Here is a 525,979-nt window from a genome sequence, read left to right on the forward strand (position 1 = left end):
TAAACGCAGTATTAAGGATAGTGCACTGCATCCCCTGTCTCATGTGGATGTGGGTGTGTCCCCCGAGGTTAGTCTGCTTCATGTCACTTTCCTCAGTCTCCTGTCCTTGTCTTATAGGTCTGTTATCTGCTGTGGGTCAGAGTCTGAGGTGGTTGTGGTTTTATGATTTCTCCTCTTCCTCCTGTTACAGTTGTGACACTCCCTTCTGTCTCAGGTTCCTCGTATGTGGTATTCCATTTGTGTAATTTATTCTGTTTGAATTTTGATTGTGCTTTTTCTCCCTTTTGGACTGTGTTGATTTTTAATATTTTGATATTTCATGTGGCTCTGTTTTTATTCACCTTCTTCAGTTTCTTCATGAGTTTATTTTCACTGGCTTTCCACAGTCAATTTGTGTTTTAGTATGTCGCCCTCGTGTTCGGTTAGTTATGTCTGCACTCAGTACTCCACCTAGTGCTCGTGTGCTGATTATTTAAGTCAAACTCGTTTGTTGTTGATTTGTGGGTCCATTTGTATGTCATTTACTACATCTCACGAGAGTTACTGATATGTCTTGCACTTGTGAGTATCCAGTTTTGTGTGTGCACTTCTTTTTGTCAACAGTTCTTTGAGTGTTTGAGTATCCAGTTTTTGTATGTACAGCTCTTTTTGTCAGTGATTGTTTGAGCTTTTTCCTCACCATCTCACCTTCCCAGATTCCTCCACCCTGAGTTTGGGCTGGAAGCAGTATTTTTGTTGTTCCCCTCCACACCTACTTGTGTTATTTTTTGTATCACCTGTAAATATTAAAGCACCATGAATTCTGGAATTTTGCTCTGGTTGTCCTGCTTTTGGATTCTGTTTGGTTCCTGGCCCGCAGTCACAACAACGTGATCTGTAAAACTAACAGAATGCTCTGTCTGCATTTCTGCGGCACCATAACTAGAATTTGCATCATTTTGTTGCTATGGTGACACTCCTGGGACCTGTAACACACACAGTAATGTTTGTGTTGCAGCTGCTCCCATTTCTTCAGCATCCTGTTGATCCAGCACAGATCCAGACTGGGATTTTGAGTTTTATGCTGGTATGGATGTCCTTCCACATGCAACTCCAGATTTTTACCAGAGGGCACCAAATTTGGTTCAATACTGAAAATTTTATGCAGTGTTCATGTCCATAGACCTGCTGGCAGGCTCCCAGACTGTGCTGGGTGCATATTTCAGACCTCATTCCACTCAGTCATATGAGTCCCTTATCTCATGTTTGAGATAACACACTGATCCAGATTAGAACATGAATGCCAGTTTACTGAAGGAAAAAAATTACATTTTTACGAAATTAAATCGTCCTACAGTGGGTTTCAGAGGTGTTTACAATGGTCGTATGTTTCTTTTTAAAATCTAGAGTTGCAAAACTGTGACATTTATTTTACTTAATATCAAGAAGTAACACAAAAAAGACAGCTGTAATATGCTGAATAACTTTATTTTCCAATTTAATATGTCAAGTAAATATTTTGACATATGACTGGATTTTTTTCTTTCATACTGAAACAGGATCAGCACTTCACATGTAGACATCCTACAAAGGTGAAACAGCTGAACATTAGCACGGCGGGGCATCAGCTATCTTTTCGCAGCGATGCACCACTGCCTGGATTTCTCCCACCTGGCCCTTCTTGTAGATCCCTTTAACCGATGAAGTGGTGACCTCCCCATTGCGGTACTTTCGGGTCAGGTCTGCTGTGAACGGGATGTCTGCCTTGAACATACGACCCTCCATAGTGACAACACAGTAGTTGTTTGGAGGAACGGTGACAGAGACGGAAAGAGAGTGACTGGTTGATTCCGTCTTACTGGTTCCATGGGAGATGGATACTGAGGTCTCAACGCTTACTGCCACACTCACATCGGCAATGTTGGGGATCCCAGCACTGACTTCAGTCGTGACACCAAGTGTGATAGAATTGCTGACGTCCCAACTTTGTGACGTCTCAACTGATGTCTCGAGGGTAACCTCTTTGGTAATTTCGCTACACTCATAGTTTTTAACGCTGGTCCTGCGGAGGGTTGCTGGATTGTCTTTATGAACTTGAACCCCTTTCATGTTGTATACGACATTACTCATGTCCTGCTCGACTACATCCATGTTGACATTCAGGACATCATACTCGTTGTACTTATACTCTATTCCTTGCCATGGAAGATAGAAAACATGATGGCTTTGCTGTAGTTTTCCTAGACCGTACTTATTCTTTGCAACATATATGTCTCTGCAGGCCAAGACTGCATTCGTTGGCACTTGACCACCTGTCTCCCACTTCCACTCCAGAATCTCAAAGTTATCTCTGTTCACCAGTATGTGGAACTCTTTACTCTGTCGTTCTTTAAATCCATAAGGGTAGTAGCAGTAAGGGCCCTTTGTGGGAGTGTAGTAGCCAGCTTCACAGCCGACTCTGCAGACATAGTCTTCACGACCTACATATGTATTTGAAATTTTAACTGCGTTACTTGGAATTTGTCCACTCCACTGAACCCATTGTAAGTTGGATTTAGAACTAATCTTATAAGCTCTAGCCACCCTTATTTTTGGAGTTTCCTGTCCGAGTTGTGACGTCTCATTATCTGTGCGTTGGGGAGCTGGTTCTTCAAGTTCTGACTCGTGGTTGTTGTCTGCATAGAAATACAAAGAAAAAGAGGGAAAAACAGAACCTGATCAAAAGTATTCATGCTGCTGCTGGAGACAGACAGGCACATATTAATATTTGCATCTCAAGTCTGACCTTCCACCTTAAACGGGCATTCACTAATGTTGAAGGTGGCTTCCATGACATCTAGTGGAACCGTTTCACATTGCAGCCCATCCAATCTATAACTACACATTCATTCAACTTCTTTTTTTTTTTTTTTTTGTTCTGGGTTGCGACAGTATAAAACAAAAGTTTAAAAAGGACAAGATTTTATATATAAAACAACTGAAGGGCTTTTCATATTGAACGCGTCAGTCGATCACTTTGGATGTGGCAACAGCATGCAGAGGGGGCGGAGATTTCTACGTCTACTATTTGGCTTTTCAAGGCCCCAGCGAACAACCCTGGACACCTTGGATTTGCATCAGGAAAAAGCAAAACAGTCTGCCAGTCATTACCACAATATTAAGAGAAAAAAGCAGAACAAGTGACGGACATTATCCTGCTGGGAGAGACTTTTTTCTGCAAGTCTTCAGAATGAGGCCGGGCCGAGGGGGGACTGATCAGACCGCAATACCGGCAGAGACTAGGGTTGCCAACTCTCTGAAAAATAAATAAGGGACACCTCACCGCCAGGGCCAACCGGCCGACTGACCATTGCCTTCACCCTTCCCAGCGTCTGTGTGAAACGATTTTTAACCATTTGACTGTTGACTTGACCCTGAATTTAGGTAGATGCATACATGCATTTATTCTGAAATGAACACGTGGAAAACAAATTATTATTTAGCAATTTATTTTTAGTGCAAAATAAATTTTCACTCACAATTTCAATATGAGCATTCTGTCTTCTTTAAAAATCTCTGTAGTGCTATTGCTTAACTTAAAATTGTATAAATTAACAAAAAAAAAACAATAGAAAATTTGCATCATCCAAAACAATGTAACAGTGCAAAACAATGTAACAGTGCACATTTACACATTTAGTGTAATAAAAAGTGCAAAAAATAAAGTCTGAAAAGTAAACAATACTGTTGTCGCGCACCTTTTCCACCCAGCCATTTTCCTTTTCTCATTCTCCCCTGTATTTTTGCATTTTTTTTTTTTTTTTTTTTTTTTTTTTTTTTAGGCGTAGTAGTAACGACGTTACAGACATTGCTGTCCGTAGGCATATCTGCAGTGCCAGTGTCGGTGTCTGTATCGATATCAGCCATGCTGATTTGTTATTGTTGTCCAGCGACCGTCGTCGGCTCATGACGTCGGTATCTTCTTGCGAGCAGATGTCCCTCGACCAATGAGATAAGAGTGATTCTGTATTGTCAAGTCGTGTCTGTCAGCTCATTGGTGAAAAGCAGGAGAGAGGCTGGGATCAAATTTACCGTAAGTTTCCATATAAAGCGCCAGTCAATTCCATTGACATTTTACAGACTTTGTGATTCTCACAGAAATACGGGACAAACTGCGTCCCGTTTCAGGTCAATATGGAACAATAAATAAAGGGACGATTCCGTTTTTCAAGGGACGGTTGGCAACCCTAGCAGAGACAGACACAACAGCTGGTGTTATCGAGTAGACATACTCAATCTGAAATTATTCACTTTTGGATACACACACAAACACACACAGTTTGAGCAACGGAGCTTCTGCAAACTCGTCTGAAATGAGAATGAAATGCATTATAGAGCACTGTCGAAGATTTATTAGCTAACGTTAGCATAGCCTTTAGCTGCAGAATCACTCAGTCCAGCTGAGTGGACATTTTATATTTGTCAATTGTTTAATCTATTTTTATTTTTACCAAATAAAGCTACACAGTCTTAATTGTTACTGCTGTCACTACAAGAAAAGTCTCAACTTTAACTAACTTAGATTTTAATTTAAAAAACTTTTTTCTTTTTTTTTTACTGTTTCGAGTTTATTCATATTTTAAAAATAGATTTCTTCACTTGCCCCACATCAGAAACATTTCAACATTTGTTGTGGAGAGAAACTTGTAAATACAAATGCACTTCAAAAACCACCAAGGATGGAACTGAACACAAAGTCCTGAAATCCAGAAGGAAGAAGAGAACATCTCTGCTCTTCAAAATGTGAGGAAAGTGTCTCCAAAAACTCCACCGAGTTGTAAGTTGTAGAGGAGACCTTCATTTGGTTAAATGTCCTGAGAGTCCAGCTCACTTGTCTCTGAAAACTCACACCTGCTGCTACACTTCTAAAAAACTAGGGGTACGTTGTGTTTTGTAAAATTAAATGTTGCAGCGTCTTAGCCCCTTAAAAATATAGGGACAGACAGGAATCTACTGAGTATTGACAAATTGACCCAACCTAACCCCACATACACACCCTCTGAAAGGGAGGACTGCTGAAAAATGACTAAAATACTGCATACTGTTTAAAATATGACTTTTTTGGTCTCTTGCAGATATTTTCAACACAGGACACAATTTAATATGATGGTTATGTGTGCCATATGTCAATACAGACTCTGTCATTTTCAGAAAATGTGACAGAATTGAATAAAGGACACAAATAGTGACAAATAACGGTACATCACTGCTATATTTCAGATGTTGGCCATTTGTATGCTTGTTGCAGGTGAAAAATGGCTGCTAATAAATAGATCACAGGCCAAAAAGACACTTTGTGGTATAGACTACATAGACAAGCTTGAGTTTCAACGTGAGATGTTACTGCAGATGAAGAATATGTAGCAGCCACTGACATAGATGAACACACCAAGGTAGGACGTTTGTACCTGGAGGACCGCTATGCTCAAGATACCTCGCTTTCCCTGCCAAAATTGAATGACCTTCCTTGCATTATGAAGGAGCACAAGAAGCTCCCCATGAACACGTATGCAGTCAATTTGAAGTTCTACCTCAAGATTACCTCAAATGTAGAAGTCACTTTGGATGACTTTTGTTAAGTTATCAATACAATTACTGCAGACCAACACTAGCTGTGGGATGAGGGGCTTGTCTTTCCATGGGCTATGACCAACATGTTCAGAAAAGGACCATTATGGACACTAGTGCAGTGCCCATAGGAAGTATGTATTCCAATAGAAAAGTGGGAGCTTTGTTGACAATCTTTGTCGAAGCTGACACATGAGAACATTCCACCTTGTGATAATAAAACAAGAAGCGTCTGTGCGTGTGTGTGTGTCTGTGGCTCGCATATCTCTGAGTATTTTGTGTATTATTTATTTATTTCATTTCATTTCATTTATTTCTTCTGTCTTTCCCCCATGAACGTGTTAGAGATAGGCATCTGTTTAATGCAGAGTGACTCATCTTTGTCTACGATCTTTGTCGATGGTGAGAATGTTCCGCCTTGTGCCAATAACGATGATGACTTCAAAATAAAGGTTTTGAAAATGAATCCCCAAAATTTTCATAATAAAGGATGCACATCATCGTGCCATGTGCAAGCCACATCTGAAAGCTGAGGCCGATCTGACAAACAATCAGAGAGATATGTGAGCCACAGACACACAGACGCATCTTGCTTTATAGATAGATAAATAAATGCTCACATTATTCAAACCTCACAACATCTACAATGTTCCTGTAATATTATTTTTGTGTATGATAAAAGAAAATACGACTAAATTAGCTTTCTTTATTAGTGTACAGGCTCTTTGTCATTACCAGGCAACATTTTGGAGTGAAAAATGCATGATTTGGGGGGTTTCAACTTCAGGGGGTATGTAGAGGGGGGTTAGACAAGATCATTTGGTCAATGATTCGCAATTTCTTGTTCATAACACCAAACATAGAGTGAAGGCTGTTCAGAAAAGAAAAAAAAAATCCAAAATCCTCCTCGGCCATGAGGACTCCTAGAACAGAATCGCATCGCCACTTTGAATGAGGGTGCCGCCATTTTGAATGAGGGCACTGACATTTTGAAGGGTCGCATATGCTATCTGCCTCATCCGCCATGAGGACCCCTAGGACCAAAGTTCGTGGCCATTTTGAATGGTCACATGACGTGATCTAAAATAGCGTCGGGGAGAATTGATTCGGTCTTGGCAACGTCACTTCTGGTTTGCTTCCGTGTCAGGTCAGTTGCTAGCATGACAATACGCGGCTGTTGACGTGTTTTGCCATCGAGATGCATTGTGTGTGTGTGGGAGTGGTATTTACTCTTGAATTCTAGATTTAAGTAATTATTTGTTTGAATTTAGTTATATTTCTGTTGTTGGGGCCTTAGTGTGGCCTTCAGATATTCAGAGGGCTTGGATAATGTCGCCCGGGAGCAATATAAAAACAAAGCAGCAGCAGCAGGACTGACATCTTGTCCATACCAACTCGAAGCTGGAAGATGGAAAAATGATCAATTTCAATGTATTTTCAATGTGTTTAATTTTATACAAAGCCAAATCACAAGTGATCCTCCTCATCTTAATCTCTCTCAGTAACTGCTCATTAGACACAATGTCATTCCAGTGGTACCCAAGGATCCTTCAAAGACACCAAGTACAAAAGACATCCAGTCGTCCCCTTAGGTCACTGGTTAGCATCTAAGTCTCACAACCATATGAGAGAAAGGCAGGCAAGACAGGCAGCACCAGGACCTTAACATCTTGAACCTTCATTTGCCTACAAAGATATCAGCATCGCCAAACACTTCTGTCCATCAACATCATGACTCCATAAGATCTTTCCAGGCGCCTCTCAATCTACCAGAGACATGTAGCTATGTTACTGTCAAGATAAGTAAATGTCTCTACAAGTTCAGCTTCTTCACCGTATACAGATACACTTCTGATGCCTGAGTCCAGGGAATCGTAAAAAGCCTGAATCTTAAGGGCCTTTCACGTTGAACGCATCAGGCCGATGCGTCAAAGCGTTCCGACGCGTCATAACGCCAGGCCGATGCATTTCCAATGCGTCGTGACGTCAGACGCTTCGGTTCGGAAGCGGCAAGGGGGCGGAGATTGCTAAGTCACACTCTGGCTGTTTACACAACCTGAAAAAAGTTCAGCGATCGCCATCTTGAATTTGCGTCGTCTGAACCACAAAAAAGCTTTAAAAAACAGCAGAACGATTCTCCCATCACCCTGCTGGGAGAAGCTTTATTTCCAGCTACTTTTCGGAGTGATGCCGACCGAGAGATGACTGACAACTTGGTGGGATATCGATTGAACCGCGACAGCAGGCTGACCCGCACGGAGAAGCCGGCATTCAGGCATCATTCCTGGGCAGACCGAGGCAGGCAGCCGGGGTGATGGAGCAAACCCACTCAGTCCGAAATCTCCCACTTTTTGGATATATGCGAAGTCCCAGTTTGCCCAACGGAGTTTAGTTCTGCAGCTTTATCAAGGTCAGAATAATATAAAAATAAAACGTGACGTTTACTGCACTGCTGTGAAGGTTTAATGATCGGCTAACGTTAGCTTAGATTTTTAGCACAGTTGATCTGAGTGAACGCTTGAATTTGTAAATGGTTCAAGCTTTTTTATTTTTACCAAATAAAGCTACAGCTTTTTTTCTGAGACTGCAAAAGCTCAACTTTAAGTAACTTCTTTTTTTTTTGGGCTTTTTTTCCCATCGCTTTTTTTTTCTGTTTTTTTTTTTTCTTTTTTTATATATAAATTGTTTAGTGTTTGGGCGGCACGGTGGTTTAGTGGTTAGCACTGTTGCCTCACAGTGAGAAGGTCGTGGGTTCAATTCCCGTGGCCTTACTGTGTGGAGTTTGCATGTTCTCCCCGTGTCTGCGTGGGTTTCCTCCGGGTGCTCTGGTTTCCTCCCACATCCAAAGACATGTGGGTTAGGTGGATTGGAATCTTTACAATTGTCCTTAGGTGTGCATATGGGTGTGTCTGTGTTTGTTTGCCTGTTTGTGGCCCTGCGACAGACTGGCGTCCTGTCCTGGGTGTACTCCACCTCACGCCCTATGACTGCTGGGATAGGCTCCAGCCCCCTGTGACCCTTAATTGGACTAAGCGGTAGAAGATGAATGAATGAATGAATGTTTAGTGTTTCTTTATATTTTAAGACATATTTTTTATTTGTCCCAATCACGGAACATTTGCTGTGCAGACAACCTAAATACAGATGCACAACACCATGAAGTCCAGTCGACCACCACCAGAACACTACCAGAGTTCAAAGCTGCAGAAGAGACCTTCATCTGGTCCAGAAAATCCAGCAGAACATCACCTGCTTCTAAATAAAAGGCTCTTTCAACAGCAACTATTTTATTATTTTTTAAAAGCTGTTTCATTTTATATTTTAACAATAAATGAATGGATCATTAAAAATGTCCACGAAATCAAAGTCAAACGACGTGCACAGGCAGAAGCTCTCCACGTATTGCGCTCAAATTCATATTTTAGAAATGACTCTGTCCTGATAGCAACATTAAAGGCAATTACATATTTTGACCTAATTATAAGTTGAAATAAGTATAAAAAAATTCATCATGAGGTTTCTGTCGCAGAAATGCTACTTTACAATCACACTGCAGTCATTGTTAAATTATTTCCTGTTGCATTTATAATAAACATTTGTATTTATTTACAGTGTCTGTTTGTCTTGTTGAAATGAGATATAAATAATCTACCAGACTTTAAAAAAATGTACACGTTTCCATGTTATTTTATTTGTCTAAAAATAAATGTCCAAGGTTCCTTGTGTTAAACAAGAAATGATCTAATCTGAAATAACAGGTGGTTTTAATTTACAGATGAAAGGTTTCTAAAGAACCATTTATAGATTTACTTAGCTATTTTAATTATGTGTTCCAAACTTTTTTTTTAACAGTAATCAGAAATTTTGAGGTAACAAACAACAACAACAAAAAACATTTCCAAGGATTTTTCTTCAGAATGCTCTATAAATGAGCAGTCCTGTGACACGTTTCTGTTTTGTACAGATCAGTGGTTTCTGCCACTAGTCTCCCGTGTTTTGGTCCGACGCCATGCTGATTTGTTATTGTTGTCCAGCGACCGTCGTCGGCTCATGACGTCGGTATCTTCTTGCGAGCAGATGTCCCTCGACCAATGAGATAAGAGTGATTCTGTATTGTCAAGTCGTGTCTGTCAGCTCATTGGTGAAAAGCAGGAGAGAGGCTGGGATCAAATTTACCGTAAGTTTCCATATAAAGCGCCAGTCAATTCCATTGACATTTTACAGACTTTGTGATTCTCACAGAAATACGGGACAAACTGCGTCCCGTTTCAGGTCAATACGGAACGCACACTTTTATTTCCAAATAAGGGACGATTCCGTTTTTCAAGGGACGGTTGGCAACCCTAGCAGAGACAGACACAACAGCTGGTGTTATCGAGTAGACATACTCAATCTGAAATTATTCACTTTTGGATACACACACAAACACACACAGTTTGAGCAACGGAGCTTCTGCAAACTCATCTGAAATGAGAATGAAATGCATTATAGAGCACTGTCGAAGATTTATTAGCTAACGTTAGCATAGCCTTTAGCTGCAGAATCAGTCCAGCTGAGTGGACATTTTATATTTGTCAATTGTTTAATCTATTTTTATTTTTACCAAATAAAGCTACACAGTCTTAATTGTTACTGCTGTCACTACAAGAAAAGTCTCAACTTTAACTAACTTAGATTTTTAATTTAAAAAACTTTTTTCTTTTCTTTTTTTACTGTTTCGAGTTTATTCATATTTTAAAAATAGATTTCTTCACTTGCCCCACATCAGAAACATTTCAACATTTGTTGTGGAGAGAAACTTGTAAATACAAATGCACTTCAAAAACCACCAAGGATGGAACGGAACACAAAGTCCTGAAATCCAGAAGGAAGAAGAGAACATCTCTGCTCTTCAAAATGTGAGGAAAGTGTCTCCAAAAACTCCACCGAGTTGTAAGTTGTAGAGGAGACCTTCATTTGGTTAAATGTCCTGAGAGTCCAGCTCACTTGTCTCTGAAAACTCACCTGCTGCTACACTTCTAAAAAACTAGGGGTACGTTGTGTTTTGTAAAATTAAATGTTGCAGCGTCTTAGCCCCTTAAAAATATAGGGACAGACAGGAATCTACTGAGTATTGACAAATTGACCCAACCTAACCCCACATACATTGGTGGTTGGCTCTCACTGCGGTATTGTATCACTTCCTGTTCCGGAGCACAGCGGTGTTTTTCTGTATCTGTTAGCTGTTTAATCTGCGCAGTTAGATTGATCTAGTTATCTAGATTACGATTTGTTTCCCAGTGTAATCTTTACGTGCCTTAACTAAAGCACTCCTTCTGCTGAATCACCTCTAAATTATTTACACATTATTCACTTTGCGTGTTTTTAGGAATCCGCTAGCTTAGCGTAGCTACTAGCTCTTAGCCGATTTAGCATGGCGGCTTCTCCTGTCTCTCCCGCACTTTTCTGCTCTGGGTGTGAAATGTTTAGTTATTCCTCGGCCTCCTTTAGCAGTAATGGTACTTGTAATAAGTGTAGCTTATTCGTAGCTTTGGAGGCCAGGCTGGGCGAATTGGAGACTCGGCTCCGCACCGTGGAAAATTCTACAGCTAGCAAGGCCCCTGTAGTCGGTGCGGACCAAGGTAGCTTAGCCGCCGTTAGTTCCCCACTGGCAGATCCCGAGCAGCCGGGAAAGCAGGCCGACTGGGTGACTGTGAGGAGGAAGCGTAGCCCTAAACAGAAGCCCCGTGTACACCGCCAACCCGTTCACATCTCTAACCGTTTTTTCCCACTCGACGACACACCCGCCGAGGATCAAACTCTGGTTATTGGCGACTCTGTTTTGAGAAATGTGAAGTTAGCGACACCAGCAACCATAGTCAATTGTCTTCCGGGGGCCAGAGCAGGCGACATTGAAGGAAATTTGAAACTGCTGGCTAAGGCTAAGCGTAAATTTGGTAAGATTGTAATTCACGTCGGCAGTAATGACACCCGGTTACGCCAATCGGAGGTCACTAAAATTAACATTAAATCGGTGTGTAACTTTGCAAAAACAATGTCGGACTCTGTAGTTTTCTCTGGGCCCCTCCCCAATCGGACCGGGAGTGACATGTTTAGCCGCATGTTCTCCTTGAATTGCTGGCTGTCTGAGTGGTGTCCAAAAAATGAGGTGGGCTTCATAGATAATTGGCAAAGCTTCTGGGGAAAACCTGGTCTTGTTAGGAGAGACGGCATCCATCCCACTTTGGATGGAGCAGCTCTCATTTCTAGAAAACTGGCCAATTTTCTTAAATCCTCCAAACCGTGACTATCCAGGGTTGGGACCAGGAAGCAGAGTTGTAGTCTTACACACCTCTCTGCAGCTTCTCTCCCCCTGCCATCCCCTCATTACCCCATCCCCGTAGAGACGGTGCCTGCTCCCAGACTACCAATAACCAGCAAAAATCTATTTAAGCATAAAAATTCAAAAAGAAAAAATAATATAGCACCTTCAACTGCACCACAGACTAAAACAGTTAAATGTGGTCTATTAAACATTAGGTCTCTCTCTTCTAAGTCCCTGTTGGTAAATGATATAATAATTGATCAACATATTGATTTATTCTGCCTAACAGAAACCTGGTTACAGCAGGATGTTAGTTTAAATGAGTCAACACCCCCGAGTCACACTAACTGTCAGAATGCTCGTAGCACGGGCCGGGGTGGAGGATTAGCAGCAATCTTCCATTCCAGCTTATTAATTAATCCAAAACCCAGACAGAGCTTTAATTCATTTGAAAGCTTGTCTCTTAGTCTTGTCCATCCAAATTGGAAGTCCCAAAAACCAGTTTTATTTGTTATTATCTATCGTCCACCTGGTCGTTACTGTGAGTTTCTCTGTGAATTTTCAGACCTTTTGTCTGACTTAGTGCTTAGCTCAGATAAGATAATTATAGTGGGCGATTTTAACATCCACACAGATGCTGAGAATGACAGCCTCAACACTGCATTTAATCTATTATTAGACTCTATTGGCTTTGCTCAAAAAGTAAATGAGTCCACCCACCACTTTAATCATATCTTAGATCTTGTTCTGACTTATGGTATGGAAATAGAAGACTTAACAGTATTCCCTGAAAACTCCCTTCTGTCTGATCATTTCTTAATAACATTTACATTTACTCTGATGGACTACCCAGCAGTGGGGAATAAGTTTCATTACACTAGAAGTCTTTCAGAAAGCGCTGTAACTAGGTTTAAGGATATGATTCCTTCTTTATGTTCTCTAATGCCATATACCAACACAGTGCAGAGTAGCTACCTAAACTCTGTAAGGGAGATAGAGTATCTCGTCAATAGTTTTACATCCTCATTGAAGACAACTTTGGATGCTGTAGCTCCTCTGAAAAAGAGAGCTTTAAATCAGAAGTGTCTGACTCCGTGGTATAACTCACAAACTCGTAGCTTAAAGCAGATAACCCGTAAGTTGGAGAGGAAATGGCGTCTCACTAATTTAGAAGATCTTCACTTAGCCTGGAAAAAGAGTCTGTTGCTCTATAAAAAAGCCCTCCGTAAAGCTAGGACATCTTTCTACTCATCACTAATTGAAGAAAATAAGAACCCCAGGTTTCTTTTCAGCACTGTAGCCAGGCTGACAAAGAGTCAGAGCTCTATTGAGCTGAGTATTCCATTAACTTTAACTAGTAATGACTTCATGACTTTCTTTGCTAACAAAATTTTAACTATTAGAGAAAAAATTACTCATAACCATCCCAAAGACGTATCGTTATCTTTGGCTGCTTTCAGTGATGCCGGTATTTGGTTAGACTCTTTCTCTCCGATTGTTCTGTCTGAGTTATTCTCATTAGTTACTTCATCCAAACCATCAACATGTTTATTAGACCCCATTCCTACCAGGCTGCTCAAGGAAGCCCTACCATTATTTAATGCTTCGATCTTAAATATGATCAATCTATCTTTGTTAGTTGGCTATGTACCACAGGCTTTTAAGGTGGCAGTAATTAAACCATTACTTAAAAAGCCATCACTTGACCCAGCTATCTTAGCTAATTATAGGCCAATCTCCAACCTTCCTTTTCTCTCAAAAATTCTTGAAAGGGTAGTTGTAAAACAGCTAACTGATCATCTGCAGAGGAATGGTCTATTTGAAGAGTTTCAGTCAGGTTTTAGAATTCATCATAGTACAGAAACAGCATTAGTGAAGGTTACAAATGATCTTCTTATGGCCTCGGACAGTGGACTCATCTCTGTGCTTGTTCTGTTAGACCTCAGTGCTGCTTTTGATACTGTTGACCATAAAATTTTATTACAGAGATTAGAGCATGCCATAGGTATTAAAGGCACTGCGCTGCAGTGGTTTGAATCATATTTGTCTAATAGATTACAATTTGTTCATGTAAATGGGGAATCTTCTTCACAGACTAAAGTTAATTATGGAGTTCCACAAGGTTCTGTGCTAGGACCAATTTTATTTACTTTATACATGCTTCCCTTAGGCAGTATTATTAGACGGTATTGCTTAAATTTTCATTGTTACGCAGATGATACCCAGCTTTATCTATCCATGAAGCCAGAGGACACACACCAATTAGCTAAACTGCAGGATTGTCTTACAGACATAAAGACATGGATGACCTCTAAATTCCTGCTTTTAAACTCAGATAAAACTGAAGTTATTGTACTTGGCCCCACAAATCTTAGAAACATGGTGTCTAACCAGATCCTTACTCTGGATGGCATTACCCTGACCTCTAGTAATACTGTGAGAAATCTTGGAGTCATTTTTGATCAGGATATGTCATTCAAAGCGCATATTAAACAAATATGTAGGACTGCTTTTTTGCATTTACGCAATATCTCTAAAATCAGAAAGGTCTTGTCTCAGAGTGATGCTGAAAAACTAATTCATGCATTTATTTCCTCTAGGCTGGACTATTGTAATTCATTATTATCAGGTTGTCCTAAAAGTTCCCTAAAAAGCCTTCAGTTAATTCAAAATGCTGCAGCTAGAGTACTGACGGGGACTAGAAGGAGAGAGCATATCTCACCCATATTGGCCTCTCTTCATTGGCTTCCTGTTAATTCTAGAATAGAATTTAAAATTCTTCTTCTTACTTATAAGGTTTTGAATAATCAGGTCCCATCTTATCTTAGGGACCTCGTAGTACCATATCACCCCAATAGAGCGCTTCGCTCTCAGACTGCAGGCTTACTTGTAGTTCCTAGGGTTTGTAAGAGTAGAATGGGAGGCAGAGCCTTCAGCTTTCAGGCTCCTCTCCTGTGGAACCAGCTCCCAATTCAGATCAGGGAGACAGACACCCTCTCTACTTTTAAGATTAGGCTTAAAACTTTCCTTTTTGCTAAAGCTTATAGTTAGGGCTGGACCATCCCTTAGTTATGCTGCTATAGACGTAGACTGCTGGGGGGTTCCCATGATGCACTGTTTCTTTCTCTTTTTGCTCTGTATGCACCACTCTGCATTTAATCATTAGTGATCGATCTCTGCTCCCCTCCACAGCATGTCTTTTTCTTGGTTCTCTCCCTCAGCCCCAACCAGTCCCAGCAGAAGACTGCCCCTCCCTGAGCCTGGTTCTGCTGGAGGTTTCTTCCTGTTAAAAGGGAGTTTTTCCTTCCCACTGTAGCCAAGTGCTTGCTCACAGGGGGTCGTTTTGACCGTTGGGGTTTTACATAATTATTGTATGGCCTTGCCTTACAATATAAAGCGCCTTGGGGCAACTGTTTGTTGTGATTTGGCGCTATATAAAAAAGTTGATTGATTGATTGATTGATTGACATACACACCCTCTGAAAGGGAGGACTGCTGAAAAATGACTAAAATACTGCATACTGTTTAAAATATGACTTTTTTGGTCTCTTGCAGATATTTTCAACACAGGACACAATTTAATATGATGGTTATGTGTGCCATATGTCAATACAGACTCTGTCATTTTCAGAAAATGTGACAGAATTGAATAAAGGACACAAATAGTGACAAATAACGGTACATCACTGCTATATTTCAGATGTTGGCCATTTGTATGCTTGTTGCAGGTGAAAAATGGCTGCTAATAAATAGATCACAGGCCAAAAAGACACTTTGTGGTATAGACTACATAGAGAAGCTTGAGTTTCAACGTGAGATGTTACTGCAGATGAAGAATATGAAGCAGCCACTGACATAGATGAACACACCAAGGTAGGACGTTTGTACCTGGAGGACCGCTATGCTCAAGATACCTCGCTTTCCCTGCCAAAATTGAATGACCTTCCTTGCATTATGAAGGAGCACAAGAAGCTCCCCATGAACACGTATGCAGTCAATTTGAAGTTCTACCTCAAGATTACCTCAAATGTAGAAGTCACTTTTGTTAAGTTATCAATACAATTACTGCAGACCAACACTAGCTGTGGGATGAGGGGCTTGTCTTTCCATGGGCTATGACCAACATGTTCAGAAAAGGACCATTATGGACACTAGTGCAGTGCCCATAGGAAGTATGTATTCCAATAGAAAAGTGGGAGCTTTGTTGACAATCTTTGTCGAAGCTGACACGAGAACATTCCACCTTGTGATAATAAAACAAGAAGCGTCTGTGCGTGTGTGTGTGTCTGTGGCTCGCATATCTCTGAGTATTTTGTGTATTATTTATTTATTTCATTTCATTTCATTTATTTCTTCTGTCTTTCCCCCATGAACGTGTTAGAGATAGGCATCTGTTTAATGCAGAGTGACTCATCTTTGTCTACGATCTTTGTCGATGGTGAGAATGTTCCGCCTTGTGCCAATAACAATGATGACTTCAAAATAAAGGTTTTGAAAATGAATCCCCAAAATTTTCATAATAAAGGATGCACATCATCGTGCCATGTGCAAGCCACATCTGAAAGCTGAGGCCGATCTGACAAACAATCAGAGAGATATGTGAGCCACAGACACACAGACGCATCTTGCTTTATAGATAAATAAATGCTCACATTATTCAAACCTCACAACATCTACAATGTTCCTGTAATATTATTTTTGTGTATGATAAAAGAAAATACGACTAAATTAGCTTTCTTTATTAGTGTACAGGCTCTTTGTCATTACCAGGCAACATTTTGGAGTGAAAAATGCATGATTTGGGGGGTTTCAACTTCAGGGGGTATGTAGAGGGGGGTTAGACAAGATCATTTGGTCAATGATTCGCAATTTCTTGTTCATAACACCAAACATAGAGTGAAGGCTGTTCAGAAAAGAAAAAAAAAATCCAAAATCCTTAAATTTTTTAAAAGCTGTTTCATTTTATATTTTAACAATAAATGAATGGATCATTAAAAATGTCCACGAAATCAAAGTCAAACGACATGTGCACAGGCAGAAGCTCTCCACGTATTGCGCTCAAATTCATATTTTAGAAATGACTCTGTCCTGATAGCAACATTAAAGGCAATTACATATTTTGACCTAATTATAAGTTGAAATAAGTATAAAAAAATTCATCATGAGGTTTCTGTCGCAGAAATCCTACTTTACAATCACACTGCAGTCATTGTTAAATTATTTCCTGTTGCATTTATAATAAACATTTGTATTTATTTACAGTGTCTGTTTGTCTTGTTGAAATGAGATATAAATAATCTACCAGACTTTAAAAAAATGTACAAGTTTCCATGTTATTTTATTTGTCTAAAAATAAATGTCCAAGGTTCCTTGTGTTAAACAAGAAATGATCTAATCTGAAATAACAGGTGGTTTTAATTTACAGATGAAAGGTTTCTAAAGAACCATTTATTGATTTACTTAGCTATTTTAATTATGTGTTCTAAACTTTTTTTTAACAGTAATCAGAAATTTTGAGGTAACAAACAACAACAACAAAAAACATTTCCAAGGATTTTTCTTCAGAATGCTCTATAAATGAGCAGTCCTGTGACACGTTTCTGTTTTGTACAGATCAGTGGTTTCTGCCACTAGTCTCCCGTGTTTTGGTCCGACGCGTCGTTCCTATTGGACAGCGCAAAGCTACGTCACAGCTCAGAGCGTCAAAAGTTGGACTGGGTTGAACTTTGACCGCGTCAGCCTGCCAACAAGCGGCAATGCACACTATGGTCAGAAGCGTCGCTTTAGCTCGGCTTTTGATGTGATGCCTCTGACGCCTCTAAAAAGCAACACGTCTCATTGAAAATAATGCATTTTAGACCGATTTTTGACGCCTCTGACGCTTCTGACGCGTTCAGTGTGAAAGGCCCATTAGTCTTGATCCAGGATGATGACAAACCCAGACACTCTGATTTCTCATTCAGCTTCTCAAGTGTTGATATCAGAGTATCCATTAACTCTGCAAAGATCACAGCATCGTCTGCGAAGTCAAGGTCCTCACCAACAAAAGCACCCAAGTCCAAGTCCACAACCTGACCAAACACCCAGTCCACACAAGCACTGAACAGTGTAGGAGCCAGAACATACCCCTGATGAATGCCAGTTTCACTGAGAAAAAAATTTCTCTGCCTCCACTCCGCACACCATGACTAATGAAGGGAACGTAAGGTAATTTATTTATAATTATCCTCTGGCTTGTCCTTTTAAAAATCACTTCAAAATCATCAAGTAAAAACTTGATTTTATTGATAAATCCCTTAATACATAATTTATCATGCAAGGCAAACAAGAGGCCATCACAGTTGAAAAATGACAGAAACAGACTTCAAAGTCAGGAATGTAACATCTGTAAATCCATTACTGTGATGTGAGGAGCTGCGTTGTCAGATACATAGTATTTTTGTCAAGCTGGGCGGCAGCCTGGCACCAGGAGCGGTTGGACCCGCAATACAGACTCCCAGACTTGACTTGGGTGCAAGAGAAAGTGTGGTCTTTATTTCAGCATCAGCTTCGGTACACATGTAATCAGTCAGCGAGGCAGAGGTACAAGAAGGGTCAGGCTGAGACGCAGTCATAAATGAGCAGGATTCACAGGCACGAGCAAACACCGACAACCGGGATGAGGCAAGAGACATGGTCGAAGACAACAGAGCAGGGTTCGTAACACGGCAAGACAAAATCAGGACAATGAAGGGCGCTGGAAAGTGTACTAGACAACAATCTGGCGAGGAAGTGAAGAACTGGGGGGTTTAAATACATGTGGACTAATTAGTGACAGGTGGTGTAAACAAGGTGCACGTGAGAGGAAGGATCCAGAAAGGGGGCGTGGCTCATGAACAAAGACACAATGTTGTGCAAGACAGTGAGGGAAGAGAGCACAAGGTGGAGAGAAGAAAAGACAAAGATGTGTGAACAGGAGTCAAGAGTGTGACTAAAGGGAGTGAGCACAGTGGCGTGATGTAATAGACAAAGACAATGGAACAGGTGCAAGAGCGTGAGTAAATGGAAACACAAAGCAGACATAAACAAGGTGGGAGACAAAGACATGGGGCAGGTGTAGTGAAGTGAAGTAACATAAATAACTGGGCATGAGGTGAGGAGCAAAGACTTGATGGGAGGTGCGGAGCTGAGTTTTTTTGCTAGCTTGCACTCGGCCGAGACGGACGCACTTTTCTCTTCTCCCTCCCTCCTTATCTTTCCTGCTTCTGTGGCATGTTGTCTGTGAGGCTGCAGCTTTGCTCTTCTGGAACGACAAAAATGGATCTGTTAAAGTGGTCTCTGAACGCAATTGACACTATTTTTTCTACAAGACATTCGGGGGCGGAGGACCCGACCTGTCCTGCCGGGACGCATGTGATGGGTTACGTGATGGACTCGTGGAGGAGATGGCAGGTCATGTGCCTTTACATGCTTTCTGTGGAGGATGTCGAAGATGTGTACATATTCGGCTTGGTGGTGACCGGCTTTCTGATGTGTGGAGCGGGCACTATGCTGGTTTACCGGAAAATCAAGAAAGTGGAAGCAGCTTTGATTGGTCCTTCCAGGCTGCCCTACATGACTGATTCGATTGGGAAGGCAGTGGCTGCGCAGTCGGCGGGGGTTAACTGCGCGTTGGAAAATATCTTGAATAGAATTGCAGCCCTGGAAACCCGCTCTGACCATCTGTGAAGACCACATTCTACATTCAGATGCATTGAGAGCCACTCTGTTCTCAGAACTGTGGAATCTTTCAGGCGCCTGCTAATCTGGCTATTCATTTGGCTTCCCCAAATACAGCTGCACTTCAAGGTCGCTGTGATAAAACCTCCTCAGAAGATCAACACTTAAGCCTCGCTCCCTGGTCTTCCCCCCTCCCCTCAGCTTCTCCAGCTCTGACGTTGACTGTGCTCAGGACTGCCCAGGACTGCTCAGGGCTGCCCCCTTCCCCTCCAGGATTGTCGGACAAGGCCGTTGACGGCGCCAAACAGGCTGCCTCCGGAGTGTTCTGATAAATTGGACTTTTTCAAATCTCGGTTGTCGTCCTGTGTCCTTGTTTTTGTCTGTGTGATTATTGTTTTTCTGTGCTGATGGGGATTTTTTTCCTCATTGCCGCTGTGTAATGCAGTGGCTATGAGGGTTTTTTTTTTTCTCCTTTTCCCTCGTGTTTTGCTTTCATATATATGTTTTATGTACCGGGCCGCCCTATGTGTTGTGTGTGTGTTGTTTGTTATGGGTCGGTGTTGGTTTGCTCAGCCCTGCTGTTGACCAAGGCAGGGATGTACATCTGGAGCTGGTCCCCGGGCGCCTAATGGCGACTTCTGCTCCTACTGGCAATTAGGATGGGTTAAATGCAGTAGACACATTTCATTGTGCAGGGAACATGTTCTTCTGTGCATATGACAATAAAATGTCTTTGAATCTTGAATCTTGAATTTGAAACAAATGGCAAAAGCAGAACAGAGCTAAAATGGGAATCAGGGGCAGAATATAACACAATAGCAAACCAGACATGAACATGAGAACTGAAAGAAGACACAAAGATAAAACTAAACCGGACTGACTAAGAAACCAAAGTGGCTAAACAAATTAAAAAATAAAACAGAGACTGAGATCAACAAAACCTGACACTAAAGCACAACAGATAATATAACAAATGAGAAGAACAAAATAAACAAGTGCTAAACAATGAAAACGCAAACTGGCTAAAACAAAGATGGAACAGGACAACAGCTAAAGAATAAAAGTAGCAAAGAAACAAAGTGACAAAGCAAAATAGAACATAGCAGAAACACATGATGAAAATAAACCACTAATAAATCAAAGCGGGAACAGAAGATGCTGCAAAGAAAGGGGCAAAAAAGGGATCAAAGCCTGGAACAGGGCGGTCATGACAGTTTCATGGAATAAAGCAACTTTTGGAATACTGCAACTTATACTGCTGCCTGTGAGCATGTTCCACTTTTTCCCCTTTCTTTGAGGTCTGGGGTTTTAACACAGCTGCATCAGGGAGCATGGTGGCCAAGACGTTTGTGCACTTGTTTCCAGAACAGATGGTTCTCAGTTCAAGACCACACCTGTCCATTCCCCATCTAATGTGGAGTTACACCAAGAAGGGCACTCTTCTTCTGCCAAGAAGAGTGGTGAAATGTATAGTCTGAATTATACCAGAAGCTTGTTGATGGCTACCAAAATTGTCTGGTTGAAGTGCAGCTTGCTCAGGAACATTTAAACTAAATTTTATTGGAGGTGTATGTATATGTAAATTCAGCTTGGGACTCAGACGAGGGCGGTCGCATCTCCTCCACGCTCCCTTATCTCTGCTCTCTGCTCTAACCTTCAAGTCCCTACTTCACCAGACTGTGAATTCCTCAAATTATACTGGATACTGGTTCTATTGGACTATTATTGGATTAACCATGGAATTGATCAGCTCGTCTCTAAATGCTATTGACACCATCTTTTCTACAAGAAGGTCAGGACTGGGGGATCCTACCTGCCCAGATGGAACGTATCCTGCGGGCTATGTTCTCGACTCCTGGGAGTCTTGGAGTATTGCATGCTTGGTGCCTTTCTCCGTTGAGGACATCGAGGATTTATTAATATTTGGTCTTTTGATAGCAGGGTTGGCACTTTCTGGCTTATGTGCTGCCTTGATCTATCGGAAAACTGGCAAGACGGCAGCATCAAGAACCATGGCCCCTCGCTTGTCCGTCATGATTAACGAGGTGGGCAAGGCACTGCATTCTCAGACTGCGATGACTCTTGAACTCAGACGCAAAGTGGATGACATCTTGGAGCAGATGCATGCCTTGCAGATGAAGTTGAAGATTTCAGAGGCCGGGGAATATTCTTAATTCATAATTAGGAATATTCTTAATTCATAATTGGGATTTGGTTGTTCAAGTGGACTGTTAAAAGTGTTTTTCACTGCTCAAACCACAACACGGCAGGCTTATCAAGCCTGAAGGACAAATTGCCCAACTGTTTTCCCCCAGAGGAATGTCTGGGGGAAAACAGACTTATCTCAACCCACAAAGACAATAAACTGTTTTTCATAGGACTGATGCATGCTCCATTCCCTCTCCACAACCCCCTCCTACCCCCCATCACACCCCCCCCCCCCCCCCCACTCCGGCTTCAGCCCATGTCACCTCCCTTCCCTTCTGCGGGGGCGGCACCATTTTAGCTGCTGCTGGTCCCCGTTCCCCCCCAAGCTGACGGTGGCGCAATGCAGGGTTGCTGCGCGACCTTCACCCACTTGCCTCAATTCGGATAACGGACTTCTTCTAATTTAGTGCACATAAACAATGTCAAATTTGTATGAGCTGTTCTTAATTCTGACATCGGCCATTATTATTGTCTGAGGTAACTGTAGTGTAAACATAATTTCTCCACTGTGAGATCAGTAAAGTATAAAGTATATCTCATGTTCTTTGCGAAGATCCCAAATAAATTCAAGCCTGTGTACCCAGTTCTTGTTTTTCAAGTCATTTATGATGCATTCTGTACAATTATTCCACCCTAGCAAAAGGACAGTTCAAAGACGTCTTTAAATGCCCCAAATTACAAACATCTGACCACAATTGCATATTACTGTATTAGTGTATTAGTGTGATATGCAGCAGATGATGTGATTTTTGATCAAATAACCACTTTATAAACATTATTTTAGTTATGTTGAATGTGTTTCTTGCTCTCTGACACATTAGCCTGTAAATATCTTCAAATAGTTCATGTAAATAATTACAGTGCAGCATATATATAAGGGACATTTCTACCCAGCAGTAAAATAATAACCTTGAAACATCCTAATATCATTTTTCTCTTTACCTTCGTTGTGTTGTTGTAAGATCTCTTGATCTTTGCCATCTTCAGCACTGGTCCAGGACAGAACCAGCAGGGTGATGAGCAGCACCAAGAGCTTCATCTGGAGGTCCAACACAAAAACATCATCATTCTTTACCACCAGATTATAGCAGAAAAATCAATTCGAAATACAACGTTGGTACAAACTGTCCACATTACAAAACGAATATCACCAAGCATCAAGTTATTTTGAGTTTAAAATTGAGGTGAAAATTGAATTAAATACTCACCTCTGCAGTCTGACCTCGACCTTGTCTTCTTGCACTTGCATTCAAGTTTATAAACCGTAGCATCTTCCTGGGTGATGTGACTTGTGAACAGAGCTTTGGTGTCACATTGGGTGGAGCAGTGAAGTAGAGGATTCATTGGCTGAACAGCGTCGTCGACTTCAGTCATGCTTGTCACTCATTCATGCGTTCACCAGCTGACTAAAGACAGCCAATCATAATCATCCAGGTGTCCTGGATGATTGTGGAGATACAAATTATCTCTCAAAGTGCTGCGACTCTCAAGTAAATCCAGTTGGCTGATCAAACTCCTCCAGGTCAATTCTCAGGCTGATGGAACTCAACAGCTTTCAGTGTTGTTGACTTATACAAGATCAAATGTCAATGTTTCCCCTGACATTTTTTTCGGGCCCAGCTGTACTCTCTGACCCCCACCACCAAATCATGAGGTGTGTTATAATCCTGACAAGTCCTGCATCTGTCATTGAAAACAAACTATGACTTTTCACAGAACACCGCATTTTTCATATTAAAGAATCCTGGAATCACTCAGTTTTATCTTCACTAACGAAACTAACCAACTAAACTAACCAAAGTATTCACAGCACCTCTCTTTTTCCACCTTTTGTTAAGTTACAACATTCTTCCAAAATGGATGACATTCATTTTTTTCTTCAAAATTGTACACGCAATACCCCATAATGATAATGTGAACAAGTCAAAGGAATTGTCTGTAGACCTCCGAGACAGACAGAAAATTATTCAGGGATGAGCACCTCCCTACTTAGCTGACTTTATTAAACCCTACGTACCTGCCCGGGCTCTGCGTTCTCAGGGTGCAGGACTACTTTGTGTCCCTAGAGTGAATAAAAAGTCTGTGGGTCAGACAGCTTTCTCTTATTGTGCCCCTGCTTTGTGGAATGATCTCCCTGTGTCAATAAAACAGTCAGATTCTGTAGAGACTTTCAAGTCCAGACGTAAGATGCCATTATTTTCCCTTTTGTATGGCTAGCATACTGGCATAGTATGCTACTACGCTTTATACCATTTTAAATTCATGTTATTAGTAAACAGAGCAGGTCACAGCTTCACCATTATCTATATGCATGCGTGCAGGCATGTGTATGGTGTTGATCACGGAGAAACTGGGAAGAGCTGACATTTGCCATTTGCTATGCTTATGTATTTTGGGTCAAGGATGAACACCGTGAAAATAGAAAGTTAAAAGGACAAATTTTTGGAGAAATTAGCGACAGTAGCTAACGACAGTGAACAATGGATGTTGTGCTGCAATGCACCCTGGGAGTCCGTGCTAGTTGAATATTTATTGATTAGGCTGTAATTTGTAGGTATCAGCTTCAACTTTATTATTATTATCCATAAGGAAATTGATGTGCAGCAGGCATCAAGACATCACATTGCCTGTTACGTTATCACAAAATATGGTTATGTGTGCATGACGAAAGTAACAGTCCAGATACTCTTGTGGCCAGAAGAGTATCTGGACTGCAAATAATAATAATAATAATAATAGTCATAAGGCTCGTGACGATTATTATAGTCACAAGCCTTTATCATAGACACATTCAGAGGCACGACTACACAATAATACCGCACTCATCATAGCTGCTCAAGAATTCTCACAGAGCCTGACACAACGTTTCACAGCTTTTTAACTGGAAGCCAGGAAACTGGAAATTCAAATGGAGGACAAACATGAAATGTTGAGTGAGATGACTGTGTCCCATCTGTATTTACTCAGTAAATTTAATGAAAGAGCTTTGAGGAAAGTTAGAGAACTGAATATTTACTTTGTATCACTGAATCAAACACTGACTAACAGGTTAACACTCTAACTTGGCTCCCAAATACAGTTCAGTTTCGTCTTTTTGTCACAAACAGCAAATATGTAAAAATACACCATCCTCAAGGAAAAACACTTGAACGAAAATCACCCAAATTGTCCATAAAAACCGTGTGTCTCATCTTGTTTCTTGTCTGAACAAGTAGTTTCCATCATCCCACCTCAATCCATTTCCCAGTGGAACATTCCTCCAATGTCTAGGTTCACGTGGATAAGACTGAACTCATCCATATGACTGGTGAAATGGAGAGACTCGTGGCTGCACAAAGAAACAACCATTCTGTCCAGGGTGACACAGACACGGTGATTTTACTACCAGACCATGATTCAGTAGGTACAACAAAGATCTTCACTGTTTTAGCCACAGACATTTCAAATTTTCTGTTACTTGTCATCATGACGTCATCGCATCATATTCAACACTGTACAAGTTCAAATTCATAAAAAAAACAGCCAATAAAGTTTCTTTTCTCTATGTTGTATTTTGTTGGTACAATATGCATCAAAATGCATATCCCCTCGTTTTTTTAAAAAATCCTGGATCTGTCCCAGTTATTGACCTCGGCCATCAGTCTTGTACCCATTTAATTATCTATTTCATTAAAAGTCTAAAACTTTCCAGTCATGGTGGAAGTTCAGAGATGTACAGTGGGGTTAAAAACGTATTTAGTCAGTTCCTGATTGTACAAGTTCTCCTACTTAGAAAGATGAGAGAGGTCTGTAATTTTCATTATTGGTACACTTCAACTTTGAGAGACAAAATGAGAAAAAAAAAAAATCCAGGAAATCACATTGTAGGATTTTTAAAGAATTTATGTGTAAATTATGGTGGTCAAAATAAGCATTTGGTCACCCACAAACAAGCAAGATTTCTGGCTCTCACAGACCTGTAACAACTTCTTTAAGAATATCTTCTCTTCTCCACCTGTTACCTGTATTAATGGCATCTGTTGGAACTCGTTATCTGTATAAAAGACACCTATCCACAGCCTCAAAAAGTCAGACTCCAAACTCAACCATGGCCAAGACCAAAGAGCTGTCGAAGGACACCAGGAAGAAAATTGTAGATGTGCACCAGGCTGGGAAGAGTGAATCTACAATAGTCAAGCAGGTTGGTGTGAATAAATCAACTGTGAGAGCAATTGTAAGAAAATGGAAGACATACAAGACCATTGATAATCTCCCTCGATCTGGGTCTCCACACAAGATGTCATCCCTTGGGGTCAAAATGATCATGAGAACGGTGAACAAAAATCCCAGAACTACATGGAGGGACCTGATGAATGACCTGCAGAGAGCTGGGACCAAAGTAACAAAGGTTACACACTACGCAGAAAGGGCCTCAAATCCTGCAGTGCCACGCGTGTCCCCCTGCTTAAGCCAGTATGTGTCCAGGCCCGTCTGAAGTTTGCCAGAGAGCATATGGATGATCCAGAAGAGGATTGGGAGAATATCATGTGGTCAGATGAAACCAAAATAGAACTTTTTGGTAAAAACTCAACTCGTCATTTTTGGAGGAAGAAGAATACTGACTTGCATCCCAAGAAGACCATAGCTACTGTGAAGCATGGGGGTGGAAACATCATGCTTTGGGGCTGTTTTTCTGCAAAGGGGATAGGACGACTGATCCGTATTAAGGGAAGAATTTACGGGCCATATATCATGAGATTTTAAGCCAAGACCTCCTTCCTTCTGTGAGAGCATTGAAGTTGTAACATGGCTGGGTCTTCCAGAATGACAATGATCCCAAACACACCGCTTGGGCAACAAAGGAGTGGCTCCGTCAGAAGCATTTCAAGGTCCTGGAGTGGCCGAGCCAGTCTCCAGACCTCAACCCCATAGAAAAATTGTTGAGGGAGTTGAAAGTCCATGTTGCCCAGCGACAGACACAAAACATCACTCCTCTCGAGGAGATCTGCATGGAGGATTTGGCCAAAATACCAGCTACAGTGTGTGCAAATCTGGTGAAGACTTACAGGAAATGATTGTCCTCTGTCATTGCCAACAAAGATTATGTTACAAAGTATTGAGTTGAACTTTTGTTATCGACCAAATGCTTATTTTCTACCATAATTTACAAATAAATTCTTTTAAAAACCTACAATGTAATTTTCTGGATTTTTTTTTTTCTCATTTTGTCTCTCATAGTTGAAGTGTACCTATGTTGAAAATTACAGACCTCTCTCTTCTTTCTAAGTAGGAGAACTAGGACTAAATACTTTTTTACCCAACTGCATCTGACAAAGAATGTTAATGATCCTTACCACTGTGTTTCCTTACCACTGTTGCTCTGGGGGCTGGTAAGGTTAGACCTTACCTGTGTGAAGTGCTTTGAGGCAACTCTGTTGTGATTTGGTGCTATATAAATGAAAATAAATTGAAAATTGAAATTGAAATGATGAAAGGATGAGGGGTAATGATGAGGGGTTTCGTAGGCTGACATCGTTGAACAGGTGGCTGGCGTAAGACAGCAAGGCTTTAGATTCACCAAAACAGTGAACACCAAACGGGATGCCCTATCACGGCAATTCTCCACTGAGACAGACTCCAGAACCCCGGACAACATCCTTCCAATGTCAATCATTGATGGGGAACCTCACTTGGGATATCAAGCAACATATCTAGGATGCTCAGAGACAACATCCAGACCCAGGTGGGGAACCCCCAAATGAATGTTGTAAAGAGAGAATGTGGAGAGAATGTGCGCAAACATGCGCACATTCTCTCCACATGCAAAACATTTTGCGATGACACTTCCAGGGCTCCGTAAAAATGCCTGTTTTTACACATAAAAAAATGGAATATTTTACAAAAGCACATTTAAACACCAACATACGACAGACGTCACATTAACGTGTTGGTTTACATAATGAATGACTGAACCAATCAGTGTTTAGCAGAGGCACGTTTACCCAGAATCCTTTGCGATCTGTCTCTTTGTTACAAAACGTCAGAATTAGTGCATTATTCAACATTAAAAGATATATGTTATATTTTAACTTTGTACAAATGACAGAATTGACATTAATGGAGTTATTCTATCGGTATTAATGTTATTTATAAATCAACACCATAACTCAATATGACTTTATTTTTCAAGACCTCCGCATGACCGGAGCTTTGTTGTTGATAGAGAGTTGGCTTTATGGCTGCCCTCAGGGTGTCTCTGTGTTGAGAGGGCTGTAATAAACAAGAGCTTCCAGCAGGGGCCGAATGTTGAAAGAAAAAAGTGTGGTCTCATTGTTTGGGTCTGTTGTTATTTTTAATATTATAAGCTATTAAATTTGTTTTACTAGTAGTTGTAAATGTGCCAGAGATAATATTGGAATTTATCTGTTATCGGTTATCTGTAACTTCCGATACATTTTTGGGTGGTTTATTGTTTTATCTTTATCTCAGATAACTTTTCAGTTATCTGATTATCTGTTATCGAAGTTAATTTTTTGGTTATCTGTGCCCACCACTGCCTCGTACACTTGTTGCTACAACTATTTGCACACACCAGCGGCTGAAAGACAGAGTGTGAGCTGTGATAGTCCATTGAACCACTACTATATTGTTGTCAGTACTCACAAGAAGCAGACACACTGGGTACTGTTTTAACCTAACTGGGTTCAAGGCTTTACTCAACTTTGTTGTGTGATGACGTACGCTCAACTCGGTCTGACAACTCCAGCGGGGTCACACAAAAACAAGTCCGTGTGTCAACATGGAACCAAACAATAGTTCCTGTTGTCCTTTCTCGTTTGAGAGTTAGAGCTGTTATCTCAAAGTTTGACTTGTCCCTTGGTGTATCTTACAAGTCAAAGCTCTTTAATACTAACAGTGCTTATTGCAGCATACACATTCCCACTTGTTTTCCACCTTAGCAATAAAAATCTTCTCTCAGCAACTGATAGAACCTAATGAAAATCCTGTGAACATTAACTGTCAATCAAAGAGAAATGCGTCTCTTTCACAGTTTGCTATTACTCAACTATTAGCTAAGAACCTGAGATGTGCGAATAGCCACATAAATATAAACATATGTAAACCATAACCTTCTGTGCTCATTTTCTTTCCCAAAGGTCATCAGTGACACAGATCTATTTATCTACGTGTTAATACAAAGGCCTTATACCACTGTGGCTGCACTACCGTGTGGCCAGCTCTGGTTGTGGCAGGCATGTCTTTGTCCCTAGTGTCTCTGGGTGTAGGAGGAGGAACCGTCTCTGAACGTTCATGCCCCACAGCCTCTGGATGACTGGGGATGCTGATCTCCATAACAGCAGGGTCACTAAGCACATCTCAGGTGCACGACTGAGGTGTCTGCAGTTTCTCTGAATGACACCCCCAGAGTGCAACTGACCCTCAAAGGACCTCCCATTGAATGGCCTCAGCATCTTGCCTAATCTCCAGACAGTGTGGGGTGGGAGTGGCTGTATTCTCACACAGTCACCCCTGGCAACATGACTAAGTCTCTAGCTGCTCTGTTGTAGTAGATACTTTGACGTTGCTGCTTGTTCTTCAGATCCTGTCTGACCCGAATAACTTTTGGCTTTAGGAGGGTTGCTTTCACTGGCAGCAGTGTTTTGGTACGGCGACTGAGAAATCTCTGTGCTGGACTGGTGTCCAGGCCCTGTGGTGGTGTGTTGCGGTGATCATTAAGGGCAAGATAAGGATCCTGTCCAGCTGTGTTGGCTTTGAGCAAGAGTCTTTTTGCTGTCTTAACGACTGATTCTGCTTTGCTGTTGCTTTGTGGGTAGCCCGGTGATGAGGTCATATACCAAAATCCCCACTGTTGGCAGAATTTTTGGAACTCCTGGGATGTGTATTGTGGTCCGTTGTCTGAGATCACTGAATCTGGAATACCTTGTTGGCAAAATGAGATTTCAGCTTCTTTATCACTGTAGTCCTTATTGTCAAACACAAACAGATCTGTGCCCACCTTTGCCCACAGCCTCCTTGGCACTTCATGTGATATTGATGTTTCTCTTTGTTGTTTATTGTCCACTGATCTGCAGATGTCACACTTAGGTATATACGTCTTGATCTGGTCATTCATGCCTAGCCAATAGACACATTCTCTAGCCCTAGGCATCCTTCTACACCCAGGTGTGATGAGTGTAGTTGAATCGTGATGTCTGTCCTCAGTGCATCAGGAATGGCAACACGTTCACCCCTGAAAACTATTCCATCTTGGTGGCTCAACTCCCTTGTAATGAGAAATAAGGTCTGATTTTATTTGGTACATGTGACTTATCCTTAGGCCATCTCTGGCTCATTCTTTTCATGAGAAGCTGCAAAGTTTTGTCTTTTGCTGTGGCAGACCTTATGTCCTGTAATCTGTCTGCCGGGATTGATAAGTATTGTACCATGCTGACAGTCTCTAGTTCAGCCTCCACAGGTGTACTCTAGGGAAGATAAGCTCTGCTTAGGGTGTCTGCTAGTGCCATGACGTCTATGTCATATTTTTGTATGCACAGCATCATGTCTTGCAGTCTTTTGGGCGCTGTCAGTAGGGGTTTTCGTACTATGGTTTCCAGTGGCTTATGATCACTTTGCACAGTCACCTTGCGCGCATATGTGCACTGGTGGAATTTTTCCATGAAAACCATTGCTAAAAACTAATTTTCTATCTGTGCATAGCCACACTTTGTTTGCGTAACTGCTCTGCTTGCAAAAGCAACTGGTTTCCCCATCTGCATGAGCGCTGCACCCAAACCTGTGTCTGAAGCATTCTCATCCAGGTTGTAATATTTCAGTACTGGAGCGTTTGATATTGTCTCTTTCAATTTGAGGAATGCCTCCTCATGCTCTGTTGTCCAGTTTCACTCACTGTCTTTGTGTGTCAGGTCCCTCAACACCTTGCACTGGTCTGAGAGGTGAGGGCAAAACTTGGTTAGGTAATGCACCATCCCTATCAGACTCTGCACTGCTTTTACATCTGCCGGCGCGGCATCTGCTCAATGGCATGCACTTTTTCTGGATCCGCTTTGAGTCCATCAGCCATCAAGCAGTGTCCGATGTATGTGGTCTTGTTTTGTCTCAGTCTGAATGTTTCCGCGTTCAGTTTTATGTTCTTTTGTCTGCATCTGTCCAGAAACTGAGTTTTTCATTGTGATCCCGCTCCACTTCCTCTAGTGTCTCCCCTTGTCCTGTGATCAAGATGTCATCTGCAGTAATGTACAGAGCAGGTACTTGTGTGAGCTTTCGCTGGAAAATTTCAGGGGCCGGACTTATCTCCATCAGCATCCTCAGCCATCTGGACTCCTCTTCCAGCTGTACATGCCACAATCCACTCTTGACGTCACACACTGTGAACACTTTAGCTTTGGACAAGTCCGGTAAGATGTCCTCAATAGTTGGCAGCGGGACATGACTGTGCTTTAATGCTGTGTTCAAGGGTTTGTGATCAATACATACTCTTGGCTTGCCAATCTGTTTCTGCACTACCACCATAGCACTGATCCAGTCTGTGGTACATTCTACAGGCATGATGATTCCTCTGCATTGCAGGTCCTGTAGCTCTTCCTTCAGCAGTTTCATCAGGCCCTCTCTTTGGCAGCTGCACCGCCTTCACTGTGCAGTCCACCTCCATTTTGTATTTTCCTTCCAGGCAGCCATCTCCAGTGAACACATCTGCATAACTTGCTTTGATTTGCTCCATTGTCCACTGTCCTGTTGCAGGTTTTTCTTTTGTGACTACTCTGTCTATTACCATGATGTTCTCATAGTGCACTTTATTAAGTTTCATTGCCTCAGTGGCTGTCCTATGCAGCAGAGGCACTGCACTATCCGCATTTAGCATGTAGAACTCCAATCGATACAGCTTGTGATTTATCGGATTTCTTATTTTTACTTTGCATTTCACCACTGGCCTCAGCTTACTTTTGTTGTACATCACTAATACACCTTTGGTGTGTTCCAGCTTGGTGTCTGGGTTCAGCATGTTACTGGGGATGACATTGCAACTGACACCACAGTCTATCTTGAATTTGACTGTGTTTTTGTCAAATAGCATGCCAACATAGATAAGCTGAGTGTCCCCTTTAACTGTTTCAGTCCCTTTTACATCCCCTCTCTCTGGGTCCACATCTTTGCCCGAGTCTGTCTCCACTGTCTCAGTCTGTTACAGTGTTATAGGAAATATCTTCAATATTCATCACTCACACATTCTGCAGTTATTCTATTCACATTTTACTTTCTCTTTTGCTCCAGTTTTGCTTTGCATTTGACTGCGAAATGGTTCTCTCTGCCACACTTTGCACACTTTTTTTCCAAAGGCCGGACATTTCTGTTTATTTTCTCATGTGTTTTCCCACAGAACTGACACTCCATTGTGTTGTTAACTTTCCTCTGGTACTGTGCTCCTTGCACAGCATGCACCTCTTCTGCCAACGGTCCAGTGATGGTTTTAACATTCTCCTCCGAGAGCTCCATGGCTCTGCACAGCGGCAAACATGTCGAGTGTCAAGTTTTTCTCCCGAAGCAGTCCTCCTCTCATGATTGTGTTGTTACCTCCACACACAATCCTATGACATATGAGCGAATCTCTCAACGTTCTGAAGTTGTATGTTTTAGCCAGTAGTCTCAGTTCTGTGACATAATTGTCCATATTTTCATTGGCGTCCTGGTTTTTTGTAAAGAAACGATATCATTCAACAGTCTCGTTCACGCTGGGATTGCAGTGATCATCAAACTTTTTGATAATGTCCTCTATCTTCCATGCATTGTTATCTGTGTCGCCCATTAGTGTGTCCAAAAGTTCTCTCTGCTGCTCTCGCCGACAAGATAACTGAACAGCTTCACCTTGTTTGTCATCTGCTTCTGCCATTGCCAAATCCACATAAAGAGCGAACTCGTCCCTCCAGTTTTTCCATGTTTTGGAAAGGTTGCTGGAGTCCAGACACAACGTTTGTGGTGGCTTCAATCCGTCCATGGAGTCGCATGGCAGTCACACAGTAGCGGCTAAAGCTTACATCCATTAACACACTTTCCCGACAAGAGAAAACTTTTATGCACTGACACTTCATACCGAGTCCTCTACCGCTGCCACCATGTTATATTCTTGTCAGTACCCACAAGAAGCAGACACAGGTACTGTTTTAACCCAACCAGGTTCCAGGCTTTACTAAACTTCAGTGTGTGATATACACTCAACACGGTCTGACAACTCCGGTGGTATCACACAAAAATTCAATTCAATTTTATTTATATAGCGCCAAATCACAACAAACAGTTGCCCCAAGGCACTTTATATTGTAAGGCAAGGCCATACAATAATTACGTAAAAACCCCAAAGGTCAAAACGACCCCCTGTGAGCAAGCACTTGGCGACAGTGGGAAGGAAAAACTCCCTTTTAACAGGAAGAAACCTCCAGCAGAACCAGGCTCAGGGAGGGGCAGTCTTCTGCTGGGACTGGTTGGGGCTGAGGGAGAGAACCAGGAAAAAGACATGCTGTGGAGGGGAGCAGAGATCAATCACTAATGATTAAATGCAGAGTGGTCCATACAGAGCAAAAAGAGAAAGAAACACTCAGTGCATTATGGGAACCCCCCAGCAGTCTAAGTCTATAGCAGCATAACTAAGGGATGGTTCAGGGTCACCTGATCCAGCCCTAACTATAAGCTTTAGCAAAAAGGAAAGTTTTAAGCCTAATCTTAAAAGTAGAGAGGGTGTCTGTCTCCCTGATCCGAATTGGGAGCTGGTTCCACAGGAGAGGAGCCTGAAAGCTGAAGGCTCTGCCTCCCATTCTACTCTTACAAACCCTAGGAACTACAAGTAAGCCTGCAGTCTGAGAGCGAAGCGCTCTATTGGGGTGATATGGTACTATGAGGTCCCTAAGATAAGAAGGGACCTGATTATTCAAAACCTTATAAGTAAGAAGAAGAATTTTAAATTCTATTCTAGAATTAACAGGAAGCCAATGAAGAGAGGCCAATATGGGTGAGATATGCTCTCTCCTTCTAGTCCCCGTCAGTACTCTAGCTGCAGCATTTTGAATTAACTGAAGGCTTTTCAGGGAACTTTTAGGACAACCTGATAATAATGAATTACAATAGTCCAGCCTAGAGGAAATAAATGCATGAATTAGTTTTTCAGCATCACTCTGAGACAAGACCTTTCTAATTTTAGAGATATTGCGTAAATGCAAAAAAGCAGTCTTACATATTTGTTTAATATGCGCTTTGAATGACATATCCTGATCAAAAATGACTCCAAGATTTCTCACAGTATTACTAGAGGTCAGGGTAATGCCATCCAGAGTAAGGATCTGGTTAGACACCATGTTTCTAAGATTTGTGGGGCCAAGTACAATAACTTCAGTTTTATCTGAGTTTAAAAGCAGGAAATTAGAGGTCATCCATGTCCTTATGTCTGTAAGACAATCCTGCAGTTTAGCTAATTGGTGTGTGTCCTCTGGCTTCATGGATAGATAAAGCTGGGTATCATCTGCGTAACAATGAAAATTTAAGCAATGCCGTCTAATAATACTGCCTAAGGGAAGCATGTATAAAGTGAATAAAATTGGTCCTAGCACAGAACCTTGTGGAACTCCATAATTAACCTTAGTCTGTGAAGAAGATTCCCCATTTACATGAACAAATTAAATATGATAAAAACCACCGCAGCGCAGTGCCTTTAATACCTATGGCATGCTCTAATCTCTGTAATAAAATTTTATGGTCAACAGTATCAAAAGCAGCACTGAGGTCTAACAGAACAAGCACAGAGATGAGTCCACTGTCTGAGGCCATAAGAAGATCATTTGTAACCTTCACTAATGCTGTTTCTGTACTATGATGAATTCTAAAACCTGACTGAAACTCTTCAAACAGACCATTCCTCTGCAGATGATCAGTTAGCTGTTTTACAACTACCCTTTCAAGAATTTTTGAGAGAAAAGGAAGGTTGGAGATTGGCCTATAATTAGCTAAGATAGCTGGGTCAAGTGATGGATTTTTAAGTAATGGTTTAATTACTGCCACCTTAAAAGCCTGTGGTACATAGCCAACTAATAAAGATAGATTGATCATATTTAAGATCGAAGCATTAAATAATGGTAGGGCTTCCTTGAGCAGCCTGGTAGGAATGGGGTCCAATAGACATGTTGATGGTTTGGATGAAGTAACTAATGAAAATAACTCAGACAGAACAATCTGAGAGAAAGAGTCTAACCAAATACCGGCATCACTGAAAGCAGCCAAAGATAACGATACGTCTTTGGGATGGTTATGAGTAATTTTTTCTCTAATAGTTAAAATTTTATTAGCAAAGAAAGTCATGAAGTCATTACTAGTTAAAGTTAAAGGAATACTCGGCTCAATAGAGCTCTGACTCTTTGTCAGCCTGGCTACAGTGCTGAAAAGAAACCTGGGGTTGTTCTTATTTTCTTCAATTAGCGATGAGTAGTAAGATGTCCTAGCTTTACGGAGGGCTTTTTTAAAAACAAGTCCGTGTGTCAACACAGAACCAAACAATAGTCCCTGTTGTTACAGGAATGACTGGCTCACCCACGGGTCATAACAGAGTGGGAAGATGACATGAAAAACATACATCTCATAATGCAAATTCTTGGACACATCATCAGTGATAGTACCTGGGGTCATGGGGGGTTTTGGGTCTTTCAACTTCAGACCCCCTCACCCAGGTGACCCGACCGGGAGTGATCAATTCCCTGCCTGTGTCCAAGAAGCCATCGCCCACTGCTTGTCCCTCCTGATCCACAGCCACCGTGAGGCTCTCTCTGCAGCCTCGGATGCTGCAGTGATGGCCTTTCTCTTGCGTGCTCCGGTGATGCCCAGGAGGCTGTAGGCCTTGCAGAGTGACTTTCCTGCAAAGCCCCTTTCTCCAACTTCGACGGGAAGGCACTTCGCATGCCACCCCTGTCTGCGGCACTCCTCCACCAGCTCAGCGTACTTCTCCCTCTTCCTCTCACTGGCTTCCTCCATTCTCTCCTCCCAGGGCACTGTAAGCTCCAGCATAATGACCTGCTTGGATGACTCTGAGAACAGGACGATGTCTGGTCTAAGGCTGGTTTCCATGATGTTTTCAGGAAAACGAAGCTGTTTCCCCAGGTCCACCCTTAACTGCCAGTCCTTCACTGCTCCCAGGAGGCCTGTCTGGGCCTTCGGTCGGGCGGGTGGTTGTTCTCCAGCTCGCACAAATGAGATTTCCCGCCTTAATGGTTTCAAGCTCTTGCTCTGGTCTATGGCAGTATTGATGGACTCAGCAACTGCTTTCAGCACCTGGTCATGGCGCCAGTGATAGCGACCATCCCCCAGCACTTTAGGGCAGCTGCTGAGGATGTGCTCCAGAGTTCCTCTTCCCTGACACAAGGGGCATGCTGAGGTATCAGCCTTGCCCCAAGTGAAAAGGTTTGACGGGCTGGGTAGGACATCATAGACTGACTGGATTAAGAATTTAATGCAGTAGGGTTCTGCCTTCCACAACTCCAGCCACGAGATCTTCCTCTCTATGGCTCCCTCCCATCTGGTCCATGCCCTGTTGTCTCAATCCCACCATCTGGCTTGCACGCTGCTCCTCAACCCCAGCTCTCACTTCGCGTTGAACCAGGTCCTGCCTTTCCTTGCCCTCAAGTTTGTTGTAGTGGATTGTTGGAATGGTTCCCAGGCCAGCCCGGCCAATTGCCGCAGATCCCACAAGCTCTTTGTGACGCAGCCGTGCTTCTGCCTGGTCCACAGCCTCCTGTGCCTTCCACTTTCTGCCAGTCCTCACCTCAATGCCTGCTTGGGATACTTTCAGATCCTTGGAATCTCTGTATTGGAGCACCTCCCTTGCTCTGGTAACCCTAAACTCCTCAGTAAGGCTGTTGATAGGGAGCGTCAGCTTGGTCTTATTACCGTAGAGGGCGATGCTGCTCAGGCTTCGAGGTAAGCCCAACCAACGTCGCAGGTGGCTGCTGATCCTCCTCTCAAACTCTTCCACAGTAGAGATGGGAAACTCATATACGAGCAGTGGCCACAGTATTCTAGGCAGGATGCCATGCTGGTATAACCACACCTTGAATTTGCCCGGAAGACCTGACTTGTCAACTGTTGTCAGCCAACTCTCCAATTGTTCATTGGTTGCCCTGATGGAGGCGGCATCCTTTAGGGAGCAGTCAAAGGTTTTTCCAAGGCTCTTCAAGGGTTTCTCTGTGACTGATGGTATACGGGTACCTCCTAGAGAGAAGTGGAACCGGTCAATCACCTTCCCTCTCTTCAGGACCAGTGACCTGGATTTTTCTGGCTTAAAGTGCATCCGAGCCCAGGTGGTTAGTCTCTCCAAACCTTGGAGGATCCATCTGCATCCAGGGACTGACGCTGTTGTTACTGTCAGGTCATCCATGAATGCCCTGATGGGAGGCTGACGGATTCTGGACTTGGTTTGGGGGCCTCTGCATTCTGGCTCGGCAGACTTGGCTAGCATGTTCATGGCCAGGGCAAAGAGTATCACCGAAATTGTACATCCCGTGATGATCCCTTTCTCCAGCCGATGATACTCTGATGTAACTGTGCCAGAAGTGAACCTCAGGTTAAAGCTGTTATAATAATCCATAATGAGGACTGTGATGTTGCTCGGGACATGGTGCCTCTCCAATGCCGCCTCCACTAGCTTGTGAGGTATGGAGCCATACGCATTGGCTAGGTCCAGCCATAGTACCGCCAGGTCTCCTTTCCCTTCTCGGGCCTCTCCGATCAGTTGTGTTACCACTCCACTGTATTCAAGGCATCCTGGAACCCCTGGGATCCCCCCCTTTTGCACTGAGGTGTCAATGTACTGATTCTTCAGTAGGTAGACTGATGCACCATGGGAGTTCGTGCTTTGGGGGCTTTAAATTTTGTTACTGTGGTTCATGTTAGTTTAACAGTGTTGTTACTGTAATTGATTTATTGTGTTATTTTGTGGTTCAATTGGTTTAGTTTGTTTAGTTGTGTCATGTTGCCATTACCACGACTGAGAAGTGTAGTCTATTTGACGTCGTCCACCACTGTGTCTGTTTGTGGGTGTGTAAAAATAAAAGCACCTGCTTGTGGCAGAATGTAGAAAAGACAAAAAAAAAAAAAAACTCTGGCATCCAAGCAACGTCTTTCTCAGGGACGTCTCTGCTTATTTCAGCAAGACAATGCCAAGCCACATTCTGCACGTGTTACAACAGTGTGGCTTCGTAGTAAAAGAGTGCGGGTACTAGACTGGCCTGCCTGCAGTCCAGACCTGTCACCCATTGAAAATGTGTGGCACATTATGAAGCACAAAATATGACAACGGACACCCCGGACTGTTGAACAACTGAAGTCGTACATCAAGCAAGAATGGAAAAGAATTCCACCTACAAGGCTTCAACAATTAGTGTCCTCAGTTCCCAAACGCTGATTGAGTGTTGTTAGAAGGAAAGGTGATGTAACACTGTGGTAAACATACCACTGTCCCAGCTTTTTTGAAACATGTTGCATGCATCCATTTCAAAATGAGCAAATATTTGCACAAAAACAATAAAGTTGATCAGTTTGAACATTAAATATCTTGTCTTTGTGGTGTATTCAATTGAATATAGGTTGAAGAGGATTTGCAAATCATTGCATTCTATTTGTATTTACATTTTACACAGCGTCCCAAGTTCACTGGAATTGGGGTTGTACTTCTAATGGCGAAGTCCAGGAAGTCACCAAAAGCCTGAAACTTGATCTTGATCCAGGACAATTTCAAACCCAGACATTCAGATGCCTCTCATTTACTCAAGTCTTCCAATCAGGGTATCCATTGATTCCACAAAGATCAGTGTCATCCGTGATGCCAAGGGCTGTCAACCTTTCCTCTCCAAAAAAAGCACCTAAGTCACTGGGTTTCTGCAACCCCACCCAGTTCCAACTATGTCCCAACTTAGTTGGAATTGGGGTTGTATAATAACAAGAACCAAAACAATTTATAAATACATTAAGACAGCAAATTAACATGAAAAAAATGAACAATTAACAAATAATTAACAAGAAATAAAAGGGATTTTTCCTCTAAAAACAGCTAAGGTATTAGGTTCTCAAAATATTCTGGACTCACGCCATTCCAACTCATTATTCATCAATTTATTACCAGCCTGAAAAAATGTCAGCTACCTAATTTTTTAAACACTACCCAATCCGGAGTCCATGGATCCCCAGAGGCAACACGCTAGTTGAATATTTATTGATTAGGCTGTAATTTGTAGGTATCAGCTTCAACTTTAATATTATCCATAAGGAAACTGATGTGCAGCAGACATCAAGACATCACATTGCATGTTACATTATCACAAAATATGGTCATGTGTGCATGACGAAAGGAACAGTTTAGATACTCTTGTGGCCACAAGAGTATCTGGACTGCAACTAATAATAATAATAACAATAATGATAATAGTCACAAGGTTCGTGAGTTGTGACGATTATTATAGTCATAAGCCTTTATCATAGACACATTCAGAGGCACGACTACACAATAATACCGCACTCATCATAGCTGCTCAAGAATTCTCACAGAGCCTGACACCACTTTTCACAGGAACTTTGCAGCTTTTTAACTGGATACCAGGAAACTAGAAATTCAAATGGACGACAAACATGAAATGTTGAGTGAGATGACTGTGTCCCATCTGTATTTACTCAGTAAATTTAATGAAAGAGCTTTGAGGAAAGTTTGAGGGCTGAATATTTACTTTGTGTCACTGAATCAAACACTGACTAACAGATTAACACTCTAACTTGGCTCTCAAATACAGTTCAGACTCGTCTTTTTTGTCACAAACAGCAAGGACAAACACTTGAACAAAAATCACCTAGATTGGCCATAAAAACCGTGTGTCTTGTCTTGTTTCTTGTCTGAACAAGTAGTTTCCATTAGGGATGGGTATTGATAAGATTTTATCGATATCGATGCCATTATCGATTCTGCTTATCGATCCGATTCCTTATCGATTCCCTTATCGATACCTCTTGTGAATTTTGTACTAAAAGTAGGCTTTACAGGATTTCTATGTATTTCATTGAGTCTTAAAGTAAATAAATATGAAATTGGTCACTGTATCCTTGATCTCTGGACATAAATAAAAATAAACAAAATGGTGTTTCACTTTGAAGTTATTAATTCCGACTGGACTCTATCGTTATAACTTGACTCGGCAGAGAGCCGCGCAGCGTTTGGAGCTGTGTGAACAGAATGGAGGACTATTCTCGTTTCTTTCTCGCAACAAGACAGAAGTCCCAGTTAGTAACTTTAATCTGCACAAAAGTGATTCACGATTTCACATATTCAGGGATGAAAGTGGTGAAAAACAAAAAAAGCTGAAACCCAAAATTACCCCCCAACACCACCTGCACAAAAATGTTTGAATTCCAGAAGCTCTGAAATGCAATCTGGGACTATTCCAGACAATAAACTGCAGTGAGTGCAGCATCCATTTTGGTGAGAAAACCCCCCCCCCAACTTTCCTTATTCAAATTCATTCCAGTAGTATTCTGCTCTTACAAGGATGCAGCAGTTTTCTAGCTTGGCAGAAAGTTCTGGAGGAAATCACTGAAGAAATTAACACACTGAAAATATGGTTTGACCGAAACAAACTGTCATTAAACTTTAATAAGACAGGGATGAAATGGAGGTGTAAGAGTCACTAGGTGTTCACAGGAAATACTTATTTATTTCTGTATGTATGTATGTATTTATTTATGTATGTTCATTATTAGTTGGTTTTATATTTTCTGTTGTGTTTTTATTCAGGTTCTTTTTGTCTCTTTCTCTAAAATTGTATATAATCATTAGATTAGTTATTATTACTATTATTGTTGTGCTTGCTATTATTATTAATATATAAACAAAAATAAATTTAAAAAATGTTACAATTTGTAATACATTTGACTCTTTTATGACAACAAACGCTTGACAGCTGCAACTGCTTAATGCTAACTTTAACATTGAAAATGCCATAGACCTGCTAACGTGTTAGGATCAGTCCCGTTTTTAAGTTATAAAATACATCTATCAACTGTTTCAGAAGACCATAACAGGTCGGTTCAACATAAACAAGGTAAATAATACTCACAGCCATATGCTCTTTAGGGTTTTAGCGGGGAAAACGAAAGAAAAAATTAATCAACGAAGCAATGATTCACTGCGAATCACTGCTTCGATTGGTTCAAGGTTCAAAGCAAAGCCACGCTGCAGAAGCGTTGATTACAGACCCGCTGCAGGGTCTGTATTCAATGTAGAGAAATTATAATTTTCCTGACAAACACCCCCAAAAACCACGGCCACTCTGAAGGACCGATAAGGGAATCGTTAAGTACGAGGTCTGTGATAAAACTAACGTACCTTTTTATTTTTTTCAAAAACTATATGGATCTGAATCACGTGCGAGTACATCAGACAACCTTGAACCCTCGTGCGCATGCGTGAGTTTTTTCACGCCTGTCGGTTACGTCATTCGCCTGTGGGCTGGCTTTGAGTGAGGAGTGGTCCACCCCTCCCGTCGGAATCTCTTTGTCTGAGAACTTGCTGAGAGACTGACGCTTTGCTTGATCAAAATTTTTTCCAAAACTGTGAGGCACATCGAAGTGGACATCATTCGAGAAATTCAGCTGGTTTTCTGTGAAAATTTTAACGGCTGATGAGAGATTATGGACTGTTACTGTCGCTTTAAGGACTGCCCACGGAGCGGGATGTCGCGACGCCCCCTGAGCCGCCGCTGTCTGCCTGTTTCGAGCTGAAAGCTTCCAAATTTAAGCCTCTGTTAACCCAGGACGTCGTGAGAGAACAGAGAACTTTCAGAAGAGGTTGGGATCAGCAGTTTATCTGGACATTCCACTGTTAAAGGAGATTTTATAATGAAAGGAAGTTCTCAGACAAAGAGATTCTGACGGGAGGGGTGGACCACTCCTCACTCAAAGCCAGCCCACAGGCGAATGATGTAACCGACAGGCATGAAAAAACTCTTGCATGCCCACGAGGGTTCAAGCTTGTCTGATGTAATCGCACGTGATTCAAATACATATAGTTTTTGAAAAAAATAAAAAGGTCCAATACTTTTCTAACAGACCTCGTAAAAAGGTTATTGATGTCAATCAAATAATTTCCTAACGATACCCGAAAGAAACCAGTTCTCGATACCCATCCATAGTTTCCATTATCCCACCTCACTCCATTTCCCAGTGGAACATTCCTCCAATGTCTGGGTTCACATGGATAAGATTAAACTCATCCACATTACTGGTGAAATGGAGAGACTCATGGCTGCACATAGAAAGGACTATTTTGTCGAAGCTGACACAGACATGGTGATTTTACTCAGAGGGCGCAAAAATAAAATCCCTGCCGAACCCTGTATTCAGCAAAAAGTGACTCATCTTCATACATTTGTACCAGACCATGATTCACCAAGGTACAACAAAGGGCTTCAATGTTTTAGCCACAGACATTTCAAATGTTCTTTGTTACTTGTCATCATTACGTTATCGCATCACATTCAACATTGTACAAGTTCAAATAAAAAAAAAAAAAAACAGGCTATAAAGTTTGTTTTCTCTGTGGTGTATTTTGTGGGTAAAATATACACCAAAATGCAGGAAATGGTGTCTAAAAATTCAAAAAAATGTCTCTGGGGACATCGCCCCTTCATCACACATTAATGTTTGCAAATTCACACACACCCTTTTTTTTTTCAAAATGCTGGATCTGTCCCATTTATTGACTTCGGCCATCAGTCTTGTACCCATTTAATTATCTATTTCATTAAAAGTCTAAAACATTCCAGTCATGGTGAAAGTTCAGAAATGTGTCTAACAAAAGAATGTTAATGATGAAATGATGAGGGGTAACGATGAGGTGTTTACCAGGCTGACAACATTGAACAGGTGACTGGCGCAATTTTGGAGACAGCAAGGCTTTAGATTCACCAAACCGGTGAACACCAAACGGGATGCCCTATCACGGCAATTCTCCACCGAGACGGACTCCAGAACCCCGGACAACATCCGTCCAATGTCAATCACTGTGGGGAACCTCACTTGGGATGTCAAGCAACATATCTAGGATGCTCAGAGACAACATCCGGACCCAGGTGGGGGACCCCCAGATCGACTCCACCACTCGTTTACCTGGTATTGCTATTTTTTCACTCATCCAAACATCATTTTGGAATAAACCGGACATTAAACATTGTCAAGGGATATTTTTGGTGGCCTCCATGGGAGCTTTTGTTTTGTCCTGTTCTGTTTGTGCAAAGAGTAAGTCATCTCATCTTTCCACAACTGGCCTCCACCATCCTCTTCCAGTCAAACATCGTCCTTGGTCACACATCTGCTGAGACTTCATTACTGGTCTCCCACCATAAAACAGACACACAGTGATTCTTACCATCGTACACCGATTCTCTATGGCAGCATACTTTGTCCCCCTCTCCAAACTCCCCATGGCCCAAGAGACCACTGACCTCCCAGTCCACCACATCTTTCTTTTGCATGGCATCCCGCTAGACATTGTCTCGGATTGTGGCCCACAGTTCACATCCCATGTTTGGAAGGCATTTTGTTTGGTCTTGGGTGCCACAGTCAGTATATCTTCTGAGTTCCACCCCCAGTTCAACAGCCAAGCAGAACGAGTCAACCAGGAACTAGAATCTACGCTCCGCTGCACCTCCACCTGGGACACCGCAGTTTGGAGTGACCATCTGCCCTGGATAGAGTACGCCCACAACTCCCAGATGTGCACAGGTGCTCCATGGGCTACCAACCACTGGAATTCCAGCACCAAGAAGAGGAATGGGCCGTACCATCTGCCCAGGCGTACCTCCGATGATACCACAGGGTCTCTACCACCGCCCGTTCCGCCTTACTGGAACCCGGGCCATCGGACCCCGGCCCCACTGAGTTCCGCAAGCAGGAACCACAGTTTCTGGGACCCTCTGTGGTGGACCGGATCTTGAATCCTGTGGCGCCTCTCAAAGTCACTACGCATACATCCGGTATTCCATGTCTCCTGTCTGCGGCAGGTCCGTACCGGCCCTTTGTGTCCTCCAGGCAAGCCTCCTCCTCCTCTGTCGCACCAGCCACCTGCATGTCCTCCCTCACCACATCCATAAACCTCCTCTGTGGCCTCCCTCTTCTCCTCCTGCCTGGTAGCTCCATCCTCAGCATCTGTCTCTCTATATAACCTGGGTCCCTCCTCTGCACATGCCCAAACCATCTCAATCTCGCCTGTCTGACTGTCTCCAAACCGTCCACCCGAGCTGTCGTTCTAATATGTTCATTCCTAATCCTGTCCATTCTCGTCACTCCCAAAGAGAATTGCCTCATCTTCAGCTCTGTTCCTCCAGGTCTCCAGGTCTTGTCTTTTTGGTAATGCCATGGTTTCTAAGCCGTACAACATAGCTGGTCTCACTACTGTCTTGTAGACTTTCCCCTTCACTCTTGCAGATATTCTTTGGTCACAAATCACTCCTGCCACCTTTGTCCACCCACTCCACCCTACCAGCACGCTCTTCTTCACCTCTCTAATACACTCTCCATTAGGGCCTCTTCACACATATAACAAATGTGGTCGAATTGCACATGAAGTGCGCATGATGGAGGAATCATATGCAATATGTGTAAAATCGTAGATGCTTCCAACACCTCGTGCACCTGTTGCTACAACTATATGCACACACCAGTGGCTGAAAGACAGAGTGTGAGCTGTGAGAGCCCATCGAACCCTCTCGCGGCAGGGGTCGGCCAAATTCCAGCTGACACACAGGAACATCTAAATGTGCAGTGACACGAGCATGCCTTGATTCACGCACTCGCATGACCTGTGTTGTGCTGGAGAGTAAACTTTAAGGGGTGCAGACAGGATGCGAGAGTGGCGCCAGAGAGTACTATTGCGCAGAGAATTTTAAAATGTTAAAAAAATCTTTCACGCACAAATGTCATGCTACGTGGCGTGATCTAATCACCAACATGATGTGCAGCTCATCAAGTCTCTTTTTTACAACAGAGACATTTCCGTTTTGGCTTCGGATGTCCGGTGAGCGGTGTTTTCAATATAGAAAAATGGAAGATATTACATGGGTAGAAACAAAAACCTTTTTGAAAAGCTCAAAGGGAACTGTTATATTCTTGTCAGTACTCACAAGAAGCAGACACACTGGGTACTGTTTTAACCCAACCGGGTTCCAGGCTTTACTAAACTTCTTTGTGTAATGTATACTCAACTCGATCTGACAACTCCGGCAGTGTCACACAAAAACAAGTCCATGTGTCAACATGGAACGAAACAATAGTTCCTATTGTCCTTTCTCTTTTGAGAGTTAGAGCTGTTATCTCAAAGTTTGACTTGTCCCTGGCTGTATCTCTTAGAGTGTTCGGAAATAATTAATAGATCGTTGAGAGAGAGTTGGCAGTTCAACTGGACACATAATAGTAAAGGGAGATCTTATTTTGCTATTCAAAACACCGTGATTAAACCAATGGAATATTTTAGCTGTAGCAGGCGGGAATCTGTGGTCATCACTAGGTTGAGATTGGGGCATTGTGGGCTGAGGAGTGGGCTGGCTCTGATAGGCAAGCACCCAAATGGAAAGTGTGAGTGTGGGCAGTTAGAGACAGTGAGACTTGTCCTGCTCCAGTGTGACAACTATGTACTCCAGAGGAAACAACTGTACAGAGACCTGGGAAGTGAAGTGCTGATCAAGCAAGTTTTACTCTGAAAGAACTCAACTTGAGCAGTTGGAGCAAAATGGAAAAAGTGCTGGCATATCTGCGGACCTTTGGACTCTTTCGGCAGAATCTGTACCACGTGTGTGTGTTTTTTTTTAAGTGAACAACAGATGGCAGCACTATGCCTTGGATGCCTTAAGTCTGCTAATGTACAGTGGTTGGCAGCAATACGCCTTGGTTGCGTCTTGTCTGCTAAGTAAGAGAAGAAGAAGAAGAAGAAGAAGAAGAAGAAGAAGAAGAAGAAGCAGCAGCTCACTGTCCAATTGTTGACTTTGCTCACTTTCTCGCCTCTTGTTCTTGTCCAGTTTGCTCTTGTGTGTTTTGACCTTGCTTTTATGCCTTGCCATATCCTGAACTCCGCCTGTATTTTGACTTTGCCTTTGTTTTGCCTGCTTTATACCTTGACGCCGTGTGAACGAATCCTGCCTGGTTTATGGACCATGTCCCAGCCTGTATCATGTCTGATACCTCTGCTCCCATGTCTGACTACCTGTGTACCGAACCCAATGCATGGTTTCTGGAGAAAGTCTTTTTTCATTTAAACCAACCATGCCTGTGACACCATGAGTCCTGAGAATCTATTGTTCATTAAGTCACCAATATAACTTTTAGTCCTTGGAACAGCGATTTCAATCAATCAATCAATCAATCAATTTTTTTTATATAGCGCCAAATCACAACAAACAGTTGCCCCAAGGCGCTTTATATTGTAAGGCAAGGCCATACAATAATTATGTAAAACCCCAACGGTCAAAACGACCCCCTGTGAGCAAGCACTTGGCGACAGTGGGAAGGAAAAACTCCCTTTTAACAGGAAGAAACCTCCAGCAGAACCAGGCTCAGGGAGGGGCAGTCTTCTGCTGGGACTGGTTGGGGCTGAGGGAGAGAACCAGGAAAAAGACATGCTGTGGAGGGGAGCAGAGATCGATCACTAATGATTAAATGCAGAGTGGTGCATACAGAGCAAAAAGAGAAAGAAACAGTGCATCATGGGAACCCCCCAGCAGTCTACGTCTATAGCAGCATAACTAAGGGATGGTTCAGGGTCACCTGATCCAGCCCTAACTATAAGCTTTAGCAAAAAGGAAAGTTTTAAGCCTAATCTTAAAAGTAGAGAGGGTGTCTGTCTCCCTGATCTGAATTGGGAGCTGGTTCCACAGGAGAGGAGCCTGAAAGCTGAAGGCTCTGCCTCCCATTCTACTCTTACAAACCCTAGGAACTACAAGTAAGCCTGCAGTCTGAGAGCGAAGCGCTCTATTGGGGTGATATGGTACTACGAGGTCCCTAAGATAAGATGGGACCTGATTATTCAAAACCTTATAAGTAAGAAGAAGAATTTTAAATTCTATTCTAGAATTAACAGGAAGCCAATGAAGAGAGGCCAATATGGGTGAGATATGCTCTCTCCTTCTAGTCCCCGTCAGTACTCTAGCTGCAGCATTTTGAATTAACTGAAGGCTTTTTAGGGAACTTTTAGGACAACCTGATAATAATGAATTACAATAGTCCAGCCTAGAGGAAATAAATGCATGAATTAGTTTTTCAGCATCACTCTGAGACAAGACCTTTCTGATTTTAGAGATATTGCGTAAATGCAAAAAAGCAGTCCTACATATTTGTTTAATATGCGCTTTGAATGACATATCCTGATCAAAAATGACTCCAAGATTTCTCACAGTATTACTAGAGGTCAGGGTAATGCCATCCAGAGTAAGGATCTGGTTAGACACCATGTTTCTAAGATTTGTGGGGCCAAGTACAATAACTTCAGTTTTATCTGAGTTTAAAAGCAGGAAATTAGAGGTCATCCATGTCTTTATGTCTGTAAGACAATCCTGCAGTTTAGCTAATTGGTGTGTGTCCTCTGGCTTCATGGATAGATAAAGCTGGGTATCATCTGCGTAACAAGATGAGTCCACTGTCCGAGGCCATAAGAAGATCATTTGTAACCTTCACTAATGCTGTTTCTGTACTATGATGAATTCTAAAACCTGACTGAAACTCTTCAAATAGACCATTCCTCTGCAGATGATCAGTTAGCTGTTTTACAACTACCCTTTCAAGAATTTTTGAGAGAAAAGGAAGGTTGGAGATTGGCCTATAATTAGCTAAGATAGCTGGGTCAAGTGATGGCTTTTTAAGTAATGGTTTAATTACTGCCACCTTAAAAGCCTGTGGTACATAGCCAACTAACAAAGATAGATTGATCATATTTAAGATCGAAGCATTAAATAATGGTAGGGCTTCCTTGAGCAGCCTGGTAGGAATGGGGTCTAATAAACATGTTGATGGTTTGGATGAAGTAACTAATGAGAATAACTCAGACAGAACAATCGGAGAGAAAGAGTCTAACCAAATACCGGCATCACTGAAAGCAGCCAAAGATAACGATACGTCTTTGGGATGGTTATGAGTAATTTTTTCTCTAATAGTTAAAATTTTGTTAGCAAAGAAAGTCATGAAGTCATTACTAGTTAAAGTTAATGGAATACTCAGCTCAATAGAGCTCTGACTCTTTGTCAGCCTGGCTACAGTGCTGAAAAGAAACCTGGGGTTGTTCTTATTTTCTTCAATTAGTGATGAGTAGAAAGATGTCCTAGCTTTACGGAGGGCTTTTTTATAGAGCAACAGACTCTTTTTCCAGGCTAAGTGAAGATCTTCTAAATTAGTGAGACGCCATTTCCTCTCCAACCTACGGGTTATCTGCTTTAAGCTACGAGTTTGTGAGTTATACCACGGAGTCAGACACTTCTGATTTAAAGCTCTCTTTTTCAGAGGAGCTACAGCATCCAAAGTTGTCTTCAATGAGGATGTAAAACTATTGACGAGATACTCTATCTCCCTTACAGAGTTTAGGTAGCTACTCTGCACTGTGTTGGTATATGGCATTAGAGAACATAAAGAAGGAATCATATCCTTAAACCTAGTTACAGCGCTTTCTGAAAGACTTCTAGTGTAATGAAACTTATTCCCCACTGCTGGGTAGTCCATCAGAGTAAATGTAAATGTTATTAAGAAATGATCAGACAGAAGGGAGTTTTCAGGGAATACTGTTAAGTCTTCTATTTCCATACCATAAGTCAGAACAAGATCTAAGATATGATTAAAGTGGTGGGTGGACTCATTTACTTTTTGAGCAAAGCCAATAGAGTCTAATAATAGATTAAATGCAGTGTTGAGGCTGTCATTCTCAGCATCTGTGTGGATGTTAAAATCGCCCACTATAATTATCTTATCTGAGCTAAGCACTAAGTCAGACAAAAGGTCTGAAAATTCACAGAGAAACTCACAGTAACGACCAGGTGGACGATAGATAATAACAAATAAAACTGGTTTTTGGGACTTCCAATTTGGATGGACAAGACTAAGAGACAAGCTTTCAAATGAATTAAAGCTCTGTCTGGGTTTTGGATTAATTAATAAGCTGGAATGGAAGATTGCTGCTAATCCTCCACCCCGGCCCGTGCTACGAGCATTCTGACAGTTAGTGTGACTCGGGGGTGTTGACTCATTTAAACTAACATATTCATCCTGCTGTAACCAGGTTTCTGTTAGGCAGAATAAATCAATATGTTGATCAATTATTATATCATTTACCAACAGGGACTTAGAAGAGAGTGACCTAATGTTTAATAGACCACATTTAACTGTTTTAGTCTGTGGTGCAGTTGAAGGTGCTATATTATTTTTTCTTTTTGAATTTGTATGCTTAAATAGATTTTTGCTGGTTATTGGTAGTCTGGGAGCAGGCACCGTCTCTACGGGGATGGGGTAATGAGGGGATGGCAGGGGGAGAGAAGCTGCAGAGAGGTGTGTAAGACTACAACTCGATTTGAGTTTAAATTAGATTCTTATTCACTTCTATAAATGGGAAATACAATAACATGGATTCTTCCACCCAATGCTGATGTGTTGTGCAAAACGACATACATTTTTCACATCAATATCTGACTTCTACGAGCATGTTAAATTTTCCTCCACATGAATGTGTAACTCCCCATACTTCACGTACCATACCCGTAGCTAACATGAAGTTTGTACGGAGACCGTTTGAAGTAAATTCATCCCAAAGACAGATTTTGATTTATGTGAAATGACTTGAATAACATCAACTGACAACGAATTCTGTCAAAAACATGATCATGATATAAGATCAAAGACTTACTGGAAGTGTTAGCTTTTTTGTGTAAATGATGATTAAAAAAAGTCAGGTCAGCGTTTTGGTTCTTTCAACGTGGAACTCATTTTAAAATCTGTAACGGTGTCTCTCATTCACTGCTGTGTGGCCGAGCAGCAGCATGTTACATCATCCTTCAGTCTTGGATCCAGAATGTGAAAATGTGAAACTTAATATTCACTGTGACGTCTCATCAGAGACATTTCCAAACAATTTTACAATCATCATGAAGAAAGACCACAGAATAAATCAGATGCGGTCCAAGAAAACAGAAATAACCCTTCTTCTTTCGAGTTTATTGACGGTTTGAAAATCAACACTGTGCATTACCACCACCAACTGTTTGGGTGTGGAGCATTAACGGATTCTGACGTATGCTATCACAAATAACCCAGAATCGTGTAAGTAATAACCCAAGAATTGGGAATTCCAAGAAAACGTCCATCACTGTATATCAAACAGCAAAAATATTTGATTGATTGGTATGAATGACTTAATAATTTAGCCACACAGTCAAACGTGCCATCAGTGGCAGATGTAGATTTTTACCTGTGCTTTTATATCGCAGTGTGTCGAGTGTGTCAGGTATCCACAGTCCTCTAATGCCTTTCATTCTACTGTGAAACATCCTGAGTATTTAATGAAGTTACCACAATCCATTTGCAACGCGGTATTTGCATCAATGTGGACTGGGTTCCATTCTGGACTGCAAAACTCAACAAAATATATCAGACTGGAAGCAGAAAGACATAATACAACCTGAAATTGGAACTGTGATGACATCATGAGGTCACAAATATCAAAGTCAAACTCATCTGACCTTATAATCCAGGAAGCTTGTACACCAATCAGAGTGGTGTGACAGTCACCGGACGGCACGGGTAATGGGCGACTCCTCAGTTCCACAGCTGACAACTGTTCGTTCGCTCATCTCAGAGAGTGCGGAAAATGATTTTGGACGATGAATCTGTTCAAGGACACGTGCTGTTAGAACTGCCTGAATTTAAATGGGAACAGAAAAACATGCACATATGACACTCCACCTTGTGTTTTTCTTATTCAGACTTTTGTCCATGAAGCAGGACCCTTCCAGCAGTGTGGGTCTCTGCTCTCAGTCTGTGTTTGCAAAGAAGGATTAAAAAAATACTTAATTGAAGCCAGATGGTCAAAAGTTTTTCTTGTGAGCGACTTGATTCAGTTGATGACTGAATCACTTCAAAAGTAGATGGAGACTTTTCCTTTATCTCCCATCTTCATCATAATATTGTATCCTAATTTATTTATTGCCTCATCACAAATAAATCCACTGATTCAGAAATATTTTATATACAAAATATTGTTACAATTATATTCAACATGTCACATGAGAAGGATACATTTGATCCTTCTTATTTTTTCACAATACATGCATGTAAAAAGCCACAATTCTAGGGCAATTCTATGGTAACGGAATTACAATATGAGCTAATCTGTCGTGGTTAGATGCAGCATGTCCAGATTTTGCTGCTGTTGTAAATCCGTTACCATAGAATTGCCCTCTGTTCAACTGTAAGCAAACTTACAGTTAGTGCAAGAGTTCGGCGTTCAGCGCAGTGACTGCCATGCACCCTGTATCTATTCACATTTGTAAATAAAATTACAAGTGTTACGAGCACTTTGCTCAAAAAAACCCAAACAGAGAAAACAGTGATGTGGACACTTTTGTTTCTTGGCACGTGGTTAACGGACAAAGCACAGAACAACACTGCTTGTATTACAACAAGCTGTCTTACTATCAGTGGGAACAGTCATTGGAAAAAATACGGCACCCCTTAAGTACCAATACTTGTTTGTACACAAGATCCATTAACATTTTTACAAGATATTTCTTTACCGTATAGTTTATACACACACAGCCTTCTTAGTTTACAAAAACACTATTAATCAAATTTTATTTTCATTTTGGAATTATACAAACTGAAATTCATGCTTCCTCTGCACAAAGACACCAGATAGCGCGCTTCTGCAGTCTCCAAAGTACCAAAAGCTGTATGCATCAGAGAACTATGAGTTGTTGTTTTCTTGCTCCCATAAAATTAAAAGTTTGCACAAGATTAAAATTCCATATTGTAGCATTTGGGGGCGCTGTAGAATGGTGTAACTGCAGTGTCACTAAGTTAGCAAGAAGGTGCAGCTTTAATTAGGAATTGTTTGTTCCTGTTAAAAATAAATGCAGCCCTAATTCCAATCAAGTTGGGACGTTGTGTAAAATGTTAATTAAAAACAGAATGCAATGATTTGCGAATCCTCTTCAACCTATATTCAATTTAATACACCACAAAGACAAGATATTTAATGTTCAAACTGATAAAATTTATTGTTTTTGTGCAAATATTGGCTCATTCTGAAATGGATGCCTGTAACATGTTTGAAAAAAGCTGGGACATTGGTATGTTTACCACCTTTCCTTCTAAGTACACTCAATAAGCCTTTGGGAACTGAGGACACTAATTGTTGAAGCTTTGTAGGTGGAATTCTTTCCCATTCTTGCTTGATGTACGACTTCAGTTGTTCAACAGTCCGGGGTCTCCGTTGTCGTATTTTGCGCTTCATAATGCGCCACACATTTTCAATGGGCGACAGGTCTGGACTGCAGGCAGGCCAGTCTAGTACCCGCACTCTTTTACTACGAAGCCACACTGTTGTAACACGTGCAGAATGTGGCTTGGCATTGTCTTGCTGAAATAAGCAGGGACGTCCCTGAGAAAGATATTGCTTGGATGGCAGCATGTGCTGCTCCAAAACCTGGATGTACCTTTCAGTGTTGATGGTGCCATCACACATGTGTAAGTTGCCCATGCCATGGGCACTAACACACCCCCATACCATCACAGATGCTGGCTTTTGAACTTTGCGCTGGTAAGAATCTGGAAAGTCTTTTACTTTTTTGGTTCAGAGGACACGGCGTCCATGATTTCAAAAAATAATTTGAAATGTGGACTCATCAGACCACAGCACACTTTTCCACTTTGTGTCTGTCCATTTCAAATGAGCTCGAGCCCAGAGAAGGCGGCTGCGTTTCTGGATGTTGTTGATGTATGGCTTTTGCTTTGCATGATAGAGTTTTAACTTGCACTTGTAGATGTAGCGACGAACTGTGTTAACTGACAATGGTTTTCTGAAGTGTTCCTGAGCCCACGCGGTAAGATCTTTTACAAAATGATGTTGGTTTTTAATGCAGTGCAAGTGCCGCCTGAGGGATCGAATGTCACGGGCATTCAATGTTGGTTTTTGGCCTTGCCGCTTACATAATAATAATCCATTTTATTTTTATTTTTATTATTATTATTGAAACTTTATTTAACCAGGTCGATCCCATTGAGACACAAAGAAGCCTGGCCAAGAAAGCAGCTTAAAAACAAAGTTTCAAGAAGAGAACATAGAATCAGACAACAATAAAACAGACAAGTACAATCTGGTCACATCATAGAGTTAATATGGGGCCTCATAAGCAGGAACAAGAACAATATGAGGCAGATACTATGTCCCTCATAATGTTTTTAAATGTTCCAAGAGAAGTTAGTTCCCTCAAGTTCAAAGTTCTCTGTAGTGAGTTCCAGGCAGCAGGTACAAAGTACATGAAGGAATGCTTACCTAACTCAGTACAAATTTTGGAGACATTAAGCAAGTAGCAATCACTAGAACGCAAGGAATAAGTACTCTGGGTTCTCGAAATGTAGCCACATAGATATTGGGGGAGTACACCTAAGATTGCCTTGTAAATAAAAATGTGCCAGCGTGAGAGACGACGTGCAGCCAACGAGAGCCACTCAACTCTGCTATATAAAGTACAATGGTGAGTGAAGGTTTTGCAACATGTAACAAACCTCAGGGCACCATGATACACAGAGTCCAAAGATTGGAGACAATTAGCAGGGGCATGCATATAAAGAAGGTCGCCATAGTCCAATAAAGGAAGAAAGGTGGCAGCTACTAAATTCTTCCTAGCGGCAAAGCTAAAACTTGTCCTGTTATGATAAAAAAAAAAACAGTATTAGCTTTAGTTTTTTGATCAGGTTCTCTATATGAGACTTAAAAGAAAGCCTGTCGTCAATCAGTACACCCAAATACTTGTAGAAAGGCACTATCTCATCATGTATCCTTGCAGGGAGAACACATTAGGAGGGGGCTCGGGTGTCTTCCTGCCATTTGAAAAAAATCATAAATTTAGTTTTAGAAACGTTAAGAACGAGTTTCAAATTTACAAGCTGACGTTCCAGAAGGTTAAAGGCGGTCTGTAAAAAGCCAACAGCCTCAGCAAGGGTGGAGCCACAGCATAAAAATGGAATTTAGCATCAGTGACATTACTGCCAAGTACATCCACAAAAATGCTAAACAAAACTGGACCTAAAACAGAGCCCTGAGGCATACCAGAGGAGACCTTTAACATTGTGGAGAAACTACCACCAAAGTGTGTACATTGCATTCTGTCAGACAGATAATTAGCAAACCAACCCACTGCTTGCTTTGACAGACCAATATTCAACAATTGTTGTTTCAAGATGGAATGATCCACAGTGTCAAAGGCCTTAGAGAGGTCAACAAAGAGAGCTGTACAAAATAGTTTCTTGTCCAATGATTCTATAATATTGTTTGTGACTTTTAGGGAGGCTGTGATGGTACTGTGTTGATTCCTGAAACCGGATTGATAGAGAGAGAATTGTTTTTTTTTTGGAGAAAATCCTTCAGCTGATCAGTTATCAGCCTCTCAGGACCTTTGACAAAATGCACAACTTGGAAATAGGTCGACAGTTCAAACAGGTGGGATCACCCCCTTTTAAAAGAGGAAGAACATGAGTGACCTTCCATATTGCTGGGATACAATTATTACTGATTGTGAGATTGAAAATACATTGGATAGGTTTAGCAATTAAATCAGCAGCTAACTTTAAAAACAGAGGTTCTAAACCATCTGGGCCAGCAGATTTTGTAGTATCCAGAAAAAGGAGAGCTCTATGGACTTCTTCCACAGTGAACAATGTGAAACAAAAAGGCTGACCAACAGGTATGTGACCATCATCTGGATCAGGGGGCACTGGACCTGAGGCTGGTAAGACAGTTGGGGGGGAAGATTTAGAGAACAGGGAACCAGAGGCGATAAAATGCTTATTAAAACAGTCAAGCATGGAAGCCCTATCACGTATAATGGTGTCATTATAAACAATACTAGATGGGAGGTCGCTATGATTCTTATCGACTGAGATGGATTTAATCACCTTCCAAAATTTTTTGGGGTCATTTAAATTTTCTGTTGTTGAGAGATAAAAATCGGATTTGGCTTTTTTGATCAATCATGAGTGTTGTTAGAAGGAAAGGTGATGTAACACAGTGGTTAACATAACACTGTCCCAGCTTTTTTGAAACAAGTTGCAGGCATCCATTTCAAAAAGAAAATATTTGCTCAAAAACAATAAAGTTTATCAGTTTGAACATTAAATATCTTGTCTTACACATGGACCATAGCATGCTCCAGCTCCTCTTATCACTCTCTGCCCCTCCCTCCCTGCGGCAGGCCTCGTCCTCTCTCAAGCTTGCCTGGCGGCGCGACTTATAGTTGCAGCGGCCTTCACCCACTTTGCCTCCATTTGGATGACGGACTGCTTCAAGTTTAGTGCATATAAACAATGTCAAATGTATATGTGTTGTCTTTAATTTTGATGTGTGCCATTATTACGGTAAACAAGTAATAATTGTGGATTAATTGCTGTATCTTGTCTGAGGTAATTGGAGTGTAAACATAATTGCCCTTTTTTGGGATCAATAAAGTTGTCTGAAGTCTTTGTGTTGTGTTCAATTGAATATAGGTTGAAGAGGATTTACAAATCATTGTATTCTGTTTTGATTGACAATGTCCAAACGTCATTAGAATTGGGGTTGTAAAACCAATTAAAAGTACACAAAATTCTTTTGGTTTAAATCTATTTCCTCATGTTTGGTGGCCAAATAATGATTACAGTAACCCTTTGGTTCTTACATTTTAACACAGAAGAATAAATGATATAACTCTTGCTTTTTGATTGTATTCACCACAATTCAATGCTTCAGATTCTCAAAAACTATTTTTTTTTTCTTTAGTCAAAGTCAGTGACTAAAAGTTAAATGTTCCCACAGAGTACAGCAAGTGAGATAGCTTCATTAGCTAGCCAGCTGTTTTTTAAGGCAATGGAAACAACACAAACTGATTTACAGATGAATAAACATTGATGGTGAAAATAAACTGCTACTTATGAGCACCTTCTTCTCTGTAATTTACAAGTTTTCAGTTCAAAATGGTGCCTTCTAAATGCCCAAAATCTGACCAATGCTTCTAAAGATAAAAACTGGACATTTTTGAAGATACTGAAATTGATTTCAGGGCATCATTAGTCTCAGTGGTGGGCACACTTCCGATAATCCGATAACAGATAATTATCGAAGATAATGTTTTCATTATAGGATTATCTTTTTAGATAACTTTAAAAACTATTATCGGACCAATTACCTTCCAGTTAATTTCTGTCCGATAACCTTTAGACCTATAAAGTAAACAAAGCTGAACAGCGATAAGCATTTTTAAAACTTAAAAAAAGTTCAGCACCTACCTGTTAAAAGTTTTATAACAGATGGACAGTTATACCCTCTGCTAACAGAAGACATGACATGGCAAAAACTCCTGTAACAGTGGAATGTGCCGTTCATTTCCAAAGACACTGTGTTTTATCCGGGATGTCCTCTGACTAGCACAGGAATTGCGGAAGACGTGGACATCAGCACTTTTTCGGCACATTGAGACAGATGTGCGGAGGAATTCCGCGTGTTACGGTGGAGCCGCATGGCGCAAAGCAACGCCGTGATGAAGCCTCACGGGACATGTTCTGGCATGTCCAGGCTCATCCACAATTTCTCTGTTAGTCACACGACTGAAAACCCACCGACAGCCGTCTGAAAGCCGTCTGAAAGCCGTCCTGTGAGACCAACACGGAAGTGGTTTTGTGCCGCGCCATGAGCGGCACGGTGGGGCATCTGTCTGCTTTTCTTTCCATGAAAAAAACTCCTGTAACAGTGGAATGTGCCGAAAAAGTACTGATGTCCACGTCTCCTGCCATTTTTGTGTAAGTCAGACGACGTCCCGGATCAACAAAGCCTTCACGTTGGAAATGATCTGGTTGTTTCAGCGGGGTTTCAGCCTGTCGATCGGCGCTCGGAGTGTGGCGCGCTCTCAGCAGCTGTGGGCGGTCTTTAAAGCGGCTGGAGCACTCCTTAATCTGTGTAATCCCCATAAAATCATCCCTCAAAGCCATTTGAATTTTCCGAATGGTTACCACCTGGAGGTCTCTCACAGTTTCTGGAAATAATTGATGCAGCAAAGCTCCAAATTGTTCAGACATTTATTCGCAATAAAAATCTGATGAGACGGTGGACCACTGCTCACACAAAGCCTGCTCACAGGCGAATAACGCAACCGACAGGCATGAAAAAACTCATGCATGCGCATGAAGGTTCAAGCTTGGCTGATGCAATCACACGTGATTCAAATCCATATGTTTTTTGAAAAAAAATAAAAAGGTCAGATACTTTTCTAACAGACCTCGTATGCTATATTTTAACTTTGTACAAATGACAGAATTGACATTAATGGAGTTATTCTATCGGTATTAATGTTATTTATAAATCAAAACCATAAGTCAGTATGACTTTATTTTTAAAGACCTCCGCCTGACCGGAGCATTGAGATTGATAGAGAGCTGGCTTTATGGCTGCTCTCAGAGTGCCTCTGTGCTGGGAGCTCTGTAGTAAACAAGATCTTCCAGCAGGGGCAGAATGTTCAAAGAAAAAAGTGTGGTCTCATTGTTTGGGTCTGTTGTGTTACTTTTAATATTAGTAGAAGCTATTGTGGCATTAAAACTTAAATTGGTTTTATTAGTAGTTGTAAATGTACCAGAGACAACATTGGAAATTATCGGTTATCTGTAACTTCTGATACATTTTTGGGTGGTTTATTGTTTTATCTTTATCGAAGATAACTTTTCAGTTATCTGATTATCTGTTATCAAAGTTAATTTTTTGGTTATCTGTGCCCACCACTGATTAGTCTTGATTGAATATATCTGTGTGTAAATTCTAATTGTGTGGGTTACAAAGTTAGCAAATAGTTCTGTGTCAGTGTGGCTAAGGAAGTACCACTTCAGTTCAGAATTATTGCTGCCTTCAAGTGCTATCAGGAAGAAGATGCTTCCCAATCCTGAATTTGGAACTATGGGTGTGTTATGTTCAAGTGTTTTTGTTGTTGGAACAAAATGAAAAATGGTGGCCACACAGTTCATCATTACTTCTGGAAAACAATTACTGAGTAGTGGTAGCAGTGCTAGGAACTGCATGTCGGCATCTCGCTACAGCGAATGAAAACTTTTTAGCTAGTATGACGGTGATGAAAACACGGCACTTCATAGTTACGAATATTAAGGACATGTTCCATTTTCGACCATTTCAAAGCACATTCTCATCCAAAAATGTGACTATTTTATTCAATTAAACAGGTTGTGTTTGAAAAAACAACAACCAACACAAAGACACAAAATAAGCTGGGTGGAGTTTGTGTTCTCAGAGTTAAGAAGGATTTAGTCGTCGTTACTAAGCAAATTTCTGCTTTACAGAGCAATTTGTCTATTAATAATAATAAAAAGTCCAGTGAATCTTTTAATGCTCAACTTAAAAATTGTTTATTTATCCAGAATTAATTGTATCATTTTTACAGCACTTGTTGGTTTGTAAGATTTACATGCACATAATATTTCATTGTTAAACTGTTCTTGTGGATGTTAAATTTTAGTTTTATGATTCTACCTTGGATGTTTTAATGATGTGTAGCACGTTGAAAAATTTTCCACCTGAAACTGGTATTATTATTACTATTATTATTATTATTATTACAACATTATTTAATCTTCTTAGAACCATAATGCACTTTAGCAGAGATGCAGCTGACGGTAGCCTTACAGTCACATTACCGACAGCAGCAGCAGAGGCAAAGCGACGACTTGCCATTCATTTTCAGTCAGACAGAGCATTTTGCAGCGGCAAGAGACAGTCACTCTGACATCCAGCTAGGTGGGGCCAAAATAGACCAGAAGTCTGTTTTATGCAAATACTGAGTGATCAAAGATGGTGAAATAGTCTCCGAAACAGCTCATTTCTGCAACGTGTTTTACAGACATGTTAGCGTACATGCCCCGGGAACGCCAACTGCGGAACAAAGCCAACTGCCTGTCGCCATTGATTGTAGCTAATGTGACCATAGGGCAATTCTCATTAGGTACAGAGGCAGAATTTCTTCTTCACTGGTACCTTTTTGTTTTTTGTTAATTATATATGTTTTGAAATGCCAAATGATGGGAAGCAATTTTTTTGCGTGGACGAATGGAACCACAGCTTCCTTTGCAGAGGTCACCATCTTGCTCGTGTTGTTTTCAAGGTTTGGCTTGTGTTGATGGTTGTGAAGCTTTGGGATTAAAGCTGTTAACCTCACATAGTTATGTCTCCAAGATCTGACCCTGAAAAACTTCACATTTTCAACGATGCTCAAACCCCGTGTTTCCGTTCATCTGCCCTCCTCCACTGGTCGATTCTCAGACTTGAGCTTCACAAACTCCTTCGCCACCTCATCGCTGCCTCGCTGCGAGAGGATTCGCATCACTGTCATGCCTGTCTCATCGGTGTGAATACGCGGCCCCAGAGGACACCAGCACACGCAGCTCTTACGATCGGCCACATCTCTGAGCTGGACCAAGGCAATGCCAACCACTCGATCCGCCCGACCAAAACAGTAATCCTTCACGGTCAGCTGCAGCTCGTAGCAGTCTGCAGACTCTTTACCCAGAAGGCTGCAGGCACAAACGACAGGAAAGAGGGAAAATGCGTTTTAATTTCTGAATGATGCAAATACACACACAAACATGAACCTTATGTCACGTGTTGTGAGCTGATTGTATCGTTAGAAGTCTGACACAGAGTTCTTAAGTCCACCTGTAGGAATAAACATCAAACTCACAACTGAAAGGTCTCGTTGAACTTGGCCGACCAGCTATTGTTCTTGGACTTTGTGGTAAACTTTCGTTTCTTGTCAGCAAGCAAAGGACCCACCATGGAGATGTCCACAAAGGGCCGGAACATCCCGGATGTTTGCCATTTCATGTCGTTCACAGCGATGACTGGAAGAAGAGGAAGTGGGGGAGAAGATGGAGGGCACATGAAGGATAAGTAAGAAAACTACAATTTGTGTCTTTATGAGAGTCTGATTTTCAATTTTTTACTTTAAAAACAAACCAATTTTCTCAAACTTGGTGAGAAGGTTGCACCTGGCTTCTTAATTTATTTATTTTTTCAGAATCGGAAATCCATTGTGGGTAGGAAGGAAGACTTTGAAAGTTTGCAATCTACAGCAGATCAGACATTTGAGATAACAGTTGATATTAAATTTCTTGGCATTTGAGCTCGGGTTGATCACCTCGAACATTAACTTTACGTTCCTTCCCAAGCATCATGTCAATCTGGATCACGGCCTCGCCAATGGGCTTCTCCACACCGGAGCCTGCAGAACCGACACACAACACAAAGGATGGCGGCCTGTCAACACAGCCTTGCAGTATTTGAACGTGCCAGCAAAATGTCCAACACGTCTCTCTGAAGTGACCTGTTTGGACATGAGTTCTCACGTTGATCTGAAACATGACTGCGGTGTGGCACAGTTTGAAGGACAACAGACTTAGTGTCCTTATCTGAATTTAATATGTTTTGACATTTTTGTAATAACACCTATTATTGTCTCAAAAACTGAGGAAGTTACAAACTACATTTGACTTTTTAATAAATGAACTCTGTGAAATGTTGGAGTTAGAAAATACACACCTCCTAGTGGAAAGTCCATCACAAGTACAACCCCAATTCCAGTGAAGTTGGGACGTTGTGTAAAATGTAAAATACAGCATATAATGAATTGCAAATCCTCTTCAACCTATATTTAATAGAATACTGATATTGAATAATGTTCAAACTGATAAACTTTGTTGTTTTTGTGCAAATATTTGCTCATTTTGAAATGGATGCCTGCAACATGTTTCAAAAAAGCTGGGACAGTGGTATATTTACCACTGTGTTAAATCACCTTTCCTTCTAACAACACTCAATAAGTGTTCGGTAACTGAGGACACTCATGATTGGGTATAAAAGGAGCATCCCCAAAAGTCTCATCTGTTCACAAGCAAAGATGGGGCGAGGATCACCGCTTTGTGAACAACTGCATGAAAAAATGGGAACTGAGGACACTAATTGTTGGAACTTTGTAGGTGGAATTCTTTCCCATTCTTGCTTGATCTACGACGTCAGTTGTTCAACAGTCCGGGGTCTCCGTTGTCGTATTTTGCGCTTCATAAAGCGCCACACATTTTCAATGGGTGACAGGTCTGGACTGCAGGCATAGCAGTCTAGTACCCGCACTCTTTTACTATGAAGCCACGCTGTTGTAACACGTGCAGAATGTGGCTTAGCACTGTCTTGCTGAAATAAGCAGGGACGTCCCTGAAAAAGACGTTGCTTGGATGGCAGCATGTGTTGCTCCAAAACCTGGATGTAGCTTTCAGCACTGATGGTGCCATCCCAGATTGGTAAGTTGCCCATGCCATGGGCACTAACACACCCCCATACCATCACAGATGCTGGCTTTTGAACTTTGTGCTGGTAACAATCTTTTTCGTCTTTTGTCCAGAGGACACAACGTTCATGATTTCCAAAAACAATTGAAATGTGGACTCATCAGACCACAGCACACTTTTCCACTTTGTGTCTGTCCATTTCAAATGAGCTCGGGCCCAGAGAAGGCGGCGACATTTCTGGATGTTGTTGATGTGTAGCTTTCGCTTTGCATGGTAGAGTTTTAACTTGCACTTGTAGCTGTAGCAACGAACTGTGTTAACTGACAATGGTTTTCTGAAGTGTTCCTGAGCCCACGCGGTAAGATCCTTTACACAATGATGTTGGTTTTTGAGGCAGAGCTGCCTGAGGGATCAAAGGTCACGGGCATTCAATGTTGGTTTATGGCCCTGCCGCTTACATGTAGAAAGTTCTCCAGATTCTCTCTGAATTTTCTGATTATATTATGGACTGTAGATGATGGAATCCCTACATTCCTTGCAATTGAAAGTTGAGGAACATTGTTCTTAAACTGTTGGACTATTTTTTCATGCAGTTGTTTACAAAGTGGTGATACCCCATCTTTGCTTGTGAATGGCTGAGACTTTTGGGGATGCTTCTTTTATACCCAGTCATGACACTCACAATTAGTGTCCTCAGTTCCCAAACACTTATTGATTGTTGTTAGAAGGAAAGGTGATGTAACAGTGGTAAACATACCACTGTCCCAGCTTTTTTGAAACATGTTGCAGGCATCCATTTCAAAATGAGCAAATATTTTCACAAAAACAAAGTTTATCAGTTTGAACATTAAATATCTTGTCTTTGTGGTGTATTCAATTCAATTCAATATAGCTTGAACAGGATTTGCAAATCATTGTATTCTGTTTTTATTTACATTTTACACATCCTAACTTCATTGGAATTGGGGCTGCAGAAGGAGGTGTGGATGTTACCGTGGTAGTTCGGTAGACTCACCTCGGTTAGGATGAACCTTCTCACTGGGAGTGACTCTGATGCCTGTTCCATTGTTCACTGAGAAACACACACATTTTGATTATGTTCAAGAGTAATTCTATTTCCATATTGTTTATATTAAGGTTTCTACATTTAGGTTCTTGTTTATTTCCAAATATAATATATTTAGTTTTCCCAAGGTGATGTGACAATTTATTAGCATCAAACCAAGGCTTAAACTTTTTCAACTCATTCTCCACCATGTAAAGAAGCTGTTCTAGATTATCACCACTACTGAAGACAGTTGTATCATCTGCAAATAAAATACACTTTAGTGATTGCGACACCCAACCTATATCATTAATATATTAAATAACAAGGGACCAAGCAGAGAGCCCTGTGGCACTCCACAAGTAATTTCCCAAAGTACAGAGTCAGTGTTATTGAACTGAACATATTGAAATCTTCCCTGTAAATAACTTTTTATCCAGTCATATGCAAGACCTCTGCTCCCATATTTTTGTAATTTAGTTAGTAATATTGCATGATTCACAGTGTCAAACACTTTCTGTAGATCAAAGAAAATGCCAACTGTATATTGTTTTCTATCAATTGCCATGGCTATACTTTCAACAAAATCCATCAATGCCAGTGATGTAGTCCGAGATTTTCTGAATCCAGATTGCTCATCACAAAGTATCTCATGCTTTAATAAATAGTCATGCAATCTCTTAGCAAATATTTTTCTAGAATTTTGGAAAACTGTGGTAGGAGTGAAATAGGTCTATAATTAGAAAAATCATGTTTGTCACCGGTTTTAAACAAGGTTATTACTTTAGCTATTTTCATTTCAGAGGGAAATTTACCAGTACTTAATGACATATTGCAAATGTGGTTGAAAGGTTTTACTAGACAATCAATAATTATTTTCAATAAAGCCATATCCAGATTATTATAGTCAGTGAATTTCTTACTATTAGAATTATGAACCAAATCAATTATTTTTTTTTCGTCGGTTCCACCAATAAACATTGACACAGGTTTATTGAATGTATTATTGTTAATCAAGAATTATTACTCATAGAATCAAGACTACTTGCAAGATTCTTCTCCACATTAACAAAGTATTCATTAAAATGATCAGCAATAGATTTATTTGCATCAACCACGGTGTTATTATCTGAATAAAAAAATGGAGGATAATCCCTAGTGATTTTATACTTTTTTATCATCTCATTTATGATATTCCAAGTATTTTTAATATTGGTTCTATTTTTTTCAAGTAACTCACTGTAATACCTATTCTTACTAAGTCTTATAATGTTTATTAATTTATTCTTATATGTTTTATATTTGCTTTCAGCTTCTTTAGTTCTTAATTTTATAAATTGTTTATACAATAAATTTATCTTTTTACATGCATTCTGAAGACCCTTAGTTATCCATGGTTTGTTACTGTACCGATTTCTATGAATCTTTTCAACAAGAGGACAATGTTTATCATATAACCTTGAAACAATGGAGACAAAAGTATCATATGATTTGTCAATATCGTCAATATAGACTTCATGTTGGGAAAGTGTAGGAACACGGACCCACAACAGGGGGCGCAAATGAACGGACAATGGAGTAAGTCAAAATAACAAAGCTTTACTGTTGTGAATGTGCACAACGAATACAACCAATCACAGCAATGGACAACAGTCAATTCACAAAAGTGTCGTGTGGGCAGGCTCGAAGATAGGAGACGCCTCTCCAAGGTAAGACCGGAACCACACGGCTTCCTCCGCCACAGGACCCCCGGGAATACTGGAGCCGCCAAGTCCCGAACTCCCAGGTGGCCACTGCCTCCGCGTGTCGGACCTGGTACTGCTGGCGAGGAACAAAGGACAGTTAGATGGGGGCGCGTTTGCACCCAGGACTCCGAACAGCAGGGAAGTTACCTCCACCTCTCGGAACAGTAATCCACAAACTAGCACAATCCAAAAAGATACACTCCGTAGCTTCGATACGTTACCTCTCTGGTAGAAACGATATCTCGGCAATGAGGTGGAGGTGCCGTCCTGCTGATATACCCCACAGATGATTGCCGTCAGCTGTCTCAGGTGATGGGTGACAGCTGTCACCGTAGCTGCTCACGTGAGGCGGCGGCGCCCTCTGGTGCCTGGAGCCCGCACTCCAGGCAGGGCGCCCTCTGGTGGTGGTGGGCCAGCAGTACCTCCTCTTCAGCGGCCCACACAACAGGACCCCCCCCCTCAACGGGCGCCTCCTGGGTGGCGACGGTAGAAGTCGGCCAGGAGGGCCGGGTCCAGGATGAAGCTCTTCTTCACCCAGGAGCGTTCTTCGGGACCGTACCCCTCCCAGTCCACCAGATATTGAAAGCCCCGGCCCATCCGTCGGACGTCCAACAACCGGAGCACTGTCCAAGCCGGCTCGCCATCGATGATCCGGGCAGGAGGTGGTGCCGGACCGGGTGTACAGAGGGGCGAGGTGTGATGGGGCTTGAGCTTCGACACATGAAATACTGGATGGATCCGCAGTGAGGCTGGAAGCCGAAGCCTCACTGCGGCGGAATTGATGACCTTGAGAATTTTAAACGGTCCTATGTATCTGTCCTGCAGTTTTGGGGAGGCCACTTGTAGCGGGATGTCCTTTGTGGACAACCACACTTCCTGCCCGGGGCGATACGTAGGGGCCGGGGTCCGCCGCCGGTCTGCATGGGTCTTCGCCCTCATCCGGGCCTTCAACAAAGCAGAACGGGCGGCACGCCACACCCGACGGCACTTCCGCAGGTGGGCCTGGACCGAGGGCACACCGACCTCTCCCTCAACCACCGGGAACAATGGGGGCTGATACCCCAAACACACCTCAAAGGGGGAGAGGCCGGTGGCTGATGACACTTGACTGTTGTGGGCGTACTCGATCCAGGCCAGATGAGTACTCCAGGCCGCCGGGTGCGCGGCTGTCACACAACGCAGTGTTTGCTCCATTTCTTGATTGGCCCGCTCTGCTTGCCCGTTGGTCTGGGGGTGATACCCGGACGAGAGACTGACCGTGGCCCCCAGTTCCCGGCAAAAGCTCCTCCAGACATGCGAGGAGAACTGGGGACCGCGATCGGAGACGATGTCTGATGGTATCCCATGCAGGCGGACGACATGGTGGACCAGGAGGTCCGCTGTCTCCTGGGCCGTTGGGAGCTTCGGGAGGGCCACGAAGTGGGCCGCCTTGGAGAATCGGTCCACTATCGTGAGGATCACGGTGTTTCCCTGGGACGGCGGGAGGCCCGTGACAAAATCCAGGCCGATGTGGGACCAGGGGCGATGAGGCACGGGCAGCGGCTGTAGCAGTCCCGGAGCCTTGCGATGGTCGGCCTTGCCCCTGGCGCAGGTGGTACAGGCCTGGATATAGTCCCGGACGTCGGCCTCCAGGGACGCCCACCAGAAGCGCTGCCGGACAACTGCCATGGTTCTTCGCACCCCTGGATGACAGGAGAGCTTAGAGCCGTGACAGAAGTCCAGGACTGCAGCCCTTGCCTCTGGTGGGACGTAAAGTCTGTTCTTTGGTCCAGTCCCGGGGTCCGGGCTTCGTGCCAGGGCCTCCCGGACGGTTCTCTCTACGTCCCAGGTGAGGGTGGCCACGATAGTGGACTCCGGGATGATGGGTTCCGGTGGATCCGACAACTCCGCTTTGACCTCGTCTTCGTGTACCCGGGACAAGGCATCCGATTTCTGGTTCTTGGTCCCGGGCCGGTAGGTGATGCGGAAGTCAAAACAGCCGAAGAACAGTGACCAGCGGGCTTGCCTGGGATTCAGCCGCTTGGCGGTCCTGATATACTCCAGGTTCCGGTGGTCAGTGAAAACCGTGAATGGCACGGACGTTCCCTCCAACAGGTGTCTCCACTCTTCAAGAGCCTCTTTCACCGCAAGGAGTTCTCGGTTGCCGACGTCATAGTTCCATTCAGCCGGGGTCAACCTGCGGGAAAAATAGGCACACGGATGAAGGACCTTATCGGTCTTCCCACTCTGGGACAGCACAGCTCCTATCCCTGAGTCCGAGGCGTCCACTTCAACCACTAACTGGCGACTAGGATCGGGCTGCACCAGAACGGGTGCAGACGAGAAGCGCCGTTTCAACTCCTTGAACGCGGCCTCGCAACGATCCGACCAGGTGAAGGGGACTTTTGGTGAGGTCAGGGCTGTCAGGGGGCTAACAACCTGACTGTAGCCCTTAATGAACCTCCTGTAGAAATTCGCAAAGCCGAGGAACTGTTGCAGCTTCCTACGGCTTGTGGGTTGGGGCCAGTCTCTCACCGCTGCAACCTTGGCCGGATCAGGTGCGACGGCGTTGGGGGAGATGATGAACCCCAGGAAGGAGAAAGAGGTGCGGTGAAACTCACACTTCTCGCCCTTAACAAACAGCCGGTTCTCCAATAACCGCTGCAGGACCTGACGTACATGCCGGACATGAGTCTCAGGATCCGGAGAAAAGATGAGTATATCGTCTAGATATACGAAGACGAACCGGTGCAGGAAGTCCCGCAATACGTCGTTAACCAAGGCTTGGAACGTCGCGGGGGCGTTTGTGAGGCCGAACGGCATGACCAGGTACTCAAAGTGACCTAAGGGGGTGTTGAATGCCGTCTTCCACTCGTCTCCCTTCCGGATCCGAACCAGATGATACGCGTTTCTAAGATCAAGCTTGGTAAAAATCTTGGCTCCATGCAGGGGCGTGAACACCGAATCCAATAGGGGTAACGGGTATCGGTTGCGAACCGTGATTTCGTTCAGCCCCCTATAATCGATGCATGGACGAAGTCCGCCATCTTTTTTACCCACGAAAAAGAAACCTGCGCCCATCGGGGAGGTGGAATTTCGGATCAACCCGGCAGCTAACGAGTCCCGGATGTAGGTCTCCATTGATTCGCGCTCAGGCCGTGAGAGGTTGTACAGTCTACTGGACGGGAACCCACTGCCTGGAACCAAATCGATGGCACAATCGTACGGACGGTGGGAGGGGAGTGTGAGCGCCAGATCCTTGCTGAACACGTCGACAAGGTCGTGGTACTCCACCGGCACCGTCCCCAGATTGGGCGGGACTCTGACCTCCTCCTTAGCTTGGGAGCCGGGAGGAACCGAGGAACCTAGACACACCCGATGGCAGGTCTCGCTCCACTGAACCACTACCCCGGACGGCCAATCAATCCGGGGATTGTGCTTCAACATCCAGGGAAAGCCTAAAACCACACGGGAAGTGGCCTGAGTCACAAAAAACTCGATCACCTCCCGGTGGTTTCCTGACACCACCAGCGTTACAGGTGGTGTCTTATGTGTGATCGGAGGGAGCAGGGAGCCATCTAGCGCTCGAACCTGCACAGGCGAGGTAAGCGCCACCAGAGGGAGCCCTATCTCCCTGGCCCATCTGCAGTCCAACAGATTCCCCTCCGAGCCCGTGTCCACCAGTGCTGGGGCCTTCAGGGTTAAATCCTCATACAGGATCGTGACTGGGAGTCGTGTAGCAATGTGGGTGTGTCCCACGTGAATGTCTCGGCCCACCCCTAGCCCAGTCTCTAGGGGCGGGCGTTGGTGTTGTAACCGCTCGGGGCAGTCTCTCACATGGTGCTCTAGTGCACCACAAACAAACAAGCTCCATGGGCCGTCTCCTCTGTGCAGCTGGTGCCCTAAATGTTGCCCTACTCGTGTCCATAGCTTCGTCAGTAGGGGGAGCTGTGGCCCCACGGAGCGCAGGGGCCGTGGAGCGTGGGGAAGGCGGAGCGCGGTCGGAACCGGAAGGGAGAGGGACGGCGCGTGCCCGGCCACGCTCTTCGTCTCGTTCCTGCCGACGTTCTTCTAACCGGTTGTCCAACCGTATGACAAGATCGATAAGCCCGTCTAAATCCCGTGGTTCGTCCTTAGCCACCAGGTGCTCCTTGAGAACCAAAGACAGTCCGTTTACAAAGGCGGCGCGGAGGGCAGCGTTATTCCAGCCGGATCTCGCAGCCGCGATGCGGAAGTCGACTGCATAAACAGCTGCGCTCCGGCGCCCCTGTCTCATTGACAGTAGCACGGTTGAAGCGGTTTCTCCTCTATTAGGGTGATCGAACACGGTTCTGAGCCCCCTCACAAACCCATCGTATGTCAGAAGGAGCCGTGAATTCTGCTCCCAGAGCGCTGTAGCCCAAGCGCGTGCCTCACTGCGAAGCAGGTTTATGACATAAGCTACTTTACTAGCATCGGTCGCGTACATAACGGGACGCTGTGCGAAGACGAGCGAACACTGCATCAGAAAATCCGCGCACGTCTCCACACAGCCTCCGTACGGCTCTGGAGGGCTTATGTATGCTTCCGGGGAAGGAGGGAGAACAATGTTGAACAACCAGTGGAACGTCAACGTTACGCACAGGATCTACGGGAGGGAGAGCCGCAGCGGCGCCCGGTTGACGACCCTCGGGATCCATGACGCTGGCCGAGATATCCTGTTGGGAAAGTGTAGGAACACGGACCCACAACAGGGGGCGCAAATGAACGGACAATGGAGTAAGTCAAAATAACAAAGCTTTACTGTTGTGAATGTGCACAACGAATACAACCAATCACAGCAATGGACAACAGTCAATTCACAAAAGTGTCGTGTGGGCAGGCTCGAAGATAGGAGACGCCTCTCCAAGGTAAGACCGGAACCACACGGCTTCCTCCGCCACAGGACCCCGGGAATACTGGAGCCGCCAAGTCCCGAACTCCCAGGTGGCCACTGCCTCCGCGTGTCGGACCTGGTACTGCTGGCGAGGAACAAAGGACAGTTAGATGGGGGCGCGTTTGCACCCAGGACTCCGAACAGCAGGGAAGTTACCTCCACCTCTCGTTGGAACAGTAATCCACAAACTAGCACAATCCAAAAAGATACACTCCGTAGCTTCGATACGTTACCTCTCTGGTAGAAACGATATCTCGGCAATGAGGTGGAGGTGCCGTCCTGCTGATATACCCCACAGATGATTGCCGTCAGCTGTCTCAGGTGATGGGTGACAGCTGTCACCGTAGCTGCTCACGTGAGGCGGCAGCGCCCTCTGGTGCCTGGAGCCCGCACTCCAGGCAGGGCGCCCTCTGGTGGTGGTGGGCCAGCAGTACCTCCTCTTCAGCGGCCCACACAACACTTCATTCCAGTTCTGAAGTGTTAGTTCCACTCTCAAATTATCAATAGCTACAGGTGTTAATTTTCTAGTCAAGGTTCTAGTATCACATCAGGGGTTACCCATACGCAGCGATCCAAAAACAGTGAAAACTGGCAAGTGATCACTAATATCACTTAACAGTAACAGTAGTCCCCCACTGAGATTACCTAATGTAACGTTAGTTAAAATGTTATCAATGAGAGTTGTTGAATTCACTGTTATTCCACTTGGATGAATAATAGATGGATACAGCCCCAAACAATATAGAGTTTATAAATGAGGTGGTTTGTCGATGATTATGAGGATTTAAAAAATATATATTAAAGTCTCCACAGATAAATAAATGCTTGTTGCTATTAATTTTATTATATGTTCCCATCACTATATCCTCAAAAGTGTCGATATTTGCTCCAGGAGCTCTGTAAATGCAGCTAACAACCATACTGTTGGAATTTGTAAATGTAATTTCGACAGTAACACACTCCATAATGTTGTCAACTGCAAATGACATATTCTTAACAAGTTTGCAATTGTAATTTGACCTTACATACAGTGCAACACCTCCGCCGCTTCTCGTCAGCCAATTAACCGAGAACAGATCGTAACCATTCCAAGTGTACAAGATCACCATTAACATCATTTAGCCATGTTTCCGAAATAGCAATAACTGAAAACCTTTTTTTGGGTCTTGTTAGACAATCCTTAATTCTAGACATGTTCTGAGGAAGACTTCTGCTATTAAAATGTATAACTGAAAAAGCTCCATCATTGATATTGTAATCTATGAATTGTTCTTCTGTAAAGTATTTGGATTGACGCTCAATGTTATCAATAAAAAAGAGATCAGGATCGGACTCAGGTCCAAAGGGGCGGGATGTGCTTTTATTATAATCAAATGTTTCTAGACAGAGCTCCTGGGCAGAAATAAACTGGTTATTCTCCATAGTCATTATGTAATATATGTTGTGAAAGTGTAGGAACACGGACCCACAACAGGGGGGCGCAAATGAACGGACAATGGAGAAAGTCAAATAACAAAGCTTTACTGTTGTGAATACGCACAACAAACACAACAGATTACAATTGTGGTTATAACCAATTCCAATGGTGTCGTGTGGGCAGGCTCGACGATAGGAGACGTCTGTCCGAGTCGAACCGGAACCACCCGATTTCCTCCGCCACCGAACCCCGGGAATACTGGAGCCGCCAAGTCCCGAACTCCCAGGTGGCCACTGCCTCCGCTCGTCGGATCCGGTACTGCTGGCGAGGAACAGAAACAGTCAGCTGTGGGTGCGGCTGCACCCAGCAACACGTAGGGTGGAAACACCACCTCCACCTCTAATCAACAACAACACTGTAGTGCAGGAATGCGAGTACTTATCCCAAAATACAGTCTCCTGCTGTTCTTCTCTCTTTCTGTGCAAAGGCAAAAGTATTCAATAGTCAGAAGACAAGTCGTTGGGCTGGATACGTTACCTCCTTGGTAGATTGATATCTCGGCAATGAGGTGGAGATGCCGTCCAGCTGATATACCCCTCTGCTGATGGATGTCAGCTGTCTCGGTTGATAGGTGACAGCTGTCACCTTGGCTGCTCCTGTGAGGCGGCAGCGCCCTCTGGTGCCTGGAGCCCGCACTCCAGGCAGGGCGCCCTCTGGTGGTGGTGGGCCAGCAGTACCTCCTCTTCAGCGGCCCACACAACAATATATAGACTTTCATCTGTCATCGTAATCAACCTCAAGACAATACATTTCACCATTTTTGTCCTTATTCATATTTTTTCAGTTCATCAATATCTTTGATAACCAAGACCTTAGCTTCTTCCGGTGTACCGTTCAATTTGATGAACACTTTACAATTGTTGACCCATGTACTCTGAATTTTATTTTTTATTTTATTTATCCGTAAGTATCTGGCTTTCTTAGCGATATCTGCATTTCTTTTTGTCAAAAGGAAGTCGAGTGATCGCCTGATGTCCTCATTGTCCTCCGCTGTCAGTGCTCTCTTTGGAGGCATGATTATGGGACACAACTAGTTAGACTCCCGGCTAGCTAGCTCAGTACGCAGGCCTTGGGGTCTGGTTGGAAAACGCCGCAGATGAACTGCTGTGCCACGGGGCCTCGGAGTCCAGATGAAAACACCTCCGGCGAGCTGCAGCGAGCCTCGGTCCTGAATAGCACCTCCGCCGATGATTCATGTGGGCCTCAGGACCGGATGGAAATGCCACCGTCGTACCGCTGCTAGCCTTGGAGCCTGGGAACCTGGATGGGAATGACTTCGTCAAGCAAGCCGCTACCTACGGGCCCAAATGGAAACTCTGCCGTTGAACCGCTGCGGGCCTCAGGACCGGATTCAAACGCCAGTGACGTACCGTTGCTAGCCTCAGGGCCTTGGACCTGGATGGGAACTCCCCTGACGAGCAAGCCACAGGTCTCGGGCCTAAATGGAAGCTTCGCCGGTGAACCGCTGCAGGCCTCAGAACCGGATGGAAACTCCAGCGATGTACTGCTGCTAGCCTCGGGGCCTGGGAGCTAGATCGAAACTCCTCCAACGAGCAAGCCGCTGGCCTCGGGCCTAGACAACACGATATGGCCTTCGCCTGCTAACAATGCTACACACAATCTAGCTGCTACACACTGACGCTCTGAGTGAGTGAGTGTGGTGGGGAGTGTGGTGTGTCTGTGTGTGCTGTATTTGTGTGTATATCTATGTGTGTATTTGTGTCTGTGTGTGCTGTATTTCTGTATATATCTATGTGTGTATTTGTGTGTCTGTGTGTGCTGTATTTGTGTGTATATCTATGTGTGTGCTGTATTTGTAAGTGTATCTCTGTGTGCATTTGTGTGTTTGTGTCTGTGTCTGCTGTATTTGTATGTGTAGCTATTTGTGGATTTGTGTGTTTGTGTCTGCTGTATTTGTGTATACAGTTGTAGGCAAACGTTTGGGCACCCCCAATAATTCCCATGATTTTCCTTTACAAATCATTGGTTGTCTGGATGAGAATTTTCAGTTAAATATAGCAGACAAATACACCGATATTTGAGAAGTGAAATAAAGTGTCTAGTATTTACAAAAGGTGTGCAATAATTATTTAAACAAAATTGGGCAGGTGCATAAATTTGGGCACCCTTGTCATTTTATTGATTTGAATAGATTTAACACTAATTATTGGAACACAAAATTGCTTTGGTAAGCCCACTGACCCTTGACCTCCTTACACAGGTGAATCCAAACATGAGAAAGGGTATTTAAGGTTGCCATTTGCAAATGTTTCCCCTATTTACATCTCTTCTAATGAGTGGCAACATGGGAACCTCTAAACACCTCTCAAATTACCTGAAAACAAAGACTGGTCAACATCATGGTTTAGGGGAGGATAAAAAAAAAAAGCTATCTCAGATATTTCAGCTGTCAATTTCCACTGTGAGGAACATAGTGAGGAAATGGAAGCCCACAGGCACAGTACTAGTTAAGGCCTGAAGTGGCAGGCCAAGAAAAACTCAAATAAGCTGAAGCGAAGGATGGTGAGAACAGTCATAGTCAACCCACAGACCTGCTCCGAAGACCTACAACATGATCTTGCTGCAGATGGTGTATTTTGGTAAATTTTGTTTTGGTGTAATGCAGAGGAAGCCTTTTCTGCATACATGTCACAAACAGAGTCGCTTGAGGTATGCTAAAGCACATTTGGACAAGCTAGGTTCATTTTGGAATAAGGTGATGTGGACTGATGAAGCTAAAATTGAGTTATTTGGACATAACAAGGGGTGGTATGCATGGCTGAAAAAGAACAGCATTCCAAGAAAAACACTTGCTAGCTACATTAAAATTTGGAGGTGGTTCCACCATGCTGTGGGGCTGTGTGGCCAGTGCAGGTACTGGGAATCTTGTTAAAGTTGAGGGTCACATGGATTCCAGTCAGTATCAGCAGATTCTTGAGAACAATGTTCATGAATCAGTGACAAAGCTGACGTTGCGCTGGAGCTGGATCTTTCAACAAGATAATGACTCTAAACACTGCTCAGAATCTACTAAGGCATTCATGCAGAGGAACAAGTACAACATTCAGGAATGGCCATCTCAGTCCACCAGACCTGAATATTATTGAAAATCTGTGGTGTGATTTTAAGTGGGCTGTTCATGCCCGGAAACCAACAAACCTGAGATCTTTTGTAAAGAAGAATGGTCCAAAATACTTTCAACCAGAATCCAGACTCTCACTGGAAGCTATAGGAAGCATTCAAGTGGCCATGCTGTTAGGCGGATCAAGAAGGATCTGGTAGCTGGAGGTACTTCCTGTCTTCGGAGTGAGATTGCATCAGAATTTTGGCTCTCTGTTGGGACTGTTTACACAGAGACTGCTACCTGCTGCTTTGGACTTTGAACTAACAGTCTTTTTCAAGACTTTTTTACTTTTTTTTACTTTTTTACTGTGCTCCAACGCCTAAGGAAGACCTCTAACGGTCGAAACATCGCGACGGAGCACTTTTATCAGCTAACTTTCATCAGCGTTGGCAAGCTAACTAGCTTGCTAACGCTTTCGTTTTTATTTTATTTATTTATTTATTTATTTATTTATTTTTTAGCACTGTTGTCGTGCGTTACCTGTGCTGCTCCACAGCGTGTTTGGTCGATTTTTGTTTTGTTTTGGCACCGTTGTCATGCGTTCGCTGTTGTTGTGCGTTGCCTGTGCTGCTTCATGGCCTGTTTGGTGCCTTAATTAAGGCACTCCTTCTGCTGAATCACCTCTGGATTATTTACACATTATTCACTTTGTGTGTTTTTAGGAATCCGCTAGGTTGCGTAGCTACTAGCTCTTAGCCAATTTAGCATGGCGGCTTCTCCTGTCTCTCCCGTACTTTTCTGCTCTGGGTGTGAAATGTTTAGTTATTCCTCGGCCTCCTTTAGCAGTAACGGTACTTGTAATAAGTGCAGCTTATTCGTAGCTTTGGAGGCCAGGCTGGGCGAATTGGAGACTCGGTTCCGCACCGTGGAGAATTCTACAGCTAGCCAGGCCCCTGTAGTCGGTGCGGACCAAGGTAGCTTAGGCGCCGTTAGTTCCCCCCTGGCAGATCCCGGGCAGTCGGGAAAGCAGGCTGACTGGGTGACTGTGAGGAGGAAGCGTAGCCCTAAACAGAAGCCCCGTGTACACTGTCAACCCGTTCACATCTCTAACCGTTTTTCCCCACTCGACGATACACTCGCCGAGGATCAAACTCTGGTTATTGGCGACTCTGTTTTGAGAAATGTGAAGTTAGCGACACCAGCAACCATTGTCAATTGTCTTCCGGGGGCCAGAGCAGGCGACATCGAAGGACATTTGAAATTGCTGGCTAAGGCTAAGCGTAAATTTGGTAAGATTGTAATTCACGTCGGCAGTAATGACACTCGGTTACGCCAATCGGAGGTCACTAAAATTAACATTAAATCGGTGTGTAACTTTGCAAAAACAATGTCGGACTCTGTTGTTTTCTCTGGTCCCCTCCCCAATCAGACCAGGAGTGACATGTTTAGCCGCATGTTCTCCTTGAATTGCTGGCTGTCTGAGTGGTGTCCAAAAAATGAGGTGGGCTTCATTGATAATTGGCAAAGCTTCTGGGGAAAACCTGGTCTTGTTTGGAGAGACGGCATCCATCCCACTTTGGATGGAGCAGCTCTCATTTCTAGAAATCTGGCCAATTTTCTTGGATCCTCCAAACTGTGACTGTCCAGCGTTGGGACCAGGAGGCAGAGCTGTGGTCTTATACACCTCTCTGCAGCTTCTCTCCCCCTGCCGTCCCCTCGTTGCCCCGTCCCCGTGGAGACGGTGCCTGCTCCCAGACCACCAATAACCAGCAAAAATCTATTTAAGCATAAAAATTCAAAAAGAAAAAATAATATAGCACCTTCAACTGCACCACAGACTAAAACAGTTAAATGTGGTCTATTAAACATTAGGTCTCTCTCTTCTAAGTCCCTGTTGGTAAATGATATAATAATTGATCAACGTATTGATTTATTCTGCCTAACAGAAACCTGGTTACAGCAGGATGAATATGTTAGTTTAAATGAGTCAACACCCCCGAGTCACACTAACTGTCAGAATGCTCGTAGCACGGGCCGGGGCGGAGGATTAGCAGCAATCTTCCATTTCAGCTTATTAATTAATCAAAAACCCAGACAGAGCTTTAATTCATTTGAAAGCTTGTCTCTTAGTCTTGTCCATCCAAATTGGAAGTCTCAAAAACCAGTTTTATTTGTTATTATCTATCGTCCACCTGGTCGTTACTGTGAGTTTCTCTGTGAATTTTCAGACCTTTTGTCTGACTTAGTGCTTAGCTCAGATAAGATAATTATAGTGGGCGATTTTAACATCCACACAGATGCTGAGAATGACAGCCTCAACACTGCATTTAATCTATTATTAGACTCTATTGGCTTTGCTCAAAAAGTAAATGAGTCCACCCACCACTTTAATCATATCTTAGATCTTGTTCTGACTTATGGTATGGAAATAGAAGACTTAACAGTATTCCCTGAAAACTCCCTTCTGTCTGATCATTTTTTAATAACATTTACATTTACCCTGATGGACTACCCTGCAGTGGGGAATAAGTTTCATTACACTAGAAGTCTTTCAGAAAGCGCTGTAACTAGGTTTAAGGATATGATTCCTTCTTTATGTTCTCTAATGTCATATACCAACACAGAGCAGAGTAGCTACCTAAACTCTGTAAGGGAGTTAGAGTATCTCGTCAATAGTTTTACATCCTCATTGAAGACAACCTTGGATGCTGTAGCTCCTCTGAAAAAGAGAGCTTTAAATCAGAAGTGTCTGACTCCGTGGTATAACTCACAAACTCGTAGCTTAAAGCAGATAACCCGTAAGTTGGAGAGGAAATGGCGTCTCACTAATTTAGAAGATCTTCACTTAGCCTGGAAAAAGAGTTTGTTGCTCTATAAAAAAGCCCTCCGTAAAGCTAGGACATCTTTCTACTCATCACTAATTGAAGAAAATAAGAACAACTCCAGGTTTCTTTTCAGCACTGTAGCCAGGCTGACAAAGAGTCAGAGCTCTATTGAGCTGAGTATTCCATTAACTTTAACTAGTAATGACTTCATGACTTTCTTTGCTAACAAAATTTTGACTATTAGAGAAAAAATTACTCATAACCATCCCAAAGATGTATCGTTATCTTTGGCTGCTTTCAGTGATGCCGGTATTTGGGTAGACTCTTTCTCTCCGATTGTTCTGTCTGAGTTATTTTCATTAGTTACTTCATCCAAACCATCAACATGTTTATTAGACCCCATTCCTGCCAGGCTGCTCAAGGAAGTCCTACCATTATTCAATGCTTCAATCTTAAATATGATCAATCTATCTTTGTTAGTTGGTTATGTACCACAGGCCTTTAAGGTGGCAGTAATTAAACCATTACTTAAAAAGCCATCACTTGACCCAGCTATCTTAGCTAATTATAGGCCAATCTCCAACCTTCCTTTTCTCTCAAAGATTCTTGAGAGGGTAGTTGTAAAACAGCTAACTGATCACCTGCAGAGGAATGGTCTATTTGAAGAGTTTCAGTCAGGTTTTAGAATTCATCATAGTACAGAAACAGCATTAGTGAAGGTTACAAATGATCTTCTTATGGCTTCGGACAGTGGACTTATCTCTGTGCTTGTTTTGTTGGACCTCAGTGCTGCTTTTGATACTGTTGACCATAAAATTTGATTACAGAGATTAGAGCATGTCATAGGTATTAAAGGCACTGCGCTGCGGTGGTTTGAATCATATTTGTCTAATAGATTACAGTTTGTTCATGTAAATGGGGAATCTTCTTCACAGACTAAAGTTAATTATGGAGTTCCACAAGGTTCTGTGCTAGGACCAATTTTATTCACTTTATACATGCTTCCCTTAGGCAGTATTATTAGACGGTATTGCTTAAATTTTCATTGACATACAGACATAAAGACATGGATGACCTCTAATTTCCTGCTTTTAAACTCAGATAAAACTGAAGTTATTGTACTTGGCCCCACAAATCTTAGAAGCATGGTGTCTAACCAGATCGTTACTCTGGATGGCATTTCCCTGATCTCTAGTAATACTGTGAGAAATCTTGGAGTCATTTTTGATCAGGATATGTCATTCAAAGCGCATATTAAACAAATATGTAGGACTGCCTTTTTGCATTTACGCAATATCTCTAAAATCAGAAAGGTCTTGTCTCAGAGTGATGCTGAAAAATTAATTCATGCATTTATTTCCTCTAGGCTGGACTATTGTAATTCATTATTATCAGGTTGTCCTAAAAGTTCCCTAAAAGCCTTCAGTTGGTTCAGAATGCTGCAGCTGGAGTACTGACGGGGACTAGCAGGAGAGAGCATGTCTCACCCGTGTTGGCCTCTCTTCATTGGCTTCCTGTTAATTCTAGAATAGAATTTAAAATTCTTCTTCTTACTTATAAGGTTTTGAATAATCAGGTCCCATCTTATCTTAGGGACCTCGTAGTACCATATTACCCCATTAGAGCGCTTCACTCTCAGACTGCAGGCTTACTTGTAGTTCCTAGGGTTTGTAAGAGTAGAATGGGAGGCAGAGCCTTCAGCTTTCAGGCTCCTCTCCTGTGGAACCAGCTCCCAATTCAGATCAGGGAGACAGACACCCTCTCTACTTTTAAGATTAGGCTTAAAACTTTCCTTTTCGCTAAGGCTTATAGTTAGGGCTGGATTAGGTGACCCTGGACCATCCCTTGGTTATGCTGCTTTAGACGTAGACTGTGGGGGGGTTCCCATGATGCACTGTTTCTTTCTCTTTTTGCTCCGTATGCATCACTCTGCATTTAATCATTAGTGATCGATCTCTGCCCCCCTTCACAGCATGTCTTTTTCCTGGTTCTTTCCCTCAGCCCCAACCAGTCTCAGCAGAAGACTGCCCTCCCTGAGCCTGGTTCTGCTGGAGGTTTCTTCCTGTTAAAAGGGAGTTTTTCCTTCCCACTGTAGCCAAGTGCTTGCTCATAGGGGGTCGTTTTGACCGTTGGGGTTTTTCATAATTATTGTATGGCCTTGCCTTACAATATAGAGCGCCTTGGGGCAACTGTTTGTTGTGATTTGGCGCTATATAAGAAAAAAGTTGATTGATTGATTGATTGATTGATTTAGAGGCTGTTATTACTGCAAAAGGAGGATCTACTAAATATTGATGTATTTTTTTCTGTTGGGGTGCCCAAATTTATCCACCTGCCTAATTTTGCTTAAAGAGTTACTGTATACTTTCTGTAAATCTTATAAACTTCATTTCACTTCTCAAATATCACTGTGTTTGTCTGCTATATGATATATTTAACTGAAAGTGCTGATCCAAACAACCAATGATTTATAACAGAAAATCATGGAAGTGATCAGGGGTACCCAAACCTTTACATACTACTGTATCTACGTCTGTATTTTTGTGTATGTGTCTGTGTGTGCTGTATTTCTGTGTATATCTATGTGTGCATTTATGTGTTTGTGTCTGTGTGTGCTGTATTTGTGTGTATCAAGGACTAAAGCAAAAACTGAAAACGAATGAAAATTTTTTCACGGCCAAATCACAAGCTGTTCATCATCTGTCTTTTTAGAGAAACACTTTTATGATCTCGTCCTAGCGTTGAAGGTAAACCAAGCTGGAGTCAGCTAAGAAAACAGCAAATTGTTCTCCTGCTGAACAAGATTATATTTCACTCATTAACCATTGCCGCTCTTCTCTAAAGCAGCATCATATTACAGAAAGACTTTAACTGGCACATTATTTAAATAATTGAGGATAAACACATTTTAAGGGGACAGCTTTTCTACAGCTTTTACTTCATTCAATACCAAATTAAAACCTCAGGGCTTGTTTTAATTTGAAATATCTGAAATATGGGGGGTTCGGCACTTTGGGTTTAGATGCTTAATGTGTGTTGTATTTGTATTTTCTTTTGCACTTTTTCACCTTTTCTTTGCCTTTAACCAAATTTGATATCACAACCTACATGTTTGTTTGATAAGATTAACCACAAGAACCATAATCATTTTCATATTTTTGGCTTCCCTTATCCTAACCGACTCGAGTTTAAAGTTGGAACACCAAACAGACCCAGTAATGCTCCAGCTTAGACATTATATAAAAAAAAAAGATATTGCTTCACATCCTGCTTTAGTGCCGCTTCACACATAGTACGAATGTGGTCGAATTGCACATGAACTGCACTGCACTGCACATGAATTGCACATTGTCTTAGTGCCCCTACGACTGTGAAGTTGCCAAGTACGCATGTGCTGTGCCAGTACCCCCCCCTCCACAACATGTGGGCATGTGTTTCGCGCCTCCCTACTCCCCTCCCCAACATGTGCCGTGCATGTGTTTCGCACACAGCTGGTTTTTATTTTATTGTTCTCCACATCAGCGGCGCGATGTGGTGCACCACGTCCCAGCTGCTCGCACTGTATTCCTGCTCACATGACACCATCACAGCAGGTTTGTTCACGCCTGCCCATTGGCTCAATGTTTTTGTGGTTCGTTCATACAAGCTGTTCCACCTTGATTGAAGGAAGTAAGGACTGAAGTAAAGATGAATGCACCAATACACAGAGACTGGATGAAAACCTGCTCCAGAGTGGTCTTGACCTCAGACTGCACTGCAAATTGTTTGCTTCTTACTAAGAAAAAAAAAAAATAATTAAGATTTAGAAGTGTTAGATAATTTATCTTGGTTAAAGAGTTCATTTCTTATTTTAAGTGTTCAACATGGTTATTTCTAGATTTAACCATATTCATTCAAGAAATCTTGTCAAGTAAAATTCTTACTCTATCTTACTGAATAGACAGATAATTTACTTTCCCCTCAGATTTAGTGTTTTATCTTGTTTTTAGACACCCTTTTTTTGCTGTGTGGGGCAACAGTTCATCTTTCAGCAGGACAATGATCCTAAAAACACAGCCAAGTGGCTCCAGGACAACTCTGTGAATGTCCCTGAGTGGCCCAGCCAGAGCCCAGACCTGAATCTGATTGAACATCTCTGGAGAGATCTGAAAATGGCTGTGCACCGATGCTCCCCATCCAACCTGATGGAGCTTGAGAGGGTGCTGCAAATAGGAATGGACAGAAATGCCCAAAGATAGGTGCACCAAGCTTGTGGCATCATATTCAAAAAGACTGGAGGCTTTATTATGACACTCACAATTAGTGTCCTCAGTTCCCAAACACTTATTGAATGTTGTTAAAAGGAAAGGTGATGTAACACAGTGGTAAACATACCACTGTCCCAGTTTTTTTGAAACATGTTGCAGGCATCCATTTCAAAATGAGTAAATATTTGCACAAAAACAAAAAAGTTTATCAGTTTGAACATTAAATATCTTGTCTTTGCGGTGTATTCAATTGAATATAGGTTGAAGAGGATTTGGAAATCAATGTATTCTGTTTTTATTTACATTTCACACAACTTGTTACCGTCAAAATTACATCTACAAATTCCAACAGTATGGTTGTTAGCTGCATTTACAGAGCTCCTGGAGCAAATATCGACACTGTTAAGTGATATTAGTCATCACTTGCCGGTTTTCGCTGTTTTTGGATCGCTGCGTATGGGTAACCCCTGATGTGATACTAGAACCTTGACTAGAAAATTAACACCTGTAGCTATTGATAATTTAAGAGTGGAACTAACACTTCAGAACTGGAATGAAGTCTATTTTGATGATATTGACAAATCATATGATAGTTTTGTCTCCACTGTTTCAAGGTTATATGATAAACATTGTCCTCTTGTTGAAAAAATTCATAGAAATCGGTATAGTAACAAACCATGGATAACTAAGGGTCTTCAGAATGCATGTAAAAAGAAAAATTTATTGTATAAACAATTTATAAAATTAAGACCTAAGGAAGCTGAAAGCAAATATAAAACATATAAGAATAAATTAATAAACATTATAAGACTTAGTAAGAATAGGTATTACAGTGAGTTACTTGAAAAAAATAGAACCAATATTAAAATACTTGGAATATCATAAATGAGATAATAAAAAAGAATAAAACTGCTAGGGATTATCCTCCATTTTTTTTATTCAAATAATAACACCGTGGTTGATGCAAACAAATCTTTGGCTGATCATAATTCCCCGGGGCTTCCTCTTCCACCCATGAGGTGAGAGCCTTCTGTGGAATTTGATGTTGTCTAAAAGAGCATATTCTTTCTCAATTGCCTTTCCACGGAGCTCATCAGAAAAGGGTTCATCCAACGTATCTTTAGTTAGCTTTCCAGCTTCCTGAAAGGCTCTTCTCACAAGGCTTACTCCCTTTTGTTTTACAGGTGTTACTAGACTGACAGGGTCATACAGCCCGGCAATCTGGCTCAGTAGAACTCAACGGGTCAGAGGATTTGGTGTTTTACCTTCCAATTCCCCTTCAGTAAGGTCAACCTCACTTCTTGTTTTCTTCTTCCTTTTGGAGAAATTGACAGAGACATCACAAAGAGCTTGTCATCTTGCACTAGGTAGCCAACCCCCAGAGCCTTGTTGTCTTCCTCCCTTAGTTCATTGGTCAGGACTAATCTCATTGGCTTGGCTTCTGCTTGAACCCACCTCCCACTGTGCGCAGATGGGACCCAGAGCTTAAGGTAAAAGCCTCCTGTCTTCAGTATCCTTTCCACTCCTTCTAGGATCTTACTTAGACACTGTGGGTTATTGTGGGATGTAAGGAGATCGTCAACATAGGAATCTTCCTCGATGACCCTTCCTCCCTCCCTCAGAGAAGTGGAAAAACTTTGCAGTTTCTCACATAGCTACCTGCACGATGCATCCCGTAGGTTTGTCCGCATATTCACCCTTACAATTGCATAATGTTCAATCTCCTCTTCTGGCGAGTCTCGCCACAGGAATCGATGCAAGTGGACTTCTTGCTCCTCCAGCCACACTGAATTATACATCTTAGTGATGTCTCCAATTGCTGCGTGTTCCCCTCTCCGAAACCTGAGGAGTACCGCTCTGATGGGGTTAAGTACATCCAGGCCTTTGAGCAAAATACTGTTCATGCTCACTCTCTTGAACTCTTGGCTGCTATTCCAGACAAGGTCCACAGGCGCAGTTTCTAAGTGGGGGTTCAATGCTGTTAGGTGAGTCACCCACCACACAGCGCTGTTTCAATTATTCATTAATTCCTTGGTGAGCTTTATAGCGGCTCCCCTCTCCAACATTTCATGGACTTGTCTCATGTATGCCTCCCTCCACATAGAGTCTTTCATAAGCTGCTTCTCCTTCCTCAGAAAAGTTGCTTCTACCGCCTTCTGATTATGAGGAAGGGAGGTCGGATCTTCCCTCCAGGGGTATTTTACATCCCAGTGTGACTGGTTGCTGCGAGCATCATTTTCTCTGAATGTCAGGCCTGCTCTTATTATATCTAGCTCTTTCTCATCAGCCAGGGACATTTCCTTTCCTCCCGGTGAGCACCTCCCACAACAACATCCCCCGCAAGCAGGGTCACAGGCAGCCCCAATACTGTCCAATCTTAGCCATTCAAGGATCTCAGTGTTGCATGCTGCTGTCGTGGACCTCCATGCCACCTTCATGGTTCGGGAGGCCTGCCGTCTTCCCCATGATGTGCTCTTCGACCTTGACGGCTACCGCCCTCATAGACCATGCAAAATGTTTCTTTGAGTACTTTGCAGTCACCTTTACCTCCTCAAAGAGGTTAGGATGCACCCACTCACAGTTTTACCCAGAGGACCATCCCACAGCACTAGGTCGCCAACCCTTTGTGGACTTTGCAGGGCCAAACGACCTTCTCACTTGCTAATGAGTAGGTCAGTCTTCTCTGGGTGAGCCAATTCCCCTGGTTTCACCTCCAGGAGAAACTGCTCCAGCCATTCTGAAGTTACCACACGATCAATTTTGGTAATGTCATCCATCCCATAACAGATCATCTCTTGGAAGATACCTTTTTGTACTGACTTTCATCTTCATCCCACCAATGCCATATAGCACAAGGGAAATTGGCTCACCCGTCAACCCAAGACTCTCTGCAGCTTGGTGTATTATATAATTGGTATCAGATGCAAGCTCAACCAAGGCTCCCAGGCTGTCACCCCTCTTCGTTGTGACAGGTATGAGCATCAAGAGAACTGGGTGCTCTGTTAAACCACTCTGTTTTATCAAGTCCCTGCTGGCGCACACTTTTGAGATTGCCTAATTTGTGCAGGCTCTGTGGATAGCTTCCAGCTGTTGGGGAGGGGGGGGGGGTCAGTCCCAGCCAGCCCAGCAAACACAGCCTCTTGCTCTTCTGTTGGGCCACATGGCCCCCTCCTCTCCTCAGCTCTGCCTTCCCTCTTTCCAGCATCCTTCTTCATTAGTGCTTTAGCGCAGAGGAAGTAGTGGTGGGCAGCCGGAATACTGCCTGTCTTACACTCTTCCTTACGACAGAGGAACCTTGTGTGCAAGAGCTGTCAGCCCTGTGAACATCCAGGCATTTTGTACAGGTTTTAACCTCTTTCACTTGGGCTTTCTTTTCTGCTAGGTTAGCCTTCCTAAAGGTTTTACATGATTCATGTCACCACACACAGCACAAGGTATCTGCTGGGAGTCCTTGACTTCACTTGCGGAAGTCTTAGTCAATGATCTCTTTTCTTTCCTCCTGTCGTTCGGTATCCCCCAATGGCTCAACCTGTCAGGAGCATTAGCAGGTAGTGGCTTGCTGGGAAGCAATTGCTCCAACCTCACAAGTAACAACTTCTGATCCCCTAAAAACAACAAAAGTCTGTGCAGATGATTTCCTGGGTGGACACTGTTGCCCGGGTGTGTTACATACATGAGCCATTCCCTCTTCATACTATTGGGAAGTCTGCTCTCCAGCGATCGAATCACTAGCTGGTTCTGCATAGCATCAACACACCCCAAATCTAGAAGGTCCATTACAGCCCTCTCCACAGCCAGGATTAACTCCAATGTCTCTCATGGTTGATGATTCTTTACTTCAGGTCGTGACTGTAGTGCCAACACGATTTCTTCAGCTGTTTGAGCCTTGTCACCATAACGGTTTTCCAGTTCTCTAAAGATATCATTAGCATCTTGACAAAGTGCCAACCTAAGTTTGTTCTTCATAACTTCTAGATGGAGTTTCTTGCACTCTCGTGACCCCGTAGGTTCCGCTTGTGCTTGGATACTCTCCCACTCAGCGTCAATAGTCCCTCCTGTCCCCAGTGAACTTTAGCAAGCTTATGGGTGTGAGCCTTATTTTAGGTCTGGCCCACCGACAGTCATTACCACCTTAAGGGTACACGCCAGAGTCGCTGTATGGCAGGGTACTCCTTTGACCCATACTAAGGTCGATGGGCAGAGCAGCATGATCATTCTGTGGTTGTGACATGCTGATAAGGGTGGAAGGCAATGTAAAGCTGACACCACATCCACTTTCAGGCTGCAGGGTGGACTGTGGTACCCAGGGGGGGCATATTGGGCACAGCAGCTGCCACACTGCTTGATGGTGCATAACTGGTGATAGAAACCCAAGGAGTGCCAGCGATGAAGCTTGCTCTGTCAACAGCAGCTAGCACGGGAGGACTCGTGATTTCTTCAGACTGGACAATAACAGGTTGGGCAGGACTAGCAAGGGGACTAGTAAAAATGTTACTAGACTAGAGGCTGAAGGACCATCACAGACTCGGGTGACAGCCCCACCAACAGTGTTACCACCTTCCACATCTTCATCCTCTTCACCTTGATCATTGCTGTCATCATTATCATCATCATCATCATCATCATCCACCCTATCATCCCTCCTCATGCGCTCACTTTCATGTCTGCATGACTACTGATCCATCAACTGCTCCTTATCCTCTTGTAATGAATAAAGTAACCATCTCTGCCTCCCATGCGGCCGATAGTCCCTCCAACGATACAAGCACTGCTGAGTTCTTGAAGCTTCCTATCAAGTTTGCTGGCCTCAACCCTCTGCTGCGTCCAGGACACCACACCATCCTTACAAGTTTCTCAGCCAGATCAAAGGCAGACATGAAATGTGCAGTAAGCACATCTATGTCTGGTGCTGTATATTTGGACCACAGCATATCCATGATCATATTCTCGACTTCAAGGAACTTTTCTCACTGGCATCTTCCTTGTCAGGGCATCCCGTGACTCACTATCCTCCCCGTTGGGTTTATTTGCCTTTGTACATCAATATAGTCATTACTGGCATGAATTTCAATTTATTTTCATTTATATAGCCCCAAATCACAACAGAGTTGCCTCAAGACGCTTCACACAAGTAAGGTCTAACCTTACTAATCCCCAGAGCAGCAGTGGTAAGGAAAAACTCCCTCTGAGGAAGAAATCTCAAGCAGACCAGACAAAGGGGTGACCCTCTGCTTGGGCCATGCTACGGGCATAAATTACAGAACAATTCACAGAAATAATTCACAAAACCAATATACAGGAAGCCTGTTATAATCATCTCTCAATCTGGTTAATTCTTCTGTCAGCTCAACCTCACATAAATGACCAGCACTGACACTAAGGTGGTTTATCCGTGTTGTAAAAGCCTGTTGCGCATTAGAGTACTTCTGCTTTAGGCTCTCCAAATCTGACTTGCTGTCCGCCATTCTTTCCTGGCAAGCCACACTACAGAATAGCAAGATCAACAATAGACTTGCTGGAATGTACAGTCCGGCTAAAGAGTCATTCAAAAAAGCCGTTCACTTTCAACAACAAGCTTGACACAATAAACAGTTTGGCTGAAAGAGTCATTCAAAAAAGCCGTTCATGTACTTCTGTGTAGATTACGTTACTCACTGCCCTTTAATGGTTTGACAACATGCCAACCTCTTGTGCCAACCTTAGCTCTCGGCTTTGGCTTCTCCGCTGTAGTGGCATTGACAGCAGCCTCATCCACTTCCCGATTACTGGCCTTTGCTCACTCACAGTGCTCTCATTAATAACACGCCGTTTGCAGGTGGACATCGCCGTCAAGCCCCCGGTTCGCCATTCACTCACTCACCGGCACGTCATTCCTCCTCCGCCCAGGGCTACGTACTTCTTGGTTCGGCTCCGGTGGCCGTTTGCCATTGTCCAGATTTTGTCAGATCGCCTGCTGCAATCTACCAAACTCCCCTCTGGAAGGGTTGTGAAGAAGGCACGTCGGATGCAACTCAAATTTTCCAACGTTTATTTTCCTCACACACACTGTGCGCACACACGCAGCCAACGCACATACACCTGAGCTGCGGAAGCCTGTTAACAGATCACGCTTTGCTGGATCATAAGTTTGTTCACCAGCCAGAAAAATATTCATCAATAAAACTCAACATTAGTTATTTAGTTTGTTAGGTTGCAAACTGACAATGCGTGCCAGTCCTGACAATTAACCAAAAACTTGGGGGATCAGACCATAATAACTGCCTCCTTTTGCAAAATGTGCATGCTCAGTTCGTACAGTCTCAGCCACTTATATAAATAAGTAAGTAACACACCCACATAACTACACATTGTGCGAGAGTTATACTACACTAACTTAATCTAGTGGAAAGTTCAACAATATTTGTTGTTTATTTGAGAACATTTTATTTAACTTATTACAGACAGCACTCTGCAATTATTTTATTTTCCTGTTTGTATAATGTTACAATAAATTGTTGGTTTAAACAACAAGCAAATTTAGGTTTTGCATTGTTCCCATACTGTACCAAAAATTAACCGAACTGTGACCTCAAAACCGAGGTACGTATCGAACCGTGATTTTTGTATATCGTTACATCCCTAATATCTACGAGGTCTGTTAGAAAAGTATCCGACCTTTTTATTTTATGCAAAAAATATATGGATTTTATTCATATGTTTTTACATCAGCCAAGCTTGAACCTTAGAGTGCATGCGTGTCGCCTGTCGGTTGCGTCATTCGCCTGTGGGCAGGCTTTGAGTGAGCACTGGTCCACCCCTCTCATCGTTTTTTCATTTCGAGGAAATGGCGGAATGATTTGGGCTTTGTTCCATCAGAATTTTTTCAGAAACTGTTAGAGACAGGCAGCTGGAAACCATTCGGAAAATTCATTTGGCTTTCGGTGAAAATTTTATGGGCTTCACAGAGATTAAGGAGTGTTACTACCGCTTTAAGGACGGCCCACAATGGCGCACGGCACGCCGCGCTCTGAGCCGTGACCGACAGGCTGAAACGACCATTTCATTTCTAAACAGATGGCTGTGTGGATCCAGGACCATCGTGTGCAATTTCTCTGGTTATCACAAGAGCTGGACATCAGCCATTTTCCGGCAGATTTCACTTTTAACAAGAGATTTTGTCATGGAAAGGATTCGCTGATGGAGTGAGACAAAGAACACCTCCGTTTTGGAGTGTCAGAGGACAAGTTGGGACATGCCCAGCTCCACAGCTCCACAATTTCTCTTATACTCACTCGACCGGTAAGCCACTGAAAGCTGAGATAGGCTCTAACAGTTTCTGAAAAAATTCTGATGGAACAAAGCCCAAATCATTCCGCCATTTCCTCGCAATGAAAAAACGACGAGGGGGTGGACCAGTGCTCACTCAAAGCCTGCCCACAGGCGAATGACGCAACCGACAGGCGTGAAAAAACTCACGCATGCGCACGAAGGTCCAAGCTTGGCTGATGTAAAAACATATGAATCAAATCCATATATTTTTTGCATAAAATAAAAAGGTCGGATAGTTTTCTCACAGACCTCGTATGTATCTATGTGTGTATGTATGTGTATCTGTATGTATGTATGCATACATATGTATGCATACATACATACTCATATGTATGTAAAAATACATATCTGTATGTATTTTTATCTATGTGTGTGTGTGTGCGTCTATATATCTATGTGTGTTTATGTGTGTGTATTTGTGTGTATGTGTATTTTGTGCACCTTGTGAGTGTTGAGTTGTGATGAAGGTCTTGATCAAAGCATCTGTGCTCTGAGAGTAAAGGGAAAGCGCATAACGCAGTGAAGTGAGTTCAGGACTTTTCTCCACGAAGGCCTTTTTCAGCCCGTTTCCACCAGCATGGAAATATTGCTGAAAGAAAAATCAGAAAAAGTCAAGACAAAATAATAATATGTATGGATTAACCAACAAGAAGCCATGCATTATACGGTTTGAATGCACGACGCGGAGTCTAAACCACCATGACGCCAAACGGCAAGTTTTCAAGGTCTCTACTGACATCTACTGGCCAGGAGTGTTCATGGCAGTATTCAAACTGAAGCTGGGCTGATATTTTCAATCACTGTACTCGGTTCCAGCTCAAACTGTACCACAGAACCGCATGGTGTAAAAGTTCAGAGCACACGATTTATGTTCTCACACACATTGTACATTCAAAAACCACGTCGGACTCGTGTTTCCAGAAGCAAAATGTAAACAGAAGCTTTTTTCAAACTTAATTTACACAAGCGCTCGATGGGAGACATCAAAGTAAAAAAAAAAAAAAAAAAGCAAAACAAAAAAAACATTACAAAACAGGTCTGCGGTGTTTGCACAAGCACAGTGCGAGATGACGGCCAACCACAATATCAAACAGGTTTGATTTTCATCTGACCATGCGATCGGCGATCAGGAGGTGGTGGTGAGATGATAAACGCAGATCGTTACTCCATGTATACTAAACGATGCATGACACGCCTCTAAGTTGCTTCTGTGCTGGAAGCCATGTAGTAAACCGGAGCTTCCAGCAGGGGGCAGGACCCTCAAAGACAGAAGTGCTGACTCATTGTTTGGGTCTGTTGTCGTTTTGATGCTTCCAAAAGCGATTGTGGTGTTAAAACTCAAAATCAGCTTGTTAGTAGTTGCAAGTGTAACAGAGACAATACTGGAATTTATCGGTTATTGATTATCTGTAACTTCTGATACATTTTTGGGTGGGTTATCGTTTTTGCTTTATCTAGGATAACTTTTCAGTTATCTGATTATCTGTTATTGAAGTAATTTTTTTGGTTATCTGTGCCCAGGATGGATGTGGTACTTGCACTTTATGACTTGTGTTTTTTTTTGTTTTTTTTGGGGGGGGGGAGTTTTGTGCAAATGTCAGATTCTTGACAGAGTGATGTAGAAAAGTAATACAAAGCTGATATTTTGACATATTGTTTGTCGTCTTTGTTTGTGATCAAAGCACCAAAACAATACAAATTTATGTATGACAAATGTGCTGCTGTTAGATTCGGTTTAATAACACTGCTAACTGGTTGGAGAGCTAACGCTAGCCAGTGAACCTCAATATGACATTTGTTTGAAAATAAGTTCAATGCGTTTATACTCTCGGTTGCTAGATGCTAACTAGCCAAATTAGCATACTTGGTGAGCCATCGCATTGAGTCACTAACTATTAAAAATTACTTTGAGGTGCATGGGTCAGTTTTTCGAACACGATTTAATTTTAATTCATATAGTTTTATTTCTGATATGGCTCATTTTTCAAGCTCTGTATGTGACGACGGTATGTGATTTGGTGTTGAGATAAATGTGTGTATCAAAGCTGACCAATGTTCAAACTGAAATTTCACACTTTGTACAAGTGCCTGTAATCTCAGTGAAATAAGGAGAAACTCAGTCTGACCACAGTCTCCTAAAATATGTTGTGGGCGTGGTTTGGACGTTTTCACCCACCTTGATTGTTTCCAGCCCGGCATCGATAATTGCACACTGTTTGGCAGTCAGGGTTTTAGCTTCTCCTCCTCCCTACGCAAAGTTTTACAAAAGAACAGCATCACAAAATATGTTTGTCTGATTGACAGGCACCTCAGCCAATCACACTCAGCGATGACTGAACCTTAATCTTTTATACAGAGAAAAACCAGTTATGTAGGAATTAGAAGAACAAGATCATAACTAATATTTAGTGTCTTAAATATCATGACATTATGACTTTATTGACATTACAATATGCTTTTTGAAAAAAAAATTCTCAAACATTTATTTAGTTTTGTTTTACTAACTTTTGTAGTTTATCAGTTGGTGGGAAAACCCTTTAAATCCAGGATGGATAAAATAATGTTGGTTTCTTTTTTCTTGTTTCTGTGTGTTACCTTGAGATTAGATAATCCTTTTGCTGCCGTAAGGAGCTGAGCACTCTGAAACAAACAAACAAACAACATGAGAGATTTATGCCAAACTTCCTGGGCTTAGATTATACATACATACATACATGTCTTACATACATGTTTTGTATTTTTCACTTTAAATCAATATTCCATTGATAACAATATGAATGAAAATAAAATTTCATTACATTTGGTAAATGTTGATTTTCTTTCGATGTATGGTATGTAATAAGTTGACTCGCTTATTTTAGCCAATTTATCTTAAAATATAAAAAACAGAATTTTTACACTGTTCTATGACCCTCCCAAACATGTTCTGGTCATTCTGAACATACTGAGTACCTTGGAAAATCTATAGCTGCTATAGTTTAGAAAATACAGCTGTATTTGAGGTAACACTCAGGACAAAAAAGGGTGTGGGCATTTTCGGGCTGGTCATCCCAGATAGAGATTTTGGCACATATTCCAAGTTGTTCATTAGGATCATATTAGTCTAGACTCTAGAACATCTCCTAAATGATGTGCATACATGTCTTAGTTAGATACTCTATTAGTGGGTTTTGAACTACTAATGGCACAGGTGGAAACGGGGCCCTCTGACCCCCACAGTCACGCCACGTTCATACCAGGCTGTCGTTGCTCTGCAGAAGAACGATGGTTTTCTCCAGGCTGCTGAGGACGATCTTCCAAAGATCCTTCAGGATCCTCTTCAACACTGACTTCTCACAGATGTCAGCAAACACACTCAGGCTAGATCACACACACATATCCAAGTTTACTGAAGACTCTTTAACCAACTCCTACTGATCTGTTCTAGGTTTTAGACCAATTTCATCCCTGATTTATACTTTTTTTTTAAAGTGTATACAGTATTTGACTATTTGACACAGACTGTTACAGCAGTAACAGTACGGTAGCAGTTACGGCATTTTCCGAAGTATAAGTCGCAGGTCTTTCTTTTACTAGTTTGAGAGGCCATGCAACTTATACACCAGTGCGACTTATATACCAAAACTTCAAGTTTATTAATAATAGTAATTTTAATTACTGTTTATATAGAACTTTCCCAAATAAACTCCAATATAAAAGATTAAACGGCAGTTATAAAAAAATGCACTACAACAATGCACACAAATCCCAAATTAAAGAACCTATGACACAAAAAAGGGTGCGATTTATAGTCCGGTGCAATTTACATGTGTTTTTTTTCTCTTGAAGACACATTTTTTTGACAGGTGTGACTTATACTTTTTTTTTTATATTTGCAAAAAATAAGACTTTTTAATTCTACTCTGACCTGAAAAATGCAGAGACCAACACCTAATCCAATGAACATCTGAACCTACTTTCCATCCAAGAACTCCATGAGCGGCCGCAGTATGGCATCGGCGTCGGCCTCCACCGTGCTGGGGTTGGGAGGACCTTTGATCTGGTAGAGGATCTCAGCTGTCTGACGCATGCAGCTGCTGATATGAGCCTGAAAGCTGGATGGAGAGGAAGCAGTCAGAGGGCATAGGGTGGATTGTCCTCGCCGTTAACAGAATACCCTTTGTGTGTATTACCTCTTCGCAAACAGAGTGCTGAAATTATCCAGGACAGTGTTGAGCTTCACTTGCAGATCGTTGAGAATATCTCCTGCCTCCGTGTCCATCTACACAGCAGACAAAATAACAGGAAGATAAAGGTTACAACCAGGTGTGGGCGGGTCAGGCAACACGTGTTCGCCCAGATGTCATGTTCAATTTCAATTTCAATTTATTTGAAAGGGACCATGTGCAATTAAAACATAAATGTCACCATTTGATGCACTGCACCAGAGTTAGCCTTAGGCTAATTTACATCTGCAGTCCCTGATCACAAATAAATATGAGACATATAAAATCATCAAAAATCCCAAATAAATACAACCAAGATGTTAAACATCACTTAAATAAAAACATGTAGCGACACTACGTATTGTAAATAGAATGCCCCTTGTAACACTCTAACATATACATAATCATAGGGTGTAGTAGCATGCACAGGACACAACACTACCCCCAGTCACACACACTCCTTATGGAAAAAAAAAAGCACTAACTTATTAGTGGGTGCATTGTTGTGAATTCTTTAAATATTTTTTTATATTAACTTTAAAATCACAAAATGAGCCGCAATTTTTTATATTGTCTGGAATAGCATTCCATTGTGTAACAGCTTTAACAGAAAAGGCTGCCTGCCCAAATGCTGAATAGTGAAGGGGTAAAACACAGTCATGTATGGAAGCTATTCTCATAGACCTTACAAAGCCACGATAGTAGACAAACTTGCACAAACAGGCGGGAGCCAAGCCGTTTAAGATTTTGTAAACAGCACATAAATTTGAAAATATTCTAAAATTTTTAAAAGATAATAGATTGTACTTATGTAATATGCTACAATGATGATACCTCAGTGGCTTTTTGTCAAAAAGTTTCAGGGCCTGTTTGTACAGGGATTCCAAGGGCCTAATTGCTGTCTGGCTAGCCTGACCCCAACAAGTAATACAGTATGAAATATGGGGGAAAATTAAAGCATGCAAAAATATCTTGGCAGCCTCTGCAGATAAGAAGGATCTAATTTGTCTAAATAGAGCCAGCTTATATTTAATAGTTTTTGTCATTTTTTTGAAATGTTTCTTATAGCTCAAATTCAGATCCAGTAACACACCAAGATATTTGAATTCAGTAACAATCTCGATTTGTTCTCCCCCAATGCAAACTTTTACATCTGAGATGTTCAATTTCGATTTGGAGAAGAACATACCTTTAGTTTTACCTACATTTAAAGTGAGACAGGAGCGGTCTAACCTCTCAGCCACTCAAACCAAAGCATTATTCAATTTTTCAGCAGCTTGTTGAGCTGACTTTGCATGGGTATATAAAACAGTGTCATCAGTGCAGAGTTGCATCTCCACATTACGACAAAACTGTGGAAGGTCATTAATGTAAAGACTAAAAAGTAGTGGACCTAATACAGATCCTTGTGGCACACCCATTGTGCACTTCAAGTAGCTGGAATATACATCTTTAATTTTCACACACTGGCTCCTATTAGATAGGTATGATGGTATCCATGCAAGTGTGTTAGCTGAAAGATTAAAGCTGGAAAGTTTGGATATCAGAACTGTATGATTAACTGTGTCGAAGGCCTAACTTAAGTCTAAGAATACAGCTCCAACAACTCCACCTTTATCAAGACGAGATCAAATTTGCTCTGTTAGATGTAAAATGGCCATTTCTGTGGAGTAATGTTTTCTGAATCCAAACTGGGCTGGATTTAGACCATGATTAAATCCAGGTTGGTTGTGAATATTACCAAACAGCTATTAGTGCTGACGTAGGGGTCTGGATGAAGTGTGTTTACATACAGTTGTGGTCAAAAGTTTACATACTCTCATCATAAGCATGAATGTCATGGTAATTTTGGGCTTTTATTGACTGAACTGTTCTTTTGCCAGGATGGAATGACTGGACAGCAAACATCATGAATTACTATTAAAAACAAGAATTAAGAATTGGGTGAACAAGTCTGTATTGATTTTGGATCTTCTCCAAGCCACACAGGCTCAAAACTATAGCTAGAACATAACAAAGAAGGAATCATATCCTTAAACGTAGTTACAGCGCTTTCAGAAAGACTTCTACTGTAATGAAACTTATTCCCCACTGCTGGGTAGTCCATTAAAGTAAATGTAAATGTTATTAAGAAATGATCAGACAAAAGGGGGTTTTCAGGGAATACTGTTAAGTCTTCAATTTCTATGCCATATGTCAGAACAAGATCTAAAGTGTGGTTAAAGTGGTGGGTGGGCTCATTTATATTTTGAGCGAAGCCAACTGAGTCTAATAATAGATTAAATGCAGTGTTGAGACTGTCATTTACAGCATCCATGTGGATGGTAAAATCACCCACTATAATTATCTTATCTGAGCTAAGTCAGGTCTGAAAAGGTCTGAAAAATCACAAAGAAACTCACAGTAACGACCAGGTGGACAATAGATAATAACAAATAAAACTGGTTTTTGAGACTTCCAATTTGGATGGACAAGACTAAGAGTCAAGCTTTCAAATGAATTAAAGCTCTGTCTGGGTCTTTGATTAATTAATAAGCTGGAGTGGAAGATTGCTGCTAATCCTCGTCCTCGACCCGTGCTTTGAGCATTCTGACAATTAGTGTGACTCGGGGGTGTTGACTCATTTAAACTAACATATTCATCCTGCTGTAACCAGGTTTCTGTAAGGCGGAATAAATCAATATGTTGATAAATTATCATATCATTTACTAACAGGGACTTAGAAGAGAGAGACCTAATGTTTAATAGACCACATTTAACTGTTTTAGTCTGTGGTGCAGGTGAAGGTGCTATATTATTTTTTCTTTTTGAATTTTTATGCTTAAATAGATTTTTACTGGTTATGGTGGTCTGGGAGCAGGCACCGTCTCTACGGGGATGGGGTATTGGGGGGATGGCCATTGTCCATTTTCATGGCCATTGTGCAAGTTACAGGTGTAAATACCTGTACTCAACTGACCACCATGGACATGTTGTTCTTAAAAGGGGGAGTGACAAGGAAAGGGGTTGGTACATTTCCATCACAGAAAGTGATTGAAAGTGTAACAGATTACCAGCAACCTGATGGACAATCTAGAGCAGTGCTTTCTTGCTGTTTATATGGCACAGGGCTGGACAATATGACTTGAAATTCATATCACTATATATATTGAATCCCTTTACGGTAACACCATATATCATGATATAAACCTAAGTGTAAAAGTTATAATGGAAGTGTTTCTGAATGGGTCATATAGTCCCTTTACAAAGCTAAATTGATTAAAATAAACAAACAAATAAATAAATACATAAAACATCAGTGATTCACTGACAAGTCTTGTCGAAAGGTCTTTGTGCTCTATTTGGGTTTTTACCAGTAGGTGGATTCAACTTGGTTATACGTGACTGAATGTGATGTATTTGTGGCACTCGTGGCTTCCCATACACAAAGGCTTTTTGTCCCTTTTTTCGTTTTCCTCCTCACACGTCATATTTTAAAAGTTGTCAATCATGGATTAAATACGTTTGGCAGGAAAAGTCCATAAATTTTCACAACACGTAGTCGGAAAAAGAAATGAAATGAAACACAAATTAATTCACAGAGCAAATTCGCTGAGCGGAGCAGGGTGTTCCATCTGGAGCCAAATCACAGCAGCGCGCACGAAGAGGATCAGCACCTGTCCCTGGGGACAACGCAGAGACAAAAGCTTCTCCACTTTTACTCTTAATAAAGTTATGACTGGCAGACTAAGTATTTGGCTTTTTCCTGACAGTCCACCACCAAACCAGACAAACTTCACAAGTATTTTACCTGAACGGAAGCCTGTTGTAATGACAAAGAAATGTCAATGGTGATTATTAACAAAATACTGCTTGTTGCGTACAGATGTAAGATGGTGTGAAGTTTCACACAGAAGCTTGAGTTTGACTAACAACCAAAGACAACCGTTTCACATCAGAGCGCTCTGCCTGTACTTCTGGTTTTTGCCACCAGGCATCGCCATCGTATAACAGAAAGCTGTCATTCTGGTGTTTACCACCAGGTGACTTTTCATTTAAATGTTCCCAAAATTTGTGAAGTTTGACCAAATTATCAGTGGTAAATATTACTGGAACCACTCCAAAAATCATAGGCTTATACACACAGGTAGTCTACATGTTCTGACCAAATTTCAAGTCAATCAGATGAGAAATGCTCCAAATTTAAGGTGAACTAAAACAAAAAACAAACAAACAGACGGACAAACATATAAACAAACAAACCAACAGACACACCAACATAGTCTTGTTGAATTACTTCGACAAGACTAACAAATCAACACAGCCTTGTCGAATTACTTCGACTAAACGCATCAAAAAAAAAAACAAAAAAACAGATATAATTAATTTTGAACACCCAATTTTCTGACTTGTAAATGTATTTTCGTGCATTTCAGCATTCCTGCTTCTGTCCAGCAGGAGGCAGTGTTAGTTTGTCTGCTTTTGGTGGCGTTTTGTCCAGAAAGAACTCAGACACGCCGCCATGTGGGCGATGATCCTGACTGGCTTATGTCGTGGTGTTCCACCAATAACAGAGGGGAAGGCCTGGGGTTTTTTTTCTTCTGCTCCCCTGGACGAGAAGGAGCACTCAGTGCAGTACAATGAGGAAATATAAGACTGTTTACTGAGGCTTTCTGCAAATACGTGCACCAAATATGACCATAAAATTCACAAATAAACATTGCGGTAATTAATATGCATATGTTGCAGACATGAACGAGCGAAGCTCACCAGCATCTCACCATGTCATTTAGGTCCTTCAGACTTTGAGTAAATGCTTCAGGGGAGCATTAGCATGGCAAAAAAACTTTCAGCTTGACCCCCCTAATTACAGCCCTCTTAACCTCCTGCCACTATAGGCATTTTTTTAAAATGTAGATGTAAATTAATATTCAAAGTTTTCAGCTAGTTGACAGCAGGGCTGTACAATATGGCCAAATTATCGTATCTCAATATTGTCATATACACTGTCATGTAAATGTCACTTATATACATGCTGTCCATATTCTTGAGCTGCTTAGGTGGGTAGTTAGAGTTCCCATGAGATAAAAAAAAAGCTTTTCAACCTACCATCCCTGGTTCTCAAGAAGACTTTTTTTTACGATATTTAGGTGTACCTTAGTAACAACTAGTAGAGTTCCACCTTTGATTTGGAATGTATAATAGAAGATATACCTTCCTGAATTTTCATATCAATATGATATACGATATGCCTATGATTTGACACAAAGTGCAGCAAAAGTGAAAATTAAACATTCTTTTTGCACTCATCATAAGGTTAGGATACTGTACCCTCCAAAAATATTAGAACACTTGGAATTTCACACATTTTAATTTGTTTATTTAAATGCAAGAAATACAAAAAAGAATAATAATTTCTAATTATTATCTAAAATTGTCTTCCTCAAACTCAAACTGAAAACAAATCTCTAAAACTTGATAAAACCTGTAAATAATAATCAGTTTTAGAGCCAGTTTTCTTTTGACAAGTCAGGGGATGGAAACATGAACATGTCCAAGTCACTGAAAATGTCTTGGACTTTATTTACATCAATTATGAAGAAATACAAAAGTTTCTTTCACCAAAACATCAAATCTAGGCTTTCATCTCAAATGTACTTTCTGTCAAATTGTAGCTGAACTTTCAGGTCTTCTTTTAAGAAAATCCTCCTCTACACCAATTCATCAGGAAGCTGGATTTTATATTTTTAATTAATTTATATCAAGTTGTAGGGATTTGCTTTCAGTTTGAGTTAAGGAAGATAATTTTAGAAGTAAAATGTATTTGAAATGGAATAAACAAATTAAAATGTGTGAAATACCAAGTGTTCCAATATTTTTGAGGGCAACTGAGAAACACTGAGGAGCAGCATCTGACATCTCATATACAGTGCAGCAGAATAGAGAATATTTGGAGTGGAATCCTGCAAATGGTGATACAACCATCAAATTTGGCACAAATAATCCACAGACATGAACTCTTTTGAAAAAACTGACTGGCCACTTGAATTTTCAATAGGCAGCCAGGTTGGGGTCAATTGAATAATTACACAGAGGTCTAAATTAAAAGATGCTCCAATCATATAGAAAACTACACCACATTATTTGTCTGATCATAAAGATTCCAAAAAGGTATAGTTTGGAAAATTTGTGACTGAATGTTATGAAGTTATGAGGTAAAAGCAGCAAGAATGGTGACAAAGGTCAGTTTCAGTTTGTACAGGGGTCAAAAGTTAAAGTTGCTCCATTAATTTTGCTCCAGCTGTATTTGTGCTGTATTTGATGTTTGTATCACCATTTGAAGGATTGTTTCAGTTATCTGCTGCACTAATAAGCCAACAGAGCATGAACCAGCTGCTGTCTGTTAGCTTAACCCTCTGGGGCCGACGTCGTCGTATACGACGGCTGGGACCAAGCTTTACTAAATTATAAATTAATTTTTAATGATATGAGATAGAAATTAACTTTTTTTTGCAGAAAAGTTAACTCCATGGACTTTCGATCCACCATCAACCATCTTTGTACTACTCACAGAAGCTGTGTGATGACGTGCGGAATGTGAGTGTCCAATCGGAATTGGTTCACCGTCACATGGTTTTCCAAAATCCAATTGTAGGGCAGATTTACCACACATGATAAACCAAAGATCGTTTTCAGGAGTGATATCTTACTAGTTGGCTCATTTGAATAGCCCCCTAACTCCTCCAATGCGCCCTGCACCATTGCGCACAGCGAAAGTGAAAGCAGATGGAGAGCCTAGCATGACAATCTCACGTGCTCAAACAAAGAGTGTGTAACTATCAGGATTGCTCCACTAGTTTGCATTTGAATTTTGTATATATTGTTCAAAATGTGTATTTGTGTTTATTGTTTGAACTTTTTTGTTGTACAGTCTTTCATACAAGACCTCAAATTACCTTTATAAACTGTCAAAGCAGTTGTTTATTATAGTTTGCTGAGTGTTTTAAATAAATGTGTGTGGAAAATTATTTTTTCGCTTTACTTTTTTCTTTGTTATTTGTGTTTGTAAACCTTTATTACACTTATAAAACACAACAAAAGCATATATATTATGAAAGAACAGGTTGTCCTGAAACAAAAGAGACATAAAACTTGATTGTGGGATGCAGGGAGAGCTGTTAACAGCAATAATAAAATGGCTCCCAAGGTTAAGCATGTGTATATAAGGCAATCCGAATTAAAGGAGAAATGCTGCTTTTAACAAACTGGACCTCATTTCTGACATAAAATACGATCGTTTACTCACCAATATAAGTTTGGTGTGATTAGAAGTCCATAGTTCAAACGACGTGTTCAGTTCAAATCGGAAGCAAACATTTTTCTTCTTCTACGAAGGTGGATTAGAACGTTTTGTGGTACACAGCACTAACTACTGGACAGGAGGAACCTAGTAGTCAATGTGACTCACTAATTTCAAAATGCAGGTCTTTCAACCAGAAGAGTGGTGCCGTGACATGTCAATCATCTGTGTCCAATCAGATTTCAGGGGAGTCAAGTGAAACCCCGGCCTCTGCTCTAGCTCAACCCATGCCAGGAAGTGCTCAACATTTGACATTTCCTGTTTCACTGTGACTGAAAATTTGGCACTTCCTGTTTGAGTGTGAGCTTGCCACTGAGTTCCCATGAGATTCCATGGGATCTCGTCTGTCAATACAAGAAGTGACATCTGAACATTTCCTGTTTTACTGTGGATTTGAAATTTGGCACTTCCTGTTTAGGATGCCCTGTACCATGAGTGAGCTTTGCGCTGCTTTACTCGTATAAATCATAATTCGGATTATAGTAGGCTTATTAACATAATTTATAAATTCATATAAAGCTTGAAGCATGCACTTTTAAAATGCATTGAAACAGAGTCTGGTGAATTTAATGGGACAACTGCTTGTTGTCCCATTAAATGTCATGTGAATGTGACGGTCATGTGAATTTTACATGACCGAATTTAGTCAGGCGACTCCAGAAGGTTAAAATAGTTTAGAATTTTACACTCTTACAATAAGGTTTAATCTGCTGAGGTGGAGATGGAGTCTATGACCAAAGGACTGACTGCAGCCTTTTCCAGCCCTTCAAAGTCACTGAGGAAATACGATGACGTCATCAAAAAGCATTACTGCGATTAGTCGGTGGAGTCGCAATCTCTACCATCAGCCAAATTTATACCATGAAACGGTTATATCGTATATATCATGCACTGATAATATGGCACAATATTTAGATTTGCGTAACCCCTCAAGAAACTGGATGTAGATCCGTGACGTCGTGTATGAGATGTGCTTTTCTTCTATCTACTGTATGCCTTTAAAGCCCCTCGAGTGGATCTCATAAATGTAGCATTCATCCATTAATTTTGTATCCATAGTTATTTATTTTGTATCTATAGTTACACATACAGCGCACGTTAGGAGGAGGAAAATATATTTCCTTATCATTCAAAGGTTACAGAGGACAAATGCCACCTGACTGGCTCGCTGGAAAGGTAACAGACTTGATGCATATTTGAAGTGAGCCATAGTACAAATCTGCTTCTGAAACCACTCTACCACTACGCTGCTGGTTAGTCACCAAGCACTGAAGAGAGTGGCAGCTATCTGCTCCATTGATGTGCTGCAGATGCAACAAAATGCTGATGATGGTGTGTTCAACGGGTTAGGTAGGTTCAAGATGCCTGTTTGTGCTGCTTGCACACCTAGGGATGCACAAATTAAAAACTCAAGGAAAAATAATATTTGGTGTGTACCATATTATTTATTCTGGTTCAGGTTACGGGGGTGTGGCGTAGGTGAGATCAGGTGGACAGAGATGGTGGAGGAGGCGTTCACCTGCTTCACCTCAGGGAGCTTTGGTGGCTTCTCTCATAAGTGATCCACTTGTTTTTGTGTGCAGATCCATGTCCTCACCAGAAAATCTCTCATTTAAGTCTGACAAATAAATAGCAGCACATCAGGTTCCAGCCCACCCGGCTCTTAAAGGTAAAGATGGAAGATCTGATTGTTTATTCATGTTTTGCCCAAAACACTCCCATGATTAATTAACAGACTACATAAGTGTTTGTAGTGTGTCATGCTTTGCGCTCAGATTACACACAGTCTAAACAGCAAAGTGCCATAGGACACGCCTTAAATGCACTGATGCTATGTGCTTCAGACTGTGCCCTGTTGATAGTCACGTCAGCACCCACTATGTGGTTATTTTCTATGTGAAGTAATATTTCAATCAACAGGACAGGGATGGTGAATAAAAAGGAAATTTTGTGAACAGTTTTAAGATTATGTCAGAAAAAATAAGCCAGATGGGATGTACAGCCAGCACATTCTGAGTGCCAACCCCAAGCCACGATAAATGAGGAAGATTGTGACAGGAAGAGTATCCAATGTAAATTTTTCCAAACCAAACATGCTGACCACAAATTGAATTTATATGCAGGATCATTAGAGGCTGGAATTAACAACAGTCACTTGTGCTGCTGCTCAACAGGATTCCAGCTACTGTAGTTGTCCAGTAGTGTCATTATCTTCACATTTGTTCATGACTTACTGAAGTGGTCATTTAGTTTTGCTATATTATAGTCTGTGAAAACTGATGCGAACCATTATTTGTCTGATATTTCTTGTTAAACTTAGATCATGCTGAACACATCTGGTTGTGTGTTGATGTGAACAAACTTATTTTTTGTAAACAGGCCTGAATTTTAAACTGTAAATCGTTGTCATAAAAACATAAAACAAGCGTATTTGTGTGTAGCGTTTTAAAAGAATGTTCTATTAATTCAATTCAATTTACAACCCCAATTCCAATGAAGTTGGGAAATTGTATGAAATGTAAATAAAAACAGAATACAATGATTTGAATACACCACAAAGACAAGATATTTAATGTTCAAACTGACAGACTTTTTTGTTTTTGTGCAAATATTTGCCCATATTGAAATGGATGCCTACAACACATTTCAAAAAAGCTGGGACAGGGGCAACAAAAGACAAGGAAAGTTGATGAATGCTCAAAAAACACCTGTTTGGAACATTCCACAGGTGAGCAAGTTAACTGGAAACTGCCTCATGATTGGCTATAAAAGGAACATCCCCAAAAGGCTCAGCCATTCACAAGCAAAGATGGTGCGAGGATCACCACTTTGTGAACAACTGCATGAAAAAGATAGTCCAACAGTTTAAGAACAATGTTTCTCAACGTTCAATTGCAAGGAATTTAGAGATTCCATCATCTACAGTCCATAATATAATCAGAAGATTCAGAGAATGTGGGGAATTTTCTACACGTAAGTGGCAAGGCCGAAAACCAACACTGAATGCCCGTGACCTTTGATCCCTCGGGCAGCACTGCATTAAAAACTGACATCATTGTGTAAAGGATCTTACCGCGTGGGCTAAGGAACACTTCAGAAAACTGTTATCAGTTAACACAGTTCGTCACTACATCTACAAGTGCAAGTTAAAACTCTACCATGCAAAGACCATCCAGACTGTTACCAGCGCAAAGTTCAAAAGCCAGCATCTGTGATGGTATAGGGGTGTGTTAGTGCCCATGGCATGGGCAACTTACACATCTGTGATGGCACCATCAATGCTGAAAGGTACATCCAGGATTTGGAGCAACACATGCTGCCATCCAAGCAATGTCTTTTTCAGGGACGCCCCTGCTTATTTCAGCAAAGACAATGCCAAGCCACATTCTGCATGTGTTACAACAGCATGGCTTCATAGTAAAAGAGTGCGGCTGACTGGTCTGCCTGCAGTCCAGACCTGTCGCCCATTGAAAATGTGTGGCACATTATGAAATGCAAAATACGACAACGGAGACCCCAGACTGTTGAACAACTGAAGTCGTACATCAAGCAACAATGGGAAAGAATTCCACCTCCAAAGCTTCAACAATTAGTGTCCTCCGTTCCCAACACTTATTGAGTGTTGTTAGAAGGAAAGGTGATGTAACAGTGGTAAACATACCACTGTCCCAGCTTTTTTGAAACGTGTTGCAGCCATCCATTTCAAAATGAGCAAATATTTGCACAAAAACAATAAAATTGATCAGTTTGAACATTAAATATTTTTGTCTTTGTGGTTTACTCAATTGAATATAGGTTGAAGAGGATTTGCAAATCATTGTATTCTGTTTTTATTTACATTTTAAACAAGATCCCAACTTCATTGGAATAGGGGTTGTACTGATATAGCGCAAAATCACAACAACGCTGCCTCAAGGTGCTTCCACTGCTGTGGCCATATTGTTCTTATAACATCAAAAAACTTTGGCTAACAATAAGTACATACATTTATTGTTACAGCAAGGATTCTTAACCAAATATAACAATTTATTCCATAATAATAACAGTAGGGGTGGTGGCTAAGTGGTTAGCGTGCTTAGTTTCAGTGAGGAAGGTTCTTGGTTCAAACACCAACCCTGGCCATTTCTCCATGTAATGTGGAGTTGCATTAGGAAGGCAATCTGCCATAAAACTCAGATTTGCTGTGGCGACCCCAAGTGAAAGCAAGAGAGCACTCAAAGGGATTGTCAAGAAAGATGACTTTAAGCTTGCTCTCAGCTTGTTTTCATCTTGGAATATAATACGTGCCATGGGATTAATACACATGTTGTTGGAATAAACTGGACAGTGTTTGGTACTTTCCTGGAGTAAGTGAGGTCATACCGGACTTTTCCATTGCAGATGGGGAGGCCCATGGAATGAACTCAGTGGTGAAAATGATGGAATATGTCCAAGAATGATTCTAACATAACAAGTATGATTAAATGAACTATTAATGTAATAAAAGTAAGAGTTGATTAGAAAAAGTATGTTACAAATAAGTGAAAAGAATGATTATATGAGTTGTTTTTCGTAAAGGGTGCAGAGAAAAAAGAAGAAGTTAGTGATGTCGCAAGCGAGGCCAGAAGAGCTGATGATAAAAACAACTGATCAAATAATTAAGATATGATAAAATATGAAATGAATAATAAGGAATGAAAATGTTTGTATATGATCATATGAATTGTTTTTATGTGAAAGAGAGTTGTAATGAAATGATTGAATATGATTGATGTGATTCTAAAGACATGATTTAAAAAGAATGAATTCTCAGAAAAGCTGATGTGTGAAACAGAAAAGAGGAACTTGGGACATAAGTTACTGGCAGCCGGGAAATGAGTTCTGCAGATGGCTTCCAGTAAGGGAAGGAGTAGGGAGGAGGTTTTGAGTCACCATCGTCCCCATGGTAACCAAGATCAACTGAACAACAACAGGAGTTCTCATATATAAACTGTGGAACATCAGGAAACGGGGTTATTCTTCCAGGGAGAGGTGCTGTTGTCACTTCTGCCCTGCTACGAGGAGATCACAAGACTTGACCATCTTGTGAGCAGCAATTGGAATCGTGGAGTGAGAGGATTGGAGACATAAGAGATCATTTGAGAGAGTTTTCAAGTTTCCAGTCACGGAGTAGCAGAGCATTGGAGAATAATCACTGGCCTTAAGTCTGAGTGGGGAAGTTTCAACGTTTTCTCTCTCAAGGAACATCACATCATACCAGAATGGATTAGATCAACTTTTGGTTGATTGAAGAAGGAATAAACTCTCATGTGGATATATTTCCTGAAGGATTACAACATCACACGAGGATCGTGGTCAGCTAACAACTAATAGCTGATGAAGACGAGATCAAGTTCATCGAACTGGGGATTTTAACATCAAAAACCTCCTTCCCTCACTCCTAGAAAAATTGTTAAGAAGTTAATCCAGTCCAGTCAGAGTAAGATCAGACAGCATTATTGAATCAGAAACAAAAATCTCTGCCAATTATTATTCTGATTATATTTGAATTACTGTTGTGAAATTATCATATAACCGATTTTGATTATGTTGTCAGCACTTGCAAAACCTGCAATAAATTTCCAAGCATGCAGTTAAAGTGTTAAGGCTCGGACATTGGATTTATTGATTCTTCTTAAGGTGTAAAAGTTAAAGTTTTTTGGGTGTATAACATCAAAAAGTGCTCTAAAAGGTTAGTCTGGTTTTTAACGAAATTAACGCATCCTGGGGACTCGCTGTACGAGTCACTAAATTCATAATCTAGCAACATTCCAAGAGCCCTGATCCATAAGAGGAGAGCTGCCGTTAACGGGCGTGGCCGGCTCGTATCCTGGTTCCAGAGAAGGCTATTCGACCGGGGTGCGAGATCAGCGTCAGCGGGGTGGACGTCCGGATGGAGGCAGTGAGTGGCTAGACGAATCTCCTCGCCACCAGCTTGAACAGCCTTTGTGCAGCCCTGCCGGGTAATACCCGTGGAGACATGAAGGTCGGACCCCAGAGACGGAGAGCTGGTTTTTAGTACACAAACACATTCATCGGAGGGTCAGTGTGTGCCGCGTGTATCTAAAAGAATAATAACGGGATCTGACACGTGGCGCCCGAGCAGGGACCTGACAAAGTGTAGTCGGGTCCGAGGAAGAATCCTGGCCAAAGGAGAGTCTTTTGCCATTGGATAGGTGGAAAGCCCCTGAGTAGACCACCAAGGGAGACAGTGTTGTGGAGAGTGTCGGTTGATGGCCTGTATAGGTCCAGTAACGGCTTGAAACACATCTGTTTTCCAGAGGTGTGAAAGTTTGGAGGCGACCACCAGAAGGACGGAGTAAAGACAACAGGAGCAAGCATCCCAGGGAGCTGGGATCAAGGACGAGAAGCAGACGTGTCACTGCTGGATCGTCTGAACTGGGACGAGAAGCAGACGGGGATAGCCTGCTGGGTCGTCACGAAACGACGAGGAAGGGAAGCAGACGAGGGAGCCTGCTGGATCGGATCGTCAAAGAGAGCAGGTATGAGAGTATACCGTGCAAAATGGTGATCTACAAGAGAGAATAGGATCATCAACCCGTGAGGTTCCTGAGGGGAGAAGCGGGAAAAGGAGCAGCTGATTTGGAGTTAACCTCTGGAATTAGCGCTGAATAGCCAAGTAGTCTGTCACTCATCCCTGACTCAAGGCGCCAAGAGAGGCTTTGAGAGGCAGACGACTCGAGACGACAAGGACCATAGCTGACGTCAAGGAGACGACAGTGGTGGAATCGACAATCTCAGCAACCGAGAGAATAAAGAGAGGATAATCATTACAAAAAGTAAGGTTAGGGTTGAAAACAAGCAGTAAAAATATGGCTGAAGAAGAGTCAGGACCCGTAGCAACCCCTGAATCCGAACAAGACGAGGAAAAAGAAGTGAATATTCGGCCACACAGAGTGGTATTGTATGGACAAGGATATGATTCTTGGGCAGAAACAGTTCAAAAATATGTCAGAGATCAAAGTGTAGAAACTGATGAAGAAAGTTTCAAAGAAGCTATGGCAGAAACTATACACAAATTAGGGATATATTATCCAGGTCAGCATAAAGAGGGGCAGATCCTGGCCGTTTTGGAAACCCCGCCAGTCCCAAAGGACAAGACGGGGACCAGAGAGTGGCTTGAGTGGTGGTGCAAACTTCTTGGAGAAGAGTGGAAAAGAGGACAAATCACCACCTTAATAAGTCCTGAGAAAAGTTATGACTCCGTAGTAAAAATGACAGCTGGGTTGTTGGGAGTAGAGACGGTCCTGGTAGATGTTAAAGCAAAATCAGCGTCCGTGTATGCTGAGTTTAAGTCCATGGCAGAATGGCTAAAAGGGGTAGGAAGAATGCTTAAGGAACAATATCCTATAATAGAAGATAGGAATGGAAGTCAGGTCTTCGACACTGGAGACGAGAGCAAGATAGATTTCCAGGCCCAACCCGAACAAAGTGATGAGGAAAACAAGCCAGAGGAAAGTGAAGATGAATTGACATCCCAGGGAGGTCCTAATTCTGGAGTAAATGGTCAAGATTATAAAAGCCCGGACCAGCTCTACACAAGCTTTGACCCGGTGTGGCAAAAATTGCCCTTAGGAAGTGTGAGAGGAACAACCTCAACAGTTAAAAAACAGACAGAACGCTTAGTTGAGCAGGAGAAAAGACGAAGAAGCCTTCAGGGAGTATCTGGACAGATATTCCATCAATCGCCGGAATGTGGGCCCAGAAGCTTGGAACAGCTTAAATCTGAAGAATGTGCAGCCGGACCGAGTTACCATATTAAAGAGGAAGGGCGTTCTCAGGAAATCTTTAGAAAATCTAAAGCAAAAACCCACCATGTATACATTGAATCTGACTACATGGAGGACTTGAACCCTATGCCTGAAGGAACCAAGAAAATGGTGACCCAAGATGGAAGATGGGCATATCATTATTTTGGCAGTCCTTGGGATATAGATGGAGATAGTCTCATTGTCTTCACAAATCACAGACTGAAAATTGCCAACCGAAAATTCCGAGCAAAGCTCAAGGAGCGGGCAGGCAAAGAATATCAAGAGGAGCTTAAGAACATAAAGGGGAGAAGTCTGGATGGAAAATCGATGGTGATAACAAGCGCACCACGAATGGATTATCATGCACTCATACATGTGCCCTTTGAAAGCTACCCAGGGAGAGAAAATTCAATTGAATACACTGAGAAAATGTTGAAAACTCTGGGAATAGCTATTGATTTGGCCAAAGAACGCCAGCATCGGCGAGTGGTGATATGTGTGGACGGATTACGATCTGGACATATGACATGGGAAGAGGCAGAAAAGGTTGCCATGGCAGCCGTGAACCTACACATGCGTACCCCAGGAGTATGGGGATCAATGAGAGAGATTGTGGTGGTCACTAGCAATGAGCAGGAGCAAGATCGAGTGAGAAGGGCACTTGAAGCGGTGAACCTAGGACCAAATAGAGCAGGTCCAAAGAAGGGTGCAGTTGGAGCAAGTGGAGTGGCAACTAGTCCCCCATTAGTGATGCAGCCTATTCCCATGGCGACAAGTGAGAAAAGATCAGTACATGCTGTGGGAGTGCAGCAATTAAGGATTAAAACCCCACGACCAACATTAAAGCAAGTTGCAAGTGGGCTCCAGACTATCATACACCCGACAGGCTCCCAATCACGGATGAAAGAGCCTTTCCAGGCTCCTCCACCGGATAATGGAGAAGAGGATCCTATATTCATTCCTTTACCAGTCGGAAATACTGAAGCAACTGGGGCACCCCGAAAGTCAGAACAAAACGGGGACCCACAACCACAAGACCTATGTCCTCCCCATGAATCTGATATGGATGAGGACCAGGAAAGAGAGTCTGAAGAGGAGATCAATCCACAAGACTCATGAACCGCTATCTGTGGTAGGGGAAAGAGAAGTCTCACGCCCAGAACTACGAACTGGACGCTACAGAGGATGAAAGAAAGAAGTTGGGGTGTATAATGTGCGTGTAGCCTCTGAGAGAATTGCAAGAGATGTCAGAGTCAACCCAGTGGAGACCCGAGATAAGCGACAAACCTATGCTCCAGAAGTTGGACAAACTGGGTATGACATCCCAGAAGAGTGGATAGAGCGACAAGATGAAAAGAAAACTCTTGAGGTAACAGCTACTGTTGGAGAGTGGGCTAATATACTAATGTGGCCCTTCTATCCTACACTGACTGCCTGTAAAGAATTAACAAATAACTTCAGAGTCGCCTATTTAGGCGTTGTCCATGATGTGATGTTGAGAAAACTAAAAACAGCAGCTTTACGCTGGTCACGGCAAGTGTTGAGAGAAACCAATGAAGAAAATCTGGATGATGAGGGAGAAACAATTCCGCCATCGTCAGGATTACCAGCGAGCCTCCCAAATCAGAACTTTCCTGCTGGATCTAGAGAGCAAAGTCTGCCAGCAATTCAAGCTGAAATTCAAGCAGACGGCAGGGAATTCCGTGAATTCAAGAAATTAAAGATGCTGGTGAGAGAGAAAGAACCAAATGAAGACCTAAAGGAGTATTTGAAAGAAGTGTGGCCCCTTATTGACAGAGCTTCGAACAGTGAAGAGGGTAAATCTATGTGGCTAGCCCAAGTTACCAGTCAACCCATCAGTCGGGGTGAACCAGCACAAAATCATTATGCCAGGTTAGTGTTGGAAGATCCCAACGATGAAGATTCCCATATTGCTCGAGCTAAAGCTGGACTAGACAAAGGTCAAACATTGGTTCAAGTTTGGCATGGGCTGAAACAGACGATTTTGCCACAACGCTATGTTAGGGCACTGAGAGAGGTCACTAAAGGAAGAAGAGGTGAGATAACTTTTGTAAAAATGCCCATAGACGGCACTACAGTCCCACAAATGGATGCGGTGGTAAAGAGCTGGGATCTGGAGCAGCAGTTCAATGAAGAAAAGAGGAAGAAGGAGAGCACACCGAGATCAGGACAAAAACCGGTGGGAGTAGAGAAAAAAAATTCAGTGCCTAAACCACCATCTCCTCAGTCACATCAAACACCATAGAGGAATAATCAAAGACCTCCAGCTGGAAAATGGAGCTCTCGGCCAAGAGGTCCACCACCTCCACCGCCACAATCGCGACCTATACCTACACCTCGTAGTGGTGGCTATCTCCCTAAAGAGGAGTACGACAAATTAACTCCAGAACAAAGAAAAACCCTCCAGGAAGTCCGCCAACCTACAGCGGCGGCTGGAGGGCAAAAGAAGTAATGGCTTCGGAGGCGCGGGTCACGCTAGACCATGCCTACTGGGAAGGGGACGATATCTACACTGATGTAGATGGAGAACCGTACCTGGTGGACACGGGAGCAGAGGTGTCCATGACCCGCAGAAACCTTGTTACTATAGGATACCTATTGATCCAGTATGCAAATGGGGCAACAGAGAGAACACCATTTGGAATATGGAAAGGGATAGTTTGGTTAAAAGGCCCCTTTAATTTGATATCAGTTAAGGATTTGAAAGAATTGCATCGGCCCAAAAGACTTCGAACTCTAATAAGACGACGAGTGAAAAAATTACAAGCAAGAGTTGTACGTATGGGAATAACTCCAATTGGAAAGAGTCCGGTAAGCTGGTACAAAGAAGTGGATGTACCGGCTGTCACAGAAGAAAAAATTGAAGAAAGTGATTTCTCTGAAGCAGGGAAAGAAAAATTGAGGGAAATTATCTCCGAAGCTGAAGTAGCACGATTTAAAAATGATTGTGGAGATTTGGGGACTAAACACATTCATGTCATTGAAGGAGGAGTACATCCACCGGTGCGACAATATCCCTTGAACCCTGGAGCGGTTGAGGAAATGGATAAAATAGTGAAAGAATTGGAAGCTTTGGGGATCATTCGAGTGGAATTGAATCCAATCACTAACAGCCCCATCCAAGCAGTTAAGAAGCCAGAGTCGGCAGGAGGAGGCTGGAGACCAGTAATCAACTTCAAGACTCTCAATCGACGAACAATAGCCAATAGAGCGAGTTTGATAAATCCCCAAGGAGCACTGAAAACGCTCCAAATTAAGAAATACAAATCATGCATTGATCTGGCAAATGGATTCTTTTCCCTGCGATTAGCAAAACAGTCACAAGGGAAAACCGCATTCACACATAAGGGGAAAAGTTATGTGTGGCAACGACTCCCGCAGGGATACAGAAATTCACCAAATGTGTTCCAAGCAGCAGTAATGGAAATATTGAAAGATCTGGGAGTAACAGTCTACATCGATGATGTGTTTATCGCAGATGATGATGAAAATGAACACCTAATGCGGCTGCAAAAGGTGATACAGAAGCTCACAGAAGCTGGATTAAAACTCAACCTGAAGAAATGTCAGTTTGGACAATTCAAGGTTAACTATTTGGGATTCCAGGTATCATCAGACCTGGGACTCTCAGAAGTATACCGAGAAAAATTGAGTCAGATTAAACCACCTCAATCTGAGAATGACCTACAGAAAATATTGGGACTGTGTAACTATGTGAGAGATCACGTTCCACACTATCAGAAATACGCAAAGCCCCTTTATGCTCGTCTCAAGAAGAAACCTAGTGGACAAGAGCAAAAGCAATGGATTTGGACAGCTACAGATCAGGATTGCTTGGAAAAGCTAAAGAAAGCCATTCAAGACGCAGTTAGGCTGGAGCTGTGTAGTCTGACTACTCGCCTGCTAGCCGAAATAAGCTGTGAAGAAGAGGATTCGGTGGTAAAAGTGAGCAATGAAGGAGGGGGTATGGTGACATTGTGGAGCTACACTATGTCTTCGATTGAGAGAAAATATCCACCGGAAGAAAAAGAACTGGCAGTCCTGGCTAGATATTGGAGTGTATTAAAAGAACTTGCACAAGGACAGGGGATAAAAGTTATCACTCAAAACGAAGTCCACCGGTTCCTAAGGAAAGGAACTATCAAGAGTACTAAAGCCACAAATGCCAGATGGGGAAGGTGGGAGGACATCCTGCTAGACCCTGAGCTGGAAATTGGGCCAAACCAGTCGGCGACAAAAAAGTTACCGAAGGAGAGGCAACTCCCTATGGAGCCATATGACTGGACTATGTACACTGATGGATCAAAGAAGGGTACAGACAATATAGCTTATTGGGGCTATATTTTGAAGTATCAAGATAAGGAGAAATATCGTCGAAAAGGTCAAACGCCAGGGAGTGCCCAAGCTGGAGAAGTTACAGCAATACTAGAAGGACTCTTGGAGTTAAACAAGAGGAAAGTAAAAAGGGCTAAAGTGGTTACAGACAGTCATTACTGCGCACAAGCCCTGAAAGAGGACTTATCCATTTGGGAAGAAAATGGATTCGAGGGAGCTAAGGGGAAGCCTGTAGCTCATATGGATTTGTGGAGAAAAATAGCAGAGTTGAGGCTAACAATGGACTTAGATGTGGTACATCAGAAAGCCCATGTAAAAGAAGGAGCACATTGGAGCGGGAACAAAGAAGTGGACCGCTATGTGCAGCTGAGAAAAGTCGTCGTTGTCGGGATCGAGAAGTGGGAACAGACACCCAAGGGAAGGGTAGTTCCAAAAGAGTCCGTGAAAGAAGTGGTGCTGGCCATATATGAAGCGCTTGGCCATGCAGGCACCATTCCCACACGGAAGGAGCTGGAGAAGCTGCAACTTTGGATTCCGAGAAACCAAGTCTGCCGAGTCCTCAAAGACTGTGAAGTATGTGGTCGATACAATGCAGGACGACGAGGACAAAGGGTGGATGGTTTCACCATAAAGAGTACTGTTCCATGGGGATCAGTATGCATGGATGTTGCCGGGCCCATGGGGGTGACCAGTAAGAAAGGAGAAAAGTATCTGTTGGTGCTTGTGGACTCTATGTCAGGCTATGTGATTGTTAAGCCTGTGAGAAAAGCCAACGGTAGCAGTGTGATCAGCATGTTGGATCAAGTGTGTTCAAATCTGGGGATACCTAAGGAGCTGAGAACGGACAATGGGACACATTTCCGTAACGCTCAGGTCGACCAGTGGTGCCAGAAAAATGGAGTAATGAGAATTTACTCGCCCCCATACACTCCACAAGCAAATGGAGTTGTGGAAAGGGCTATTGGACTGGTGAAAAACTGGATTGGAAAAAATGCTAACACGAAGGAATGGAGTACTAAGGCCCTGGAAATTGGACAGGCCCTGAATGACCGCCAACGTGCCGGCAGGCCCACCCCTTCGCAAGAATTGAACCAATGCCCATTTTCGACACCGGAAGTGGGGCGGAGTCAGACTGAAAGGGACAGAGAACCAGAACCAAAGATCCCATTCAAGGTTGGACAGAAGGTGTGGGTGAGAGCACGAGATCACCCAACCAACACTGCTGTTAAACCTAAGTATGAGACCACAGATACAGTAGTGAAGATACTGGATAGTAACACAGTAGAGTTGAAGAGGAAAGGAATCCAAGGAGTGGAGCAGCTGAAGCCAACTCCTAACTAGACGGAACCAGGAGCTAAACATGGCCAAAAACACCCAAGATCGTCCACCCTTCGTCAGAATGGCCACTGTCAATGAGGTGGTTGCCTTAAGAACAACAAGAGAAGGCCTCTGGGCAGGCAGAGCCCTGAGGATACTATCTCATGCAAAGAAAGGATTTTTATCTAATGAAAAGGAGTTATTACAATGGAAAAAAGTTGAGAATCACTGTGTGGTTTGCCGCGGAGAAGTACAGCTGACTGTCCAATGGTCGGGACCTGGAGTTAGAAAACCCCCAATTCCAAATGGGGCAAAAAATGAATTCAAGCAATTACTTCACAAGCCGGTGAAGGTTTTGGATGCACTTGTATGTGGGTTATGCCGACTAACCCACCTGCCAAGAATGGTCTTTTACACCCAGTGGGACTTGCGTGGCGACAATGTGGATATGCAGGTGTGCTCATGCTATTAGACTGGACGTGAGATCGAGTATTGCCTGGTGTGTAAAGCAAGAACTCATATGGGAAGACTACTGCATGTGGCAAAAGCAGATGGATGGCAAGTGAGAAGGTTTTTAGACCCTCTGAGGACCTTTCACACCAATGAAACCTGTTGGGCTAATCCTGCAGCAACAACTGCACTTGATCAAGCTGAGGGGAATCAAGGCGGCGGTGACGTGAGTCCAACTTCCCCAAGTGTCTATTTGATGTTGGATACAACTAGAGCAGGAGGAAGTGACCAAGCTGCAGGAGGTAGTGAACGAAAGCCGTCTTTGTTGCATGAAGCTATACAACAAAGTTGGTCCCAGGGTCCAGAGTATGGGCAAACTTATGACCCTCCAATAGATGCAATACAAATTCCACTGGTGTTTAGACTGTATAGAGATCCGGAGCGACCCGGATATACAGACATGATGGAAGGACTGACCGATGATCAACAGCAAAAAGCCCAAGAAGAAGGATGGATTGGCCCTTGGGAATTGACAACTTGGGCAAAATTGATAGAAGAAGTTCTAAAAAATCCGGAAGTTCTACTGGAAGATGCAGAAGAGGTGCCACAAGAAAAAGGAGGCAGAGAAACCCTCATGTATTATTTTACCACTGGATTAGACGCTTGGGGAAATAAAGCAGCAAAACCAAAGAAGAAGTCAGCCGTGTACCACGTGACACCCGAAGAATGGGTGAGGAAAAGGAGGATACAATATAGAGGGGGAGTGGCTAGCAGAGCGGACACTCCTAGTAGGCCGGACCAAACAATTAGGGTGTGGCTCACAGTGCTGATGGTGTTGGTTCCCTATGTGGGGGTTTATTCTGTCGGAGCACACGTTGACCTCCTGGAGGAACAGCAGCAGTTGTTGGACCAACCAACTCAAGGTGAGGAAAAATCAAGAAAGTCTCGGAGTCGTTGGATGTTTCCCTCCATTTTCCGCAGGACAAAGAAGAAGTAAAAAGAAGCGGCTGTTTGCAAAATGTCGCAAGGACCGAATGTATATAGAATACCCATTATTAATAATCGAGGAAGACTTGGACCTTACATACAAAGTTTCCTCGGTGCTGAGAAACTATACTTAAATTGGCCAGAAAAAGATTTTGAGGAAGAAGACTGGGAACTAGCATCTAAAGGATATTTTGTCTCAAATTATGAATATAAAAGAGATGCCGAATTAACAGAAACAACAGGACAAAAATTACTCTCTGAACAAGTGCTGAGCGATGCAAGTCTGCGGCATTGGTACATGAAAGGACGCCGAAGAATGCCCCAATCGATTCCAAGATGTCCAGATACCTACCCATGGATATTAAATGTGGTTTACCTACAACTCAAAGACCTAAGATTCACATTGAGATGGGGGATTAATTACGTTGAGCCACTCCAAGGAATCTATGTGGAAATATACCTTAACCAGTGCTTGATCTGGACGACAAGCCCCAACATGCAACGTCAATTGAACAAACGACTGCAAGACCCAAGATATCCCGTATTAGATAACCAGACATTAAATTTGAGAATTATTGATCAACCCCTGGACTGTATGACCTGCCTACCCCCAACCATACCACCAATTTTTGAAAATCAAAACTTCTGCTACCTGTACAAAAGGGGGGTCTGGAACTGTAGTCAGGCAAGGAAAATTCAGCTTCAAATTGAGCCTAAGGATCAAGAAAACAAGCCTATAGTTCCCCTTTATCTAGCCCTATCACAATCCAGGTATTCTGGATACCAGTTTTGGCAGCATTGGCAAGATCTATGGGACTATGTACCCCCACATCAAGTACAGAGGATCCCTGAGGGACCCCTCCCTAAACCTGATAGAATGATTGTTACGATGTGGAAATGGGCGTGGAAAGGAATGGATTCAGAACTTAAGCACCCATCTCCCATCTACACTCATCTCTTTAAGAGACAACAACTGTTCCCTATGGTGGTGTATCTTGGCAGGAAGAGAAGGAGACCGATGGCGGAGTAACAACTCACTCTGAATCATGCTGCGGACCTTCAAATTGGATGAAAATAATGTAAATAGTCTACGTTCCGGGCCGAGAGGACTTACACCATATTTGGAATTACCCTACAAGAAAATATGTTTAACCTGGCCGCAAAAGGATTACAAAGAAAAAGGATGGTTGCTGGGAACAGGAGGACACTTTGTAGATAATGACTCATATAAAAGAACTGCTGACCTTGCAGCGCCTGGAATATACACTCCTCTAGAAGCTATCGTGGAAAAAGTTGGACAACACTGGAATTGCCCCGGGGTCGGATGGAAGTTTTACCCAATTCCCCGGTGTCCAGACTTATACCCCTTGATCTTAAACGTGGTGTATGTACAGAAAAGGGGCTACAGATTTAAAATAAGATGGGGACCTAATTATGTCGATCCATTACAAGGAATGTATGTGGATATTTGGCTCGGATCTTTCCAGATTTGGACAAGTAGTCCCTATATGTTTAAAAGACTTCAACAAAAGGAGGCACGTTCAACTTTTTATTTGATTGAGAACCAAACTTTGCCAATATGTACGACAGTACAGTACCTTGACATCGAAAAAGGCGGAAGTGTTCCGCCTATTAGAAGTGGATGGCGAACCAGAGTACTAGTGGGGCTTTGGCAACCCCCAAAGGCTATACTGATACGACTTGGCATAAAGTCGGGAAGAGGATTATTTCGAAGATCAACTCCTCTGTTCTCTGTGATGGCACAGTATGTCTACAATGGAGCGGCATATTGGAACGCCTATGAGGATATTTTACACCTACGTAGAGAATTGAATCCAGCATCTTCACAGTGTTTCTTCACACCCCAGGGACCACCGCCTGAAATGAAGGAGGTGACAGTTGTCACTTGGCAATGGGCGTGGCGAGGACTGGATATTAGACTCCCGTGGCCATCTCCCTTGTTAAACATTCTTCTTCAGCAACGAGCATCAAGTGTCCCTGGTGAGAGCACGAGACAAACAACAGCACCTAAGATCATCTATCTCCGAGATGGGAGAACCACAGGAAGACAACGTGATCACCACGCAACCTCGAAGGATCAACGACAGACCAAGAGAAAGAGAATCTGGCATAGAAATGCCACTACTGCGACAACCTCGAGGGCAGGAGCCGCTGCCACCAGTACCAAGTGAATTCTACTATGAATATGTTGGAATAAGGCAGCAGCAACAAAGCCGGCCGTGGAAGAAAAAGTGCCTCCAATGTTGGAGTTGGATGGCCAGACTTACAGCATTATTAGTCGGCATTGCTGTACTTCTAGCTATCCTGTACCATTATGGTAGTACACCCTGGACCTTAACCCATATCAGGGTCCAGTACGCAACAACTAAAACTTTTCAACAGACATGTTGGGGAGTTGAATCAAGAAACACCTACATGATATGGGACCAGAATTCTACAGAGAAATGGGCAAAGATGAAGAACCTAACTCAGCAGATGCAAAAGAATAAGTGGCTGCAATACTTGAACGACAGTGGGGAATTTCCAACCGTCACTACCAATCACAACCTGACCACCGGAGCAGAGATCCTTCAAAACCTACAAGTGAGGGAGAAAGAGATTATCGTGGCGACCATCTTACGGTTAAAACAAAAAGAGCGAAGAGAAGTAGGCTGCACTTGGATAAGACCTGAACCTGGCGAGCCAGCCTGGTATTGCTCATGGGGATGCAGAGTACTACTGGGCTATCGAGCAGGATATTGGGAAAAAGAAGCTGTTTTTCCAGCATTACCAAAACATGATGTTTGCAGAATGATAATGGCTACCTGGAAACATTGGGGAAATTACAACCTCACCTGTGATAACACCCGCAGCAGAGTGCCGAAAGTGGATACTACATCTACAATAATCCCTCCGTTGAACAACGCTACCGACATGGGAGCAGGCATATCATACTCTAAACCAACCGTCATCTCACCAGTAGGATTGGTGGGATCCACAAAGATATCACCAACACAGAGAGGAACTAAATTACTCCCCGCATCGCCAACACAAGATACCCAGCGAGTATTAGAACCAAAAGTTAAAAGTATTGATAATGAGGTTAGAAATAGATGGAAGAAGATTAATGATTATTGTGTAAAAGAAAAAGTAGCAAAATTAGATAGATGTTATTGGAATCGACCTATTGGATGTAAATCTCAAAATTACATGGTGCTTACACCAGTTATTGATTTGATAGACAGGATTACTTGGAAACAAATACAAGAAGCAAAACATGACTGGCTTAACGACACCTTTCCGTGGGTCTGGAGTGTTCCACTGTTACATTTTGAGGGGAATTTTCCAAAGGGAAACGCGTGGACTGGGCATAGTTTGCAGGGTCCACATAAAGCAAAATTCTATGTGCAAAAACTACCAAAACCTGATGAGCTAAGGTCAGTACCTCGGGATGATTTTAGCAAAATTGATCAATGCGTGGCGAATAGAATCTATGGAAGCTTACATGAGACAGAATACCATAGTAGTTTGGCTGAAGGTTCTGGTAAATCCCCCCGATGCCCCATAGACCAAATTAAGACAGGAAATTGGCTAAGATGGGTATATAACTGTACAAAGTTGTTACAAGTTCCAACCATTAAGGGGACCCTTCAAGCATGGCAGGAAGGAGTTAAGCGTAGTAAGGACATTACCTGGTGGGGAATGGAGAAATTTGAAATTGAAGATTGGGTATTCCCCTGTTTAGATCAAAGTAATAATTATTGGGTTAAATATCAATACATCGCCACGGTCTACTCCAGAGATAGAGCTACTTGGTCTAATGTACTCTGGAGACCAAATCCTTATGTTACGCCACGGCCCTGGAAAATGATTTGTAATAGGCTTAATACTACATGCACAATAAGCCTTGCCCACCAAAATTGTAGAAAGGTTCCTAGCTGGGAAGAATATTGTGATGCTTACTATGACGGCGAGTACGACATTTTATGGCCATCAAACAGTTTGGGAGAAGAACGGTGCTGGCGAATGGATAAGAGCTTTTCCACCCAACGTTGGCTGTGCTAAGGCTGTCCTGGGACATGGAATGTCGAAAAGGAAGCAGATCCTAGGCCACATAGTTCCATTTGTTGGAGATGCTTTGATAATGCTTGAAGAAGGATATGCTTTCAAGAAAAGTCTGTGTGAAGGACAAGAAATTGTCGGTTACAAATGGTTGGGACCCAATCGGATTTACAATAATGGTACATGTGAATCGCCTGCAGAACATTGGTTAAGCTGTGGAAAAGGAAGAAGTCGGCATGAATGTTCTTGGTGGGAAAGAACGCAAATAATCGCTGGAGGAATCATCACCACTTTCGCTGCAGAGACCGGAGAAGTCATTAAAGAAGGTCTCGAAGTAGTGACTGGTTGGATTGGACATTTGTTTGGATATCTTTGGCCCTATCTGTTAATCATAATAGGACTTATTATTGCTGCAGTAATTGGATATGTTTTGATAAAAGGAAGTTTCGCAGCCGCCCTGCGCTTGTGTGGGAGGAGCACACAACGCAGTGAAATGGAGCCCCTCCTCCGTTAGGGGAGGAGCTATAGAGCCTACAAAGCTCGACGCCGAGACACGCCCTGTTCATTCTGCCTTGGGGGAGTGAAGGAAGAAGAAGCATCTACATAACAGCGTACAAACTTAAGGAGATAAGTAAAAAGAATAAGAGAGCACAATGTCCAACAATACTGGCGGCATAAATGACACCATCTTCAAAGTGAGTAGAGTGGAGTTTATTGCACTACTGTTAATATGGCTGCTATACTGCTGTGTCGGCCGTTGGGACTTACGACAACCACTGCGAATAGTAACGCTACTACATGGATGTGTCAGATTGGCAATCATCAATCTGCACTACGGTCAGAGTGACTTAGGGTTGTCTTTATTCATCACTCACGTCCTCGGTCGCTTTAATCTCCAGTTTGACTGTTGGGGAATATGGCAGTACACATCGATTACAATTTGGATGGTGATAGATATGACAGCAATCTTTTACGCCCCGGCAGTGATAGCTGACATTGTGTGCGAAGCTGTGATGGCCCTGACCCTATTGGCGTACATAGCTACGTTAACTGGAGCCGTACAACGCAAGAAACCCTGGCTCTACAAACTTGGACTTATCATAATTTGGGCCTTAGGATAGGGAATATTATCATCCTTATACTGGCTGTCCATGGTTAGTCAACTACTCCTGCTGTTATGGTTTACGACCTATGATGCTTGCTTCCCGCGTACAGCTCCTTCAGCTACAGCGGGAATGGTAACGTCATCACCGTCCCACTCTCCTACGGTGATCATGAGGCAGCTCTGGCGTGCATCTGAATAATCCCGACAAACTCTTTTGCTTGCTTGCAATATAATAGTTAAAAGACTAATGTTTCCTCTTACACTATAGGGGGATATAAGATGTATTCATTGTCAAGCCACCCTGGAACAAGCGATCTACTTCTGGGAGGTAACACCGACTTTGTGGTGCCCGACGTGTTATAGCAACAACTTCACTGTTCAAGTGGCACGAGGAATAATGGGACGGAAGGATGCATCTTTTCTGCCCCAGGTACCAACAGCAACATACCTGAAAATTGAGGCTGAGGCAACCGTGATTTGGCATTCCCTTTTGGTTGATCAAATACGAGCTGACACTATAGTGTCTTCAGAAGGATATACGTATTGCCCCGTGTTTTCCAAAATGTGGATGTACCCTACGGGAATAAGATTCTCCACAGCTCATCTTGCCGATGGCCGGATCGTGGCCATTGGTCCTTCATTACCACCAGCTCCACGTTCATCTCCACAGCACACTGTGGAGGTTGGAGTGCAGACCGAGGATATGAACTGGTGTTTGGAGGCCCTCACGCAGGTGTTCCTGGAAGAACACCTTCAACAGCCCGAGCCTGAGGATATTCACGCTGAAGCTTCACCTCAACCGAAGGATACATCACCACGACCATCTACACCAGTTGCACCATGTTATACACCCATCACCCCCACTTCATCATGCGCACCATGGTTCCCTGACAGATTATCATCTCAGGAATATGAGGCGACTCCATCTCCATCGGAATTACCATCACAAGCATCGCTACTGGAGGAGCAGCCTTCTGACGGCGACAGCAATCTACAGATGGGCAGAGAGGAGTACGTGGTGCTGGATGAGTGTCGTTCAACTCCAGCTCCTCCTGTTCTGTCACCGATGGTGGATGAGAAAGAAGTGCTCACCCTTCACCCTGTCGATGACGACGGGGATGTTTTTATGGAAGTATAAAGAGATCGGCAGAGCTTCAAGTCATGGAGGGGGTGTCAAGAAAGATGACTTTAAGCTTGCTCTCAGCTTGTTTTCATCTTGGAATATAATACGTGCCATGGGATTAATACACATGTTGTTGGAATAAACTGGACAGTGTTTGGTACTTTCCTGGAGTAAGTGAGGTCATACCGGACTTTTCCATTGCAGATGGGGAGGCCCATGGAATGAACTCAGTGGTGAAAACGATGGAATATGTCCAAGAATGATTCTAACATAACAAGTATGATTAAATTAACTATTAATGTAATAAAAGTAAGAGTTGATTTGAAAAACTATGTTACAAATAAGTGAAAAGAATGATTATATGAGTTGTTTTTCGTAAAGGGTGCAGAGAAAAAAGAAGAAGTTAGTGATGTTGCAAGCGAGGCCAGAAGAGCTGATGATAAAAACAACTGATCAAATAATTAAGATATGATAAAATATGAAATGAATAATAAGGAATGAAAATGTTTGTATATGATCATATGAATTGTTTTTATGTGAAAGAGAGTTGTAATGAAATGATTGAATATGATTGATGTGATTCTAAAGACATGATTTAAAAAGAATGAATTCTCAGAAAAGCTGATGTGTTAAACAGAAAAGAGGAACTTGGGACATAAGTTACTGGCAGCCGGGAAATGAGTTCTGCAGATGGCTTCCAGTAAGGGAAGGAGTAGGGAGGAGGTTTTGAGTCACCATCGTCCCCATGGTAACCAAGATCAACTGAACAACAACAGGAGTTCTCATATATAAACTGTGGAACATCAGGAAACTGGGTTATTCTTCCAGGGAAAGGTGCTGTTGTCACTTCTCCCCTGCTACGAGGAGATCACAAGACTTGACCATCTTGTGAGCAGCAATTGGAATCGTGGAGTGAGAGGATTGGAGACATAAGAGATCATTTGAGAGAGTTTTCAACTCCCACTCAGGTCATCCAGTCACGGAGTAGCAGAGCATTGGAGAATAATCACTGGCCTTAAGTCTGAGTGGGGAAGTTTCAACGTTTTCTCTCTCAAGGAACATCACATCATACCAGAATGGATTAGATCAACTTTTGGTTGATTGAAGAAGGAATAAACTCTCATGTGGATATATTTCCTGAAGGATTACAACATCACACGAGGATCGTGGTCAGCTAACAACTAATAGCTGATGAAGAGGAGATCAAGTTCATCGAACTGGGGATTTTAACATCAAAAACCTCCTTCCCTCACTCCTAGAAAAATTGTTAAGAAGTTAATCCAGTCCAGTCAGAGTAAGATCAGACAGCATTATTGAATAAGAAACAAAAATCTCTGCCAATTATTATTCTGATTATATTTGAATTACTGTTGTGAAATTATCATATAACCGATTTTGATTATGTTGTCAGCACTTGCAAAACCTGCAATAAATTTCCAAGCATGCAGTTAAAGTGTTAAGGCTCGGACATTGGATTTATTGATTCTTCTTAAGGTGTAAAGGTTAAAGTTTTTTGGGTGTATAACATCAAAAAGTGCTCTAAAAGGTTAGTCTGGTTTTTAACGAAATTAACGCATCCTGGGGACTCGCTGTACGAGTCACTAAATTCATAATCTAGCAACATTCCAAGAGCCCTGATCCATAAGAGGAGAGCTGCCGTTAACGGGCGTGGCCGGCTCGTATCCTGGTTCCAGAGAAGGCTATTCGACCGGGGTGCGAGATCAGCGTCAGCGGGGTGGACGTCCGGATGGAGGCAGTGAGTGGCTAGACGAATCTCCTCGCCACCAGCTTGAACAGCCTTTGTGCAGCCCTGCCGGGTAATACCCGTGGAGACACGAAGGTCGGACCCCAGAGACGGAGAGCTGGTTTTTAGTACACAAACACATTCATTGGAGGGTGAGCGTGTGCCGCGTCTATCTAAAAGAATAATAACGGGATCTGACAGGATTCACTTTTATTACATAATATTAATAAACATCATTAAAATGCCAATATAAAACTGCAATTTTCATGTGAGAGAGATCATATAAGCAGCAGATAACACTGGCCAACACTAAAAATGCTTCAAAATAAACAGTCATACTTTACTAATTGTTCCACTGAGAATGAAAATGTTTGAAATTGTTGAGTAGCTCAAGTTTTTAAGATATATTACTGCTATGGTACAAAGGGATAATAACACTTTTGCAGATTTTTCAAGCATTACAAAAACAGAGAGCAGGTAAATTATTATATAAACAACCAGAGAAACATGAAAAGACCTTTGTTTATGATTCATCAAGAAAATGTTACGATCAATACAGAATAATTATGTAGACGTAAAAACCTTAAACATCTTGGAAACAGCAGCCAATCACACATTTTTATTGTCACATTTGAATTCATCCAAAATGTTGGGGTTTGGTTCCGGTATGTATCCCTGTGTCTTTTTGTGTAGTTTGTCCCTCATCTGGCTTGTTCTGTGAGTGTGGATGAGTGGATGAGTGCGAGCCTGCATGTGTTTCCCTGCACCTGTCCTCCCAAGGATGCATGTTTTGTGTGGATTAGCGCGTGTACGTCAGTGCAAGTGTGGGTGTTTCCCTGCACCTGTCCTCCCAAAGGTGCACGTTTTGTGTGGATTAGCACGTGTTTCTCTGCTCCTGTCTCCCAGAGGGTGCGCGTTTGTGGGTATGTCCGTATGTGTAACAGGATGGTTTTCTGTTGGAGCCTAGTCCGGGTTGCGTTATGTAAATTCTGTTGTTTGATTTTTATGTCTGTTTTTCATGTGTTGGTGTGTTCATGAGTTGGTCATTATTTACAGTTTCTGCAGTTGCACGCTGCGTCTATCTTGGTGTGTTACTGCCCTCTTGTGTTTAATTTTGGTTCTTCAAATGCCTCTATCAGTCAATCAGTATTCCCGTGTGTTCTGGGTCTTCATGTGTGTCACCTGCCGCTAAATAATGAGTTTGGTTTTATTAGTCACACGAGTTCAGTCCTTCTCTGCCAGTCAGTTGTGTCTGTTTTGTCAGTTTGGAATCGCGCTGTCGTCAACTTGTAAGTTACGTTCTCTCTCTTAGTTTAGACAGTTGTTTTTGATTATCACTTTGTGTGTTTTGTTCCACCTTGACTGTCTTTGCTTTTGAATTTTGGTCATTGTAGATTTTTGTGTCTCTGCTAAAGACTCTTGCTGCATTTATTGTTTTTATTGTCACTTTGGATTTTTGTTCACTTCAATAAAAGCTTCTGTTGCATTTTTGGAATTTGTCATTGGATGGTGTAATCACTCAAACTTTCATAGTAGAGAAGCTCGAATCCTTCGACTGGACTAGGTTGCTTATCACGAGGACGTTTCGCTTCAAATCGCAGAAGCTTCCTCAGCTAAAATTCTTGTTCTGGTTGTAACAAAAAATAAATAAACACAACATATAAAACCAATAAAACTATGAACCAAAAACAAGTTTTAACTCCTGTTTTTTTTTTATTTGTATTATTTGTGATATATATAATGGACTGCATTTATATAGCGCTTTTCCACCTGCATCAGAAGCTCAAAGCGCTTTACATTGATGCCTCACATTCACCCATTCACACACACACACACACACACACACACACCAATGTCAGGGTGCTGCCATGCGAGGTGCTCACTACACATTGGGAGCAACTAGGGGATTAAGGGCCTTGCCCAAGAGCCCTTGGTGATTTTCCGGTCTAGCTGGGTTTTGAACTGAGGATCCTCTGGCTTGAAGCCCATCCCTTAACCACTAGACCATGTATAAACGAATGATTTTTGGACTTTTAAAAATTATTCTGAGGTATTTTAGGCTCAGAGGTCTGAACGTTTCTCAGATTCATGTTCCTTCAATCATTGAAATTAACAAAACAAATAAAGTCACTGTGACACATCTGCCATTAAAATGTGAACACAAGCTAAATGCACTTAACCTTGACCTCACAGAAAATCTTTCTGATGAAGTTCCTTTGAATTTATATCTGGCCAGGATTTTTATATCGAAAGAGCCCATGAGAACCCGATGAAAGCTCCAGAAAGATGGACGTTAACAGGTGAAAAAGAGTGAAATAGAAATCATCAAGACGTGTCAGTGCTGAAGCGTCACTGAAGCCGTGAAATCAAAAAATCTATTTTACAGGCAGAAGTTTAGAATCTTTAATTATTTTACTGTTCTTGCAACAAGAAAGGTTTTTCTTGATAAATTTGGTCAAAAACTGGTCCTGGTCAAAAAATAAAGTAAAAGGTTTTATGCTGGTAGACAAATTATTTAAAAATTTTCTTGCATGAACACTGTCACGATTTTTCATCTAAATCATAAGTAATGTAATGAATTCAGAAGAGCTTTGTATCAATCTGTATCAAATTGGAGATTGGACAAACAGAAATTATGAAATACATCACCACCTTAATAAGACTCGCACCTTTTCCTTTGGGGTCTCCAACTGAAATGATGGCGATATGCAAAAAGGAATGAAGAGATGGAATAACAAAAACATTCAGAACAAATATGGAAAGAAACAATTTTGAAATATGCATGAAAAATAAATTATGCTGAAAATGGACAAAGCTTCAGAAAAATAAGAAAAGTGAATGTCATAATGTTTGATTTAAGATTTGTGTCTTTTTAAAACCAACTCTTCCTTGAACCAATGGTTGACCTCTCCATCAAATTTCTTCGAGATCCACTCAAGTTATTTTGAGTAGCAAAGCTCCAATCCAAAATCATAGATCAAAGCCAAGATGCAGCCCTTGACACCAATCTGAACCAGATTTTAATCAGCATGGACTACCTCTTCCTCATCAGTTCATGTCCATCTCAGATATCGTGGGGACAGAACCTCCTAATCGGTGGTTAATACAGAGCCATTAACTGTTTCCAACATGTTGGCATCAAACATCCCAGCATGGTTGCAGAACAAAATTAAAAGCTTGTAATTAAAACTGTATCATTTCTTCACTATCTTTTATTGCAAAACATCTAAAAATGAAATGTGTGCTGAGAAACAACAACAGTTAACAGTCTCACAGCATAACACAGGAAGGTCAGGTCTGAAATAAAATAAGGAAAAAAAAACAAAACACTTTTTTCTCCTCTGTGTTATCAACCCAGCAGTTCACGCCTGTACGACACACTTTAGCTTCAAGCTCATATTCCAACCAAGCAACAACTTTATTAATTAACCAGCACAGCCGAGGCCACGTCAGTATTGGTTATCAGTTTCTCCGCTCAAACATTCAAACGCCCTGCAGCCGGCTGACAGATAAACCTTTTTAGCAACAGCTAAACAATGTTTTACAGACATCAGATTCAATTATTCGGCTGCCCAGAGTCAAGTCCATTAAGTCACGACGGAAAGAGAGACGCCACGTTAATGCCCAGCTGTAAATGAGGGTTTATGGGAGATTTCTCTCCAGGATGCCACTGAGATTCATCAGCAACAGATGGAGAGTTTGCGGGATAACAATTGCTTTATAATCTGTAGAATATCACTTTCTGCAGACTTCGGCAGTTTGGACTTCAAGTTTTTTTTAAGAAAAACTAAAACTCAGATTTTCAACAAATTATTTCCTTTATTTGTGATCCTGAAAAAAGAATGGGAAAATAAATAAAAGGAACAGATTTGTGGCCCTTCAGCTTTTCTGAAATGTTGTGAAATGTTTCATTTTTTAGAAAAAATGAATCAGCCAATTATTAAAATTGTACAAGAAAATCAGGTTTTCAGAAATACTGCATATGGACACTTTCACATTAAAAGGTACATAGTGGAAAAAAAAATAGTAACAGTGAAATTGTGACTAGATTCTTCAGTTTATTTCAATAATATTAGTTTCTTACATATTACATATTAATATTAGTTTCGTACATCAGGCCCACATGGTGAATAATCATGCTAATTATCTAAGCTCTACAATAATTTGTTAAAAAAAGTTATGTCTGGAAATATGTTTTGTGGGTAAATGTGTGCCAAAAAGTGTATATTTCAACTTACATTGTTATTAAATTAGAAAAGGGCATGACTATATTTTATATATAGATATATATAAAGTATATGTCGCACCTGTAAAAAAAAAACACCTCTTGAAGAGGAGAAGAAAAGAAAATTCAAGTCACACTGGAATATAAGGCCCCATAAAAAATAACAACAAAAAAACAGCATCCCCGCCCACATGCCGAAATTGGCCTGCATCATTTTTATTTTTTGGAGGGGGGGGATTTCACTGATGGCGGTAAAGCTGGTGCAAGAACCGGCATGTACGCTAGGTAGCGGGTATACTTTGGTCGAAGACGAATGAAGATTACAGAGTCAGAACTTGATATTTTTTCTTACTGACAACCACACAGTCAGTTGCTCCGTCTCACTTACACACAGTACGCATGTTTATCACTCTACTAGCGGGCAGTACTGACTATAATCGACATGGAAATAAGATTTATTTTAAAAATATGATATTTTCAGATCCTCACTTGGTATGCTGGTGTTGTATGATTCATTTTTCAGGTTTGAGATTGTTGAATTAGATTTAGTCACGGAAGGAACACTGACTATGTTTACATGCAGCCAATAACCCTTTCATAACCGGAATACTGGCAATAACCCGGTTGCGCACGGCCATGTAAATGCCCGCAAAAACCCGAATATGCTCATATTCCGGTTTTTAAAAACCCGAATAAGACCCCTGGGTTACCCCTTTTCTAACCCGAATATCAGGTCATATAAACGCACATCAGGATATCCCCATACAAAGGAACATTATTTTGTGTCCTGCGCATGTCCTATCCGCAAGGAATCGTGGTCTATCGAGTACAGCAACTACTTGTATGCGGCGCGCGCAACCCACCAGGACACCACAGAAGCAGCTGTAAACAGCGCATTGTGTTCTGCGTCCTTATCAGGCAGGCTGGTCGCAGCACCGGTCGGCATATCACCGATGCGCTTACCGTCTGCGGCTCGGTAAACGCCGCAACGGACCACTCTCACCGCCCCCCTCTCTTAGAGACAGACCCTGCAGCGGGTCCGTAATCAACTTTTCTGCAGCGCGGCTTTGCCTTGAACCTTGAACCAATCGAAGCAGTGGTTCGCAGATTGAAGCAGTGCTTCGATCTATTGCTTCGCTTATTCATTTTTTTCTTTCGCTGTATCTTAATTTTCCCCCACTAAAACCCTAAAGAGCATACGTCTGTGAGTATTATTTACCTTTTTTTATGTTAAACCGACCTGTTATGGTCTTCTGAAACAGTAGATAGATGTATTTTAGAACTTAAAAACGGGAGCGATGCTAACGCGTTAGCATGTCTATGGCATTTTCGATGTTAAAATTAACATTAAGCAGTTGCAGCTGTCATCACGTTCAGGTGCATTTTTCTGTATAATAAGCATTTGTTGTCGTAAGAGTCAAATGTGTTACAAATTGTAATATTTTTTAAATTTATTTTGTTTATATATTAATAATCTAATGATTAGTTATTATATACAATTTTAGAGAAAGAGACAAAAAGAGCCTGAATAGAAACACAACAGAAAATATAAAACCAACTAACAATGAACATACATATAGAAATACATGCATACATACATACAGAAATAAATAAGTGTTTCCTGTGAACACCTAGTGACTCTTACACCTCCATTTCATCCCTGTCTTATTTAAGTTTAATGACAGTTTGTTTCGGTCAAACCATATTTTCAATGTGTTAATTTCTTCAGTGATTTCCTCCAGAACTATCTGCCAAGCTAGAAAACTGCTGCATCCTAGTAAGAGCAGAATACTACTGGAATGAATTTGAATAAGGAAAGTTTTTTTTTTTTTCTCACCAAAATGGATGCTGCACTCACTGCAGTTTATTGTCTGGAATAGCCCCAGATTGCATTTCAGAGCTTCTAGAATTCAAACATTTTCGTGTGGGTGGTGTTGGGGGGTAATTTTTGGTTTCAGCTTTTTTTTGTTTTTCACCACTCTCACTGTGTTTTGTACAGTAACACTACCTCTAACCTTAGTGACATGAAATTTGGGGTTCCACAGGGGTCCGTCTTAGGCCCCCTGCTTTTCTCCCTTTATATAGCACCCCTTGGGCACATATTGCAGCGTTTTGGAATTACCTTTCACTGCTATGCTGATGATACTCAGTTATACATGCCGATAACTGCTGGTAATCTCATTCACAGCTTCTCATTGATGCAAGGCAGTCCTTAGAGGATTGCCTTGCATCAGTGAGAAGCTGGATGTCTAGAAACTTCCTACTTTTAAACTCTGATAAGACTGAAATGATGGCTCTTGGTCCAGTGAGACATTGGCATCAATTTGACCAGTTAACGCTCAGCCTAGGCTCGTGTGTCATACATCACGCTGACAAAGTGAGGAACCCTGGGGTAATTTTTCATCCTACATTGTCCTTTGACCTCCACATTAGAAATATTACGAGGACTGCTTTCTTCCACCTGCGAAATATAGCGAAGATTCATCCCATCCAGTCTATGGCTGATGCTGAGACCCTGATCCATGTGTTTATCTCTTCTAGATTGGACTACTGCAATGTTCTATTTTCTGGTTTACTGCAGTATAGCATTCGGACTCTCCAATTGGTTCAAAATACTGCAGCCAGACTTTTGACATGAAGCAGAAAGTTCGACCACATTACACCCATTTTGGCATCCCTTCACTGGCTTCCTGTCCCAGTGAGATCAGATTTTAAGGTTCTACTACTAGTCTATAAAACTGTTCACAGACTGGCACCTCCCTACCTAGCTGACCTAATTAAACCTTATGTACCAGCCCGGGCTTTGCATTCTCAGGGTGCAGGACTACTTTGTGTCCCTCGGGTGAATAAGAAGTCTGCAGGTCATAGAGCTTTCTCTTATCGTGCTCTTGTTCTGTGGAATGATCTCCCTGCGTCAATAAAGCAGTCATATTCTGTAAAGACTTTCAAGTCCAGATTTAAGACGCACTTATTTTCCCTTTCGTATGGCTAGCATACTGGTATAGTTTTGTTTTACGTTTTTTACTCTTTTAATTCATTTTATTAGGAAACAGAGCGTGCCGCGGCCTCAACTTTACTTAAATTCTGGGTCTTTTAGTGAAGCTTAGGGCTAGTGGCCGGTGATCACCTTAGTAGTTGTTCTGTTTTTCTTGTTGTTTAATGCTGAGAAATTATATAGTATTTCTTGTCATTTTGATGCCTGATTCTATTTTTTCTCTCTGTTTATGGTGCAGCTCCATCCAGAGATGGGAGTTGTATTTTTGCTGGCGACCCTCCTATCCTGTGCACCAACAGCATTTCCTGTATATTCGTTTTGTGAATTGTTCTGTAATTTATGTTTGTAGCATGGCCCAAGCAGAGGGTCACCCCTTTGAGTCTGGTCTGCTTGAGGTTTCTTCCTCAGAGGGAGTTTTTCCTTACCACTGTTGCGGGGGTTAGTAAGTAACCACTGTTGGTTAGTAAGGTTGGACCTTACTTGTGTGAAACGCCTTGAGGCAACTCTGTTGTGATTTGGTGCTATATAAATGAAAATAAATTTAAAAATTGAATTGAAATAGTGAGAGCTGTCTCTGTGGAATTATATTTTCTAAAAACAGACTGCAGTGGCTCGAAAAGATTATTCTCAGTAAAGTGGTCCACTAGCTGCCATGAAACCACCTTTTCCAGAATTTTCGGGTAAAATGATAAATTTGATATCGGCCGATAGTTTTTCAATACACTAGGGTCGAGATTAGATTTCTTAAGTCATAGTTTATTCACTGTAGATTTTAAACATTTAGGAACAGGTCCAGAGGTTAATGAGAGATTAATCATTTCCAGCACAGTCGGCCCAAGAGCGCCTCACAGGTCTTTGTTGATACTGAATTAAATAAGCAGGTTGTGCTTTTTGTAGACGCAATGAGTTTTGTCAGCATGCCTAGTGAGATACTATTAAATTCTGTAAATCTTGGTAATACCTCAGTAATGGCACCCACTTCAATAGCAGGGTTTAACAGCTGGGTTAAAGCATGCTGGGATATGTTTAACCAAATGTTGCCGATTTTCTTCTCAAAGTAATCCAAGAAATCTCGTGCTATAAAAGTAGAGTGAACTACAGGTGGTTGTCCATGAATAAATGTTGCCACCGTGTCAAACAAGAACTTTGAGTTATGCTTGTTTTTGTAATTTTTAATTTGTGTAGTTTTAGTAATAGGCCCATTTTGTAGCCAGTAGTGCATGCTTATGGTCTAAGATAGCATCACGCCATTTCCATTCTAGACCTCTAGCCTAACGTTTGAGGTCATGCAAGTAATCAGTGAACCAAGGTGACTGTGGTTTTTTTTTTTTTTTTTTGGGTGGGGGTGGGGGGTGGGGGTTTAATAAATGTGGCGCAGTCATGTCAAGTGTAGTTTTGAGCGCCGAGTTTAAACTGTCCACAAGACTGTCTACTGATTGGGCATTTTCCAAACGTGAAGCTAAGATATCAGGCAGTCTAACTTCAAGTTCAGTTGTAGCTGAGGGGTTGATGCATCGCCACAGTGATAAATGAGGTTGTTGTTCTACTAAACACAAACATACTTTTTGTTTTTGTCACTTTTTCATGCTGTTTTCTTGATGATATTCTTCAGTCACAAATCACTCCTGCCACCTTTCTCCACCCACTTCACCATTCCTGCACTCTCTTCTTCACCTCTCTACCACATGCTCCATTATTTTGGACAGTTGACCCCAAGTATTTAAACTCATCTACCTTCACCGACTCTACTCCTTGTAACCGCACTACTCCACTGGGCTCCCTCTCATTCACACACATGTACTCATTCTTGTTCCTACTGACTTTCATTCCCCTGCTCTCCAGCACATATCTCCATGTCCCTATTCTTGGTGCAACCTGCTCTCTACCCTCACTACAGGTCACAATATTATCTGCAAACATCATGGTCCACGGAGACTCCTGTCTGATCTCAACATGTCCACACCATTAGGAACAAAAAAGGACTCAGTGCTTATCCTTGATGGATTCCCACTTCCACCTTGAATACATCTGTCAATCCTACTGCACATCTCACAGCTGGACCACTATCCTTGTACATGTGCTGCACTACCATCACATACTTCTCTGCCACTCCAGACTTCCTCATACAATCCTACAACTCTTCTCTTGGCACCTTGTAATAAGCTGTTTCTAACTCCACAAACACATAATGCAACTCCTTCTAGCCTTGTAAATAAATCCCAGCAGTATTTCACAAACACATGACACTGGTGTATTTTTTAATTTCAATTTTTAAGACAAATTACACTGGCCCACACAAGCTCAAAACAAACAAATCGCCTATATTACCTTGCTTCTTCAGTTACTGGAATCGAACATTTCCAAGATGAATATGCAGTAGTTTTTGCAGAGTTACTGGTGGAGATTTTACAGAATTATTGATTAGCTGACTGGCTCAATATGTAAAAGACTTTTGCATGAAATTAAACTCCTTTGGCAAATTCTCAATTTCAAGGAACTTTGATTTGGGGAAAAAAGATATGGGATATAACATAGACACAAAGGTATTTTACAAATACTTCTAACCCACCTCATTATTGATCTCTTCAGGTTCTTCTTCATCCTCAGTCTTTGGTAGAACAAACAGACCACAATCACTAATTTATGTGCAAAATAGAGCAATATTATGTGTCAAAGCAAAAAAAAAAAAGGTGTTTCAGCTCTGTGGGGGGAGAAGTGGGAGTCAGAGGACAAGGAGAAGGTCCAGGTGAGTAAAGAAAGATCAAGACGAGGACTGAGTAAAAGCACACTAAAAAGATGTTTCAGAGAAGAAAAAGAGGTTCAGGTTCTTTACTGGCTAATATACTGGATGTTTGGAAGGGTAAACGAAGGACAAAATAAAAGCTGAGACCTACCATCTCCTCTTCAGCTGTTAACTGCAGACATAAAAACAAACAATTTAACACAACAATTTTTTAAGCTAATGTGTGAATGAACACATGTAAAACTGTTTTTTTTCATCTGCTCAAGCTAAAGCATTGCACCATTATTGTCAAACTAATCAATTCAACAATATCTGTGATTTTGTTTATTTTCTGTTCTGTTAAAATACAGACATAATTATTTTGTTTTGTTTTTTTTTATTCCTTCTGAAGTCCTGTATGATTCTGTAATACTATTCTAACACCCCTACAAATGCCCACGATCGAAAAAGTTCACAAATGGGATGAAAATGCTTAATCTGGGTTGCCTCCTAACAGGCTGACTAATAAAGTGCAGACCTGGCAACCCGCCTGAAAATTAAAAAAGAAGCTGCGCGGTCAGGTGGAACCACAACTGATGCTGCTTTGGCTTCAAATGTTTACCCCAGCGGAGCACAATCAAACACATTTCAAGCTGTAGTCACTACGAATACCCCACTTAAAGAAGTTTGGAGATGATTGAAGCCGTTAAGACTACATCTCAAAGTTGCCACATACTATCAAGGATTTCGAGAATCAGGATGAAATTTTTGAACAATTCAGTAATTAAATCCTAATTTCAAGTATGGTGCAGATGATGGCCGTAACTAGTACGTACACCAGGTTTCTTCAAGACTGACTCAGATGGATCAGAAAGTTACTATGACCCCTCAAAACATGCTTCAATCTGCTGTTCAGGATTAAACAGGAATTAACAAGTAAAACACACTGATTAAAAAAAAAAAAACCCTAAAAATAAAATTCAAGAAAATTCATAAAAACAAACAGCTCTATATCTTAGACATATGGATTCTTGTATGACATTTAATTGTTCCAACAGAAGGTATTTAAGCAAACTGGTAGCTATGGTGCATTCTGTTAGGGGAAGCACATAGAAAACTTTACGCTGTGATAGTCACAGACACCTGTGTGCACGTTTGTGTGTTTGTGTTGATGTGTGGGTTCTTTTCTATTTCGATTCAGCGGCTTAACACCACAAAACTAAGTTCACCAAACAAGTGCAAGTTAAACCATTTAACTCATTAAATATACATGATGTTTGTCAATGATTAATTTTGTTCTCCCATCCAGGAGTCAGCAGCGTCTGTATTTCAGCTGCTGCTGTGTACAGCGAGCACAAAGAGCACAGCACAAACCACAAACGGGCTTTTAGCGTTCATCAACAAAGGACAGAAATCTTAACGTTTGCCAGAAGTACTGCCATTAACTTTAAAGGGTTTTTCTTTGCCACCACGGCAAATCACAGTCAAACTGCTCACAACATCATGCATTCATTTGCCATATGCGACGTGGCGAGGGCTAGGAAGTTCCCTGCTTGTAGATACCTTGTACCTGGATATCAGATAACTCTCAACAGATAAAGAAGGAATGAAGTTGAGGTGACAGACGTCACCACAACTTGACGACAGAGTGAAGGCTAACCTGCAAATTATTTCTTTTGTGTGCAGGAGACTTCATTTCAGTGGGCGAACTTGTGAAGGTGGCACGGTGACTTAGCGGTGAGCACTACTGCCTCACAGTGAGAAGGCCCCAGCTTTGTTTCCTCTCTGGTCCTTTCTGTGAGGTGTTTGCATGTTCTCCCCGTCTTTGTGTGGGTTCCCTCTGAGCACTCCGGCTCCCTCCCACTCCCACACACATGCAGGTTTGATAAAGTGATGACTTTAAATTGACCGTAGGTGTGAGAATGTGTTTTTCTGTCTGTATGCATGTTGGCCCTGTGATTGATTGGTGGCTTGTCCAGGGTGAGCCCCACGTCTCTCCCAGTGACTGATGGGATAGGCTGCAGCCCACAATGTGTCCCTTCACTGGAATAAGCAGGTTCAGAAAATTTATGGATAATTGGTCAGATATTTTCTGCAGATGATCTTTGATGTCAACAGCCTGTCCTCATCCCAGTTTGCATAGAGAAATATTGGGGAGGGACGATCGGTCAAAACCTACATGTGCAATCGAGCAGTGTAATGGTGCGCGGACATCTGCAGCACAATGATATGGAATTAAGCGGAGAAAGATGCTGAGTCGAGCATTCAGCAGATTACAGCGGTGACATAGAAACATACCATGTGACTGAGTAGCATTACTGGCTGTGCATACAGGCTCGCTTTTCAGGAGTTTAAACCTCCAACCTGCTCCTCTATTCATCTGTCAGCTGTAGGATGATTGATATTATTTACACTGTGTGGAAACAGAGCCACCTCTGACATGCCAGCAATGTTCAAAAAATATAATTTAAAGGAAAATTATGCTGATATAATGCTTTTTTCAGGCCAATGCCCTGAAATCCATTCATGTCTTTTGGAGAGCCTGCTGCTAATCAAACCAAACAATCAACGATTGAAAAAAAGAATTATTGAAGCAGCTACTCTGTAAATTGGGAAACACCCAAGTGGTCATTAAGAAATCATTCTTCCTGCCAATGGCAAACAAATAAGTAAAGACTATTAAAGAAACGCAATCACCATCACACAATCCATGGCTTTTAACACACTCACACAGTCACCTTATTGTTGTGCACATTCACTTTCCAGCCAATATATCGGATATTCTGGAGTATAAGTCACACACCTTTTCTGTATGTGGAACTCATTTTTTAACACAGTGTTCCCTGGGGTAAGTTTAACTCTGAACAAGAGTCAGTAATACATGTGCACACAGCACAAGTTAAATTCCAAAAATAAGTAAGATGGACAAATACATTTGCATTAGACAATATATTGGGTGTTATTGATGCAGTTTGGACCAAAGGAAAAAGGGTGTTTGCGCAGAATGAACTGGACAAGGCAACTGGACTTCTTTTTAACCTGGGAAACATTCTGCTACTCACACCCCTATTCCACAGCTCGCTGTTCTGTTATGATCCAAAAAAAGTTCCAAAACAGGATGAAATGGCTAACTCCAGCTTGCCTCCTAACTGGCTGGCTTAAAATTATAAAATGTACACCTGGCAACCCACCTGAAAACAAAATAAAGAAGCTGCGCCCTTGGCCAGAATTCCGTTCAGTTAAATTTATTACATTTATATAGCGCCAAATCACAACAAAGCTGCCTCAAAGTGCTTCACACGAGTAAGGTCCAACCTTACCAACCCCCAGAGCAAGCACACAGGGAGCAGTGGTAAGGAAAAAAAACCCTCTGATGATAATGAGGAAGAAACCTCAAGCAGACCAGACTCAGAGGGGTGACCCTCTGCTTAAGTCAGTTACAAGGTTTTTAGAAAGTTGAAGAAACAGAAAACAGGAATTTAAAACATCTTCAGCATCAGCTTCAGGCATGATAACAAACGCTGTTTCTGCTTCAAATTTTTTACCCCGATGGAGCACAAGCAAACAATTTTCCAGCCTTACTCACTATGACTACCCCATTTAAAGATGTTTGAACATGATTGAAGCCATTAAGAGTACAAACACCAGGAAGTTACCACACACTAACAATGATTTTGTGAATCGAGATAGAATTATTAAACGGTTTGAAAATTTGACAGATTTCAAAACTAGTGCCAATGACGGCCGGATCTACTACCTATACCTAGTTTATTCAAAGTTGACAACAATGGGTCAAGAAGTTTCTATGACGCTTAAGAAAGTGCTCTGATTTGCTATTCAGGATTAAATGGGAAGGAATAGCACACTGTAGAATAGCCCCATTATCGAAGTGGCTTTATCCGTCTGGGATACTACTGGTTAGAGAACACCCAGATACGAGGGCTGTCAATAAAGTATAGGTCCTTTTTATTTTTTTCAAAAACTATATGGATTTCATTCATATGTTTTTACGTCAGACATGCTTGAACCCTCGTGCGCATGCGTGAGTTTTTCCACGCCTGTCGGTGACGTCATTCGCCTGTGAGCACTCCTTGTGGGAGGAGTCGTCCAGCCCCTCGTCGGAATTCCTTTGTCTGAGAAGTTGCTGAGAGACTGGCGCTTTGTTTGATCAAAATTTTTTCTAAACCTGTGAGACACATCGAAGTGGACACGGTTTGAAAAATTAAGCTGGTCTTCAGTGAAAATTTTAACGGCTGATGAGAGATTTTGAGGTGATACTGTCGCTTTAAGGATTTCCCACGGTGCGAGAAGTCGCGCAGCACCCTCAGGCGCCGTCGTCAGCCTGTTTCAAGCTGAAAACCTCCACATTTCAGGCTCTATTGATCCAGGACGTTGTGAGAGAACAGAGACATTTCAGAAGAAGTCGGTTTCAGCATTTTATCCGGATATTCCACTGTTAAAGGAGATTTTTTTAATGAAAGACGTGTGGACGGGTCCATGCGTCGGGACGCAGCCGGCGCGGTGCGGCAGCACAGGAAAAACACCTCCGTGTTGATAACCATTTGTAAAATCCAGGCGGCTTTTGATGGCTTTCAGTGGAGTGAGTATATGAGAAATTGTTTAACAGCTGGACATGTTCCAACTTGTCCTTAAGGCTTCCAACAGAGATGTTTTTCCTGTGGCGGAGCGTCGCGGCGGCTGCGAGCCGACACTGCAATCCGTCCGCACGTCTTTCATTAAAAAAATCTCCTTTAACAGTGGAATATCCGGATAAAATGCTGAAACCGGCTTCTTCTGAAACTTCTCTGTTCTCTCACGACGTCCTGGATCAATAGAGCCTGAAATGTGGAGGTTTTCAGCTTGAAACAGGCTGACGACGGCGCCTGAGGGTGCTGTGCGACGTCTCACACCGTGGGAAGTCCATAAAGCGACAGTATCACCTCAAAATCTCTCATCAGCCGTTAAAATTTTCACTGAAAACCAGCTTAATTTTTCGAATCGTGTCCACTTCGATGTGTCTCACAGGTTTAGAAAAAATTTTGATCAAACAAAGCGCCAGTCTCTCAGCAACTTATCAGACAAAGGAATTCCGACGAGGGGCTGGACGACTCCTCCCACAAGGAGTGCTCACAGGCGAATGACGTCACCGACAGGCGTGGAAAAACTCACGCATGCGCACGAGGGTTCAAGCATGTCTGACGTAAAAACATATGAATGAAATCCATATAGTTTTTGAAAAAAATAAAAAGGACCTATACTTTATTGACAGACCTCGTATACTCCTCCTCCACTGTTAGCTGCAAATGGTCAAGAGTGAATAATGCCCTCTCTTTCCCTGTTATTCATCAGAATCATGTCCATCCTAACAGGGCTAATGTCCCCATGGGGGAGGAGTGAAGTGGTTTTGATTTTTCTGGGAAGAGAAGAAAGGACAATAGGTAATGTCTCAGACCTCTGCCCCATAAAGTGCTTCATTTCTGACATGGATGTGTTCCTTAAATGCTCTCTCAAACCATCTATGTTCCTATGGGCCAAAATGTGAACCTGGTCATCTTTAAAAGAATGTCCTTTGTCCTTACGGTGAGGGAATACTACTGAGTCATAACCAGAAGAACTGCACCTCCTATGCTGGGTCGTCTGTTTATGTAAAGCCTATTTGGTTTCTCCAGTGTAGACATCAGAGCAATTCTCCGTGCACTGGATGGTTTTGATGAAAACAGGAATGTTGTGTTTCCTAAAAATCCTCCTTATAGTGGAGCAGATACGTATGACTTTTGGCCAGAATTGTTCACATGGTTATGCAAGCATCAGATTTGGCATGAATGTTCTACATAAATCAGTGTTTGAGAAAAAGTGCTGGCCACTTGAAAATTCAATATGAAGACCAGGTAGGGGTCAATGAAGAAATACACAGGGGTCAAAATTTAAAAATGCTCCATTCATATTGAAAGTTTTACCACATTATGTGTCTGATCACAAAGATTCCAAAAAGGTATCGTTTGGGCTATCTATGACTGAATGTTAAGAATGAAATGAACAACCCCAGGTTTCTTTTCAGCACTGTAGCCAGGCTGACAAAGAGTCAGAGCTCTATTGAGCTGAGTATTCCATTAACTTTAAGTAGTAATGACTTCATGACTTTCTTTGCTAACAAAATTTTAACTATTAGAGAAAAAATTACTCATAACCATCCCAAAGACGTATCGTTATCTTTGGCTGCTTTCAGTGATGCCGGTATTTGGTTAGACTCTTTCTCTGCGATTGTTCTGTCTGAGTTATTTTCATTAGTTACTTCATCCAAACCATCAACATGTTTATTAGACCACATTCCTACCAGGCTGCTCAAGGAAGCCCTACTATTATTTAATGCTTCGATCTTAAATATGATCAATCTATCTTTGTTAGTTGGCTATGTACCACAGGCTTTTAAGGTGGCAGTAATTAAACCATTACTTAAAAAGCCATCACTTGACCCAGCTTTCTTAGCTAATTATAGGCCAATCTCCAACCTTCCTTTTCTCTCAAAAATTCTTGAAAGGGTAGTTGTAAAACAGCTAACTGATCATCTGCAGAGGAATGGTCTATTTGAAGAGTTTCAGTCAGGTTTTAGAATTCATCATAGTACAGAAACAGCATTAGTGAAGGTTACAAATGTTCTTCTTATGGCCTCGGACAGTGGACTCATCTCTGTGCTTGTTCTGTTAGACCTCAGTGCTGCTTTTGATACTGTTGACCATAAAATTTTATTACAGAGATTAGAGGATGCCATAGGTATTAAAGGCACTGCGCTGCAGTGGTCTGAATCATATTTGTCTAATAGATTACAATAGGTTCATGTAAATGGGGAATCTTCTTCACAGACTAAAGTTAATTATGGAGTTCCACAAGGTTCTGTGCTAGGACCAATTTTATTCACTTTATACATGCTTCCCTTAGGCAGTATTATTAGACGGTATTGCTTAAATTTTCATTGTTACGCAGATGATACCCAGCTTTATCTATCCATGAAGCCAGAGGACACACACCAATTAGCTAAACTGCAGGATTGTCTTACAGACATAAAGACATGGATGACCTCTAATTTCCTGCTTTTAAACTCAGATAAAACTGAAGTTATTGTACTTGGCCCCACAAATCTTAGAAACATGGTGTCTAACCAGATCCTTACTCTGGATGGCATTACCCTGACCTCTAGTAATAATGTGAGAAATCTTGGAGTCATTTTTGATCAGGATATGTCATTCAAAGCGCATATTAAACAAATATGTAGGACTGCTTTTTTGCATTTACGCAATATCTCTAAAATCAGAAAGGTCTTGTCTCAGAGTGATGCTGAAAAACTAATTCATGCATTTATTTCCTCTAGGCTGGACTATTGTAATTCATTATTATCAGGTTGTCCTAAAAGTTCCCTAAAAAGCCTTCAGTTAATTCAAAATGCTGCAGGTAGAGTACTGACGGGGACTAGAAGGAGAGAGCATATCTCACCCATATTGGCCTCTCTTCATTGGCTTCCTGTTAATTCTAGAATAGAATTTAAAATTCTTCTTCTTACTTATAAGGTTTTGAATAATCAGGTCCCATCTTATCTTAGGGTCGTAGTACCATATCACCCCAATAGAGCGCTTCGCTCTCAGACTGCAGGCTTACTTGTAGTTCCTAGGGTTTGTAAGAGTAGAATGGGAGGCAGAGCCTTCAGCTTTCAGGCTCCTCTCCTGTGGAACCAGCTCCCAATTCAGATCAGGGAGACAGACACCCTCTCTACTTTTAAGATTAGGCTTAAAACTTTCCTTTTTGCTAAAGCTTATAGTTAGGGCTGGATCAGGTGACCCTGAACCATCCCTTAGTTATGCTGCTATAGACGTAGACTGCTGGGAGGTTCCCATGATGCACTGTTTCTTTCTCTTTTTGCTCTGTATGCACCACTCTGCATTTAATCATTAGTGATCGATCTCTGCTCCCCTCCACAGCATGTCTTTTTCTTGGTTCTCTCCCTCAGCCCCAACCAGTCCCAGCAGAAGACTGCCCCTCCCTGAGCCTGGTTCTGCTGGAGGTTTCTTCCTGTTAAAAGGGAGTTTTTCCTTCCCACTGTAGCCAAGTGCTTGCTCACAGGGGGTCGTTTTGACCGTTGGGGTTTTACATAATTATTGTATGGCCTTGCCTTACAATATAAAGCGCCTTGGGGCAACTGTTTGTTGTGATTTGGCGCTATATAAAAAAATTGATTGATTGATTGAATGTTATGGAGTTATGGGGTAAAAACAGCAAGAATGGTAAGAAAGGTCAGTTTCAGTTTGTACAGGGGTCAAAAGTTAAAGTTCCTCCAATTTTTGTCAAATGTGATGCGAATTATTGGTTGAGTTAATAGGGTTTTAAAAAGGAATAGTTTGCACCATGTGTCATGCTTAGTTGTCATGTTACAGGGTAACATACGTCACATGTCATAGAATCCAATGTACGTCAACATTGTTTGACATTTACTCTGCAGACAAAGCATTCAACACAGTCAAAACTATTCCATTTATTAAACCTATTATTTATGTGGCTTTCAATCATATTGAAAGTTATACATAATGTCGTATAGCTTTCAATATGATTGGAGAATTTTTTTAATTTTGACACCTGTGTAATTCTTCATTGACCCCTACCTGGCCGTCATATTTGATTTTCAATTGGCCAGCACTTTTTTTCTCAAACACTGATTTATGAAGAACATTAATGCCAAATCTGATGCTTGCATAACCATGTGAAGGATTGTTTCAGTTATCTGCTGCACTACTAGTTTTTCCAAAAGACCAGCTTCATATGGGATGGTCAGATTCTGTCTCTTGTCCTTTTTCCACTCTCTCATTTTGGCTCACTCTTTTGGTAGACTTGGCAAAAGCCAACTGGGGTTATCCACAGGCCTGCTGAGCTCTCTTCAGGGGTTGGTTTTGTTTTGTTCTGGCTTGTGTGCTGGTAGGAATGTACTACACCAGACTGATGAAGAAACTTGGATGAGTGGTGAAATGTTTCCCAGCTAAACAAGAAGTCCAGTTGCATCAACTACACTTCAGGAAGCTCTCACCTGCTTCAATGAGGACCTACACAGAGTGCAGCTTTATCCCCCCAACAACATTCTTTCGGCAGTTCTTATCTGGGGTTTTAACAACAGAAACATGCATCTCCTCCTCACCCAAAGTCTTTATGGAAGTTCATGTAATGCCACACAGTGTGTGTGTTATGATGTAATACAGAAAATACAGCAACAGTCCCATTGCAGAAATTTGTAACACGCACAAACTGCTGCGTTGTGGACCGATCTCACGAGACGCACGTTTACAACACAGTTACATCGCTGTGTAGCCAGTGAGAGGCTCCAGTGACAGCAAGTTAAAGGTCTCTGGTTTTAAACTCACCTGTTTGGCTCCCATTGACTCAAACATTTTCTCCAGCAGGACCCTCATCTGCTGGATGTTGTTCATCAGCACACAAGGCTACAGGAATCATAAAAAAAAGAAGATGCAGCAGTTAAGCAGTTACAGCTTAAGAAATATTAATTTAAATCAGACTTAAGCTGTCAAAGGACTTGATAACCCTTCAAATCAGAGGTCAGAGTTCAGTGAATGTACTTACAATCTTCTCCTTCTCACAGTAGGAAGAGAAGTTTTTGGCCAGCAGGGTGCAGTACTGCAGCAGCACTTTAGTGATTGTCTGCAGAAATAAGATCCGAGAGCTGCATGAAGACTGGTGCCGAATGGTTTCATCACATTATTTCATTTGACCAATCACACTGAAATCTAAGTAACATGGCTCACTTTCCACAAATCTCTCCACACCCTGCTACATTCATTCATTAGTTGCCTTCATTCTGAGTTTTAAGTTCTGTTTTCGTGACAAACTTCGGCTTTGCTTCTCCTGACACAATCAAGAATTTAAGGAGTGTTTCCGAGAAAGACTTAAAATTCCTACATGTTCACAAAGTGGCTCTTAAGAACACGTGCACAACTATGACCATGTGAAATTCAGATGTTTTATAAATTATGTTAAAGAACTGGAAAACATTTAACTGTCAGCTGTCAGATATTAAAGGAGTAGCTTCAGGACAACTCTGTGAATGTCCTTGAGTGACCCAGCCAGAGCCCAGACCTGAATCTTATTGAACATCTCTGGAGAGATCTGAAAATGGCTGTGCACTGACACTCCCCTTCCAACCCGATGGGGCTTGAGAGGTGCTGTGAAGAGGAATGGACAAAACTGCCCAAAGATAGGTGCACCATGTGGCATCATATTCAAGAAGACATGAGGCTGTAATTGCTGCCAAAGGTGCATCAAAAAAGTATTAAGCAAAGGGTGTGAATACTTACGTACATTTGAATTCTTAGTTGTTGTTGTTTTTTTTTTATTTTTTATAATAAATAAATGAATAAATAATTTTTTTTTCATGCCATTATGGGGTGTTGTGAATTGAATTTTGAGGAAAAAAAATCAATTTTGGAACAAGGCTATAACACAAAATGTGGAAAAAGTGAAGTGCTGTGCATTCTTTCTGGATGCACAATATGCATGTATGTACAATGACAATAAAGGTTCTTCTGTCTCTTCTTCTTCCTTGCGTTTAGCTCAGTACTGTATAGTCTTCTACACAGCTGCTGGCAAATCTAGCTCAGGGTTTCCATACATTCATGGGCAATTGTAGTCTTGACACACCTGTTTGTCACGGTTATAGAGTGTGACCTTCTGGAATGTCTATGAAAGAACAAAGACAAACAGCTTCACTTTTTCCACATGTTGTTATTTTACAACATGTAGCTCAGTTTAGATGGGCGGCCAGCTCCAAGAAGCGTCCTGGTGGATCCTAACTTCTTCCTCTTACAGATGATGGATTGAGACCTTCAAGCAGCAGAAATGTTTCTGTACCCTTCCTCAGATTTGTGCCTCGAGACAATCCTGTCCCAGAGGTCTACAGACAATTCCTTTGACTTCATGCTTGGTTTGTGCTATGACATGCACTGTCAACTGTGGGACAGTGTATGCCCAATCAACTGAATTTACTCCAGGTGGACTCCAGTTAAGCTGTAGAAACATGTCAAGGATGATCCGTGTAAACAGGATGCACCTGGGCTCAATTTTGAGCTTCATGGCAAAGGTTGTGAATACGTATGTACATGTGATTTCTTATTTATTTTAATAAATCTGCAAAAATCTAAAAAAATGAAAAAATAAAAAATAACTTTTTTCACATTGTTATTATGGGGTATTGTGTGTAGAATTTTGAGGGAAAAAATTAATTTCATCCATTCTGGAATAAGGCTATAACATAAAAAGTGGATAAAGTGAAGCGCTGTAAATACTTTCTGGATGCACTGTACATAAAACTGCATACAAGGAAAGAATGTCATCTTTGGGAGTATTGAGGAATAGTTTAGAAATGGTTGATAACCATTTAATTTTAGTTTTTAAATGCTCTGTCTGAAAAGAAAATTCAAACACTCATGCTACAGAGGTCCACAATGTTTTTGTCCCACTGCTGTTATATCTACAACATTCCTGTGGACTGTGGAGGAGAAAAAAATGTGTATATAATGGTAGGTAATGTGTATACCGTATTTTCCGGACTATAAGTCACACTTTTTTACATGTTTTGGCCGGGGGTGCGACCTATACTCCGGTGCGACTTATAAATGAAAAATATACCGGTAGGATCTCAATTAATTTACTGTAACAAAACAATTTTACGTGACAGAGTCGATCTATGTTTTAAAATGGCCACCAGAAAAGGAAATGCAATGCATCATGGACACTGTAGTATGGCGGCCGTCCTATAAGTCACGCTGGTCGCGATAACCAATCAAAGAACAGAACGTTGGACGCGTATTCCTCACCTCACCCACAGCGTGTGAAGCAGACGAACATGGTGTTTATTCCGGGACGGCGAACAAAACAGCTTCAACCCTTGGATATCAGTGTGAGCAGAGTGTTTAAGCTGACGCTGAGAGCTGCGTGGGAGCACCGGGTGAGCGACGGCGGAGGATTAGTGTGTGCACTTGGAAGGAGCTGGCGTCGAAGATTGTGAATAGCGTTTGAAGCAAACGAACATGGTGTTTATTCCGGGACGGCTAACAAAACAGCTTCAACCCTTGGATATCAGTGTGAGCAGAGTTGACGCTGAGAGCTGCATGGGAGCACTGAGCGACGGCGGAGGATTAGCGTCTCCACTTGGAAGGAGCTGGATCGACAACGCTGGGTGGTCATGAGCTGCGCAGGTAGGTGCTGCATGGTTCGGCTCGCAATGTGGTCCGCAAAATGCAAACATATCTGTAGGTAAAATGCAGCTCACGAGAGGGCACTCAAGGCTTGTGTGACTGTTCCTGCGACTTCTGACTACCATAGAAAAATAAAAATTTCAACGTTACTGATAACTTAACAAGACAACGGAGAAGGCCCGAAAAAATGCCACCAAAAAGAAAATCATACTCTGCAGATTGTAAGTTACGACTGGTGAAATATGCATCTGAAAACGGTAGCCGTCACAATATTATCATCTGAACTTTTCATGTTAAGTTAACATACCTGTATGTCCATGGGACTTATAGTCCAGTGCAACTTATTTATGGTTATTTTTCTTTATAATGATAAAGTGGCTGGTGCGACTTATACTCCGGTGCGACTTATTTATGGTTTATTTTTCTTTATAATGGATAAAGTGGCTGGTGCGACTTATACTCCGGTGCGACTTATAGTCCGGAAAATACAGTATATGTATGTATGTATATATGGGGTGGGCGTTTATAAGCTATGCTTCTGCTCACCCCCTTTTTGGTCACACATGTCACTGTGGAATTGTCTTGTATTTCAGTTTTTGTTATTGACAAGTTGTGTGCCAAATAAATAAGTTCAAGTAAAAAAACAAAACAAAATGTAAATGTAGACTTTTTGCAGTCCGTAAGATAAAAAAGATGGATGTAAAAAAAAAAGAGAGAGAGAGAGAGATTAAGAAAAGTGATGTGGCAGTAAATAAAAGATTGTAGGGCTGAAGATCAAGATGGACAGATGAGTGATGCCTTACATTAGCCATTCTTTATTTAATGATTCTCGTATCGACCCAGCAATCACACACACTGTTTTTCTGCACAGACAGGTTTGTTAGAGTTAATGGCTATGCCTAAAAGCAACTACTCTTCTATTCAATTTGCGGGGGATGAGGGGTGGGGCTGTAGAATATGATATCCAAGGTTCAGTTACTGAGCAGAATACAGCATGGACCTTTGAGTGAAACTTAGTATTCAACGATGGACATGTCACTCAAAATTCATAGCTGTATGAGTTATAGTCTTGAGGTGATTCAAGGTCTAAATACTTACTCATCTACGATCAAAAATTCCATCCTTCCGTCACTTATACAGGGTCACTGTGGTGTTTCCAGATGAAAAGCAGCTGAGAATCCCCTATCCCCAGCCACATCCTCCTGGCAAGATCGGATATTTAACCCTTCCTCTTAAACATGCTCGGTATGAATGTGCAGTGAGAGAAAAGATGGGGGCTGGGGGCTAATCCGTGCCAAAGCCACGATCCGGAATGAAACTAATACCTTTGCGTACATGAAGAAGTTGGCCCCCAAGGATAAATCACTGAGTATCTCCATCAGCAGAAGACAGAGGGTGGTGAGGAGAAAGAGGAGGCTTCATGGAAGACCAGACTCCTCCAATAACATATACCAGCAGCAGATTGAGGGAGTATATGACATCAAGATGTCTTACCAATGGCTAGCAAAGGTTGAACTGAAGGAGTGCAAAGAGGCTGTGTTTGTGGCAGCACAAGACCAGGCCCTGACACTAGATCCATAGAAGGCAGAGGTCTGCCATAGCAGACAGGACCCAAGGTGGTTGACAAGGAGCAGTTGTGATAGATATAGTAGTGTCCATGTGACTGCAATATCATAAAGAAGGCCATGAGTGGATAGAGAAGTCCTAGCAGCTGACAGAACAGCTAGAAATAATCTTGAAGGTGAAGGCCAGTGGTAATAGTAGCACTTGGGGAGGTGATGGTCTCGTGGTTAAGGCGTTGGGCTTGAGACCAGAAGATCCTCGATTCAAATCCCAGCCTAACTGGAAAATCACTAAGGGCCCTTGGGCAAGGTCTTTAATCCCCTATTGCTCCCGGTGTGTAGTGAGCACCTTGTGTGGCAGCACCCTCAACTTCGGGTCCTCTACCAGGGGTCTGGATGTTTCAAGGTCCAGTATCTTAGCTGTCCTTAGCTCTGCACTCTTCAGGACAGACACCTTAGATATTGCACCTGGAATCTGCTGCATTTATATAGCGCTTTTCCATCTGCAACAGACACTCAAAGCGCTTTACAATAATGCCTCACATTCGCCCCGATGTCAGGGGTGACTGACAGAAGGCAAACAGTTTTATTCTTGTACTATGGATGGACAGCTTCAGGAAAACAAAAAAAACAAAAAGGCATGGAGGCACAACTTTTTTCACATGTGCACAGTGTTTCTATATTTATCCAGGTTAAAACAGATGCCATCAAAAAGATGACCTTCACATCACTGGCATAAAAGTGTTTCTTGCCTTACCTTGGCGAAGCGGCGGTTGTACTGTGCCGCAACTTTGGGGTTTGGGCAGTCCAGCTTCCTGATGATCTCAAAGCTCTGGTTGAGCTGGGTGAAGATATCTACCACTGAGCTGGAGAACAGGGCATGCTCAGATGTTTGTTTGAACTGCAGATGAAATAATGAGGAGACAAACGAAACAAGAATCATCAGGAGATGACATAAACCCCTGGTCCCCACAAATTCGTATTTGACTGGTGTCACGGGATCACCCACGCATACCCTAATGCTAAATACCCTAAGGTTCTTGAGATATCATGCTAACAAGGGTGGCAATGACAATCTTGAAAATCTCACTGTGACCTTGAAATTGACCCCAAGGTCACCGTAACAGACTGGTGCCAGGGGATCACCCACGTATACATGTATGCTATATATCAATGAAATTGGTGAACTGGTTCTTGAGATCCCGCGACCCGATCCCGGATAAGCCGTTGAATGTGAGTGAGTGAGTGAGTGGTTCCTTGAGATACTGCGCTAACAAGCAACAATGGACAGACAGACAGATGAATGGACATATTGATCACTATATCCCCCGTATTTCATCCTGTTGGGATAAAAACTGAAAAAAAATTCTGGAACTTCTCTTCTTGACTAAGAACTTTTATTGTTGCTGCTCTGGTGGCTCACTGTACAGTGGCTGGTGTTTCTGACCCCTTTTTGTCTCTCCACACTGAATAGAGAACACATATCTGGTTGTGGCAGTGCCTTGGGGCAACTGTTTGTTGTGATTTGGCGCTATATAAATAAAACTGATTTGATTTGATTTGTGTTTCCTTCTTTCTGTCCCTCAGCAGGGTTGAGGATACACAGATGCCCAGAATAATCTGGTCACAGGAATGTTACAAATGTTACAAGGTGACCCGACTCACCCCTTCTCTCTTGTCTCTTTCCAGCGCCGCCTGCATGAACTCCATCGACACCTCCTCATTCTCCCCCAGCCAGGACAGGACGAACTGAAGAAACCACCTGGAAGTACAAATGCAGACACGGCTATTCATCTTCTCTTAAATTGGCCGGGGAAAATACATTAATTCTCCTTTCTTGTGTTCCTCCTTTAAATGTATCGTTCTCTATATGTACGGTGCATCCAGAAAGTATTCACAGCGCTTCACTTTTTCCACATTTTGTTATCGTACAGCCTTATTCCAAAATTCAAAAATCTATACACAATACCCCATAATGACAATGTGAAAAAAAAATAATTTTTGGCAAATTTATTAAAAACAAAAAAACTAGGAAGTCACATGTACATAAGTATTCACAGTCTTGGCTATGAAGCACAAAACTGAGCTCAGGTGCATCCTGTTTCCACTGATCATCCTTGAGATGTGTCTACAGCTTAACTGGAGTCCACCTGGGAAAAATGATTTGGAAAGGCACACACCTGTCTACATATACACTTATCAACATATAAGGTTGCAGACCTTATCTATAAGGTTGTGAAAACATTGGAAAAATACCCCCTAAATGATGCATTCTGCATCCTGGAGAACCTAATACTATATTTTGACCTTAGAAATCCAATTAGATTTTGATTCTTTACAGTAAAATGTTTTCTTTTCTGCCTGACATGATTGTTAATGCAACTTATATCCGTTCTTGCCTTCTTTAAATGTTTTTGTTTTTCATATCATGTAATGGCTTCTTTTCTTGGTGATGGTTTCCAACTTTCCATGAATCTGTACCTGTCCTGTACCTGACTCAACTCACTCCAACTCACTGCATGTGCTTGTTTAAACCCCCTGTAGCTGGCACATTGCTTCTTTCTGCACCCCTAAACTGTGCACCTATGTAGATTCTGAAACAATTTCTATTGTCCTATTCTTAGTTTTTAATTGGATATTGTATGCTTATTTGATTTCTGAATGTTAACAACCTAATCAGCAAATTGATATAGATCTCTTTCAATCTTGCCATAGCATGTGCCAGGTATAGCTCGGTCCCAAGGGCTTAGTTGGTCACACATACTTAAATTGGTGAGGGAACAAGCATGATTGTACTTTTTGAATGTCAATACTTATATCAAAAACAACCATATTTAATAATTTAACTTTTTATTGATCAATGAAATTAAAAACAAGAATTATTCACAGTATATACAAATATGTGTCTACAGTATGAAAGTGAAAAATTAAAATAAAAGTCATGAAAATGATTAAACAGTGATCAAATACTTAAAGGAACCAGATATGTAACTACCAAAAGAGATCATCATTGAATATTTATACTCAATAAACTAGTCTAATCTAGGAAGTAAATTTGAACAGCTGCTGCCATTTTATATAAAAATCCATTAACATTAGCAAACATGCTATGGTTTGGTATTGGTGTGTTTTTATATCTTTCAAAAGCATTTGATACAGTAAATCATGAAATTTTGCTTTCAAAGTTAAACAAATATGGATTTAAGGCAACTACACACATGGCTTAGTAATTATTTATCTGAAAGAAAACAGTATGTTTCTCTAAACCTGGACTCGGATATCAATTGTATAGAGTGTGGAGTACCTCAAGGTTCAATTTTGGGACCGTTATTGTTCATAATATATATTAATGATTTTGCGTCTGTTTTTACTACTACATTCCCTTTCTTGTTTGCTGATGATACTACTCTTTTTATTTCCAGGAAAGATATTGATAGTTTGGTTAGTACTTTAAATGATAATCTTTGTAATTATTCAACCTGGTTCAAAGCCAATAGATTATCATTAAATATAAAAAGTCTAATTTTATGTTATTTGCTGGCAATAAAAAATGTAATCATGGTGTAATGAAAATTTGCATTGATAATGAAATAATATCAAAGGTCTCATCTATATGTTTTTTGGGTGTGTGGATAGATGACAAACTGTCTTGGACAGAACATATTGATCATGTTTGTAAAAAATAATCAAGTCAATAGGAATCATAAGCAAAATAAGATATTTAATATATCACACATGTCTTTTAACATTATATTATAGTTTAGTTTATCCATATTTAAGTTATTCTAATATTGTATGGGGAAGTACCTTTGCAACTTATTTAAACAAAATATTTCTTCTACAGAAAACAATTTGCGGTTCAAAACCTTGTGCTCTGAGTGCACCTCTTTTTTTTTAAATTGCAGCTCTTAAATATTTTTCATATAAATATTTTGTTGACTTGTACGTTTGTTTTCAGAGCACTCTATGATATTAAGTGGCCTTCCTTCATTAAATATTATTTTGTGCATAACCATCAAATTCATAATTATCCGACCAGGCAGGCTGCACATTTGCATTTACCATTGCATAGAGCGACTCGTTATCAGCATCACATCAGATATCATGGCGTTAAATCTTGGAATGATAATGTACATCTTGTGAATCCATCTATCACCTTATATACCTATAAAAGTGGACTAAAAGTGAAGATCTTGCAGGAGTATTTACAATGATTTGTTATAGTCTGGAAAAAAAATTGTATAATTCTGTTGTATTCTGTTATGTTTACTTTGTTTGGGAATGGATTCTCTATAAGCTTTTTGGCTTCCACCACTCACTTGCACTTTACTTATATTGTATTTTTTTCTCTCTCTCTCTCTCTCCCTCTCTTTGGTTGTTTTATGTATGTACATTATTTTATGAGTTTTATTTTGTGATAAATAAGCAAATCAAAAAATCAAAAATATGCTACAATATAATGTCGAATCGAATTACGGACCAATCAGAGGCTGCTTTTCAACAGGTGGTAATAAATGATCAATCACATGGCGTGTTACTTGGTGTAATGAAAAACCAGAAGTGAGTTGCTATTTGTATACTCAAGAAGATAATTTGCTATATTTTGGAAAAAAAAGATGAATTTAGCCAAAATTACAAGATGACAAGGTAAGAGACCATTATACGCATATTTTAGACGGCTTTGAGCAAGCTGTCCACTATTTTTCAGGCTTCATTTTCGAAAACTGACCATCCAAATGACGGCTGGATGGCTCGCTACTAAATCATAGTCTATAGCACAATGTACCACAAGGTCTGTAATTATAGCTGATCACTCTGCACAGTGGCCAAGAGTCCTAACTGATAGTGTGCATTGTCAAATTGCACACTATCAGTTAGGACACTTGAACATTTGGAAAAAAAAACACCACCATGCCATAACAATCAACATATAAAGAAAGTGCTATAACTGCAGTAACTGAAAAATCCCACATACGCCACACTTCCCAAAAACAGTGCAAGGGAAACAGAATAATGAGTCTGTGCTCAGGGAATATACCAGCCATAGTCAAAGAATTGTCTCACCATTTTTCATGGTTCTTCTGTGATTAGCTTTTGTGAATCTTGGTGGTGGATTTTCAGAATATTCCTCAATATATTTATTTATTTATTTAATTTAACTTTTATTTAACCAGGAATAATCCCATTGAGATTCAGAATCTCTTTTGCAAGGGAATCCTGGCCAAGAGAGCAGCACAGTAGTTCCATATAAAATACACACTTGAAATAACAACAACAAAACAAACATAAAAACAGTTAAAACGGTTGGGCAAATCACATCATTACATTATAATCACCAGCTGCGTTCAGTAAGAGGACATGTGCATGCAATAGTCAAAAAGTCCTTGATCCTAGCTTTGAAATCTTCAATACTTGGCAGATAGTCCAATTTAAGATGACTCTGTAATTTATACCACCACGAGGGTGCGAATGCTTTGAAGGCACCTTCCCCAAAGACAGTCCACGTACAAGGAATAGCGTACATTATCAATCTATCGAGCCTGAGACTACAGCTTTTGATGTTGACTTTAGGAGCAAAGAGAGAACATAAATAAGGGGGCAAATCACACAGGATGGCCTAATAAAGAAAACAATACCATTGTTCCCATCTATAATTGTGCAGAGAAGGCCAGCCAACATAAATAAAGACTACAATGATGAGTATAAAAACCTAAATCTGTTACAAATCTTAATGCTGCATGATACACTGAATGCAGCATTTTGAGAGAGAGATTTGCATGCATGTATAAGATGTCACCACAGTCAAGTATTGATACAAAAGTTGCCTGAAAGGAGAAACAACTTTTGTTTCTCTAGTAGAAACCCAGTTTAACCCTGAGTTTCTTTGTAAGACACTAAATATGGAATTTAAAAGACAGATTTTCATAGTAGTACGAGGGTAGGCTGAAAAGTTCTAAGGCTCCCCAATGAGTAATGCATTAACTGCATTATAGTGAGCCTTAGAACTTTTCAGCCTACCCTCGTAAAATCCCAAGTATTTATAGACTGAAACTCGTTCAGTCACTTTCTGCATCTGTGTAACAATCTGACAAACATCATCTTGTCTTCCCTGATTTTGAAAAGCACTTCATTATAGTTTTGTCAGAATTGAGCACAAGTCTTAATTGATTAAGATTATTCTGAATAACATTAAAAACAGATTGTAGCTTTTCTGTGGCACTTGCTAATGATAAAAACAGTGTCATCTGCATAAAAGTGAAATGTGGCATCAGTTATGTTTTGACACAAGGCATTTATATACTATAAAAAGTACATAAAATTGGACACAAGATGGACCCGTGGGGGACACCATTTTGAGTCAACAAAAGTTTGGAAGACACACCATCAACCTGAACACTGTGTTCTGCCGCTCAAGTAGTTGTCAAACCACATGACAGCTTTTGAAGACATTCCAGTATCGTGCAGTCTCTGGCACATGACCAAGTGGTCAACACCTACGTTCACTTTAAAGTGAACGTAGGTTAGGGATGGGTATTGATAAGATTTTATCGATATCGATGCCATTATCGATTCTGCTTATCGATACGATTCCTTATTGATTCCCTTATCGATACCTCTTGTGAATTTTGTACTAAAAGTAGGCTTTACAGGTTTTCTATGTATTTCATTGAGTCTTAAAGTAAATAAATATGAAATTGGTCACTGTATCCTTGATCTCTGGACATAAACAAAACAGTGTTTCGCTTTGAAGTTATTAATTCCGACTGGACTCTATCGTTCTAACTTGACTCGGCAGAGAGCCGCGTAGCGTTTGGAGCTGTGCGAACAGAACGGAGGACACTTCTCGTTTCTTTCTCGCAACAAGACAGGAGTCTCAGTTAGTAACTTTAATCCGCACAAAAGTGACTCACGATTGACATATTCAGGGATGAAAGTGGTGAAAAAAAAAGCTGAAACCCCAAATTACCCCCCAACACCATGTGTACGAAAATGTTTGAATTCTAGAAGCTCTGAAATGCAATCTGGGACTATTCCAGACAATAAACTGGAGTGAGTGCAGCATCCATTTAGGTGAGAAAAAAAAAACAACTTTCCTTATTCAAATTCATTCCAGTAATATTCTGCTCTTACTAGGATGCAGCAGTCATTTATTTATTTCTGTATGTATTTATTTATTTATGTATGTTCATTGTTAGTTGGTTTTATATTTTCTGTTGTGTTTTTATTCAGGTTCTTTTTGTCTCTTTCTCTAAAATTGTATATAATCATTAGATTAGTTATTGTTACTATTATTGTTGTGCTTGCAATTATTATTAATATATAAACAAAAATAAATTTTAAAAAAATTACAATTTGTAATACATTTGACTCTTTTACGACAACAAACGCTTGACAGCTGCAACTGCTTAATGCTAACTTAACATTGAAAATGCCATAGACATGCTAACGTGTTAGCATCGGTCCTGTTTTTAAGTTATAAAATACATCTATCAACTCTTTCAGAAGACCATAATAGGTTGGTTTAACATAAAAAAGGTAAATAATACTCACAGCCATATGCTCTTTAGGGTTTTAGCGGGGGAAAGCAAAAGAAAAAAATTAATCAACAAAGCAATGATCGAAGCACTGCTTCAATCTGCGAATCACTGCTTCGATTGGTTCAAGGTTCAAAGCAAAGCCGCACTGCAGAAATGTTGATTACAGACCCGCTGCAGGGTCTGTAATTAATGAAGAGAAATGATAATTTTCCTGACAAACAACCCCAAAAACAACGGCCACTCTGAAGGACCTATAAGGGAATCGTTAAGTAAAAAGGTTATTGATGTCGGTGAATCGAATCATTTCTTAACGATACCCGAAAGGAACCGGTTCTCGATACCCATCCCTAACGTAGATGTGAATGTTTTGCCCTGGGATTGGCTGGCGTCATGTCCAGAGTGTACCCTGCCTCTCACGCTATGACTGCTGGGATTGGCTCCCTATGACCCTTAACAGGAGAAAGCGAGTACAGAACATGAATGAATTCTAAAATACGCTCCGTTTTTAGGGGTGATAATTATTGAAAGATGTCTTACTCTGGGTACTCGGGCACAGTGTCCATGACGGCCGGCAGGTCTTTAATGTACTCGTTGTAAAGCCACTTCACTTTGAAGTGCAGGTTCATGTAGTCAGCAGTCTTACAAAGCTTATGCTTCTCGTGTTCTGTGGAACACACACACACACACACAAGCACATAGATTTAGCATATTCCGAGACCAACCTGGTCTCACGGCAAGTCATGATTCAGCAAGACGAAATATACATTAATCTATTGGTTCGTAATAATGTGATGAAAAGCGCCTCATTTTCGTCACGGCAGCACAAATTCATTTTAATTCATTCTGTGATGGCTGCACAAAATTAAAAGTGAGGGGGGGGGGTCAGCTATGGTTAGGGTTGGGGGTAGGAGAAGGGTTAGTAATAGTGATTTAAAAAAAAAACCCTGTCAAGAAAATTGGACTCATTTCGTGACGAAAAAAAAAACGTGACTGTTCAAGACATAAGTGTATGTTCCTAAGAATAAATACATATTTCATGCATCTTTGGTCAAATTTGTCTCACAGTATAAAATGCCAGATGACAAGACTGTCAAACATCTTTTATTTAAATGTTAAATTGCCTTCTTATTTGTGTTACACAAAATATGAACAAGAAAAAAGAAAGATATTCAATCGAGGCCAATTTCCATCTAGTTATACCAGTTTAAAGGTTGTACATGGACTGCATTTATATAGTGCTTTTCCATCTGCATCAGACGCTCAAAACGCTTTACAATGATGCCTCACATTCACCCATTCACACAAACACACACACCGATGACAGGGTGCTGCCATGCAAGGCGCTCACTACACACCGGGAGCAACTGGGGATTAAGGACCTTGCCCTAGGGCCCTTAGACATTTTCCAATCAGTCTGGGGTTTGAACCGCAGATCCTCTGGTCTTAAGCCCAACGCTTAACCACTAGACCCGGGGTGGGTAACTTGTTCCAGAAAGGGCCAAGAGGGTGCAGGTTTTCTTTGCAGCCAGTGACTCCACCAGGTGATTTCTCTGATTAATGTAATTTTGAGAAGGTGGAATCAATTAATCAGTGAAATCACCTGGTGGAGTCACTGGCTGCAAAGAAAACCTGCACCCTCTTGGCCCTTTCTGGAAAAAATTACCCACCCCTGCACTAGACCATCACATTCCCTCAAATGACTTATCAGATCCCCCCCCACCCCCATTTAAAGAACCTTACAGCTTCTAAATTAACTTCTTAAATTTAAAGGATTATGATTAATATGGTATAATATTATTAATATGACTAATGATGTTGTTTATTATTATTAATGATTATTATGATGATTAATATTAATAATATGATATAATATGACTATTATATAATATGATTAAAACTACTTTAACATACTTTACCAATGATTGACATATGTTTAAAGGTTTTTGAAAATGTCTGTCAGAAACCACTTTAAATGAACTGTCTGGGGGACTTGAACATATTCATTAAAATCAGTTTAAACCAGTTTAAGTCAAAAGTAACAGAAGGCATACAAAACCTCAGATTTCCCAAATCAGAACAACAAACAATTTGACATTTTCATTGTCAAATTATTTAAACTGTTAATTAATTGTCACAGCCATTAAAGGGTTGCAATGCTCTAACTTTAGAACCAACTACAGATGACAAACAAACATCTTACCAATGGAGAAGTTTACTCTGCGGATTCGGACAGTGTTGGATGCTGACATGATAAAATTATGATAAAACATAGAGTGAAAGATCACACAAAACATATGAGTAAGATAAACAACAAGATTAGAACAGAGCTGGCAAAAATAAAAGACAAAAAGTGGACAGGTGGAGAACGAAGGAAGGATGAAATGTAAAAACAAACTCAGATCCAGAATTTGGTCTGTAAAAGATGTTGGTTATAAAATTCATGATTCCATCATGAGCAGAACAGTGCAGTTTGTATAAAGAAGAAGAAGGAGAAGCTCATCAACAACTAAACTTGCTAAACTTTTTCTAGAGTAGCTCTGCGTGTTTGTTCACTGCTACGTCACCGTGAACAGCAACAAATGTGGTCCACAGAAACAGAATAAAACATACAACGGGCAAAAGGCAAAACAAAATAAAACATAATACATGAAACACTGTAAAAGCTAATTTAACACTGGTTGAATGATGAAGTATAATAATCTTTAAAAATACACAGGTCAAACTGAAAATATTTGAAAATGTATATGGATAAAAATATATAAAATATATTGAAAATATCTACACTACTTATGACATACAAAAGTTCAACAAAGTAGTATATTATAGTATATCAGAGCAAAAGTATAAATTGCAGTTGAATGAATGAATTTATTTATCCAGCACACAGATGAGCAATAATAAAGACAATAACAAAACATAAAAGGAACAATGTACAGAGAACCCGTGTGGCCGAAAGGGTGAATGCAGAAGCAAAGCTTATGAGCACCCTCTCCCCTTATACCAGGGGTAGGCAACCTGTTCCAGAAAGAGCCATGAGGGTGCAGGTTTTCTTTGCAGCCACTGACTCCACCAGGTGATTTTACTGATTAATATCACTTTGAGCAGATGGAATCAGTTAATCAGTGAAATCACCTGGTGGAGTCAGTGGTTGCAAAGAAAACCTGCACCCTCATGGCTCTTTCTGGAACAGGTTGCCTACCCCTGCCTTATACCATTAAAAATAAAGAATGTATACATATGTAAATACATATACTCATAATCTTATTTTTGACTTTATACATAATCTGTATTGTAATATAATCAACAAAATCCCAGAATTTTAAAATTTGCAGACAAGCAAATAACGGATTTGTTGGCTCTCGATATGGTTTATTACTGATAATTCTTATAGCTTTCTTTTGCAACAGAAAAAACTGGTTTAGTATTAGTTCTATATGTATTTCCCCAAACCTCGAAACAATATGTCATATAATGGAACAAGTAATATTAATATAATATATAATACAATATAAAGTGGTTAATGCATGTTGGGAGATGAAGTCCTGGGCTTTATGCAGAATTGTAATGACTTTTGACATTTTAGCTTTAACATAGTTAATATGTGTTTTCCAGCTTAATCTATGGTCAATATAAACACCAAGAAATTTTGTATCTGTTACAATTTCAATTACAAAGTGTGATTTTTTTAATCTGGAAAATACGGTAATGCTAACCTGATAAAATAATTGTAGCTATCAATTAACAACTGAGACAATGTTCTTTAAGACCTTTTTTCAAAGCATCCTTACTCCCCTAAGGGCCCCTTCAAACATAGTACAAATTTGGTCAAATTGCGCACGAAGCAGGGGGCATGGTGGCTTAGTGGCTAACACTGTTGCCTCACAGCAAGAAGTTCCTGGAATCTCTTCCCACCTGAACCTTTCCATATGCAATATGTGTAAAATCGTAGCTGCCTCTAACGCCTCGTACACCTGTTGCAACAACTATTGCAGCTGAAAGACAAAGTGTGCGCTGTGCGAGCAATCAAGCCCTCTCACAGTAGCTGTCGGCCAAATTCCAGATGACACACACAAACATCTAACACCGCTCATTTGGCACTTATAAAATGTGTGGTCATTCGCACTATTGGCACGAAAACAGTGAGCTGGATGTGAAATATGTCAAAGTGCTCCCACGAGTGTGGCTTTGCAAACAGACACAGTGACACATTGGTGTGTCCACTGAACTGACAGGAGCCCACAGGAGCGGGTTTAAAGATCGGTGGTTCTGGACAACATAGCTGGGGAACACATAGCGTGTTTGGACGGACATGACCTAACAACTGCCCACTGTGACGCGCGTGTCTGCTTACTGTCATCACGTGGACATACATAAAAACATATATCGCTGTTGCAATAGGCGTTTTATATTCTGCAGAATAGCCCTTCAAGCCAAAAACGGTGGCAACAAAGCACCAAAGCTATGGCCTGTGCTGGACGCGGAGAGAATTCAAGATACCTGCAAAGGAATACATGGAAGGAGTAAACTTTATCCCATCTTTGAAACCACTGAGAAGTACAAGCGGTGGACTCAAGTCGTGCTTGTGGTCGACCAAATTTCTCCCACAAACATGTCAAGAAGGAAAATACATCTATTCCAAGCACTTTGTTGGTGAAGCTGGGACAAGTATTGAGCATCAAGAGCTCCGGACCTTATTCCGGCCATGTTTCTCACTAAGCAAGTCAGTCATGTTTCCCATGGGGCAGATGCTACATGTCTCAAAGAGTGACTATTATTTTGGTATTTTCTCTAAAGTTATCAGTGGAAAAGTGCTCGTAGCGGTAGACCGCGTCAATTAGTGCGCCTGAATCACGCGCGCTTCATATGCAAATAGCCATAATGTTGTTAAAGCACACTTTAAAGCTATACATAATACCATGAAACCACAGTATTTTTGCCCACAGTCATCATACCGTGCAAATCTCATACCCGCCCATTCCTAGGTGTGTGGTTTTATTATTATTATTTTAAATATGTCAATGTCCATCTTGATATCAGGTATTTTCCCACACCTTTCACAGGACAGCGATGGTAGCTCAGTGGTAAAGTTTCCATCTGATAATCAGACCTTATGGGTTCGAATCCCATGCGTGAATTTTTGTTTTTTTTTAAACCAGGGTTATTTAACTTCGGGGTTCTGTATTGCGTCCCCTTTTATGTATTCAATTTCAATTCAAATTATTTTCATTTATATAGCACCAAATCACAACAGAGTTGCCTCAAAGCGCTTCACAAAGCTAAGCTCTAAGCTTACCAACCCCCAGAGCAACAGTGGTAAGGAAAAACTCCCTCTGACGAAGAAACCTCAAGCAGACCAGACTCAAAGGGGTGACCCTCTGCTTGGGCCATGCTACAAACATAAATTACAAAACAAGTCACAGAACAATTCACGGACGAATATACAAGAAATGCTATTGGCGCACAGGACAGGAGGGTCGCCAACACAAATACAACTCCCATCTCTGGATGGAGCTGCACCTTAAACAGAGAGAAAAAACAGAATCAGCCATCAGAAAGACAAAAAAGACTGTATAATTTGCCAGCATTAAACAACAAGAAAAACAGAAGAAATACTAAGATGATTGCCGGCCACTAGCCCTAAGCTTCAATAAAAGACCCAGAATTTAGGTAAAGTTGAGGCCGAGGCCAGCTCCAATTACTAATAAATGAATTAAAAGAGTAAAAAGTGTTGTGAAAGTGTAGGAACACGGACCCACAACAGGGGGCGACAATGAACGGACAATGGAGGAATCAAATATACTGTTTTTACTGTTGTGAAAAAAGGGCACAACAAACACAACTGATAACAATAGAGAGCTTAAGTCTAATTCAAAGGTGTCGTGTGGGCAGGCTCGACGATAGGAGACGTCTGTCCAAGTCGAACCGGAACCAACCCGATCTCCGCCGCCACCGGACCCCGGGGATACTGGAGCCGCCAAGTCCCGAATTCCCAGGTGGCCACTGCCTCCGCTCGCCGGATCCGGTACTGCTGGCAGGAAACAGAAACAGTCAGGTGTGGGCGCGGCTGCACCCAGCAACACGGAGGGTGGAGAGTCCACCTCCACCTCTCGTCAGGAAAATACTGGTGAGTGCAGGAGTGTGAGTACTTATCCAAGAAGTCCACTACAATCTCCCGCTGTACCACTCACTATCTGCTTATCCAACACACAAGCAACAAGGTATTACCGTCAAGAATACAATCGGCTGAGTACGTTACCTCTTAGGTATGGCGATATCTCGGCAAATGAGGTGGAGATGCCGTCCTGCTGATATACCTCCGTCTTGATTGGGATCAGCTGTCTCTAGTGATGGATGACAGCTGTCGTCCTGGCTGCTCCTGTGAGGCGGCAGCGCCCTCTGGTGCCTGGAGCCCGCACTCCAGGCAGGGCGCCCTCTAGTGGTGGTGGGCCAGCAGTACCTCCTCTTCAGCGGCCCACACAACAAAAAAGCGTAAAACAAAACTGTACCAGTATGCTAGCCATATGAAAGGGAAAATAAGTGCATCTTAAGTCTGGACTTGAAAATCTCCACAGAATCTGACTGTTTTATTGACGCAGGGAGATCATTCCACAGAACAGGGGCACGATAAGAGAAAGCTCTGTGACCCGCAGACTTCTTATTCACCTTAGGGACACAAAGTAGTCCTGCACCCTGAGAACGTAAAGCCTGGGCCGGTATGTAAGGTTTAATTAGGTCAGCTAGGTAGGGAGGTGCCAGTCCATGAATAATTTTATAGGTTAGTAGCATAACCTTAAAATCTGATCTCACTGGGACAGGAAGCCAGTGAAGGGATGCGAAAATGGGTGTAATGTGGTTGTACTTTCTGCATCGTGTCAAAAGTCTGGCTGCAGCATTTTGAACCAATTGAAGACCCCTAATGCTAGACTGCGGTAAACCAGAAAATAGAACATTGCAGTAGTCCAGTCAAGAACAGATAAATGCATGGATCAGGGTCTCAGCATCAGCCATAGACAGGATGGGATGAATCTTCGCTATATTTCACAGGTGGAAGAAAGCAGTCCTAGTAATATTTTTAATGTGGAGGCCAAAGGACAATGAAGGATCAAAAATTACCCAAAGGTTCCTCACTTTGTCAGTGTGATGTATGACACACGAGCCTAGGCTGAGCGTTAACTGGTCAAATTGATGCCGAAGTCTCACTGGACCAAGAACCATCATTTCAGTCTTATCAGAGTTTAAAAGTAGGAAGTTTCTAGACATCCAGCTTCTCACTGCTGCAAGGCAATCTTCTAAGGATTTTATGTGAACGAGATTACCAGCAGTTATCGGCATGTATAACTGAGTATCATCTGCATAGCAGTGAAAGGTAATCCAAAAACGCAGCAATATGTGCCCAAGGGGTGCTATATAAAGGGAGAAAAGCAGGGGTCCTAAGACAGACCCCTGTGGAACCCCACATTTCATGTCACTAAGGTTAGAGGTAGTGTTACTGTACAAAACACAGTGAGAACGACTGGTCAAGTATGACGTCAGCCATGCAAGGGCACTCCCAGTAATCCCAAAATGATTTTCCAGCCTATCAAGTAGAATATGATGATCCACTGTATCAAATGCAGCACTGAGATCTAACAGCAACAGAACCGTAGTGGTGTGCGAATCCATTGTAAGCAGAAGATCATTCACCACTTTAGTGAGAGCCGTCTCTGTGGAATGATATTTTCTAAAAGCAGACTGCAGTGGCTCAAAGAGATTATTCTCAGACAGTCTACGAGCTGCTGTGACACCACGTTTTCCAGAAATTTAGAGAAAAATTATAGATTTGATATCGGCCGATAGTTTTCAATACACTAGAGTCAAGATTAGGTTTCTTAAGTAATGGTTTAATCACTGCAGATTTGAAACATTTAGGAACAGATCCAGAAGTTAAAGAAAGAGTAATAATTTCCAGCACAGTCGGCCCAAGAGTGGGCAACAGGTCCTTAAACAGTTTTGTTGGTATAGGATCAAATAAACAGGTTGTGCTTTTTGTTGACGTTACGAGTTTTGTCAGCATGCCTAGTGAAATACTATAAAATTCTGTAAATCTAGGTAATACCTCAGTAGTGGCGCCCACCTCAATAGCAGGGTGTAGTGGCTGGGTTAAGGCATGCCGGGATATGTTTAAGCTGATGTCTTCTATTTTCTTCCTAAAGTAATCCAGGAACTCTTGTGCTGTAAAAAGAGAGCGAACTACATGTGGTTGTCCATGCGTAAGTGTTGCCACCGTGTCAAACAAGAACTTTGAGTTATGCTTGTTTTTGTTGATCAAATCAGAGTAGTAGGCCCGCTTTGTAGCCAATAATGCATGCTTATAGTCTAAGATAGCATCACGCCACGCAAGGTGGAATACTTCTAATTTTGAACAACGCCATTTCCGTTCTAGACTTCTTGCTTTATGCTTGAGGTCACGCAGATGATCACTGAACCAAGGTGACTGTGATTTGGGGGAGCGCGGTTGTAACACAGGTGGTGCAGTCATGTCGAGTGTAGTTTTGAGCACTGAGTTTAAACTATCCACAAGTCTGTCTACTGACTGGGTATTTGTCAAATGTGAAGCTAAGACATCAGGCAGTCTAGCTTCGAGTTCAGTCTTAGTTGAGGAGTTGATGCATCGCCGTAATATGTTACATGTTTTGTGGTTGTTGTTCCACAAAACACGGCATGGAAACTGTAAATTAATAAGTGATCAGACACCACTGATGTAAGAGGCATGATGTCAATATTCGTGACAGCAATACCACGTGCGAGAACCAGATCCAGGGTATTTCCACTAATGTGCGTCGAATCCCGAATGCATTGCTGAAATCCTAATGCATCCACAATTTCCATAAATGATTTGCAGATGGGGATCAGAAGGCTTATTTATATGAATGTTAAAGTCACCAATGATCAGAATGTTATCTACACTAGTTGACAAGTTAGAGATGAACGCACCAAATTCATGTAGGAATTCGGAATATGGGCCAGGAGGCCTATATACAGTGACAAAGTAATACGACTGATTTTTATTCTTCTGACCTTGGCAATGTGTTATATCCTGAGCAGAGCGGAGAATCAGATGCTCAAACCAGTTATTTTGTAACCCCCAACAACTAATAAGCTAAACCTAGATTTATAAATAAGAGAAACACCCCCGCCTTGCTTCACATCACGAGGGACGTGACTAAATGCATATGCTGGTGGGCAGGCCTCATTTAAGGGGAGGACAGCTGTAGGTTTAAGCAAGGTTTCACATAGCCCAATCATATCTAAGTGATGATCAATAATTAGATCATTGATCAACAATGATTTTGAGGACAGTGATCTTATGTTAATGAGACCCAGTCTAAGTATTATTTATATCAACCCCGTGATATTCACTAATTATACAGCTGGTTTTTATTTTATTGTTCTCCATATCAGCGGCATGAAGTGGTGCAGCTGCTCGTACTATGGTCCTGCTCGAAAGACACCATCGCGTGCACCAACCATTGCACCAGGATCGTGCACGCCTGCCCGTAGGCGCAATGTTTTCTTGGTTCACTCATACGAGCTGTTTCGCCATGAGTCGCCCTGAGTTGTACTTATTCATATTATGTATGAAAGGGCCCTAACATTTTAATAGAAGCAGGTAGATAATTACATGTTAGCACCAGTATAGGAGAAACTGTTTTTTACCGAAACAATCAACATGCTTGAAAATATAAGAAGAAAATTCAATTCTAATATGATTGAGTAGCCATTGAAAATTAGATTTCATATAATGAAGATAATTGTTATAGATGTTGTACACATGATACAATTTCAGCTGTTTCAGGAGCTACACAGTACCAATAATTAAACAATTCACTGAAGGCAAATATGTGTCATATCCACTTTGGGTTTCATCTCCTGAGGTTTTTTTGAAACGTTAACACATTTCTTCATCAGTCTTTATACAAACTGGATTATGTTACACAGCTAGCAAACAAAACTGCTGTAAAATCAATGCATCAGTGAAAAGCTGGATGTCTAGGAATTTCCTACTTTTAAACTCTGATAAGACTGAAATGATGGTTTTTGGTCCAGTGAGACATCGGCATGAATTTGACCAGCTAACACTTAGCCTAGGCTCATGTGTCATACAGCACCCTGACAAAGTGAGGAACCTTGGGGTAATTTTTGATCCTACGTTGTCCCTTGACTTCCACATTAGAGATATTACGAGGACGGTGTTCTTCCACCTGCGACATATAGCGAAGATTCATCCCATCCTGTCTATGGCTGATGCTGACACCCTGATTCATGCATTTGTTTCTTCGAGACTGGATGACTGCAATGTTCTATTTTCTGGTTTACTGCAGCCCAGTATTAGGGGTCTCCAAATGGTTCAAAATGCTGCTGACAGACTTTTGACAGGAAGCAGAAACTTTGACCACATTACACCCATTTTGGCATCTCTTCACTGGCTTTCTGTCCCTGCAAAATCAGACTTTAAGGTTCTGCTACTCACCTATAAAACATTTCAAAGACTGGCACCTCCCTACTTAGCTGACCTAATTAAACCCTACGTACCGGACTCTGCGTTCTCAGGGTGCAGGACTACTTTGTATCCCTAGGGTGAATAAAAAGTCTGCGGGTCACAGAGCTTTCTCTTATCATGCCCCTGTTCTGTGGAATGATGTCTCTGCAGCAATAAAAGTCAAATTCTGCAGACTTTCAAGTCCAGACATAAGACACACTTATTAATTTCATATGGCTAGCAAACTGGCATATGTTATTATGCTTTCTACCCTTTTGAATTCATTTTGCTAGTAAACAGATCAGATCACAGCCTCAACTTTACCTAAATTCTGGGTCTTTTAGTGAAGCTTAGGGCTAGTGGCTGGCAATCACCTTAGTATTTCTTCTGTTTTTCTTGTTGCTTAATGCTGACAAATTATACTGATTCTGTTTTTTCATCTAGAAATGGGAGTGGTGTCTTCTTCTGCAACCTTCCCATCCTGTGCACCACCACAATTTCCTGTATATTCATTTGTAAATTGTTTTGTCAATTGTGTCGGTTGTATGGCCCAACAGAGTGTCACCCCTTTGAGTCTGGTCTGCTTGAGATTTCTTCCTCAAATCATTAGTGGGAGTTTGTCTTTACCACTGTCATCTGCGTGCTTGCTCTAGGGGTTGGTATGGTTAGACCTAACTTTTGTGAAGCACCTTGAAGCAGCTTTGTTGTGATTTGGTGCTATATAAACTAAATATCTAAAAACTTGCTGTCCTTTAAAATCTAAAGCACCGAAAACCACATCAGCGCTACAAGATTTCAGCTAACGTTCACATATCTGTCTCAAACATCTACTGCATGCTAGATGGTACGTCTAGTTTCTACAGCTCAGCCAAAAGCCAGAATTTTTGGGATCTGAACTCACCAGTTCTCTTATGCACATCAAAAGTACTTTTCAGAATTTATATTTGTTTAGTTTAGTCTGTATTCACAGACAGTTCTCTGTAATGACTAAAAGCCAAAATTAAACTCAAGTCTCAATTAATTAAATGTTTTATACATCAGAAAAAGAACGTCAATAAAAATGTTTTCTGGCCAGTAAAGTGAAGTGTTAATGTTGGACTGTGTATGTGTGAGATAACATAATCCCAATTCTGGGTTTTCTCACTGCATCTCGTTTGCTACATCTGTCTCCAACCTCACCGGTATTCCAGCCGAGGTGTTCAATTCGATCCAAGACTGGAGATAGAAACGGCAAACAGAGAGTGGGTTGATGGAAACAGAGATGAATGAAGTGATGAAGACACAGCAGGAAACCTGGACTTTGAGGGGTGGGTGATTTCTCAATAATTATTTAAAGATGTTTTTGAAGTGTATTCATGTCAACAGTGAAATTACCAGTAATTATTTTGTGAGAAGAGTGCTACAATCTTGGAAGAATATGTTTTTCTAAACTTTTAAGGAAATAAAATGCTGCTATGATTATGACAAATTTATATTCAGAAAAAAATACAAGAAGAATAAAGATGTGACTTCATGAAGGTATGTAATGCCATTAAAAAAACAACAAATTGAGTTTGAGGGAAAATAATGAAGTCCTATGTATACATTTTTAAAATAAAATAAAAAAATCATTCCCTTCTTTAACATTTTTGTCAGCATTAGTCTTAAAATCTTACCTTGCACAAGGAGGACTTTTTGAGATTATTTCTATTTTTGGTTATATTTTTGGTTTGGAACAACTTTTGATGCTTTTGTAAACGTACATAGAATCAAACAGATTCTATTTTTTGATTACCCTTGAACGTATTACTAGATGTGAAAATATGCTGACTTCAAAACATAGTACGTCTTAGCAGAAGTAACACGACAATTATTCATGAATTATTCGTGTTTAAAAGTCTTACCTTCAAGGGCGTATTTCATGTCTAGAGAGAAGAGCATCCACATGACTTCCGCGCTGACCTTATCCACACTCAGCTCCTGAGGAAACCTGCAGCAGGAGCCGGGGTCAAAGGTCAGGCAGGACTCAGTAACAGCGTCACACTCCAGTCACACAAACAGTTTTTACACGCCGTCGACTGAAACATGGAGGTTTGGTGGTGGATCCAATAAATTCGTTTCTCCAGGCAGTTACACACTATCAAGTTAACAAAGTCGACATGCACTAACTAGGGTGGATCAAATATTTAGTAAAATCATGAGCTGGTTTGGAACCTAAAATTAACCGGGTGAACACATTAACTTATTAGTTGTTCACAGATGAGTTTAAGCCAGTCTAAACTGAGATTATTAGTTCTTTACCAGACATTGTTTTGGTGTTAGCTTGTTCATGCCTTAAAAATCAAAGTGACTCCATTGATTCTCACTAAAATCAGTGAAATGATTTTAAACAGGTTCTGGTTTGATCGAACGACTACATTGTCGTAACAAATAACAGAAAAATGATGCATTCTGAGCTCCGCCCCTTTAAAAAAAGAAGCCAGCACTAACTGGTTGATGACAGGAGTGTAAGTGTTCTTGTCTTCTTCAATTATGGACACAATAAGGGTGATCAGTTTGGGCCAGAAGTCCAGGTTTCGGATGCTGGGGCCCTGCTCCTCCGACTGGCTCTGCTCTTTCTTCTCCTTTTCCTCCTCCTCTTCATCATCCTCATCGTCAGCTCTTTCCTTCCTCGTCTTCTTCTTCTCCAGCTCAGGCTGCAAGAGAAAATAGATTTTAAAGGTGGAAGAACAAGTAATTTCAAAACAAAACAATCAACATGTGGACATTATATTGTTCCATAAACTGATTCTAAGCCGATGTGCACCAACTGGAATTAGAACAGTATCAATGTCTAAAGGAGACACTGAAAATAAAATTTAGCATTTAGCTGAAGTTTCTTCCACATTGATACAACAAAAATCACTCTAGATTTTAATTCTTGAAATTAAGAAATGCAAAGTCAGCTTTTGGTAATTCACAGCCATAAACAACTTTCTGCGCACAGCTCTGTATGCATGTGTGTATATGTCCAGGGGGCACTACCCTCGGCATTATAGTTTTCTATGTGTGTAATTAGAAACCTCACTCTCCCTCACGCCTCTTTGATAATCCGTTAGGCCAATTAACCATACAAAAACAAATATCATAGATATTTGTAATAAAAAGCTCACAGATGAGCCATTTGGACATTACCATCGCACTGTATTCTAGCAACGTCTGAAAGACGTAATTTTCAAGACGTGAATGATTAAATCCATCATGAATCACTGCTTTAAGGTGCTCACCACATCAACAGCCAGACTTTGAAAATAAACTTAAAACTTTCAGATGTTTGACTAAAAAAATGTCCATGACATCAAGTTAATTTGTGATAAAAACAAAAGACGCCTTATTTTCCCTGCGACTACAATGTAAAAAGTTCCCCAAAAAATAGCAAAAGCTTTATTTTCATTAAGTAAATAATACCTCTTCATTGTGTTTATCAGCGGATCATAAACCACCTCTGGGGGTACACACCAACACCAAATGTATCTTCTGTGTGTGTGGAATCATGGCATTTATTATTCTAATAATAATAATACAATACAGAACGTGAAAGAGTAAATATGACACGTGAAAGATAAATAAATAATAAAGATAATAAATTATCAAAACATACAATAAATATCTTAATACTATGTTTCCTCCTGCAAGGTTTGATGGTGCTTCAGTGGTTGGAGCTGCACATACACGCCATCAAGAGGCTGCACGAGTTCTTTACTCTGTTCTGCTTACTGCTGTGGGTGAGTAACCCCGCATGCTGTGGGTGTTCAGCTGATTTGGCCTCAGCTCTCGGTGAGTAATTCTATTATAGCACGAGTGGGGAAACTGTCCTTACTGTGTGCGGGATGCGTAGCTCTCATTTTCCTATGTGTGCATGTTAATTTGTTACCACTACTGTGTGCAACGTTATTGTGTGCAGGACATATCGCTCTTGTTTTCCTACAAGTGCACGTTAATGTGTTACCGCTATTGTGTGCAACGCTACAGTGTGTGTGGGGGACATGCCAGGGCATGTCGCACTGTAGGACATGCTGCACTGTCTTGACGCTATGGTATGACTAGACATGGGAATAACCAGTTTCACTGTATACCGTGGTATGAAAAAGCCACGGTATCAAAACCACTAAAATTTTCTGTTATACCGTCCCTACGGTATGAGAATTCTTGACAGGCAGAGCAGAGGTGGCCGCTGCAGTCCTTCCCCCGGCGCGCACCTTAGTCTTGTTTACAAACAGGCAGCTAACATTAGCTGGCTGTGCATCATGGCTGAAGGAGGCAAAGCCTGCGCTGAACTTTTCTCTCCGTCTAAAAGGCCCAAGTCGGCTTTTTCGTTTTATTTTCTGCGGAATAGCCCTTCAAGCCAAAAACAGTGGCAACAAAGCACTGTAGCTATGGCCCACAAAGGATTACATGGAAGGAGTAAACTTTATCCCATCTTTGAAACCACTGAGAAGTACAAGCAGTGGACTTGAGTCGTGCTGGTGGTCGACCAAATTTCTCCCACAAACATGTCAAGAAGGACAAATACATCTATTCCAAGCACTTTGTTGGTGAAGCTGGGCCAATATTGAGCATCCGGAGTTCTGGACCTTATTCCAGCCACGTTTCTCCCTAAGCAATTATGTTTCCCCAGGGGCAGATGCTACATGTCTAAAAGAGTGACTATTATTTTGGTATTTTCTCTAAAGTTATCAGTGGTATAGTGCTCGTAGTGGTAGACGTTGTGTCAATTAGTGCACCCGAATCACGTGTGCCTTATATGTAAATCGCCATAATGTTAAGACACATTTTAAAGCTATACATGATACAGTGAAACCGCAGTATTTTTGCCCACGGTTATGATACCGTCCAAATCTCATACTGGCCCATGCCTAGTTATGACTGTTACTTAGTTGCTCTGAAGTTATTATACACTAGAGTTGTGTATCAAGAACTGGTTCATTTTCGGATATTGTTAAGAATTGATTTGATCCACCGACATCAATAGCCTTTTTGCTTAACGATTCCCATCAGAGTGGCTGTTGTTTTTGAGGGTGTTTGTAGGGAAAATGATCATTTCTCTAGGTTGATTGCAGACCCTACAGCAGCTCTGTAATCAACTGCTTCTGCAGCGCGACTCCACTTTGAAGCATGAACCAATGAAGCAGTGCTTTGATCCGCTGGCTCGTTGGTTGTTTGATTCGCTGCTCATCAGAATGGACTTTCTGCTTCTTAACCCCTTTCAAAGCCATAAAAATATATCAATCGTGAGTCCCTTCCGTGTGGATTAAAGTCAGTAACTGGGACTCAACTTGTTGGAGTCAAGAAACGAGACTCATCCTCTGTTCCGTTTGCACAGCTCCAAACACAGCACAGCTCTCTGCCAAGACAGAGTCCGTAGAAATGAATAACTTTACAATGAATTGCCGCTTTGAATAAAATGACACCTCTTTCCAAATGCTGTAATACAGAAAATAAACTAAAACCGAATAAAACATTATTTTTCTTCCTCCCAAAATCAGACGTCCTGCATTCTTTATGAATTACATCCTGAAGTGCAGCACAGCCAGCTTAAAGAGCTCAGCTCAGATGTATGGAAAGACATTCATGTCAATAATATCTGAAAGGAAATGGTTTTGACAATAACAAAATATTGTATTATTTATATTTATGTCCAGAGATCAAGGATCCACCATGTTGAGTTTATTATGTCCAGAGTTTAAGGATCCAGTGACAAATTTCATGTTTATTTCCTTTGAGACTCAATAAAATGTTGTTGACATACAACCCCAATTCCAATGAAGTTGGGACGTTGTGTAAAATGTAAATAAAAACAGAATACAATGATTTGCAAATCCTCTTCAACCTATATTCAACTGAATAAACCACAGAGACAAGATATTTAATGTTCACACTGATAAACGTTTTTGTTTTTGTGCAAATATCTGCTCATTTTGAAATGGATGCCTGCAACACGTTTCAAAAAAGCTGGGACAGTGGTATGTTTACCACTGTGTTACATCAACTTTCCTTCTAACAACACTCAATAAGCATTTGGGAACTGAGGATGCTAATTGTTGAAGCTTTGTAGGTGGAATTCTTTCCCATTCTTGCTTGATGTACGACTTCAGTTGTTCAACAGTCAGGGGTCTTTGTTGTCATATTTTGTGCTTCATAATGCGCCACACATTTTCAATGGGTGACAGGTCTGGACCGCAGGCACTCTTTTACTTCTAAGCCATGCTGTGGTAACATGTGCAGAATATGGCTTGGCACTGTCTTGCTGAAATAAGTAGGAACGTCCCTGAAAAAGACGTCGCTTGGATGGCAGCATGTGATGCTCCAAAACCTGGATATACTTTTCAGCATTGATGGTGCATCACAGATGTGTAAGTTGCCCATGCCATGGTCCCAGTGTGGACCTGAAGGATGCCTATTCTCACATCCTAGTGTCAGTTCACCACTGGCAATTCCTCCGGTTTTCCTTCAAGGGACAGATGTACCAGTTTAGAGTCCTCCCCTTTGGGCTCTCACTCGCTCCCCATACGTTCACCAGGTGCGTGGTAGCAGCACTCTCCCCCTTGCAGTCTCGTGGGCTATGGATTCTTCCGTATCCAGACGACTGGCTTGTATGCGCACAGAGCCGGCAGCAATCACTCGACAATGCAGGTGGTATTTATTGGCATAGTGCTCGACTCACTGGCAATGACTGCTCGCCCATCCCCGCGAAGGGTGGAAGACATTCTCACTCTGGTCTGTCATGTTCACAGGAATGCCAGACTGACTTACGGTCTGCTCCTCCAGCTCATGGGGAAACTGACAGCAGTGTCAGCAGTCATGCCTCTGGGACTCCTGTCCTTGCGGCACTTACAAATTTGGTTCAATAGCCTGGGCCTCAACCCCATGCTGCATCAACACAGGACTGTGCATCTTCCAGCTCAGTCTGTCTGAAATATTTGCCCCTGGGGGAAAAGGGAGTTCCTAACACATGGCGTTCCTCTGGCCTCTCTACCCTCCCACCGGGAGGTCACTGTAACAGATGCCTCACTTTCCGGCTGGGGTGCAGTGTGGAACCACAAAATGATCAGGGATGTCTGGAGCCTTTAGGAGAGGCTCCACCACATCAAGGTGCGAGAGCTGCGTGCTGTCCGACTAGCTCTGAGCCATTTCTCTCCTGCCCTAGAGGGGAAACATCGGTTCGGTCAGACAACACATCAGCAGTGTACCATATAAACCATCAAGGAGGTACCAGGTCTGTTCATTCACTGGGGGAAGCCCAGGAACTTCAGTGGGCTTTGACTCGCATGCTGAGTCTCAGGGCTTTGCATCCACCGGGCGTGCAGAACTACACTGCAGATTTTCTCTGTAATGCATGGCCTTGAGTCACCCTGATTAAATATATACATTAATGCTGTCTCAACAAAAAAACTGAGTTTTCAACTGGACACAGACTGTGCTTCCACCCCCAGTCGAGAAATTCCTTGGCCATCTGGAAGATAAGCCTGAGGCCCCACTCTTTGGGCCTCAACACTGATCGCAGAGAAAAACAAAACTGTAATTCAAAGTTTTTCAAAAGGAGCCTTGCCTGGTTTATCGGTTAAACTTCGGTCATTATGAATTACATGACATTATAATTGCTTCACGTCAGAATCTGAGCTTCTCAAGGCCAGGAGAACCCAAATTTTCTGACTTCAAGCCCAGGACAGAACCTCTCCTCATCACCAGGGGGATGCTTCCCCCATGGTAACACGTGGTCATAAAACTTTGTCTTGACAATCAGCTTTTATCTTGAGGTCTAAAGCAAAGGAAAGACCTTTTGTTTAAAATAAAAAGAATTAGATCAGTATTCTTTTATTCATATATATCTAAAGACTTCTAATGTTGGTTTGTGTTGATTATTCAAACAAAATGCTTTGCATATAATCATTTAATTTTATTGATATGTGGTCCTTGCAACTGACGTGTGTAAGTGAATCTTTTTACATTACCAAAATATTGATGTTGAAATATTGTTTTAACCAAATGGAGTGTTTAAGTGTCTATTAATACTGTGTGTCCATTTGAGTGTCTGAGAACAAATAACATACCACAATAGTTAATGTGGTTAAATAGTTGAATCATTTGAGTCTGCCCTGTGAACATATGAGGTTTCTGTGAGATTACACACCCTAAATGGGTGGAGTTTGGTGACATCAGTCCCCTTTAAAAAGTTAGAACAGAGTTTTGCTCTCGCTTTCTGTCAGTTCTCTGCCCCCTTTCTTGCCTCTCTCTTTCTTTGTTAAACGCTTAATTTCTATTCTTGGGCCAAGGCCCCATTGCTAAGCTAAGTTAAAGCTTTCACGTGGCATTCATTCTTTGTTTTATTCTTGTCCCTAATTTTTGAGAATTTTAACCTGACGCTTTAAGCTGCGTCAAGTCTTTCGAAGTTTTAAGAGATCTTCCGAGCTGAACATTTCACAATAATAGCACATTTACAGAAAAGCGACTTTTCCTTTTTTCGTAATTTTCTGATGCTTTTAAAGTTTTACTTTTTTCTAATTTCACGAAGATTTTTAATCTGGCTCCAACAAACTTTTTAAAAGCTACCAGAAATCATTTTCAACAAATGCCTTCCATGACCTCTGGGGTCCAGCAGCTGACGACGGAGCTGATTTCAAACCTGAATGCAAGTAGCCATCCTGTCGGTAAAGCCAGCCAACCCAAGCCTTTGGGATACAAAGGGAAAACTGCTGAGTTAACCCTAGACCCAAGTGAGCACACTGCTGAACCTACATCAACAACGGACGGACGGGCCATCCAAACCACCTTTTCAACGGACAAGCTAAGTGACCAAGTTAAGGGTTCCAGAAAAAGGGCTTTTTGTTGTTAATGGTGTGAAGTGGTTCTTCTTATATTTTTTTTAATTCTGCTTCTTTTTAAACATATTCATATGTTTGTTTAATAATTTCTTAAAATTAATTGGCTTCAAATTTCATCTCTAAATTCTAATCAGATTTATTCACTTAAAGTTTTAACCTTTATCTCTCTCTCTCTTTCAACATCTCATGAGTGAGTAAGAAAATTGTTTCCATGAGTGAACTTATTTTAATCACTGTCCACAAGAATGCCAGTAAACTGTTCATTTCTATATAATTGTAAATAAATTGTAACTATTTCTGCTGTGGTTCATTTTATGTTCAGAAGGAAACCTTTGGTTAATCGTATTGAGAATTCATGACTTTCAGATCAGAGACTGATTTAAATTGAGACTGATAAATCAATGAATGTTTAAATTAAAGTACCTATACTATAAATAGGTGGTGCCCTGAGTAATAATTAAATAATACTTTTTAAACCCTAAATTTTTTAACTACTTTGTTGACTCATCAGATGAGGCCTAATCCAATCTAATTCAATTTGGGGGTTTAACTATTTTATTTATTAGTTTATTTGACAGGGACAATGTACATTAATGAACATTTCTGTAAATGCACCAGAATTAGCCTTAGCGGCTATTTTTCATCTGCAGTCCCTGGACAGGTGGTAGCAATCACCCTAAAAATAAGCGTTAGTTAAAATACATACATAAAAAACTTCACATTATTATACAATTTAGTAAACATTATATATATATATATATATATATATATATATATACACGAGGGCTGTCAATAAAGTTACGGTCCTTTTTATTTTTTTCAAAAACTATATGGATTTCATTCATATGTTTTTACGTCAGACATGCTTGAACCCTCGTGCGCATGCGTGAGTTTTTCCACGCCTGTCGGTGACGTTATTCGCCTGTGAGCACTCCTTGTGGGAGGAGTCGTCCAGCCCCTCGTCGGAATTCCTTTGTCTGAGAAGTTGCTGAGAGACTGGCGCGTTGTTTGATCAGAATTTTTTCTAAACCTGTGAGACACATCGAAGTGGACACGGTTCGAAAAATTAAGCTGGTTTTCAGTGAAAATTTTAACAGCTGATGAGAGATTTTGAGGTGATTCTGTCGCTTTAAGGACTTTTCACGGTGTGAGACGTCGCGCAGCGCTCTCAGGCGGTGTCATCAGCCTGTTCAAGCTGAAAACCTCCACATTTCAGGCTCTATTGATCCAGGACGTCGTGAGAGAACAGAGAAGTTTCAGAAGAAGTCGGTTTCAGCATTTTATCCGGATATTCCACTGTTAAAGGAGATTTTTTTAATGAAAGACGTGCGGACGGGTCCGCGCGTCGGGACGCAGCCGACGCGGTGCGGCGGCACAGGAAAAACACCTCCGTGTTGATAACCATTTGTAAAATCCAGGCGGCTTTTGATGGCTTTCAGTGGAGTGAGTATATGAGAAATTGTTTAACAGGCAGGACATGTTCCAACTTGTCCTTAAGGCTTTCAACAGAGGTGTTTTTCCTGTGGCGGAGCGTCGCGGCGGCTGCGTCGCGGCGGCTGCGTCCCGACGCGCGGACCCGTCCGCACGTCTTTCATTAAAAAAATCTCCTTTAACAGTGGAATATCCGGATAAAATGCTGAAACCGACTTCTTCTGAAACTTCTCTGTTCTCTCACGACGTCCTGGATCAATAGAGCCTGAAATGTGGATGTTTTCAGCTTGAACAGGCTGACGACGCCGCCTGAGAGCGCAGCGCGACGTCTCGCACCGTGAAAAGTCCTTAAAGCGACAGAATCACCTCAAAATCTCTCATCAGCCGTTAAAATTTTCACTGAAAACCAGCTTAATTTTTCGAACCGTGTCCACTTCGATGTGTCTCACAGGTTTAGAAAAAATTTTGATCAAACAACGCGCCAGTCTCTCAGCAACTTCTCAGACAAAGGAATTCCGACGAGGGGCTGGACGACTCCTCCCACAAGGAGTGCTCACAGGCGAATGACGTCACCGACAGGCGTGGAAAAACTCACGCATGCGCACGAGGGTTCAAGCATGTCTGACGTAAAAACATATGAATGAAATCCATATAGTTTTTGAAAAAAATAAAAAGGACCGTAACTTTATTGACAGCCCTCGTATATATATATATATATATAAAGAATTAAACATGCAGGTTAAATATATTATCTAAGAATATTCAGGAGATTTGGTGCTGACATGTTTGATGGTCAACGAGCCACTTCCTCAGATTAACCTTAAATGTGTTAAGGGTGGTCATTTCTCTAATGACCACAGGTACTGTGTTCCACTCTTGTGCTGCCCTCACAGAGAAAGAAGCCTGACCAAAAGCACTTCTCCTCAGTGGGACCACACAGTCTCCTCTAGTGGCTCCCCTGGTGTTACGAACAGCAGCAGACCTTACATTCACAAACTGTTCCAGAGGGGGAGAGGACAGACCATTTATAACTTTAAACAAGAGACATAAATTTACATATTTAATCATATTTTGCCAGTTTAAAAGTTTATATTTTTGTAAAATAGCACAGTGGTGGTAGCGCTGAGGCTTCCTATCCAATACTTTGATAGTTTGTTTATAAAGGGTCTCTAGTGGCTTGAGCGCTGTTGTATTTGCATTGAACCATGTAGTCAGGCAGTATTTAATATGTGATAAAATCATTGCATGCATAAAAACTTTAGCTGCCTGTACAGATAGTTGAGGCCGTATATAACGAAAATTAGAGAGGCTAAATTTAACTTTGTGACACACGTTTTTAACATGTGTTTTAAATGTGAATGTGTCATAGAGCCAGACCCCTAAATATTTATATTCAGACACCACTTTGATCCTTTCCCCTGCCACATAGACATTTGGTTCATTGACTAGACTTTTAGATCATGTAAAAAACATTGCAACAGTTTTTGATACATTAAGTTGTAAACAATTTTCCTCAAGCCATGTTGTAACATCAGCCATGGACTGTGTTAATTTGTCACAGACCTGCTGTACATTATTTCCATGTACATAAAGAACAGAATCATCAGCATACATTTGAGAGAACAAATTTGGGCAGACCAACGGGAGATTATTTATATATAATGAAAATAATAGTGGCCCTAAAATTGAGCCATGGGGCACTCCTGTATTAAGACAGAGAGAAGGTGAGTGATAATTACCAATTCTTACAGATTGTGACCTATTTGACAGATACGACTCAACCCATTTTAACGTCCCAGGAGAAAAATTAAATCGTTGCAGTTTCATCAATAAAATATAATGGTTCACGCTGTCAAAGGCCTTTTTGAAATCAAGAAATATAGCTCCAACAACCCCACCTTTATCAAGTAATGATTTTATGTTTTCGGTGAGAAAGCAAGTTGCCCTTTCTGTGGAGTGTCTAGCTCTAAAGCCAAACTGCATCGGATGAAGGTTGAATGATGAGGTGTTGAGTCATTTGTTCAGCTACAATTTTCTCCAAGACCTTTGACACCGTAGACAAAATATTAATTGGACGATAATTTTGAACTGAAAACTTATCACCAGATTTGAACACTGGGATTACAGCAGCAGACTTCCATATTTTAGGAAACAGAGCCTGTGCAAATGATTGATTAATAATGGTTGCAATTGGGTTAATTTAAAATGCAGCCAAGTCTTTTAGCATTACAGCATCCATACCAAAACTATCTTTTGTTCTTGAAGATTTTAGGGTAGAGATAATTTGTGACACCCGAGTTTCTAAGACACACTTAAAAGTGAAAGCTGGCTCCACGGTTACAACTGGAGAGCTCAGTGTGACATTAGGGGAAAACCCTTGGGCTATAGATTTAACTGAATCTATGACAAAATTATTGAAGGCGACAGCAACCTCTTGTACATTACATGTGATCCTATCTTGAATTTTTACTTCTAATTGGGGATTATCTTTTGTTTTCTTTCCTGTTAGTTTGTTTAATTGATCCCACAGTGTTTTAGTATTGCCATTTGATTTTTCAATTAAAGTTAAGAAAAAGCTTGCTTTAGCTTTTCTTATACTTTTGACAATTTTATTTCTGAGAGTCACAAACATCTTTCTCGCAGTTGCTGTCTTTGTTTTAACTGCATGTTTTAGAGCCATATCTCTTTCCTTCATTAGATTGATTATTTCTGAAGTAATCCATGCAACTGAATTGTTATTCCTTTTGTTTTTCATACTTACACTAAATTTCTTAATTGTATCTTCAAGTTTTGTTGTAAAGATTTCACTATTAGTTTGACAATCGTCTGAGTTTACTTCATTCCAGCTGATTTGTTCTACAGCTAATTTAAAGTTGTTCATCTGACTTTTGGGAATTCCAACAAAAACATTAGATTTGCAGTTTGACTTGAATCTTCCCTTTGTGAGTTTCCTGGAAACGAGTGTCAAGTTATGGTCAGAAAGATCAGTTAACATGTTGAAAAATGTTGATATTCTCTCTGGTCTATTGCTGAAAATTAAGTCAATTTGGGTTTTACTTGATGTAGTGATTCTTGTTGGCCCATTAATTAGTTGTTGCAAATCAAATTTATCTGCAATTCTTTTAAGATTCTTCCTAATTTTTTGATTAGTCCAATCCAGATTTAGATCTCCCATTATAATTATTTCATTCTTATTATTGCATTCCTTTAAAAGCTTCTCAAATTTATCATAAAAAGTTACATCTGAGGAAGGAGGACAGTAGACCACAATAACAGAATAACTCATTTGTGGTGAACTCATCTGTGAACTACTTATTCTGCTACATCTTTATGGTCCCCCAGTGTGAGCAGATTTATAAATTATATTACATCTTTTGGTTCCCCGTGTGGAGGTTCAAATAAATAAATTATGCTACATTTCTCACGTCAGAAACCACCACTGGGCAAGTGGTGCCTCAACCCAGATGTGGGTCAACTGATTTGGGACAGGTTTAGCAAGGTGGAAGTCAATCTGTTTGCCTCAAATGCCACAACACGCCTGTGGTTCTCTCTGTCTGAGTCTTGGCCAGCCTGTCTACTACAACCCCTGGCAAAAATTATGGAATCACCGGCCTCGGAGGATGTTCATTCAGTTGTTTAATTTTGTAGAAAAAAAGCAGATCACAGACATGACACAAAACTAAAGTCATTTCAAATGGCAACTTTCTGGCTTTAAGAAACACTATAAGAAATCAGGAAAAAAAATTGTGGCAGTCAGTAATGGTTACTTTTTTAGAACAAGCAGAGGGAAAAAATATGGACTCACTCAATTCTGAAGAATAAATTATGGAATCACCCTGTAAATTTTCATCCCCAAAACTAACACCTGTATCAAATCAGATCTGCTCGTTAGTCTGCACCTAAAAAGGAGTGATCACACCTTGGAGAGCTGTTGCACCAAGTGGACTGACATGAATCATGGCTCCAACACGAGAGATGTCAATTGAAACAAAGGAGAGGATTATCAAACTCTTAAAAGAGGGTAAATCATCACGCAATGTTGCAAAAGATGTTGGTTGTTCACAGTCAGCTGTGTCTAAACTCTGGACCAAATACAAACAACATGGGAAGGTTGTTAAAGGCAAACATACTGGTAGACCAAGGAAGATATCAAAGCGTCAAGACAGAAAACTTAAAGCAATATGTCTCAAAAAACGAAAATGCACAACAAAACAAATGAGGAACGAATGGGAGGAAACTGGAGTCAACGTCTGTGACCGAACTGTAAGAAACCGCCTAAAGGAAATGGGATTTACATACAGAAAAGCTAAACGAAAGCCATCATTAACACCTAAACAGAAAAAAACAAGGTTACAATGGGCTAAGGAAAAGCAATCGTGGACTGGATGACTGGATGAAAGTCATATTTTTTCCCTCTGCTTGGTCTAAAAAAGTAACCGTTACTGACTGCCACAATTTTTTTCCTGATTTCTTATAGTGTTTCTTAAAGCCAGAAAGTTGCCATTTGAAATGACTTTAGTTTTGTGTCATGTCTGTGATCTGCTTTTTTCTACAAAATTAAACAACTGAATGAACATCCTCCGAGGCCGGTGATTCTATAATTTTTGTCAGGGGTTGTATATCCGTTTCCTCCTCTTCCACTGATCACGCTGATATTACACAGAATATGCATGACCGATCACACAGTGTTGCTAGTATCCCCGTACTGGCTGGCAGGACATGGTTCCGCATCATTCTGACGCTCCTCAGTGGAGAGCCGTGACCTCTCCCCCGCAGGAGGGACCTTTTGTAGCAGTTGGACGGGAACATGTGGCATCCTCACCCAGTGCGTCTTCAACTGTACGTGTGGCCCCTGAAGGGACAGACTCCGTGTTGAACTCTTGTAATCAAGCTGTAGTGCAGACTATACTGAATGTCCGTGCACCCTCCACTAGGGCATTGTACGGCAACAGATGGAAGCTTTATACCCGTTGGTGCAGTACACAAGGCATGGACCCTGAGTGTTGTCCTGTGCCAATGCTGCTGAGCTATCTTCAGTCGTTGTTTGACAGCGGTCTTTCTGTCTCCACAATTAAAGTTTATGTTGCTGCTGTCTCTGCGTGCCACATTATGGTAGCTGGTTGATCAGTAGGATCGTGCCCCCTGATATGGCGCTTTTTAAGAGGTGTTCTTCGCCTTTGGCCTCCGAGGATTGCACAGTAATGCTCTGTTTGTCTGCTATAGGGGCCCCAGGAGGGGCTGCGCCTTGTCCAAGCAAGGACTGACGCGGTGGGTTGTTAACACTATATTGCAAGCTTACAGGAACGGTGACTGTCAACCTCCTCCAGTGAAATGTCATTCAACTTGAGGCATATCCACCTTCTGGGCTGCCCTTAGAGGTGTGCCACTGACTGACATCTGTACTGCAGCAACATGCGCTTCCTCCTGCACTTTTGCCCACTTCTACAGAGTTAATGTAGCTGCTCCTCACCCTGTGGTGATGGCCGTATTATCGGCCTCCCCGAGCTGTAGCTGAGGTTGGTAAGTGCACATTTGAGGTTTGGTAAGTGCACACTCCTCATGACCTTGTTGGTATAAGGTCATCCAGGTTCTAAAGCACCGCCCTCTGGCAGTCAGAAGGAATGAAATAGAATGAGAGTTACGTATGTAATTGCGGTTCTATGAATTCCAGATGACCGCCACAGTTGGTTGTCAGTCAGAGTCTCGGCGATAGATTGTAAAAGAACTGAATGCTGGGTAACATGCACTCATATACTGTTGCTGATGTCACCCAGGTCACACCTACTGGCATAACTTTGTTGGTATAAGACTTTACCTCTGCGCATGTGTGCATGGAATAATTCAGGTGCTAAAGCACCACCCTCTGGCGGTCATCCGGAATTCATAGAACTGTAATTACATACATAACTCTTGTTCTACCTGCATGGTATTCTGGTCTCAGTGTTTCCTCGTTGTTCCTATGCGTTTGTTTTGGACATGTCTGTCTTTTTCCTTTGTTTCTAGTATTCATCTGCTGTCGGCTTCGCTTGCTGCCGCCTTGTCTTGGCTCCTCTGTCACCTGCGTGGGAAGATTCATCTACATTATGGTCCGGTCAATGTCTCCCTCCTTCAGCGTCTCTCCAAATCATACCATTATCAACTACCTTGTTCTACATTCAACTGTTATATTTTCTTCTACTCATTGTGTGCTTCCTGCATATTGAGTCCATTAACTGGTTTTCTGGTTTTGACCGTAATAGTAGCCTCATTGTTTTTACACAGAAATGATTATCTTTTAATTAGATTTTTGTAAAAATGATATTTTGGAATGCAATGGTCCAACACACCTGCTTGCTAAACCAATACCTTCCTTTGTAGGTCTTCATCGACAAGGCCAAAAAAAAAAAAAAACAAACAAAAAAAACAGTATTTGATTTTATTTTTCATGCTCAGAAGCTCATTCCTCTCAGTGATCCTGAGCAGACTTTCATAACATGCCAGTCTTTATGGATTATGGACGTACTGGTTGGATAGAGGGCTGGAACTGGTTGCTGAAAAGCTCCAAACAGTTGTTGAAGATGTACTCGTAGGTGGAGTTGAGACAAGCCTTGATGCAGTCCCTCACCATGCTGGCTGCCCTTGGGGGGTTCTGCAGCTCCAAGACCTGCACAAACACCAAACCTCAGGAATCAGACTTCAGCTTCTAGAAAGAAACCTGATGAATACTGAGCAGTCCAGATAAATACATCAGTCCTGATGATCCAATCAGTCACATTTATTCTGTGGGCTGCAGCGTCACAACAAACTACAGTGTGAAACATTTCTTCTGTGACATCGTCTGCAGATAATCTGCCCCGAGTCTGTAGCCTGAAGTGATCCTGAAGTCAGGAGAGGATCAGTTTCTGTTGCAACAGATCTACACTTAATATGAGACCGTCTGTGTTAAGTACCACAATATTACCGCAATACACAGGTACTACTACAGTACTACCATAATACACAGGCAACACAATACTATCCTAATACACAGGTACCGCAGTACTACTGTAATACAGTGACTTTACAAGGATCAATACAGAGAGAAAACAAGAAGTCATAATGACCTTCATCCTGAAGAAGGTGATGCTGGTTAGTAGGTCCACCGTCGACTTGAGGTCATGGAGGCGAGCCTTACTGCTGGCAGGAAAGTTGTTCTGGACAAAAACAGTTGTTACTTTATATTTTTATTCAACCGTTTAATAGAATCAAAACAGCTGTACTAGGAAAAGGTCAGTGTAGGATTACACAGTAGGGTTGGAACGGTACATGCATCCATACCAAACCATCATGGAACGGATGTTATGGATACCTCTGAGTTGGTCACACTTGTTGACTTGACAATGATGAGGGGAAACTAAAGGCTCACAAGTGCTAAAGAGGACCCGCCACCTTCTTTTATATTAGCGGTATGGGAAACGTTTGGGTACCAGGTGAGGTACTACAGCAACGGTGAGTAAGAAGTGGATCGGACAAGGATGGTGTTGTTGGGCAGTTAAAGGAGGTGTGAGTGTTCAGTCATTTTTCTCACTCACAAACTTCCAGGTGCATTCACTGTCACTTGCAAATGCTCCTCTCTGTATTTCGTTCATACACACACACGCACGCGCACACACACACACACAATGCACTTACAGGAGTCACACCACACTTACACCATATCAAACATGCTAATACACATTAAACTCAAACACCCAGATGTGCCAATCACGGGAGCTAGGTAGAAGAAAAATTTCTTTGCTGCTTCTTTCCCACCCACAGTACTGAACTCCTACCAAACCATGATGTCCAAACCATGGTGTGAAAAAAGCATGGCTTCTGTGTACTGTTTCACCATATTGGCTGAGCTCATATAATTTTTGAAAAGGAATAGTTTGCAGCATCTTCACACTTAGTTATCATGTTAAAGGGTAACATAGTATTTCATATGTCATAGAATCCAATGTTTGAACTTTACTTTGGAGAACAAGCAGTCAACACGGTCAACATGATTCCATTTATTATTGCTACTAACTCAAACTAACAATTTGCAACACTTTTAACTAAAATTGGAGCAACTATAAGTTTTGATAGCTGCATAAACTGGTATTGACCTTTGCTGTTTTTTCCCCATAACATTCTGTCATAAATAGATTGAACTATACCTTTTCTGTTCATGACTGATAATTTTGTTAAAGTACGAAAAATGGACAGTCTAAAAGATCCAGTCAAGATCTCCAGTGGGACCTGCCTATCTTGACAATATCCCAGTTTTACCTGGAGAAAACATACACAGCTCCTGGTCATCTTAAGAGGTCTCCCATCCAAGTACCAGCCAGACTACCACTTTCATATTTCTAAAATGTCCTTCAAAACTACCCTAAATGATTTTTATTTCTGCTACAAGATGTCTCAAACTGTCACAAGAAAAAAAAACATCATTTCAGACTGCAAGACGTTTCCCCAGAGATCAAACTGAGTCACTTAAGATTGCACAGGGTTCCCACCAGGATTTTTTTCACTGCATAGGGGGAACATAGCGGGGCATAGCTGAGCGACAAGTGTTGCAGGCTCGAGTACTGTAGCAGGGTCTGAGGGCACCTGCCAAGAAAATTTTGAAATTTATAACCCTTTGAAACACTATTTCCTGTATTTAGAGGGACACTTTGTGTTGCTAGCTGGGACATTAAATAACATGTGACATGTCCTTTGAAAAAGAAAAAAAAACAGAAAAGTCACCCTATGCTGATTAAATCACAGCATAGGGGATCCAAATCACAGCATAGGGGCCTCCTATGCTCAACTGCGCTGGTGAGAACCCTGGAACAGTAGCCAGTGAATGCAAAAATTCAGGATGGGGCAACTCTTTATTTGTATGTTTAAAGGTTGAAATGCACCAGTCATTCGCGAGCCAAATGTGGACAGAAACGGGGCAGATGAGCACCGTGGAACCTTGGCTGTTCTTGTCAGAGTGGCTTCTGCTGCCCAAAGGTGCAAAATTGCATCCAATTTTCACTTTGAGCATCAAAAAATATTAGTCCAAGACAGAAAAACAGTTTTCTGTTTAACACACTGTGGCATACATCGTGATTTAACATGCAAGTATGGTTCTCCAGGATAAGAGAGGAAAAAAAAAATAAAATAAAATAAAATTAAATTAAAATATGATTTACTAAGTATTGTGAAACATATCAAATCGGCACCCAAGTATCGTGACACATATCAAATCGGCACCCTAGTACCATGATACGTATCAAATCGGCACCCACATACCGAGAACGTATACATTCTCGGTATGTGGGTATGTATGTATGTGGGTATGTATGTTTTCCTACGTTCTCATATGTACGAAAACGCCGTGATATGTATTGCGATGCGTATCAAAACGGCATCCAAGTACCGTGATACGTATCAAAATGGCATCCAAGTGCCGTGATGCATATCAAATCTGCATCCAAGTATCGTGACATGTATCCAATCAGCACCCAAGTATTGTGATATGTATCAAAACATATTAAATCAGTACCCAAATATTGTGGTATGCATCATATGGGGAGTTAATTGTATTGTTTCAGCCCCAATGCTTAAATTGTCCATCAGTATCCTCATGGAATACAACCTTTTCCATAAGGCCAGGCTGTTTCTTTGCTTTATGACCCAGCCTACCATTTCTGATGTGACAGCTGCCTAAGAACCCTTGTCTTGACCTGGTACGTGTTTGGTCTTCAGTATGAGTTAGTAGAAGTGTACAGTGTGTGATAAACACAAGAGACTTACTCTGTACATGGAGAGGTCGATACGCAGGGAGTTGTGAAGCTGATCCAGGAGCTTCACAAAACGATCTCGCTGTGTTAGAAAGAAAGCAAAATGTTTCACTCCACTACAGTTCATTCACGCATCAAGCAACCTACAGATAAAAGTCATTAAAACCTACTTAGGACAGCTCTGATGTGTCTACTGAACACCAAATTGACACATATTGAGACCATGCTTATCCCTAGACACTGCAGCGTGAAGCCAATGAGAATCTATAAGTCCTCCTGGATGGGACACCAATCCATCACAGGTTATGTCCCTAGTCATCCATTTACAGCTAAATGGACTAGGATTACACTGGAATGCTTGAAAAAAAAATAGTTTTTGACTAAACACTTTGTGGCAGGCTGGGGAATGCTCCCCCAGAAAAGTTTTGAAAATTAGGGAAATACCGTATTTTCCAGACTATAGAGCACACCTCAGTATAAGCCGCACCCATAAAGTAAAAAAAAAAAAAAGGAAATGTACATATATAAGGCACACCGGGCTAAAAGCCGCTGATATCTACTGAACTGATTACATAGTTTAACTGAACATAACTGAACTGATTACGTAGTATAACTGAACTGATTACGTAGTTTAACTGAACATAACTGAACTGATTAGCTTCCAAATGGTGCCTGTAGCATTAAAGTGCTGATCAAACAAAACAGAAAAATTATTGATTGGTTTATTCATCGTCCTCCTGCACACTGAAACCACTGAAGTCATCTTCTTCAGTGTCGGAGTTGAACAGCTTCAGAAGAGCTTCATCACATACCTTTTCTGTGTCGATGTCAGTGTTGCTCCCCGTGTCGCTGTCATCCCAGGGTGAAGCTGGCTCTGAAGCTGTGGTGCCGTCTTCACGCAGTAGTCCAGCCTTTCGGAACCCATTGGTGATGGTAGATTCCTTCACGCTGCTCCATGCTGTTACGATCCACTGACAGACATCAGAATATGTGTTGTGGCTGGGGTGTCTGGCGTGCCTGGCTGGCTTTTGTTTGTCTTCTGTTTCTGTCTTTTGTTTTTCCTTCCAGGTGGCATGCATTTAGGACTGAGTGGCTGTGTGGCTGAGTTATCAGGACCTCACCCTGATCACCTGAGGCTGATCATGTGCAGCTCGTCAGGACTCACAGCTGTGGTGCATCTACACGGATTGGAGCATGGTGGCATTTAAGTCTGGAGTACACAGTGTGTATTTGCCAGAGACTCGACCTTGTGACCAGATGGGTGAGATCGTCATCTTGAGAGCCATCTCATCATTATGGATGCAGAGAACGTCCAGGTTTGATGCCATGGTCTGTGAAAGAGGAGGGGGTGAGGTCTCACGCTCGTCAGCACACTTCCTGAGGTACGTTAGGTTTTGTGACTAACATTTGTACAGTCAGTAAATGTGGTGTCCCTCACACCTTATTATATTGAGCTGTTATGTTAGTCGTTTGTTCAGCTTCCACTGCAGTGATAATGTGACCTGGGTGTTCCATGCCTGCAGGGTGGGAAGCTGATTAAGTGATTAAGCCAGGAAGTGTTTGCTGTTTATGTACACCTTTGAGTGGTCTCTCTGTGTGTGGAGTGTGGACTCACATGATGGTTTCTTCTTTCACAGACTCGGTTTGTCGCGGCCACCTGGGGGGGTGTCGGTGGGGTCCTTGGGTCCGAACTGTTTCTGGCTCCGGACCGTTTGTGCAGCTGGGAGCGCACCGTAATCCACCTCGCAGACCGCGCACTTATTTGTTTGTACTTCCTTCACGTCACTGTTATGTTTATTAAATTCAGTTGTCCTTTGTACCGTGCTCTGCTTATTTCATACTGGGTCCTTCAAACGCTGGTCGGTTCTCCGTCCTGCGTCCGACACATAACAAAATGATGCTCTTCGCATGCGGCCAGTTTTTGTGAAGGATTTATTGTCGCAAGTCATCCAAGCCTCCCATTCACCCCGGAGTGCTGCTTTAAACGCTCGATTCACACTGATGTCCAGGGGTTGCAAAACCTTTGTTGTACCTCCAGGAATCACAGCAGGAATTGAGGTGGTTCTCTTGATGACTGCTTTCACTGAATCGGTGATGTGGGCCCTCATACTGTCCAAAATAAGCAGCGCTTTTTTCCGGTGAATAAATCCTCCTGGGCGCTTTCCGCCACACTCCGTTAACCAGTCCTTCATTAGACTTTCTAGCATCCATCCTTTCTGGTTGACTTTAACCACAATGTCCTTCGGGAGATGGTCTTTCGGCAGAGTTTTGCGCTTAAAAATTACCATCGGGGGAAGCTTCTTTCCAGATGCGGTGCAGCCCAGTACACAGGTGAAATGTGTCCTCTCGTGTCCGGTGGTTTTCACCATAATGGATGATGCACCTATCTTGTTTACAGTCCTGGTCAGAGGCAGATCAAATGTCAATAGCACTTCATCCATATTTAGAATGTTGTCTGGTCCTACAGCGTTCTCCGCGATCTTTGTTTCAACAAACTGTCGGAAATTTGCAACTTTTTCCTGGTAGTCCAGAGGGAGCTGCTGACAGAGAGTTGTCCGCGCCCTGATGGACAGGCTCTTTCTTCTCATGAATCTGAAACACCAGGACGGTCCTCCGTTAAAATAGTCAATATTCATATCGCGGGCGATTGATTTGACTTTCAGCCGGATTTGCACGGTGGATACACCTCGGCCACCTGCTCTCTGAGTGTTAACCCAGTCCTCAAGAACATTTTCAAGTTCAGGCCACCTGCTTTTATGTCCTCTGAAAGCCTTTCTTATCTTTTGGCATTGAATGAGTTCTTCCCGCTGCTGTCTCCAGCGCCGAACCATGGATTCATTCACGCCAAGCTTACGTGCAGCAGCTCTATTTCCTTCCTGTACTGCCAGATCGATGGCCTTCAACTTAAATGCAGCATCATATGAACTTCTTCGTGTGGTTTCCATGATGAGGGAGTGTGGGTTTGAAAAAAATTCTCCGTCGTGCCTGCTGCTTGCATGTGCTAAATGAAAATTAGCTCTTTCTTCTTTGATTTCCAACTTTGACTTCCACCTCTCGTTATTTTCACTTTCTGCTAAAGCGCCCCCTGGCGGGTGAAGAAAAAACCACTGAAAAGCCGCACCTCATTATAAGCCGCATGGTTCAAAGTGTGGGAAAAAAGTAGCGGCTTATAGTCCGGAAAATACGGTAATGTATTTTGTTAATGTATGTTTATCCTGAACATCAGCTGCTTATTATTCAATAAGTCGTCATATTCGTGACATAAGAAACTATTGTCCAATGATTGGTTTGCCCTTTGCTTATTCTAGATTCTTTTATCTCTAATTTGCATAACCTCGGTCTTGGCTTCGACCCAGTGAACTGTTAATACGGATCTGTTGTGAGGATAAATCAATAACCCCTTTACAAACGTGTAAATAGCAGCTGTGCACTTTATGCATTCCTTCAAACAGTCATTTCTTATGCACTGACTCGTTTAGTTGGGGTCATGCTCCCTTATTGGTAAATGTTGTGTCTAATTAAAAGAAAAACAAAGAGGAGGCCGTCACTGGTCCCCATCTATGGACCACAACCAAAACCTGTTCCTCACAAAGTATGGGAATAGTTACATTAACTTGTCCCAAGTCATATTCCTTAGGAAAAAAAACATTATTGGTCATTATGAATAAGGTTATTATGGCCCAGTCGCACGGCACACGACGATTCCTGAACGAAGGGAAAAAAGTAAAAAAGTCACAATCCGTTGAGAAAAGTTGGACGAAAGAGCTTTATCACCAAATAGCCTGCGAAGCAAGAGTGCAAAAGGGACGAAAGAGGAACTAAACGAAACTGAAGCTAACATTGATCTTGATGCTTTAAATGAAACGCGCCTGGAGCCACAGCTGGAGCAGTGTGTGTGTCTGCATATCTGAGTTCCAGGACTCGGTGCTGGGACTGAGCTCATAGCACCTGAGTCCTGGAGAAACTGCAAACAGAAGCTGTGGAGATCTGTGCGCACGTCGGTGGACCCACCTGCTCTGGTTCCTCATCCAGAATAAAAGAGGGATCATCTCCTTCATCAACAGAACCCTCACTGTCTGTCGACATACTGCGCACTCCGTCTTGCTCCAATTAAAAAAAAAAACAACAAAAACAAAATGGTGTGCCGTGGTCACTGCTGTATCACTGTATTACATTACTAAGCCATATATATTGATTTATAACAGAAAACTGTCAAAAGGGGGAATAAATATGAATCAAAATCAAATCAAATCAATTTTATTTATATAGCGCCAAATCACAACAAACAGTCGGCCCAAGGCGCTTTATGTAAGGCAAAAGCCATACAATAATTACAGAAAAACCCCAACAGTCAAAACGACCCCCTATGAGCAAGCACTTGGCGACAGTGGGAAGGAAAACTCCCTTTTAACAGGAAGAAACCTCCAGCTCCAAATATGAGTGTAAAGATGATTGAAACTAGAGCCCGACCGATATATCGGCCGATATAATGGTGCGTTTACACATAAGCACGACGCGTTACAAATGTAATTTTTCTGTTATGACACATTCCTGACATTCTTAATGTGACTTAATGCATCTGAATAGGTCTCTTAATAGTGCGTGTTGGTGCGTGATATTCTTGATATTTGTAGAGCGTGTTTTTGGCTGTCAAAAAATCTTCCACGAATGTCACACACCACCTTCATTTCGCCTCAGGTCGCAACTGAGCGTGTTGATCCGTGTTGATGAGTGGTGATCCTTAATAGAACATGACAATGTTCGTGGTGGTTCCTGTGATGGTTCTTGGACGCCAAACTGTCAAGCGTTATTACGAAGTGACATGGAAACTGTCAAGTTTTGACACAACTTGGAACGCAGCATCACATTTCACTGCGCGCATCAGTTTTCTGTCACGTGGGCACAATTAAACTCGGCTACACAGCGTTCAGTTTGATGCAGTATGCCGAAGAGGAACAGTGACGCGAAGTCAGCCAAGTGTTGTTGCACAGTTCCTGCTGAAGCTCCTCCTGCACCACTCCATGGCACAGAGCCCAACTATGCATGCACTCACAAAATTCTTCTGAAAAACTGGAGCAATCTGAATTGTTAGCAACGGTTGGATGAATATGGGTGTGTGTGTGGAGACAATTCACCTCGTTCACAACATGACAGAACATAACGATGCGCTGTTACGCGCAATAGCGAGCAACAACGCGGAACATTATTCTTGACCGTGCGTAATGGTTCCTGATTATTCTCCAGCAACACCTGCCATTAATCGTAACGCGTGGTAACAGGTTGCAACAGTTCCTGAGGACACTTGACGCCTCTGCCCCGAATCATCACATTCATGATAAGCGGCCAAGAATGTGTACTTCGTCGCATTTGTGACTTGTCGTCATTATGTGTAAACGCAGCATAAGCCCTTTTCAACTCACTATCGGCCGAAATTTTGCCGATAGAATGACGATAATGAACAGCTTGGACTCCGGCAAGGACGGTCGTATTCCTCCCCTCTCCTCCTTTCTGCTCTCTATCTCTGCTCCGACCTTCAAAGTCCCAGCTTCACCAGACTGTGAATTCTTCAAATTATGATTTGGATTAACTATGGTATTGATCAGCTGGTCTCTCAATGCCATTGACACCATTTGTTTTCGACAAGGAGATCAGGATTTGGGGACCCTTCGTGCCCTGATGGAACTTACCCAGCGGGCTTTGCTCTCGATGGCTGAGAGAATGGAGTGTGACATGTGGCTCCACTCTCTGTGGAAGACATTGAGGATTCATTCGTATTCACTTTTATGGTGGGAGGTTTGGTGCTGATTGGTTTGTGCGTTGCCCTGACACACAAGAATATTAGCAAGACGGCTGCTTCCAGAATTTTGTCCCCTCATCTGTCCGTCATAATTAATGAGTTGGGCAATGCTGTGTAATCTCAGACTGCGTGAACTCTTGAACTCAAACGCAAAATGGATTAAATCTCGGAGCAAATCACTGCATTGCAAAGGAATTGTACTACTGAGGACCAGAGAATATTCTTCATAAATTTGGACTCTCGACGGTCAGGGGTGCAGTAAATAGAATTCTGTATCTCTCCGCCAAACATCAACATGGCAGCCTTATCGGCTCCTGAAGGCCAAATTCCCTGCTCTTTCCCCAGAAGGATCTACAGCCTTGGTGAAGGAATTTCCCCCCCCCCCCCTTCTCATCTACCCCCCGCCAGCCTGCTGTTGCCTAGCAACATCAGACTTTACACACACACAGACAGAAACTGGCAGAAATTTAACTCATCTGCACACGACGCATGTCTCCATCCCTCCATCCCTATTACCCCGCCCCTGTGTCTCTCCACTCCCCCCACCCTGGCTTCATCCTTGCCACCTCAAAGGCAGCGCAGTTTTTTTTTTACTGCTGCAGCCTCCAACCCCCAGGCTGGGCGGCGCAAGCCCCTCCTGCTGCAGCCTTCACCCACTTTGCCTCAATTCGGAAGACGGACTACTTCAAGTTCAGTGCACATAAACAATGTCAAATGTATATGTGTTGTCTTTAATTTTGATGTGCGCCATTATTACAGTAAAAAAGTAATAATTGTGGATTAATTGCTGTATCTTGTCTGAGGTAATTGGAGTGTAAACGTAATTGCCCTTTTTTGGGATCAATAAAGTTGTCTGAAGTCTGAAGATAATTTCTCATAGAGTGTAAACATAATTTCTCCACTGTGAGATCAATAAAGTATATCTCATTAAAAATCCTGACAAAGCCACCACTGCAGGAACGAAGCTAAGCGAAGGTTAAACGATGCCAACAAAAGTCAACGAAAGCCCAGATTTCTTGTTCCGTTAGGGCTTCGTTGCCCTTCATTAAGTGCCGTGTGACCGGGCCATTAGTTGCATTTCCTCTTCAGCCACTCGCTCTCGCGATGAAGCAGCGCAGTCAGCAATTTGTTCTGTTGACAACGCACCACATTCAGCCACTTTTCTTCTTGTCGATGCCTTTCATTCAGCCATTCGATGTTATGATGCGCTGTATTCAGCAATTCATTCTTGCAATGTCGCGCCACATTCATCCACTCGCCCTCTCATCGACACCTTGCATTCATCTACCTGCCCTCTCCTCGACACGTTTCATCCATCCACTCGCTCTCTCATCGACACCTTGTATTCATCCATATTGAAATGGATTGGCTGGTCACAAGGCTGTCCTTGTGTTCCACACCAACACTTCCTAACCAAAGCAAAAATAGAATGTGGAGTTTTTCTCCACCAGCTGGTGGGATCCTGTTCAATGTTTTATTTTGAGAAACAGTCACGGTGTATGTGGGGCGGTAACACACCCGAAGACAAAGTGACAACGGTCATCACTTCCAGTAGTATCTCAGCGGGTGTGTTACTCTGCAGTCTCTGCTGTGCAACACATTGTTGCAGATCACTCAGTGTTAAATCTCACTGATGAGTGTGATGGATGAGTCAGCCCTCCTCCCAGGTGGAAAAAAAAATGTCAACCAGTATCCAAAGAAAGCCATTGACGCTGACACACAAAGGCTTCAGCTACTGTGACTCACAGCAGAGCTTTACACAGACATCACAGCAGCTGTTACTGTCTTACCCCAAAGTTGCAGGCTGCAAATCGAACTGGAGCAGGGACATTGGTGGAAGCGGTAGGGTGGGCGTAGAAGGCATTGATGTTGGCCAGCAAGGTGCTCATCACTGCTGGAACGCCCGACAACATGTACTTAGAGGACAGGCAAGAGAAATGACTGAGGACAGAAGAGACGTTGTGGAGGAGAAGCAGGGTGGGTACAGATCCAAAGAGACAGAAGGAAAAATCAGTATATATATATATATATATATATATATATATATATATATATATATATATATATATATATACGTATATATATATAGAGAGAGAGAGAGAGACATGATGATCAAAGGATGGAAAACATGAGAAGGAGGGAAACAGATTTATACTGGGTTAAAAGACAGTGTTTATGAACTGTAAAGCTGGCCATATAGTCAATGGGCCAAACAGGTTTTCGGTATCACTTAATGTGACTAAACAGCACTTACAATCCAGCCTCAGTGTACCGTGGCCTACACAAAAATGTATGGTGGCCATCTTGGGGTGGCAGATGTAGCCAGGTAGGGGGTCAATGAAAAATTACACGTCAACATTGAAAAATGCTCCAATCATGTTGAAACATATACCATATTAATTTGTCTGATCATACGGATGCCACAAAGGTATAGGATGGACTATTTATGACTAAATGTTATGGAATTATGGGGTAAAAATGGCAACAAAGGTCGTTTGTAGGTCATGTACACTGAGGCTGGATTGTGTTGTTTAGTCCCATTAAGTGGTATTGATTAGGTCAACACTGAGCTATATATGACATCCCCATTTAAGCAGACACAACCTATCATGCAGTGCTGGCTGGATTAACCCTCAGGGGTTCATGGACTCACCGGTGAGTCCACATCAATAAGGATGAAGAGATCATTACTCTGTATTAAATACATGAATGTATTCAAAATAAACTGCGATTCTTTTGATGCCATAAGCCCAGAACACCAGTAAGTCCCAAACCCAGTTTAGTTGCCTTTTATAGTTCCATCCACATTCCATCCCATCGACAAGTACATATAAACACGTATTGCAATGTTTCCCAATTTGAGCCAGCTGCAGGAAATTCTCACACATGCAAACCTGTACATCTGCACGTTAACACTGGACTCACGTCATGGCCTGGTAGATGGACTCAATGCCGTATCGCATCGCAAATTCATCCACGATTTCCTGCTGCAACTCATCAAAGTAAACCTTCCAAGCATCGTCACCCTGAGCCACAGGGATCTTAACCGCACCGCCACTCTCCACATACATGTAGCAGAGAAACATGTTCTAGACAGAGAATAGGACAGGACCAGGTTTCTGTAACATCACATTTTGTACCATGAAGAACTTTGCTGGGTAATTTCAGTTCGCTGTCACTTGTAGCTCCCTGATTTTCTTTATAGACAATTTGCTCTTTGTACAGTGGGGTTCAGAATAATAGTAGTGCTATGTGACTTAAAAGATTAATCCAGGTTTTGAGTATATTTCTTATTGTTACATGGGAAACAAGGTACCAGTAGATTCAGTAGCTTCTCACAAATCCAACAAGACCAAGCATTCATGATATGCACACTCTTAAGGCTATGAAATTGGACTATTAGTAAAAAAAAAAGTAGAAAAGGGGGTGTTCACAATAATAGTAGTGTGGCATTCAGTCTTTGAGTTCGGCAATTTTGTGGAAGAAAACAGGTGTGAATCAGGTGTCCCCTATTTAAGGATGAAGCCAGCACCTGTTGAACATGTTTTTCTCTTTGAAAGCCTGAGGAAAATGGGACGTTCAAGACATTGTTCAGAAGAACAGCGTAGTTTGATTAAAAAGTTGATTGGAGAGGAGAAAACTTATACGCAGGTGCAAAAAATTATAGGCTGTTCATCTACAATGATCTCCAATGCTTTACAATGGACAAAAAAAAAAACAGATGCGTGGAAGAAAACAGAAAACAACCATCAAAATGGATAGAAGAATAACCAGAATGGCAAAGGCTCACCCATTGATCAGCTCCAGGATGATCAAAGACAGTCTGGAGTTACCTGTAAGTGCTGTGACAGTTAGAAAACGCCTGTGTGAAGCTAATTTATTTGCAAGAATCCCCCGCAAAGTCCCTCTGTTAAATAAAAGACGTGCAGAAGAGGTTACAATATGCCAAAGAACACATCAACTGGCCTAAAGAGAAATGGAGGAATATTTTGTGGACTGATGAGAGTAAAATAGTTCTTTTTGGGTCTAAGGGCCGCAGACAGTTTGTGAGACGACCCCCAAACTCTGAATTCAAGCCACAGTTCACAGTGAAGACTAGGGATGGGTATCGAGAACCGGTTCCTTTCGGGTATCGTTAAGAAATGATTTGATCCACCGACATCAATAAGCTTTTTGCTTAACGATTCTGTTATTGGTCCTTCAGAGTGGCCGTTGTTTTGGGGGGTGTTTGTCAGGAAAATTATAATTTCTCTACATTGATTACAGACCCTACAGTGGGCCCGTAATCAACTTCTCTGCAGCGCGGCTTTGCTTTGAACCTTGAACCAATCAAAGCAGTGGTTCGCAGATTGAAGCTACGCTTCGATCTATTGCTTCGTTTATTCTTTCTTTCTTTCTTTCGCTTAATTAAAATCTGTTAAGGATTTTATATATATATATATATGTTATCACTGTTAAACATTTGTACCTTTTGTCTTCTTTCTGATGAGAACGGTGTTGTGCTGTTTGCACCTAACCCCGAGAATGTATGTGTTATTCAACCTTGTTTTAGCATGCTGGGGTCAATCTGAACTGGGAATGAGAAGCTGGATGTACTTATTATTATTCTGATTGTGATGTGATGCTTAGTGTTCCAGGCAGATGCAGAACAGCTGATAACTGCGAACAAGATGTGCTGACCTTCGACGATAAGAGAAAAAGAAAGAAACTGTTTTGCTTACAGCTGCACTTATTGACGTGTGTGTTTATGTTACGGGAAGAAACTTGTCTTGCGTCATTCCCCCCACCCTTAGGACAAGTTTTTGTTTATGTGATGAGGGATTCACTAATAAAAAGAGCGAAGCGCAGGCCAGACTTTAGTGTAGCTTTGGTGTATAGCCTGACTGCACTCCGCGCGTAAAATTTGACTTTCTGTCTCACTGGTGGTTCTTGACTCTGTTTGTCTTATCAAAGGTTTTAAGAATGTTTGGAGGAGAAAATACCCAACATTGACTGGGGGCTCGTCCGGGATCTCAACAATACCGGAGGTGTCCAGCGGAGGTCGTCAAGTCCAGACGTAAATCCTTGGCCAAGGTCCGATCGATTGATCGTGTCTGCAATTGTCGACCACCGTTGGCATCGTCTGGTTGACGAGATTTTCCCGAAGAAGACAGACAGGAAGTCGAGTCAGTGAGTAGAATTTCTTTGTAAATAGTACTGAGTGAGTGGTGATCAGATCACATAAACAGTTAAATTCCGCAAGCGATGATACAGAATCGTCTGTTAATGCAAAGCAGTTAAACTCTGTAAGGAGGGTGCGGACTCCTCTGTTTATATACGCGTACCGGTAGGGGATAAAAGTGATCACATAAAACAGTTAAACTCCGTAAGCGATGGCGTGGAATCGTCTGTTAATGCAAAGCAGTTAAACTCCGCGAGGAGGGCGGACTCCTCTACGGTTGCGAGGGACGCCCGTAGTTAAATTCCGGAAGGAGGGTACGGACTCCTCTGTTTTAATACGTAAAGGAAATCCCGGGTAGAAATACGTGCACTGTAAAAAAGCAGTTAAATCTGGCAGGGACGGCGGAGTCCCCTAATGCAGGACATTAGTTAAATTTCACGGGAGGGCGAGCTCCCCTGGTATAAGAATACGCGTACGATTATTAAAAGTGTTTCTATGTGTAAATAGTGTTTTGTGTAAGTGTAAATAACTGTGTGAAAGTGTAATACTTTGGACAACGTTAGTGACAACCGTGCGTGTGGAAGCAGCAGGCAAGTGATTCCGCTTCCTACGGGGAGGTGAAAGGAATCAACCACACGACGGCAAATTAATTGTCACGTCCAAAGAAAGTGTGAAAACTTCAGATTTAGAACACCCTAGGTGTGCCCCCGTCTGAAGTCCAAATTATAACAAGGGATAATAAAAATGGGGGGTAAGACGTCTATAAATAAGGAAAATTTATCAACTGACGACTGGAAATTTATGGAAGCAAAAAATCCAAAAGCAACAAAGAAATTGGAGACCTGGATAAATAAACATGACTTTGACGGACGACTGAACCTGATCAGTATACAGAAGCTAAAGAAGGAGTTAGAACAGCAACATAAAGGTGATGAGAAAAAGATGCAGAAAGTAGGGGCAGATTTAGTGGCATTTTGGGAGGAGGAAGCAGAGAACAGACAGAAGGGATCAGAGAAGCGACAATTAGAGAAAGTAAGGAAAAAGAAAGTTGTAGGTAAGGCAGAAGAAGATGTGATAATTCAGCACAGAGAACCAGAACAGCCTCAGCAACCACCGCCGGCTGGATCGTCGGTGACAACAACACCCTTATCTCCTCTACCAGAGGATGACGATGTACCGCCACCACAGTATGATTTGGCAGTAAAACCTAAGGTAAAAAGTGAAAAACCAGAAAAACCAGAAAAACCACAAACACGCAGTCAAGCGAAAGTGCCTACAGCCCCTCCCATGGTGGAACACAGTGACCAGGGAGGTGCCTATCCTATGATAGAAGTACCAAATCCTCGTGCAGGAACAGCAGGATATCGATCAACCATGCTCGTATATCGAACATGGAATGCTGATGATATCAAAGCAGCAGTCGACATGATACCATCGCCACATGTCGATATTGAGGGATTTATGCAGGATATAGAAAACATTAGAAGTTCTTACCACCTTAGTGGACCTGAAGTCCAACAGGTGTGGATGAAAGCATGTGGCCCTAAATGGAGTCAGGTACGCGGAGACTGGAATCCTGCAGACCAACAAGGCGTACCACTGACACATGATGATCTAGTCTTAGAAACAAGAGTGGAAGCTATGATTACACGTGCAAAAGGTGTGTTAGGACCAAAGATAAATTATACTGAAATTACCAGGACAACTCAGAAAGAAGGAGAACCATGGATAGAGTTTAGATGCAGATTATTTAGAGTCCATAGTGGCATATTGCCAGGAACACCAGTGTATGAAAACAAATTGAAAAATATTTCACCTGTGAAGCTGACAATGACCGATTTGATTCATGATGGCAACTCAACAGCTGTCATAACAGTAACAGGTGCCACTGAAGATGTTTTAAAATTGAGATTCACAGGTATGCCATTACATGTGTCATTTTGTAAACCATATTTGACAGAATGGCAAGAATTGGGACTGACAGTCATAACAGCTTTGTCAGCCACTGATTGGAGCAGAGTTGGACCAGGAACGGAGTTCAGTCCATCAACTAAATTGTATAAAGTGCCAGTTAACGTCTCATTGGTGCTGACAGCTGGAACACACATTGATGTGTCCACTTCACAATCCTGAGTGTTTCAGTTGAGTCCTGAAGAGGATGATCTCTCTCTTCTGTACCATCAGGATTGTGGACAACAGGTCCTTCAGACGTAGGACTGATAAAAAATGCACAACCTGTAGTTATAAGACCAAAAACAGAATACAGACCATGTGTAAGACAGTATCCATTGAAACCTGATGCAATTGAAGGAATCAGGCCAGTAATAGAGGATTTGTTAACAGCAGGAGTAATAGTGCCATGTCCAGATTCACCATGTAACACACCCATATTTCCTGTAAAAAAAAAGGCTCCGCCCTCAGTGGGGTGGAGAATGATTCAAGATCTGCAGGCAGTAAATGCTGCTGTGGTAAAAAGAGCTCCATGTGTACCAGATCCGCACACACTGTTAAGCTCATTGAGATTAAATTCTAGTTGTTTTTCTGTAATAGATACCAGTACACCCAGATAGTCAATTCTGGTTTGCTTTTACCTTTAAAGGACAACGATATACATTTACCAGATTACCGCAGGGTTACGCAGAGAGCCCATCTATTTATTCTCAAGTCATGTCAGCATGTTTAGCTAATTTCGTTCCACCGGCAGATAGCCAACTATTAGTGTATGTCGATGACATTTGATTGCCTCTGACACACGAGAAAACTGCATAACTGACACAGTAGCATTATTATGTTTCTTATTTGATAATGGCCACAAAGTGAGTAAAAACAAAGTTCAGTTGTGTAGGGATAAAGTAAAATATTTAGGACATGAATTATCAGCCACAGGGCGACACCCCTCCGGATATGACCACAAAAGAAACCCATATTGCCAAAAAATATGTTTAAATGGGCAGCTATTATGAGCCATGGCGTGACGCATGTCTCATCAGGGGGTATGATATCGCAATCTATTTTTTGTCTTTATGGGTTCGATGCATATGCAAAAGCAGCATTGTAGAGCATGCATGACATGTGCAAAACACAACTCACAAGGCAATTTGAGACCCCAAAGAGGCAAATTTCCAACACCACAATATCCCTTTCAAGTGATTCATATGGATTATATACAGCTGAGTAAACATGAAGGGAAGGAATTTTGTTTAGTCATAATTGATGCCTTCTCAAAATAGGTAGAATTGTTCCCTACAAAACATGCAGATGCACTTACAGTGGCTAAGGCATTGTGCAAAGACATCATTCCATGATTTGGAATACCAGAAACAGTCTATTCAGATAATGGAGTGCATTTTGTTAATACAATAGTGCAATACGTAGGAGAAGCGCTACAGGTCAATCTCAAAACTCATTGTGCTTATCATCCACACAGTGCCGGATTAGTGGAAAGGACAAAGGGCACAATAAAAATAAGATTAAGGAAATGTATAGAAGAGACAAAACGAACCTGGATTGAATGTTGGACCTAGTAAAATTGTATATGAGAATAACACCAACACCATCAGGGTTAACACCATTTGAGATACTTTATGGATGACCATATCGTCTACCAATTTTGACATGGATACTAAAACAGCAGATGAGGAACAAACATTAGCAAATTTTATGAAAAAGACATTAACACAGAAAGAGATAACTTAAACACATTTACTGCCGAATAATTTTGATCTTCCACAGGACGGCCTTCCAGTAGTCTAGCCAGGAGACTGGGTGTTCATCAGAGTCCAGTCCTCGTTGGGAAGGTCTATACCAAGTGCTGTTAACAACACCAACTGCAGTAAAGATAGCGGAGAGATCAACGTGGATACATCACTGTAAGATACAGCGTGTGTTGGCGGCCTCCACAGTGTAAGGGGAAGTCTGGCTACAAAGGGAGTCTATTTAATTAGCAATAGATTGTCTCAATGCCAGTGAAGCAGGGAGATCCTTGCACTATTAGGTGAGGTGGTTAACAACACTGTATCCTAGCAATCATGACTGAACTACAGCAGACCCCGGAGCGGCGTGCTCAGCGCCGCCGCTGCCGGACTGTTGGTAGGGCAGCCGGTTGCGTTGTGATCTTAGTGTGTTTCGTGCTCCTCGGATTCCTGGCCTGGTGGTTGACCCAAGAATTGCAGCTCACTGTGGACCAAGCCAGAGAACAACGCAAGCAACGTCAGAAGAGGTTTATTCATAATGTGAATGAGACAGATGGACACCCTCATATATACCATACTAATATGTGGTACAGATATGTTCATTTATTGGCTATGGAATTACGTTACTAATTGTTATGTTTGTTCGCAAATACCTATATCCTCAACACACCCAGCTCTGACGGCTAAACCGTACCCTGCTAGGGTGACAGAATGTCTTATCATACGGATGCATAATCAAACTGTATTTCGGGGGCAGCAGTTCTCAGCAAATCTGATAAGATGTAACACCACTTGCCTCAGTGCAACCACTTATATGATAGGGATTTCAACAGAGGACGTACAAGCGTGCCCAAGTGCTGCTCCATTGACTAGACTGAAGGGAAACGCAAAAATATCATCACGTTAAATTGTCATCACAACGGCCATTCCCAATTTGCTTTTACGGGACAGGGAATAAAAATGTAGGTAAAATTAAGAAACGTCTGTGTACCCAAACGTATGTTTTATCAAATAATTTAAGCCTAACCAAAACATAATATGTGGATGGTACTTATCTTCATCACATTGGACGGGGATGTAATTATACAGGCTCCTGTCCACGGGGAACGGATGAATCATGTGCTTATGTTAGTAAGTTTTTGCTACCACCTGTAAATGGTACTCCGGTGTATGATGACATCTATTGGCTTTGTGGTTCCAGACTGTACATGAGTCTCCCACCAAATTGGGGTGGTGTGTGTGCACCTACCCAGGTGACTGACCATACATATGTGGTAGGACCTCCACAGAGAAGAATGGCAGCACCAGACGGAGGAGATTGATATACCCAGATGTGTTACCACATAATCACATGTGGGGCTCGGATGTACTAAAGGACCAAAAAATTGTGGTCTGTAGGAGATAAAATAGCACATTCATTGTTCCCCTGGATAGGAGTGGAAAAAAAATTCATTAATGATTGAAACTCTGAATTATCGATTGGGTCTGTTCATGAATGTAACAAAAAAAAATAGTAGCAGCTCAAAACACTGAAATAGATGCTTTACGTACCATGGTGATGCAAAATCGCATGGTTTTAGACTTGCTTACTGGTTCACAGGGAGGAGTTTGTGTTCTGCTGAACACAACATGCTGTACTTTCATCCCAGACTCCATTCATTCAGTGGATATGCAGGACGCATTGGAAGAGCTGAACAAACTTCGTGATGCAATGCATAAAGACACCCTAGCCGTGAACCGGTGGAATCCCTGGTCCTGGTTGACTTCAGGACCATGTTGGCAGTTACTATTGAAAATGGTGACACCAGTTATTATAGTCGTAATTCTGATTGGACTTTGCATGTGTTGTGTGATCCCTTATATCAAAACAATGGTTGGCAAAATGGTGTCAAATACATTTGTACAGTGTAATCTGGCCTTCCAACAAACTATGCCAAAATATCAAGCATTGAAACAGTCAGACCTTAGTGGAGAAAACTGTAATGACTGTACTGAGAATTATGATGATATTGAAAAGCTCATAACTCCAGTTCAAGCTTGAACTGTTGACGTGATGAGTTAACACACTCTTAGCCTATGAAGCTTTAGCTGAAAAAGTAATAAGACAAGTGGTGTAGTCGAATAATACAGAAAAACGGTTCATTTATACCAGTCGGTAGGAGTGATGTATGGTGGTGGTGTGGTGATAACAGAATCTTTGACAGACTGCCACGAAATGTGTCAGGTTATTGTGCATTAATATCATTATTGTTACCCATGACCCCTGAAGACGTTACGACATATGCAGCCTCTCTTATTCCTGAGGATTGGCAGAAAGGCATAGCCAGACATAGAGTAAAAAGAGATTGGAAAGGAGTAGGAAATCCAACATATATTGACGCAATAGGAGTCCCCAGAGGAGTGCCTGACGAGTATAAACTGGTTGATCAAATAGCAGCTGGATTCGAATCTTCCATCTGTTGGTGGTGTTCAATTAATAAAAACATGGACAGAATAAACTAAGTTAATAAACTAACTAACTAAGCTGGGTGATGCCTACTGTATGTTTAACAGGTGATAAACAGGTGGGAAATGTTAAGGATTTTATATATATATATATATGTTATCACTGTTAAACATTTGTACCTTTTGTCTTCTTTCTGATGAGAACGGTGTTGTGCTGTTTGCACCTAACCCCGAGAATGTATGTGTTATTCAACCTTGTTTTAGCATGCTGGGGTCAATCTGAACTGGGAATGAGAAGCTGGATGTACTTATTATTATTCTGATTGTGATGTGATGCTTAGTGTTCCAGGCAGATGCAGAACAGCTGATAACTGCGAACAAGATGTGCTGACCTTCGACGATAAGAGAAAAAGAAAGAAACTGTTTTGCTTACAGCTGCACTTATTGACGTGTGTGTTTATGTTACGGGAAGAAACTTGTCTTGCGTCATTCCCCCCACCCTTAGGACAAGTTTTTGTTTATGTGATGAGGGATTCACTAATAAAAAGAGCGAAGCGCAGGCCAGACTTTAGTGTAGCTTTGGTGTATAGCCTGACTGCACTCCGCGCGTAAAATTTGACTTTCTGTCTCACTGGTGGTTCTTGACTCTGTTTGTCTTATCAAAGGTTTTAAGAATGTTTGGAGGAGAAAATACCCAACAAAATCCCCCACTAAAACCCTAAAGAGCATACGTCTGTGAGTATGATTTACCTTTTCTATGTTAAACCGACCTGTTATGGTTTCTGAAACAGTTGATAGATGTATTTTATAACTTAAAAACGGGAGCGATGTTAACGCGTTAGCATGTCTATGGCATTTTCAATGTTAAAAGTTAGCATTAAGCAGTTGCAGCAGTCGTCACATTTGGGTGCATTTGTTTTCAAATTGTAATATTTCTTAAATTTATTTTTGTTTATATATTAATAATCTAATTATTATATACAATATATACTTATTTTATACAATTTTAGAAAAGGAGACAAAAAGAACCTGAACAGAAACACAACAGGAAATATAAAACCAACTAACAATGAACATACATAAATAAATAAATAAATACATACATACATACATACAGAAATAAATAAGTGTTTCCTGTGAACACCTAGTGACTCTTACACCTCCATTTCATCCCTGTCTTATTTAAGTTTAATGACTGTTTGTTTCGGTCAAACCATATCTTCAAAGTGTTAATTTCTTCAGTGATTTCCTCCAGAACTGTCTGTCAAGCTAGAAAACTGCTGCATCCTAGTAAGAGCAGAATATTACTGGAATGAATTTGAATAAGGAAAGTTTTTTTTTTTTCCCTCACCTAAATGGATGCTGCACTCACTCCAGCTGATCATCTGGAATAGTCCCAGATTGCATTTCAGAGCTTCTAGAATTGAAACATTTTTCGTGCAGGTGATGTTGGGGGGTAATTTTGGGTTTCATCTTTTTTGTTTTTTACCACTTTCATCCCTGAATATGTCAATCATGAGTCACTTTTGTGCAGATTAAAGTTACTAACTGGGACTCCTGTCTTGTTGCGAGAAAAACGAGAATTGTCCTCCGTTCTGTTCACACAGCTCCAAACGTTGCGTGGCTCTCTGACGAGTCAAGTTAGAATGATAGAATCCAGTCTGAATTAATAACTTCAAAGCGAAACACCATTTTGTATATTTTTATTTATGTCCAGAGATCAAGGATACAGTGACCAATTTCATATTTATTTACTTTAAGACTCAATGAAATACATAGAAAACCTGTAAAGCTTACTTTTAGTACAAAATTCAAGAGGTATCGATAAGGGAATCGATATGGAATCGGATCGATAAGCAGAATCGATAATGGCATCGATATCGATAAAATCTTATCAATACCCATCCCTAGTGAAGACAGTGAAGCATGCTGGTGCAAGCATCATGATATGGTGTTGGGCCTATATATCTCATACCAGGTATCATGGATCAGTTTGGATATCAGTTTTTTTTTTTTGCTCTTGCTTGCCTCTACTGGTGGTTGGCTCTCACTGCAGTATTGTATCACTTCCTGTTCCGGAGCACAGCGGTGTTTTGCTGTATCTGTTAGCTGTTTAATCTGCGCAGTTAGATTGATCTAGTTACCTAGATAACGTATCTTCACGTGCCTTAACTAAAGCACTCCCTCTGCTGAATCACCTCTAAATTATTTACACGTTATTCACTTTGTGTGTTTTTAGGAATCCGCTAGCTTAGCGCAGCTACTAGCTCTTAGCCGGTTCAGCATGGTGGCTTCTCCTGTCTCTCCTGCACTTTTCTGCTCTGGGTGTGAAATGTTTAGTTATTCCTCGGCCTCCTTTAGCAGTAATGGTACTTGTAATAAGTGTAGCTTATTCGTAGCTTTGGAGGCCAGGCTGGGCGAACTGGAGACTCGGCTCCGCACCGTGGAAAATCCTACAGCTAGCCAGGCCCCTGTAGTCGGTGCGGACCAAGGTAGCTTAGCAGCCGTTAGTTTCCCTCTGGCAGATCCCAAGCAGCCGGGAAAGCAGGCCGACTGGGTGACTGTGAGGAGGAAGCGTAGCCCTAAACAGAAGCCCCGTGTACACAGCCAACGCGTTCACATTTCTAACCGTTTTTCCCCACTCGGCGACACACCCGCCGAGGAACAAACTCTGGTTATTGGCGACTCTGTTTTGAGAATGTGAAGTTAGTGACACCAGCAACCATAGTCAATTGTCTTCCGGGGGCCAGAGCAGGCGACATTGAAGGAAATTTGAAACTGCTGGCTAAGGCTAAGCGTAAATTTGGTAAGATTGTAATTCACGTCGGCAGTAATGACACCCGGTTACGCCAATTGGAGGTCACTAAAATTAACATTGAATCGGTGTGTAACTTTGCAAAAACAATGTCGGACTCTGTAGTTTTCTCTGGGCCCCTCCCCAATCGGACTGGGAGTGACATGTTTAGCCGCATGTTCTCCTTGAATTGCTGGCTGTCTGAGTGGTGTCCAAAAAATGAGGTGGGCTTCATAGATAATTGGCAAAGCTTCTGGGGAAAACCTGGTCTTGTTAGGAGAGACGGCATCCATCCCACTTTGGATGGAGCAGCTCTCATTTCTAGAAATCTGGCCAATTTTCTTAAATCCTCCAAACCGTGACTATCCAGGGTTGGGACCAGGAAGCAGAGTTGTAGTCTTACACACCTCTCTGCAGCTTCTCTCCCCCTGCCATCCCCTCATTACCCCATCCCCGTAGAGACGGTGCCTGCTCCCAGACTACCGATAAACAGCAAAAATCTATTTAAGCATAAAAATTCAAAAAGAAAAAATAATATAGCACCTTCAACTGCACCACAGACTAAAACAGTTAAATGTGGTCTATTAAACATTAGGTCTCTCTCTTCTAAGTCCCTGTTAGTAAATGATATAATAATTGATCAACATATTGATTTATTCTGCCTTACAGAAACCTGGTTACAGCAGGATGAATATGTTAGTTTAAATGAGTCAACACCCCCGAGTCACACTAACTGCCAGAACGCTCGTAGCACGGGCCGAGGCGGAGGATTAGCAGCAATCTTCCATTCCAGCTTATTAATTAATCAAAAACCCAGACAGAGCTTTAATTCATTTGAAAGCTTGACTCTTAGTCTTGTCCATCCAAATTGGAAGTCCCAAAAACCAGTTTTATTTGTTGTTATCTATCGTCCTCCTGCTCGTTACTGTGAGTTTCTCTGTGAATTTTCAGAACTTTTGTCTGACTTAGTGCTTAGCTCAGATAAGATAATTATGGTGGGCGATTTTAACATCCACACAGATGCTGAGAATGACAGCCTCAACACTGCATTTAATCTATTATTAGACTCAATTGGCTTTGCTCAAAATGTAAATGAGTCCACCCACCACTTTAATCATATCTTAGATCTAGTTCTGACTTATGGTATGGAAAATGAAGACTTAACAGTATTCCCTGAAAACTCCCTTCTGTCTGATCATTTCTTAATAACATTTACATTTACTCTGATGGACTACCCAGCAGTGGGGAATAAGTTTCATTACATTAGAAGTCTTTCAGAAAGCGCTGTAACTAGGTTTAAGGATATGTTTCCTTCTTTATGTTCCCTAATGCCATATACTAACACAGTGCAGAGTAGCTACCTAAACTCTGTAAGTGAGATAGAGTAAGTTGTCTTCACATCCTCATTGAAGACAACTTTGGATGCTGTAGCTCCTCTGAAAAAGAGAGCTTTAAATCAGAAGTGCCTGACTCCGTGGTATAACTCACAAACTCGCAGCTTAAAGCAGATAACCCGTAAGTTGGAGAGGAAATGGCGTCTCACTAATTTAGAAGATCTTCACTTAGCCTGGAAAAAGAGTCTGTTGCTCTATAAAAAAGCCCTCCATAAAGCTAGGACATCTTACTACTCATCACTAATTGAAGAAAATAAGAACAACCCCAGGTTTCTTTTCAGCACTATAGCCAGGCTGACAAAGAGTCAGAGCTCTATTGAGCCGAGTATTCCTTTAACTTTAACTAGTAATGACTTCATGACTTTCTTTGCTAATAAAATTTTAACTATTAGAGAAAAAATTACTCATAACCATCCCAAAGACGTATCATTATCTTTGGCTGCTTTCAGTGATGCCGGTATTTGGTTAGACTCTTTCTCTCAGATTGTTCTGTCTGAGTTATTTTCATTAGTTACTTCATCCAAACCATCAACATATCTATTAGACCCCATTCCTACCAGGCTGCTCAAGGAAGTCCTACCATTATTTAATGCTTCGATCTTAAATATGATCAATCTATCTTTATTAGTTGGCTATGTACCACAGGCTTTTAAGGTGGCAGTAATTAAACCATTACTTTCCTCTAGGCTGGACTATTGTAATTCATTATTATCTGGTTGTCCTAAAAGTTCCCTGAAAAGCCTTCAGTTAATTCAAAATGCTGCAGCTAGAGTACTGACGGGGACTAGAAGGAGAGAGCATATCTCACCCATATTGGCCTCTCTTCATTGGCTTCCTGTTAATTCTAGAATAGAGTTTAAAATTCTTCTTCTTACTTATAAGGTTTTGAATAATCAGGTCCCTTCTTATCTTAGGGACCTCATAGTACCATAACACCCCAATAGAGCGCTTCACTCTCAGACTGCAGGCTTACTTGTAGTTCCTAGGGTTTGTAAGAGTAGAATGGGAGGCAGAGCCTTCAGCTTTCAGGCTCCTCTCCTGTGGAACCAGCTCCCAATTCGGATCAGGGAGACAGACACCCTCTCTACTAGACACCCTCTCTACTTTTAAGATTAGGCTTAAAACTTTCCTTTTGCTAAAGCTTATAGTTAGGGCTGGATCAGGTGACCCTGAACCATCCCTTAGTTATGCTGCTATAGACTTAGACTGCTGGGGGGTTCCCATAATGCACTGAGTGTTTCTTTCTCTTTTTGCTCTGTATGCACCACTCTGCATTTAACCATTAGTGATTGATCTCTGCTCCCCTCCACAGCATGTCTTTTTCCTGGTTCTCTCCCTCAGCCCCAACCAGTCCCAGCAGAAGACTGCCCCTCCCTGAGCCTGGTTCTGCTGGAGGTTTCTTCCTGTTAAAAGGGAGTTTTTCCTTCCCACTGTCACCAAGTGCTTGCTCACAGGGGGTCGTTTTGACCATTGGGGTTTTTACGTAATTATTGTATGGCCTTGCCTTACAATATAAAGCGCCTTGGGGCAACTGTTTGTTGTGATTTGGCGCTATATAAATAAAATTGATTGATTGATTGATATGTCAAAATACTTGAAGGGGTCATGTTGCCTTATGCTGAAGAGGACATGCCCTTGAAATGGGTGTTTCAACAAGACAATGACCCCAAGCACACTAGAAAATGAGCAAAATCTTGGTTCCAAACCAACAACATTAATGCATCGCAAATGTTAAGAAATCATGAAAAGCTGTGGTTATACAACTAAATACTACACCTGCGAGGTGGGATGGATTATCTCAGCAAAGGAGAAGTGCTCACTATCACAGATTTAGACTAGTTTGTGAACAATATTTGAGGGAAATGGTGATATTGTGTATGTGGAAAAAGTTTTAGATCTTTGAGTTCATCTCATACAAAATGGGAGCAAAACCAAAAGTGTTGCGTTTATATTTTTGTTGTAATTTAGTGATTCACAGGATTGCTAAATAAGCAGTTTGAACATAATAGTTTTGAGTTTGTAGTGTCAACAGCAGATGCTACTATTATTGTGAACACCCCCTTTTCTACCTTTTTTTTACTAATAGCCCAATTTCATAGCCTTAAGAGTGTGCATATCATGAGTGCTTGATCTTGTTGGATTTGTGAGAATCTACTGAATCTACTGGTACCTTGTTTCCCATGTAACAATAAATATACTCAAAACCTGGATTAATCTTTTTAGTCACATAGCACCACTATTATTCTGAACACTACTGTATGTTCCTGGACTCAGCTTTAAAGTCACAGTGCATTGTTAGAGTTACCTCATGAAGGCACGTGTATTGTATGTGGTACGGTGCCACTTTTTCCTCTCCTTCGATCTCCACGTTGATCTGGAGACGGATGGCACCCGACACCGCCGACTTGTCTGTTCGTTTCTCTGGAATCAGAGAAACAAACACACATACTGCAGTTACAGTAACACAACACATACACTTCCACTGCTAATCCCCAAAAACACAAATACAATAACACCCACGATTCTGTCTTGACTGATGCTGCTCACCTTCTGTTCACCACTGGGGGCAGTGCCACAGACAGTAACATAAAGTGCAGAGTAGAAGAAGCGAGATGTTTTCAGCCTTTTAGCTCATAATTTATTTCCGTGCACTGAAACTGCTGCAGTTACTACTGTTTGGTGTAAGCATCGTTCAAGTTAGTCATAGTGCAGACAGAATGCACTCTGCACATCATACAGCCTCCTCGCAACTTGAGTACCAATAATTCTCTTCTTTGCTGCGGCTGTGCAGCAACATGAGTAAAAACAAGCCTTTACACTCCTATTCCACAGGGTGCCATTCTACAATCGCCCACAATTCAAAAAAGTGCAAAAACTCGATCAAATGGCTTAATCAGGCTTGGTTCCTAACTGGCTGGCTTATAAAGTGCAGACCTGGCAACCCACCCGAAAACAAAAGTAAGGAGCTGCGCCCGCAGCCAAAAACTGCAACAAACATTGCATTGGCTTCAAATTTTTACACAGATGGAGCAGGATCAAACAAGTTTTTTAATTTATTTTTTATTCTTATTTTTCTTATTCATTTTTTATCTTAAACGGACACAATGTGAAATAGCAATAAAAAGAAATATGCTTGATAACAAGCAGGAAGAAGCAGAAATACTTACCGAGTCTTACCCCTTCTTTTGTTTAAAATGTTCAAAAAAACACCCTGCCCACCATCAACATTATCTAATTAAGTTCTTGATCATTTACTCCTTAAATGTTTATAAAATATACAGTTTTCTATAATAAAATATATGCTTTCAGAAATAATTATAAATGCAAAATATGAACTATAACATAACAAATAAAGCAACTTTCCAAACACATATACCTACATACGAGGGCTGTCAATAAAGTAACGGTCCTTTTTATTTTTTTCAAAAACTATATGGATTTCATTCATATGTTTTTACGTCAGACATGCTTGAACCCTCGTGCGCATGCGTGAGTTTTTCCACGCCTGTCGGTGACGTCATTCGCCTGTGAGCACTCCTTGTGGGAGGAGTCGTCCAGCCCCTTGTCGGAATTCCTTTGTCTGAGAAGTTGCTGAGAGACTGGCGCTTTGTTTGATCAAAATTTTTTCTAAACCTGTGAGACACATCGAAGTGGACACGGTTTGAAAAATTAAGCTGGTCTTCAGTGAAAATTTTAACGGCTGATGAGAGATTTTGAGGTGATACTGTCGCTTTAAGGACTTCCCACGGTGCGAGAAATCGCGCAGCACCCTCAGGCGCCGTCGTCAGCCTGTTTCAAGCTGAAAACCTCCACATTTCAGGCTCTATTGATCCAGGACGTTGTGAGAGAACAGAGACGTTTCAGAAGAAGTCAGTTTCAGCATTTTATCCGGATATTCCACTGTTAAAGGAGATTTTTTTAATGAAAGACGTGTGGACGGGTCCGTGCGTCGGGACGCAGCCGGCGCGGTGCAGCAGCACAGGAAAAACACCTCCGTGTTGATAACCATTTGTAAAATCCAGGCGGCTTTTGATGGCTTTCAGTGGAGTGAGTATATGAGAAATTGTTTAACAGCTGGACATGTTCCAACTTGTCCTTAAGGCTTCCAACAGAGATGTTTTTCCTGTGGCGGAGCGCCGCGGCGGCTGCGAGCCGACACTGCAATCCGTCCGCACGTCTTTCATTAAAAAAATCTCCTTTAACAGTGGAATATCCGGATAAAATGCTGAAACCGACTTCTTCTGAAACTTCTCTGTTCTCTCACGACGTCCTGGATCAATAGAGCCTGAAATGTGGAGGTTTTCAGCTTGAACAGGCTGACAACGGCGGCTGAGAGCGCTGAGCGACGTCTCGCACTGTGGGAAGTCCTTAAAGCAACAGAATCACCTCAAAATCTCTCATCAGCCATTAAAATTTTCACTGAAAACCAGCTTAATTTTTCGAACCGTGTCCACTTCGATGTGTCTCACAGGTTTAGAAAAAATTTTGATCAAACAAAGCGCCAGTCTCTCAGCAACTTCTCAGACAAAGGAATTCCAACGAGGGGCTGGACGACTCCTCCCACAAGGAGTGCTCACAGGCAAATGACGTCACCGACAGGCGTGGAAAAACTCACGCATGCGCACGAGGGTTCAAGCATGTCTGACGTAAAAACATATGAATGAAATCCACATAGTTTTTGAAAAAAATAAAAAGGACCCTTACTTTATTGACAGCCCTCGTATACATACACACTTGCAGCATATACACCTAAACACATATACATATATACATCCTCAGTTTTATACAAGACTATACTTACATATACTGTATACACATATGGTATTGGGCTGTATAATTAGTTGCAAGTCTTAGGCATATCAGTGACATTTAAGCCCCCTCCTCCCTGTAGCTATCAAAAATAATCTGCTTGTATTTGTTTTTAAACTGGATGATGTTTGGACATTGTTTGAGTTCCTCAAACTATAACCCCCATCTCTGTTGTGAAACACTGCCAGTAAGTTCCTATACATAAACAGAGTTTTAGTATTTTAGATGTTAAAAATAATGCATTAGTATTAGTTTTTGCAGTATAAAGAGTGAATGTAGAGAACTCAGACATCTGAACAGTAGGTTAGCTAAGGTAAAATCAATGAATACAGAATATGAAGGGATTTCTTATCCAAGAAATGCTTTGCTTTGCCATAACTGCAATACTTATAGCGATCAAATCAAAATATGGAGAACTATCTTTTACATATGCTGCAGCAAAAGACTGGAACAAGATTCAAAAGGCATTAAAAATGAGCACCTTTGTGTTGTTAGGAAGTTTTAAGCGTATTTTAAAGAATCTGCTGGCTGAAACCTGCTCATGCTTTGGCTAAAATGAAGTAATTAGTTTTTTTTTTATGACTGAGAATGTTATTGTCTATTACATGTTTATCAATCAATCAATCAACTTTTTTTTTTATATAGCGCCAAATCACAACAAACAGTTGCCCCAAGGCGCTTTATATTGTAAGGCAAGGCCATACAATAATTATGAAAAACCCCAACGGTCAAAACGACCCCCTGTGAGCAAGCACTTGGCAACAGTGGGAAGGAAAAACTCCCTCTTAACAGGAAGAAACCTCCAGCAGAACCAGGCTCAGGGAGGGGCAGTCTTCTGCTGAGACTGGTTGGGGCTGAGGGAAAGAACCAGGAAAAAGACATGCTGTGGAGGGGGGCAGAGATCGATCACCAATGATTAAATGCGGACTGATGCATACAGAGCAAAAAGAGAAAGAAACAGTGCATCATGGGAACCCCCCCACAGTCTACGTCTAAAGCAGCATAACCAAGGGATAGTCCAGGGTCACCCGATCCAGCCCTAACTATAAGCCTTAGCGAAAAGGAAAGTTTTAAGCCTAATCTTAAAAGTAGAGAGGGTATCTGTCTCCCTGATCTGAATTGGGAGCTGGTTCCACAGGAGAGGAGCCTGAAAGCTGAAGGCTCTGCCTCCCATTCTACTCTTACAAACCCTAGGAACTACAAGTAAGCCTGCAGTCTGAGAGCGAAGCGCTCTATTAGGGTGATATGGTACTACGAGGTCCCTAAGATAAGATGGGACCTGATTATTCAAAACCTTATAAGTAAGAAGAAGAATTTTAAATTCTATTCTAGAATTAACAGGAAGCCAATGAAGAGAGGCCAACACGGGTGAGATATGCTCTCTCCTGCTAGTCCCCGTCAGTACTCTAGCTGCAGCATTTTGAATTAACTGAAGGCTTTTTAGGGAACTTTTAGGACAACCAGATAATAAAGAATTACAATAGTCCAGCCTAGAGGAAATAAATGCATGAATTAGTTTTTCAGCATCACTCTGAGACAAGACCTTTCTGATTTTAGAGATATTGCGTAAATGCAAAAAGGCAGTCCTACATATTTGTTTAATATGCGCTTTGAATGACATATCCTGATCAAAAATGACTCCAAGATTTCTCACAGTATTACTAGAGGTCAGGGAAATGCCATCCAGAGTAAAGATCTGGTTAGACACCATGCTTCTAAGATTTGTGGGGCCAAGTACAATAACTTCAGTTTTATCTGAGTTTAAAAGCAGGAAATTAGAGGTCATCCATGTCTTTATGTCTGTAAGACAATCCTGCAGTTTAGCTAATTGGTGTGTGTCCTCTGGCTTCATGGATAGATAAAGCTGGGTATCATCTGCGTAACAATGAAAATTTAAGCAATACCGTCTAATAATACTGCCTAAGGGAAGCATGTATAAAGTGAATAAAATTGGTCCTAGCACAGAACCTTGTGGAACTCCATAATTAACTTTAGTCTGTGAAGAAGATTCCCCATTTACATGAACAAACTGTAATCTATTAGACAAATATGATTCAAACCACCGCAGCGCAGTGCCTTTAATACCTATGACATGCTCTAATCTCTGTAATAAAATTTTATGGTCAACAGTATCAAAAGCAGCACTGAGGTCCAACAGAACAAGCACAGAGATAAGTCCACTGTCCGAAGCCATAAGAAGATCATTTGTAACCTTCACTAATGCTGTTTCTGTACTATGATGAATTCTAAAACCTGACTGAACCTCTTCAAATAGACCATTCCTCTGCAGGTTTATGTTCCTCTGTTTATGTCTGTGTTGTTGGATCCACATTTGTGATTTACCTTTGTGTTTTCCGTATCCACCAGGTCATTACTGTAAATAATTTTTGTTAATAACTTACCTAATTAAGTAAAGGTTAAATCAAAAAATTATTTAATATGGATGTACTTAATGTGCGGTTTCAGCAAGTTTTGTCGTCTACATCACTCCAAGGAATTTCGTTTCATAAATTCATACATTTCTATGTTTACATCCTGTATATTAATCTGCGCCTGATTATTCAGTGTACTGCTGCCGAACACCATAAATTTAGTTTTTTTTTCAAATTTAGTGATAACATTCATGTCAAACCATAATTTAATTTGACCAAATTCTGAAGTGACTGTGTCTAAAAGTTACTGTAATTTCTGACCAGAACTCAAAATATTTGTGTCGTCCACAAATAAAATGAATTTCAGTATTTGCGACACTTGACATCGGTCATTGATGTAGATGATGAAAAGTTTCGGGCCTAACACTGACCCCTGGGGGACGACACAGACAATGTCCAAACATCTTGATTGATATGCCACCATCTTCACAAATTATCTCCTGTTCCTGAAGTAACTTCCAACTGATTTGAGAACTATCCCCCTTATCTCATAAACGTCCGATTTGTGAAGTAAGACGTCATGATTTATTGTGTCAAAAGTCGTTTTAAATCAATAAATATCCCAATAGCAAATTTCTTTTTGTGTATGAAATTTGTGATTTCTTCACCGAGTTCTGTTAAGGCTTGCGATGTTGACTGACTTCTTCTGAATCCAAATTGATTGTCAGAAAGTAACTTGTGTTTATCAATGACATTCTCAAATCTGTTATTGAAAGGTTTTTCTAAAATTTTCAAGAACTGTGGGAGCAGAGAGACAGGTCTATAATTTCTATAATCTCCACTTTTGTACAGCGGAATAACTTTGGCTGTTTTCATGCTATTAGGAAAATGACAAGTTTCAAATGAAAGACTAAAAAGGTGTATTAATGGTTTAGAAATGCCCTCAATTACCTTTTTAAATATTTTCAAATCTATATCAAATCAAATCAAACTTTATTTGTATAGCACATCACGACAGTAACCACTGAACCAAAGTGCTTTACATGAATACATAAAATCAACAACAATAAAATCAACATTATAAATTATATGTTTATAATCAGTGGATTTTTTATTTTTTGTTTTAGTAACAATATCTAAAATTTTCTTTTCTACTACTGGCCTAAGAAACATAGTGTTTGGATTTCTTTCTATCAGATCATCATGAGATGTCTCCGTTAGGAATTCTGTCAGCTAGTTTAGGTCCAACACTTACCGAAAAATCATTAAATTTGTTGACCACATCATACACGTTATTAATAATCTCATTTTCTGTGAAATACTGAGTATAATTAATCTGTTCTCAATATAATTTGCAAATATATCAATGTTATATAATATATAATGTTTATATAAATTCATATATATTCATACAAATGTTATGAAAGTTGGCATGCAGGCTTCTGCTGCTGAAGTGGATTATTGAAATTTTATTTGCAGAGTTGAATGTACTATTATATTATTATCTGGATCAATGTCATTTTCAATGTCCTGTGGCTTATGTTTCATACACTGAAAAGTATTTAGCTCAAGGTGATGAAAGTCATCACACCTGTTCTGTAACTGTTAGCTTCAGAATGTATATTAGCTCAGTTTGTATCCATGTGAAAGTCTGTGAGTCAGCACACCTGTTGTCTGTTAGATGCCTCATGTCTATCTTGTACTGTCGTGTACTGTGGGTGGACGACCAGCTTGTCGTGGTGTAGGTAAGTAATGTCACCCCTCGCTCTCACAGCCCTCAGCTCTGGTGTTGTTCTTGTTGTTCCTTTAAGACCCTTACTGCGTTGCAGTATGGATTCTCTATCCTTGTATCATAGCAGTTTCATCACTATGGGCCTCGGTTTGTCACCTCCAGGTTTAGGTTTCCCTGTGCAATGCGCTCTCTCTCTCTCTCTCTCTGTCTGTCTGTCTGTGATGGTCAGCAGACTTTCACAGACTTTGTAAATGTCCACCTGCATTGAATTGCAGTGTTCTGCTCACTTAGCCATGTCAGCTTTCAAATCATCCACATCTTTTTATTTAGACTGAAGGCTCGTTTTGTTTTCTTGTAAGTCCCTTGATACAGTATACTGCATCCAGTGTACTCCACAATCATTTGGACAACTCCTTTAGAGTTTTCCTGTTGTTGTTGTGTGTTGGGGGGTGTGGCTGGAGGTTTTGGTGTTGTTTTCTTTTCTTTGCTCCTCAGGTGGCATGGAAGCTGATTTGTCTGTGGAAAAAAGGTGCTGGCTGAAGAATCCTCACCCTCGTCAATATCATGTGAGGCACCTGGGACTGGTGCTCACGTGCAGCCCTGAAGACTTTCAGCTGTAGCGGATAATTGGATGGCGTTCTGCTTTTAAGGCATGTGTGAATCAAGCAGAACTGCCGGGAACTCGACCTTGTGATGTTCGTTTGTGAGACGCTGAGGACTGCACCTGGGTTTGACACATTAAGCCTGTGAAGCAAGGAAGGGTGAGGACACATGCTGTCAGCACACAGTAAAGGTAATTAACTGTTGGACTAATTGTAGATAGTAACTTGATGTTTTGCTACATAGTATACGTGAAATTGTGATGAGAATGGTGTGGCTTGCTTCTCACTGCTGTGGCGTGCAGGATAAGTGATCCTCCACTTATTGTGAGAAGCTGCTCATGTGCATAAAGATAAAAAGTACAGACCTTGATGTGTTGCTGATAGCATGTGTTTTGTGAAAGAAATTGCTATAACTGCTAACGTACCTCACATCTTCTGTGCTTCAACAGAGAGTCAGTTTGTCGTGTCCACCTGGGGGGTGTCTGTTTGATGGTAGTGAGTCCAGGAGCACCGGACTTCTCTCCCCATGAACACTGGAGAGCGTGCCAGCAGTCACTCCTCTTGAAGGACATTGGGTTGGGGTTTTTTGTATAATTTATTTAGGCACAGGTGAAAAATAAATTGTTTTTTTGTTGAAGGAACCGCTTTCTGGTTATTTTTAGTGCTGGGTCCTGTCTGACGCAGGTTCGTTCCTCAATCTGCGTCGACACATAACAGTTGTTGTCTTAATATAGCCATGAACATGTCCTTTTGCCATGGACATGAACGTGTCAGAACACGATAAAGTTGACATGTCCTTTTGCTGCTGCATCATTTCAGTCACCTGACAGAGCACCATGTGCACCTCATCCAGTTTAGCCTCTGTCGCTGCTTTTGGAGGCATTTTCTGCCGCACAGTTAACTTTCTTGCTGTGTTGCCGTCTACCAGTGCAGGAAGTTTGAACTATTAGCCACCGGACCGCTATCAGTACTGATTACTGTCAGCTAACTGGATAACTAGCAAGCACAACTCTCGTCCTCACAATCCAAAGTCGCAAAAAAGTTTCCTTACACAGTTGTTGATCCGTATGTTGACGACGTACGACACCTAATTCCAGCAGAGGAAGTCTACACATTGCACAGTTAGTCTGTCTGTAAGCAGTTTCAAACAGTAGTTAAGTACAAATTTCAAAAGACGCTGAAACGTGACTGAAGCTGTTAAGACTGAGAACACCTGGACGTTACCACGTACTAGTGACAATTTCTCAAACTGGAATTAAATTTTTGAACAGTTTGAAAATTTGACCCCAATTTCAAATCTGGTGCAGATGATGGCCGTAACAACTATGTATAGTAAGTTTGTACAAGATTGACAAAGATGGACCAAGAAGTTACTATGACGCTACAAAACATGTCCCAATTTGCTCCTCACGGTAAACCAGGAAGGAACGGTACTCTGCGCAACAGCCCCATTAACCAGCGCTTTTCCTGCTGCGACATCACTTACAAATACTTACAAAATTTAGGTCTTACAACCCCACCCTTCACGACTGTAATCGTGAAACATGATGTGATATTTTGCCCGATGGAGACCACCTACCCAGGTTGTACCAAACATCCATCTCTCCACTCAACGTTCGGACCTCGATGATGCTCTGACCCAGGAAGTCGTCAGATTCCCTCTTCAGGCGCTGCTTCACCCGAGACTTGATGTCATCATCCTCATCCCAAACCCGAAGCTTGATGCGATCAGAAGAGTTGTGGCACACACTAAGAACAAATGTAGGCTACGTTAGTGGGACGTTAAACATGTCACTTCTAACCTGACAGAGAATAGGCTTTGAGGTGATCTTGTTTTCAGATTTTTGTAATAATTTTTAAGCAAATCCAAAAAAAAGTAAGTGATACATTATGTCTTATGAAGAGTAAGATAATGTCTTGAGTCACGTCCTGGACCATGCACCAGGAGTTGACCGCTTTTTGTCTTTGTGGAGTTTTTGCAAAGTTGGGTTGGCGCCTAGCTTCAGTAAGAAGCACAGGAAGTTTGAATTTGCCTCACTTCTATTACAACATGTGATGGTAAGCGTGTTGAATCATGGATAAAGATGAATGTTGCTGCATTAATGCACGAATTTGTAATGGAAAATGACAGAACTAATATTGCCTGTGTGAATAGACAATGAGGATGACTCACTGTTTCACTGAAGAAAAACAGTTTAGCACATCAATAAAATGTTTCAGTCCAGTATTGGCTACATAGGTGTAATATATATATATATATATATATATATATATATATATATATATTTTTTTTTTTTTTTACACAAGTTCATTGATGCAGACATTTTTGGAGAGTACAGAGTATGACAATACCACCACAAATGTGAAGATTAGCTTTTAAGTCAAGTGTAGTTACCAAGTTGTAAACATTTTTCAGGTAATTAATATAAGCACAGCTTTGAAATCAGTGCATCAACACAGTGGTTTTAGTCTATAAATACAACTACATTTGGACAGGCGGGATGCACGGGGATGGTAGGACACAAATGCACAGCTCCGGCAGACAGCTCTGTTTGTTAGTGGTCTTTACTAAAGGAAAATGCAGAGGTCGGTACACGAGCAGGCAGTCCAACAAAAGCAGCAGTACAGAAATCATCAGGCAAATGGCGTGGTCAAAACAACAGGCAGGAGGTCAGGTACACACTATGAGGCAGGCAGGAAGAAGAACACAGGTACAGAGCTGGAATGCAGGCACAAGCCACGACAAACTGGCGGAGAACAATACCACCCAGTGAGCTTATAAAACCCCAGGTGGCAATCAGCAAATCAGGAACAGGTGCACATGGAAAGCACCAGAAGCAGGGTGTGGCCAGAGAGCGAAAGAGAAACACCCATTACCAAGAACCAATAAGAGAAACAGAGACAGACAGACCCAAGCAGAAAAATCCCAACAAAAGAATAAATAAACCAAAAACCCGATAACACAAAAGAACGAAACTCAAGCCCTGACACATATCTCATAGTGGGCTTGTTCAAACTTTTAAAAGTACCGTATGATTGTACTAAATCTATCAAACATGCTATTTCCCAATAGTGTTAATATGTTTATTGTAAGTTTTGATTTTTTTCCCCATGTTCTGCATTGTATTGACTTAGAATCATTAATGTCATGATTCCACACACTCCATTATAGTAGGTGACGTTATATACCTCTAAAACTAGTTTGTGATCGCTGATTAAAAATACATGATTTTTATTATTCATTTATGAGTGCTGGGGTTTTTTCCAGACTTTATTGTGGCCAGCCTAAGGCACACCTGTGGAATAATCATGCTGTCTCATCAGCATCTTGATATGCCACACCTGTGAGGTAGGATGGAGTATCTCAGAAGAAGTGCTCACTCGCACAGATTTAGGCAGATTTGTGAACAATATTTGAGAAAAATAGGTCTTTTGTGCATACAGAAAATGTTACAGATCTTTGAGTTCAGCTCATGAAAAATGGAAGTAAATACAAAATTCTTGTGTTTATACTTTCATTCAGTGCATTTATACTCATCACTTACTCATCTTCAACCACTTATCTGAGATTGGGTCGTGGGCGCAACAGCTCCGGCAGGGGACCCCAGATTTCCCTTTCCCGGGCCACATTGACCATCTCTGCCTGGGGGATCCAGAGGTGTTCCCAGGCCAGTGTGGACATATAATCTCTCCACCTAGTCATGGGTCTTCCCCGGGGTCTCCTCCCAGATGGACGTGCCTGGAACACCTTCCCTAGGAAGACGCCCAGGAGGCATCCTTAACAGATGCCCAAACCACCTCAACTGGCTCCTTTCAACGCAAAGAAGCAGTGGCTCTACTCTGAGCTCCCCACGGATGACAGATCTTCTCACCCTGTATCTAAGGGAGATGCCAGCCACCCTTCTAAGGAAGCCCATTTCAGCAGCTTGTACCCGCGATCTAGTTCTTTCGGTCATGACCCAACCCTCATGACCATAGGTGACAGTAGGAACGAAGACTGACCAGTAGATCGAGAGCTTCGCCTTTTGGCTCAGCTCTCCTTTGATCACAACAGTACGGTAGAGCAAATGCAACACCGTCCCTGTTGCGCCGATTCTCTGGCCAATCTCACGCTCCATTGTCCCCTCACTCATGAACAAGACCCGAGGTACTTGAACTCCTTCACTTAGGGCAAGACCTCATTCCCTACCTAGAGTAGGCAATCCATCGGTTTCCTGCTGAGAAGCATGGCCACAGATTTAGAGCTGAGCCTCATCCCAGCCACTTCACACTCAGCTGCGAACTGATCCACTAAGTGTTGGAGGTCACCAACCGATGAAGCTAACAGGACCACATCATGGGCAAAAAGCAGTGATGAGACCCTGAGCCCACCAAACTGGAAACCCTCCTCCCTCTGACTACACCTCGATATCCTGTCCATGAATATCACAAACAGGATTGGTGAAAAATTGAGCCCTGGCGGAGGCCAACCCCCACCGGAAACGAGTCCAACTTACTGCCAAGCACCCGAACACAACTCTCGCTTTGTGAGTACCGAGATTGGATGGCCCTGAGAAGGGACCCCCTCACTCCAAACTCCCGCAGCACCTCTCACAGTATCTCCCGGGGTACCCAATCATACGCCTTCTCCGAGTCCACAAAACACATGTAGACTGGATGGGCATACTCGCAGACACCCTCCAGGATCCTTGTGAGAGTAAAGAGCTGGTCGGTTGTTCCACGACCAGGACAGAACGCTCATTGTTCCTCTTCAATCAGAGGTTCGACTATCGGCCAAACCATCCTTTCCAGCACCCTGGAGTAGATTTACCAGGGAGGCTGAGAAATGTGATGCCCCTGTAGTTGGCACACACTCTCTGGGCCACTTTTTAAATATGCGACCACCGCCCCAGTTTGCCACTCCTAAGGCACTGTCCCAGACCTCAACTCAATGTTCAAGATGTTTCTGTGAAGGCTCTCAGTTATCCAGGTGGTCTCCATAGTAGAGAGGCCATTGCACAAAAGGCTATACAAGCACCGCAGAGAGGGCGCTGGTGGATCAGTCTGCAGTTCATCTCCACCTTAAAGACACTAAACACACGTTTGAGGATCCAGTCTGATGCAGGAGTTCCTCAAAGTGTTCCTTCAAGTGCCGGATTACATCCTCAGTTGAGGTCAACAGAGTCCCATCCTTACTGCAGACAGCTTGGATGGTTCCCCGTTTTCCCCTCCTGAGGTGCCTCACGGTCTACCAGAAGCACCTTGGTGCCGACCAAAAGTCCTTCTCCATGGTTGCTCCAAACTCCTGGCACACCCGTGGCTTTGCCTCCCCCACAGCAAAGGCTGCTGCCCTGGGGGCCTGTAGGTACCTTGCAACTGCTTCCAGAGTCCTCCAAGATAACCTATCCCGCAAAGACTCCTTCTTCACTCAGACAGCTTCCCTGACCTCCCATTGTCTTTATTTGTCCTCCTCCTCCTCAGTCACTCTGTCTCTTTTGCTGAGAGAAAGCTAATCTGACACAGAAGCGCTGGCTTGTTGTTGTGTCAGTAGCTGCTAGCTGCTGAAATCAATACTGAAAGTTATTGGTTTAGCTTTTATCTATAAGTTCCGCTAAATTTTTTATGGGTTTATCGGTTCAGCTTTATAAAAGATAACTTTTCAGTTAGCGAATTAACTGTTATCGAAGCTAACCTTTTGGTTAGCTGTGCCCACCACGTGTTTTCTGGGTTTTGTTCTAAAACAGGATTGTGCTGTGTTCCTCTGAGAGGCCACTGTAGCCACTGTAATTCGCTGTGTTCCGTCAGAGTTTGCTGTCACGGATCACTTTTTTGTTAATTTTTAATTCCGTGAGAAAAATGAATGTGAGTGAGAAGTACAGCTCTACAGCTGAAGTTAACTCACAAGCTGAACTTCTCCTCCCAGACTGGGTTCAGGTTGCCATAGATGGTTTTCGTCCTTTTCTTGGATTTTCCAACTTGAATGGTAACATATGGGTCACTGGATCCTGTTCTGTCTTTGGCCTGGAGACCCTGAGCACTGACAACTAATCATAAACACAAACAGAAAGAAGAAAATGCATAAACACAACAAACTTTCAAATGCTTGCCCAATAGCATCTTCTTTATACATGTACTTTACACCCCAAACACAGAAAGCCTCTGAAAGACAATCCTCCTGACTCTTGCAAAACACAGTCACTGGATGTTCTGCAAAACAAGATGTCAAAAGACACCTGGAATGACTTTGCGCTCCCGGGCATTCTGGGAAGAACACAGTCCACAGAGATGAAGAGCTACTCCATTTGAATGTCAGCACACAATTTAGACAACAAAAGTGAACAATGGAGGATCACAGTTTGAAGAATAGAAGTGCTTATCCCCAGAATCCATAGTGGGATGTGGAAGAGAGTCTAAGCCTCCCCCTGGATGGGACGCTCGTCCATCACAGGTTACTCTCACAGCCAAGGCCAGCACACGTTTACAGTTGGGTGGACTGAGATGATGTAGCAATCAAACCCAGGTCACATATTGAACCTTCTTTTCAACAACTTTACATAGATCTCAGAGGTCCCCAAAACATGTCTGAAGTTTCTTGCTGAAAATAGAGTTTGAGCCTAGATTTTGGTGCATCTGTAAGCCTCCCTTTTTCAGTCCCACTCAGAACAGGCCGTTTTTGTGTCCGTAGCTTTAAATGCACGTCTACGGGCTGCGAGGTGGACTCAGTGGGTAGAATGAATACTTGGCTGGGGGGTGTCATCCATATAGACGAGGTGTTATTTCCCCAGATGGCGTCATCTGGGGACAATCTCAGATTATCCTGCGCGAGCGTGCATATTCTGAAAGGTGGAGGAGGCAAAAGGAGAAGATGAACTTCTCTCATTTTGGGGAGTTACAGAGGGGCATATATTACAGTTGGAAAGCCGTGGTTAAATTCATCCTGCATATTTCACCTTTACATTCTGTTCTTTATAGTGTTTGAGGCTGAAGGATGGTTCTGTTAGTTGGTGGATATGGCAAAGTGCAGCATCAAGACAGGCTCCTAGACCTGCCACTGTTTCAGTATTCCTAATAATAACCAAAAATAACCTCCTTCGGTCAGGTCTGGAAGCATGTGCTGGTTTCATGTCTCGCAGCATCCATCACATTACAGAACCCTGGTTCTTGGGTATCAACTAGCCAAACAGATATTCGGTCCCTCCCCACCTCCAAAATTTTGTCACCTATATGCTGCAACCAGGTGTGTCCCTGACCTTCTCCATCTACTGGGTTCTTCAACATGGAGGCACATATGTGCTGGATCATATCCAGAGAAATGCATCACATGTCTGAAATGCTGTAGCCAAAGTTGCCTGCCAAAGTGTAACTCCACATCCGAGTCTCCCTAGGTCACTGTTTGTTGACAAAAATCATCCCAGTGGTACCCAAATATCATTAGAAGAAACCTAGCACCTAAGACATTCAGTAATACCCTTGCATCACTACATTTAGTGAAGCTAAAAGAAAAAAAAAAAAAGCTTTCTGAGATATGCTCAAATTTCAAACACAACCTTTGATTTGACAATATTTTCCTAATAAACTACCCAATAAGCACTAAAATCTACACGCGAGAGCTCGTAGCAAAATTTCATTGTACCTCTGTCAATAGTAAATGTCCACCAGGAGGAGCTATTGCTCCATTTCAAGAACTGAGTACAGGCTGCTGTGGGACATGAACAACAATGAATCTGTTGCTTAACTGGAATTCAAATTTTAACGTGAATACTATGCCAGTGTTATCCTAGAATGTCAACAACACAAACATTTTTTTAAAGGTGAAAAATGGTTGTTGTCTGACAAAATTCATCATCAAAGAGATAAAAGTGTTCACCTTGAAAAGCAACTGTGCATGAAAGTATCAGTCACATTGAGCTGAAGGAAGTCATTCATCTCATCTCTGGGTTTTTTGGAAAATATAACACAGCAACACTAACAATTGTAACTGATTAAAGGTGCAAACCTGAAATACAATAATACCACAGAGGCAGAGGAAGGGAGCAACACGGTTACATCAGTTACAAACTCATGCAGTCCTATCACTTCAGTCTGAGAGGACATTTTTGAAAAAAGTTTTTATCAAAGTCAAAAAGTAACACTGGTATCCAGTAGGAGATTTTAATCTTCCCAACATAAAGTCGACACCCAGCAATCCCCAAATTCATGTATGATGTCATCATGGTTACACAATGCACTGCTACTGTTGTAATTCCATTATTTTATTCATATTCATGAGCAATGATTTGAATTCAGTCTGACTGAACTCAAACGTCTGTGACACCCCAAACTACCCTTTTATTCTATGTTCAATTCTCACCTTTTTTAAAGCCTTCTGCACTGAAATATCCATTGAAACACAGATGAACATCAGTCCACATCCAGAACACACACATCTCCATCTGTTGAGTCAGTCGGCGACTGACATCTCATCTTATGAATAATAAGTCAAGTGATTCCCAAAAGAAATCAAACGATTCTTCAAAGAGCTTCGACCATCAGAATCATCAATTATTGCTCTGCTTATGGATGACAGCCGGACTTTATTCCAGGTGGGTAACGTGATCAATGAATGAAAAAATATTCTAAACTATATTTCAATCCAAATAAAATATTGATAGAAGCCACTCAATATTTGATAGAAGGGACAAAATAGTGTCAGTTAATATTTGTTGTTATTATTATTATTATTATTATTGTTGTGGCCTTTTCAGGCAACAGATGTCAAAGTGCTCTCAGTGATAAAACATCAAAACACATAAATAATCTGTTCAAATTTAAACCTCCATGAGTTGGTAAACAAACAGACTGTTGGGCGATTGATGAGGTAACTTGCTTTTGTGAAGCTGAGAAAATAGACAAACAAGAAGAATGTTGTAATGTTTTTACCCAAGGTCATCAAAATGTGGCCACCAGGTATTATGAAGGCTTTGCATCCATATGTCCGTCTGCCTGTCTGTGCTCAGCATAAGTCAGTCCAATTACTGACAGGGTTCAAATTCACAGGTGTCAGCCCCGGGTGGTATCGTTTCGCTTGTTTCCCCTTTCCACAGTTCAATATTGTAGTCTTATATAATGGCTAAGTGGATCCTTGTCATTTGATTGAATTTACCTTGAATCCACCGTCGACACTACACCTCATCGATGAAGTTGTCGTCTCGTACGGCAGTCAATACGGGGGCAGGAAGTCTGCGTTGACTTGTGCGAAGCCCCCTCCTTTTCCTGAACAACGGATTGATCTGACTCTTCAAGTCATTTACTGATGTGACACATGTGGTTCTGTTTGCTAAACTGTTCCACTCTTCGACAATGCGTTGTCTGAAAAAGTACTTTCTGACAAAGAGCTTAGATCTTTCCTTGAACATTTTGTGACAGTGACCCCTGGTCCCATGGCGACCTCTCCTGAACTCAAACAAGACATCTGGATCTATGTTTTCCAGTCCATTCACAATCTTGAACACTTCGATAAGGTCAGCTCTAAGTCTCCTCATTTCTAATGATATCAGGCCTGTCTCTTTCAGTCTGGTATCATAGTCCTTTTCCTGGAGGTTACTTATCATCTTTGTCGCTCTACGCTGCACTTTCTCTGTTATCTATGTCCTTTTGGAAGTAAGGTCTCCGTGTCTGCACACAGTACTCCAAATGCGGCCTGACCAGTGCCTTATAAAGTCTGAGCATGTTCTCCATGCTTCTGTCTTCATAGGTTCTCTGTATTTTACCGAGTACTCTATTCGCAGTCTTCACAATGGCTGCCACATGTTTGCTGGGACTGAGACTCTCATGTATGAGGACTCCCACATCTTTCTCCTCTTCTGCACTCTCTATCAAGTCCTAGCACAAAAAATAATCATATCTGGGATTACCATGACCCATGTGAAGGCATTTACATTTCCCACTGTTGAAGACAATCTGCCATTCAAGGCTCCAGTCGTAGAGCTTGTGTAAGTCCTCCTGTAGGGTGAAGGCCTGTTCTACAGTGGCAACATTTCTGAAAATTTTAATATCGTCAGTGAACTTTAGTAGGTCACTGGTTACTCCTTCATCAATATCATTGATATAAATGATGAAGAGGGACGGCCCTAGCACCAAGGCTTGTAGGACGCCACTGGAAACACCGGCCCAGTCTGAAGACCAGCCATTCACCACAACCCTCTGCTTCCTACCAGTCAACCAGGCTCCAATCCAATTTGAAACCATTTCACCGATGCCATGCGCTCTCAACTTGCTCAACAGTCTCTGATGCGGTACTTTGTGAAAAGCCTTACTGAAATCTAAGCAAAGGATGTCCACTGGGTTACCTGTGTCAACAGCTTTAGTAATTTTCTACAAGAAAACCAGTAAATTAGTGAAACATGACCGACCCTGTCGAAACCCATGTTGGGAATCCTTGACAAGCTTGTGCTTCTTCAAATTATCTACTATAGCATCCTTGATGATGGACTCGAATACCTTGCTCAGGACAGCAGTGAGGCTGACAGGTCTGTAATTACAAGGGTGAGATCTAGCACCTCTCTTGAACAGGGGAGTAATGTTGGCATTTCTCCAATCATCCGGAACTGAACTGTGCCCCAAACTATTCTTGAAAATCAAACTAACTAGTTCCAAAATTACCCCAGCCATCTCATTCAGGACCACAGGATACAAATTGTCCACACCTGGAGCTTTGTCTGGTATCAACTTCAGTAACCTTTTGAGTATAATTTCCGGTGACATGTCGAAATTCTTGAGAAATTCATCTTCAATGCCGTGAAACATCTGCTTCGGCTCAGGCAAGTTCTCCCAAACCTTTTGTAGAACGACCAGAAAAAGCCATTGAGCAGATCAGCAGCTTCCTTATCCTCAGTCACAGTTTCTCCTTTCTCATTTTCCAGGGGGCCAACCCTGTCCTTAACTTAGTGCTTTGTATGTCACATGACATGGATTAATTCATCCCATTTGTGTTCCATTGCATTTAGAGTGCAGCTTGGTTCCATTTAGAGTGCAAATTTGGTTCCATGTGTTTGGTACCATTGCACTCTGCACACACACGCGTCCTTGCACGTGTGCTCATGCACGCGCATATACACGCGTCCGCATGTACACGCGCCCGCATGTGCTTGTGCACGCACATGCATGCACGCACACAACACGCACGCACACGCAAAACAAATCCACTGTGCTGTCTGGAGGCTGTTGGCAGGAAGTTGAAATGAAAAGCTGGACTCATTTCTGATATGATTTTTTTTTTTTCCGCTGTACTGAGGATGCACACATTCTGTTTTTGGTAGTACACGCACACACAAGCATGGGACAACAACTCTACCGAGACAATTTGTTTGAGCTAACTGACACTGCTAATTCTTATAAGACACACATACAAAACAAATCCACTGTGCCGTCTGGAGGCTGTTAGCAGGAAGAAAGAAGAAAAGCTGGACTCATTTCTGACATAATTTTTTTTTGCTGCACTGAGGACGTACACAGTCGACTGACCTGATTGCATGTGTGTGCACGCACGTGCGTGGAGGACGACGATGATTTGATTGAGCTAACTGATGCTGCTAATTCTTGTAACATACACACATACACACACAAAATCCACTCTGCTGTAAGCCGTCTGGATGCATGAAGAACTGTTCAGATGAAATGCTGACGTGATTTTAGGCTGCGCTGAGGAACTACAGAAAGTCTTTTTTTTATGGAAGTCCGAAGTCAGTGCACAGCATTACTGGACTACATGTCACAATTTGGACTTTAGCAGCAGTGGAACACCAAAATGTAACTCTCTTTTCTGTTGTTTATAAATTAATAAAATATCAAATGATAGGGATCTATTCTGTTTATAAATTAATAAAATATCAAATGACAAGGATCTATGTTAGCCGTTATATGAAACAAACAATGAATGTTTTTACATTCTTTCAATGGAACAAATATTTGTTCCAGCTTTCACCTCATGAAATATTTTTACTATTGAAATCATAAACATTCATTATTTGTATAACAGCTCATTTATTTTCTGTTCGGTATTCTCTGGTTTTGTTTTCTGTTTATTATGTATTTTCTGTTTATTATACCTTAGTCATGTGGTTTATTCAGTTGTAGTTTCTGTCCAGTTGTTCTTTCCATTGTGTTATGCTTTTGTTTCACTGTTACAAGGTAAAGAAAACATTGTTTATGATTGATTGATTGATTGATTGAGTTTATTCTGCAACATCAATACAAACATACAGAGGTGAATGTGTCAATGATATATGGATAACACATAAAGCATAAACACTTATTTCATTGTGGTCCTTGTTTGATTTTATTGCTGCTATTTTAATGTATGTTTTAAATTATGTGTTGTAAGGTGACCTTGAGTTTCTTTAAAGGCGCCTGTAAATAAAATGTATTATTATTAATATTATTATTATTAAGATGTTTAGAATTTTATTCATTTCATTTTCTGTCACTTATTCGGATTTGGGTTACGGTGGCAGCAGACTAAGCAGCTCATCCCAGGCATCCTCATCCTCAGCCAAGTCCTATAACTCTTCCCAGGGATCCCAAAGCATTCCCAAACCAGGTGGGAAATATAATCCCTCCAACCTCTTCCCCGGGGCCTCATCCCACTTGGACGTGCCTAGAAAACCTCCCGAGGAGACAACCAGAGGGCATCCTCACCAGATGCCCGAACCACCTGAGCTGGCTCCTTTTGATGCAAAGACACAACAGCTCTACTCCGAGACCCTCCTGGATAGTCCAACTTCTCACCCTGTCCAGGAGGGTAAGCCAAGATACCGGCCGGAGGAATCTAATTTCCTCTGCTTGTATCTGTGACGTTATTCTTTTGGTCATTACCCAAAGTTCATGACCATAGGTGTGGATAGGAGCATAAATTGAGAGTCTTACCTTCTAGCTCGGCTCCTTCACCATGTCGGTCTGGTACAGTGTCCATACAACATCAGATACTGCGCCAATCCATCCATCGATCTCATGCTCCAACTTACCCCCACTCGTGAACAATAACCCGAGATACTTAACCTCCTCCACTTGGGCCAAAAACTGTTCCCTGACCATCCATCCTTTTCCTACAGAGGACCATGGTATCAGATTTGGAGTCACTTCACACTCTGCTTCAAACCTGCTCAGTGTGCCTCTGAGGTTACTGAAGCCAACAGAACCACATCATCCGCAAAAAACAGATGCAACTCTGATGTCACCAAGCTAGTTGGTTGGAATTTACACAAGTTATATACTGACATTTAAATGTTTCTTTTTCATTCCTACGTAAACGGAACTTGTAGACAACAAATATTGTGTTAGCTTGTTTGTATAAGAGAGTCATCAGCATATGCATTGATTATTGTAAATAATAACTAATGGTGTCATCAGTGGGTAGTCAATCTCAAAATTACTTTCGTGACAAAAATGTATGTAAAAAAAAAAGTTGTGGAACCCCAAACTTCTACCAAGCTGACTAATTTACTATATAACATTTTTTATTGAATTTGTGACATCTATGACAGCCTTTTTGACAGTCATGTAAAAAAAATAAAAGTGCAGTTTTGCAGTGTACCACTTTAATTTGTCCTTGTGGGTCCAGTCTTTTGTTTCCAAAACAGTATGAAGATTTCGAAACAGATGTGCACGTCTCACCAAACACAGGGTGTAATGATAACACCTATCATTACGATGGTCAAAATTTTTGTGACGTCAGCATGCTCGCTGAGTAGCTACATGTACCAGATCAAGGAAGCTCTAGCTGAGGACCTTCTGTCCCCGAGTCTCCTCCCTAACGGCGCCCATCACTGATGATCAGGAGGACAAGGTGTGATGGCTGCCATGGCAACACTGCTGCCAGTATACAGTGTGATGTTTCTGGTTGCTTTGGTAACTGTGGCAGTTCTTCATGATGTTTAGTGATGGGGAGGCAGACATATTCAAACTGTTAAATATTTGAGTTTCTGCACATTTCCACACAGACATAGCATTTTTGATATTCTAGAGACTGAAAAGTTAATATAGTTTATTGTTTTTTTAAGTTGTGATGTGGGGAGTCGACATGTTTTGCTTCACCAACACACAGGTGCTTCTGCGGTTTTCTCATTACTTTAAAATGTGAACACGTTTGCATCCAACAGCCACCAGTCAAAAAATTCTTCTGGGATTCCAATAAACAGAGTTTTTAATAGATGACCAAAATAGTTGTTTTTTTATAACAGGAGAGGACATCCTGTACTTCCACTGAGACTCAGTACAAACTGTTCCCACAGTACTTAAAAAAAAAGAACGGAAGAAAGTCCTTCCAAATGTCTGTCACCTACTGGTACGGGTGACCACAAATTTAGTTTTCTATTCTGTGCTCGACCAAAAGGTTTTCATTAAATTTCATGAAAATTGGATTTTTAGTTCCGGAATCATTCTGCAACAAACCAACCAACAGACACAGAAGTTGCTTGATTCTCTAAAAATTAAACCCAAAGCTCAGTTTTGAAATATCAACACTGATCAATTGTCTGCTTGTCAATATGAAAAACTGGGAGGGGGTTTACTGGCAGTGGTGGGCACAGTTCCGCTAATCCACTAACCGCTAATTATCAAAGATAATGTTTTCATCGATAAGTTTTGGTCCGATAATTTTTAGACCGCTAACATTTTTTCAAACATAGTAAACAAAGCTTAACAGTTCCGATACGATACATTGATGAAGTCTAAAATCAGAAGAGTACCTACCTGTTAAATGTTTTGTAGCAGATGCGCAGTTCTATCGTCTACAAACAGAAGAGAGCTGGTTCTAGAACAGGGATGGGCAACAACGGCCGAGACACTGCAGGTTTTCCTTGCAACCAATCACCTCAGCAGGTGGGTTGCTGATTAGCTTCTCCCTTGAGCATAAACACCTGATCATTAATGAAATCCCCTGCTGAGGTGACTGGTAGCAAGGAAAACCTGCATGGTCTCGGCCCTTCATGGCACATGATTGCCCACCCCTGTTCTAGAAGAAACCACTCTATCCTCTGCAGGCAAAAGAGAACTGGTAATAGAAAAGAAAAAATTCCATTTCTTTTGACCCCATACTGATATGCTGGCAATATCACCAAAGTCATCCAGAGGCATACAGTTTTAACTTATGGTTAAAATAACCAAACTAATTTCAGACAAGTTACTTAAATTAACGTCACGTCTGAACTTTTATAAAGTGAAAATATCAGATATATGTTTTAGTTTTAAAGTAATGCACTAATTTTGAAGGTTTTAGTGTGGACATGCTGTGCCCAGTGCATTATGGGTAATCTCAGTACATTCACAACAGAAGAAATGCATTTGAGGCGCTCTGATCAGGTGCCACACGGGCAACAGCATTAAACTCTTTGTATATTGTGCCTGAAACTCTTGTGAATATATTCTCTGGGTTTATAGACGTTGTTATTGTGTTTGTTTTATGTAAAAATGCCAGAATAAGCCCAGGTTGTTCTCCATTATTTTCAATTGGAATCACTGCAATCGATTCCTGTTTGCTCTTTAATGTCTTGCTTATGTTAAACAGTCTGTCGTCTTTGTTCCAGAGTAATATATAAGATGTCTGAAATTCAGTTTGCATTGATGACATTCCACGCATCTTAAACGTAGCAGACACGAATTATATTATTATATATATATATTATTATTGTTTTGCCAAGCTTTCACGGTCTCTACTGCCATCTACTGGCCAGTAGTGTTCATGGCAGTATTCGCTCTAAGCACTGAGTGTCTGGGCACCAGCAGATGGTAGTGTTCTATTTATTTTGACACCGGCTACATCAGACGGTTATCTAATTACAACTTGGCTTTTTTTTTTTTTTTTTTACAAATGCCTTTTTTTCCAAATTAAAAAATGGCATATTTTACAAAAGCACATTTATATGTAAACACCAACACACACACCTCACACATTAACGTGTTGGTTTTTACATAGAATGAATTAGTCAACCAATCAGTGTTAACGGATGCACATTTTACCCATAATCCCTTTGGCATCTGTCTGTGTTTGTGACAAAACTTCAGAATTAGTGCATTATTTAACATTAAAAGATATGTTATATTTCAACTTTGTACAAATGACAGAACTGACATCAATGGAGTTATTCTATCGGTATTAATTTATTTATAACTCAAAACCATAAGTCAGCACTGCTTTATTTTCCAAGACCTCCGCCTCATGGTGATGCTGTTATTGAGTAGAGAGTTGAGCTTCGCTGCTCCTCTCAACTGCTGCTCTGCTGGAAGCTATGTAGTAAATAGGAGCTTCCAGCAGTGGGCAGGGCGCACAAAGACAGAAGTACTGACTCATTGTTTGGGTCTGTGGTCACCTTTGATGCTACCAGAAGCGATTGTGGTGTTAAAACTCAAAATCAGCTGGTTAGCAGTTGCAAGTGTACTGGAGACAATACTGGAAGTTATCGGCTATCGGTTAGCTGTAACTTCCGATAACATTTTGGGTGGTTTATTGGTTTAGCTTTATAAAAGATAACTTTTCAGTTAGCTGATTATCTGTTATCAAAGCTAACTTTTAGGTTAGCTGTGCCCACCACTGTTTACTGGGGTGAACACATTTTTTTTTTTAACTGCATGTGAGAATTAAGCAGTTCTGAGACCTTCAGCACAGTTTTCCCAGCTGAACTGGGAACGTCTCAGTATCCCCAGCAAAGAGTTAGAGGACTTGGCCAAGTGTAGGGGAGCGTGTGATAAGCTGCTTGGTCTGCTGTCACCATGACCTGGACCCAGGTGAGCGGTAAGGAATGAAAGAAGGATCGTATCACGGTGAGCGCATGTCGAGGGGGAAAGGTCGGTGTGCTGCTCAGCAAATTGTGAAAAGCTCACTTAAACTCATGCCAGTTTTGAACATCTTCAAAATTTTCAGCTGGCTTGTGTTAAGCTTGGTGCAAGATTAATGGACATCAGTGTCCAATTTTCAAAGAAAGAATCAAAGGAGATGTCAACAGTTGAGGATGAAGTATGCACTATTTCTCCAGGGAGCCAAAATACCTCCCGCTGTAAACCAAGACTCATTAATTCACGCTGCTGTTTCAACATAGAGAGTATACTCGTACAGCGCTCAGGTGTAGCAGAATAAGAATAATCTACTGTTTTCTTCAATAGGAAGTGATGGAGAGTCTCCAAAGCTTGATATAATATTAACCTATATTTGGGTAAGTGTAATTAAGCTGATCAAGACTGTCTATAATTTAGACATCTCCTTTTTAATTCGGGAAATGATTAATCTTTTATTCAATAACTAAAAATAATAATCTTATCTTTTCAGATATGCTCAATGATTACCACCTGATGCTTATAGAGCCAAGCACGGCAGAGTCATCTGGTACTGAGGAACCTCCACTGAAAAGGAAAAGTCCAAAATCTGAGGAAAAACTGACTCTGGCAGACACAGAAGACTATCTGAACTGACGTCATCTGTAGATCATGTCAGACACACGTAATCAGATCCCAGAAAACTTGGAAGAGCAACACCAAGATCCATGCACATCTCAGAGATCAAAATGTATGAGACCTTATGAAGGCCACAAAGTGCTCTTCAAGTCTGAATGCATCTTTTACTGTTTAGAAAGCTGAATGGAATGTGAAACACACACATTGTATGAGCACCTTTGCATCTGATGGATGGAAACCATTTGCCTGTCTATATGTGGCCCTGTTATCCACTGGTGTCCTGTCCAGGATGTACCTTGCCTCCAGTGGTGGGCACAGATAACCAAAAAATTAACTTCGATAACAGATAATCAGATAACTGAAAAGTTATCTTCGATAAAGATAAAACAATAAACCACCCAAAAATTTATCGGAAGTTACAGATAACCGATATTATCTCTGGCACATTTACAACTACTAGTAAAACAAATTTAATAGCTTCTAATAATATTATAAATAACAACAGACCCAAACAATAAGACCATAGGCTTTTCTTTCAACAGTCTGCCCCTGCTGGAAGCTCTACAGCACTCCGAGCACAGACAAAGGCACCCCGAGACCCAAACAATGAGACCACACTTTTTTCTTTCAACATTCGGCCCCTGCTGGAAGCTTTTGTTTATTACAGCCCTCCCAGCACAGAGGCACTCTGAAAGCAGCCATAAAGTCAGCCCTATATCAATTATAAAGGTCCGGTCATGTGGACGCCTTGAAAAATAAAGTTATATTGACTTAAGGTTTTGATTTATAAATAACATTAATACCGATAGAATAACTCCATTAATGTCAATTCTGTCATTTGTACAAAGTTAAAATATAACATATATCTTTTAATGTTGAATAATGCACTAATTCTGGGGATTTGTAACAAAGAGACAGATCGCAAAGGATTCTGGGTAAAGGTGCCTGCTAAACACTGATTGGTTCAGTCATTCATTAATGTGACGTCTGTTGTGTGTTGGTGTTTAAATGTGCTTTTGTAAAATATTCAATTTTTTTATTTGTAAAAACAGGCATTTTTACAGAGCTCTGGAAGTGTCATCGCAAATTTTTTTGCATGTTTTTTTTTTTTCCATTTTTTTTTCCATTTTTTTGCATTCTCTCTTTACAACATTCATTTGATGTTGTAAAACATACTTTACACTGTGCGAGATGATTTTTCATGCAGGAATTTTTTGGACCAAGTTTCAGGTTAATCGTGCATCCTGCATCGTGTAGTGTTCATGGAGTATCAAGCTGCGGTCAACATCTGACGACCACTTCCTGATCACTGATCGTATGGTCGAATGAGAATCAAACCTGTTTGATATATTATTGTGGTCAGCCGTCATGAGGTTATCCTGCTGCTGAAAGCTACAAGCAGCATCCAACCGTTCGCACTGTACCTGTGCAAACACTGCAGAGCTGTCTTGTAATAATGTTATTATTATTATTATGCAGTTGTTTTGTTTTTAAACTTCATTTGTAAAAAAAAAAAAAAGCCATTTGCAAAGCAAAAATTTGATTTGACAATCATCTTTCTTTCTTTCTTTCTTTAATATTTATTTCATTCATTTAAAAGAAAAAAACAGAAAAAACAGAAATAAAGCATCACAATCACCAGAATGAAAAGGAGCAGAGAGAAGAACAAGTCTTATATCTGATATAACTGGGGTCAAAATAAATAGAACACTGCCATCTACTGGTCCCCAGACACTGCCATGAACACTACTGGCCAGTAGATGCTAGATGGCAGTAGAGGTTTTCAAAACAAATTTTAGATAATCCCTGTCTGTTCACATTTAAAATGCGTGGAATTTAACAAACGCAATTAAAAAATCAACGTCTATAAACCCATTGAATACATACAAGAGAGTTTTAGGCACTAGAAATGAATGCTGTTGTCCTTGGAGCCTGAACAGAGTGTCTGAAATGCATTTGTCCTGTCGTGACGTACTGAGATTACATCATCCTACCCATAATGCACTGCGGGGCAGAGCATGTGCTCACAAAACCTTAAAAATTAACACATTACTTTAAAACTAAACCATATATCTGATATTTTTACTTTATACAACTTCAGACATGACAGTAATTTTAAATAACTTGTCCAAAATTAGTTTGGTTAAAATTTGAACCGTAAGTTAAAGATGTATGCCTCTGGATGACTTGGGTCATATTGCCAGCATATCAGTATGGTGTTAAAGGAAATGTTTTTTTTTCTTTTTGGGGCTGGTTTTTCTTTGTCTGCAGAGGATTGAGATGCTTTTATACAAGCAGTTCTTTACTGTTTGCAAAGATTGTAACTGTGTGTCTGGTACAAAACTTTTAACAGGTGGGTGCTGAACTAATTTTAAAAATGCTTGTCGCTATGTTTATCAGACAAAAATTAATCAGAAGATAATTAGTCCGATGATGGTCTTTAAAGTTATCTTAAAAGATAATCCGATAATGAAAACGTTATCTTTGATAATTATCTGTTATCAGATTATCGGAACTGTGCCCACCACTGCTTGCCTCATACACTGTGACTGCTGGGATAGGCTCCAGCACCCTCATCATCCTTGATTGGAGTAAGTGGGTGGAGTAAGAAAATGAACGGATGAATGTGTTTTACAGCATGTGTATCTGCAACTGTTCATTATTAAACAACAAAACCAACTCTAACCGTGTACAACACAATCCATTATAAAGAATCTGAGAGACTAATTACTTTTTACTTTGAAGGACATAATATCAGATGTGTTTTTCTGGTATGTATCTTTTAAAGTCATTGACCCACTGTTTGAATTTCAAATGTATGATAAAATTTCAGTGGCCATACCGTTGATGGTGATCTTGGCTGACCACTTGGAGGTGCCATCCAAGACGCTCTGTTTGATGTTTTTCATATGCTGGGAATGAACCATCTTAGAGATGTTGAACACCTTTCGGATCTCCTCAAAGATCTCAGGTTTGTTCCTCTCACGGATTTTCATCCGGTCCTTCATGGCCATGATGATGTGCTGCGTTCGGTCCTCTGCTCCCGTCTTGGAGCTCTTCTCTGCTGCTCCTGAACACAACAGCAAGGTGAGGTCAAAGGAAAGTATGCAAGACATTTTCAAAACCTCCCATGCCAGTGGTTTTCAAACTGTGAGTCTTTTTGTCCATCATGGACTCAACAATAGTAGGCTGTGTGGACCGTGTGGAAATAGTGTTGTTGTATGACCTACAAAAAGGGTGCATGATTTTATCAAAAGTATGACAGGAAATGTTCAATATCTTGGTACATTATTTAGTAAATTGGATTTTTAAATCATTTTGAAGAACTACATACCCAGTCAGCCTGGAACAAAAACAAGCAATTGGAAGACGTGTTCAATAGATCTTTTCTAATTGACCAATGACAATCTCCTAATAAGCGATGTGCGCAACGCATCTGCGCATGCGTGGGTCAAACAGGGGCAAAAATCCCAACTACCAAACTCACACCACTCCTATTGAATTTCGTATACGGTAGCATTAGCGGACTGTATAAGTTAAGGCTCACAGGGATTGTTCCAAAGGCTTTAAGCCTTAAGCGACGGATACAATAATGACAGGTGCACATTGTGCTGTTTTCAAATGCTCAAATGGAATTTATAGGCTTGAAAGTGCATGCATGCACATATCATTGTATGTCTGTCAACTTATCAAAACAAACGTGACACCAAAGAGGTTATATGTGAGACCCACCTTCCTTGTAGTCATTACGAAGCCGGCGGAGTAGCGATTTCTCATCCCTGTTTAGCAAATATTCTGCAATATCCACAGTTTCAGACCCTGGACTTCTTCTAACCATCCGTCAGTTGCCTTCAAGGGGTCAGAAATTTGTTTGTCTCCAACTATCAACAAGGACTGGTCATTTTTTTTTGACAGCAGCGCTCTCTTCCTCCTTTGTCAGCACCAGTATTTGTGGTCAACTTTCCAGCGGTTGAAATGATCCAAATCATAGCACTCCTCACTGCTTTCTGTCGTCTTTGAATGTGGATTGGTAGCCGAAAAATTTAGAGTACCCATAATGCACCGCACGGCCCGAGATGTGCACTTCGCTTATTGACCAATGACAATCTCCGTAGTTGAGCGGTTCGGTCTCGCAGTTGTCACATTACAGTACCCAAGATGGTGGATTCCACCAGACATGCTATGCGCGTTTTGCAGATTCACGTGTTGAGCAAGTTGCAAAGGGTATGAAAAAGAAAGCAGAAGCTGCAGCTTCTGAAGGTAAGCTTAAATAAGTTTACAAATATTTTTCATGACATCAATCATGATCTATAAACGCGATGAACATGAGTCATGAGTATGTATCACAATTCACATGCATCATGTAAACATTGTGAGGGATTTTCATGTTTCTGGGTTTCCAATGCGGAAGTAAAAGTAAAAGCTGCGCATCTGAACTTCCGGTCCATTGTCAACAATAGCAGAAATGGCTTCACGGTGTCACTGCTCCGTGCCGCTCTGCAATTCCAACAGCTGTACTTCAGATTTCACTCCTTCCCGAGTGACAAAAGTCTCCTAAAGAAATGGGTGAGAGCTTGGAGCATGACTATCGCACTGCTCTGACTGTGGAGCAGCTGCTGTGAGGAGACGAAGTGGAGAACATGGCAGTTTCAGCTGCAACGACACAACACGTCTACCCCTCAGCTCCTCAGCCCATTATGTTTTATTTTTAAATATATATATGTATTATATCCTTTATTTAACCAGGTAAAAGCCTCATTGAGATTAAAAATCTGTTTTTCAAGAGTGGCCTGCTCAAGAAGGCAGCAGAACATGAACACAGACACATCCTACACAACAAATATACAAAATGTTAATATATATATACACAAATACACACGTTTCAATAAATAAAATAAAAATCACAATATCCAGCCAGCATGGAATATAGGTAGTTACTAAAATGCCATCATAAAAACATTTAAACGCATGAGTATTCTGTACTTTTGTGAGTGTGTAAAGTTAATATAAATTAACACCAGATTAAGTTCAGATCTAGAATTTGATCAGCAAATCTTAAGTTAATTGACGTCTTAGCATTTGACCAACTTTGTTAGTTTGACCACAGTGTGAAATTCTGCTCAATTAAAAGTAATATTAGTGAATAGTAGTAATAAGTAAATGTAATTACCTAATAACAGGCAAATGAAGTAATAATAATGAATGGTAAAATCTGCTCAATTAAAAGCAATATTAACAGTAACAGTCTAATAGCACGTAAAGGTAAATACTGAGCTGAGGTGCACTGACACTTGATGCAAGTACTTGCACACACATTGTTGTGATGATCCCACCCGCTGTGTTCCCAGCTGGACACCATGCTTTGTTCCACCGGCTGCAACATGCTGAGCGCTGGACACTGCGTACATAAAATTATTTTGTAGCGGATTAATCATTTTCTCTGCAAGTTGGCTGCTGAAAAGGGCTCTAATCGCTTCCTGAATCGCAAAGGAGCTCTTCAGCCGGAGCCGTTCGCGCGCAAGCTGGAGAAAGCATTTGAAGCCGTCTAAAAGGTAATTTGTCATGTTACATTGTCATGGCTTGGTAAAACAGTTGCATGTTCTTTCCTTCTTGTGTGCAGCTGTAAAAGTATGATTATGACAGATTTAACATCTCGTTATAATCCTTCAGACAAGCTGCGTTCTGATGCGGTGCGCTGATGCAACCACTCGCACTTGCTGCACCTGGTGTTGGCGAGCAGATCACACCACGTTGCACGACATTTATGCTTGAAAGATTTTTTGAACTTTTCAAAATTCTCTTTGCGCAATTGCATGCACCGATGACCCTCTTGCATTCAGTCTGCACCAGGTAAAGATGAGTTTACTCTCTTGCACGACACAGGGTGTGCAAGTGTGTGCATCAAAGTCATGCAAGTGTCAGCTAGCCTCAAGGGTAGAGGGGAACACACAGAAGATACGTGTTAGTTGCATGAACAGAAAATGATTTCATGGAGTCACAAAATACTTGTTAACTTCACTTACCATAAGTTGGGGGAACTTTGGACAGTAGGGTGACTTTGGACACTCTGGAAAAATTAGTCTTCATTTGAAAATCATGTTTTTCAAATTGTTTTTTTAGAAAATTCCTATTAATATTCTTAAAAATGTGTGTGTGTGTGTGTGTGTGTGTGTATATATATATATATATATATATATACACACACACACATTTTGTTTGTGTGTGTGTGTAATTATGTATGTATGTGTAGGTGTATGTTGGTGTGTGTATACATGTATACTGTATATGTATGTAGACGAAGACACGGTGTTCACTTGATATGTTTATGATAATGGGATTTGAGTTTGTGTTGTTAAATGTGTTTGTAGCATAGCCCAAGCAGAGGGTCACCCCTTAGAGTCTGGTCTGCTTGAGGTTTCTTCCTCAAGACATCAGAGGGAGCTTTTCCTTACCACTGTGTGCTTGCTCTGGGGGTTGGTAATGTGTATATATGTATGTATGTATATATGGGATGGCCGTTTATAAGCTTTGCTTCTGCTCACCCCCTTTTTGGTCACACATGTCACTGTGGAATTGCCTTGTGTATCAGTTTTTGTTATTGTCAAGTTTGTGTGCCAAAATAAATAAGTTCAAGTTCAGTTCAAGTTCAAAAACATAATTTGGTAAAGAACATACAGTTGTATGCAAAGGTTTAGACACCCCTGATAATTTTCAGGATTTTCCTTTATAAATCGTGGTTGTCTGTATCAGAAATTTTAGTTAAATATATCATATAGCAGACAAACACACTGATATTTGAGAAGTGAAATGAAGTTTCTAGTATTTATAGAAAGTGTGCAATAATTATTTAAACAAAATTAGGCAGGTGCATAAATTTGGGCACCCTTGTCATTTTATCGATTTGAATACATTTACCACTAATTATGGGAACATAAAATTGGTTTGGTAAGCTCAGTAACCCTTGACCTCCTTACACAGGTGAATCCAATAATGAGAAAGAGTATTTAAGGTGGCCATTTGCAAATGTTTCCCCTATTTGCATCTCTTCTATTGAGTGGCAACATGGGAGCCTCTAAACAACTCTCAAATGACCTGAAAACAAAGATTGTTCAACATCATGGTTTAGGGGAAGGATACAAAAAGCTATCTCAGAGATTTCAGCTGTCAGTTTCCACTGTGAGGAACAGAGTGAGGAAATGGAATCCCACAGGCACAGTACTAGTTAAGGCACAAAGTGGCAGGCCAAGAAAAATCTCAGATAAGATGAAGCGAAAGATGGTGAGAACAGTCACAGTCAACCCACAGACCTGCTCCAAAGACCTACAACATGATCTTACTGCAGATGGTGTCTCTGTGCATCGTTCAACTGTACAGAGCACTTTGCACAAAAAGATGCTGTATGATGCTGTAATGCAGAGGAAGCCTTTTCTGCATACACACCGCAAACAGAGTCACTTGAGGTATGCTAAAGCATATTTGGACAAGCCAGCTTCATTTTGGAATAAAGTGTTGTGGACTGATGAAACAAAAATTTAGTTATTTGGACATAACAAGGGGTGGTATGCATGGTTGAAAAAGAGCACATCCCAAGAAAAACATCCCAAGAAAAACACTTGCTACCTACAGCAGATTCTTGAGAACAATGTTCATGAATCAGTGACAAAGTTGAAGTTGTGCTGGGGCTGGAACTTTCAACAAGGAAACAACCCTAAACACTGCTCAAAATCTACTAAAGCAGTTATGCAGAGGAACAAGTACAATGGTCTGGAATGGCCATCTCAGTCCCCAGACCTGAATATTATTAAAAATCTGTGGTGTGATTTTAAGCAGGCTGTTCATGCTCGGAAACCAACAAACCTGAAATGTTTTGTAAAGAAGAATGGTCCAAAATACTTTCAACCAGAATCCAGACTCTCACTGGAAGCTATAGGAAGTGTTTAGAGGCTGTTATTTCTGCAAAAGGAGGATCTACTAAATATTTTTTTTCTGTTGGGGTCCACAAATTTATGCACCTGCCAAATTTTGTTTAAAGAATTATTGCACACTTTCTGTAAATCCTATAAACTTCATTTCACTTCTCAAATATCTCTGTTTGTATAGGCTGTAAATATGACATATTTAACTGAAATTGCCGATCCAAAAAAACCCAAAACAAAACAATGATTTATAAAGGAAAATCATGGAAATCATCAGGGGTGCCCTAACTTTTACATACAACTGTGTTATGTGGGCCGCTGAAGAGGAGGTACTGCTGGCCCACTACCACCAGAGGGCGCCCTGCTTGGAGTGCAGGCTCCAAGCACGAGAGGGCGCCAGACCCAGAGGAAGTGACAGCTGTCACTCATCACACCAGCTGTCACTCATCTTCACCACTACTTAAGCCGGACTGCAACTCCACCTCCCCGCCGAGAAATCGACTACCATTAAAAAGGTAATTTCTCTGCTGACAGACACTTTGTGTGTTTAACCTGAACTTCTGTTACAGCCGTTTTCGTGGAGTGTTTCCTTGTCTGAGGGATTGGCGTTTGGTGTGACAGCGACGGCTTCGCCTCACATCCCAACCCAGATAAGTGGTTAAACCAGGAGCTGTACGAGTGTGTGATTGGAGGTGGAGGAGCTCCCTCCTAACTGTGTATGGACTGTGAATTACTGAGTGTGCGGACTCACACTCATACATCTTATCTCTGCTTTCTGCCAGCAGTACCAGGGTCGACAGCCGAAGACAGAGGCCACCTGGGGACTCGGGACTTGGCGGCTCCGGTGTTCTTCAGACCGTTGGTGGTGGAAGCCGTGTGGGACGCGGCTTCTCTCTCGTCAGGGGTCTTCTATCTTCGAGCCTGCCCACACGTCACCTGGTGTTTATTGACTGTGCAAATTTCTGTACATTTAGTTGTGTGTTATCACAACATTAAATTGTTACTTTTTGACTTACTCATTGTCCGTTCATTTGCGCCCCCTGTTGTGGGTCCGTGCTACGACACCTTCCCAACAGGATTTCTCGGCCATCGTCATGGATTCCGAGGGGCGTCAACCCGAGCTTGAACGGCCAATGGAAGAGCCAGGAGTGCAGGCGTCAGCGGGAGGCGTGTTGAGTGAGCTGCAGCAGATCTTAACCGCCTTCACGGCTCGGTTAGATTTAGTGACCGAGCAGAATGTCCTCCTTAACTGGAGGGTGGAGGCTCTCACCGCCAGGGTGGAAGCGCGCGATCAGGGCGCTGCTGCAGCCACTCCTCTGGCTGGTCCTGGGCCTGTATCAGACGTTCCACTGGTCGTTCAACGACCCCCCCCCCCCCACCGTCCCCTGAAGCATACATAAGCCCTCCGGAGCCGTACGGGGGCTGTGTTGAGACGTGCGCAGACTTCCTCATGCAGTGTTCGCTCGTCTTTTCACAGCGCCCTGTCATGTACGCGTCAGACGCCAGCCGGGTGGCTTATGTTATAAATCTGCTTCGAGGAGAGGCACACGCCTGGGCTACGGCGCTTTGGGAGCAGAATTCACGGCTCCTAACGTCTTATACTGGGTTTGTATGGGAGTTCAAACAAGTGTTTGACCATCCCAACAGAGGCGAGACCACTTCGAACGTGCTGCTGTCTATGAGACAGGGGCGCCGTAGCGCAGCCGAGTATGCAGTCGACTTCCGCATCGCGGCAGCGAGGTCCGGCTGGAATAACGTTGCGCTCTGCGCCGCCTTCGTAAATGGACTGTCTCTGGTCCTGAAGGAGCACCTACTGGCTAAGGAGGAACCGCGGGATTTTGACGGGCTTGTCGATTTAGTTATACGCTTAGACAACCGTTTAAACGAGCATCGTCGGGAGCAGGCCGGGGGGCGTGACCGGGCACGAGCCGTCCCTCCCCCTTCTGGTTCCGAAAAGGTGACGTCGTCCTCACGCTTCACTGCCAGAGAGCTCCGTGTGGCTACAGCTCCCCCTGCTGAGGAGGCTATGGACACGAGCAGGGCCAAAGTGAAAACAAACATTAGACAAAGGAGGCTGGCCCGCGGGGAGTGTTTTATCTGCGGCTCTTGTGAGCACCGGCAGAAGGACTGCCCCAAACGGTCAAAACTACAACGCCCGTCCTTAGAAACTGGGCTAAGGGTGGGCCATAACACGCACGCGGGGAAACCCCGCAAATCTGCACAAATCCCAGTAACAATCCTTTGTGGGGATTTAACCCTTCACGCCCCAGCACTGGTAGACACGGGGTCGGAAGGGAATCTGCTAGATAGCAGATGGGCAAAGGAAGTAGGGCTCCCCCTGGTGGCTCTGCCGGTACCATTGCAGGTGCGAGCACTAGATGGCACCCTGCTTCCATTAATCACACATCAGACACAACCAGTGACTTTGGTTGTGTCTGGGAATCACAGGGAGGAGATCGTGTTCCATGTAACACCTTCTACCTCCCGAGTGATTTTGGGATTTCCATGGATGGTGAAGCATAATCCCCGGATAGATTGGCCTTCCGGGGATGTGACGCAGTGGAGCGAAACCTGCCACCGGGAGTGTTTAGGATCCTCGGTTCCTCCCGGCACGACGGCTAATGAGGAGGTCAAAGTCCCCCCCAATCTATCGGCGGTGCCAAGGGAGTACCATGATCTTTCTGACGTTTTCAGCGAAGATCTGGCGCTCACTCTTCCCCCGCACCGACCGTACGATTGTGCCATCGATTTGGTCCCGGGCGCTGAGTACCCGTCCAGTAGGCTGTACAACCTCTCACGTCCGAAACGCGAATCAATGGAGACCTACATCCGGGACTCCTTAGCTGCCGGGCTGATCCGGAACTCCACCTCCCCGATAGGTGCTGGTTTCTTTTTTGTGGGTAAAAAGGACGGTGGACTCCGTCCATGCATTGATTACAGAGGACTGAATGAGATCACGGTTCGTAACCGATACCCATTACCTCTGGTGGATTCAGTGTTCACGCCCCTGCATGGAGCCCAAATTTTCACGAAATTGGATCTTAGAAACGCGTACCACCTGGTTCGGATCCGGAAGGGAGACAAATGGAAGACGGCATTCAACACCCCGTTAGGTCACTTTGAGTACCTGGTCATGCCGTTCGGCCTCACTAACGCCCCCGCGACGTTCCAAGCTTTGGTAAATGACGTCTTGCGGGACTTCCTGCATCGGTTCGTCTTCGTATATCTGTATGATATACTCATCTTTTCCCCGGACCCTGAGACCCATGTCCAGCATGTACGTCAGGTCCTACAGCGGTTGTTGGAGAACTGGCTGTTTGTGAAGGGCGAGAAGTGCGAGTTCCACCGCACTTCTTTGTCCTTCCTGGGGTTCATCATCTCCTCCAACTCCGTCGCCCCTGATCCGGCCAAGGTTGCGGCGGTGAGAGATTGTCCCCAACCAACAAGCCGCAGGAAACTACAGCAGTTCCTCGGCTTTGCAAATTTCTACAGGAGGTTCATTAAAGGTTACAGTCAGGTAGTTAGCCCCCTGACTGCCCTGACCTCCACCAAGGTCCCCTTCGCCTGGTCGGATCGGTGCGAAGCCGCGTTCCAGGAGTTGAAACACCGGTTCTCGACTGCACCAGATCTGGTGCAGCCTGATCCTGATCGCCAGTACATAGTAGAAGTGGACGCCTCTGACTCAGGGATAGGAGCCGTGCTGTCCCAGAGCGTGGAGGCTGATAAAGTTCTCCATCCTTGTGCCTTTTTTTCCCGCAGGTTGACCCCAGCTGAACGGAACTATGACGTCGGCAATCGGGAGCTCCTCACGGTGAAGGAGGCTCTTGAAGAGTGGAGACACCTGCTGGAGGGGGCATCGTTGCCCTTCACGGTTTTCACGGACCATCGGAACCTGGAGTACATCCGGACCGCCAGGAGGCGCCCGTTGAGGGGGGGGTCCTGTTATGTGGGCCGCTGAAGAGGAGGTACTGCTGGCCCACTACCACCAGAGGGCGCCCTGCTTGGAGTGCGGGCTCCAAGCACGAGAGGGAGCCAGACCCAGAGGAAGTGACAGCTGTCACTCATCACACCAGCTGTCACTCATCTTCACCACTACTTAAGCCGGACTGCAACTCCACCTCCCCGCCGAGAAATCGACTACCATTAAAAAGGTAATTTCTCTGCTGACAGACACTTTGTGTGTTTAACCTGAACTTCTGTTACAGCCGTTTTCCTGGAGTGTTTCCTTGTCTGAGGGATTGGCGTTTGGTGTGACAGCGACGGCTTCGCCTCACATCCCAACCCAGATAAGTGGTTAAACCAGGAGCTGTACGAGTGTGTGATTGGAGGTGGAGGAGCTCCCTCCTAACTGTGTATGGACTGTGAATTACTGAGTGTGCGGACTCACACTCATACATCTTATCTCTGCTTTCTGCCAGCAGTACCAGGGTCGACAGCCGAAGACAGAGGCCACCAGGGGACTCGGGACTTGGCGGCTCCGGTGTTCTTCAGACCGTTGGTGGTGGAAGCCGTGTGGGACGCGGCTTCTCTCTCGTCAGGGGTCTTCTATCTTCGAGCCTGCCCACACGTCACCTGGTGTTTATTGACTGTGCAAATTTCTGTACATTTAGTTGTGTGTTATCACAACATTAAATTGTTACTTTTTGACTTACTCATTGTCCGTTCATTTGCGCCCCCTGTTGTGGGTCCGTGCTACGACACCTTCCCAACACAACTGTACATGAAAGAATCAGTTTTCCACAGTATCCAAAGTCACCCACTGGCCAAAGTCACCCCAAATTATGATACATGAATATGCATTTAGACACTAAGGTAAAGGGGGCATTAAGGGCCCCTTTCCATTAGGGACCCTCAGTAAACAATGAATTGCTGTCAAGTGTTTTAATCATCCATGGATAAATAGTAAATTCCATTTCACATGGCATCTTCAGTATCTAAGTCAGGACCCCTGACTAACTTGCATAAACTTGATTGTTTATTGAAAATCCCCAAATAAACAGGGTCCCTAGTGCCTTAATTTACCCTAAATAACATCTTTTACCATAAAAAAGGTAACTGAGAATGTAATCTTTAGGTTTTGAGAGTGTCTTATATTATAGGAATACTTCAATGTATAAACTATTTTTAACAAGTTTTAACAGACACTTGAATTTATAACATAGTGTGTCAACAGCACATTACTTTTGTAAATTGTAAATACCCCTTTTTAAAAGCTTTCTTAAAAGAAAAATCAATAAATATTTGTGAAGATTGTGAGATGATGCTTTCTATGGTGTTATGTTTGCGTTTCAATGTGTTTTTGAAAATAATGCATACTTGATGTATTATGATATTTTGGGACGGTGGTTCTTACTAATGCTCAAAATTTATGCTTGTGAAAAACGGTATGTTGTTCGTGGTACTACTCTCTTCCATTTACTAACATTTCACACCCACCCCAGATGTAGGTCATGGAATCAAAAATCTAGAGGGATATAGATTGTACGGTCCACTGCCTACTTGTATTATTTTTGCTGCTCAAATTGCATTAGGCAAGATTTTATCTGAATAAAGACAGCAGCAAAATCACAGCATGTTTTGTAATGTTTCCTTCCTCGTTTATCATCCTAAGTACTGTATACAACAACTCCTCCAAGCACCCAGTGATATTGCAGAAATCATCAACAGAAATTCTGCCTGTGGAGAATAAACTGACTGACATTATCTGAGGAGCCAAAAGTTGGCCAGTGTTCACTACTTACTTACTTCACTACTTTCATTACTTCACCACTGTTTGCTGTACTGCTATATGCCATCGAGCTTGTTTTTTTCTCATTTATAATTATATTCAAATAAAAGCATTTTCTTTTTCAAAAACAATATTTTGCAGTGACTTGTGGATAGATGCAAACTCTATTTGGTCAAACTATTCTTATATGATGCTCAGAAAGACAACTGAATCTGATAGGAAGGAAAAAATAAATCCGAAAGAAATATTTATATTTGGGCAATTCTATGGTAACGGAATTACAACAGCAGCAAAATCTGGACATATGGCATCTAACATGACAGATTAGCTCAGATTGTAATTCCGTTACCGTAAAATTGCCCATTTTGAGTGGGGTCAAATCTGTTTTTCTATGAAGCAATAAATTTGACACAGTTTGTTGTTGTGCTTTTAGTGTGTTTGCATTTTTCTCAGCTGCATGTGGTGTGCAGCCAGTATGCTGTGAGTGTCAGTCCCAAGCCTGGATAAACAAACAGAGTTGCATCTCGAAGAGCAACTGGAGTAAAAAAGCAAAAATAACTATGTAGGTCACAAACTGAATTTCCACACTCAATCAGTCAATTCCGGGGTTAACAACAATCACCACAGTGCTGTTGCCCAACAGGGTGGCAATGGGACTTGGGCTACTGCCAGGAGAAGGAGAAAAGGGAAGGAGAATGTGTCTGTAGGCAATGGGAGAACACAGTGACAGCTGTGAGATGCACATTTGGAATCACATGCATTCAGGATGGAGGTGGGATTACACCAACGATCGCCTCTGAGTCCTTTCTTGTTTGCAGTGGTGATGGACAGGTTGATGAATGAAATCAAACAGGAGTCTTCATGGACTGAGGTTTTCAGATGACACTGATCTGTAGTGAAAGCGTAGTGTAGTGAGAGTAGAGAGCAGGTTGAGACTAGCCTGGAGATGTGGAGATACACTCTGAAGAGAAGGGGAATGAAAGTCAGTAGAAGTGAGACTGAGTATGTGTGTGAATGAGACAAAGCGCGGTGGAATAGTGCGGTTACAAAGAGTAGAAGTGGTGAAGGTAGACAAGTTTAAAAACTTGGGGTCAACTTTCCAAAGTAATGAAGAGTGTGGTAGAGAGGCGAAGAAGAGAGTGCAGGCAGGGTGGAGTGGGTAGAGAAAGGCGGCAGGAGTAATTTGTCATAGAAAACAGTAAAAGAGAGAGTTTACAAGATGGTAGTGAGACCAGCTGTGCTGTACGGCTTAGAGACAGTGCCACTAACAAAAACACATAAGGCAGAGCTGAAGATGTTGCGATTCTCTTTGGGAGTGACGAAGAAGGGCAGGATTAGGAATGAACATATCAGAGGGACAACTCAAGTGGGACAGTTTAGAGACAAAATCAGAGAGGTGAGCTTGAGATGGTTTGGACATGTGCAGAGGAGCAATCCAGGGTATATAGGGAAAAGGATGCTGAGGATGGAGCCACCAGGCAGGAAGAGAAGAGGGAGGCCAAAGAGGAGGTTTATGGATGTGCGGAAATTACACAGGACAGGGTAAGATGGAGACTGATGATCTGCTGTGTGTGTGTGTGTGTGTGTGTGTAAATGTAAAGTATCAAATCTGCCATCGATTGATTCTGCTGGAAGAATTAAATTTACTGACTCTGTAAGCAGTCAGCATTTAGGAGCTCCTGGCATTTCTCATGCACTTTGACCCCACATTCGGTGCAGCGCATTCCCTGTCGGGCGATGCCCCACAGCAGACCCTCGCACTCGTAGCAGTAGGTGGGCGTGGTGGCCGTCCACACCTCAAAATTGTGGGGCGTGGTGCAGGAGATGGGATAGATCAGAGCCTGCAGCGTCTTCTTATACACGTGGTTTTTCTGTGGAAAAGGAGAGGGGAAAAAGAGAGAAGAGGTGGAGGTGGAACCTTAAAATGCCACTCAGAATAACAGAAAACAGCACGGGATGTTAAAGACGGGATTCAAGGACAGAGTGTAAGAAATGAGAGGACGATAAGACACAGAAAGAAAAAAGGTGAGAACTCAAGATCACCAAAAATTATACCATCGCATGTTGAATGGCATTTTGCATAATTAGCTAGAAAATGAATGTGGTGTTCACTGGAGTAGAATTTTTTAACCTTAAAACACATTTATTTTTATTTGGTTATCAATCAATCACTAGTTTATCTTGTATTATTTATATTTGTTGGTTGCATGATGTTTTTAATTTACTGTTTGAATTTTGACATCTTTATGTCATTTTATTTTTTTATTTCTCTCAACATTTTACATTTTAAAGTGCAAGATAAAAAAATATATATATTGTTACTATCCAGATGCTACAAATTGAGTTGATGCAGAAAGTTATTTTTGCATTTTTCTAAATGGTTTCTTCTTCTCTGCACTGCTTTTACTGTAATACTGCCCCCACTGCTGAGGGGTGTATTGCAACTTAATACTGCTGCATCACCCACAAAGAAGAAGGCTTGATACAAATGTAGGCAGTATATATTTGTGCTGGTATATTTGCATGTCTGGAGTGAAAACCAAGCGTCAGAGTTACAGTATTACTTTGTTTTGTTTTTTTTAAAGGTCCCCTGTCTCAGGGAATTTGCACCAAAACCCACGCCCACCTATTGTCCAAAAAACAAACAAACTGGTCCATTAGTTTGTCAAGGAGCCAACTGAGCAGGTGGCAGGATGTGAAGGTACTTCAGCGACAAACAGCTGAAGAATCTGTTCCCACAGTGCAGTGACAGTATGAAAAGTTTGGGCTAAAACATGGGGCTAAATGTCAGGATGTTTGTTTCAACAAAGTACTTATTCTGTGCAGTGCGTGTGTGCATGTGTGTGTGCGTGTACGTGTGCTCACCAGCTCCTCATCTTTCAGTGTGGTCTGTGTGGCCAGTACGTGGGTGAGTCCTGCTTTCCTGGACTGTATCATAGACTGAAAACAGAAACAAAGTATGTAGTTCAGCAACAACCCTGTCACTCAAGAAAAGTTATGTTTATGTCATTATTTGGGCCATCTTGGAATTGTCTATATCTATATAATTTTTTGCTCTTAATTTTCAGTAGTTTCTGTCACCATTTAAAAAGACATTGTCCCAGAAATAATGATAATAATAATAATAATGGTGATCATCTTCTTCTTTCAGCTGCTCAGGGCGCCACAGCTGATCAATCATTTCCACTTCACCTCGTCCTCTGTCACACCAACCACCTGCATGTCCAACCTCAGCACATCCATAAACCTCCTCTTTGGTCTCCCTCTTCTCTTCCTGCCTGGTGGCTCCATCCTCAGCATCCTTCTCCCTATATACCCTGGGTCCCACCTCTGCATGTCCAAATCATCAAAAGACGCTGCAGATTGAGATATGGCACGTTGTACACCTGATGCAAATCCACATTACACGGAGAAATGGGCAGGGGTGGGGTTTGAATCGGGAACCTTCTGCACTGACACCAAGCACACTAACTTTCTGTGAAGTTAAACATTCACCACATATTATTTTCTACATAATTATTGTGAACAGCAATGTGATTAGTATCACGATATCTATCAAATCGCTATATGTGTATCGTGATATGTATTGAATCGTTACAGGTGTATTGCAATATGTATCAAATCGCTGTAGGCATATCATAATATATATGGAAACGCAGTCTGTGTATTGTGATATGTATCGAATCGCTGACTGTCTGTGTATTGTGATATGTATCGAATCGCTGTCTGTGTAATGTGATATGTTATCGAATCGCTGACTGTGTGATGTGATATGTTATCGAATCGCTGTCTGTGTAATGTGATATGTTATCGAATCGCTGACTGTGTGATGTGATATGTATCGAATCGCTGTCTGCGTACTGTGATATGTATCAAATCGCTGTCTGCATACTGTGATATGTATCGAATCACTGACTACGTAATGTGAAATGTTATCAAATCGCTGTCTGCGTACTGTGATATGTATTGAATCACTGACTGCGCAATGCAATATGTTATCGAATCGCTGTCTGCGTACTGTGATATGTATCAAATCACTGACTGCGCAATGTGATATGTTATCAAATCGCTAACTATGTAATGTGAAATGTTATCAAATCGCTGTTTGCGTACTGTGATATGTATCGAATCGCTGACTGCGCAATGAGATATGTTATTGAATCGCTGTCTGCGTAATGTGATATGTTATCGAATCGCTGTCTGCATAATGTGATATGTTATCGAATCGCTGACTGTGTGATGTGATATGTTATCGAATCGCTGACTGTGTGATGTGATATGTATCGAATCACTGTCTGCGTAATGTGGTATGTATCGAATCATTGACTGCATAATGTGGTTATCGAATCACTGACTGCGTAATGTGATACGTCATCGAATCACTGACTGCATAATGTGATATGTTATAGAATCGCTGTCTGTGTAATGTGATATGTATCGAATCATTGACTGCGTAATGTGATGGTATCGAATCACTGACTGCGTAATGTGATACATTATCGAATCACTGACTGCGTAATGTGATATGTTATCGAATCGCTGTCTGTGTAATGTGATATGTATCGAATCATTGACTGTGCAATGTGATATGTTATCGAATCGCTGACTGTGATGTGATATATTATCGAATCGCTGACTGTGTGATGTGATATGTATCGAATCACTGTCTGCGTAATGTGGTATGTATCGAATCATTGACTGCGTAATGTGAAGTTATCGAATCACTGACTGCGTAATGTGATACATTATCGAATCACTGACTGCGTAATGTGATATGTTACTGAATCGCTGTCTGCGTAATGCGATATGTATCGAATCATTGACTGCGTAATGTGATATGTTATCGAATCGCTGACTGCGTGATGTGATATGTTATCGAATCGCTGACTGCGTAATGTGATATGTATCAAATTGCTGACTGCGTAATGTGATATGTATCAAATCACTGACTGCATAATGGGATATTTATCAAATCATGACTGCGTAATGTGATATGCACCAAATCATTGACTGTGTGATGCGATATGTTATCGAATCATTGACTGCGTAATGTGATATGTATCAAATCACTGACTGCGTGATGTGATATGTATCGAATCATTGACTGCGTAATGTGATGTTATCGAATCATTGATTGCGTAATGTGATATGTTATCGAATCGATGTCTGCGTGATGTGATATGTATCAAATCGCTGTCTGCATAATGTGATATGTATCGAATCATTGACTGTGTACTGATATGTATCGGATCGCCGACTGCGTAATATATGTTATCGAATCACTGACTGTGTAATGTGATATGTTATCGAGTCATTGACTGTGTAATGTGATATGAATCGAATCACTGACTGCGTAATGTGATATGTATCGAATCACTGACTGCGTAATGTGATATGTATTGAATCAATGACTGTGTAATGTGATATGTTATCGAATCACTGGCTGCGTAATGTGATATGTTATCAAATCGCTGACTGCGTGATGTGATATGTATTGAATCATTGACTGCGTAATGTGATATGTTATCAAATCACTGGCTGCGTAATGTGATATGTTATCAAATCGCTGACTGCGTGATGTGATATGTATTGAATCGCTGTCTGCGTATTGTGATATGTATCGAATCATTGACTGTGTAATGTGATATATATCGAATCATTGCCTGCGTAATGTGATATAATAAAAACTGTTTTTTACAACAGAGTTAATCTGTTGGTCCAATTTAAAATCACTGTCAAGCTTTACACCAAGATCAGCAACTGTGGGTTTAAAATAAGGTAAAAGGTGGTCCATGTCCTTGCGAAAGGCATCATAGTTTCCCTTAGGGTCAAAAATGATTATTTCAGTTTTTTCTTCATTAAAATTTAAATCACCAGTCAGGGAAAAAAGCTGTTCTGTCTGAGCTGGTGAGGGAAAAGTGAAAGCTGTTTTTTTTTATTTTTCTTTGTCAGAACACAGAGGTCCTATTTTTCAGTGCAGGTAAACAATGACTAATATCTGTGTTCATGCTTTTACCAACATCTCTCTAAAAGCCACAAAAGTCCACACAGAGCCAATCAAAATCACAACAATCAAAGCTCACAAAATGTCTACAAGATAGCTAGACCTCATGTCTCTTTACACTCACCATCGCCTGAGGAGCAGTGAGGCCGCATGGAAAGAGAGGAAGAAGAAAACAAAAGGTTTCAAAGCTGAAGAATGTAAATGCCTTGTGTTATTGCAGTGTTATAGCAGCTCAAAGATTAAAGTCCTACTTCCTGACAATTACACTCACTAGCTGATACCGAACCACGAGATGGTCAAGCCGTGATGCCCTGTACCAGTTTTCACAATGCTTTCAGAATTTTACATTGAATTAAAATGCGGCATTGGCCTGAAGGCCTCGTGTCCCCATCACAGAAATGTGTGCAATATTTTCATGCAGCTATGTCATCATAAAATGAATGTAACAAGCCAACATCAAACTGCATTGTAACAATCACTATGGAGATGAATTTCCAAGTTCTGATGAGGAGAATACATTCAGAGAAGAAAGGCAACTAGGAACAATTTGTGTGCAAGTCATTACTGTATTGCTTTGGAAAAGGTGTGAAGGTTTGAGTGAAAAGGGCATGAAGGCGACAGTGCTGAAGTAGGAACCTGAACTCGATCTTCAAGGGATGCATCCTCCTTGCTGCAAATGAAAGCCCTAGAAACTTATTGAAAGGTCAGTCGTCATTGCAGATAGTCACAATTTTTGGCTCCATAACCTTCAAAACTCGGTGCAGGCTATTCATCATCGAACCTGACCTTGCTCTTCAAGAGATCTATCCTTGCTCCCAATGTGGTAATCCGGTGTTATATCTTTGAAAAGGTATTGGATGTACAGTGTTGAGGATATTTTTGACCCTCTGACCTTCAAAATTAGTTCAAGGTCAGTCATCACTGAAGCTGGCGTAGACCTTGAAGAGATGTATGTTTGCTGCAAATTTGATGAAGCTGTTTGAAATCTTTGGAAAACTATTGACAGTACTGTCTCCATGACACACAGACACTAGTTTTGGCTCTGTGACCTTCAGTATTTGGGCAAGGTCTCTCATCATTCAACCTGACCTAGACATTCAAGGGATGCATCCTTGCTGCTAGAAACTCATAGATGTCCTGCATAGGGATGGGAATTGAGAATAGCTAAAGCAGAGAAAAAACGAGCACTCACAGGGACCAGGAGTGGAGGTGCACGGCTCAAAAACTAAGTCAATGTAAAAATATAGACACACTGATGAAGACCTAGTCGAAACGCGTCTGTGCTCCTGATCCTGTTGCCTTGCCGTGAGTCATTAAAACCTTTATTAAGAAGGACACTTGAGTGTTGCTGGCTATATTTTTACATTAAATTGAGAATAGTTCTCAACTGGAACGGGTTCTCAATTCCCATCAGGCCTTTGGGATCATATGGCTGAGAAGTTGGCAGTTCCTCGCATCAATGTGGGCAGTTTCTTGTTCCTAGACACAGAGGTTAATGGCATGACGTGTTCTTGCAATGAGGAGCTGTCAGGAAAAACAACAACAAAATACTGGGATTTACAAGCGGAATTACCAAAGTCACCCACCTTATTTTGGAATCAACTATGTTTATGGTAATCAGCCAAGGTAGCTACGCTGGCAAGTAGGGCTGCAGCTATCGATTATTTTAGTAAGCGAGTATTCTATCGATTATTCTGGCGATTAATCGAGTAATCGGATAAAAAGTACTTTTGCGTTTTAAAACATTAACAGTCCAGGGTTCTCCCTAAATAATGGCACAATGTCACTGCATCATCATGGAGATTATCAAATTTAATGTATCCCTTTCTGTTTTCCTGGGTAATTATTTATTTTTTCACATCTTTAGAAGTTTTGGATCTTTCCTGGTGTCGGGCCAAAGTCTTGACATTTTGCTGAAATGGGGATGGGTTGTGGCTGTTTTTTGTTTTCCCCAACTTGTAAAATTTAACCATTTTTATTCATTTATTAAGGTGGTGGACTGGGTCCCTGCATGAATTTCGTTTTAACACTCTCTCTGCGATTCAGGCAATGCATTTCATTTTCAGCTGGAGGATGAACATGCAGCCTCGCAGTCACTTGTTTTTTATTATTTTATTTGAGCAAAAAATTAAAAAGCGAAACACTCATTGTGAGTCACACAGAAGAAAGAGTGGACTTCTTCCAGAGACTGTCTGTGGCCGGGACGGAGCTGTGTGAGGGCAGAGCTGAGCCGCTCACACCGGGTAGAGAGAGGCAGCAGCCGGCCGCCGCGCGTAGAGCGGCCAGCGGACGAAACTGTAAAAAACAAAAAAAAAAACAAACACACTGCTTTGCTTTAAATGCACAGTAAGCTATGATCAGCGTGGACCGTCTTTTTCGTAAAAAGCTTTAGTTCCGTTTGTTGTTTGTCGCGTTGGAAAGCTGTAGCTTTTGTGCTAATTTGATTAGCGCTTGCTCTACTTCTTCTTCTGTTTGTTTTTCTGGGGACATTACAGCACCACACACAGGCCTGGCATATGTACTACAACGTTAAACGAAGCTTCGAGGCACAGAATTGGCCTCAAACATTTTTTGGAATCGAATTATTCGAATTACTCAACTAATCGTTTCAGCCCTACTGGCAAGCCAGAGCAGTAAGGTAGAGTCTTGGTGGACCATTTTGGAGTGCACTCCCATGATGCATAGCCACCCAGCGTGTAGCGTTCTCAATGACTTTATTATTTCCAAGTTAACTTCTTGGTCAACAGGTCAGGTCAGGTGTGGAGAGATTCATATGTGCTATGTCGCTGCATCCACCACACAATGCCAACCATTCAGGCAGACATCCAGTCCAGCCCCACCCTCCGAAAATAATCATCTATCTTCTGTAGACAAGTGAAATGTGGCTGTGTTCTTGGCCTTCAGCTGCTGGGGTGCTCAACACTGAGGCACCTATGTGCTGGATCATGTCCAGATAAACACACCACATGTCCAAAATATAAGCTGATGTTTCCTCACAATGCAAGTGATACTCCTCATCTGAGTCTCTCTCTTTAACCATGTTTTTGACAGAAAGTCATTCCATCAGTACCCAAGGACAAAAGAGATTTAGTACCAAAGACATCTAGTCGTCACCTTAGGTCACCGGTAAGAGTCCAAGTCTAAACTATACAGTAAGACAGGAAGCACCAGGACCCTAAAGACTTGGACCTTTGTTCTACTGCAAAGGTATTGGCATCATCAAACACCTCTGTCCAGTGACCTTATGACTCTTTTAGCTCTTCCCAGGCATCTCTTAATATCAATGGTGAGAATCCAGAGACATGAATGGGAACAGTGAATATCTCATCAAGTTCAGCACTCATCTAAATAGAGATCCCGCAAAGATCACACCCTCATCTGCAAAGGCAAGGTCAGTAAACATATCCTTTCCAACAAAGGCACAGAAGACTTGTGTGTTGGGTTGTCAAAAGCTATCCATGCAAGTAATCAACAGCGTACAGAGCAGCATATTATTCAAATGTATTATGTCACATGTCTACCTCACATGATAACGATCTCTACACACTACAACCTCAATTCCAATGAAGTTGGGACGTGTGTGAAATGTCAATAAAAACAGAATACAATTATTTGCAAATCCTCTTCAAACTATATTCAATTGAATACACCACAAAGACAAGATATTTATTTAAGATGTCTGTGTTTTGCTGTTCTGCTCACTTTGCTTGTTTTGTTGTGATAAGTAAAAGGGGCTGATGTAAAAGGGGTAGGTGTATATAAGCTTTGCTTCTACCTACACCCTTTTGGTTGCATGGGTTGACTGGCTGAGAAATCAATTTTAATTATTTTGTTTTATTTTGTTGCAAAGTTCTTTTCCCTGAACTGAATAAACTTGAAACTTAATGTTCAAACAGGCAAACTTTGTTGTTTTTGTGTAAATATTTGATAATTTTGAAATGGATGCCTGCAACACATTTCAAAAAAGCTGGGACAGTGGTATGTTTACTACTGTGTTACATCACCTTTCCTTCTAACAACACTCAATAAGCATTTGGGAAATGAGGACACTAAATGTGAGTGTCATGACTGGGTATAAAAGGAGCATCCCCCAAAAGGCTCAGCCATTCACAAGCAAAGATGGGGCGAGGATCACCACTTTGTGAACAACAGCATAAAAAATAGTCCAACAGGTTAAGAACAATGTTTCTCACCATTCAATTGCAAGGAATTTAGGGATTCCATCATCTACAGTCCATAATATAATCAGACGTTTCAGAGAATCTGGAGAACTTTCTACACATACGCAGCAAGGCCAAAAACCAACATTGAATGCCTGTGACCTTCGATCCTTCAGGCGGCACTGCATTAAAAACTGACATCATTGTGTAAAGGATCGTACCGCGTGGGCTCAGGAACACTTCAGAAAACCATTGTCAGTTAACACAGTTTGTCGCTACATCTACAAGTGCAAGTTATAACTATCATGCAAAGCGAAAGCCATACATCAACAACATCCAGAAACACCGCTGCCTTCCCTCAGTGGTAAACATACCACTGTCCCAGCTTTTTTGAAATGTGTTGCAGGCATCCATTTCAAAATGAGCAAATATTTGCACAAAAACAATAAAGTTTATCAGTTTGAACATTAAATATCTTGTCTTTGTGGTGTATTCAATTGAATATAGGTTGAAGAGGATTTGCAAATCATCGCATTCTGTTCTTATTTACATTTTACACAACGTCCCAACTTCATTGGAATTGGGGTTGTACTTACTTCTGGTGTCTGAATGGTCAACAGTGTCCAGTCCAGGTGGTTTGCGTTTATCTGTTGGTGTGACATGCACTCACCAGTTCACTAACAAGAGGAATGGGCTTCCTCTTCTGGAGTACTGGCATGCTGTCAATACCAAATGGTGCGTTTTCTCTGCACACACACAGATAAGTGTACTGTGATATTTAATTCTGCAGCAACAACAAAGTTCACGACATACATTATTGTCGATTATGTTTACTAACCCAGGCTTTGCCCATGTGTGCTTGATGGGGTCACCATCTTCATCACGGCTCTGTAATTGAAATGTCAGGGATCACATGATGAACCATTTATTTGGTGACATCCCATAAATTCAAGATAAAGCAGCATGCAAATGCAATAAAGAAATGACATAAAAAAGAGGTGAGAAGAACTGGGACTGAACTGTGTTGGCTAAGCTTCAGAAATACACGTTATAGAAGATTTTATGAATAATTGTGCTCATATCCAATATAATAAAAAGTCAATTGGGTTTCATCTTCGAAAAATGTTGAAAAATGTCACCATCTTTGGTGTTGAGAAGCCAGACTCTCAAGTGTTACCTTTTTCTCAATCTGCCTTAAAACCGTTGTTTTTATTTATAGTCTGACCCAAACATCTCAGTTTTATGGAAAACTGGTTCCTTCATTTTTGAACAATCTTGACAACAATAAAGCATATTCTCAATGTCAGAAGGAAACATCAGAAGGATGGAAGGAAGAGTTTAAAGGAATAACTTTGGTTAACATGTTCAGTTACTGAAGGGACAAAGTCAGGGGGGGTAACCTGATCTCCATCTTGACTTCCATCTAGAAAACACAAGACAGAAAGAAAAACAGTTACCGTCTGAGGTGACGCATCGTGAAAATGACTTGTTTGCTAATAAATGGTTAGGCTAAAGGCAGAGCCGCTGTAGGCTTCTCAGAACGATAGACTTTGAGGTCATAAATGTTTCATTAACATGTATAATTCATTATGAAAATGACTCGCAATATTTCCCTTCCTCTTCCACTTTAAAGTCGCGCTCACTCTCCAACGAGACAATGTTGCTAATTCAGCAAAAGGCTTGGCTGGAGCCTCGGAGTGCAGGAAGAGACGATACAGAGACATACAAGGAGAAGAAACTGTTTGTGTTGGTATCAAAAACACCCGAGGGGCCTGATTCCAATTAAAGATACTCAAAACGGACTACTGACTAGTGTTTTTAAATCTGTGACCATCCCTGGGAGCACAGATAACGTTAAAAGGCTTTCATCCCAGAAACCATGACAAAGGACACTTTCCAAGCAAACAAACATCATGTATGGGCTTATTGGGAATTTTCCCTTGAAATCAGAGATACTCAAGATGAGCAATACCTCCAAAATCCTCTCGGGGCACTATGTGATGGGCAACCCACTGAATAATGTTGCGCTCAGAACCCTCGGAAGTTCTAGCTCAGAGGAAAATGCCTTGAATGTTACTAATGTAGAAAATGCATCTTTAAATGAATTTTTAACAAGACATTACTGCTATATGTCATGTATTCACATTGTATGCACAATTAGTGAAGTCATCAGCACCACAGATAAGCATAAACGTGTGACAATTTCATATAGCCCAAAAGATGATGTTCGCCTTGCTCTACTGTGGTATAGGCTAAATAGTTGATGATTCAATAAGTGTGTTTGATTGTTAAAAAGATAAACAGCCAAAAATCAAACCAAATGGTTCTAAGACCTCTCCAATACTAAGGCTGGAAGTATTTTCAGCTCCTTTTTTTAACTCCCCTGGTGTAGACGTACCAAATGTTTTTGCATTCATGCATTTTACTGCAAATTTTTAAAAGACATGTCGCACATTATTTAACATCCCAATTAGCAACAAAGTATTCATGAATATAGTCTATCCAAGCACATGCGGTAATAATTAATCATGAGAATCGTGAGAGACTTTGTGAGGAGCTGACGGTGGACTTGTAGTGGAAGCACACCAAAATAGAGTTGATCTGAGAGAAAGCGCACCACTTTTCGAACTGGCTGCAAAAAGTCCAGCAGCCAGGGCTCATGGGGAGTGAGCTGGACATACCTGTCTGTATCAGATGAGATTATTATTTTTTTTTCCTCTTCTTCTAAATCAAGACCACATTGGGAAAATGTCTCATGCTGGTGGCCGTGGTCAGCCCCCATGCACAGAGGTGGGCTTAAATACAGTGGAATCATGGAGAACATATGTCCAAAGGAGGATGGCGTGGACCTGGTTCTCTGACTGGCGATCGTGCACCATCCATGCGTGACGATGCTAGTCGGGACCTCTTTGATGGAGTGGACCTAGACATTATTCTACGACTGGTTAGAGTTTTGCCGTCCATGTGCAACTGTGCCTGGCTGGTGATCGAACGCCATTTGTACCTGACAGTGCCAGATGGGATGTCTTTGATGGAGTGGACCTGGACATTATTCACTGGCTGGTGATCATGCGATATTCCACGTCCCAACAGCCAGGGGCTGTGAGTGCGGACCGGGCCGCCGGGCCACCCACCCTCGACCGCCACCCAGTCCTCTCTGCACCTGACCCCCATGGCCCCCTCTGCAGGTGGTGAACCCACAGTAGGGCGGGCCCATGTCGCTCTTTCGGTCTGAGCCCAGCCGGGCCCCATGGGTGAAGGCCAGACCACCAGGCGCTCGCGCACGAACCCCAAACCCAGGCATGGCTCCAGGGTGGGGCCCCGGCTCTGCCATCCCGGGCGACGTCTCGGTCCTTGATTTTTTACTGGTCATGGGAGCTTCTAAACTGCCCTTAGTCTGACCCGTCACCTAGGACCTGTTTGCCGTGGGAGACCCTACAAGGGACACAAAGCCCCCGACAACACAGCTTCTAGGATCATCCGGGTACGCAAACTCCCCCTCCACAATAAGGTGGCAGCTAGAGGTGGAGAAGTGGCTTGGAGTCAAGCCGCTGCTCCTCCACGTCGAAAGGAGCCAGTTGAGGTGGCTCGGGCATCTTTTCCGGATGCCCCTGGACGTCTCGCTGGAGAGGTGTTCCGGGCATGTCGGGAGGAGGCCCCAGGGAAGATCCAGGACACGCTTGGGGGGACTACGTCTCTCGACTGGCTTGGGAACGCCTTGGTGTTCCCCCGGAGGAGCTGGGGGACGTATGTGTGGATCGGAAGGTCTGGGCGGCTTTGCTTGAGCTGCTGCCCCCTCAACCTGACTCCAGATAAAGTGGAAGAAAATGGATGGATGGATGGATCGTGATCATGCGCCATCCATGCATGATTGTGCCAGTCGGGACTTCTTTGATAGAGTGGACTTGGACATTATTCCCTGGCTAGCAATTGCGCATGATCCATAAGTGGGTGAATGCCCTGTTCAGTTTCTTCATTTTGTATTTTGTTCTCATCAGTGGAGCTGGTAGGCTTCATTATTTTTATTTTACATTGAGAGAGCCTGTCGGAATCTCGATCTCAATGTGTGTGTGCGGAGTCTGCTGTACCACCTTCTCGCTCTCACTGTGAACATGCATGTGGAACTCTCTGCTGTTTTTTAGGCTGCCTGATCACACAGATGTATTTTTTGGACTTTTCACAGTTATATCGATGACAACACTTACAAGCTGAGCCTCCAGCAGACTGTTTTTAACAGGCTATGTTTATGATTAATGGCCATGCATGTGCACCAAGTCTTCTCACAGTGGTGAGGGGCTGCTGCTTTTACCGTGACTGCATCAAAATGAACAGTTATCACTTACAGGGGTGGAATTGAGGCAATATGGCTAAGCCTGAAACTAATTAGTCGAAGGGTTTGGGGGCCGCCTAGGTCCCCAATGGGGTCCAGGGGCAAAGACCCAGGCTGGGGGCTGCAATTTTAGGCCTTTTCAAACCTGTTTGGAAAGCACTCAGGAACACCCAATGTTAAAGATTTTAAACAATCATTACCATCTTTGAGGTCAAGTGGTTTGTGTTTTACAATGCAGTTTTCTAAAGCAAAAATAAAATAACCACAAACAAAAACTGGGCATAGGTTCCCCTAACATCTGCAGGTTTTGACTACATCATGGGTTAAAGCAATAAATTTTCATCTGACTGAAATTTTTTCCTGGCAAAAATCAATGCCAGCTATTCCCTAAAATGTGGCGTAGTGGGGTCACACACTCTTTTTTCCTCAATAAACACATTGGACAGCATACAAATCTATTCTAAATAGCCTCTAAGGAGAGACAGATAAAGCATAAAAAGAATGCAAAACCCGAACATAAAGGTACATAAAAGTGTGGTGGTGGTGGTGGGATGTAGTCTTGATTCTGAGTCTGGGGGTGCCCCCCCCAGAACATTTTTTTAAAGACAAAGTCAAATTTTGTGTATTCTGGTGAATTGTAGCAGGTATGAAGCCCTCTGAAACAAATAAAACTCATTTCAATCTGTGAAGTAAAAACACAGTATTGATTATGGGGGGGGGGGGGGGGGGGTGCTCCCCCAGAAATTTTTTAAAAGAGCAAGTCAAATTTTGTATATTCTAGTGAATTTTAATGGGTATGAAGCCCTCTGAAACAAAGAAAACTCACTTCAAACTGTCAAGTAAAAATTCTTTTGTCTTCTGTAGTATTTTGATCTGTTCTAATCCGGTGAATGCATCAAAAGGGTGCTGTGTTGCTGGCTGTACAGTCAATAAAATATAAAATTAGGGCCTAAAGCAACTGACAAAGTTGTTCTGCTGTGCACAAAGTAACACTGTTACCAGTTTTGAAAATGCGTGCACACTGAGAAACTCAAAACTGGCTTATTCACATTTAATCAGTAAAATGCTCTCACTCGTAAAACAAGCTAGGGCTGCAACTAACGATTATTTTAGTAATTGATTAATAATTTTTTTGTTGTTTGTTTTTTTACTTACATGTGAGTTTTGCCATTATTTCTTTGAGTTATTATTAAAAGGCCTTTATCACGCAACATCAACGTTTGAGCTTGTAATAAAGTTATGATGTTATATTCTCATCAAAAACATACCTGGAGTAATGTCTTTATTTTGCACATACATACATCACTGACCACAAAGAGATTTCCATCGGGTTTCACTCGTTTATGAGCATTTTGAGATGCCTACAGCAACTATCTTAACCACTGACAACATATTACAGCAAGAGTCCACAAAAGTATTTTAAAGGCCTGACTAAAGTGTAATATGTGATCTTTAATAAGTTATTTTCATGAAAAAAACAAATGTGCAGTTTACTGCATTTTATTTTTCCTTGTGTAAAAATACAGCTTAGATGTAGTTTGACCAAAACAAATTGTCATTAAACGTAAATAAAACAGGGATGAAGTGGAGGTGTAAGAGTCACTAAGTGTTCACAGGAAACACTTATTTATTTCTATATTTATTTATTTATGTTCATTGTTAGTTGGTTTAACCTTTTCTGTTGTGTTTTGTTTTATCAGGTTCTTTTTGTCTGTTTCTCTAAAATTGTACTGTAGCAATATTAGTTATTATTACTTTTGCTGTTGTTGCTATTATTATTATTAATATATAAATAAATAAATATTACAATTTGTAATACATTTGACTCTTTTACGACAACAAACGCTAAGCCATTAATTATTTATTATACAGAAAACAAATGCACACAGACTGTGCCGAGATGTGAACAGCTAATGCTAACTTTAATATTGAAAACGCCATAGACATGCTAACACATTAGCATCAGTCCTGTTTTTAAGTTATAAAATACATCTAAAAAAAATTAACTTCACGGATGATTCGTTCATGCGCGCACACACGTGAACAAAAACAAAAAAACACCGGCTGCTGCTGCACTTCCTCGCTTTCTCCCCCTCAAACTCTGTCATAATTGTGTTATAAACCAGTCACCATTTGTTTTATTATACATCTGTGTAATTAATAAAATTATCTTCATGGACGATTCGTTCGCGCGCAAGTACATGGACAAAATACAAAAAAATACCAGCTGCTACTGCACTTCCTCGCTTTCTCCCACTCAAATTCTGCCATAATTGTGTTAAATAAAAGACAAAGGGGACATAAGTCCTGCTCACAGGCTGATTGTCAGAGACAGGACATGTCCACATCAAGTATAAACTCCAGACAGACATCGCCACGTCACTATCCACAACGTGTCCTTCCAAAGGGATTACATGGCAGCCTGTCGCCTCCACTGCATATATCCAGATCCAAAAGCCGTAAATCCGGCTCAGGCCGGAAAAATACCAGACCTGCACTTAAAAAGGAGTCATCACAACACGACAATGCACTTATGTAAACTTTGCAATTAATATTCGGCTTTGTTCTTAATGATAGCAGCTACATTCCATTCAAGTGGGTGCTGGGATGTTTGCTCAAAGCTACACAAACGCTGTTGGAAACACGAGTACTCACGAGAAATCTGCTTTTGGCAGTCTCCGTACCTGTTTGTTACGAATGCCGTATACTTTGAGACCGGTCATGAAAGTGCACAAAGTAATCCTGGTGTATCATTGGATGGTCACTAGCAGCCTAAATCTTAGTTATGATTTCTGTGTGACATGTCCTTTAAATACCCCATACGAGGTGACAAGTGCACATTATCACTTTTATTAGTGACATTTTCATCACATTCAGATTCAACTGCTGTATGACATTTAAGAAAAACAATGAAATATTTATCTATATGTGAAACACCACTGTTTTCTTATCTCGCTACAGATTAAACTCCACAGAAACTGCAGGAACTGAAATGTACGAGGTCTATTAGAAAAGTATCCAACCTTATTTAAAAAAAAAAAAAACATATGGATTTGAATCACGTGTGCTTGCGTGAGCCAACCTTGAACCTTCATGCGCATGCGTGATTTTTTTCACGCCTGTCAGTTGCATCATTCGCCTGTGAGCAGGCTTTGAGTGAGGAGGGTCCAGCCCACTCGGCGGATTTTCATGTCCAGGCTCGTCCACAATTTCTTGGATAATCACTCGACTGAAACACCACTGACACATGTCTGAACGCCATCTCAAAGCCGTCCTGTGAGACCAAAACGGAGGTCGTTTTGCGTCGGTCCAGCAGCAAATCCATCGTGACGCGCGAAGCGTCCGCTCGGCTTTCCATGACAAAATCTCTTGTTAAAAGTGAAATCTGCAGGAAAATAGTTGATGTCCAGCTCTTGTGATAACCAGAGAAATTGCACACGATGGTCACGGATCCACAGAGCGATCCGTTTAGAGACGAAATGGTCGCTCAGCCTGTCGATGGCAGCTGGAACGCGGCGCGCCCCACAGCTGCTGTGGGCCGTCCTTAAAGGGACAGTAACATCCCTTAATGTCTTTGAAGCCCATAAAATTTTCACCAAAAACCACCGGAATTTCTCGAATGGTGTCCACATGGATGTGCCTCACAGTTTCTAAAAAAACTTTGATCAAGCAAAGCGGCAGTCTCTCAGCCATTTCCCTGACAATGAAAATCCGCGGAGAGGGCTGGACCACTCCTCACTCAAAGCCTGCTCACAGGCGAATGACGCAACCGACAGGCGTGAAAAAAATCACACATGCGCATGAAGGTTCAAGGTTGGCTCACGCAAGCACACGTGATTCAAATCCATGTTTTTTTTTTTTTTTTTAAATAAGGTCGGATACTTTTCTAATAGACCTCGTAAATCTGTGTGTTTTACCCAGTAAGAGACAATAAGTTAAAATAAGTGTCACAAATGATGACTGCAATTTAAACTTGTTAAATAATGACTACCTGGTAGAAAATCCTCCTGGGAGAAGGTTGATATGGTCACACTGGACAGGTTGCGCCTCATCTCCCTTTTCTCACGCAGGATCTGCTGGAAGCTCTTCAAGCACTTTATCCTCTGTGCATCCATGTGGTTCACCCCTGAGGGGCGCTCTTCTGTATCTTCATGTATTGGGCCCTCTGGAGCCACAGCAAAGTCTTTTGTAGGCTGCTGCAGTAAATTTGGGGAAACTTGCTCCTGTGGTGTTGTAGGCATAATGGCTAACAAGGAGAGGGAATCCGCAGTGGTGCATTCCAAAAGGCCACCTGGTGGGGGTATTGTAGCAGCAGTAGTGGAGGTTAAATCATGGCAGAACAAACATTCTTTTGAGCTTGGAAACAGGTTATGTGATGGGGGAGCAAGCTGGCTGGTGTCTATGGACTCAGTTGTAAGTCTATGGTCAGCTTTTTCAAGCAAAGACTCTTCTGATTTGTCCAGAATATTCATTTGGTTGAATTCATCAGCAGCATCCCTACTACCAAAGACACAACCTTGAGGTGGTGGTTCTTCATATACTTGTTCAGAATGTGCCATAAAAGATAAAGATTTGTTTGGCAACTCACCTGTGAAGGAGTCAGAAGGAAATGATATTTCAAACTCTGTGTCCTCCTCAGAATTCTGAGGTCCAGCAACCTCAAGTTTCTGTAAAGCACCCCGCAAAGCAGAGCTAAAATCAAGCACAGCTCGACCTATGCGCTTTACATTGAAGCTACCGCTCTGGGCCTCTGCACATCGAGAGTAATGGAGACAGGTTTCTGAGCTTTGGTTATCAGCACTAATGTTAGGAACAAATGGATAGTCCAAGTCAGCCGCAGAGTTGCACAGGGATGTCTCTGTCCATATAACAGAGTCCTGATAACTACTGATCTGGCAGTCTGTGTTGCATCCTTGGTCAGTGGATTGGCCAGGGTCAAATTCCCCTTCTCCATCATGCCCATCCACAGAATGATAACCAGAACTTTGGGGGTAGGAACAATCAGCAGCACACTCATAACCCACAGTGTAGCTCTCAGTGTTGGAACCTGCTAAAGCTTCACTCCAAGAGTGATTTTGAGACCATTGCCTCTGTGTTTGCCACTCTTCCCTGCTCGAGGAGCTGGCAGGTGAATTGAAATGTTTACGAGACTGAGAAACACGATGTTCTGATAAGCCTTGCTCTGTTGTTCCATATTCTGCTCCACCTCTGTAAGGATCCCAGCTACTTTCGCCATCACAACAAGGATGACTTCCACCTTTGTGTACATCTAGATTTTGATTATTGGCGTAAGTAGATTCCCGATGCCACTGAGGTTCTCTAATGGCACGCTGTGGTGATCCCCTAATAGCCCAATTTTCTTCTTCATCATCTGCTTTTTGCTGCTGTCGTCCATGACTGGATGTTGGTCTGTCTAGAACTAAATCAGACTTTGAACTATGACCTGAAGATAAAGAGCTGGTACTTGCACAGTCTTGGCCATCCTGCCTCTCAAGGTATCCAAAGCTAATTTTTTTGGCTACAGCTCCAATTGGGATATCTGAGCTATAGTCAGAGTTGTCCTCTGGCTCCTCTAGTTCTTGATAATCAATTGATTCACCAGTTGGGAACGCAATAGATTTGTCTTCCCTTGGAAGCAGCAATTCTCCATGGATGGTATGGCGCTCACTGCGAACTTGATGAAAATATTTTGAATCAGATTTTGGCTTTGAAGTCCCTAAAGTGCTATAAGCACTAGTAGGTCTTTTGCGAGGCAATGTTCCACGTTTGTAACTTTCAACCCCAGACCAAGTACTTGCTTGAACACCCACACCCACTTTGTTGCTGGAACGAATGCCTTCGATCTCCAACAATACAGCATCGACACAGGATGACACCTCCTCAACTGACCCTCGAACAGATGTCAGGTAATCCCTGAGGTCAGAGATTTCTTCTTGGATCTTGCTGATTCCTCTCAGTTCTTTTAAAATGTGCTCAATGACAGTGCTGGACTCCTCTTCTTTATCCACACCTAACCCTTCTTCATCCTCTTCCAGTACTGTACCTGGAAGACTTCTACTGAAGTTGTAGTTCAGGCAATCACCAGCTGAAAAAGGCCTCCTTGGCCGAATACGGGGTGAAGGAAATTCTTTGCCACAATCTTCTGCAAATCTGATACCAATGATGTCTGTTCCAGTTAAAGTGTAGTCTGAGGTTGCTCGCAACTGTTCCGGTCTTGTCTGAACTCCACTGTCAGAAGAGGTTCTTTTAAGAATTCCTGGTGGCCTGCAGATTTTGTGTTGCAAAGTGCAAGGTATTTTTATGCATCCTTCTCTGTTCAGTTCCACCTCTCCAACACATGGAGACTCATGTGCTAGTCCACATTCCTTACCATTTGGCACTCTATCACAGTAGGCCTCTGCCCTCTGATGAACCTTAGGACAAGTTCCCCTGTGCTCTTTACCTTTGCCCCGTGACTCTCCTTCTTCAGTATCAGTATAGCAGTGGTGAGACACTGGGACATGGTGCTCTGATGACCCTTGCAGGAGGCGATGTATCTTACCACGAATGACCAAAGCTACTCTGGGATTTGGAGCCCGCTTTTTGGGTGGATGGACTTTAGCCTTTGCGCCTGCTTTAGGGGCAGCACCTGCTCCATGTTGTCCATTGAAGCGATTCCGAGAGAACATATTCTCCACAGAAGAGGCGTTCCTTATTTAGCTTTTTTCAGAGCTGTATTCAAAATGCTTCCAGTTCAGTTTCTGAAGTAGAAGGTCAATGGTCCATAACTAAAATGGAAAGAAAAAAAAAAACATGCTTTATATATGAAAAACACAACAGTATACCAAATGAAAGAAGGCAACTGAGATGCTACATATCACCTAATCTATATTACTAATCAAATTTTTTCCTTGTGCTGGTAATTTCAATTTAATTTATTTTATTTATACAGTGCCAAATCACAACAAAGTAGCCTTGAGGCGCTTCACACGAGTAAGGTCTAACCTTACCAGTGGTAATTGCATTGGACAGTGCAAACATCTAGACGATTGAACGCGTGAGTTAGTCGACCCCGTCCAGCTTGTCCAAGCAATAACTACAAAAAACATCTTGTAACTTGACAAACTAAAAGGGCAGATAATCAGGATAAAGTGATCAGACTGTTAACATTCCTGCACCAGATCAAAATAAAATGTTTTGTTTTGTATATTAACAAACAAAAACAAAACATAGACCTATATGGCAATTGCTAAACAATGCCATATATGCCAGTTCAGGAATGGACATTCATATCAAATTCTGACTTTCATATTTGAAGGCTAGAGTTACGGCAGGGTTTGTATGTGCACTAGCATGAATGTTGCTTGTGTTTAATGTTTGATAATAACATTTCTGTTTTGAAAAGAAATGAATTCATACACATTTAATAAATTTGTTTTGAAAAGAAATGAATTCATACACATTTAATTTACTTGTGCTCCTGGTTAAATTTTAATGATTTAGCTCAGGGGTGCCAACCTTTTTTGAACTGAGATCTACTTTTAAAGTTGACAGTATATCAAGATCTACCGAGCCATATCGAACGCCACAGCGTAGCCGCAATTTATTGTGCACCAATATAATAACAGAATTTCCTGGCACAAAAATAAAAGTTATAATACTGCATTACTGAAGTAAATGTGCAAAGAATAAGCACAAGTAGGCTTAGGACTGGCCTATAAAAACACAACAATGAACAACTCAAATTACACAACGCCTAATTAAAGTTGGAAAAGTTGTTCCCTACCTTAGTGGGACTTCAGGCATTGAGAGGAGGCAAGAAATAGAAAAGGCTAAATCCAAAAGCTGTGCATATTCAGCATGGTTTGAACGTTTGAATTTTTTTTTTAATTTCGGGCAACAACTCATTAAACCATTCCAGAAATTTACCTTTGCTGAGGCACCTAACATCTGTGTGCAGCAGTCCTGCAGCTGCACATGGAATAGCAGCTGGCAAAGAGCCTGAAATTGAAATTAGGTTTATAATTTAGAATCAAGTCTTGTCTGTCATTTGAGGCCAAAAAGAGATTGGTTGCGTCTGTGTTGGATTACGGTGATGTAATCTACATGAATGCTTCTGTTCAAAAGCCTGCGTGCTTTAGATTCCGTTTATCATGGTGCCTTAAGGTTTGTCACCAACTTAAAACCTCTTACTCATCATTGTTTGTTGTATTCTCGTGTTGGTTGGTCAGATTTGTCTTCTCGAAGAAAAAGCCACTGGCATCTTTTAATTTACAAATGTATTTTAGGCTTGCTTCCCTCGTATCTCCAGGTTTTTATCAGCACAAAAGCCGCTGGTAGTTATAGTCTACGCTCCCAGGATCTGCTGTTGCTGTCTGTTCCTAAGGTCAGAACAGAACGGGGAAAGAAGGCTGTTAAATTTGCCGCACCCTTCACCTGGAACAACTTACAAAATGACCTGAAACTTCAGGAGCTGGTCTCTTTAAATACTTTTAAAGCAATACTACAAGTACAAGACTTGGAGGCTGAAACATCAGTCTGTAGATGCTTGGACAGATGATCACATGATGCTTATTTTTAACATGTTTCATGAGTATCAATGTTTGTTTTATCCTGTTTGTCTCTTTTGTTTGTTTTAACTTTGTCTCTTTTGCTGCATGTCTTGGCCAGGACTCTCTTGGAAAAGAGATTTTCAATCTCAATGAGCTTTTCCTGGTTAAATAAAGGTTTGAATGAATGAATGAATAATGAAAAAATAAATAAAATAAAATAAAAACACAAATACTGTCACCGTTATCAAAAGCAGGAAATCACAGTATTAATAGTCAGTTTACCTCTGTATTATATTTACAAACTGTTACAGAAACGACTCACCCGTGCCACTTTTGTAAACATTACACAAAATGAACGCACAAAAAATAAAATAAATCTCAAATACAGTCATCATCTTTAACAAAAGCAGCAAATCACAGAATTAATATTCACAGTTTAACTGACCTAACAGCTCACTATTTGCATTCACAAACACAACAAATGCATGAAAAATAAATTAATAAAAATACTGACTTTTTAACTGTTTACATACCATCTTTGTCTGCAGTGTAATTTATTTTGCCATAGGTATTAAAGGCACTGCACTGCGGTGGTTTGAATCATATTTGTCTAATAGATTACAATTTGTTCATGTAAATGGGGAATCTTCTTCACAGACTAAAGTTAATTATGGAGTTCCACAAGGTTCTGTGCTAGGACCAATTTTATTCACTTTATACATGCTTCCCTTAGGCAGTATTATTAGACGGTATTGCTTAAATTTTCATTGTTACGCAGATGATACCCAGCTTTATCTATCCATGAAGCCAGAGGACACACACCAATTAGCTAAACTGCAGGATTGTCTTACAGACATAAAGACATGGATGACCTCTAATTTCCTGCTTTTAAACTCAGATAAAACTGAAGTTATTGTACTTGGCCCAACAAATCTTAGAAACATGGTGTCTAACCAGATCCTTACTCTGGATGGCATTACCCTGACCTCTAGTAATACTGTGAGAAATCTTGGAGTCATTTTTGATCAGGATATGTCATTCAAAGCGCATATTAAACAAATATGTAGGACTGCTTTTTTGCATTTACGCAATATCTCTAAAATCAGAAAGGTCTTGTCTCAGAGTGATGCTGAAAAACTAATTCATGCATTTATTTCCTCTAGGCTGGACTATTGTAATTCATTATTATCAGGTTGTCCTAAAAGTTCCCTAAAAAGCCTTCAGTTAATTCAAAATGCTGCAGCTAGAGTACTAGCGGGGACTAGAAGGAGAGAGCATATCTCACCCATATTGGCCTCTCTTCATTGGCTTCCTGTTAATTCTAGAATAGAATTTAAAATTCTTCTTCTTACTTATAAGGTTTTGAATAATCAGGTCCCATCTTATCTTAGGGACCTCGTAGTACCATATCACCCCAATAGAGCGCTTCGCTCTCAGACTGCAGGCTTACTTGTAGTTCCTAGGGTTTGTAAGAGTAGAATGGGAGGCAGAGCCTTCAGCTTTCAGGCTCCTCTCCTGTGGAACCAGCTCCCAATTCAGATCAGGGAGACAGACACCCTCTCTACTTTTAAGATTAGGCTTAAAACTTTCCTTTTTGCTAAAGCTTATAGTTAGGGCTGGACCATCCCTTAGTTATGCTGCTATAGACGTAGACTGCTGGGGGGTTCCCATGATGCACTGTTTCTTTCTCTTTTTGCTCTGTATGCACCACTCTGCATTTAATCATTAGTGATCGATCTCTGCTCCCCTCCACAGCATGTCTTTTTCTTGGTTCTCTCCCTCAGCCCCAACCAGTCCCAGCAGAAGACTGCCCCTCCCTGAGCCTGGTTCTACCATATCACCCCAATAGAGTGCTTCGCTCTCAGACTGCAGGCTTACTTGTAGTTCCTAGGGTTTGTATCAATCAATCAATCAACTTTTTTTTTATATAGCGCCAAATCACAACAAACAGTTGCCCCAAGGCGCTTTATATTGTAAGGCAAGGCCATACAATAATTATGAAAAACCCCAACGGTCAAAACGACCCCCTGTGAGCAAGCACTTGGCAACAGTGGGAAGGAAAAACTCCCTCTTAACAGGAAGAAACCTCCAGCAGAACCAGGCTCAGGGAGGGGCAGTCTTCTGCTGAGACTGGTTGGGGCTGAGGGAAAGAACCAGGAAAAAGACATGCTGTGGAGGGGGGCAGAGATCGATCACTAATGATTAAATGCGGAGTGATGCATACAGAGCAAAAAGAGAAAGAAACAGTGCATCATGGGAACCCCCCCACAGTCTACGTCTAAAGCAGCATAACCAAGGGATAGTCCAGGGTCACCCGATCCAGCCCTAACTATAAGCCTTAGCGAAAAGGAAAGTTTTAAGCCTAATCTTAAAAGTAGAGAGGGTATCTGTCTCCCTGATCTGAATTGGGAGCTGGTTCCACAGGAGAGGAGCCTGAAAGCTGAAGGCTCTGCCTCCCATTCTACTCTTACAAACCCTAGGAACTACAAGTAAGCCTGCAGTCTGAGAGCGAAGCGCTCTATTAGGGTGATATGGTACTACGAGGTCCCTAAGATAAGATGGGACCTGATTATTCAAAACCTTATAAGTAAGAAGAAGAATTTTAAATTCTATTCTAGAATTAACAGGAAGCCAATGAAGAGAGGCCAACACGGGTGAGATATGCTCTCTCCTGCTAGTCCCCGTCAGTACTCTAGCTGCAGCATTTTGAATTAACTGAAGGCTTTTTAGGGAACTTTTAGGACAACCTGATAATAAAGAATTACAATAGTCCAGCCTAGAGGAAATAAATGCATGAATTAGTTTTTCAGCATCACTCTGAGACAAGACCTTTCTGATTTTAGAGATATTGCGTAAAGGCAAAAAGGCAGTCCTACATATTTGTTTAATATGCGCTTTGAATGACATATCCTGATCAAAAATGACTCCAAGATTTCTCACAGTATTACTAGAGGTCAGGGAAATGCCATCCAGAGTAAAGATCTGGTTAGACACCATGCTTCTAAGATTTGTGGGGCCAAGTACAATAACTTCAGTTTTATCTGAGTTTAAAAGCAGGAAATTAGAGGTCATCCATGTCTTTATGTCTGTAAGACAATCCTGCAGTTTAGCTAATTGGTGTGTGTCCTCTGGCTTCATGGATAGATAAAGCTGGGTATCATCTGCGTAACAATGAAAATTTAAGCAATACCGTCTAATAATACTGCCTAAGGGAAGCATGTATAAAGTGAATAAAATTGGTCCTAGCACAGAACCTTGTGGAACTCCATAATTAACTTTAGTCTGTGAAGAAGATTCCCCATTTACATGAACAAACTGTAATCTATTAGACAAATATGATTCAAACCACCGCAGCGCAGTGCCTTTAATACCTATGACATGCTCTAATCTCTGTAATAAAATTTTATGGTCAACAGTATCAAAAGCAGCACTGAGGTCCAACAGAACAAGCACAGAGATAAGTCCACTGTCCGAAGCCATAAGAAGATCATTTGTAACCTTCACTAATGCTGTTTCTGTACTATGATGAATTCTAAAACCTGACTGAACCTCTTCAAATAGACCATTCCTCTGCAGGTGATCAGTTAGCTGTTTTACAACTACCCTCTCAAGAATCTTTGAGAGAAAAGGAAGGTTGGAGATTGGCCTATAATTAGCTAAAATAGCTGGGTCAAGTGATGGCTTTTTAAGTAATGGTTTAATTACTGCCACCTTAAAAGCCTGTGGTACATAGCCAACTAACAAAGATAAGTTGATCATATTTAAGATTGAAGCATTAAATAATGGTAGGACTTCCTTAAGCAGCCTGGCAGGAATGGGGTCTAATAAACATGTTGATGGTTTGGATGAAGTAACTAATGAAAATAACTCAGACAGAACAATCGGAGAGAAAGAGTCTAACCAAATACCGGCATCACTGAAAGCAGCCAAAGATAACGATACATCTTTGGGATGGTTATGAGTAATTTTTTCTCTAATAGTCAAAATTTTGTTAGCAAAGAAAGTCATGAAGTCATTACTAGTTAAAGTTAATGGAATACTCAGCTCAATAGAGCTCTGACTCTTTGTCAGCCTGGCTACAGTGCTGAAAAGAAACCTGAGGTTGTTCTTATTTTCTTCAATTAGTGATGAGTAGAAAGATGTCCTAGCTTTACGGAGGGCTTTTTTTATAGAGCAACAAACTCTTTTTCCAGGCTAAGTGAAGATCTTCTAAATTAGTGAGACGCCATTTCCTCTCCAACTTACGGGTTATCTGCTTTAAGCTACGAGTTTGTGAGTTATACCACGGAGTCAGACACTTCTGATTTAAAGCTCTCTTTTTCAGAGGAGCTACAGCATCCAAAGTTGTCTTCAATGAGGATGTAAAACTATTGACGAGATACTCTAACTCTCTTACAGAGTTTAGGTAGCTACTCTGCTCTGTGTTGGTATATGACAATAGAGAACATAAAGAAGGAATCATATCCTTAAACCTAGTTACAGCGCTTTCTGAAAGACTTCTAGTGTAATGAAACTTATTCCCCACTGCAGGGTAGTCCATCAGGGTAAATGTAAATGTTATTAAAAAATGATCAGACAGAAGGGAGTTTTCAGGGAATACTGTTAAGTCTTCTATTTCCATACCATAAGTCAAAACAAGATCTAAGATATGATTAAAGTGGTGGGTGGACTCATTTACTTTTTGAGCAAAGCCAATAGAGTCTAATAATAGATTAAATGCAGTGTTGAGGCTGTCATTCTCAGCATCTGTGTGGATGTTAAAATCGCCCACTATAAGTATCTTATCTGAGCTAAGCACTAAGTCAGACAGAAGGTCTGAAAATTCACAGAGAAACTCACAGTAACGACCAGGTGGACGATAGATAATAACAAATAAAACTGGTTTTTGGGACTTCCAATTTGGATGGAAAAGACTAAGAGACAAGCTTTCAAATGAATTAAAGCTCTGTCTAGGTTTTTGATTAATTAATAAGCTGGAATGGAAGATTGCTGCTAATCCTCCGCCCCGGCCCGTACTACGAGCATTCTGACAGTTAGTGTGACTCGGGGGTGTTGACTCATTTAAACTAACATATTCATCCTGCTGTAACCAGGTTTCTGTTAGGCAGAATAAATCAATACGTTGATCAATTATTATATCATTTACCAACAGGGACTTAGAAGAGAGAGACCTAATGTTTAATAGACCACATTTAACTGTTTTAGTCTGTGGTGCAGTTGAAGGTGCTATATTATTTTTTCTTTTTGAATTTTTTTGCTTAAATAGATTTTTGCTGGTTATTGGTGGTCTGGAAGCAGGCACCGTCTCTACGGGGATGGGGTAATGAGGGGATGGCAGGGGGAGAGAAGCTGCAGAAAGGTGTATAAGACCACAGCTCTGCCTCCTGGTCCCAACGCTAGACAGTCACAGTTTGGAGGATCCAAGAAAATTGGCCAGATTTCTAGAAATGAGAGCTGCTCCATCTAAAGTGGGATGGATGCCGTCTCTCCTAACAAGACCAGGTTTTCCCCAGAAGCTTTGCCAATTATCAATGAAGCCCACCTCATTTTTTGGACACCACTCAGACAGCCAGCAATTCAAGGAGAACATGCGGCTAAACATGTCACTCCCGGTCTGATTGGGGAGGGGCCCAGAGAAAACAACAGAGTCCGACATTGTTTTTGCAAAGTTACACACCGATTTAATGTTAATTTTAGTGACCTCCGATTGGCGTAACCGAGTGTCATTACTGCCGACGTGAATTACAATCTTACCAAGAGTAGAATGGGAGGCAGAGCCTTCAGCTTTCAGGCTCCTCTCCTGTGGAACCAGCTCCCAATTCAGATCAGGGAGACAGACACCCTCTCTACTTTTAAGATTAGGCTTAAAACTTTCCTTTTTGCTAAAGCTTATAGTTAGGGCTGGATCAGGTGACCCTGAACCATCCCTTAGTTATGCTGCTATAGACGTAGACTGCTGGGGGGTTCCCATGATGCACTGTTTCTTTCTCTTTTTGCTCTGTATGCACCGCTCTGCATTTAATCATTAGTGATCGATCTCTGCTCCCCTCCACAGCATGTCTTTTTCCCGGTTCTCTCCCTCAGCCCCAACCAGTCCCAGCAGAAGACTGCCCCTCCCTGAGCCTGGTTCTGCTGGAGGTTTCTTCCTGTTAAAAGGGAGTTTTTCCTTCCCACTGTAGCCAAGTGCTTGCTCACAGGGGGTCGTTTTGACCGTTGGGGTTTTACATAATTATTGTATGGCCTTGCCTTACAATATAAAGCGCCTTGGGGCAACTGTTTGTTGTGATTTGGCGCTATATAAAAAATTGATTGATTGATTGATTGATTGAAAGGTCAGTGTTATTTTGTACAGGGGTCAAAAGTTAAAGTTGCTCCAATTTTGGCAAAAAGTGATGCAAATTATTGGTTGAGCTAATAGGATTAATAAATGGAATAGTGCTGACAGTGTTGAATGCTTGTTCTCCAAGGTAAAGGTCAAACAAGGTCTACGTCTATTGGATTCTATGACATGTGACATATGTTACCCCGTAACGTGATAAGGATGATACATGGTCCAAACTATTCTTTTTTAAAACTGTCTTAACTAGTAATTTGCATCACGTTTTACCAAAATTGGAGCAACTTTAACTTTTGACCCCTGTACAAAATGACACTGACCTTTGTCACCATTCTTGCTGTTTTTATCCCGTAACTCCATGGAATTCAGTCACAGATAGTCAAAAGTATAGCTTTTTAGAATCGTTATGATCAGGCAAATAATGTGGAATATTTTTCAATATGATTGGAGCATTTTTTAATTTTGACCTCTGTATAATTCTTCAATTAACCCCTACCTGACCACCGATTGAAATTCAAGTGGCCAATCATTTTTTTTTCAAGAGGACTGTCTGAGGAGTATTTCTGCTTTTATCACCATTTGCAGGATTCCCCTCTAAATATTCTCTTATCCGCTGCACTACAACTGAGATAATGCCACGAGACTTCTTTAGTTAAGTTGAAATAACTTTTAAAAAAATCGATGCAAATTGTTAGATCACTTTTTCTCGTTGAGACAACGGTTCATTTTTTAGAGTGTACTGGCAGATTATTCTTTCTTTTCTCATGTTCACCATGAGAAAAGAGATTTCCAGTTTATTTTTTTACTGACAATTTATTGATTAATAATGTTAGTTCTTGCAGCTATGAAAGTATTACCATTTCTGCTCATGCCCCTCTTGTACTGAAAATGTTGTTTCAGGGATGTGACTTAGTGAGAAAGCACTAGAGACAAGACCCATTAGTGCTTACAGATGAACAATTTGTTCCTAACATTTCTTCCAAAATCAAAACCTTTCTGAATGAGAATAGAACAACAGGTCTGCCTGACAACACTGTATGGGAGGCTATGAAGGCATTTGCAAGAGGCAAAATTATTTCATTGGTAGCATTTAAAAGACAGTCTGCAATACAGGAACAGAGAGCTATCTCAGATCAAATTTTGAGTACTGACAGGCAGTATGCTCAATCACCATCATCTGCTCTGTACAAACAACACGAGCTTACAAACCAAACTCAATTGACTTTGCACTCGCCAAGTTGAAGGCTGTTTGATTAGGAATAAGAGTGAGTTTGATGAACATGGGGAAAAGACTGGTAAGCTTCTGGCTAATCAATTGCGTGGTATTAAATCAAATCCAATCAAATCAATTTTATTTATATAGCGCCAAATCACAACAAACAGTTGCCCCAAGGTGCTTTACATTGTAAGGCAAAGCCATACAATAATTACGGAAAAACCCCAACGGTCAAAACGACCCCCTGTGAGCAAGCACTTGGCAACAGTGGGAAGGAAAAACTCCATTTTAACAGGAAGAAACCTCCAGCAGAACCAGGCTCAGGGAGGGGCAGTCTTCTGCTGGGACTGGTTGGGGCTGAGGGAGAGAACCGGGAAAAAGACATGCTGTGGAGGGGAGCAGAGATCAATCACTAATGATTAAATGCAGAGTGGTGCATACAGAGCAAAAAGAGAAAGAAACACTCAATGCATTATGGGAACCCCCCAGCAGTCTAAGTCTATAGCAGCATAACTAAGGGATGGTTCAGGGTCACCCGATCCAGCCCTAACTATAAGCTTTAGCAAAAAGGAAAGTTTTAAGCCTAATCTTAAAAGTAGAGAGGGTGTCTGTCTCCCTGATCCGAATTGGGAGCTGGTTCCACAGGAGAGGAGCCTGAAAGCTGAAGGCTCTGCCTCCCATTCTACTCTTACAAACCCTAGGAACTACAAGTAAGCCTGCAGTCTGAGAGCGAAGCACTCTATTGGGGTGATATGGTACTATGAGGTCCCTTAGATAAGAAGGGACCTGACTATTCAAAACCTTATAAGTAAGAAGAAGAATTTTAAATTCTATTCTAGAATTAACAGGAAGCCAATGAAGAGAGGCCAATATGGGTGAGATATGCTCTCTCCTTCTAGTCCCCGTCAGTACTCTAGCTGCAGCATGTTGAATTAACTGAAGGCTTTTCAGGGAACTTTTAGGACAACCTGATAATAATGAATTACAATAGTCCAGCCTAGAGGAAATAAATGCATGAATTAGTTTTTCAGCATCACTCTGAGACAAGACCTTTCTAATTTTAGAGATATTGCGTAAATGCAAAAAAGCAGTCTTACATATTTGTTTAATATGCGCTTTGAATCCATCGTGTTACAAGGCCTGTATCTCTGTGTTGCTTAAAAAGATTAAAGATTCTGCTGAATGCGCTTCTTACAGGTCTATATCTTTGTTGACCACTAATTTTAATATTCTGTCAAAGTTACTGGTGTGTAGACTGCAAAAAATTCTTCCTTCCATAATATCACCTAACTAAATTGGCTTTATTAAGAATCGGCATTCTTTTTTTAAACATGACAGCTTTTTAATATCATTTACACTCCTAACCACAAGCTTCCTGAATGTCTTATTACCATGGATGCTGAAAAAGCATTTGACAGGGTTGAGTGGGAATATAATGCCGGTCGTATGAGGCTGTGTTTAAAGGTGGGCTGTACAAAGAGGTGAACTTACTCTTACATAGTTTTAACAGACAATGTGTATGTTTGTTAATACATGGTTGACATTGAGATAGAAAGACATGCACATGCAGTTATTTTAAGAAAAAGATTGAGATTCATCCAACATGGTCAGACATAAATACACACACAGAGATATAGGAAGGAATAAAAACAGTTAGTTAACATGAAGCACAATCATATGGATGTGAATACCGTAGTGACTGATAATGTGAGTCAGGGACATTTAGGTTTGTTATGAAATGTGTGGACTGATTGATAACTATTGTGTTTTCATATATTTTGGCTTTTTAGCAAGGACACTGTAGGTAGTTGAGCCCCATTCAACGAATGTGAAAGTACCACTACTGGTGCCGTTTGCTTTTTTGGAAATTGGGGAAAAGCAAAGTAAAACAAAACAGTAAAGCAACAGCATGATTTTTTTTTTTAAGTGTTTTGAATGTTCAACCTGGTTAGATTTCTTTGTTTTTTTAGATAAAGGGTAAATATATTTGATTATATCTAATCTACATACAAGTATGAATTTGTTTAGGTGATCTGCAGACAGTTTTAGACATAAAGTCAAGTGGGAGGGGGAAGTGTTGGCTTTTTAAATACTTGAAAGACAACTGGACTCATCCATAGGATTTAGTACTGCTTTAACGGACTGATGCAGGTGGTGGCAGGACTGCTACAATAAAGATGCTGGCTGCCGTTATCCACCATAGAAGAAAAGAGGGTGTGCCTGATTTTGACAGGGGGGGATTTTGACAACACAGCGCATTATGGCATTTTAAAAAGTGCAACAAAAAACAATTAAATAATCAAAATTTACTCATATTTAAATCAAGTCTGGGCCAGTCTGTGTAAATCGTGGGACCCACTGATTGTTCAGTTAAAGCTAAGATAAGGTTAGCCGATTAAACTGGTGCACTAAACACCATAGAAGAAGAGAGAGGGTGTACATGATTTTATTCACGGGCACGTTTGGAGAAGTAAAGCATTTGCTGAGCAGGCCAACCCTGTAATGAAAATAACAGTTTCAAAATAAAGGTTTTGAAAATTATTCCCCAAAATTTTCATAATAAAGGATGCGCATCATCATGCTATGCGTGAGCCACATCCGAAAGATGAGGCTGATCTGACTAACAGAGAGATCTGCGAGCCACATACTCACAGTCATACAGAAGAAAAATTTTAAATTCTTTACATAATCTGTATTGTGTATTACACTGAAATGTTGAACTAAAAGGCCTTAGAAAGTAAGTTCCTTCGGCTGCTCCCTTGTTTTCACTCTGGGTCACCACGGCAGACCCAAAGTGGATCTGCAAGTTTTACTACCAATGCCCTTCCTGACACAACTCAACATTACATGAGAAATGCGACAGGCGTAGGGTTTGAACAGAGAACTTTCCACACTTAAACCAAGCGCACTAAACACTTATGACACATGTATACATTGGATTGAAACAACAATGTGCCCACTGGTCTTTTAACTTCCTGCACATTCTCTCCTTTATTTCCATGAGGTTTAATTTTTGGCAAAACTCAGTTTATGACAAACAAAATTAGAAACCTTTGAAACTCAATTTCAGTGTCAGAGGTTCCTTGAAGACAGATTTTTGTCCTTTTGCATCACTGAAGTAAAAGCTGTGGGTGTAAATAAACTAATTTGTGGTTTGGTATTCAGATGGATCCATTTAAACACCAAGGTGTTTGTTCCATGGAAAACCAGAGTGATTTCTGCCAGTTTTAAAGGTGACTGAAGCAGCAGCTTGTGAAAAGCTTTTCTTTGAGTGACAGAGTGTTTGTAGCCAGACGTGTTTGTATAGTTTCCAGAGTGCTTTGGAATGCAGATCGATACGTTTGCGCCGTCATGTCAAAGTGCTTTTACAAGGCCTTTGGAACAGTCAAGAAGATGCCCATTAACCCAGAAGATGTTAAATAACCCGATGAGCTCTGTCCCATTCCCAGCAGAACAATTGCTCACAATCATAGTTCACTCGTTTGGCACGTGAACACAGTTGAGTGCAACATGTTGATCCAAGCGAGATTAACCTTGATGGTTGCACCGTTTTGTTTAAGTACAGTCAGTGTGCAGCTAAAATTACAAATTCTAAATGGAAACACTGGATGAATGTCACAGTTTCTATTCTTATACTTCCCCAACGGGAATAATCTAAGATGAATTTAAAAGTACTCGAATTAAGAGTGCAAACCTCCAGCACTAGCAAACTCCTTCCCCAATAATAAATCACACAGCAATGGAACAAAAAGTGCTCTAGCAATCAGAGGGTTACAGGTTTAATCCCTTAAGAAAGCAAGAAAGTGTAGTTAAGAGAACAGCACTGGTGTCATACTCTTGAGCAAGGTCCTTAATAGGGCCAATCCATAGAGCTACTATTCTTTCTTGTTTAATCCCAGAAAAGCAAATCGGGGCATGTTTTTAGGGATCATAGTAATTTCTTGATCCCTCTGGTATACACAGTAGTTACAACCATCATTGGCACCAGATTTGAAACCGCAATCCAATTTATGAAATGTTCAAAAATTTAATCCAAATTCTCAACAGTTGATACTATGCGATAACTTCCAGGTATTCACAATCTTATATATTTATGTTTGAACGTGTTATATAATTATGTTTGAACGTGTTTAAACAGGGTATTCATAGTACAACCCCAGGACATTATGTGAAATGTAAATAAATACAATGATTTGCAAATCCTCTTCAACCTACACTCAACAAAAATATAAATGCAACACTTTTGGTTTTGCTCCCATTTTGTATGAGATGAACTCAAAGATCTAAAACTTTTTCCACATACACAATATCACCATTTCCCTCAAATATTGTTCACAAACCAGTCTAAATCTGTGATAGTGAGCACTTCTCCTTTGCTGAGATAATCCATCCCACCTCACAGGTGTGCCATACCAAGATGCTGATTAGACACCATGATTAGTGCACAGGTGTGACTTAGACTGTCCACAATAAAAGGCCACTCTGAAAGGTGCAGTTTTGTTTTATTGGGGAGGATACCAGTCAGTATCTGGTGTGACCACCATTTGCCTCATGCAGTGCAACACATCTCCTTCGCATAGAGTTGATCAGGTTGTCAGTTGTGGCCTGTGGAATGTTGGTCCACTCCTCTTCAATGGCTGTGCGAAGTTGCTGGATATTGGTAGGAACTGGTACACGCTGTCGTATACGCCGGTCCAGAGCATCCCAAACATGCTCAATGGGTGACATGTCCGGTGAGTATGCCGGCCATGCAAGAACTGGGACATTTTCAGCTTCCAAGAATTGTGTACAGATCCTTGCAACATGGGGCCGTGCATTATCCTGCTGCAACATGAGGTGATGTTCTTGGATGTATGGCACAACAATGGGCCTGAGGATCTCGTCACGGTATCTCTGTGCATTCAAAATGCCATCAATAAAATGCACCTGTGTTCTTCGTCCATAACAGACACCTGCCCATACCATAACCCCACCGCCACCATGGGCCACTCGATCTACAACATTGACATCAGAAAACCGCTCACCCACACGACGCCACACACGCTGTCTGCCATCTGCCCTGAACAGTGTGAACCGGGATTCATCCGTGAAGAGAACACCTCTCCAACGTGCCAAACACCAGTGAATGTGAGCATTTGCCCACTCAAGTCGGGTACGACGACGAACTGGAGTCAGGTCGAGACCCCGATGAGGACGACGAGCATGCAGATGAGCTTCCCTGAGACAGTTTCTGACAGTTTGTGCAGAAATTCTTTGGTTATGCAAACCGATTGTTTCAGCAGCTGTCCGAGTGACTGGTCTCAGACGATCTTGGAGGTGAGCATGCTGGATGTGGAGGTCCTGGGCTGGTGTGGTTACACGTGGTCTGCGGTTGTGAGGCTAGTTGGATGTACTGCCAAATTCTCTGAAACGCCTTTGGAGACGGCTTATGGTAGAGAACTGAACATTCAATACAGGAGCAACAGCTCTGGTTGACATTCCTGCTGTCAGCATGCCAATTGCACGCTCCCTCAAATCTTGCGACATCTGTGGCATTGTGCTGTGTGATAAAACTGCACCTTTCAGAGTGTCCTTTTATTGTGGGCAGTCTAAGGCACACCTGTGCACTAATCATGGTGTCTAATCAGTATCTTGGTATGGCACACCTGTGAGGTGGGATGGATTATCTCAGCAAAGGAGAAGTGCTCACTATCACAGATTTAGACTGGTTTGTGAACAATATTTGAGGGAAATGGTGATATTGTTTATGTGGAAAAAGTTTTAGATCTTTGAGTTCATCTCATACAAAATGGGAGCAAAACCAAAAGTGTTGCGTTTATATTTTTGTTGAGTGTATATTCAAATGAATATACCACAAAGACAAGATATTTAATGTTCAAACTGATAAACCTTATTGTTTTTGTGCAAATATCTGCTCATTTTGAAATGGATGCCTGCAACACGTTTCAAAAAAGCTGGGAGAGGGGCAACAATGCTCAAAGAACACCTGTTTGGAACACTCCACAGGTGAACAGGTTCATTGGAAACAGGTGAGTGTCATGATTGAGTATAAAAAGAGCATCCCCAAAAGCCTCAGCCATTCACAAGCAAAGATGGGGCGAGGATCACCACTTTGTGAACAACTGTATGAAAAAATAGTTCAGCAGTTTAAGAACAATGTTTGTCAACATTCAATTGCAAGGGATTCCATCATCTACAGTCCATAATATAATCAGAAGATTCAGAGAATCTGGAGAGCTTTCTACATGTAAGCGGCAAGGCCGAAAACCAACACTGAATGCCTGTGACCTTTGATCCCTCAGGCGGCACTGCATTAAAAACAGACGTCATTGTATAAAGGAGCTTACCACGTGGGCTCAGGAACACTTCAGAAAACCATTGTCAGTTAACACAGTTCCTCGCTACATCTACAAGTGCAAGTTAGAACTCTACCATGCAAAGCGAAGGCCATACATCAACAACATCCAGAAACTCTGCCGCCTTCTCTGGGCCCGAGCTCATTTGAAATGGACAGATGCAAAGTGGAAAAGTGTGCTGTGGTCTGATGAGTCCACATTTCATATTGTTTTTGGAAATCATGGACGTCGTGTCCTCCAGACAAAAGAGGAAAAAGACCATCTAGATTGTTACCAGCCCAAAGTTCAAAAGCCAGCATCTGTGATGGTATGGGGGTGTGTTAGTGTCCATGGCATGGGCAACTTACACATCTGTGATGGCACCATCAATGCTGAAAGGTACATCCAGGTTTTGGAGCAACACATGCTGCCATCCAAGCAACATCTTTTTCAGGGACGTCCCTGCTTATTTAAGCAAGACAGTGCCAAGCCACATTCTGCACGTGTTACAACAGCGTGGCTTCGTAGTAAAAGAGTGCGGGTACTAGACTGGTCTGCCTGCAGTCCAAACCTGTCGCCCATTGAAAATGTGTGGCACATTATGCAGCGCAATATACGACAACGGAGACCCCGGACTGTTGAACAACTGAAATCGTACATCAAGCAAGAATGGGAAAGAATTCCACCTACAAAGCTTCAACAAATAGTGTCCTCAGTTCCCAAATGCTTATTGAGTGTTGTTAGAAGGAAAGGTGATGTAACACAGTGGTATTGTATCACTTCCTGTTCCGGAGCACAGCGGTGTTTTGCTGTATCTGTTAGCTGTTTAATCTGCGCAGTTAACTAGTTAACTAGATAACGATTTGTTTCACAGTGTAATCTTCACATGCCTTAACTAAAGCACTCCCTCTGCTGAATCACCTATAAATTATTTACACATTATTCACTTTGTGTGTTTTTAGGAATCCGCTAGCTTACCGCAGCTACTAGCTCTTAGCCAATTTAGCATGGCGGCTTCTCCTGTCTCTCCTGCACTTTTCTGCTCTGGGTGTGAAATGTTTAGTTATTCCTCGGCCTCCTTTTGCAGTAATGGTACTTGTAATAAGTGTAGCTTATTCGTAGCTTTGGAGGCCAGGCTGGGCGAATTGGAGACTCGGCTCCGCACCGTGGAAAATTCTATAGCTAGCCAGGCCCCTGTAGTCGGTGCGGACCAAGGTAGCTTAGCCGCCGTTAGTTCCCTTCCAGCAGATCCCGAGCAGCCGGGAAAGCAGGCCGACTGGGTGACTGTGAGGAGGAAGCGTAGCCCTAAACAGAAGCCCCATGTACACTGCCAACCCGTTCACATTTCTAACCGTTTTTCCCCACTCGGCGACACACCCGCCGAGGATCAAACTCTGGTTATTGGTGACTCTGTTTTGAGAAATGTGAAGTTAGCGACACCAGCAACCATAGTCAATTGTCTTCCGGGGGCCAGAGCAGGCGACATTGAAGGAAATTTGAAACTGCTGGCTAAGGCTAAGTGTAAATTTGCTAAGATTGTAATTCACATCGGCAGTAATGACACCCGGTTACGCCAATCGGAGGTCACTAAAATTAACATTGAATCGGTGTGTAACTTTGCAAAAACAATGTCGGACTCTGTAGTTTTCTCTGGGCCCCTTCCCAATCGGACCGGGAGTGACATGTTTAGCCGCATGTTCTCCTTGAATTGCTGGCTGTCTGAGTGGTGTCCAAAAAATGAGGTGGGCTTCATAGATAATTGGCAAAGCTCCTGGGGAAAACCTGGTCTTGTTAGGAGAGACGGCATCCACCCCACTTTGGATGGAGTAGCTCTCATTTCTAGAAATCTGGCCAATTTTCTTAAATCCTCCAAACCGTGACTATCCAGGGTTGGGACCAGGAAGCAGAGTTGTAGTCTTACACACCTCTCTACAGCTTCTCTCCCCCTGCCATCCCCTTATTACCCCATCCCCGTAGAGACGGTGCCTGCTCCCAGACCACCAATAACCAGTAAAAATCTATGTAAGCATAAAAATTCAAAAAGAAAAAATAATATAGCACCTTCAACTGCACCACGGACTAAAACAGTTAAATGTGGTCTATTAAACATTAGGTCTCTCTTTTCTAAGTCCCTGTTAGTAAATGATATAATAATTGATCAACATATTGATTTATTCTGCCTTACAGAAACCTGGTTACAGCAGGATGAATCTGTTAGTTTAAATGAGTCAACACCCCCGAGTCACACTAACTGCCAGAATGCTCGTAGCATGGGCAGAGGCGGAGGATTAGCATCAATCTTCCATTCCAGCTTATTAATTAATCAAAAACCCAGACAGAGCTTTAATTTATTTGAAAGCTTGTCTCTTAGTCTTGTCCATCCAAATTGGAAGTCCCAAAAAACAGTTTTATTTGTTGTTATCTATCGTCCACCTGGTCGTTACTGTGAGTTTCTCTGTGAATTTTCAGACCTTTTGTCTGACTTAGTGCTTAGCTCAGATAAGATAATTATAGTGGGCGATTTTAACATCCACAAAGATGCTGAGAATGACAGCCTCAACACTGCATTTAATCTATTATTAGACTCAATTGGCTTTACTCAAAATGTAAATGAGTCCACCCACCACTTTAATCATATCTTAGATCTTGTTCTGACTTATGGTATGGAAATAGAAGACTTAACAGTATTCCCTGAAAACTCCCTTCTGTCTGATCATTTCTTAATAACATTTACATTTACTCTGATGGACTACCCAGCAGTGGGGAATAAGTTTCATTACACTAGAAGTCTTTCAGAAAGCGCTGTAACTAGGTTTAAGGATATGATTCCTTCTTTATGTTCTCTAATGCCATATACCAACACAGTGCAGAGTAGCTATCTAAACTCTGTAAGTGAGATAGAGTATCTCGTCAATAGTTTTACATCCTCATTGAAGACAACTTTGGATGCTGTAGCTCCTCTGAAAAAGAGAGCTTTAAATCAGAAGTGCCTGACTCCGTGGTATAACTCACAAACTCGCAGCTTAAAGCAGATAACCCGTAAGTTGGAGAGGAAATGGCGTCTCACTAATTTAGAAGATCTTCACTTAGCCTGGAAAAAGAGTCCGTTGCTCTATAAAAAAGCTCTCCGTAAAGCTAGGACATCTTACTACTCATCACTAATTGAAGAAAATAAGAACAACCCCAGGTTTCTTTTCAGCACTGTAGCCACGCTGACAAAGAGTCAGAGCTCTTTTGAGCCGACTATTCCTTTAACTTTAACTAGTAATGACTTCATGACTTTCTTTGCTAATAAAATTTTAACTATTAGAGAAAAAATTACTCATAACCATCCCAAAGATGTATCGTTATCTTTGGCTGCTTTCAGTGGTGCCGGTATTTGGTTAGACTCTCTCTCTCCGATTGTTCTGTCTGAGTTATTTTCATTAGTTACTTCCTCCAAACCATCAACATGTCTATTAGACCCCATTCCTACCAGGCTGCTCAAGGAAGCCCTACCATTAATTAATGCTTCAATCTTAAATATGATCAATCTATCTTTATTAGTTGGCTATGTACCACAGGCTTTTAAGGTGGCAGTAATTAAACCATTACTTAAAAAGCCATCACTTGACCCAGCTATCTTAGCTAATTATAGGCCAATCTCCAACCTTCCTTTTCTCTCAAAAATTCTTGAAAGGGTAGTTGTAAAACAGCTAACTGATCATCTGCAGAGGAATGGTCTATTTGAAGAGTTTCAGTCAGGTTTTATAATTCATCATAGTACAGAAACAGCATTAGTGAAGGTTACAAATGATCTTCTTATGGCCTCAGACAGTGGATTCACCTCTGTGCATGTTCTGTTAGACCTCAGTGCTGCTTTAGATACTGTTGACCATAAAATTTTATTACAGAGATTAGAGCATGCCATAGGTATTAAAGGCACTGCACTGCGGTGGTCTGAATCATATTTATCTAATAGAATACAATTTGTTCATGTAAATGGGGAAACGTCTTCACAGACTAAGGTTAATTATGGAGTTCCACAAGGTTCTGTGCTAGGACCAATTTTATTCACTTTATACAAGTTTCCCTTAGGCAGTATTATTAGACGGCATTGCTTAAATTTTCATTGTTACGCAGATGATACCCAGCTTTATCTATCCATGAAGCCAGAGGACACACACCAATTAGCTAAACTGCAGGATTGTCTTACAGACATAAAGACATGGATGACCTCTAATTTCCTGCTTTTAAACTCAGATAAAACTGAAGTTATTGTACTTGGCCCCACAAATCTTAGAAACATGGTGTCTAACCAGATCCTTACTCTGGATGGCATTACCCTGACCTCTTGTAATACTGTGAGAAATCTTGGAGTCATTTTTGATCAGGATATGTCATTCAATACGCATATTAAACAAATATGTAGGACTGCTTTTTTGCATTTGCGCAATATCTCTAAAATTAGAAAGGTCTTGTCTCAGAGTGATGCTGAAAAACTAATTCATGCATTTATTTCCTCTAGGCTGGACTACTGTAATTCATTATTATCAGGTTGTCCTAAAAGTTCCCTGAAAAGCCTTCAGTTAATTCAAAATGCTGCAGCTAGAGTACTGACAGGGACTAGAAGGAGAGAGCATATCTCACCCATATTGGCCTCTCTTCATTGGCTTCCTGTTAATTCTAGAATAGAATTTAAAATTCTTCTTCTTACTTATAAGGTTTTGAATAATCAGGTCCCATCTTATCTTAGGGACCTCATAGTACCATATCACCCCAATAGAGCGCTTCGCTCTCAGACTGCAGGCTTACTTGTAGTTCCTAAGGTTTGTAAGAGTAGAATGGGAGGCAGAGCCTTCAGCTTTCAGGCTCCTCTCCTGTGGAACCATCTCCCAATTCAATTTCCTTTTTGCTAAAGCTTATAGTTAGGGCTGGATTAGGTGACCCTGAACCATCCCTTAGTTATGCTGCTATAGACTTAGACTGCTGGGGGGTTCCCATGATGCACTGAGTGTTTCTTTCTCTTTTTGCTCTGTATGCACCACTCTGCATTTAATCATTAGTGATTGATCTCTGCTCCCCTCCACAGCATGTCTTTTTCCTGGCTCTCTCCCTCACCACTGTCGCCAAGTGCTTGCTCACAGGGGGTCGTTTTGACCGTTGGGGTTTTTACGTAATTATTGTATGGCCTTGCCTTACAATATAAAGCGCCTTGGGGCAACTGTTTGTTGTGATTTGGCGCTATATAAATAAAATTGATTTGGTTTTGATTTGATTTAAAACATACCATTGTCCCAGCTTTTTTGGAAATGTGTTGCAGGCATCCTTTTCAAAGTGAGCAAATATTTGTACAAAAACAATAAAGTTTATCAGTTTGAAAATGAAATATCTTGTCTTTGTGGTGTATTCATTTGAATATAGGTTGAAGAGGATTTGCAAATCATTGTATTCTGGTTTTATTTACATTTTACACATCACAACTTCATTGGAATTAGGGTTGTAACTACAGCTTGAAACTTGTTTGCTCGTGCTCCAACAGGCTAAAAATTTGTAGCATTTGTTGCAGTTTTTGACCATGTCCTTTCATTTGTTTTCAGACAGGTTTTTCCAGGTCTGCACTTTATAAGGCAGCCAGTTGCCAGGCCTAGACTTTATAAGCTAGCCTGCTAGGAGGCAAGCCAGATTAAGGTGTTTCATGCTGTTTTTATACTTTTTTGGATCACGGGCAATCATAATACAACAGCACCCTGTGGAACAGCCCCGTGGTGCTCTCATCAGGCCCCCGTCTTTTATTATGAAATAACGCTGAATTTATGTGGAAATGATTGAGGTACAAAAGCTTCAGATATCTGTTGCTGAGATAGATGATGACAAGAGCGCAGTGTGAAGCTGAAATGAGGTGATAATCATTGCACCGTTGCTGACACTCAGAAATGACGCTGGTGTGGTCCAAAATGACACATGCGCAGTGAAGGCAGGGTGGACTGTTTGGTCGGCGATAGATGAACACCCCAACATCAGCATGACTGTGTGAATGTGAGACCTCACTGTAAAGTACTCTGAAGCACAGATGACGATGAATAAGTAGTATAAACAATTAATTCACCAGAAGAGTTTTAAAACTGTCTGAATTCACAGCTTATGGAGTATAAGTCGCAGGTTTTTTTTTTTTTTTAACGACTACATCTTCCACTGTCAGCACAGGATTCAGTGACGGAATATTATCACGCTCTTTTTGTTGTGGCAGGTCCTGCATTTTTTTTTTTTTTTTTTTGACAGGTTTGACATATACTCTGGAAAAAAACTGGCAAAACAAATAAAATCTCATGGGTGATGTAAAAAAATATATATATATCTGTGGTTACAAACAATGACAGAGGTGGGTGGAGCCTAGCCTTGATGGGTGCACTTCTGTGTCACTGAGGCAAATGAAACTTGTCAGAATGTCACAAACAACAAAGAGGCTCAGGGCTGATGCAAAGACAAGTGTGCACATCCACTTCCAATGAAGTCCAGTGGAGCACAGTGAAGACGCATATGATGTCAGTGCGCGGATGAATGTGAGGAGTCATTTTAAAATGCTGCCAGTGTCTGAGGGACGGGAAATGAAGCTTTGTGTTGTCCTCTTTGATGTTGATCATATTTCGACCCGAGCATGTCTGTGACCGCCTCCGCATTAATGAGGGCGTGGCCAACTGAGAAGGTCTTTTTTGACTTTAGTCTGGCTCATGTCTGCACATCAATTAATCAGCAGGCTTGTTTGTTTATTTTTTATGACTCTGCTGACAAGTCATTAAGAGTAAACAAGTAGCAAATCCACTAGTAACGCAGATTGTTTGCCTTAGTTCATTTTACAATAAAAGCCCCCCGCAGCATTATATGAAAACTAATATAATAAAATAAAACAATAATAATAATATAAATATTACAACAATATTAAAGGATTATTAACTGAGCGCGAGATCGCAGTCCATACAAAAACCACCGAAGTCTGATACTTTCCTGTACAGACCGAGCAAGGTTAATAATTTGTTTATTATATGGCTGTTTTGGAGCTGTGTTTTCATCTTGTTGGTCTTCATTTTGCATGTCCACTTCAAGCTTGCAAGTTTGCTGTTAATTCCTCCAATTCAAACTCGTCAGTGTAATAAAATTTGCTCAGAGAATGGTCCTCTTCGTCGCTCAAATTCTTTGTTTGCTTTGTGATCATTTTATTTTGTACCGTGAAAATTGTAAACAAAAAAAAAGTCGCAAATCTGATACACAATATGGACTGACTGTCATGGTAACGATCTCATATAGGAAAATATCCACCCGCAAATCAGCCAATCAGAGCACACATGCTATACAATAAAATTGTGTATCTTCAACGATTAAAAATTCTTAAATTTGCATCATTATCTCAGCTAACAAACCAACACACCCTAATCAGTAAACACAAGTTTAACAGATTGCAAATTTGTATTTTATGAACCTAATTTATAGAGCTGCAGGCATTAAAAGACAAATAGAAAGACGATGTCCTAATCAAGTCATTTTCCTCCCAATTCAAGTAATTTAATATTGATTATCTGCCACAGTTTGATATAACACTTTGATGGTATAACTAAACAGCTCTGTGGTGTATAAAGAAAAAAACTACCTGCAATACAAGCTGCACTTTGTTTTTTTTTTACATCACCAACAACAACAAAAATCTAAAACCAGATTCTTTTGTTTTTTTATGGCGCAAATAAAGTCTATCCTGCAGCATTGTAGTAATATTTGCTTTAAAAAAAAAGGGGGGGGGGGGGTCATTATCAAGTTCAACCTCTGTCCACTAGGTGTGAGTAATGTGTTAACACAGAAAAGAAGGCATTAGAAGTAAAAACTGAAAGGTACAAACAAAATCTACTCTGAGTACAGAAATGAGAAGGAGTGAAAGAAATTGTGAAAAGCCATGAACTGATGGTTTGAAGCCACTGGAGGGCTTGACGCTAACAAGGAATATTGCATGTTGAGACTGGAATCAAAGGCAGACATGGCATCTATCATAAATAGACTTGGTGCATATTTGAAGTGAAGCAGAGCCTACTGTCAATACAGTTTATAAATTCATCTAAAATGTTCCACAGTGTTGCTGGTGATATAGCAAGCAATGAAGCTAGCGGTGACTGTCAGGTCTGTAGACATGCTGCTTACATAATAGACTGCACAGAGGAGGTGTCGTGTTTTGTGAAATAAAGCAGATACATATCTGTTGAAAAATGTCTTGATTAGACCCAATACCGATCTTTGAACTGTGATCATAACATCCCATTATATCAGAAAAAGTGCACAAAATTATGATTAATGTTGTGATTCTGGAAGGCGACTTTTCGTGCGCACACATCTGTTAAAAAAGCACACACTTGAAAGCTCCTCAAATGTGTGAAGTGAGTGTAATGATTATGATGTTGTTTGGGACAAAGAGCGCATGACAGAAAATAAATACCACGAATACTAAGAGGCTTGAATACTAAAGGAAAGAATGACAGCAAGAAGAATAGTTGGCAGCTGGCAGAGAAAGAACAGCTCACCGAGAAGAAAGCCATGATCACAGCTGTCTGAAAGAGCACCAAAAGACAGCAATAACAGGGATCCTTTCAGAAAGAAAAAAAAAAATCAATGGAGTGACGACCAGAGCAAAACAATATCAAGACAATGTGTTTTGTTGCTAAAAAATATGCCTGATATGCCTGATGTACATTTGCTTTTTCTGTACAAAATAGCACACAGTGATGTCACAAAGAGAAAAAGAACACTTTAGTTTTATAACATTTTTTTCCGAAGACTTTATTCCACTAACAAGATTGTTTTATAACAGATAAGTTTTATTACTAATCCATCTGTTTCCTCTCCCTATACAATATTCTAAAACTCATACCACCTACTGAATGATATTATCTAAACCTCACAGCATGTGTGTGATTGTGGTATTTACCATACTGTTCGGATATGAAAATTTCTGACTCCAACGTGATTATTTCAATAACAAGCAAGATACTGAAGTGAAGCATGGTACCAGAAAAAGCATTAACTTATTGACTATCACTACACCAAACGGTTTTTGTAGTCATTCAAGTTTTTATAAATTTTCCTTTTTCACACAAGCAACCGCTTATAACAACCCAAAAAGGCAAAGCAAATAAAACATGTAATGTGTAAAATAATCAATGGCACAATCATGGTGTTTTGATGATGGCAGAGTCTTGTTCTTTAAGAAATGACATGAAATATAACCAGATTTTGCTGGTTTTATCCTGGACCTTATTTACTTTGGAGATGAACGCCTCATAAGCCGCAGTCTCTGACATCAGTGTAATCCAGTCCTCAAGTTTAGGCTGATGCAGGCTCTTCCAAATCCATAGAATTGATCTGGTGGCCACTATAAATGCAGCCATCAAAAATCCGAATAGTTCTTTCGTAGATGAAGGGGACAAGAGGGACCTATCCCCCAACAGGCACAATTGTGGCACTGCTGGGATAGTTATCCCAGTCCATTTTTCCAGATTTTTAATGACCTCCGTCCAAAATGGAAAGACCAATGGACATTCCCAGAGACAGTGCAGGTATGTTCCTATATCAATGCCACATTTCCAGCAAACATTACTTTGAAGTAGTCCCATTTTAAACAGCTTTGACGGTGTAAAATAGTATCGATGTATCACTTTGGAATGGATAAACTTGCTTCTGGCATCTCTAGTTGCCCAGCCTATATTTGAAATTATATTACTCCACCTTTCTTCACTAATTTCAATTTGTAAATCCCTTTGCCAGATCAATCTTAAGCCATTACAAAGTGCTCCTCGATTACCCAAAAGTTTCTTATAAAACATTGACACCGTTTGTTGAGTACCTGGCCTATTCAACCAATCCTGTAATGTACTCTTTCTGTATCTGATTTAAACCAGACACTGAGCCCACGCTACTCCTAATCTGTAAATATTACCAAACGGTTTTTGTCTGCAATTTCAGGCGTGCGCACAGCGGGAAAAATGGCAATGTACATAGACGTGTGTTTGAATCAATGTGCTGTTACTGAATTCCTCACGGTGGAGGGTTGTGCACTCTTAACCATTAATTGAAGAATGAGTGTTGTTGATGGCGGCACCTGTGTGAAAGTCAGTGTAGACAGGAGGTGGGAGGAGGTTTAACCCCTTCTGAGCCTGTATATCCCATTGATGAGAAATTTCACTTCTGATTTGTGAGATACCGATGAGCCAAAATGGGTGGTAGGGAGGTGAAAATCCTCCCCCAGAAAATGTCGAAATATTACATCAATTTATTAATTTTGATGCAAATTACATGCAATTTGGTGCAATCTGGTGTGATCGATAAGCAAAATGAGATATATTTATCAGTCCCATTTTCTTGCTCATTTTAGTCATAAAAAGCATATTTTCCCATATGGGCAAAATGACAGAACTATGATACCCAGTCTGTCACATGGACTAAATACTGTGTTATTACTATTTGCTAAAAACATATTTGCAATGGACTGTTGCTGTTCTCTCTCTACATTTATCTAAACATTTCACTTCAGCAATTTGTGTTTTTATAACTAATAGAAGAAGTAGAAGAAGGAGCAAAAGAAGAATAAGTGTCCTAACATAATACATAGGGGAGGTGATGCTCTAGTGGTTAAATGTTGGGCTTGAGATCAGAGGATCCTCAGTTCAAACCCCAGCCTTACCAGAAAATCACTAAGGGCCCTTGGCCAAGATCCTTAATCCCCAGTTGCTCCCGGTGTGTAGTGAGTACCTTGTATGGCAGCACCCTGACATCGGTGTGAGAGTGCGTTTGTGTGAATGGGTGAATGTGAAGCATAATTGCATAGCACTTTGAGCATCTGATGCAGATGGAAAAGCGTTATATAAATGCAGTCCATTTGCCATTGAACATGAACAAAAATACAATTTGATTCAAGTAAAGCTGCAACTACTGTTCATTAAGTCACCAATATCACTTTTAGTTCTCAGGAAAACAGATTTGGGTTTAAATTACAGAATTTCTGGGATGCTCACAATTTACGTGTTTTGGAAAATGACACACAAACATTCTTTACAGCAATATTTTCTTCTACGAGCATGTTAAATATTTATCATATTTTAATTCACATTAATATTTCATGTAACAGAAGAAACCATAAATTGCAGATTTAGCAGGCTAACCTATCACATTTGCACGGAGAAAGTATAAAGCAAATTCATCCCAAAGACAGATTTTGATTTCTGTGAAATAACTTTAACGCCCCTTCACACATGCGCATGAAGCAGGAATTGTACGCAATACGAGTAAAACAAGTCATTTACATTCACAGCATACAGTTGTCTAGATGTGAGGCAGAAGTCCTGAAAAGGAATGCAGGTTTGACTTATGGTTTTTATTTAGAAACCACTTTCCCACTGCCATCCAGTAGATGGGTCAAAATGCGTAGAGCACTGCCATCTACTGGAAGGCAGTGGGAATAGCATCCATCAAAATATCACTCGGTTGTTGAGCTGAATACAACTTAAAAAGAATTTTCAGTTATGCAAATGCCATTTTTTTTACAAATGAAATAAATGACATATTTGACAAATACACATTTATTTGTAAAAACCAACACACACGTTACAGTAACGTGTGTGTTGGTTTTTACATATAATGAATCAACCAATCAGTGATGAGCAGAGGTTCATTTTTCCCATAATGCCTTTTGGCATCTGTGTGTGTTAATGTTCAAAACTTCAGAATTAGCGTATTATTATACAATTAAAATATACGTGTTATATTTTCACTTTGTAAAAATGACAGAGTTGACATTAATGTTGTTAAACTAAATTAATAAATTTGGTTTATAAATCAAAACCATAAATCAAACCTGCTTTCCTTTTCAGCACTTCTGTCTCACATCTGGACCACTGTACGCTGTGAATGTAAATGACTCTTCCTTATAGCAGTGGGCACCAACTTGTCAGTAGCTGAAAGTGTACCGGAGACAATACTGAAAGTTAGTGGTTAGCTGTAGATTCCTCTAAATTTTATAGTGGTTTATCGGTTTAGCGTTATAAAAGCTAACTTTTAAGTTAGTGGATTAGAGGTTATCGAAGCTAACTTTTTGGTTAGCTGTGCCCACAACTGCATGTACGTAACTCAGTTCTTCTTTCATCTTGCACATGAAAACAAACCTGTTGTCAGGTTTCACTCAGCCTCTCTGGTTCTGTATTTTGCTTTGACATAAATGTAATTCAATCTGTATGTAGGGCAGGCAATGTTTCACCCTGACCTTCTGTCAGAGTGGTTTCAGAAAAAAAAAAAAAAAACCTCAACAGCAAAGACTGCATCCACTGAGCCTGTAATACCACAAGTCTGAATCCAGATCATTACACCCGTTTAATATCAGTTTTTGTAACAATACCAATAACTACATATACCCCAACTTGACATACTGACTACAGAAGCAGTAGCAGACTCCAGCGGTCACCAGTATACTGCAATTAGCAACAAGGCTTCATAAGCAACATGACAGCCCTGTTTGTGGTTATTTGCCTAGAGTGTGAAGCGGGAAAAGACAGTCTGTCTGCTCATAGTGACATCTTCCAAACACAAACTGTAACTTCAAGCAAACTTGGGGTATAACCTCAGTAGACAGCCCTCTTGCAACACAGTTCATGTCAAGTTCATATTAGTTGTCATCTTCTGAAATATATTAATGATCATATCTCCAGAATTAGAAGAGATCCAGAAACTGTTTTCTGCATAGTCTTCCGCACTTCTGGGATTAATAAACTAGCATTCGGTAAAAGTTTTATGATAAGTCCCTTCTGCTCCCTTGTTTTCACTCAAGGTCTGGCAAAACTCGATTATACCTGCACTAATTCTGTTGTACCTGATTAATGGTAAATGTCCACCAGGTGGGGATATTCCATTTTAAGAACCTTGGGAGACAATGACAAGCATTGTGTTGCTTGTAGTTGTCGATTTAACAAACATGTGATGTCAAGTGATGCCCATAAATTAGGTGGCAGCAGCGAGCCACTAGTCTAGTCTGAATACCTTCTCTTTTTTTTTTTTTTAACATGTATTTAGAAGCCAACAGGGCACAAAACAGGAGGTTCATTGATCACCACCTGAGGGGTGGGAGCCAAGTGGTTAGTGCATGATTTTCCAGTGCAGAAGGTTTCCTGTTCAAGACTCCTGCCCATTGTCCATGTTAATGCGGAGTTGCGTCAGGAAGGGCATCCTGCCAAATCAAGATGAAGATGATCTGCTGTGCTGAAACAAGGGAGAAGCTTAAGGGACTTACTATTGATCCTCACCTGAACCTAGAATTTAACAGCTGAACGTGCAGTGGGTTTTACGGCGGTACTTAATGAAATTTAGTGGACCAACTCAGTCGCTGACTGACTGACTCCACAAATCTTATACACACCCTGTGAATTTCACAGAAAAAAAAAATGTAAAAAGATCACAAGGATGAAGAAAATGCTGAACTTGCCCACTGGGCAACAATGCTTCGTGCTACCCCAGTTTGCAGGTGTTCAAAAAAGTTAGAACACTCACAAATGCTCACCCACAGAACTGAGTCACGGCTGAGTGGGATACCGGCTCTGCATCACCTTCATTAGCCTAATTCTCCTGTACACTCTAATTGATTTATCATCCCCACTCCACCTCCGTCCAATTTCATCAGTCGTTTTTCCAACCACACACTATTGCTCCCGTACACACACACATAAATATATATCACACAGACGGCCTTAAGTGGCCATCCTGTCCATTAATCTCTCCCACTTGAACCACCGCCCTTCTTGAAGAAATTCTGTTCCCAGCATAAAGAGATTTCCTTTCAGCGTAAAGTGTTCTTACGTGTTCTGCACCAACGCTGTAAAAGCAGCTACGAGGAGTCTGCTGGCAGGGTGCAACAGCCATTCAGCCGCTGAAACAGAGGCAGCGAGGCAGAGGGGAGTGGGGGGGGTGGTGTTTGAAAGCACAAGGTGCAATCACTTTCCAAAGGTCAAATCAAATCAGCCAAGTCCACTCCTCCTTTTTCCTCCACTTAGTCTTTCTTCCATCTTTTCTTGAGCAAGCATCTGCTCCATGAACCATCTTGGCATCGAGCCACCAGGAACCCAAAGCCAACGAGAGTGCTGCTCTTTCAAAGACACCAAACAATGATGCTGTTTTGTTGTTCCTGCCAAGAAAAACTGTTGTGAAGATAAAGATTTGTCCCTTAAACAGACAATGATGAATGCTCGTGGGAGACACGGTCAAAACCTCATGATTAAATAATGGCTGGAATTTGACTGAAGGTTTAAAAGGTTTAACATGTACCACAGCGTTCTGCAAAGCAGCTTCAAACCCGTGATTTCTGTCAGGGCAAAGACGACTCGACCCAGCAGGGACAAAAAACTTTTTTTACCTAAAATTATAATCTATAACTCTTCTATCAAATCAAACCTTAAATATACATAGATGTCAGCCATTTCTCATCCACTCAGTCCTGTTCCAATTGACCTTGCCTGTATCTGTGCCAAAACCACGCCTGTCTCACAGACTCTCAGATCACTGGCTGTTGAAATATCGCTGTTGACGCTGACCCTGGTCATCTTCTGGCAGTACCTGCGTCATATGATCTGTTCATCACCTGTTCTTTCTGCACTACACTCGACACACTTGCACACTTCTGTCCTTTAGAGGATGTCCCATGATGGAGGAGTTTCACCTTCATAACCACAACTTTTTGCCAAATGGACAAAAGTGCACCTCTTAACCCGTATGAACTTACTGGTGCTGGTATTACACCAGTACGAGCACCAGCAGGCAGCATTCGTGTGATCTACCATTTAAAATCTGCTTACATATGAGTGTAACAGAATATTGCTGAACACGCCAGAGTATGTACGATTACCATTACACAATTGTTTTTGCACAAGCTCAAAATGCTACTTCCGTGTTCTGTTGAAGAGTGTGCCGTGTTTTTTATGGGTTTCATGTTGTGGAGGCGGATCACAAGGCTTCTGCTCAGAAAACGGTAAATTACAATTCCTGCATATTGTCAATTGGCATCAGTTAAATCAGATTATTCATGATGGGTGATGATTACAACTTATCCCAATGTCACTTTTTTTAACCCTTGTTCAGAATGTTCTACAATTTTACTTTAACCAGAGATTACAACCTTTTCAGTACACTGAACATCATATACAAGATTTGGAATATGAGATAGACCCGGATAATAATTTTTTTTCTTCTGTGAATAGTAATTGCCAGTATTATACAGAGGAACAATACAATAAGTGTACTAATAATCCAGGAATGGAATTCCTTTTATACGAAGAATGATGCTAATTTAGCATGTGCCAAATTCAAAAACGTATTTCTTGATATATACAACAAAAATTGTCCAATTATACATTGCAGTGCAAATAATAAATATAAGGCGGCTCACCCATGGATAACAAAAGAGTTGCAAAAGGCGTGTAAGATGAAAAATAAGTTATATAGATAGTAGGGGTGTCGGAAAAAAATCGATTCACGTCAGAATCACGATTCTTATTTATTACGATTCTGAATCGATCCAAAATGTCCAAGAATCGATTTTTAAAAAGCTTTTTTTTTTTTAAACATTTTCGTGCTTACTCCCTGCATGTACTGTTTGTCAGGCAACGGCTTCCGTACTACAGCGTTCCCGCGAGGGGGGGGGGGGGGGGCAGCATGCTTCAAACATTCGTGAGCTGAAGGCAAATGTTTGGGCGCATTTTGGATTTTATTATTTGCTGCGTAAGAAGGAGCTTGACATGCAAAATCTGCAAAATGAAAGTCAAGTACTTCGGAAACACTTCAAATCCACACACCCACATGCCACGCCATCACCCGGAGCTAAAAGAGGGGAGTGGTGGTATGTGCCGACCACTGACAAGCGCTTCGCTAAACTGCCAGCCAACTCTGAATGAGCAGAGCAGATAAGTACATTTACATCTAGAATCACTTGATTAACCTTGTAAAGCTGCATTTTCTTAAACATAAACATTTTTTAAGTAATATAACTATTTCTCAGAGCTCTCTGAATCGAAAATCGATTCTGAATCAAATTGTCACTCCAAGAATCGGAACTGAATTGAATCGTGAGTTGTTGTACGATTCACATCCCTAATAGATAGTTTATTAGAAGTAAATCAAAAGAGGCAGAGATTAAATATAAGCACTATAAAAAATTAACAACCATTATGCAGAACTGCAAAAAAAAAAATCATACTTTGGAAAAATACTAAACGACAATAAAAATAACAAAGGAAACATGGAAAATATTGAATAGTATTTTAACAAATAAACCCAAAGAACTACCCAACATGCTTTACTTATAATAATAAAGATGAATATGAAATGAACCAAGTGGTAAACAGTTTTAACAGTTTTTTTTTTTTTTGCTAATGTTGGGCCAGACTTTGCAGCTGACATTCTACACACTACATGGGTGAATCAGCAATTAACTGACAGAAATCCATACATAATGTTTCTTGGCCCAGTTGATGATAGGGAGATTATGATGGCAGTCATCAAATGTAAAGCAAAAAGTCAACTGATCATATGTACATATGGCCTTAGTAAAGCAAATAATTACAGAAATTGGCAAACCATTAACTTGTATATTTAATAAATCATTTCAAATGGAAATTGTCCCAAATGGTATGAAAGTGGCAAATGTGATACCTTTATTCAAATCTGGTGATGAACAATTTTTTACTAACTACAGGCCAGTGTCTTTATTGTGACAATTTCCTAAGATATTGGAAAAACTTTACAATAACAGATTGGATACATTTATAAATATGACACAGCTTGCTTGATGACAGTCAATATTGGTTCAAAGTGAAAAGGTCCACTGCACTGGCTTTGTTCAATGCAATAGAAAATATCAATAAACGTGTGGACCAAAGGGAAATAGTAATTGGTTTTTTTATTGATCTAAGAAAGGCTTGACACAGTTGATCACAACATATTTCAAAAGATGGAACTTTATAGGATCAGAGGAGTGGCTCTGAATTGGATTAAAAGCTATTTACAAAACCGGAAGCAGTTTGTTGAATTCAGGGACTGCTATTCTTTATATCTGGACATAATTTGCGGGGTTCCACAGGGCTCTGTGTTGGGACCAAAATTCTTTATTTTATATGTCAACGATTTATGTAAAGTTTCGGATGTGTTTAAAGGAGTTCTCTTTGCTGATGACACAAACCTGTTTTGTTCACTAGAGAATTTGCAACAATTGTTATTTCATTTAAGAACTGAAATGATAAAGTTGAAGAGTTGGTGTGATATTAAACTGTCATTAAAGTGGTCTAAACTAAAATGATGTTATTTGGAAATTATAAAAAGGATGTACATATACAGTTAAATATATTTGGGGCAAACATAGCATGTGTCAAAGAGAATTAAGTTGTTAGGTGTGATTACTGATGATAGAATTAACTGGAAAGGTCATGTTCAACACATTCAAAAGAAAACATCCAAAAGTATTGCTGTATTAAATAAGGCAAAGCATATTCTTGATGGCAAATCACTACACACACTGTATTGTGCACTGATTGCACCTTACTTGACTTAATGTGCTGATGTCTGGGGCAATAACTCTAAAACTACAGTGCAACCATTATTCATCTTTCAAAAAAGAGCATTAAGAATAATTCACAATGAAGGGTATCAGGATCATAAATCAAATCAAATCAAATCAGTTTTATTTATATAGCGCCAAATCACAACAAACAGTTGCCCCAAGGCGCTTTATATTGTAAGGCAAAGCCATACAATAATTACGGAAAAACCCCAACGGTCAAAACGACCCCCTGTGAGCAAGCACTTGGCGACAGTGGGAAGGAAAAACTCCTTTTAACAGGAAGAAACCTCCAGCAGAACCAGGCTCAGGGAGGGGCAGTCTTCTGCTGGGACTGGTTGGGGCTGAGGGAGAGAACCAGGAAAAAGACATGCTGTGGAGGGGAGCAGAGATCAATCACTAATGATTAAATGCAGAGTGGTAAATACAGAGCAAAAAGAGAAAGAAACACTCAGTGCATCATGGGAACCCCCCAGCAGTCTAAGTCTATAGCAGCATAACTAAGGGATGGTTCAGGGTCACCTGATCCAGCCCTAACTATAAGCTTTAGCAAAAAGGAAAGTTTTAAGCCTAATCTTAAAAGTAGAGAGGGTGTCTGTCTCCCTGATCCGAATTGGGAGCTGGTTCCACAGGAGAGGAGCCTGAAAGCTGAAGGCTCTGCCTCCCATTCTACTCTTACAAACCCTAGGAACTACAAGTAAGCCTGCAATCTGAGAGCGAAGCTGTTATGTGCAGATGCAGGTTGAGGAGTGGACCAACGTCTGACCGAACCCAGCGCTAAATAACCAGAAAGCGGTTCCACAAACAAAACGATTTTATTTCCCCTCCAGTGCAATAATTAGTGTACAACATAAATATTTGGTTTGTCTGGCAGAGTGAAGGACAGCGCGCTCTCCAGCGCCCAAAAGGATCGAAGCCTCGGCGCTTCTGGACTCAGATTCACCGTCAAACACCCCCCAGGTGGACACGACAAACTGACTCTGTGAAGGATGGAAAAGGTGAGGTAAGTCAACAGAGCTACAGCAAATATCCTTCAGAGGCACACACTATCAGCAACACATTCAGGTCTGAATTTAAGCTTTATGTAAATGAGCAGCTTCTCACAATAGGTGGAGGATCATCAGTCCGTACGCCACGGCAGTGAGAAGCAAACTGCACAATTCTCATCAATGTTCAAATATACTGCGTAACAGAATGCCAAATTACTATTAACGATCATTCAGACAATAATCACCTCTGATGTGTGCTGACAGCATGTGTCCCTCACCCGTCCTCCTTCACAGGCACGATGTGTCAAACCCTGGCGCGGTCCTCAGCGTCTCACAAATGAACATCACAAGGTTGAGCTCCCGGCAATTCTGCTTGAACCACTCATGGCTTAAATGCAGAACGCCATCTCATTATCTGCTTCAGCTGAAAGTCTAAGTTTGCACTTGAGCATCATCCACAGGTGCTGCAAGTCAGTAGGCCTGCACGTGAACATCCTCCACAGGTGCAGCTAATAATGCTGATGAGGGTGAAGGACTCTTTTGCCAGCACCTTCTCCACAGACAAAAACCAGTTTGCATACCACCTGGAGAGCAAAGAAAAGAAAACAACACAAAAACATCCAGCCAAACCCCCCAACACACAACAGTACCCCCCCATCAACGGGAAGCCTCCCGGCGACCGAACAGACCAGGCCCGAGAACAACACCTCCCTCCGGGGTCCATGACAGAAAGCAGACGGCAGGACAGGGCACCGCGGCTGGAAGGCCGGCTGGCATCAACAAAAACCCCCAAAAAGTCCCATATACAACCCAACATAGAAGAAAAACAGAAAACCCACCTAAACCCTCCCCAGGGGACCGTCCCATCCAACCCCGGGAAGAAAAGAAAAACTCCCAAATGCAATAAACCAACACAGCCGCAACAACACAATACAAACATAAATTCACAAAGAAAAATAACAAACAACCCCCCCCAGAACGATATGCAGAGCCCACCCCCCACCCCCCCAAGAAGACCTTTACCGCCAGTTCCAGGAGAGACAACCAAAACCGGAATCTTACAGAGGTCCCCAGATTTACACGGAGGAACAGCGCCCCCCAGAGGACCGTACCATCAACCCCAGGAGGCACCCTCCCCACAACCCAGGAACCCCAGACCCGGCCACACTTGGTTAATCGGCCCCACAATCAATTCCCCCCCAGAGGACCGTCCCATCGACCCTGGAGGTGGAACCTGGAAGGAAACATAACACAAAAATCCAACCCCCGGCAGACTTCATTAAAACACCCCGGGGGCAAAATAAAACAACTGTCAAACCCTGTTACCCCCCCCAGCACCCCGAAAGACCCCAGATCACTCCCAGAGCCTATCGTTAGCCCAATTTTGGCGAACGGCACAAAACTACTAGGCTGGGGAAGGAAACAGGAAAAACTAACCCGGTCCCATCCCCAAAGCGCAGCAGAAAACCGGAAAGACGTCCAGTGCCCAACCCGACCATACCACCAGCCTATCGGGAGGGGTGGAACTACCGAAATGGCGAACGGCAACAGATCGGCCCACCACTCCGAGTGAGGTATGTTCCCGCTGCACCACACCCCGGTAACACCAATGACGAATGGTCAAAGGCCCACCGGGGCTGGAGAGGAACCGGGCCCTAACCAAACCCAAAAAAACGCCCCTGACAACCCCCCTAGGTGCAGAGGTCTTCTGAGAAATGCTCAGCGTGACCAACCTGCACCACCTCACAACCCAAAAGACAAACGGTCTCAGAGCAATGTGAGGTTGGGGTTAGGGAAGCAGGGAAATAAAAAACAACAAAACAAAATGACCCAATCCTCAAACAGAAAATACCTAAGTCCAAATAATGAAAACAAACGATTACCTGAGTCCAGCCGAGCTCCGAACAGCCAGTCGTTCACTCCACCAGAACCGCCTCTAGATCCCCAAACAATTTATAACCCCTTACAAAAAAAAAAACAAAAATAGCCCAAATAACTAAACAACCAAAGGTTTTTTTTTGTTTTTTTTTTGTGTCCATTATTATGCCTGTCCCAGAACACCTGAAGATACGTCATCACTATCTTTCTTGACGCTTATGTGACCGGGGCAATATGGCGGCTTCAGCTCGTCCGAGCTGCATGGGCTCATCCGCAAGAGGAGCCAGAGGTCCTGTCAGAGGAGTCTCAGTGGGGCGAAGAAGAGGCAGCCCAGATCTGTGTCGGGGAAAGCCCCGAAACGAAAAAACCCGCTCTGATGTCCACCCTCTCCAGCGTCCACGCTCCTTTATCCGATCATCTAGACGAATAACCAAAGATATTAGTTCATCTAAATCTTTTGGTTCATCACGGACTGCTAGCTCGTCTTTTAATGAATCGTTCAAACCATCCACAAACACTCCTCTTAAAGCTGCGGCATTCCAACCGGACTGAGCAGAAAAAATTCGGAAATCCACGGAATAATCCGCCGCACTCCGCCTCCCCTGCCTGAGATTCAGCAACCGTTGGTCAACGGTATTTGTTTTCACCGGATGGTCAAAAACCAAGCGGAACTCCCGGGAGAAATCCTTAAAGGATCCTAACAATGGAGAGTTATTACTCCACAATGCAGTGACCCAAGCTAAGGCGTCATCTCAGAGCAAATTTGTCACATATGAGACACGGCTACCATCAGAAGAGAAGGAAGCCGGTCGCTGAGCAAAAACCAGAGAACACTGCATCAAAAACGGAGCACAGGCTTCAAGGTTTCCCGCATAAGGCTCTGGATGACAAATGATTGGTTCGGAAGCCGAATCTCTGGGTGATGGAGTTATCTGCACCGGTATCGATGGTGCCGCAGCTGGAGCAGCAGGAAGCGGAACGGCTTGCGCTGCAAGCTCCGTAACGCGGGCATCTGTTTGTTTAATTTGGTTTGCGAGATGCTGTAATTGCTCCCATATTTTCTCCAAGTGCTCCAAGTGAACTCTTTCAGCAAATGGAACCGCTTCTGCCGCTGGGTCCATTTTGGAATGGCCGGGAACTACTGTTATGTGCAGACGCAGGTTGAGGAGCGGACCAACGTCTGACCGAACCCAGCGCTAAATAACCAGAAAGCGGTTCCACAAACAAAACGATTTTATTTCCCCTCCAGTGCAATAATTAGTGTACAACATAAATATTTGGTTTGTCTGGCGGAGTGAAGGATGGCGCGCTCTCCAGCACCCAAAAGGATCGAAGCCTCGGCGCTTCTGGACTCAGATTCACCGCCAAACACCCCCCAGGTGGACACGACAAACTGACTCTGTGAAGGATGGAAAAGGTGAGGTAAGTCAACAGAGCTACAGCAAATATCCTTCAGAGGCACACACTATCAGCAACACATTCAGGTCTGAATTTAAGCTTTATGTAAATGAGCAGCTTCTCACAACAGGTGGAGGATCATCAGTCCGTACGCCACGGCAGTGAGAAGCAAACTGCACAATTCTCATCAATGTTCAAATATACTGCGTAACAGAATGCCAAATTACTATTAACGATCATTCAGACAATAATCACCTCTGATGTGTGCTGACAGCATGTGTCCCTCACCCGTCCTCCTTCACAGGCACGATGTGTCAAACCCTGGCGCGGTCCTCAGCGTCTCACAAACGAACATCACAAGGTTGAGTTCCCGGCAATTCTGCTTGAACCACTCATGGCTTAAATGCAGAACGCCATCTCATTATCTGCTTCAGCCGAAAGTCTAAGTTTGCACTTGAGCATCATCCACAGGTGCTGCAAGTCAGTAGGCCTGCACGTGAACATCCTCCACAGGTGCAGCTAATAATGCTGATGAGGGTGAAGGACTCTTTTGCCAGCACCTTCTCCACAGACAAAAACCAGTTTGCATACCACCTGGAGAGCAAAGAAAAGAAAACAACACAAAAACATCCAGCCAAACCCCCCAACACACAACAGAAGCGCTCTATTGGGGTGATATGGTACTATGAGGTCCCTAAGATAAGATGGGACCTGATTATTCAAAACCTTATAAGTAAGAAGAATCATTTTAAATTCTATTCTAGAATTAACAGGAAGCCAATGAAGAGAGGCCAATATGGGTGAGATATGCTCTCTCCTTCTAGTCCCTGTCAGTACTCTAGCTGCAGCATTTTGAATTAACTGAAGGCTTTTCAGGGAACTTTTAGGACAACCTGATAATAATGAATTACAGTAGTCCAGCCTAGAGGAAATAAATGCATGAATTAGTTTTTCAGCATCACTCTGAGACAAGACCTTTCTAATTTTAGAGATATTGCGCAAATGCAAAAAAGCAGTCCTACATATTTGTTTAATATGCGCATTGAATGACATATCCTGATCAAAAATGACTCCAAGATTTCTCACAGTATTACAAGAGGTCAGGGTAATGCCATCCAGAGTAAGGATCTGGTTAGACACCATGTTTCTAAGATTTGTGGGGCCAAGTACAATAACTTCAGTTTTATCTGAGTTTAAAAGCAGGAAATTAGAGGTCATCCATGTCTTTATGTCTGTAAGACAATCCTGCAGTTTAGCTAATTGGTGTGTGTCCTCTGGCTTCATGGATAGATAAAGCTGGGTATCATCTGCGTAACAATGAAAATTTAAGCAATGCCATCTAATAATACTGCCTAAGGGAAGCATGTATAAAGTGAATAAAATTGGTCCTAGCACAGAACCTTGTGGAACTCCATAATTAACCTTAGTCTGTGAAGAAGACTCCCCATTTACATGAACAAATTGTAATCTATTAGATAAATATGATTCAAACCACCGCAGCGCAGTGCCTTTAATACCTATGGCATGCTCTAATCTCTGTAATAAAATTTTATGGTCCACAGTATCAAAAGCAGCACTGAGGTCTAACAGAATAAGCACAGAGATGAGTCCACTGTCTGAGGCCATAAGAAGATCATTTGTAACCTTCACTAATGCTGTTTCTGTACTATGATGAATTCTAACCCTGACTGAAACTCTTCAAATAGACCATTCCTCTGCAGATGATCAGTTAGCTGTTTTACAACTACCCTTTCAAGAATTTTTGAGAGAAAAGGAAGGTTGGAGATTGGCCTATAATTAGCTAAGATAGCTTGGTCAAGTGATGGCTTTTTACGTAATGGTTTAATTACTGCCACCTTAAAAGCCCGTGGTACATAGCCAACTAATAAAGACAGATTGATCATATTTAAGATCGAAACATTAATTAATGGTGGTCATACCAATCCATTGTTCAATAAATCAAAGATATTAAAACTTTATATGATTTAATTCAAGACTGTTCAATTGATGTATAAAGCGAAAAATAAGCAATTACCATTTAGAATTCAAGAATATTTTATGCAAAGAGAAGGAATGTATAATTTAAGGGGCTCGTATCATTTTAAAATTGCTGGCGCTAGGATGAGCAGGAAATGCTTCTGTGTCTCCATTTGTGGTCCTCAAAAAAATGGAATAATCTAGCTGAGAAACTCAACCGATGTCCAGATATCAACCGGTTCAAATATTTATACAAAGAAATGGTATTCTCCAGATATGTATTAGATGAAAGTGGTTGAGTTGTGTTGTATGAAGGTATTGTTATACTTGAACCTTTTCTACTTAAATATGTAGGTGGTAACTAGCTTGTATTGGGAGCTGTTTGGGAAATATTTGTTTTCTTTTAATTGTAATTATGAGCTGCTGTTGTTCAGATTTTGTTTAGAAATGAACATTTATGAACAGGTACATATGCCTGGTTTGATTTGACTTCATGAAGGAGTGCAGCTTTGCTTCTGCCTACGCCTTTAGGCCCCATGTACATTGTTTATTTTTTTCTCATTGTCTTTTTTCTTTGACTGCTTTATGAGTTTTGTTGTATATGAGTAAACTTTTGTTGCATGGGTGTCTAATAAATTCAATTCAAGATTACACCAGTTTTCACGCTCAGATTAGGTACCTTATTTTTGCCTTTTTTTTGAGCCACAAAGTACGTACAGTATTTTCCGGAGTATGTCACAACAGATGCCCTGTGAAGAGGAAAAACCCATATATAAGTTACAACAGAGTATAAGACACAGAATGTCTCTAACTAGTTAAAAAACACGACTTATACTCTGAAAAATACAATAACTGGGCATAAACTGCCATAAAGTCATTTGCTGGCAATTGTTGTTTCTGCAGCAGGCAGGTGATAGAATGAGGTGCGTGGATCCAGGTCCAGATCAGAGTGAGTCTGCAGTTGAAGAACCAGTAACAAAGACATAACTTTTTTTTAAATGGCTGAAGCCCAACTCAGTACACCGCTTTGCTTCCAAATGTCTAAAATCTGCTATGGCTCCTCCATGAAGAAGCACCACTTCCATACTTACATCAGTATGACAGCAGGAGAATTTGTTTATACAAATCAACTACAACACTGGATAAACTTCAATTAGTACATGCTCATTTGCACTTCATTCGCTCTCAGAACTCTTTGTTCACGCAAGTTCAGTCACTGGACTGACAGCATCTAAATCCCCGTGGCCTTTCACAACGTCAATGTCTCGAACAATTAGAGGTCAGCGTCAGTGTGCAAGTCGAGATCATTTTCATCTGAATGAATGTAAAATAAGGGAGGAACCATATCATCTCTGCAGCCAGACACAAATTCATATTTGCAGCAATCCGAGATTCTGACAGGGTTCTGCATAATAATGTCACAGAGATTATTGTTATCCCTACGGTTACTGTACCATACACTCGGCTGTCATTTAACAGACAAAAATCAAATATGTAATCAGTGTTAGTTTGCAATAGAAGCAGCTTCTCAAATTACTTTAATTTCAACAGGTATAATTGTCCCGTATGTTGCTGTAATTTGTTAGTAAAGCCATTTTCACCCCAGGACAACCTGGATTTCTCTACATAATGATGCACAAGAAAGCCTGAAGAGAGACACTGATGGCTGCCTCAGGCACCTGTTTTCCTGGTTTGTGCCCACAAGCCACAGTATGACATTGGGATTTAAAAGGAATGTGTAATTTTTAAGGCCAACAAAAAAAATAAATAAATAAAAATCAGAACCTGCAACACCACAACTTGGAGTCTGTTTGCACCATCAACAATGGCAAAATAAAAAATAGGAAGTCAAATATGACTCATCATTAAACCATTTACTCCAACTGGGGGGGTGCTGTAGCCTATCCCAGCTGTCATAGAGCGTGAGGCGGGGTTCACCCTGGACAGGACGCCAGTCTGTTGCAGGGCCACATATAGACAAACAAACACATTCACACCCACACGCACACCTACGGACAATTAAAAGTTTCCAGTTCAACTAACCTGCATGTCTTTGGATGGGGGAAGAAGCCGGAGCACCTGGAGAGAACCCACACAAACAAGGGGAGAACATGCAAACTCCACACAGAAAGCCCACAGGTGTAAATCAATCCCATGAGCCTCTTGCTGTGAGACAACAGTGCTAACCATCATGCTGCCACGACGTCAAATATCATTGATGGAAATTCCAACAGTTGTCCCAATCCCATCCAATGTTAATTTTGTCTATCAAATCTACAGAAATATCTTCCTTGTGACCTTTTCCATGGTGAAATATCACGTCAAAAACATGTAAAAAGCAGCTTGAGTGAATAAATTTCAGTTAATAATTAGAAAAACAAAAAAGTAAATTTTCTAGGGTAATTCAAAAGTGGATGATATTTATGTTATGTGTCGGACGCAGCCCGGAGAACCGACCAGCGTTTGAAGGACCCAGTATAAAATAAGCAGAGCACGGTACAAAGGATAACAGAGTTTAATGAACATAACAGTGATGTGATAAATATAAGAGTGCGCGGTCTGGCGTGGTGGATTGCGGTGCGCTCCCAGCAGCGCTAACGGTCCAAAGCCAGAACCAGTTCGGACCCAAGGACCCCGCCGACACCCCCCAGGTGGCCGCGACAAACCGAGTCTGTGAATGAAGAAATCATGTGAGTCCACACTCCACACACAGAGAGACCGCTCAAAGGTGTACAAACAGCAAACACTTCCTGGCTTAATTACTAATCAGCTTCCCACCCTGCAGGCATGGAACATCCTGTTCACATAACTCCAACTGCAGTGGAAGCTGATTAAAACGACTAACATAACAGCTCAATATAATAAGGTGTGAGGGACACCACATTTACTGACTGTACAAATGTTAGTCACAAAACCTAACGTACCTCAGGAAGTGTGCTGACGAGCGTGAGACCTCACCCTCTCCTCTTTCACAGACCATGCATCAAACCTGGATGTTCTCTGCATCCACTGATGATGAGATGGCTCTCGAGACAACAATCTCACCCGTCTGGTCACAAGGTCGAGTCTCTGGCAAATACACACTGTGCACTCCAGACTTAAATGCCACCATGTTCCAATCCTTGTAGATGCACCACAGCTGTGAGTCCTGACGAGCCTCAGGTGATCAGGGTGAGGTCCTGATAACTCAGCCACACAGCCACTCAGTCCTAAACGCGCACCACCTGGAAGGAAAACCAAAAGACAGAAACAGAAGACAAACAAAAGCCAGCCAGGCACGCCAACCACAACAGCACCCCACCCTCACGGGAAGCCTCCCGGCGACCACACAAACCTGGCCCAGGAGAAACACCCCCCTCCAGGGACCATGGCTGGAAACCGTATCTGCATTCATCTTCCAACAGAATCTTCATCCAACAGAATCTTCATCCAACAGAACGGTTGACGTCTTCTCCTCTGGCTGCATCTTTGCCTTTGTTTCTGTCAGTCAATTAGCACAGGTGTGGCCAGGAGTTCTTAAACCTGTGCGGTCAGCCTTTGTCCAACCATGTTCACAGTCTGATTAGTCATAAAACAAAAAAGACAAAGACAAACAACCAAACCACCCCACCCTCCCCAGGGGACCGTCCCATCAAACCCCGGGAAGAGGAGAAAAGAAAAACACAACCCAAACTTAAGCTTACAAATAAAAATGCTAACACCCCCCCCCCCCCCCCCCCCCCCGACGACATGTAGGGACCAACACCCCCCAGAGGACATTCCGCCAGCTCCAGGAGTAATAACCACAGCCGAGGTCCCTCTGGGATCCAAGGGCACCCACGGGGACTCCCAGCGCCTCTCAGAGGACCGTTCCATCAACCCCAGGAGACGCCTCCCCTCATGACCAACGGACCCAGCCCCGGCCGTCTATGGCTAGATGGACCCACAGCCCTTTCCCCCGCAGAGGACACCACAGTCACACCCTGAGGGCGGAAACTGGGGGGAAAACAAAAAGAAAAAAAAAACATACAAACAAAACAACCCCAGCCCCACCCCCTTGGCGAAGTGGAAACTGGAAGCACGTCCAGCGTCACCAACCGTGACTATACCCCAGAAGCCAACCGGGAGGACTGGAACAGCGGTTATGGCAGACGGCACAAAACGGCGCCACTCCTCTGACTTCCAAACCAGCCACCAGCTGCGGGTATATCCCACTGCCCCAAACCTCAGCCACGCCGATGGCAGACGGCTCAAAGGCGCGCTGAAGCCGGAGGTGGAACAGGGAATCAACAAACAAAAAAAAAAACAACAACACCCCGAACCCCCCCCCCCCCCTCCCAGGTGCAGAGGTTACCTGGGAAACGCCCAGCATAACCAAACTGCACCACTCCAGCAACGCCGACACGTACGGCTCACCCGGCTGGAGTCAGAGGAGAAGAGAGGGCATAACAAAAAACAAAAAAAAAAGAAAAAACAACCCAATTACCCCCCCATCACCCCCCAGGGGACCGTCCCATCAAACCCTGGGGAGGTGAAACTAACAGAAATAAAAAGAAAGACTAACAGACTAACATACAGTTATTTGGGTCCTTTTCATGCTCCAGATAGACTGCAGGGTCACGACCCCAGACACTAATAGTGTAAAAAAAATAAAATCCCACACAAAAACCAACTCAAACACCCACAAAAAATGAACTAACACAAAACTAATAAGTGATTTATACCGTCAAGCTCAAACAAATGGAACACACCTGTTCCAACTTAAGAGCTTAACGGTAATGTGACTCAGTCACCAAAAGAGGGAGCCAGAGTGCTAAAAATAAAAACCCCTTTGGTGACAGAGAAAACAAACTCAAGCTGCTTTTCTGTGCGCAGCTGTGTGTAACACACAACCAAAAATGTGCCTCAACTAAATTACGCCGGAGCTGATACAACAGACGCAGTAGTTATCTTCACCCGGGGAAACGGGGCTACAACTGTAACACGGGAAGCTCAGCGACCCGTGCCACAGAGCTCCGCCGTGCGCGTTCACCCATTACAGACACACTCTTGCAGCTCCCGTTTAAACCTCTTATCCGGTCGGAGCGTGACGCAAAGCCGTCGCCAGTCACATTCCACCACGACCCACGGATAAGGCACCAACACAGGAAACACGGCTGCAAGAGAGCACGAATCAGTATTCAGTAATGGGTTCTCAAACACGCACCATCCGGGCGGAGAGCACCCGCAACTGATCCGGATAACTTCTGAACGTCCGCTGCCGCCTTCCCAGCGCGTTACCGTCTCTGCTACCGCTGGGTCCGTGATGTTTGGCCAGAGACTACTGTTATGTGTCGGACCCAGTATAAAATAAGCAGAGCACGGTACAAAGGATAACAGAGTTTAATGAACATAACAGTGATGTGATAAATATAAGAGTGCGCGGTCTGGCGTGGTGGATTGCGGTGCGCTCCCAGCAGCGCTAATGGTCCGAAGCCAGAACCAGTTCGGACCCAAGGACCCCGCCGACACCCCCCAGGTGGCCGCGACAAATCGAGTCTGTGAATGAAGAAATCATCATGTGAGTCCACACTCCACACACAGAGAGACCGCTCAAAGGTGTACAAACAGCAAACACTTCCTGGCTTAATTACTAATCAGCTTCCCACCCTGCAGGCATGGAACATCCTGTTCACATAACTCCAACTGCAGTGGAAGCTGATTAAAACGACTAACATAACAGCTCAATATAATAAGGTGTGAGGGACACCACATTTACTGACTGTACAAATGTTAGTCACAAAACCTAACGTACCTCAGGAAGTGTGCTGACGAGCGTGAGACCTCACCCTCTCCTCTTTCACAGACCATGCATCAAACCTGGACGTTCTCTGCATCCACTGATGATGAGATGGCTCTCGAGACGACAATCTCACCCGTCTGGTCACAAGGTCGAGTCTCTGGCAAATACACACTGTGCACTCCAGACTTAAATGCCACCATGTTCCAATCCGTGTAGATGCACCACAGCTGTGAGTTCTGATGAGCCTCAGGTGATCAGGGTGAGGTCCTGATAACTCAGCCACACAGCCACTCAGTCCTAAACGCGCACCACCTGGAAGGAAAACCAAAAGACAGAAACAGAAGGCAAACAAAAGCCAGCCAGGCACGCCAACCACAACAATTTACCTGTTGTGCAGTACAAGAAGTAAGTACACAAAGATGTTATGTACCACAACTTAAGATATACAACCTGCAATGGAGCCAAACAAACACACAGGGTAAGAAGAAGCACATGGATAAGAGTGACAGAAGTAATTGGTGAAAGAAGGGTACCTACAAGAGCAAAAGGGGAAGTTCACAAGATGGCAGTGAGACCAGCTATGCTGTACGGATTAGAGGTGGCAGTGCTGACAAAAGGACAGGAGATTAAGGTGAAGATGTTGCATACAGATTTGAAGTCCCCAAGTCCCGATGTGAGACACTGCCAAAGATGGTTGAGAACAACAGTTCTAGGATCCTGTAGGACTTGAAATACCCGTCAGACAAGCAGCTGCTGGCCAACCAATCACAGACAGTGGTGGTTGGCAAGGGAAAGAAGGCCACAGTTGTGATCAGTGTGGTAATTCCAGCCAACAGCAACATCACGAAGAAGGAGCATGAGCAAACTGAGAAGTACCAAGGGCTGAAGGAGCAATTGGGGCAGATGTAGAAGGGAAATTCCAAAGTGCTCCCAGTGGTCATAGGGGCATTCAGATCTGTAACTCCCCCCAAGCTGGAAGTGTGGCTCCAGCAGATTCCAGGCATAACATCAGAGGTCTCCGTCCAAAAGAGTGCAGTCCCAGTAACAACTAAGATACTGCACCGAACCCTCAAACTCCAAGACCTCTGGTAGAGGACCGGAGCCTGAGGAATAGACAACAATGAATTGACCAAATGGCACAAGGACCAGATAAGAGTGGATCTGAACTTGGGTAGGAATTATGAATTCCATCTCATCCTCTGTCAAGCTATATTAACCAGTGTAAATGATTTTTTTTTTTTTTTTTGGTGAGGTTTGGTTAAATAGCTTCTTGTCTTGTTTTTATTCATTTCATTTCTGATTTAAGACTGAAACCTGCAACCTTCTCATCACCAGACTGCCTCTGACTCAGACTGTTGCCTCAACATAAAGTTCTTAAAGATTTGAACAAACGCAAACAGCCAATGTGGACGTCAAACCAGTCCCATCACTTTGTTTGAGATCTTCATGATCTACTCTCACAACTCCACCGATGCTGTTGTGTCACCCACCTGGACGACATCCTGGCAGACATTCATGATTCAAAAACACGAATCCTCTGAATTTTCTGGCGGCACTGCTAACAAACCCAAGTGTTTTACATCCAACATGTAAATCAACAATACTTAATTGTGCCTCATAATTACAGCTTGGTATTTATGGGTTGGTTTAAATGATAGTTCTGGTGCCAAGAACCTCAGACCTCCACCGACACAGTCATCCTCTACGAGTGGGCACCACTGGTGCACCGACACCGTGAGCGTTTGGAGAAGGTCCACAGGCTGAAAGATGAAAGTTTTGTTCTTAACGTGAAAATAGGTGGGCAGAACACTGAGTAACTCTGGGTGAAGAAAAAGATGAGTGCTAATTATTTTAGAGTTTCACCTGTGAGAAAAAGCAGAGGAAGCAAGTAATTCGTCAAACGTCTATTACTTCAGTTTATTCAAGGGTTTGCAGAGATGTTTGGCGGCTGTACAGAATTCGTTGCTATGCACTTCAGAACAAACACCTACCTTAAAGAGGAAGAAGGTTGCAAAACACGAAAAGTTTGAGGATGCAATCTCCACATCCATCAGTGAAACAGAGGCAATTTCATTTTTGAAGATAAGCAAATAAATAGCAGGAAAACTGAGCTCCCTCATGCTCGTGATCCAGTTTTACTTTCATATACTCCTTCCTCTTTCTGCGTCTCCATCACTGAGTCTGTTCCACCTCCCATCACAGCCACTCTGCTCCTCACAGCCTCCTCCTCGTCCTCTCTCACTTTTCTTTCACCCGCTCTCTATTTTACATCGTCACATCTCCTGGCTGATCTGTATCCCTTCCAGGCTTTTCCTTCTGCTCTCTTCCTCCTCCTCACATTACCTTCTCTGGTCACAGCTTGTTGCACACACAAACCTATCTCTCTCTCCCTCTCTCTTCGCCTCCTCCATTGCAGTCTCTTTCTCACTTCATTTCACTTTAGGCACACAGTCCAACAGTAACACATATGCTGCACGGTGACAGTTTGCACACGTCCTCAGCAGACATGTAGAGACAATCAATTACAGTTTCATCCTTCTCAAATAATTTACCTTCATATCTGAGCTCTGGGTTTGGTTGAAAAAAAGACTGTCTTCACAGGTTTGAACCCCTCACAGGGTTTAATGAATAAGAGATAAAAGCCTCCAAATCAACAATCTCATTTCATACTGAACTAGATGAAGCATTCAGACGGAACACACCTGGCAACCCTTCAAACCCCACTCATCATCTGCAGCTGAGTCTGGATCTCAGCATAGACGGTTTACTCTGACAACCCCACGTTCGACATTTATTCTACATCTGTTTATTTTCCTGACAGCAACTGGACACTAGAGCCAGGCGCTATACCGATATTATGAGTTATACAGATATGTTTCAGAAGGAGATATGTAGATGGGACAACACCATAATACAGATATATTTTTGATGTTGCGTTATAACCTCTTCAACACACACAGTGGCAGGGTACAATTTATCGCCGTTCCTCTATAACAGCCTTTCTCAGAGTGAATCACTGTCCAGTGAATACATTTTAAATTAATATATTCTAACTTAAGTGTTTCTCAAACTGTTTGTTTTTAGCTGATCTGCATTTTTTTTTTTTTTTACTACTAAGTGGTCCCTTGTCTGAAAACATTTGAGAAACACTGCCCCATACAAAAAAATTGAAAAGAATACAAAAATGACACAGATATACATCGTGTCCTCAGGGTGCCGAATGAACTGCCTGAAAATTATGCTGTTTGGAGCATGTGGAGCTTAGCTTCATCAAAGCAGTTTGACTGCATTTTTCCTAGCTGCAGATAGGACATTTCAGTCAGAGCAAGAGAAAAAGTGATGAGACAGAGTACAGTGCACAGAGAACGTGAACGTCATTACTTAAATAAAACTGTATAATCAACATGCACTCTGCTGCAGCTCCATGTTGCTCACGCTCAATACAGTTGTGAACATTGTCCAAAACGTCTCTTTCAAGGTCACTTTGAGGAGTCAGAACACATTGGCTGCGCCACGGTTCATGTATCTGTAGCTTGAACACACACGCACACACACAACCCCATCAGAAACAGAAATGATCGGTGGTGCTTCTGAAAATAGTCATCCAACACACAAAGTGGTTGTTATCAAGGGAGGAACCTTTTCATGCAGCAGCTGCACTGTCTGTGAACTGCACCATTAAAAAGCCGCTTTCACATCCTGATGAGACAAATGGCATTTTGTTACAGGAGAGAAAGTGATGCTTATCTGCTGCAGACAAACTGACATCCTGCTGCTCGCTGGCTGGAAGAACAAATGTATAAAATTGGATACACATTTAAACAAAACTCAACATTTTGTTTACCATTTGGTTCCATTCGCCCACTGGTAACACATTAGGCCCCATCTTGACCTCTGAGGTTAGGAATTCTACCAGGTTCTGCTGGTCTCAAAGGAAGCCACAGAAGACCAGCAGTTCAAATTCTTAAACTGTCAATTCCAAACAGGTTCTTTGAGCGTGCAGCTCATTGAGCAGGGCGATGAAGATTGCCTTTTGAGATCTTTCCCTCTAATCTGACATCAACTCTGCAAGCAAGTAGGGTTTGGTTAGTTGAGGTCATCTAAGGGCAGCACTTTTTAGCCCCCAAAAAACCCAAACATTGGCAATTTTAGTGGTTAGATTCAAGAACAACAATGGAGTTTCACCTCAAGAACCCAAGTGACTACACTCTTTCAATTCAGCACTAACACCTCTAGTGGTGATTGATGAGCGATGCAGGCTGATGCTAACTTATGCTCTATATGCCAGGTGCAGTTACTGAGCGCTGGATATGTGCTGCGATAGAAGCAGCGTGGATGAAGCTGATGGGTGTAAGGGAGATGTACATTTCCAAACAAACACAAAAAAAGATTTTGTATTTGCAGATATAAACTGGTATATGTTCCCTTTCAGGTGCATCAGTGGATTTTTTTTTCCTTTTTTTAATGCTAAGTATGAGCGAGCTGTGAGCTAAATAACGAATCACCAGCCGGGCTGTGAATGTGGTCAGCACAGAGTGTCTGATTTTACAAAGGTGTCCTACAGGGCATAAATGAGGACCCATGCAAACCCAGTGAGCCACATGGTGACACAAAGACACAGCCCCAGGCCTGATCACCATGGTGATATTCAGCCAATGTTTCACAGCGACAATATATTAGGGCTCAGATCCCTCAGAGTGCGGCCACGATCATCAACACAAAACAAAAAAAATCCTCCAGTCGTTCCCCTCAACACCCCAAAACCCCAAATTAAATTTTTTCTTCCTGATATTTCTTCCTTACTTTTATGCTTTCAATTTTCAATGAGAAAAACACTGAAAAAACACTGAAAAAAACACAACCAATCAGATGATAGAGTCTCACATTCCACTTTCATGCTGATCAGTTCCCCTAATCTTCAGAGATACTCGTGTCATTGTATACTCTGTCAGCGCTTCCACCCAGAAATGCAAGTAAGATTTAGCTGGGTATACCATCTTATTTAGGCTGGAAAGTGTTACTCGCTTGTCATTAGTCATTTCTACAACAATACTGGTGTTGGAAGTCAACATCAACCAGAGTGTCAGTTGTCCTTTGATTTATTTCAGAGTGCGACAGGCACACAGCAAGAAACTGGACACAAGTGAAGGATTAGCACCAACAGCTTAGAGCGTGCAGAGGCCACCAAAGCTCCCAGAGGTGAAGTAGTGCAGCACAAAGGTGAATCATTTCTTTGCAACCAAACACTCCACCAGGTGATTTCACTGATTAACAGTATTTTTTCAGTTTGTATTTACTCTGTCACACTGTGACAGTGAAGTTATGACTAGCATATACAAAATTTTGATGTCCATTTATGTTTTCTACAAATCCTCTTCTCGTTCGTTAAGTGCGTTCCTTTGTCAGCTGATGTCTTCCCGATGTCCGGTGAGTCCATCGGGAGGTTTTGTGCATGCTCAAAAACTTTGAGTGAACACGAGGTGGAGAGCTTTCCCTGTAGTAGCATACTGGTTCACAGTTTCGTCCTAAAACTGTTTGTTACTTCAATAATACTCTTGCATTCATATCCTGTGGTTGTCTGATGCTTCCAAGTGGGCTTCTAATTGGCCAAAGCTACGGCATGGGGTGTGAATTGAGCACCAGGGGGAGAGAGGACAATTCTCGGGGCAGCAACATGCAGCACAACTGTTTATTTCACCAAGACTGAAGAAAAAAGACAGCTGTCTGTATTTGTATCTGGACGTCAGAGCGGACCCGACGGATTCTCTTGGCAAGTAGACGCCACCTAAAGACAACAGGCTAGAGATTGTGTTCTATGGAAGAAAAGGGTTTCTGATGCTGGTATCCCTGTTGAATGGGAAAAGAAAGGAAAAGTCTCTTGAAGGATGGAGAAAAGGCACCTTTCAACTCCAACATAAACTTAGCCTTCATCAGGAATGATGGGCAGCCGAGAGAGAGAGGGAGGAGATGCCATAGAGCAGAGGTCTTCAACTCATCCCAGAAAGGGCCGAGAAGGTGCAGGCTTTCTTCACAACCACTCACTCCACCAGGTGATTTCACTGATTAACATCACTTTGAGCAGATGAAATCACCCGGTGGACTGGGTGCTTTCAAAGAAAACCTGCACCCTCCCAGCCCTTTCTGGAATATGTTTAAGACATCTGCCATAGAGAAACAAGGTTGTTTTCTGTCCTCACTGTTACAACCGCACTTGAACACCACCGCAGTGGAGAGGATACTGTCAGCGCACAAACACAGTGAGTAATAATTAGTAGTAATTATTTTAATGAACACTTTGTTTCTTTAGAATCTCTATTTAAGTCCTGACATCTACATCAATCTAATTTGCAGGGGGTTTGCCCTCAATCACCACCTATTGATGCTATGGCTTCAGAATTTGATCTGACTCCTTTTGATGTAGCTGAGGTCCATAGGGCTTTACAGCAGTTGGATTTAAGTAAATCTGCCGGATCTGACAACCTTGAACCTTTCTTTTTGAGATCAGCTGCAGACTTTACAGCAGAACCTCTGTGTCATATTTTTAATCTTACTCTTTCTCAAAATGAGATTCAGAGAATATGGAATTCTGCTTATGTTCTTGCTCTGCTGAAAGGTGGTGATCCTTTCATCGTTAACAACTATAGGCCAATCTCTAAATTGTGTGTTCTGTCTAGAGTTTTAGAAAAGTTGGTCGGTGAACAACTTAAATGTTTTTTAGATGCATATGGTCCTCTCTCTCATTATTAGTCAGGTTTTCCTAAACAGCACAGTGCAATAACTGTTGCTGTTAAAGTGATAAATGACATCACAGAGGCACAAGATGGCCAAAAATATTGTGCAGCTCTTTTAATCGACTTGTCAAAGGCATTTGACACAGTTGACCATGTCATCCTGGCAGATGAGCCAATCTTGTGGAATCAGTGTGTCCAGGCTGCCAGGTCGTCTTCCTCCTTCCTCCCTGTTCTAAAGGGAGTGCCTTAAAGCTCTATATTAGGGTCTCTGTTGTTCACAATGTATGTGAATAATCTTTGTGATAATTTGTGTAATGCTGCATCCCAATTTTATGCTGATGTAATTTATTGTTCATCTTCTTTGAATTTAAAATTCCTTGAGTTCTTGCCGTCAGCCTTTGATACTGTTCAGTCCCGTTTGATCAGCTTAAGTTAGTGCTGAATGCAGACAAATCAAAGACCATTTTATTTTCAAAACGGCAAGCAGTTTCCATCTCACCTTCCAAGGTTGTCAACTGTTCATGGGGTTGAAATTGAAACAGTCACATCTTATAAATACTGAGGCATTCTGCTTGATGAGACCCTGTCATTTAAATTCCATATAGATAAACTTGTTTCTAAGCTGAAACTGAAATTGGGCTTGTTTTTTTTTTTTTTTTTAGAAATAAACCATGTTTTTCAAGTCAGAAAACATTTGATCATGACAACTTTTTTAACCCTTGTTGGACTATGCAGACCTGCTTTTTATGAACGATACTCATCAGTTTTTAAAGAAACTGGATACTGTATACCACTGTGCTTGGCGTTTTATTACTGGTTGCAGCTATCATGTACATCACTGTTCCTTATATGCTGTTGCACATTATTCATTTTTGTATAGACTCATAGACTATCACTGGCTGATTTTTATTTACAAATCTATTCTTGGACTTCTGCCCACATATTTGTGCGCATGCATGTGCAGAAATCTCAGCCGATATGGCCTGCACTCTCAGGACATCATGCAGTTGCAGGTCCCAAGAGTCAGACCCAAACTAGGCTAAAAGGCATTTCTGCCCTGTCTACCTGGAATGATGTGCAGATGGAGTTGAAATTGACACATCTTGTATCTCTGGGGAAATTTAAGGCAATTATAAAAGACCAGGATGCTCTATTGGATCTTGTGACTGCACTGTGTAATCATGAAATTGCACTTGTTTTTTCTGAAATGTGTGAAACGGTGACTGTATTTATTTGTGTTTTGTGTGTTTGTTCTAATTTGTTTTGTGCTGCCCTCTTGGCCAGGTCACTCTTGAGAAAGCAGTTTTAAATCTCAATGAGTTGTTTTTTTTTTTAACCTGGTTAAATAAAGGACATTGATTGATTGAGGAAGTATGACATCATGATCCCTGAGCAAGCTGAATTCTAGCCACATTTGTGTTAAGACCTCGGTGAATCCTCGCTCAAATCTGGCTACCCCCAGTCAGCATACATGTCTTAAAACTCTGGAAATCTTTCTGCTCAATGTGGCTCTTGTGTTGCCAGTGGAAATGTAACATCATCCATCCAATCAGAGCCCCAAATCCACCTGAGAAGTATGGGTTAAGCTGGTGTCTCAAACTCATTCCTGAAAGAGCTGATTAACTAAACTCCATCTGCTCAAAGTGATGCTAATCAGTGACATCACCTGGTGGAGTGTTTGGTTGCAAAGAAAACCTGCACCCTCTTGGCCCTTCTTGGAATCAGTTTGAGACCTCTGGGTTAAGCAATACTTGCCACCGAACAAATTATTTCAATCTGTTACTAATCAGTTTATATAATCTGTCATAGTTTGTCAGTTAAGATTGTTTCATGGAAATTTTCAGTTCACTTTTGTCTTTTATTTTACAGCAGTGGTCCTCAAACCAGCCAATGATTCTTCTTTCTATTTTCCCCATTTGGAAACTCCCCGTTCCCCCAAACCCCAACCTGTGTGTGCACCCCCCCCCCAAAAAAAAATAAAGTGATACATTGCATCCTGATATGATAAGCTGATTGGCTTCCCTCACTTTTCGCTTCGGTTCATCCCCAGAAAATCCTATTTTAAATGAGTTTTAATAGTCAAGTGTGTTATTATGACTTTACGTAACAGGTGAATTTTAACTTCAATAACCTCCGAGCAGACAAAAACCTTGGGCACTCGCTATGATTTTTGGCATCCTCCTTAAGGGGGACTCAGACCGCAGTGTGGGAAGCAGGGGTTTAGAGGACGCAGGTGCTGGTTGTAACAATGACATCCATCCAGTGTAAACGAGCAATGACAGGTGTGTCCCGCTGTGCATCACTGTGCACCAGGCAGAAGATGGAAACCTCTTTTATTCCCACTTAACACAAGACAAAAATATTAAGAGAGTGAATGTGTGAAAGGGGATTTAGTTATGATATATAGCAAGGGAGTACAAGTGTACAGGACCATAAAAACATTGCAAACCCGATGCAATTAAATCCATTAACGTGGTGTTACTGGAAACTTCTCATTAATGTGGTCTGTCGAGTTTGTACAAAGAGAAAAAGATTAACAGTGAACTGTGCTGAAACTCGCTTTGTGGCATTTCGGTGAAAGTCGCAGCTGCAGCACTGATGGCTCTAAGATCATAAATAAAAGTAAGACTGTGTTTCCATAGAAATGCCACATCGTTGCCATGGTACAATACCCATTGCTGAGACAAAAATAATATTTCTGCCCTCAAGATGATAACTGCTGACCATGAGCAAACCTGCTAGGAGCCCCCCCCCCCCCACACACACACATATACATACAGCATCTCAAAAACAACATAAGAACAAACACCAAATTACACAGGGAGGACAGCCATGACTGCTTCATCACAGTGTTGAATTCTTCCAGTTAAAATTAATGCCTGCACTAAAAAACAAAAATTTGTATAGTACTTTCCAAATATTTATACAAAGTGCTTCCCAAATAAAAATAAAATAAATACAGTGAAACACCATAAATAAAAACACAGAAATCAAAACATGAGCAATAATATGAAATGGAATAGCATTAAACAAAACTAGTGTGTTGCCTGTAGGGATCCACAGACTCTAGATTGGACAGTGTTATGTTAGAGTGTAAAAATTATGCAGTTTCTATAATGATTTGGAATGAAGTGAGTCCAGAATGTAATTATCAACATCCATTGTTCACTGTGGTGGAGGTGTCAGAGAGGAGGATGCTGAGGAAGTTGCTCAGCATCATGGACAACACTTCCCACCCCTGCATGCCACACAAATGTCCTGACAGATCACTTTCAGTTGTAGACTGAGACCACTGAGGTGCACCACAGAATGCCACAGGAGGTCTTTCCTACCTGTGGCAATCAGACTGTATAATTCCTCCACTTTCTGCATGATGAATACATAACGAATAGTTAATTAGAGTTCATTCTTGAGCCAAAACACATAAGCATACCAAACGGCAACGGCTGTTTCTCTGTGGTCGAAGGTATACACATGTAGACAGAGTCCACTTCGCTTTTAATACGAGGTCTGTGATAAAAGTAACGGACCTTATTATTTTTTTCCAAAAACCATATGGATTTGAATCACGTGTGATTACATCAGACATGCTTGAACCCTCGTGGGCATGCAAGAGTTTTTTCAAGCCTGTCGGTTACGTCATTCGCCTGTGAGCAGTCTTTGAGTGAGGAGTCGCCCACCCTCTCGTCGTTTTTTCATTCTTTAGGAATGGCTCAGAGACTGCTGCTTTGTTTGATAAAAATTTTTTCAAAAACTGTAAGGCACAACTGAGTGGACACCATTCGATAAATTCAGCTGGTTTTCGGTAAAAATTTTAACGGCTAATGAGAGATTTTGGTCTGGTAGTGTCGCCGTAAGGACAGCCCACGGCGCCTGACGGTGATCTGCGCTTCGAGGTGGCAGCGTCTCGCCGTTTCAAGTTGAAAACTTCCACATTTCAGGCTCTGTTGACCCAGTAAGTCGTCAGAGAACAGAGAACTTTCAGAAGAAGTCGGCATGAGGAGTTTATTCGGACATTCCATTGTTAACGGACATTTTGTAATGAAAGAACGTGCGGGCAGAGTCGCATGTCGGGCCGGACCCGACCGCGGGGGGTCTCGACAGGAAAAACACCTCCGTTGGAAACCTTAACGGGCAAGTTGGAACATGCCCAAGCTGTTAAACAATTTCTCAGTTACTCACTTGTTGAAAGCCATCAAAAGCCGCCTGAATTTTACAAATGGTTTTCAACACGGAGGTGTTTTTCCTGTAGCGGCGCACACAGATTCGCTGAGTCGTCACGGAAACGACTCGGTGAATTTGCGCGCACGTCTTTCATTACAAAATGTCCTTAAACATTGGAATGTCCGCATAAAGTCCTCATGCCGGCCTCTTCTGAATCTTCTCTGGTCTCTCACGACGTCCTGGGTGAATTAAGCCTCAGGTCGAAACAGGCCGACGACGGCGCCTGGAAGCGCTGCGCGACATCCCGCTCCGTCGGAAGTCCTTACACCGACAGAAACACCCCATAATCTCTCATCAGCCGTTAAACGTTTCACCGAAAACCAGCTTAATTTCTCGAGTAGTGTCCACTCGGATATCCCTCACAGGTCCAGAAAAAATGTTGATAAAGCAACGCGCGCCGTCCGCAGCGGCTATTCAGACAAAGAGATTCCGAAGGGCGGGGTGGAGCACTCCTCACTCAAGGCCTGCCCACAGGCGAATGACGTCACCGACACGCGTGAAAAAACTCACGCATGCACGCGAGGGTTGAAGCATGTCTGACGTAAAAACATATGAATCAAATGCATTTATTTTTTGAAAAAAAATAAAAAGGACCGCTTTTTTCATCACAGACCTCGTATACAGATGATTTACTGCCCATGCTGGAATGCCGTGTGAATCCAGAATGTAACTATCAACATCCACTGTTCACTGTTGTTAGCCAATATCCATAGTTTCTCCAAAAAGATTAGTCCTATCAATGTTTCGTTCTGTTCATCCTTGAGCCAAAACACATAAGCAACCAAACAGCAAATGTCAACTCTCCCAAGTCTGTCCGTGATTGAAGTTATACGTATGTACGCATTAGAGCCTGACCGACATGGATTTTTTGAGGCCGATGCCGATAACGATATTTGGATTAAAAAAATGCAGATAATCGATAAATCGGCTGATTTGCCGATAGCCGATAAATCAGCCGATATTTTTTTTTAATGAATAAAATGTTCTTTTTTGGACCCTTAACAAAAAAGGTATGAGCTAAAAGCTGAAGCTTTGTCCTCATATTGATTAACTTTATAACAGATAAGAATTTTCAAGTTCAAAAAATGCAATGTGCTGGTAGAATATTTTAACAATAAAACATGGACCCGGATATAACATGTGAGGCAACTATCATATAACAGTAAAATATGATTATTTTCACAAGACCCTGTAGTATGTTTGTGCAATTTTCAAGAACAGTAACAAAGAACTGTCTAGTACAAAAAAAAATCTGTGCAAAGCTGCATTAATTAAAAAGGAAAAGATAAATAACATAAAAAAAAAACCTCAACTCTATAAAAGTTATTAAACAAATCTTGAAACATTCACCCTTCATTCTTGGTTCCTTTGGGTGGAAATCAAACAGACGATCGGACTGGTAGGATATTTTTCATTATGTTAACATAATAACATTATGTTAACAGAACGGAATGGAAGGGGGGCAGCTTTTGAAAAAAAAAAGCTAAAAATTAGCCATTCTAGGGTACCCAAAGGGGAAAAGCCAGGTACAACAGACCAAGTCCCTTCATCATGTCCAGAAGCTGGGGAAGTTTGTTGAGTGGGCAATCTCATTCTGGGTTAGCCAGTACATGGCCCTCAGTGAGGCAGTCAGAGTCCGTGGACATTTTTAAAACATATTTATTCACTTTCTTATGAGTAATTTTTATTTTATGTTTTATTCTTTTACTTCTGTTTTTAATTAGGTATTTGAAATTTTCTTTATTTAATTTTTTATGTTGAACTGTTCTGTGTGAGGCACCTTGAGACAGCTTTTGTTGTAATTTGGCACTTTATAAGCTGATTACATTGAAATTGAACATTTTATTGAGTCTTAAAGTAAATAAATATGAAATTGGTTACTGGATCCTTAAACTCTGGACATAATAAACTCTACATGGCGGATCCTTGATCTCTGGACATAAATAGAAATAAAATCTGTTAGTTTTTGTCAAAAGTATTTCTTTCAGACATTATTAGTGGCATGAATGTCTTTCCATACCTATGAGCTGAGTTCTACAGCTCACAGACGTCTCATTTTTTTGGAAAAAACGTTTTAGTCGATTGTAGTTTATTGTCTGTATTGCAACGTTTGTAAGAGGTGTCATTTCGTTTTGAAGTTATTAATTCCGAGCAGACTCTCAGCAAAGAGCCGCGCATCGTTTGAATCTGTGACAAAAGAACGGAGGATGATTCTCGTTTGTTGACTGCAACAAGACAACAGTCCCAGTTAATGACTTTAATACACACAAAAATGACTCATGATATTTTAATGGCTTTGAGAGCGGTTAAGAAGTGGACTTGCCGCTTCTGAAGAGCAGCGAACCAAAGAGCCACGAGCCATTGAATCGAAGCATTGCTTCAGTAATTCACGCTTCAACTGGAGTCACGCTGCAGAAACGGTTGATTACACGGTCCAAAATAAGCGTAACGGTCCAAAATTATATCGTAACGGGCCGTAACACCTGTTACGATAGCTCACTAGCTGGCGCGAGGCTAGTGTGAAGGGGGTCGTTTTGACCGTTGGGGTTTTTACATAATTATTGTATGGTCTTGCCTTACAATATAAAGCGCCTTGGGGCAACTGTTTGTTGTGATTTGGCGCTATATAAATAAAGTTGATTGAATTGATTGAAAGTGTGTCCGCCTGTGAGTGCTTTGTGACGGTGGAGGAGGTGCTCGGTAGGGACAGAAACTGCGATAGAAGTCAGAAAGAGTGATAGAAGTCAGTCTCCAAACACAAGCAGCTACAAAAAAAACCCAAAAAACACCAGAAATAGAAGCTTGATTTGTCGCTAGTCGTTTTTAACAAAGAAAATGCCGCTAAAAGGGATTAGGAAAGTCTCCGGTTCAACTCATAAAAGAATGAAAATGCTCCCACGGATGTTTACACCAAAAGATCGCTGATTCGCTCATTTTGCTGTCAATCACAAAGGGATTCAGCCTAAGACAGATCATCCAATCATCATGCAGAAGCTGGGCGTCCGGGCCAGCCCACTGCCCCATAGACCCCCAGAGACGCTGAGCGTCCAATGGGCGGGACAAAGCCCAGCATTTAGCCAATGACTCGTCTCGTTTCGCTGCATGCTTTGTTTCGCTATTAAAGCACTGTGAAGCTGTGAGAATGAGTGAGAGGAAAGCCGCGTCATTACCAGTGATAAGAAGCTGATTCTGAACAAAAGTTGAGCGCGTTGTAGCGCATATTTAGTCAATGACATGTACACACAACAGTATATATTTGATCACTTATTTTTTTTTACATTTTAGGGGAAGTTGAGCTTCCCTTGCAGTCTCAGAGCAATCGCCTCTGAGACGGCGAACTACGGGGCAGTGACGAACACATTTAAGCAGGGGTGTAAGCAGCTCTCAGGTGAATGGAGTCAGAGCTCCATCTACTGGACAAACGGTGCAAGGACATTTTACATTGCCGACACAAACATTATTTCAGTAACTGTTCTGTTTATGAGAAATCATCGGCGTTTTATCAGCAAAATTTCGGCCGATGGTGAGTACTTTGAAAAGGGCTTATATCGGCCGATAATATCGGCCGGCCGATGTATCGGTCGGGCTCTAGTACGCATACACATACACAGAGGCCTCTTTCGCTTTTAATATATAATTGACTGCCCCCTGCTGAAATGGCGTGTAAGTCCAGAATTTAATTATCAATGTCCATTATTCATTGTTGTTACCTAATATCCCTAATTTCTCCAAAAATATTAGTTCTATCAACATTCCGCTTTTACAGTGTTCATTCTTGACCCAAAATACATAAGCATACCAAATGTCAAATATCAGCACTCTCCAGTTTTTCCGTGATTGAAGCCATACACACACGCATGTACGCATACACATACACAGAGGCCACATACACAGAGGCTTTTAATATATAGATTACAACATGAAGACAAAACTACCAACCAGGGGTCTCATTTATAAAGCATTCATACTAAAAGTATATGTACAAACAAAAGACAAAAATGACTTGCAAAAAATAAAAAACCTCAGATTTATAAAACTATGTACGCAGAAGTGAAAGGAATGCTCTCTTTATAACATAATCACGCATTGATACGTACCTCCTTGAGCATCCGCCCACCCCCTTTTTAATGAAAGCTTGTTAAAAGCATTAAATACATTTTTTATTAGAGTTGATTGGTGCTGGGCGTTCTGACACTTGAGTACAGGAAATCACTTTCTACCTCGAATTGTGTATATGTGGATCAGCCTCACAGTCCACCCACTACACGGCCATGTTCAACCATAAATGGTCAACGTACAACACCTCATGAATATTTGAAAAACCTTTACATATCATGGCAACTGAGACGAAGCACAAGAAAACAAACTTTTCTGAAACAGAAACCAAGGGTCCTGTGGATAAGATGACGATAACCATTTTGCTTGGTGGTCACAGCACTGTGGTGCTAAAAAAAAATAAAAATGGAGCGGATGGTGACACTAGGTGGCAAGAACATGTACTCAAGTAGTTTTGTTCACAACTAATCCTAACACCCATACACCAGTTGTGCCAAATGATGAGTCTTCATTTTGACATCACAATCACTTTTTTACATAACTTTAACAAGCTCAACACAAGAACTACAATAAAACATTTCCAAACAACACAAATTTTAGCAGCGAAAATAACATGGGCCCATTTTTTTAAATAAAACTGCAGCAGGGAAACGATGACAAATTCATTTACATGAATCGGTGTTAAACATAAGGCACAGGGGCGGCAGCCGCCTATAGGTTTACCTAGTACTAGTTGTCAGTTGTTATGCAACATTTACTACATTCAGTGGATACAGGAAAAACAACACCCAAAGTATCAGCAACTGCCTCAGAGAAAATCACAGTCCACAGTATTTGGAAAAGTCGTACCTACACTTACCTCATTGCGAAGGATGATAGCACTCTGCAACACGTGGAGGGAAGCATAATCTGATGACTCCTTTAAAGTCGCTGCACCCCATCTGAAACCTGAAAGCGACACTGACACCGCCAAAGCCCGTCTGACAGACCTCCCATTCCCACTGCAAACTGATTTCCATATCAAAGTGGAAATTCTTACAGAGCGAAAAATTGGTGCAAATTTCTGAAGCATGACAAGAAACTCAGCCAACACAGAGGGGAAAAGAGGATCAAGCAAAGGCAAAAACAGAGAGAGAAACTGTACCTGCATATCAATTAAATATTTCAATCAATGTAATGATTGTGTTTGTGTCTGTAATGTTTAATGTTAAAAAATGAGGCAAATTTATGACCAATAGTGGCAGAGAAGCTTCCTACCTCGAGGAGCTGAACTCTCACTTTGTTGTACGCCTTCAGCCAGCGGACCTTAGACGGTGAACATGGCAGAGGACCTTCTTCAAATAAACTTTGAAAACAAAAAATGAAAATAGGCAAAGCAGTGTTACAAACATTGCAGTGATCTCAGCTGAGCTCATCAAAAATAGATTTGTCCCTCTTAACTTCCCTACATACAACCTTACACGGGGAGGTGATGGTCTAGTCATTAACTGTTGGACTTCAGACAACAGGATCCTCGGTTCAAAACCCAGTCTGACATGTAGACCATGCTCAAGGGCCTTAACCCCTAGATGCTCCCGATGTGTAGTAAGCGCCTTGCAGCACCCTGTGTGTGAGTGTGTCTGTGTGAATGGGTGAATGTGATGCATCATTGTAAAGAGCTTCGAGCTTCTGATGCAGATGGAAAAGGCACTATACAAATACAGCCCATTCACTATTTTACATTTGAAAACTCTCCTCCATCTCATGTCAAGTCATCCAATTCCTTGCTCACCTCCATGTACAGTCTATGACCTAACTTTCTTAAAATCCAAAATCTGCCAGATCTCAAAAAGAAACAACACTCATTAAACGTACCATGGTGTAGTCTGAATCTTGTTATCACAGTCTTCCAAGACTGACTTTGGGAAAACGACTGAGGAATCTTTCAGATGTTTGTTGGAACCAGACTCTGGTCGTGGAGGAAGCATTTTCTCCTCTTCCTCCTCAGTCCAGGTAGACTGCTGGCTATGAAGCGGCGGACCGTGGCAGTTCTGGAAATCGCAGCGGTCCTCGAGCTCAGAGTTCAGCTGCGGGCTGGCCGGGCTGAGGTTACCTGACGAGTCAAAGCGACTGCTGCCTGCTGGACTGTAGGCAGAGAGTTTTTTTATTTTAAAAAATGGGAGTTGTGCTTTGAGGAAGCTAATTAAAGCCTAAAAGAGATTACGGAGTTTCTTTGCTTTTTTTTTTGAAAACTCTGAATGAGGGTTAAAACTGATTCTGGACTAAAACTATACAGTTAGCAATACAACAGAGCCTGAATCTAGAGGTACGTGAAATGAGGAAAAGCCACGAAGGAAGACTAAAGGGGTTATGGTTCATCTGACAACTTTAAGGAAGCTGAGGGTAGGGATTCCACAACAACTACTCCAAAAGAAGACTAACGTGCACAAGGGCCTATGTACTGTAGGTGGGTAATAATAAGGAAGTAAGTCCTGTGTAGGCCCTGAGGCCTTTGCTTATCTCTGGATTCTGTAGCATCTAGCAGATGAGAGTCTACGATTCCCACTGAACGGATGACCATTCCGATGCTGATTACTTCCCCAGCCAAAGCCGGTACCCATTCACGGTTGGGTGAATTGAGACCATGTAGATTAAGTATCTTGTCCGAAGACAGACAGATAGAAAGAACAAGATTTGAAATGAAGTCTACATATTGTCAGGCCAGCTTCTTATCCACTCATCCACCTGTTTTTTTGGCTTCTTCCATTTGGTTTCACCACACCAAACCCAATACTGAAGCACATGTAACATGGCACCGGTGTTAAGATGGATGACCTTCCTGATGCTACTCCAGATGCACACTGTAGAAAAACCATTGCAGGGTTTTAAGTTTGAACCCATGACCTTTTTTACTGGGAGGCTGTGGCACCATGCTACCATGCACGATAGGTATAAACAAACTCTTCAAATAAATACTTGAAGTTTCTAGAGTTTTGCTGTTTCTGCACAACTCAAACATTTTGAGGAAACTGAATAAAAATGTTAAGTTAAAGGATTCAAACACCAAAACTTTAAGTAAACATGGTTAACTCAACATCAATGAGCAAAATACTACAGAGTCCTAAAGGTTTGAAGCATTTTGCACAGTGCAAGTAGCCCAGTCTCACGTTTTTTGTTTTTTTTTTGTGCTCCCGTGACGAAATGAGTCAAATTTTCGTGACGGGTTTTTTTTAACTCACTATTCCTAACCCTATTCCTACCCCAACCCTAACCTTAACCATAACCTAATCTTACTCTTTCCCCCCACCCTAACCATGACCACCCCAGCCCCTGGACCCCCCCCCCCCCCCCCGCGATCACGGAATGAATTATAATGAATTTGTGCTGCCATGACAAAAATGAGGCGCTTTTCGTCACAATATCACGAACCAATACATTAACGTATATTTCGTGCTGCTGAATCACAACTTGCCATGAGACCAGGTTGCTCCAAGAGGCATTTAGGTACTGAGTCAAAGTCTGATTAGAATCAAACAATAAAAAAGACAACTATTATATGTGTACAGAGAAAGCCAGCTGCTGTGGACTAATGGTGCTGATCATGTTGCTGTCAGACCAAAAAGTTGATGGATCAGTTCCTAAGTTAAGTCAGAGTCCCGTTAAAGCACAGTGTCTCACTACGAGCACCACGACCAAATCTAGACACGTTTAATACCTTTAATTAATCAACAATATTATTAATGAGTCCAACGTACTTAAAAGTATTAACTTTATTAATTATTAATCTACATATTTTATTTTAATTGAAATAATTGTTGATGCTTGAATTTATTATTTTATTGTTGCCTTAATCAGTTTGAAGTAGTCAGTTGCCTCCTGTCTGAGTTTGGTTAAAATGCTGCTGATAACAACCTGTACCACTTGGTACTTTTTTCTAACAATCTAAGAAATTGGCCAGTAACTCAATGTACGAGGTCTATTAGATAATAAACCGACCCTTTTATTTATTTATTTTTAACTATATGGATTTGAATGACGTGCGATTACACCAATCATGCTTGAACCCTCGTGCGCATGCGTGAGTTTTTTCACACGTGTCGGTGACGTCATTTCCCTGTGGGCAGGCCTTGAGTGAGATGTGGTCCCGCCCTCTTGGCTGAATTCCTTTGTTTCACATGCTGCTCGAGACGGCGCGCGTTGCTTTATCAAAATTTTTTCTGGACCTGTGAGGAATATCCGAGTGGACACTATTCGAGAAATTAAGATGGTTTTCGGTGAAAGGTTTAATGGCTGATGAGAGATTATGGGGTGTTTCTGTCGGTGTAAGGACTTCCCACGGAGCGGGACGTCGTGCAGTCCTCCCAGGCGACGTCGTCTGGCTGTTTCGAGCTGAAATCATCCTAATTTAAGGCTCTGTTGACCCAGGACGTCGTCAGAGAACAGAGAAGATTCAGAAGAGGCCGGCATGAGGAGTTTATGCGGACATTCCACTGTTTAAGGACAATTTTTAATGAAAGACGTGCGCGCAAATTCGCCGAGTCGTTTCCGTTACGACTCGGCGAATCTGTGTGCGCTGCGACAGAAAAAACACCTCCGTGTTGAAAACCATTTGTAAAATTCAGGTGGCTTTTGATGGCTTTCAACAAGTGAGTAACTGAGAAATTGTTTAACAGCTTGGGCATGTTCCAACTTGCCCGTTAAGGTTTCCAACGGAGGTGTTTTTCCTGTCGCGACCCCCCGCGGTCGGGTCCGGCCCGACATGCGACTCTGCCCGCACGTTCTTTCATTACAAAATGTCCGTTAACAATGGAATGTCCGAATAAACTCCTCATGCCGACTTCTTCTGAAAGTTCTCTGTTCTCTGACGACTTACTGGGTCCACAGAGCCTGAAATGTGGAAGTTTTCAACTTGAAACGGCGAGACGCTGCCGCCTCGTAGCGCAGATCGCCGTCAGGCGCCGTGGGTCGTTCTTACGGCGACACTACCAGACCAAAATCTCTCATCGACCGTTAAAATTTTTACCGAAAACCAGCTGAATTTATCGAATGGTGTCCACTCAGTTGTGCCTTACAGTTTTGAAAAAATTTTGATCAAACAAAGCAGCAGTCTCTGAGCCATTCCTAAACAATGAAAAAATCGACGAGAGGGTGGGCCACTCCTCACTCAAAGACTGCCCACAGGCGAATGACGTAACCGACAGGCGTGAAAAAACTCTTGCATGCCCACGAGGGTTCAAGCATGTCTGATGTAATCACACGTGATTCAAATCCATATGGTTTTTGAAAAAAATAAGGTCGGATACTTTTCTAATAGACCTCGTAAGTATTCACATGTTCACAGAACTGTGTTGTTGAGTGGAGTTTTAATCCCAAGAGTAGAAACACTGGATCAGCCATGTTTCTTGTTTAAACTTGGTGTCTGAATGCTTGAAGGCCTTCAGGTATCAAGTTGTGATTTTTTTTTTTTTTTTTTAAGTGGGAGACTCTAATGTCCCACTTTTAATGAAAAGTAGCAACACTCACACCTGATCAATATGGGCTGATTAAACTCATTACAGGCTGACTGATAAGGGGACTGCTAACGAGCACAGTGCTCTGTGTTGTAACAGGCGGGAATTGCTGGGTTCAGGCCAAATTGCTCCTATACATTTTTTTTCTCGTGTTCTCATGTCCAGCGAACCTCTGGGCCAGCTGTGGCCATGCCAACGTAAATCAGAGTTTGAGTCGTGTAAACAAATTGGCTACTGAAGCTGAGGAAATAATTTAGATAACTGCAGGAGGGTTTTATGCAAAGCTAATACATTATGACCATTTATTTATTTATGTATTACACATCCAAAAAATCTCAGAAAAACTGTTAACCACCGTGCTTCAGTTCCAAACAGGTGCAGAATATTTAAAACATGATCATGTGTATTTTCCAAGTACTCATGATTATGTGTGATGACACCATATTTTCATTCAGAGGTTTGAAGACTAAATTCTAAACATAAATATCAATGTCCGTGTTCAATCTGATTTGCATATAATTAAGTTACATATCTATAACTTGTGGGTTTTAGTGAAGTCATACTTCTTGGCTTCTTGTGTGAAAACAAAATGACTCAAAACATCAACGATACACCCAGTTTGTGTCCTTCTCATGTCTAAATCATGTTTTTTTTAAAGGTTTAAAATATAAATACAATTTAAAGTACATTGTAAAATCTTCAAATTGATCACCAATACTTTATGATACATATTGAAAGGTGATATAAATTGTTTTTCTGCCAGCAGATGTCACACTAACACCAGCATTTCAAGACCTAAACAATGCTTCCCTACTCGGCCACTCCTCCTCATCCCGCCCTCATTCTTGTGAAGAAGAAGAAATGCAAGCTGCACCCTTTTATCAAATCAAAAGGCTCTACATGAGGAAAACCCAGAGACATGCTGAGCTCAGTCTGACCATGTTCTTGTTCACAGGTATTTTTAACCCCTGAGCATGGTTTTTGGAGGAATTTCTAGAATGCTGCTATTGCCCGCAATCTTCAGTGCAACAGAAACATGGTGAGTACTAGTGTCTCTTTATATGTAAATGATGGGAGGTGCAATGGATTCACAGGAGAGGAGATACATGCACTAAACATGCTTGTGCTATGAAAGCAAAGTAGAGAAAAAGTACACACACAGAAGGAGAGCCGTTTCATTTTCTGCACAAGACACCATTAAGCCAAGAATTTTTTGTTGTTTTTGTTTTTTTTACAGCTGTCGGTTATTAATGTTTAGATCACCTTTAACTTTTTCAAGGCAAAAGAGTCATTCATATTTTTCCATAATATCAGGGACTCACAAAATATTACATTGATTGCAGGAAAAATATATTTGTGACAAAAAATTGTGGAACTCTAACTTGTTAGTTAGCACTAACAACAGCTGAGCGGGTCAGATGTAGGCCAAATACAGACTCTGCAGATTCTGGTTAGAAGAAAACTAGTCTATTGCTGAGGCATAGCTGTGACATCTGCATTTGGCCACAGCAGATAGATGAAAGGAAACAGCTGAAGGCGGAGCTACAGCTGACCCTTCAAGGGTGTTGGAGTGCTAGACACTTCCAATTATATATAGTGCATGTAAAAATGAAAGCACTAAGTGGAAGAGTAGGGAAGGGTTATAAATTTGTCAACATTAGCATACAAACTGTACTAGCCTTTTTGCAGGTTCCTTTGTCACCGAGCCCTTTGGTTGGTCTGTGTCCAAATCTGCATGCAGAGTCTTAGGCATGTCAGCTTCACTCTTATCCACCTCCTGTGGAGTGACCTGTACCTGAGATTTATCAAAACCTTCCATAGAAGCTGAGTAAGAGGGGAGGCCAGACTGCACTGACTGAGATAACGTGTCACAGCTGTCGGTTTGTGAGGTTTCTGACAGTCCCTCAGTGACACTGGCATCTGCACTTCCAGTTTCTCCAGAGTCTGGAGACAGTTTCTCAGAATCTGGTTGACAATATTCTTCCGTGGATTTTGCAATTGGAAACTGGGAGTGGGCTCCAACTACAGGAGAGCTGGAGTCTGTTTTGGGTGGGTCAGAGCTCCCAAACATAGAGCCAAGTTTTATGCCAATCACAGTTCCTACAGATGGTGGATCGTGGTTTCCTACGGACTTTTCATCATGGAATACAGCAGCTGAAAGGCTTTTAAAACCAGACAAGAGACCAGTACTTGTCTGTCCTGAATACGGTATCTCTGCTGTAGTGTCTGAACATGGACCAGAAGCAAAAAGGGTTAGAACGGATGATGCACCTTTAGTTGCTACAGACCTTAACCCTAATTTAGGACTTGAGATTTCAGACACGCGTTCTGGATCTGTAGTTGAAGGTGGTCCAGTTTCATTGGTCAGTGTAGAACAGTGCTCCTCTAAAAGCACACCCATTTCATCATGACCACAGTCTTTCTCAGATAAAGGAGATTTCATGGGGAAATGTGTCACAGAGTCATCTTTGTTTTCTCCGTGGGTCTGTTCCACTTCATAATCACCATTTTTTTCACTAAGGTTATCTCTGGACAAATGGGTATTCTTGGCATCCGTCATTTCAGTGTCGTCAAAGACGTCTCCTTTTGCAGGAAGGTCTTTACAATCCCTTAGTCCAGGGTCTGTTATTGACTGTTCTGATACCTCAGGATTATCTGTGTCAGGACTCCTGAATATACCAAATAGGTCACTGGTCAGGGATTCTGTAGTTATGTTACTTGGAAACCTGAATAATGAGCTTTTCTGCTCTGTTTGTGGCTGAAGAGGAGCAGATGAGCCAAAAATAGAACCAGATGAGCTTGTGAAAAAGCCACCACCCATTGGTGATTTATTTGGGGTGTTTCTGGTAGAAAACATTGACATAAAACCAGAAAATGGAGCAGTTTCAGAAGACCTCTGTGGTCCTGCCTGCCTCGGTCCAACAATTTTTGGCCCTGCCATTCTTACTGCCCCTATTTGTGGCCTTCCCAACATTGGTGCTCCCATTCTTTGCCCAGATATGCCCAGGCACCTTATGGATTGCTGTAGTGGGGGGGGTATCGGTCCCGATAAAGGACCTTTCAAAGAGTCCACAGCTTTAGACATCATCTCTGGTGAGTCACTGCCAGCTTCAAATTTTTCACCAGTTGAAGAGACCAGCGCAGCAGAAGGAGTACCTTCATGTTGTTTCTCCAATCCAGTGGCAGGTTTTGTGCAAATTTCATCCAATTCAGCCTTAAATGTACTTTCTTCTGAGATAGATTTCAGGCCATCTTCAATAGTTTTTACAAATTCTTTATCTTCACCCTCTGCCTTAACTACAGCCCCCAGTGATTCCACAGCAGGTTTCACTGCTTCTACTGCCACTGTAGTTACAGTTAACGATTCAACACATTTTCCCACTTCTGCATTTGCTGCTTGATCCTTGACAACATTGAAACCTTCTTGAGTTAAACATTCAAGATCTGCAGCTGTTGTTTGTCCATCAGGAAACTTTAGAGGCTCTTCAGCTGACTTTTCTATATCTGCAACTGGTTTGTTTTCTTCAGCATCAACCTTCAAAGACTCTTTAATTGAGTTTTTGGAATTTGCAACTGCTGTTTGTTCTTCAACATTAACTATCAAAGCCTCTTTAACTGAACTTTGAATATCCCCAAGTATTGGTTGTTCTTCAGTTGCAAGTTTGAAGGATTCCACGGTCAGCTCATGCACATGTGTATCTACTGCTTGTTCTCCAGCATCAACTATCAGCACCTCGTTAATGGAATTTTCAATATCTGCAGCTGCTGTTTGTTTGTCAGCATCAAGTATCAGAACCTGTTCAGATGAGTTTTCAGTATCTCCAAATCCTGTTTGTTCCTCAGGTACAAATTTTAGAGGTTCCTCTAATGACTCTTCCACATATGTAATTACTGCTTGTTTTTCAGCATCAACTATCAAAGCCTCAATAATTGACTTTTCAATATCTCCAAGTTCTGGTTGTTCGTTTGATTTTTCTACCTCTGCAGTCACCATCTCCACTACACTGCTCCCTTCCACAAACATATCTGCACTTGTGTTTTTATTGATATAGTCTTCAATTCTGTCTGCAATAAAGGTTTCCACCATGTCTTGAGGTTCTTCTGAAAGCACAGGGCTTCTTTTGGTAACTTGGACAGTTTCATCACCTGTGCTCACGAGTGCATTTCCTGATTCAGCATCTCTTTCCATAACACCCACACTGGATTCTGTATGTTTATATTCTGGTGAGATAACTGACTGCACAGCATTCTCTGTTACAGGTGGCTGGACAAGTGTTTTTTCTTCTAGTGGTAGCTCAATGGTCATATTTGGTGTGCCCACTGTGGCAGTTTTGATAATGATTTCTGAATCAGTATGGTGACCTGATTGGTTTGTTCCAGACATTTCACCTGTTTCTCGTTGAGGATCTGTTAATAAAATGTCATTTTCAGTGGTCTTTTTGGTGATATCCTCCATTAAAGTTTTAACACCTTTGCATACCTGGTCTACTTTGGATTTCACCTCGGAGGTTGGTGTAGAAAGGCATGCAGGTGATGCATTTTCTATGGTGGCGTCAAAATTATTTTTTGGTTCAGCTTCTGTTTCTGAGAATTTTGAAACACCACTCCTTCTTGGAGGATTAATTATTTCTGAATCAGGTTCCTCCATGAAAGAGAAGCCAAATAAACCAGCACCAGGTTTGGATTTGTTACTATCAGAACTTGTACCAAGTGAGAACACTGAAGGAACTTTGAAAATACCCTCAGCCTCAGGTGATCTACAATCTGTTGGTTGGGCTGGTGACCCTTGTTGGTTTGGACCACTAAACACAGAGAATAGTCCTTTTCCTGGTGGTGCAGGTGTAGACCCTGATGTTGGTGCTTTAGGTCCAGTGGGCACCTGGGCACTAGGGCCTCCAAACCTAGAAAACAACCCCCTACCAGGTGTTTCTTTATGTGTAGCAAGAACAGGGAGAATACCATTAAATAAAGATGATCCAGCTGAGAGACCTCTTGGCATTGTCTGACTCCCAGGATGTTCTTTAGAACTGGCTGTTTGCTGAGCTGCAGGTCCACTGAACATTGAAAATAGGCCTTTGCCTTGGTGCTGTTTGGGCTGAGAACCTCTAGGCTGCACACTTACAGATGGACCTGATGGACTTCTTGAGTCAGGTGGTGGGTGACTGACAGAGCCACCCAACATGGAGAATAAGCCTTTTGACTGGGGTTCTTGTGGGGTTGATAGTGGTGTCCCTCTGGATTCAGGTAAGGATGTAGTACTTGATCCACCAAACATATTGAGGAATCCTAACCCAGAAGGATCTTTGGTTGATGAGCCAGTAAGAATGCCACCAAGTACTAAAAGTCCAGTTTGTGAGGAAGTCTGTTGTGAAGTTGGAGCGGAACCAGTAGGAATAGAAAACAAACCTTTCCCTCCATTTCCGTCAGGTTCATCAACTTTGTTAACTAAATCATCTTCCTTGGAGGCCACAATTTCCTCTGTTGGAGGTTCAACAAGACTGAGCTCTGCAGTAGATACAGCATTATCACTATAACCCTGGTCATGATGTTGTTGGACTCCTCCAGGTGAATTTGCTTCTGGGATTGAGGGCACTTCTTTTTGTGACAGCTGTTCAGGAGAAGTAACTTCAGGCAAAGCTTTGTTTGAAGTTGTGTGCTCACCCTTGTGAGACACCACGTCAGTGGACTTCACTGGTTTAGGTGGAGTGATAGTATCTGGAGCTGATGAGTTTTTGTCTGTCAAAGACTGCTTGAATGATGAATCACTAATTTCACAGGAATCTGCCTTAACTTCTAACACACCAGCTTCGATGGCTGTGGTTTCCTTAAACAGGCTGTTCTGTGCATTTCCACATGTGGCATCTGCTGCAGTCTGTATGAAGGAGCTTTCTATTGTGTCTATTTTGATGGTCTCTAACTCCATTGAGGGTTCTTTGATACTGATCTCAGTAGTCTCCATATACTGTGCTACATGATACTGGGCATCTATTTCACTCGGTAAAGGACTTTTACATTCTGCTGATTTTAGTAAATTAGACATACAAGACTCAGAATGATCGACTTCTGCAGACAGTTGAGTTGTGCTATTCCCATTAAGTCCATAGTCACTTGTCTCTTTTTCTGGTGCTTTAGAGACAAAAATATGGGGTAATCTAATATAAGGTCTTGGTTCAACTGGCTCATGTTCTGAATAAACAGCTAGAGAGTCTGAGCAAGTAAGTGCCATGTAAGGTGAACTGGAAGGCTTTGTTTTCTCATTAAACATGGCAGGTGTGTTTGACTCCAATATAGTCACATCTTTTTGATTATTAAGTTCCAACAACGGTTCAGTGACATGGACCGAATCGCCTTTTCTGAGAATTCCTTTGGTTCGTGTCCTATCCAAAGGATTCCCTTTGGAACAAACAGGTAGGGACAATTCTGGAAGAGTTTCCTTTTTTGATACATTATAAACTTTCTGGAACTCTGAACTGGAGTTCTTCTGATCACCAACAGGTGTTTGAATGCCAGAAGATACCTCTTGAGGTAGTTGCATGGTGAAAGTAATTTCATCTTGCATTTCAGCAACACAAACTGCTGGAGCATTTGCCTCTCCAGGACTGGAGTATGCAAAAGAAGCACTAAATACAGAGACTGTTTTATTATCAGCAGCATGGGCTAAAACAGGAGTCACTTCTGGAGTACCATGTGTAAGGACATCCACAGATGAGGTCCTGCATTGGGTCTGCTCAGGCATGACTACAGCCTGTGTAGTAGTAACAGGAGCTTGCAAACCCAAACCACTAATCAATAAAGTCAAACATTTATTAGGTGACAGCTGAACAGATGCTTCAGTTAGAGATATATCTGGCCTCTCTATTTTAGATCCAGGGCTCTGGACCCGAGAATCAGCTTTTACTTGCTTTGGAGGTGTTATGTCATCTTTTCTGGTGATTTGTGATGTGATTGCATTAATCTTTGATACAGAATGAGGTGAAGCTGCAGTACTGGTGTGCTGCTGTAGAGTATCTGGAGATGGCACATTCTTTATTGAAAACTGAATGTGTTCTTCATATTTATCTGTAATTTCAATATTTTGAACTGGGTCAACATCGAAAGACTGTGAGGAAGGACCAATTGTGCAACTTTCATACTGCTGAAAGATGGAAGAAGACAAATTTGGAACACTTGGACACTGCAGAGTAGAAGGATTTTGGAGTCTAACATAATGTTGCATGGACTGCTCAATACCTGTCATTGTTTCTGTTTCAGGTAGTGTTTCCTCAGTCATCCCACAGCTGTCCACAGTTTGCTGTATGATTAAAATTTTGGTTCTTGGGGTACCATCATACTCAGCACTTGCATAAGATGCTTCTAATTTTGGAGTTTTTGACTGAGATTTACCAGTTGAACCACTTTCAACACCAGGTTGTTGGTGCAGTAGGGCCGGGACATGTGTGCCGCTAACCTGTTGGTGCGCAATACTTGGTGAAAAAGGACCAGATGAGCTGTTCTGAGTATTCTGGGGTGCAAACCGCTGATGGGGCTGCTCATTCATTTTAGGAGATTCAAGAGCAGAAAATGAAGACTTTCCAGATTCTTTAATCCATTCTGATTGTTTACTAAAAATTGTGCCAAACTGGTAGATGGAGTCCTCCCTACAGGGTAATGACTTCTGTGAAGTTGAGGTATCATCTGCAGCCATCACAGGAGAAATAGCACATTTATACCGCTGATAAAGATTAGGATGACTTAGAGATGGCGAAGACACAAGCTTAGTGGAAAGATCTGTCACATCTTGATTAGTAACAGATTCAGTTTGAGGATCAATACTTAGATCAAAAACATCACCATGTGTTTTCTTTTGTGATGCCATTTCAGTTTTCCTTCCTTTAAACGCTTCTTTATTTGCATCAACATTGGTGAAATTTATGGGCCAAACATCTTGTACTTCAGTGAGATTACTCGGCAAATTAGATGTATTTAACGTGTGCTTCGTGGAGAAGTCCACTGGCTTATTTTGTGGGTTTTCACTCAAGGCTGGCCTTTCCTGTTTTAGGTCTTCAAGTGAGTGAAGTTGCCGTGTCATTTTTTGATGCCCTAGCCGTTGCTTATATGCAGATTGCTCCACAAGCAGCGGAACACCAACAGAACCACTTCTTGTCATACGCAGCCTGTTTGTGATTAATGGCACAGCACAATTTGGCAATGATTCAACAGTTTCAATTTGTTTCTCTTGTTGCTTTGGAGACATGTCCAGGTAACACTGGTTAATGTTGGCTGGTGATGATGGTTTTTGATATGTTTGATAGTTTTGGACTGAAGCCCCACTTCGAAATTGCTGTTGTTCCTGCATTTCAATACCCATATGCTGCCTTTTAAGTTGTTTTTGGGTTGGCTGCGTTTCCACAATTAGTGGAATACCAACAGAATCGGTTTGTAAATGCACACATCTTGGTCTTTTTGTCCCTACCAGTGACAAAGGATGCAAGGAATGTAGAACTATTTCTGATATGTAATCCTTTGTGGACATGTCTAATGAGCCTGTTGCCAAGTTTGCAGGAGCTGTAACACAGGGGTATGACTGGATAATTGACTGAGGAGTGCTGCCCACTTCATCCACATCATAGCATGACACTGCAAAACAGCTAGAAAGAGGTTGACATACAACAGGAACGATAGTTGTATCCATAATTTGCAGTTTTTGCACAGACAAGGTTTGAGGCTCTTTCTGGCACCCAATTTCTTTGGGTCCTTTTCTAGATAATTTGTTGTGGAGAAATAATGATTCATTGTGAGAAGACCCCGATTGTGGTGATTGTAGTCCAGCCAACTGACCAAAAAAAGACGCCTGTCTTGGTGAAGATACTCTGCTGCCATCAGCGGGAATTTGTTGGTTTTCAGCAGAGGATACTGAGACAGATTTCCGTTCTTCAATGGGTAGAAAATGATCATACTCTGATAGATGACCTTTACATGACAGATCAATAGACTCATAATGAGAAAGTCTTCTCTGTTCCCCTTCAGTAATTAATGGTTTCCTCTTCATCAGTGGCAGTGCTTCACTGTCAACATTGTTCTCTGGTACAACAGACTTTTGAGAAGGCTGGACTGTCATCTTAGCAGACATGTTTAATACAGCTTTAATAGAGTTTGGTGGAACAGTAACCTTGTGATTTTGCAGAGACTTTTCAGTGGACTGGCAGGAAGAAGGAGTGAAAAACCCCTTTGTACCATCACGAAGAGTCTGCTGTACAAAAGTCCCTCCAGATAAAGGCAAATGCATCATCTGGGCACTTTGATGCATCTGCACGTTGATGCTGGAGAAAAGGTTCAGTTGTTGCAGCTCCTGTTGTGATGTAGTGGATATACGTCTGGAAGATTCAACATTTGAGGATTCTTCATCAGCATGATGGAGACTAAAACCTTTACTGTTAATCTGGACTGAAGAACTCCTTGTGGTTGATGATAATCCACTACTGTGAGAAGTCTTTGTTGTAGGGGATTGTTTTGCTAAAATGTCATCTGCATGCTTGCTGAAGACTGCAACATGGCTTAGGTGTGTCTCAGTTGACAGAGAGGTACTGTGGGATGCTGGTGGTGTCAGAGGTTCTATAGTTTTCTGTAATGTACCCATAACATTACATTCTGATGTAACATGCCAATCAATTTCATCCTCGTCCATAGATTTAGTAAGATCTACAGCAATCGTAGTCTTGTCAGTCACACTGAAATTTGCATGAGAATTCATCTGCTTTTTTGCTTTGAATTGTTTCAATTTATATTTTGTAAAGTCAACAACTTGATTTTTCTCTTTTTGCGTACAATCCAGATTATCTGCCACAGCTTGTTTTAGATGATTGCTTTTATTAACTGTAGCAGAAAAATCCAGAAGTTTATTGCCTGTCTGACAGTCAACAGGAGCGCCACAGCTGTGAGATTTTTTGTATAGATAGGCTTCACTGTACATCCCCGAGCTGGCATTTTGGATATGCAGCTGTGGTCTAGCTTCCTGAGACGACCTTTGTGGCTGCGTTTGAGATGAAGATGCTGGTGGCTTCACTGCTGAGGTACGTCTGACTTTGTCTGGGTCATAAACCCCTGTGACTATCATCTTTTTTTCGTGTAACACTTCTCTGGGTGTGCTAGCCTGCGACGGTTGTCTAGCAAGTTGAGGTCTCTGTGGCAAAACAGACTGTCCTGTTGTTGTTGCAGTACATGTTGAGGGCAAACTCCTTATGGATGTTTCCTTCGATGAAGGAGCTGATGATGCCTTACTCACAGTTGGTGGTGTAGGCAGTTTCCTTCCAGACTGTGCAGGTTTTTGTATTTTTGTAGTAAATGGGGTCTCAGGAATACTTTTGGACATAGTACAAGTGTCTGAAAGTTTGTCAGATACTGATGGAGAGCCAAGAGGTCTTGAGATCATCAATGTGTCAGCTTTGCTTGCATTAGACTTACATGACACACCAGACAGTCCTCCTATGTCAGAAGATGTGGAACCTGACTTCTGTTTAGGCTGATCTACAGCTGTACCATCTACATGAGCAATTCGAATTTCAGGAATTGACACCCTGGGAGCCAGGTTTTTTGAGTAACACCTTTGAGAATTTGCAGGCGTGGATGAGGGTACCAAGAGATCTTTTAATTCCTGATCCTTCCAGTATGGTCCTCCACGCTCCACTTCCATTGACTTCAATGTGAGATCAGCTGCCTGCAGTGGCTCCTCATCATGCTGTAATTTACTTTGCACGGATTCTACTTTAATCTTTTGCAGTTTGTGAATAGAGAAATCTACAGGCTGCTCTGCTTGAGAGGATATAGATTCATGAAACATTTGTGAGAAGCTTTCTAAATTCATATTCATTAATTTGTCACCTTTACCAAGTGCAGATGTTAGGTCCATGGGAGGATCTGAGGGAACTACCCTGCTGTTGCCTTGAACACTGACATCAATATTCTCAAAAAGGGGAATTTTGAAACCATAAAGGGTTGCCCTTTCTTTTAGGATGCTAGAAATATTCTCTGTGATGTTTTCTAGAGTTTGTACATCTTCTGATACTGCATATGCATAGAGGTGACGGCCAGCTCTATCAGTTAAAAGGGAATAAATGAATTCCCCATCTGTATAGACATAATAACTGCAATTGCCACTTTCAGCTGGCCACCACAACCCTTGCTCCAGTAGAGAAAGCCACTGGTGGTACCACTCAGAGTTTTCAAACAACATTTTATCATAAATATCCCTTGCATGTCTTGCTGACTGGCTTAAATCCATAGCACCGCGACTTAAATCAACTGGGCCCTTCTTTGTGGCAAGCGTTTTTAAAAATGCAATTGCCGATTTCAAATCAAACGATTCCTCTTTTAAACCACTACCAGCAACACTATTGTCAACGACTTTATTCAAGTCTTGTTCTTTGCATTCTGTAAGTGACTGACATCTTCTCAAACTCCTTTTCATTTTTTCTGTAGACAGATTTATCGCACTACTTCCAACAACCGAAGACTCTCTGTTCTGATTAAGATCATTCAGATGGTCACAGCTACTCCAGGTTTTTTTGTGGCTGCAGGTCATGTCAAACAAAATCAGCTCCTCATCCATTTCAGGAAAGCCAGTTTGACTCTCAAAACATTCAGCAGTGGCATTGCTCCAAGGATGTGTGGGTATATTGAAGTCACTGAGGTCCATTTCTTTGGGATGAAGACATATGTAGTTCTCCCATTGGGGATCCATAACTACTGGTGCTCTATGCCCTTGACAGACCTCATAGTTCCCCTGAACCTGAGCAGCAAGTGCTTCAGAAAGGGCATAATAATTGAGCTGCTGCCAAAGCAGTGCCTCAATGAGACATTGATGCTCATAGAGTTCTGCAGGAATAATGCCATGCTCCGTAAAGTTGTATAAAAGATCCTTGTAACCAAAATGTTCTGCTGTCCCATACAAAAGACGCTTAATTTCTTCAACATAATGTTGTGCGGGGGGAATTGCAGGGTCTTCCCAAAACTGAGCTTGTGAGGGTTCTTTACAAGTATCAACAACTGGAGTAGCTGTAGTTACAGTTGCTTTGAGTGAAGCTGTACCCACAGATATATCTTCCTTACTTATTGGTATTGTACACTCAAGAAGCCCTTTTTCTGGCTCCTTTCCAGAAACAGAAAGTTTACCATCAGTAAATCCAGCTTTGAAAATGTTTAAACTATGAGATGTACCACTTATGTTGGGTTTTGGTTCCCCCTTTAGCTGGGAACCTGGTATCTGATGTACTTTTAATGATGATTCATCTTTAGCACTCAAAAGGTTGGAGAGGAATCCTTTGTCTTCTGGACCTTTTAAATCTTTGTCAGCTGCAGTGCCTTTGCATGAATGCAACTCCGCTGGCTTAGCTCTCTGTATCTGTGGCTGTCTATGTCCTGCATGTGGATGTTGCTGCCTTGGTGTTTGAAAGTGCTCCTGCTCAGCAGATGACTGTTCCACAGTAGCTGAAATTTTGTTTAATAGGCCAGATAATATTCCCCCTGATTCAGACTGAGCTGAATTTTGGGCTGCATTCTCAAAGGTTTGCCCCACTTGAGTTAGTTGAGATGACTGTTGTTCCTGTGGTGCATGTTCAACAAGCTTCAGGAACCCTGAAAGCAAGCCACTATTTTGATTAGACTGTTGGGTTGTTGTAGGACACAGACCTGGTGTTTTTGCTGTGTGATGCTGTTGTTGCCGTGACGTCTGACTAAACAGACCAGAAAAGAATCCGCCTTGTTGATTGGGCTGTGTTGAAGGTTGAACTACAGACTGACCAGGTCCAGCCACCTTTGACATACTACTTTGTTCAGGCCCACACTGGGGTGTTGATTGGTGTGGTGCATTTTCACTGGGTGCCAACTTATTTATAAGGCCTGACCACAGACCACCCTGCTGTGGCTCGGGAGCAGCAGAAAGAGGTTGGGAAGGTACTTTGTTTTGTCTCTGCAGTAGCTGTTGAGATTGTTGTTGGTTTGAATGAGTATTAGGTGGTGGCTGTTGAGCTGGAGTGGTAAGAGATGCTGAAAATAACCCAGAGAGGAAACCCCCCTGTTGATCTGGCTGCTGCTCTGGTTGATCATTCACTTTAAAATGTTGGCTACCTGCAGCTGTAGTTTTACTGAACAACCCAATGAACACCCCTCCAGTACAATTAGAGGGCTCTTGTTGAGGGACTGAATTTTGCTGTTGAACTTGTTTAGAATGTTGCAGATTAGACTGACACCCAGATGAATCCTTCTGTTGCTGATGCTGCAAGGGCCGGGCTGGGTTTCTGGAAATGCAGTCTCGGCCTCCTGATCCTAGAAGACTAGAGAAGAACCCTCCTTCTTGATGTAACCCCTGTGGTGTTGGCTTTCCATCACTCCCTTTTGTATCAGGCTCTGCCTGTGGATGACTGGGAGTACAATTAGGTTCAATAATTTTGTTAAAAAGTCCAGACAACATGCTGCTCGACTGTTGAGTTTGTTGAGATGATTTCATGGACAAAGGCCCTTTTAGAGGCTGAGAATCTCTTTCTGTGAATTTCAACAAATCCCCAAATAATCCACTCGATTGTGTCATTGTTTCTTTTGGAGGTAGCGTCTGTGCTATTTGTTCAGCTTGTTGCATTTGGGTTGGTTGTTGATCTGAGGTTACAAGTTGTCTTGTGCTTTGACTGACATTTTTATTAGGCTCTTCTGGAACAGTCTCATTTAGGTGGGACTCTGAAATGGACTGAGTTGGCCGAGACTCCACTACTGTGTCTGTAGCTTTTTTTAAGAGTCCAGATAACAGTCCTTCAGTGGGTGGCCATGCTGCATTTGGCTGCTCTTGACTTTGGACAGATTGATCATCCGGTAATGTTGACAGTGACTGATGTGTAGGAGCACAAACATTATTCGAGGCAAATTTTAAAAATCCAGACATGAGTCCACTTGATGGCTGTGCTGAAGAACCTTGCTCCATTTGATGAGGTGGTTGGGGAGTTGATGAAAACAGGCCTGAAACCTGTCCACCTTCCTGCAGCTCACTACTTCCTCCATGGCCTTTCCTGCAAATCACACTTTCGGTTGATTGTAGTTTCAACAAGCCGGATAGAATGTCTTGAGGCTGTGAGGACTGAAGTTCTGGGTTGGCTCCTGCTTCTTTTACAGACTTTGCAAGACCTTGGTTTTCAGGTGTGGCATCTATTTCAGGCTGAGACTGGACATCTGCTTTGGCCTGGGAAGCTTTATCAGACAAAGTTTCCTCTGGAAGCATTTGTTCTATTTTGCAAGTAGTGTTCTCTATGTTTTCAGTTTCAGTAATTTGAACACTAGGTTTGGTGAGTGTAGGTATTTGTGATTTTGATGTTACCTTAGCAGGCTCATTTGAAGTTACCCGAAAAAGGTTTGAAAACCAGCCAGTTTCTGTGTTTCCTTTTGGTATACTTTCCATAAGTGCAGCACGGTTTGGCAAAGTACTCCTGGTGGGAATGCGGGATGGACTTGGCTGGGATTTAGACTCATCACTGGGCACAAACTTAAGAATTCCCGAGAGGACACCTCCTTCTAACTTTGGTGGAGTTGTGGAAGAAATATTTTCAGAAGAGAAAAAAGGGATTTTAACTTTTGTACCTAAAAACAAATCGTCTGCAGGATTGGTATCACTCTGTGAGGACTTCTCATGTGGAACTTTTGGTATAAGGGTAGCAAGAGACTTCTTAAGGGGGCTGAAGAATCCCCTTTCCTCTGCACTGCGTTCAGATAATGCAGAGGTTCTTTGCTGAATATCAGGTAGCTCGCCAGAAGACTCGGTCTCTGGTAGAAGCTCCACGGACCCACTTTCAGTTTCTGTCAAATGATCAACTGATCCACTTTCTGAACTTGGTCCATTCTCAGTAGATAAATGTTGTTCCATTTGTGACCCATCTCTACTAATACTGATGTCACTATTCACAGTCCCATGCTGAAGTTCATTCCTTGCACTAGAGGCATTTTCTTGCTCTAATAGCTGAAGTGATGGGTCTCTAGATGGTGGTGTACTGGAAAAGAGTCTCAAAGGACTAATCCTTCCTAACATGGATTCAACCACTGATGGGAACTGGTTAGAAGAGGATGCACTGGCTTGTGTTGTCTCTCTCTCTCCTTCAGCTTGATGATTGATTTCAGGAGTTTGAAAAGGCAAGACAGACTGCAGGGAGAACTTTTTTTCTGTTGTGGGTTCCTGAGAGGCAGGAGGAACAATAGCCACTGGAGGTGCTGTACCACTACTTTTAGGAATGAAGAAAAACAGTTTTGAAATGCCAGATTCAGGTTGTGAAGACACTTGCAAGGTAGATGAATCTGATGCAGCAGTACTAGTGATTTTTGTGGTTTCAGTATGAAGATTTGGAATAAGAGAAACCAGTTTTGAAATGCCTGATTCAGGTTGTGGACACTCTTGAGAGCTAAGTGGTTCTGATGCTGTCATACCAGAGGTGGTTTCAGTACTATGTATTGGAATAAAGCAAAGGAGTTTTGAAATGCCAGAGCCTGTTGGCATTGGCTGAGTTGTTGGTGTTGCTTCACCATTTTCAGTCATTTCATTGCCAGGTCTGGAGACTTCTGTTGTACTAATTATCACATTCGTGATATCCTTTTTTCCAGCTATGCAGTGTTCTCCTCCAAGATCTTCTTGAACATCTGGCTTTGCTTCCTTGACCTCACTTGCATCTGCTTGCACAACTTTGGCATCAGTTGGTAGTGCTGGAAGTTTTCTTCTAGCTGTTTTAGGCATTGAATCATAGTTTTTGATCTCTTCCTCTTTTACAGTGAGGTATTCTGACACTGAGTGAACTAAGCACTGAAGTGCATCCACTGCATTGAAATAATCCTCATTTGGTCCATCCACAGGAGACATAGGATCTTTATCTTGGCCTGCTTTCTTATTGCACATATGGTGTTGCAGTCTAAAAGGCAAAACATACTTTCCAGGATAATACAAATTTTCACATTCATCATTTGCATCCAACCCACTGAAAGCCAAATCATCAAATTCCTCCTCTGATCCAAAGGAATACTGCATCTCATCTAAGCCAATCGATTCATATTGACTTCTGGCCCTGATTTGTGCAGCCTCTTCCTCAGCTGCCTCCTCCTCACAAAAAGCTGCATAGTTCTCAAGTGTGTCTTCTAAAGCAGTTTTGACCCACAGTCTTGTCTTGTATAGTAACCCTTCTTTGTCTATCGGTTGTCGAAGCTGTTTGACAGAGGGAATTATATCAATTTCAGGTGGGGATGATTCATCCTCAAAGCTGCCTGCTTCCTTATAAACTAGCCGAACTTCTCCACTGCCAATGCCACAATGTTTTCGTTGTTGCCCCTCATTCAGCTCCTCTGTATCCTCAGGAGACAGTGCAGCAAATTCTACTGTCTGGTAGAACCTGCTACCTTTGGACTCATACGGACCATCACTGATACGGTAGATGATATTTTTATCTTCATCCTCACACAATTTCTGCTCAGCATCCAAATAATCGTCGAAGATGCGTGAATCGGGCACTTTATATTTCGTCTCCCAGTCCTCCACGCCCATACCTGAATCAACAGGGGTCATTGTGACCCGGGCCTTACTGTCTGATCGCCTGGAGTCAACAGGAAAGAGAGAAGTGCCATGGAGGAAGAAAGATTATGCAGAGAAAGCAAAAGAAATGAAAGCGTTAATAACAAATCATGCAAAGGTGTCCATGCAAACAGAAAAAAGAAATCAGCAGCAAAAACAAAGCCATGCAGACAGATGTAGAATGAAACAGTCTGCACTGAGAGTATCAGGTCTCATGAAAAATCTCACACATCTGTAGTTGTTCAAACAGGTATAAAATAATTACTATATATATATATTTTTTTTTTAATTTATTTATTTATCACAATGGAAAGAATCTCAATGTTTTCTGAAACTTTGTGCTACTTCCCACAGCAGCCTTTGAAGCAGCTCTTAAACCTTTACCACATCTACTCATAAATGTTATGGTATTTATAACACACCAGAAGTTTGACCACAACAATTGATTAGTTTATGTGTCATCCTGCTAAAAAATAAAGTGATGTGAATGAAAACACAAGCTTGGCAAAAAGCTGAAATCTCAAAAGAAACCATACAGAAATTAGATTCGGATGCTGGTCTGATTCAAATTTCAATCTAATATACAGTGAGGAAAGTAAGTATATGAACACCCTGCAATTTTGCAAGTTCTCCCACTTAGAAATCATGGAGGGGTCTGAAATTTTCAGCTTAGGTGCATGTCCACTGTGAGAGACATAATATAAAAAAAATACAGAAATCACAATCTATGATTTTTTAATAATTTATTTGTGTTTACTGCAGCAAATAAGTACCTGTGAAAATCAATGTTAATATTTGGTACAGTAGCCTTTGTTTGCAATTACAGAGGTCAAACATTTCCTGTAGTTCTTCACCAAGTTTTCACACACTGCAGCAGGGATTTTGGTCCACTCCTCCATACAGATCTTCTCCAAATCTTTCGGGTTTGGAGTTTCAGCTTCCTCCAAATATTTTCTATTGAGTTCAGGTCTGGAGACTGGCCAGGCCACTCCAGGACCTTGAAATGCTTCTTACGGAGCCCCTCCTTAGTTGCCCTGGCTGTGTGTTTAGGGTCATTATCATGCTGGAAGACCCAGCCATGACCCATCTTCAATGCTCTTACTGAGAGGAAGGAGGTTGTTTGCCAAAATCTCGCAATACATGACCCCATCCATCCTCCCTTCAATACGGTGCAGTCGTCCTGTTCCCTTTGCAGAAGAGCACCCCCAGAGTATGATGTTTCCATACCCATGCTTCACTGTTGGGATGGTTTTCTTGAGGTTGTTCTCATCCTCTAAACATGGTAAGTGCAGTTGATTCCAAAAAGCTCTATTTTGGTCTCATCTGACCACATGACCTTCTCCCATGCCTCCTCTGGATCATCCAGATGGTCACTGGTGAACAGGCCTGGACATGTGCTGGCTTGAGCAGGGGGACCTTGCTGCCCTGGAGGATTTTAAACCATGACACCATCATGTGTTACTAATGTAATCTTTGCCTGTGGTCCCAGCTCTCTTCAGGTCATTGACCAGGTCCTCCTGTGTAGTTCTGAGCTTTCTCAGAATCATCCTTACCCCACAAAGTGAGATCTTGCATGGAATCCCAGACTGAGAGAGATTGACAGTCATCTTGTGTTTCTTCCACTTTCTAATAAATAATCATAAGTTGTTGTCTTCTACCAAGCTGCTTGCCTGTTGTCCTGTAGTCCATCCCAGCCTTGTGCAGATCTACAGTTTTGTCCCTGGTGTCCTTAGACAGCTCTTTGGTCTTGGGTATGGTGGACAGGTTGGAGTGTGATTGATCGAGTGTGTGAACAGGTGTCTTTTATACAGGTAACAAGTTCAACCAGGTGCAATTAATATAGGTAAAGAGTGCAGAATAAGAGGGCTTCTTAAAGAAAAATTAACAGGTCTATGTGACCCAGAATTCCTGCTGGTTGGTAGGGGGTCAAATACTTATTTTATGCAATAAAATTCAAATTAATTATTTAAAAATCGTACATTGTGATTTACTGATTTTTTTTTTTTTTAGATTATGTGTCTCACAGTGGACATGCACCTAAGATGAAAATTTCAGACCCCTCCATGATTTCTAAGTGGGAGAACTTGCAAAATCACAGGGTGTTCAAATACATATTTTCCTCACTGTAGCTCAGATCGAGTCCAATTCTATCGTCTGTGTAAAGATGTGAGTGAGATCAAAGCGACTCACCATCATCTCTGCTCATGTCAAACAAAACTTCATAGCAAAAACTGGAATAGTCATAGTACAGAAATTCATTTTATATATTATTTGTCACAAAAAGCATCACTGACTCTGTTAGTCGTTACTTTGCTCACAAATCTCATTTGTGCAAAGCACTAGCGTGTCTGACAGAGGAACCACTCGAGGCAGATTTATCACTGTATTTCTTAATGACTGATTTCACCAAACTCTACTTGGGTACTTGGAAAAAATATTTTATATTAGTTTTCAGACTTTTCAAACCCTAAACTGAGAAAGTGATGATTTTTTTTAAGTTACGTTAAATTGGGTGAGAACCATATGAGCACATTGGAACGTGACCCAAACACATCGTAAAAAATAAAAATAAGGTTTTCACAATATTTTTCTCATCACTTCTGCATTTTACCTGTGACAACACCATCAGTGTGTGTTGGTAAGTAGGTGCATGATGACGTCAGTTTGAGAGTTTGCAGTACCAAAGTTGGGCAAAAGGCAGACTTTTTTTTGTTTAGTTTTGTGATGAAATCAGACATTTTTTTAAATATATGGAGTGGTAGGCATGCCGAGGAAGTACAGCGCTTGTGCAAAAATACTCATGTAATATTTGATAGAATTCGGATTATGTTGTACTGTAGCAACTTGTTTTCATTTGTGATCATTTGATTTGTTTTTTTGTTTGCTTGTTTATTTTTTGTAAACTAAAAGCCAAGGGGTGAGTATATTTCTCAGTATTTTAAGTATTTAAATTACTCCTTGAAACATTATCCTTAAGCAGAGCTGGCGTGAACACAAATGATCTACAGAACACCTGCTGTATTTGGATTCCCTTGTTGTAAGTGTTAAATGTTCCCAGTGTGCGAGTGCGTGTGTGCACGGTTACCTGAGTCCCCTCATCTCTCTATAGTCAAGCTCATAACTTTGCACAGAGTCAGAATCTCTTGACAGGGCCTGCTGTTGCGCCCTGTGGCCTATAGGGTACTGGTGCACTGACGAATTTGTCTGGGCAGTGCTGTGGAACCGTGGAGGTCTGTTGCCAGTTTCACTGTCGCGGTCGTCCACTGCACTATCGTGATCATCAAAAGCTGGATGAAATGACACCAACAGCCCAGTGAACATGGCTGTTATACAGTTTGGATGTCAAGACTTTCAAATTATGAGCTTGCATTGCACACATAGCTCCCTCTTGTGGTGCATTAGCAAAAAGCAGGAGCATCAATGCCACGTTGATTCAAGAAAAACAAACTTTAGCTTGATGAAAACAAATGGTACCATAAAGACAAAGGGTCACATATGACACTTTGCTGATGGTGACATACAAATGTGACACTCAGACGAGGAAGACAAAACACACAGACTAAAAAGGAAATAAACATGAAGGTCTAATTTGTGACTTTATCATCAGTCAATCACAAATACTGACCATTATGAGCTTTTGTTCAAATCTGTATCTCAGGGGTCACCAACCCTGTTCCTGGAGAGCCCCTGCCCTGTATGTTTTCTATGTCAACCTACTCAAGTCACACCTGTGTTTTTTTTAAAGTGGTGTCTTCCAGCTCTTGATTGGCTGAGCACACCTGATAGTTAACTGCTTGGGAGTGGATCAGGGACAGTTAGAAAACATGCAGGGCAGGTGCCCTCCAAGAACAGGGTTGGTGACCCCTGGTCTAATCAATACAGACGATGGAAAAAAAAAATACAACTACTGTACGTACTCTGCTGATCACTCCATCCAAAATAAGTCCAACTGCCTGGAGGAAAGTGTTAAAAGGAATGAGAAAAAGTGAATTCAATAGAAAAATATCACAGCAATGAGTAAAAGTGGTGCCAGAAGCAGCAGTACAAATAATGTAATGGGTGAAATCTAATGACTAAAATCAAATGATTATGTGATGAATCCTTGTTGTTTATCTGTTTACTGTCTATCTTTTTTCCTAGGGTGTCAAAACCCAACCCTTCATTTGTGTCATGACACCTGGCTAAAGGATGAAGTAGGAGATTGCCTGTTGGAGTCAAATACAGCGGGGATCTTGTGTGCCCCGTGGGCGCTACTGTAACCATGAAGGCCCAACAGGAACCCTGAAGATGAGTCGACTAATGGGGCTCTGATGAAACAAGAAGTCCTGCACAGCGGATCGAGTGGAAGAGGTAATGATGGCTTGTCAATTTATGCTAGTCCATATGTGTAACTCAAGAATTTTACTTTACCGGTTTCACAATCAACAACTTTCATGAGATAGTAGGCCAGTCTTCACAAAAAACAAATGGCCCCATACTGTTCTGGTGGTGAATTGTATTGCAACACCAACCAACCCCGACAGGCAACTTTGAAAGATTCACGACTGTGTTGAAACGATAGCATGGTCACAGAATTGTGGAGTAGTAGAAACAAAAAATGCCTTAAACCAACTGCTGTGAAGGCGGATGAAGACTGCAGCAGGTCCTCAGAACCTGATCACCTGAGATTTTCCAGCCATTGGACCAGGCTAAGGATCTGTCAAGGACCCAGTGGTGGGCACAGATAACAAAAAATTAAGTCGATAACAGATAATCAGATAACTGAAAAGTTATCTTTGATAAAGATAAACTGATAAACCACCCAAAAATGTATCGGAAGTTACAGATAACTGATAAATTCCAGTGTTGTCTCTGGTACATTTGCAACTACTAACAAGCTGAATTTGAGTTTTAACACCACGATCGCTTTTGGAAGCGATATAAGACTCAAACAATGAGTCAGCATTTCTATGTTTGAACATGCTGCCCCCTGCTGGAAGCTACATGGCTACAGCACAGAAACACCCTGAGAGCAGTCACAAAGCCAGCTCTCCACCAATCACAATGCCCCGGTCAGGCGGCGGTCTTGAAAAATAAAGGCATCCTGACTTATGGTTTTGTGTGAATACGGATAGAATAACTCCATTAATGTCAATTGTGTCATTTGTACAAAGTTAAAATATAACATATATCTTTTAATGTTGAATAATGCACTAATTCTGAGGTTTTGTAACACACACAGACAGATCGCAAAGGATTCTGGGTAAAATGTGCCTCTGCTAAACACTGATTGGTTCAATCATTCATTATGTAAACCAACACGTTAATGTGACATGTGTCGTGTGTTGGTGTTTACAGATAATTGAGATAAATGTGCTTTTGTAAAATATTCCATTTTTTATTTGTAAAAACAGGCATTTTTACGGAGCCATGGAAGTGTCATCGCAAAATGTTTTACATGTGGAGAGAATGTGCGCATGTTTTATGATGTTGTAAAACGTGCTTTACACGGTGCGAGATGATTTTTCATGCAGGAATTTTTTTGGACCGAGTTTCAGGTTGTAGTAACACGTGCACTCAATACTGACACATAAATGTTGGCTTTACACTGTGCAAGAGAATTTTTTGGACCGAGTTTCAGGTTAATCGCGTGTCCTGCGTCGTGTAGTGTACATGGAGTAACAAGCTGCGTTTAACATCTGACGACCACCTCCTGATCGCCAATTGTATGGTCGAATGAAAATCAAACCTGTTTGATATTATTCTGGCCGGCCGTCGTGAGGGTATCCTGCTGCTGCAGAGCTACAAGTGTCCAACCGCTCGCACTGTGCCTGTGCAAACACCGCAGTGCTATCTTGTAATGTTTTTGTTGTTGTTTTGTTTTTAAACTTAATTTGTAAAAAAAAATAATAATAAAAAAAAAACTGCCATGAACACCACTGGCCAGTAGATGGCAGTAGAGGCCTTGAAACCTTTCCAAAACAAAATCCCAGATAATCCGTTTGCTACATTTAAGATGCGTGGAATTTAAAAAACGCAAATACAATAACGTCTATAAACACAGAGCATATATTCACGAGAGTTTTAAGCACTAGAGTTTAATGCTGCTGTCCATGGAGCCTGAACAGAGTGTCTGAAATGCATTTGTCCTGTCGTGAACACCCTGTCCTACCCATAATGCACTTCTGGGCTCAGCATGTGCTCACAAAACCTTAAAAATTAGCACATTATGTTAAAACTAAAACATATATCTGATATTTTCACTTTATAAAACTTCTTGTCTTGACTCTTGTAGAGAAGAACTTCTTCTTCTTCTCTACAAGAGTCAAGACAGAAGTCAGACCACCAGAGCAAGAATTTTAGCTGAGGAAGCTTCTGTGATTTGAAGTGAAACGTCCTCGCGTCAAGCAACCTAGTCCAGTCAAAGATTCAAGCTCTTTCTACTTTTAACAGGTAGGTCTCAACTGATTTTAAATTTTAAAAATGTTTGCTGTTGTTCAGCTGAGTTTACTGCTTTATCGGTCTAAAAGTTATTGGGGGACAATTCATCGGAAGATAATTAGTCCAATAATGGTTTTTAAAGTTATCTAAAAAGATAATCCGAGAACAAAAACATTATCTTCGATAATTATCTGTTATCAGATTATCGGAAGTGTGCCCACGACTGCAAGGACCACGTGTGTGTCGGCGTGTAACGACATTGCCACATTAAACAAACCCACGCACAAGCATCTCTTGATCGACTCTGGATGTAGGTATTCTGTCTGTCCTTTGCGAGCTCTTGCTTGCCTCTACTGGTGGTTGGCTCTCACTGCGGTATTGTATCACTTCCTGTTCCGGAGCACAGCGGTGTTTTGCTGTATCTGTTAGCTGTTTAATCTGTGCAGTTAGATTGATCTAGTTAACTAGATAACGATTTGTTTCACAGTGTAATCTTCACGTGCCTTAACTAAAGCACTCCCTCTGCTGAATCACCTCTAAATTACTTACACATTATTCACTTTGTGTGTTTTTAGAAATCCGCTAGCTTAGCGCAGCTACTAGCTCTTAGCCGGTTTAGCATGGCAGCTTCTCCTGTCTCTCCCGCACTTTTCTGCTCTGGGTGTGAAATGTTTAGTTATTCCTCGGCCTCCTTTAGCAGTAATGGTACTTGTAATAAGTGTAGCTTATTCGTAGCTTTGGAGGCCAGGCTGGGCGAATTGGAGACTCGGCTCCGCACCGTGGGAAATTCTACAGCTAGCCAGGCCCCTGTAGTCGGTGCGGACCAAGGTAGCTTAGCCGCTGTTAGTTTCCCTCTGGCAGAACACGAGCAGCCGGGAAAGCAGGCCGACTGGGTGACTGTGAGGAGGAAGCGTAGTCCTAAACAGAAGCCCAGTGTACACCGCCAACCCGTTCACATTTCTAACCGTTTTTCCCCACTTGACGACACATCCGCCGAGGATCAAACTCTGGTTATTGGCGACTCTGTTTTGAGAAATGTGAAGTTAGCGACACCAGCAACCATAGTCAATTGTCTTCTGGGGGCCAGAGCAGGCGACACTGAAGGAAATTTGAAACGCTGGCTACGGCTAAACGTAATTTTGGTAAGATTGTAATTCACGTCGACAGTAATGACACCCGGTTACGCCAATCGGAGGTCACTAAAATTAACACTGAATCGGTGTGTAACTTTGCAAAAACAATGTCGGACTCTGTAGTTTTCTCTGGGCCCCTCCCCAATCAGACCGGAAGTGACATGTTTAGCCGCATGTTCTCCTTGAATTGCTGGCTGTCTGAGTGGTGTCCAAAAAATGAGGTGGGCTTCATAGATAATTGGCAAAGCTTCTGGGGAAAACCTGGTCTTGTTAGGAGAGACGGCATCCATCCCACATTGGATGGAGCAGCTCTCATTTCTAGAAATCTGGCCAATTTTCTTAAATCCTCCAAACCGTGACTATCCAGGGTTGGGACCAGGAAGCAGAGTTGTAGTCTTACACACCTCTCTGCAGCTTCTCTCCCCCTGCCATCCCCTCATTACCCCATCCCCGTAGAGACGGTGCCTGCTCCCAGACCACCAATAACCAGCAAAAATCTATTTAAGCATAAAAATTCAAAAAGAAAAAATAATATAGCACCTTCAACTGCACCACAGACTAAGACAGTTAAATGTGGTCTATTAAACATTAGGTCTCTCTCTTCTAAGTCCCTGTTAGTAAATGATATAATAATTGATCAACATATTGATTTATTCTGCCTTACAGAAACCTGGTTACAGCAGCATGAATATGTTAGTTTAAATGAGTCAACACCCCCGAGTCACACTAACTACCAAAATGCTCGTAGCATGGGCCGAGGCGGAGGATTAGCAGCAATCTTCCATTCCAGCTTATTAATTAATCAAAAACCCAGACAGAGCTTTAATTCATTTGAAAGCTTGACTCTTAGTCTTGTCCATCCAAATTGGAAGTCCCAAAAACCAGTTTTATTTGTTATTATCTATCGTCCACCTGGTCGTTACTGTGAGTTTCTCTGTGAATTTTCAGACCTTTTGGCTGACTTAGTGCTTAGCTCAGATAAGATAATTATAGTGGGCGATTTTAACATCCACACAGATGCTGAGAATGACAGCCTCAACACTGCATTTAATCTATTATTAGACTCAATTGGCTTTGCTCAAAATGTAAATGAGACCACCCACCACTTTAATCATATCTTAGATCTTGTTCTGATTTATGGTATGGAAATTGAAGACTTAACAGTATTCCCTGAAAACTCCCTTCTGTCTGATCATTTCTTAATAACATTTACATTTACTCTGATGGACTACCCAGCAGTGGGGAATAAGTTTCATTACACTAGAAGTCTTTCAGAAAGCACTGTAACTAGGTTTAAGGATATGATTCCTTCTTTATGTTCTCTAATGCCATATACCAACACAGTGCAGAGTAGCTACCTAAACTCTGTAAGTGAGATAGAGTATCTCGTCAATAGTTTTACATCCTCATTGAAGACAACTTTGGATGCTGTAGCTCCTCTGAAAAAGAGAGCTTTAAATCAGAAGTGCCTGACTCTGTGGTATAACTCACAAACTCGCAGCTTAAAGCAGATAGCCCGTAGGTTGGAGAGGAAATGGCGTCTCACTAATTTAGAAGATCTTCACTTAGCCTGGAAAAAGAGTCTGTTGCTCTATAAAAAAGCCCTCCGTAAAGCTAGGACATCTTAGTACTCATCACTAATTGAAGAAAATAAGAACAACCCCAGGTTTCTTTTCAGCACTGTAGCCAGGCTGACAAAGAGTCAGAGCTCTATTGAGCCGAGTATTCCTTTAACTTTAACTAGTAATGACTTCATGACTTTCTTTGCTAATAAAATTTTAACTATTAGAGAAAAAATTACTCATAACCATCCCAAAGACATATCGTTATCTTTGGCTGCTTTCAGTGATGCCGGTATTTGGTTAGACTCTCTCTCTCCGATTGTTCTGTCTGAGTTATTTTCATTAGTTACTTCATCCAAACCATCAACATGTCTATTAGACCCCATTCCTACCAGGCTGCTCAAGGAAGCCCTACCATTATTTAATGCTTCGATCTTAAATATGATCAATCTATCTTTATTCGTTGGCTATGTACCACAGGCTTTTAAGGTGGCAGTAATTAAACCATTACTTAAAAAGCCATCACTTGACCCAGCTATCTTAGCTAATTATAGGCCAATCTCCAACCTTCCTTTTCTCTCAAAAATTCTTGAAAGGGTAGTTGTAAAACAGCTAACTGATCATCTGCAGAGGAATGGTCTATTTGAAGAGTTTCAGTCAGGCTTTAGAATTCATCATAGTACAGAAACAGCATTAGTGAAGGTTACAAATGATCTTCTTGTGGCCTCAGACAGTGGACTCATCTCTGTGCTTGTTCTGTTAGACCTCAGTGCTGCTTTTGATACTGTTGACCATAAAATTTTATTACAGAGATTAGAGCATGCCATAGGTATTAAAGGCACTGTGCTGCAGGTGGTTTGAATCATATTTATCTAATAGATTACAATTTGTTCATGTAAATGGGGAATCTTCTTCACAGACTAAGGTTAATTATGGAGTTCCACAAGGTTCTGTGCTAGGACCAATTTTATTCACTTTATACATGCTTCCCTTAGGCAGTATTATTAGACGGCATTGCTTAAATTTTCATTGTTACGCAGATGATACCCAGCTTTATCTATCCATGAAGCCAGAGGACACACACCAATTAGCTAAACTGCAGGATTGTCTTACAGACATAAAGACATGGATGACCTCTAATTTCCTGCTTTTAAACTCAGATAAAACTGAAGTTATTGTACTTGGCCCCACAAATCTTAGAAACATGGTGTCTAACCAGATCCTTACTCTGGATGGCATTACCCTGACCTCTAGTAATACTGTGAGAAATCTTGGAGTCATTTTTGATCAGGATATGTCATTCAATGCGCATATTAAACAAATATGCAGGACTGCTTTTTTGCATTTATGCAATATCTCTAAAATTAGAAAGGTCTTGTCTCAGAGTGATGCTGAAAAACTAATTCATGCATTTATTTCCTCTAGGCTGGACTATTGTAATTCATTATTATCAGGTTGTCCTAAAAGTTCCCTGAAAAGCCTTCAGTTAATTCAAAATGCTGCAGCTAGAGTACTAACGGGGACTAGAAGGAGAGAGCATATCTCACCCATATTGGCCTCTCTTCATTGGCTTCCTGTTAATTCTAGAATAGAATTTAAAATTCTTCTTCTTACTTATAAGGTTTTGAATAATCAGGTCCCATCTTATCTTAGGGACCTCATAGTACCATATCACCCCAATAGAGTGCTTCGCTCTCAGACTGCAGGCTTACTTGTAGTTCCTAGGGTTTGTAAGAGTAGAATGGGAGGCAGAGCCTTCAGCTTTCAGGCTCCTCTCCTGTGGAACCAGCTCCCAATTCGGATCAGGGAGACAGACACCCTCTCTACTTTTAAGATTAGGCTTAAAACTTTCCTTTTTGCTAAAGCTTATAGTTAGGGCTGGATCAGGTGACCCTGAACCATCCCTTAGTTATGCTGCTATAGACTTAGACTGCTGGGGGGTTCCCATGATGCACTGAGTGTTTCTTTCTCCTTTTGCTCTGTATGTACCACTCTGCATTTAATCATTAGTGATTGATCTCTGCTCCCCTCCACAGCATGTCTTTTTCCTGGTTCTCTCCCTCAGCCCCAACCAGTCCCAGCAGAAGACTGCCCCTCCCTGAGCCTGGTTCTGCTGGAGGTTTCTTCCTGTTAAAAGGGAGTTTTTCCTTCCCACTGTCGCCAAGTGCTTGCTCACAGGGGGTCGTTTTGACCGTGTGGGTTTTTACGTAATTATTGTATGGCCTTGCCTTACAATATAAAGCGCCTTGGGGCAACTGTTTGTTGTGATTTGGCGCTATATAAATAAAATTGATTGATTGATTGAATTGATTGTCTGGGAATCGATCAAGAGACTATCTTCTTCGCACCGAAAAATTGCCACGATTTTTCTTTTTTTTTGAGTGCAGCCTTTCATTTACCCTCCTGTTACTATGTGTTTTCCCTTGTGCATTCATCTAGTGTCCCTGTGTGTATCTGTCTGGTGTTGTGCAAATCTAACCCAAATGATATGAAGACTGTCTGAAACCTTTTAGCTCAGTTTAGTGAAGATGTGGTTGAGTCATCTAATAAACAAAAACTTCTTGTCCTTGGTGGAAGCATTAGTGATTTTAAAGTTTGTTATTAACATACAAAATCTTTTATGGATTACCCCTCCTTATCTGGCTGAGATAATTTAACCTTATATACTAGCCCGTGCTCTGTGTTCTCCGAATGCAGGGTTATTATGTGTTTCAAGGGTTAAAAAGAAGTCAGCAGGCCACTGAGCTTCTTCTTACGGTGCCCCTGTTCTGTGGGAGAGTCTGATTACGTCGATTCACTCAAATCCAGATTAAAGACTCATCTGTTCTCTCTTTTGTATGATGAATACAGACTTGTGTCAAGTTCCCTTACATTCTAAATTTTATACTAACTTTAGCAGCCCTGGAGTCAGTCTAACCATAATTCTGGGATCGTTAGTGAAATGTCGAGCTTCAGTGATGGCACCAACATTAGCATCCTGTCCATTTTTTGCCGCTATGAACTATTCCTCCTGTGAGTTTTATGGTCTGGATGATTGATTTCTGCTCTGTCTCTCTGTCTGAAGCGCCGCGGTCCAGTATACTGTGGAATCTATTTTGCTGACTGCTGTAATTTGGAGGATCATTACCGTGCCATCTCGTGGTCCCCAGACTGAACACAAGATGTTGGGCCCAAGTCACCTGACGATGAGCTTTGGCACTCGTGATGAACTGTGGGTCATGTTGTCCACTGGACTTGTTATTATCTGGACACTTGGTTCCATCATCTCTGTTCTGCATGTTTGACAATTCTTTGTTGTACTTTTTTTGTTTGATGTTTGTTGTTAGTGCAGCTAGGGAGGGTTGGTATGGTTAGACTTTATCCTTGTGAAGCGCCTTGTGTTTTGGTGCTATATAAATAAATTGAAGTGAATGTGAACTAAATAAAACATATAAAAGGAAGAATGGAGAACATTTATGTCCAAATTACAGCCACGAGGTTGTGATGACAAATTCACTCTCTCTCACACACACACGGGGCAAAAATGTTTGCTGTTGAATCCATTTTAGACTTTTGCACTTACAGCACTGTAAGGGTACAGATGGCATCGGTCTCCTCTGGACGTCGTTGAGTGGATACTACCATCAAGGACAAAAAGGACAAAGGATGGAACCACAAATTAATAAAAAAAACATATCACATACTTCCACCAAGGACAAACACTCTGGGAAGATTGCGATGGAGTAACAACAGATTTAAAGTTATTAAAAAAAAGCACCTTGTTTAACTTGTATGACAACAGACCGAACCCTGAAACAGGGTCACCGTCACTTCAGGTAGCAGGTTTCATCAATGTCAGTGGGTCTGTTTTTAAACCCACACCTGAATGTGACACCATGTCAAAATTTAAGGGGTTCTTCTTGATCAGACAGATAATTTCTTTAGATTTTGCAGAGATCAAATGAAACCTTCTGAAAAACTACTTACTAGGGCGGCACGGTGGTTCAGGTCACAGCAAGAAAACATGGGGCTCGAACTGTGTGGAGTTTACATGTTGTCCCTGTGCCTGCATGAATTTCCTGGCGGCGTTAAAACGCGCTCATTAGGTGTATGAATCACAAACGTGAATTAGTGTGAACTGTAGCAAGAGCCTGCTGGAAGCCGACGCAGTGTCTATCAATTTTGCATCATTCTAATTTATCATTATCATCATTAATATTGTTAGAGCGTTTGTGGTCGTAATCTGTGATGTATTAACTAACTGTAGCCACTCGGTGGTAGCAAAGACCACCTACAGGATCATATCATTTTAGAAAGCAGTGTAAAAATATCAAAGAAGACAGCAGAGAATAAAATTCTTTTCTAAAAAAAAAAAGTGTAAAACTCTGAAGACTTTTCTTCTCAAGACAGACTGGACTCAAAACTCTTCTTCTTTTTTCAAGCAATTAATGCTTTTTTTTTGGAGGGGGGGCAATGACATCCATTATATGCCTGTAAATAAACAGATTTATTAATCTCAGAGAAAGTGGTTTAGAAACATGAAACTTAAAAATCTGAGACAGTGTCAAAGCGCAGAAAGTGGTTACTTTTTAAAATTCTACACTATCTGTGAGAGTCGCGAGTGTTTTTCCACAAAGACCCGTTTGTTTGCATGAACGCACCTCGTCGTGTATCCGCATGGTGTTGATCTGCTCGAGTTTACTGGTCCAGTACTGAGCCTCATCCTCTGGAATATCTGGTCAGACAGGTGATGGTTGGAAACAAGAACACGAAAAACAAATATTTAGAGTCTGTGAAAAGTTAAAATTAAAAGATCTAATACAATAGGACTCAAAGAAAATGGAAGACTGCTGGCTATTAGGACAAATGGATCCTCCAGAGGGCAAAAATAAATGGGAAAGAAAGACAATGTACTGCAGGTGCGTGACCAAATTTAAAGTTCTCTCCAGAAAACAGTGGGCATAGTTTCCACACACCAGTACCAGCTCAACCCTCAGGTCTCTCAGTGCTCATTTGTTTGGTCAATTTTACAAAAACACCACATCACTTGACAGGAAGTCATCCAACACAACAATTACGGAGGCACAAATGGGCGGGATCTGTTAAATGACATGTGCACGTGTGCGTACCAAAGGGCAGTTCAAAGCGGGTGTCCAACAGCACCTGGTGTGGCGTTGGATTGGCGGTTCCACAAACCTCATCCTCCCTCATCAACACCTCAGAGTCCAGAGACGTCCACTCCCCTGGTCCCTCCTGAATCAGAGACCACATGAGATTAAACCACAAACAATCAGCCAAATTATCTGATTAAGGTTTGCATTAGAGAGCAGTGACTCCCAAGTTGTGAACGGCTGCCATGAAGACACTGCTGGTGGGACAGGAAACACCATTACAAATAACTACAAATAATGTATTTTATAATTTAGTAATTAAGTATTTGATGATTACTCTATTTTCTGGAGCACGTATACCCTTTCACTAGTTTGGGAGGCCCTGCGATTTATATTCCGACGACTCTGGATTACCACAACAACAAATAATAATAAAAACCAATAACAACAACAACACCTATTTATATCAGGTTTTCCCAGAAACCAAAGCACGAAAGAGAATAAACTAATAATAAAAGAATAAATGTCAATAATAATAAAACTGTGCTATAACAGGGCAAGTTAAAGAGCAATGTAACATAAAAAGTGTGACTTATACTTCAGATAATATGGATTGATTTAAAATGCTCCGGTTACCTCCCACTTCCAAAGACATGTCGGTTTGGTGAAGTGATAACTCTAAATTGACCGTAGGTGGTTGTGTGAATGTGTTCATCTATACGTTTCAGCCTCTCTGATTACACTGTCCAGGGTGAACCCCGCCTCTCACCCAAAGACCGCTAGGATAGGCTCTGCACACATTTTGTGTATTTGAGTTATTTTAAAGCTCACAGAGAATAAACAGACAGCAGCCTGAAACAGGAGCTGCCAATCACACATCATCTGTAAAGTGTGAATGTGGGGGCACTGCAACCACAAGAACAGCATCTATTTTTACAAACTTACTGTTGGCACACAGATGATTCAAATTAAACGTAGTCTGTGTAACAGATCAGAAAGTTGGTTGTTACTTTGTGAGCAGCATCAAAGCAAAAAGTTACCCCCCCACCCCCATATTTTCTTTTACAACCCCAGTTAAAAATATATTAATCCAACCTCTGGGTGTTGAACTCACTTTTGATTCAGGTTCCATAAGTAATGATTCATAGGTTCATTAAAACTTTGTGAAAACTATACGTTTACAAAGTTTATGAAATGAGTAATCAAAAAACAAAACAAAACACCCCCCCATTCATCTGAAGCTGATGAATAGGAATAGCGTGTGGTGACGTCAATAACTTATTCACCTTATTCAGGAAGTCAGGGTGGGTGGCTCCATTTTGTCAAGCAACTTCCGGTTTGCCACTGCATTGATGATTAGCTACGTGGGAACATAGTACACTAGAAGTGTCCAATCATGAACAGCATTAATTGTTCAGTTTGTGGATGCCACAACAACTGGAAACTATCGCTTTCAGAACGATGTTTTGAACACGGAAAGGAGAGATCTGAGTGCTGTGGACCAGCATTTAACTAGTTCCCTCCTCCATCGAAAGGATCTCCAGTGCTCGCTAAAGGCACTAAATTTGAAAAATCCACCCAAACGCCCCTATATCTGTTCTTTTCATTTTATGGATAAAAAACCCACACCACTGGATCCTTACACAGAGAAATGGTTGGGCTACAACGCTCCGTTGAAGAAGCTACAGCGAATGCTAGTGAGACAAACGGGTAAGCTGTGTTTGTAGCATTAGCTCCTATCTAATTTACTCATTTTCTGGCATTAGATACAACCAAGCACTGCATGAAATAACACCATGCGTATATTAATGTTACGTAATCTTGGCATTACGGAGGTACTACTTGTCAAGTAGTATTTTAACTTGATTGTGCTTTTATAAGAGCTTAAGCTTGTAGTTCCTCACAGCCAAACTGTCCATGCCGAGTGACAACACAAAGTAGTTAAAACTAATCGAGGGCCTCTTTTTCATGTCATCTTCCAACTCTGTTAGAAAACGTGGGTGAGCCATAGGCGCTCCCTTTGAGCTTTTCAAAAAGGTTTTTGTTTCTACCCATGGAATGACTTCCATTGTTCTATATTGAAAACACCGCTCAGCAGAAGTCCTACGACAAAACGGAAATGCCTCTGTTGTACAAGTGGGCGGGGCTGAATAAGGTGAATAGGACACAGGAACCTGATCCATGTGGGTGTCTTTTCCTTAGATCCAGAGATTTGTAACTGTCTATTATTTTTTAAAATTATACAATGCCTCTTGTAATAAAGGTTATGAACCCTTAAACCAAGAATAATGTTGTTTGCTAACTGCGTACTATGAACGTGACACACAAATATCCAGAAGCCAAGAAAGTAAGACTTTGACTTCTGATGATTGCCAATTTTGAAAATTCAATATGGCAACCATAGCAACGTTTGACAGGGATAAAAAGGAAACATTGTTTTTGGGATTCATTTTCTTACTCACTCTCTCATCATCAACCGCTTACTCCAATTAAGGGTTCCCATTTTTCTAAGCTTTCTAAAAATGTACAGTTTACCAAATCTTAAAAAAAAAAAACTTAAATGAAATTACACAAGGAACCTGATTATTCCCAAAGGTTGACCATTTTGAAAATCCAAGATGGCAGCTACAGCAACCTTTTATCGTCTTCTTCCTAAGAAAACTTCTTTTTTGGGGGGGGGGGGGGGGGGGGGGAGAATTCCTCATTTCATAAGCTTTGTAAAATTGGATAGTTTACCAAATCTCCAAACAAACAAACAAACAAACGAAAAAATACTCAAGGAACCTGATTATTTGAATCAAATGAACAAATTCTCTTATTTGAAAACTGAGGAAGGAAGGATTTAAAGAGAATCAATCAATCAATCAATTTTTTTTATATAGCGCCAAATCACAACAAACAGTTGCCCCAAGGCGCTTTATATTGTAAGGCAAGGCCATACAATAATTATGTAAAACCCCAACGGTCAAAACGACCCCCTGTGAGCAAGCACTTGGCTACAGTGGGAAGGAAAAACTCCCTTTTAACAGGAAGAAACCTCCAGCAGAACCAGGCTCAGGGAGGGGCAGTCTTCTGCTGGGACTGGTTGGGGCTGAGGGAGAGAACCAGGAAAAAGACATGCTGTGGAGGGGAGCAGAGATCGATCACTAATGATTAAATGCAGAGTGGTGCATACAGAGCAAAAAGAGAAAGAAACAGTGCATCATGGGAACCCCCCAGCAGTCTACGTCTATAGCAGCATAACTAAGGGATGGTTCAGGGTCACCTGATCCAGCCCTAACTATAAGCTTTAGCAAAAAGGAAAGTTTTAAGCCTAATCTTAAAAGTAGAGAGGGTGTCTGTCTCCCTGATCTGAATTGGGAGCTGGTTCCACAGGAGAGGAGCCTGAAAGCTGAAGGCTCTGCCTCCCATTCTACTCTTACAAACCCTAGGAACTACAAGTAAGCCTGCAGTCTGAGAGCGAAGCGCTCTATTGGGGTGATATGGTACTACGAGGTCCCTAAGATAAGATGGGACCTGATTATTCAAAACCTTATAAGTAAGAAGAAGAATTTTAAATTCTATTCTAGAATTAACAGGAAGCCAATGAAGAGAGGCCAATATAGGTGAGATATGCTCTCTCCTTCTAGTCCCCGTCAGTACTCTAGCTGCAGCATTTTGAATTAACTGAAGGCTTTTTAGGGAACTTTTAGGACAACCTGATAATAATGAATTACAATAGTCCAGCCTAGAGGAAATAAATGCATGAATTAGTTTTTCAGCATCACTCTGAGACAAGACCTTTCTGATTTTAGAGGTATTGCGTAAACGCAAAAAAGCAGTCCTACATATTTGTTTAATATGCGCTTTGAATGACATATCCTGATCAAAAATGACTCCAAGATTTCTCACAGTATTACTAGAGGTCAGGGTAATGCCATCCAGAGTAAGGATCTGGTTAGACACCATGTTTCTAAGATTTGTGGGGCCAAGTACAATAACTTCAGTTTTATCTGAGTTTAAAAGCAGGAAATTAGAGGTCATCCATGTCTTTATGTCTGTAAGACAATCCTGCAGTTTAGCTAATTGGTGTGTGTCCTCTGGCTTCATGGATAGATAAAGCTGGGTATCATCTGCGTAACAATGAAAATTTAAGCAATACCGTCTAATAATACTGCCTAAGGGAAGCATATATAAAGTGAATAAAATTGGTCCTAGCACAGAACCTTGTGGAACTCCATAATTAACTTTAGTCTGTGAAGAAGATTCCCCATTTACATGAACAAATTGTAATCTATTAGACAAATATGATTCAAACCACCGCAGCGCAGTGCCTTTAATACCTATGGCATGCTCTAATCTCTGTAATAAAATTTTATGGTCAACAGTATCAAAAGCAGCACTGAGGTCTAACAGAACAAGCACAGAGATGAGTCCACTGTCCAAGGCCATAAGAAGATCATTTGTAACCTTCACTAATGCTGTTTCTGTACTATGATGAATTCTAAAACCTGACTGAAACTCTTCAAATAGACCATTCCTCTGCAGATGATCAGTTAGCTGTTTTACAACTACCCTTTCAAGAATTTTTGAGAGAAAAGGAAGGTTGGAGATTGGCCTATAATTAGCTAAGATAGCTGGGTCAAGTGATGGCTTTTTAAGTAATGGTTTAATTACTGCCACCTTAAAAGCCTGTGGTACATAGCCAACTAACAAAGATAGATTGATCATATTTAAGATCGAAGCATTAAATAATGGTAGGGCTTCCTTGAGCAGCCTGGTAGGAATGGGGTCTAATAAACATGTTGATGGTTTGGATGAAGTAACTAATGAAAATAACTCAGACAGAACAATCGGAGAGAAAGAGTCTAACCAAATACCGGCATCACTGAAAGCAGCCAAAGATAACGATACGTCTTTGGGATGGTTATGAGTAATTTTTTCTCTAATAGTTAAAATTTTGTTAGCAAAGAAAGTCATGAAGTCATTACTAGTTAAAGTTAATGGAATACTCAGCTCAATAGAGCTCTGACTCTTTGTCAGCCTGGCTACAGTGCTGAAAAGAAACCTGGGGTTGTTCTTATTTTCTTCAATTAGTGATGAGTAGAAAGATGTCCTAGCTTTACGGAGGGCTTTTTTATAGAGCAACAGACTCTTTTTCCAGGCTAAGTGAAGATCTTCTAAATTAGTGAGACGCCATTTCCTCTCCAACTTACGGGTTATCTGCTTTAAGCTACGAGTTTGTGAGTTATACCACGGAGTCAGACACCTCTGATTTAAAGCTCTCTTTTTCAGAGGAGCTACAGCATCCAAAGTTGTCTTCAATGAGGATGTAAAACTATTGACGAGATACTCTATCTCCCTTACAGAGTTTAGGTAGCTACTCTGCACTGTGTTGTTATATGGCATTAGAGAACATAAAGAAGGAATCATATCCTTAAACCTAGTTACAGCGCTTTCTGAAAGACTTCTAGTGTAATGAAACTTATTCCCTACTGCTGGGTAGTCCATCAGAGTAAATGTAAATGTTATTAAGAAATGATCAGACAGAAGGGAGTTTTCAGGGAATACTGTTAAGTCTTCTATTTCCATACCATAAGTCAGAACAAGATCTAAGATATGATTAAAGTGGTGGGTGGACTCATTTACTTTTTGAGCAAAGCCAATAGAGTCTAATAATAGATTAAATGCAGTGTTGAGGCTGTCATTCTCAGCATCTGTGTGGATGTTAAAATCGCCCACTATAATTATCTTATCTGAGCTAAGCACTAAGTCAGACAAAAGGTCTGAAAATTCACAGAGAAACTCACAGTAACGACCAGGTGGACGATAGATAATAACAAATAAAACTGGTTTTTGGGACTTCCAATTTGGATGGACAAGACTAAGAGACAAGCTTTCAAATGAATTAAAGCTCTGTCTGGGTTTTTGATTAATTAATAAGCTGGAATGGAAGATTGCTGCTAATCCTCCGCCCCGGCCCGTGCTACGAGCATTCTGACAGTTAGTGTGACTCGGGGGTGTTGACTCATTTAAACTAACATATTCATCCTGCTGTAACCAGGTTTCTGTTAGGCAGAATAAATCAATATGTTGATCAATTATTATATCATTTACCAACAGGGACTTAGAAGAGAGAGACCTAATGTTTAATAGACCACATTTAACTGTTTTAGTCTGTGGTGCAGTTGAAGGTGCTATATTATTTTTTTCTTTTTGAATTTTTATGATTAAATAGATTTTTGCTGGTTATTGGTAGTCTGGGAGCAAGCACCGTCTCTACGGGGATGGGGTAATGAGGGGATGGCAGGGGGAGAGAAGCTGCAGAGAGGTGTGTAAGACTACAACTCCTGGTCCCAACCCTGGATAGTCACGGTTTGGAGGATTTAAGAAAATTGGCCAGATTTCTAGAAATGAGAGCTGCTCCATCCAAAGTGGGATGGATGCCGTCTCTCCTAACAAGACCAGGTTTTCCCCAGAAGCTTTGCCAATTATCTATGAAGCCCACCTCATTTTTTGGACACCACTCAGACAGCCAGCAATTCAAGGAGAACATGCGGCTAAACATGTCACTCCCGGTCCGATTGGGGAGGGGCCCAGAGAAAACTACAGAGTCCGACATTGTTTTTGCAAAGTTACACACCGATTTAATGTTAATTTTAGTGACCTCCGATTGGCGTAACCGGGTGTCATTACTGCCGACGTGAATTACAATCTTACCAAATTTACGCTTAGCCTTAGCCAGCAGTTTCAAATTTCCTTCAATGTCGCCTGCTCTGGCCCCCGGAAGACAATTGACTATGGTTGCTGGTGTCGCTAACTTCACATTTCTGAAAACAGAGTCGCCAATAACCAGAGTTTGATCCTCGGCGGGTGTGTCGCCGAGTGGGGAAAAACGGTTAGAGATGTGAACGGGTTGGCGGTGTACACGGGGCTTCTGTTTAGGGCTACGCTTCCTCCTCACAGTCACCCAGTCAGCCTGCTTTCCCGGCTGCTCGGGATCTGCCAGGGGGGAACTAACGGCGGTTAAGCTACCTTGGTCTGCACCGACTACAGGGGCCTGGCTAACTGTAGAATTTTCCACGGTGCGGAGCCGAGTCTCCAATTCGCCCAGCCTGGCCTCCAAAGCTACGAATAAGCTACACTTATTACAAGTACCGTTACTGCTAAAGGAGGCCGAGGAATAACTAAACATTTCACACCCAGAGCAGAAAAGTGCGGGAGAGACAGGAGAAGCCGCCATGCTAAATCGGCTAAGAGCTAGTAGCTATGCTAAGCTAGCGGATTCCTAAAAACACGCAAAGTGAATAATGTGTAAATAATTTATAGGTGATTCAGCAGAAGGAGTGCTTTAGTTAAGGCACGTAAAGATTACACTGGGAAACAAATCGTAATCTAGATAACTAGATCAATCTAACTGCGCAGAGTAAACAGCTAACAGATACAGAAAAACACCGCTGTGCTCCGGAACAGGAAGTGATACAATACCGCAGTGAGAGCCAACCACCAGTAGAGGCCTAAACAGGCGCCTCTCAGCTGAACGCCAGAGAAAGGCAGCCGCCTTTCTCTGGCGAGAAGAGCACGCCTATCACAAAAGTATCCAAAAATCCATCGGACACTCAAAACAGCAATGAAATAACACGGGTAACTAACTTTGCAATCGCTGATATGTTCGTGGTCAAATTATCTTTTTTTTGGGGGGGGGGGGGGGGGGCAGTCAACTTGGATTTTCCTCTCGTGCACATTTACGAGGTCTATTAGAAAAGTATCCGACCTTATTTAGTTTATTTATTTAGTCAGTTTATCCGGACATTCCACTGTCAAAGGAGATTTTTTTAATGAAAGATGTGCGGACGGATTGGCGCGTCGGCTCGCAGCCGGCGCAGCGCGCCTGCCACAGGAAAAACACCTCCGTTGGAAGTCTTAAGGACAAGTTGGAACATGCCTTGCTGTTAAACAATTTCTCAGATACTCACTCAACTGAAAGCCACCAAAAGCTGCCTGGATTTTACAAATGGTTATCAACACGGAGGTGTTTTTCCTGTGGCGGGCGCGACGCGCCGGCTGCGATCCAACGCGCCAATCCGTCCGCACATCTTTCATTAAAAAAATCTCCTTTAATAGTGGAATGTCCGGATAAACTGCTGATCCCGACCTCTTCTGAAAGTTCTCTGTTCTCTCACGACGTCCTGGGTCAACAGAGGCTTAAATTTGGAGGTTTTCAGCTTGAAACAGGATGACTACGTCGCCTTGGAGTGCTGCGACGTCCCGCTCCATGGGAAGTCCTTACAGCGATAGAAACAATCCAAAATCTCTCATCAGCCGTTACAATTTTCACTGAAAACCAGCTTAATTTGTCGAATGGTGTCCACTCGGATGTGCCTCACAGTTTTGGAAAAAATTTTGATGAAGCACAGCGCCAGTCTCTCAGCAACTTCTCAGACAATGAAAATCCAACGAGGGGGCTGGACTACTCCTCCCACAAGGCGTGCTCACAGGCAAATGACGTCACCGACAGGCGTGGAAAAACTCACGCATGCGCACGAAGGTTCAAGCTTGGCTGACGTAAAAACATATGAATCAAATCCATATAGTTTTTTTTTTAAATAAAAAGGTAAGATACTTTTCTAATAGACCTCGTATATCAGAAATGAGAAAGAGATCTTACCTCACAAAAAATGTAAGTGTTTGACTTGACTGTGCATCACCTGATCAGACTGGCGAACGGTTTCCAGGGAAATCAGCGCTGTGCCAATCAGGGTATCCCAGATCAGGCCTTTATTCCACAGCTCAACCACCAGACCCGACTCCAGATTATTGATCTCACTGCAGAAACACACACACACGTCTCAGTGGCCTGTGTGAGACAAGTCACCTTGTGCTTCCTCACAGCTTTATAAACATATTTTAGTGCAGTATGACACTGGCCCCAGAGGCCAGCGCATCCCGTGTCATCTGAAAGTTGTTAAGCCATCACTTTCTGACAGATCTTTCTCAAACCAGAAGACACTCATCTGCATATTCATAATCCCAGCGCCATTCAAATTCACATTGCCTCAGTCTGCCTGTCAGTCATCCGTCATGACACTTCACAGCTGGGATGACGCAGAGAAGAGGGTGGGTGTGTGTGTGTGTGGAGATTCATCTTTGGCACAATTTGGGACTTCTACGGCTCCAGAATAAAGATTTACTTGATTCAATTAAATATATTTATTTTCACTTTGACATCACAGGGTTAAGACTCAAAGGTCTTTGCTCATACTGCCACCCCCCCACCACCCAGGAATAGCTGCTGTCAGGCATCCTGCAGAAATAATTTATCAATTACACGACCAGCTGCGGCCTCGGTGGGAACCCAACCCAATCCAGACCTTGGAAATGGATGAAACCTACAAACGAGTTCATTTCAGGCAACATCCAAGTTCAACCACACCTGCTGCTAATTTTCATCATTCATCCAGCAGGAGGCAATGTTCATCAGGTGGACTTATAGGGTCCCTGCCATGCCAAGACGTTTTTACATATAAAGAATAAAAAAAAAAAAAAGCTTTTTCCACATGTCTTTGTTTTTTACCATAAAATTACACTGAACAAGGATTTAGACGTTTCGTTACCCATCTGAGAATTTGTATTTACCGCCTTCGAGTTGACCTACTTTATCGTTGCGACAGATGTGACGTCATGCGAGTATATGTGTCAAAGCGCACCTATGTTTACCAATATGGCAGAAACGTACAGCGAAGGCATAGTGAGCGATTATAGCGAAGATTTGAGTGACATATCGACTGTTTTTGAAGAAGATGAGGAAGTTTCTGATGAACAAAGCGACGGTGAAAATAATGAGGGGCTCCAACCATATATTTTCGAGCCGAACATGACAGAAGACGAGGATGAAGCGCAGCTGTCGGGATGACAACAACGCTGTGGAGGAGGATATAAGATGCTCACAAAACAGAATGGTTTGTTCACTCACCACCGTTTCTTATAAATGACCATTTATTCCTGGCACGGTGTGTTTGGGTATGAAAAAACTATTTCAGCAGCACAGAGTGCTTAAATTCAGGAGTTTGTTCTAAAATCACTAAAAATAAAGTTCCTATACAGTCTGTATATATTTAATAATTTATAAGTCAGTTTCTTGTGATTGCTAATTCTTCACATTTTATTCAAAGCAAATGATTGCAAATCTTTATCTGAAAAGCTGTAGACCCACATGGGATGGGGGAAAAAGATTTCTAAATAAAAGAAAATTTTACTTCAATATCTGTTGTCAAATTTTATCAGGCATAATATTGTAGAAAAATGTTTATGCTAAATTGAGACTTTCCTGTCTAAAATACACATACAGAACATCTGTAATCAAACTGTATCACATCTAATCTACTTTGAATGAACATAAGTCTGAACAAAAAACAGGCTGTTCAGTTTACATGCATATATACAAGGTCTATTAGAAAAGTATCCGACCTTATTTTTTTAAAAAACCATATGGATTTGAATCACGTGTGATTGTGTCAGACAAGCTTGAACCCTTGTGCGCATGCGTGAGTTTTTTAATGCCTGTCGGTTGCGTCATTCGCCTGTGAGCAGGCTTTGAGTGAGGAGTGGTCCACCCCTCTCGTCTATTTTTTATTGCGAATAAATGTCTGAACGATTTGGAGCTTTGCTGCATCAATTTTTTTCCAGAAACTGTGAGAGACCTCCAGGTGGACACCGTTCGAAAAATTAATATGGCTTTCAGGGACGATTTTATGGGGATTAAACAGAATACGGAGTGTTATTGTCGCTTTAAGGACTGCCCACAACTGCTCAGAGCGCGGTGCGCTCCCAGCGCCGATGGACAGGCTGACACCCCGCTGAAACAACCAGATCATTTCCAATGTGAAAGCTTTGTTGATCCGGGACCTCGCCTGACTTTCACAAAAAGGCAGAAGGCGTGGACATCAGCACTTTTTCGGCACATTCTACCGTTACAGGAGTTTTTTTCATGGAAAAAGAAGCGGAGGGATGCGCCACGAAGCCGTTCATGACACGGCACAAAACCACCTCGGTGTTGGTCTCACAGGACGGCTTTGAGACGGATTCCGGTTGCTTTTCAGTTGTGTGATTATCCGAGAAATTGTGCATGAGCTGGACATGCCCCAACATGTCCTGTGAGGCTTCATCACGGCGTTTCTTTGCGCCATGCGGCTCCACGCGACGCGCGGGATTCCTCCGCATGTCTGTCTTAATGTGCCGAAAAAGTGCTGATGTCCACTTCTTTTCACAATTCCTGTGCTAGCCAGATGACATCCCGGATAAAACACAGCGTCCAGTTTGGAAATGAACGGCACATTCCACTGTTACAGGAGTTTTTGTCATGGAAAGAGGAATAGAGGCTTCGCACATTGCGGCGGAGCCGCATGGCGCACAGCAACGCCGTGATGAAGCCTCACAGGACATGTTCTGTCATGTCCAGGCACATCCACAATTTCTTGGATAATCACTCTACTGAAAAACCACCGACAGCTGTCTGAACGCCATCTCAAAGCCGTCCTGTGAGACCAAAACGGAGGAGGTTTTGTCTTGCTCCAGCAGCGAATCCATCGTGACGCACGAAGCCTCCGCTCGGCTTTCCATGACAAAATCTCTTGTTAAAAGTGAAATCTGCTGGAAAATGGTTGATGTCCAGCTCTTGTGATAACCAGAGAAATCTACACGATGGTCACGGATCCAGACAGCTATCCGTTTAGAAATTAAATGGTCGTTCAGCCTGTCGATGGCCGCTTCGGAGCGCGCTGCGCCCGACAGCCGCTGGGGGCTGGCCAAGCCTGTAACATTTTCACAGAAAGCCAGATAAATTTTTTGAATCGTTTCCAGCTGTTAGTCTCTAACAGTTTCTGAAAAAATTCTGATGGAAAAAAAAAAAAGCCCAAATCATTCCGCCATTTCCTGGCAATAAAAAATAGACGAGAGGGCTGGACCACTCCTCCTCACTCAAAGCCTGCTCACAGGCGAATGACGCAACCGACAGGCGTGAAAAAACTCACGCATGCGCACGAGGGTTCAAGCTTGTCTGACGCAATCACACGTGAGTCAAATCCATATGGTTTTTGAAAAAAATAATAAGGTCGGATACTTTCTAATAGACCTCGTATATATGGAAAACACAAAAATGTCAATGTTCTGTTTTTTTTTTTTTTCAGGTGCTCATGTGAACAGTCAGCCGATGCTACTCGTGATCGAGTCTCCTTCTCATATCAGGGTCAGCTTTGCAGGTAAGTTGTCTATGTTATCTCAATAACACCCTAACTTTCAAACAGCATTTTGTTATGTATATAAGCTTTTTTTCACCGTCGCTTCGTTCATCAGAAACTTCTTCAAAAACAATCGATATGTCACTTAAATCATCGCTATAATTGCTCACTATGCCTTCACTGTCCGTGTCTGCCATATTGGTAAAGTTTAGAGTATTTTATTACAAACACCTGGAATAATCTGGCTTGTTGTGCAGTAAAACCCACTAACGGATCATCTAAATAATAAATAATAGTAAATAGTATTAATATAGTAAATAAATAGTAAATAATATTTAGTATGGTGTGAAATCTCCTGCCCCACACAAAAATATTTCTGGAACTACCAATTGTGTATTTTCTTAAAATCAATCCCAAATATTATGTACCAGCTTTCACGTAGTGGCCTTGGATTTTATCTATTGGTAACCTCTTTGGGAGAGATAATAACTGGGATAACTTGTATCCAAATTCCCTTTGAATTACCTGCTCTCCTACAAAGGGGAAATGTAAAAAAAAAAAAAAGACTGGTTCTAAATTGAGGATTTGCTGCTTTTCCATTTCATAATCACTTGAAATGAAATACTTTGGATTTTAAAGAGTTGGTTGTACAACACATAGACGTCAACATCAGCACAAGATATGAGAATTTATTGGCATCTTTTATTCAGTGATACAGATGTGTTTTAAACTAAATAATGACATAAAATACATATATAAATATAACAAACTAAAAAAGTAAAAGTCATTTGCGGCAACAAATATATTTCACTTATACCATTTCAACAGGTGTAAAATTAATTTGGTGTAAACTTAACAGCAATATCAAAAATGTTTTTTCTGTAAAATTGCTCTTCACCTTTCTGCCCATTTTTCTTTTCCTGTTCCAACTGTCTGTGAAATCTGTTAAAAATCGACCTTCATATAGGTTCACAAATACAACATTAAATGTCTTCAGTGAAACATATGCCCACATTTATGAGGTAGAATGAGCCGCTGCTGCTGCAGCATCACATCATCTAGTCATAGAAGTTTGCGTCTCAAAGGTAACATCAGACAGCTGTCAAATCAGGAGGAAAAAGACAAATACAAGTTGATGTGCGAGGGAAGGGAAAAGGTCACCATTTGTTGAAATGAACATTTTAATTGACAGAGAACTGGCAACAAAGATCAGACTTTGACCTTAATCACAAAGAAGGGAATCAGACAGAAAGACGATAGCCAGACTGAAGAACTGCTAAAGAGAAGTTCCCCTTCAGATTAAGTGTTGGGAAACTCGATAGGCAAAGGTTAAAATGACAAAATGAATAATTATTAAATAAGTGAATTCTATGCATCTCAACATTTTCAACAACATGAAAACTCAATTCCACAGATTATCAATAATCCTGCAAACAAACAGATGGAAGTGGATGAAAAATAAATTAACCACAACAACAAAAATAAGAAATCAGAACTGATTATAGATTTATTTAATAACCCATTTTCAACACAATAATGTGTCACATTTCTCTGTTGTACCACAACACTAAGAGTTCGTTCACACTATGATGTGAAGCTGCTGATGCCGCCACGTTTTGAATAAAGGCCAATATTATCCTTGACCAATGGTTTTTCAAACTGAGACGTCCTGTGAGACGGGGGGATGGGTATCATGAACCAGTTCTTTGTTTCAGGGTGCAAAATGCGTAGATTTGTGATTCCAGCTGTGTGTTTGCTTTTTAATGTGTGCACACAGTCACGTGTAGCCCTTGCCACTTTTTGAAACCAATTCAACTCTTTTTCAGTTAACTCCTGTCGGCTGTGCAGAACACATACCTTATGTTTACATTAGTTGTACATATACTCTGAATAATTTACTGTTAAATTTCACTATGTTTTATATTGGCTAAAAATTACTCACACCACGGAAAGCACCTTTTTGGAGTTGCACTCAAATCTCATAATGCAAATAATGACAATACAGGCGATTCTGATTCTGAAGTGCGCTCTGTTCTCTACTACACAGTATGGTGCACGTCAGAAACAGTAAATTAACATTAATTGTTTTGTTTTGTTTTTTTATTATTTTCATTGTGTACAGATGCTGCTGAGTCTGGCTGTGGTAAAGGCTGCCGTGAACGAAGTGCTGTGACTCTTTAAACTTATAAAGCTCCGATCAGGGCCGCTGATTTGAATAGACCTGATCAATCAGGTTGTCTGATGACTGCACCGACATGCAGCGACTGCACTTTTATTTTATAGAGTCACAGCGCTTATTCAAGTTTGATCAGACCTGATCAATCAGGGCGTCTGATGATCGCACCGACATGCAGTGATGGTGCTTTTATTTTAAAAAGTCACAGCGCTTATTCAGATTTGATCAGACATGAGAGAGAGAGAGAAAGAGAGAGAGAGAGAGAGAGAGAGACACTGATCTACTCTTTCTGTATTTCTGAGCTGAGGTTCGATTCTCTGTTCTGAGCACACACACGTCCATCAGTTAAATCAGCTGTTCTCAGCACACAGAAGAGCTGTGGCTGCGTGATCGTATTCTGCAGCTGATTCACTCTGGATGCACGAACTCAGTTTTTGGATGTGTACAGGAGCGCAGTGCTGCATAGACTTGCATGCAGTAACGCCGTGTTGAGCAGACCTGCTTAAAACTGCGTATTTTCTGCGTCCAGTGCTCTACACTGAAAAAAACGAAACATGTTTAATTTCTTCCGTCCTATGCGCATAGCCCTCAACATACTGCTGCGTAAGGAGCAAAATCTCAGTGTAGAGCTGCTATAAGTGGGAGTAGAGCTGCTCAACTCAGTGAAGATAGTACACCACAATACGCAGCTCTACATTTGCGCCAGTGTGAAAGGGGCTTAAGAAATGATTCGATCCACCAACCAGGGGCGTAGGTTTGCATATGGACCATAGGGACAAGTCACAACCAATATTTTGGGATGGCAAAATAGTCCCTACCAATATTTAGCATTTTTTTTATATATCAAAATCATTCACTATTTTTTTGCGAACTCGATACTATAATTTTAGTCATCACGTTTTGTGTTTTCGATGTGCCAGAGTGACAGGGTTACCATGTTGCAATTTCATTGGCTCACGTTCTTCTCACATGGATGTAAACAAAGCGCATCTCGTGGCAGGCAGTGCTTCATTTGTAAAGTGGGAGGTCCCGGAGCACAGAGGATGGGTGGCTCCGGTGCAGTGTTGCCAGATGTACGATAATTATCGTATTTGTACGACAGTTTTGCCCTCTGTACGATCAATAATGGGAAAAAATCCAATATGTACGATAATTTCAGTTGGTTGCCCAAACACGCATCTCTCTCTGACACCCAAGAATCATTTTGCAGGCGTTGCACTCAGGCGGCATCAAAGACACACCACACACAGGGCTGCTGCTGGCTTTGGGCGACCGGACAAAGTCATTTGAAAGCCCGCCCCCTCTCTATACAAGTTCCCATCCAATCTCTGCAGGACAGGAAGATTCCCCAGCCAACATTTTTTTTTTCAAAACTTTATTTCAACAAATGCAATAACAAACGAACAAAACACAAGAGCAAAGAGATATACAAGAAAAATAAAAAAAAAGGTTCAAGTTCCTTATGGAGGTGTCAACATTTTTTCTGTGTTCAACAAAATCTGCACAAGTGGCCATGGCATCGGATGACGACAGCGACCTCAAGGTTGAATTCGACTCTTTCTAGTCTGGTAATTGACACGTTTGTGTCCCTTCACAGAAAAAAAAAATCTTTCTAGTCTGGTAGTGCATTTGCTTGTGCATTTGTGTTCTTTCTGTGCCATAGTTTCCCCATTACTATAATTACTGTTTAAAAATGTGACAAAATTCTTTGTAAATTTAAAAAAAACAAAACGCAAAAATAGCTACGTTGTATGCGTTTTGTTTGTGTACGATAATTTCTCCCAAAATACGATTAATTTTGAGGTTTTGGTACGATAGTTTCATATTTCATATCTGGCAACACTGCTCCGGTGCAGAAAGAAGGGCGGGGCTTGCGAACAATGCTGTGCGCCACACTTAAAATAAACTGCACACCCACACAAACACATCTTCACAAATGACACTAACACCCTGCCTTTTCCTCAAAAATTACTACATTTATGTTTGCTGTCTGTCTCTGTACTTTTCTGTCAGTTTTGCGCTCTTTTTCATACTTTTCCCTCGTTTCAAAAGTCACCGAACGCACTTTACCATATGCAACATATAGCACACTGTTGGAAAGCACGGGTTCTTGTCTTGCTGTCAGTGTTGAAATTTTTCAGAGTGAGGGCTTACATGAGAACTTACGGTAATGAGAATCAGCGCGCACTAGTGTGAAACTTCCGTGTTTTTCCTCTGCGTTATGACATCACAGGCTTACGTTTACCGTAATACACCATATATGTTATTGGAAATCCCCCTTTTTTTTGGGCAAATTAGGTTGCCAGATACCTACAACTGCATTATTGATGAAGAGAATAGATTCTACATCTTGGTTGCAAAAACTTTTTTTTTTTTTAGCTCCACAAGTATATTTTTTGTTGTTGTCTTGTTCTCTCAGGTGTAGGCCTATAGAATAGATTCGTGATTTTGGGTGCAATTTTGTTATTTAAGCTATTTGTTTGTTTGCCTGCACACTTAATATTGTAAATAAAGTGTTAAATTATTCAGCATTATGTCGTCATATGTTATGTATTATGCGGTACTTGTGCGTCTAATGGTATGAGTGGGCAGGGGGGCCGGGGGTGGTATTGTCCCTACCAAAGCTGAGACCAAACCTACGCCCTTGCCACCAACATTCACTGCCTTTTTGCTTAACAATTCCCTTATCAGTCCTTCAGAGCAGCCGTTGTTTTTGAGGGTGTTTTATCTGGAAAATGATCATTTCTTTAAGTTGACTGCAGACCCTGCAGCGGGTTTGTAATCAACCACTTCTGTAATGGCTCCGCTTTAAGCCACTTTTCCACTACAAAGCTCCAGCACTACTCGACACTACTCGACTCTACTCTACTCTACTCTACTCTACTCTACTCTACTCTACTCGGTCTGGTTCCAAGCGCGAGCTTTTCCACTGCAAATAGTACCTCTTCAACGTGGGCGGGGTCAGCAGAGCAAACTGCAGTGACGTCGTTTTATACGCGACACAAACATAAAAACAATGGCGAACTCCGTGTGTTTACTGCTGTGTGAGTTTTTAAGAGAAAGTTGCTGGCGGCGAGAAAAACACGCCTGAGACGTACAGAAGACTTTGGGAATTCATATGAAGATGAAGACGAGAAGATACAAGCTGCTAGAGATGAAAAGACAAAGCATGACGGTAAGCTAATCGTTAGCTTCCTAAGTAGCTCGTACATAATAACTGCAGGCTGTCGCTATTAACTATTAAAATTGTGGCTGTCAAAATAAAGCGTTAATTTAGATTAATTACAATACCTATCAGGCCTTCAGTCACACTTTGCTCCATTTTGTTTTGACGTCAGTGACTTGGTCTGTGAATAAAGACGCGTTTCTGAGCAATAAACGTGTTAATGTCAATACTTTTTTTTTTTTTTTTACCAAAGTAACATGCTTTGATAACTTATTGTTAAATCTCAAATGTGGGAGTTTGTGCATTTACTGACGTTCACGCACAAAATGTTGATTCGGTTTTAATGACCGTTAATTAACGTCATCACTGAACTCGAACAGGCTTAAAACACATTAAAAACGTTTGTTTTTCATCCAGATTTTAATGTTCAATGGACAAATTTAAAATATGAAATCTAATAATTATTAAAGGAGTCATATTGTGCAGAAAGAATCAGCCTCCAAACTCCCACAATTCTGTTTTTATAGACATTCTTTATATCCTTTTATTGTCATTGTATACATAAATACAATTAAATTTGCCTGCATTTAACCCATCCAAATTACACTTAGACAGTTCTCCCAATTTAAGACCAATTTACATCTTAATACCTCCTTGATATGTAACAGAAATAACCCTGATCATTTTTTTACCTGATTATTAAATGTCCCAAACACACGTTTTTTTTTTTAATATACCTGCAATTAAATGATTCATTTAGATTAACTAATCACAAACCTTGTAATCACATTATTTTTTAATAACCTGACAGCACTAATTAAAATATGTATGCTGTATGTGTGTGTTTCAGATGGTTTTCTCAGAGTCACCGCTGCAGAGGTTCATGCCACAGAATGGGACACCTTTGTCATCATCATGTTATACACCAGTTATGTTTCACTGTGAAGTTTGAATAAATTATTGTACTTTTTGCTAAAATGTCTCCACTTTTGTGTAACATCAGTTTGATTTGTAAAAGTTACCAAGGTTTACTGATTTAAAGGCTAACAGTTTGAGAAGCTGTTTAAGCATAATCCAGTAGTAAAATAAGTTTTACATTTAATGGGGTCATAAATGTAAATGTAACAGACAGTAAAACTGGTTGTTCAAAATTCCTTGATGTAATGGTGCCTTCACTTAAGTGAATAAACCTTTTTATGTTAAATACCATTTGGTAAAATCTCAGTTTAGACATGATTATTCCAGCATCTGTGTAAAGATTCAGCCAGGTGTAGTGTGCAGTGTCTTCTGGAGTGGCAAAAACCCAAATTAAAAATTCTTAGAAATGAACCAAAATGTTTTTTACTGTTGACTCAGAATGAAATGACAAATTATGATACAGTCACGAGTCAAATTGTTTACTGCACCAAAAAAGAGCAAATACACACACATAAAAAAAGCAACACAAACTATACAAATGTTTCATGTGTCTGTAGTCTGGGGTGGGGGTGCAGGTCACATGCCCGGGTCATGCATCGCGTGCACAAGGTCACCCAGCATGCCAAGATATGCCTGATTAAATGCAGCTTCCACCACCGTTGCTTCCTCAAGGATCAGTCGGCTGTGTCGATCACACTGAAACCAGTTCAGCTTCAGCCTCAACGTCACTCAAGGTGGTCAGATTCTCCTGCTGGAACAGGCTCCCTTTATCTCTTGCCTGGACAATAATGAAGGTAGAAGTGGGAAAGAAAGTTTAAAAAAACAAAACAAAACCCTTCAATCTCTGTATGATCATTCCCCAGAGTTGCAGTTATCTTGGTCACTTTGCATAAAAATTATGTTCTTTCAAACTTATCCTCCAACAAATCAGATCATTTGGAGCATCATTTTGAAAGAACATGACTTTTATGCAAAGCGATCAAGATAACTGAAACTTTGGGAAGCTTTGTGGGATTTATGACAATATTTATGGGTTCTGGATTTTTTTTTTTTTTTGGTGAAGGGGGGGTCACCCTGTATACGAGGTCTGTCAATAAAGCAACGGTCCTTTTTATTTTTTTCAAAAACTATATGGATTTCATTCATGTTTTTACGTCAGACATGCTTGAACCCTCGTGCGCATGCGTGAGTTTTTCCACGCCTGTCGGTGACGTCATTCGCCTGTGAGCACTCCTTGTGGGAGGAGTCGTCCAGCCCCTCGTCGGAATTCCTTTGTCTGAGAAGTTGCTGAGAGACTGGCGCTTTGTTTGATCAAAATTTTTTCTAAACCTGTGAGACACATCGAAGTGGACACGGTTCGAAAAATTAAGCTGATTTTCAGTGAAAATTTTAACGGCTGTTGAGAGATTTTTAGGTGATTCTGTCGCTTTAAGGACTTCCCACGGTGCGAGACGTCGCGCTGCGCTCTCAGCCGCCGTCGTCAGGCTGTTCAAGCTGAAAACCTCCACATTTCAGGCTCTATTGATCCAGGACGTCGTGACACAGCCGACGCGGTGCGGCAGCACAGGAAAAACACCTCCGTGTTGATAACCATTTGTAAAATCCAGGCGGCTTTTGATGGCTTTCAGTGGAGTGAGTATATGAGAAATTGTTTAACAGCAGGACATGTTCTAACTTGTCCTTAAGGCTTTCAACAGAGGTGTTTTTTGCTGTGGCGGAGCGTCGCGTGCGCGGACCCGTCCGCACGTCTTTCATTATAAAAATCTCCTTTAACAGTGGAATATCCGGATAAAATGCTGAAACCGACTTCTTCTGAAACTTCTCTGTTCTCTCACGACGTCCTGGATCAATAGAGCCTGAAATGTGGAGGTTTTCAGCTTGAACAGGCTGACGACGGCGGCTGAGAGCGCTGAGCGACGTCTCGCACCGTGGGAAGTCCTTAAAGCGACAGAATCACCTCAAAATCTCTCATCAGCCGTTAAAATTTTCACTGAAAACCAGCTTAATTTTTCGAACCGTGTCCACTTCGATGTGTCTCACAGGTTTAGAAAAAATTTTGATCAAACAACGCGCCAGTCTCTCAGCAACTTCTCAGACAAAGGAATTCCGACGAGGTGCTGGACGACTCCTCCCACAAGGAGTGCTCACAGGCGAATGACGTCACCGACAGGCGTGGAAAAACTCACGCATGCGCACGAGGGTTCAAGCATGTCTGACGTAAAAACATATGAATGAAATCCATATAGTTTTTGAAAAAAATAAAAAGGACCGTTACTTTATTGACAGCCCTCGTATATATCGTATTTGGGAAAGTTAAGGTGATGTGAGACACGTTATTCTTACCTGTGATGACACGTTCCTGTGTGGTGCTGGACGTTGATACAGATGTTGAAGCTGGTGTTCGAACCCTTCTCGCTTATGGAACTGGATTCTTCAACAAAATGGCGACGTCAAGAAAAAAAAAAAATCACAGTAATGGCACTAAATGAGTCAAATGTACACGTTTGTTGTCTTGCTGACAAGGTGTTTTTCTGTCAGAAGTTAATACTTTAAAGCAGAGCACGGAGTTAGCTAGCTCGCTAGTTAGCACGGAGTTAGCTAGCTCGCTAGTTAGCACGGAGTTAGCTAGCTCGCTAGTTAGCATTCAGCTAGCTCACTGTGTCCGCGTACATGAGACAACGATGTTACTTTAACACAAGTTTAGACTCACAATCTTCGGTTGTTAAAGTGTGCTTCCCACCAATAGGGTAAGTAATGTTAAACGGTGCTTTCAAGCAGACTACAGTCACAAAAACACTTACCATCCGTCGCTTCCAACAAAGCCGAGTCGCGGTCATTCTGCCTCCCGTTGCTCGCCGGTCGGTGTCCGTAAACAGCGTTCCTGCGGTTGAACCGTTTCCAGCCCTTTTACGGTCCAACCTACTCCGGTCATTGTGGTCCTTTAATCGCTTTTAAGCTTTTTCAGCTGTTCTCTGAGTTGCTGTAATGTGTGGTGAGCCGAGTGCGGCCTCATTTCGGATCGCTTCATCCACTCTGTATTTTCTCCTCCGCCACCAAACATAAACGTCCGCAGCTCATCCACAGACCACGGTGTGGTTTTGTGCAAGTAAAAAAAAAAAAAACACCGTGAAACGAAAGAAAACGACGGTCGCTGTAACGCCGCTGTGACTATTTAAAAATGGCAGGTTTTGATTTTCCTCTCAGACGGCGCACTCATGACTAATCCAGTGACGACGATCTCTGACCAATCAGTGGCCGGCAGCCTGCTGACGTCACATTTTAATATCGGCTTGGCTCGCTTGGAACCACTCCCGAGCAGGTACTAAAAAACCTACCCGGTACTAAAAACTACCCTAATGGAAAAGCGAAAAAACCGAGTAGAGTCGAGCCGAGTAGTGCTACTTTTGTGAAGTGGAAAAGCGCCTTTTGAATCAGTGCTCCGATCCGCTGCTTCGCTGGTTCATTACTTCGCTTCTTTTCAGAAGCGACAAGTCCGCTTCTTAACCCCTCTCAAAGCCATTTAAAAATGTCAATCGTGAGTCACTTTTGTGCGGATTAAAGTCAATAACTGGGACTCTTGTCTTGTTACAGGCAAGAAATGAGAATCGTCCTCTGTTCCATTCACACAGCTCCAAACACTGCGCTGCTCTCTGCTGAGATAGAGTCCGATCGGAATTAATAACTTTAAAGCAAATCACCATTTAAATCAAATTACACTTCTTTCCCAATGTTGTAACACAGACAACAGACTAAATTTTTTTTTCCTCCCAAAATGAGACGTCCTGCATTCTTTATGAATTACATTGATGTTGACTTGCAGTGCAACCGTCTGCAAGAGCTCAGCTCACTCAGAGGTATGGAGTTAGTTTTGTGCCATTAATGTCTGAAAGGAAATGCTTTTGAGGAAAACTACAGATTTTGTTTATTTTTATGTCCCAAGATCAAAGATCCAGTGACCAATTTCACATTTATTTACATTAAGATTCAGTAAAATGTTAGTGACATAGAAAACCTGTAAAGCCTACTTTTAGTACACAGAAAATTCACAGGAGGTATTGATAAGGGAATCGATAAGGAATCAGATTGATAATGACATCGATAGATAAAATCTTAACAATACCCACCCCTTTTTATTTATGTTAAAATGTGTTAGTTATGCCAAAGATGTTTAAAAACTTATGTTAAAATGTGTTAGTTATGCCAAAGATGTTTAAAAACACACAGAGATGTTTAAATGTTTTAAAAAAAACGATGTTTAAAATATGACAAAGAAAAAATAGAATATAAAGTTTTTTAAAAACACGTTTAAAATGTTTGAAAAGGGTGTAAAATATGTGAAAGAATAGAACGCTCTTTAAAAGCATGTTTAAAATGTTTACAAAGGCTGTAAAATGTGTAAATGCATAGACCGTTCCTTAAAAGAACACAGAAATACTTTTAAAATGTGTTTAAGATGTGTAAAAGAATAAAAAGAAACACACAAAGATATTGAAATTGTGTGTATGTGTGTCGGTGGGGCACAGCTATTCATTTGTTCTCTGGGAGGGGGAGGAGCTCACACTCCCACACTTTGAAAACCCCTGTCCTTGACTGAAGGGCTCAGTGATGATATTCAGTCTAAATACATGAAGGAAAGAGTGACAGCGAATGTTAGGATGAATCAGCAGCGGTGAACACGTGAGGCCGGATGACCCTGAATGCGGAGGGATGGATATTTAACTGCTGATCGCTTCACCTCACTAAGCCAACGACCCACTGATCTGCTATCTCACACACACACACACACACACACACACACACACACACACACACACACACGCACACGGCCCCGTCTGCACGGTAACAAGCAAATCCTGAAATCCAGCAGCGATGGGATGAAGCAGTGAAGACGAGCTCCTGTCAGCGATGCACACCAACAACAGATGAATGTGCAGGAGGGAAACAGCCTGCAGGGAACTCACATATTTATGTTGTAGGAAATGTCTGGTCAAAATGATAAAATACAAAAAATACACAAAAATGTGAATTACACCAGAAGCTAAATTCATCAGATTTATGTTGGATTAATAACCAAGATCACTTTGATATTAACAACCAGCTACCAATTAACAACCAGCTACCAAGGGTCAGAAAGACCAAGTAGATTTAAAGATGGCTAAAATTCTTGCTCTGGTAGTCTGACTTCTGTGTTGACTCTTGTAGAGAAGAATAACAGAAGCCAGCAAAAGCTGGAGTTTTAAACCTAACCAGACCCTTCCTACCAAGGGGCAGACTGCTATTGGCTAGTGACTAACAATTAGGGATGACCCGATCCGATCACGTGGTTTCAGAAATCGGGCCCGACCACGTGGTTTCAGACTTGATCGAAATCGGACATTGCATCCCGATCAGGAATCCGATATAGATTTTATCCTCATTATTTTGATCAGCGCTATTTCAGGCTCATTACTGCAGATTAATGGGCCTTTCATGCATCGGAAGCGTCAGAGGCGTGAGACACGTTGCTTTTTAGAGGCGTCAGAAGCGTTGCTGTAGCTTGGCTTTTAACGTGACGCTTCTGATGGGAGCGCGCATTGCCGCTTGTCGGCAGGCTGACGCTGTCAAAGTTCAACCCAATCTTTTTTTTTTAATTGAACAAAAGAAAAAAACATAAGTTCAACTGGACAGAGGTGGGGGGGAGTTACGCGCGCAAAGTTTCTTTCGCAGAACGGCTGTTTGTGTCTTTACGCGCTCAGCCTGATGCCTCGATGGAATGACAAGAGGATGATGGACACTTTCCCACCGAAACTCTTGCTCAGTAATCCTTCCGTGCGCAGCAGGATCCAGTGCTGACCAAGTCCTCAGGACGATGATCTGTCATCTGATTAACAAAAAGAAAAAACAAATTTTCCTGTGATCGTCTGTCTGCAAAACAGAGCGAGAGATGGTGTGCGCACGAGCGACGTGCACACTCATCACATTTAAGAGTGCGTCTTAAAGGGCTTCCGTCTTCATTCACGTTCACTGCGCTGCTCTGAACTTGTTGAACACTGATAAAGCATCAGAGGGGTACACTGAGGACTGTCAGGACGCAAATGTAAGTTGTTTCTTTTTTCCTTTTACTTTTCAAGTTGACTTTTGAACTTTCGACGCTCTGAGCTGTGACGTAGCTTCGCGCTGTCCAATAGGAACAATGCGTCGGGCCAAAACATGGAAGACTAGTGGCAGAAACCACTGATCTGTACAAATGGTAAATGGACTGCATTTATAAAGCGCTTTTAAATCTGCATCAGACGCTCAAAGCGCTTTACAATTATGCCTCACATTCACCCCGATGTCAGGGTGGTGCCATACAAGGCGCTCACTACACACCAGGAGCAATAGGGGATTAAAGACCTTGCCCAAGCGCCCTTAGTGATTTTCCAGTCAGGCGGGGATTTGAGCCACAGATCAGTGCAGAAACCACGTCTGAAGAAAAATCCTTGGAAATGTTTTTTGTTGTTGTTGTTGTTTGTTACCTCAAAATTCCTGATTACTGTTTAAAAAATTTAGAACACTTGTAATTAAAATAGTTAAATCAATAAATGGTTCTTTAGAAACCTTTCATCTATAAATTAAAACCACCTGTTATTTCAGATTAGATAATTTCTTGTTTAACATAAGGAACCTTTGACATTTATTTTTAGACAAATAAAACAACATGGAAATTTGTACATTTTTTAAGTATGGTGGATTATTACTTGATTGTTCAAGCTACCTCAAGGAGAAATGCACTGTTTAAGTGATAAATAATAAAATAAGGTGATTAAAATGAAATTATTATATATTTAGCATTTGTTCATTGTTCATTCAGTTTTTTAAAGTATTGGATCCGGACTCGTATCAGCAGATACTCAAAATCAGATGACTCGGAATCAGATCGGGGCCAAAAAAAACCTGATCGGGACATTCCTACTAACAATTGCTCTAATTAGCACCTATTGTGCTCTAGTTAGCACCCTCCTAATGACAGGGCAGCTGTCCCTCCTAACGATGGGACTGAAGCATCTCCTGACGACGTGAATGTCTCATTACCATGAACAAAAGACTGGAACTGCTTTGACCTAAGTACCCCATTGTAAACAGGGGACAAAGCGTGTCTCAAACCCCCTCCCCGGTTAAGGCTGGGTTTCAACTGTTTCACATAAAATGCTTCCGTCACTCCCCTCTCAAACCATTTCTTTTCTCTGGCTAAGATTTTAACTTCCTTGTCCTCAAACGTGTGGTTAGTGTCTTTAAGGTGGCGATGAACTGCAGACTGAGGTCCACCGGCGCCCTCTCTGTGGTGCTGGTATAGCCTTTTGTGCAACGGCTGCTTAGTCTCACCTATGCAGTGTTCGTTACAGTTTCCTGACATCTGATAGAATACACTACATTGCTCTGTTTGTAACCAGGGACCCACAATGGTCTCTGGATAAAGTGCAGAAGTCCCAAAGCACAAAGAGACCAGACAGACAGGAGACAGAGCCAAGAAGAAGAGGAGTGTCTCTCCCTTATTTAGCAGGAGTAGGAGAAAAACTACAGAGGATCTTCAGACAGCACAAAATCCCAGTTTACTTTAAACCTGTTAACACCTTGAGACAGATATTAGTTCACCCTAAGGACAGGATCCCTAGTACAAAAGGCTATACCAGCACCGCAGAGAGGGTGTCGGTGGACCTCAGTCTGCAGTCAATCAATCAATCAATTTTTTTTTTATATAGCGCCAAATCACAACAAACAGTTGCCCCAAGGCGCTCTATATTGTAAGGCAAGGCCATACAATAATGATGTAAAACCCCAACGGTCAAAACGACCCCCTGTGAGCAAGCACTTGGCTACAGTGGGAAGGAAAAACTCCCTTTTAACAGGAAGAAACCTCCAGCAGAACCAGGCTCAGGGAGGGGCAGTCTTCTGCTGGGACTGGTTGGGGCTGAGGGAGAGAACCAGGAAAAAGACATGCTGTGGAGGGGAGCAGAGATCGATCACTAATGATTAAATGCAGAGTGGTGCATACAGAGCAAAAAGAGAAAGAAACAGTGCATCATGGGAACCCCCCAGCAGTCTACGTCTATAGCAGCATAACTAAGGGATGGTTCAGGGTCACCTGATCCAGCCCTAACTATAAGCTTTAGCAAAAAGGAAAGTTTTAAGCCTAATCTTAAAAGTAGAGAGGGTGTCTGTCTCCCTGATCTGAATTGGGAGCTGGTTCCACAGGAGAGGAGCCTGAAAGCTGAAGGCTCTGCCTCCCATTCTACTCTTACAAACCCTAGGAACTACAAGTAAGCCTGCAGTCTGAGAGCGAAGCGCTCTATTGGGGTGATATGGTACTACGAGGTCCCTAAGATAAGATGGGACCTGATTATTCAAAACCTTATAAGTAAGAAGAAGAATTTTAAATTCTATTCTAGAATTAACAGGAAGCCAATGAAGAGAGGCCAATATGGGTGAGATATGCTCTCTCCTTCTAGTCCCCGTCAGCACTCTAGCTGCAGCATTTTGAATTAACTGAAGGCTTTTTTGGGAACTTTTAGGACAACCTGATAATAATGAATTACAATAGTCCAGCCTAGAGGAAATAAATGCATGAATTAGTTTTTCAGCATCACTCTGAGACAAGACCTTTCTGATTTTAGAGATATTGCGTAAATGCAAAAAAGCAGTCCTACATATTTGTTTAATATGCGCTTTGAATGACATATCCTGATCAAAAATGACTCCAAGATTTCTCACAGTATTACTAGAGGTCAGGGTAATGCCATCCAGAGTAAGGATCTGGTTAGACACCATGTTTCTAAGATTTGTGGGGCCAAGTACAATAACTTCAGTTTTATCTGAGTTTAAAAGCAGGAAATTAGAGGTCATCCATGTCTTTATGTCTGTAAGACAATCCTGCAGTTTAGCTAATTGGTGTGTGTCGTCTGGCTTCATGGATAGATAAAGCTGGGTATCATCTGCGTAACAATGAAAATTTAAGCAATACCGTCTAATAATACTGCCTAAGGGAAGCATATATAAAGTGAATAAAATTGGTCCTAGCACAGAACCTTGTGGAACTCCATAATTAACTTTAGTCTGTGAAGAAGATTCCCCATTTACATGAACAAATTGTAATCTATTAGACAAATATGATTCAAACCACCGCAGCGCAGTGCCTTTAATACCTATGGCATGCTCTAATCTCTGTAATAAAATTTTATGGTCAACAGTATCAAAAGCAGCACTGAGGTCTAACAGAACAAGCACAGAGATGAGTCCACTGTCCGAGGCCATAAGAAGATCATTTGTAACCTTCACTAATGCTGTTTCTGTACTATGATGAATTCTAAAACCTGACTGAAACTCTTCAAATAGACCATTCCTCTGCAGATGATCAGTTAGCTGTTTTACAACTACCCTTTCAAGAATTTTTGAGAGAAAAGGAAGGTTGGAGATTGGCCTATAATTAGCTAAGATAGCTGGGTCAAGTGATGGCTTTTTAAGTAATGGTTTAATTACTGCCACCTTAAAAGCCTGTGGTACATAGCCAACTAACAAAGATAGATTGATCATATTTAAGATCGAAGCATTAAATAATGGTAGGGCTTCCTTGAGCAGCCTGGTAGGAATGGGGTCTAATAAACATGTTGATGGTTTGGATGAAGTAACTAATGAAAATAACTCAGACAGAACAATCGGAGAGAAAGAGTCTAACCAAATACCGGTATCACTGAAAGCAGCCAAAGATAACGATACGTCTTTGGGATGGTTATGAGTAATTTTTTCTCTAATAGTTAAAATTTTGTTAGCAAAGAAAGTCATGAACTCATTACTAGTTAAAGTTAATGGAATACTCAGCTCAATAGAGCTCTGACTCTTTGTCAGCCTGGCTACAGTGCTGAAAAGAAACCTGGGGTTGTTCTTATTTTCTTCAATTAGTGATGAGTAGAAAGATGTCCTAGCTTTACGGAGGGCTTTTTTATAGAGCAACAGACTCTTTTTCCAGGCTAAGTGAAGATCTTCTAAATTAGTGAGACGCCATTTCCTCTCCAACTTACGGGTTATCTGCTTTAAGCTACGAGTTTGAGAGTTATACCATGGAGTCAGACACTTCTGATTTAAAGCTCTCTTTTTCAGAGGAGCTACAGCATCCAAAGCTGTCTTCAATGAGGATGTAAAACTATTGACGAGATACTCTATCTCCCTTACAGAGTTTAGGTAGCTATTCTGCACTGTGTTGTTATATGGCATTAGAGAACATAAAGAAGGAATCATATCCTTAAACCTAGTTACAGCGCTTTCTGAAAGACTTCTAGTGTAATGAAACTTATTCCCTACTGCTGGGTAGTCCATCAGAGTAAATGTAAATGTTATTAAAAAATGATCAGACAGAAGAGAGTTTTCAGGGAATACTGTTAAGTCTTCTATTTCCATACCATAAGTCAGAACAAGATCTAAGATATGATTAAAGTGGTGGGTGGACCGTCTCCACCTTAAAGACACTAACCACACGTTTGAGGACAAGAGGACACTCGACTTCAACACTGCACTGCATACTGTCCTGCCTCAGTTCGTTAACTGATAGATGAAAAGAAGAATTTGGTAACTCATAATTTCACCTAAAAAATTTAACTGAAGTCATTTGCTTTTCTTGTTACATTTAATCAAATATGCAGTTTTTCTCCTGACTGACATGACTTTTCTGGCCACAGATGTCACAATTGCACCACACTTCATGAAGATAACTTTAATACCTACTGTATGCAGTAAGTAATAAAGGCGGGGAGGGGAAACTATTTCAATGGGTGGGACACATGCACTAAAATTGCATACCATATTTTCTAGAGTATAAATCGCCTATTTATTTTTTTTAACTACTTTTGGAGATCCAGCAATTTACAGTGCATCCACAAAGTGTTCACAGTGCTTAATTTTTTTCCACATTTTGTTATGCTACAGCCTTATTCCAAAATGGATAAAATTCATATTTCAATGAATTTGATTGTGATTCCTAGAGGCCAGAGAATGTAATATGAGCGTCTGCTCTCTCACCCTGCTAGTGACTGCAGTCTGGCTGGAGCGTGTGTTATAGCAGAAAAACTTCACTGAAATACAACAGTAAATGCTCATTAACTCTAAAAGAACACGCCTGTCAACATGTAAACACTTTTTTACATTTACTCTTGTACACAAAGAAAATCACGGAGGGATTTTTTTTTTCCCAGGATCAGTGTAAGAACTTTGTCTTTTTTTTTCTTTTTTCAAAGAAGCAATGGACATTTATCAACATCAGTTTTCACCCACAATGGACTTTATTCAAAAAAGGAATTATTTCAAAAGAGAAGACAACGAGCAGACAGCTCAGTGACATTTTACAAATACGCTGTTTTGGAATGTTCTGTGTCTCTGCGTGTCTCTGTAGGTCAAGTAGGTGGTGCAGCTGCACTTCATGGTTTTATTTATTTTATTATACACACTTTTAAAATTCTTTTTCATATATTTCGCTACTTTTGTGACTGAAAGATTGTAAACTCATTTTTAACATGAAAGCAATTTGTCCAATGAATAAAAATATAACATTTTAATGTTTAGGCCCAAATTATATCTTTTTACCAATGTTCCAGACAAATACACATCTCACAATCAGAAAGGTGAGATTGTTCTGAACATTTTGACATGACAGACATTTGGCAACAAATTACATTATTATTATCATTATTATTATTATTATATACTAGTACAGTAAAAGAAGAATTTCTGAGGTATGGTCAAATTGAGAAAGTGCCCTGGACCCAAGAGAATTAAGCAGTATTGGAGTTGCATTTTCTGTCTGTGTAAGGACTGTGGCTTTTTATGCTTTGTTATCCCAGCAGTCATCCAATCTGAAGAAAATGGTATGAAGAGGAAGGAATAACACAACAGACAAGAAGAAAGGAAAGCAATTACTACAACAACAAAAAGAAAATCCAAGAAAACAGGAGGGAGAGAAGAGCTGCAAAGTCTTATTTAATCATGTGGATCCAGTCAGTCTTTCCAATCCCTCTAATTAAGTCTCAGCGGATCAGTGTGCAGGAGAGATCTGTCCCATTTCCCATTTACCACTGCACAGCGTGTAAGACTATTGTGTAATGCTAACATTTGTTTTGTTGAATAGCTCCACGTCAAACTACCGATGTGAAATAACGGTATAATTACTGGACTGATAGGAGTCAAGAAAAGAATGGGCCCACTGGACAAAAACTTTACGCCCCTCGCAGCACCTGCTGTCTGATCTCTGCCAATACAGATCCTGCAGCATTTCAAAAAATAATGGAATGGACTGGAAGGAACATTTCATTTGATGACTGAGGCTTTAAAGAAAATGTTTTTCAATAAATCCTTCAACCATAACAGTATGCAGCAATTGCACTTTATTTTAAAGAGTCACAGCGCTTATTCAGGTTTGACAGACGAATATCCATTTAATGTTTGTAACAAATAGCCAATTTGTTACTAAGTGATTTCACACTTGCACATTGACTCTGTTCACTGAGCACTTTGATGCACATTTGCACAATGGATTGCACTCAGCACTTTAACAACTTTTTGTACATTTGAATAATTTGCACATGATTGGTTTTAAAGAAATATGGATTTTATTGAATAATGTCTTTCTTTCACCCATTGTTTGGATTTGGAGGCAGTGGGCCCTGGAGGAGAGAGGGAGACATTAAGTTACCAATCAATTGTAATTGGGAAGTGAAAAATGTTGTGCAATGTTTTGGGTTGTTTCAGTGTTTGGTGGATGTGCTGATGTGTATTGTGGTGTTGTAGTGAATAGTTGCAATCTGTCTCCCTTACTTTCTGTCTTGTGTCCAGGTGGCAAAGAGGTCCCACCAGAAACATGTCCCCATGATAAAGGTTCCGGGCCAGACCAGGGCAGGAGAATGTGAGGGGGGAGGCAGGTTAAGGGGTTTATTGGCTTATGGATTTTAGTTAGCAGGGGTGTTTGGTTTCAGGTTTTAGGTACAGAGATGGTGGGTTTTTAAATGGGTTTGGTTTAGTTAAAGGTATGGAAGTTTTTCAGACAGGTTTTGTGAGTTAGTTTTTCAGCTCTTACCCTTTTAGATTCTAATGGTTCAATCCAATCAGCCAGACCAGATAAAAAGGCGCCTGGAAGATCACTCTGGCCGGCAGCTGGTAAAGAGACTATTCCACCCACCTCTCTGGGCACTTTGTACTTTATGCACGGTTTCTTGTCTTGAAAAAAATGAATGTCAAAGACGAAAAAAAAATTTAAAATTGTGGACCATATCATCTTGCCTCTGCCTCTGTCTCACCTATATTTGATCGCTAACGGCCAGATGACTTCACAATGTTTAACACCGTTAACCAGCGTCTCCTGCCTGCCTGACTGGGCACATCAGGACCGACCTTACTTGCCATATCCTTGCATCAGAGCACCCCACCCATCCCCTTTTTTAAATGAAAGTTGCTTAAACACCAATCCTAAATATATGTAGATAGATAGATTTTTTTTTTTATTGAAGTTGATTAAATGCCCACCCTAATTTAAATTAATTGTGTAACCCCAACGCATTGTAAAAAGCAAAAACCTGAGTTTTCACAATGTTTTCCTCATCACTTCCACCTCTTACTTGTGACAGTTGCAAAAGGCAACTTCAATAAATATACCGTGTGACCCACAGTAACTTTTGTTTTGCATGGAGAATTTTTTTAATTCATTAATTATTTTACAAATGCATTTCTTTCTTTCTTTCGTCGTCTTTTCTTATTTTTTTTTAAATCAACAGTTTTGACATTAATTTGAGAGTTTGCAGTATGAGAGTGTGTGTGTGCGTGTGTGTATCAAACACACACACACACTGAGCGATCATTTCATCATTTCAGCACCTGTTGTACACACGCACACACACGTGAGGTCAGTGAGCAATGGGGAGGGGAGGACAAGCGAAGATGTGGTTGCAAGTGAGTGGCCGCACCGATGCCTGCTTGGACGCATATGGTATGAGTCTGGTCCATACGTTGGTTGTACAACGATGTCCAGTACTGGCAGGGCCTGTGCAAAGGGAGAACACAGCGCTACCTCCCACTTCAGCACCGTGTTTGCCATCCAGACGTCTGGACATCAGGCAGTCTTCAGCACCTTTTATGGCCGTCTGACAACAGTCTGTGTCATCTAACTGTTGTCTAAATGTGCTTTGGATGTGATCGTGCAGGTGTGGACGAGGTAGTCTACACAGGATCCACCCAGTCACGTCTCTTTCCCTCCCGACTGTGTCCAGATTATGGCCATTTTTGCTGTGTTGGCCTGGTTCCTGCACATTCTTACTATGTGTGACAGGGGCTTCACTTTCATAGTTATGAATCGCAGAACGAACCATGACTACAAAATTTTGATGGGGGGGTGGGAGGAGGTTTAAATAACAGGTTTAAAAAAAACAAAACAGTAAATAGTTAATACCAACTTGTACATTATTATTAACCATACTGTTTCTCTGTCACCCTCAGCAGTAAGTAGACTAATATAGTAAAACCTGTCTTTGGTCATAGTTGTTTGCAAATCATTTTTACTCGAGGCCATCAAAATATGGCCAGTGAATATTGTGAAGGCTTTGCGTCCGTCTGTCTGTGTTCAGCATAAGTCCAGTCCTATTACTGCCAGAGTCTTCAAATTCACAGGGAACGTTCTGAGGACACAGACCTTGGAAAAGTTCAAAGATGGCTAACCTTGACCTAGTTTATGAGGTCAAAAGGTCACATTCTGTTTCCTATTTTTAGGCTATGAATCACGCAAATCTGCCTTCCTTTGGGGGAGGCGACAGCCACTCAGAGTAGAGAGGCATTGTGACATCACTGGCTGGTCTCTCTCTGACTGCTAATTCAACATGGCGGAATCCGCTCTGAAGCCGCTGCGTTTGTGTAAACATGTTTCTCATATATTATGTAAAAGCTATAGCAAGAAATAAACACTTCCAAAACTAAAAACACTTTTTTTGTAACCTGAAAACACTTCTGGATTGATTTACAAGACAATTCATTGATGTTAATGTGCATGCATCACACGCAGTCAAAGGTAACATCCAGTCTTTTCAAAAGCTCATGTATGCACACATGCATGCCCTTAAAAGGTACATGCTCATATGGCGGAAGGTATTTTAGCATTGCGTTATATTTTTAAATAAGCAGTGTTAGCACTGTTATAGCTATAGCCATGCAACAAGAAAAAAAACAAAAAACACAATACAAGTTCCCTCCCCACACCAACTGGTTTGATGTTTGAAAGTCACTGTAAACCAAAATAAGGAGTCAGTGTGTTTAGATGGGATAAATGGGGCCGATCGGTCCAGTGCTAATCTCCAGAATCCTCAGATGGTGTTACTCACACGATAATTTGGTGCGATTTTGGAAAACACTGTGAAATTCATACTTGTGACAGTCATCTTGTGATGCTCAAGTGGATAATGCAGTGGGCTTGTGACCAGATGATCCTTGGTTCAAATCCCCATCAGATCATTTCAGCATCTCAGAGTGATGCTGAAAAACTAATTCATGCATTTATTTCCTCTAGGCTGGACTATTGTAATTCATTATTATCAGGTTGTCCTAAAAGGTCCCTGAAAAGCCTTCAGTTAATTCAAAATGCTGCAGCTAGAGTACTAACGGGGACTAGAAGGAGAGAGCATATCTCACCCATATTGGCCTCTCTTCATTGGCTTCCTGTTAATTCTAGAATAATTTAAGTCTTCTTCTTACTTATAAGGTTTTGAATAATCAGGTCCCATCTTATCTTAGGGACCTCATAGTACCATATCAACCCAATAGAGCTCTTCGCTCTCAGACTGCAGGCTTACTTGTAGTTCCTAGGGTTTGTAAGAGTAGAATGGGAGGCAGAGCCTTCAGCTTTCAGGCTCCTCTCCTGTCGAACCAGCTCCCAATTCAGATCAGGGAGACAGACACCCTCTCTACTTTTAAGATTAGGCTTAAAACTTTCCTTTTTGCTAAAGCTTATAGTTAGGGCTGGATCAGGTGACCCTGAACCATCCCTTAGTTATGCTGCTATAGACTTAGACTGCTGGGGGGGTTCCCATGATGCACTGAGTGTTTCTTTCTCCTTTTGCTCTGTATGCATCACTCTGCATTTAATCATTAGTGATTGATCTCTGCTCCCCTCCACAGCATGTCTTTTTCCTGGTTGTCTGTATGGCCTTGCCTTACAATATAAAGTGCCTTGGGGCAACTGTTTGTTGTGATTTGACGCTATATAAATAAAATTGATTGATTGATTGATTGATCATTGCTGTCTGAGTGACAGCTTAGCGTGTTTACACTGCAGTCCCTCAGGTACTAGTGCTTGGACCAATCCACTTCTCGAAACACAAAACCTCACATGTCGTTCCCATCCACACTTTGTTTTTCGCCCGCGACATCTCTGGATGGACTTTCACCTGTCTTTGACATCTCAAAATGAATAAAGCTCTTTACTTGTCTTGACTGCACACACCAAAATAAACTGTGGGGCAATCCATCACATACAAACACACACATACAAAAACTAACACTCTGCAGATACCTTGACCTCCTTACAGGAAACAGTAAAACATCATTTTTGTAAACTGTTTTTCTTGAGGTCTGTAAAAATGGAGCACATCAGAAAATATGTTATAAAAAAGAAAAACGTAGGACATCTGCAATTGCCCCATTTGACACAAAAATCACTAAACTTCAGGCCTGTCAGGCTGGAGTAAGCATTTCTTTTTGTCATATTTCCTCACCAATTCATCTATCTGCACTAACTAGTGACAAGTCCAACCATGAAACACACATGGGCATGGCAACAAAGAGCAGTAACACTTCAACTGCTAACAAGAATGGGATTTCTAAATGAGCGACATCTTCACAGTTTCTCCCCCTTTGGAATAAGACTGGACGACAATTCATTGACTCATCCACTTATCTGGAGATGCCATTTCACTTTCCGCCAATCCTACCTGCTCCCATCACAGATTCCTATTTAGAAGCCATTGTCAGCCGACCACACTGGAGTCCCTCAGGCGGCCGACGCTCCTTTTCAAATTCAGAAAACTCGACTGAATCCTGGATTCATCAGGCGGCTGACATGAACAGCTCCAATGTCTCATGAGGTTTGTGTTAGCACATCCTAAGAGTTTGATACTAAAGAGCTAATAAGTAAATAAACTTTGAATTTGATGAGATCCTTCTGCATTACTTTCCTGCCAAATGGACCGCAACATTAACCCTTTAATTTCAATAAGATGAGCCCCAATCAGTCTGGCTTTTTCTTCAAACTCAAAATTAATTTAAAAGTACAAATTTACGGAGGGGAAAATGGCGGCGGAAGAGTAAGAAGTGTTTAGTGTGAGCTCCCGTTTTTTATTTACTATATAGTGGCGTTTTTACAATTTATCCCTGCTAAATTCGACACCTGTTATTTTGTTAGTCTATCTTTACAGTGTTGCCTCCTTCTTCGCGTATAATGGCATCCAGTTTGAGAAAATATAAATATTCGGGAGCCGCAGCCGCTAGGTCTGATGCTACCTGCGATCAGAGTTATGCTAAAGACTCTGCACCGCCATTATCAAAGTCGACCGAGATGGACTTCTCGACGCTGAAAACAGACATTCTAGCGTCAATAAAATCCAGTATTTCAGAGGTAATAAAAGCCGAAATGAAGGATTTGCTGGCGGAAGACCTTGGATTTATTAGAGGCGAACTACAGACGGTGCGAGCGGAAGTGGCGAGCGGCACCACGGCCCTTCGGGCTGATTTAGACCAGGTAAAAGTTCGATTCAAAGACGTGGAGGACGGCTTGTCGACCTGGTCAGAGGAGGTGGTTTCTCTGCGCGGTGCTGTGATTGAGATGAAAGCCGAGTTAAATGGTCTCCGAAAGAAATATGAAGATATGGAGGGGTGTTTAAGGAGATGCAATCTGAGGATTACTGGTATCCCCGAAACATCAGAGTTTGGCACTGCTACCGCATTAGCTGAACTTCTCAAGGAGCTACTGGATCTGGAAAACGCACCACGTATTGACCACTTTCACCGCATGCCAGGCAGGAGGAAGGCGGAAGGAAAGCCGCGGGACATTGTGTTGAAGCTGCATTACTTCCAGGAGTGTGCGGAGATACTGGGGCGTGCACGCCGTCATGGGCCGCTTCGATACAGAGAGGCGCCGGTTTTCATCGACCCAGATTACACAGCTAGTGTGGCCAAAGCCCGAGCAGCTTTCTCTGACGTCAAGAGGCTTCTCCGTAACAGGTGAGATGTTCGGTACGGTCTGTTGTTCCCAGCTCGGCTCCGCATCACTCACGGTGAGGACAACATGGAGTTTACGGATCCGAACGCTGCCATGGAATATGTTCGGAAAAATATTATCTCTACGATGAGCAGAGACGACGGGAAGTGAAATCTCCATTCTAATCACATTTACAGGCTTTATTAACCTTTTTGAGCGAGTTTAGAGTCATCTTTTTTTTAAATATTATTTAGTTTACCACTAATAATTAATAACTATTTCTTAATTGACGGGCAAAACAGGAGCCCAGTGTAGTTGGTGTTTTGTTTTTGTTCCCTCAATACAAGCACTAATGTGTGGATTTGTGTTTAAGAGTTGCTGTTATTATCTCCATGTTCATGTGGGAGATAGGGGTGGAGCTAAACCAGATCTGTTTATGTGTGGTGACCTTTATGTCAGGTATCTTTGGATTCATGTGCATCAGGTGATATATTGTTTTTCTGATCATGGCTGGTAATACGAAAAATACTAGTTATTCAAATGGCTGTCTAGTTAACTGTGTGAGCTGGAATGTAAAATATCTTAATAGCCCATTAAAATTCCGTAAAATTACGAGTCATTTAAAGCAACTGAGAGCGGATATTGCCTTTTTGCAAGAGACACGTGTGCTCTGCTGATAGCATGCTTCTAAGTAAAAAATGGTCTGGTCAGGTGTTTCAATCTAATTTTCAATCTAAGTCCAGGGGAGTAGCCATCATGATTAATCAACAGGTACAATTTACAGTGTCTAGTGTACACTCAGACACAGCTGGACGTTATGTTGTTGTAGTTGGTAAGTTATATACCTTCCCAGTGATTTTGGTATCAGTTTATGCACCAAATTGGGACGATAATATATTTTTAACTCCCTTTTCTCAAAGCTGCCAAATATATCATCACACAGTCTTCTGATGGGTGGCGATATTAATTGTGTTGTTTCATCGCTCGATCGTAGTGCTGTGGGGAAGATCAATTTGACCAAATCTGCTCATACAATTAACTCCTTTCTAAAAACATATGGTGTGGCTGATGTGTGGCGCTTTCGTAATCTTTCCTCAAGAGCATATTCAATCTTCTCCAGTGTTCATAAGTCATACTCTCGGATTGATTATTTTTTTCCTCGATAAGCGGGTTCTGCCATTAGTGAAAGAGTGTGAATATGGAGCAATGGTCATATCAGATCATGGACCTCTCATTATGAAGCTGATGATCCCAGTAACACACTCTATTTACCGTCCCTGGCGTTTTAATTCATTACTTCTGTCCGAGGAAGATTTTGTTCAGTTTATTATATCTGAAATCAAATTCTTTCTTGAAACTAGTCAAACACCAGGGATGCCACACTGTATTGTGTGGGAGACATTGAAGGCCTATTTGAGAAGACAAATTATCTCTTACTGTGCTAATAAAAGAAAGACAAATTTGATATGGTTACAACAGCTAACCGATGAGATATTACAATTACACGCTGCACTCAGTCGCTCCCCCTCTCAAGATCTAGTGAAGAAACATGTGTCACTCCAGACAGAATTTAATACTCTGTCAACACAGCAGGCTGAGTATTTAATATCTAAATCTAGACAGGGTCATTATGAACATGGTGAAAAGGCTGGTCGATTGCTTGCACATCAGCTACGCCAGCGTTCAGCTTATCAAACGATTCCAAAAATAAATGATGATCAAGGCAAGGTATGTTGCGATAATGCTGAAATAAATCTGTGTTTTAGTAAATTTTACCATGCCCTGTACACATCAGAATCACCAGTTGATTCATCTGAACTAGAAAAGTTTTTTAGCAACCTGGACCTTCCCTCAGTAAATCCTGATTTGGTAAATGAGTTGGAGAGAGAAATCACTGTGGCTGAAATTATCGTAGCAATCGAAGATATGCAAAATGGGAAATCCCCGGGCCCGGATGGCTTTCCCATTGAGTTTTTTAAAACTTTTTCAGATCAGCTTTCCCCTCTTTTATTGTCAGTTTTTGAAGAATCATTTTCCTCTTCATTATTACCACTCTCTATGCGGCAAGCTGTTATATCATTGCTACTGAAGAAAGAAAGAGACCCCTTAAACTGTAGCTCATATCGCCCAATATCTCTCTTGAACACTGACGCAAAAATCCTGGCAAAGGTTTTAGCAAGGCATCTTGAATACGTGGTTCCTATGATTGTCTCACCTGACCAGACAGGATTTGTAAAAAAAGTCAATCTTTTTTTAATATCAGGCGACTCTTTGATGTTTTATATATTTCTGCTCCACACGGTCATAAGAATGATGAAGTTGTACTTTCGCTGGATGCTGATAAAGCATTTGATCATGTGGAATGGAGATTTCTCTTTAAGACCTTAGAGTCTTTTAAATTTGGCCCTAAATTTCTGTTGTGGGTAAAACTACTCTATTCATCTCCAATGGCAGCAGTACGCACTAATAATAATTTATCTGGCTATTTCAAATTACAACGTGGTACAAGACAGGGATGTCCACTCTCTCCATTGTTATTTGCAATTGCAATAGAACCACTGGCAGTAGCGCTACGTAACAACTTACGTATTAAGGGCATAAACCAGTTTGGCATGGAACATAAGGTTTCTTTATATGCAGATGATACCCTTTTATACATTTCAGATCCCCTCTCTAGTATTCCTGAACTACTTGCTCTGCTTCAAGAATTTGGGCGAGTATCTGGTTATAAGGTTAATCTCCAGAAGAGTGAGCTCATGCCAGTGTCTTCTTTAAATGCAAAACTTGAGGGCAATGTCCCATTTAAAATTAACACTAAAAAATTTAAATATCTCATTATAGTTAATTTTAAATGGGATATAAGGAGCTTTACCAGGCCAATTATTCACCTCTTCTGGCAAATCTTAAGCATGATATCACCAGGTGGCAAACTCTACCTCTCTATCTTGGGGGAAGGATTAATTCAATCAGAACGACAATATTACCTAAATCTTTGTATTTGTTTCAGAACTTGCCAATATTTTTGACAAAATCATTTTTTTTTTCAATTTGAATAGTCAGTTGTCCACATTTATTTGGAATAAACAGCACCCTCGAATTGGCAAAAGGATCTTACAGATGCCCCGTAGCCTTGGTGGTATGTCACTGCCCAATTTTATGTTTTATTACTGGGCAGTGAATATTAGAGCCTTATTATTTTGGTTAGAAACAGATAACCTCCCTAGGTGGGTGGCTATGGAAAAAGCCTTGATCACATCTAGCTCTGCATCTGCTTTACTTTGCTCTCAGTTACCATTTACAAATCCACTCTCAACCTATACCTGTAATCCTGCTGTTACTCACACCTTGAAAATTTGGAATCAGTTCAGAAGGTCATTTCACTTTACAGAACTATTGTTTTTTGCCCCAGTGTCAAATAATCACATGTTTGTCCCTTCTTTGACTGATGCAACTTTTAATTCGTGGACTCTTAAAGGTGTGCATTCACATTATGATCTCTATGTAGACAATATCTTTGCCTCTTATGATCAGCTAGTACAGAAATTTGGTCTCCACTCTTCACATTTTTTTAAATATCTCCAGGTCAGACATTTTGTGAGGTCAAACTCTGTCAGTTTCCCTTTGTGCCCCTCTAATAACTTGGTGGATTGATTCTGGAGTGCAAAACCTTTCCAAAACGGACACTCAGCAGGATTTACAAACTGCTGAGCTATCACTATGGGTTTGGACTCCCTTAAACACAAATGGAAGCTGGACTTGGGTGAAACCACATCAGATTCAACGTGGGGAATCATTATCAAGAACATTTATTCATCTTCAATATGTCTGAGACATTCCGTTCTTCAGTTTAAAGTCGTCCATCGTCTGCATTGGTCTAAGGACAAACTGTCAAAGTTTAAACCTGACCTGGACCCGGCCTGCAACCGCTGTAAGCAGTCCCCTCACTGGTTCACACATTCTGGACCTGTCCAAAACTACATGGTTATTGGCAATCTGTTTTCAACATACTTTCTGCAGTCTGTGGTAGGACTGTCCATCCATCTCCACTGACCTCTCTGTTTGGTGTTGTCCCTCTGGAGACTCTATTCAGTAAAAAACAAAAGGCTATGATTGCGTTTTGTTCTCTGTTGGCCAGGAGACTCATTCTCTGCCAATGGAAGGATTTACATCCACCTATATATGGTCAGTGGATGAGAGAAGTTATGTATCATATTCATTTGGAGAAGATCAGATATACTGTAAAAGGATCTGTCAAGGTCTATCTTGATACATGGCAGCCATTTCTATCTTATTTTGAGAGTGTGCCTGCAGATGTTTTAGTTTAAATACTATCAGGGTCTGTGATGCATACTAACATACGGTACTTAAGATTGTGTTTGTGTGCCCTTAGATACCTGTACAGTTTAGTTATTATTATAGTTGATCTGGTTTAGAAGGGGTGGGGCGGGAGGGTTATTTCAAGTTTGTGTTCTCTGTTTGTTTTGTGTGTAAAAATGGAAAAAAACTAATAAAAATACTTTGCTCAAAAAAAAAAAAGTACAAATTTACAGAAAAAAGTATTTTCTATCAGTCCTTATATTTAAAAATAAAAAGAAGGACTGTATTTCTTGAGCAAATTTCCATCCAGCAGATGGTCAAAGTGCTTCACAATGATGCCTCACGTTGACCTCCCCAAAGCTGGGACTCATTTTTACAGCTGGATGGACTGAGAAAGGTAGCATGAGCGGGATTCAAACCCAAGTCTACACATTGGCAGGCCAACTCCTTATCTGCTGAGCTACCTGCTCTGAAGTAAACTTTGAATAGTATGATGTTACTTACAACATGAAGTCTTGTTCCCAGCATGGCTGCGCTCCACGGACTGTGACGGTTGTGCTCTTCACATTCTGCATCTTTAAAGTCACATAAGTGTTGAACTTGTCTGGAAAAGAAAATAATTGTTTTTTAATTTGTAAGATGAAAATATAATGACTCTACTGTTTATAACACTTTTTTTTTTTGCCCGTGAATGTAACGATAATCATCATCTTTTTTTTTTGCCTGTGAATGTAACGATAATCATCATCTTTCGGCTGCCCACATTAGGGGGCACCACCGTACTTCACCCATTTCCATCTGACCCTGTCCTCTGCATTTTCTTCTGTCACGCCAACAACCTGCATGTCCTCCTTTACCACACCCATAAACCTCCTCTTTGGCATAGCTGTTCTCCTCCTGCCTAATGGCTCCATCCTCAAGATGTTTCTCCCTATATAGCGTGGGTCCCTCGTTTGCACATGTTCAAGCCATCTTAGCCTTTCCTCTCTGACTTTGTCTCCAAACCGTCATACTTGTGCTGTCCCTCTGAAATGTTCATTTCTAATCCTGTCCATCCTTGTCGCTACCAAAGAAAATCGCAACAACTTCAGCTCCACCCCCTCTTTTGCTAGCGCCACGGTCTCTACGCTGTCCAACACAGCTGGTCTCACTACTGTCTTGCAGACTTTCCCCTTCACTCTTGCATATATTCTTCAGTCACAAATCACTCCTTCCACCTTTCTCCACCCACTTCACCCTGTCTACACTCTCTTCTTCACCTCTCTACCAGACTCTCCATTACGTTGGATAGTTGACACCATGTATTTACAACGTCAACTCCTTATAATCCTCACTGTTGCACTGGGCTCCCTCTCATTCACACACATGTACTCAGTCTCACTCCTACTTACTTTCATTCCCCTGCTCTCCAGAGTGTGTCTCCAAATTAGTCTCAACCTCTCTATTCTCACTACAGATCACAATGTCATCTGCAAACATCATAGTCCATGGGGACTCCTGTCTGATCTCAACTGTTAACCTGTCGATCGCCACTGCAAACAAGAAAGGACTCAGAACTGATCCTTGGTGTAATCCCACCTCCACCTTGAATGAATTTATCATTCCTACTGTGCCATCTCACCGCTGTCACACTGTCCTTGTACATATCCTGCACCACCCTCACATACTTCTCTGCCACTCCAAATGTCCTCATACAATACCACAACTCTGTTCTTCCTTTTAAAAGGGAGTTTTTCCTTCCCACTGTCGCCAAGTGCTTGCTCACAGGGGGTCGTTCTGACCGTTGGGGTTTTTCTGTAATTATTGTATGGCTTTGCCTTACAATATAAAGCGCCTTGGGACAACTGTTTGTTGTGATTTGGCGCTATATAAATAAAATTGATTTGATTTGATTTGTTCTTGACACTTTGTTATAAGCTTTCTCTAAATCCATAAACACAATGCACAATTGATAAACTAGTTTTCAGCGAACTTGAACAAAATGTGGTCTTAAACCTTGATATTTTTTTAATCCGTTGATAGATTTACTGCTGGGATAGGCTCCAGCCCCACCCCCCGATCCTTAATTGGAATAAGTATGTATAGAGAATGAGTTAGTTTAGATTTATTTTTGTCTTTGGCTTGCACCAGTTGCTCTGGGTTGCCACAGAGGATCCAGTAGAAATCCCCATTGGGATCTAGTGTAAGTTTTCTGACGGACGCCCTTCCTGACAACTCCAGTTGTACATGGAGCAACCTGCTCCTGGTGTTCCTAAGTGGTTCCTAAGCAGGAACTAGTCTTCTTCACTTCTGAGATGTGATGCGGTCAGATCAGCATGTGTTGTGTGGGCCGCTGAAGAGGAGGTACTGCTGGCCCACCACCACCAGAGGGCGCCCTGCCTGGAGTGCGGGCTCCAGGCACCAGAGGGCGCTGCCGCCTTACGAGAGCAGCCAGGGTGACAGCTGTCACCCATTACTGGACACAGCTGACTCCACTCAGCACGGAGGTATATCACCAGGACGGCGTCTCCACCTCAGTGCCGAGATATCGCCTTAAGATAGAGGTAACGATTCTCTGCTGTATTATTGCCTTTCTTATTGAGCATTGCAGGACAGCTGTCTACTCAAAGCCGTTGCTTCAGATAAGTACTCACCTTCCTGCAGTATTGTGACGTGAGGTGGAGACGGCTTCTCCCCTCTCTGTGTTACTGGGTGCAGCCGCATCCACACCTGTGTGTTTTGTTCTCTTGCCAGCAGTACCGGATCCGACGAGCGGAGGCAGTGGCCACCTGGGAATTCGGGACTTGGCGGTTCCAGTACTTCCAGGGTTCGGTGGCAGAGGAAATCTGGGTGGTTCTGGTTCGACTTGGACGGACGTCTCCTACCTTCGAGCCTGCCCACACGACACCAGTGGAATTCGGCTTAACCCCAAATTGTCAATTGTTGTATTGGTTGTGCACGTTTCACAACAGTAAAACCTTGTTATTTACCTTCTCCATTGTCCGTTCATTTGCGCCCCCCTGTTGTGGGTCCGTGTTCCTACACTTTCACAACAAGCATGGCTGAGAATGTAACGAGAAACATAACCCAAAATTTCGGGATCATTTGCGAAAACAAAACTCTGAAAATAATTTTTTAAACACTTTTGTGACTGGGTATGTTTATTTGTTGCAATGTTTCCTGTACTAAAAATCTATTAAATATTGCCCAAGCTCAGGCTAAAGGGTTGGTGGTAGGATTTTTTTTTCTTCTTCTGTCTTACTCGTGAACTTATCTTAAGGATGATTTGCATAAAAAGAGCTGAGCCACAAAAGTACATTTTTATAAAATTAGTCACGTGTGTTGGGAAAGTGTAGTGACACGGACCCACAACAGGGGGCGTAAATGAACGGACAATGGATGAGCCAAAAGTATAACACTTTACTGTTGTGAAATGTGCACAACGAAATACAGACAATTGCAGATTTTGGAATACAGCCAAATATACAAAGGTGACGTGTGGGCAGGCTCGAGGAGAGAAGACGTCTGTCCAGAGAAGAGCCGGATCCCACACGATTTCCACTGCCAGCGGATCTGAAGCACACCGGAGCCACCAAGTCCTGAGTCCCCAGGTGGCCACCGTCTTCAGCTGTCAGACTTGGTACTGCTGACAGGAAGAACAGACAGATGATGGTGGGTGTGTGAACACCCAGCAAACAGTCAGCACAGCACAGTTCTCTTCTGGTGGAATACCTCCACCTCCTAATCACAATTATCCCAAGAGTTCGTGCAGAATCCAAATGTCACACTAGTGGAGTCTGGGATGAGGAGCGGAGAACGCCAACTCCCCAAACACACCTACAAACTCCTGTGTACAAAGGTACATCTGCAAACTCAGAATTTAACGTAGTTAAACACAGAAGTAAAGACGTTACGACTGTCTTACGTTTAGCTGAACAATTCGTGTTCAAAGGCTGAGTGTTTACCTGACGGGTAGACGATATCTCGGCAGGGAGGTGGAGTTGCTGCCCGGTTTTTATTGTGGGCGGTGAAGTGGTGGTGATGAATGACAGCTGATGATGGGGTGGTGATGAGTGACAGCTGTCACTCCCGGGTGCTCCTGTGAGGCGGCTGCGCCCTCTCGTGCCTGAAGCCCGCACTTCAGGCAGGGCGCCCTCTGGTGGTGGGCCAGCAGTACCTCCTCTTCAGCGGCCCACACAACAATGTGAGCATGTTGGCTCCGACAGCATCCATTATCTTCTCCATGGATGGATTTTTTTTTTTTTTTTAAACAATTGGTGATCCTGAACTGGGGTCAATAGCTTCTTCTGCTCATCCAGCAGTATAGCAGTAATCACATTTAGATCTTATCCCATCATGCTTCCGAGGTGAGGTCTCTCTGACACCCATAAAGGCAAAGTGTAGCGCCCCCAGAATTAAAGGGTTAATCAGACATCATCCACCATTCACTTAAGCGAGTTGCCAGTTCTGTGATTGAGGAAGAAGAGGCTGACAGGAGGTAGACATCTCGTTTTCTTCCTGTGCTGAAAGTGGCAAAGCAGAAATTTGGAAAACCTGTCCAAAAATAAAAAGCTTCAACCACAAATGAGTTAGACAAAACAAGGAGGGAGGTATTAAAACTCGATTGGTGTAAATTTCATGTCTATGTCCGCAGATACCTGCAGGGCGACTGTGAAAGGTGCTTGAATCACACTTAGACGCCACAAACATTTAGTCAGACCACAACACACACATTCCTTCTGTGTCAGCTTGCTGTGGCGAAGAGGACATATCCCAGCATGCAGCACAACATGCCTGGGAAGCAGCCTGTGTCATTTATAATTAAGTGGAAATGAGTTACAAAAACAAATAAGTTATATTCATTTAGACATGGATGTGCACGGCCGGGCCAGATGACATTTACCAGACTGTGTAAGTAATGAATGCTCTGTCAGGAGTTTGGAAGGAGGCGCAGGAGATGGAGGAGGCTGGGGAGTGAAAGGAGGAGGAGATAAATAAAATAAAGCAAATTAACATTCTTTCTTTGTCCAAATTTCAGCAGTGTGGTTTACTGCAACATCCCAGTTGACATTATAGGACAAAACATTAATACTTCATCTGTGCAGGAGTGCATGAGAGGCGTCTGACCACACCACAGTCTGCCGCTAGCCATCAAGTACAGAGCTGCCCCATGATCTTCAGCATCATCTTGCAGCCTTGTCCAAGGAGGACACAATTTGCCACCAATCATCTGGGTGTGCCATAGTACTGAGGAGGTACTCTACTCTCACTCCTGTGACCAAGGAGATGTTTTCTTCCCTTCAACAGCTTCCAAAAAGAACATTCAAGAACAAAAGGCTGGCAGATAAACTGATGAGGGTGGAAGCTCTCCATATATGTGGTGCAGAGTGAGGTGCCGCTTCCAAGATACAGTGAGGAAAATAAGTATTTGAACACCATGCAATTTTGCAAGTTCTCCCACTTAGAAATCATGGAGGTGTCTGAAATTTTCATCTTAGGTGCATGTCCACTGTGAGTAGAGAAGCTTGAATCTTCTACTGGACTGGGTTGCTTGACGTGAGGACGTTTCGCTTCAAATCACAGAAGCTTCCTTAGCTAAAATTCTTGCTCTGGTAGTCTGACTTCTGTCTTGACTCTTGTAGAGAGTCTTCTCTACAAGAGTCAAGACAGAAGTCAGACTACCAAAGCAAGAAATTCTCTCTCTCTCTCTCTCTCTCTCTCTCTCTCTCTCTCTCTCTCTATATATATATATATATATATATATATATATAGGGTTTCAAGTAGGAAATGTACCATAAGCCCTGAAATAATCACTTCAATTCAATTTCAATTTCTTTTCATTTATATAGCGCCAAATCATAACGGAGTTGCCTCAAGGCGCTTCACACAAGTAAGGTTAAGCTGACATCACCTGCTATATGCCGACAAAAGCTGCTCACATGTGCGGCAAGGTCTTGACTGTTTCTTCATGTGAAACGGTAACTTAATAACAAAAATAAGATGGGCAGACAGAAAGAAAAAAAACAATTTACAGTTGTGTCCCTGACTTTATGGGCAATTTACTTATCATTATTAAGCACCTTGGGGTGACTGTTTGTTGTGATTTGGCGCTATATAAATAAAATTGATTTGATTTTTGATTTTGATTATTACTGATGAGTGTGGTTGTACGCATAAACACTTGCAATTTACAAATGGTATCATAGATTGCGGCACTGCACCATATCTACGTACATTAGCGGTAGCCATTCAATAGAAATGAACGCCAAACTTTCATTTGTTTGTTTTTCTAAGAAGACTAATCATGAGCAAATAAATTTATAGCATTAATTTTAACACACACACACTGTTGGATTTCACCTGGTGGAGTCATTGGCTGAAAAGAAAACCCGCACCCTCTTGGCCCTTTCTGGAACAAGTTGTCCACCTCTGTTTTAGAGGATCTAAGTGGAACCTAACCGAGGTCTTGGACATGGGGGGGGGGGGGGGTTCATCTGCACAGGGTTGACTTATTGCATTGTTTGGGAGATTGGGAGAGGCTCTTGTATTTTGTATTCTGTTTGTTAATGTTGGTTAGTTTTGGAGGCACTTTATTCAACTTTTTACATGACATGGTTAAAAAAGTGGATGTTAATATGTTTAGTAGTTTGCTAGTATCATGAGTGGTGATATTAGAATAAATATGATTTCTTGGACTGTTACGAGGTCTATTAGAAAAGTATCCGACCTTATTATTTTTTTCAAAAACCATATGGATTTGAATCACGTGTGATTGCGTCAAACAAGCTTGAACCCTCGTGCGCATGCGTGAGTTTTTCCACGCCTGTCGGTTGCGTCATTTGCCTGTGAGCAGGCTTTGAGTGAGGAGTGGTCCACCCCCTTGGCAGATTTTCATTGTCAGGAAATGGCGGAATGATTTGGGCTTTTTTTCCATCATTTTTTTCCATCATGCCCCAACATGTCCTGTGAGGCTTCATCACGGCGTTGCTTTGCGCCATGCGGCTCCGCCGCGATGCGCGGAATTCCTCCGCTCCTCTTTCCATGACAACACTCCTGTAACGGTGGAATGTGCCATTCATTTCTAAACTGGACGCTGTCTTGATCCGGTATGTCGTCTTACTAGCACAGGAATTGCGGAAGACGTGGACATCAGCACTTTTTTGGCACATTTGAGACAGACGTGCGGAGGAAACACACGCATGCACACGAAGGTTCAAGCTTGGCTGATGCAATCACAAGTGATTCAAATTCATATGGTTTTTGCAAAAAATAAAAAGGTCCGATACTTTTTGGACAGACCTCGTATATAGAAATAAATAACCGTTTCCTGTGGACACCTAGTTACTCTTAGACCTCTACTTCATCCCCGTTTTATTTAAGTTTAATGGCAATTTGTTTTGTTCAAACCACATTTTCAATTTGTTCATTTCTTCAGTGATTTCCTCCAGAACTATCTGCCAAGCTAGAAAACTGCTGCATTCCAGTAAGAGCAGAATACTACTGGAATGAATTTGAATAAGGAAAGTTGGGGGTTTTTCTCGCCAAATTGGATGCTGCACTCACTGCAATTTATTGTCTGGAATAGTACCAGATTGCATTTCAGAGCTTCTAGAAATCAAACATTTTCGTGCAGGTGGTGTTGGGCGGTAATTTTGGGTTACAGCTTTTTTGTTTTTCACCACTTTCATCCTTGAATATGTCAATCGTGAGTCACTTTTGGGCAGATTAAAGTCACTAACTGGGACTCCAGTCTTGTGCGGCTCTCTGCCAAGTCACGTTAGAACGATAGAGTCCAGTCGGAATTAATAACTTCAAAGTGAAATGCCGGTTAAATCAACTGACACCTCTTTCCAAATGTTGTAATACAAACTGCAATTGATCAAAATGTTTTTTCCTCGCAAAATGAGACATTCTGCGCTGATGTGCAGCAGCCAGCTGAACTCAGCTCAGAGGTATGGAGAGGCATTCATGCCAAAATGTCTGAAAGGAAATGCTTTTAACAAAACTACAGATTTTGTTTATTTTTATTTTTGTCCAAAGATCAAGGATACAGTGACCAATTTCATATTTACAGTGAGGAAAATAAGTATTTGAACACCCTGCGGTTTTGTAAGTTCTCCCACTTAGGGCCCTGTCCCACTGGGGAGAGTATTAAATGCGCATGAATTGAGTAACAAAGTACGGGCATTCGTTGTCGTCCGCCAACAAAAATGGCCAAAAATGACAAATGTCCCAGTATGAATTACGGATATATTAATAATATATAGCGAATATACGATGAACAATCACGGTTATAGAACGCATGTAGTGAGGAAACTGAGCCGACACATTGAGATTATTACGGGTGTATTATGAATGCATCGCGCACGTGTTGCACGTGCACGGCATCTGCATTGCGGCCATAAAATAAGCTCACTCAGGCCGTCGGCATCATTATTCACACAAACAATACAGGCTCTGGAGCATGTGCTGGACTTTACAAGTTGATCACAGAGTTAATGTTTTTGTTGTCATGTGAGGGTAAACTGTTCATGAGTTTGGGGAGCAGGAGGGGGGAGCCGTTCGGGGTGTGAGACAGTGTTTTTTTTTTTGTTTTTGTTTTGTTTTTTTGAGAGTGTCACAGAAAACAGACTTCAGTGTGAGTTGTGGCTAAAAAGCAACTCTTCCTTTTGTTGGTGTTAAATAAAAGTCCTGGAGGAGACGCGATTGCAGCAGCTATTACGTCTTTGTGGATCTGCACAGCCGGACCGGCACTGACTGGCAGGTATGTTGCTTTCTGCCACACTTTGGGTTTACGTGACGTGTTTGTTATGCATTCACAGATTGTCCACAAATCAACTGCAAAGCAGATGTAATAAAAACACTTTATTCGTGGCCAATCTGTATGCAGTTGCTACAACATATTTTAGTTTGTGATGTGGACGTGATAGGCACGATATATATCTGTTTTACACACTGTCCCGGTCCGCTGCCAAGCTGCAAATACCCCTCAGTTGCGGATATCAGCAGTTAATGGCAGATATACAGCGCATAGAGTGAGTGTGTATTGTGTATGAATTGTGTATGTATTGTGTATGAATTGAGTATGTAAGGCGAATGTCATCCGCAGCCAAATTTTGTGCAGCTCAAAAATCCTGGCAACGGAAGAATGTGCCTCTGCAGATAATTGCGGACGTGTGTGGGTGTCGCCCGACTCATACAAGCATGTTTCACGCATACTGCGATGATAAACGAATATGAGCCAATTTTGTGCGCAATCCATATGCAAATCCTCCTAAACGCCAGTGGGACAAGGCCCTTAGAAATCATGGAGGGTTCTGAAATTTTGATCTTAGGTGCATGTCCACTGTGAGAGACAATTTAAAAAAAGAATTTCGGAAATCACAATGTATGATTTTTTAAGAATTTATTTGTATGTTACTGCTGCAAATAAGTATTTGAACACCTACCAACCAGCAAGACGTCTGGCTCACACAGACGTGATAATTTTTCTTTAAGAAGCCCTCTTATTCTGCACTCTTTACCTGTATTAATTGCACCTGTTTGAACATGTTACCTGTATAAAAGACACCTGTTCACACACTCAATCAATCACACTCCAACCTGTCCAGCATAGCCAAGACCAAAGAGCTGTCTAACACCAGGGGCAAAACTGTAGACCTGCACAAGGCTGGGATGGACTACAGGACAACAGGCAAGCAGCTTGGTAGAAGACAACAACTGTTATGATTATTTATTAGAAAGTGGAAGAAACACAAGATGAAGGTCAATCTCCCTCGGTCTGGGATTCCATGCAAGATCTCACTCTGTGGGGTAAGGATGATTCTGAGAAAGCTCAGAACTACACAGGAGGACCTGGTCAATGACCTGAAGAGAGCTGGGACCACAGTCACAAAGATTACATTAGTAACACATGATGCTGTCATGGTTTAAAATCCTGCAGGGCAGCAACGTCCCCCTGCTCAAACCAGCACATGTCCAGGCCCGTTTGAAGTTCACCAGAGACCATCTGGATGATCCAAAGGAGGCATGGGAAAAGGCCATGTGGTCAGATGAGACCAGAATAGAGATTTTTGGAATCAACTCCACTTACCATGTTTAGAGGATGAGAACAACCCCAAGAAAACCATCCCAACCATGAAGCATGGGTGTAGAAACATCATACTCTGGGGGTGCTCTTCTGCAAAGGGGACAGGAAGACTTCACCGTATTGAAGGGAAGATGGATGGGGTCATGTATTGCGAGATTCTGGCAAACAACCTCCTTCCCTCAGTAAGAGAATTGAAGATGGGTCATGGCTGGGTCTTCCAGCATGACAATGACCCCAAACACACAGCCAGGGCAACTAAGGAGGGGCTCCATAAGAAGCATTTCAAGGTTCTGGAGTGGCCTGGCCAGTCTCCAGACCTGCACTCAATAGAAAATCTTTGGAGGGAGCTGAAACTCCAAACCTGAAAGATCTAGAGAAGATCTGTATGGAGGAGTGGACCAAAATCCCGGCTGCAGTGTGTGAAAACCTGGTGAAAAACTACAGGAAACGTTTGACCTCTGTAATTGCAAACAAAGGCTACTGTACCAAATATTAACATTGATTTTCACAGGTGTTCAAATACTTATTTGCAGGAGTAACATACAAATAAATTCTTAATAAAATCATACATTGTGATTTCCGGATTTATTTTTTTAGATTATGTCTCTCACAGTGGACATGCACCTAAGATGAAAATTTCAGACCCCTCCATGATTTCTAAGTGGGAGAACTTGCAAAATCGCACAGTGTTCAAATACTTATTTTCCTCACTGTATTTACTTCAAAGGATTCAAGGATTCAAAGAAATTTTATTGTCATATGCACAGAAGAACATGTTCCCTGCACAATGAAATGTGTCTATTGCATTTAACCCATCCTAATTGCCAGTAGGAGCAGAAGTCGCCATTAGGCGTCCGGGGAACTTTAAGACTACTTTAAGACTCAATAAAATTTTGTTAACATAGAAAACCTGTAAAGCCTACTTTTAATAAACAGAAAATTCACAAGAGGTATCAATAAGGGAATCGATAAGGAATCGGATCAATAAGCAGAATCGATAATGACACTGACATCGATAAAATATTATCAATACCCCCCTGCCCCCTCTCCTTTTTGTATTGACCATTGAGCCCTTAGCCACTGCAATCAGAAATAATAAAGAGATAGCTGGCATCAAGATAACTAATATTGAGAATAACACAGGATTATATGCTGCTGATGATGTACTGTTTTTGACTGATCTTTTCAGGATATAAAGTTAATGCAGCTAAATCTAGCATCATGCTCTTGAAAAATTCTGAAAGATTAGCCCACCATTTTGTACACCTTTTAGGAATGTTTTGGAAAGTTTTACAAATCATTACCATTATCCATGATTGGACGACTTAACATTTTGAAAATGAATATTTTTCCTAAGTTCCTTTACCTGTTTCAAACCATTCCACTTTTCCCCCCTACTGATTTTTTCACCAGAATGAAACAGATTTTTTGTCATTTTATTTGGAACAGTAGACACTCCAGCTCCAGTAGACGCTGCGCCTGACCTTGTACTTATCCTATGACAGAGGAGGATTAGGACTGCCTTTCCTCCATGGATACTATTGGGAAGCACAATTAAGAGCAGTCTCATATTGGTTTAGGCCTAAAACAACATTACAATAGGTGATGATAGAGAAAATCACAACCTCTAAAATTTCCTTAAGTTTATATTTCTACTCAGCAAACGATTTCATATTGAGAAAAAAAAAACACTAAAAACTCCTTTGGTAGAAATACTGTAATAATTTGGCATGAGGTGTTAAATTACCTTAAAGAAAACACTCCTTTACCCAATTAACCCCTATTTGGAATTTTACTCCATGCACCAATGAGCTTGGTTTTAAGTCATGGGTGGATAAAGGTATCACTAAAGTATCATATCTATACGACAATGACGTTCTTTTAAGTTTCAATGAAATGAAGGAGTCTAACATTAAGGCAGAAAGGCAGACCTCTGGAATCAGTTCCACCTACATGCCATGCTCTGGTGCAGCATGTTAGACATTCAGTGTACTGGTGTCAGGTAAAACAAGCGCAACCTCAGTTCTCGTGTCCAAGTGAGTGGGGTTGCGAAAAGACATCTTAAGGTCAGATCAAACCAATTTGGACAACACTTCTTGAAGCTGCAAAGATTATGAATTAAATACAAACAAAACAGGCCCTGTACAAAATCCTGAAATAACTGTATACAACAAAATACAAATACAAGAATTGAGGTTTGCGTTTCTACCGCCAGCAGAACCCTTTTGTTTGGCAGGTGGAACACTTAAATATTGAGACCAGAAGATCCTCGGTTCACATCCCAGCCTGACTGGAAAATCACTAAAGGCCCTTGTGCAAGGTCTTTAATCCCCTGTTGCTCCCGTTGTGTAGTGAGTACCTTGTATGGCAGGACCCTCACATCGGGGTGAATGTGAGGCATTATTTGTAAAGCGCTTTGAGCATCTGATGCAGATGGAAAAGTGCTATATAAATGCAGTCCATTTACCATTTACAAAACTAAACATTACTCAATGGAGAAATTAGTTTAAACTTATTAATAAATCTCTATTATTGATTGAATCCAATAATGTTTTAAAAGTAGTTTCTTTTATTGACAAATTTGATTTGTAAATGTTTGGTTGGCCTATATTTTCTTCTTTTATTGTTTGTAAATAATATTCAATAAGCCCCGTATCTTCTTGTATTTGTATTTTCATGTATGCAGCATTTCAGGATTTTGTACAGGACCTGTTTTGTTTGTATTTGATTCATAAATATTTTTTTTTTTTTTAAGGAGATGCCGTTGTCTCCTTTAGGGAGGTGGTGGCGTCATGGTTTGCACATGATTTAAGAGGTTTTAATTTGTCATCTGATGGCTAATAATCACATTATTCCCTTTATTCACTAGTGATTTTCCAGTCAGGCTGGGACTGAACCAAGGATCCTCTGGTCTCAAGCCCAACGCTTAACCACTAGACCATCACCTCCCTAAATGTGAGATAACCGTGAGCTGCAAAACGTAGCATGGGAAGCAGTCCCAGGAAGCACAAAACAAAAGATAATACTGAGATGGTACAACAACTAAACAAAAATGGCAGCAGGCAGCAGTAGAGAAAATGACTGTCACCATGTGGCTCTTCAGTCACTAATAAAAGAATGGACTGATCCCATCAACAAGACAACTAGAGATGATTCAGTTATAATAGACCATCCAAGTCAACAATCTTTTTAACTCTTTAGCTTCCTGCACTTAGTAAGCACACTTTATATAATGTTGCATTATTAAAGTAAAATGTGTTTGTGACTTAAAACTTGTTAAAGCAGCAGAATTATCCTGCTCACAGGCTGTTGAGCCTTGGCAGAGGTAAAAAATTAAAATATTACCACTGAATTTTGACATAATCCATGCAACAGTTGTTTCGTTCTGGGACACAGCATCTGACCGACAAACTGATGAATATCATGGTCCCCAGAGCGTGGCTAAAAACAGAATGATAGACAATGTGCCTTGAATCCATCAAACTAATAAAAGTGACACATATAAAAGTTAAGCGTCACAGGGGACGTCCACCACTGGGGCTTGCGCAAGCTTAGAGACAACAGTTAGCTCCTCTTGGCAAAAAAAAAATCTATGTCCTTCTCATTATTAAGACTAATCAGATCAGCTTCCCCAAACTGGAGCATAAGAGTGGGACAAACTCATTGTTTCTGACCTGTAAACTGACTTCCGCCTACGTCATGGCCGAGACGGACAGCTAATTTCTCAGCTCCGACTGACCCATTAAAATAGCCAATTAAAAATTAAGAACAGATAAATGAGCACAGGACCACAAGACAAGGTAATTTCAGCCATGAGTTCGACTCAAAAAACAACGTGAAAAGACATGAGAGGAGGAAAAAATGAGGACGGTAAAGCTGGCCCCAAGCAGCTAACGTTAGCCGAGGCTATGCCATTGAAAAATACTGGGGAGGCTACTGCTGAGCCCGAGATGCTATCGGAGCTTCGCAAGCTCTGACAGGAAAATAAAGACTCTTTTGGTGATTTAAAGACTTCTCCTTCAAGGCTGGAATCCAGTATGGATGATTTTAAACAACGAACTGCGGGGCTTGATAAGAGGCTGGGGGACACGGAGGAAAGAGTGAGTGCTGTCGAGGACAGATGTACGCAGCATGAGAAGGCACTGAGCTACCTGCTAAAACGAGAAGCTAACCTCGCTGTTAAATGCGATGACATGGAAAACAGACTCCGTCGTAACAACATAAGGCTCTATGGTATACCAGAAGGGGCTGAGAAAGATGACATGATGAAGTTTGTAACTGATTTTTTGTACAACTCGCTGGAGTTACAAGAAGGTACGGAGATCAAACTGGAAAGTGCACACAGAGCTCCGGGCCCAAAGCCCAAAGATGCTGCTGCGGCCCCGCGGTCAATCATAGTTCGTTTTCTGAACTTTAAAGTGAAACAGTCAGTGTTGCAGCAGGCATGGAAGCAACAAAATGCGGAGTACCAGAGTCACAAGGTCTACTTTGATCAAGATTACTCCGCTGAGGTGCAGAGGAAGAGGAAAAAGGTTCGAGAGGTAATAAAAAAGCTGAAAGAGAAGAACATCAAAGCCCAGTCATCCTACCCAGCCCAGCTGAGAATCTTTTTGGACAAGGGCGTCAAGCAGTTCCCCTCACTACTGGAGGCACAGTCAACTCTGAGAGAGCTGGGCGTGGAGGCAGTGATGGAGGAGCGGGATGTACTGGAGAGGGAGCTGGTTCGGGACGGGTGGACAACTTGGAGCGGGCGGAGAAAGAACCAACAACTTATCCCAGCAGAAATAAGCTAAAAGATCGCTAATCTGCGGAGGCAATGAAGATTCCAGGCCCACAGGTTCTGAGTAAAAAGGGTGACCACAGCAGAATTAAAATTGGGTATTTGTAGGGACTGATTGTAACAAGTTAATATCTCATTTATCGGGTAATTTGCAAGGGACAAATTTGTTTTCGGCTATGATCTGGTGACCATACTATATTTTGTGGACAGGGGTCTTTGCAGGGGTCAGGGGACAGAACTCTTTATTTTGATAAACTCACAGCCTCTAATGCGACGTGTTTCCTGGATGATCGTCGCTACAGCACTCAGTGCAACCAGCCCGGAGAGCTATGGCTCTCTGCCCAAGAGTCATCGGGAGTGGGAAACCCTTTTGGTTAAGGTTTATTTGTTCAGTTCTCATGGGCTACCTACTGGATTTTTGGAAGTCTATATATTTTTTTGGTGTGATTTCTTGTTTGTTAGCAAGGCTCTTTGCAAAAGATAATGTTTGCCTTTTTTTTTTTGCTGTTGGTATAAATACTAGCTATGGACAGTATAAACATTGTTAGTTATAACATAAATGGGGTCAATCATCCTATAAAAAGGAAGAAAATTATGTCACAGTTGAAGAGGTTAAATTGCTCAATTGCTTTACTTCAGGAGACCCACCTCAATGACAAGGAACACAAGAAAGTCAAGAGGGACTGGGTCGGCCAAGTATTTAGTTTTGCTTGTGAAAAGGGTAGTAAAAGAGGGGTGGCTGTTCTGTGCCATAAAACTCTGGGGCTTATCGTTGAAAGAACATATGAAGATAACGGTGGTTATATTATGGTTGTGGGGACAATTGGGGAAATTAGGACAACAATTTTAAATTTATATGCGCCAAATTAAGATGATACGGGATTCTTTAAAGAAATTTCAACAATTTTAACTAAGCATGGGGAGGGATACTTAATAGTAAGGGGGGATTTTAACTGTGTATTGAATCAGAAGTTAGATAAACAACCGTTCGAGCAGGGATATTTTTTGAGGAAAGCAAAAGTTTTGCACGATATAGTAGAAGAGTTAGGCTTAGTAGATGTATGGCGGTACAAACACCCGAAGGAGAGAGACTACACTTTTTTTTCTAAGGTCCATAATAGCTACTCCAGAATTGATTTGTTTTGTGTATCGAGAAAGGATGCTTATACTGTTGTGAATTGTCACATAGATCCCATAACAATATCAGACCATGCTCCAATAGTGATGTCAATAAGGTTAGAGAACGATAGAAAAATTAAACCTTGGAGACTGAACGTCTCATTCTTGAACGATCCAGATGTAGTTCAGAAGATAAAGCAGGAATGGAGGGACTATATGGAACATAATGACAATGGAGAAGTGTCAGTCTCTACTTTATGGGAAGCTGCGAAAGTGGTGTTAAGGGGGAAATGGATTGCTCTTTCATCTAAAATAAGGAAAGACAGAGAAAGAACAGAAATGACTAGAAGACTGTATAGCTGATCTAGAGAAAGAGCATAAAAAGACAAATAATAAAAATATCTTGAAATCTCTAACCCTAAACAGACAGGCACTGAACAACTTATTGACATATAAGGCGGAGGGGGCCTTGAGGTTTGCTAATCAGAGATACTATGAGTCTGGAAATAGGGCCAGTAGGCTACTGGCATTTCAGTTACGCAAAGCGCAGGCAAACCGTACAGTGGCTAAGATAGTGAACCCTTTTTCAGGAAAAGTTGTATCACACCCTAAAGATATAGCCGAGGCATTTTCAGTTTATTATGAGGCACTATATGACTCACCTGAAATAGACAACAAAGCAGAGAAAATTGAAAACCTATTGGGAAAAATTAAGTTATCGAAATTGACAGAGGATGAAGCCAAAGCCATGAGAGAGCCAATAACAAAAAGGGAAATAGAGGAAACAACAATAAATTTGAAAAATAATAAGTCACCAGGTATGGATGGCTATCCGGGGGAATTTTCTAAACACTTTCTAGATGAAGTCACACCCCTTTTACAAAGGGCATATAATTACGCCTTAGCTACAAAAAGACCCACCAAAATCTTGGTCTCAGGCGATAATATCAGTAATCCCCAAGGAGGGAAAGGATCCCACAGTCTGTTCCTCATACAGGCCAATTAGTTTGTTGTGCTGTGATGTAAAAATTCTAACAACAATACTGGCTAAAAGAATTCAAAAGTGCATTAACAGAATAATTAAGTCCGATCAAACAGCGTTTATACCTGGTCGCCTGGGAATAAATAATATAAGAAGAACACTAAACATTATGTCCATAGCAAAACAGAAACAGGAACCTTCAATGCTTCTCAGCTTAGATGCTGAGAAAGCATTTGATAGGGTGGATTGGCTGTATTTGGAGAACACATTAGGGAAAATGGGATTTCACCCAGATTTTATTGATTGGATTAGAGTGTTGTATACAGAACCCACATCAAAAGTATGAGTAAATGGACATTGTTCTGAACCTTTCAGACTATCGGTGGGTGGAGTACAGTACAAGATTTCACTCTATGCGGATGATGTGATACCGTATATTACCAACCTGCAGATGTCTGTCTTGGCACTTATGGATTGTCTGGGGGACTTTGGAATGATATCAGGTTATAAGGTCAATGAGACAAAGTCGCAAGCAATGATGTTGGTGGGTGATAGGCCGCTAGATTTGGATAAAGTTGCTTTGTTTAATTGGCCCACCCAAGGATTTAAGTATTTAGGCATAATGGTTACACCACAAACCTCACAATTATATACAGAAAACTATGGGAAATTGTTTTTATCAATAAAATCTGACCTGGTCCGTTGGGAAATTCTACCCTTATCCCTAATCGGGAGAATAGAAACAGTTAGGATGAATCTCCTTCCTCGGTTGTTATATTTGTTTCAGGCCCTCCCTATTTGGATTCCATCCTCTACTTTTAAAAGATTGGACAAAATGATTTCTTTATTCATTTGGCAAAGGAAAAAACGTCGAGTTCGGCTGAAATTATTATGTAGTCCAAAAAAAAAATGGGGGTCTTGGTTTGCCTAATTTGAAATTGTATTATTGGGCTACACAGATGCGTGGGTTAGTAGAATGGGTATTGCAGGATGAGGAAACAAATTGGATAAAAGTAGAAAACCATGCTTCCCAAATTGTTTCATTAGAGACCGTACCTTTTTTAGAACAAAAGAAATGGAGAGATTTGAAAATAAAAAATGAGTGGATTGTGTGTACACGAGTATTGACACAGGTGAGGAAGAAAATCAATGCACCTTTAACAACCTCACGGGCACTTAAAATCACTAAGATTGCTGATTTTTTACCTAATAAATTAAACTCTGGATTTAAGGGGTGGGCGGAAAGGGGTTTGATAACTATCCATCAGATGTTTGATGGAGGGATATTAAGATCTTTTAAACAGTTGCAGGACAAATTTGGTTTAGGTTCTGATGAGTTTTTTCGATATTTACAATTACGAGACTAGTGTCATGTGCAGAATGGGACGCTTTGAAACAACTGCCTACACCAATTGAACAAATATTAATTAAGGTGATTGAAGAAAAAAGTAAAGTTAAAATAATATCGAACATGTATAAATATTTACATTCTCAACTGTCTGATAACTCACTGGAAGTGAAGGGGAAGTGGGAGTTAGAGGCAAACACAATTATTGAGGATGAAGAATGGGAAGAGGTGTGTGAAAGAGGCCATAAAATTACTAGCAGTCCGATTTGGAAGGAGTTCAACTGAAAAATTAAGTTAAGATTTTTTAGGACACCATCAAATACTTTTAATAATGATAATAGTAAAACTAAACTGTGTTGGAGGGATTGCAAACAAACTGGGGATTATTTGCATATTTTTTGGGACTGCGCCGCCTTGAAACCATATTGGCTAGGGATCCAGGCAGAGATCCGAGCCATCCTAAATTTTAATTTGCCACTGGATCCAAAATATTACATTATAGGGCTGACCCCAAGGGGTGGTTTGACAAAAAGGGAAGCTCAATTGCTCCACATTTGTTTATTGGTAGCAAAGAAAATGATAACGAGAATTTGGTTAAAAGCACTACCTCCCACTCTCCCTCAATGGCGTGACGGATTAAGAAATGTATATCTAATGGAAAAAATTACGGCAAAGCTTCATTTGAATATGGATTTGTTTTTGGATAGGTGGACCCCTGTCATTATTTACTTTGGTTGGGCATAATTATACTTGCTCAGGGTTCCTCACCGGAATTGTGTGTTTTCCTTTTTTCTTTTTTTTATACCAGTTGTAGATAAAGTAAAATATACTTTAGGATATACCCCTTTTACTTTCAATGAGATGGAATACTGTCCTAGAATTTGCTGAGTCGCTCTGTTCGATTAATTTTATGTTGTAATTGAATATGGAGTTGCCCTTTTGAACAAACAGTGTTCAAAAAAAAGAAAGAAAAAGTATTTCAAGTATCAAGGACAGCTGTTCGCTTTCATTCACAAATTAGGAAACACAAATTACTGCTCTGAAGTGCTGATATCTCCAAAGCAAGAAAACCAACCTCAAAACGCTCAACCTCAGGGAACATCACATCCACAACAAGGCATGGAAAGATGTCCAGAAAGAAGAAAATGACAAACAACATTACAAATTCCAGCTTTGCTTTAGACATCTGTGGTGAAAAGACAAAAGGCTGAAACAGATGGAAAAGTTTAGAATTTACCCATCAATATACGGTCAAGAACCTTGGGTAGAGATGAAAACCAGAGATCACACAAATGTCCGCAATCAATTGTTTTAGATTAAAGAGTGTCTAGACTCAAGTTTAGACACAAGGCAAAAACGTCAGACATCCGGAAAGAAGGCAGAAAAAAAGTTGTGTTTCTTAGCGATAAAAGGATGCCATTCAAGAAGATGGCGACGTCTAGGTGAATTATACACATTAGCTTTACACATTCAACTCAAGAAGGATTTGTACTATTAAATCATGGCTACAAGTATGACAGTGAGTTTTATAAACCCCAGCGAAGGCCAAACACATTTCCTTCTACTGTTCTAAAAATACAGTATGCTTTGCACATGCTAACCAATGACAAGTCATCGATCTGAGGTATGTTTCCCAAAGATACTGAGGTAACTGTGATCATCTTGTTCTTTTTGGGGGGCATGATGCGCCATCATTTTGGGCAGGTGGCCCTTTATGATGGTCTATTGATTTAATTTGCTCTTTCTCTTTCACTCTCTTTCGCCAATCCATCACAGTTTTCCCCTCATCGCCCCAGAGAGAAGATAGTGGGACAAACAACGGCAACTCATAAACGTGTTTTAAAATGTTACAAGGGAAAGACAAGTGACACGGAGGTGATAAAGCTACAAGAACAGAGCACTAATTACAAATGAAATGAGAAATTATTTAAGAAATCAACTTGTAAATGAAGTAGAAGGGTACTTGTTAAAGTGTGTTCCTCAAAAGTTCAAAATATCCATGTTGCATCCTTTAAAGGAAAACAGACAGGCTTTTTGAGAATTTGTTTGTGCATTCCTTGGTAAAAATTAAGTGTTATTCATACACTTGCACAGTGTTTGAGCAAGTGTAGATAATATTATTTGAATCAAATTTGCCGCTAAATTGACATGTAAATCGCCATTAGCTGAAGTCGGTGGAGGGCACTTCCGGCTGACGTCTCCAGTTGGGGTCTCCACTGCTGGACACGAGTGCAGTTTACTGAACTTGCTCATTGAAGCTCTATTAGTCTCATCAAGAAACAGGTGGAATATGCCAGAAAGCTGCACATGTTGGCTAAGCCACAAATGGAGGAACAAGGGAGACAATATTTCCTGCCATAAGTAAGTGGTTTTGGTTATTCTTGTCACTTTGTCTGTGACATTTGGTTGATAAATAGGTGTATATTTCCTGCCCGTGCCTGTTTTGTCCGAGGACACGGACGACACTTACACACACCACTCACACACAGAGATGTGCACACACACACCTGACTTCATGAATGAAACTCTGTCAATAAAGGATAATTGTGTAAATACATACATACATACATATATATTTAGGAGCCGCGCTATGCTGAAAACAGCAGCAGCTCGGTTCAGACCAGCAGCGCAGCTTAACAGCGCAGGTCCATGTAACTTTCAACACTAATATTTCAGAATGTGTGGGTGTCAGAGTGAGTTTAATACTTTCCTGACATGATTTAATGTTAATTTTACTGGTTCGATATCCAGGTCAGAATGGCATTTTAACACATATTTTGTGAGTGTTTTTCTGAGAGTGTTCAGTCAGTAATCCCCATTGAAGATGCATTAACATCCGGGAACTTCGTCAGTATTTTGCCCGGTGAGGAGGCATCATGTGTCCATGAAGGGACGTTCACGTTTAGTGGGCAGCATTGGGAGTGTGTCTCTAGTATAACCTCCTTGTTGATGCCTCTGGCAGGGAATCTCAGAATGAGGCTCATCTTCACCCCAATCAGTGACGTCACCTGTCTGACCTGCATAAATAGCGGCAGCCGGTCGTTGTCAAAGCCTCTCAGACCACGACTAAAACAAGGTTTTCTATAGATGTTTTATAGTCTTTTGTGTTTATTGAAGTATCAAAAGAACACATTTTTTTGTGTTTATTCATGCTATAAATAATCAGTGGGCATTTCTGTTCCCCTTTAAGAAGGATAATGTAAAATTTTCTTTTTCCATTCCTTTTTCACAGCTCTAAAAATGTTCAAAATTGTAATTATAAGCCCAGGCTTTAACAACATTTCTAAAAATCAGGTCATTAGTAAAAAACAAAGACCACACAATGCTTTTCCTCTTTGTGTGGGTCCACCACAAGCATAGCAGCACCTACAGTTGTATGCAAACATTTGGGCAACCCTGATAATTTTCATGATTTTCCATTATAAATCATTGGTTGTCTGGATCAGAAATTTCAGTTAAATATATCATATAGCAGATGAACACTGATATTTAAGAAGTGAAATGAAGTTTCTAGTATTTACAGAATGTGTGCAATTATTTAAACAAAATTGGGCAGGTGCAAAAATTTGGGCACCCATGTCATTTTATTGATTTGAATACATTTAGCACTAATTATTGGAATGCAAAATTGGTTTGGTAAGCTAACTGACCCTTGACCTCCTTACACAGGTGAATCCAATCATGAGAAAGGGTATTTAAGGTGGCCATTTGCAAATGTTTCCCCTCTTTGCATCTCTTCTAATGAGTGGCAACATGGGACCCTCTAAACAACTCTCAAATGACTTGAAAACAAAGACTGCTCAACATCATGGTTTAGCGGAAGGATACAAAAAGCTATCTCGGAGATTTCAGCTGTCAGTTTCCACTGTGAGGAACATAGTGAGGAAATGGAAGACCACAGGCACAGTACTAGTTAAGGCCCGAAGTGACAGACCAAGACAAATCTCATAAGCTGAAGTGAAGGACGGTGAGAACAGTCACAGTCAACCCACAGACATGTTCCAAAGACCTACAACATGATCTTGCTGCAGACAGTGTCTCTGTGCATCGTTCAACTATACAGTGCACTTTGCACAAAGAGATGCTGTAATGCAGATGAAGCCTTTCCTGCATACACGCCACAAACAGACTATGCTAAAGCACATTTGGACAAGCCAGCTTCATTTTGGAATAAGGTGCTGTGGACTGATGAAACTAAAGTTGAGTTATTTGGACATAACAAGGGGCAGTATGGCCGAAAAAGAACACAGCATTCCAAGAAAAACACTTGCTACGTACAGTAAAATTTAGAGGTGGTTCCATCATGCTTTGCGGCTGTGTGGCCAGTGCAGGTCCTGGGAATCTTGTTAAAGTTGAGGGTCACATAGATTCCAGTCAATATCAGTAGATTCTTGAGAACAATGTTCATGAATCAGTGACAAAGTTGAAGTTGCGCCGGGACTGGATCTTTCAACAAGACAATAACCCTAAACGCTGCTGAAAATCTACTAAGGCATTCATGCAGAGGAACAACTACAACATTCTGGAATAGCCATCTCAGTCCCCAGACCTGAATATTATTGAAAATCTGTTGTATGATTTTAAGCAGGCTGTTCATGCTCAGAAACCAACAAACCTGAGATGTTTTGTAAAGAAGAATTGTCCAAAATACCTTCAACCAGAATCCAGACTCTCATTGGAAGCTATAGAAGCGTTTAGAGGCTGTTATTTCTGCAAAAGTAGGATCTACTAAATACTGATGTATTTTTTTCTGTTGGGGTGCCCAAATTTATGCACCTGCCTAATTTTGTTTAAAGAATTATTGCACACTTTCTGTAAATCATATAAATTTAATTTCACTTCTTAAATATCACTGTGTTCATCTGCTATATATTTAAGATAAAGATAAACTTTATTGATCTCACAGAGGAGAAATTCACATGTTACATCAGCTCTTAGAAAACACAAGATGGGTGCAAGTAGAGGAAAATGTTCATCAAACAGCGTGTGCAAGGATAAGCAATAATAATAATACTTGTAACAGTACGAGACATAAGAAATGAGGTAGAAATACTATATATATATATATATATACACACATATATATATATATATACATCCATCCATCTTCTACCGCTTAGTCCAGTTAAGGGTCGCGGGGGGCTGGAGCCCATCCCAGCAGTCATAGGGCGTGAGGCGGGGTACACCCAGGACAACCTTCCTTCTCCAACCTTCCTTTTCTCTCAAGGATTCTTGAAAGGGTAGTTGTAGGGCAGCTAACTGATCATCTGCAGAGGAATGGTCTATTTGAAGAGTTTCAGTCGGGTTTTGGAATTCATCATAGTACAGAAACAGCATTAGTGAAGGTTACAAATGATCTTCTTATGGCCTCGGACAGTGGACTCATCTCTGTGCTTGTTCTGTTAGACCTCAGTGCTGCTTTTGATACTGTTGACCATAAAATTTTATTACGGAGATTGGAGCATGCCATGGGTATTGAAGGCACTGCGCTGCGGTGGTTTGAATCATATTTGTCTAATAGATTACAATTTGTTCATGTAAATGGGGAATCTTCTTCACAGACTAAAGTTAATTATGGAGTTCCACAAGGTTCTGTGCTAGGACCAATTTTATTCACTTTATACATGCTTCCCTTAGGCAGTGTTATTGGACGGTATTGCTTGAATTTTCATTGTTACGCAGATGATACCCAGCCAATTAGCTGGGCTGCAGGATTGTCTTACAGACATAGAGACATGGATGACCTCTAATTTCCTGCTTTTAAACTCAGATAGAACTGAAGTTATTGTACTTGGCCCCACAAATCTTAGAAACATGGTGTCTAACCAGATCCTTACTGTGGATGGCATTACCCTGACCTCTAGTAATACTGTGAGAAATCTTGGAGTCATTTTTGATCAGGATATGTCATTCAAAGCGCATATTAAACAAATATGTAGGACTGCTTTTTTGCATTTACGCAATATCTCTAAAATCAGAAAGGTCTTGTCTCAGAGTGATGCTGAAAAACTAATTCATGCATTTATTTCCTCTAGGCTGGACTATTGTAATTCATTATTATCAGGTTGTCCTAAATGTTCCCTAAAAAGCCTTCAGTTAATTCAAAATGCTGCAGCTAGAGTACTGACGGGGACTAGAAGGAGAGAGCATATCTCACCCATATTGGCCTCTCTTCATTGGCTTCCTGTTAATTCTAGAATAGAATTTAGAATTCTTCTTCTTACTTATAAGGTTTTGAATAATCAGGTCCCATCTTATCTTAGGGACCTCGTAGTACCATATCACCCCAATAGAGCGCTTCGCTCTCAGACTGCAGGCTTACTTGTAGTTCCTAGGGTTTGTAAGAGTAGAATGGGAGGCAGAGCCTTCAGCTTTCAGGCTCCTCTCCTGTGGAACCAGCTCCCAATTCAGATCAGGGAGACAGACACCCTCTCTACTTTTAAGATTAGGCTTAAAACTTTCCTTTTTGCTAAAGCTTATAGTTAGGGCTGGATCAGGTGACCCTGAACCATCCCTTAGTTATGCTGCTATAGACGTAGACTGCTGGGGGGTTCCCATGATGCACTGTTTCTTTCTCTTTTTGCTCTGTATGCACCACTCTGCATTTAATCATTAGTGATCGATCTCTGCTCCCCTCCACAGCATGTCTTTTTCTTGGTTCTCTCCCTCAGCCCCAACCAGTCCCAGCAGAAGACTGCCCCTCCCTGAGCCTGGTTCTGCTGGAGGTTTCTTCCTGTTAAAAGGGAGTTTTTCCTTCCCACTGTAGCCAAGTGCTTGCTCACAGGGGGTCGTTTTGACCGTTGGGGTTTTACATAATTATTGTATGGCCTTGCCTTACAATATAAGGCGCCTTGGGGCAACTGTTTGTTGTGATTTGGCGCTATATAAAAAAATTGATTGATTGATTGACAGGACGCCAGTCTGTTGCAGTATATATATAAGGGGTGCCTAAACTTTTGCATACAACTGTATACCAGAACACACCTGTCATTTTCCCTATAAGTCATAAAAATCCATGAAAAGACCAGCAAATCCAGTAAAGACCCTCATGAGAAATTTTTCAAGAGATAAAACTGAGCACTACTGAATATAAGGCATGATAGCCAGACAGTGCAGAAAGGAGTTGAGTACTTAGCAGGATGTGAAACAATAAGTGAAGTGCGCTTCTCGGTCCGCGCGGTGCATTACTGGTACACTAAATTTTTCGGCTGCCAATCCACATTCAAAGACGGTGGAAAGCAGCGAGGAGTGCTATAATTTGGACCATTTCAACCGCTGGAAAGTTGACGATTTAAAGCGTTTTTGTAAGCTCCGCAGATTGCCTGTTACAACCAGGACTGCGTACGGCAGTAGAGAGAAACGGAAAAAAGAGCTGGCTGCCCTTGCGTGTGCTGCATCGGTACAGAAACTACCATTGGTGCTGACAAAGGAGGAAAAGAGAGCTGCTGTCGAAAATGATTACCAGTCGTTGTTGATAGGTGGAGACAAACAAATTTCTGACCCCTTGAAGGCAACTGACGGATGGTTAGAAGAAGTCCAGGGTCTGAAACTGTGGATACTGCAGAATATTTGCTAAGCAGGGATGAGAAATTGCTACTCCACCGGCTTCGTAATGACTACAAGGAAGGTGGGTCTCACATATAACCTCTTTGGTGTCACGTTTGTTTTGATAAGTTGACAGACATACACTGATATGTGCATGCATGCAGTTCATTTATAGAATGTGTCAATATTACAATATTATGTGCCACGTCATTCATGGCGCGACATTACAATCATAAGCCAATGCACGAAAACGGCACCATCAACCACATTATAATTCAGCACGGTTTTAGGATATCGACAAAATAAATGTGTGCAAGAAACTTACAATTAAAATTACACTCGGCGGAGCTTTGCAATCGTGTGTTTTCAGCCACCTTTCAAGCCTATAAATTCCATTCGAGCATTTGAAAACAGCACAATGCGCACCTGTCATTACTGTATGCGTCAATTAAGGCTTAAAGCCTTTGAAACAATCCCTGTAAGGCTTAATTTTCACAGTCCGCCAATGCTACCGTATACGAAATTCAATGGTAGCGGTGTGAGTTTGGTAGCTAGAATTTTTGACCCCGTTTGACCCACGCATGCGCAGATGCATTGCGCACTTCGCTTATTCAGACACACTGAATGAGCCCAGACGTGCAGCAGGCACCGTTGGGGGTTGCTATAGGCGTAAGTCAACCCCAAATTTGCACACAAGAGCACAGAAACATAATAATTAACCAAGATAGCAAGAAGAGTTTACCTGCCTGATGCACCACAGCATACATTGTGATATACAAATGAAGTCAACATCGTCCAACCGTTAGGCAAACAATTTACACCAATTTTTATGAAGCTGAGTCTGTGATTGTCAAAGATACATGGGCAACAAAACAGTTTAAGTAAAAACTAATTATTTAATTACAAAATATGCATCACAATTCTGCTAAAGGGGGAAATCTCTCATACGTAACGCATTGATTTTTCAAATATGATTTATCGTACACAATCACAAGAAGTGTATTGTTTGTCTTTTTCCTTCTCATTTGGAATTAGTAAATAAAATAAAAAATATTGTAGCCATTGCAAAACAGAGAAAAAGACTGGTTGCTATGGTTATCTCAATAAAGCAGAAAAATATTGAGGGTGCTCTTGGAAAAAGGGATACCAGATCACAAAAACAGATGCAGTCCAGGCACTCCAAAAATATGAGCTGCACAAGGAGGTATTAAAAGGCCTTATTTTAATGGCCAAGCCACTACTGGCCAATATTGTAAGCATTTTCTTAGACTGAAGAAAGTTAAACATTCTATTTTTGTTATTTTTAGGAGTACAAAATCAGTGAGCAGAGAACGATATCCAGCAGAGATGCTAACAGCTCATCATAATTTCAGCAGAGATACAGCACGGTGTTTCAGGTCTTACCTGGAGGCCCATGGAGTTTGGCTTTCTTCACTGAAAAAGAAAAAAATAACAGATTAAACAAAAGACAAAACAAGGAACTGCAAAAACTACACAGAGATTTTGCTTGTGTGCATGTTTTCTGCATTTTAATTTGACTTGTCAGACTATAATTTCAGAGGAAAAGCCCTTAAATTCTCGTAATGATGACGTTTGGTTCATCCAAATGTCATCTAAAGGTGTCACAGAAAGTAACTCTTTAGTGTCTCTATAGAAACAATCAGGAACTTTCACTTGCAGTGTGAGCAATAATATGAAAAGCAGCAAAATGTGGGTGGACACCTTAACATCAGGAACACATTTTTGGACAGTATTTGGGAAACCATTCAACTGAATGTGAAGGTGTGCCCAAACATTTGATTGGTACTAAAGTTGCACTGACGAGACCTTCAAAGGATGCTGGCCCTGCACCCCGGAACGCCGTATTGACCTCAGAATGCTCTGCCTGTTGCACCAATGACCATGCGCCTTTTACAGTGGTGCTCAAAAGTTTACATACCCTGGTAGAATTTTTGTTTCTTTGGCCATTTTTCAGAGAATATGAATGATAACACAAAAACGTTTTACTCACTTGTGGATAGCGGTTGGGTGAATCCATTTATTGTCAAACAACAGTGTTTTCTCTTTTTAAATCATAATGACAACGGAAACTACCCAAATGACCCTGATCAAAAGATTATATACCCCTGTTCTTAACCGTGTGTTGCCCCTTTAACATCAATGACAGCTTGGAATCTTTTGTGTTCGTTGTGGATGAAGCTCTCTGATGGTAAAGCTGCCACTGAATAGCTATTGCACTTTATTTACATCAATTACTAAGCAATACAAATAGTATTGCACTCTATGGTAAATCTGCATAAAGTAGCAAGTTCTCAAAAATGGACTGACTGCGCAAGAAGGAGAAGAGTGAGGAAAGCTACCAAGAGAACCAGACAACACAGAAGTTACAGGCTTATGTGGCTGTTTGGAGATCTCTGCATGGTACAAATTCTGTATTTTGTATCCCCAGTTAAACAGCTTCATGATGAAGTGGTATAGAGGAGGATTTTCTTAAAAAGAACTAAAAGTTTAGCTACAAATTTTTGAGAACTGTCTGCTCCATGCAGATTTACCAGCGTTCATCCTTGACCCAAAATGCATAAGCATACCAAACGGCAAATATCAGCTCTCCACAGTTTCTTTGTGATTGAAGCCATAATCTGCTGTAGCCAGATGAAACGTGGATTCAGGCACCTGCAATGCCAAAATAGCTGACAGTCCCTCACAATGTAAGTGATTTTCCTCATCTTAGTCTCTCTCAGTAACTGCTTGTTTGATACCAAGTCATTCCAGCAGTACCCAGTTTTGCTTTATTGGGGGGGAGTGAGAAAACCAGTCAGTATCCGATGTGACCAATATTTGCCTCACGCAGTGCAACACATCTCCTCCACATAGAGTTGATAAGCAGCAGACACCACTGAATGTGAGCATTTGCCCACTCAAGTCGGTTGCGACGACTAACTGCAGTCAGGTTGAGACCACGATGAGGACGACAAGCATGCAGATCAGCTTCCCTGAAATTCGTTGGTTCTGAAAATCGATTGTTGCAGCACCTGTCCGGGTAGCTGGTCTCAGACGATCTTGGAGGTGAACATGCTGGATGTGGAGGTCCTGGGCTGGTGTGGTTACACATGGTCTGCGGTTGTGAGGCCGGTTTGATGTACTGCCAATTTCTCTGAAATGCCTTTAGAGATGGCTTATGGTACAGAAATGAACATTCAATTCACAAACAACACCTCTGGTGGACATTCCTGCAGTCAGCATGCCAACTGCACGCTCCCTCAAAACTTGCGATATCTGTGGCATTGTACTTAGTAATAAAACTGAACATTTCAGAGTGGCCTTTTATTGTGGCCAACCTAAGGCACATCTGTGCAATAATCATGCTGTCTAATCAGCATCTTGATATGCCACACCTGTAAGATGGGATGGATTATCTCGGCAAAGCAGAAGTGCTCACTAACAGATTTTTGAGCAATATTTGAGACAAATAGGTCTTTTGTGTATATAGAAAATGTTTTAGATCTTTGAGTAAATACAAAAGTGTTGCATTTATATTTTTGTTCTGTGTGTGTGTGTATATATATATATATATATATATATCACACACACACACAAAGCATTTTTCTACCACATTTGGCTTCTGACTAGCGCAATAACATAGAATACAAACTTGTCATGTTGCCTTGCAACTAACAATAAACTTTGCTTCAGTAACAATCTCAGTACATGACACCGGCCTGTTCCTGTAAATGTTAGCTACATCTGGGGAGTAGGTCAAGTTCATGTGGTGGGAACGGGAGCACAGAGCAAAGACACCATAGCAGAGAACTTTCATTTACTATTCTGAAGGAGTTGCATTCCACTGTCAATATTTAAGTATTTTATCATGTCAGCTGGTGAGTTGAAAATAAACCATTTGCTCATGAAGATATGTGGGTTCTGCATTGAAGAATGACAGATTAGCAATTCAAAGCAACATTTTCCACCTCAAATTATTGACTATCAGGACCCTGGCTATCAAAGAAGTAAGTCAGTCCTGCCAGACCTCCTTATCACACTTAGCTATCTGTGCCATCCTGTATTACTTCAATTTACAGCGTGTTAAAGTTAATCTTTTCCAGGACATGTGGACTACTGGGCTGGAACCTATTTCCAGTTTCTGGCATGTGAAGCAGAACAGAGTTCTCTGGATTGGACACCAATCCATCAGTTTCCTCTCGGTTGCTCTGGGTCAACACAGACAAAGCATATAAATACAAGCAGCACTGATTTATTTAGGTCAGCCGCCCAGCTCCTTAATCACTGAAACACCTGCAGTTCATTCCATTTATAACATACAGAAAAATAACAGAATGTCAGCTTTCATGTGGCGCAAAGGCCAGCATCACACAGGGAAGGTCTTTCCGAGCCACAAATCAGACACATGCCAGCTGCAGTGAGTGAACGAGGATCCATCCCGTGTTTGGTTTAATCCCTCTCAGATGATTCCTATAGCACAGCTGAAAAACTCCACATCCTAATGCATTGTAGAAACAATAAAAAATACAGGGTATGCCACAAATGCAACCAAACAAATTTACTGCAGATAATGTCCCATTTTAAAATTATATTTACAAAACTGATTTTTTTCTCTGCATATAGTTCATATTTTTAAGTCATACCTCCTCAGATATTGAGTCATATTCATCATTTTATCATTTACATGGTGAGGCAGAGGACTGGGTGTCAAAATCCAACCCTTCATCAGTGTTGTGACACCTGTAACGCATGAAGTTGGAGATTGCCTGTTGATGTGAAATATGGTGGGACGTTGTGGCCACTACAGTAAGCAGGAAGGCCCAACAGGAACCCTAAACACGGGACAGCCAGCTAACAGGGCTCTGGTGAAACAAGAAGTCCTCAACGACAGATCAGGAGGAGGAGCTGATGGCTTGTAACACAAATGGCTGTGAAAGCAAATGAAGGCTGCAGCAGGTCCTCAGAACCAGATTGTCTGGGATTTTCCAGCCATCAGACCAGGCTAAAGATGTGTCAAGCACTGAGTGCTTGTTGGCATGCAACAACATTCCCATGTTAAATGAACCCACGCACAGGTGTCTCTATATTGACTCAGAATTTACATTTTTTTCTGTGTCCTCCATCTTGTCCAGAAATCTATCAGGAGACAATTCTGAGGTTGCCGAGTGACATTTCAGTGCATTTCTCCAAAACTACAGTCAGCATGTTGAACGTCATCAGTAATTAACAGACAGGTGCTGATTTAACACATTGGATTGAATCTGATGTCCAACAGCTGTGATTCTCACTTTCACATCTGAGGTTTGATCTGCATTAATATACGATGTCTTATGAACAACAATCTTTGAACAAGAATCAGCTTCGTTATGGCTGAAATCACGCAATACACATTTTTATAAATTCAAATCAGTGACACAGGATTCATATTCCAACAGGAACAATGAGGTCCTGAGTCAGATCTGAACCTTAAGTATTCATTGACAAAAAGTGTAAAGCCCCTTGTTCTGGTCATCATTAACTTCTTACACTGGAGCTAGAAGGAAGCAAAAATTTCTGTTAAGTACCTCAAAAGTAACTGGAATAAAAATCATTTTTTTTAAAAACTACTGACCATGTTTCATGACAAGAAAGGTTTTGGTCTATTCTGAAAACCGCATACAGGACAAAATCAACCCAGCTGCACTACATCATCAGTTTTTGTTTTTTGTTGTTGTTGTTGTTGATTCTTTAGCCAAATGACACACTTCCGGTGGTCAGCAGTGATCATTTTCACTTAGCGACACGTGTGCTTTATTTTGTAATTATTTTCAGTGTTGGTTTACCATTATTTTCACGTGCTATCTCAAAGTCTGTCTTCATGGAGGAGGATGAAAATTTTAGGAATATAATAGTCCCACAGCTGAAAAGAATGTCTCACTGTAAGGGGAGTTCTCTGCAGTGGAAAACTACGCCAGGGGCTGGTGAGTCTGACAGAGAAAGCTGCACAAGTGTATCCAATTTTGGAGAAGTGTGGCCTTGAACAGTCTGAGAGAAAGCAAGTGACCTTGGCAGATGGTCCCTATTTGCAAACTTAGCAAGATAGCTGTGACATGGACACGGGACTTGAAATGGCTACCAGCCATTCAGGTTAGCAATGATACCTGCTCATTGACTGTAGAGGGACAAATCAATCAATTCAATCAATTTTATTTATATAGCGCCAAATCACAACAAACAGTTGCCCCAAGGCGCTTTATATTATAAGGCAAGGCCATACAATAATTACGTAAAAACCCCAACGGTCAAAACGACCCCCTGTGAGCAAGCACTTGGGGACAGTGGGAAGGAAAAACTCCCTTTTAACAGGAAGAAACCTCCAGCAGAACCAGGCTCAGGGAGGGGCAGTCTTCTGCTGGGACTGGTTGGGGCTGAGGGAGAGAACCAGGAAAAAGACATGCTGTGGAGGGGAGCAGAGATCAATCACTAATGATTAAATGCAGAGTGGTGCATACAGAGCAAAAAGAGAAAGAAACACTCAGTGCATCATGGGAACCCCCCAGCAGTCTAAGTCTATAGCAGCATAACTAAGGGATGGTTCAGGGTCACCTGATCCAGCCCTAACTATAAGCTTTAGCAAAAAGGAAAGTTTTAAGCCTAATCTTAAAAGTAGAGAGGGTGTCTGTCTCCCTGATCCGAATTGGGAGCTGGTTCCACAGGAGAGGAGCCTGAAAGCTGAAGGCTCTGCCTCCCATTCTACTCTTACAAACCCTAGGAACTACAAGTAAGCCTTTAGTCTGAGAGCGAAGCGTTCTATTGGGGTGATATGGTACTATGAGGTCCCTAAGATAAGATGGGACCTGATTATTCCAAACCTTATAAGTAAGAAGAAGAATTTTAAATTCTATTCTAGAATTAACAGGAAGCCAATGAAGAGAGGCCAATATGGGTGAGATATGCTCTCTCCTTCTAGTCCACGTTAGTACTCTAGCTGCAGCATTTTGAATTAACTGAAGGCTTTTCAGGGAACTTTTAGGACAACCTGATTAATGAATTACAATAGTCCAGCCTAGAGGAAATAAATGCATGAATTAGGTTTTCAGCATCACTCTGAGACAAGACCTTTCTAATTTTAGAGATATTGCGTAAATGCAAAAAAGCAGTCCTACATATTTGTGTAATATGGGCTTTGAATGACATATCCTTATCACAAATGACTCCAAGATTTCTCACAGTATTACTAGAGGTCAGGGTAATGCCATCCAGAGTAAGGATCTGGTTAGACACCATGTTTCTAAGATTTGTGGGGCCAAGTACAATAACTTCAGTTTTATCTGAGTTTAAAAGCAGGAAATTAGAGGTCATCCATCTCTTTATGTCTGTAAGACAATCCTGCAGTTTAGCTAATTGGTGTGTGTCCTCTGGCTTCATGGATAGATAAAGCTGGGTATCATCTGCGTAACAATGAAAATTTAAGCAATGCCGTCTAATAATACTGCCTAAGGGAAGCATGTATAAAGTGAATAAAATTGGTCCTAGCACAGAACCTTGTGGAACTCCATAATTAACCTTAGTCTGTGAAGAAGATTCCCCATTTACATGAACAAATTGTAATCTATTAGATAAATATGATTCAAACCACCGCAGCGCAGTGCCTTTAATACCTATAGCATGCTCTAATCTCTGTAATAAAATTTTATGGTCAACAGTATCAAAAGCAGCACTGAGGTCTAACAGAACAAGCACAGAGATGAGTCCACTGTCTGAGGCCATAAGAAGGTCATTTGTAACCTTCACTAATGCTGTTTCTGTACTATGATGAATTCTAAAACCTGACTGAAACTCTTCAAATAGACCATTCCTCTGCAGATGATCAGTTAGCTGTTTTACAACTACCCTTTCAAGAATTTTTGAGAGAAAAGGAAGGTTGGAGATTGGCCTATAATTAGCTAAGATAGCTGGGTCAAATGATGGCTTTTTAAGTAATGGTTTAATTACTGCCACCTTAAAAGCCTGTGGTACATAGCCAACTAATAAAGATATATTGATCATATTTAAGATCGAAGCATTAAATAATGGTAGGGCTTCCTTGAGCAGCCTGGTAGGAATGGGGTCTAATAGACATGTTGATGGTTTGGATGAAGTAACTAATGAAAATAACTCAGACAGAACAATCTGAGAGAAAGAGTCTAACTAAATACCGGCATCACTGAAAGCAGCCAAAGATAGCGATACGTCTTTGGGATGGTTATGAGTAATTTTTTCTCTAATAGTTAAAATTTTATTAGCAAAAAAAGTCATGACGTCATTACTAGTTAAAGTTAAAGGAATACTCGGCTCAATAGAGCTCTGACTCTTTGTCAGCCTGGCTACAGTGCTGAAAAGAAACCTGGGGTTGTTCTTATTTTCTTCAATTAGTGATGAGTAGTAAGATGTCCTAGCTTTACGGAGGGATTTTTTATAGAGCAACAGACTCTTTTTCCAGGCTAAGTCAAGATCTTCTAAATTAGTGAGACGCCATTTCCTCTCCAACTTACGGGTTATCTGCTTTAAGCTGCAAGTTTGTGAGTTATACCACGGAGTCAGGCACTTCTGATTTAAAGCTCTCTTTTTCAGAGGAGCTACAGCATCCAAAGTTGTCTTCAATGAGGATGTAAAACTATTGACGAGATACTCTATCTCACTTACAGAGTTTAGGTAGCTACTCTGCACTGTGTTGGTATATGGCATTAGAGAACATAAAGAAGGAATCATATCCTTAAACCTAGTTACAGCGCTTTCTGAAAGAGTTCTAGTGTAATGAAACTTATTCCCCACTGCTGGGTAGTCCATCAGAGTAAATGTAAATGTTATTAAGAAATGATCAGACAGAAGGGAGTTTTCAGGGAATACTGTTAAGTCTTCAATTTCCATACCATAAGTCAGAACAAGATCTAAGATATGATTCAAGTGGTGGGTGGACTCATTTACATTTTGAGCAAAGCCAATTGAGTCTAATAATAGATTAAATGCAGTGTTGAGGCTGTCATTCTCAGCATCTGTGTGGATGTTAAAATCGCCCACTATAATTATCTTATCTGAGCTAAGCATTAAGTCAGACAAAAGGTCTGAAAATTCACAGAGAAACTCACAGTAACGACCAGGAGGACGATAGATAACAACAAATAAAACTGGTTTTTGGGACTTCCAATCTGGATGGACAAGACTAAGAGTCAAGCTTTCAAATGAATTAAAGCTCTGTCTGGGTTTTTGATTAATTAATAAGCTGGAATGGAAGATTGCTGCTAATCCTCCGCCTCGGCCCGTGCTACGAGCATTCTGGCAATTAGTGTGACTCGGGGGTGTTGACTCATTTAAACTAACATATTCATCCTGCTGTAACCAGGTTTCTGTAAGACAGAATAAATCAATATGTTGATCAATTATTATATCATTTACTAACAGGGACTTAGAAGAGAGAGACCTAATGTTTAATAGACCACATTTAACTGTTTTAGTCTGTAGTGCAGTTGAAGGTGCTATATTATTTTTTCTTTTTGAATTTTTATGCTTAAAGAGATTTTTGCTGGTTATTGGTGGTCTGGGAGCAGGCACCGTCTCTACGGGGATGGGGTAATGAGGGGATGGCAGGGGGAGAGAAGCTGCAGAGAGGTGTGTAAAACTACAACTCTGCTTCCTGGTCCCAACCCTGGATAGTCACGGTTTGGAGGATTTAAGAAAATTGGCCAGATTTCTAGAAATGAGAGCTGCTCCATCCAAAGTGGGATGGATGCCGTCTCTCCTAACAAGACCAGGTTAGAATGAAAAGAGCCAAGCAAGAAATGTGATGGCTATCAGTTATTTACTGGCAGTCACGTGGAACCCAGAGGACTTGGAAGTATCAAACAGACAACGACTTTGTTTACATACGAAGCCGTGTGAAACTGGAGCAGCGCCAAACAGCAGAACGATGTTCTACATGGCTAATGTGTGCGAACATAGGAGGAGTAAAACCAATGGGATGCTCTTATGTTACAGGATATATATTTATTACTACTTTGTGGTTATCCCATGTTAGGTGTATGTGATGTGTTTGTCCCCCCCCCCCCCCCCCCCAAAAAAAAATACACCAAGGGTTACAAAGGAGCTGTTAATACGCTGGTTGGCTAACCTTGGAAAATTCTGGCAAAAACTAATAGTGTGTCCCCTATGGCAGCACGTTACGTACGTATATGTGGTAGGGAGAATTCTGGTTCCACCTTGCAGATAACATTGTGCATGAGGTGGCATCCATTCTCACTGTTTCAAAGATGGTGGCCTATAAAAACAAAGTTAAGTAGGGATGGCCAACACTGTGTCATGAAGGGCTGAGAAGGTGCAGGTTTTTACCACAATTTTAGCTCCTCCCCTCAACTTAATGCGATGTAGTGGGATTATTTTTCACCAGCCAAATATTTACATGTGCTATTTTGATATTTTATAATCACAAAAAAACATGTCCTTCCATGAATTTGTCAATGTGCTGCACCTTGGACTTCCTTTTTTTTTTAAACACGGGTTCTTTATAAATGCTGTAATTTTAGGCTGCCATTGAAAAATTTATGATAAATTTTCACTGTGCACTGATGTCCTTTTCAGCTTCACAGTAACCCAAATGTGACCATCTAATGGCTTCTTTGATTTTTACCTCTTTGAAGTAGCATGTCAAAGTCCAGCTTTGAAGCTTGGAGGTGAATAAAAATATGTTTTTGAGCCTCTGAAGCCTCAGGTCACTTGAAAAGATGACAAACCAGCTTGTTCACTGAAGACCACCTGACTGAAATGATACCAAGTGTTGTGAGAGGCCCTGACAGAGTATGACGGTACCTAACGTAATACATGTATCAGGAGTGTTGTCATTCTTGTTTTATGCATATCCTTCATGAAGTAACATTATTAGAGAAACAATGTTTTTCCTCACTTTCTTCAGGATCTTCAATCTCAATTTATGATTACACATATCCACAAGAAAGAAGAAAGACTTTGAAGAAAGGACTTGTTGTTCCACTCTGGAAACGGTCGACTGTACTGCAATAACTACAAGGCTTTTAGTGCAGCAGATGAATGCATACATCATAAGACTCTTTTTGTGATACAAGCACCAAATTTGTCGCGATAGTACTTCTTGGTTTACCTTTGGCAAAAAAAAAAAAAAAAAAACTGTTAGCTACTTCCATTTTCAAGATGGTGGCCATTTTTCCAAGATAGTGCCTGGAAATCTGTATTTTCATCATATATTTGCTCAATATTGGTTTATGTCAAGATTGTATTTGTTACATATTGTACTGTGCATTAGGGGATTTGAAATTACCTTCAGGCAATATTTTAAAGCTCTCTAGATGGATTGAACATGTTTTTAATAGGGATGTCCCAATCCAGAGTTTTTGGCTGCCGATACGGTATGTTAAATGATTAGTCTTGCCGATACCAATCTGATACCCATTTTGAAAGCATTAAAAAACACAACCATTATTACTTCACAGTTTTTATTTTGCTTTAACATGACTAACAGTATTGCTAGGCTTTTGTAACAAACAGCTTCTGAAATAAGCCTGGTTTATTTGCTAATCCTATTTTATGAAACGGACCCGTTCTTTGTTGTGAAAGTATGTAGTTGTCATACTCCCCTTAGAACATCTTAACTGCTGAAACTGTTGTATATACGTATTTACATTTAATGTTGTTAATTATGTCATGGTTTTTTCTTTTTGTATGTATCAGCTTTTCACTTATTCAAACAACATACTAGGTGATCATAAACGATCTTATTTTAATATATCAAAAAAAAGCAGACAAGAGAAATTGAAGTGTTTTATTTTCAAAACATTGACAGTCACAATTTTAACATTGTGTCATTGAAATATTAAAGTTTGTTTTTCATTTTCCCCCCTCAGAAATGACCATTTGTGCAGTAAAAGGATGTGGCAATGGGGACTACAAGCTGAACACCTGGAAATCAAATGCATGTGATCTTCATCCAGGAACAAATAAAGGATGTGGAAGCCTGCTTTTATGTGACTCAAAGACACATTCATTAAAAAAGGTATTTTCCCACAAAGTTTTGTCTTTTTGGTATATTTCATACTTACTTGGCATACTGAATGTGGTAGGTAGTGGTTTCCAGTCCAAGAGATATTTTGGGCCCCTTTTCAATGCAACTCTGGAGTTAATGCTTTCTTTTTAGCACCAGACACAAAGTCAGAAACATTTAATTTGCAGAAGTTTTTTTATTTATATGGTGATTGGGGGGGTCTGCATGAAGATTTAGCAGATGAGACCTTAGTCATCCCAACACCATTGTTGTTATGTCTAATGTTCATATTATTGTAATTGAATATTATCGTTGTACATGGGCATTTATAATACAGTTCTTAATCATTTGGCTGACAGTCCAAGCAAAGCAAGTGCAGTAACCACTGACAACCTTCCCTGTCATTTTTATAAAACACACCCAAACTTTGTGTGGAAGCTTGTGTATGTTCATAGAAGGGGTGAAGTCTGCTTTTAAAAAGCAGTACACAGAATCGTTGGAGACTGGATGGTAATACACTTCCTTCAACCACTTTGAATTGAAGTAGGAGTAGGCTTTTCCTTCTCTGTAGTGTGTAAGAAGCCTTGTCTGCAGGTCCTACTCCTCTCCACAGATGAGATGTTCCGATATGTCACTTCATTGCATGACAGACAGAAAGCGTGAACAAATATACATAGCGTAAATAAAAATGGAAATAGGAATAACAAATAAAAATATAATTGATAAAAAAAATTAAAATATTGACACAGATGAACATAAAGGACAACACCACCACACACGAACAGATTTCACACACGAACATTCACAACTCAGACAGGAAATCTCGCAAAATCTCTCGAGATTAAACGTGACTTCAGAGGAGGTACTTTGTGGACTATTTAAAACAGAGGGAAAAAAACGATACAAAAAGAAAAAGATGTTCTTTAAAGGAGTGGATACAGCGCAACCACCGGACTTTGGTAAGTCAGCTGTTTTGATTTTATTTTCTGCTCCGTGCGTCCATCACTTCATTTTCTGATTGGCTGCATGTCACATTCAGCAGGCTGTGTGCTCGTTTGTGGTTGGAGGACACAACACACTCTGCGATATCGGGCCAAAAAAATCCAACATGTTGAATATCCCCGATTTGCGATCAGAACGTTCCTGACACCCTTCCGAGCAGATCAGAACATTCTTAACACACCACACATGGCAGGAATATCTGATAAGATATCTTTAGCGTCATCACGATTGTCGGGGCGTCCTTAAGCTTGTCGGAAGGGGAAGATTGGGTCCGATATCGGCCTAATTATCCTGCCGTGTGAACCCGGCCTTACATGTAGAAAGTTCTCCAGATTCTCTGAATCTTCTGATTATATTATGTACTGTAGATGATGGAATCCCTAAATTCCTTGCAACTGAACATTGAGAAATATTGTTCTTAAACTGTTGGACTATTTTTTCACACAGCTGTTCACAAAGTGGTGATCCTCGCCCCATCTTTGCTTGTGAACGGCTGAGCCTTTTGGGGATGCTCCTTTTATACCCAATCATGACACTCACGTGTTTCCAATTAGGTGTTCTTTGAGCATTCATCAACTTTCCCAGTGTTTTGTTGCCCCGTCCCAACTTTTATGAAATATGTTGCAGGCATCCATTTCAAAATGAGCAAATATTTGCACAAAAACAATAGAGTCTATCAGTTTGAACATTAAATATCTTGTCTTTGCGGTGTATTCAATTGAATATCGGTTGAAGAGGATTTGCAAATCATTGTATTCTGTTCTGTCCGGAGGGTGTGTTCCAACTATAGGGGGATCACACTCCTCAGCCTCCCCGGTAATGTCTATTCCAGAGTACTGGAGAGGAGAATTCGACCGATGGTCGAACCTCGGATTCAGGAGGAGCAGTGTGGTTTTCGTCCTGGTCGCGGCACACTGGACCAGCTCTACACCCATCTGGTGCTCGAGGGTTCATGGGAGTTCGCCCAACCAGTCCACATGTGTTTTGTGGATCTGGAGAAGGCGTTCGACCGTGTCCCTCGGGGCACCCTGTGGGGGGTGCTCCGGGAGTACGGGGTCCGGGGTCCTTTGCTAAGGGCTATCCGGTCCCTGTATGACCGCAGCAGGAGCTTGGTTCGCATTGCCGGTAGTAAGTAAAACCTGTTTCCAGTGCACGTTGGCTTCCGCCAGGGCTGCCCTTTGTCACCGGTTCTGTTCATTATTTTTATGGACAGAATTTCTAGGTGCAGCCAGGGTGTAGAGGGGGTCTGGTTTGGGAACCACAGAATCTCGTCTCTGCTGTTTGCGGATGATGTGGTTCTGTTGGCTTCGTCAAATCAGGACCTTCAGCGTGCACTGGAGCGGTTTGCAGCCGAGTGTGAAGAGTCCGGGATGAAGATCAGCACCTCCAAATCCGAGGCCATGGTTCTCGACCGGAAAAAGGTGCTTTGCCCTCTTCAGGTCGGTGGAGTGTCCTTGCCTCAAGTGGAGGAGTTTAAGTATCTCGGGGTCTTGTTCACGAGTGAGGGACGGATGGAGCGTGAAATCGATAGACGGATCAGTGCAGCATCTGCAGTGATGCGGTCGCTGTATCGGACCGTCGTGGTGAAGAGAGAGCTAAGTAGGGGGGCAAAGCTCTCGATTTACCGATCAATCTACTTTACGATCCTCACCTATGGTCATGAGATTTGGCTCATGATCGAAAGAACGAGATCGCGAGTACAAGCGGCAGAGATGAGTTTCCTCCGCAGGGTGGCTGGGCACTCCCTTAGAGATAGGGTGAGGAGCTCGGTTACTCGGGAGGAGCTCGGAGTCGAGCCGCTGCTCCTCCACATTGAAAGGAGTCAGTTGAGGTGGCTTGGGCATCTTTCCGGATGCCCCCTGGACGCCTCGCTGGAGAGGTGTTCCGGGCACGTCCCATTGGGAGGAGGCCCCAGAGAAGACCCAGGACACGCTGGAGGGACTACATCTCTCGGCTGGCTTGGGAACGCCTTGGGGTTCCCCCGGAGGAGCTGGGGGAGGTGTGTGTGGATTGGGAGGTCTGGGCGACTTTGCTTGAGCTGCTGCCCCCGCGACCTGACTCCGGATAAAGCGGAAGAAAATGGATGGATGGACGTATTCTGTTTTATTTACATTTTACACAACATCCCAACTTCATTGGAATTGGGGCTGTATGAGAAACATGTTATATTTACCCATAAATGAAGCGGTTTTGGAGCCCCAGAGACACCAGCCACTGACGTCAAGGTGCCGCTCTACTGACTGGCTGTCACCCCCATTCCTCACAAAAATAAATAAATAAAGGACTAGCATGATTCAAAGCATAAAAATAGGAACAAAATGTGACTTTTTAACCTCTTACAATAGGTCAAGGTTAGCCATCTTTGAACTAAGGTCTAAGGTCTACATCCAAAGAATGTTCCCTGTGAATTTGAAGACTCTGGCAGTAATAGGACTGGACTTATACTGAGCACAGATGGACAGACAGATGGCCATATTTGATGGCCTCTAGTAAAAATTATTTGTGCTGATGAATGAGTAACTCCTGCATAAAAATTCATGACTGTCTCACTTTGATTTTATGTTTTTTTTTTTTTTATCTTGGACTGAGGTCTTGTTGTCTTTGGCATCAGATAGACACTATTGAAGGAGTTTATTCAACAATGTCTAGCTGAAACTACTTTCTTCACCACTGAGAAAAGGTGAGGTGACAGCCATTATGAATAAGAGTGCATAAAATAATAAGCTGTGAGCAAACTTGAGTAACTTCACAGCACTTTTTCTCCTAATGACTTTCTGTCGCTGCAACAGTCTCAAACTCAATTTAGCTGAGAGCAGTAGGCCTTTTTTATCTTTTTATTACCCTGTGCATCGGTGAAGCAGCAAACAGGATATTGTTTTCATTGCCATGTGTCTCTGCACTCAAAAACAGACGTACGATTGCCTTCAAACTTGGCGGGAATATCACTTTGACAGACATCCAGAGGTGGTTTGCTTTTTGGGCAGTTTGGCGAAAGGTTAACAGTGAAGGAATATATGGTCAAAAAATTGTATTATCTCAATAACCAATAAGCATAGATGGCTTCTGCATGTTTTTATTTCTGTGTTTCTTAAATTACTGTAATGGACTTTGGGATTTTCTCTTGAAAGGTGCTACTTTACTTACTTATTGCAATATGAAAATGTGGTGGAAATATTAATTGGACAGATACCTAGAGGCATGGATGCGTAGGAGAAAAAAAAAGACAGCAATGTGATTCATCTATAGTATTCAAGACAGCAAGCTACCCCAAACACCATAGGCGTTTGAAAAACTAAGGGGGGGTGGGGGGTTCTCAGTCTGAGCCCAAACACCTCTAAAATTCTGAACCTGACATTATTTTTTCAATTTCATACAGAAATTTATTTATTGATTTTCTTTTTCAACAGGGGTTTACTCACCCCCCCGTGTGTAATTTGTTTCACGTTTTTCAATACAAGATGTATTTCTCATGGAACTATTTAAGCAAAGATTCCATCAACTTGGCAGGCGATTTAACTTTTTTTTTTTTACTTTATTTTTAATCCAAATGTTTGAATCTTACAATGAAGAACAAAGCATAGAAAATATACCACGCATAGAACTTAGAACAGGTGGGTCACTGGAGGGGGGGGGGGGGGGGGGGCAATGGTGCATTTCAAAAAAGAATAAGAACATAGACAGTAGATTTGAATAGCAACGGGTTACAATAAACCTTGATAAAATGGCAAGTATGAAGGAGTTGGGGCATTTGCTCGATCCCACCCACCTTGAGTACATGGACCACCTAAGTTGGTCCATCTAGTACTGACTAATGGGGAGAGTGTCCCCTGGGGCCGCAATATTATCATGGACTAATCAACTCAGTTTGAGGAAGTTGACCAGTGCGAATGTACTGTATGATTTGGGGGGGGGCATTATTTCATGCTTCTTTCGCCTTTGCATATGTTAACCATTTTGACCAATATTTTTGGGCCTTCTTACTATTGAGTCTTAGGGAAGAGGTAAGCATTTCAATTTCACAAATTTCTTCTACGGTGGCTGACCATTCGATTATCGTTGGTGGGTCCCCATTAAAGCCCTTTCACACCAGGGGAGCTCCTGGTTGCTCCCAGTTGCGCCGTGCGTCATTATGACAATGCCGCGTGGAAGCAACTCAGTGCCGAGACGATGCAGCTCAGCGCCACAACAGTGCGAGGGCACAAAGGAGGTAGCAAGTCGGGCACCGAAAAATTAAACCTGTTTAATTTTTTTTGGCGTCCTGTGCTCGACGCAGAAAAGTAGTGGTTCCAGCGCAAGTCGGGGCAAAGAGGCATAATTCAGGTCAAAGAGGCATTACCCGGTGTGACTCAAAGCCAATTTTGGATTCCTGCTGTGTTCCATTGTTCCCGCAGTATAAATCACGCAGGATTGTTTGTATACCATGTACTTAATGCAGTAAAAACTACATGCTGAAGAAAAAAAATGCAGACTGATTGCCAGAAATATCCGGACATTTCTAGTCCACTCATGGACATTCGTTCACGCGCGCACACAAAGAAAAAAAAAGTCTGGCTGCAGGCATTAGTTCCTTGTTCTCTGCTCAAACTCTCACATCACAGTTAAAAAAGGACAAAAAAGGACATAAGTCCTGAGACAGGACATGTCAACATCAAGTAGAACTCCAGACATCTCCACATTTACTTGACGGTTCACTCATGCACGCGCGCATCGTGCAGTCAAAGGAGGAAAGAAAAGAAAAAAAATTGTCTGCAGGCACTTTCTCTCCTCAGACTCTCTTATCACAGTTAAAAAAGGACATAAGTCCTGAGACAGGACATGTCAACATCAAGTAGAACTCCAGACATCTCCACATTTGCTTAAGGATGGTTCGTGCATGGGCGCGTGCATCTCGTGGTCAAGGGAGGAAAGATAAACTAGAACAGTACTCAGAGCGCAGCCCTGCAGCTCTGCACAACAAGTAGAAGAGAAGTCAGAGTGCACAGTCTGTCTGCAGCCAAACTGTGCACTCTGACTTCTCTGTGCAGAAAACCTGCAGGCTGCATTCTCACCTCCTCTCTGCCCCCTGCTGTGCGCACCTGACGCAGAAATTCCTGCGTCGTCATGACGCCACAGGGAGCAACTGGGAGCAGCCCCGGTGTGAAAGGAGCTTAAGCCATTTCCTTGTCTGGGCTCGACAATAGCACTGGTCCGATGGCCCGGTGGCCTTTTTTACACGTTCCGGGCCACCACGGGCCAGTGAAGTTCATATTTCACTGGTCCATATGGGCCAGTAAGAATTAAAATCGCTTTGGGAAAATTTATTAGTCTAATGCTGCATTCACACCGGGCGCGATCAGATGCTATAAATTCGCGGGGGTCGCGTGGCAACGGACGCGCCTCCTTCGCCGGGTGTGTCGCTCTGCTTTTGCTGCGAAAATTCGCCCCGGTGCGTCATCAAATAGGAGGAGCTTCCATTCAGCTCGCCGGCTCTGGTTGTCAGTCAAGATAACATGATGGACCTTGATCACACGGAGCGAGTTGTTGTGGAAAGCTGACAAACGTCATGAGACGTTCCCAATTCAGGCAGTATCATTATTTGCTGCGTCTGGATGACGGCTGTTTTCAGCGGTCCTTCTGCCTCTGCGGGACCCAGTTTGAGGACCAACTGTCCCGTTCACGCACACACATGTAAACAATAAAAAAAAAAAAAAAAAAAAAAAAAAAAAAAGAAACTCTGCTCCCGCTGCTGTGGGGCTGCTGCTCGCTCCAAAAACTCTTGTCATAATTGTGAAATAAAGAACAAAAGAGACATAAGTCCTGCTCACAGGCTGCTGAGACAGGACATGTTGCCACTTCGCAATGTTTGGAACATTGCCGAAGTGCAGACGAATTTCGTCTGCAGGAGCATCTTCTGATGTGGCGCGAATTTCGCTTCAACATCGACGCATCATTTTCGCTTAAGCAAGATCGAGCGCAGTGAATATTATGAATTTCTTGAAACCTCCTGCCCCTGGGCAGAAACCAGGGAAGCAAAGGAAAGAACAGCTATCACCCTCAAAACAAGCACAGAAGAGGAAGGCTGCTGATGCTGAATATGAGAAGGGTGAGGAAAACTTGGCAAGCTTCATGGAAGAAAAGACGGCCATGGCTGGAGTGTGATGAGGAGAGCGAGGTTGTCTTCTGTGGAACTTGTAGGGCCATGCCAGAATATGCTGAAAAGTAAGTATAAATATACCAAGTCCTGGTAGACATCTGGTATGATTTCATACGCCAGTTTAAAAGTCTAATCAGTATGACCTTGTGGACACCCCAAGGTGACAACATTAGCAAGGGAGCTTGGTATATGAAATTTAACATATTAATTTTGTAAATGATCAAGAAATAAATTTATTTTTGTATTAATGTCTGAGTGTTGAAAAAAATCCTATCAGTTACCTACTGACATTTTTTTCAAAGTTGACTCACTTTAAGGTTTTTATCATGTAGTATAAGAATATTGTGTTTGTTTTCAAGTGTTTTTGCATTAAGGAAACCCAATTCTAATGTCTGAGTGTTGATTTAAAAAATTCATATCGGTTACCCCCCGGTTCTGGGCCAGTGATATTTTCATCCGGGCCAGTAACTTTCAAATTCTACTGGCCCTGTGGGCCAGTGCATAAATTGCCTTATTGTCAAGCCCTGCTTGTTATTGATTTTTTTCCCCTGCTATCAGTAATATTTTCAAAAGTTACTTATCCCGAGGGTTACCGTATTTTCCGGACTATAAGTCGCACTTTTTTACATGTTTTGGCCGGGTGTGCGACCTATACTCCGGTGCGACTTATAAATGAAAAATATACCGGTAGGATCTCAATTAATTTACTGTAACAAAACAATTTTACGTGACAGAGTCGATCTATGTTTTAAAATGGCCACCAGAAAAGGAAATGCAATGCATCATGGACACTGTAGTATGGCGGCCGTCCTATAAGTCACGCTGGTCGCGATAACCAATCAGAGAACAGAACGTTGGACGCGTATTCCTCACCTCACCCACAGTGTGTGAAGCTGACGAATACGGTGCTTGCTGTTATTCCGGCATGGCGAACAAAACAGCTTCAACCCTTGGATATCAGTGTGAGCAGAGTGTTTAAGTTGACGCTGAGAGCTGCGTGGGAGCACCGGGTGAGCGACGGCGGAGGATTAGTGTGTGCACTTGGAAGGAGCTGGCGTCGAAGACTGTGAATAGCGTTTGAAGCAGACGAACATGGTGTTTATTCCGGGACGGCTAACAAAACAGCTTCAACCCTTGGATATCAGTGTGAGCAGAGTTGACGCTGAGAGCTGCATGGGAGCACTGAGCGACGGCGGAGGATTAGCGTCTGCACTTGGAAGGAGCTGGATCGAAAAAAAAAGTCTGGCTGCAGGCATTAGTTCCTTGTTCTCTGCTCAAACTCTCACATCACAGTTAAAAAAGGACAAAAAAGGACATAAGTCCTGAGACAGGACATGTCAACATCAAGTAGAACTCCAGACATCTCCACATTTACTTGACGGTTCACTCATGCACGCGCGCATCGCGCAGTCGAAGGAGGAAAGAAAAGAAAAAAAATTGTCTGCAGGCACTTTCTCTCCTCAGACTCTCTTATCACAGTTAAAAAAGGACATAAGTCCTGAGACAGGACATGTCAACATCAAGTAGAACTCCAGACATCTCCACATTTGCTTAAGGATGGTTCGTGCATGGGCGCGTGCATCTCGTGGTCAAGGGAGGAAAGATAAACTAGAACAGTACTCAGAGCGCAGCCCTGCAGACCCACCCTGCGACAACGCTGGGTGGTCATGAGCTGCGCAGGTAGGTGCTGCATGGTTCAGCTCGCAATGTGGTCCGCAAAATACAAACATATCTGTAGGTAAAATGCAGCTCACGAGAGGGCACTCAAGGCTTGTGTGACTGTTCCTGCGACTTCTGACTACCATAGAAAAATAAAAATTTCAACGTTACTGATAACTTAACAAGACAACGGAGAAGGCCCGAAAAAATGCCACCAAAAAGAAAATCATACTCTGCAGATTGTAAGTTACGACTGGTGAAATATGCATCTGAAAACGGTAGCCGTCACAATATTATCATCTGAACTTTTCATGTTAAGTTAACATACCTGTATGTCCATGGGACTTATAGTCCAGTGCAACTTATTTATGGTTTATTTTTCTTTATAATGATAAAGTGGCTGGTGCGACTTATACTCCGGTGCGACTTATTTATGGTTTATTTTTCTTTATAATGGATAAAGTGGCTGGTGCGACTTATACTCCGGTGCGATTATAGTCCGGAAAATACGGTAATTTCATTTGGTAGATTGCATAAAAATATAGTTTGAAGATTTAACAGTTTAACAACCAAAAAAAAAAAAAAAAAAGACATGGCCACATACTAAAATGCGTGGTGGATGGTGCCATTACTGGTAACAAACTTCAATGATTGCTGTGTTTTACTCCCTACGCATTACATTTACCATACAACAATACCAAAATATCACAGAATTTACTTGTTTAAATAATCTCAGTGTTAAATTATTGCCATACCTGTATTTATCTTGTGTAATATTGGAAATAAACAATGAGAAAATGACGAGGTCTGGGGGCATTTCGCAGATCCGCAGAGTTTTCACAGCCCTGCATTTCTTTCAGATGGCAAGAATTTACAAAAAGATGGAAAACCGGCCAAAGACAGAGGTGATCAGAGTTTCAAGTAGTCTGGTCACAGGTCAAGGAAATTTCTTTTTAAAGACACTTTTTTAGTATATCTCAACAACCAAGAAGCCCAGATGGATCATCTACAGAATATATTTAGATTTTGGAGGCATTTCGTTCAATGTTAAAGAAAACATGGTCAGAAAAAAAAATCTTATTTGTATATCTTGACAAGCAAAAGTTCTACATGGATCAAACGTGGTGTGAATATCGCTATGATGTATATCGAGGCAATTAGATTTTGGAGTGTCCAAAAGATTTTTTTTTGGACTTGGAGTTGAACCTCAAGTTGCCTCCTCTTGACGTGTGTGCATTAAGTTGAGAAGGAAAAAACTTCCACACGACTCCGATGTAAAAAGAATAAAACAAAGTAATTTTATTTGACAGTATATAAATAATGACTGATCTACAATCACAGAGTCGTGATCTTTGTCTAGACTGGCTAAAGGTCACAGTGATGGCGCGCAGTTTCAAATGCATTCCTCTAAAATGATATGTTCAGTCCAGCAGCGCCAGCAAAGAAAGTAAAGCCATGCACAAAATGACCTTTTTTACCTCAACATTTGTAGATGTTTTACATTGTTTGCTTGCTGTGCAACTGTGAAAGAAAAAGGAAAAAGATTTTTTTAAAAAGTGGCTCCATATTTTGTATTAGATTTTTTTTTACTATGATCTGAGTGTTTTTAATCATAAATGTAATTTTTCTCCCTTACAACGCAGCATCATAAGAATACTACTAACACACACCATTAATACCCTGTGATTTTTGCCATATAATGACGCTGGAGATGATGCGTACAAGCAACATTACATACCTTCTCCTCCCTGAAGTGGGGTGGGTATCATGAGGGCAGGTAAACTGTTACTACTGTGGCATGAACAGTGGAATATATAGTCTCTTGCATACAGGGTGTGCGTGTACTGAACCCGCTTATGTAAGGTACATCTGAGTATTAAGCCCTGGTCACACAGAGTAATTAAGCCATGAATAATGACCCACGTATGGATTTGTCAGGAATTTCAGTGATTATTCGAATAATGAGCACACAGATGTTAAAAAAGGCTACAAGGGCTTTATACTCTAAATATAAGAAATATACTGGGCTCAACTCTGAAACCCAGAGGCATGTTCATGGTGAGATCGAGGCTGTTAAAAGCCCATTATCAGAGCACCTGGCAACTACAAAGACAGGACATGTTATTTTTGCTCCGCCCTCTCACGCACTTCGTCGTGATAATCCCACCTGCTTTGTGCGCTGGACGCTGTACATAAAATAATTATTTCATAGCGGATTAATCATTTTCACTCAGAGTTGGGTGTTGAAAACACTGCTAATCGCTTCTGGAATCACAGAGGACTGTTTCAACTGCCGCTTTTCTTTCCCTCTTTTTCCTGCACTGCATGAAGTGGAGAACATATTTGGAATTATTTGTAATGTTTATATTGTAGTAGCTTGGTCAAACAGTTGCATGTTCATTCCTTCTTCATGAGCAGCTGTAAAAAGTATGTTTATGATAGATTTAACATCTTGTGTAATTGATCAGGTGAGCTGCGCTGTGTGCACTGACGCAATCACTCGAACTCACTGGCAGTGTTTTTAATTGTTTTCACAGTGTTTATATACATGGCTCATAATTCATGGCTTTATTATTTGGTGGGACCAAAGCTTATGGTGCAAATGATATCAAGGCACCTCACCACGTTTTTAGACAAACCCTTCTATGGACACACAGGCAGAGTTCTACTTGGTATCAAGACAATGTCAGCACTGAACATGACAACAATAGCACAAGGTTTCCAGTCCCACCCGTTCCTACAGACCACGTAAGTAAATCTGCACGCTGAGTCCTGCAGTGACGGCACCGAAACAATAAGGGGTGAGAGCTTGTCACTGCACTCTGGAAACCAGGTCACTTCACCTATTTGCGCCTTTCTTTAATCTGTCACTTCATATGTCGGAGAGCTGATTGTGAGCAGTGTTAAGAACACAAAAACCTACATTTAAATGCAGAAGTGTACCGGACGTCCGCCTGGACCACATCCAACACAAACCCGAGAGTAGCGATGCCTCAGTCCCACAGGGGACACACACAGTTACAGCACAAACATGAAGGTCAGTAAAAGCAGCAGATGGCTGAAGGATTATTCCCCCGCTAACTCCGCCCCCTCATCTCAGACAGACAGCTGAAGCTTTGCTTCTCCTCATTCCTGCATGCTGTGCCGGTGTGGTTTCCCTTGTGCCTTCTGGCAAACTGCAGCTGAAACTTTGGATGTGCTTTTTAAGAAAATCCTTCTCTGTACCACGTCATCATAAAGCTGCATAAATGGTGATGCAACACTCTGCTCTGACCACACAACGCTTTAACACCATCAGAGCTGTCTGGGTATCTTGATGGCTTCCCTCATCAGCCTCCTTCTGGCATGGTCACTCACGTTTTGGAGAGCTGCGTACTTGACACAGATTTACCCTACAGTACCATACAGTTTGTATTTCTTAAGGATTGATGTAAATAAAGTCCAAAACATATTCAGTCCTTGGAAATCTTCACGTTCATCCCCTGACTTGTGTTAAGAAAACTGGCTGTAAAAATGATGTTTTTTTAATCCTTGTATTTGCAATAAATAAATAAAAACTCAGACACCTGCTGGATCATACAAAGATTAAACGTGCCACACGGACAAAATGTCGTAGCTGACGCTCCCTCACAATGCAAGTGATCCCCCTCATCGTAGGCTCTCTCCCAGTAACTGCTCATTTGACATAAGGTACTTCCAGCAGTACCCTAGGATCCTTCTTCTTACCTTGTGTGTGCTTTTTATATGTGTTCACGTACCGGGCCGGCTTATGTGTGTTGTTTGTGTGTGTCGTTTGTCGTCATGAGGCCGGTCATGGTTTGCTCAGCCCTGCTGTTGACCTAAGGCAGGACATACATCTGGAGCTCGTCCCCGGGCGCCTAAAGGCGACTTCTGCTCCTAACTAGGGATGGGTATTGATAAGGTTTTATCGATATCGATGCCATTATCGATTCTGCTTATCGATCCGATTCCTTATCGATTCCCTTATCGATACCTCGTGAATTTTGTACTAAAAGTAGGCTTTACAGGTTTTCTATGTATTTCCTTGAGTCTTAAAGTAAATAAATATGAAATTAGTCACTGTATCCTTGATCTCTGGACATAAATAAAAATAAAACTGTGTTTCGCTTTGAAGTTATTAATTCAGACTGAATTCTATCGTTCTAACTTGACTCAGCAGAGAGTCGCGCAACGTTTGGAGCTGTGTGAACAGAACGGAGGACGATTCTCGTTTCTTTCTCGCAACGAGACAGGAGTCCCAGTTAGTAACTTTAATCCGCACAAAAGTGAATCACAACTCATATTCAGGGATGAAAGTGGTGAAAAACAAAAAAAGCTGTAATCCAAAATTACCCCCCAACACCACCTGCACGAAAATGTTTGAATTCTAGAAGCTCAAAATGCAATCTGGGACTATTCCAGACGATAAACTGGAGTGAGTGCAGCATCCATTTAGTGAGAAAAAAAAATACAACTTTCCTTATTTAGATTCATTCCAGTAGTATTCTGCTCTTTCTAGGATGCAGCAGTTTTCTAGTTTGGCAGATAGTTGTGGAGGAAATCACTGAAGATATTAACAAACTGAAAATATGGTTTGACCGAAACAAACTGTCATTAAACTTAAATAAGACAGGGATGAAATGGAGGTGTGAGAGTCACTAGGTGTTCACAGGAAACATTTATTTCTGTATGTGTTTATTTATTTATGTTAGGTGCTATTATATATTTTCTGTTGTGTTTCTATTCAGGTTCTTTTTGTCTCTTTCTCTAAAATTGTATATAATAATCATTAGATTATTAATATATAAGCAAAAATAAATTTAAGGAATATTACAATTTGAAAACAAATGCACCCGAATATGATGACGGCTGCAATTGCTAAATGCTAACTTTTAACATTGAAAATGCCATAGACATGCTAACACGTTAGCATCGCTCCCGTTTTTAAGTTATAAAATACATCTATCAACTGTTTCAGAAGACCATAACAGGTCGGTTTAACATAGAAAAGGTAAATAATACTCACAGAGGTATGCTCTTTAGGGTTTTAGCGGGGGAAAATTAAGCGAAAGAAAGAAATAAACAAAGCAATCGACCGAAGCATTGCTTCAATCTGCGAACCACGCTTCGATTGGTTCAAGGTTCAAAGCAAAGCCGCGCTGCAGAAAAGTTGATTAACGACCCGCTGCAGGGTCTGTAATCAATGTAGAGAAATTATCATTTTCCTGACAAACACCCGCCAAAACAACGGCCACTCTGAAGGACCGATAACAGAATCATTAAGCACAAAGCTTACTGATGTTGGTCGGTTGGTCCGATGGCAGTGGCGGCACTAATGAAAGCTAAAGTCAGATACAGTACACTGTTTCACTCATTTCACTGTCACTGTCGGCCTTGACCAACCTTTTGGAGCGCCTTGGGGCAACTGTTTGTTGTGATTTGGCGCTATATAAGAAAAAAGTTGATTGATTGATTGATTGATGTCGGTGGATCGAATCATTTCTTAACGATACCCGAAAGGAACCGGTTCTCGATACCCATCCCTACTCCTAACTGGCAATTAGGATGGGTTAAATGCAGTAAACACGTTTTATTGTGCAGGGAACATGTTCCTTTGTACATATGACAATAAAATTCTTTTGAATCCTTTGAATCCTTCTAAGACACCTAGTACAAAAGACATCCAGTCGTCACCTTAGGTCACGGGTTAGCGTCCAAGTCTCACAACCATACAGCAAGACAGGCAGCACCAGGACCCTAAAGACTTGGACCTTTGTTTGTCTGCAAAGACATCAACATCGCCAAACACCTCTGTCCAGCAACATCATGAATCCATAAGATCTCCCCAGTCGCCTCTTAATCTCAAAAGCAGAGGCCAGAGACATGCATGTCTCGGCTGAGATAAGAATGTCTCTACACAAGTTCAACACTTTCGCCATACACAGAGAAACTTCTGATGGACAAATCCAGGAAATCCTTAAAAGCCTGAATCTTTGTCATCATCCAGGATGATCACAAACCCAGACACGAGCTACGTTTACGAGGGTAGGCTGAAAAGTTCTAAGGCTGACTATGATGCAGTTGTCGAATTGAACAAATTCAGGGTTATTTTTCTACAAAGTCTCCCTGTAACTCCACACACTTCTTCCAGCGGTGCTTGAGTGCTTCGATTCCCTTGGCATAGAAGCTTTCATCTTGAGAGTCAAAATAGTCCTCAACGGCAGCCATCCCCTCATCATTGCTCCGATAGTGCTTCCCAGCCAAGTTTTTTTTCAGGTTTGGGAACAGATGAAAGTCCGAAGGTGCCAAGTCAGGGGAGTATGGTGGGTGATCTACCAATGGCCACTATCCACTATCGTGGATAGTGGCCATGGCCACTGTTGACTTGTGAGCTGGGGCATTGTGTTGATGGAACAGCACCCCTTTCGTCAGCTTTCCTGGTCGCTTCTTTTTGATAGCCTGGCCTAACTGTCTCAGTAGGTTAGAATAGTACTGTCCAATTATGGTTTGTCCCTTTTCAAGATAGTCCACGAACACAATGCCCTTGGCATCCCAGAAAACTGAAACCATGACCTTCCCCGCAGATGAAACGACCTTGGCCTTCTTTGGAGGTGGTGACCTTGGGTGTTTCCACTGCATTGATTGTTTTTTTGTCTCTGGTTCAAAGTGGTGAACCCAACATTCATCCTGGGTAAGAAAATGTTCCATGTAATTGGCTGGATCCTCTTCAAATTGCGCCAAGTTTGCCTTCGACATGACTAGCCTGGTGCATTTCTGATCAGGTGTCAGAAGACGTGGCACCCACCGAGCTGACACGTTTGACATTCCAAGTTATTCATGCAGAACGTGTTCAATTCTCTCACGGGATATTCCCACAGCATCTACTAGCTGATTAATCGTCAATCGTCTGTCGTCCATCACCATTTCTTGAACAAGGTCAATGTTTTTCTGGGTTGTGGCTGTTGCAGGCCACCCAGACCTTGGGTCGTCTTCAAGGCTCTCTCTGCCCCTCTTAAATTCAGCTGCCCACTTCTGCACTGTAGATATGGAGGGAGCTTCATCCCCTAATGTAGCAACCATATCCGCATGAATGTCCTTCGGCTTTAACCCCTTCTTATGCAGGTACTTAATCACACCGCCATGCCAGATTTTGTCCATTTTTGCCATTTCCCTCTACCATGAGCTTTCAAACTTGGCTACGAACCACAAACTACCTCACAACCTAGAATAAAATAACACAAGTTAGTCATCAGAAGAGTTGAACTTAATGCATGCCAAGTTTTATTGAAATGGCATTTCTCCTTCTTGGTGAGCCTTAGAACTTTTCAGCCTACCCTCGTACATGGACACTTTATTTCTGATCTGATTAAATTCTATCCGATTGGTGGATCAGATTGTCCTGTTTACATGAACGTGCCCTAAAGTGATCCGCTTGCTGTGCGTGTTTACATGCACCGTGATTACGATCCGATTCAGTCAGTAGAGCAATCCCATAATGCTTTGCATTGTGACGTCTGCCGTTTGTGACATATGCAAATGAGCTGTACCCGGAAGCCGCCCGTATAAACAATGGATTTATTAGCTGGAGTAATCGAGATTACTGTGATTCTTTGCACGTTTCTTTTGAAACTACAGCATCAGAGGAACATGCTTCTTCTTCAGAACTTGTTCAGAAAGAGACGAGCGCGGTGGAATGTGTTTTTACGTGATGTAGCACGGAGCATGGTTAGTAAAGCCGTAATGAAGACACCAACAGATTAAACAGCTGATTTACGTACAAGCCAAATGAAAATGAAGCCTTGGAGATCAAACGGAGCTTTGAGGAAATGCATCATATCCCTCAAATAACTGACGGGACTCTCAGACACATGCAGGTAGGTTATTTCTGAACGTCTGTCATTTTCATTGACCCACAATTGACTCACAGCTACCACTTTTATGACTTCTGATAACTTTTTTCCTGTGGCTTTCAGGTAGAGCCCACAATGAAATCTCACAAAACTTATTTTAAACATTTTTAAAAATATGACAATAAAGCAGTTTCATGAATAAATGAAACAAAACTTGTGAGGTCTTTTTACATTTCCTACTTACTTTACTCAACTAAAACAAGTTGTTTGCTTTTAGATTTTGGAGCATCAGTTGCAAAATGCCTGGAAAAGCCCAAGATTCCAATGTTTTGTGCCATTCAGACCTTTTTGAGAGCTCATGAACTGCCAAAGGTACCTTTCAAACTTTTAAGAGAAAAAAATGTTTTTTTCCCTGATTTATTCCTAAGGATATAATTACTCATTAAACATAAGAATTTAAAAAAAACAATCATTTTCTGTTTTCCAGTGAAAAACACTGAGGGAGAAGACATACGACTACAAATCATTGGTGACCCTGCAGATCCACTCCTCGACTGGTTGCTGAAAGGCTTCATAAATTCTACACATCTGACCCCAGAGGATAAATCTGTTAATGTGAACCTCAGCTCACTCTGTGTGACAGTAGAAGGCACTTTAGGGATTCTGAAGTCAAGGTGGAAGGTGATACTTTAGAGATTTTCACTTCACCTTTACACCAGTTGTCACAGCAACCTGCTTTGCACATCTTAATTTCTTTCAAAATAGGAACAACGCAAGCAACAACTGGTTGGAGAATGCTGGTCACTTTGATAGCATGTCTCCTCAGCCTGGACCACAAGTCTTAATGCAGAGCCACTGTTGTATGGCTGGGGGTGCCTGGCTGCCTTTTGTTTCTGTCTTTTGTTTTTCCTTCCAGGTGGCTTGCGTTTAGGACTGAGTGGCTGTGTGGCTGAGTTATCAGGACCTCACCCTGATCACCTGAAGCTTGTTATGTGCAGCTCGTCAGGACTCACAGCTGTGGTGCATCTACATGGATTGGAGCATGGTTGCATTTAAGTCTGGAGTACACAGTGTGTATTTGCCAGAGACTCGACCTTGTGACCAGACGGGTGAGATCGTCGTCTCGAGAGTCATCTCATCATCAGTGGATGCAGAGAACGTCCAGGTTTGATGCATGGTCTGTGAAAGAGGAGGGGGTGAGGTCTCACGCTCGTCAGCACACTTCCTGAGGTACGTTAGGTTTTGTGACTAACATTTATACAGTCAGTAAATGTGGTGTCCCTCACACCTTATTATATTGAGCTGTATGTTAGTCGTTTAATCAGCTTCCACTGCAGTGGAGTTTGTGAACAGGGTGTTCCATGCCTGCAGGGTGGGAAGCTGATTAGTAATTAAGCCAGGAAGTGTTTGCTGTTTGTACACCTTTGAGCGGTCTCTCTGTGTGTGGAGTGTGGACTCACATAATGATTTCTTCTTTCACAGACTCGGTTTGTCGCGGCCACCTGGGGGGTGTCGGCGGGGTCCTTGGGTCCGAACTGGTTCTGGCTCTGGACCGTTAGTGCTGCTGGGAGCGCACCGCTTTTCTACCACGCCAGACCGCGCACTTATTTGTTATATCTGTTATCACATCACTGTTATGTATTAAATTCAGTTATCCTTTGTACCGTGCTCTGCTTATTTCATACTGGGTCCTTCAAACGCTGGTCGGTTCTCCGTCCTGCGTCCGACACATAGCCACTCCAGTGGGAGCAGGACAACGATGGCATTTAAGGAGTACATGTTCAATCACCTCCCTCTCTGAAATGGTCATCTCCATTAACAAAATAATAATAATTAAAAAAATATGACAAACACATTTTCTCTTTTTTTATTAAAGTGAATACAACTTTCTTCCGTACACATGTATAAAATAAAAACCTGGCAGCACCACAACACTTTGGTTAAAAATAAAATATAGTGCTAAAAACTTTTATTCACTTACATCAGCGCTTGGCATTACTTCTTAAACTGGCGTTACCGTGAAGTCAGATCATAAAACCAATCCCTAAAGGTAGCTCTTTGTCAGCAAATTAACAAGAGAAACTAAACATCAGGGCCAGTTTCTTATATTCAGTTTCTACATGTTGTTTAGGCTGTAGTCAGAGTTTCCACTGTTATTTTGATTATTCTAGGTGTATAGATGTGGCAGGTGGTAACTTGGGTCGGGTGGTCAGGTGGCTCGCTGTGATTCGTGATGAAATAGTGGACTTAGAGGACCTAGCTGAGATCCGTGCACATCATTTAGGAGACGTTAATGCACCTGTTCCAGACTAATATGACCCCAATGAACAACTTGAGATATGTGCCAAAATCTCTATCCAGGACAAACAGCCCAAAATGCCCACGCCCTTTATCATCCAGAGTGTTACTTCAAATACAGCTGTATTTTATAAACAGCAGCAGATAGAGATTTTCCAAGGTGTTGAAAATGACCAGTACATCTTTGGGAGGGTCAAAGAAAAATGTAAAATTTGTATTTTGATATTTTAAGAGAAAATGGTTAAAATAAGTGGGTCAACGTATTACCACACATTGAAAGAAAATTAACATTTTCCAAATAGGAAATTATTTTCAGTCCTACTGTTATCAATGGAATATGCATTTAAAGTGGAAAATACAAAACAACCCTTGTATCTTTGGCAGACAACAGTATCTAGAGGTCTTAAATGCTTTAAAGATTATCAGGAAACATCCACAACAGAAAGTTTAAGATACTAAATATGCGGTGATTCCAGACTGTATGTAGGTCATTTGACCTAATGGGGTTTTTTTTTTTCTTAAAATATCAAAATTAGAAATTTTACACTCTTCTATGACCCTTCTATACATGTACTGGTCATTCTGAGGATATTGAGTACCTTGGAAAATCTATAGCTGCTGCAGTTTAGAAAATACAGCTGTATTTGAAGTAACACTCGGGACAAGTGGTAGTTTTCGGGCTGTTACATGCTTGTCTCAGTGAGGTCCTAAACTAACTTTGTTCATGTAAATGTGGAGCTGATGAGTACTATTGAGAAAGGAGATCCCAAAGACCATCACACAGTTGCCCTATAATGCTTTCAGTTGAGCGGGTACTTTCTTCCATAAACCTGGAAAGAAGCCTCTCTTCTCTTTCCAGATTCCTCTCGTGTTGCTGTTGTATATTGTCCAGGAAAGATCTCTGCTGGCTGACCGATCACCCAGGAGTCAGCATCACCAGATGATGACTTACAATCTAGAAATAATATATAATTTCAGTTAGCAAAGAAAAAATGTTTATGTTTTTCTCTTTGTGGATCTCTCAGTCGTGTATTATACCAAAGAATCATCCTGCTTCAATATGTTGTAACTCATCCACACGGCTTTTGACTTCACAAAGCTCAAAACAGGAAAACAAAATTGAAATGAAAATATGTTTACGTCTCAACTGTCTAAAGGATAGTAACTGTCATATTCTGCTGGAACTTTGTAATATTACCATTTCTAAAAAATAAAGCACTCCAAATAAATAAATATGCAATGACTTTGAATGTTATTTTTTTCAACAAGCTCTACAGGAAATTTCAAGAACACTGTAGTTTTTTTGCAGTATATTACTCTTTAAAAAAACTCACTTTTTTGTCTGGGGCCTCCTCTGTGTGGTCTTCAGGTTGTGGAGAGCTGCTGTCATCATTCTCCTCCGACATGCTGGTTACATCATCATCATCATCTGTATATATGAGAGCAGAAATTAACTTGATGCACTAAAGTGAACGAGGATAAAGAGCGTTGCTTAACTCGATGACAGCCTGTGTTCATGCAGTTTACTCCACCAATAAACTTATGGGATAACTTAACATGAATCCCCAACATTAACTAGAACTAAATCCACACATTTGGCTCAAAGTACGTCTCGGAATAAAAAAGAGGAATGTTGAGTTAGCGTGATTTCATCAGGACTTACCTCCTGGCTTTCCAGTGTCTCGGGTGAACTTTCCTCCAGTGGAAAACCGACTTCTACTCCAGTGTGCTCCTTGGAGAGCGGTCGACCTCAGATTATTTCTCCATTAATTCATAATAAGTGAAGCTGGTTGGAGCTGCGCCACTTCTGCTCATTTTTAGCTTCTCCTTATAGAAAAGCGCTCGTTGCTTCCCAGCGATTTTTCATTTGCTCCACTGACCTGCTGACTTCGGACACAGCGAGTCTGCGCTGCCAACTTACGTGCGTCAAGCTTTTCCACTTATTTTAAATTCTTTTAATACGTTGAGGAGCGTTGTCTCTTGTAAAGTCCAGCTCTGTTTTTTCCGTCGCCATTTCCGTGAACACAGAGCAGGAAGTGTCACGTGGTGATGTGACGTAACAGACATGCGCAATAAGACTCCTCACAGGCGGACAATTCGACGTGCCATTTACATGGAATGCGATCGGGTTAAAAACAGGGTTACACCACCTCCTCTAACCCGATCGTAATTTTGATCGGATTGAGCGAATTTAATCAGATGGAGCCGTTTACATGGCGTGATTTTGATCTGATTGTTCAATCTGGTTGTTCAATCAGATTACTTTTGGTCCATGTAACCGCAGCTACTGATTCCTCACTCAGCTACTCAAGTGCTATCCAATGACTCTGCAAAGATCACAGCATCATCTGCAAAGTCAAGATCAGTACACATTTCCTCGCCAACAAAAGCAACCAAGTCACTGGCTTCCACAACCCGATCCAACACGCAGTCCAGGCAAGCATTGAACAGTATAGGAGCCAGAACACACCCCTGATGAACTCCAGTTTTCACTGAGAAAAACTCAGTCTCTGATGTGCACGCCAGCAGTTTCAGTCTGCACTTCAATTATTCATTAACATTACTGCCTGCATTTATTCAGCTATTAATCGTGCTCCAGAAATAGCTGAATGTTGCTGCTGGCAGAGCCATCACAGTGTCCTCCCATCTTCATCTTTTCATTCTGCAGACACTCCTCCTCCGCACAGCATCCGAGGGCCCTTAACAACACATCTGAGAAGAATTTGAAAATTCTGAGCTCCTTCTACAGTGTTAAACCACATCTGTCCCCCAAGAGAACGAGTGACACTCAGTGCTGTCAAAAGAAAAAAAACAAAAAACAATTATGCCTTTAGAATATCAACATGTTGTCAACTACCATATTTTATTTTCTGGCTTCATAAAGTCCAGACCTAAGATTTTGTGACACCTATTCCAGTTTAGTATGACACAGACATCAAAGACCTGAGGTCAAAAAGATGAATAATCTTTCACCTACAGCGACATGCAGCAGAGTGCATACGAGGTCTGTTAGAAAAGTATCCGACCTTTTTATTTTTTTCAAAAACCATATGGATTTGAATCACGTGTGATTGCATCAGCCAAGCTTGAACCTTCGCGTGCATGCGTGAGTTTTTTCACGCCTGTCGGTTGCGTCATTCGCCTGTGAGCAGGCTTTGTGTGAGCACTGGTCCACCCTCTCGTCGTTTTTTTTTTTTTTTATTGTGAGTAAATGTCCGAGAAATTGAGCATGAGCTGGACATGCCCCAACATGTCCTGTGAGGCTTCATCACGGCGTTGCTTTGCGCCATGCGGCTCCACCACGACGCGCGGAATTCCGCTCCTCTTTCCATGGCAAAAACTCCTTAACAGTGGAATGTGCCGTTCATTTCTAAACTGGATGCTGTCTTGATCCGGTATGTCGTCTGACTAGCACAGCAATTGTGAAAAGACGTGGACATCAGCACATTTTCGGCACATTGAGACAGACGTCTGAAGGAATTCCGCGCGTCGCGGCGGTGCCGCATGGAGCAAAGCAACGCTGTGATGAAGCCTCACAGGACATGTTGGGGCATGTCCAGCTCATGCTCAATTTCTCGGATAATCACATGACTGAAAAGCAACTGACAGCCATCTGAAATCCACCTGAAAGCCGTCTTGTGAGACCAACACGGAGGTGGTTTTGTGCCGTGTAATGAACGGCTCCGTGGCACGTCCCTCTGCTTTTCTTTCCATGAAAAAAAAACTCCTGTAACAGTGGAATGTGCCAAAAAAGTGCTGATGTCCACATCTCCTGCCTTTTTGTGAAAGTCAGACGTCCCGGATCAACAAAGCCTTCACGTTGGAAATGATCTGGTTGTTTCAGCGCGGTGTGAGCCTGTCGATCGGCGCTGGGAGCCATCCTTAAAGCGGCAGTAACACTCCTTAATCTGTGTAATCCCCACAAAATCATCCCTGAAAGCCATATTAATTTTCCGAACGGTGTCCAGCTGGAGGTCTCTCACAGTTTCTGGAAAAAAATTGATGCAGCAAAGCTCCAAATCGTTCAGACATTTATTCGCAATAAAAAAACGAGGAGAGGGGTGGACCAGTGCTCACACAAAGCCTGCAACAGGCGAATGACGCAACCGACAGGCGTGAAAACACTCACACATCCGCACAAAGGTTCAAGCTTGGCTGATACAATCACACGTGATTCAAATCCATATGGTTTTTGAAAAAAATAAAAAGGTTGGATACTTTTCTAACAGACCTCGTACTTCTAAACCCATTTTCAAACACTTCAGCCATGTATGCATTTTTTAAAGCCCCATTATGCATTCCAGAAGGCAGGGGTGGAAATACATTTTTTAACCTACTTGCACTGGTGCTAGTAACAAAAAAATTATTTGCACCAAAAAAAAAAGTTACTTGCACAACCAAAAGTCAGTCTTATATCAACCTTAAAACTCCTCCTCTGATGTGTCAGACTCTTCCTCTCTGAGGAGAGTTTGAGGGAGCAGCAGCAGCGGCAGTTTTTTTTCATGTGCGTGCACGAACGAATCGTCCAAGAAGATTATTGGTGACTGGTTTAGAACACAATTATGACAGAGTATGAGGGGAGAGAGAGAGGAACTACGGAGCCCTGGAAGTGTCATCGCATTTGCATGTGGAGAGAATGTGTGCACGTTTTAGTATATTGTGCCCTCATTTTGTTATATTGTGCCCTCATTTTGTTATATTGTGCGCTCGTTTTATTATATTGTGCGCTCGTTTTGTTATATTGTGCGCACATTTTGTTATATTGTGCACTCATTTTGTTATATTGTGCACACGTTTTAAGCATTGTTTGAGTAAAACAAGGGCACGATCTACTTAAACGTGGCCACAATTTGTAAAACGTGCAATCAATATTGTCTTGACACATAAATGTTGGCTATTAGCCAACAAACCAGCAGACAGTGTAATACATTTCCCCATTAGAAATGGATCTGGTCAGGATGCATCATCATGGTTTGGGCGCACAAGGACATATAGAGAACTCCAGCTGCCCAGCATGGCATCATCTGGAGGATGCCATTAATCCTTTTGCCATCAAAAAGGATGCCTAGAGCGAAGCGTCTCCCCATCGTGAGGATGACAATTTAGGTCATATTATGGAGTTCATTTTGAATGAAAGGAAAACATGCGCACGTTTTATTAATTCGTGGGCTCAATTAAAGGAAAATGTGTGCACAAATTATCATGGCTAGAAAAAAATATCACTTTAAGTGACCTCTCCCGGGTTCCGTAAAGGAACCGCAGCGGCAGCCTTTTTTTTTTTTTTTTCACGTGCGCGTGCCTCTGGCGACGTTTGTCAGCTTTCCACAACAAATACAGCACAGCAACTCGCTCCGTGTGTGAGTCATAAAACGCAGGGAAGACGAAGACAACACACTGGAAATAGTTTTTTTTTTTCCTTATTTATTCCTTTACTGGTTCATTCTACTGGTGCTTATAGTTGATAAAACTTGGATAAAGTGACTTGCACCAGTGCAAGTGCAGTATAAAATTATGTGCACCGCTCGAATAATACGTGCACAAACTAGCACATGCACATACTATTTTGAGCCCTGAGAAGGTCACATGACAAACTGGAGTTTGACGATCACAACTGCCCACCCATGCGATCGAGCACAAGATTTGATGGTGCAAACAAGCAAGAAGCTTCAGTGCTCTCAAATGAAGCCCAACCTGAAGAAGAAAAAGTTGCAGTTCCTTGACTGGCAACTTGAGTCTAGATCCAAAACTGAGCACATTCCCGTAGGAGTCTATGTTAAAATGGACAACTTTAAAGCAGAAATCAACATATGTTCAACCTAGTACCAAAAAAAGGGCTTTGGTCTCTGTAGATAGTTTCCTCCTCCATGACAACTGTACTGGGGGTGAATTTTTTTTCTGACTTCTTAGCTTAAGACATTTTAAGATATAAAGTTCTGTGAATTTGGGAGTGTGGTCACTTAGAGTGACAGCGACTGAGCCCAGAGGTCTCCTCCTCTCACTGTGACCGTAGCTTAGATGGCATCTGATGCGTTGTTGTGAAGGTTGTGTCTATTTTTGTTTCAGGGGTCGAATTAGTACGTGCAATGTGCTAGTTTGTGCACGTATTATTCGAGCGGCGCACATAATTTTGTACTGCACTTGCACTGGTGCAAGTAACTTTATCCAAGTTTTATCAACTATAAGCACCAGTAGAATGAACTGGAGCTGCAGGAGCTCCAGTTATTTGCCGCATCTCCTGCGGACCTCCTGTCCCGTTCGCGCGTGCACATGTAAACAAAGAAAAAAAAAAACTGGCTGCCGCTGCGGTTCCTTGCTCTCTCTCTCACGTGAGTTGCTGTGCTCTATTTGTTGTGTTCGCACGTGCACATGTAGAAAAGAAAAAACTGTCTGGCTGTGGTTCCTCTCTCTGTCTCCCCCTCAAACTCTGTCATCATTGTGTTATAAACCAGCCACCATTTGTTTTATTATACATCTGTGTAGTTAATAAAATTATCTTCACGGACGATTAGTTCGCACGCACGTGAAAAAGAAAAACTGGCTGCCGTTGCGGTTCCTTACGGAACCCGGGAGAGGTCACTTAAAGTGATATTTTTTCTGGCCATGATAGTTTGTGCGCACGTTTTCCTTTAATTGAGCCCATGAATTAATAAAACGTGCTCTCAAATTAATAAAACATGCGCACGTTTTCCTTTCGTTCAAAGTGAACTCCATAATATCCTTTTTAATGTGCTTAAACTCCAGATGATGCCATGCTAGGCAGCTGGAGTTCTCTGTATGTCCTTGTGCGCCCAAACCATGATGATGCACCCTGACCAGATCCATTTCTAATGGGGAAATGTATTACACTGTCTGCTGGTTTATTGGCTAATAGCCAACATTTATGTGTCAAGACAATATTGAGTGCACATTTGACAAATTGTGGCCACGTTTAAGTAGATCGTGCCCTTGTTTTACTCAAACAATGCTTAAAACGAGCGCACAATATAATAAAACGAGCGCACAATATAATAAAACGAGCGCACATTCTCTCCACATGCAAAACATTTTGCGATGACACTTCCAGGGCTCTGTAGTTCCTCACTCTCTCTCCCTGAAACTCTATCATAATTGTGTTATAAACCAGTCACCATTTGTTTTATTATACATCTGTGTAGTTAATAAATAAAATAATCTTCATGGATGATTCATTCGCGCGCACGTAAAAAAAAAAAAAAAAAACTGTCTGCCACTGCTGCTGCTCTCCCCTCAAACTCTCCCCAGAGAGGCAGAGTCTGACACAGAGCAGGAGTTTTAAGGTTGATATTTTGGTTGTGCAAGTAACTTTTTTTGGTGCAAGTAATTTTTTTTGTTACTAGCACCAGTGCAAGTAGGTTAAAAAATGTATTTCGACCCCTGCTTTTGGTTGTGCAAGTAACTTTTTTTGGTGCACGTAATATTTTTTGTTACTAGCACCAGTGCAAGTAGGTTAAAAAATGTATTTCGACCCCTGTGTTTGGAGTACTTTATTACTAACACCTGGAATAATCTGGCTTGTTGTGCGATGAAATGTCGTAAGGGATCTTATGTCTCTGTTACAATATTCGCTCTGAGTGACATTCTAGTTGGATTTGATGTTGAACGCTAATGGCATTAGCACTTCTAGCAGCTATCTGTAGCCTGATCTGTTCAGCCCTGTTAATACACGATTACTAAGTAAATAATTTTTAATGCCCACACCAAACAAAATAATTTGGAGATCCACCATGCAGTCACTAAAAATGTGACTTAATAATCACCAGATCCATGGTTAGCCTGTTAGATTAGCTGGTTTGGACTTTGGTCACACACGGACACGCCCATGCGCCATCATTTTATGCATTAATGAGTTCATTGTACTGCTGCTACCAATATAGCGATGCCCACATATGCACTTCGTACTGGACTGTTAGAAAACCTATAGGTGACATTACACAGGCTTTGTTCAGTATATATACACTGTCTGTGGATGCAACATATCACACTTGCATCACGTGTGCAAAAACAACTGCAGCATAACAACAGACACTGTAACATGGCTTGAATTACAGACTCCACGGAAATGAAAGCAATGACCAAAGTATGTCAAAGGATGCAACCGAAAATATCCATATATGTATTTAAAATTCAGCCAGAGTTAAAACATGATCACAGCACAATGACAAAATATCCCAGGTCAACATCCTGGACCCTCCAATGGGCTCCCCCAGAGTGCCATTCCTTCCCACAAATCAAGGCATGTTTTGAAGCATCATGACCCATCTTTGTAAATCTTGAACAAACTTGATATGCGTAGTAGTTACGGCCATCATCGGCACCAGATTTGAAGTCAGGATCCACTTTCTGATTTGTTCAAAACATTTTATCACAGTGGTAACTTCTGGGTATCCGTAGTCTTAAGGGCTTCATTCATATTTAAACTTCTTCAAAGAGGGTATTTGTCGTGATTACGGTGTGAAATCTGTTTCATCCTGCTCCATTGGAGTAAAAATCTGAAGCCAAAGCAGCATTTGTTGCAGTTTTTGTTCAAAGTTGAACAGCTCGAGCTCCGTTCTTATGTTTTTGGCCAGGTTGCCAGGTCTGCACTTTACAAACCAGCCAGTTGCCAGATCTGCACTTTATAAACCAGCCAGTTGCCAGATCTGCACTTTATAAACCAGCTTGTTGAGGCAAGCTGGATTAAGCTGTGTCATGCCTTGGGATGGGTATTGATAAGATTTTTTCAATATCGATGTCATTATTGATTCTGCTTATCGATCCAATTCCTTATCGATTCTCTTATCAATACCTCTTGTGAATTTTCTGTGGACTAAAAGTAGGCTTTACAGGTTTACTATGTCTACAATGTCTCTGGACATAAATAAAATAAAAATAAATAAAACCTGTATATGATGGGTCCTTAATCTCTGGACATAAACAGAAATAAACAAAATCTGTAGTTTGTCTCAAAAGCATTTCCTTTTAGACATTAATGGCATGAATGTCACCCCATACCTCTGAGCTGAGCTCAGCTGGCTGCTGCACATCAGAACAGGACTTCTCATTTTGGGAGGAAAAACATTTTAGTCTGTTTTAGTTTGTTGTCTGTGTTACAGCATTTGGAAAGAGGTGTCATTTGATATAAAATGGCGATTCACTTTGAAGTTATTAATTCAGACTGGACTCTAACTTGACTCGGCAGAGAGCCGCACAGCATTTGGAGCTGTGCAAACGGAACAGCGGATGATTCTCGTTTCTTACTCGCAAGAAGACAAGAGTCACAGTTAGTGACTTTAATCCGCATAAAAGTGACTTACAACTGACATTTTTAAATGGCTTTGAGAGGGGTTAAGAAACGGACTTGCTGCTTCTGAAAAGCGGTGAAGCAGAGAACCAACAAAGCAGTGGGTTGGAGCACTGCTTTGTTGGTTCAACTTTCAAGCAGAGCTGCTGCTGAAGCAGTTGATCACAGACCCACTGCAGGGTGTGCAATCAACATAGAGGAAAGATCATTTGCTTGATAAAATGCGCTCAAAAACAACGGCCACTCTGAAGGACCAATAAGGACCAGGTCTTGAAACCCAACCCTCGTCATCCCGTTTTAGCACTTTTTTGATCGTGGGCAACCACAGTAGAACAGCACCCAGTAAAAATTGGAATAGTCCTGTAAGGTTTTCTAAGGTAAGGACAATGTTTCAAACTGTAAGCTTCCAGGAAAATTAAACATCTTAAAATGTGTCCACCTCGGGTTTTTGGAGTGAATTATTTTCTTCAAAGTCAAATTTTTGATGAATTCTGAAAAGCGGTGTTTTAGCTCCTCTTTCAGCCTCAGACACCCACCACCACCACCACCCCACCCCGCTCCCCCAAAAAAGTTATTGGTAGAAACAACGTGAAGGTACAGTCTAATTACTGTCTGCCCAATGTGTCTCAAAAACCATAAACCAAGTTTCATCAAAACTGGTTCATTTGTTTTTGAATCAATGTGCATAATAAGTATTTTAAAGTTCAGTAAATATCACAGATCTGATCCATCAGTGTCTTCTGAATGTCTTCTGATCAAGACTTCCAGTCTCACCGCAGTGTTAAAACTGAGCCACTCCATCGCTTCCAAACCTGTCACCAATCATAGTTCACCAATGAAGCCTCAGAGCACATCTCAAAGAACCACTGTTGTTTCACTGGAGTGTGAAGTTCGCTGATCCACAGCAGGATTGTTTTCCACCGGCGCGGCTCCACCTGAAGCCCGAGGCGTCAGCGCACATCCACCGGCGCGGCTCCACCTGAAGCCCGAGGCGTCAGCGCACATCCACCGGCGCGGCTCCACCTGAAGCCCGAGGCGTCAGCGCACATCCACCGGCGCGGCTCCACCTGAAGCCCGAGGCGCCAGCGCACATCCACCGGCGCGGCTCCACCTGAAGCCCGAGGCGTCAGCGCAGTTCCACCGGCGCGGCTTTACCGAGGCCCGAGGCGTCAGCGCACATCCACCGGCGCGGCTCCACCTGAAGCCCAAGGCGCCAGCGCACATCCACCGGCGCGGCTCCACCTGAAGCCCGAGGCGTCAGCGCAGTTCCACCGGCGCGGCTTTACCGAGGCCCGAGGCGCCAGCACAGAGTTATCTGACCATGGGTCCGAAGAAGGCACTGACGGCGGAGGAGGGAGACGATATCAAGAAGTCCCTGGACTTTTTGTCTGAGGAAATCTCTGTGGTTAAAATGCAGCAGAAATCCATTATGGAGCTGGTGGAAGAAGTGAAGGCTCTCCGGATCCAGAATGCCGAGAAAGACCGGCGTCTGGTGTACCTGGAGAACCGTGTTGCGGAGTTGGAACAGTACACAAGGATGAACGACGTTATTATTACAGGAATTCATATTAAACCTCGATCCTACGCACGGGCGGTGTCAGAAGACAGCGGAGGGGAGGCCAGCGAGCAGGAGGCCAGCTCAGTGGAACAACAGGTGGCTGACTTCCTGCAATCTAAAGGTATTCAAATGGACTGTAATAACATTGAAGCGTGCCACCCCCTGCCCAGGAGAGAGGATGGAGACAAGCGAGCAGTTATAATGAGGTTTGTCAACAGAAAACATAAAATGCATTGTTAAAACAGGGACGGAAACTTAAAGGAACAAACGTATTCATCAATGAACATCTGACCAAAAGAAACGCAGACATCGCCAGGAAAGCTCGTTTCTTAAAAAAGCAGGAAAAAATTCAACAGACATGGACATCCAACTGCAAAACATTTATCAAATTGAATGGAACACCAGAACAAGCGAAGGTTATGGTAATCAGGAACATCGAGGATCTGGACAAATACGACCAATAAGGTATGAGGACACAAACACATCACAACACCATGACACAGACCAGAGGAACCTATTCATCTACTACCTATTCATCTACATCTGGAGACAAGAAGGATATAACTCAAAGGATTGCTGATCATGGAAAAGTAGAACTGAGAACATTTAAATACACAGACCACAATGTACTGGACTTGGAGCACGATATAGACCCGGACAATAATTTCTTCTCAAATATCAATGACAGTTGTTGCTATTATACAGATGAACAGTTTAATCGGATCATTAAAACGGATAACAAATTATCAATAATCCATTTCAACAGCAGAAGTCTATATGCAAACTTTAACAACATTAAAGAATATTTAAGTCAGTTTAAAAAAATATTTAACATAATTGCTATATCAGAAACATGGATCAATGAAGATAAAGGAATGGATTTTGAACTGGATGGATATGAATTTAATTGTGTAAACAGAAAGAATAAGAGTGGAGGAGGAGTGGCTGTGTATGTGGATAAGAACATGGATTATAAAATAGTAGACAATATGACAACTGTGATTGATAACTTATTAGAATGTATAACTATTGAAATATGTGAAGAAAAAAGCAAAAATGTATTAGTCAGCTGTATATATAGAGCACTAGGATCTTGTATTGAAACATTCACTGACTGTATGGGAAAAATGTTCTCAAAAACTAATCAAAAAACTGTGTTCATTTGTGGTGACTTAAATATTGATCTGCTCAATCCAAATAAGCATAAAATAACAGATGAATTTATCAGTATAATGTACAGTATGAGTTTATATCCAAAAATCACCAGGCCAAGCAGAATTACATCCCATAGTGCTACCTTAATTGATAATATATTCAGCAATGATATTGAGAATAACACTGAGTCGATTATTAATCAATGACATTAGTGATCATCTACCAGTTTTCATCGTTTATAATAGAAACCATCGGCGGATTCAGCCAGAGGAGAAAATAAAATACAGGCGAGTGCGGACAGAGGAAAACATGAACACACTAAAGAAGGATTTACAGGAGCAAAACTGGGAAAAGGTATACAGTGAAAGTGATGTTGATAGTGCATATGAAACTTTTTTACAAATATTTACATCATTATATGATAAAAATTGTCCAATTAAACAAGACTACAGAAAACAAAAAATCCAAGCTCGACCATGGATGACGAAAGGGTTACGAAATGCATGTAATAAGAAAAATACACTGTATAGAGAATTCATAAAACTAAAGACTAAAGAGGCAGAAAATAGATATAAGAAATACAAAAATAGATTAACTAATATTATACGGGTATGTAGGAAGGAATATTATAGTAACATTATATAATAAAAACAATATTAAAGGAATATGGGATATATTAAATTGTATTATCAAAAATGGTAATAAAAAACAGAGTTACCCTCAGTATTTCATTGATAATAATGTCAAGAAGGAAAATAAGGATGAGGTAGTCAACGGTTTTAATAATTTTTTTGTAAATATTGGACCAAGCTTGGCAGAAAAAATTCCTGATTCCCAACCTGAGGATTGGGATAATAATCTCAGAAAGAAATCCCTGTTCAATGTTCCTCACAGCAGTGGATGGAAAAGAAATTATAGACATTGTGAATAATTGTAAATATAAAACATCTACCGATTTAAATGAAATTGATATGGTGGTGGTAAAACAGGTCATTGAATGGATTGTAGAACCATTAACATACATCTGTAACTTATCATTTCAAACCAGTAAATTTCCCAATCAAATGAAAATAGCTAAGGTTGTGCCTCTGTATAAGACTGGGGATAGACACCACTTCACAAATTATAGACCTGTTTCTTTGCTTCCACAATTTTCCAAATTATTAGAAAAGTTATTCAATAATAGATTAGACAAATTCATAAATAAACATAAATTACTTACTGATAGTCAATATGGATTCAGAGCACATAGTTCAACATCACTTGCATTAATAGAATCAGTTGAGGAGATTACAAATGCCATAGACCACAAATTACCTTCAGCTGGAATATTTATAGACCTTAAAAAGTCTTTTGATACAATCAATCATGACATATTAATCAGTAAACTTGAACAGTATGGGATTAGAGGGTTGGTGTTGCACTGGGTGAGAAGCTACTTAAGTAACAGAAAACAGTTTGTGAAGTTGGGGGAATATACATCATCATGCTTGGACAATGCTTGTGGCGTCCCACAGGGGTCAGTATTGGGTCCAAAACTGTTTCTAATTTATATAAATGATATTGTCAATGTTTCCAAAATATTAAAATTAGTATTATTTGCAGATGACAAGCATTTTTTGTTCAGGGGGGGATTTGCAGGAGTTACTGAGGAGGATCAGTATAGAAATGGGAAAATTGAAAATATGGTTTGACAGAAACAAATTATCATTAAACTTAAGTAAAACAAAATACATGTTATTTGGCTATTGTAATACAGACATACAGGTTCAGTTACAAGTCAAGGGGGTAGATATTGAAAGGGTACATGAAAATAAGTTTCTGGGGGTGATAATAGATGATAAGATAAACTGGAAGACTCATATAAAACATATACAAAGTAAACTGTCAAGAGCATTTCAGTTCTAAACAAAGCGAAACATATTCTGGACCACAACTCACTCCGCATTCTTTACTGCTCACTGGTTTTACCATATTTACAGTACTGTGCAGAGGTATGGGGTAATACTTATAAAGGTAAAACACAATCACTATCAGTAATGCAGAAAAGAGCTATAAGAATTATTCATAATACTGGCTATAGAGATCATACAAATCCACTATTTTTACAATCCAAATTCTTAAAATTCACAGACGGTTCATTTTCAAACAGTACAAATTGTGTATAAAGCAATAAACAATTTACTTCCAGCAAATATTAAAAATATGTTTTTTAACAGATCAGGGGATTACAGTCTGAGGGGGAAATTTAATTTAAAGCATCAGTGGGCACGAACAACATTAAAAGGTTTCTGTATTTCTGTCTGGGGGGTGAGGATGTGGAACAGATTGGGAGTGGGGCTCAAGCAATGTCCAAGCATGAACCAGTTCAAACAGCGGTACAAAAATATGTTTTTTTCTAGGTATAGGGAGGAGGAAGGGTAATGAGGGTTAGGGTGTTTTTGTTTTTTGCTTCGGCTTGTAAATATATAGTATTTTGTATGTAAGTAGGTATGTGTAGGTGTATATTTATGTTTGTGTATATATATGTGTATATATATGTATATGTGTATATATGTTGATATGTATACGAGGGCTGTCAATAAAGTAACGGTCCTTTTTATTTTTTTCAAAAACTATATGGATTTCATTCATATGTTTTTACGTCAGACATGCTTGAACCCTCGTGCGCATGCGTGAGTTTTTCCACGCCTGTCGGTGACGTCATTCGCCTGTGAGCACTCCTTGTGGGAGGAGTCGTCCAGCCCCTCGTCGGAATTCCTTTGTCTGAGAAGTTGCTGAGAGACTGGCGCGTTGTTTGATCAAAATTTTTTCTAAACCTGTGAGACACATCGAAGTGGACACGGTTCGAAAAATTAAGCTGGTTTTCAGTGAAAATTTTAACGGCTGATGAGAGATTTTGAGGTGAGACTGTCGCTTTAAGGACTTTTCACGGTGCGAGACGTCGCGCAGCGCTCTCAGGCGGCGTCATCAGCCTGTTCAAGCTGAAAACCTCCACATTTCAGGCTCTATTGATCCAGGACGTCGTGAGAGAACAGAGAAGTTTCAGAAGAAGTCGGTTTCAGCATTGTATCCGGATATTCCACTGTTAAAGGAGATTTTTTTAATGAAAGACGTGCGGACGGGTCCGCGCGTCGGGACGCAGCCGCCGCGACGCTCCGCCACAGGAAAAACACCTCTGTTGAAAGCCTTAAGGACAAGTTGGAACATGTCCTGCCTGTTAAACAATTTCTCATATACTCACTCCACTGAAAGCCATCAAAAGCCGCCTGGATTTTACAAATGGTTATCAACACGGAGGTGTTTTTCCTGTGCCGCTGCACCGCGCCGGCTGCGTCCCGACGCGCGGACCCGTCCGCACGTCTTCATTAAAAAAAATCTCCTTTAACAGTGGAATATCCGGATAAAATGCTGAAACCGACTTCTTCTGAAACTTCTCTGTTCTCTCACGACGTCCTGGATCAATAGAGCCTGAAATGTGGAGGTTTCAGCTTGAACAGGCTGATGACGGCGCCTGAGAGCGCTACGCGACGTCTCGCACCGTGAAAAGTCCTTAAAGCGACAGAATCACCTCAAAATCTCTCATCAGCCGTTAAAATTTTCATTGAAAACCAGCTTAATTTTTCGAACCGTGTCCACTTCGATGTGTCTCACAGGTTTAGAAAAATTTTGATCAAACAACGCGCCAGTCTCTCAGCAACTTCTCAGACAAAGGAATTCCGACGAGGGGCTGGACGACTCCTCCCACAAGGAGTGCTCACAGGCGAATGACGTCACCGACAGGCGTGGAAAAACTCACGCATGCGCACGAGGGTTCAAGCATGTCTGACGTAAAACATATGAATGAAATCCATATAGTTTTTGAAAAAAAATAAAATGGACCGTTACTTTATTGACAGCCCTCGTATATATATATATATATATATATATATATATATATATATATATATATATATATATATATATTGATATCGGTTTAGGTGTGTAGGAATCTATGTGTATATGTGGCAAAGGGTATTACTGGTTGTGGGGAAGAAGGGGTAGGGATAAATAAGCTGATGCTTCACCCTACCCCTTTTCGGACATGTTGGGTACACAGTAGGAACTTTTTTGTTGTTGTCTTTACTGATCTATCTTGTAATTGTTGTTGTATCAAATGTTCGAAATAAACAGTTTTCATTCATTCATTCATTCATTCATTCAACCTCTGCCTCACTCACTCACTCACTCACTCACTCTGTTTCACAGGTGAACTCAAATAAATCTCTGCTCTCAATCTGTTTTTATTCCACTTGACTGCACTCTCTGAGGCCCAGGTGTGCAACAGTCACCTTGGCACGGCGCGTTTGCACCCAGAACGGGAAACGAACAAAAAAAAAAAAAATGATGAGCGGGAAACAAAAGGCCAGAGGCTGAGCATCACAGATAACAAGACTCTGACCAAGTAACAAAATCAATCAACATGTCTGGGACACAATTTATATTCTGGAAAGAAGTCAAAATGTTGATTTATTTTTACCTTTAACTTACTTTATCCGACAAGAAGCACACGCTCCTTTTTAGCAACAGTTCCCTTCTTATTTAAATTACAGATGTTCCCAACAATCCGATCCGGCCAATAACTCCAGGTTTACATTTAAAAAAACACCTGCTTAAAAGTCAAGCCAATGTATTTCTGCTCTGGACAACAAACTACAAAAACAAATGAACAACAGCAAAAAATATATTATTATTATTATTATTATAATATTATTATTATACAAACAAATCAGCCACAGGATTTGTTGGTGGTATTTTTTCCTAAGGTTTGAGACAAAAATTCTGTTTAAAATCTTTAATAAGCTGTCTTTTCTATAACTGCAGCAGAAGCTAATACCTTGAATCCCTCACTGAACATTTTAAGAATTTAGGTTTTGCTCCTGAAAAATCAAAGCTATGTGTACAAAAATCATAACTTTAATTTTCTAAATTACAAAAAAAAATATGAAACATTAGCATCAGTTCACATCAACGTAAAGAGTTGTATGGGTTCTTGGTGGCTTCTCTTACTTTTTCTTGCACAGTCACTCAGTTTTTGAGAGTAACCTCCTCCCGACTGAATTACACTACAGTACAAACAAACATATTTTTATTTTATTTCTATCATGTTGTAGAGATTACTTTTCACAGTAAGTTTATGCATGCATATATATATATATATATATATATATATATATATATATATATATATATATGCGTGTGTGTGCATGTTTTTCACGACCACATCCACGAGGTCAACGTGCTCGTTCTGCAGATGTTCCTTTTAGCTTTGAAATGACTTTTTCCTTATTTCAATTTTTGGCTGCTGCTAGTCATCTGGATCCACATAGTCTATAAAACAGGACATGATTTAATTGCACTCCCTAACTGAACTGCCATTTCTGGAAGCATGCTGCATTCTTCCAAAATCGGAATGAGGCTCTAAACGTGGTGTCTTGGTTGCCTCACAACTTTGCCAATGGTTTAGGATAAGTGTCCTTTTTTTGTGAAATAGTGTACAAAACAAATCTGAAAAACTGAACTACACTTCCACTTCAGGACCATGGCTTTGTACACTTTGAGAAGTCCTGCCCAGTAGCATAAATACAACATACTCCAGGTCCAGTTCCAGAATATTTTTGATTCACAAAATATGTGGAACAGACATGACCTATGCTAGCTATTGTTCCAGGTGCTATAATTTTAGCTGGCATATAATTTAATTCAATTTATCTAAACAGCACCAAATCAGGTCATGACAAAATAAAGATAAGGACATTGAAAAATAGGAACCCTCCCCCCAAACATAACTCACATTTGATTTGCACATTTTGTAAATCTAAAGTACTAGAATATATTCATTTGGCATTCAAAGTGATTTACAAGCCAAGAAAACAGAAACTGGGATTAAACTTCACCTGAACATAACAGGGAAGGCTCAACCAAAAAAAAAGAAGAGATGCAAAAGAAAAGATGCAATGAAAAAAAACATGCAAAAAAAAAGGTTAAAAAAAGAAAAGAAAACAAGAGGCAGTTTTTAAGTTTGCTAACCCAATGGTTACCACACTCAACATATCTCATTGTGTTCAACAACATGAAATAATTTTTACATCTGTCCATAGTTGTAGGATAAACTTCTATAATCTGTGTGATACTATTACAGATGAAAATGGTTTCAGAGATTCTTGAGCAATCTGTCAGAAATTCACTGGTGATTATGAAAGATAATACAATAAAACGAATATGTGACTTAGCAAATTTTACTGTTTTTATGTTAGCATGATGCAAAGTGCTTACTACTAGGGCTGAAACGATTCATCGAGTAATTTGAATAATTCGATTACAAAAAATGTTCGAGGCAAATTCTTTGCCTCGAGGCTTTGTTTAAAGCTGTAGTACATACGCCAGGCCTGTATGTGGTGTTGTAACACTCCCCAAAAAAACGCAGAAGAAGACCATAGTGCTAATCAATGTAGCAAGCGATGCTACAAGTTTGGAAAGTCACACGCTGAGTAAAATAAAGCCTTTTAAGAGAAAGGGTCCGTGTGGATCGTCTGAAACGGACTTATTGTGCATTTAAAGTGAAGCAGTGTGTTTGTATATATTTTTTTAAAAACACGTTTTGCTCCACTAGCAGTTCTCCACCTCCGCAGATGAAGTGAAAGGACACGCACTTTAAATGAGTCATGTTTAATGATTAAAAAAAAAGGTTTAATTCAGATTTGGTAAGAGTTTTTATCAACAGGCAGCTTTTGTGGAAACGCTGCAATCAACAGCTGTTTTGCAAAGGCTCTGTTATTCGCCAAGTATCCACAGAAAACAATTTGACTTTGGTTTGAGCTGCTCTGTACGGCATGTATAAATATACATTAAACACAGAACAAATCACAGTAAAAAACAGTGCAAATGAAATATGCAATAAGAAGAAAAAAAAGAATGCACTGTCCGCAGACTGAAGATTTCACAGACAGCCTGGGCTTATGGTTTGGCAAAGCTCTAAAACTCTTAATATGAAAAAATAAATAACCCGGCAAAACAGAGAGAGGGAACACCCTAAACTTAAAAATTTGCATGATGGCACAGCAACATTGTGCCACTGCTTAGGGAGACCCCTGCCACTACTGATATTGTTTAAAAACACAAAGGTACTTTTTATCCATTACTCAATTAATCGATAAAATAATCGATAGAATATTCGATTCCAAAAATATTCGATAACTGAAGCCCTACTTACTACTAGTATAACTTTTTTTTCTGAAATATTTTCTTAGGCTGTTGTTCCATGAATGAGCAGAATCTGCTCAGTGCGGATTGCCCAGTTGTGATGAATCAGACTCGACCCCCCCACCCCACCACCAAAACTTCTGGATGCGCCCCTGAGACATAAAGCATGCAACCAGAATTTAAACATCTGCTTCTTTCTTTTAGAAGATGAATGCCATAATTATTTTCTTTAGTAGCAAAAATAAGAACAATTTAACATTAAGTAATACACAAAAGCTTTTTACTCTTCATATTTTTAAAAGATCAAGTTTTTTTTACTTTTGTACCACTTCCCCAACAGCCTCTATGTATTTGCGATATTCTTATTCTGAATGTGGTTTTATGAGGTTTTTTTTTTAAATTCAAATATGAAGTGCTGCGTCTTTATCATACAGCTGCTGTTGTTTTTTTTCCGTTATTGTGTTTGTTGATATCCCGGCTTTGTGAGCGAATTGTGTGTGATTGAGTTTGTTTCTTCTTACCTCTGACACACATCAGAGACATGACTCTCCGCCGCCTCGCGCACTTCACGCACTTTGCTGCCTGTTGCACTGCCGCCGCTCGGACTCCTTCAAAATGCCGCTTATTTTTCGCTTCATAGCACCGTCAAATAAGGAACAAAGTAATAACGTGAGGCAGACCGACAGACCAGCGGATGGTGACGGATCGAGCGATGACTGTCAGCCGCGTCACAAACACCGACTCGACCAGCGGAGCGCGCGCGGGGGAGGGAGGGGAGGGGGGCGCGAGCGCTATCGGGAGGCGTTCAAGAACCGTCAGAAAAGTCGGAAATTTCTCTTTCTCTCTCTCTCTCAAGTGGTCACACTTCCCACATTATCTAAAAAAAGTATTAATGCTCACTGTTTTGTAGCATATGTTAGTGGAGCAGATAACAATTGTTCATTTCTGGAAACAAGCGCCAAAATTGGAACACATACTCCTCAAACATTAGTCTTTTGAAAAAAACTGAATATCCACTTGAATTTTCAGTAGGCGGCTTTTCCATAAATATTATAAGTATCAACAAGAATGATGACAAAGGTCAGTTTCAGTTTGTACAGGGGTTAGAAGTTAAAGGTGCTCCAATTTTGGTAAAAAGTGGTGCAAATTATTGGTTGAACTAATAGGAATAATAAATGAAATACTTTCGACTGTGTGAATCCCTTACCAAAAAGTAGCACATGCAAGTACGTTTCAAGTATACTTCCAGTTTACTTTTTATATACTTATCAGTACTATTTTTTGGTAAGGGATGCTTGGTCTGCAAGGTAATGTCGACGTCCATTGGATTCTATGACGTGACATATGTTACCCTGTAACATGATAACTAAGTATGCCACATAGTGCAAACTATTCCTTTTTAAAACCCTATTAACTCAACCAATAATTTGCATCACATTTTACAATATTTAGAGCAACTTTAACATCTGACCCCTGTACAAACTAATGCTGACATTTGTTACCATTCTTGCTGTTTTTACCCCATAACTACATAACATTCAGTCATAGTCCAAACTATATCTTTTTGGTATTGTTGTGATCAGACAAATAATGTGGTATAGCTTTCAATATGATTGAAACATTTTTAAATTTTGACCTCTGTGTAATTCTTCAATTGACCCCTACCTGGCCGCCTACTGAAAATTCAAGTGGATACTCAGTTTTTTCAAAAGAGTAATGTCTAAGGAGTATTTGTGCCAACTTTGGTGCTTGTTTCCAGATTTGAAGGATTCCTCTGTAAATATTCTGTTATCTGCTGTACTATGTGTGTCTGTGTGACTGGGAACCTTTTGTTTCCTTGTTTGTTTTATTGTGACACAATGTGGGGACTCACAAAACCCAGGATTCAGATCACTTCACGGTTTTTAATGGGCTCTTTTGTTTTGAAGCATCATAGTAACTTCTAGATCCACCTTTGTCAGTACTGAACAAACTTGATATACGTAGTAGTTACAACCATCATCAGCACCAGATTTAAAAATTGTGATCAAATGTTTCAATCCCGAAATCAAAATTGTTGATAGTACGCGGTAACCTCCAGGTATTTGGAAGCCAACTTGGCACTTGCACAAATTGGATGCCTGCACTGGAACTCGTCATAAACTGTCACTCTAATTTAATTATTTAATTGAATTAGCTTATAATGCGCCAAATCACAGCAAAAGCCGTCTCAAGGCGCCTTACATAAAACAAGTCAACATAAAATTGAATAAATAATTAAAAATGAATAAAAACTTCAAATACATAAATAAAAACAGAAGTAAAAGAATAAAACAAATAAAAATAAAAACTATCCATAAGAAAGAGAATAAAAATAGGTTTTGAGTCTTGACTTAAAAATGTCCACTCTACCAAGTAATTGAGTGGCTTTGTATATATCACAGTAAAAAAAACAGCTATACTGACTTAATAAAATCTCTGAAACACATTCAATTGATTGTTTGAGTTGGATATATCAAAGGAAATGCCCACACCCACCTCTGGATGGAGCCACACCTCAGAGAGAGAGAGAGAGAAAAAAAAAAAACAGAATCAGGAATCAGAAAGACAACAAATACAGTATAATTTGTCAGCATTAAGCAACAAGAAAAACAGAAGAAATACTAAGGTGACCGTTGGCAACTAGCCCTAAGCTTCACTAAAAGACCCAGAATTTAAATAAAATGGAGGCCTCGGCCCAGTCCGTTTCCTAACAAAATAAATTTAATAACAAAATAAAAAGCATAAAAAGCATAGTAACATAAGCCAGTATGCTAGCCATATGAAAGGGAAAATAACTGCATCTTAAGTGTGGACTTGAAAGTCTCTACAGAATCTGGCTGTTTTATTGATGGGGCACAATAAGAGAAACCTCTGTGACCCGCACACTTTTACGAGGTATCTTATAAAACTAACCGGCAGTTTTATAACAAAAAAAAAAAAACTATATGGATTTGATTGACATGCGATTACACCAATCATGCTTGAACCCTCGTGTGCATGCGTGAGTTATTTCACGCGTGTCGGTGACGTCATTTCCCTGTGGGCAGGCCTTGAGTGAGATGTGGGGTCCCGCCCTCTCGGCGGAATTCCTTTGTTTCACACGCTGCTCGAGATGGCGCGTGTTGCTTTATCAAACTTTTTTCTGGACCTGTGAGGAATATCCGAGTGGACACTATTCGAGAAATTCAGCTGGTTTTCGGTGAAAAGTTTAACCACTAATGACAGATTATGGGGTGTTTCTGTCGCTGTAAGGACTTCCCACGGAGCGGGACGTCCTGCAGTGCTTCCAGGCGCCGTCGTCGGCCTGTTTCAAGCTGAAATCATCCTAATTTAAGGCTCTGTTGACCCAGGACGTCGTGAGACAACAGAGAAGATTCAGAAGAGGCCGGCATGAGGACTTTATGCGGACATTCCACAGTTTAAGGACATTTTGTAATGAAAGACGTGCGCGCAAATTCGCCGAGTCGTTTCCGTGACGACTCGGTGAATCTGTGTGCGCCGCGACAGGAAAAACACGCTGCCGCCTCGTAGCGCAGATCGCCGTCAGGCGCCGTGGGCCGTCCTTACGGCGACACTACCAGACCAAAATCTCTCAGCCGTTAAAATTTTTACCAAAAACCAGCTGAATTTATCGAATGGTGTCCACTCAGTTGTGCCTTACAGTTTATGAAAAAATTTTGATCAAACAAAGCAGCAGTCTCTGAGCCATTCCTAAACAATGAAAAAAACGACAAGAGGGTGGGCCACTCCTCACTCAAAGACTGCCCACAGGCGAATGACGTAACCGACAGGCGTGAAAAAACTCTTGCATGCCCACGAGGGTTCAAGCATGTCTGATGTAATCACACGTGATTCAAATCCATATGGTTTTTGAAAAAAATAATAAGGTCGGATACTTTTCTAATAGACCTCGTAATTCACCCTAGGGACACAAAGTAGTCCTGCACCCTGAGAACGCAAAGCCCGGACCGGTAGGTAGGGTTTAATTAGGTCATCTAGGTAGGGAGGTGCCAGTCCATGAACAATTTTATAGGCTAGTAGCAGAATGATAAAATCTGATCTCACAGGGACAGGAAGTCAGTGAAGAGACGCCAAAATGGGTGTAATGTGGTCAAACTTTCTGCTTCCTGTCAAAAGTCTGGCAGCAGCATTTTGAACCAGTTGAGACCACTAATGCTGGACTGCGGTAAACCAGGAAACAGAACATTGCAAAAGTCCAATCTAGAAGAGACAAGCGCATGAATTAGGGTCTTAGCATCAGCCATAGACAGGATGGGACGAATCTTCTCTGTATTTTGCAGGTGGAAGAAAGCAGTCCTCGTATAATATCTCTAATGTGGAGGTCAAAAGGACAATGTAGGATCAAAAATTACCCCAAAGGGTGACAAAGTGAGGAACACACAAGTATGACACGAGCCTAGTCTAAATTTTAGCTGGTGAAATGCTGATGTCTCAATGGACCAAGAACCGTCATTTCAGTCTTAGAGTTTAAAAGTAGGAAGTTGCTACACATCCAGCTTTTCACTGATGCAAGGCAATCTTCTAAGGATTTTATGCGGATGAGATTACCAGCAGTTATCGGCATGTACATATAACTGAATATCATCAGCATAGCAGTGAAAGGTAAACCCGTAAAGCCACATTGTGCGCCCAAGGGGTGCTATATAAAGGGAGAAAAGCAGGGGCCTAAAATGGACCCCCGTGGAACCCCAAATTTCATGTCACTAAGGTTAGAGGTAGTGTTATTATACAAAACAGTGAGACCTGGTCAGGTATGAAGTCAACCATGCAAGGGCACTCCCAGTAATCCAAAAATGATTCTCCAGCCTATTGAGTAGAATATGATCCACTATCAAATGCAGCACTAAAATTTAATAGCACCAGAACCGTAGTGGTGTCCGAATCCATTGCAAGCAGATCATTCACCACTTTACTGAGAGCCATCTCTGTGGAATGATATTTTATAAAAGCAGACTGCAATGGGTCAAAAGACTATTCTCAGTAAGGTGGTCCATGAGCTGCCGTGAAACTACCTTTTCTAGATTTTTAGAGCAAAATTCTAATTTTGATATCAGCCAATGGTTTTTCATTACAGTAGGGTCACTAGGGTTCTGAATTGTTTAATCACTGCAGATTTGAAACATTTAGGAACAGATCCAGGAGCTAATGAGGATAATTTCCAGCACAGTCAGCCCACAGGTCCTTAAACAGTTTTGTTGGTATAAGATCAAATAAGTTGTGCTTTTTGTAGATGTTACAAGTTTCATCAGGACACCTAGCAAGATACTATAATCTGTAAATCTAGATAATACCTCTAATGGCACCCGGCCTCTATTGCAGGGTGTAATGGCTGGGTTAAGGCATGCTGGGATACATTTAACCTAATGTCTATTTTCTTGTCAAAATAATCCAAGAAATTGTGTGCTGTAAAAGGAGAGCAACTTACAGGTGGTTGTCCATGAACAAGAGCTTCTAGTTATGCTTGATTTTTGATCAAAGACTAATCGTCCGCTTTTCCAGTAGTGCATGCTTATAGTCTACGATACATCACACCACGCAAGGTAGAATACTAATTTAACTACGCCATTCTGTTCTAGATCTCTAGCCTTATACTTGAGGTCACCCAAGTAATCACTGAACCAAGGTGACTGTTTTGGGGAACGTGCCTTTAATAATGGTGGCCCAATCAGGTCGAGTGTAGTTTCAAGCATTGAGTTTAAGCTATCCACAAGACAGTCTGAGCATTTTCCAAACCTGAGGTAAGATATCAGGCAGTCTAGCTTCGAGTTCAGTTGTGTCACTGTAGTGATAAAGATGGTTGTAGAGGCCACCGAAGCAAGAGACATGTCAATATTCGTGACAGCAATTCCATGTGCGAGAACCAAATCCAGGGTATTTCCACTGATGTGCATTGAATCCTAACGCATCCACAATTTCCATAAATTTGAATTTGACAACTGAACACAAGCAACTTTACAATATACGTAACTTCAGTTGTTGGGAGGGAGAGGTCTGTCCATAGATACAGGATAGCTGCCGTTTCAGTAACTCATTTCTGGGCTATTGAGCTGCTCTTCATTGCTGGAAATTGAACCTTGAGACTACCCAGCAACAGGTTATTTGTATTTGGCTGCTGCCCATTTCAAGACAGCTGCAATTGTTAATCAAGATGCACAGTTCTACACTGATATAGAACAGTTTAGTCAAGGATTTTGTTTCATAAGTCAACCTAATAGGTTAATGCCCAATTAAAAAAGGTTCTGTCATGTCACTTGACGTCTTAAACATTTTCATGATTAATCTTAATGTACGCAATTTTGAGGCATCAAGTGGTGCCAGAAGTTTTAGTTCATTTTAGGTAATAGTCACCAAACCAACACGCAGCTCAATGCAAGTAACCACACCAGAGTACCACAAATTCCTTTTATTTGTAAATTTTCCAGTTGCAGATCACCATAGTGTCAGATTCATCTGATCACAGGGTCTGGGGGAACAAATAAGTTAAGACTAATGTGCATCAGTACAATATTTGTTAGTACTCATACATACCTTCAGTTGCCACCCTTTATACATGGTCTGTCAATGTAACCTGAAAAGAAAGACTGAAATCAAGAAAAACACATAAGTCATAATTACTTAAAACCAGATGTTTTAGTCTCACCGATACTAGTGAGAGACCAGAGACCCATGGGGCTGCAGTTGAGACCTTAACTCATAAACAGGTTTATGGAATTGAGACCTAGGCCTGTAGAAGTGACTTGGTGAATGAGCATTAAATGCCGGTAGAAGAGAGCCAGATGTCTGCGGTAGCCGAGGCTTGGGCTGGTAGCCAGCGGCCTGAGGGCCAAGTGTCTGCGGTAGCCGAGGCTTGGGCTGGTAGCCAGCGGCCTGAGGGCCAAGTGTCTGCGGTAGCCGAGGCTTGGGCTGGTAGCCAGCGGCCTGAGGGCCAAGTGTCTGCGGTAGCCGAGGCTTGGGCTGGTAGCCAGCGGCCTGAGGGCCAAGTGTCTGCGGTAGCCGAGGCTTGGGCTGGTAGCCAGCGGCCTGAGAGCCAGGTGTCTGCGGTAGCCGAGGCTTGGGCTGGTAGCCAGCGGCCTGGGCCTGAGAGCCAGGTGTCTGCGGTAGCCGAGGCTTGGGCTGGTAGCCAGCGGCCTGGGCCTGAGAGCCAGGTGTCTGCGGTAGCCGAGGCTTGGGCTGGTAGCCAGCGGCCTGGGCCTGAGAGCCAGGTGTCTGCGGTAGCCGAGGCTTGGGCTGGTAGCCAGAGGCCTGGGCCTGAGAGCCAGGTGTCTGCGGTAGCCGAGGCTTGGGCTGGTAGCCAGAGGCCTGGGCCTGAGAGCCAGGTGTCTGCGGTAGCCGAGGCTTGGGCTGGTAGCCAGAGGCCTGGGCCTGAGAGCCAGGTGTCTGCGGTAGCCGAGGCTTGGGCTGGTAGCCAGAGGCCTGGGCCTGAGAGCCAGGTGTCTGCGGTAGCCGAGGCTTGGGCTGGTAGCCAGAGGCCTGGGCCTGAGAGCCAGGTGTCTGCGGTAGCCGAGGCTTGGGCTGGTAGCCAGAGGCCTGGGCCTGAGAGCCAGGTGTCTGCGGTAGCCGAGGCTTGGGCTGGTAGCCAGAGGCCTGGGCCTGAGAGCCAGGTGTCTGCGGTAGCCGAGGCTTGGGCTGGTAGCCAGAGGCCTGGGCCTGAGAGCCAGGTGTCTGCGGTAGCCGAGGCTTGGGCTGGTAGCCAGAGGCCTGGGCCTGAGAGCCAGGTGTCTGCGGTAGCCGAGGCTTGGGCTGGTAGCCAGAGGCCTGGGCCTGAGAGCCAGGTGTCTGCGGTAGCCGAGGCTTGGGCTGGTAGCCAGAGGGCTGGGCCTGAGAGCCAGGTGTCTGCGGTAGCCGAGGCTTGGGCTGGTAGCCAGAGGGCTGGGCCTGAGAGCCAGGTGTCTGCGGTAGCCGAGGCTTGGGCTGGTAGCCAGAGGGCTGGGCCTGAGAGCCAGGTGTCTGCGGTAGCCGAGGCTTGGGCTGGTAGCCAGAGGGCTGGGCCTGAGAGCCAGGTGTCTGCGGTAGCCGAGGCTTGGGTTGGTAGCCAGAGGGCTGGGCCTGAGAGCCAGGTGTCTGCGGTAGCCGAGGCTTGGGTTGGTAGCCAGAGGGCTGGGCCTGAGAGCCAGGTGTCTGCGCTAGCTGAGGCTTGGCCTGAGAGCAAGATGTCTGCGCTAGCTGAGGCTTGGCCTGAGAGCAAGATGTCTGCGCTAGCTGAGGCTTGGGTTGGTAGCCAGAGAGCTGGGCCTGAGAGCCAGATGTCAGCGCTAGCTGAGGCTTGGGTTGATAGCCAGAGAGCTGGGCCTGAGAGCCAGATGTCTGCGCTAGCTGAGGCTTGGGTTGATAGCCAGAGAGCTGGGCCTGAGAGCCAGATGTCTGCGCTAGCTGAGGCTTGGGTTGATAGCCAGAGAGCTGGGCCTGAGAGCCAGATGTCTGCGCTAGCTGAGGCTTGGGTTGATAGCCAGAGGGCTGGGCCCAAGGGCCAACTGGCAGCAGCTGCGGTGCAGGCTTGGGCTGGTAGCCTGAAGATTGAGCCCGAGGGCTGAATGGCAGCAGCTGCGGTGCAGGCTTGGGCTGGTAGCTTGTGAGCTGGGCTGAAGAGCCAACTACCAATATTTGAGATAAAGGTTTGGGCTGGTAGCCAGTAAGTGGGGCCAGAGAGCTAGGGAGCTGAGACTTGGGTTGGTCATCAGGCAGTAGCAGAAGTGGCCGGGAAGACCTGAATCTTGGATCACCCAAGTGATAAAAATGGCTAAAACCAATGGAAGGACCAGCTCTTTTGGTGACACTTTTGTAGGGGACAGCCTGCTTGGAATAGTCATCCCCATAATGAGCTATTAAAAAAAAAAAAAAAAAAAAAAAAGTCAGCCACAGATGAGTAAAAATTCACAGTAGTGTTCTTACTGTGCTTAAAGTAAAAAAGGTTCAAAGTCATTTTAGAGAGTCTTCGTAGTTTGAAGGTTAAGGCCATTCACACTTACTGCTTGCTTGAAGTCCTCCAACAGCCAGCAAACACACAAACACCACACTAAACAAGACAGTCAAGTTAAAACTTTAAAATCAATTCTGATTTGATAATACCAATAAATAAATATACACTGGACAGTGAATTACCATAAAATAAATCTCATGATTCCAACCAGCTCCCTTGCTGGTGCAGAGACCTGCTGACACACCAAAAGGTTCCTTCAGTCTGCTATAGTGGATTTTACTGAAGCTGGACTCGTCATTAGGGAAACTGAAAACAGGTGGAAGAAGCAAAACTCAAGACATCACCAAACAGATCTACAGAAGAAAAAAAAAAAAAAAAAGACGAAATCAGAACCACATTTCTTTTATTGTTTTTGTTCTTCCTTATTTTCAGTGTTAAACCACTTAGTGTTTCTTTTTTAATATTATTATCACATTATGTTTTATATATTTTAAATACTCATTCTCAAGATTATAACTAGATGTAATACTGTAAAGATTTTTTTATGGCATCACACATGACAGCCAAAAATAATCTGATTTTGTAAATTATTATTTTTCATTCTTTGTTCAAAATATTTATGTTTTACTGTCGCTATCACAAAAGTATTTTTAGGTTATCGCTTCACTTCCTGTATCACATATCAGACACTGCCATCTAGTGGCGATAAGTATTAAAAAAAACCTGAGTAAAATTTGACATTACACAAATGGATTTATGTGTATTTGTTGTTTGTAGCTCATTTGAGTGTGAACTTTAAATTTGGGTAAAAAAAATTAATATTTGCCCTGTCATGTATTTAAAAATTATTTTGGTGTTTTTACACTTTTTGTTGATTTTCTATTGCTGTTCTTTTTCCCATTTTTGTTTTATTTTAATTGTTCCCCCTTTTCAGTTGTTGGACTTAAATGATTTCATTCCTGTCAGTTTGAAAACGTTTGTTGTCTATAAAATATTTGTTGTATGTTGCACATAGTGCACAGGAGCTTCCGTTCATCTACTTTTAAGGCAAATATTAAAAACTTATTTACTTCCTTCAGCTTATCATTAGCTTTACTGGTGGCCTGAACCATATTTGCTGTTTTTATTTTTATATGTATTTGACATTTTACATAAAGTATTTTTATCCTGTTGCATTATGTATTATATTTTTTCTGCTTAAAGAGCTACATAAATAAATTTATTATTGTTGTTATTGTTGTTGTTGTTACTGACCATCAGTACAAACGAGTAGCTACAAACATTTGAGTCTTGGGCTAATTTCCACCAAACCTGCTGTGTGTATGTCAGATGACCCCTGAATTGCCCTTAATAGTGCAGCAGATAACAGAATATTTCCAGAGGAATCTTTCAAATGGTGATACAAGCACCAAAGTCAGCACAAATACTCCTTAGACATTACGCTTTTCAATAAAATGACTAGCCACTTGAATTTAACAGGCGGCCAGGTATGGGTCAATTGAAGAATTATACAGGGGTCAAAATTTTAAAATGTTACAATCATATTGAAAACTATACCACATTATTTGTCTGAACATAAATATGCATATATATTGCTCCAGTGTTGGTAAAACGTCATGCAGATTATTGGTTAATAGGATTTTAAAAAGGAATAGTTTGCACCATGTGTCATGCTTAGTTATCACGTTACGGGATAACATATGTCACATGTCATAGAATCCAATGGCCAGCATCAACATTGTTTAACCGTTACTTTGCAGACCAAGCATTCAACACTGTCAAAACTATTCCATTTATTAATCCTATTAGCTCAACCAATATTTTGCGCCGCTTTTTTTTAACCAAAATTGCAACAACTATAACTTTTGACCCTTGTACAAGCTGAAATTGACCTTTGTCACCATTCCTGTACAGTGTCTTAGTCTCTGCTACACGGAGAAGAACGTAAGGGTACTAAATGGCACTTACAGTCGAGCCTCAGTGTACCATGAACTACACAAAAATGTATGGTGGCCATCTTTTGTTTTACTACTTATTTTTTTTTAACCACATTTGACCCCTACTTGACCATAGCTACAACCCCGGGATGGCAACCATACATTTTGTGGAGGTCATGGTACACTGAGGCTGGATTGTAAGTGTTGTTTAGTCTCCTTAAGTGGCACAGATTAGGTCAAAATAGACTACACCCTCATGCACCCTCATTCCCTGTCTGGGACTGAAGAACAAGGGTATAGGTCAAGATCAAAGGTTATATGATTGTAGGTCACAGACGTAAAAGCCACAATCAGCAATCAACTTCAAATATCAAATATCAAGTGAAAGGTTTAAAATCAAGCATAATAAAAATAAAATAATAATAATAACAGTTATCAAGCTGTTCTCCAATGAATATGGCTTTATACACCCTGAAGAAAACCATACACCCTTTGGCCTTCAGCCTCAAGGTGTATGGTTTTCTGAAGGGTGTAAAAAGCCATATTCATTGGAGAACAGCTTGATAACGATTTTATCATATACCTATAAATGATAAATGTTGTATGGTTTTCTGAAGGGTGTAAAAAGCCATATTCATTGGTAAAACAACTTGATAATGATTTTATCATATACCTATAAATGATAAATGTTCTGAAGGGTGTAAAAAGCCATATTCGTTGGTAAAACTGTTGTGAAAGTGTAGTGACACGGACCCACAACAGGGGGCGCAAAGGAACGGTCAATAGATGAGCCAAAAAGTAATAATTTAATGTTGTGAAGGTGCACAACGAATACACAGACAATCTCAGAATCTGATAACAGTCAATCCACAAAGGTGACGTGTGGGCAGGCTCGAGGATAGAAGACGTCTGTCCTGAGAAGAGCCGGAACCACACGATTTCCGCCGCCACCGAACCTGGTGAATACTGGAGCCGCCAAGTCCCGAATTCCCAGGTGATCACCGTCCCCGACTGTCGGATCTGGTACTGCTGGCGAAGAACAAAGACAGTCGAGTGTGGGTGTGTGTACACCCCGTAACAACAACGGTGGGAATGCCACCTCCACCTCTAACACACACTCGTGCAGCGTCTGTTTAACTACTTATCTGACGGACGTAGGACGAAACAGTCGCGACCCACGCCGGTCCTCTGGTTGACAGCTGCAAAACAATAGCTCTTGGAATCAATTAATACAGGCAGAGAAAGTTACCTCCATAGAAGTACGATATCTCAGCGATGAGGTGGAGATGACGTCTGGGTTTTATGGAGTGAGATGATGAAGAATGAGTGACAGCTGTCACTCCCGGCTGTGTCCATGGCGGCAGCGCCCTCTCGTGCCTGAAGCCCGCACTTCAGGCAGGGCGCCCTCTGGTGGTGGGCCAGCAGTACCTCCTCCTCTGGCGGCCCACACAACAAAAACAACTTGATAACGATTTTATCATATACCTATAAATGATAAATGTTGTATGGTTTTCTGAAGGGTGTAAAAACCATATTCATTGGTAAAACAACTTGATAACGATTTTATCATATACCTATAAATGATAAATGTTGCATGGTATAATGAAGGATGTAAAAACCATGTTCATTGGTAAAACAACTTGATAACGATTTTATCATATACCTATAAATGATAAATGTTGCATGGTATAATGAAGGATGTAAAAACCATATTCATTGGTAAAACAACTTGATAACGATTTTATCATATACCTATAAATGATAAATGTTGCATGGTATAATGAAGGATGTAAAAACCATGTTCATTGGTAAAACAACTTGATAACGATTTTATCATATACCTATAAATGATAAATGTTGTATGGTTTTCTGAAGGGTGTAAAAAGCCATATTCATTGGTGAACAACTTGATAACGATTTTATCATATACAGTGGTCCCTCGTTTATCGCGGGAGTTACATTCTAAAAATAACCTGCGATAGGCGAAATCCGCAAAGTAGTCAGCGTTATTTTTTACAATTATTATAGATGTTTTAAGGCTGTAAAACCCCTCACTACACACTTTGTACACTTTTCTCAAACAGGCATTAACATTTTCTCACTTTTCTCTCCTGTGTAAACACTCAAAGTTCAAACCTTAGTAGAAAAAAAATAGAACATTTTTGTTGTGTGGGCCGCCGAAGAGGAGGTACTGCTGGCCCACCACCACAAGATGGCGCCCTGCTTGAAGTGCGGGCTTCAAGCACAAGAGGGCGTCGGAGCGACCAGGAGTGACAGCTGTCACACATCATCCATACCAGCTGTCACTCATCCACTACTCATCACCACCACCATAAAGGCCGGACTGCAACTCCACCTCCCCGCCGAGAAATCAGCTACCATTCAGGTAATTTTCTCTGCTGACTCAAAACATTGAGTATTAATCTGAACTTCTTTGCAGCCGTTTTCCTGGTGTGTCCTTATCTGTGGGATTGGCGTTTGGTGTGATCAGCGACAGCTTCGCCTCACACCCCAAACCAGATAAGTGGTGAAACAGGAGCTGCACGAGTGTGTGATTGGAGGTGGAGGTGCTCCTTCCTAACTAAACACTGACTGTGGGATTACTGAGTGTGCAAACTCACACTCATCTGTTTTCTGCCTGCAGTACCGGGTCTGACTGCTGAAGACAGCGGCCACCTGGGGTGCAGGGCTTGGCGGCTCCGGTGTTCTTCAGCTCCGTTGGTGGTGGAAGCTGTGTGGGGATCCAGCTCTTCTCTCGCCAGGCGTCTTCTATCGTCGAGCCTGCCCACACGTCACCTGGTGTATGATTGACAGTCCACCATATTGTTATTGTCTGTACGTCATTGTGCGATTCACAACATTAAATTGTTACTTTTGGCTTATCCATTGTCCGTTCATTAACGCCCCCTGTTGTAGGTCCGTGTCACGACACTTTCACAACAGGATTTCTCGGCCAGCGTCATGGATCCCGAGGGGCATCAACCATCGCTTGAACAGCCAATGGAAGAGCGAGGTGCACAGGCACCAGCAGGTGGCGTGTTGGGTGAGCTGCAGCACATCTTAACCGCCTTTACCACTCGGTTGGACTTAGTTACCGAGCAGAGCAGTGTTCTCAATCGTAGGATGGAGGCTCTCACCGCCCAGGTGGAAGCGCGTGCTCAGGGCGCTGCTGCAGCACCTCCTCCTGCTGACCGTGTGCCAGAAACAGCCATTCCGCTGGTCGTTCAACGACGTTTAGGGAGTTGAAACGCCGGTTCTCGCCAGTTCTGGTGCAGCCCGATCCCAAGCGCCAGTTCGTAGTTGAAGTGGACGCCTCTGACTTAGGGATAGGAGCCGTGCTATCCCAGAGCGGGGAGTCTGACAAGGTTCTCCATCCATGTGCCTACTTTTCCCGCAGGTTGACCCCAGCTGAACGGAACTATGACGTCGGCAATCGGGAACTTCTTGCGGTGAAGGAGGCTCTTGAGGAGTGGAGACACCTGTTTGAGGGAGCATCGGTACCATTTACGGTTTTCACGGACCATCGGAACCTGGAGTACATCCGGACCGCGAAGCGTCTGAACCCCAGGCAAGCCCGCTGGTTGCTGTTCTTCGGGCGTTTTGACTTCCGGATCACCTACCGCCCCGGGACAAAAAAACAACGATCTGACGCCCTGTCCCGGGTGCATGAAGAGGAGGTCAGGACCGAGCCGTCAGACCCCCCTGACACCATCATCCCCGAGTCCACTGTCGTGGCCACCCTTACCTGGGACGTGGAGAAGACCATCCGGGAGGCCCTGACACGGAGCCCGGACCCGGGGACAGGTCCAAAGGACAAGTTGTACGTCCCACCAGAGGCCAGGGCTGCGGTCCTTGACTTCTGTCACGGATCCAAGCTCTCCTGTCATCCAGGGGTGCGAAGGACCGTGGCAGTGGTCCGGCAGCGCTTCTGGTGGGCGTCTATGGAAGCCGACGTCCGGGAGTATGTCCAGGCCTGCACCACCTGTGCCAGGGGCAAAGCCGACCACCACAAGGCCCAAGGCCTCCTCCAGCCTCTGCCCGTGCCTCGTCGCCCCTGGTCTCATATTGGCCTGGACTTTGTCACGGGCCTCCCGCCGTCCCAGGGCAACACCACCATCTTAACGATAGTGGACCGGTTATCCAAGGCGGCCCACTTTGTGGCCCTCCCGAAGCTCCCGATGGCCCAGGAGACTGCAGACCTCCTGGTCCACCACGTCATGCCTCTGCATGGGATTCCATCGGACATTGTCTCGGATCGTGGTCCTCAGTTCTCCTCCCAGGTCTGGAGGAGTTTCTGCAGGGAACTGGGGGCCACCGTCAGTCTCTCGTCTGAGTACCACCCCCAGACGAACGGGCAGGCAGAGCGGACGAACCAGGAACTGGAGCAGGCCCTCCGCTGCGTGACCTCCACGCACCCGACGGCCTGGAGTGACCACCTGGCCTGGATCGAGTACGCTCATAATAGCCAAGTCTTCTTCTTGCTTGCCTCTACTGGTGGTTGGCTCTCACTGCGGTATTGTATCACTTCCTGTTCCGGAGCACAGCGGTGTTTTTCTGTATCTGTTAGCTGTTTAATCTGCGCAGTTAGATTGATCTAGTTATCTAGATTACGATTTGTTTCCCAGTGTAATCTTTACGTGCCTTAACTAAAGCACTCATTCTGCTGAATCACCTCTAAATTATTTACACATTATTCACTTTGCGTGTTTTTAGGAATCCGCTAGCTTAGCGTAGCTACTAGCTCTTAGCCGATTTAGCATGGCGGCTTCTCCTGTCTCTCCCGCACTTTTCTGCTCTGGGTGTGAAATGTTTAGTTATTCCTCGGCCTCCTTTAGCAGTAATGGTACTTGTAATAAGTGTAGCTTATTCGTAGCTTTGGAGGCCAGGCTGGGCGAATTGGAGACTCGGCTCCGCACCGTGGAAAATTCTACAGCTAGCCAGGCCCCTGTAGTCGGTGCGGACCAAGGTAGCTTAGCCGCCGTTAGTTCCCCTCTGGCAGATCCCGAGCAGCCGGGAAAGCAGGCTGACTGGGTGACTGTGAGGAGGAAGCGTAGCCCTAAACAGAAGCCCCGTGTACACCGCCAACCCGTTCACATTTCTAACCGTTTTTCCCCACTCGACGACACACCCGCCGAGGATCAAACTCTGGTTATTGGCGACTCTGTTTTGAGAAATGTGAAGTTAGCGACACCAGCAACCATAGTCAATTGTCTTCCGGGGGCCAGAGCAGGCGACATTGAAGGAAATTTGAAACTGCTGGTTAAGGCTAAGCGTAAATTTGGTAAGATTGTAATTCACGTCGGCAGTAATGACACCCGGTTACGCCAATCGGAGGTCACTAAAATTAACATTAAATCGGTGTGTAACTTTGCAAAAACAATGTCGGACTCTGTAGTTTTCTCTGGGCCCCTCCCCAATCAGACCGGGAGTGACATGTTTAGCCGCATGTTCTCCTTGAATTGCTGGCTGTCTGAGTGGTGTCCAAAAAATGAGGTGGGCTTCATAGATAATTGGCAAAGCTTCTGGGGAAAACCTGGTCTTGTTAGGAGAGACGGCATCCATCCCACTTTGGATGGAGCAGCTCTCATTTCTAGAAATCTGGCTAATTTTCTTAAATCCTCCAAACCGTGACTATCCAGGGTTGGGACCAGGAAGCAGAGTTGTAGTCTTACACACCTCTCTGCAGCTTCTCTCCCCCTGCCATCCCCTCATTACCCCATCCCCGTAGAGACGGTGCCTGCTCCCAGACTACCAATAACCAGCAAAAATCTATTTAAGCATAAAAATTCAAAAAGAAAAAATAATATAGCACCTTCTACTGCACCACAGACTAAAACAGTAAATGTGGTCTATTAAACATTAGGTCTCTCTCTTCTAAGTCCCTGTTGGTAAATGATATAATAATTGATCAACATATTGATTTATTCTGCCTAACAGAAACCTGGTTACAGCAGGATGAATATGTTAGTTTAAATGAGTCAACACCCCCGAGTCACACTAACTGTCAGAATGTTCGTAGCACGGGCCGGGGCGGTGGATTAGCAGCAATCTTCCATTCCAGCTTATTAATTAATCAAAAACCCAGACAGAGCTTTAATTCATTTGAAAGCTTGTCTCTTAGTCTTGTCCATCCAAATTGGAAGTCCCAAAAACCAGTTTTATTTGTTATTATCTATCGTCCACCTGGTCGTTACTGTGAGTTTCTCTGTGAATTTTCAGACCTTTTGTCTGACTTAGTGCTTAGCTCAGATAAGATAATTATAGTGGGCGATTTTAACATCCACACAGATGCTGAGAATGACAGCCTCAACACTGCATTAATCTATTATTAGACTCTATTGGCTTTGCTCAAAAAGTAAATGAGTCCACCCACCACTTTAATCATATCTTAGATCTTGTTCTGACTTATGGTATGGAAATAGAAGACTTAACAGTATTCCCTGAAAACTCCCTTCTGTCTGATCATTTTTTAATAACATTTACATTTACTCTGATGGACTACCCAGCAGTAGGGAATAAGTTTCATTACACTAGAAGTCTTTCAGAAAGCGCTGTAACTAGGTTTAAGGATATGATTCCTTCTTTATGTTCTCTAATGCCATATAACAACACAGTGCAGAGTAGCTACCTAAACTCTGTAAGGGAGATAGAGTATCTCGTCAATAGTTTTACATCCTCATTGAAGACAACTTTGGATGCTGTAGCTCCTCTGAAAAAGAGAGCTTTAAATCAGAAGTGTCTGACTCCATGGTATAACTCTCAAACTCGTAGCTTAAAGCAGATAACCCGTAAGTTGGAGAGGAAATGGCGTCTCACTAATTTAGAAGATCTTCACTTAGCCTGGAAAAAGAGTCTGTTGCTCTATAAAAAAGCCCTCCGTAAGCTAGGACATCTTTCTACTCATCACTAATTGAAGAAAATAAGAACAACCCCAGGTTTCTTTTCAGCACTGTAGCCAGGCTGACAGAGTCAGAGCTCTATTGAGCTGAGTATTCCATTATCTTTAACTAGTAATGAGTTCATGACTTTCTTTGCTAACAAAATTTTAACTATTAGAGAAAAAATTACTCATAACCATCCCAAAGACGTATCGTTATCTTTGGCTGCTTTCAGTGATGCCGGTATTTGGTTAGACTCTTTCTCTCCGATTGTTCTGTCTGAGTATTTTCATTAGTTACTTCATCCAAACCATCAACATGTTTATTAGACCCCATTCCTACCAGGCTGCTCAAGGAAGCCCTACCATTATTTAATGCTTCGATCTTAAATATGATCAATCTATCTTTGTTAGTTGGCTATGTACCACAGGCTTTTAAGGTGGCAGTAATTAAACCATTACTTAAAAGCCATCACTTGACCCAGCTATCTTAGCTAATTATAGGCCAATCTCCAACCTTCCTTTTCTCTCAAAATTCTTGAAAGGGTAGTTGTAAACAGCTAACTGATCATCTGCAGAGGAATGGTCTATTTGAAGAGTTTCAGTCAGGTTTTAGAATTCATCATAGTACAGAAACAGCATTAGTGAAGGTTACAAATGATCTTCTTATGGCCTCGGACAGTGGACTCAATCTCTGTGCTTGTTCTGTTAGACCTCAGCGCTGCTTTGATACTGTTGACCATAAAATTTTATTACAGAGATTAGAGCATGCCATAGGTATTAAAGGCACTGCGCTGCGGTGGTTTGAATCATATTTGTCTAATAGATTACAATTTGTTCATGTAAATGGGGAATCTTCTTCACAGACTAAAGTTAATTATGGAGTTCCACAAGGTTCTGTGCTAGGACCAATTTTATTCACTTTATATATGCTTCCCTTAGGCAGTATTATTAGACGGTATTGCTTAAATTTTCATTGTTACGCAGATGATACCCAGCTTTATCTATCCATGAAGCCAGAGGACACACACCAATTAGCTAAACTGCAGGATTGTCTTACAGACATAAAGACATGGATGACCTCTAATTTCCTGCTTTTAAACTCAGATAAAACTGAAGTTATTGTTCTTGGCCCCACAAATCTTAGAAACATGGTGTCTAACCAGATCCTTACTCTGGATGGCATTACCCTGACCTCTAGTAATACTGTGAGAAATCTTGGAGTCATTTTTGATCAGGATATGTCATTCAAAGCGCATATTAAACAAATATGTAGGACTGCTTTTTTGCATTTACGCAATATCTCTAAAATCAGAAAGGTCTTGTCTCAGAGTGATGCTGAAAAACTAATTCATGCATTTATTTCCTCTAGGCTGGACTATTGTAATTCATTATTATCAGGTTGTCCTAAAAGTTCCCTAAAAAGCCTTCAGTTAATTCAAAATGCTGCAGCTAGAGTGCTGACGGGGACTAGAAGGAGCTAGCCAGCTGAAGCTGCCAGCTTCACTGCGGATACACCCCGTGTTTCATGTGTCCAGACTCAAGCCCTGCCATACCTCACCACTGTGTGCCCCGGGACCAGCGCCGCCTCCTGCCCGGATCATTGACGGGGAGCCCGCGTGGACGGTACGCCGGCTCCTGGACGTCCGTCGAAAGGGCCGGGGGTTCCAGTATCTGGTGGACTGGGAGGGTTATGGCCCCGAAGAGCGCTCCTGGGTGAAGAGGAGCTTCATCCTGGACCCGGCCCTCCTGGCCGACTTCTACACCTGTCACCCGGACAAGCCTGGTCGGGCACCAGGAGGCGCCCGTTGAGGGGGGGTCCTGTTGTGTGGGCCGCCGAAGAGGAGGTACTGCTGGCCCACCACCACAAGATGGCGCCCTGCTTGAAGTGCGGGCACGAGAGGGCACGAGAGGGCACGAGAGGGCGTCGGAAGCGACCAGGAGTAACAGCTGTCACACATCATCCATACCAGCTGTCACTCATCCATTACTCATCACCACCAGCATAAAGGCCGGACTGCAACTCCACCTCCCCGCCGAGAAATCAGCTACCATTCAGGTAATTTTCTCTGCTGACTCAAAACATTGAGTATTAATCTGAACTTCTTTGCAGCCGTTTCCTGGTGTGTCCTTATCTGTGGGATTGGCGTTTGGTGTGATCAGCGACGGCTTCGCCTCACACCCCAAACCAGATAAGTGGTGAAACAGGTGTACGAGTGTGTGATTGGAGGTGGAGGTGCTCCATCCTAACTAAACACTGACTGTGGGATTACTGAGTGTGCAAACTCACACTCATCAGGACTGTCTCTGTTTTCTGCCAGCAGTACCGGGTCTGACTGCTGAAGACAGTGGCCACCTGGGGCACAGGGCTTGGCGGCTCCGGTGTTCTTCAGCTCCGTTGGTGGTGGAAGCTGTGTGGGGATCCGGCTCTTCTCTTGCCAGGCGTCTTCTATCGTCGAGCCTGCCCCACACGTCACCTGGTGTATGATTGACAGTCCACCATATTGTTATTGTCTGTACGTCGTTGTGCGATTCACAACATTAAATTGTTACTTTTGGCTTATCCATTGTCCGTTCATTAACGCCCCCTGTTGTAGGTCCGTGTCACGACACTTTCACAACAATTTTCCTATAAATAATTATGATGGCTTTTAGAACTAATGAATTTAATTTTAACGATCAACCTACGAGGTTGGACACGTAAGAAATTATTAATAGTGACTCACCAGTATTTCACAGTTCCTCTGACCGCGCCTCTTCGTCGTGGCGCTGCTCCACTGTCCAGATTGGCTGATTACTCGGGTGGTATTAAAAATATTACCCGTCTGCGAAAAGGGTGTATTGCTATTTATTCTTCAGTGTTTATCCAATCATATTGGTGTATCATTTATAGGTATATGATAATGACTGTTATCACACTTCAAAAGTTAGAGCTTGAATAAAAGTACTATGTTCCTGACCTTAAATCACAGAAAATGTCAGGTCAGTCCTGGGTGCAAGAATAATAAATAATATTTTGAATGAAATACTTGTTGTGGTTGGTAATGTGTCCTCCAAAATAAAATAAATTTTGGGGGAATTTTGTCCCTTCATGCCGCGCTGGCTGACTGGCAGCTTGTGGATGAATTATTTTTATTTATGTTAAAAGTTTTTCTGACAAGGATGATAATGTGAACTTCTGCTTCATGTGTGGGACACTCCCTGTGTTTGGGGGAGAGGGGGCTCAGTGGGGCCCTCGCCTCGCCTTTTCTGGCTGCGGCCCTGCTCTGCTTTGACAATAAGAACCCGCTGTGGGCGTGGTAGTGGGCGGAGTCTTTGGCTGACATGCGCCGCAGCGCCGCGGTGTGTTCGCTCTGCGGTCAGACACAAAACATTTGTCCGGCCCGTCGCGCATTAAACAGGCGTGAATTCACTGCACATGGCTCGTGTAAAACACGCACGGAGGTGAGTGTCTTTTTTCTCCTTCCTGCTAGCAGCTCATTTGTTCCAAAAACAACTGATTTTCTCTCCATGAGGTTAGAACGTTACGTCGATCGGTCATAACAGGACACATCCTCTGAATTATCACCTTTAAATATTATCTTCTCTTGATTATGCGTTAAATTCGTGTATGAAATGAAGAAAACGGATGATGTAACAGTCGCTGTTGTGTGTGTGTGTGTGTGTTTTTTTTATCGCATCGGCACAAAGGCAGGGATGGAACGAGTCGACACATCGTCATTTATCGAGAAAAAAAGGGTGAAGTGCATTAAATCGCATGATATCGGACAGTTATCGGTTATTAATGAGTAAAATCAAACGTGTCAACGCTGCCACATAAGTGGCCTGTTTGTTTTATTACCATATTAATCATGTATTAAAATAGAAAACAGCGGTACACAGCTAGCGTCTAGTTGGACACAACGAACACACGAAGCCTCCGCCAGATTTTTCAAAATAAAACCTGACTGCGCTGAAAGCTATAACGGAAGCCAGCACTACAGCAGAACTGCATTTTTTTTTCCGTCCACTACCGCCCCACTTAAATGTGGAGCAAATAGAGGTAAAAAAAAAAAAATTATTTCATGTTTAATTAATCATATAATCTGTCCATGTTTGTTCAACAGTGAAATGTGTTGTCCTAGTCAAAAGTACATATCTCATTATTGACAAGGACAGTACAACAAGAGTCATCAGGAGATGACCTATCCCCGGGCCCCCACAAATTAGTAATACAAAGTGTCAAATGAATGAAATTGCTCAACGGACTCTTGAGATATCACACTATCAAGGGTGGCAATGACAATATCTTGAATATGTCACTGTGACCTTGAAATTGACTCAAAGATCACTGTAATTGACTGGTGTTGGGGGATCACCCCAAGTATTCCCTTATACTAAATATAAATGAAGCTGATCAACTGGTTCTTGAGATAACAAGAGAAAATCGATGGACAGGTGGACATGTTGATTGCTGTATCCCCTGTATTTCATACCAGGGAAACAAGTCCCTATTTACATTGTAGTCCTACCAAAGGAACTTTTCTTCCTAAAAGTGATGACAGAAAACAAAAGCATTAAGGAAATACTAATTAAAATACATTAGAATAAAGAAAACAAAGTTAGACAGGTTAAGAAAAATGACAAAATACTATTATGCACAAATAAATATCTTGACTAGTTTCAGTAAAACTGAAGAATTAAAAGCTCTTTGACCAGTTTAACAAAATAAAAGAAAAAAAATCAACATGTCAAAACATCTTTTAATCTGTCCAGCAGTTCAAATAGATGTCGAATTATCTGTTAGAATGTTAATTTTCAATGTTTTGGCAATTAAAACTTTTGTACATGCATCAAGTAAAAATGGATTAAACTTGTGTGACTCCAGTTGATTTGCACTCCGTGTGCTACCAAATTGACTGTATCAGATTTTTATCTGTAACTTTGTACCACATTTTACATTGTTAAATTTACACATACTGAAGAAAAGTAGAGCTGTGGAGTAATAAACTTTAAAACACGCTAAAGTCACAGTGAAGAATCGGTGCAGATTGATGGAGGCAAACAAAAAAACAAAATAGTTATAGCTCCCTCCCTGCATTTATTTTGAAGGCAGTTTTTTGTATTTCCTTGGTGATTTTATGTCACTTGGAGGTGCAGGCCGAAAGAGTCATATGTAAAACAGTGAACTGGCCTGCTGCATCCTGTAAATAACAGTTAGAAATGTGAAGTCTGTACTCTGACAAATATCAAGTTTGTGTATGTAAATATCTTATTTGAATATTTCAGCTTTGCCACTTTTGCTTTATAGTCTAAATCATTCATCCCTGTCCATGTGCATTACTCTAATTGTATTAGTAGTAGGGTTTCAGATGAATATTGTTGTTATTCTTAATACATCGTTCACATATTTTGTCAACCAGTTCATCATTTATTCAATAAAATGTCAGAAAGTAGTGAAACATTTTCCCAAAGCACAAGAAAATCTCACATTGTTTGTTTCTTTCAAAACCTGAAAAATATCTGTATAACAATAAAAAAAGCTGCAAATCATTATGTTTGAGATGCTTTTACTTTCATTCATGTATTCATTAATTTCCTGATGATTATCCGGGTCATGGTCATTTATTTTTAATCCCTCTCACTCTATCTTTCTAACATTTTAGGATCTTTGAATATATGTAGAGATTTCTCAACATTGCTGAACTTTGAGTTGTGTCCCCGAACTGCCAAAGCCATCTCAATATTATTCACCTTTAGAGTGATGGAGAGTGTTTTATAAGCGCTAACCGTGGTACAAAATCATGTTCTACTGGAGTAGAAACTTCCAGAAATGGATCAGTGTATTTTGCAGTGAGTTGTAAGACAGCACTGGGCATTGCAAAGATAATGGACATTGTCGAAGGTTCTTGCTTATCTAGGCAGGAGATACTCTGCATCAACTGAACTTATACAACCCCAATTCCAATGAAGTTGTGACGTTGTGTAAAATGTAAATAAGAACAGAATACAATGATTACTGCTAAATGTATTCAAATCAATAAAATCACAAGGGTGCCCAAATTTATGCACCTGCCCAATTTTGTTTAAATAATTATTGCACACTTCCTGTAAATACTAGAAACTTCATTTCACTTCTTAAATATCAGTTTGTCTGCTATATGATATATTTAAGTGAAATTTCTGATCCAGACAACCAATGATTTATAATGGAAAATCATGAAAATTATCAGGGGTGCCCAAACTTTTGCATACAACTCTAAGTTTAGCTGATCATGAACATTATTTTGAAATAATAATTTGGCTAGTAAGTGAACTGTTTAGCAGCATAGTTAGACTCGACCACCAGGTAATGGCTTGGCAAGTCAGCTTCAGTTTCTTGGCTCATTATAGAGAAGCTTGAATCTTCGACTGGACTGGGTTGCTTGACGCAAGGACGTTTCGCTTCTATATCGCAGAAGCTTCTTCAGTTAAATTTCTTGCTCTGGTAGTCTGACTTCTGTCTTGACTCTTCTAGAGAAGAACAAACAGAAGTCAGCAAAAGCTGGAGTTTTAAACCTAACAAGACCCATCCTACTGAGAGGCAGACTGCTATTGGCTAGTGACTAACAATTGCTCTAATTAGCACCTATTGTACTCTAGCTAGCATCCTCCTAATGACAGGGCAGCTGTCCCTCCTAACGATGGGACTGACGCCTCTCCTGACGACTCTCCTGATGACATGAATAACTCATTACCATGAACTAAAGAGTGAAACTGCTTTGACCTGAGTACCCCATTGTAAACAGGGGACAAAGCGTATCTCAGACTCCCTCCCCGGTTAAGGCTGGGTTTCAACTGTTTCATACAAAGCTTCCTTCACACCTCTCTCAAACCATTTCTTTTCTCTGGCTAAGATTTTAACTTCCTTGTCCTCAAATGTGTGGTTAGTGTCTTTAAGGTGGAGATGAACTGCAGACTGAGGTCCGCCGATGCCCTCTCTGCGGTGCTGGTATAGCCTTTTGTGCAACGGCTGCTTTGTCTCACCTATGTAGTGTCTGTTATAGTTTTCCTGACATCTGTTAGAATACACTACATTGCTCTGTTTGTAACTAGGGATCCTGTCCTTAGGGTGAACTAATTTCTGTCTCAAGGTGTTGACAGGTTTAAAGTAAACTGGAATTTTGTGCTGTCTGAAGATCCTCTGTAGTTTTCCCCTAGTCCTGCTAAATAAGGAAGAGACACTCCTTTTCTTCTTGGCTCTGTCTCCTGGCTGTCTGGTCTCTTTGTTCGACTATGGAAACCACCTGGACAACTGAGAGCCTTCACAGAAAAATTCTTGGCTTTTTGAGAAAGAAAATGTTATGTTGCATTTGAGATAGGGGTGGGCGATATGGCCTAAAATGTATATTGCGATATAATTTGAACCATAGACGGTAGACGGTATATATTGCGGTATAATTAGGTGTGAATTTCAACCGTTTCAGAATGGGTACACTATAAACACATTCTGGTAGGAAGTGGTTTTCTATATTATTAAACCCAAGTCAAGAAATGCTTCTTCAAAATTTATTGTGCAAAAATACAAGAACATATTTGAAAATTTTGTTAAAAAAACAAACAAACAACAACACTCTTATTTACTTTTGTGTTATATAAATAACACAAAATATGAAAACTTTGCAAAAACTTTGTAACTTAAGGCAATGTAAATTTAAAAATAAAACATCACTTTAGTGAAACATAAAGCCAGGCTTGGTACTCTTGGAAAATTAGCCTCATGCAGCTGCGACTGGTGCCTTTCTGGTGCCAAACTGCGTTTAACCTTCTTTGGCTCTCTAACTTCTTCAGCTGCTCCTGCGCTGGCAGATGGTGGTAAATCTGAGGAGGAAGCTGTTTGTGTCTGCTTTTCCAGTCAGGCTTGAATTCCTGCCACCGCTTTAGTCTTCAAATATTCTTTATGGTCGTCGGCTACGTGGATCAACGAGGGAGGCCATATCCAGCAGGTCGTCGGTGGCAGGGTCAGAGTACTTTTCATTTAAGTACTGGAGAATGGACCTCTTCATCTGCTTGGTCAGTTCTGTGTCGTCCTCAGCTGAAGACAGGACCCTGTTGTTCAAGAGATTGAGTACAGGCTTTAGATAGGACACACTAACGTAGTCTTCACGAGAGAGTTCATCCGTGAACTCAATCATGGAGCAAGGGCCTTGTTCACCGACTTAAGGACATCAATGTCTTGCCAAGTAGGCACCAGGTGTCTGACTTTTTTGTCAGCTTTCAGGACTTGTGAAATAGCTTTCTCCTGCTCTAGTACTCGCTCAATCATTTGTTGCCGTGATCCCCATCTTGTCGGCGTCTCTGTAATGAGGCGGTGAAGAGGCAGGTGTAGCTCATTCTGGACTTTGGTCATTGCCTTCCTTCGTTTATTAGTGTAAGAAAATGCACTCACAATTTTCTTACACAAGCCTACTGCACAGTCTATCCGGGGCTCTTTCACGCTTGCCTCTGTAAACAAAATTGTAAAAAAAAAAAAAAAGAGTCCAGCTACATTAACAAAACTGTTTCAATTATACACTAATTCTGTACACCAGGCTCTAATCCTAGATGAAACATATATTGTCAGAAAAATAGTTGGGCTATTATTGGGCTATGCAATAATAAGGACAAGGCACTTTATAGTTGACTTCTAACCTAATGCATTGAACACCTATTGTGTTAAATCTAACCTACAGACATTTTTCCTCATGATATAACACTTAAGGGCTACCAGTTCCCATGTATCATACAAAAAATATTAACCTATAAATATCAGGTAAACTTACAGATAGCAAGGTGAAGCCTGTGGCCAAAGCACTGAAGTTGTGTCCAATCATTCAGTCGCACTGCTTTAACAACATTGGCACCGTTGTCAGTGGTGATGCATACCATTAACTCTTGGTTCAGTCCCCACGAGTCGAGCACTTCCTTTAATCCCTGGGCAATAGGCTCCCCTGTATGATCCTCGGGAATACGCGGTTTGCAGGCATTTGCTGCACAAATTCCACTCATCGATGAAGTGCATCGTGAGGCTTATATAGGGGTCCATGGTACGACTTGACCACAAGTCCATGGTACTTGCGTAATGTTTAATGACGGAGAGCTCCTTTTCCACTCGATTGCGGACCTCGGCGTGGATTTTGGGAACCTCAACTTCACTAAAATACTTGCGGCTTGGCACCACGTATCGTGAATCCAGCGTCTCGACCATGCCTAAAAAGCTGCTTTTCTCCACAGTTTGAAAAGGCACCATGTCTTTGCACAAGAATATGGTGATAGAATTAGTTATTTCAATCCACCGCCGGCTTTTTTTATCATACGGTATACCCTTTGAAAATGCCTGGGCAATAGCGACCTGTTGTGCTTTTTTCTTCCCACTCGAAGAAGACTGGCTTGGTTTTTGTGGAACATCACGCATTCTTTGGCTTTCCTCATATTCAATAGCGTGTTTTGACTTCAGGTGGTAGAAGAGATTGCTTGTGTTACCTCTCTTTGCTATCACAGTTGCCCTGCATATTTTGCAGATTGTTGTTTTGTTCACTATCCGACACTTTAAATTCAGACCTTGGCCATATTATAGACGTTGCACCGGTCTTTTTGACAAGCTCTTCGTCTTCCGTCTCCTCCACATGCTCACTGCTCGCAGCCATTGTTCCCCACCGCTGTGGCTTCCTTGTTGTAGCAGGTCCCAGTAGGCAAAGCGTGTTGTACTTTGATGACGTCACGGCCTATCGCGGGATGACGGTATAAAGAAAATCTCTATCGTGGGCCAAATTTTTATCGCATACCTCTTATGGGTGATTCTTTAACTACGGGCACTATTGGCCTTGTAAATGTAATTTCCACCACACCATTGCCTTACAATATAAAGCACCTTGGGGCAACTGTTTGTTGTGATTTGGCGCTATATACATGTGCTCTGATGTCACTGTTTATCTCCATAGAAACTACCCAAACAATCTTTCACACAAACTGTTTAGGGACATTACAGTGTTGTGGTGGAAATTACGGCAATAGTGTGGGACAACTACATTTTGTTTAAAAAAAAATCACAACAGTTGTATGACATTAAATACCCCAATTATGTTTTGATTATTTTACTGATATTTTATTCAGAGATATTTTAAAACATTAGAAAAAAATGTTTCTTTACCATTCATTTTTATCATTGAAGATCAAAAGTCTTGGTGTGGGACAAGCACAAAACGGCAATATTTGCATATAATGATGCTGAAAAAAGGTGAAAAAGTCATCATAGGTTACTAGAACAAATTTCTTAACACACTTTCATTGTAAAGATAACTATAAAAGTGTGAAATGTCCCCTTTTTTCTGTTTTTCATACAATATGATCAAAGGACATAATAAGTGCCCGTAGTCTAAGAATCACCCTTATACCCTTTATACCGCCCACCCCTAATTTGAGACATGATATATTTGTGTGTGATGATTTGTAATCAACTGACAACATGGAACCAGACCGTAGGAACCATAAAATGTTCCCACTGTGCCATCTCCAGTCCACTTCACAAGCCTAGGCAAATAAGATCAGCTTTGCTTGTCCGTATTGTGACTGCACATTGATAAAACTGTCATCGTATTCTGATTCACAGAAGTCCCGCCGCAACAGTTTAATCTTCTATTTTCATATTTCAAAGTGTTCTACACTTTGATTGTTACAAGCAAACAGTCTTGGTGTGTTTTTGTTTTTTGTTTTGTTTTTTCTCCCCTGACCCCTCCTGACCTAATCATTATTGTGTCACTACTTCAGCATCATGGTCATGCCCTTTTTTTTGGGGGGGGGGGGGGGGCATTGATTTGTTGTGTCAGGGACACACTGCTGCTCCAGTTTGAATATCTCTTAGGTAACTGAGGGCCGGCACAACCCGGACGTGCATAGTTTATGTGATTAAAACATGATGTGTGTTGCATCTGTTGAGTCACTTTTTTCTCAGATTTTTAAAGTCACTGCATCCTGTCTTATGTCTGAGCTGGTTTCTCTAAAATAAGGCTGTATTCCGGGAAACTTTTTTTGCCTTATTTTGGAGAGTTAAAAAAGATTTACATTGGTCACCACAAAAGCATTTTTTGTCTTAAGGTTCTTCTCCATGTAGCAGAAACTCACCCTGGTCACGTCTAAACTTATAAATAAATGTGGTCAAAGAGGTTGGCCAGGAATAGAAACAAGAAATATTTGTGACACATCTGGATCATGATCTGAAGTCATTCATTACATTTTCTCAAAAAAGAAAGTCTACGAGAAGGCGCTAGTGCAACTCATTGTTGGTTCCACTATACCATGAAACTGCCCCAGGTCCTGGATGGCAACCACCCAGGAAGAAAAACAGTCCATCTTATTTATTTATTCACTTATTTATTAATATTACGTAAACATTTTGCTATTTTAACAAAAAATTAAACATGGTCTTATCTCAGAGTTATAATACTAAGAATAGGATCTTGGTGGATAATGGACTGTATTTCTGTAGCGCTTTTCCAGCTGATGCAGAATTTACAATGATGCCTCACTTACTTATTCTAACTCATATCGATTATTGTAAGCAACAGGTTGGTCATCATCATGTCCCAAGGTTCTAGCAATGGAGCAATATCTCCACCTGGTGGACATTTACCATTAATGCAGACACAATAGAATTTCACCAAGATCTCTTGCGCAGGTATGTGTATATGTGTGTGTGTCTATTTATCTACATATACACTTACTGTTGTAAGGGTGCTGCCATGCAAAGTGCCAGAGTGCTCACCTTGAACAACTTTGCGATTAATGACCTTGTTTAAGAGCTCCTGAGTTTCCTGTCTGATGGGGAATTGAACAGAGAATCCACTGGTTACCTCCCAGACCCCTGCATGGCTGCGACACTCTCACGTTGTCTATCGGAGTGATGGAGAGAGTAACAGTTTCTTTTCGAGCCTGACTGATAAGGATTTTTTGGGAAGAGCGATATAATCCGGACATTAAGGAGTGAAAAACTGTCAATACCGATGTATCTGCTGATATATTCATAAAAAATGGAATTGATTCCAATCATTTCATTATGAAAATCATTACAGCAAAGAAATGTAATTTAGGCTTGATGTTTTAAAGTTTTATAATATCTACAAATAAAACAAACAACCAGCCAACGCATGCCACATTGCTGTCACTTTCAGACATGATTACACTTGTCTTGTGTCCATGAGACCATAAATGCAAAATTGCACAATTTGAATTACCAAATTGAAAATACACTTCATGGAAGCGCATGTAAAAACACACACGCAACAGAGCTTGTTTGTTTGTTCACATTCTCCGCTAATGCAGTGGCATGTTAACGAGAGAGAGAGAGAGAGAATCGCTTGCTCATTTCTTCGGTAGACGTCTCAGGAGCAATTGTGGCTGACATTATAAACATTACCAATCAAACAAAAACACACTAAAACCAGGAAGAAGTAAAGTGGATAGCTTGCCAAACACACCAGTGCCATCTTGCCATTCCCTTCATCTGTAGCCATAACCCAGCTGCTTGTATCACAAAGACTTGTTTTTCTTTCCACGTAAAAATTTATACTCGTATTATTGTAGACAATTCAGGATGATAGGACTTTTTTTTTCCCCCCATCTAGGGTCCACTTTGAAATAATTATAATATTGGGGTTTTCACAACATACTATTGGAATGATGTGATGCTGAATCGTACTATAGGCCACTGACTGAGGTATACACTCCACTAAGTCCTGTGCTCCTTTGATTATGCAGTAAAGCTGCTGTCATCCTGGAGGAAGCAGCCATAAACCGCACACAGACACGCCTCAGTTTTTCTGCTTTAGCTCCACAGTGGTATTCCCACGGTTGCCCGGGAGGACAGTGTTGTGCTGTTGCCTCGCCCTGCCTGGTTGTTTTCACTGATCTTCTGTGCCTGTAATTCTATGACTGACTGACTGCTGGCGCAGACACTGAATCAGGCTGGATAAATGACATTCATCTCCTCCAGTAAACACAACAAACACACTGACTTACACAAGACTTCAGTCTGGATTCCTGTTGAAGAGAAAACCCTTAAATGTCATCTGGAAGTATGGAAGAATTTTTTTTTTTTGCCATATGGCAACCCCCAGTGCTGAAAAAGTAAGCTCACATGGAAGTGCCAAAACCTGTAGTTCCTTGAATTGACACTTGAGGTTTGCTTCAAAATGAAATCAATCCCACTAGAACCTCAGGTTAACATGGCCAACTTTACAGCAGAAATAAAAAAAAAAAAAAAAAAAAATGCTTACATTCTGGTACAGAAAAAATGGTTTGGGTCTCTATAGCTGGTTTCAACATTCATGACAACTGTACAAGATTAATTTTTAATTCAACTTATCTGTTTGCTATTTTAAGAAGTAAGATTATGAATACTTTGGGACATGGTTCCTTTGACTGACAGCTCGTGTGTGTTGGGTCCGGGCAGTCTGTGCTAGTGGGTGTCCACTAACTTGTTAGTTTGTTCTTTCTGAGCATTTTATTGAAAATATCTGAGATGATATGGTGGCCGTTGTGCTTAATTGTATTAATGGACCATTTTAAAAAGTCCGTGCTCCAGTATTTCCATTGAGTGACATTTTAGTATTATTTAATTTTGTATGCTTGCACCATTTGCACTGATTACTAGGCATCATGGTTTGACTTGGAAATGTTAGCTATATTGATACTGCCACAGTTATAGAGGCCATAGGCTGTTTTTGTTGTTGTTTTAATACCCACACCTGAGCCACGCTTTATAAGAATCAGATTAGAATCTCTTAGAATCACCTTAGATCATACTTAAGCTATCATACATTTCTTTACGTAGATGGAATATAATATTAGATAGCTATTTTTCTTTACAACTAACAAGGTAACCTAAACATTTTACATACATGTCAACCTATACGGATTGTCTGTAAATTACACAGATTTTTCCGAGTTTCAGTGTCATATGGACGTACAAATAAAGTCTTATGGATATTCAGGGTTTGGTCTGCAGCGGCTCTGTAATCAGCTGTTTCTGCAGCGCGACTCCACGTTGATGCGTTAACCAAATGAAGCAATGCTTCGATCCACTAGCTCCTTGGTTCTTTGATTTGCTGCTCTTCATAAACGGCAAGTCAGCTTCTTAACTCCTCTCAAAGCCATTAAAATAGCGAGTCACTTTTGTGTGGATTAAAGTCACTAACTGGGACTCTTGTCTTGCGAAGCGAGAATCGTCCTCCGTTCCGTTGTCTGCTGAGACAGAGTCCGGTCGGAATTAAGAACTTCAAAACGAATTGCCGCTTTAAATAAAATGACACCTCTTTAAAACGTTGTATTACAGACAAGAAACTAAAATCAACTAAAACGTTTTTTTCTTCCCAAAATGAGACGTCCTGCATTCTTTATGAATTAAACCGATGCTGACGTGAAGCACAGCGAACTGCAAGAGCTTAGCTCAGACGTATGGAAAGACATTCATGCCAATAATGTTTGAAAGGAAATGCTTTTGACAAAAACTACAGATTTTGTTAATTCCTATTTATGTCCAGAGATCAAGGATCCACCATGAAGAGTTTATTATGTCCAAAGTTTAAGGATACAGTGACCAATTTCATATTTATTTACTTTATTCAATTTATTTTTAATGATTTTATTAATGTATTTCCATTGGTGACAGTTCTTGTTTCTGTAAAAAATAACTAAATTTGACACATTCAGTTCGATAAAATTCAGCTTGATGCATAAATACTAGATCGCTATTGTGTGAAATTCAACTGTGGAGGAAATACTAATGATCCTGACTTTAATGTCATTGCGGCAGCTCATAATTTGTGGACAAAAACCCAGTTATGTGACACCGCTATGCGGTTGTGTGTACTGTAATAAAACTGATTTTGGTGCGATTTGGAGGTTATAAGGATTTTGTGTTGATTTTATGGATTTTCTCACTTGGTTATACAGGTGGACCCTCAAAGGGGTTGACGTGTGATTTTATCATTCCCTTCTCTACAAGACCATCAAGACTAAGCCTATCTGGTTCCCCATAAACTATACAGTTGGGTTTTTTTTATTCAACTTTAGAGAAATTTCTTGTGTAACATGTTGATTTCATGAAATTTACTAACCCATAAACAGAGAAAGAGGCAGAGCGTAGCAACACTGGGTGACCTTAGTGTGAAGTTACCAACCTAGCTCAGGCTAATAGGCTAGGTCAGCCGGATTTGTATCTTCAGAATTTGAATGATAGTTTTTAATTCATTCATTGAGCTTTAATTCATTTGAAAGCTTGACTCTTAGTCTTGTCCATCCAAATTGGAAGTCCCAAAAAACAGTTTTATTTGTTGTTATCTGTCGTCCACGTGGTCGTTACTGTGAGTTTCTCTGTGAATTTTCAGACCTTTTGTCTGACTTAGTGCTTAGCTCAGATAAGATAATTATAGTGGGCGATTTTAACATCCACATAGATGCTAAGAATGACAGCCTCAACACTGCATTTAATCTATTATTAGACTCAATTGGCTTTGCTCAAAATGTAAATGAGTCGACCCACCACTTTAATCATACTTTAGATCTTGTTTTGACTTATGGTATGGAAATTGAAGATTTAACAGTATTCCCTGAAAACCCCCTTCTGTCTGACCATTTCTTAATAACATTTACATTTACTTTAATGGACTACCCAGCAGTGGGGAATAAGTTCATTACAGTAGAAGTCTTTCGGAAAGCGCTGTAACTAGGTTTAAAGATATGATTCCTTCTTTGTTATGTTCTCCAATGCCATATACCAACACAGTGCAGAGTAGCTACCTAAACTCTGTGAGTGAGATAGATTATCTCGTCAATAGTTTTACATCCTCCTCAGCACAACTTTGGATGCTGTAGCTCCTCTGAAAAAGAGAGCCTTAAATCAGAAGTGCCTGACTCCGTGGTATAACTCACAAACTCGCAGCTTAAAGCAGATAACCCGTACGTTGGAGAGGAAATGGCATCTCACTAATTTAGAAGATCTTCACTTAGCCTGGAAAAAGTCTATTGCTCTATAAAAAAGCCCTCCATAAAGCTAGGACGTCTTACTACTCATCAACTATTGAAGAAAATAAGAACCCCAGGTTTCTTTTCAGCACTGTAGCCAGGCTGACAAAGAGTCAGAGCTCTATTGAGCTGAGTATTCCTTTAACTTTAACTAGTAATGACTTCATGACTTTCTTTGCTAATAAAATTTTAACTATTAGAGAAAGAATTACTCATAACCATCCCAAAGACATATCGTTATCTTTGGCTGCTTTCAGTAATGCTGGTATTTGGTTAGACTCTTTCTCTCCGATTGTTCTGAGTTATTTTCATTAGTTACTTCCTCCAAACCATCAACATGTCTGTTAGATCCCATTCCTACCAGGCTGCTCAAGGAAGTCCTACCATTAATTAATGCTTTGATCTTAAATATGATCAGTCTATCTTTATTAGTTGGCTGTACCACAGGCTTTTAAGGTGGCAGTAATTAAACCATTACTTAAAAAGCCATCACTTGACCCAGCTATCTTAGCTAATTATAGGCCAATCTCCAACCTTCCTTTTCTCTCAAAAATTCTTGAAAGGGTAGTTGTAAAACAGCTAACTGATTATCTGCAGAGGAATGGTCTATTTGAAGAGTTTCAGTCAGGTTTCAGAATTCATCATAGTACAGAAACAGCATTAGTGATGGTTACAAATGATCTTCTTATGGTCTCAGACAGTGGACTCATCTCTGTGCTTGTCCTGTTAGACCTCAGTGCTGCTTTTGATACTGTTGACCATAAACTTTTATTACAGAGATTAGAGCATGCCATAGGTATTAAAGGCACTGCGCTGCAGTGGTTTGAATCATATTTATCTAATAGATTACAATTTGTTCATGTAAATGGGGAGTCTTCTTCACAGACTAAGGTTAATTATGGAGTTCCACAAGGTTCTGTGCTAGGACCAATTTTATTCACTTTATACGTGCTTGCCTTAGGCAGTATTATTAGAAAGCATTGCTTAAATTTTCATTGTTACGCAGATGATACCCAGCTTTATCTATCCGTGAAGCCAGAGGACACACACCAATTAGTTAAACTGCAGGAATGTCTTACAGACATAAAGACATGGATGACCTCTAATTTCCTGCTTTTAAATTCAAATAAAACTGAAGTTATTGTACTTGGCCCCACAAATCTTAGAAACATGGTGTCTAACCAGATCCTTACTCTGGATGGCATTACCCTGACCTCTAGTAATACTATGAGAAATCTTGGAGTCATTTTTGATCAGGATATGTCCTTCAACGTGCATATTAAGCAAATATGTAGGACTGCTTCTTTTACATTTGCGCAATATCTCTAAAATTAGAAAGGTCTTGTCTCAGTGATGCTGAAAAAGTAATTCATGCATTTATTTCCTCTAGGCTGGACTATTGTAATTCATTATTATCAGGTTGTCCTAAAAGTTACCTGAAAAGCCTTCAGTAATTCTTCTTACTTATAAGGTTTTGAATAATCAGGTCCCATCTTATCTTAGGGACCTCTTAGTACCATATCACCCCAGTAGAGCACTTTGCTCTCAGACTGCAGGCTTACTTGTAGTTCCTAGGGTTTGTAAGAGTAGAATGGGAGGCAGAGCCTTCAGCTTTCAGGCTCCTCTCCCGTGGAACCAGCTCCCAATTCGGATCAGGGAGACAGACACCCTCTCTACTTTTAAGATTAGGCTTAAAACTTTCCTTTTTGCTAAAGCTTATAGTTAGGGCTGGATCAGGTGACCCTGAACCATCCCTTAGTTATGCTACTATAGACTTAGACTGCTGGGGGGTTCCCATGATGCACTGAGTGTTTCTTTCTCTTTTTGCTCTGTATGCACCACTCTGCATTTAATCATTAGTGATTGATCTCTGCTGTCTTCCACAGCATGTCTTTTTCCTGATTCTCTCCCCTCAGCCCCAACCAGTCCTAGCAGAAGACTGCCCCTCCCTGAGCCTGGTTCTGCTGGAGGTTTCTTCCTGTTAAAAGGAGTTTTTCCTTCCCACTGTCGCCAAGTGCTTGCTCACAGGGGGTCGTTTTGACCGTTGGGGTTTTTCTTTAATTATTGTATGGCTTTTGCCTTACAATATAAAGCACCTTGGGGCAACTGTTGTTGTGATTTGGCGCTATATAAATAAAATTGATTTGATTTGATTTTTAGAACAGTAGCTTATATTTAACGTATCGCCTTTAAAAGAACGTGCCATTGAAAATGATCTGTTATCAGATCTGAATGATGTAGATAAATTTACCCTCGCTAAATTCAGAAGCAGTAACCATAAGCTAAAGCAATTCGATTTTGTAGTATTGGAAAAAAAATTCATTATGAACTCTGTAACCTTAATGAAATTGATGACGAATTCTGAAGATTATTTGTTTGTACATCTCTTAACTCAGAATGGGACAAATATTTAGATTGTTGTTGTTGTTACTGTCTCAAACCAAGTACCTAGAAACTTGACAAACTGTTCAGCACGAAAGTGTAAAAAACATTTCCTATCCTCAGTCATAACAAGTTTTAAGTGAAATCTGCTCTTTTAAGTTTTTTCTTTTTATGATGTTGCTTTTTATTTTATTTTATTGTTTTGCAATAATTTTTGTGAATTGTTTTGTCTTCTTTTGTGTTTTTTTTTTTTTTTTTTTTTTTTTTTTTTGGTACTTGTTTCAAGCAGTGTTGGATTTGATGTATATTTTGTACATAATAGTTTTAATTTTGTAGTTCTGTTTTTTTTCTTCTTCTTTTTTTTTTTTGCCTTATGTTATACTTTATTTTATGCATGCTCATACACCAAGATGGGTCAATAGAGTAAATAAAGAATAAAGGGTTGGCCGGGAGTTAAGTCAGAGTCAGGCACTGCTAAGATGGGGACATCCAAAACCAACCTGCTCCCCAGAAAACCTACAGTGGATGTCACGGCAGGTTTGTCCATGATATAAACAGTCTATGACTTTAGCTCAGAGGTTATCTGGGGAGCACAGTGATTTAGGTAGCCTGACAGCAAGCAGGTCATGGGTTCGATTCCACCTGTGGCCTTTCTGTGTGGAGTTTGCATGTTCTCCTTGTGTTTGCGTGGGTTTCCTCCAGGTGCTTTGGTTTCCTCCCCCATTTAAAGACATGCAGGTTAGGTGAATTGGAAAAACTTTATAATTGTCCAGGTCTCCTTTGCAAAAGAGGTATCGATCTCAATGGGACTAACCTGATTAACTAAAGATTAAATTAATTATCTTCTAATTTTGCTCCAGAGGAGATAATCTTTCCAAACTAATCTACATCATGTAATTTCGCACATTTGTGTTAATTACAACCCCTGGCAAAAATTATGGAATCACCGGCCTCGGAGGATGTTCATTCAGTTGTTTAATTTTGTAGAAAAAAAGCAGATCACAGACATGACAAAAAACTGAAGTCATTTCAAATGGCAACTTTCTGGCTTTAAGAAACACTATAAGAAATCAGGAAAAAAAATTGTGGCAGTCAGTAATGGTTACTTTTTTAGACCAAGCAGAGGGAAAAAAATATGGAATCACTCAATTCTGAGGAAGAAATTATGGAATCATGAAAAACAAAAGAATGCTCCAACACATCACTAGTATTTTGTTGCACCACCTCTGGCTTTTATAACAGCTTGCAGTCTCTGAGGCATGGACTTAATGAGTGACAAACAGTACTCTTCATCAATCTGGCTCCAACTTTCTCTGATTGCTGTTGCCAGATCAGCTTTGCAGGTTGGAGCCTTGTCATGGACCATTTTCTTCAACTTCCACCAAAGATTTTCAATTGGATTAAGATCCGGACTATTTGCAGGCCATGACATTGACCCTATGTGTCTTTTTGCAAGGAATGTTTTCACAGTTTTTGCTCTATGGCAAGATGCATTATCATCTTGAAAAATGATTTCATCATCCCCAAACATCCTTTCAATTGATAGGATAAGAAAAGTGTCCAAAATATTAACATAAACTTGTGCATTTATTGATGATGTAATGACAGCCATCTCCCCAGTGCCTTTACCTGACATGCAGCCCCATATCACCAATGACTGTGGAAATTTACATGTTCTCTTCAGGCAGTCATCTTTATAAATCTCATTGGAACGGCACCAAACAAAAGTTCCAGCATTCATCACTGAATATGACTTTCATCCAGTCATCCACAGTCCACGATTGCTTTTCCTTAGCCCATTGTAACCTTGTTTTTTTCTGTTTAGGTGTTAATAATGGCTTTCGTTTAGCTTTTCTGTATGTAAATCCCATTTCCTTTTGGCGGTTTCTTACAGTTCGGTCACAGACGTTGACTCCAGTTTCCTCCCATTCGTTCCTCATTTGTTTTGTTGTGCATTTTCGATTTTTGAGACATATTGCTTTAAGTTTTCTGTCTTGATGCTTTGATGTCTTCCTTGGTCTACCAGTATGTTTGCCTTTAACAACCTTCCCATGTTGTTTGTATTTGGTCCAGAGTTTAGACACAGCTGACTGTGAACAACCAAGATCTTTTGCAACATTGCGTGATGATTTACCCTCTTTTAAGAGTTTGATAATCCTCTCCTTTGTTTCAATTGACATCTCTCGTGTTGGAGCCATGATTCATGTCAGTCCACTTGGTGCAACAGCTCTCCAAGGTGTGATCACTCCTTTTTAGATGCAGACTAACGAGCAGATCTGATTTGATGCAGGTGTTAGTTTTGGGGATGAAAATTTACAGGGTGATTCCATAATTTATTCCTCAGAATTGAGTGAGTCCATATTTTTCCCCTCTACTTGGTCTAAAAAAGTAACCTTTACTGACTGCCATAATCTTTTTTCTTGATTTCTTATAGTGTTTCTTAAAGCCAGAAAGTTGTCATTTGAAATGACTTTTGTTTTGTGTCATGTCTGTGATCTGCTTTTTTCTACAAAATTAAACAACTGAATGAACATCCTCCGAGGCCGGTGATTCCATAATTTTTGCCAGGGGTTGTATATGAAATCACAAATGGTACTTATAGGGTAGTGGGCCCTACAGTGAGGTTTTGGGGAGTTGAAAAGATGTTGCCTTGTTTGCAGATAATGCAAAGGGTGCTAGTTTAAAAAAAATAAACAAACAAATAAAAAAAAAATTTAAGCCATTGGTGATTTAACACGCGTAATTTCCTCTTAGTAGTTGATAGCAGTTTTTACTCTATCATTGTTAACAAAAAAGCATTTAATAATCAAGTCCCACTGAGATCTGCATCTGTCGGTCTAATTACTGTCCCATCTGTGTCATCTGTCTTTGTTTGCCATGATGTGAGCCCCCACCCAAGCCTGAGTCTTGTTCCTGGAAGTCCAGCCCTGCTAACAGAAGAAGGAGGATGTCCTTTGTTGCAGCATTGCTTTCCTTTCTTGTCACTGTGGATGGGCGTGTGTGTATTTGTTTTAAAAATAGATCTTTTCCAAATCTCCTGTTCAAAATGACAAAACATGACACCGACCAGAATTCATCTGGCATGGGAATAAGACGTTTACATTTCCTTTAATTAGATCTTCACCAAAGTCCAGTCTGTGTCACTTGCAGGCCACACCCAACATTTACATCAGCAGTGTGTTCAACCCTGGCTAAACGGCGTAAAACTTAAGCCACTTTGACACTTTGATCACTGTACAAAATGTTGGTGTGGTCTTATTGATACGTTCCTGCTGCAGTATGGCTGTGTTTTCTATAAACGGCTCCATTCCTTTAGTACTACGGGGGAGGGGGGGAGTGTTTTATAATGTGGTGGGGCATAATGGTGGGGTCTGTTCAATGGTCCCATTCACAACTTTGTGTTTTTGTGTGTGCCTGTGTGCTTGGACATTTGAATAGTATCAAAGCTCTCTTACAAATGCATAAAACTCCTTAGAATCAAACTGAAAAGATGTGCAAATATAGAAATGAAGCAAAATTAATACAGATCCTTTTCTTAAGAGTGCGAGTTTGCTTGTTGGTAAGTTGTACATGCCCAGTTGTTGTTTCATTTGGAGACTTTGTGCAACACAAACCTGGCTTTCAGTTGCAGAGTGTTGTTTGCATGTGAATACGTCTGAAATTTTCCCAGGTGGCACTGGGCTGTACACACAGATACAGTCTGATTAACGGAGTGCAAAGATATGAATTATAATGACAAAAACTAACTGGACAAAGGTGTTTTTTTCTGACAGACAGCGTGCCACCTTCTTCTGGCCTGAACTCATTACACAATCTCACTAGGTGACCCTGCAGCTAATCTCTTAAAGCCTTTTTAATTTCCTTTTTCTGGCGTTCGTGTTGCCTCCTTCGTCTGAGCCAATAATCCTGTCAGTGTCACTTTCTCCTGGAGGAGCAGAGCATGCATGCACACATGCAAAATGTCATTTCAGATACATTGAAAGTCGTTTTGAGATTCGTTTATGTTGGTGCACATTGTTGTTTAAAGAAAATGTGTTCTGTATGTGTGTACTCTACTACATTAAATGAAAACTAAATAAGTACAAAAAACAAGAATTCACATTCGTGTGCTGAACATGCCCCTGCCGGCTTTCAATTAGTTAAGTGTTGGCTTGATTACTTTAATCAATCAATCAACTTTTTTCTTGTATAGCGCCAAATCACAACAAACAGTTGCCCCAAGGCGCTCCACATTGCAAGGCAAGGCCATACAATAATTATGAAACACAGTCTACGTCTAAAGCAACATAACCAAGGGATGGTCCAGGGTCACCCGATCCAGCCCTAACTATAAGCCTTAGCGAAAAGGAAAGTTTTAAGCCTAATCTTAAAAGTAGAGAGGGTATCTGTCTCCCTGATCTGAATTGGGAGCTGGTTCCACAGGAGAGGAGCCTGAAAGCTGAAGGCTCTGCCTCCCATTCTACTCTTACAAACCCTAGGAACTACAAGTAAGCCCGCAGTCTGAGAGCGAAGCGCTCTAATGGGGTAATATGGTACTACGAGGTCCCTAAGATAAGATGGGACCTGATTATTCAAAACCTTATAAGTAAGAAGAAGAATTTTAAATTCTATTCTAGCATTAACAGGAAGCCAATGAAGGGAGGCCAACACGGGTGAGATATGCTCTCTCCTGCTAGTCCCCGTCAGTACTCTAGCTGCAGCATTCTGAACCAACTGAAGGCTTTTTAGGGAACTTTTAGGACAACCTGATAATAATGAATTACAATAGTCCAGCCTAGAGGAAACAAATGCATGAATTAGTTTTTCAGCATCACTCTGAGACAAGACCTTTCTGATTTTAGAGATATTGCGTAAATGCAAAAAGGCAGTCCTACATATTTGTTTAATATGCGCTTTGAATGACATATCCTGATCAAAAATAACTCCAAGATTTCTCACAGTATTACTAGAGATCAGGGAAATGCCATCCAGAGTAACGATCTGGTTAGACACCATGCTTCTAAGATTTGTGGGGCCAAGTACAATAACGTCAGTTTTATCTGAGTTTAAAAGCAGGAAATTAGAGGTCATCCATGTCTTTATGTCTGTAAGACAATCCTGCAGTTTAGCTAATTGGTGCGTATCCTCTGGCTTCATGGATAGATAAAGCTGGGTATCATCTGCGTAACAATGAAAATTTAAGCAATACCGTCTAATAATACTGCCCAAGGGAAGCATGTATAAAGTGAATAAAATTGGTCCTAGCACAGAACCTTGTGGAACTCCATAATTAACTTTAGTCTGTGAAGAAGATTCCCCATTTACATGAACAAACTGTAATCTATTAGACAAATATGATTCAAACCACCGCAGCGCAATGCCTTTAATACCTATGACATGCTCTAATCTCTGTAATAAAATTTTATGGTCAACAGTATCAAAAGCAGCACTGAGGTCCAACAGAACAAGCACAGAGATAAGTCCACTGTCCGAAGCCATAAGAAGATCATTTGTAACCTTCACTAATGCTGTTTCTGTACTACGATGAATTCTAAAACCTGACTGAAACTCTTCAAATAGACCATTCCTCTGCAGGTGATCAGTTAGCTGTTTTACAACTACCCTCTCAAGAATCTTTGAGAGAAAAGGAAGGTTGGAGATTGGCCTATAATTAGCTAAGATAGCTGGGTCAAGTGATGGCTTTTTAAGTAATGGTTTAATTACTGCCACCTTAAAGGCCTGTGGTACATAACCAACTAACAAAGATAGATTGATCATATTTAAGATTGAAGCATTAAATAATGGTAGGACTTCCTTGAGCAGCCTGGCAGGAATGGGGTCTAATAAGCATGTTGATGGTTTGGATGAAGTAACTAATGAAAATAACTCAGACAGAACAATCGGAGAGAAAGAGTCTAACCAAATACCGGCATCACTGAAAGCAGCCAAAGATAACGATACATCTTTGGGATGGTTATGAGTAATTTTTTCTCTAATAGTCAAAATTTTGTTAGCAAAGAAAGTCATGAAGTCATTACTAGTTAAAGTTAATGGAATACTCAGCTCAATAGAGCTCTGACTCTTTGTCAGCCTGGCTACAGTGCTGAAAAGAAACCTGGGGTTGTTCTTATTTTCTTCAGTTAGTGATGAGTAGAAAGATGTCCTAGCTTCACGAAGGGCTTTCTTATAGAGCAACAAACTCTTTTTCCAGGCTAAGTGAAGATCTTCTAAATTAGTGAGACGCCATTTCCTCTCCAACTTACGGGTTATCTGCTTTAAGCTACGAGTTTGTGAGTTATACCACGGAGTCAGACACTTCTGATTTAAAGCTCTCTTTTTCAGAGGAGCTACAGCATCCAAAGTTGTCTTCAATGAGGATGTAAAACTATTGACAAGATACTCTAACTCCCTTACAGAGTTTAGGTAGCTACTCTGCTCTGTGTTGGTATATGACATTAGAGAACATAAAGAAGGAATCATATCCTTAAACCTAGTTACAGCGCTTTCTGAAAGACTTCTAGTGTAATGAAACTTATTCCCCACTGCAGGGTAGTCCATCAGGGTAAATGTAAATGTTATTAAAAAATGATCAGACAAAAGGGAGTTTTCAGGGAATACTGTTAAGTCTTCTATTTCCATACCATAAGTCAGAACAAGATCTAAAATATGATTAAAGTGGTGGGTGGACTCATTTACTTTTTGAGCAAAGCCGATAGAGTCTAATAATAGATTAAATGCAGTGTTGAGGCTGTCATTCTCAGCATCTGTGTGGATGTTAAAATCGCCCACTATAATTATCTTATCTGAGCTAAGCACTAAGTCAGACAAAAGGTCTGAAAATTCACAGAGAAACTCACAGTAACGACCAGGTGGACGATAGATAATAACAAATAAAACTGGTTTTTGGGACTTCCAATTTGGATGGACAAGACTAAGAGACAAGCTTTCAAATGAATTAAAGCTCTGTCTAGGGTTTTTGATTAATTAATAAGCTGGAATGGAAGATTGCTGCTAATCCTCCGCCCCGGCCCGTGCTACGAGCATTCTGACAGTTAGTGTGACTCGGGGGTGTTGACTCATTTAAACTAACATATTCATCCTGCTGTAACCAAGTTTCTGTTAGGCAGAATAAATCAATACGTTGATCAATTATTATATCATTTACCAACAGGGACTTAGAAGAAAGAGACCTAATGTTTAATAGACCACATTTAACTGTTTTAGTCTGTGGTGCAATTGAAGGTGCTATATTATTTTTTCTTTTTGAATTTTTATGCTTAAATAGATTTTTGCTAGTTATTGGTGGTCTGGGAGCAGGCACCGTCTCTACGGGGATGGGGTAATAGGGGGATGGCAGGGGGAGAGAAGCTGCAGAGAGGTGTATAAGACCACAGCTCTGCCTCCTGGTCCCAACGCTAGACAGTCACAGTTTGGAGGATCCCAAAAAATTGGCCAGATTTCTAGAAATGAGAGCTGCTCCCTCTAAAGTGGGATGGATGCCGTCTCTCCTAACAAGACCAGGTTTTCCCCAGAAGCTTTGCCAATTATCAATGAAGCCCACCTCATTTTTTGGACACCACTCAGACAGCCAGCAATTCAAGGAGAACATGCGGCTAAACATGTCACTCCCGGTCTGATTGGGGAGGGGCCCAGAGAAAACAACAGAGTCCGACATTGTTTTTGCAAAGTTACACACCGATTCAATGTTAATTTTAGTGACCTCCGATTGGCGTAACCGAGTGTCATTACTGCCGACGTGAATTACAATCTTACCAAATTTACGCTTAGCCTTAGCCAGCAATTTCAAATGTCCTTCGATGTCGCCTGCTCTGGCCCCCGGAAGACAATTGACAATGGTTGCTGGTGTCGCTAACTTCACATTTCTCAAAACAGAGTCGCCAATAACCAGAGTTTGATCCTCGGCGAGTGTATCGTCGAGTGGGGAAAAATGGTTAGAGATGTGAACGGGTTGACGGTGTACACGGGGCTTCTGTTTAGGGCTACGCTTCCTCCTTACAGTCACCCAGTCAGCCTGCCTTCCCGACTGCACGGGGTCTGCCAGGGGGGAACTAACGGCGGCTAAGCTACCTTGGTCCGCACCGACTACAGGGGCCTGGCTAGCTGTAGAATTTTCCACGGTGCGGAGCCGAGCCTCCAATTCGCCCAGCCTGGCCTCCAAAGCTACGAATAAGCTGCACTTATTACATGTACTGTTACTGCTAAAAGAGGCCGAGGAATAACTAAACATTTCACACCCAGAGCAGAAAAGTACGGGAGAGACAGGAGAAGCCGCCATGCTAAAACGGCTAAGAGCTAGTAGCTACGCTAAGCTAGCGGATTCCCAAACAGGGAATCCGACACTAGACAGGCTGTGGAGCAGCACAGGTAACGCACGACAACAGTGCTAAAATAAAATAAAAATCCACTAGACAGGCTGTGGAGCAGCACAGGTAACGCACAACAACAGTGCTAAAAAATAAAATAAAATAAAAATAAAAATCCACTGGACAGGCTGTGGAGCAGCACAGGCAACGCACGACAACAGTGCTAAAATAAAAATCCACTAGACAGGCTGTGGAGCAGCACAGGTAACGCACGACAACAGTGCTAAAATAAAATAAAAATCCACTAGACAGGCTGTGGAGCAGCACAGGTAACGCACAACAACAGTGCTAAAAAATAAAATAAAAATAAAAATCCACTGGACAGGCTGTGGAGCAGCACAGGTAACGCACAACAACAGTGCTAAAAAATAAAATAAAAATAAAAATCCACTGGACAGGCTGTGG

General features: G+C 41.5%; 2 protein-coding genes and 1 long non-coding RNA gene across 7 annotated transcripts; 1 reads left to right on the plus strand and 2 right to left on the minus strand.

Moving 5' to 3' along the window:
- Positions 1 to 1,522: 1,522 nt before the first annotated feature.
- LOC117511181 (natterin-4-like) lies at positions 1,523 to 22,835 on the minus strand. Its single transcript, XM_034171167.1, has 2 exons — positions 22,739 to 22,835; positions 1,523 to 2,654 (listed from the first exon to the last, which is right to left on the minus strand). The coding sequence occupies exons 1-2, from the start codon at positions 22,833 to 22,835 to the stop codon at positions 1,588 to 1,590; spliced, it is 1,164 nt and encodes a 387-aa protein (XP_034027058.1). The 3' UTR covers positions 1,523 to 1,587.
- A 36,486-nt stretch (positions 22,836 to 59,321) lies between these two features.
- LOC117511182 (protein unc-13 homolog B-like) lies at positions 59,322 to 481,648 on the minus strand. 5 transcript variants are annotated; one of them, XM_034171173.1, is made up of 42 exons: positions 481,561 to 481,648; positions 432,224 to 432,253; positions 405,481 to 405,580; positions 372,640 to 372,757; positions 363,971 to 364,094; positions 363,503 to 363,576; positions 362,425 to 362,479; positions 353,665 to 353,700; positions 352,833 to 353,034; positions 329,552 to 329,821; positions 328,955 to 329,042; positions 257,174 to 257,223; positions 257,006 to 257,081; positions 252,300 to 252,305; positions 249,037 to 249,111; positions 247,823 to 248,042; positions 235,370 to 235,597; positions 221,009 to 221,150; positions 216,707 to 216,876; positions 207,918 to 208,033; positions 193,052 to 193,215; positions 191,917 to 192,067; positions 184,343 to 184,411; positions 181,654 to 181,743; positions 181,074 to 181,214; positions 166,770 to 166,975; positions 166,184 to 166,269; positions 154,319 to 154,445; positions 147,909 to 148,005; positions 147,001 to 147,144; positions 142,052 to 142,129; positions 141,835 to 141,912; positions 92,189 to 92,277; positions 91,973 to 92,110; positions 91,253 to 91,376; positions 90,612 to 90,656; positions 90,193 to 90,264; positions 88,458 to 88,605; positions 62,427 to 62,483; positions 60,268 to 60,351; positions 59,812 to 59,971; positions 59,322 to 59,644 (listed from the first exon to the last, which is right to left on the minus strand). In XM_034171173.1, exons 1-42 carry the CDS (start codon positions 481,580 to 481,582, stop codon positions 59,362 to 59,364), a joined length of 4,833 nt encoding a protein of 1,610 aa, XP_034027064.1. In that variant the 5' UTR covers positions 481,583 to 481,648; the 3' UTR covers positions 59,322 to 59,361. The 5 variants fall into 5 exon arrangements, with proteins under 5 accessions (XP_034027064.1, XP_034027061.1, XP_034027059.1 ...); XM_034171170.1 differs by lacking the exons at positions 328,955 to 329,042; positions 329,552 to 329,821; positions 352,833 to 353,034; ... (6 more) ...; positions 432,224 to 432,253; positions 481,561 to 481,648 and adding exons at positions 257,736 to 257,758; positions 264,657 to 267,352; XM_034171168.1 differs by lacking the exons at positions 328,955 to 329,042; positions 329,552 to 329,821; positions 352,833 to 353,034; ... (6 more) ...; positions 432,224 to 432,253; positions 481,561 to 481,648 and adding exons at positions 257,709 to 257,758; positions 264,657 to 267,352.
- Positions 261,811 to 278,548, plus strand: LOC117511183. The gene is made up of 3 exons (XR_004560905.1): positions 261,811 to 261,822; positions 273,086 to 273,090; positions 278,387 to 278,548. It is a non-coding gene; the product is annotated as an uncharacterized LOC117511183 (long non-coding RNA).
- Positions 481,649 to 525,979: the final 44,331 nt, after the last annotated feature.

Source organism: Thalassophryne amazonica, chromosome 5 (genome assembly GCF_902500255.1).
Source record: "Thalassophryne amazonica chromosome 5, fThaAma1.1, whole genome shotgun sequence".
Taxonomy (NCBI): domain Eukaryota; kingdom Metazoa; phylum Chordata; class Actinopteri; order Batrachoidiformes; family Batrachoididae; genus Thalassophryne; species Thalassophryne amazonica.

Bases quoted from the DNA above. Each gene is read 5' to 3' on its own strand.
- LOC117511181 (XM_034171167.1), bottom strand. From the start codon at position 22,835: ATGAAGCTCTTGGTGCTGCTCATCACCCTGCTGGTTCTGTCCTGGACC. The intron at 2,655-22,738 runs GTAAAGAGAAAA...ATTTCTATGCAG, and splicing joins CTTACAACAACACAACGAAG to ACAACAACCACGAGTCAGAA.
- LOC117511182 (XM_034171168.1), bottom strand. From the start codon at position 267,333: ATGTTCTCTCGGAATCGCTTCAATGGACAACATGGAGCAGGTGCTGCC. The intron at 141,913-142,051 runs GTAAGTACATTC...TGATTCCTGTAG, and splicing joins ACTGTGAGAAGGAGAAGATT to CCTTGTGTGCTGATGAACAA. The intron at 59,972-60,267 runs GTGATCAACCCG...CTCTTCTTCCAG, and splicing joins ACGTAAAGTTAATGTTCGAG to TCATCGCTGTGAACGACATG.